Raw genomic sequence first — 527,632 nt, 5'->3', positions numbered from 1 at the left:
AGCATTCCTGTCTCGTAAGAAACGGGCAACGTGACCTGCGGCGACGTCTGTAAAATCACAGCTACTTTGTAGCATCGTAATTTGTCAAAAATCGATAAAATGGAAGTTAAAAATCATAGTGATGGGAAGGGCAGTTTCTCTCCTTGAGTTTCAAATGATGACTGAGAAAAGTATTTGAGTACAAGAATAAAAGATTAATATATAACTTCTCAGAGGACTTAGGCAGTCCCTCCTAGTCATGCCACCTGGTGAAGTGAGTGGAGCCTTGGGAAAGGCTCAGTGTTGTAATTTTTAGTCACCAGCCAAAGTTTACTGCAGGTTAGAGGAGGACATAGAAACTAAAAGAGCAGTATTATTTACTATGAACTGAATTTCTAAGATTTTTGATTTAAAGATACTTATACTATTATTTGAGGCCTATGTGCTAAGAACAAATACCCATCAGTTTTTATGTTTTTTTTGTGTGAGCTTTTTAAGGTACATTTGCATATTTGGGGGCAGGGTACGACACGGATAGTACTTCAGCACTGTTCCCATTGCTCACAGGGTCAACTGCCAAGCAGATCAATTTATTTAATGTCACAGCATTACAAGTAAAGTGATCATCACAAATATGCCACGGGGAAAACGTTGACACCCACATTTGGGCAATCCTAAGCAGACAATACTCTGACCTGTTTAAAACAACCCCCTTCTCACAGATAACTCATAGCTCTTGTTCTTCCAGGTCTCCATCAGCCTTCAGGCAGCAGCTTTCAGGCCAGTCAATTCTAGGCATCACCAACCAGCAGGTGCTGAGCCCATCCCACTAACAGCAGAGTTCCAGCCTCTAATGCCACCCATTCCCAAAACATAAGAGCAAAGCTTATTTTAAAATACTGATATAAGAGGTGCTATTTTAAGCTTGTTGCCCCTTAAAACTTAATTGAAAGTTAAGTTGAATCAGGCACTGGAATAGGTTGCCAGGGAGGTGGTGGAGGTGTTTAAGGGGCATCTGGACCTGGCGCTGGATGATGTGGTTTAGTAGCTCAGGGGTTACAATGGTAGTGCTGGGTTTATGCTTGGACTTTATCTTAAAGGTCTCTCCCAACCTTGACGATTCTATGATTTTTATTCCCCGAAAGATAAATCGTAGCATCTGGCAATATTGTTCCAGCAATCCAGCTTTTCCGGGGAAACAGCGCTCGGCAAGAAGAGCGCGCTTATTGAAAGGCGGGTTGTACCTTTTTTTTTTTTTTTTTTTTTTTTACGTTATTTACTTCCTTTATGATGGTTGCACAACAAGGTCAAAGTGCAGCCGCCTCCCGTATACGCGACCGTGTCCCACCTGCCGGCAGCGCCCGGCCCGATGCCCGCGGGCCGACCCTCGGGGGTCAGCGCTGCCCGCCGGGCGCTGCGCGGAGCGCGGCTCCCCCACAAGGGTTAAGCGGCGCCGGGGGTGTAACGCGGGCTGACACACGGGCGGGGATCGCCCTGCCGTGCCGGCTCGCAGCTGCGACTGGACCGTTCAAAATCGCCGTCTCCCTCCTTCTCTTCTCCCCCCCGCCTCCCCTCTCTCCTCTCCCTTTTCCCTCCGCGGCGCCCGGGCTCGCAGCGCTTTCCCCGGCCGTGCTGAGTCAGACCGCGCCCGGCACCCGCCCCCGCGGCCCGGCCGCGCCGAGGGGCTGCGGCCCCCGGGTCGCCCCGCCAGCGGCGGAGGGAGGGAGGGAGGCAGGCACAGGGGCTCCTCCTCGCCCGCTGCCCCCGCCCGGGGCTGGGCGTGCACCCCGCCCGCCCCGCCGGTGGATCAGTTACACGCAGCTGGCACAGGTGCGGGGCGCCCTTCAGACTCGCGCCGGCGGGGGAGACCCGGACGCAGGGAGCAGCAGGGAAAAACATGCAGCCATTTTGGGCCGAGGCAGACAAAGAGCCGCCGGCGGCCGCGGCCGCCCCCCCGCCCTGCCCCGCACGGGCCCCCCGCACCAACCCGCGCCCGCGGCGCGGCCACACCGAGGGGGCCGCAGCCCCCGCCCGCCCCGCGGCCCGCGCGGAGCCGCCGCCGCCGCCCGACTCCCAACTAAGCGTTCGCAGCCATTTGCACGGCCTTTTATAGCGCGGGCGCCGGCCAATCAGCGGCGGGCGGAATCCCTGCCCGGCCCGGTGATGTGAGGGCCGGGCGCGCGCGCGTGCGCGGTTGGTGCGGGGGGAGCGGGTGCGAGCGGGGCGGGGGGAGGAGGGAGGAGTGAAAGGGGAGGGGGGGGAGGAGGGAGCGCTCACAGGAACCCTCCGAAAAAAAGATGGCGGCGGGCTCGGATCTGCTGGATGAGGTTTTCCTGAACACGGAGGTGGATGAGAAGGTGGTGAGCGACCTGGTGGGCTCCCTGGAGTCCCAGCTGGCGGCCTCCGGCCACCACCACCAGCACCACAAGGCGCAGGAGCCCCTGAGGGCCGCTGGGGGGCTGCTGGGGAACCATGTTGTGAGCGGCAGCAGTAGCAGCAGCAGCCCAAGCCCCAGCCCTGGAGGAGTAGTAGTAGGAGGCAATGCTAATGCCCAAACAGAGAGCGGCAGCGGCAGCAAGATGGGACTGAGTGCCCCAGAGATCACAAAAGCAGGTAACGTGGGCAGGGGTGGGGGGCTCTGAGGGAGAGGGGCCCTCCCCTCCCCCCACTCCCCAGCTCCCGCTGCCTCCTTCCCTCTCTGCTTTCCCCCCTTTTCCCTCTCTCCTCCTTCTCGTTGTGGCAGGAGCGGGAGTGCAAAGGGTGGTATCGATCATACGGGGGAGAGCCTCCCCTCATCATGCCCCCTCGGTGTGTATCCGCGCCTTGCTCCCTCCCCTTTATTTTCCCTCCTCGCCCGTGCTTACTCGAGGGTGTTGGATCATGTGTGGGGGCAGCCGCCCCGCAGAAGGAGCCGGCAGTGCCCGTCCGTGACTCCGCCGGTCCCCTCTGCTTTTCCTGTCCTTGTTGCTGGAGTGTAAAAGGGCTCTGTTAATCCCGGGGGCTGAGGGGAGGCAGAGCCCACCCCCTCGGTCATGGCTGTGCCTCCTGTGCCGCCTGTGACTGCTCCCCTTCCCTCTCCAGGGGTGGAGGTTATGGGGGGGATTCCCTCTCGATAATGCCGCCTTAGCTGTCTGTGTAAATGCTCCTTCCCCTCCCCCTTCGCTGTTGCTGAAGTGGAAGGGGGTGTTATTAATCATGACACCTATTTCCTGTAGAGGAGGAAGCGAGGGGGGATTTCAAGGGGAGGAAGTCCCTCAAAATGCTTCCCCCCCCAATATCTGCCTGACTTGATATTCCCCCCCGCACCCCTTCTCTTGTTCCAGGGGCTTGGAGGGGGCATCCAACACTCCCGTTCCTCCTCTGCCCTCAAGGGGGGGTTGTCACAACGCCGGGTCCCAGCAAGGGGGGGAATTCAGGCCACAACACCCCACCTTGCACAGCGCCTTCTCCCACCCGCCCACCCCCGGAGCTGCCTGGGAATATTCCCCCCTTCGTGCTGAGAGGGTTGTAGGGGGGCAGTGTGAAGGCTGGGACTGAGGGCTCACTACGTGGGAATGGAGGGAAGCTGTTTTTTCAGGGGGATTGGGAGAAATGTCTCCCCAGAATCTCTCTGCAATTCCTCCCCTCCCCCCCTTTTTTTTTTTTTGCTTTCTACTTGCTGAAGTGTAAGAAGATACTACAGACCCTGTGTTATGATTGATGAAGCTCTTCTAGGAGGATCTCCTTGACCCTTATAACGTGCATCTCAGTGTCTCTCTGTCACTATTCTTTTCCCATTTCTATCTCCTTAGGGCCAGGACCTGGACTGTGTGTGATTGTACTTGTGATAACACCAGGCCTCATCAAGGGGCATGAGGATTATTCAGGACAAGAAGCTACATCATCTTGTCCTTTCTGAAAGCCAGCTTTGCTTTTTATTTATTTATTTTTAATTGTCTCTGGCTGTGGGAACTTCAGGTCCATAAGGACAAATTCTATAATAAAGAGAAAGGATCTTCTAGCAACCTACTCGAGGTCCTGCAGTACCTCTTATCTTTCCAGGGCAATGTTTTGCTTTTCTTTCACTTTTCATATTTTACTGTTGTTGAACCTCCTGATCTGACTGACTTACTCTGTAGGTGATGACAGGATTAGAGGGTAATATGTGCTGGATGTAGGGAATACGTCTTAATAATGTGTCTTCCATGGCCATTTTCTCTCCTTGCAGTTGCAGTCCTTTTGCTAAATGTGATATCAGGCTCTAGAATGGGGAAGAGGTCTAAGATGATCTTCCTCCCTTCCCTTGGTTCATATTAAATGTTTTCCCTGTTTTGTCTTACTGTAGCGTCAAAAGCAGGAGCGTTACAATTAATATTGAATCTGCCAGAGTTTGGTGGGAAATTGGAGGCTTCAAGATAATGTCTTCAAAGCCATATTCAGTTTGTACTCTGTCCTGTTTTCCTGGCTCCAGGCAGGCAGCTTGGAAGATGGAGAAGACCTGGTGATGAGGGAGAACATTCTGTCTTCTATTCTTGCTCATTCTGTCTGTTTACCCTTATTGTTGTTTTGCAGGAGCAGGAGGAGTGCAGGGGGGTGTTATTAATCATAACACCAGGTCCCAGACTTCAGCTCTGGATGGAGCCACCACAACGAGCACCAGCACCACCACTGCAGCAGCAGGAGGATCTGAAGTCACTGCTGCTCCAGGGACCCTCAGTCAGGGCAAATCGGTGGTTATCAGCACCATGGCAACTGCCTTGTCCACCAGGAATGGCAAGATTGGGACCACAACAGTGCAGACTTTGAATGGGAGTAACGTGGTGATGAACTCTCACCACACAGGAAGTGCTGCTTTCTCTGGGACTCCTGTGACTGCCAACCCCACTCCCGCACCTGCTGTTGCCCCTCTCGTTAACAATGGACCTGGATCCGTGGGGAAAGGAAACGCTGTTAATGCTGTTTTGCCCTCAGCTTCCAACACTGTCATCCAGACTTCTTTCCTTAACACTGCTGTGTCCTCTGCATCTTCCTCCTCGCCCACAGTTATCTCCTCACAGCCACCGCCGAGCGTCGGGACCGGGGCGCCCACGGTGACGCTCGTGAGGCCCCCGATCCACACAGCAGGACCCACGGTAGCTGCAGCTGGTGCAGCCACTCAGAATGGGAGCAATACTGTGATCAATTCAACCATCAGTGTGGGGAGTTTTCCTGCTGTTGCCACAGCCACTGTGGGATCTGGAGTTTCCCTCCAGACATCGCTGGTGAACAGCCAGTCTGGTTCCACTGTGGCAGCAGCTCCTGCCACACAGGTCATCAAATCTGAGTCTCCTAAAACTATAGTCCAAGCCGTGTCCCAACAGCAGACGCTGGCTACTGGTGGCCAGCCCAGTACTACAGGGGGTAACATGATTATTGGGCAAACTATGCAAGCTGGGCTCTCAAATGTTGCTCCCAATCCTGGTGGGATACCTCCTGCGGCTCCTGGCACCCCCACAGGAATGGCTAAAGGCACTGCCAATACGGTGGCACAAAGTCTGCCAAGGACTCCAACACCAACTACGAGTGGAATCAGAGCAACTTTGACTCCTACAGTTTTAGCACCTCGTTTGCCTCAGCCACCTCAGAATCCGACTAACATTCAGAACTTTCAGTTACCACCAGGTAAGTAAGAGGATTGAGGGATTTTGTTTTGGAAGCGTATTTCTTGCAGGGAGGAGAGGTTCCAAGCAAGATTCCTTGCTGTTTAATTGTCAATTGTGGAAAAGGCATTACATGTAACAATGAGAATCATCTGGTGTTGAGTAGTAGCATGGTAGCATTCCACTGCTCAGAGTATGACTTTGGGTGACCAGAAAGTGTTTTCAACAGTAATAATTTGAAAATAATTCTGCCTGGTATCTTTGTTCCAGTGTGAGTGTAGATGAAGCTGCAAACTGCCAAAATGTGACAATGGAATATTATGCAATGAAATGTTGATATTTCATTTTCAAGAAAGGCATTTTGACTTTTCAGGCTGTTTTGTCAGTAGCTTGTAACCTTCACGTGCTGCTCAGTTCCCTCTCTGTCCCTGCATGCCCTCAGTACCACAGAGCTCTGGTGAATAGAGAAGCAGCAGATACAACACGAGAAAACTACCTTCTTTTTGCTTGAAATACCTTCAAAGTCTGACTTAAAAACTCACAGATTTGAAGCTTATTATCATCTTTTTAGTCACTGGCATTCTGATACAAAAGGCAGACTTCCTATGTCCTTACCTCACCCTGTTGTGTCTAGGGCTGCAGCGTTTGTAGTAGCTAGTCTCGTGCTTAGTGCTGAGCATCTCTGGACAAGGAATCTAGTCCTGAACTCAGTGGGTGAGTAAAAAGCAGGATGAGAAGCATTTCTTTGCTGAGAACTGTTGTGTCCCTCCTTAAATATCCTAGATTTGGAGATTTAAGGTTATATATTTGCTATTATTTTGAGCCAGGGTTGTTACTTTTATCTGCTTTGCTTTTTTACTGAAAATACTTGTGTGAACCTACACGTTGTTTCCTGTCTTCCTAATAATACATACAATAGCTGTATTCTTACTCTTCAGTGTTTTCAGGGCAGTATACAAAGAACAGCTAATTAAATTTTGCTACTAATACCGAGTGAAGTCAGTGGTGGTTGTGTATCATCTATTTCAAGTGGTCTTGGTAAAAATACATCTCTTGGAGCTCCTGACCAACCTCAGAGCAATGCACCTGTCACATAAAGTAGATCAGGAACTGTACCGTGTTACTACACACTGTCTTTTTGTGTAATATACATAGTGGTGTATGATGCCATGTAGTTTGATGAAATCTGTCAAACATTCTGGATATCCAAGTTCTAAATGGCATAAATATTTCTCCTTTTTTTTTTTTGTATAGAAGATTATTCCATATATGAGTAATTTGAATGACAATGTTGCTAATTTAAAAAAATAGGAGTAAAACTCAGATCTTGAAAAATCCCAGTGCTTCATTTGAAGCTTGTAAATTGATAGGCTGGAAAATCCTTATTTATTTAGTTATTGCCATAGTGTATCAAAGGATTGTTCAGGTTTACAGTCTGCTGCCATGTATACCTACATTTTTGTTAATACTGCATTATAAACCTGATTATGGGGAAAAATACTTCTGTGGAGTCCAGTGGGACCTTTTTTTTAGGTGACTAATGTTTTCAAACTGCCACAACGTACTGAAATGTGTTACTCTTAGAAGCAATGTTGCCAGTTCTTAAGCAAAATTGGACTATAAATTTACTTCTTTGGAGTTCTCGATAGATTGAAGTAAAACAATTTAAGTTCTAAGCGCTTGGGTTTTTATTAAACACTTTTCTTGTCTGTCCTACACTTTAAGAAATATTTATAACTTCAAAAGAATAAGCATGACTCTTAAAATAAGCAAGTGTTATGTGACTGGATACGCAGAAATTGGAAATTGGGTTCTTGAATGACAAGACAGTCTTAATATTGAAAAAGATTTTTTTTTTTTTACAGATTATTTTTCTTTTAAATTGCTTTGGCTTGTTTGTTATACTTTCCAAAGCAGCCAACTTTGAAAATGTTTTGCAAAAACATTTCTTTCAAAACACTTAAGAATTGGTGGATGCTGAGCTCTTACAAATCTCTCACAGGTGCAAGGGCCAAGCACCTCTGCAAGTCTGGCCACATGCAACTGCTGAGAACTTTAGCAGAGTGCAGGTACATTCCTACTGAAAGGAGAATAGGTGGCTGTGCTTTTGAAATTGTATTTCAAATGGCAGCATCACAGGCCAGATTTTTGGAGGCAGTTTGGTAGGATGAAGGTGCAGCTGCAGTGCCTGTGTGCTGTGCACCTACTGTATGCATCACATTTGCATTCACAAGTTTGTTTTTAAAAGTTAGTAATGTGTGCTAGTAAGAGTTTCTAAGTCTTAGTGCTTGAAATCATACACTGCACACACAGCTTTTTACACCAAGAATTACAAACACTTAGAAAGCAAGGTCTGATAGAAAGTTTGACCAATAAGCAGCACATTTTACAGTTATTTTTGTACCCAGAATCACTGTTTCTAGCTCTCCAAAGTACAGTGTCACATGTATGGGAAGCAGAATATAAGATGTCAGTAAGTGTTATTAACCTGGGACTTGAAAACTGGAAACCTTTCAAGGTTTCAAATGTTTTCTTAAAAAGAGCATGTGGGAAATAAGCTCATTCAATGGTCTTTAAAACACAGGACTTTTAGAATAATGCTTTGTATGGCATCAAGGCAAATGTGCAACAAACCTCAACTGACAAACTGGAGATGTTTGAAGAGCCAACAGGCCATAGTTGTTGTGACCTTGCTGGATTTTGGTATATTGATTCTCTAAGCAACTGGACTGTTGAGAGTATCCGTGCATTAGTAGTGGTTTTCCACTACTGACATCTTTGAGGAAGAGGACTCTTGCACTTAATCTCTTCTTCAGGAGCCTGTGTTTGAAACTTTGTGGTCCAATTGGACAGATTTGGTTAATGAAGGTCCCAAAATAACCTTATTTATATCTTCTTAGCAAAGACATGGAAATATTGTGAGATGATTTTGTAGGGGGCAGGAACTTAAGTTTCTCTTTATACAATACTGCCTTAAGGATGCAACATCTGCTGAAACTGTGACTGAAAATAAATTGGATGAAGTTTGTTGTTTCCGAGTACTTCAGTAATGTGAAACATGTTTTGTTCAATAATATGGGAAGAAATGGGAAAATCAGTTTGTTAAAGCAGTAAGTCAGTGTTCAGCTATTACAGGTGCTTAGAAAAGCCTGCAGAAAAGTATGACTGGGATTATGCCCTAAAATTTATCTTTTGCATTGTGAGAGTTTGTAAAGTGTTTAGAGGTCACTGCTGACACAGAGTAGAATCATCTTGTAAAATGGCAAAACTTGTGTACTTTAAAATCACTTTTGAAAATACCATCTTGTCCAGCCAAGTGCTGTAGTACAAACCCAGCACTATGAGGTTGTGCCTACTTTAGCACTACTGTCAATTTGGGGTTTAAGGATTTGGTTTCTCTTCTTGCAGTGTTGTTACTCTACTGCTTTATCTTTATGTACAAGCATCTCATAGTGAGTTTTTAAGGTGCCTGCTTAGAGAAAGGAGCAGATTGGTGAGTGCTGCGGGTATATAGTAAGAACAGTATAGTGCAGGTGGGTATGGACAGTTTTCTCTACTAGCTTAAGTAGAATTGAAATCTAGAAACTTTCACTTCCTCCTTTCCTCTCTTTTATTTTACCTACTGAGTGATTGTTCGTACTTACAGAAATTTGGTGGCTTGATCCTAAAGACTGTCTTTTTTTTCCTAAATAAATACAGTTCTGTGACAGTCCTGTTTGAAGAGAGCAGGTAGGATGGGTTGTCCTTGTGTTTTTTTTTTTTTTTTACTTCTGCAATCATGACCAGTGTTCCCGCTGGCAGTAGTGCAGCTGTAGTAGAACTGTTGTCACAGAGTTGTTTTGTGTTGTATCTAAAAATAAAACATCTTTATTACTTTCCCAAAACTCAGTTGGATCTGCCAGTAGCTGAAGACAGGGAATGAGACAAGACTTCTTCGTTGGAGGGCATCTCATGGGCCATTTCTGGCTGAGGACAGGATGGGCCCTTTCTAGACTGAGAAACTGCTGGGGCCCCTTTAACGTGGAATGTTCCAGAGCTCTGAACGTTGCCAGTGGTTAAAACTTACTGTTGATGCTTTCCAGAAGGAAAGGGTACCTGAAGGAGCGTTGGTGCTGTACCTCTGCAGATCCTGGAAGATGTACTATGTGAATATGCACCCTCATGGTTTTCTTCATGGCCTTAGAGGCTCAAAGCTTCACTTGGTGTTAAACAGGAGCTTCTTTTGTAGAAACCAATCAGTTTTTAGCTTGTGTTCACTATCCAAGAAGGATTTGGACTTAGACCTTGGTTATAGTGGCTTTAGGATGGGAAAGCATGGGTTCAGGTCATTTTGACTTGAGCCAGTCATACATTTTGGAGCTGGAGTAACTGAAAAATAACTTCTGCAGGAGTAGTTCCATTTCTTTCAGTTGGGAGCTGGGGTGGTGGGTGATTGGGCAAAGGAGAGTGTATAAAAATGGAGAGAAGTGGCAGCTGAGAAGAAAGAAACAAACAATTTGTGTTACTTTTTCATACTGAGCTCCTCATTCCTTGGGTAACTTTGTACTTGAAACATGTACCCCAGAAGTGCCCAAAGTAACTAGGATGTGGATAGATGAGGAAATCGTCAGACTTCCCTAATATAAGAATTACAGAAAGCAATGATAGAAATACTATGAAGTAGTGGAATGTGGTTGTTTCTATTTCTCACTGACTAGTAAGCAAGTTGAAACATATCCTCATTGTAGTTTCCCTGTGTGTTGCATGTGCTGCCAATATTATGCCTGTTAACCGTGTTGGCATGGCTTGATTTTGTTAAAAATAATGTCTGTAATGCACCATGACAATAGGAGCTCCTTAAAGTATTACAGGATGTTTTACTTTCAAAGCATTTTACAAAACTTAATCCTTGCAACATGCCTATGTGGTTGGTAAATAAAGTAGTATGAACTCTGCTTTAGAGCTGGGGAAAAGAGCAACTTAGAGAAGTTCTGACTTGCCCAAGGCCATGCAGGAATCGATATTTTGCCAGGACTAGAGCTTGGGAGTCCTACACTTGGCGCAGAAAGTGGCATCTCCCTTTCTGAAAGATAACTCTGGATCTCCTCTGCAGAACTCTTCTGGGTGAGGGGTGGATTTTATGTTCAGATCATGCATCAGCAAAAGGAACATTCTGCTTTATTTGGAATCTGCTACATCAGATCTGCCATATGTCGCCAGACCGAAAGTTGTGTTTGTTCGCATTGCAACTTCCATAACTGAGGAATCCTGCATCCTTGGCTTTGTACCCCAAAGGACCTGAGGCTCAGAGAGCTGTGCAGTAGGATTTTTTGGCTCTGTTAAAAAGTGTCTCAGTGTTTTGCACATCTGATAAGAGTGGCTCGTTAAGTGATGGGATCTAATGGGAATATAATTGTGATTCTGTTAAGCTGTGAAAGCTACTGACTTTGACTACATGTTGTTCACTTCTGTTATGGAAAACACTCTTGCTCCCAACAGCCTTTGGAAGAGCATGTATGGATATGTCTGTATACGCTTCAAATTATGGTCTTCTGGGTTTTTTTGGGTATCACTAGGCTTATGATAAAGGTTGTTGGTCGATGACCAGAAGTGAGTGATTTATTTCTTTAGAGCTCTTTCACACTCTGCAAGAAGTTAGGTGTTTTCCATCTCTGAAATCCGCCAGGTTACTTATAAAATGCAGCTTCTTGGTTTGAGGACCTCAAGTTTGGATGCTACCCAGGACTTGAATGCCTTACTAACACAGGATGCTGCAGCAAGGTTAGCAAACTGAGGTGAAAATGTGTTTTGGGCACTGATAAGACACAAATTAGTAGGTATCGCAAACTGTCTTCAAATTAAATGCTTTGGTGTATGAAAACTCTTACTATTGTTTGTCTTCCCTGTTTTGGGAAATAGGCTATAAATAGAACTCTAAAAAAATTTATGAAGTAGTTCAAGAACACAGTTGAAAATACTGATATTTAAACTACCCGGGTTTTGAGCGAAGAGGAGGTGCTGGTGTGTGGAAAGGTTGCTTTCTGTTCTCATAAAAACTGTGTGATCAAAAACTGAGTCTGCTCAGAAGGAACTGGATATAGAAGTCACTTTACACATTAAACACTTTTTGTTACTATAGGCAGTTTTTGTCAGAAATACTCAAAATCAGCATTTTTACCTGAAAATAGCTACTGTTGTCAAGGTTATTCTTTGTGCTGAAACTTTTTGAATGTTTATAACCTCATTTATCTGTCTGACTCCGCTCCTTGAATTTGATGCCATTGCTTTATGTCAAAAAAAAAAGGCTTTTGCTAGTTGGAAGACTTAGCAAGTTTAGCTTTATTAGGCAATGTTATCTCTCCTGAAAGAAGATTTGAAAAGGTAGTGGCATGGAGAAAATAATTTTGAAAATACAAGAACCAAAGGCAATGATAGAAAGGAGATTTAGTCGTAGGTAACAGACAGTTATTTCAAGTGTATTATGAACTGTAAAGCTCCGTGCACGGCCACAGGGATGTTCCTGTGTACAGAGAGTTGTGTGATCCTTGAATGTTGCTGAAGGTTCCCTGGTGCACTCCTAGGACCGGACCCTCGGGGTGCCCCTGTCCCATTGACAGGTTACACACAGTTGTTGTACAGAGCTGGTGACTGTGGGGGTGCTCAGGCTTTGTTTTTGTGCTCTTATAGGTTGTTAATCCATTAACTTTAATTTGTTTTGAAACTAATTAAGATCTTGCCTAAATGCGAGAAGTTGTGTATTTGTACTGATAAAGGTTTCTTCAAAGTTGTAAAAGCTTTCTTGTTTGAATCCAGTTTTTGCTGTATCAGCCCTCTTGCATCTGGTTCCTCATAAGAGAAGCAAAATAGCTCATACAATAAGCTACTTCTACAAGGACACAGTTGTGTTCACACTGGAGATTTTAAGACTAAATTAGTGTGGCGAAATATCCAGCTCAGATGTTGAGAGAAGCATAAAAACTGTGCACAGACCAGGCTGTAATTAAGCAGGTGTAAAGACTGTGTGATCACTCATACTTCAGATTAGATGAGGCTTTGTTTTTCATTGAGGCTGTGGACGCACAAATGGAGCTTGTTGGTGGTTTTAAACCTTTTAGGACAGTTTTACCTCAGCTTACTCTGAAAATTTTTACCCCAGTTCCGTTCTGTGGTAATTTCTTTCCAGAAGTACTGGTTGTCTTCTAGAGGTGTGGGTATCTCAAGGAACTGAGAGCCAGTTTTTTACCACAAAGCCTCCTGTCTTGGAGTAATTTTCTTCAGGTGTCTTTAGCATAGTACTTAATGTGAAATGAAATTGTCCTTGAAGCCTTATTTATGCCTTTAAGGATTTTTTTTTTTAAACTGTAGAATATTTTTTAATGAGAACAAAACCCTGATTATCATCACTATGTAATGGTATAGATTATCAATAGTCAAGAAGGAGGTGATAATCATAAGGAATTGATACACCTGTGTCCTCTTCCTGCAGTGAGATCTGTTCAGTACCTCAGTAGAGCTGTCTTAAGGCATTGTATAAATGCAGCTAATCTTTTGTCTGTAACTGTTGGAAGGCTAGAAATAAAAATATGAGTTTCTGTACTTATATTACCATGATCAGAAAGTTACGACTTGAATATCAAAGGTTAATTCTCAGCAAAGTGCATAAATAGGTTATGAATCCTTGTACCCAGGGGTGGTGCTTTTGCTGTATATTTATACAGGATTTAGTGCAGGGTCCGACTGGGATATCAAGCTCTTTTTGCGGGATTTGGAAAAGTATATTGATAAAAATTAAGTAACTTTTTGCCATTGCTGAGCTCTATAAATTGGAACTGTAAGTTATGAATTATGTATGTCTTCTGGTGCATTTTTCTTTAAAATGCATTACTAGAGTAAGTTTTTCAGAAACGTGTTGTAAGCAGTACCTAGACAACGAGTAACATAAAACTCGCAGCAGCGTGTAATGTTATTTTACATGACTGGCATGACTGTTCTATGACTTCTATTGAATCAAGTAAGCCTCTCTAGTAAGAATGGTCTAACTTATGATTATAACTTGATTAATATACGCTTCTGAGAATAGCTGAACTGTTAAAAGCTATCACAGTGCTTTTGTGCAGAATAAAGCACGTGCTGGATAGACTGTGCTGACAACCAGTATAGTTGAAAAATGTGCGCTCTAGATACCAGGGTATAAACAAAACCAAACAATGAGGTGTGGTGCCATGCTCAAGCCTTTCTGAAATGGTTTGAGGGGGCAGCAAGGCTGCAGTAAGTTGTCTGCACACCTTCCTTCAGTTTATTAACCAAATATTTCTGTGAGGGATGGTTAGATTGAGAACCTCTCTCTGAATGTAAAATAACATCAGGTGCACTCAGCCGAAGTGGTGGTGTGGTGAGAGGGACCAGTTGTGCTCATGTGAGTCAGAAGTACCAACTCTTGAGGAGTAACACTGAGGAATTGCAGCACTGGTGGCAAAAGAGTTGATGGAGGTGACCAAAAGAGTGTTTGCTGAGGGATCAGTGGGGGATGTCAGGAGAAGAGATCTGGAGCAGGGAGGCTGAGAGTGACTGAACTGTGTGGAAGTTAATAGACAGGCGTGAGGAGTTGTTGGTTTTTAATAGACATATGTGCAGTTGTGTTTGCAGTGGTATTAAGGGTGGATTGGGAGAAGATACAAGTGTTCGTACCCTGAGCTTCAACCTCTTATTTCCTTTTTTTCTTCCTTTTTTCCAGTGTATCATTTGGATTTCTTTCCTTCCCTGTCCTCCATGGGGGAGGGGGAGAGAAGGCACTAATTATTTATAAGTGTTAGTCATACCCAGTCATTAAGCTTAGTCACTACTCAGGACTGTGCATTTGATGGTTGGTAAAAATCAAAACGAGACCTGATTTTGTTTAAAAGCTTTCTGAATTCAAGCTTACAGGTGTGAAAATAATTCTGTTTCTGTGTGCAGACTAACTGAAAAAGCAGAGCTATTTAATAAATGTTGCTATCAGCCAAATGACATGTAATATCATGTCCCCTTGATAGTTTGTATTGAACTTGCAGACGTAGTGTTTGGCATATTCTCAAAGCAGAATAATTTCTGTATGGGCAGTGAGAGAGGCATGAAATCCCAGAGGAGGATGTGGAGGGAACCTTTCCACTGAGGCTGCCCTGGGGAGCTGTCAGTCAGTGGAATTGTCCAGTGTCAGGTCTCCACAGCTCTGGGTGAAAAGGTGACATCAGCAAAGGGTTTTCTCACTGCTAAAATTACAAAGGGTGTATACCTAGAGTAGGGCATTCACAGTGGGGACAAATTAAAGAAATGCATTTTTTATGGGGTTTCGTGCACTTAGTTGTTGTAGGGTGTTGCTTTTTGAAGGAAGAAAACAATAATTTAAAGCATTTAAGGCATTACTCCTCATTAAGTATGTGTGTGCAGACTGATAAGTGCAAAGTAGATTGGCCATTCCCATTCAGCACCAACCTTGATATGCCTTGGTTTAGACAAACTGTGTGTCACAAATGAAGACTAGCTGAGTTTTAAAATCTATTTAAAATAACAGAGGAAAAGAATTAGTGACACTTAATTTTGTGTCTTCCTTTCTGAAAACCAAATCTGATTTCGGTGTAACTGCATTATTGTATGATGTAAGTATATTGAAACTAATGGCAGAGCTAAATCTGAATCACTTGGAGATCAATAATTAAAGCAATTGGTTTAGCTCTTGATAGTGTTTTTCTTAGCTCTTTCTACATCAGACTAAAGACAGATTTGTGTGATGATTGGGTTGCAATTTAACAGAGCGCTCTGGTGTTTTGGCTTTGTATGCTTGACTAGAAAGGAATGTTAACACACTTTCAAGGAATATAGCTTTCCAGAGAAGTCAGAATAGTTTCAAATCACATTGTTGTTGAAGCGTTTGTCAATCGTTGCTATATAAATTGATGTATTTCCCAGAACAATTCTTACACACCTTTTCAACTGAGCAGGTAAGATTTTTTCCATGTGGGATCACTGTTAAATTCAGTGACTTTTTGGCACTCCAGCATGACGTTATTCCTTTAACCATATTCTTAGACAACCTGTGAATCAATACTTTACAAATGATTCACTTCTTTACCTTTTAGACAGTACAATTGAGTTCTGTAATTTGAAACTGAGTTCTTACATAGTAAGAGTAAGCGAAAGCTGTGTGTGCAGGTTGGGCGTGTGCAGAAAGGGGTGATGGCAAACAGTGGAGTGCTGTAGTAAACTGATGCTGTACTAAAACTTTTAGGCATTGGATCTGGGTAGAATTTTACTTTATTCCAGAGTGGCAGGAGTTGAAAAGTAAATCAAGTTAGGTGCTTTTGTAGTTCTTGTCCAAAACTCTGTGCTGTGCCAGTCTTCACTATGTGTAATGTTTACTGCCTGTTGGGAGAGACTCCAAGTGTTTTGTGTTAGAGATGTTCTGAAGCAACCCCTGACAGTCATGGCATGTTTTTTCATGCTAAGTTGTAGCTCACCTTCAGCACAGCAGGTGCCTTTCAGATGTGTGGGCACAGTGTGCACTGTGTGCTCAGTGCAGCTGTGCAGAACCTCATCTGCATGGCTTTGGGGTGCCCATTCCTCTGAAACAAGCTGTGAGGGAATCTGGTACACACTCTCAGGTTGCTCCAGTGTGCTGGACAGCTCTAGCTCTGCTGGCAGTTTTATGGCCTGCAGACCTGCAGCTGAGCAGGGAACATATCTGCTGCTAACTCGTGTTTGTACAGCCTGACCTCGTCGTGCCAGCACAGGGGAGGCACTTCTGGAGCAGCTCAAGTCACACATAGTGTTCATTTTGAGCTGGCTGGTTTGCAGGACCTGATACCTGCACTGTGGAGACTTCTCTGTCAGCACTGTGGTTATCCTTGTGGAGCTGAGATGCCTTTATAGAAGTCACAAAACAACCACGTTTGATGAAACTCGAGAGCTTGGATCTCTGATGGTGTCAAAAGCTTCAGCAAGCTCAAGTAAAAGCTTTTTCTGGATTTCTTGTGCAGCACAGGTCACCTGAGGTTCTAAGCACCTAAACTTAAGCCAGAGCACCTAATGCAGCTGGTGCACACCTCTCATGGGGTGTGAAATAGTGTGTCTTCAGTGACATCTAATCCACAGCTGTGTTACCATTTACAGTTCTGTGGTACTCATCTTGATTTGTAATCCCTGTTTCTCAGGAGCTGGTGTATAGATTGTCCTTCATGAGCTGCTACACATGTGCTGGTTACAGATGCTGCTTTTTGACACATGCAAATAATTGTAAGTGTGCTAGAAGTTGTCTGGTGTTAGGAAAGATTCCCTTAATTACCCAGGTTTTCATGGAGCTGCAGTGGACCAGCAGACTTCAATAGGTTCTTTCTGCTTTTCCTGGCCTTTCATTCCTGTAGAGTTAGAACTTTCCCAGGTGGGTCAGTTACTGTGAGAGAAGGAATAGTTGGACAGCGTTGATGTCAGTACCAGGTTATCCATTTCCTTTTCTGGAATAAGGGACATACATCACTTCTGCTAAAGCTGTTCCTGTAGTTTGTACAGGCAGCTGTCTTTTTCTCCAGCTCTCTACGGTATTCCAACTTTTTTGTATTGGAAAAATCGTAGAAACTTTGTGCTTTTATAAAACTTCTTTCATCTCATGGTCCCTGTTTTACCTGGTCCAACCACCTGCAGAGCCTGGACTCATCCCCTTTGCTTTAGATGGTTTTTGTGGTGTGTATGGCAACAACTTGCATAACCTTACAGACATTTGCTTTCCGTTTTGTTGCAACAGAATCTCTTCTGACAGTTCCGTAGGGATACTCTCATAAAGCTTTCTCCTGCTAATATGGCACAGCCCACATAGGATTACTGTCAGAATTTTCTGCCATGTCAAATGTTTGCAGCATCTTGCCACAAATGAGTGTGCGCTTGAGAGCTTAAGGCCCAAATGCTTTGACGTGGAGATAACCTCATAGTGAACTTCCCTGGCAAATCTAGTTAGGATTTGAAGATTTGTCAGATGTCAGCGGACTGTATGATCAATAACTTTATTTTCTAGAGGTGTTTGTAAGGACTTTGATTTCCTACACCAGAAGCATCAATCCTCTAGTTATTCTTTCAGGCTTGGACATTCTTTCTGAACACCAGCATGTGTGTGTATTGATTCTTTGCTGCCTAACCTGACCCTAGCTGTTTTTTCTTGGGAAATAAAGTTCAGTTACCTTTCTACTTTTAAGAAGAGAATTTCCTCAGGAGACTGGAAAAGGATATTCTCCATGCACTTTCAAGATCATACACCCATTAATTCTTCTGTCATGTCTCAGCAACTGAAAAAAACAACCTATTAAAAGTCTAGGTTCTTAGTAATAGTTCTGAATTGATCTGGATTAGACCATGAGCTACACTGTGGGTAATGAGCAAAATCTGTAAGCTTGAACCTTCTGTTCTTCTGTTCAGTGTCTGCATTAGGAAGAGAGATGTTGTCCCTTGGGATCTGATAGGATCCTGTCTAGGGTTTGTATTTCACAGATAGGCAGAAGTTTTGTCCTTGCACACTGGTACGAGACAAGCATGGGCACACCTTTTTGTGGTCCTCTTGTTACGTGCCTGCTAACTGTAGGTGAAGTCCTTCAGCGTGTCACCTGTGGTATGGATGCAGTCCCTGAGACATGGAGCATTTGTCCTGAGAGGTGACACCCAGATACTCCTGCTGGTATGGCAGTGAGAGGGGACAGTCTGCTGGACTGGGGATTGCCTCAGAACATTGATCTGAAGGTGCCTGCTATACTTGCAGCAAGTTTTAACTCTCTCCTTGAGAAGTCCAGCTCCTATACATATTATTAATTAAGATTTACCAGCAAAAACTGGTAACAAAACAGGAAACTTGCGTGGGTTTTTTTCTTTTTGGATGTAGAGGTTCTCTAGCAAGAAAGTCTTGGGAATTACACAGATAATCAGAGTGGTCTGCAAAGGCTACAAAATATTTTATTAGTCTTCTTTATTATTCTGTTTTATTTTTTTCTTTAGTCTTTGCTAAGCCAAGCCATGTTTCAAAGAAATAAGGAAGAGGGAGACATTTGAAAAAAGCCTGGTTTGTGTTTTTCTGACATGTCCTATGGCCAGAGCTCTTCACTTTTGATTCCAGTGCGTAATTTCACAAGTTTTATTAATTTAAAAAAAAACAAAAAACACCAACAAAGAAACAAACCCCCAAAGCACAGCACTTTGTAAATGGCAATGCCGATAGCAAATGGAAACACAAATAAGCAAGAGGCAAAGACGACACTGTGGAATCATGCAGCTACATCCTATAATAATGACATTTTCCCTTCCAAACACTCTGGTAAACAGGAGAGATCTGGGAAGGTCTCCACAACAAGAACACGTGGGATGACCATTGTACTGGTCAAGAGCACAAGTCCCTTTGGCTTAAGGAGCAATCCAACTCAGTTTTGTTAATCCTTCATTTGGAGCCATGATGAATTGTTTAATTCAAACTAAAATATGAGCCTCTTTCAGGATTCTCTTAAGCCTCTGACTTCTAACAAAAATGGTAATTAATTTTAATTTTAATTAGTTTTTTAATGAGAGACTTGGAAAGAATGCTTGAATATTTGCATTTTTAATATTGAATATGATTTTAGAGTACACGTGATCAGACTGTCTAGGAAAAATAAGGCAGAGAGATATTTAAAATGAACAAGTTTTATTGTCACCTTTTTCTAATTGAACATTTCCAATTATCTTTATTAGCTGTTTGAGCTTAAATAGTAATTTATCCATTTGTGGAACAAACCCCTGGATGATAAACTTGAAACAGAAAGATCTTTTTCATCCTTTTTCATCCTACTTTAAATATGTTGCTAAATTTAATTGAAACAGTGAGATACCTTATAAAATACTAGCTATCTACTAGTACCTGGTGGTCAGTTCTGACCTGGTTCCTTCAGCATTTCCAGCCTTATGCACTGGAGTTTGAGGTTATGATACTCACCTCTATTTAAATATTTAAAATATAAGTTTTGGAACACAGGAGAAAGAAATTTGTTTTTCTACACGTTTGTCTGTCAGCCCTTCTTCTGTTCTACTGCCACAAATGGATCAACTGAGATTCACGTATGGATGGAGAGAGGGGGCTGTTACAGTCCTACACTGACGTTGTTTAGAAGGAGGAGATAAATGGGACTTTCTTTTTAATTCTTAATCGAGTTAGCACCAATGAGCCTTCTGAACTTCACTGAAAATCCACTTAGTGCCAGCCTGGGTGTAGTTTTGGGTTAGTGAGTTCCTTTTTTAGCTAATTGGGTTGGAAAAGAGTCTGTAGTTGGGCTGGGGGGAGAGAAGCTGAGAGAGCAGCTCCACCTCCCTTTGTAAAGAATTCTCAACAAGGCTTGAGGGGCGTTATGTGTTTGTTCAGTCAAAACTTACTTGCCTGCAGACTGTAGTACTGGTGAATTGCTGCACAGAAATTTCAGTAACCAAGTTCATCACAATCTGAATTTTTACACCTTGTCCGAAATCACTCATACACCAACATTCCAAGCAGGTAAAATGTCTCATATCCTCATACCATGATTAAAGTTTATGCAAGACTAGTCAGATATTAGTAATTGTCTTTATGTTTGTATATAGCCCAGTGTGTGTGCACAGGAATTTATCAGGGGTAGACCCTGAGATAATGACACCTTAGAAACTCTCTAAGTTGAAAATAACTGTGTATCAAATTTGAATGGGAATGAAAGAACTGTTCAAATGTAGCTTTGTATGAGTTACTTTTTTATTATGACTTCAATACTTGATGGAAAGTTCAGACTTCCCATAGTTAGAAATCTAGCAGGGTAGTACTTAAAGTCAGGGTTTGAATTACAAATGATTGTTTTATCTGTCTGCTGCCAAAAATTGAACTTTCTTGATATGTTTTCTAAAGCTCACATTACTGTGCTTTTCAACTGTCTGTTTGAGCAGTTGTGCTATGTTAATGTGTAGGCATGTTCTAATTTTGCATGTAGCTCAGGGAGAATATTTCATTGTTCAGACGTTGTGCTTGCACTCTATGGGTATCCAGCCTTCATTTTGTGGTTATTTCCCCTCTTTGCTCTCTTCTCATTCATATTTTGGGGAGAAAACCAGTTAGTTGACAGGACTGCTGTGCCGAAGGGTAATTGTGATGTTGCAGGGCATTAGTGGGGGGTGCACACCCGTTCCTGAGACTGATGTGTGTGTTGAACTGGAGACAGGAGCAGTTATCATAGAGCTCTGATGCTATAAAAGTTTCTCATGTGCAGGTGAGGGGTTTTAACTTGGTGCTTTCAAATAATTTTAGTCACATTTCACTGGGAGAGAAGTTCAAAAAACAATCCCCTCTTCCCAAACTACAGTTAGTGTCTCTTATGTTGCTTCTGTAAGGGAAAAATATATAGCTTTAAAGGATTTGTATGGTACATTAACCTTAGAATATCCTAGGGAACCCCAAAAATGGTGAGTTTTAAGAAAAAGAGTTTTCTGTGGGATGTCAGTATAATTCTGTGATGTTTAAGGACTTGATGAAGGCACAGTCATAGGTAGTTGCATTGGGCCTTTTCCATTGCTAGAAACTAAATAGTACCCAACAAGCCTTAATATTTGATGTTGACTTGAAAATAGCTCCTCTAATCAGATTTTCACTGTACTGATGTTTTCAGTTATAACAGTATTGAAGATTTCCATTGATTCAGTGTTTATCTGCTTCAGCTGATTATTATGAGGAATGACAAAAATGGGCAATGTGAGTTCATTTCCCAGGATTTTGTTTGCACATTGGAAGAGGATGGCAGGTTCTGTTTGTGCAGGAATGAGCTTGATGTAGTAGTAGGTCACTCTTTAGTCTTTAAAATGTTGAATTTCTCTTTTTTTTTTGTCAGTAGCCCCCTCCCTGTAGCATGAGGCTGATTGAGATAAAGTAGTGATGGTTCTGATGAGCAGCTGACAGGATCAAGCTCTGTGTTCACTATTAAGGCTTTTAAGGTTCTCATAAGCTGTGGTGATGGTGTGTGTGCCCTTGCTGTTTTAAGGAAAATACTTCTTCTTACATAAGTTACAGGAGAAAATACATTACTGTTTGGAATGGCTTGGAAAATAGTTTTTTGGACTTGACAGCTGAACAAAGAGCATTTATTTCTGTAGTCTGCAAGACTATAAATAAGTTCCTCCCCCCCTTTCCTACAGAAAACCAGTCTGAGAATATTTGTTTCTAGATGTAACTCTTGTCCGTAGCACATTGTGGGTCCCTCCTTAACATTTCTAATTAAGTTGCAATAGAAAATCACCTTATGGATGTAAACTAGTTTAATGTCTCTATATGACTGCTTCATTAAAAGAGAGTTAATGCAGAGAATGTATGGAAAAATTAGGGGCAAATCAACTAAGGCTTTTTTTTTGGACGCATTTTTATAGAAATAAGTATATGGATTTTTGTAGTTTAACTTTCAAACAGTCCAAGAAAACTGTTTGAGGCATTGTCTGTAAACATTTTGGCACTTCACCTGAATAGAAAAGCAAATAAAAGCTTGACTCTTTTGAAGTAGTCATGCTCTGCGATGGCATAGACCAGATCTCCAGATATTGTTGGGGAGCGTGTGTAGGCTTTTGATTCACTGAACAACACTTCAGAAAAACTTTCTGATTTCAGTAGTGCCTCTTGATTTTCATGGTGAAGGTTCCTCCTGTAGTTGCTCACAAAAGCCAACTAACTGAGTGCCCAGTTTGTTTCCTTAGGTGGCTTTTTCAGAGCTGATGAGGTCTGAGGCTCTCCTGGGCTGACTGAGGCGTGAGGAATGAAGGAGCTCTTGGAAAACAGTTCATGTTGTCCAGATCCTGTTTGTACCTTCAAGGAAGAGAGAATCTCATCTGAAAATCTGCCTGTTAAAAGCTGTTTCCCTCCAGCTGCCCAGTGGGGTTAAGTGTATTGATCTGAGTGACTGAGCAGGGAATGACGGCCTCATTTCCCTCTCTGTTTTATTTTTCTTTTGGGGTGTAACATGGCACAATGCAGCCTGTTGCTGATGCACGTGAGACAGATTATGATTTTATAGCCACTTTCATTACTGAATTGGTTATGGGAAATTAATTTAGAACTTAGACAATTGTGTTCCTGTTGATGCTAAAGCTTATGTTTGATTATTTTTCTTCCCCTCTTAACAGGAATCTTGCCTAATGGCAGGATTTTCTTTTATTTGTAGTGTTTCATAAAACAAATTTCTTAGTAAAGAGCAGGTAGGATTTTTACATGTTGCTAATTTTAATGTTGAGTCACATGGAATATTTTTTGTTGGGGCAAATACACCTCACTGTGTTCTGATGCACAATATACTGAGCATTTAGACAGAGAAGGAGTATTTCTGATATTAAGCTATTCTACACAAAATGTCATACTGCAGCCGGGTATTTTGATTTTATTCTAAACCTCTTTTGTGAGTTGCTTAGTCCTTCAGCAGGACATTAATTCCATATGCATCCAACTTGGATAAAAAGATCAGAAAAAGATGTTCTTTCATGTTTGGAAAGGATGTGTGTTGCTTGACCAATATCTGTTTTCCAGGCATGGTCCTTGTGCGCAGTGAGAACGGGCAGTTGCTGATGATCCCCCAACAAGCCTTGGCACAGATGCAAGCACAGGCACACGCCCAGTCCCAGCCTCAGAATACTCTGACTCCTCGTCCTGCTACACCGACCAGTGCACCCCCAGTGCAGATATCGACAGTGCAGGTCAGCTCAGTGATTTGTAGGGCTAAAAACTGTAAGATCTATTTTCTTTCAGTGAAGAATACGCCAAAAAGTAAGGAAGGTATGGTGTTAGGGATTGAAGAAACCATAGATCTAACTGGGGCTATACAGGCTTTTCATAGATTCATAGAATGGTTTGGGTTGGAAGGGACCTTAAAGCTCATCTCATTCCAGCTCCCCTACCACTAGACCAGGTTGCTCCAAGCCCTATCCAGCCTGGCCTTGAACACTTCAGGGATGGGGAGTCCACTTCTCTGGGCAGCCTGTGCCAGTGCCTCACCACCCTTATAGTAAAGAATTTATTCCTAATATCTACTCTAAATCTACTTTCCACATGGTAAAGGTGATGTATTTTGGTCCTAATTCTGTTACAGCTTGGCTGTTACTCATCAAAAATATTTTTACCTATCTGGATCTCATTAAGTTTAAAATTTTGATACAGAGAAGACCTCATATGGTTAATGTGTACAACTCTTTTCCCCAGAGAAAATGTAAGACTAAAAGAAAAATGTGGATATGGGTATATATACACTGAGATTTTGACAGGTGCATTAGGTTCAAGTCTAAAATTCCTTCTCACAGTTTTCTAGTGGTTTCGATGCATTCTTTGGTATCTGTAGCAATATTAACTGTCCAGGGACAAAATACTAGATAAGGTAGAGGATATTTAACTACGGGCACTGATGTATTTGGTTTTTTTTTTCTCTTCCCCAGGCTCCAGGAACACCCATTATTGCACGACAGGTGACACCAACTACTATTATCAAGCAAGTGTCTCAGGCTCAAACAACAGTGCAACCCACGACAACGCTACAGCGTCCCCCGGTTGTGCAAGTGAGTGTGTAGGAAAGTAATGTATAAATGAGGCTGCCAGACAGACAGGAAATGCAGTCGCTAAGTGCAGGGAAGAAATGCCTCCTGGATTATCCTTTCTAAAACACTGGCAGCTCTCAATGTATATTTAGGATGTATGGGTATAATTTTTTATGTCTGTGTTATTATTATTTCATATTATACCGATATGCATCTCTGTTTAAAGGTATCCTGTTAGTAGTTTGTATCGCCACAGAGCCGACTAAAACAAAATACCTTTATGTCTTCTGCCTCAAGAAACTGACAGGAATTCCCTTTGGATTTGGAGCTGTGGTGTTATTCCTATGATGGATCTGCAGTCCTCTGAATTCTGCAGCAAAATTTACAATTGCAAAGACAACTGCACTGGCAGCCTTCTCTTCCCCAAGCCTTCTTCCTCTCACACAGGTCTCTTCTTTGGTCTGTGTCCTTCTAGAGACTGATAACTGAAGGACAGGCAGTGGTGTCAGTCTGGGCTGTCCTCTCATAGTCTGGCCTCTGGTAATCATGGGCTTACCTGGAAATGTTTTTTGAGAGATGGTGGCGTGAGTTTAAAAAACAGTGCAAGAGTGTGAAATTCTCCACATGGCTTCCAGGCAGCACTGATACAATATGATTGCTGTCGCCTAATCTGTCTCATTGTGCTTTCTTCATCCTTTGAGTAGACAGGATTAGAGAGTTTTAATTTAAAACATGCAGGTTTTGCTATGCATCCAGTTAACCTTTTTTCCCTCAGAGAGCCTTTGCCTGTGCCCGTGATCTTTCCAGATCTAAGAGTTAATTTACCTAACTGAGTCCCCTTAATTTGCACTGCTGTTATACTGGACAAAAAAAAATAAAGATCATTCCATCTGCATATTTTATGCTGTAATGAGCACACCATGGACTTCGTTTATCCTGATTTCAAAAAAATGAGACAAATGAAACCCTTGTCTCCTTCAGTTTCTCTCAAAATACCAATGAAAGTTAGCTTTGGCAGCACTGGGGCCTCTTTTCTTGTGCACCTTTATATAAAGAGCAAGTTTACAAATGATTTGTTAAAATTCTGAGTGTCAGCTGTAACTTGATAGGAATTGCTGTCCCGGGGTTGTTGTTAATAATTAGACTGTGTTGGAAGTCCATGAATGAGCTGTGTACGTGAGAAGTTCTTGTTTACAATGGTGATTCTTTAGAGGTGATGTTCCTGCTTTGAGCTGCCGATCTGTCTACAAAACTAGACAGTGTTTTGTCCCATTGTTCATCACAAAGACCTCGAGAAGATCCGAGCTTTTGTCATAGTACCTTTTTAGAAATTCCTCCCTTTGGAAGTGGCATTTAACAAAACAGGTAGAAAAAGCTATTGCATTCACAGGAATTCAGCACTCGTTTAAGCTGTGTTTTTAAACCACAGTGGCTGAAGATATATTTATGGTATTTTATTCAGTGACCAAAAATCGCGCAATTTTTCAACTTTTGGGATTCCTGTTTGGAATGTGTTTAGTGCCATCTGGTGGCTCTTTCTGTTCACTGCAACCGATCACACAGTAACTTATTTATAGTAGCTGAGAAAGGTGTTCTACTGTCCCAGAGCTCGTTTTCTGTTTTGATGACTCAGGAAAACAGCTTTTTGATATCTTTCAAGTAAAATAATCTTGTGTTTGTATTCTCTGCAGCCTCAGATTGTTCTGGGTGGTACTGCACAAACAACCACGCTGGGCACAGCAACAGCTGTACAAACTGGAACTCCTCAGAGAACAGTGCAAGGAACAACGGCCACCTCCACTGCTGCCACAGTAAGACACTGCTAAATTTAACATCTCTTTGTTTATTCACATATACATATGTGCATGTATGTATGTATATATATACACACAAAAATGTAAATACAGAGAGAGTGGAGAGCAGTGATGATGCAGGAATTCTGTGAGCCATTGGTGTTGAAAAAGTAAACTTTAGTAGAACCATATAACTAAAACCTGTGGATACAGGTCTCTTAAATTTTGAAAAGTGTCAAAGTATTAATTTTTATTTCTGTAACAGTTTTAAAGCACTCATTTTTTTAAAACATGTTTGATGTATTTTATAGAACAGTGAATCGTTCAGTGCTGCAGAGTAGAATCAGTATGACAAGGGATAAGAAGTTGGCACTGATTCATTCAAGCTCCATGTTTCCAGGACTGCAGAACAGGGAGAATCCACGCACTGTGAAAGAAAAGCTTTGCTATTTGTTGTCCTGCTAAAACACTTATTTTCTCATACACAATGTGCCATTATTAAAATCACTGGCATTTCCTAACTTCATGAAGAATCATACTTTCTTACATTTTGATAACAAAAATGTACAATACATAGATATATATGAAGCAAAATCATAATTTCAATCTGGTTATATCTTAATCTTTGAGGAACATAAATCTGTAAATAATAGTCTGCAGTTATGAACTTTATTTCTCAAAGTATATGGTCAGATCACATATGAAAGAGTTTATCTTCATTTCCCTGTTTCCCTTCTACTCTTCCTCCTAAGGAAACTATGGAAAATGTGAAGAAATGCAAAAACTTCCTGTCCACATTAATAAAACTGGCATCATCTGGAAAACAGTCTTCAGAGACTGCGGCCAATGTGAAAGAATTAGTACAGAACCTGCTGGTAAGAAAAGTTGAAAAGTATCTGGGCAAATTCAGACTCAAAACGGAGTCTGAATTATTTTTCTTCAGAGGAGGAAGTTTATAAAATCTGAGATAAATTAACTTTGCTTCTTCTGAATTAAAATAGATGCATAAATTTTTCATTGAGTTTGTAAATGAGATATTACTGCTTATATTCATGCCTGAGAACATGAATTAAATTGAACTGTAATGTGAATAGTGGCTCTTTAAATTCTACATTTTGATAAAATGGTGAATAAAAAGATTTATTATGTACTCGAGACAAGACACTACAGCCAGTGCAATAACTGACTGTACAAAATCACAGTTTTTTAGAAAAAAAAATTTAATGTTATATGATTCAAATGTAAAGCCTTGATATAGTTAATATTTATAGAATGAGTACTCGTATTACTTAGCCTCATTGTTAGCAACCTTTAGTGTAAGGTAGAGCTGTATATTCCAGATGTTATGTGATAACCAGAGGTCTGTAGGTCTTCCTAGTTGGAATTCATAGTAAAATTAGTTACTACCATAAAGCTATTCGTGACTAAAAATAGTGAAGGATTATAAAGCCACTTATTTCCAATAAATTGTTACCTTTTTTTTTTTGTATTGAATGTTTGTTCATTTGGTTTTTCTGTTTTAAAGGATGGAAAAATTGAACCAGAAGATTTTACCAGTAGGCTGTACAGAGAACTTAATTCTTCACCTCAACCTTACCTTGTGCCTTTCCTGAAGGTAACTTGTATGCACTGCTTTTCTTTATTTCTGTGCTTACGTATCAGCAGCAATGAACAGAAGCACATCCTTTACCAGTGTAGATAGAATTCCAAAATGATGTAAAGGGAAGTTTTAAATGGTGCCTGATTTGACTTTTGCTCCCTTAAAAAGTATTTTTACCTCTGAGTTCCAAGAGTTTGTTGGTGTGATTCTTTGGCACAGTCAGTAAGTAATGTAATTTCTACCAGTGTCACATCGCAGCTCTTTTGAGAAATCTGAAAGGTTTTCTTTCTCTGACTTAGACCAGCAAACGTATGAATTGATTTATTATTCTCTTTTTAGTCCTGGAAAGAAAACAAGGGATTGAATTATACAGAAAACTGTACCTTCTGGGCAAATCTTTTCCCTGGGCTATATAACTCTTTGTACGGATAAGCCAGGAATTTACCACCTCTTAATAATAAATCACATTTGTCTTAAATTTTGTAGTAATTGGACACATCTCAAATTAGTGTTTATTCCAAAACATTTACCATCAGAAAATCATAGAAAGTACGACAGCATTGAATAGTAAGAGTGGAACTGCTTAACTAATGTATGATTAAGGGATATAGTTGTAGGTGTGTGTTGACATTTCTGGGTTCTTAAATGCTTGTTCAACCTTGAGCTGTTCCTGAGGATAAAAATTGTTGCCATAAGAAAACAGCTAATTTAAGAATCCAGTAAAACACTGTGGTCTCTGAGCTATTCTGAAATCCTCCTTGGTGTTCCAGTATGTCTTTTAAGCCTTTACATGTAGCTGGGAACGTGTGGAGCAGCACAGTCAAGGAGGGCAGCATGGGCTTGGGTTGTTAAGTATGTACCAGGGTTCCAGGTAGGCTGCATAACCTAGATGCCCTTGATATCCAAAAGGCATTGTCCCTCTGTCCTGCTTATGAAATGTGAGCAGCCTGGTATTCCTGCCTGCTCACTTGCCATCTTTTCTCAGGTGCACACGGACCGATCCAACAGATTGAAATGAAACGCAGTGTTTTTCTCCAATTCATATTTCCTTGTGTGAGGACTAAAAAAAAAAAAAAAACCAACGAAATTCTTTCCTTTCCTCTCTTCCAGAGGAGTTTACCTGCCTTGAGACAGTTAACACCAGACTCTGCAGCTTTCATTCAGCAGAGCCAGCAGCAGCAGCCGACGACGCAGGCGACGATAGCCACGATCCCGTCAGCGGCGGCCGTGCTGCTCAGCTCCACGCAGCAGCGCTCGGCGGGGAAGGCGACTGCCACTGTCACAAGCACCCTCCAGCAACCTGTCATCAGCCTCACTCAGCCCACACAAGTTGGTGTTAGTAAACAAGGCCAGACCACGCCACTGGTACGTGAGCTGAAGTGCAGCCTGGAGTGGTTTAGCTCAAAGATCTTTGAGCTCTTCAGAGAAACTAGCTACTAGGAAAAAAAGTGTAGTTTAAAATCCGTCTTGATTAAAGTGCTGTTAGGGTTTGTTCTTCCCACTTGATTGTCGGATTATTTACAGTGCTTTTTTTCCTTGTTACTTGCAGGTTATCCAACAGTCTCAGAAAGCAGGGGCATTGATAAGGCCCCCCCAAGTAACGTTGACACAGACACCCATGGTAGCATTGCGGCAGCCACACAGTCGTATTATGCTCACAACTCCTCAAATTCAACTGAATCAACTTCAGACAGGTAAGAGGTCAAGATACCTGGTAAATGCCCTATTTGATGGCATTACCTGAAGTGTAGTTTTGGGATTGCTTGTCCAGAGAAGTTGGCATCCCATCCCTGGAAGTGTTCAAGGCCAAGTTGAATGAGGCTGGGAGCAACCTGGTCTAGTGGAAGGTGTCAAGGCCCTGAAACTAGATGATCTTTAAGGTCTCTTCCAACCCAAACCATTCTGTGATTCTATGAATGTCAGTTCTTAAATGCCCTGGAGCTGCGTGATGGCTTTTGTACTACTGCTAAAATCTTCAGTGTGTAGTGCCGTAGTGGCTGGGGATACACATTCCTCAGGGCATTATTTACAGTCAGAAATGGTTGTGGGTGCTGGAATTGTGTGGGAGGGTCCTGCTTTTTAGATGAAATGCTGTCAGAAGCTATTGAGGTAAAGTCTTTGTACCAGATCTATTGCCATAACTACCTGTGAGTGGCTTGTAAATCCGAACTCTTACTGATGTAGTACAAATCTTGTCTGTCTTGCAGTACCTGTGGTAAAACCAGCAGTATTACCTGGAAACAAAGCTATTGCCACTGTTTCAACACAAGTAGCTGCTGCTCAGAAGAATAAACTGAAAGAACCTGGGGGAGGCTCTTTTAGGTGAGGCACTGGATGTTTGTGCTTGTGCTGCCTGGGCAGCTGAACTCTGGGCCTTTCCTGGGTGCTGCAGTGGTGCTGAATCCAACTGGGGAAACTCACAGTAACCTAGAGGTGGATATTCTGAGGGCAGGTTTGCTTCTTCATTAAAGACTTCAACAGACAATGCTGGACATATTTGTGCCAGACTGGTTTTAGCATTTAGCTGGCACTAAACCTCATAAACAATTCCTGCCCAGACAAGCTAATGGAATTCATTCCTTCGCTTCTCTCAGCTCTGCTTGAATTATTTGGATGTACAACCTGTCTAAGTGATGAGGGCAGATTATTATTGTTTTGTGGTAGTGATTTGTCTGGTCTCTTGTTTCTTAAGGTGTTGAAACAATTCATAAGAAGGGATCTTGAAAAAGCAGGAACTACAAAATTAGTGCTCTTTGAAATGAAAGGAGTAATTTCTCATTTGCAATTAAATTAGTTTTATCATGTAAGAAAAGCAAATCAAATGCAAAAATAAAAATATTCTGATTTTGTGGAGTTGCTCAGGAATTGTGGAATTCATTCTGTGCAGCTGTGATATTGTAGCAGTGTGCACAGATAGGCACTAAATATTATAATACAGTATTATAATAAGCTTTCCTTTCTTTAAGGGATGATGATGACATTAATGATGTTGCATCAATGGCTGGAGTCAACCTGTCAGAAGAAAGTGCTCGGATATTGGCAACAAACTCTGAGCTGGTGGGCACATTAACAAGGTCCTGTAAAGATGAAACCTTCCTTTTCCCAGCACCTTTACAAAGAAGGATATTAGAAATAGGTATGTTGTTTTATCTTGAACATTAATAAAACAAATTTTACTACTCTTGGGTTTAATTCAAAGCATTTTCCATGGAAATTGATTTGAATGGTTTAAAGCTGGAGTTGTTACCTTCTGATATTTTCTGGTATATTCCGATGCTTGTGGGCAATCACTTGGCTTATGTAAGTAGAATCATGTCAAGAGGTAGCAAACCTACAGAATTGTCTTCTAAAGTGGTGGCAATCACCACAAAACTACTTGACCTGGTTAAAATTCTGACTGTATAAATTGATACAGTGTAACAAACATGACAAATGAAATAAACTCAGAAACACTTTTATCATGTTTACTTAGTAATTTAGAGTTGATGGTGAAACAAAAAGCAGTCTGCAATTATTTGTTATACTGTAATATTTGCTAATATATAGTAACTTTATGTTAACAAATGTTAAGCATTTGTTAATGTACAGTAACTTTTGTTAAACTAGTGTAAATTTTCACATGTATGCCATTTTCTATTTGATGCTTGTCTGAGCAATACTCAAAAGCATTATTTTGAAAAAGGCATTTGAATTTCCATGACTGAGAATGACCTCACGTTTAGTTCTGTTGTAACATATTTATTTACAACTGACTTCTGTCCTGATTGTAGGTAAAAAACATGGAATAACAGAAATCCATCCTGATGTAGTTAGCTACGTATCGCATGCTACACAACAAAGACTACAAAACCTCGTGGAAAAGTTATCAGAGACTGCTCAACAAAGGAATATTTCTTACAAGGTAACTGTATTTAATTGCACAAACAAAGTGACAAAATTGCACGAATTCAGCAGGCTGTCATGCTGTCTGTAATGCAGGAGTTCAGGTGTTGTTTATTCTCTTTGACTGATTCATCTACCATTAAGTTATTAATACACATGGGTGACTAGAACTTTTCAACTTGCATATACAAAATGGTTTTAAGACAAATGCTGAGAAACTGTGCCCCTCCCCTTTATTCATTATGTCAAATGTTTAGAGTCTGAGTGATTGTACAGTCAGACAGATAAAAGCACTACTTTGAATTCTCAAGGGACTGTTATGTGACAGATGTGTGTTCTTAATAGATGCAAATGCCTGAGCAGCGTTTAAAAAAGCCACACAGCTCTGTGAAATATGTCTGAGAGGTTAAAGCTGTGATGATATTAGTTTAGAAGTCAAAATCTGATGATTCATGGACTAGAACAAAACGCTTTTAAGAGTTCTAGCTGGTTTGACTGGTGTAAATATACACCTGCTATTTGTCTGAAAAGGACACCGTGAACACTGGAGCTTTGAATGTATATGTTCTCCCCCAGTACAGTACAAGTTAACAGCTTTGTTTTTAAGAAAGTAATGAGGAACATATTTGCTGTATTTTCAGGATGATGAAAGATACGAACAAGCAAGTGACGTTCGGGCACAGCTCAAGTTCTTTGAACAGCTTGATCAAATAGAAAAGCAGCGTAAAGATGAACAAGAAAGGGAAATTTTAATGCGCGCGGCAAAGGCAAGTGCTTGGATTTCACACGTGGTCGCAAAGTGTCATTTTTGACATCAAAACAGCAGAGTTTCTTTTCCTTCTAAAACACTTGCAGCGAAGGGAAAGACTAATCTTCAAAGATGGGACTTGATGAATGTGTTCTTAACTAGAACTGTTTTGCTTTTTGTGGTAAAGCACATGAAACAGCTTCTTTACCAGTCCCATTGCATGGTCCCCAATTAAAGTAGGCCTTAAAAGTTAGTTTTTCCATTTTGCATTGTGAAAAAGATGAATTTATAGCTTGGTACTCTTAAATGCAATAGAGAGGTTATAGGTGTTTTGGAGACTAGAAATAGAACTCAGAAAGATTTTTACAAGTTGGAGAAATACAATAAATAAGAAGCAGTTGATGTAGACATTAAGCTGTGGGTTTTACTCAGTGAATATAGAATGAATATGATTAGATAAGAGCGCCCTAGAATAATTCACAAAACAACCTAAGGCTTCTGTTGATTTCATGATCCAGTATGAATCGATAATGTCAAAATTCAAATTTATTTTGTTGTTTGTCTAAAGAATGGGTGGGATTAACAAGGGTCAGGATTTGATAGGACAAGAGGAAATGGCCTCAAGTTGCGTCAGAGGAGGTTTAGATTGGATATTGGGAACAGTTTCATCACCGAAGGGGTTGTCAAGCCCTGGAACAGGCTGCCCAGGGCAGTGGTTGAGTCACCATCCCTGAAGTATTTAAAAAACATGTGCATGTGCCACTTGGGGACATGGTTTAGTGGTGGGCTTGGCAGTGCTGGGGAAACGGCTGGACTTGATGTTCTTACAGGTCTTTTCTAACCTAAGCAATTCAGTGATTCTAAAAGTGACACACACAAGGAATTGCAGGTGCCCAGTGAAATGGGCAGTTGCTGATGTAAATGGTCTGTGGGTCAGTCAGCTGCAGTTTGTTCACACAGGAGCCTGACTTGTATGTGTAGGTGTAGCAGAAAGATCTATTCTGAATAAGTGCATAATTACACAGCAAGGGGAAGAATTTTTCCAAAAAGTACAGGTCTTATTCCTCTTTTCATATGCAAAGTGTCTGTACCCAGATCTGTGTAATTTGTCTCTTGTAATGGTTTTGTTTAAGGTATGAATGCCTGGCTATTCCTTTGCTATCTTTAACAAAGCAGAAAAAGGGGGTGCTTTTTAAAAAAAACATAAGAAACAGGAAAACTTCTTTAAATTTTTAAAAATTGCTTTCCCCTGTTGCCCTCTCAGGGAGTGGTAGGTATTCCTCCCTTCCTGCTGGAGTTTAGGGAAAGCTTTCATATGCTGTGTAAAACTTACAACCTTCAACTACTTACGTAACTGAATTAATTTTTCTTTCTTTTCCTCCAACCATTTCATGTTCATCCTTTGTCAACACAGTCTCGATCTCGACAAGAAGATCCAGAACAGCTTAGGTTGAAACAGAAGGCCAAGGAGGTGAGTGTTCACCTTAACAGGAACTTTTATTTAGAAAATTGAAAGGAAAGTAACGAACTGTTCTTGTTCTGGCAAATGATGCAGATGCAGCAGCAGGAGCTCGCCCAGATGAGGCAGAGGGACGCCAACCTGACTGCGTTAGCTGCCATCGGCCCCAGGAAGAAAAGGAAAGTAGACTCACCGGGATCTGGATCAGGGACAGAGGTACAGTATCGTGGTCATTTCTGGTTTTGCTGCCTCTGTGCAAACCTCTCTGTTCAGAGCTTTTTCCCGAGTTTGTGGAAGCTCCCTGAGCAGCACAAGTGTATTTTGAGTTCAGATTTGCTCACTCCAAGGCTGGGATTGGTTTTTAGCATCTGCGAAGTGGCATCGGGAATAAAATCTGAGTAGTCACAAGTCTCTGTGTTTTGGACCTCCATAGTTTTTGGGAAGATGTTTTTATGGTTGTAGCCAATCTAACTAAGAGTGCAGAGTAATGCTGCTGAGGTAGGTGGGGTGATAGAATTGAATCAACTGCTAAGTTTTGACAGCAGAACTTCAAGTTGTAGAACTTGCCTAATTTCTTTCTTCAGCAGTTGAGTTGCCTTAGTTTTAGTGTCTTCACAGCAGATCAGTTTGACCACTTCCATCTGATTATGGTGGTCTTGCATATCCTTGGTGTATTGTACTGTTGAATCTGGCTTTTCAAACATTTCTCTGCAGGTTCAATATCAGAATGCTCAGTGTCTGATTCGTTTAATATTAATTTACATTCTGGCAGAGGACTACCTACTGTATTTCTAAACAAATGAATAAACATGAAATGATATAAAATTGCTTTCTGCGTGAGACATTCGATGTGGGATTTCTCCACTGTTTAAAAAGAACAAAATCTTCTTGAAAATTGTCATTTGTTGGGCCAAAAGCTCTCTTCCTAATTTGAGAATTTTTCCCTGTGGGGCTTTTTGCCTGATGGCAAGTGACAGGATAGTAATAGTTTAATAATTCTGTTTATTATTCCTTGAGCATTCTGAATTTCCAGTGCTACGGCATTTATATTGTAGAAAAGCCTCAAAAGAGTTTACCTTGGTTTATGCTGAATTTCTAGAAGCAATAATTTACATGTGCTTGATATAAAATGTTAGGGAACAATCTGAATACTAGTAAATGTTATTTTTGTTTGTAAAGAAATCAAGCCTCTTGAGCATCTTTTAAAGTAATTTTAAGTTTTGAAATATCCTAAAGTGTCTGTGACTGATAATAAGACTTATTTTTATATAAGCTGACAAATAACTGTATTAAAGGTTTATAAATGTGGTTTAAAATTATGAAAATTGCCGAATGGGGCACTTTACAAAGATAGATGTGTACACAAATGAAGTTGTCTCAGAGGAATATGCTGAAGTACCTCATGCAGAGTTAATGTTGGCATTGCTTCCTCCTGCATGCTCAGCTGTGCCACCTTAATGGTCTGTTAATGTCACTTAGGTTATGGGATGTATTTTACATCTACTGTGAACACTTGTTTGTATTTCATCTAAATCTGACTAATTTAGTTATCCTGGATTAATCACTTACTGGTTAACCAATTAACTACAGGTTCCCTGGAAATCTAATCTTTTTGTCTGTTTAATTAAGAACCAGCTGCCTTTGATCTGATACTCACAGCTGTGCTTTTGCTGCTGTGTCACTTGACATTTTTAAATTGGGCTCCACTTGTCACCATTTGTATGCAGTTTGTGGTTAAGGCATATTACAAGAAGTGTGGAAAATAAGGTTTGTCATTACTTAGGCACAGATTTGTAAATGCAAGCTTTTGATGTCTAGGAATACTGAATCTTAATTACATGTAAAATCACTTCTAAGTAGTAGTTGCACTGTTTTGTTTCCAAATTCAACAAATCAGTTTGCTGTCAGTTTTAGTTTTATGTCCCTGTGATTTTACTGGAAGTTACCAAAAAGCTTCTTAACTTACTCCATGCCTTGTAGGAGTACCATAGTCTTCAAAGACTCCTCAAATTTTACTTTTGCATTTAAAGTATAATGGTCTACAGAATAAAATCAGGCTTGAGTTTCAACTAAAGGATATTTGAAAACCAAAAATAAACCCCTTACAGCCATTCTTTCTATTGTCCAGTAATCATATGTATGGATTTGAGAAAATCTAGTTAGCATCCACTGCTCTCCTGCATCTTCTAATTTCCATTGAAGTTGGTGGAAATTAGGGACCTAAGTTGTGCAGGTGCCTTAAAATATCCCTTTGAACATCCAGCCTTTAAGCAGTTCTCAGTACAGGATTTTGGTGATTTGATGTTTCCTGGGCCAACAGGTAACTTGCTTGAGAATCAAAACTCTGACTTCACTACTGGCAGTGTGGTGAAGCAACTTCACCTGCACTGAACACAGTGTTCTGCTAACCTAGAGTGATCATTTCCAGTGCAAGTTTAGGTTGGTTTCCTAATAATTTACACTGATCCTAAATACATTATTTTCACATGTTAAGTGTGAGCCTCAGCACCTGATTCACATGGCACATGCATTAATCTAAATTTTGACTTTTTTAAGTCTGGGGTATTCTTGTTCAGAAAAGTTTTTAAAATTATCTGAGCTCTCAGGCAGATAAATCTTTTCTTAGTAGTGGAGTGTGTTTAGACCTGTTAGTCACTGTGTCAAAGGTCCATTAAAAAAAAAAGAAAAGGGAAAATCATTCTAGTTAATTAAATTGGAGGGAAAAAAGAACCTATACACGAGCCACAGAACTGTAACCTGTTCCCAAAAGAATCCATTACGTAGGTGTAAATAACCCGTCAGCAACAGGCGGCTGCCCGAAATATTCCCGGTTTTAAAATTGAGGGAAAAGCCTGGATTTCGGTCTGCGCGCGCCACCTGCCGGTCCCTGGGCGGTACTGCAGCCTGAGCCGGGAGCGGCAGTCCCTGATCCCTGTCCTTGCCGGGCCGCTCCTTCCCTGCCCTTCCTGCTCCTTAGTTTTAGACAAGAGTTGCATTAATCACACGTATCCTATCAGAACTGTGTTTTCTGCAAGTGAGATTACCTTGGAGTTGGCCCCAGCAGACTTGCTTTACACCTCACTTGCGTGACACAGAGTGCATCCGAAGAGCTGAAGGATGGGGGTATCTCTAAAGATAGCAAACAGTTTTTTTCCTTCTGTTTTTTTCTCCTTTTTTTAAGTGACAAATATAATAATATACTACTTGTTTATCTTGCCACTTTGTGTGGGAAACTGCCAGTGTGTAGCAGAGGGATGAGTGATGCTGAGTGATGGAGAAGCATTCAGACATCATTAGAGAATGTCAGGGAAGTTACTTCTAAATATAGTCCCGAGCTTGGTTACAGCTGTTGTCACCAAAAGGAGAGCTCATGGCACCCTGCCATGGAGACTGGGGGGGATCTAGGACATTACTCAAGGCCTCCCAGTCCAGGGAATAGGACTCTTCCCCAGGTCATCCAGAACTCCAGGGCTGCCCTTGGGATCTCTATGCTGGTGTTGTGAAGAATTCTGTCCCTTTTGTTTGGGTTGGTTGTTGGGATTGCCTGTCCTTAGTGCCTTCCTGAAAATACAAGCTGTGCTTTGTGTTGGTTTTTTCTTGTCTGTATTAAATATCACCGAAAACTTCTAATTGTTCAACTGTTGTTTATAAATAAGAATTAAATAGAAAATCTCTAATCTGGTAGCATAAAACTTCCTGTACGTAGTCACTGAGTTCTTACCTCACACATTTTCTCTGAAAAGTTTTGGAATACCTGGGAGCATGGACTGATTTCCTTGTTCTTCTCACTTCCAGGGATCTGGTTCAAGTGCAGCAGTCCCAGGCAGCTCTGGAGTTGGAACAACCAGACAGTTTACGCGACAAAGGATAACGCGGGTGAACCTCAGGGACCTCATATTTTGTTTAGAAAATGAGCGAGAGACAAGCCATTCACTATTGCTATACAAAGCATTCCTTAAGTAAAATGGAAAAGATCAAGGTATTTTTGACGGAGAGACGCCTGAGGACATTTTTTAATATATTTGCAAATTACGCCTTTTTGTAACAAGCAAATGGGATATTGTTTAAAAAACAACCACCTCTTTACATGGAACAGTTTTATATTCCTGTTTATAAATAAACTCTTCAGTATGAGAGAAATACATTTCTGTAACAGTGAGGATACTTACAAGGCCTGTGGATACTATAAAAGGACAATTAAATTTTAACTCATCTCTTGATTGAGTGGCCTTCTTGCCAAACAAGCCATATATAAAGACTGATGGAATCGTTTAGCAAATAACTAGCTACCCTTTGTCAGCCCTGTAGCAGTTTCAACATTAATTGTTCATTTTAGTTCAGTTTTATTCAACTAAATCCATGATATAGGCATATGTCTACAGCAGATGACCTCATTTCATTTAGCTTTTTTTTTTTTTTTTTAAAACAGTCAGTTAGCAAAGCAAACTGATTTTTAAAGAATATTTATCTTTCCCCAAAATGCTCAAAATCTAGAGGGATATACAGTTAATTTTAAACATAACCTCAATTTTAATCACATTATTGCTTATTAGAGGCCCTGAAATCCCATAAAGGAGGGTTACTTCTGAATGTTATAGCAGCATCTGTAAAAATGCATTTTATTTGCTATAGTTTGTAAAGCTGTAAAGTTAAAAAAGGAAAAAAAGGAAAAAAAGAGAAACCTTTTCAGCATAAATATATTTTACTTGCACTGTGTTTTTTAGCTAAAGTGAAAGCTTAGATTAAATAAAATCAAAAGTTGAGAGGAATCATCAAAAGACTGTTTCTCAGTGTGAATCAAGTGTCGAAAAATGGTTGGTGTATTTTGTCAGTAATTGTACATAATTTTTGGCACATAACATAAAAATGGCTATGTAAACTATAATTATTTTGCTAAAAGACTGTATGCAAGCTGTGGGCCTACTTTAAAGATGTCCAGAGCAAAGTCCCTTCTTTGTACCTATTTTTTTATTACAAATATACTAATTGGTTCTTTATATTTTCAGAGGTTATTGTATTAAATTGTCTATTGATAGTACTTTTATGACTGTAAATACTTTGGCTTTCTTTGTGTGAACTCTCATGGTAGAATTTAACTCTCTTGCGTGTAAACTGAATGCTGATCAGTATTTTTATCAACACCTGACAACTGTTACACCCCTTTTATTTTGTCTTTTAGGAAATCCTGTCTTTCCATTTTTTTTTCATGTAAATTTTGCACAGTTACTTGTTCATATGTAAATATTTTACTTTCAAAAATGAAGTTTTTAATTGCTATTGTTTTATATAGGATTGAAAGAAAATTAACTCCTTTATTAAAAACAAATTTATCTGTATTTGCTAATGTATTTTTCTCTCTAAATCTTTTCTCCACTTGGATTTATTTTTCTTGGTAAAGTAAAAGATGAGTCTACCTGAGGGGATGCTGTTTCCTAAAGATGCACTTTGGGGTGTTTTTATATTGCTTTGTTTTGTCAGTGTTTTGGAGGTATGTGACTTCATGAATCTTGACATTTAATTGCTGTCTTAAGGGTCTTGGGCTGAGATCAGTGGATAGTGGGTTTGGTTGTTTTTTAAGCAGGGAAGGTGTCTGAAGAGATCTGAAATATTTGGGGTTTGTCTAGCGAAGGTTTAATAAAACACCCTCTCCTTGAGGGCAACCCACTCCTCAAACACAATTAACTACAATGGTTTGCAGAAGATGGGACATAAAACACAATTTAGAGCACAGTTATAAAAGAATATAATCAGGGACACTTGATTATCAGCATGAAAATCTGAGAAGTATTTCTGATGCTTGGTACTGAAAATTTAGCTTTTGGGTTGGTTTTCTTTAATTCCTCCTCTCATGGGCGACTTAACTCACAATTGTGAGGGCCTAATCCTGCTAATACATTAATTTGATGATTATTCCTTGCACACAGACAAATCTGCCCACAGGCTGCTGCCCCCAGCACCCTGCTGTGGATCTGGCACTCGGCCCTCGGCAGATCAGTGTCTCTGGGAAAGCAGATTAGCTCCTAAAGGGATGGACTCACCTGACACCCTGTACAACACTGACCTGAGAACTTTCATTGTTTGTAAGCTCCAAACTGTCTTTCAAATTGTGCTGTGTTATTAAGGGGAAACAAACACCTTTGGCTTTTGGCCAAAACGCTGTCAGAGCCTTCATTTAATTGTAGCAAGAGTGTGGATGTAATTGTTAATCACCACTGGCACAGCGTCTGCAGAGGTAAGTGGGGAAGAGACTGACCTTCAGGTGTTGCTTCCAACAGCAAATTGGGGGTAAGACACATTTGAAAAGCTAAAGTTAAGAAATGGTGTGCTGTACTTTGCACTCCCTGTTCAGTAGTAGCTTAGAAATGTGCTGGAGAGGCCAAGGGAGGAAGGAGAGATCTGTAAGACCAGGGCTCTTGGTTTTGTTGTAACATGAGTTTTAAGTGCACAGTCAGCTCTTTACTCTATACAATTTTTCTCAGCTTTTAAAAGTTCCTGTTCTTTTAGCCTGAAAAGCTGGGAGCATCCATCTCCTTCCAGTAGTTCCAATTCATGTAATTTTGGACTGGGAAACTGGCACCTAACTTTATTGTCAGTACTGGAGTGAACACTGCTTCATGCAGCCACTGGCACTTGTGAGGGGTTCTCATGGCAGAGCAGTTGCAGATTTTTGTTGACTTATTGTTTTTTTCTAATGATAGAACTGGTAACTATTTCTGAAGCTGCTCAGAAGTTTTACATTTCAAAGCAAAGTCATGACTGAGCAGAGGTGGCATTTACAGGGCAACGCACGTGTACAACATCACTTCTCTTCTGTGTTGGTGACCTGTAAAGAGAGAAATTGTGACTCTTTCCTGGCCCCAAAGCTTGTGCAGTTCCACCAGAGGGTTAATGTGTGAGGGCATTTACTGTCCCTTCATCTTCATTGTACAAAGAATGATGCAGCTTCCCTGTAGCACCCCCAAAACTGAAGTTTGCCACAGCTGGGACATTCTCTCCATGTGCAAGTCTGTGAAGGTTTATTGTACTTTTATTTTATCTCACTTTCAGCTCCATGCTAGGGACAGGTTGCTTCTCTCTTGCCTGTGTGTGACTTGTGGTGGGCTCTCTACCCTGTTTTACAGAAGTCTTGGTATCTCTCTTTTTTTAACAGCTTTGATCAGGTAGTGCATAACTGTAATGTTCCTGAACTATTGATACCGTTCTTCTATCACAAAAATTGAACAGAACAAATAGGTTCTGAATTCAGCTTATTTTCCTTATTTCACAGGTTTATAATTAAATAGATACAGGAAACCTGTTGAAATATGTAGTGAGAGACGCATGCTTGAGTGCCCTGATAAATGCCATTAAATTCACAGTAATTAAGATTTTGTTGGAGGTTTTCAAGTTTTCCCACATTTCTGAGATTTTCTAAATTGCAAATGATAATTTTAACCATTGTCTTACATTTACAGTTATTTGTCCATCTGCAGAGAAGAGTCTTAACCTTTGAAGGTATGTTGGGTGGGGTGACAGCTTGGCTGGATACACGGGGCGATGGCATTTCAGCAGTGACATTTCCCTGCAGTGTGTGAGTGTGGACCCACATGCCCAGGTAAGTGTGCAGAGCCCTGTGCTTGTGCAAGGTGGGAAGGCCCCTTCTCTAAAGACTTCCAGTGCTTGTGCCAAGACTTTTGCCCATCAGGGCTTTAGGCAAGTACAGGCCAACCTGTTATGTCAAAATGTGCTATAAAGTGCCAAGAGGAAAACGTTGCAGTAGTATGGGTTGATCCTAATCTTTAGGTTTTTGGGAATGTCATGTAAGCAGCCCCATGTGTAAAGCTTGCTCCTTAGTATCTGGGGAGGTTTTTTAGCAAGTGATGCTTCCCTGTTTGTGAAAATTGCCGGGCTGACAAATTTGGGAGATTCTTGTTTGTTGAATCAGGAGGGCAGCACGTGCTGCTGACCTGCCTTTCATTTGCCCAACACAAAAGCCCTCCTGGTTAGGATATCCCCCTGGCTGAACTCTGGGGGATTAAAACTGCATTTTAATTGCGCAGATCTGTCCTCCCCCTGCAGAGTTGAAGTGACCAAACCCTGCACTCTACAGTTGGTGTCCTGGGAATGGGTTGCGCCAGAGACCGGGACAAGCCAGAACTTTATTTTGTGTGGTAGTGTTACATCCAATGCCTGTGAGGAAGGGAATAAATACATTCTTTAAAACTTGCTTTTAGGCGTTCAGTCACGTTCCTTGTTTTCCTGTGGAACCTGAGAGAGGCTCTCCCTGTGCTGTCTCAGATGTGGGAGAGCGAGCAGGAGCTCTGAGGGCACTGCGGGGCGGCTTCGTAGCCGCTGCCTGATCTTACTTTGTTCTGCTCCTTCAGAAATAGCTTTCCTTGGGAAACACAGTATATTTTCCCTTTGTTTTCCTGCTCGGCTTATTTACTGTTACTCTCTGTAAGCAGCTGGGTTGCACCCTGTTTGGTTTCCTCCTGGGAGTTTCCCTGTTCCGAAGTCAATAGACGACTTGTACAAACAACGCGAGCAGCGTTCGGGCTGTGATGTGTACCACGCTGCCGTGGAAGTGCTGAATAAATGCATAACAAATCTGGCTTTTACTGCACTGTAAAAGTGCTGTATGGTTTTACTTCAGCACTTATGTACTTTTTCAATCCAATAACAAAATTAGGTTGCCAAAGAAAAAAAAAGTCGCGAGTGCTTTCTAGTTTGCTGTGATGCATTTGGTGCTCTAATTTCAAGCAAACGTGTTGGAGTGTTGCCCAATTATGGCAGATTGGAATATGAAGAACAATATATCTAATTTCCCAGGGGAGCAACGTGCTGATGTTTAGGCACAGCCTCTTTAAGTGAAAATGAAAATCCTACTGTCTTGTCGAGTGTGTCACTGTTTAGCACCTTGACTCCTTTGTTCCACTTTGAGAGGGACAAGAGTAAAACCTAGGCAAGTTACAGGTAAGATCCTTCACCTCGAGATGGAATTGATAGAATTCATAATTTCTATTTGAGAAATAAGAGTTAAGTTCCTTAAAAAAATTATATTCTCACTGATGCACAGCAGCCGTGTGTGATTTGAGGTTGTGCATTTTTTCCACCATACAGTAGTTTTTCTTCATCCTTATTATTCTTGAGTGGTGGGAATATGTTTTGTTTATATTTGCTTATTCTTGATGCAGATATTTCAGGGTCCCTGTTTGGAGCACAGCCCTAAACCAGCTGTGCTGTCAGAGCTGAGTGTGCCATTCCCATCCAGGCCCCCTTCTCCCCAGGAACCAGAGGAGGGCTGTCCCTCCTGTCCCTGCATGGCCAGCTCTGCTGATGCTTGATCCCAGAAAAACTCCCCAAAATTCAATTCCATAATTGCAAAATGACTGAGAACTCCTCTGGGTAGGGATGAGGGCAGGAGCTGATGGCTGGCAAGGAGGGAATGAGAGACTTGGACAGCAGAGGTGTGAGGCAGCGTGGGATGGGTGAGCTGGAAGCTCTGAGCAGCTTCACTCCATGGGAACGTGCCCGAGGCTGCCCATAAATTTGAAAAATAAATAAATTCCCTAGAAAAATAGCTAAACCAGGTACCTACACAACACAAAGCAGGTCTGTGTGAGCACCCCCCATCTCCTTGGCAACAGAAGCAGGCAGGGAGTGTGGGGAAGGTTGTGTGTGATGGGTGAGTGGGGTCAGCTGGGTGGGCAGTGGCTGTGGAGGAGGTGAGGATTCATGCCCCCCAGTGCCAATATCACGTTCCTGAGATGGGAACTGCTGTCTTGGGGGATTTATAGGCCTGGCTGGATTCTTCTGTGGCTTTAGGAAGGTGCTTTGTAAGTGTGGAGGAAGGTCAGGATGTGCTGGGAGCCCCTGGGGCTCCTCATGGCGTGGGCTGCCCCAAGGCACTGCCCCTGCTCCCAGCCCACCTAATTTATGGACAGACACATGCACACATGTAATATATGTGTCTGTATATATATATATATTTGTGTGTAAATACATCATACACATATAGGTATTTATAAAACTCTGCTTTATATGTATAAAGTGTCCTCTGCAGGGACATTCCCTTCTGCCTGTAGTGGGGCCGGCTCTGTGACCCACCAGATCTTCAGTATTTCTGGTCCTGACAAAAGCTGATTTTGCAGAATTGGGGGGTGTAAGTGTCACCCAGTGCTTTTTAGAGGTGTAAGAGGGAATTGTTTTGTAACTGTGCAGTAGGAACACACTTGGATGTTTTGTGCTGGGCGTGGAAACTGCAGTGGGATGCTCACTGCGAGGGTGGTGGTGCTAATAGCTACTTCGAGGAAAGCTCCTGGTTTTCCCCCCCACGTATCCAGTGAACATTTCTGTTGCACAGTATTTTGTAGCTGGATTTGGAAAGGGAGTGGGGGGAGGAAGTGTGAGAAGATGAGAGAAAAACAAGCAATAAAAGTGTTGACAAAGTAGTTCAACACTCAGCGTGAGTTTAATGGCAGAGCTGGGGTCAATGCAGAGCCGGGTGGGAGGGAGTAAAGAGGTCAGTGCTGGGGTCTCCCTGCCCTGTGGTTGAGGGAGAAGGAAATAAAGATTTCTGGGAAAAAAGTGTTGAAAAAAGGGGGGATCATGGGGGCAGCTGGTCCTTGCTGTCCCATGCCTTCACCTGTCAGAGGGGATTAACACCGACCGCATCCCATCCCTGCCTCAGCTGAATTCCTGCTGAGGGAGCACGTGGAAACCCTCAGCTGGGAGACGCTCGGTAATTGCTGGTATGTCATTAATAAGGCACCGTATCCGTTTCGCCCTGCTCAGGGAAGGGCTGGGAGCCCGCACGGGCGGTCGGCTCACCTCGGCAGGCAGCAGATGGTGCTCTGAGCCCGGTTACGCCGCGACAGAGTCCTCCATCCCTGCTCCATCTCCGCTCCATCCCCGCTCCATCCCTCCTCAGGGAAACACCGCCCTGCCGAAACCACCGGCCGCGGTGGGGGCAATGCCCTTCTGTTTAATGCGAAGTATAAATTATTGATTTGCTGAGTGCTAAATAATAGAAAGTGGGAAGGGGAGAGAAGGGGATGTAGCTTGGATGATGCGGCAGGAAAAAACCCCAAACCTCCAATTAAAACGATAAATTTAAAAAAAGGAAAGAGGAGAGCCCAGTATGCTTTGGAAGACTTTGATCAGAATGGCTCCCCCGGACTACTTATTTATGTATTTAAGTCTTTTTGGAGGGCACAGTTGCTGAGTGGAGCAGATGTTAGTGAGGCAGATACAAGCAGGGGGAATTAATGGAGGTGCAGAAGAAAGTGAAGCTGCCAATTAGAAACATTTACAAACAGGGCAGAGATGTTCAAAAGGGACTTCTGGTGATGGCAAGATGTGAGAAAATCAGTGTCAAAAAGCATGGTACACATAGAACCAACATTTTAACCACTGCCTCCTAATTTCCCTTCTTTCAAGTGCTGCAATTCCTACAAGTTACAAACCTATAAGGTTTCATGTGAGCTGTGTTTGGAGAGGGTGGAGATAAGCTGAGCCAGGAACTGTGGCTGCTGGAGGTAAAAAAATCCCAAATATCCCAGTAATGTGCTTTGGGAGTGCTGTCAGGCCATGGAAGTGGGGGCTGTGGAACAGACTCTTGTCACTGTTGGGTTTGCTGCTGCTTCCTGCCTTTTGTAGGACAATTCTTGCATGTGGAGGAGTGGGCTAGTGTGGATTTCCCAGCTGCCTGGATCCAGCCAGGATCCCTGTGGCTCTTGGCCCTAAATCCCATTAATTTGTGTTGAGCTGAGCTTTGGTGGGATTTCTCTCCCCTCATCCATCACTGAGGGATGCAGGGATGGAGAGAGATGGATGCAGTCCAGGCTGTGGGATTGGCAGTAGGATGACCCTGCTTCCAAACCATCCCTGCTGCTGGCCTGCCCTTTCTCCCAGGTCACTGCAGACCTCAAAGATGCTCCCAAAGCCACACTCTAATGTCACCCTGTGGCTCAAGGGCTGGCCTGGCCCTGGTTGCCAGCACTGTCATGTCCCAGCCCCGACTGCTGCATTGATTCCAGGTCACACCACCCCACGGGCAGCGCCGTGCGGGGGAATCGCTGTGTTTCTAGGTCGTTAAGTCCTTTGCTCTTTAATTCTTTGCCTCCTGAACACCCCCAAGGTGTGTTATAATCACCCCAAAATGCAACCACTAATTGTTTGGTGTCCCCGGGGGCGAGGAAGAGCAGAGTCACATTAAATCGCAATAATCAAGAGCTTCTGCAACAAATGAACTCGAACCTACTTGACAGGAGGAAGCCGAGGTGGTGCCTCGTGCTCTGTGAAGGGCTGTGTTTAGTGGTAATCTTATTTGTAATCTAATCAATATGTTTACTGAAGGAGAGAATATCATCAAGTATTACTTTAAGACACTTAGGGGATGTGAAACCGTTCACAACTCAAATGCAAACACGTCTGTTGGCTGCGTGTGCTGACAGGAAAAACACGCTGTGTTTCAGAGGGGCTGGCAGAGGGGCTTCTCTGGGGAGCAGAGGGGGCCCCACCTGCTCAGGATGTCAGGGATGGTCTGTGTCTGAGCCCTTCCTTGGCTCCCCATCCCATCTCCACATGAGTGTCTTGGCCCTATCCCAGGCTCACGGGCAGGCAGTTCCCTCCCTGCTGTGGCTGATGCTGATGACTGCCCTGAGCCAAGTCTGTCCCGTGAGACTTTTTCTGAGTGTGTGTGTTTTCAGGAAAGTTTGGAGGTTTTATTAAAAACTTACAGGGCACCACATGACATCCATAACAAACAATTAGGCTCTAATGCACCCTGTGGAGGAGTTTCCTCCTCATCCCAGGCAGTTAGAAGGTGCCTTTTACCCTGAAACATGAGGGTTATATGTATGAAAGTGTATAATGTTTCCCTTATAAAATTTTTATCCTGTCTAATGTATCCCAAAGCTCTTTGAAAACTGAAAGCAGAAGCTCTGGAGGTTTGGCTGCAGTTGTGGGGAAAGGGATGGCTGCTGAGTTCAACACAGCCCCTGCAGATTGACAGTGAGGGGGGGGACATTGTGTCCTGCCAGGGCAGAAACATCATCCAGGACAGGCAGGATGGGACCATTCCCAGGGGTCTTGGCAAGACGTGCCAAACTCCTGAAGCATATTTTGGGGTCCAGAGCCCATGGCATCACACAGGCATGCACCCAGCCCACCGCTGCAAAACACCTCACATCTGAGCTGAACTGACAAGGAAGCTGGTAGGAAAATAAAAACGACACGAAAAATAAATGCTGCCTGTTTAATTATTTAAATTAAGACTTATTTGAAAGCTGTGTTTGCAGAAAACACCCCCCCCTCCCTTTTATTTTTTAATGAGCTCTAGTGCATTGAAAGTGTGGGGGGGAACCAATAAACTCCCCCTTGCAGTTTCGTAACATGTTTAATTAAACAGGTAGGAAAAACCCCTTCATCCACCGCTTCCAGAACAGGCAGCATCAGCATTCCTTCCCAGGCACAATATCTCCTGCCTATGGGACAAAGCTCCAGAGGATCCAGTGGGGTTGGGCTAAACCAGGAGGGGTTTGGGATGCAGAGCAGAGGGATCAAAGAGCTTCTGCTTGTGGAATCCAAGGGTCACTGCCAACCCTGCTCGTGTGAAGGTTTTCCTGCATCCCACTGATACTGCAGGGGAATGGGCTCATCCTTTTCCTAGTCCAAAGGAAGAAGTTCACCACATCTCTCCCTGTACAGACCTCGCAGGATGAAACCCAGTCCTGGGGGAGCTGCTGCTGGAGGGCAGGACTCTGGGGCCAGCAGTGCCTCTGTGGGATTCCAGTGGTGGATGGACTGAGCTGGCACTTGCAGCCCAATCCCAGTGGCTCTCGGGCATTGCTGTGGCTCCAAGGGCTTGGGTCTGGCTTTTCTGTCTTTGCAGCCAGTGAAAAACAATCCAGGAAGGTGGGAAGGACTGGGTAAACTGCTCAAAAAATCCTTAAAATGTCATTTTCCCAGGTCAGAGGGAGGCTGTGGGGCACAGGTACCTGGGCAGAGAGGCCATGCCCACCCTGGGCATCACCTGGGTGTCCATACAGGGTGAATTTGGTTAAGCCTTGGAACAGGCTCCCCAGGGAAATGGTGGAGCCACCATCCCTGGAAGTGTTCAAAAAACGAGTAGATGTGGCACTTCACAACAGGGTTTAGTGGGCAAGGTGGTTTTCAGTCAAAGGTTGGACCTAATGGTTTGTTTTCCAATTTTAATGGTTCTGTGATTCTATGAATGCACCCACTGCTGTGCTGTGTGGAGCTGGCACAGGGCTCCTGAGATGGCTTTTTGTGGGATTTTCATTATGGTTTTTTTTTTGCAAGTGGAATGGGTTTTTTTGAATAGCATAAAGAGTGATTTTAAATAGAGCCCACTCATCATAGATGGCAGGGTAGTTATAAAATCCAGTGTTTTAGAGAGAAACGCCAACACAACAACCCGCAGGCAGTTGGAAAAGCCGATGGATAAAGGGTGGGTGGCTGTGCTGGAGCTGGTGCCTGGCACCGTCCAGGGCTGGGAAACTGCATCCTCCTGCCAGGGAGTGGGGGCAGAGGAGTAGGTGATGGCATTTGTGGCACAGGGAAGTGCGAGTCCGGGTGCCTTTGGCTGCCCAGGGCAGGTGTGCGGGATGTGGAGCGGGAGCAGAGGAGAACCAGGAGCCGTGGGTGGGTTTCCACCGGAGCACGTTGCAGGGATTCTCTGGGGCTGATGCCTCAGCCAGGGCATCCCCTGCCAGCTGCTGTCTCTCCAGAAAAGTTGCGTAAATTGGCAGCTTGTCCCCCTGAACACTCAGCTGCTGTTGCTGCATCAGAAAGCTTGGGGGTGCTGGTCCCTTAACTTAGGGGATACTGGAGGGGAAAACACGGGAGAGATGTGTTGTTCTGGGATGTTTTTCCAGTGGACCTGCTGGAGATAGGTAACTCCTTCACCCATGCTGGCTCAGACAGGCTCTTTCCTCCTTGTCTCCGCTCCCTTCAAACTGAGTCTCCCCGAGCTGGTGCAATGGGGCCCTACAATCCCGAGGAATCCCCGAGGAGCCGCTGACATCCCATGCAAGGCAGCAGCACGGAGCACGTGTTCCTGCTGCCTGCAGGCAGGGAGCAGTGTCCTCACGCTGGTTTCTCTGCAAACCTCCGGCTACTGCGTGGTGACACTTCCACATCAGAAACGCTGTCCCTGGACGCCCAGACCCCTGTCCCTGCCCATCCTCGCAGCGCGGATGTTCTGCTGCCCCCACACCCACTGACCGGGAGGAATGGATCTGGATCTGGTGCGTTCTCCTGTGCAGGGAGAGGGCTTTGCTTTCATTCTGTTATTGTCAGATAGACTGAGTCACACCAAGATAAATCCTGCAGATATTACAGCCTGTGTGTGCCTTAAAAAGATGTATGTGGATGTTAACACTGCCAGTTGTCACTGTGCTATGAGGGATGTTGTAGAAATAGAAATGGAGAAAATATAATAGATACTTCAGATTTGCAGCCTTAATAGCTTTACAGCACATCTAATTATTATATATCTATCACATCAATATACTGCAGCACTCGTGGTATTTTTATTTAGCTCCATCTGGTGTATGATAACACACTTCTGGTACCAAAACAAGCAAGAATTGGAAAGGAATTTAATACACAGTTCTGCAGAGAAGTCCCTTAAAAGACATCATAAACCAAGCACGTGCCATGTAAAACCAATCTGCAGTTTGCACAGAGAAGGCACTTCTGGGTGAAAAGGAGGGATGGGAGCAATTACAAGGACACTGGTCTGGACACATTGCTCCAAGTTTCTTGCCTGTAGCCTCCAAATCCAATGTCAGTGCTGTGTTTGCTGATCTCTTGGCACTCAGCACGTTCTCTGGGGTACAGAGATGCAGAATGATTCCAGGCTTCCTCTGGCTTTGTGAGAGATATAGGGGTGAAAAGGACAGGCACAGGAGCACTGGAGACTGAGAGATGAGAGGGGAAGGAGCCAGCAAAGCACCCTGTGGATGTGGGAATGGTGGAAAGGAGAAATACTGAACAGCTAAAGAAACCCTGCTCGCTGGGGGCTCCTTTGCCAAGAGTCTTTGACCTCCCCAGCTGTGTGGAAATGAAAAGGGCTTTACTTCAATGGCAAAACCAACAAAATAAATTCCCTGCTTGCTTCCCGCTCTGTTCCCCAAGCGAGGGGCAGCGGTGAGGGGATGTGCCAGCCTTGGTGGCCCCATTAACTGCAGATGGAATAACACTGGGGAGCATTGGAGAATTTATTTTAAAAGGGAAAAAAGAGGCTTTGTGGGGGGTAAAATCCATTCTCAAGCAGTGTGGGGTGAAGGAGAAGATACATATGCTGCCAGCATCCCTTGCTAGGGAAACCACCCAGAGCCCTGGGATGGGTGAGCACTGAAACCCTCCTTCCTCCTGCTCTTGCAGAGATTCACCTTCATTCTCCCAGACGAGCCCTAGAAAACGTAATTGTATTGAACAACTCTGGTAACGAACTCCTGGGTCTGCAGAGAGCTGGTTTACAGCCAGGCTGGCAGGGAGCAGGTGTTAAATCCTTGGCTCCACCTGGCCCCGGGTGCCCCTGGAGCATGTTGGCACAGTCCACTGACCCTCCGGGCTTTGAGGCTGCTTGAATAGAAGCACTGAGGAAACAGGGGCTGTGTTTGTGCTGTCAGGGAACCACATGAGGCCTCGAGGGACTGCCCTTGACACAAGGTGGGAGATGGAGGTGATACAGGCAGGTGAGCAAAGACCTCTCCATTTTGCTGTCTGTGAGTTCAAGTGGGATTTTCCAGGGAAATCTCCCTCTGCCTCACTAACAGCACAACGATGGCAGCACAGACCCCAGCTTCAGGCTGGAAAGGACAGTTATATCACAAGCTCCTATATAAAACTGACCTGTAGCTCAGTGCAGCTGGTCCCACACTGGAGGCAGAGACATGCTTGGCCATCCCACAGCAAATGACAGAGGGGCTGCTCTGTATTTACTGCTGGATTACTTTTAATCATATGTTTTCCTCCAAACAAAGAATTGCCAGCTCAGTACTTAGAGATCAATGCATTTTATTTATCATCTCCAGGCAGGCACTGTTTCCTATTAGCATTTTCCACACTTTACAGTCTAATTAAGGTCATTCGACCAGCAGAATGCTGCTGTGTGTGTTTTAAACTGCTATACCTAATTATTTCTTTTAAACCTTGTGTGGAGTAGCCTTTGTCAGACCAGCAGCTCCCTGCTGCAGGCCAGAGGCTCAGCATCAGCTCCCTCCTGCTCCTGGGCAGGAGTCAGCACAGGTGGGGATGTTGCACATGGTCTCTAGTGATGTTTTTTTTGGTTTTATGGTTTGGGAGCTCAAAAAAAAGCCCTGGAAACTGCTTGAATTCGACCCAGACTTTTAGCATGGGTGGAACCAGGGCCTCTTCCCATAATGTGACCTCTGAGAAGTGGGAAAGTCCCACGTGAGCCCAGTCCAGACACACCTGGACAGTGGTGCATCTCCTGCAGTTTTCTTTGATGTTGTCCCCACACTCTCAGCACAGGTGTCATCGAGCTTGGCTTAGTGTCACCTCTGATTTCAGTGCAAATAACCTCAAAATCATTTGAAAGGCACTTCTCCCCCTAAACAGATTGTGGGACCTGCACCTACCTCTCTGCTACCTTTAAATCAAACTTCTTTGAATATCTTACACCACAGAGCCATATGTTCAGTGCTACTTCCCTCGGTGTGTCATGTATTTCACTGGCTATAGGCTTCCTGAGATATATGGACCTTGCCAAAAAAAGAAACACTGGACAAGCTCTCCTCCCTTCAGCAGAAACACACTTTCAGCTGGCTAGGGAGGAGGGGGATGAGAGTGGGCTTGAAGGGTGACCACTAGATGCCACACATGGGCAAATCCCTTAAATTTTGCTCTGCAGACCCCGTTCTGTGAATGCTGAAAGGACAATCCTTCAGCTGGTGCTGGTAGTCCTCCCTCTTGTAGGAAACCCCTGCAGTTTTTTGCATCTCTCACCACTCAGAGCTTTATGGACACACCACAGAGCTGGTTCTGCCACCCCTCCAAGGTGAGCAGGTGCCTCTGCCTGGCTCCCTTCTCCCCCTGTGTTTGCTGGACCCCCAGGTTTGCTGGGTTCTGAGTCCTGCTGTGCCCATCCCAGCTAATACCCAATGCCCTTGGTATAACCCTGTCCCACTCGGGATTTTTCACGACTTTCAGTTTTTCATTTTCACATTAAAAAACACTCAACTGAATGAAGAAATTGGAGTGTGTTGGGCAAAAGGCACATTAATAAATTTTTGCTGCCATGGGGGGACAAATGTGCTCCTTTCCCATCTGAGCAGAATAGAATCTGCTAAAGACCTGATAGGTTTCATCTTCATTAATATTAACAGACTCAACGGGGCCATCAACTCCCTGTCACCATAGGGGGAACCATGGGTCCTGGTCTTCTCCCAGTGTCCCATCCTGGGATGAAACATAGAATAGTTTGGGTTGAAAGGGACATGTAGAGGTGAGGCCTTCCCAGGTTCTATTTTCCAGTGTCCTTTCTATACCCCTTGTTTCCTTCACCCTTTGGCTGTGGCTATCCCTGAGCAGGGCTGCCAGCCCCATGGGTGATTCAGGTTTTGGGGGGATGATGCTCGGTGGTACAGAGGTGCTGGACCCCAGCACATCCATGGGGGCTGCCCTGGCTCTGTCTTGGCAGCAGTTCCAGCGCTGGCAGGACCCTGCCAGGCCCCACTGAACGGGCACTGCCGAGTGCAATTACGGCTCTGAAATGCACTTTCCTGTGAATACGTTCCAGTACCAGCTAATATATGCTCTGATATTGGCACTGCTCTCGCTAATATTCCTGCCAGCGAATTCTCTGCTCTGCTTGAATATTCATGGGAAGCGAATGTGAGGAAAGGCACAGCCTAAATGAGGTGAGTTCGTTTAAAAATTCAGGCTCCGAATTCGGTGGCTATTTCTTGCAGCACTCACCCAAGCGTTAGCTCCCACACTATTAATTTTAGTCTGTGTTTCGGACTTCTGAGCAAATCTTCTGTGTTTTTCCCTCGCTGGATCTGCAAACTCTTCCCCCCTTGAGATCAGTAGCTTTGTAGGAAAACAGCAACTCTCCTTGATGAACTTTACAGTCAAAGGATTTGTTTTCCCTGACTCTAACTTAAATTATTCTGCCTTCACCTCCCCGTGCATGGTTCAGAGCCTGTGGTGGCTCTGTGCTGAGGCTGAAATGATTCTTGCTTAGGCAAACTCTCATTTGGACTTGTCAAAGGAATTTGGTGTGCTTGTAATTAAGTGCCTCTCACACCTTCTTTAACCTCACTTACACAAAGCCGAAGTGCTAGAAAAGCCTGTAAGAGACAAGAAAGGCTCATTTGCACCTTGAAATGCCCATGTTTTGGGAGATCAATGCTGTCTGTATGGAACAAAACCATAAGCAACTTTCAAGTGCTTTTTTTTTGTGCAGTGCCTCTTTTGCATATTGGATTTATGTCTGATTATATGGTGGCTAAGGTGTGAGATAATAGGAACGCAGCCTCTAATGCATTAACTCCTTCACACGTGCAGTGGCTCCAGCACGGCTCAGCTCAGCTTTCTTGTGCTTCCTCCCTCCTAAATATAATCACACCCGACCGGATGATGGAAAAGAAGCACTACTGTTACAAAGCCAAGCGTGGGAAGTTTAGACTGTATCAAAATTAGGGTAATTAGTGTTTGCATTAGGCTGTACAACTGGTTCCAGGCACGGGATAGGCGGGGATGCAGGAGGGGCTGTGCTCTCCTCTTCTTCCTCCCGGGAGGTGACACCAAGGCAGGATGACCACCCGACCTTGTCCTTGCCCTCTGGCTCCGTGGTGGCCTGAACCATCCCTGGGTCCGTGATGAGCTGGAATTGAGCAATCCCACACTTTGCCCAGCTGCCACTCTGCCTACAGCACTGTGGGGGTCGGAGGAAGCAGGTACCTCAGTAATCGTCCATGAGCCACTCCTGAAAAGCTGTGAAATTTCCAATTAGCCTGGAAAAAGTGTAGATAAGCATGTAATTCTCAGCCTAAATTAAATCAAGCATCCAGGCACGCTCTTCCCTCACTGCTGTGTTACATCCACCACCACCATTTCCTCCCTGCATCCTTTGGCATAGCACATTTTTCTTTTTAATTGGTGGCAGACATTATCCTTGGAGTTCAAACTTTGTTAGCTGATGGAAGCAAGGGGCCGTTTCTTTATGTGATTTAGAGGAAGGCTTTGCTGTTGGGAGGATCTAATGCATCAGCTTTTTGGGGGTTTTGTATCCACTCCCTCTCTGTGTCATGCTGGCTTTGGTCTGATGCAGCAGAGGAAAGCAGGAAGCTCAGTTTGAGATACAGGTGGGAGCCCTGGACCTGGCTCATTTGGGAAGCTCTGCCATAGGGTTTGCATTAGAAACATGTTGACGCTGTTGAACATGGAAAACCAGGGGAATATTAATGGTCCATTTAGGTCCCATAGAGACTCTGAGTAAATCAGAGTTCAGGAGGCAAACTGGTGCTGTTGCATATGCAACACTGAATTTGTGTGGCCAGACTGCTGTGGTGAGGGACATCCACTGCTGATGGGTGCCCACCAGGAGGGCCAGACCCCAGGGTTCCTGTGCCACTGATGGCTCCCAGACAGCTCAGGAGACGCTGAGCATGATACAAATTGGAAAATTTGCTACAAAAATAAATAAATGTTGCATTGAGTCTCAGCTTGCTCCACTGGAGCAGTGTTTTGGATGCTTGGAGGTGGCATTTATAGAGGTAGTACCCACGGAAACTGTCCTCAGCACGATCGTCCCATCCTTCCCACCTGGAGTAAGCATTTCCCAAGGATTCCTGATTTTTCCACCTTTCAACATTTAGCAAACAAAACCCAACACAGATCCTTTTTTTATTTAACTCTATCCCAATATAAAACTGAAAAACGTCCAAATCCCAGGGATGGCCAGGGAGCCTGTTCCACCCCAGCTCAATTGCTTTCCCAGCGCTGGGCTCATCCAAAGGAATACTGACCAATTATTTTTCTGTCTATGCAGCAATTGCTCCTAATTGCTGCCTCCATTGTGTGCCTTCTGGTTTGGAGCATGGTTAGTGGGAGATTTGTGCTCATCTTGAAAGGATGCCTGCTTTAATGATCGGAGAGAGCGTCAGTGAGCTGGAAGTTCACAAAGCAATGCCCTTATTTTCTGATTTCCAGTGTGAACTTCTCCCATCTGCAGCTCCTGCGTTTTAATACTGAGGGAAACCCAGAACTGGGCAGGGAGGTTGAAAGATGGATGGTGGTTCAGCTGGTAAACCATGGTGGGGGTGTCAAAGCTGATTTTTGGGGACAAACAGTATTGCACAGGGGCTGGAGGTAGAGGGCTCCTCTGCTATGGGCTGAGCTTTCTGCTCCAGAGAACTGGAAGAGAACTCACCTTCCTCCAGCCGTGGGTCTCACTTGTCTGGGTGGATTTGGACATAGTGTTTTGACCTGTGATGCCCATGGAGGGACATCAAGAGGCTGGGAAGGACTGGAGGGAGGGAATGGTGCTCTTGCCTGTGTGCAGGAGGGAAACACCACTTCTGCAGCCACACTGCCTCATTTTCTTGTGTAATTCCATGGAAATGGGGATGACTGTCTGTGATTAGATGGGTTTTGGTGGAGGGCTTTGATCCTGTCAGAAGAGACAGGAAAGTGATGGAAAGAAAAGAGAGTGCAAAGAAAGGAGAGGGGAGGTGAGAAGCATCATGGAGATGGTCTTGACAGATGGGGAGGAGGTGAGGGGGGTGGAGGGAGATGTTTCCCACCACTGCTCAAAAAGACAGAGGGAGGATGGGGGCTTGGGTTCCTTCTCAGAGAGAGCTTTCTCTTAAACCTAAGCTGTGATTTCCATTGGTACCGTCAGATCAGCCCCGAAACACTGGCAGAAAGGGCAGTTTGACATCAATTACTGCAGTCCTGTCTCTCCCTGGTCTGGCAGCAGCCCGGGGAGTGCACTTTGGAGACAGATGTGTTTGATTTGCAGACGTGATGTAGAGCAGAATATTAGGCAGTGCACTGGGTTTGGTGATGCTCCGGGTGTTTTAGTGGGAACTGAGACCCCGAACATGCTGGATACAGTGGCCTCAGCTAGTGATGCACTGCCCAAATCCCTGTTTGTGGGGCAGAGATCCATGCAGCCACAGGGAGCTCTGGAAGTCACGCCTGGCAGCACTCAGAATGTGGGGACAGAGCAGGCAGGGCTGGCGGTGGGCAGGCTCTGTCTCAGGGCCTTCTGCTTTATTGAATCCTCCCAAAATGAAGCATCAGACATCTATGGGCTCATGGATGCTGATAGCTCCATGATAATTGCTGATAGGTGTGCAATTCCCCTGGGAACTGAAGGATAAATAAACATTATGCAAGACAATTAATATCATCTCTCCCTTTTGACCTTCCTCTCTTTGCTGGGGAGAGCTGGGGAGGGCCGTGTGTGGGGTCTCACCTCCACCTTCCTCCAGCACAAAGCCCAGGGTTATCCCACAGCTGTCACCATCCTGCCTCCCTTTTGGCTTCCTCATCCATGGTGGATCCCAGAGGATGAAGCAAAACTTGTCTGGATCAGATCTTTTTGTAAACACAGCCTTGACACCCCCACACTTTAATACAGCACTTCCTGTTCTCTGCTGGAGGTTTTGTAGTGGAGGCTTCTAAAAAAGGGAGAATTTCTGGCATTATTTGCAGTTAAAAAGATTGGGTTTGACACATTTATGGCTGAGACAGTAAATATGACTTATGGCAAATCAATTTACTGCATTTGACTGTGACATCCGTGCTGCCAGGGATTTGATTGGGAATTGACGGGGTTATTTGCTGGAGGGCTGGGAGATGCCACCACCGTCGGCATTAGGTCTGTCCAGGGTCTGGGCTGGAAAACCAGGGACTCTTGCAGAGTACTGAGAGCTCAGCCCATCCCTGCCATGCCTTTCCTGCTTTTCCCAAACCCTGGGAATCACTGTCGGGGGCTCTAATGAGGCTGATGCTGTCTCTCTGTGCTGAGTTGGCATTTTCTCAGCTTTGCCAAACTTTCGGGTTTGTTTTACATCCCTCCCCCTTTTCCTCAGAGCCCATTTGGATGTCTGAAAACAGAGATGTTGAAAACTGAATTTATGCTACAAGGCAAAGTGGTATAGATAAAGGGGGGTGAGGGGGGAGCTCGAAAGGCAGCTTTTTTATTTTTTTAAATTTTTTTTTGCTGATGGCAAGTGGTAAGCATGTTTTATTTATGTATTCAGAGATCCTCCAACGTTATGTTTTTCTCCTGACTGATGCATTGGCTGCAGTGACAGCTTACACCGAGCAGGCTGTGCACGAGCCTTATTTACCCTCCACAGGCGCCTTCCCGAGATTGACAGTGAATTATTCTGCACCTTGAACTGCTACTCAGTTAATGCAATGCAAATTTGGCCTCTTTATTAAAAAATGATTGTTTTTTTTCAAATGTGCAGATTATTTTTTCAATGAAAGGGACTCGAGGCTTTTCCGAGATGGAAGAAATAATCTACCTTAAAAAACTTTAGTAAACTCTACCTTCCATGTGCCTTGTTCCCTGACTACAGTGGCAGTGGAGAGCCTGTGTTAGGTGAGAGCTGAAGGATGGTGATTCCTTTCTCCCTCCTTTTGCTGTTGGAGGAGAGGTGGGTTTTGCCTGTGAGAGCCACCCTGTGCTTTCCCAGTGCCCGCTCTCTTTTCCCATCACATCGGTGAAAACTCACTTGTCTGCTTCTCTCCAAAACACTTTTTTGGGTCCTGGTGGCCAAAACCAGATCATAGAAAAGCTCAAGGTATAAAACGAGAGAGAAATTAGAGGGTGCTCCAGGGGCAGCTGCCAGGCTTTGTAGGAAATGCTCATTCTCTGACATGTGTGTCCATGAGCACACATGTGTGTTTGGGAGAAACTTTTATCAGCAGGAAAGCTCCTGCCAAGGCCATTTTGCTGGTGCCAGGCAGCTCTCCCTGGCGGAGCACGGCTTCGGCCCCACTTCAATCCCAACTAGGAAACTACTTTGGCAAAATCATTGCTAAACGAGGCTTTTAGCAGCGTGCGGTGTGGAAGACATCCAGGACTGTGGTTTTCCAAGGTAACAGCCAAAGGAAAGGAAAAAAATTAAACCAAAAAAAAAAAAGGTAAGACTGAGCTTTTGTTAAGTAATTAAAGAATTCCGGCTCACTGGAAAGCCCCAGGGCTGTGCTTCTGCGGCTGATCAGAGCCTTTGTTTGCACGAGGCTGGTAAACAATTTGCAGTTCTTGGCAATAACCTGAATTATGTCGTACAAAAAAAAAAAAAAAAAGGAGGTTGGAAATGCTGGGCTTATATTGTTATTTCAGGGCAGGGAGAGGAATGAGGGAGGGAGTTTTGATGGCGCTGGAGTTCACTGTGGTCTGTGTGGAGGTGCCCTCAGTTCTCTAGCTCTGTCCGTGGGATGCTTTGGGGTATATAGATAAAGTTCAGCAAGAGCAGAGAGAGCCCAGGATTACTCAGTGCTGGAGCTCCTTCCCTCAGACTGGGTCTTACCACTGCTTTTAAGCACAAAACATTAATATGCTCTGTATGTATCCTGGCTCTGTGCTCACAGCCGGGAGATTTGCATGTGAAATCTCTGCTCCTGGAGCCTCTACACCCACATCTTTAATTAAGCAATGCCCCATGTTCCTGCTCCATAGGATAACTGAATGTATGCAACTCGAATGCACAGGAGAGAATTTTGTAATGATTTTACTGTTTGTTTAAGTGAGGAGGGAAGTTAACTCTGTGGGTTCGCCTGACCGCCAGCTACACTTGGGTGGAAAAATATATAAATAAAGCGAGCTGCGATCTCCCAGCTGGGGTGAGCTGCCAAAACAGTGCCTTCACGAGCACATGGAGGAGAAGTGGGGATCAGAAAGGCCTTAGCACTGCTCCCATCTCCTCCTGGCAGAGCCAGCTGCTGCCTGGGCAGGGTTAGCCCACACCCAGCAGTCAGCAAAGCTTTGGGCTGGGGCAAGCTCAGATAAAGGCGAGATTTGAAAGTTGGAATAAAACCAAAAAGCACATCTAAAACATTCCCTGCCTTGCCCAACCCTCCAAGGGTGAGGTTTGCAGTGGAGGGTGGGAGAGTTCATCCCCCATGAGCTGGAGGCACTTGTTGGTGTTCCAGCCCTGCAGCCCCATGTCCCTGCATCACACTATGCTGCCACTGGTGCCTGGCCTGCCTGCCATGAGGATCCTGCCTCAGGGATGGGATGCTCATTTAAATCCCCTTCGGTCCTGAAAATGAATTAAAAAAGCTCTGGGAGATCCCTCCTAGGAGGAGATGCTGTTAGGAGAGTCTCTTTTAAACGCTGTTGACTCTGCCCAACCTTGGGTCAAGTGGCGTTTGATAGCGTGGTAAAGGACACACACTCCATGGTCTTTGCAAAACCACAGGAGATATTTTTTTATTAGACACAACCACCGAGACTCAAAAAAAAGCTTCTAGAAGAGGCACCACTCCTCATTGCGCTGCAGGAAAGATCATCTGAATTAACATGAGCTCCTTGGCTGTTAAACGGAAATTTTAAATGGGGAGAAAATTCTGCAGTGACTGCTAAATTGTGTGTCAGCAGAAAGGGGAAAAAGCAATGTGTGTCATTCCTATTATCATCTTGAAATCCATCTTCCCTCTACACGCCATGACGGTGGATAATCCCCCAGACGATGCCTGCATCGCTAATATTTGCAGAGGCACAATTCCTATTTTGGAAGCTCTGCATATCTTATCCCCCACCTTGAAAACATGGTTCGAGATGATGGGAAACGCTGAACACACTGTTCCTGGGGGGGGATTTTTGCCACTGGTGGCAGCAAACCGGCCTCTGAAGTCCAAGGAGTCAAGAGCTTATTGGAATGCCAAGCCAGTGCCGGCGTGCTGAGGTGTGAGGTGTGTCGTGTCCCTGTGTGCTGCGTGCCCGGCTGTGGGTTAGACCTGCTGCAAGGACAAGGCACATTTTCATAATAAGAAAATGTTGCCAAGCCCAGTCAGGGCGAGGGTGAAACGGCAAATGTGTGTACCCAGGGCTGCAGGAGTGCATCTTCAAAAAGAAAAATAAAATCTGTGCTTCTTCTTTATCGCCTGCGGATGAGCGCGGAGATCAGACAGGGATGCCAGGGCACGACAAATTTTGCAGCACCTGAGCTTTCTTAACCCCTTGGTTGCACTGGATTGATCAGATGCTTTGCTGTGGCGGGTTTAGATGTGAAATGCATGAAGGTGGTGAAAGGGATTCCTGTTTCCAAGGTGAAGTTGCACCTCCCACAGCTCCTCCTCAGGGAAGGGCTGTTGGTGACACCTCAGTGGTGGGACAGCCCAACTCCAGAGTAGTCTCACTGCTCTTCTAGGGTTTATCATGATCATTAGCCAAGTGGCATGGGGCGGTGGATAAGCTCATGCTGGAGGGAATTTAAAGCAGTGTCACAAATAAGTGGTAATGCACAGTTTGTTAGCCTTGGGACTCAGCTATGGTCCATCACAAGTCTGCTCTCCAGCAGATGTCCGGGGGGGTGAGGGAAATGATGGCTGCGATCTTGGTCACAGCTTTGGTTCTTCAGGCCAGGCTTTAGTGCTCTCATGGTGAAATGGGGCTGCCTGTGCCAGGTACCACTCAGTGGGCAGGTTTTGGAGACAGCTGTGTGTGTTCAATGCCTTTGCATTGCTGCCCCCACGACAACTCATGGGCTGTGGGAGGGGAACTGAGATGGGTTTGTTTGCAGTTGAGGAGTCAAGACATGGGAATGAAGTGAGTGGTGGAGAACTGGACCTTGCGTGTACACATCTCTGCATATGGCGCTGAAAAACTCTGGACCAACTCCCTTCCTCGGAAAAATAACCTCAGCAGTAATAAATCTCTCCCTTCAGGTCCCCATCCTGCTCTGCCTGACAGGGGGCAGGAGCACAGGGATGCCCAGGAGGAGAAAAGTGCGGAGGGGAGAGTGATACAGGGTGAAAAAACCCCAAGCTAATGATGTAGGCATTTGTGCAGAGGTTAAAAATGAAGCAATAAAACCTTTACACAAACTTCCAAATGCTTCAGCAGCTGCACGCCGCAGCTCAAAGCGGGGAATAAATAAGGGAAGGCTCAGGCAGGCAGAGGGAGGCTGACAGAGCCATCACTCCTCCCCAGCGCAGCTTCAGCAGCAGTAGCATGAGAAATATGTCCTCACAGTGTCCCTGTGGCCCCCGAGACACGTGGCCTCTGCTCCCACTCCTCCTGGCTGGAAGAACGGAGGCTCGGGGTGTCCTAATGCCTCCCAGTGGCACCCCAGCTATGGGGTGGATGACATGGTCTTAAGTTCTGCCAGGGGAGACTTAGGTTGGATATTAGGAAGAAATTTTTTACAGAGAGAGTAATCAGCCATTGGAATGGGCTGCCCAGGGAGGTGGTGGATTCATCAGCCCTGGAGGTTTCCAAGGTGAGACTGGATGTGGCATCAGTGCCACGGTCTGGGAACCACAGTGGTGCTGGATCAAGGGTTGGGCCTGATGATCTCAGAGGCCTTTCCCAACCTGGTTGATTCTATGATTGTATGGGGCCCTTCCTGGAATTTGGAGTGGGAGAGGTAAATTCAGCCCATATCTGGTGCAGTGATGCAGGGCTCAGTGCTGAAGACCAAGAGGTTGATTTTGATCCAAAATGAGGGGCTCTCTGAGTCTGTGTGCAGTGTGCAGCACAGCGGGAATTTTGCACAGGTGCAGCTCCTTCCTCTTGTGCAGGAACCATCTGCAAAGCCAAGCAGTCCTGCTGGCATCCTGAAGATGAACCAGCAGCCACGGACATTGTCAGTGCTACAGCAGCACGAAGCTGCCTGGAGAAGGCAGGTGGGAAAAAAGGCTTTTTAGCCAAGTGAGCTTCAACATAGAGCCAGGGGGTCTCTCTGCTCCCTGTGGAAAGTCCCTCCTGGCAAAGCAGGCAGAAGCACTGGGTCATCCTGCCCATAGCATGCTGGGGCTCCATGACCATGAGCCATGTCCAGACTTGCTTGGAACCTCTGCCTTATAAATGAGTGTGTAGAAGAAATGTGAGCATTATACAGCTTCCCAGGAAGCAATTCTGCAGCCTCTGCAGATGAACTCACCGTCTCCTTAGCTTAAGGCCTGGGTAAAGAACTAATTATTTAGACCTAAGCTTAAATCTGTATCCACAAAGATGGATTTATGACTCTTGCCAGCTTCCCCTAGAGGATCGCAACCTCATTTTGTTCCTCATGAACTTCTGCTGAGGTGTAAAATAACAACAATCTTGAGAACTAAAATCGCTGAAGGATGGATTAAATTATAATGCAATCAGTCCAAAAGACCTTCTGTCTGCAAGGAGCAGCATTAGGCTGTCCTGGAGCAGACAGCTGAGCACTGCCTGGGCAGGATTACCCAGCCTGTGCTGGCTGTTTTGTCTTCACCAAGAAACTGCATTTCCTAGGCAGAGTGATTATGATATCATCTGCTGAATGTTCCTTGGGAGCCTTGGCATCACCCTGCCCAGGCCAGGACTCACTCTGAGAAGAGCTCTATAAACCCACGACAAAAAAAGACAGATGGCAATGAATATTTTGAGGTCTGCAGCATATTCCTGTGGAAGGATTGCTTCTGACCTGCCATCTCCACGCAGACTTTAAATCACAACTTGAGCAGCAAGCTCGGTCTGGGGTCTGTTAATATGTGTTTGGAGAGGATTTAGCATAGCAGGGCTCCAATCCCCACTGAGACCTTCGAGAATAAGCTCCTATAAATAACTAGGACGGAGCCCATGGGATGATTGTCAGGCATTTGGAATACCCTGGGCCGTGGCCTCAGAACCCTCACACAGCACAGGAAGCAGATGGAGAGCAGGAGCTGCCTGGCTGGGACTGACCCTGCGGCATCCTGCCCTGCTCCCTGTCCCACTAAGCCCCTCACCCCAGGGCCCAAAATGCTGCTTCTCCAGCTGCCCTGTGCCACCACATCTCTCTGTGGCCGGTGGAACAGGGTTTATTCCTCCAACAGCAACCCGAGGCTCCCAGCACCTGGTGGGATGCTGGACAGTGACCTTGTAGCAAACAAGGCATCCCACAAGTGCCAATGCAAAGAGTTGGGTTCCTCGTGATTCCTTGTAGCTGGCTGCAAAAGCTGTTGGACGTTTTATCTCTGTTTGGGGCAGGTTTAAGGTCTCTTTGCCAAGGAGACTTTTTTCCTATATAAATTCTGTTTTATCTGCTTGAACCAAGCACCTGAGCTGACAGAGCATTCCTTTGGCCCCTTGTTTTTCACAAAAGGTGAAGGGATTTAATTATCTTTCTGGCTCTGTCCAATTTAGTTTCTTCTTCTCAACAAGTTCAACAGCCTGTGTAGAGCAGGAGGAAAGCAGGGGAGGGCAATGCAGGCAGAGAGCACAGTTGCTTTTGTTTAAGAAGCCCTGCTAAAAAGGCATCTCCTTTCCAGAGATAACCCTGTGTTGCCCTCTGCTCCATGCTCAGCCCACAAAGGAGCCTCCACATTGTTAGGCCACGCTTATTAGGATCCTGTGGGAAAAGTGGTCCTTGAGCACCCTGCCCTAATACTGTCCTGCAGAAGGTAGGCTGAGCCTGGACTTGACCCTTTGGCTCTTCATCTGCGTTGTTCCCAGGTGATGAAATGCAGTTCCTCTTAAAAAAACACCTCTTCTGCTTGGGCTATAAGTTTACTGCAGTCTCCTATGAGAATGAGGGAGCCCATATGATGGGACTGAGCTTCCATCTGCAGAGGGGTGTCATGACCAGGGACTAATGACTGGACATCATTTCCAACATGTCTGAAGTCTCACTTATTATTTCTTTGTTATCTCTGGATGAAAATACTTTGATCTTTCTGTTTGTTTGGTTTAGGGCTGTTCTTTTCTTTTTTTTTTTTTTTTTTTTTTTTTTTTTTTTTTTTTTTTTTTGTGTGTGTGTGTGTGTGAAGAGGTTGCTGTGCTGAAATACTGTTTTCTATGTGAAATGGCAAGTTGAGTGGGTCCCCTCCCCTGTTGCACATGCACTTGCTTCTGTGCCACCAGGGTCCTTCTGCAGCTGCAGAACCAGAAGAACAAATGGGAGAGACAAAGCATGAACAAATGGAAAACCAAGATGCTGAGTGAAATATTTAGAGAAGCATTTTAAGCAAGGAAAAGGTTGTTCCTTTTCTATTTATTATATGGTTTGGAAGCGAGGCACTGCCTGCTTGCAGGGGGCTGGGTACCTGCAGCAAAGCCCTGCTTTCTATTTGCACATTTCCTTACATTAAGACAGGGAAGATGATAAAATGCTTTTGATCAGAGGCACTTAAATAGCAGGATTCTCCTGTACAAGCCTGTTTTCCTGCCCTGATGTACTTAGGAGCATGTCTTAGCCTAGGCTTGGGGGCTGTGGTGATGCACAGCACGTGGTCATGATGGCATCTCACACTGGGGCAGGAGGTAATGCAGATTTCATGTCAGCCTTGTCCCAGGTCCCCTGAGCCAGCACAGTCGTGGTGCTGCAGTGATGTTTGGTTGTTCTGGGATATTTGCTCTTGTCTTCATGTCTTTTACAAGAGCACAGATGTAATGTCAAAAGAAACCACTTCGGTAATGTACTTAAAAGTTAAATATTTTATACAGTACTATAGTAATGTGATGTATTGCCTTCCCGACATCGCTTTTTGCCTGAGGTCTGGAATTTTGGGTCATCTGTAGGGCTGGATTCCTTCGTCATCTCCTCTCCAGGGTTTCAAGTGCCTTTTTCACATAGTGCTGACTTTCTTTCTGTCCCTAAAAATCCACTCAGAGCAACTCAATCACAGTTCCTGGTAAAACATGGGTTCTGATTATCCGATGGTTATTGTTGGAGCGATTAGGATCGATGGCACTATATTAAAGCAAGGTACTTGCTCCTTCTCAAGGCACAGTGTGAAAGAAAATTCCTGATGGATATACATCAGCCTGTGTGGTGGGTGCCAGGACTTCAGCTGGGGAACAGCCAGGAGACACAGGCCAGGGAGTCCTCACGTAAACGTGTACATCTACATGTCTAATTGGCACTTACTGATACTCCAGCTGTAGTGGCTGGATGATGAGCATCTGCCTTAGCAACTCCATAGGCATTTGCAATGGTGCACTCTGGGAATCTTGAGCTGTTCACCAATGTGTAAAAACACAAAATACATTCCACAGCTTCAAGTAATCAGCAAAGTGTTGGTCTTTGACCAAAACCAAAGTGCATGCACAGCACCAACATCACTGTCCTGTTGGCGCAAGGCATTGTCAGTGGTGTCTGGCACTGGATTTTATCCCACCCCAAACATCTGCCTGGGGAAGGCTCCATGGGATATAGCAGGACACCCCATCCTGCCTTGCCTGTGGCACGAGGGCTGATGATGGGCTGTTCAACACCTGGAGCAAAGGGCTGGGTGTTGTACAGAGAGTAGCAAGCGCTCACAGCGCACGTTTGCAGAGGACTGTGGATGCTCTCACCTCACCTGGCGGCTGCATTCCAATCAATGTGGTTTTCACAGAACAGGATTAGTTGTGTCGCCCTTTGTACTCTGAGGCAACTCAAAGTACTTCATAAAGTAATGAATTTAGCTATAGATAGCACAGGTTAATGGCATGGCTGTTATGTACTCGGTGATAAAGCTTCCAAGTGGCCTCAGATATTATAAATCTGGTTTATGAAGAATGTAAGTATTGACGGAGACCCGACTCTGCCTTACTCCTTTTGCAGCCTCCCAGGGATTTTTGACAATCCACTTCTGGCAGCTTCTAGCACAGATAGAGATTCACCTCTCAAAGGAAAACTGCTATTTTGGGGTGAAAATTAACCCATTATTTATATTTGCAAACATTTGTGAGTGTCTGGAGGCTAAAAGAGAGCCAGGATAAGCATACACCAGAGGGGCTGGGCTACTTCTCCAAACCAAAACAGGTTTAAACTATTGTGAATGATGCTGACTGGACATGCCCAGCCCAGCTATCCATCCTTCCTCTCTCACCCCGCAGCGGAGCATCGTGCCTGGCTGCCCAGCTCAGTTCAGCAGCTGCTGAGCATTAGATGATGATTCTTCCATATTTTTATTACCAGATCTAAAGATAGATTTTTAAAGGTGCAAATGACAGGTCAGCACCCAGCACCAGGGAAGCCCACGGCACTGGATCTCGCTCAGCAAGGCGAATGTATCAGGAGCCGCCTACACGAAGCAAATTAATGCCTGAAAACGCCCCGAGTGGCAGCTGCTGCTCTAAATGAACTCCTTGTAGGGTCAGTTTGTGGTTTGGGGTTCACTACCCTGCACACAGCGAGACCCTGACACCGGGGTGTGAATTCCCAATTAGCTGGGAAGGGACTGTTTCCCTTTCACTGCAGGTGGAAACAACCCTTCCCGAAGCCACTGGTCACTAATTAACACAAAACCACAGCGTTCCTTGAAGCAAGGTTTCCCTTCCAACCCTGTCAACTGAGCACAGCTCACCAAAGCCTCCAGGCATTTCAGCAAAGGTTTGGGGTCATTTGGGTTAGGCTGGCTTAAAAACCACTTTCCCAAGGAGGTGGATGAAAGATGTCAATGGAGACGTCCCTCCTCCCACTCCTCTGATCTCCATCGAGAAGGGGCTGGATGAGGGCAGCAGCAGGGAGGGCAAACCTGCCAGCGAGCCATGGCTTTTCAGAAAACCCCAGGAGTAGCCAGGAGGGTAGACCGAAATTTTATCTTTCAGCCCTGGCCATGGCATGAGGCCCTTGTCACCGGATTGGAGGTGTCCTGGACTGCAGCCTGGTCCTCATGTCCCATCACGGGGAGACTGTGCCATTACTCACAGCCACCCCCTGCTGCTGTGTGACCACTTACAAAGAGAATTGCAGCAAAAAAAAAAAAATAATTTTTTTCTCGTTAAGAAAAGAAAGTGGAAAGGGGGGAAGGTGAGGCGAGGAGCAGGAGAGATGGATTATGCTGGAGCGCTGAGAGGAGTGTGGAGCAGCCCTACATTAATCATAGAGAGAGGGGAGGGGGGAAAATCCTACAACTCTATCCAGAGAAAGTGTTTGCTGCTGTGAAGCGAAGCTGCTGCCCATGTCCAAGCTCTGCCTGGCAGCTGTTTCAGCCCTGCTGCTGGTGGGGAATTGCCAGTTTCCAGGCTTGGGTCAGGCTGGGAGCACCCGACCCCCTCCGCTTGGCATCTTGTGCCCTCTCTGCTTTACACCCACATCCAAATCCTTAATGTCTCATGAACTCTGTTTCCCCATGCAGGATCTGCCCTGAGTGGGAATGGAGAACATCATAAATAATAACCAGAGTATTGCTGCGGCCATCTGAGCAGAGGGCAGCTCCCATGTGGGTCCTGCTGAAGCCTGTCCTCTTTGGGGGCCCTTGCTTGCCCTTGGCACCTTTCAGTTTACCCCAGGATTTAGAAGGATGCTGCTGCTTTGGCTCCTGAGTGCTCATGGCATGGTGCTGCTGTTGTGGTGGCTGGAAGAAGTGCTGGGGGGTACTCTCAAGATAAGTAGTGAAAGGAGCTACTTAGCTGGGCACAGGCTTCCCACAAGTGTCTGTGTGTCCCAGCGTCCCCTGTCTGTCCCTTCTTGGTCCTTTGCACCACTTCTGACCTTACTAGTAATAATAAATCTTGGGAAAAAGGCCAAAGCTCAGTCTCAGGGCTCCTGTCAGCATTGGTACACAGAAGCACAGGGCAGAAGTGACGTGCAGGCCAAGAGACTGTGAAGGTGATGGTGCTCAGCTGCACAAAGGACCTCACCAGGCCATCAGAATAGCTGAGCACATTTTGTTTTATATGTGGAAGGAATTCTGAAAAAAAAAAAAAAAAGGATGGCATTGGATTACTTACCTTTTTTTTTTATTATTATTTTTTTTTGAGACAAGGAGACATCTTGGCCAGTGGTTAAGAAAACATTTCATTTTCCCAAGGCTTTTTCCACCCCCATCCAGGAACTGTTTTGACAGTAGTGCAGTAATGGTATATAGAGTTTGGGCTGGTCTTTTTTTTGTTACTGCTTAATGTGTCTGTTAACTCAGTTTTTGGTTCAAAAATCGGTTCTGTATTGACAAAGATGTGGGAGAAAAAAAAAGGTCTTGGTAACACAAAGGTTTTAGTCTGGAGAACAAAGTAAAGTTCAGTTATTTTGCTTATCGAAAAAAATCATAATCCCCGTGTGCTTTGGCTTGATCTGAACCAAATTCTATTTCAAATTCTGGTATTTGACTTGGGAGAAAAAAAACCCAACCCAAGAGCCTATAATAATAACTGTAATAGTAATCGCTGTTATTTTTAATTTTAGTACAGAAGTCCCTGGATTTAGGGGAGGGTGGCTGTTTCCATCAGCTTAGTAAAACTATTCACATGGTCAAAGTTAAGCACGCAGCTAAATCATTTGAGGAACAAGACCTTCTGCAGGCAGATAAGAGTCTAATAACACGATGATGAGAGCCCAGCCTTCCACTGATAGCAGAAACTAATATTTGTGATGCAACAGTCTTGCATTATTCAGTAGTTAAAGATAATTCTAAGAAACAGAACAGCTTGAGAATTAGCAAAACTAGCAATAAAATATTCTTAGCTGACTCCGGGGGGAAGTAAATTGCCATGTACAGGATTTGCATTCATCTTAATGTTTATTAACAACGAGACAGTGCTGCTTTCCACGTGCTTGGCCGGAACAGCTCCATGGATTGTTGGAGCTGTGTGTCCTCCCAGCCCCACTCAGTCCCAGGACCTGCTGAGGCCTTGCTACCTCATGGCATATGTGGTTTGGTGTTGGGGTGAGAGTGATGGAAACCCAACTATCTGCTCAGGCCCTGCAAAAGCCCCAAGGGTGATGTGAGTGATGGCTGCCAGTGCTAATTGCTAATTGTGTGCTCTGCACTTGCTGCTCAGTCTGGCACCTGGAGGGTGTTTGTGCACCCTCTGAGGGCTCTCGGTGAAACCTCCAGGGAAGAGCAGGCCAAGAAAACAGGAATGATGTCCCTGAAGGAGGTGCACACAGAGATGTGCTGCTGTACTCGGCAAAGGAGTTTGCACACTCTGCTTTGTGCACAGCAACATTTCCAATCATGTTTTTGCTCCTGCATGTGCAGAGGTGAGGAAATACAACTGGGAAAAGCAAACTCAGGCTTCCTCTGCAGGGCATCAGCTGGCCCAGGGTTCTCAGTCATTCCCTAGACTTTTCTGAACCATTCCTGTTCCCTGGCAGTATAAAGGCTGGTGGTCAGAGCACCAGCCATGGGACAGCGGACTGGTGGAGGGGTTGGTCCTGATGCAGCAGTTGTGGGGTTACCAATGGGTTAGCAGCAAGTGAAGACCCCCAAATGTGCTGGAATTCTGCTAAGGAACAAAGATCTGGTGTTGAAGAGTGAAATTGCACCCAGTTGATTTGAACCAACAGTTTGATGCAGTAGAAACACACCTGCATTGGGATGGAGGAGGAACATGTACCACCTCATCCATACTCCGAAGAACTGTGGGCTGGGGAGGAGCCACACTCCTGCCCTTAATGAATGCAAATTTCTGCAGGAGCACCCAGGATCTCCAAAAATCCCTCTGAAGTCTGAATACCTGGCCCCACACCTGCAGCCAGGCCACCCTTTACTGGCTCACTGATAAGAGCTGTGAGCAGTGACTGAGCTGGGGTGGGCATGTGGGGAAGGAAAATGAAATAAAACCCTAAAAAAAAAAAAAATAATTAAAAAAAAGCAAGTGAGACTATTCAAAAGGGGGACTTTATTTTTAATTACACTGGAGCCAGGCGTCAGTGCGCCAGTTCAGCTTTGATACACAATAAATCAGCAAACCTGTCACTCAGTTTGGAAACCAAGATTGCAGTGGCACTAAAAACACATTGAAAACATTTACTTTCTTCCCTTTTTTTTTTTTCTTTTTTTTTTTTTTCCTCTTTTGTTTTTGGTACAAAAATGGTACAAACAACAATACAAAATATTTGTGCTGTTGACGGTTACAAAAAAAGGTTTTTGAACTGGGTTAACGGACGCAAACTGCTTTTTGCGCTTCAGCGTGAATACAGCGGAACAGCAGAAGTCTTCCTTGAGAACAACCACAGTCATGCGGGCTGCTACACAGCTTCTCCATCGTAAAGGAAACATGCAAAATCATCGCTCAAATTAGAAAAAAAAAAAAAAAAAGAAAGAGAAAGTGCTCCAATTATACATCTACATGTTGTTGTTGTTGTTTCTTTTTCCCCTATTGATTGGTAGCTTCAAGCACTAACTACATTATGTACACTGTGTGTGAGCAGTTGTATGTGGGGTTTGGTGTGTACTGGAAAGAACTTTTATTTTCCTCATGAAACTGAGTTAATTTGCGTGGGAGCCACCTACATTGTCTGGCTGCTGCTTTAAACACACGCATTCGTCGTTGTACAGCATCCCCCCTAATATTTTTTTCACACTTACAATGAAGAGCTCCAAAAGACATCACCAAAAAAAGTCCCATATTTTACCTTTAATATGTTTTCTTTTTTTTTGACTAAACAAAGTTGCAATCTTGGCATATTGTGTGGTGCAGACTCTGCACTGTCCATTACCATTCTCCAATGCCCGAGTGTTTATGCTACGTGAAGCGCTTACAGGTGATACAGCTCCAAAGTTCTTACTTCTGGAGGCTGGATTTGGACCTGACTATCCCTAAAAACCCACAGGGAGAGAACTCCCCATCACCGCTGTACAACCCCCAATTGCATCGCCCGGTCCAACAAAAAAACACAAAAAAATAAGGAAAAGGAAATGCAAAACCAGAAGCGGAACTATGACTAGTGTGTAGGACACCCAGGACAGACTTGCCTATTTACTGTCACTAATTCCCTGATGAATGTCCTCCTTGCCTTGCAAAGCATTTCCATGCTGATGGGTCTCCCAGTTATTAGGCTACATGATAAACAGACCACCAGAGCTGTGGTCATGCTCTGCTGGAGGTGGCTGTCGGTACAGCAGTGACATTGGACCTGCACAGTCCCTGGCCTGGGGATGTGCAATCCTCAACCTTAGGAGGTAGGGAGGCCACCAGAGGTGTCCAGCATGCCTCAGTGTCCTGGAAACTCACCGTCCTCATCCCGTAGACAGCAGGGAGAGCTGTGGTGGTGCGCCCTGGCAGTGCTAAGGGGTACAGGATTACAGGGTGGGACAGTGGTGTTTCAGGGATGGGATCCCCTCCACCTGCCTGAAAGCAAGTCCTTCCCCACAGTCTTGTGGTGTGCAAAGAAGGGGGACCACTTCCTTAGTTTAATGCCTTAGTCTAGATTGGTCAGGGAACAAGGACTCTGGTCTCAATGCACTCATCACCTGTGGCCTGTAAGAATAAACAGCAACTGTACACCAGCCAAAGTGGTTGTCTGCCCACCCCAGCTCCTTGCAAGTCATTGTCACCTGCAGCTGCAACTGGCAACACCATGTCACATCCATGAGGATCAGAGGGGGACAGAGTGATGGTACAGTCACCTTCTGAATGGGACTCCTTGGATTAATATAAGTTTTCTTAGCTGGGCTACAAACCATCAGTAACATTAAGAAGCAAACAGGTTTGTAAAAAGCGATCTGTTTGCATTGCTGGATGTGCCCCTTGCTTACCTTCTGTTGGTCCCACTGCAAGGAGATGCTGCTGCTCCTTGTGGGGCTGTAAAACTCAGTGGGGGAGGATGCAGGGAGGAGAAGGAGGAAGAGGAAGAGGAGGAGAAAAAGAAGGAGGAGGTCCTGCAGAAGGAGACTGAGCAGAATTGGGTCAAAACACACTAAAGTGGTTGGTTTGATTTACAGGCTCATGGGGCTGGAACAGCTGGATTGCAAATGCTGCAGAAAAACATATCCGCTGATTTAAAAAAAAGTCGCCAATGGAAACAGGTTGGTTTATTTTTAATCACTCAAACAGTTCTGTTTGGACTCAGGTTGCATAAATGTTCTTTAAAACCTGAAATGTTTTGACAAGCTGAAATCTGACAACAGCTCCTTTCACTGCATGGCAGGTCCCTTGGGGACAGAGGGACGACGGACGCTGCCGATGTCCCTGCAGCCACCGACCCACATCGCTGCCAGCCCCTTCCCTACCTGAAATCCACCATCCCAGCCAAAGCTGCAGCAGATGTCACACACCGAGCGCTGTGGAGCAGGGATTTAGCTGCTGCTCCCAGGTAAGTGGTGCCAGGTGGATTGCAGGGCACGGCTTACAGCGGAGACCTGGCGGGCACTGCAGGATCCACACGAGCATCCTGGGAGCTGCACAGAGCCGGCAGGCAGCGGCAACAACCCAAGGGATGGAGAATCACTGGCATGACCCGGCCCTGGAGCCGATCCTTCTCCTGTGTTGGTGGTGAGGTTACAGTGACAGACACAACGCGCCAACGGGCACCAAGAAACACCAAGTTCACTTTTATTATTCACCACTGCCGTGCCTGGGCAGCTTCTGTCGAGGTGTAAAGCCCAGACGGTGAAATAATTCAAGCCTGTGGCTTTTCCAAAAGAAAAGGGGAAGAACCAAGAATGCCATGGGTAAAGAGCAGAGGCTGTGGGGCCATGCAGCCTCTGTGCCAGGCTGCTGGGAAGGGGGGCTGTGAGGATTGCCAAGAGTGGCCAGGAGGAGGGGGATGGCACATGGCAGGAACAAACTAAGACTTTCATAGTGGTCACACAAGACAACTGAGTTCACAACTATGGAACAGGAATTTGGAAAAGTGTCAGGTGTTGGCAGTTTGCCAGGCACTGCCCTTCATCCTGGCCAAGGCATGTGCTGCCAGCCCATGCCTGTGGCATGACATCCTCGCCTTGCTGCTGCCATTGGTGCCGTCCCTCTCCTGAGGTCTAAGCCATTGCCTCCTGGTTTCCTCAGGAAACTTGGGTGAGAGTGAGTTTGCTCTCTGAGCTGTGAAAGACAAACTGACCCATTGACTGACCAACCAAGACAAAAAGAAAGATCGCATCCTTGGTAGTTAATAACATACCAGTGAGTCCCCTCGGGCAGACTTTTTACCACATTCCACTTCATACAAGACACATTTCAAATGCTCATTAATTTACAGAAATTGCATTTTATAGAAAATATGATACAATGAAATATAAAATGCACTAGGAGCATTTCAAAAATCTATAGAGACGATCTTGCAGCCCAGTATACCCTCTGAAAGGCGCCCACTCACCACCGCAAGCTCTCGTCCTCTCATTCTCGCTCTCGTGTGCACGCGCTCGCTCCCCCCGCCCCCCCTTTAACTCTTAGCATTCAACTTGAGAATTAATAGAGATATCAAAAAAAGCATGATTATCCCCTGGATAATCACCTTCCAATACTGTGCACATTCTTGGATTTAAATGAAAATATATCTAAGCACTTTTACAAGTTTTAGCGAACCCACTGCAAAATCGTCTGCAGAATATAAAACACAGGTAATCCAAGATTTCATAGCACATTAATTAAGTGGCTCATAATCCATTAAATGTGGTTTATATTACACATCCATGCAGTCTAAATCATTTTACAAACATTAGACATAAACCCACTAGTCCAAATCAGTAAAGGAAAAATGTAATAAAAAAAGCTAATAACTATTTGTTATTGGTTAAACTGACCCTACATATAAACTAGGTAGTTTGCTACCATTTATAATACTGATGTTGAATTACGCCTGGATGCTGCGAAACCTCTTGCTTACTTGGCAATGCTTGAGCATATTAACCACAAGATACTTAATAGGCCCTTGTTGCACTTCTTCTCCAAAAAAACACATTTACTACAGATAGCAGCGCCTACCCATCGAATAGAAAGGACACACATTAGCTGAGTTACACGATGTTGTTGAGCTTTGGCTACTAATGCTCCAAGGCATTAATGTGATACTACACTAACTCCATACTTACGGATGGGAAAAGTGTGGATAACCTGCCCCTGTCCTTCGCACTGCCTCGGCCTCGAGCGGAGCCGCCACACAAACCCTTGCCTCACCCCAGGAGAGCAGCACCAGTGTTGGGCATCCTCGGGGATGCGGGACACCACCACCTCACCCAGCTGGTACAGACATCACTCGAGAGGTCGTGGGAGCCAAAACACGGCGATAGCATAAAAACAAACAGATGGGCCTTTGGTCATGTCACGATTTACTTTGTAGGGTTTAGGCAAGGGCTGTTGGAGATTTCTGTTGCAATAACCAAAGGCTTTATCAATGCTATAGTTCTATGCAGCTACATTGAGTGTGACCAGGGCCTGGCAGAGGCCCTGGTCGCTATTTTGCATCTGATAACACTGAATTATATACAACATGATGACTAGTTCACCACCTGCCGAGGCTTAAAGATGGCTGTTAAGATTTCGACTCAAAACATCTTCCCCCCTCCCCCCCTTCTTTTGACCCCAGAATGAGTCACCCCCTTAAAAAAAAAAAAAAAAAAAAAAAAAAAAAAAGAAACAATCTCCACAGTTCCTTTTTGTTAACTCCTTCCCAGCTAGAACTGGCTTAGGGTCACAGGGAGTGCTGCCCAGGATGGTTGTATGTTTGTTTTCATCACTCCTGAGATTGAAGGGAATCTGACACATGCACCAAAAGGCACTTTCAAATATATATATATATATATATTTTAAAAACAGTGCTTCTGTTCTAAGAAATTCAAGTTAAGACAGAGTGCCTTTCACTCTCTTTAGTCATAAAGCAGGTAAACGAGCAATATCCCAGCTGACATTAAAAAAACAAAATAACAAAAAGAAACCTGCAGCAGAGACAAGTGTTCATGCGAGACAGCTCAATATTCTAAGAAAAAAAATGGAAAGGAAAAAGAAAAGAAAAAAAAAGAAACCTCCTATATCGCCACTAAAAATAACAATACAGTCAGCAGGGGATATTAATTAAAAAAGCTGCCACATCTGTACAGTTCTTGCTCCTGCATCGGCTCTTTTTGTTAACGTTGTCGTCTGTGGGTTTGTTGTTTTTTTCTTTTTCTTTTCTCCTAAATTTTTTTCTTCTTCTTCTTCTTCTTCTTTTTTTTTTCCTTTTTTTTTTTTTTTTTTTTTTTTTTTAAATAACATGAGGTCAGTTTAATCTTCCTCGCCTCCCCCGTACATGTCCGCCAGTTTCTTGAACCTGGGCCCCCAGTCGTTAAGGTAGTCGTAGTCCTGGTCCCCGGAGCTGGAGGAGTTGAGGGAGCTGACGGAGCCGGCGGTGGAGCCGCTGCCCTCGTAGTCAAAGACGAGCAGGGAATCGTAGGGGGGGGCTGTGGGGTCGTTGTCTGCTGCCCGCAGGCCCTGGGGGGGCAAACACACGGTGTTAATACCCACCATGGGGTTTTATGGTGCTAAGGAAGGGTGTCTGGGCTGCTGGGATGCTGGGGATCCCTGCAGCGCAGCTAAAAAGAGGATGGTGAGAAAATGAGGGTCCCAGATGCACCTCTGAGTACAGCCCTCCCAGCTGACCCCCAGCACAAAACCCAGTAACTCCCAGTGCCTCTGAAAAAGTGGAATGGAGTAGGAAGGGGCTTGTTTCTCAGCATCCAGCTCCAGATTTGGAAAGCTTTGTGTTCTGGCCAGTGGGTCCCTTTTGGTGTTGCCTGTTGAGATTTCCAATGAAAGAAGGAACAGCACCTTTCCTCTCCTACAATTATTTTAATTCTGATGATTTTCTTTCCCTTAGGAAAACAAAATAAAAGAAATCTCTCCAAGCAAAATTCTGCAATTAGGACAGACATGGGGTGTGAAATCCTGGGCAGAGGGTTGGGAGGCATTGCTGCTCCTGTGCGTTGTGGGCAGCAGCGTAGGCAGGCCACGGAAATGGCCTCGGGATATGGAGAAAAAGAATTGCTTTGCTGCAGCCCAGCATCAGGAAAAGCCTGGTGGAATAGACCTGCAATAAAGCAAAACGCTCCACCTTCAGAACCCTCAGCCTCAGTGTGGGGAGATGGAGCTGGTTTCACTGCAGTGGAAAGAGTTGGGATGTGTGTAACAGTGAGTCTTCACGAGCATGGATGTGTATAAATGTGACTGAAGGATGGGCAGGAACAAAGGAAAAAGGAGTTTCAATGATGAAAATGAGAAAAAGCACAGCAGGAAATGCATGTAATAATAGAATTAAATGGCTGTAACATTTATTTTTCTGGCTTAGGAAATGGATGGTGTGCTTTGTCTCCAAGGAAATAATGCATTGATTGGTTTGTAACCACTCAATCACTCAAAACTAAAAACGAGATAAGAAAATACCAAATGGACAGATATTTTCTACAAGCAGATAAAGGAGCAGTAATCGAATATAAAATAAAGAAACCCTCTCTGATCTGAGATGAGCCTCTCTGTGCTGCAAACTCTTTGAGGCTTTACACCAAACAGAGCTTACGAGGAAGGCACAGACTGCTGAAATAATTACAAGTTTGGGAGCCAGAAATGGCTCATTCTGCCTGGGTGCTGAAAAGCATGGTGTTTGTGATATCCACAAGACAGAAACATTGGACCTTTTCCTTCTACTTTGGATTTTACACGTTCAATGCCTTTATTAAGCCAAGTCCTTTGCTTGTGCCAATACTTCCCCTGGCTTGCATCAGACTTCTGGTGTGAGCAACAGCATCACTTGCTCCATTCAGTCAGGGAAACCTGACTTTAGCTGGCTGCTCAAGCTTTTAAGACGTGACACAGGACACCCTACAGAACATACCTCATTAATAAAATCACCAATATCCCCTGGATGTGGGATTACTGGTCTGATAGGATACTGTGGTTCAGCACCAATAGGTCTTTCATCCACCCTTCTGACTCCGGGTGTCTTGTTCAGCACGTGATCCATGGTCTCTGGCTGCTGGAGCTGGCTTAAATCATAATCCTGTGACAAATGGGAAGGCACAGTGTGAAATCAAGGGCTTTTTATTCAGATCATCTACTCACTCAATGTGCAAACAAGTTGAGAGGTGTAATTCTGTTTCCGCTGAAGTTTGAGGGCAAATCTTATCCCTGGGCATGCAGCTCCTCTATCTAAATTACAGATGAACCTGAACTCGGAGTAGCTCATAAAATTGCCCTCCTAAGAGTGCATCTTGTAATGTAAGTTAAATCAAGTATTTAAATATTTTCTGAATATTTCACACAGTGTCTAAATACTTAGGATAAAAACCTGGCTTTTGTGTGCATGTGCAGAGGTGTATCCTTAACTTTTTGATGAAATACATAATATAATGTAGAGACATAGTGTTGGTAGACATATTATTGCAATTACATTTTTGCAGAAGCAAAAACATTAAAATGTGTATTGCATTTATGCATGTAGGCCTTTCAAAGTAATTATGTTCTTTTTGCTTGTGAAAAATCCCAACAGAATAGGTTTCTATCACGGAATGAGAACCAGGTAATATTTCATTAAAAATGTATTCATGTAGGTAATGGTGTTTTGCTGTTCTTCCTTTGCTGTTATTTTTAACGAATCCTTTCTAAAATATTTAAGCCTACAGTGTAGTTGCCTGAAACCAGATACTTCAGCTAGTTGGAATGCTTATAACAGTACTTTGTTCTAGTGGTAAAACTATCCCTGTGCTCAGACGGGGATGATTGAAGCTCCAGGAGCAATATTTATAAATAACTTGACAGCGACAAGAAAAAAGAAATGCTAATTGCGAGGATTTTTCTGTGGAATAAGAACTTCCCAAGTTTCGGGTAAGTCCCTGCCTCAGCTTGTCATGGCAGCTCTCCCCAGGCTCACCTGCTTGCCTTCGGATACCACTGGGACCTCCACAGCAGCATGTGCTGCAGTGGTTTCATGGGCTCCTTGAGCACCAGCCCCGGTCACTGACCTTGAACCATGCAGTCCAATTGAACAAGCAAGAATAAAACCATTATATGATGTAGAGTCACACAATTTGCACGACAATCATGTTTGAGAGCGTCCCGGGCTCTTTACTCGCGTTAGGCAGGAGTAAAAAACCAGTGACTTAAACGTGAGTGACCAAACTTTGCTATTTTAGCAGAGGAAACAGATCAGTAGCAGTGGAAAAGCACACCCCAGGAATGCGGGCCAGAGAAGTTTTCGTGCAACATCAGCCTCGGTGCCTGTGAGAAGCAGCACTGCAGAAAAGCTGACGTGTTCAGGCAGCCTGTGGTTCAGGGCTCTGTCACCCAGCAGAGCTTCGCCACTGCGCGCTCCGTGGTGACAGAGAAAACCCCCAGATCCATTTGGACATTTCTCATGAACCATGTCCAGAAATTAAAAGAAATTAAAGGCACATTAGAGATGATTAAGTAGATGCAGGGAAAACCCACAGAAGCTCAGGGCTCAAGCAAGCCAAGCCAAGTGCCTGGAGCCACAGGGCTGGCGAAGGTGGCAGTTGTTGGCTGGTTTTACAACAGTCTCTGATGGGGAATGATAAAATACACAATTTCAATGTCTGAAGTAACAGAAATACTGTTTGAATATGAGTGTCAATGGATTGATTTATAGTCCTTTCCCCAGGAAGCTGTGCAGGGGGTAGAAAAATCCATGTGTGTCGTGAAAGAGTGGGGGGAGCTGGATGCACCACCACAATGTGGCACCAGCCTCCTGGCATGGTCCTGTTTGCACAGGAAGGTGTCCCAGTGACATGCTGAATCTCCTGCACTTGCTGGCTCTCACCAATGTCCACACCACACTAGGGAAGCCAGTAAAGCTGCCTGGTCATGAACAAGGGGAACACAACCCTTTGCACGTGCTGTAGTGAAAATAATGTGGTTTCTGCCTTTTTGAGAGTACAGTTTGCACAGCTCCTCCTTGGTCACAACCCACAGACTCCTCTCACCTGGTCTTCCTCTCCACCTCCCTCTTCGTCGTACTTGAGGATGTTGTCCCTGACGTCGTCCTCAGGGTCGATCAGGAGCTGCTTGGTGTGACGCTCCTTCTCCCGGCGCTTCATCCACACCACGAACAGCAGAACCATGGCTGCAACGGGGAAGAAGCTGGGTGAGCTGGGACCTCCCACAGCACGAGGCCAGGCCGGAGTGTCCTAACACCTCACCTGCCCTTGTCCGCTATGGAGAACCTCACTGGCTGCTGGCAGGAGGAATAAAATGTTATCATACTGCATGTTCTGATTTTTAAAGAAGAGATCAGTGAGAGACGTGAATACTGTGACAGGTCTCCACTGCAAACATTTCTTGAAGATCCTGTCACCAACGCTGATTGAGATGATGTTTATCAGGAGTAAAACACACAATCAAAGGAAAAGAAAACAGGAAGTGTGAAAACTGCGGTTTTCTGAAAAAAAATCCTGAATTTTTAGGATTAGATTTCTACCTTTATTTTATTCAGGGGTATAAAATAAAGACAGAGGGAAGAGAGCTGCAGAGAAGGAAATGGGTACAGGCACTCAACACCTGTGCACAAGGGGCTGTTCCAGCAGTGTGACACAGGTTCAGCCCATTCAGGTCACGAGCCCTGAGTGTGACAGTCACTTTGCTGTTGTCTGCAGTTGGCCAGGCAAGACTGGTCTGGGGAGGCTGCACAACACTAGGTCCTGTAATCCAATTTGGACTCCCTCATGTTCTTCTTTGGTCCATGAGGGAAGCTCTTTAGACTTCCAAGCCAGGACATTAGCACATGCATTTGGTCATCCACTTGCAAAGCAGATCTGAGATCATCTGAAATCCTTTCAGAAAGCAGGGATAGCTTTGCAGAACAAGGGAGAGCAAATCTGGTAGTACACAGCCAAGCTCCTCAGGCATCAGCATCTGCATGCCAGGCTTGGCTAATCTCTCTCAGTACAGTAACAGGGACAGATGAACAGTTCTTGAATCATGAGAAATTTTTCCCTTCTTGAACAGCTTTACCCACAGGGAACACTGGCTCACTGCTCCACAATCTCACCCTCCAAAGGGCCACATGCATCCCAGGGGCTGTGTGCTCCCTGGGAATTACTGCATGGAAGTCAATATGGGAACTGAAGTCTCCATTAACATAAGGCAGCCAGACCTTGTCTTCTTCAAGAACCTGTTAATATGTTCGTTTTCATTCTCGTACTCAGTAGCTGCAAATAATGTAATTAAAAATGAAGTTAAGCCTGGGCAGCTGATGCAGTTACACCTCCCACTGTCTGCTTTCCCCTCCATTCTCCATGCAAGCCCCACAGGCAGCTGCAAAAGTGGCAATCTGCAGATGAAGGGAGCAATGGGCGGACAGTGGAAGTGGGAACGTCTGGCCCAGGCTCATTTCACCCGAGTCAATCCTCAACTGTGCCAAACCACTGCAGCCAACACAAGCAAACCCAGGCAGGATGTGAGATCCCAAACTTGGTGGTTTTCAGCTGAGAGCAGACCCCAGGAATAGGGTTGGGCAGCCCAGCCTGCAGCCCCTCCACGGGAGGAGGTGGTTAGGAGTTCTTCCTCCCAGCACCAAAGTGTTTATGCCCAACAGGAATTCAGTGAAGTGAGAGGAAAAGGACCGGGCAGCTCATTACTGCCATTGTGTGCCAACTGGCGGCCATCCCTGCCTGCCAGCCAACAGAATTGTTTCCAGATAGTTCAGCATTTCTTTAAGGCTTATCCCACATCTATTCAAGACAGAAAAAAAGAAAAGGAAAGAAAATGTAACTCTTATCTGCAATATAAAACCTCAGTTATTTAGCAGACTATTGAAGTCCCTTTCTCGTTGTTCCTTTTCAAGTCTCTCACAACAAGATACCTGACTGGTCCACAAAGACAATATTATAATGGCTACTGAGGTTTATCTTTTTATTTCCTTCTTTTTTTTTTAAATGATACTTTTTTCATGCACTTGTGGAAAAAACTGTGCCATTAATGCCTTTACAGCTACCTTGGAAAAAAAAAAGACCTTCAGAGTGTCAATGGTGGATGTAGTGCACTCTCCTTCCTTTTATTCACTCTGCAGAATGGGAAGTGCTATTACTGCTGTTAGACCCATTTTCACTCTGCATGTAGTTTTCCTTGAAATCTATTGTCTTCACCTTTCACAATTTTTTACTGCATTGCTCTTCTAAATGTGTTATTTGTGCAGCTAATACATCAGGTAGCAAGAAGAAGAAAAAAAACCTCTTTGAGCAAAGGTAAAGGCAGAAGCTTCCTTCACAGGAGCAATCTTGGATCTGTCCCCTTGCTGCTTCTTCCTTTTAAAGTCATCAAACTTTGACCTGCTGACTCTAAAATGGACAAATAGCACAAAAAAATCCCGCATCTGCCTTTTTCTAGGCTATTGTTTAGAGGTCATGATACGACACAGATAGAAAGGAGGCAAAACACTGGGAGGATGTAACAGTAAAACTGCTCATTGCAAATTACATTTTTCATCACTGATACAGTGCTTTGCAGCTCTTGAAGATAAAAAAAAGTCAATTAGAATTACAATGAATGTAAAAATAAGCTTTTGTAATAAAAACCGTAATTTAAAATGGGATAATGTATCTGAAAATGGAAAGAGGAATCTCTTAAATCAAATGTCCTTCAGCTGAAGTTAATTTCAGTCAATAGGATTTTCAACTGTTTTAAATCGTATTTTAGCACTGGATTTATACAAGAGCAGCAAAAAGAAGACCTGTGTTTAATCACTTCTGCGGCTCCAGTGCAAACTTAAGCACACTTCCCAGTGTACTGAAGGTGGTGGGGCTGATGAACACTGTGTCTTCATCTGGGTGTGAATTCAGCACAAAACCCCCTTTGCTGAAGGGAGCAGCCAAAGCATTTTTCAACTGGGACCCCACACCCAACGAAGGACAGGAATTGCCCATCATGGCTGGGCACAGGGATGCTTCCTTGGGCTTGGCTGGGCTGGGTGAGGAGTGGGGTCTGCACAAACCCCCTGTTTCTTGCTCACTCTCCAGCCTGATCCAGTAGATCAATTACAAACCAATACATTCCCCTCACCAGCCCAAGAGGGTGGATGTTTGCCCAGGGATGACCCATTCTCCTAATGTACCACACCATGTCCCCGTTAGGTGACATTTGTAGCATACGTCGCTCTGTCTGCTCTCTGTTTAAACACATTGGGGGGAAATATTAAATGTGATTTAGTACCATAACTCCTATTAGCTTTAATGAGAGTCTCATGGATTCATCCTGTGTTTCTTGATGAATATTTACCTCATTGTACATTTCAGCTCTTGTTTTTATCTATTCCTACTGTGCCAACTGCTGCTTGAAGTTATAATGATATCATTTTTATTTTTAAGTGTGTGCACACATGGCTATTGGTAATGCTCAGGACAGACAGCATTGCTGGGTAAAAGGGATAGTTTTGCCTCAGGCAAAGGGATGGCCACCCCTTCTCTGTGATCCACACCCAGCCTTCCATTGCTCCTGACAAACTGGGGATTCTTCCTCTAAAAACACTCACAATCCTCCATGATTAAGCAACCTGAAGTCATTTTACAGGCAATGGGTATACCTATCGTTGTTCTTTTCCTTGGAACAACCAGAAAACCACAGTCCCTCTGCAAGGGACTAGCCAGACTCTCATAACCAGTGAGAACCAGTATATCCATAGCCAGCCAGGGACCTGAGAGCTATGGGGGTGTCTGCAACAGGATTTTAAAAGAGTGCATCACCTTTTCCTGTAAAATGTGGAGAATCCTATCACACTCACTACCTACAAGTTGCTGTCAGGTATAATGAGTTTTTAAAGCTACTCTAAGTCTTAGAAAGACAAGTCTGATGCAGGCAGAGCTCATTTTGCTGATGTTGCAGTGAAGGAGGTTCGAATGCAGATGTGTGAACCAATCCCACAGCCCAAAGCCCAGGGATCTGTCCTCTGCACAGAGCTTCAAAAATACCAGCCCATAGGAACAGGACAACAGGCAACAGGCTCGGAAACAAGAAGGAGGGTAGATTTAGAGTAGGTATTAGGAAGAAATTCTTTACTGTGAGTGTGTGAGGCAGTAGCACAGGTTGCCCAGAGAATCTGTGGCTGCACCATCCCTGGAAATGTTTAAGGCCAGGTTGGATGAGGCTTGGAGCAACCTGGTCTAGTGGAAGGTGCCCCTGTTCACGGCAGGAGTTGGAACAAGACGATCTTTAAGGTCCCTTCCAACCCAAACCATTCTGTGATTCCATGCCAGCCCCTGTGGCACTTACTCAGTAAGATGATGATGCAGATCAGGATGGCAATGATGGCCCCCGTGCCCAGCCCTGCAGCGGCCACGGCCCCGATGGTGGTGCAGTCGCCGTTCTCGTCGCAGGGACACACCTTCACCTTGATGACAGAGGTGTTGTACAAGGGGGGGTTTCCTGAGTCCGTCACGATGATGGGCACATCATACACACCCGCCTCCAGGTACATGATCCGTAAACTGAGCTGGGCGTAATCACCTGGAGAGACCAAGAGGGACAGACAGATGACAGACACTGGTAGAGCCTTGCAGCCACACTTGTGCAGGCTCCTCTGCTAGAGTAGAGTCCTGAAGAAGAGGCTCTCAGCAACACACCCAGGCAGGACAGCTTCAGACTTCTGCCCTAACAGTCTGGCCAACAACCAGCCTGTGCTCTGCAAACTACCATGTGTTTTCACTGCTGCACTAACCTACCTCGGTGCCATTTGCAAATCCAGTTGCCTGTGTTCAAAATGGCATCAAATGCAAATAGTAACATATGGATAATGCTCCCTGAGGCTGGGCTGCCCCTGGCCACTGTGCAGGTTCTGTTTTCACCCACCCTCCCACCTCGGGATTTTTGGGAAGTCCATTGCCCATTGATGACATGCTCAGCCAGGTAATCCCACTGTGATACAGGGATTGAGACCTGAACTGTGAGGGCACAAGCTGTTGCCCCTGGTCTGGCACTCTTTGCCAGACCTCAGCAAGAGCAACCAGCTATGAAGCCAAAACCAGCCCATAACTCCATGATATTTTCCATCCTCTGCTGAAACTACCAATAAGCAGAGCAATTAGGGCCATTTGTGGTTGCACGCTGCAATATAAAAATCCTTCACATACTGGTAATCTTCACACTTACCTAGCCCTCCTGGTTCCATGGTAAATTAAAAGGCTGCCTTTATGCAATTATGGTCAGAGAAATGAACATTGATCCTGATTGTGGTTTATGACAATTACACTGGAGGAACATAAGGAAGACTGATAATAGCTTTTTTCCCCTTGGCCATTATGGATGATTTATACTCTGTTCACCACTGATAACTGTTCATAATTATGAACTGCATTAAAAAAAGCCAAGTGCCAAGGCTCTTAGAGTTATGCTGCAGGTCTGATACAAATCATTCCTGATTAACTATCTTGTCTATAATGTCAGCCATAATGCGCTTTAAAAAACAAAAATCGGATTAAAAAAAACTAGCAAAGTTTGGAAGTTGGAAACCGCACGTGGCCTCATTAGTGAACGAGAGCCCAAATGTCCTCAGGATTGCCTGCCCCATTTACCATTCAGCCGTGTTATGGTCCAGTTCTTCCTCACCGCAGATGGCACACTTGGCAGCTCGAAGACGAAGGGCCCGACGTTTGGATCGATGTCAGCATCCGCGGCTGTGATGTTGATGACATTCAGGTTTGGCTTTTCACAGATCTGTGCCTCCTTTGGCAGGAGCTCGGGAGCGTTGTCGTTGATGTCAATTAGGTAGATCTGCAGAGTGCCAGTGCCGCTGGCGGGGGGGATACCTGCACGGGGGAGGCAGAGCCAAACACGGACCCGTGGCCATCACTCGGGAAGCAGCGGGATCAACAACACCACGGACCAGCCCCCTCTCTGCCTTCCCATTTCAATAAACCAGGCTATTCACCTTCCCTCCTTGGACCTTATTAGGGACATACTGCACTTTCATGGTCCCTTGCTTTATGAAGTATTATTAAAACTTCCCCAAGCCTCCTAATGTTGTTTTTCATTCCTGCAGAAAGTGGAGGTTGAGTCCTGCAGATCTGGAGCCTACAGCAGTGTCCTTAGTCAAACTAAAATTACAAGCAGGTGATGCCAAGCTGCTCCTGCAAATCTTGGTAATGGCTGTTTTGAAGAAGAAAAAACATTAGAAAGATAGCTGACAAGAGGAAGAAGAGGGCTTGGAGGGGAAAAAAACCTCAAGTAGTATAAACTTTTGGTCAGCATTTACTGTAGCAGCTGCTGGCCAGTTACAGATTTGCAGACCATTACACTGCTTGAAAGAAAGCCCGACAGTCCAGCATGTCCCACATCCAGCTCCAGCTTTAGTGGTGAAAGGTCCTTGTTGGCAGCCTACAGTAAGACTCAACCACCAGCGAACACGTTGGGTGATGCCACTGACCCCCACAGCAGCTGATGTCCCAATATACAGTTCTCCATCCTCTCTACATCTGTCCCAACCAGCAGGGATTCTGCAGCACAGCAGTCCTGGTCCTCCAGCCCCTTCTTGATGGAGAGCCAAATTTGTCTGACTAACGACCACTTAAACAAAGTAATACCTGTCCTGGCAGGACAGAACAGCCTTCCCAGAAATGGCTCAGTATTTCTCACTTCTCTCCCCACACATTTCTCTGGCAGCTCTGTGTTGGCCTGCTCACTGCCTGCCTCCCTTCTCAGGCAGCGTTGCTTCAGCAATTATTTTTTAAGTATGTATTTTCAGTCCTGGCTTTTCCTCCCAGTGCTAGATACAAAGCTACACAAACCACTTCCCCACCAGAATTCTGCTTCCACAGACTTTCCTTCCTACATTTCTTTCTCCATTTCCCAAGGGAGCCTTGAAAATTCTGAAGGAGCCTTGGAAATGCTTCTTTCATGGTTCCCACATAAGTTTTTCAATCACTGATCTCATCCTTTCATCTAGTAAGCACGGGGGTAGGTGCTTACCCTCCAAAACAATGTCTTTTGATCAGCCTTGAAAGGTTATGGAGGGACAGACAGACCATCAGGACACTGGGGCTGAACATGAAAACTGACTTTCAGGATGAAGCAAAGTGATTTTAGTGCTTTCACATTACCCAGAATATCTTCTGGGATAAAAGCAAGGCTCCCACTGTAACCTCTGAGACAAACTGAACACAAACCCTCAGTCCTGAGAGGCACTAACTGGCACGTGGCTGAAATAACCTGCAATTGCTGCACATACAAATGCAGTTTTGTTGGGCTATTGAGTATTGTTGGGCTCTGTGTCCTGGTACTTTTGTTTCTTTGTGCTCCTGAGTGCAGTTCTGGGGCAGTTTCAGGAAAAATGAAAAGCAAACAATTTTTTAAATGGCCAAGTGGAACCATGGAACATTTCACATTATTTCAGCTGTCTTATGTGGAGAGAGCAGGGACATAGATAGAGCAGGTACTGATATAAAATGAAGGATCCTTTGATTTTATGCTCGAGAAGAGGACTACCATCACACCCCTCACTCCAGAGGAGAAGCTGGTCTGCTCCCTGAAATTAAGACTGAAATACTAATGACAAAAGAAAGAGGAATAAACAACCTCTACATATACATTTAACTTTTGCATTCTCCTTCACTGCCTTTTTCACAGTGCCAGAGTCCACATTCCCACAGAAAGGTATAAGCCAAGGTTTTCACCTTCAGCTGCAAGCAGGAGTTGCTCCCATCCTCCTTGTGCAAAAATTTCTAAGGAACTTGGGCCACTGTCCTGACAAATCATGGCAGAAATGAAGTAAGCTTGCCTGTGGCTGACCAGCATCTTCCTGTCATTGAGTGCAGAAAAGCAGGAATATGCTCTCAGTCTGTTTTCCTACAGTACTGGGCCCCATGGGTGAATTCCCATAAGGTCCTCTGATATTGAGGAAGGGGCAGGAACCTCCTTCCTTCAGACAGACTCTCTCTCCCCTATTCAGCTTCTTATTTCATGAAATCTGTTGGAATATGATATATTTAAGTTCTGTGAGCTTCACTGTGAGATTGGCTGAAGGGTTCAAACACTGCCAGGCTCCACACCTGTGGAGACACAGTGTGATCCAAGAGACTCTCTCTCCTGGGAAAGCAGGTTAAAACTGTGCTACCAATTAGGATTCCCCTTTTACCCCCTTGCATTGCAGCCAAGACTTTTTCTAAAGTGAGTATCTTTGCACTGTAACCCAGGGAGAGAAGGAGAACATGTCCAAGGAGTATTTGGCTAAACTTCTTCTTTTCCATGTACTGAGAAGCAAAAAGAACTTCAAGGAAAGAAGGCACTGCTGCTTCCTCAAGAAAGAAAGAAAAATCCCCACCAAAACCCTTGACTCAAACCCTTTCTTTGATGAGTACGTGATGCTGGAGAACCTGGAACTTGGGAGAAATGTGGAAAGAGTCTATTAGCCTAGATGAAGCTTTAGCTGTTATCTGAGCACTCTAGACAGAATTTTAAATAAGGTGTTGCTTTATGTGCATTTTAATGGCTGCAATATACCAGTGGTAGATTAATTTTTCAGACTAAAGAGATTTATCTAGGTCCTCGCTTTCTGAGCTGCTGAATGATGGATGGATGTGGAGGTGCTGATGCACTGCAGCATCAGCACTGAAGCCAAGGAAAGGGGTTAACTCCACATCACATGGTACTAAGTGCCCAGGATTTGCAAGGTCAGATGGTGAGGATTTGGTTGATGGGTTCAAGCTCTATCATTGCTTTTGTGAACAGCCTTGACCAACTCATTTGACCTGTTTTACCCCGTGGCTCTTGCAGGTGATCACCACTAGACCAGCTTGAGAATATTTTAGATTTCGCTGCCCTGGCTGCCTTCATGGAGGTGAAGCTTAAGATGGGGCAATGGGACCAGTCCTACCATTCATGGCACACAGAAGGGGTAAAATGCACTTCTTGGTACAGCTCCTCAGCCCTGAAACTCTTCCAGGAGTTTCCCTTGCCCCTGTGACCTGGGATGCAATGACTGAAGTGATGCGTGGAATCCCAGAGGGAGGAAGTTTTCATTAGCCCTGCAAGCACCACCATATCAGCTCATAGTAGCCATGGCACCTCCAGCCTGAGGGACGACAAGATCTAACACAAACACTGCCCTGAAAGCACCTACAGAGTTTGAGCAGTATACAAAGGTGCTCACAGCCAAAGCCAGACTTAACTGTGCTGCTGAAGGATGGCTCTGGTTTGAGTGAGTGCTCAGCACCCTGCAGCAGGAAGGTGAGGGCGGGAGAGGGGAGGGAAGGCCCTCTCCTTGCCCTGGGAAACTCCTGAGCCCTTGACAGAGCCTTTTCCAGCTGGAGGAACTGATGAATGAAATACCAGCATGACCACACTTAGGTATGGTTAGCAGAATTCAACAGCTTCTAAACAGAATTAGGAAGAGAAATACAGGGCAGCAGCAATGGGCTGCTTGCCTTGAGTGAGACCAGTGCTGAGGTCCTTAGTGCTAATTTGACTAAAAAGCACTGAGTGACCTTTAATGAGTAGAGAAGAGCAAGCTTTAACAGGACTTCTCCAAGAGAAAAGACACTGACTGGCCTCAGTGGCTCTGGTGATAAAGCACACCAGCACCCAGATGCTCTGATGGTGGTTGCACATTTCAGGAATGGTAGTGGTAAGAAAGTGATCAGCTCCAATGACAGACAGACAGACAGACAGACAGTTCAACAGGTGGGCTTATTTTTAATACCCTCCTGCCATCCCCCTACAATTATTTCTGGTTTCCTGATGGAGGGCTTCCTGAACGCTCTGATCAGTGCCTCTGGGACGATTACCAGGACTGGCGTGCTCGGCAGCCCTGGCAGTGCACATCCCTTTGATATTTTTTTTTAAGTTCAGGCTACACCGCTACACTGAACTCCCCAAATCGATTTTCCATTTGTCCTCCCTTTCCCTTAATAACACTCTCCGTATACTGTGCACATTTAATTTACTCCAGCAATTTCCCGTCCCACTTTCACATTTTTGACCATAAAAACCTGGGAAAAAGATAACTTATACTGACAACTCTGTCAGGGCATCATTTCTCTTAATGCATCACATTAGAGTCTTATTGAAGCATGAACAATGTGAAGCCTGGGCTCACCGTTGTCAGCCGCCAAGAATGTGGCCTCGTAGACATTATTCTTAATGTAGTCTGACTCTCGATCAAGGACAGCAGCAGTAGTGATCTGACCATTTGTGGCATTAATGTTCAGCCAGTTTGCAGGATCTGACAGCTTAGAGTATCTACAGAGAAAGGAAATAAATACATGGCAGTCTTTTCACTGACATACCCTTAATATTGCTCGAGATAACGGTTTTTCTGGACTCCTGACCTGCGATTCAAAGGACCTTTGGATAACTGGTTTTGTTGACAAACACAATACTTAATTGAGTATATGGTTTTTGACCTTTGCAATTATTCAATTTCTTTCGTTTTAAAGGTTTTCCTTTCCACTGTGTGCCACTTACATGCCAGCTTCTGCTGCCAGGAGTGGCCATAGCCCGAGGTCTCTGCAGCCAAGGAGAAATGGGGTCTGCAATGACCATTGCATTTGTATGCCTCAATTAGAGGATGGATTCCTGTCCTCTCCTTCTCCTGATCTTGCCCTTCCTAAAATAGGTATTGCTTTGAAGTCAAGGATGTTCCTGTTTTCTGCCTATGAACAACAGTTTGGGAATACCACACTGGAAGAATGCCAGCTTTCAGGCCACTCTTTTGTAGCAGAATTGCATCCTCATCAGCAATTGCCTTAGGGACACTAATCAGACCTCACAGCTGCACTGAGGTGTGGACTCAAGGGTGAAGCAGCTTCAGGCCTGCTCTCCTGCAACATTTTTAAATGTTCCTGAAATAGCAGGGAAGATGATCCCATGCACGTGGGAGGTTTGAAGAGAGCAGCAACAAGGAATTCCGTTGGCAGTCCTCAGTTATCCCCAGGGCTGGAGGGACTAGTTGCCTCCCAACTACTCAGTCAACTCACAGCCCATATCTGTTCATGCCCTATGGAGCCAGCTTTGACCATGGTTTGTTCTGGGCAAACTTTTTCTGTGTTCTCCAGATCAATGTGTTCTGTTCATCTTTCTAGCTTGTTTTCTTGCTTTATTCATTGCTCTTGATTTCTGCCTCTCAGTTTTGTACAGTTTGAACTGAGATGGACCATTACTATCCAACTGGAAGCTAATAAATGGCTGAACTATAAATGACTGAAATAAGCAAACAAAAGCTGAGCTTATTTCATGGCTAACTCAGACCTGCTGATAGTTTTATATAATTTTTTTGTAGTTAGATACGCAGGTGAGAGCACTAGCAGCTTCTGGTGAATATCCCTTTCCAGAAATGGGCTGTTTGAAGCAGAAATTCATAGGGAAACTTGAGCTGCATCAATCCATGTGAGCAGGAAAGCAACACCCAGCTGCACAAGCCCCTGCCAAAGGAAAGAATTACATTTTATGGAGCTAGACTCTTTGGGATGTTTTCATTTCATTTTAATACCACTGCTGTAAGGCTCCTGTCCTTTCCCTGCTAAATGACCAGGGATCCAGTTTCAAAGCTGACTTTGTGAATGTATCTGTGGCTAATGAGGATAACTTGAGGTGTGACAGTGGCCATGCCAAGCTGTGCCTCACTGGAGATGCTCCTGCTTCCTTATCTTCTATTTGTAAAAACTCTATTTCATCAAAGACTATTTAGAGAGAGACTGAAAACTGTATGCAAGGCTCTAGCAGCTGGATCAGCTCTGCGGAGTGCTTATCATGGATCTGCATAGGCTTAGTTTTTTGGGTATATTTTTTCCTAACTCACCAATGCCAACTGTGAAGTAAAAAATAAAATATCCTTTGCATAGCTCACAAAGACAGGACCCCAAAAATGCCCCACTGCTTCTTGCAAAGCCTGGGCATTGGCTGTCCTGATGCAACAGGAGAGAGATTGTATTGGGTTCGGAAATTAAGTGCTGGTGAATACACAAAATGTGTGTCCTGGAAGCCCTAGGAAAGAAACAATTCAAGTGACTGGCTGTTCTTATTCCCAGAAAGTCTTACAAGACCCCACACATGCGATGACAGGAACGGCAGGTGCTCGTTTGGATTACAGATCACCCACCTCCACCTTAGAGGGAGCACTCAATCAGAAATGAGCTGCTCTCTCCTCTGAAAACCAGCCTTGGTACAGGCATCAGGGAAATAAAGACCCTTCAAAGGCCAATATTTCAAAAAGAACCTAAGAAAAATGGGCTTGTTAGTTAGGATGGTCTCTCTCCTCCAAAGTCACAATACTTGTCTAAAGACAACAAGATGAGGCAGTGAATAAACTATCATTTCCTAGACCAGACAGCTCTGTGCCAGGTGAAATATTTCAAACTGTTCCTGACACAAAATGTCACAACTGATGTAGGTTTAAGTGGCCTCAGCTGTGGTCACATCGTCTACTCAGGTTTTGCTAAAAATACTGCAGTCCTTACAGGCTGGGAGTAAAAAAGAAACAAATTTCTATGGATGTAGAAGTATCCAAAAGCAGGAAATGCCATTTCCCGTCTGCACAGACAGACCTGAAATAATTGTGGAAGTGTCACAAGGACTCTCATTTTCACACACACTTTTCTGCCAATTATTTCCCGGTGGGAAGGCGTGGCAGTCTCACTCGTGGACTGGGGATTCAGTCCCCCGTCTGCCCAGGTGGGGCAAAACAGAGTGAGTGACATCCTCCTGGTCACAGCACAGACTAAAAGTGCTCTTCAAATGCTTAGATCTGACTTTTACGAAGCTAAAATTTCGCCAGCTAAATCCCTTTCATAGGGAAAGCAGCTAAGGAGGAGGTTGTGTTTGGCAGCTTGTCTGAAGAGAAATGGAAGGTCACAACAAATTGCACTTACTGAGAGCAGGGAAGGGCTGCTGCGGAGCTTTAGTGAGACACAGACCAAGTGCCAATGGCTTGTGAATGGGTGTTTGACTGCTCAGGCAATACTCAACTATATGACACCTTAAAAGCCTGCCCAGCAGCTGTTTGTAACCTCGCCAGCCTTGCACTGAACTGGGCTGACAGCTCTTCTCCCGCTGCACTTTTAAGCCAGGCTGAACCTAAATCCTCTGAAAGCAACACAACGCATGATTAAAAATCCCAGCCATTCCCTTCGAAAATCCAGGCCTAGCCCTTTCTGTGCCTCAGTTTCCCCACCTGAAAAACAGAAATAACAAAGCTGCCTTTTTCTAAACCTCTGTGTCTATAAAGTGCACAAACAACACAGGTCAGAGCATCCCGGGCAAGGCAGAGATAAAGGGTAAAGTGCAGTCCTGACCTCTGTAACAAGTCAGGAACCTCTTGTTATCAACTGTTTCATTTGAAGGTGTGATCTGCCCTATGGCAAGCCAGCAACATGGGATCCAACTCTGTCTGCCCTCCCAGACCCAGCTGCTCAGAGTCTGGCTTATCTGGAGCGGGAAGGATTGTGAGTTTACAGGCTTGCAGGATACTCTGCAAGCACCCGACTGCAGGTGCCAGTCCCTGCCAGGCATTTCATTCATATCACACCAGTTAGTTTGGAAATTAGCTTTCAGCTGCTTGGCTCCCCAGACTTCTGCAGCTGAACCCCCCACCTGTACAGGAGTGCCCTGGGCTGCCTGGTGTCCCACCTTACTGCCTGCTGCATGAAGCGATCGGGATCCACCGCTGAAAACGTTGTCAGGACTGTTCCTGTTGGCACCCCTTCCTCCAGCCTGATTAACTTGTGGTTCGTTGGGAAATACGGTGCTTCGTTGACATCTGTGACTGAAATGGTGACTCCTGCTGTCGACTGGAAGGACATCTGGATGCCACTGGCCAGGGGAGCTTGGTTTGATACCATCACTGTCAGCATGAAAGCTCTGTTCATCTCGTAATCGACTGCCTAAAACAAACAAACAAGCAAGTATAGAGCCAAGCAGAGAATGAATTCTACCTTCTGGCTGAAAGCTGCAACATTAGAAGGCAGATATCAAAGTTGTTCCCTCATCTTGTCTCCTCCTGAGCTCAGTTCTTTCGAAGGTGCAAATCCAGACCAGCTTCAACCCAGTGCAGGATTTGGCCTTCCAGTGTTTGAAGGGTCAAATATTAAAACAAAATCCACAAAGGAAAAATTTCAAACAGCAGGGAGGATTTGCCCTGTTTTTCGTTCCAATGCAAAGTGATTTCCAAAAGAGAACCTTCCTGTGAGAGTGGAGCATCAAATGAACAAAACCAGCCAGGGCTGCTCTAATGCAACAGGTGGAGCCTGTTAAGAGGGATGGGACGGGTACTTAGCAGTGCTATTAGCACTGAAAACTGCTGACTTTGTAACTAGGACGGTCTATGTGGACCCATGAGCCTGAAGGGCTCTTTATTTTCTCTCTTAAATGAGTTTACAAGCAACGGTAGAGCTGCCAGGAACAACGCCTGGCCTGGTTAAGCAGGTGGTCCTTCCAGTGGGATCTCTGGTCCTCCTGCAAGGCACCTCCTTATCCCCCGAGGTTTCCTGCACACTCCTACAGCTGGGTATTGCTGCTGGGAGGTCACAGATCTCTCCTCAGCAGGCACATGAAGAGGATGTGTCTCGGGAGCCAGACGAGTGAAAAGCCTTTGCTGGCACGACTGACTGAACCCAGTATAATACTAATAATTTCTAAACCATCCCACTAATTATTACGAGGGAAGTTGCTAATCATCTGCCAGGGAGGCTTGAGTTATGCAGGATCACACCTCTGCTTGTTAAAAAACGCTTTGCCGTGATTTATAAATTTAGAAGCATAACCACTCTCCCTAATACCTTCTCCAGCGCTGAGTCTGCAAAGCAAACACTCAGGGTGTAAAACACCACTGACTTCGGCAGGGCTGGGCTCATTTACATCAGCAAGATCTGGCTGCCATGTCCTGTTTAATACCCAGTATTGTCAGGAGAGAAATCAAATCACAGGAGGCTACACGAGAGAAACAAATTTCAGGGGCAAGAGGTAAAACAGCGGAATCTCTATTCGATTGAAGTGCAAATGTTCCCATTGCTAAATGATTTCCTGACAGGCAGGGCCAACATTTAATAAATAAAAGGAAGCATAAAGATTCCCAGTACACCCACCCTTGCTGACTCACAGACTTGTACCGCATTCAAAAATGATGCATTGTAAAAGTTCCCAGTTAAACACCGTTCAAGGCCTTGAAACAATTTGACTAATGTGTTTCCTCAATTTCTTTTCACAACCCTCAAATATATATTCCTACAATATTAATTATCTCTTTTTTTTTTTATACTGGCCTGTTTGCTAACCTGCCCACAGCCAGTCTGCACCTCCCTCCCCACAAGGGCTCAGAGGGAGCATGGGGGCTGAGATCAGCAGCTCCATGGGGAATGATGTGGGAAACTCCAAGCTGCTGATGCTCAGAACAACACCGACCACACACACCTCTGCTAGGATGTGGCCTGATACAACATAGTGGTTTTTTCCTCCCCAAAATGTAGAGCTGTTTACTCAGATTCTTCCTCTCTCTTCTGGGAGCAACAAACCCAGGGCTGCAGAAAAGCCATGCAGGGAGCAGAGTTGCACTGGGATCACCCATCCCATCCAGGAGCCATAAGTGTCACGTGCTGGCACATGGTGGCACAGTGTCCACCACACTTCAGTCTGCAAGACAGAGCTGGTCTGACTCCATCTCTTCTGTGCCCATCTGAGTCCTATTTCCCACAGTTTTGTTGGAAAAAAAAAAGTAAAATCAAGGTCCTGTGCTGTCCTGGCAGCATTTGTGCTATTGACCCCTGTGGGACAGCAGCCCCTTGAGGCAGACATAGTCCAGCCCTAAGGCAGAAGTTCTTTCACACCATAATAAACAATTTCTACCAGAACAGTTCTTATTTCTGCTCCCTAAAACTGCCTCCCTCTGAGGATAATAGGACACAGGGCACCCTGTGTTCTTCACAGGGCTTTAATCCCTTCTGCCTCCCTGCATCTCACTGATAAAAGCTGCATATTGGTCACTCAACGTGGCTTTAGGGACATGGTGCACTTGGCATTGCTAGGTTAACAGTTGGACTTGATGATCTTAAAAGTATTTTCCAACTAAAATGATTCTCTGATTCTATGACAACAGGATCCTGAAAAAGCCCACAGGGCCGCTGCATTTGGGACAAGGACCTGGACACTTGGGACAGTGTTGGACCATTGTCTGCTTTTTACTTTCATGTCCAAGAAGCACTTGACATGAAATTAAAAAGCAGCACTTTTGCAGATACCCCTTGTTGGATGTTTGTTATGGCACAAGCGGCTGTGAAATATCCCCCTGGAGATGCTGCACATCCTCCTCCTTCACGAGCATCTCCGACCTGGATGCAGCAGCGGGATACCAAGGGCTTGCCACGTGTCCTCCTTTTCTCAAGGTACTTTTAACTGAAGTGAACAAATTTGCCTGATGTTGTAGTTGAGGCAAATAATAACTGAAGCTTCGGCAGCATCTCCATTAGAAATTCACAGCTCTGATCCATGCAGAGTTTATAATAACATTTTACTTAGCTGGCTGCCACAGGGCAGCCACTGCTGCTCTGGGAGATTGTCTTCAGACTCTGCGGTGTCTCATCTGAGTGGGAAGTTTCTCTCTCCCCTTGATCAAGGTTTTCTTTGAAGATTAGGGTCTTGCACAGTTATAGAAATGGTTTGGAAAGGCGAGAACAGAAAAGGGAAATGTTACACTTTTGGCGATCAGATTGGAGCTGCAGATGGGGTTTTGCTGAGGGCAGCTGCCATATGGCCCCCATGAGCATCATCTGAACTCCAAAGGGCTTTTTAGTTTGGAAACATTTCTGGCTCTCCATTTCAGGCCCCCAAATTCTAGTGAAGTGGTGGGATTCTTCACAGAACACCTTTCTCTGCTCTGTTGCTGTGACTGCTGTGGCCCAGACACAAGCCCCTTTGCTTGCAGCAGTGAGTAGTTACATGTAAGCAGCTTTAAAGAGCCACGTTAAAATCCAGCCATGTAGGGTCTGTAAATAAATGGTTCATCACTTGACTTAATTTTTTACCTGTGTTTTCAACCTACATCAGTAATCAAACCAGCAAGACACTGCTCCTACACTGTGAAGAACAAGCTCTGACTGGCCACCCAGGCTGACGTGCGTACATCACCCAGATCTTTAAGCATATTCACTTATTAATAGAGAACAAAATATTTCAAAGAAGAGGGTGGAATCCTAAGAGTCTTCCCTTCTTCACCATGAAAATTTAATCACAAGCAATTTCGCTCATTCTCCTTGCTGAAAATACACCAAAAAGCCTCCTGGCTTGACAGGGGTAGGAAACTGGGCGCCCAGGAGGATCAGGTGAGGTGAGATAGTGAAGACATCCAGTGCAATTTCAAGCTCTGAGCTCAACTTGACAAGATGGGATTTTCATGTGGTTCTCTGCATTGTGATCACTGTGGGTTACACAGCAGTGGAAAAGTCAACACCAGCATCAGTGGTGTCTTGACAAATCTGCCCAGTGTTTTGCCTGTAAGTCTTGAATAAGGGATGGTTCATTATGCACAAGTCCTTGTGCAGCAGTGATGATCATGCAAATCCCCTGTTGTTCACTTTGAGGTGCCTTTAAACTAAAGTCCTGACACTTTGCTATATTAAAAATAAAGGGTCCTCCTCTGTTTGCAATGAAAACATTGGCATTTTGATTTCAGACTGGCTGCTGATGTCAATGGAAGCTAAATTCTAGCATTTTACTTTGTTGAGTATTTTCTGTTTAAGCAGAACATATAGAGATATGGATATGTGTACACTTAAACACATATATGCACCCACATACACATGTCTAGAGCTACTGCTAAGCTTGAAGAGGTTTCGTAATGTTGTACCAGCTAAGGCTGTCAACCATCATTACAGAGCAATAAAGAGTGATAAATAAAAGGACCCTGCCGAAATACCATCTGGCAGGTAAGATGATGTCCCCCTTGAAGTTTCAGCAAAGCAACATCTGCAGACACACACACACATAGCCTAAGGGTCAGACAACAGGACAGGCTCACAAGCTCACACATTCCTACCAGTGTAACCTCACTGGCATTTCACTGATGTCATTTTTCCTAATACCCAAACTGTGCACATTAGGAATGACTGCAACTTGTTTTGCTAATAAGAGGGAAGCAGGGCTCTTTTTTCAACAAAGAGCTATCCTTAAATCACATTGCTCTTTAAACATTAGCACTTCATCCTAAGTTTGTGACTAAAACTTTTTGTTAGAGAAGGCCAGACTTATCAGAAGATGCTGGCTTTATCCATCACAGTGGGTATTATCCTTCCCAGGTGCAGCGCACGGTGTTGTGCAGCTCCTACATATCACAACAGCCTATGTGTGATGTCTTTGCTTTTTTCTGTAGTTAGAGGGAGCATCCACAGGCATCTTATCTGGGAAGGGCTTCAGTGAATGCTGAAGGGATCCAGTGATGTTCTGGCTGTGTGTAATGACTGCAGAAACACTCCCTGGCCTCAGAAACCGAAAGAGAAGCGAATGCTCAAGTGAAGATAAAGTCATGTTCTTTGGAGGCAGGGAAGGAAACACAATTTGATACTTGCTGCAGATACCTTGAGGCTTCCAGCTCTTGTAGGAAATGGAGGGAAGAAGGGATGGTGGATATTTACAGCCTTATTTCTCAGAGTTTTTAGACAAGATCCTCTGCTGATCTAACCTAGGGGGTGGCTTTCACTTGAGTGGAGCTATCCTGAGCTGAGGGTTTGTCCCACACTGTGTGTTTATCACTTAACACTAGGAAAAGGGAAACTTCTCTAAATTTTTTCCTTCCAAGCAACTCAGTCAGAGAGAAAATCTCCTTTCCTTCTGTTACCAGAAAACTCACTCCTCCTGGTATCTCCCCTGCACTCCCTGCTTTCACAGAGGATCACTCGACTGAGCCCTGCAGTGAAACATTACCCTTGATTCACAGCAAACCAGGGCTTTTCTGGCTCAAGAAGGGCAAGGCTGCACAGCCCAGGTCTGTTCCCTCTCACAGTGCTCAAAGAGCTAAGCAGAAGCAGGAGGTGGAAGTCAGGCTTGGGTGCTGGGAGGACCCTTCAGCATGTGAGGCTTTTTGAAAGCTCATGGTGGGCTGGGCTGAGGTGGGAAACCCAGAACCAGGGCCATATGCTTGAAGTGAGACTATTCAGGACTCCTGCACAGAGAGATGAGAAACAACAGATCCAAGCACTTATCTTTCCAGGTAGAGAAGGCATGAAATAACTTCAGGTGCCTGGCAATGCCTGTAGCCTTAAGTAGCTGAAAGGATGATAAACATGGATTTGCTTTGGCTTCCCCCTTACCTTCACCACGGTCACCATGCCCTCGTTGGTGACGGGGTCTGTCCGGATGGTGAAGTGGCCGGAGGGGTCCCCGCTGATGATGCGGTAGATGGCATTCCAGTTGGGGGAGTGAGGCTGGTCCCGGTCCATCACCGTCAGATTTGCCACCACAACCTCCACTCTGTTCTCAGGAACCTCTCCTGAATACTGCAAATAAAAGACAGGAGTGGTCACAGTGGGAGCTTTCTGTCCATCCTTGTGGCTACCTCCCTTCTCCCCTACGTCACCAGGCTGACTGGAAAACCTGTCCCATGGAGAGGACTGTGGGGTTATAGGTAACGAGCAACACATCTCTTTCCCACATCCCTTTTTTTCTGGTCTTCCTATTTTTTTTTAACTGTGAATACTTTCCTGAACCCTTCAAAGTCTAGTTTCACCTCTCAGCCCTGCTATCACACAGTCACTGCACAAGCTTCAGCAAATGCTCCAAGGAAGGAAACAAAAAAATGTTCTTGATATGCTCGTTCAGTTATAGCAATGAGAGAGTTAATTGTCAACAGCAGGGGAAAATGGCAGACTAAAATGTCTAAATTTTTTAGGATGACTATGTCCCTTTATCCCAAGGTATTTTGCCTCACTCAGATTTCAGTGATGGCATTTTATTGCTTCTTCAGTGATTTTACTTCATTTTCCTTCTTTCTTGCCTTTGATTTGATTTTGTCTCATTATTTGAAGTGTTTCTTGTGATTTTGCCACAGCCTTTCCTGGTGCTTAATTCTCTCATTTAGCACTGATTTTTATGGAGTATGTCCTGTTCAAGCATATCCTGATACATTAGCTGCATTCTTTCCTGCTTTCCAGTCCCTGATTTATCACACGGCTGATCAGGGATCCTGGCCTGTGAATACTTCCAGTGTTTGGGGCTCAAAAGCTGCCAGTAAGACACATTCCCAAATTTTCAACTGTCCTCATCTCTCAGCATTGCCTTTTAGCAGCACTTGCAAATCAACACTCTGATTGGCATATGGCAAATTAAACACTGGGGAAATGCTGGGAGCGGCTGGCTCGGAGTCTGTAACCGAAATCCTGGCCCCAAACTGCAGGAGTAGAGCACTTCTAAAATCTGGCCTTTGGTGTGCACAAATGCCAGGTTGTGTAAATGATAATAAATCATTCCTTTGTTAGCACAAGAGTCTGTTTCCCCTGTAACCCATCTCCATCCATTGGCATCTTCCATTTACGGATGCCTATATTTAGTATATATTATTTCACCACTGACAGGAAAAATATTCAATCTGCCTTATGCTAATGTAAATTTAAATTTGCCCTTTAGTGGTATCCTGAATGGCATCTTGCCCTCTTTTCTATTATGCACCTGTCCTAAACAAGTTTTCATTAGTGAATGCAGATGGCATCTCTTTCCAGCCATGCCGAGTGGTGGGGAAGAACAGTGGGAAGCTGCAGGATAATTCTAATTCCAGTACCCGCTACAGCTCTTCTTTTCTCTTTGTTTCCCATGATTTCACTTGTTCTTTACCCATTCTCTTGCCCAGTTTGGAGTCTCTGCGGCACACAGCTTAAGCACAGGAAATATATGGAAATTTATCAAAAGCCTCTTGAAACATCCACTAGATTATGTCATATGTACATTCTATTATCAACCTTGTCTGAAACCCGCTCCGAAGAACTGAAGGAGATTAGTTAAACAGGATCGTATCTCCCTGAATCCACACTAGTTACTGCCCATTACATTAAATTAATGTTGTGACATGGCTGCAATGACAAGCTGATGAGCCCCCGATCTCTTTTAGGAGGTGGCTGCACTGATGACAACATAGTATCGTACTGTAATTCCAAAGGAATTAAACAATTTGTGAAACCACCTCAAATCTTTGACCCAGCATCTGTTTTATGCCCTGTAGAATTAACTCACCAAGAGTAAGCCATCGGGTGTATTTAAGATTTTTAAGAGGGTCAGTCCTACAGGCTGCTGAACACCTTTAGTAGGTCATAGCCCAGGTGCTGCCAACGAGTTTGGGTTACATGGAAAAGTCTCCCACAATCACCAACAGATTTTACAGCAGCTTCTCTAAGAGCCATCACAGCACCTCTTTTCAGCCCATAGTTACGAAGCTTACACGACATATTTTAAAATATGAGGTATATTAAAAATCATAAATACACAAGCACGTGCCAATATAAAGCCTGGAGGAAGATCACAACAGCCTATAGAGGTTTTCCATTAGGGTAAATACCACAATGCTCAGTATATACCGGGCAATCCAGGAGTTCAGCCAGTTGTTGACCTCTGTTAGGTATAGTTAGGAAATTATCAGTCCTAAGCAGCATTTAGACTGGACATTGCCTATTATGCTTACAAAGCAAAGTATTTTTCTGATGAGAACAGAGCATCTTCACTGGAATTAATGGAGCCATTCATAGCTATTCAGGGTTAGAAGGAAATCTTGGAGAGATGTGCTATGAAGAACAAAACAATTTTCATCAGCTACCAATAAGCAGCTACTGGGAATTCAAAGCTGATCCTGAATTTCCTCTTTCTCACACTCCTCCACAACTATTATTACAGGTAAATGCTGTAATGTGTATTGTCCACAATTGTCTTTACCTTTAATGAAATTAAGTAATGACAGTAAATTACACCTGCTAAAGGAAGGATGGCAGCACAAAGCTACCCACACTTCTTTAATGTCATTCCCTCCCTACCCTGGAGTAATTCAGGATAATGAACATCTTTCACTATGCTGCTTTCCAGCATTCCCTCTGTTGTAAGTTCTCTTTCATAAGATTACAATTGATTTTCAAATAAAGAGAAGCATATCTATTTAAACAAGGTAAAACAATGGGCAACGGAGGAGCTGCTGGAGTAAACACAAGATTGATAAAGCAGTGCTTGACCTGTACCTGTAGCATTTACTCATATTCTCCTGTATTTAATTTAGCTTCACTTTCAATGGTTGCATTTGAAGTCCTTAATTTCCAGAGTGCTTTCTAAAGACCATTCACCAGGATTTCTATGGCTGATTGTTACACACTTCGCTTCCCTTCTCAGATAAGGATTTGTTCTGAAACTGGCATGTTCTAAAATCCTTAAATTCTGTAGGATCTTTTTTCCTCCCCTCCTATAAAAGCCTGTGCTGGCAAAAGCCCTTCTCCCACTCCTCTGGATTTGGGCTGTCTGAAGTCATGTCTTGCTGAAAAGGCAATAATTCATTCTGATTTTTGGTCTGGTACTAAAATTGGTTAATCCCAGAGTTTGTCTTTCATCTCACTCGGACCTGACAGCACATAAACACACAGACAAATATCATTCTGGAGGAGAAAGGGATTGACATGGGGGACAAATGATGAATTCACACCATGACTTGACTTTGTGCAATAAATCTGGAGTCTGGTCCGTGAAGCCACGCACAGCCGAGTAAAACCAATTAGCTCACTGCAGCCATTCCCAGGGAGGTGTGGAATTGAGACAGATGAATATAAAGATTATTATTCAGGTTTCCTTCTAAAGGGGATTCCTTTTTTCCATTGTTCTTACTTTTTTTTTTTTTCTCCCTAGCTGGTTTTCCTGAAAAGCTGTGAAAGCAAAGACTTGTTCACATGAATGTCTGCAGAAAAGATCTTTCTGTCGTCTCCAAAATTCGCTAATGATGACGCAACATTTGTTCCAGGCAGCAGCAGTTTATGAAGGCAGAATTGCCTGGAGAAAAGTGTTTCATGACCTATAGCTATGGATTAACGCAGAAGAATAAGGGCATCTCAGTCCTCTTATTAGACTTTGAGCCCTTCCCCTGACAGCTCTGACTGCTGCAAAGTGCTGAATCTTCTCTCTGGGTCCCTTAGGCTGAGAGAAACCGAAATGAGATGAAGGAGTGCACGTGTGCACCTGGTGGTGGGGAGTCCCATCCCTCCCCAGTTTCTGCTCCCAGCACTCAGAGGGCTACAGTTGCCCACACAAACTGTGGGAGCAGCACCCAGCCTGAATACAACCCATAGCTCCTCACACTTCAGGGCTTCCACCCAACCCCCTGCTGGCACCCCAGCCAAGGGTTTACCTTTTCCGCATGATATTTAACAAAGATGCTTGAATAGAAGGCAAATTAATAAACAACTGCGGTCTGGTTGCAGCAATCTGTGTAAAATGGGAAAAAAAAAAGTGATGAAAATCTCCTAATAAATCATTAATTGTGATGTGCCTGCCCAGCCGCAGCACGGAAATAAGCAAATGCCATCCTAATTGATTGCTTCTTATTCCATCTTTATAGGCCTGCATTTTTTACTGTGGGGGTTGAATAAGCCCAGAGGTGTAAAAAACCTCTAGATTGTACTCTGTGTATCTGCCAACTTGATATTTAGATCAATAATCCTCTTTCCCCCCCCCCCACTACTCCTACTACTGGTAATTTAGCTTTTCTTCCTAGCAGCCTAATTGCTGTTTTCTTAAGCCTTACTATCAATTCTCTGACCTTTAATTTCCAATATTGTTCGCTGTATGGATCACTGTGCTGGGGCTGCAAGTTATCCCAGCCCCTCTGCACTGTGTGGGTCAGACTCGGCTCTGAGATGCTGCGACAGTCGAACAGGGACTGCCAGGTTCCCCCTCCACTGTTGCCAGTGTGCAGCAGAGACCAAAAGCTCTCTCAAATCTCCACGAAACCTCCGTGAAGTCAACCTTATTTTGCAAATCAGGTTTTGAGATGCTCATTTTTTGTTTTATTAAATGACTACTCACTCTGGTGAGGTCTTGAGTGACGACCACTGACGTCCTCAGTCCTTTTTGAGACTGCTCTGCACTACACCAGCCAACAGCCCCTCTGTGAGCTTCTTTCCTGCTGTTTTTTCAGGCTCATGGCCACAACATCCCCTGCACTGCAGCATCCCTGCTTCAGTTTCACGTCCACTTGGATCTACTCCACGGTCCAACCATGTACGTATTCATACTACAGACTAGTTGTATGCCATGTGGCAAACACTTCCCAAAACGTGATCTACAAAGCCCAAGGTGCTCTTGCCAGCTCACAGCTTTGCTCTGCTGGTACAAGGCCCAGCTGTCACAGTGCTCATTCAGAAAGGAGCTGCTCGGGCTGTGGGCACCGGCTCATGGCAGTGGGGCAGGAGCCAGCCTTGCCCAGCCAAGCCAAGGGAAGCGGAGGACAACAAGCTCACCAGCTTTTAAAGGATGCTTTGGAAGTTCTGCCTTTGTCTTCAGCAGTTTTTGTTATGAAAACACCTCGCCTACCTGCAAAGGAGCCCTCTCTGCTCTGTGCATGGTGTGGTGGGAACAGGGCACCCACTTGCTCACAGGGAGCTTGTACAGGAGCCCTGAGTGATATTCGTGCTGGTTTCGCTGCTGCTGGGTGAGTCTGACCAACAACAGCAAGCCCGAAATTTGGCACTTCTGAAGCTGATTTCATGATGGAGCACAGCCACCCTCCATTGTGCTTCTGACGCAGGTGACAGCCACTGGCTTTATGCTTTGCCTTTACTGCTGTGTCTTTTTCAAAATTTCAAGTGATGACTGATTTTGGATTAATATACAAGTTTTACTCTTTGAATATGAAGACAAAGCAGGAACAGAGGAGAATAAAGTAATACCCTCTCTTTCAGAAGCAGCAAAAGAAAACCCTCTCACTTCAGACTCTGGTGTGAGGAAGGAACGTGCAGGTTTCACCTTGGTTCAAAGACTCTTGGAGTACCTGCCAGGAGTTCAGAGCACATAATAGTAAAAGGATATTAAAAAAAAAAGAAAGAAGTTTGCATGTCTGACAATGAGCACTGTTTTTTTTTTTTATTATCAGATGTTACATTCTTGTGACAGTATGAAAAGATGCCACCAAAATGATGACACAAGACACCATTCTGCTGCAAGATAACCATTTCCAGATAAATATATCTTAAGAAACGAGGTTCAAAGTTTGCATAGAAATTTAGATATTTTATAAAAATGCATTACAACACAAAGAAGCTTTTTACAATGTTCATATGAAAGGTTTAAAAAGAGATTAAAATTATGTCCTTGGGAAGGCATATAGCCTTGTCAAGTAAAAAAATTCCACATTAACCCCGTGTAGGAAAGTTGTACTTTATCTGTATTTCAAAGGCTATAAAGAACCACTTTAATCAACCTACTTGACTTTGGGGACTTGCACATCTCACTGAAACTTGTGAAATCTGCCATAGTGTGGTTTCCAGAACACAAAAGCCTTTAATCCGTAAACCGACACTCTTGTACATTCAAATCCTGATACTATCTCCTTGTTAGGAACTAAAATTGTGAATTTATCCAAAATGGGATCTCATCTCATCTAAATGATGTAGCCTTTGCAACAGTGACCTTTAACAGTGGTTATACTCAACAATGAAAGATTTTATGTCAGGAGCCAGTGGAAACAGTATACGTTAAAATTCTGATCTGATAGCACAGCCTTTTATTTTCCAGTTTTAGACAAGGATCCTTTGAACATTTCATTTGCTCTCTTGTCTAACATACCTTTGTTTCTTGCCTACAGAATGAACAGCAGGAAAAGGTGGCTGATACTTTTCTGTAGACTATTTGATTGTCAGGTGTAATTAGTAATGCTCTCTTTTAAATAGAGACACAGATTTTAAAGCAGCTGGAACTGCCTACAAAGCCTCATTCTTAAAAAAGCCCTTATATACATACATTTCTATAACAGAACATTTTTGCACAGATTTATCATGGCTTTACAGTGGTTGACAGCCCTATGCTTCCCTTCAGCTGCAGATGCAAAGGCTAAAGTGACTTGCCTGTCTCCTGAGGCAGTTGCAGAATGGGCTGGAGCCATGCTCTGTGCTGGGGTAGGATACTCAGAACATCATTAATTCATGTGTTACTTGATAAATCCATTAGGTCAGCCTGGCTTAGTCTATTGATCTCCCCAGTGCATTGTCACATAGCCCTGTGATCCTCACTGAGCTCCCGAGACGGAAAAGCTCCCGGATGGGAAGGTTGGCAGAGAACTGTGTGCTGGGATGAGTTGGATCACCAGCACAACTCTTCGCCAGCTCTGCACCTGAACAGTTTTGTGGCTGGGGAAAAGCAGACCAAAAGAAAACCAGCTGGGAAGCTCCACCACCTCAAAGGATACGCTGACCTCGAACTGCCAAGGCACTGCCAGCACCCTGTGCATCTGTCAGCACGGCAGGGAGAGCTTTCCAATGCAGAGGCTGTCCCCCTCACCCTTACTCTCTAAAATAACCATCTTCCTCAAAAGGGGATGAAATTCATTCATTTGTTGCCATATCAAGCCTCGCATTTCCTTTCTTCAAACTGCAAAGCAGCAAAGAACCGCTCTGTTTTGAACAAAACTTTGAAAAGACATTTCTCCTGATTTACATGTAAACCAGAGCAACAAAGACTGTGAGACAGGGCTCAGCTCCTAAGCGAGCAAAACGTGCTCCACAGGCCTGGCTTTGTATTTCTTGGGGAAATGTGTAGAGAAGAGGATGTTTCAGTTCAGGCACCTGTAATAAAGTTTCATAAAGAAGGGCCTTAAGCTGATAAGTCTGGTTTAGGATTTTCTTATTAACTGCCCATTCCTCATAATGAGTTTTTAATTTAATTTTTTCAGATTTTAAGGCATATAAAAGCTGCTCATGTACCACTGGGATCTGAAGACAGGTATTTGGGAGGGGGAGAATTTTAAGAGTACTGAAAAGGAATTTTTATGTACACTATAATTCTAGTATGGAGATTTTTAACAAGTTTCCTTCTCAGTCTGTCTGCACAATGATTCCTCCTCAGACCTCCTCTGCACTGCAAGTGGAATCTCTGTTGTTTCCAGATAACAATTAGCACAAAGGGGGATTTTTTTTTTTAAGTGAGTAAATTGGAATTCCACAATCAGGCAACAAGTCAAACCCACAAGTCTGGCCATAAACAGGGTTCCTGACTGGACAAGCATCCTTGTAGGAGAAAGCTACTGAAGCAGATATTCTATTCTAAAAGTGTGGTTTATTCTGTGGTTTAAAGACATGATCTTCTGTGCTGGTGCCACAATGAACAATTTTTTATGTCCCTACTGATGCTTAAAATGTAACAGCAATGCCTGCCAGTGGTGTGAGAGCTTCCACCCACAGGAGATCTGTTTGCCAGGGTTTCTGTGGGAAGGGGTGGAGTCCCTAAAATCTCAGAATCACAGAGTGGTTTAAAGGTCACCTTGTCCAACCCTCTGCCATGAGCAGGGACACCTTCAACGAGTTGAGAATCTGGCATTCCAGAGAAATGCCTGCTTGCCTGTTTATAGTAACTCAGAGCACCCAAAAGACTGTATTAAATGCTGTGTAATTCATCAGACTTGCCATGAAAAAGAAACTTCTTAATGAAATTTTGTTTACAACATTTTCTGTGGAATGGAGTAGAAAGATGTAGTGAGAAATGGGAGGATATTGGTCAGTGAAAAGATGGTCATTATATACGTGTAAGTTTAGGCAAGAAAACAACATTATTTCTTCTCTGTTATTTTTTAGCAATTAAAACTTGTTATTGCACTAAGCTGAACAGTATGAAAAACTCTTCCATGTTCAAGAAAACTATGTGAAACCTTTCAGCCATTCTCTCTGATTTTAACTCTGGCTGTTGTCTGCATTCTGACCCTTTCTTCTACAACTGGGAAGTGTTAAGACATCCTGGACAGTTAGAAATATTTGATAAGAGAGAACTCACAGCACTACCAAATACTTTGCTAAATCTCCTTTTTCTTCCCCCCCCAGCATGTCACTAAAGATTTCATAAGTGAAATGTGCTTAATGAAATTCCAGATATATATCCTCTTAAAATGACATCCCTCAGAAGCAACTGGTTTTTTAAGGCAACAAAATACTGAAGAATTAAAACCCTGCCTACCCAAGGAAGTTAACCAACCTGAGGAGGGGATTTACTCCAGTGCTTTACAATAGAGGAGTTACAGAATGTATTTAAATTTCTCAGCCTTGCATCAGTGCCTGAGATGGTGTGTATTTTTAAGATAATGAAATAATCCACCACAAATGGGTATTTGCCTGGGACATCTGGCAGATGTGGAGATGGACCTGCCAGAGCTGTGTGGATGTGCAGCCTAACCAGGGACCTCCTAGATGTCTACATTCAGGAGGAGGATCTGGATATCTAACAAATATCCAAAAGCAGAAAATCTAGAAGAAACCAACAAAATTTGAGAAAAATGCTACAGGTGGATAGATAATGTCGGACAAGAAACATGGTATGGGTAGATATGTGATATAGGAGCATCAATGTCTGATTTCTCCTTGAAATTTTAGCTTGACTGACACCCCAGAGATGATGGGAACAGTGTCTAATCCACACACACACATCTGGTGGTGGAGACCACAGCGATTCCATTGGAGCACATCACAGAGTGAGAGTTCTCTGATGACATTTCCTTTGGCTACAGAGATTCTGTCAGTGACACCAGTCTGTGTCACACACGTATCACACCTCCCCTGGGACCCCCCTCTCACTGGACAATTCCTCCAGAGCACTACGGGAAGCACAGGGTGGGGGTGTGGTCTCCAGCTTCCCCCTCCAGATATCCCAAACAGACTAAACAGGGAGGGAGAAGGAGGAGAGAAGTCCCTGCTAAATGAGACATTGCATCAGAAGACAGCACTGCCAGACGCTGCAAATGAGCCAGTCCCTGGCAAATGGGACACGACAAGTGATGGCTGATGGGTGCTGTGGTTCCCCACGGGCCGGGGGTGGCCATGCCAGGGTACATTGGTACACAGGCACATTGTCTGTGCTTAGATAATATTAACCTGACTGCACAAAGCAGCAGGTTAGAAACCCAAATGTCGAAAGGAGCTGTTACATATCACCACAATGCTGCTGATGGATGTGCATGTGCTGCTCAGCCCTGTGAATGACAGCTCCTGAACGCTCTGTAAGGACAGCAGAGCACCGTGTATGCTCGAGGTGCACAGATGCATGAAGTACATGGGCACAGAGGCTGTGCTGTTACTCCTGGATATCAAGGACATGAGCAGCACTGTGGGCTCTGCCTCCCGTGTGGAGCTGCAGCTCTGGCTGAGATTGCTCTCCCCGGCATCGAGGGCAGGTTGAATCATTCTTGATTTTACACCAAGTAGTACATGTGTCCAATCTGAAGGAGGCCAATAGAGTATTTTTTTTTATATCTCCCCCCCTTTTTTTTTTTGTGACAGAAAATTGAAATCTGTAATGAAACTATCGTTCCCATTTTTTTTTAATCGCTGGTCTTAGGCAATTTTAAACTCTGAGGTCTGAAAAATTCATTACTACTAACTTCCACCAAGGGTGTTCCTGAAACCAAAATTACTTAATCAACTCAATTTAGCTTCTTGTGTAGACCTAATTCAGAAAAACTTTATCTTCTTGAATTGTTATTGCAATTAATTTCCCCCCCTTCTTATTCTGCAGCAGACGACATTTCAGTAATTAGATATTTTATAAAAATGAGTTATTCATTCAGAATAGCTTCACTTTTATATTTGATTAATCATATTACCACCGAGGTCTGGGTTTTGTCTCCAAGGAAAGTTTATTGACCTCATTTTAATCCTTCTTTTAACCACCAGGCAGGTATCAATGAAGAGAAATAAAATTATCTTTTTTTTTCTTTTTATCTGCTTTTTTTTCTCAATCTCAAGATTACATTTGATGCTTCTTCTGTGTGACTGACCCATTTACAAGGAAGAATCTAGCTGATTCCAATTAGGTTCAGGACAGAATCAGGCTAAACAGAGCCTTGAACTGTGCCTTAATAACTAATGCTCAGTGTAATGGAGAGGAACCAGAACTGCTTTACCATGTGGCAGCCGGTTTAAAGAACTGTACATGATTAATTTGGTGATAATTTGAAAATGAATGTGCTGAAAGGAAATAAACAAAACAAAAGCCACTGCAAATTTAGGGTTTGATTAATAGGGTCTATTAAGAAGAGACTTCTATCAAGGAGATGACATTTTTTTATATCAATGCATATGTACCCACACAATGTAATGGAATAATTCATATAAACCACAATTTATCTGGAAGTAGAGACTTGGATATGATTGATGACTGTTTGCCTTACATCAGCATCTGTCTATGCTTTGGATCCAGCTATATGCACATCTATATTTGTGTATTTATACATATACATCTCTGTATCTCTATCCATTTTGCAGACTACACTAAGCAGTCTCAAAGGTATTTCATCCTTTCTGTCATATCTTACACTGGTGTAAAGGCATAACAGACATCACAGAAGAGGCTGATGCTTTTTTCATTAAGACATGAGGAATTATTGTTTTCTCATAAAGCGAGAAATATCTTTCATTTCAGATGAAAGAGGTGATAAAATAAAGCACAAAAGTTGAGTATCCACAAGAGAGTACAAAGTGTGTCTTGTGTTCCATAGCACTGCACTGAAAGAGACCTTCAGGCACCTGAAGATGCTGTGCCTGGGAAAGCTCACAGGGAATCTGCACTCTGAGCTGGGGATCATCCTCATTCTTTAACAGCATTAAACTGTGTAGACGTCACACTTCCTAAGCTCCATTGGACAGGCTTTGCATTGAGGTAGGATCCATCTCCAAAGGTCAGTTTGACTCAAAAGGCAGGTCAAGATGTAAATAATTTCTATCAGGACCTACATACTTTTCTAACCACAGTTAACCTGCACATCTGCAGTGGCAAAGCCCCTGGAATTATTGCAGTGAGTCCTGCACAAGGTTGAGAAAGGATGGGAAGAATGAATATTGTTTCTGCTTGTGCTGTTTGTTACTGCTACCTCTTGACCTAACATCCTTAATCTAATTCATTGTTCATGGCAAAGGTTTTCATCAGGACCTGCAACGAGAGGCAGAAAGCCCACTTCAATTTAGAAACACTGGGCTCTTATTTAGGAAAACTAGACTGATTTGTAGTTTTTAAGACTTCACCAACTATATATTTAATGGAAATGCATACAGAATTAGGTAGATGCTCATGTACCCAAATGCTACTGGACATATTCAATTCACTTGAAGACAATAATTTATTTCAGTTAGATGATGACAGCTCTGTAACAGCCCAAGCTTTGCTGGGCAGTTTGGCTGAGCCTCGTTTTGATTGGAAAACTGTAAGTGAACACAGTCATCTGGGATTTTCCATGAAAGCACAATTGATTTTTAACAATAATGCCTGTCTGCAGGACTGTACAGAACTCCTGGTTTGTCTTCAGCTGTGAAACAATGCAGTCCTGTACATCCTCTCACCGTCGTATTCGGTCTTTCCCCCTGCCAGCTCTGACCTGTGTAATCAACTTGATTTCTGCCTCTTGTGACAACCACTGCTAAATTATGCCACAGGCACAGTTTTGATGATTTAAAAATACTGTAGGATCCAGGTTAAGCTACATTCAAATGTCATTACAGACTTCCTGAACGGCACGGGTGTAGTGGTGGGGACCATGAGATCTGAATGGGCAAGTCCATACGCAACTTTAGACTATACACTGGCAAATCAGGTACACAGTGCTCAAGATTTAAGCCCTTGATCTTTTCCAGGGTCTAGGAATGGGAAGGAGGCAGACAGACATGTGCCAAGGTCCTGCCAGATAGCTAGCTACCCACTTTCACTAGTTTTTCCTGGATCAGTCTGGTGAGGTCTCTTTTTAGGAAGCCCTTCCTTGGCAGGCATCCTGGTCCAATTTTCTGTCTGCAGGAAACCCCACTGACATCCCATTCCTGCTGGGTTCTCCCTTCACAGTGTAAGATTAATTTGTAAAACATGAGCATGCATGTAAAAGGGATGTCTCATAACACTCACATGTGCCCAGTGCTTCCAGATACCTCTGCCTATAAATGTGTTTAGGAAACCCCAAGGCAGCTGACACGGATTCTGATTTTGGTTTCCTGCGACCATTAAACATTTCCTCAAAGCAGATGTATTTACATCTTTTCATCACAGTAATTTGGAAGTTACAATCTTTCAGCCTGAAGGAAAAGCTGAGGGTTTTTCCTGCTACTTTGCTATTTTGGAACTCACTGTCAAAAACAGAGCTCAGCAGGATTTGACTCAGGGGGCTGGAGCCCAGGTAAAGCATTCATCCCAAGCTTTGCCACTTGCAAAAAACCCCACACTTTTACAGTTCACATCAGCTATTTCTACAGCTCTGAGCAGTGCTGCATCATAGGTCGATGCACACCCATGCTCTGTCCTCAAATAAACACTGAGCATAAGAACAAACACACACAGAACAAGGAATACAATTTTGGATTATGCTTGTTTGCTTTTCCACAGTTTTGGCAAGTTCACAGAGCAGGAGGCAAAGGGAGCTCTACACCACGGCTATGAAAAAGGAAATACTAGTGCTCTAGTTCAAGGCACTGAAACTGGATTACTATATCCAAACTGGGTCAGAAGAAAAGAAACTGAGCAGGGTGTGGAGCACAGCAGGGTTAGCAAGATAACCAGGGAATGGGAAGCTGTAAAGTAAAAGGGTTTGGAGGATCTTGGCTTGTTTTGCTTCACAAAATGATGCGCATTAGTAAATCAGGGTGGAGAGGGGAGAGAAAATGGGAAGAAAACATCAAAATGGAAGAAGGAAGAACTATTTCTGGTAAAGAACAAGACCAGCATGGCAGTGAAGCTCAAAGAGCATGCTTCCCTCTCCAATTCCGAAGCACTTCTCAGAGTGGGCTCATTAGCATCTCCCATTGTACTCAGAGGAACCAGGATACCTGCACAGACAAAGGTCAGACATTTTTGGCAGTGTGGTGCCAAAACTAAAAAGTCCTTTTAACTTGCATTTTTCTGTGTACTTTTGTTCAGGAAGTGCCGAGCTCTCCACTGCAGATTCCATTGCTGCCTGATCCAGCCCAGCACGAGCCAGGTTACAACCTTGATGTCACTGCCGCAGCCAGAGATGGGGCTGGGCTGACAATAATAATTAAACTGGCCAGTTAAAAAGTGCCTAGAACTCCTTTTCCTGATGTACTTGCAACAAGGACTTGTTCCTCCACTGGTTAGCCAAGTCCACATTGTAACCAGAGTACACTCACCCAGCAACACATCCCCTCCTGCTCCAGCACAGCATCTCTGAATACAGGTTACTCTGTACCAGCTACTCTGCTTTGAGTTCAGCCAGTCTTTGGCCAGATGGCCTTGTCCAAACCCCCCCCCCACCACCCCCCCACCAAAACCCCCCCCCCACCCACCAAAACCCCCCACCACACCCCACCCCCCCCCCCACCCCCAACCCCACACCCCCCCCCCCAACCCCCACAACACCCCCCCCCCCCCCCCACCCCCCCCCCCCCACCCCCCCCCCAAAGCACCCACCCCCCCCCCCACCCCCCCACCCCCAGTCACAATATCCCCCCAAGCCTGGGCACTTTTAATCTTGTGAACAATCCGACACATTCCTTGATAGTCCATCCTACCTTTGCAGCGGTTCCTCCCGGGAGTCAGTGTCAGGATCAGCCAGCAAGGCAGCGCAACGGGGAGGGGAATGCGGTCCTAAAACGGCCTCTTTAAAACAGACTCTACTGGATTCAGCTTTGGAAGAGGAGATTCTCAAAGCAGTGCCAAAGGGCAAATTTTAAAGTAGCTTTAAATAAGACCTCCTAAGGCTCAGGAGGTTTAAGAACTTGAATAGCCCAGTTTCTTTTTTTTTTTCTTTCCACATCATCCCCCTCTCCCGCCGTTTTTTTTTTTTTTTTTTTTTTTTGTTTAAGGAGAGGTTGATTGCCTGTCAGGCAGGTTTTCCCAAGAATCCACAAGCTCAAGTAATCATGAGCACTTTAGCCCTGTGAAATAATATTTCCTTTACACGGGCTACTATAAAAACAAGTTCTGCACAGTAGGCAAATTTAAAATAACTTTTAATTAACATTTCAGACACAGAAGTCTGATCATGCAAATTCATCTGCGTCTCCTCTCTGCGCCTGATTGTTCCTGATTGAATAAGATAAAAATAGACTTTGTATGAGTCAAGTGTAGGCATGGATTTCTTTCACTTCTCCTCCCCTCTGATTATGCATTTTCTTAGATAAAGTGGAAATCCTTGGATGGTTATTAACAGTATCATAGGTCAGACTGGAAGGGGCATCCTGCCTGAGAGGAGTTAAAGATTTCACTGGAATTAAAGGCGTTCCTTCTGTGAGCAAAAAAGATGCTTCAGCCTCACGTAAAACCTCACCTGAGACTATCCAGCATTGTTCTGTCTCAGTTGACTTTTAATCTCCGAGATACCAACACTAATTTCATTGCACCCCCTGTATCTGAGGTGAGCATCTGGCCAGAGGCTACGGATCTATATTAATATGGAAAAAACACGACTCACTTGCACACAGGAGATAAATATTTGAAGGGAGGCTGGGGAATTTCCACATAATTAAGACATGTCAGAGGACATGACCCTGTTATGAGTACAAGGGACTCTGGATAAGGGAGGGCACACTGATACCTTTATGTTGTAACAGCAATGAAGCCAGTTTCCCAGTAAAACTTCCTGCAAAGCCTTTGTAACACAGTCCAGCTAAAATGTCAATATTTTACACCAGCTGATGATTTGCCAGATACAAAACCCACCAAAAATGAATGAGCACAGCTAACCACTCTCTAAAAGCCATGAAAAACTTGGGCATGGAAGATGTGGAGTTGGTGTTACCTCTGCTCTCTGGCAGAGGGAAGAACTGTCTCCCTTCATTTATTTTTGCAAGCAACAATGTCACATGAAGAACGCAACAGAATGAGCAGGCTGAAGTCCCTTAGCTGGCCAGAAGAGCATTCCCTGGGTCACAGCCCTGCACTAAATCATTGAAATTGCCCCAAACAGCTGCCTGTAATGTTTATTGCATTTCAGGGGATGTGTCACTCTTCTGGTATCTCTAATGAGACACTTCCCTACTGTTGGCTGCTCTCTGATGCTTCTCAGCTCAGGCAGGTAGCACTGCAGATCAAGAAAACATTCATCATCACAAAAAACAGAGCTGGAAAGGACTAGGGGAGGTGCCTCAACTCCCACTGTGCCCCAGAGCCTCACAGCTTGATGCAGGAAGTCCTGGTCATAACTATGAGGACTGGCCATGACTCCTGCTGATGGAGACTGGACTTGGAGTTAACAGCAGACCTGAGTTCAAAATTGTTTCATCCAGAGACTGTGATTTCCTCCCTCCCATATAATTTCAGAATCCTCTGTATGGGAAGGTGGGGTTGCTTCTTCCCCTGCTGTTTTACAGGACCCTCCCCAGCCTTTCAGGTGATGGACTAAAGGGTGTGACACCCACAGAGATCCATTTTCACAGAAGCACCCAAGCATTTTGGAGTTTTACTAGAGTATCTTCATTCTGTGCCTTTATGGATCTTCTGTGTGATTTTATTGCTCTTTTTCCACTTCTCACCCAGCACTACATTTTGATGACAGCCCATTAGGTATTTTGGATGCCTGCAGGTCACCCACTCCAGTGGACGAGTCATTTTGGCATATCTTTGCCTGTCTGAACTTCCACATGGTCCATACACTCAGTCCCTTCCCCCCTGCACTGTGTGCTCGACTACAGACGTGACCTGACTTTCTCAGCCACTGCAGTGGCTGTTTTCTTCTCTCCCATCCCGTTGTTAAATTTTACACAGCAACATTAATTCCTGCTGCTGAACACATGAGCTGTGACACCAGCATGGTGCAGTGTCCTCCTGAGCTACATTCCTATCCAGAAACGATTAAGTTTAAAACCACCCTGGCTGAATGACAGGTAATTTAGGAGCGCTATAGGGTGGGCCTTTGTATCCGTCTGGGATGAATGCAGTTCCTGAGTTCCCCTCATCTGGCAGTTTTCCAAGAGCAAGCCACACTTTCAGTTATTCAGCTTATTTTGTTTTCACAACAGCATCTCAATACAAGTATTTAAAATAAAAATACACAGTATCTCTCCAAACAGCCCACACACTTAAAAGAGACCATGGGCTTCCTTACCCTCCAAGGAGCTGTAGATTTCCTGGAAAGCAATTTTTGCTACTTTTTTAGAGGTGTTAAAATGCAGATCAGACTATTTGAGGACAGCAAGGAGATTCAGCTGAGGTTTAAAGAGACTGATCAGCCTGATGCTGTTCTCTCTGCCAGTAAGGGAAAAACCATATTATACTTTCATGCTCACACGGAATTCATCCTGACTATACCCAGGAGTATATCAAAGATATTTGTTGCCATAGAATCAGAAAGTATTATTGTAAAACACCCTTGGTTTTCAAATCTTCATAAAGAAGTCCCATGTGCTACTGTGTAAAGCCCTTTGGCCCTTACAAAACTCTTTCTTCGGTGATTGAAATTAGAGAAATAATGGTACACATCAACTCTGCTTAGAGCAAGAGCAGCATTTTCTAATCCATTTACCACAATTCTATGGGTAATTCTCTTGATGGTTTTTATTCCTTCTAGGTTTAACACACATCGAGACATTAAATACTCAGAATTCACCTGAAAGCAAATTTCCATTATCCCACCTTCCAGCAGATTCAGCTTTGGAAAGTGTTTTGGAAAGCCATTAAAATATGACACATCTGGAGGGACGCTGCCCTCCCGAAGGCACTCATGCTCATGCAACTAACCCTGACACAGCTCATCCCACTCCCAAAACCTCACCTTCCAACTTGCATCTGGAGACAAGGACCAGGCAACCTGGGTCATCTGAACAACCTGTGCTGAAGTGACGTGGCCACTAGATGTCATTACTTTTTCACTCAAATGGAGGGTAAAGAAGAATTTACCTGGCAGAATAAGGTCCCCCCCACACACTAAGGAGCTGTGGGCTCCTCTTCTGCTGTGGTGCGAGGTCCCACGGCCCCACAGACACAAATTTCTCTATGAGTGGCAGCTTTCCAGAGAGAACAACCCTGTCCTGACAGGAGAAAGGACCACACAGCCCATGACCTGTGCCAGATTTTTATGGCTCTTCATAACTGTATGTATCGTCCTGAAGGAGATCTTGAATCACAACTTTACAGCACAAAGCATGGTGTATCCACGATGGATAGAAAGCACACATGTGGTGTTACACCCACCCTGCCCTCGCTGGAGCAGTATCACAGCCTGCAGATTGATGCCCAGACCTGAAAACATGCTGGGTGCCCGTATTACTGTGACTCAGGGGGAATTCAGTGCCTTTCTTCTTCTGAGAATCCAGGTCCAAGTCACTCGGTCAGAAAACGCTGGCACTGTTTGGGAGCTGAGCAGCCCAGCTCCTGATGGTGATGGGAGGGAAGGACCCAGACTCCACAGCTGGCATGGAACTAATCTGGGTCCACGAGGGTAAAAAGTGGGCTCTCCATGATCTCCTTGAGCTCTGCTACATATTTGCAGTCTGTAAGGGTATCACTAAGGGGAAACTTTGGTACTACATTAATAAATATTTAGAGACCCTTTAAGATGTAATGAAAATTCAGAATAATATAAATAATAAAAACATTCCTCAAAGAATGCTCAGTGGTTTGAGTACAATGCAGTTAGACTTTCTGTATTTGTAAAGATTTGGTGCTCATTTAAGATACATCATTTAGTGCTCCTTGTTGACCCTCATATGAATACAGATGGGGGATGCACAAGGATTTCTCATTTTATTAGCATCTAGACCTCTGCACTGCTCTGTGATTTCTAAAATTACTATGCACATTTCAGATGTTCTACATCTATGGATTATTAAGGTTGGAATGAACCAGACCACATCATTTCACCTTTCAATCCTTGATTTTTACAGTAAACAGCACTAAAAATTTGTCATCTGCATCTCTTTACTTTTTTCCCCTTGCCTCCCAGTAATATCTTGGAGCACATGAGAACAGAATAGAGAAAGAACTGTGCTAATATAAGTAAAATCTTTAACTGATTAAGACCAGATGTACTGAAGAATGTCTACACATTTACTGCCAGCACACACAAATACATCTGTTAGAGCTATCAGGGAAATACAAATTTCACCAGTTACCTTTTACCGTTTAGAGCACTTACTGCCTCCTTGAAATCATATCCCAGCTATAAACCCCAAATACCTCCTACTGCTAGGTTCTCACTCATAAGTACTAATAACTCTGATATGTCTACAGCCAGTTGCTGAGAAACAACTGCATCCTCTTCAGTGCAATCAGACATGGTCTGTTTGCCACGTTATTTCAGCTCCTTTAGTACCTCAGAGAAATCGGTCACCCAACAGTTTTGCTGGTTCATGAATAAATCTTCTTTTCCTTTTCCCTTTTTTCCTCCTTTTCCCCCACTGAAAAGACTTTGTTCCACAGTTATCCATCAAAGTTCCTCCTATCTGCCCAAACCAGCTAAGAGAGACAGTGGGTATCAACATCCATGAACTACAAACACACTGGATTAATACTTACAGTGCTGGTGGTGAATTCAGGGGGGTTGTCATTCACATCTGTCACTGTAATGATTGCTGTTGCCGTGTTTGAGAGACCATAGTTAAGATTTCCTTCCATATCTGTGGCTTGAACAATGACTATATACTGCTGAACTTTCTGGAAAAAAAAAAAAAAAGAAAGAAAAGAAAAGGAAAAGATGAGAAAAAAACCCGTGTCCTGTAAAATGCCTTGGTTTATTTTCCATATACAAGCGTGATCTTTAAGCAGACTCTAAAGAGATAATTGCATTAAAAATGTTGGTAAAAAAAAAAAGGCAGATAAAATTTTCTATCACATTAGAAAGGATTTTTGCATATATTGGTGGACATCACCTGCTTTATGGGTAAATAAAAAATCTTATGGGCGAAATTCCTTGCTTGAAACTCAAGTGTTTATTAATTTTTAAGCATTTCACCAACATTAGTCTCTCTCTTCTGAAAACCAATAAAAGTTTTGTGCATATGTTCTCACTGAAAACATTGCTAAGAACATTATACCCCCAAAACTGACATCAGTATTGCCTGGTGGCCTTTCAGCTTGTCCTGCTCAAACAGTTTGATGCCCACAAAGCATTTTGATACTTAAAATGTTCTCCATGTTTCAATCCTTAACACGGTCTCAGTAAATAAGGAGAATTTAAGTCCAGTATGGAAGAAAAATAGTAATTCAATGCAACAAACAGAAGTTCAGTGGAACTTATTTAAATTCCTGAGCATCCCCTACAACAAGGCTCTCAAAGAAAAAAGCTTCACAGAGTCAGCCATAAAAATCACACAGTGAAGTTCTAAAAGATGCTGTACGTCAATGCAACTGGAAAATAAACCTGAATAAAACAGGACAGGCCATCTGATCTTGCATGTGGATACATCTCCCTGGGATGTCTCTTTACTTGGGAATATCTGTCTGCACTGAGAAAAGTCTCCTAACCTGTAAAACTGTCCTTAACAATGAATTTTCATCTGGATCTGTAGAATTTACCATTGATCTCAATATGTGTCTTGCTCACAGAGCACTTTACAGATAGGAAAGCAAAGCTCCTCTCCTGAATTATGGGCAAAGGGATGTGCCGAGAAACAGGGAGGGATCCAGCCAAAACCAAAAGGTGTGTAAACCAAGTGGAGGCACAACTTTATGCAGGAAAAGCTTTTTGTAAAGTCAAGTGGAGGGACTTTGACGCAAGAAGACACCAGCCACGTGCTGGACTGCTCCTGCTCTCAGAACACAGCTCGGGTACTCGGGGCTGCTCCCTCCAGGTGCCCACGCTATGGGTGTGTGTAAAATGTCAGATGTCCTCTGGAATTTCAAAGGGCAAGAATTAGGTCAATTAGGTCTCTCTATTCCCATGCAAACATTCTCAAAGTGCTGTAATTGGCTCAATTTTTTAATTCTTCTGAGTTGCCAGAATAAGAGATCTGAATTTCAGCTTTATCTTGATTTCAGGACTTTTAATTGACCTGCTAAATTGACATGGCATCACACTCAGGGATCCATCAGCACCTTGCAACTGGAATATATTATGGAAATGCACTTTCATTATCTCTTCCTACCTTGTATAATAAAACATGAGGGAGAAACTATTGTTAGCCCTTGTTTTGCCTCATGCAAGAAGGTGCTGTTCATTACTCCATTTGTAAAGCACCGGCTAAGGCTGAAATGTCCTTATTAGTGAATGTAATTTCTATTTCATATTTAGCTTTTCCTTCCTTATTCTCCCTTATAGACAACTTGGGAGGTTGATGGAAGTATTCCCTAACAGGCCAAATACTTGTGAGCCAAATTAGGTTTAAACCATATAACAGAGGAAGATATTTAAAAAAATAGCAGCAATCAGGTTTCACACAAATTAGAAAAACAGGCTGGAGGCCCACATGAGAGACTCATTTCAACAGTGCATTTAAATGGAAAAGCCACCTCTAATGTTCCTGGCTGCAGTGAGAGAGACCCCAGACTGTTTCTGACCTGACAGGGTGGCTGTCACAGGTTATTGTCAAAGCCTCAGTCCTTTGGCAGCAACTGCAGGAAAAAAATGTTCCTTCTTTTCTATCAGCTGAGAGTGTGATGGAACAGCTCCCATCAGCAAGTGCTTCTTACCCTGGCATATCACCATTTTTCCATGTGTCTCCCAGGTCCTGCTCCCACGTGTGCCCACCACTGAGCCCCCAGCGAGGGCATGGCAAAGGCAGCTCTGTTTGTGTCAAAAGCACTTCTAAAACCTGAGACTGTGTTATGCAAACTTCAGTCTGAACTCTGAGAATACACCACAGATCTTGGGTAAGGTCACACTCTGTCTGCACAGCACTTACTCATCCTGGGACCAGCCTGCACAACTCCCACCCCCTCCAGCTCCTTTCAGCTGCTCAACCAGCACTTCCCTTAGAAAATGAATCCTCTCAAGAGATGGCAAGGAAGTAGAAAGTCTCGTTTAAGAGTTTGGTTTACTTCTCCATTTTACTGCTTATTAAATTACACACACTGATGACATGTGCGTGTGTGTACTCACAGACCTCAGGTTTACAACAGAGTTGTTTTATTTAACAAAATGCTATTCACTGAGCTCTGTAGCACAGTGTTAATAAAAAACCCCACATAAATCCAGAACACCGGATTAAAGAAGTTTAAAAGCCAGATGATATCAATCAGATCATACAACAGCAAAAAAAAAAAGGAAAATTACAGGAATTTAGTAATGTGCAAATGTACCAGTCACAAAGAGCTGGTGTAGAAGGATGGGAAGAGGGGAAGGATGGCAAAGGAGCACAGCACTTGTGCAGCAAGTGCAGGGAGTCTAAGCCTGGTGAGAAAATGTGAGGAATCACAGCAGATCTCAAATGGATGGAGTGATCAGGTAGGACCAGGATGGGAGTGCACACGCTGGAGATGGGAGCTGCATCCCAGGACACCAGAGGCAGCTGCAGCCATCAGGTAACACACCAGAAGTGAGCTGCTGGTGGAATCTTAGAGATATCACCAAAGTTGCACTGATTTCCATCAGCTGAAGACAGAACTACTGTGTTTAGAGCAAAAGTGGAATCTGACATGGAGCATGGCCTTGGTTGGTACACAAATGTTGTAAAAAACTCAGACATAAGAAACCACAGAAACATTTAGGGTGGAAAACACCTTTAAGATCATTGAGTCCAGCCATGAAGCCAACACTGCTAAGTCCACCAAATGGAAATAGTCTGAGATCTGCCGAGCCTTCAGGTTCATGGTTCCCACCCACATCCAGTTCCATCCGAAAGGCTCCAGCACTGTGGATATATAAGGGTGCTCCTTTCAAGTACCTAGTTTCAGTTTATAACTAATTCAATTTCCAGTGAGATTGGCCCCAGCAGATAACAAATTACTGATTTTTTTGTTTTTTTTCTGTTGCTAATCTTTTTGCTTTTGTGCATTAAGCTGATTTTATTGAACTATTCAATCAATTTCAATTTCAGCATGTCCTTCCAATTTGTCACATCATCTCCAGGGGCATCTTAGTTTGTTGTCCTAATAGCATTATTATTGTTACGACTATTAAAGAAAAAAAAGGCAGCCTCATGCCCCCGAGCACGAGAGACATTTTCTTGATGGCATTTTGGTAATACAGAATAATCCTCCCATTCTCTTTCTTTACAAAAATGACATTTTAAACAGCGCAGGGCAGAAACTACAGCATAGAGGTAAACCAAAATGGTCCTAACATTTGCTATATATTTGCTCTGATAGTGATGCTGTGGAACTAAGGAAATGAGACTCTGCCCCAAGGGGGTCTAGACTAAACCCCCCTGAAGCCTGTAGGAGGTCCTGTGGCCAGTATTTTTAATAAATCTAACAAATCTTCATGCTACAGCAAAGTAAATGTGCTGCTTCTACTTAAGCCAAGGAAAAAAAGACCTCAGCTTGATAAGTGCAGAGCTTTTAGCCTGACCTAAAAACTAAGAAGGGCTCTTGAAGGAAAAATTATGAAGGAAGGAATAATTAAAGGAACTGTGGCAGATCTAATCTGTCTGCTCTTCTGTCAATCATCTGATACAGTGCCTCAAAGAAATACATCAGCTAAACTAGAGAGGATGGGAATTAGTTGAAGAAATTGGTTAAGCTGGTTAATAGGAAGTTGGTCAAGGGCTCAGTTAAAAAGGTATCAGAGCCCTGTACAGGAGGAATGATAGCTTGGAAGAAGGGTAACCTGACAATTAGGTGACAGAAACAAGATGTGATTTAATAGCACAAAATACAGGATAATGCAGCAAGGGACCAATAACAAAACTTTTCTGGAAGTTGATTTATTGGACATGGGAGAGGAGAACTATCCCCATGCCCCACCAGCTCCCTGCTGCCGAGCAAGACACAAACGCCGTCGGCAAACTCACTGTGTGCAGTATCAGCACTGCAGATATGGCACTCCTAAATCCTTGTGCCAAGCACTGGGGGCTCATCGGGATGCTGGGAGCAATCCAAGCCCTTCTACTCACTGCTGAGCAACCCGGATCCAACCAGGTGCTGGCGGTGAAGAGCCCATCACCGGAGAAGAGCCCAGAAGAGCTTGGCTTGTTTAGTCTAGCAAAATGAAGGCTGATAGCAGATATGATTACTGTCTATAAATACATCAGGAGGATAAACACTAGGAAGGCAAAGAAGCAATTTAAACTAAAGGACAATGTTGACACAAGAACAAATGGGTATAAACTGGCCACGAATAAATTTAGGCTGGAAATTAGTAGGTCCTTCACCACTAAAGGAGTGAGATGCTGGAGCAATCTAATACAGGGTCTGGGGAGCAAAAACATTCAACAGAATGTATTAAATTAAGGCTAAAATCCTTTTGGTCTAGGTAGATATTATGACAAACTGAGCTAAAGCAGAAGACATCTCTCAGCATTCTCTGCATACAAACAACTTTCTAGAAAGAAAAAGAAGAAAACCCTTTTCAGTCCAAATACTACAGAATGTCAGTGTGAAAATGGTTTAAGACCCAGCACCGACTGCTACCACCGAACCAGCCCACTCCATTGGCACACACAAAGGAACAGGTGCCCTAAACAAAATTACAGCTATTGCAAGTGGCTCTTCCCATCAAGACAGAGTCTGGCATGAGAGGCACCGGCTCAAATCCCAGCTGAGCAGAGCATGGTCTTGCTGAGAGAGGTTCTAAACAAAAATAAATCATGTTCAGAGACAGAGTTTAAAAGAACAAAGTATTTTAAAATGACGTCCTAGTAATGAAGGGCTACCCGTGATCCCAATTTTCCAATGCACATGCAGAGTGTTTGAGAAATATGGCTATTCCTGGTTTACACATGCAATTATTATACATCACACATGAGCTGGGTAGTTGTGTATAACAAAGTCCAGAAATGTGGTAATTATGTGATTATATTAATCTGCATTACGGACAAGGGGTTTGCAAAATTAGGACCTACATTTTCAAAGCTCTGTACAAATATTGTCCAATTAATTACCACTTCCTGAGAAATGTATGACTAGCTAATTTTAGCATCACGTCTGGTAAAGCAAATAAGGGTACCAGGACGTAGCATGTATTAGTAGGAACCTACTGGTGAAGGAGACAGAAAATCTAAATCCTATTTCCTCCCATGGCTATCCTCACATCTTCTTTTTATCTATGCGTTTTTTCATGTTCCCTTAATTGTGCAATACTGATGAGAAGAATATGAGATGTTCTTCTGGTTTGTTTTCAGAATAATTTCTTTGCATGGTAGTGAAGTCTTGATGTTCACTTTTTTGGGTACCAGATAGTTGATGGTGAACATACCATTAATAAATACTGCACCAGAGCCAGGAAAGCCAATTTAAAAACAAATAAACAAACTCCCCCAAACATTAATTTGACTCTAGCAGAAATATTTTTCCCAAAAAGACTTAACTAGCCACCATTTACACAAAGCCCACAGGCAGACCTTTTAAAGCATTTATCCCTTAATACTCCCTACTTAGCCACAGTTAATTCCGAACACAGATTCCCAGCAGAAGGCCCTATTCTCAAAGCTCTGAGAAGAAAGCAGCTTGCACAGAACACCCAGAGCACCCAGCACCTTTCACAGCCCCCCAGAGGTGGTGGTGAGTGAGCTCCATCCCTGTGCCAGAGTTGAGCAGAGTCTTTGATATACCTTGACCTTTTTATTTCTTACACATAATGCAGCATTACACCACGTCTGCAGCATCCTTGGCAAACATCAAAACCTGGACCTGTGAATCTTAATGCACAGGCTGTTGCCTGAGGTAAAAAGATGTAGTTTTACTCCATCTCAGCCTTGCTGTGTAGGACCAGATACCACCAGAGGTGTTCATGTTTCTGATAAGACAAGCGTAAAACAAGGGAGGGGACCCAATTTTTAAAACTAACTGGGCTACAGCACTAAACAGCCAGGTTTATTTTCTCCACTTGGCTGGGGCTATATTGGCTTTTCTTCCAGCATGGCATGGTGTTCCCCATCCACAAGCCTCTGGTGTATTGGATTTTATGAGCTACTTGTGATTACAGAGCCCCCAAGCAGGGGCAGTGCTGGTCTATCTCTGTCCAGCAAGGCACAGTTTACTCCCCTGGAAACAGCAGTGTGTTCATCAAGCTGCCTCTCTTCCTTAGCAAAGGGATTGTTGGGAATGCTCTGGCCCCGACATGCTGGTCAGACCCTGTGTATTCCTGTATTCCTGAACCTGCCTGTAATCCAGCATGGATAAATGCCTCTGTCTCAGGAAAAGCCTCATCCCACCACCCACAGCTCTCCCCCTCATTCTGCATAGCACACTTCCACATACTGAGCTGGGCTTTAAGGAGGCAGGGAGAGGATGACTTCTGGTGCCAACTCCCCACACAGCAGAGGATTTGTGCCAGCATCACTGAGCCTGCCTGACTCAAAGAAGGAAAATATTTACCCAGGAGTCGTTTTGTTGGCAGTCAGTGCCTGCTCCAACTCACTGGCCAGAGCACCCACACCTCCAGTCTGGAAGAGCTGTTCCACACACCTTCAAAAACCAGCCTAACACATACCGTGTTTTCTGAGACAAATGAAGGTCTAGAGGCCACAGGCCAACCTCAGTGAAAATCCTTGGCACTGCTGCTATACTGACATCCACCTTTAATGCTTCCTCCTGGCAGCCTGATTAACAACCAGCAATGAAACTACTTAACACTTTCCCTCTCAGCACCTGAGACTGTAACCAGTGGGATCTCACAGCTTATACAACTCATCTCTTAAGCTACTGCACTTTAAGATAGTATATTAATGTGTTACAATTTACACCTTTTAACCCATTTGGAACCACCAGACATGCCATCAACTTTTCCAGTTTCTCCCAGGGTGGGTGTTGAGTCTCCCACATAGGTGTCAATGGCACCTGCTCCAGCTTAGCAGCTATTTTCTCTTTTGCGTGGCAGCTTCTGAAAGACAAACAGCTTCAGGTGGTGGGTACAACACTCAGCAACAGTGAGCTGAGCTTTCCTATGAAAGCATGAGGAAGTGCTTTAAAAGTTACCTGAAAGAAAGCGAATATGATCTTTTTATCACACAGAGGTTATAACATCAAAGAACGCTGGAAAGCCTTTCAGGAGTCTACTCTGTTTGGCCTTTTAGTAGCGTGAGACCAAATAGTTCAGTGACTGTTGCCCCTGGCTGCCTTTTCTTGTGTTATTCAGACAGTGAAAGTGGTGAAGTGGAAACCTTTCCAAAGGACGCACTCGGTACAGAGCAGACCCCAGCAGGCACCCTGAAAGCCTTCCAGCATCCTGGCCATATCTCCCTGGAGCCTCCTGAACAGAAGACATGTGAACCAAACAGAATTGCTCATCCACCTCATCTCATGGTGAGAGCCAGGACGTTGCTGAACAGCCAGATCCAGGAGCAGGGCCACTGACTGAGCATCTCAGCTCAGAAAGCGATCTGCCAGTTGTCAGGGATACACAGGGAAGCTCAGAAATAGAAGCTCCAAGCACTAAAAAGCCCTGAAACAAAACCAACCCAACAGCAGACAAATAACTGAAAATGGTAACACAGACTGGGGATCTTGATGGATCATTTTAATGATTTTCTTAATAATGCCTGGTGCCAGCAATACTGGGCATTGAGATGGCTGTATTAAACAGGATCAGAGTTGCTTTGAGTGCAATATGCTGCAACCACATTCATCTAAGATATATATATATATATATATATATATATTAGTTTTACCCCTGAGGGATTAGACACTGAGCCTGGGCTATCAAGGTTTTAAAAAAAACACCCAAGCTGAAACCCCACCGTGGTGGAACACTGTGGAATATCAATGCAGCAACTTCTGCCCAAAGAAAGGGACCTATAGGAAAACACATCCACCAAAACAGTCAAGTGACCTAAACCACCTTGCAGGAGGTTTGCCAGGCTCTGACCCCAGCTGGGCACCTCTGATGGCAACAGCATGTTTTGAAGTGTGCTGTGTACAAGGTTAATAGCAAGGTAGGGTCTGTTATTAACCTAATACTTGTTCTAGATTTCGAGTTGCAGAGTGTGGGCATCAGAGGTCACAACAGTTTTTATCTGATATCTGAGCACAGGCATTTGTCAAAACTTGGATGTATTTGCTTAAAAAACTTTTAAACCCAAAGAATGTTTTTCATATCTGAAATAGTGCTTTGAAATTGTCCTCATTCTTTATAGCTCATCCAGAATGTAATCAGTACCTCTATATTTAAGACTGTGACAGTATTTTCTGGTTTGGGGAAATTTTATAGCATGAACATAACATTTGTTGGGATTTTTTTTGGTTTTTTTTTTTAGACTGAGCCTTGGCAAATAAGACAGCAAGCCTGGAGCAAACAGAAAATAAGGACTGGGCTGTTTTCAGAAGATAAGTGAGAAAAGAACACCATCACCAAAAAGAGATCAGCATTCTGTAGCATTTCTTTTCTAGTCTTGAAATGCTTGATATAGCAATATATCACTTAGGGACTTGATAGATTTCCCCACCCCAAGAAGCCCCATAAAGGCACCTGAGTTGGGCACAGCAATATTGAAGCTATTCAGGTGCTATGAGCTGACTTCAAAATTATTCTCAGAAACTCTGCTGTAACAGTATCTCTATCCTGGGATGGTATCGACTTTCCTGTTCATAAAGACTGTCAGTTAATGAGCTTCTCATATGGTTCTCTCATTTAATGCCAAAATTAGAATCACAGAATCATTAGAAACTGGTTACATCTCTCTCTTCAGTGATCCAAACTACAGACCAAACAAGTCCACAAAGAAGCCAAAGAGAAATAAGGAAAATGAATTCCATGCTTCTGACAGTCATGCAAGGGAGTGGCAGTGAGCTGGTATGAGCTACAGATAAATTTCATTAAAAAGAAAAGATATGAAGAGTGTCTTGGATAATGTATTTTGATTCTGACTACAGCCACTGTGCCAAAACAGAGGAGGGTTGTGATTAAGGCTGCAGGTTGCAACTTGGAAGACCTGGATTTTTTCAGCATTTTCCCGAACCCTCCCCAAGTGACCTTTAATAGCTCGTTTAATTTTTCTGTGCCTCAAAGAAATTGAACATAACACTTCAAAATGAAATTAAAACTCTTTCTTATGTCACAGTGATACCATGAAAACAAAAATCCACTCATTGGTTGAAGCACTCAGACACTGGGATGAGGAGGGCTGTAGAACACCTCCAGCACCCTTCTCTCTGCACAGGGAACTGGCACAGAGCAGGTGTCCGTCTGTATCCCTCAAAAACAAGAACTAACTCCTACCCTGCTCTCAACTCCTGTCAATATTCTGCAGCCTTCGTGCCCCAGAGATGCCAGGTCATCTCACAAAGAGCACTTAAAGGGAGACCTGAGGAATAAGCCTTCTAAGTCTTGGCTGAGGCAATTTTTGTAAAACCATGAAATTACATTTGGCTTTTCTTGAGCAGGGAGAGACAGGCAATAGTTCAACATTGGGTGGTCACACAGCTGCAGAGAGGTGCCCTTTGGTAAATATGCCAGCATTAAATTGATGCTGCTTCCAGGTTGTGTTTGCCACTTACTGACAAAAGGAGTGAGTGCTGAGACAGAAAAAGTCCAAAAAATCTCAAGGCAGACTGCAGAGGAGGGACAGTAAACAACAATCTCAGAAACATTTTTTTTTTAAATAAAAAACAACCTTCTTTGGACTTGTGCAAAACCAAATTCTTCCTACAGCATGTAACTTCTTGCTGATTACCCAAAGGCCAGGCTTTAGGATAAAAAAATATCCTAGTTATGTCCATTGCACTCTTATAATCCAAAAAAACCTTTGCTGTCAAATGCTGCCAGAGCAATTTAATAAACAGGGAGAATGCCTTAATGTATTCTGAAACCTGAAAACCACCCATCATTAGCCCCACATGCTGTTTTCCTACTTTCCCTGCTTTAAGCCATTTAGCTGTTACAGCTGTTTTTCTTGTAAGCCTGACTTCTGTTTCTATCAGCCTGATTTGTTTTCTGGTATATCACGCTTGATTAGAAAGAGGAAGAAAAACCTTTCACAATTCAGGTAAAACTGCTTTCTTAAGATCTGTCAGGCTGCAAGCTTGAAAAAGATCATCAGAAAGATCAGTGTAGGTGAATAAATATTCATAATATTGCTCATTATTTATACTTGGTCTCATTTTTGCAGATAGGCTTGAAATTCTACACTCACTCGCTGCTATAGTCAGATCTTTTTATTCTGAGGAGCATGAGGTTTTTTAAAACCTATCAATGCAGCAATTAAAAAAATAAAATCAATGTAAAACATTCAAACAATTTTGTCTAATGTTATATATACACATGTGGTATGTACAATACAAGGATCATGGATTTTAAAATTATTGGCAGTCAGGAGCACAACAAAAGTCTCAAGAAATCTGTACTGTATTGACTCCTTATGGTCTGGATAAAATAAACTCATTTGCTGTCATCTGTTATTCTTTGGTGAGAATTGTTTTAAGAAAATAGCTTGGCCAAGTCCCTGCTAGGTGCATATGATATGTGCCTTCACTGTTATGAATTGAAGGGAACATCCAAACAGTGAAGGAACAGGTTACATCCAGAAAAGCAGCTGATTTAATTAAATTTGGCAGAATGAAAGGTTAGTGGAAAACAGTCAAATAACGGAGAAGAGATTAATGTGAGATGTTCCCTATTGTATTTCGCTTAAGAGCTGTGTTACCCAGTATGGGCAGGGTCACGTTGTGTCAATTTGCTGAGAGAGAATGTGATTGACAACTACTGGAAAAGAAATTTGGTTTGGTTGTGAAGTCAGAAATAGTAATGGGGGCTTTTGTCAAAGCCAGCTCTGCCTGCAAATGGCTTTGTTTCCCCGGCTTGGAAGAGGGCTACGCTCCACGCCCCAGCCATGATCAACTGCCCAGGTCGAGTCAGTGCAGACTCAGCTGGAAGCCCCTCTCATTTAAAAGCCATCGTGGGTACCACGCCTGGTACCACACTGATGTTGGTCTGCTGGACCAGTGCCAGGGACATTCAGCAAAAAGTCCTCCCTGCCTCTTCCATCACCCTCCTCTGCAAACTTGGACCCTTGGAGGCACGGAGGTTTGCCAGCTCTTGAGTTGCTTTGTAAGGTACTGACTCAGCCCTGCTCTGGCTGCCCCATGGGTGCTACCTGAGTTAACCTGCAAGACCTTCTAACTACAGGAAAGTTAATTTTTAGGTGCAAACAGGGGCAAAGGAAAAGATCTTCAGAAGATCTTCAAAGCAGTGAGAAAATTAACTAAAAGCTCATCCTACGAGTGAAGTATTTTGAGCTGGGTGGAAACCCAGGACATGAAACAAAGACATTTGTACACGAGCAAGATTTGATCTTTTCCATTTTCTATATATCAATAATGCCAAAGATGTAACATATAGGAAATAAAACCTGCAGTTGATTCAATATTTGATTGTTGTGCTACATTTTGGTGTAGAAGAAGGGTTACAATTCAGACTGAATCTGACGGAAAAAGCACTTAAGTCCAGACCAAAATACAGTAATAAAGTTTGTGATAACTTACCAAGTGCTACACAGCTACGATCATCTCAATGGTACAAATCACTCACTGAACAAGATCTAGGATTAATGGAGGATAAAATGCTATACTTTTCAGAATGAGGCATCTCAGCTGTTTTTTACAAGCTAATGAATCTAATGTTTATATCTAGCTGTATTAGACAAATAGAAAAGGAAGATTTTTTATTAAACATTTTATTAATGGATTTGAGTGAAGTCACAAATGGGCAATTATGTGTACTCTTACAAAAGAAAGGCCACCAAAACGAAGAAATATTTGCAGAGAGAGCAATCTTAATAGTGCAGATCTTCCTGTGGAGCTTCCTGATGGCTGTCAGCACTCACTGCTCTCTGGGGTACAGCATTTGGGGAACAAGAAACAGAGCAATCCCAGGAAAATACTGACTGCTATATTGAGCAGTCATGGTCCTACTGCAATAGGAAATGGCTGTAGGGTATTTGGGAAAACGTAGTTTCAGTGATGCTGCATCCTTTGGGTTCAATTGTACCCAAAGACTCAGCAGAGAAACAGTATGATGAGGTCTGAGCCCCAGCCTCTGGTGGCTCAGAGGCTTTGCAGACGCCTCCACGTGAGCCCGGCTCCAGCAGAGCTCCGCTGCCCTCCAGAGTACCTGCTCTCTGCTTTGGAGAGTGCAGACCTGTACAACTCAATATACTGCCTGCTCAGAGGGTTTCAGACAAGAGATAAAACTGGGGAAATGAGGAACAGGAACAAATGACTTCATGATAAACTGAAGAACTGCTGATAAATGAAATGACTGAGACGCCGGGCTGGCCGAGTGCCACTGCGAGAGCTCGCTGTGACGAGCAGGGACGTTTTCCTTCCCATACTGGGCCTGTCAGCCTTGATCAGATCTCTGTTAGCAGAGTCCCTGTATGTCCAGGTGAGACTCCAAAGAGAGCAGTCACTGTAACCCAGAGACAAACTGCCCCATGTCAGTGGCAGGAGAAGGTCCGGTCCGAGCAGTTTTTCAGAGAGTGCTCCAGAAGAAGCACACTGGTGTACAGAGTGTGAAATTAAATGCCGTGTTTATTAATTTGAAAGAGGAGGGAGTAGAACGAGAAGGATTTTTAATAATCCTAAACTGTCCTAGCTGTACAGGGAGACCTTTGGCAGGGTACCTTGGGCTCTTTCTGGTGACCACGTGTGACAGGAGGATGGAGCAGCAGCCACAAGCCATTGCAATAATTGAAGGCACAATTTAATTTTCTCAGATCAGGGCCTTAATCAAGCAGCATTTAATTCCTATGCTTTTTGTCATCTAAGGGATGTGCAGGATCTTTGCATGTGTCAAAGGTGACCAGGAGCAGGTTCCATTGTAGCAGGGGAAATTTTGTAAAGGAGTCAGCACCATAGAGACCCCTTGACAACCTTCCAAGTTCCTGTACTACAGAATTAACTTCACATTGCCACAAGGTATGAAAGAAGAACTTGCCAACCACCTTTATGTGATAAAATGCAATTCTTGCAATTACAAAATTGGAGGAATATAACAGTTTCTTGGCTATTAGCTGCAAGAGGAAATTTCAGCACTTCAGTTCTCTCCAATTCTGGCTACATTTCCTCTTAAAAAACATTTACGTATGGGAGTGCTGAATTTCATACAAGAAGCAAAATGACCCTGAATTTAGTAGGCTACATTATCAAATACTCAAAAGTAACAGACTGAAATGAAAAATTGCAAAGCATAATTCTGCCAAGATAATTAATCCTTGTTAACCCGTGACCTGATCATATATGATGCTGCTCTGACGAGCTTACCAAAATGCTATAAATAATTCTAGCATATTTTATTTTCTTTGTAGGCATAAATATTGACAAATTCATACTCATTAAACTTCTGCGAGCTGGGAATTATCCCTGTTTCTCAAATGGGGAACAGGCAGAGGAATTAAGACTCTTTTTCAGAGGCATTCATCAGTTTGGGGAGTCCAGTTAGAGATGCTGAATGCACTTTTAAGCCTTATTTATGCGTATAAGTAAAGCTGTATTGATCAAATCCATCCCCCAACATTACTTCCTTTACCTCCACCCTCAGCTGAGACCTGTTTCTTTGTGCAAGAAAGTCCCTTGGCTGAGTTGCACCAGTTTCCTGAGCACAATTACTGCAAAAAGAAGCTTTTTGCCCCTCTAACTAGACTACAAGTTTTGGGTAGCAATTCATCCGTTTCAGACTCAGTGACAGTTCTAGCCCAGCAAAACCTAACTTCAGACTAAGGATATGGGTACATAAAAAAAATTACTCTGAGACAAGCTGGGGTATGGATTTACAGTGCCTTAGTCACTCCACAGGATCTGCTTCATGCTACCTGCAGTAAGCCTGGGATATCTTCTCCCACTTCAGGCTACCATGTACTACCTGTTATTTTTTGTTGCAAATGATATCTTTATTCTAGTACTGATACTTTCTGACAATTGCAAAGGAAAGGGGACATTGTGGGATAAAGAACTCCCTTTAAGACTAACTATTCTGCTTTGGTTGTGATGTGGAATTCCAATGAAACCATCTCAGCTGTGTGTGGTCCATGTTCTAAAATCTCAGCTGCCTGTATGATTCAAGGGAAATGTCCCCAAAACTGCACCAATATTTTCTTCAGAATCCAGTTTAACCTCTTAACCCCATAGAAGATTTAGAAGGAGCTGATGAGATTTAACACTCTCCAAAATACTGGTGAGATGTGCACTTCTGAAAAAGAAAATTAATATTTATCCTACTCCTACAGCAGAATGTGATGTTAAGCTTCTGTAGAGCTGCTCACCTCAGGTTCCAGAGGTGGTGTATGAGCTTACACTAAACAAATGTTGCATATGTTGCTTTATTTCCTCCACTTCTCAGACAAAACCATGCTGTGTAAGCAGAAGGACCAGAAGCTGAGATACTTCACTGTAAGCAAGAATCAAGGCTGTAAGACCAGGCTCCATGTGGACCTGGTGGGACCAACCTCTTCAGGCAGGATGTGAAGGGATTTAGGACTCTGGTCCTTGGTCTCTCCCAGAAGAAGCTGGAGGCTGTGATAAGTATGTGTCAAGAATTTTGTGAGATGGATTAACTCCCTGTGGAGAGTAAGGTGAGATCATGAAATGCATTTAATTTTATCATAAGTTGTACTCAATTTGTGTCCCAGAGGTGAAAAGGTTTTATCTCACCCCACTAACAGGAGTATTTACCTCTCTCTCGGTTAATGGGAGCTGTATGGATTTTTTATTTCTCTTTTCTCCTAGGAAATGTCAGAACAGTCCAGATTTAGAAATGTATTATCTGACAGCAGAAACAAAGTGCCACCTTGAACCAGTTGTAACAGGTCCTTATTTTGAGTTGTTAAGGTCTCTAACTAAGCCATTACCCCACAGAGTCACAGATGGACAGGACAGTTCTTGCCCCACAGTCAGCTCTGTCACTTTGAAGTGTGGAAGTGGAATACACAACACACATCAGAGAGATCCCATTTTCCCTGCCCTGTTTGAAACAGGAAAGACCATCCTGGGCTGGCACCTTCTTTGTCAGTAGGGGGGTGTGGATACAGAGTTTTATGGCTTTGCTTCTGGAGTGGCAAGTGGGGCTTGTACATCAGCCTGATGTTTTTTTTCAGATTCTTTTCCAAGTTGGAAGGGGATGTTCATCCCCGTGTGCCCAGTGCATCTCTGGGGGCTGGGTGTGCAGCACCTGGCAGGACTGGGCCTTGGAATCTTCACAAAATGGAAGAAAAGCAAACAAACAAAATCAACAGATGGAAACTCTCAGATAGAAGGGGACATACTGGTTATTTATTTAAAGAGCTGTTAAGGTCTAATGGAAATTTTCAAGAAGCATTCCATTTAGAACCTAGCAGAGGTTTATTTAGTCCATATTTTCTGTTTGTTTTCAATCATTTTTCATGGCAAAGAACATTTACTACCAGTGCTCATCCCAAGCATCTGCAATTGTGTATTCCCTACCATTACCCTGGTTGCTACGGAGACAACTGAGATGCCACAAACAACAGAAAGCTCTTCTGGTGTGGGAACAGTGCTCCAAGGAGAGAAATAACCCTGGGAAACATGATATCTTCCAGCCCTTGCACAGAGACATGGAAAATGGGTGAGATGTATGGGACAAACAATGTGCTGGACCCCGAATCTAAACGAAGTGTCTCACCAGAGCTGCTTCCCTGTTGCCAGCTGCTTTTCAAGCTGCACAAAACCCACAATCCATATTCCTCTAGACTTGATGCCAAAGAACATTTTCTACCTGGATTTGAATAATGTGAATATATTAATTAAAGTTGATAATGGCTGATAATGATTTCCATCAGCAGTAGAATGTTGCTATATTTATCATTATCTATGAGATCACCGTACCCAACCGTAATTTATACAGAGAAGACTTCAACTAACGTGACTTGCCATCTTAACAACTTTTCTGATAACACCTTTAAAGCCACAGAACGCTGTTTTCTCAGACAATGAGACCATTGCTCAGCATGGGAAGGAAAGCAAAGAGAGGAGATCAAGCCCCCCAGGTTTTGCTTTGAGCTGCTTGCCCTTGGAAAGGAGTTGACTTTGAGCCTGGCCACTGCACTGGCAAAAATATAAGGACAATTCAGCACTTGAATATTTGTATTCAAGGGGGAAAAGAGGGGATGACCAGATCCCACTAAGGAAGCCTCCAAATCCTCACACAGCAATGGATCACTAATGTCTACAACCCAGTGGGACAAAACTCATAGGATTGCCCTGGTACTATCTTGATCTGGATGGAGGAGGTATTTTTCCTGCTGCTGCTGTGCCTGGGGTCAGTGGGGCTCCTGGTGGGAAAGAACCTTCCAGAAGAAAAATTAAGAGAATCAGACACAATGTCAGGCAGTGACTGCGCTTTCAGGGCAATATAACCTAAAACCAGCTAAACTACATCTGACTTTAAAATGTCTTTTTTATACCAGGTCACTGCATATAGACAGGTAACTGAAAAGTCTGGAAAAGAAAAAAAATTCAAAATAAGCATTTTCTGTAAAATAGGTCTTAGTGATCTAAAATTCATAAAACATGAATTCATAAAATATGCAAACCACATTCACTTTTAGCTGGCACAGCCAAAACTCAGAAACATCAGTAACTGACAGGCAGAGGTCAAATAGTTTGAGAAATAAACTAGGAAAAAAACATCCAGGAACCTCAAAATCTCTCAAAGCTGATGACATCACTGCTCTTGGTTTCAGCAGACAGAGGCTCAAAGACAGAACCACAGGAATCATCTTAAATATTTGTTGTTAAGGTAAATCTAAAATGATTGTCTAGCACAATGTTAATTACATTGTACAGCAATCAAAACAGAGACGCCGAGCCTAATGAATCCCTACTCTCACCTTTGGAACCAAACTGGAGTGTCTTGTTCACCTCCTTATTAGCCCATAAATATTCTAATTAGGAAGCAACTCCAGATGAATAGGATTAGCAATAAGGACATTTTAGACTAGGTACACAAGAGATACTCAAAACTCTCATGTCTTATCTAAGGCTCTCCTGACATTTATAATCATGTAGAAACGCTAAATTTACATAGCTCTGCCTAATTAGACATGGTTGCAATTATGTTTGTGGGCTTCCTTTTTTTCCTGCCCAAGTATAACTTACACTGTCAACACAGGAAGCAGGAACTGAATAGAAGCTCAGCAAGAAATAAAAGTGTTTTCTGCTATTTATTTTTTGCTGGTTTTAATTTAAAATGCATATTTCTAAGCCTTTTTTTTTTCTTTTTTTTTTTTTAAGATTCCAGGCAAGAACTTGCTGTTACAGATCCAAGTCCAGATCACTGCTGCTTTAGATGTAAAAATATACTTTTTTTAGATCAGCAGCATCCCAAGAGCAGGCACTAAAGCAGGCCAAACTTTGCAAAAGGTGACACATGTTCTGCCTGTAGCAGGTGGGGTGCTCCTGCTCTTGGTGAGAGCAAGAAACAAAGAAACTCGTTTCCTCTCAGGACTGGAAGTTCCCTGAAATTCTCACCCTGCCTAGGGATTTTGCTGCCTGCCCTGGGGTTTTTGGTTTTCAGTCTCCCTCCCCACCCTGAGTCTGACATTTCTGCAAGAATCCTGTGTTTGTCTTCCTTGGCCTTCAGAAAGCTGGTGAGAAGCAGGTAATTCATCATGTTGTATTTCTATGCAGCAAATGTTGGCATTATTGGGAAGTGATTTGATAAATGATGTGTACATTATAAAACTGAATTTCAGTATACTGTCTTTGATGTCTATAATCACAGATAGAGTTCTTTCACCTCAGCTCAAACATAAATCAAGGTAAGTGATATGAACTCAATTCAACGTGCTTACAAATTTCTCTTTCAGAACTAAACCATAATCATGAAAACTCACCCATGTCAGCAGAGTCACCTGCATGAAGCTCAGGCTGCAGCCAAGGCAGGTGGAGATACCCATACATATGTATAAATCCCTGGGATTGGGATATTAGGGAATTTCCAGGGCAAACATCCCCAAATCCTTCTTACTGACGGCTTAACGCCTAATTCTCTCTACTCCTAAATACCTTGTTTATTAGAAAACCAGTATTTTATTTGACTCCCATGTCATGTTTAAAGCTCCATGCAAATGATCAGAGAATCACAGAATGGCCTGGGTTGGAAGGGACCTTAAAGACCATCTTGTTCCAACACTCTACCACGGGCAGCAACACCTTCCACTATCCCAGGTTGCTCCAAGGCCTGTCCAACCTGGCCTTGGACACTTCCAGGAATGGGGCAGCCACAGCTTCTCTGGGCAACCTGTGCCAGGGCCTCACCACTCTCACAGCAAATTGTTTTCCTAATATCTAATCTAAACCTACTCTCTTTCAGTTTGAAGCCATTAAATGCCTCATGCCAGCAGAGTCACAGAGCCCTTGGAAGCCAAGCTGCCTGGTGGCAGAGGTCAGTGGCTTCAGGCATTACAGGACTAAAGAAAACTGTCTCAGTAAAGGTTCACAAGAAAACAATCAAAGAACAGTATCAAAACCTCCTGCTTCCAGCTTGGAACGTGGGAGAGGTGGAAAAACAACAGTTCTGCTCTGGTAGGTTTATAAAAGCCAAAATTAATCAATTAGGAAACCAAGGCTCTTCCTTCAGCAAACAGAAACAAAGCAGATCACGCAGCAAACTGACCCTCATGAGCACTCCAGACTGTTCCTGCACAGCCCACATTGGTGACATCCACCAAGGGGTATCCCAAAAGCCCAGCTGCAGCCTTCCAATGAATGTTACACTCAGGCTCCACTGAGCTAAAGAGCTCAGAGCATGTTCCTGAATATCTGCATCTCAGAGGATGTAACCAGCATGTTTCCTTTGGCCGGGACAAGCTTTCTTATCAAGCTTTCTGATCAGGGGTTGCCTCAGTCAAGACAGTCGGATCTGAAAGCCTATGATGACAGCCCAAGGAGCTGAAACAAAATCAATAACCATACAAACACCATCCCATCCTCTGCTCTGCTATATTTAAGATCAATCAATATGCATAAACGACTAGTGCCAGGCACATCTGCACTAGTCTAGCACATAATCAACTTTGTCTTGTCTCAGCTTAATATAATTTTCCACCATATTAGCAGTCTTTATGATATCCTGTCTTTTCAAATAGACATAATTCAGAATCACTACATAGTTCAATTGGATTATTTGAGTCGCACACAGACCCAGACTCACACACAAATCCGCTCTCGGTGACAACCTCTCTTCACTCCACTGCAGTTGGCACTACAGCCACGTTTAAAGTGTTTGCAAGGAGGTGACAACCGAGGCCATAGCCAGCTTTTACCGATACCTCTGGCAGAAAAACGTCTGTGGATGTATACTTAGCAGACTGGGAAAAGAAATGAACAAACTTATCAAATGCCACGCTGAAGCATCCATTAAAAACTGCACACACTTTTAATGACTTGGGTGAGGGTTGCTGTTGCATAAATTTATTTAACATTAATGTCCCCAGTTTGCTGTAAATTTCACACTGTGAAATTACCAGGGCAGTTCTAATGGAGCTGAAGCCTCCAGCTGCACTCTATGATAAAGGAGGAAATAATTATGAATTCCTCTGGGAAGCCAAAGAAAGTCAAAGATCTCCTTCGAAACTGCTCCCAGCTGAGCTGCTCATCAGCCAGCTGAGGAGGTGCAGAGCCGCTCCCAGCGCCGGGGGAAGCGGGATGAGCAGGACTCTCCCGCTGACGACGCCTCTGCCATCAACTGACATTTAATTTGGAAGGATTGAAAGCTGGTGTCTGCAACAACTTCTGCCAAGAAACATTATGAACAGTCAAGACAGAGCATGGAAGTGGTTTTATGTTCCAAGTTCGGATGATACTGTGTAATTTTACATCTAATCACCTAGCGCGAGACGTAACCAGCACACACACAGCTCCAAGAGCTTGTGCCTGAAGCTCTGACAGATGCCTGTATCATGAGAAGATGCTGCACTGTGTGAGTTGTTCCATCTAGAATGGCATTCTCTATAACCCTTTGAATACAGAGCTTAAAGCCTTTGCCAGAGTTTACAACAAGAGTGAAAAAAGGATAAAAACAGCAACTGTAGAAACTCCTTTGTGCCACCCTCCCTAATGTTCTATCCCTACAAACGTCTCTTCCTTCCATTTATGGTTCTCCCTTGTATCTCCATGTTCTTTTTTCCTTCCTTCTGACCATCATGGGCTGCCCTGGACAATGGGCAGCAGGAGAGCCCACCTGGACATTGAGCAGGTGGGGAACACCTGGAGACCCCACCCCTGCCTCCTCCCTACCACCATGCTCCTTGTCTGGTAGTCAGCATCCTCCCTCTGGTCAGCTTTGAATTCAGACCCAGTCACGAGCAACCCGATAATGGCTCAGACTGCACCTCTGAAATGATAAAACACCTCATTCCTGGTAAAGGATTCAGAAAAATGTAAGAAACAAAACCACCTAATGGGGCAGACAGGCAGTATTTATTCAGTTGCTCCCTGTGCGTCACTCACAATAACATCTTGCAGTGTACTTCAGGCTTGTTTCCCAAGAACAAATATAATTCTTATTTATAATGCAACAAAGGATAAAGCAGGTTTCCTGATTCTGATAAGCGACTCTCTGATTATTTCTTCAACAAAAACCGTCACGTCTTTCAGATTATTCTTTCATGTTTTATTCTGGTTTGGAGGAGCGATGGCACAGACTCTGTGCCTTGAGTCGCTTCATCTATTTTCTCATTTATAAAACCGGGGACCCACTGGAGAACACTCCAGTGGTACTTAAGGACTTCTGAATGCTGGATTGAATCTCGTGGACTGGACCTGCAGTGGGGTGTAACCAACACAGGGCTACGGTGAGTGTCCCCCTTTATCAGGTGACTGCATCCTGTGGGATGGTAACGTTATCACTGTGGATCGTGACACAGCCCTCTCCTGGAATAGCAATCACACGGCTTTCCCAACAAGCACCAAACCAACGTGCTGCTGGGAAGCCTGTCAGCAAGACGCCTGCTCGGTGCATCAGCGTGCTCCTGACACTGGCTTGATGCTCCGAAATGGGGTGAAAAACGTGAAATGAAATGTGATTGCCTGCTTGGACTCTCTGCTTGCATTCAAATTTCTATGTGCTGTATTATTTGCTGTGTCTTCTTTTAAGGTAGTTGTCACCATACGATTTAGAAAATCCAAATGTACTAAGAATGGGATTTTCTGTGTCAAAATGTCCCATTGAAATTCAAACACCTCCTTCTCACAGTCTGTGCAACACTGCGAAGCAAACAGGGCCTGGACCTTATTGGGAAAAAATCTCCAAACAAATGTTGTGTTTATGTAATGATGTATTTATTTAGGGCCACTTCAAACAGATACAGCTGGTTAGACTTGAAAATAACTGCATGTGAAAACGCAAACAATAATTTATGTAACTTTAAATGAGTTTTTACAAGATGTTTTGATGTGTTTTCCTTGAACGCTCCCCTGCACATCTGGTTATGAAGTCTGCAATTTAGCCTTCCTTATTTCCTATGGAAGTTGTATGGAAAGCACTGTGATTGTGTCCCTCTCCAAACTGCCCTGGTACAGCATCTGGGGTCAGCAGAGTAAAGCAAAATCCATTTCTCAAATGTGTCAGTCAGCCCTTGAAGATGCTGATACTGCAGGCAATGGTCACTCTGAGTTACATTAACAGCTCTTATTGCAAACAGTGGAATTAGTTTTCAGAAGAACATCCCTAAATACCCATTTTGATATGGTTGGATGACAGCAGTGGCAGAGACCATATAGAGAGCTGAAGGGGCCTGAGGATGAAAACTGGTGGAGAATTTTATGACAAAGTGGGTTTTCATCAGAAGACGCTAAGAGTGAAACTGCTCCTGAGGACGGGCACTTGAAACCTCTCCCTCACTTGGAATTTATTTTTACATTGCAAAAGAGTCCCTTTTAAAATGGTTTTAATGGTCTGAGCTAACTTTGACAAAAATTGATCTTTTAAAATGTCAAACATCATTTTAAAAGACCGATATCAATACAACATTTTCACAGCTATTAAAATAAAAATGCTGATTCTCTCCAGATTTTTTCTTTTTTTATGACTGGTAATTACAATTTTAAAAATTCATTATTTTATCCCATTCTGGAGGTGGGAAACTCTTGTGGGGCATTTCCTGCCTAATCAGAATCATCTACATAAATGATTGCTGATGCTTCAATCTCTACTCTGATGGATAGAGCTGAGAGATTCTGCAGCTTTCTACTTTAGGGGTTCTTAGGAACGTGGCCAAAGGAGCTGCAGGTGGGCTACCTACACAAAGAACCATCCAATGTCCTGCAGGTTTCCCTGGTCTTCAGGCTATTTTACTAGCATTAGCAAAGCTTCCTGAACTGCTTTGTCAAAAGCTGATACCCTGAAGTCACACAGGTGTCCAGTGCCCCTCCAACACGCACTGGTGGAAGCTGCTCGTCTGCAGGGCAGATCTTCTGATAGTGCAGAGCACCAGTAATGCTTCCAAATTTTCCCTTTATGCTCAAATATGCTTTCTTTCAAACCACATCTAGCTGCTGATTTACAAGCAAATACTGTTCATTACCTTCTCTGTCAAACTTCATGTCTTCTGATATCAAGCATTAAGGGGGGGGGGAATGCACATAATTTACAAATCTAGTAACTCATTTCCCATCACACTCCCCTGCATCGCCATGGCCACAAAAAGATGGAATCAGCCAAGATGAAAGCATTTTCAGGGCTCAAGTTTAATGGCTAAAATAATTGAAGAAACATACATATCTCCAAAACAAACCACTTCCAGAATGAATAATGCCTGGAGTATCCTCTCATCTCCTACTTCACATCAGTACAAGCTCCCCTGTGAGCAAAACACATACAGTACATGGTAGGATATTTCAGCCACAGCAGATCTCTAGGGCTGGGCCAGCTCCCCTCTGCTGCAAGCAAACCACAGGGTTTGCCCAGAGTTCAAGAGAGAAAGGTGCTGCTCTTCTGACCTTTCCAAAATTCACCTTCAGCAGGTGACCACAACACTTCCTAAGATGGCATTTTATTTGGCATGTGCTTGCTTGGGTGGCATCAAGCCCTCCCTTTAGAACAGCAGAACCAGAAAGGCTTTCCAGTTCTACAGGAGTCACTTGCTGTTGACCTGCAAGCCCTGATTCCCATCCTCAGGCAGCACAAATCAGTCTGGCCAGTTTATCCCTGTTTGAGCATCTGCCCAAACCTTTAATGGTTAAAACAAGGTTCTTCCTCATAAACTCAGATGAATTCCATGTTAGTATGAATGGGAAACTACAATCTATTTATTTTTTCAGAGAGTTGTATACATAAGACTGGAAAGACAAACTTATTGAACGTCTGGATAACATGAGTCACTGCATTTTTATGCAATTAGTTCCCCTTCTAAATTTGAGCCGTCAGATTTGAGGTCACTCAGTATGTGACCTGTTTACTTTAACTGAAAACTACATTTATTTTTCTAGAAAGGCACTTGGAACAGAAAGCATTTTAAGTGCAAAAAATGAATAGCTTGAATAAAACATGATTGTACTGACATGTACTCTACTTAATGAGGATTTCTTACATGAAATCCCCACAATCCTTTAAAAACTGGAATAACAGAACAACAATGAAAGGAAAATATTTAGTCTAAAAATTAGGAGAAAAAATGGTGAGGTTACCACGACAAAAGAACAAACTGCCTCGCTGCTCTGGCTCTGCTGCTACAAGTTCCTAGATGCTTTAATGTGCAGTCCTGGGAAAAATAACACACAGCTCTGTCCTGCCTGCACCTGACACTTCGCTGGCCTTATCCACAAGACCCTCTCTCAACCTGCAGTGAGTGGAGAATAGCCCAAACCTCGGTACCTGATGCTGTGATTATTTATAGCCACTGCAGCAATGCCTGGAGGTGTCTAACAAGAACAGTTCTGCCCTTCAAAGAGCCACCTCCTGCCACCTTTCTGGATACTAATTAGTACAGAACTCAAGGAAATAGATAGTATTCATGGTGCAGAACAGCAAACACCCACATTTTGGTTCCTGCGCACACATTTGTGTCTTTTTGGAAGTATTACATCCTCAGCAATTACATATTCCATGATCCTGACACTGTTCCAGATGGGAAGTACTATGAAGACACTGGATATATCAGCATTTAAGTTGTATTTTACAAAGCCTGTAATAGCCTCTCCGTTGTTTACACCGATAACTTTCTATTTTAAGAATATTTCAGAATACAAGACTCTGTATCTGGTTTTCTGACAGTCACATTCCTTTGCATTTAAGCTGCCTTTTTCTTATGCTCAGTTAAGAAAAGTCACTGCTGCAGGCTGAAACATCCTGTAAACTCACACATGCTGTGGTAAATGTGTCCATGATAATATTCAAGTAAGAAATGTAGAAAGATGCTCACAGAATAAGCTCTGCTATGAAAAAAGTAGTACCAGGTCTAAGAAGAAAGAGTTAACAAAATCTCTCTTTAAAATGCTAATAACAGACAATGGTCTGTGGATAAGTTAATTAGTGGAGCCAGCTTGTGTGTAATTATTTCACTTGACCTGGTGCTGATTTAGACAATAATCCCTTTGGAGAGGGGAAGGGGCTGTTGGAAAAGTATGTGATGTAACAGAAGAAAAACTTTAAATCTGCCTGAGCTGAGCAGGTAGTCTTCTATCTAAAATTGGAATGATACACTCTTCTCCACTGTGAGACAAGCTCAAATAGAAAAAGAAATGCAGGTCTGAACCAGAGAGATTATGCTAAGGACCTGGTGAGCTTTCCACTCCGATACTTAACTTTTTTTTCCTCCTCCCTATTCAGCTGGGATTTTACCATTGAATAATGTATAAACCAACCCCACTGTAGTCAGAGGTGGGATTTCAAGAGCAACTTGAAACAAGTGCAACCAGACTGTACCAGAACTCTCTGAACATATCAAAATGTGTATGAAGAAAGAAAAGGGTCTGTGGGCTATTAGTATATGTGGAATTCTCTTATAGGAGAGGCTCTGAAGATTTCCATATTTAAAAGAAAAGGGAACTGAATAGGTGGGGCATCAGACCTATTCTTGCTCAGACTCTATAATTGGATCCAATTAAACTCAAAGCTTTGTTTTATCTGAGTAGTTCAACCCCAAATCATGAAGCTTTTCAATTTGGTAGCATCTCCTCAATACCTCACCCAAATATGAACAAGAAGTCATTACAGTGCCACATGTGAATCACTACAATCTCCTCCAGAGGCTCCGGCACCTAAATGCTCACAATACTTAAAGGAAGTCAGGTGTATAAAGAGAGTCTAAGCCAAATGGGAAAAAGAATTAAAGAAACAAATTGGGAGCTACTCTGGCAGGCAGTAAATAAATAGTGTCATATGCATTGCCTGAGTGGGAGGAAATTCTTTGTTTCAGCCAGGCTAGGACTCACTCTTGGTGGAATCAGCTCCATGGGAGATAGAAACCGTCTGTAGGTTTACATTTGCACCCCAGTTCTCTCTGTTGTGTGGTCAGAGGATCCTTCTGTGCTCTGCATCTTCAGAAAGGACACACAGTGCAATGGGATTGAAGCTGAAAAACTGCACGGAACAACTAGACCAATAAAAGCATTGCTCTGCTTGTTCCTCTTTATTAAAAACATAATCTGATGGGAATGAGATGCCCTAGGACAGGACGGGGCCAGGACTAGTGCAAGCTGTGCATGGCAGATCACACATCTAGGCTGAGCTCACAGAGTCACAGTCAACCTGTGCCAACATGTTCTCACAGTTTGTACAATCAGTTGATCTCCACCCCATTACACTTTTGTCCTGATCACCTTGCTGGTGAATATTTTGGGGAGGTAAATAGCATGGCTGTTTTGCTGTCTATTCATAGGACTCCCACAGGTTTCAAGCTATTACCAGCCTCTTTCTTTGCAAAGCTCTTCTATTCTTTAAAAGTTTCTCCTATCATCTCCAGATACTATTTTTTTTAGTAAAACACATACTCATGTAATTTTCTTCCAAGGCCCATGGCTCAGAGCCCTTCCTCTATCTGTTTTACTGTCTATCTACTTATCAGGCTTTTTTAAAGGAAAAGCAATCAAAACTCACTTTGCATACACAGGAGCTCTAAAACTGATTGGCAGCTTTGCATTTAGAGGGTTGCAGCAATCGTGCAGAAGACCAAAGGGTACAGATCGTTCTAGAAAGCCCTACCAGAAAGAAACACAGCCACTTATTTGAGAAACTCAAACAGGGAGACATATTCCTTCCAGGAACTGTAAAAAGGCTTCAGAACCTCCACTATTCCCTTCTTAATTAAAACAAAGGGTGTGATTTCTATGATAAGGCATCACTCACATCTTTCCCATCCTCCAACAAGGGCTACGAGGAATCCATTATGCAGTGGTGGACCAACAGTGCTCAGAGCAGACTCAAGCCCTCCCCATCTGCTAACTTCTGGTATCTCAAATTACTACAAGTGGCCCTCCACTGAGTGCACAACACACTTCTAAAGGCACTAAACAGGGTTAATAAAATGGATCTTCTTCACTGATGAGTGGTAATGCTCCTCACCATAATTTGCTGAAAAGGTCATTCTTGTCTGTAATGAGAAAATGAAATGCATGCTGGAATGATGGAGCAAACTCAAATCAGTCCCATGTACAATGTAGAAACATAAACCAGAATCCAACATAAATCTACTGGCTAAATTCAGCTTATGGCTAATCAGCTCTTCCTTTGACAGGATATGCTGCTGTGGAAATGGGATAATTTTATAACTGAATAATTTAACCAGTTTTATCTTTAAGTAATGATTTCAGGCATATTAATACATAAAGCTTCCAGTATTTACATTTTCGTTACATGGCCCTGAAAAATTACAAGGTATCAGGGATAACGGAGTATTCAGTGATAAATGACATGTACAGAGTGGTTTTCATCCCTCAGAGTGACTTTGTGCTCCACAAATCCCTGGGATGGCACGTGGCAGCCAGGCAGACAGCGAGGGCAGAGCACCAGGGCAAACTGCTCCTCAATAGCAGAGGGAAACTGTCAGACCCATCAGGGCCAAGGCTGGGAGGGACAAGTAAAACACAGTCTGACAGATGATGCTGAAGTATTTTACCTGCTTATCCCTGCTTAGACTCCAGTAGTTTATGTCTGGCTTGAAGACATGTTCCACAAAGACTCCCAATCACTATTTGAATGCTGTGAGAAGTGGAAAAGCCACTTAGCCCTTCATTATCTCAGTCACTGGAAAACACTTTGGGAGCCTGCAAGTCTGCAAGCTGAACACAGGGGCCCTTGGTCCAAATTCGTAGAAATGGATATGCCTCACTGGCAAAATAATTACTAATCCCTCACTCTTGTTCTCCTCCTTTGAGTTCAGCTGTGGAGACATTTTTCTGCACGTGTTTTAATGCAGTGATACAGGAAGTTCATCTTTAAAAGCAAGATACTCAGCAGAATCTAACAACCTTGTTTTAGTTCTTCTCTGGAAGAAGTAATGAGAAGAACATGAAAACCAGAATCCCTCTCACTTTAAAGGACTCCTGTAATAGATACAAATAGTAAACACGGTGGATGCTTGATTGTGCTTGTCAGAAGGTGACATACTCATACCAATTCTGCATTACTCCTCACTGCTCCTTGGAGATGGCTAATCTCAGTGAGGAAAATGGGAACAGAAACTCTCAGGATGCAGTCAAGCCATTTAGATGTCACTTTTCCTCATTCTTTGTATTTTCTCAGTACACATACACGACTGATAATCTGCCCAGGTAAACTCATATATCACTCATATTGCGTGGGATCCTTCAGCCTCACACTGCAGCAGATGTTCCTCCAGCCCTGCTCAGAGGAGGAGATGCAGCTTTGCAGAATATCACACTGATATTGAGTGAGGGAACATAATTAACACTGGCAACGGTAATTAGGAACAGAATAAATTCCTTAGTTGTATTCCAGGGGTGGAAAAAGGATTGAAAGGTGCTGGACTATCCTGTCAGAGGATTCCTGGTACAGAAAGTCAGACTCAGCCTGAGTTACCTGTTGGCTACACTTTAGAGTATTGTCTGGTTGGAAAAGACAAACCCAGATTAAACCCACTGTATTTGGGTAATCTTAAACTAGTGGAATGCTCTCTATGGGAATGTGTCACAGCAGTCTCAATGGCTAAACTAATTCCTATCACCAGTGCAATGCCTTGTTTACTCCCAGCCAACACCTGAATGAAGGAACAGGGAGGTTTCAAAAAGCTATTGCAATGACCTGGAGACAAATGTCCTCAAAATAGTTACTGCAGATGGTAAAATCCAATCCCCCCTCGGTGTTTGGAGAAGCAATGTACAGTTGTTTATTTTTTTTTAACGTAACATTTCAAATTTCTGATTTATCAGAAATGTCTAGTTGCACCAAAACCAGAGTGCTGGAAAATAAATCAACTGTCTCTGCTAATAAGAAGAAGTTCTCCTCTTCTCCATAAGAATCCTGCCATTTCATTCATAAATAAAATAAGCCTCTAACTCAGTTGTTGGCAGGCTCTCCCTTTTATCTTTCACTCACTTGAGAAGGACTAGCAACATCATGCTTTTGGAAAGCCAAGTGCAGTAATCATAGAATCGGATTTCATGTATTTTTAAAAGCATTTGCAGCAGCAGAGATCCAATCACTATTAAAAGAAATACAAACACACAGAAATTTGGAAGAAGCAACTCAGAGCTCCTGACTGTCTTCATTTCTCCAACACCAGATGAATGTGCTGGGAAGGGACTCTTTTCTAAAGGACATCTCAAAAAGTTAGCAACATTACACTACAAGCACCGCAGAGCCAAAATACTTATTATCTCAAATAAGCCTGGATGACATTTGAGATGTCTCAACATTTATTGGCCTGCCAGCAGAGTGTGGGATCAACCACCTGCTTTTCTCTCATTCCTTTTTTTTTTCCCTCCTGCTTGCTCAAAGTCCGTGTTCATAAAATATTTAGGGGAAGCTCTTCAGAGGATGATATTGCCTACACTATACCCCCAGTGCAGGTTTACTGTGCTACTGAGACAGATACTCTGCCACTGGAGAAATCAAAATTGGTGATGGAGTTGAATTACTGCACCAGAAGCACTGTCAGACTGACAGTCTGGGCTTGATCCCACCCGGGACATTGGGCTGAGTGGCAGCGGAGAGCATGAAGTAACACAGGGAACAGAGCTGGTCCCTTATGCAAGGTTATAAGGAGAAATGTTACTTTTCAGAATGGAAAACAAAAATATGAATGTTCTGCCTGTTTCTGAGACCCTGCTGGGGACAGCTGACCCTTTCTTACCTCTTGTAATTTTCTTCCCAGTGGAAAAAAACCAAAACAACTCAAGGAAATGTGGAATTCAGATGTGCTGCTAAACGAAGCCATCAGTCGGGCAGCATCTCCTATAGTACCACCCATTTCTGCAGCAGCCTGACATAAATTAAGTCAGCTACCATAGTCCCTTCTTACCCCTGAACTTTGTCACAACCTGTTCATCTCATATGTTCACAGCCTTCCCTATTAATCCACATATTTTGTGCTCCCACTGCCATATGATCTTTCCCTCCTAATTTCATTAAATCAGCTACAGATTTCCTAAACTGCCCTGATGTTTTCCTGCATTACAGCAAGACTCTGCTTTTAACCTTCTCATCAAAGTCTGGCTGTCTGAATATACTTTTGAACCTCTGATGCCCTCTAAATCCCTATCATTTTCCCTCTTAGTTCAAGGGGTAGGTGTTCCTTTGTTCCACCTTTGGCATTTCTCACCCTTAGGCATCCAGGCTTACACCAGGCCGTTGCTAAACTGTCCTCCTTTAATAATTTTTATGAAGTGCAGTCCAATTATCTTTATCTTCCTTGGGGATCCATTCAATTAAGCACAGTCATAACGAGTGAATGGACACAAAGCTTTGTAACCATATTTACACCCAGATTAATGGGAACCAGGTAAGATAACTTTAAAGCCATCAATATTTCAATACTTTGGCTTTTGATTGTGCTATCTTCAGTGTCAGACACATTTAGGAGAGACCAGCACAATCTGAGAGGCTGAGTTTTTAATTTCCTCCTTGGTTTGTGGAAATGATGGTTTAGAAACAGCAGCAAAAATACATGACTATCTTAAAGTAGTTTTCTTGCAGGTTAAACAAAACACTTCCTGTGACACAAAACAAGCTGGAACACTGTATCCAGTTTGTTCTTTCATGGATTGAAGGTAATGGAAACCAGCAAAGAACCAGTATTTAAGTGGAGATGCTGAGAACATCAGGAAATCTCATTTAATGAGCATGCAACAGAAATGCTGATCTAGAAATAGCAGTTCTGAAGTGACTTTTCTCCCTTCTGAAAGCGAAATGCTGGAACATGGACCTGTCTCTCAGATATGGAATAGCTCTGGCAGTTATATTCACACCTGCTTTGCATTGCAGAAACAAGGGAGAAGGGTCCAATGGAAACTGAAAACCTGGTTCTGTATCACCACAGCTTAACGTAATCGTGTCTCAGGCACTGACAAATGTGTCAATAAGCTTTTGGAGAAATAACTGGTATCCAGGGAATTTATCTTGGTTGTAGTAGTTTCAGCTGAATAGGTCAGATTTGTTAACATTTTAATTTACACAAATCTGCATTCCAAATACTGCTCTTCGGCTCCTTTTCCTAACGACAAGAAAATGTCAGCAGCAACCCCAAATTTACTCCTCTAATAGCTTTCTCAAGATTTCAGGAAAAACAAACAAAAACAAAAAACCAATCTGTGATACAGTAATATGAGTGTTTAAACACATTTTTCAATTTAGATGCAATATAATTTTATGTTAATAACCCAGAAAGTTTTGCCAATTCCAGATGTAATCCTGACAGTAGCAGAGAGAGCTGGGAATGAGCATGTCCCATAGCTTCAGGGCAGCCCCAGGATTGTGCCCAGAGCTGGTTGTTTTGCCTCAATCCAAGTGTCCCTTGTCCAACCTTCTACTCAGCTTGGGACACTCAACACCATATTTCCATATACAATGTGCCAGCCTGGATTTCCTCGACCCTGTGCACAGGGGAACTAACATGAAGCACATGGTTCCCCTGCAAGTTTTTAAAATGCTTCAGATGCAATGAGAGAAACCTGAAAAAAGATGACTAGTCTGCCTCATCTTTTCCCCCTAATTACAACCTGCCTCTTTTTTCACCTGATTTGCTGAGATTAAAACCCATCTCCCACCCAGATATCCCAACCTGTGTTTCTGAAATTATTATAAACTGGCGACCTTTCTCTACCCATAAAGCCCCACGTCAACATGCTGGCCCCCACTGATGTCAGGGGGGCAATAATAGCTCTTTCATTTCCATAAAATCAGCATTTTCCTGCCAGAGTTCCGATTTCTCCTCTGAGTACTCTGCCTCTGTCCCCCCGAGGGCTGCCAGCAATCTCTCCAGCACTTGCTTCTCCTCCTCGACTGCAAGCCCGCCGCAGGCTTCGGCACTGCTTGGGATAATCTACCTGCTTAAGATTCAGCTAACTTCTAAATAAAAAGAGTAGGGAAAGGTCAGATCTGCCCTAGGTTGTGCTTGCAGAGTCTGCCACATCAGGTGGGAAGGAGCAGGCGCTGGTGCTCCTCCTGCTCCCTCAGCTCTGGGCTTGTCTTCACATCTGGAAAACTCTCTGCTCGTCTGACCTTCTCCTTGGAAAGCTCTTTCACACAGTGTCTCCCCTTGGGGCAGCTCTCCCTGAGACAGTGCCGAGGGGAAGCCCCAAATCTGTGCCAGCCCCTGTTCCCGTGTGGTCCCATTGGCTGCCCCGGGGCTCTCCGCGTGCTGCCGAGCTGCTGCCGGGGCTTTTATCTGCTCTCAGCAGCTGCCTTTGGGATTCCTCCCAAAGCTGCTCTGAAGCAAAAAAGTGGCCCCAGATGTGGGAATGAAATGGGCATAAACCCTGGCAAAGAGTGCCTGTTGACTGGAGCCTGGCAGAGCACTTAGCAGTGGGGCCAAAAGCCGCTGGGCTGATGGGCACAGGAGAAATCTCTAAGGTGCTGGAGGTTTCACCCCTCTGAGGTTAGGGTTCCAGACAGGAAAGCCAAGTACCAGCCTACATGTGGGGACTCCTGCTCACTCAGTCCCTGCCATCGGGGAAAGAAAGGAGATAAAGTAGAACAAAACCAGTTTCTGCTGCCTTGTCTCAGAAATGCAGCATGCTGGGCTCTCCTAAAATGGGTTTTACTGGACTTTTTACCTCTGGGGACTGCTTGAACAAAAACATCTGAGCCTCAGACTGTGCAAGTCCTTCCTTTCCTATCTGCCACAGAGCTCAATGAACAAATGATCCTTCCCAACATTTAGTTAACCGAGATTCCCCAGCTGCATTGAAGAGGTGACACTCCATGACCTGCACAGTCCAAAGGGGAATAAAACCAGAACTTAAGTTCTGGGGTTCTTTCCCTTCACACCCATTGACCCCTGTCCCCTTCTTCCCCATTCACTCCATCCCACCACTGATGCACTGATTTTTGTTTAATGTGTGGGGTATAAATGCTTTGTCCTTGAGCTACACTCACAGCTAGAGGAGGCAGAGCTCTGGGGATCACACTATATGGCTTACACTGGCAGAGTATGGTTGTGTCAGTAAAAATGAAATTTCTTCTGCATTTGGAAAAGCTGTACATCATAAAATGCCAGGAAGAAGAGGCATTAAGAGCAGAGCCCCACAGAAAACCAAAATCACTGGAAGACATTTTCCTAGTTTGGAAGAGACACAAGGATGCCATCAGGAAACATGCAAAGTGTACTGAGTATGGGCTGTGTAACTGCTTTCAGAGATAACATGCAAGACAGGTCTAGAAAGGGCTATAGGTGTCTGGCATTTATTGTCTCCCAACAGAAAGGGGACAAATGACAAGTTATTCATCCCCCTGCTCCTTCTGGAGTATTTCTACATCTTTGAGTTTTACAAATTTACGCAAGGAAAATATCAACGCCAGGAGTTTGAAGATTCTCCCAGGGTTTCATCGACCGATATGGATTAAGACAAAAATATCACATCAAAGCCACGATGCCCCACAACTGCTGCAGAAGCAAAGACCATGATCTCCACGTTGCAACTCAAACTTTTAGAGGCTCAGTATTCAAGACAGGGCTTGGGCTTTGCAAGTCAGCATCCCTCAGTAACAGGACACCTGGTAGGATGGCTTCAAACTCACCTCTCTGTCGAGTCCAGCAGCCACAGTGACAATGTCTCCTGTCTCGCTGTTAATGGTAAACATGTTTTGTGATGGGCTCTGTGGGGTCTGAGTCACAATCCGGTACCTCACCATCCCGTTCGCGGTAGTAGCGTCGTCTGCGTCATTTGCCGTCACCGTCATCACGTAGGTACCTGGAACAAGAGAAGATGAATTATCAGGACTATCTCACTGCAGAGCAGACTGCAGTCCCATTGACTCGGGGTCATGCATTTTGCTCAGAAATTCTATGCAACAGACATCCCATTTCAATCCAGCCAGCTGGGCAAGGATTATGGAAATAGCAACACTGCTGAGACTAGATGATCTGGAAGGATACTGATTACACATAACTGGTAGATAGTGAGAAGTCATATGAGGGTATCTATGATTAAATTCTAATTCTTTCAGTGATTGTAAGTTTTAGGGCAGCATTTTTTGTCCTGCAATTTCACAGATTCTCAAAGGGGATTTTTTTTCCCCATCCAATCACTGCATCCACATGCATTCAGAAGTAGCATTTAAGAGTAGAAAGCCCATCAGACTTCTCAGCAGCTTCAGAAGGACACCATCAACATGCCCATGCCTAGTGCAAGAAGCAACTGCCTGCTGCCTCTAGTTCTTGGAGAAACATCCACCTTTCTGGCCCCTCCTGGAGAAAAAAATCCATTTCTGCAGAGCAAATGGAACAGCTGCTGCCCAGCAGGACAGAAAAATCAATGATTTGGTATGTGTGGCCAGTGATGTATTGAATTGTTGGTTTGTTTCTTGCTAATCACCAATGTCTTCATTTGCCTTGCAAAAAACAATCTCTACTTTCTAGATACTGTTGGGAGTGCACTGATGCACTGACAGACTCATTAGCACTGGAGTTTGGCAGCAGGGTGTTTTGCTAAAGTGGGAAATTATCATTATGAGGGTAAAAGATGTTACTTGATTGGATGGACTCCTGCAGCTGCATGGTCCTATGACCCCCCCGAGCTTATAGGGCCCAGCTTTATGCTTGTTATATTGGTAGGAGAGAATGACTAGAAGGGCAGGCACACACTGCTCACGAAAAGCAATCTGCAACAGTGGATGAATCTAATGATACGAGACCTGAAAGGAGGAGTGGGAGGCAAAGAGAGACAGTGAAACCAGACAGACCCTCGTTTAGTGACCACAAAACCCAACAGCATCAATGGAAAGATGGAAGGTGCCACTCAAACACTGCTCATTCGGGAAGGCTGAACAGACGGACCAACTTCCGAGCCTTCTGTGCTGGAGAGATGCAAAGTGGTCCCAACGAGAACCTGAGCTGATTCGAGATGGAGCCAAACATTGCTTTACAAGAAGAGCTGAGTTTGTTCTGCTCGCTTTGTTAGGTGTGAGCCACTGGCAAGCTCGAGGACGTGTGGCTCCATCCCCATCAGGACATGTCTCCTCTCGTACGCCCGGTCCCCAGCTTGGTCACAAAGCTACCGAGCTCCCAGTTCAGGGAAAACGGAAAGCTTGAGAGCTTGCATCTGTTTGCAAAGGACTTTAAAGATATCCCACTCCCTAAATGGGCAGATCTAGCAATGGCTGCAGCATGCCCAAATTCTGCACTTTAGCCAAGTGTCTTTAAGCCACTTAGCACACAGGAAATCCCCCCAGTACCCTCCCCAGCTTTGGGAAACCAATGTTTCTCTGTACTAGCAAGAAAAGGGCTCAGAATTTTGTATTTTTGCACTGTATGAAGTGCTTTGCTGAACTCCTTCCATCTGCCTCAGTCAGGCTCTTTCTGTTCTCAGTGGTGATACATATATTCCTGTGAGTTTTCTTAGTTCAATAAGAATTATAGATTAAAAAATAAACGAATGTGTAAAGCAAATCCTAATGATGAATACATCCCTGTCTTTCTGCAATAATCCTGATTCTCATTTGTGAAATGAAAACAAACTATTCAACAACTTTAACACTTTTTTGATCAATAAACTTCAGGAGAGGGAAGGAACACTGAATTGAAACAAGGCTGTTCAAGCAACAAATTTTCTCTCTTTTCAACCATTCGTTTTTTTGCTCTTTTGCAAAACCAGTTATCATGAGACAACTGATACAAATAATGAAGCCAGCCCTCAGATAACTACAGGGGAAAAGTACAGAAGAAATTTAAATAGGAAATATGCTGAATGAGATGTTTGATTTGGAATTTATGTTATCTTAATGCATTCAATACTGAAAATATCTCTGAACAGAATGTCAAATCCTGGGGCTAATGAAAACAGAAGCGGAAGAGGAAAACAGAATCTATTTTAGGACATATGCAGTTTTAGGACATATTCCAAAAAACAGGTGGTATTTTGTGATGCGCTTCCAGCACAAGAACAGCTCTGAAAATTACTGTTACTACCAGGTTCAGATAATGGCACCCACAGCTGTGGTCCCTCCTCATGTGGGATCTCTTGGACTGCACTGTAGATTCCAAAATGACCCAGGATGTGTGTGAGGTGATGGGTTCCCAACCTGCAGGGGAACATGACAGGCTGCAGCTGTGGTGGGAGGGGGTGAGGGACAGCAGCTATACTGTGGATGGAGAGTACAGTAGGCCTCCTTCACTCTTTCCCTGACCTTTCTGCTTCTTTCCTGCAGTGCAGCATTGGACTGAGCACATCTGCTCTAGAAAAAAGGACTGTTTCAAAAGCATTTGACCTACATCCCCATAAAGGGAGATGGGACTGGACAAATGTCTCTAAAGTCATGAACTGAGCACCAGGGAGCTGTATTTCAAGAGGCAATCTGCTCCCTATCTCCTATCTTTAATTTCGATTATGAAACCCAGCCACAGAGAAAACAGAGAGGAACTTGGCATTAATTACTATCCTGTAACTTAATAAAACGCCCTCTGCACAGGGCCCTGTGTGGTTGCAGCACTCTGCAGTGCCTGATGGAATTGCATCAACCACTTCCTTCCTGGCTCTCCCTGGGGCTGACCTCTCCCTGTCTGACCACAGTCTGCTGTAAACTGGCTGCAAATTACTTCTTCCTCTCTGCAGTCTGGATGGTGTCTGATATCTCTTCTCCCTTTCCTGTCTACACACTTCTCCCATCTGGAAGTGTTGTCCCAGGAGGGCGACAGCATCTCCTGTTACCCGTGCTGAAGGCACCTCTCCTAAGGAACACTCACTTCTGGGAGATCAGCGGGTGTAACCTACATCACCATCTACATTCCACTTGGTTTTCTTTACATTTAGCCTGTTTTTAAGCAAGAAATATATTCTAGATACCTGTGTGCTGCAGTGAATGACATAAACATATATCTGCACACAAGAGTATTCAACAGAGCAATGTGGATATATGCTGCTCCAGTGTCTAACATCTTCTGGGTGCTATATAAACTCTTTCCCTATAGTAAGATGGTTGGTGATGATTTACCTGCAATAAAAGTAAATAATGTCATGCTTCTATGTCCTTTGCATGGAGATACATCTTCACATACTTTATATTAAATAAAGGAAATATATCCCCATATCCAGCCCCTAACACTACACAAATTAAGCAAATATACACTGGCAGAGTGAGTGCACAGCTCTAACAAGCTTGAGGAATGAAGCTGGTACTGTTTGGGGTTAAGTGACAAAGCACAGACTCCCTAGTGTTGCCCACAGGATGTGTGTATGCATTTTGTGGAAATCAAAGTATTAAACACACCATCCTTACATCCCTGTATCTACCCAAACAGAGACTAGAAGCAGTTATTACAGACCAGAAACAATGAGAAACTCCTCCAACTCACAGTCAAGACCCTCACACTGTACTCTGCCATTTTTGTGTCAGACCCTGGCAGTGGTGATGAAGCTACAAGTGTAAGAGCAAACAGGGAAAGAGGGACTTTACACTTTCAGTGTCTGAGAGAGGAATCACCTTCATTTTTCTGCTCTGCAGGGCTTGCAGAGCATCAGCATCAAAATGAATGCATCAAGTGTCAAAACCCGGGCCCAGTCTGTGCAGTGATTCACAGAACAAATACCCAGTCCAGACGGTCTCTGATGTAACTGCATTAAACTACACACCTGGCCTAACTCAGGTGCATAACCTGTTGAAAGAAAACCATTTCTCATCAAATAAGGCACATGGTATGTTAAATAAAACACCTAACCTACTACATCATGTCAATATTAAATCAAATTTGTTGCATGTGGAACAGCTCTTCCGAGCAGCAGATTGAATTACCATGCACAGCTAGTGATGACAAGATTACTGTGCATTAGCTTTCATTAACTAATGTGCTGAGTTCATATATCACCTGAGTTAAAATTAATGGATGGCATGACGAAGATCTATCAATAAAAGGCAAGACCTCAAGAATCTGTACCTTCACAATGCATTGCCTTTGATTTCCCAGAGACCACAATTTCCTAGATGTTATTTTGTCAAATGAGATAGCTTTGTTTCTAACCATAGACAAGACACATGAGAGAAATGCTTGAAACCACCCCTTATGGAAAATATTCCTGTTAGATTAATTAAGGTTTCTACAGGCAAAACAACACCTTACAGAATCTGAGGGGATGGAAGCAAAGGGAGATAATTTATACCTGTATATTCAGCTTTGTTTATCAACTTTAAAATGAACTGCATCTCCTGGTAAAAGACTGCAAAGAGATTTTGTTAGGTTCACAATATCTCATTTGATCTGTACGTGTTAAGTAAAAAGAGAAGTAGAACAAGGAAGATAACTGCCCTGAGTATGTGTAAGCAGATAAGCACACAGCTGTAAACAAATGCCCCCCCGAAATCACTCCGGAATCTGAGAATCTGCTCAATTCTTTCCAGCTCAGACAGTCCCAAAGCATGCCAAAGACTGATAATTCACATCACGTTGTCTGCAATCTCTGCTGTGCCATCTATGCAACTTCATTTCTCCATAAAGATGGAGCTTTCATGGTTTTAAGGCATACAAACAATATCTTGGCATAGTTGTGCTCCCGAAGTCTTTGTTACAATTGCTTTATAATTGCCATTTTTCTAAGCTGGTTTGATATCCATTAGTTAGATTTAATGCATGTTAAAAGAAAGAGCTAATGGGCACTTATCAGGAATCCAAATAAAAAAATAAAATACAAACCTGTTTCACTTTGCCCTTAATACCACGTTGCTGTAAAATCACATAATCCTCTCTGTCTACTCCTATGATATAAACAGAAAAAGCTAAAACTTCACCCAGTTTTTACTGACAATGCTCATTCTCTATCCAGCTTTATCTTACAGTTTATGCTTTTAAATGGCTGGTAAATGGCTGCAGAATCATTAAAGGTTGGTTAACCTTCTCAGTCTAATTTTGACCTACAAGATACTTAATTTAATCATTCCCCCATAGAAAAGGATTGAATCATTATGTGCAGACATGTGGTGATGGCCATATTACATTAGATCTTCATTAACCCGAGTTAATAATGGCTTTGTACTAATGGAAACCTCCCCTTACTCCTCATTTTTTCCCCCCAAATTTGAAAGCTCACTTAGTGAATTCTCTGCATCCGATGCAAGACAGAGAGAAGGCAGTAATTGCTGCTGGAATGATTAAATACTGAAAAGCAGTGTAAAATTTACAATATTTCCTAAAACCAAAATCTTCCATTCACTGGAGTTTCCTGATACCAGTTTCCTTCCCCACAGAGGATGGGAATCTCATGCCCCTGCTCATGACACACTTCACCCTTTAAGTGATTCCACTCATGGTAATGAGGTCTCAAGGACAGAAGGACACACTAGAAAAGCAAAGGCATCAAAACCAAGTTACAATGAGAAGTGTGACGGGATCCTGAACAAGTCCTTGGAGTACAACTACACACTGCTGTAGTGTTAAAAACAAACATCTCAGCTAACAAACCTGTATCCTCCAAATTAAATGTGTTCCATTGGTGATGTGAAGCACTTTGACATACTCATTGCTTAGGGTTTCAAACAAAATTGGGGAGCAGACTCACCAGCAGTGCTGAGTGGAGTTACAGAGGTGAACAGGAACATGGACAAGACATCAAAATGACAGAAGTGCCTAAAACTCTACTGCAGCTGTAATAAATTGTAAATATACTTAAATTAAATGGCACTCCACATGCTCTAGATAAAAAACTAAATAAAAACAGCACTTCCCCTCTGAATGCTATTTCTCCTGTCATAACTGATAGCTCCTGTCATTCTCTTTCACCATTATTTCTGTAATCATTGGCAAATTTTGACCTTTCAAGCAGCTAACCTAATTCATAACGGATGCCACTTCCTAATTAGTGGAGACATCGGATTCTCAGCTTCAGACAAGGCAAGAGCCAACCTAATGAGAATAAAGAGAGCGAGGAGGTCCGGAGAGACAACTGAGCGAGTTGAAGAGGCTGCTGTCATCCAGAACGGAAATAATACCTTCTTACTGTTAAAAACGGAATAAATACCTCCGGAGGGAAAACGAGCGGATGCGCTGACTGCAGCACATGCCCGAGCCTGGGCAGATTTGGAGATCACTCCTGTCCAGCAGCCTGCAGCCTATTGAGACCCCTGTACCACAGAGAAATCCCACCTGTAAAACTTCAGGATGGGCAAAAGCTCATCCAGCCGCTGAGCAAAGAGTTTTGGCTGCATGAATTCATGAGGCTCAGCCCGGCTGAGGTCCTGCACAAGAATCCTCTTGATTTCCAGGGCTAATTCAAAAAAAGGGAGAAAGCATGACTTAGGACAAGATATCCTCAACATCACCACTGAACTGTGCTCAACAGCACAGCCAGGTTTCATGCTGAACTGAAGGCATATGTGACTCCAGAAATCATGCAGACCCAGCTGCACAGAGCCTGACACTTGACACACCCGACACAAGGCTTCAATCCAATCCTTGAATTTTGACACTATAATATAAGGTAATACAAGATAATAAAGTGATGTACTAATATATATATTTTAATATATATCATACTATGTTTTCTGTAACTGCTGGTTAAAAGGAGGCAGAGAGTGGGCTATTACAGTGCTGTAACTCCCTTCTAGAGCGGTCTCAGGACATGATTTCTACAGTTTTTTCTTTTACATCAACTTAGCCATTTTTTTTTTTGGAGGGAAAAAACCATCAGTCTGGGGATTTGCATTTTTTTCTCACTTGCACTCCTATAATTCACTTCCTTGCTCTTGGGACTGGATGCTTCTGCAAAGGAAATTAAGAGCACAGATTTCATAACCACTCACCTCGAAAGAAAATGGAAAGCGCTACCACATGTGTCTGCAGAGAAACAATTTCTTATGTTACAATTGTGCTCAGCTGAGCAAAAGAACTTGAAAAAGAATATTGTGGATCCTAAGTCTGTGTGTAATGTGTGAGAGAACAGAGTTGGGTTGGACGAAGGCATTTTTAATAGCATATGAAATGCAAGGGTAAGAGCAGCACCTGCCCAAGGTGCAGAAGATGGCACTACATCGATGATGCATTTCAGCTCGTGATGTACCCAGAAGTAATGCACCCAACCTGTGAAGAGCTCTGGGATGAGGAAAAGAATCTGTTGAGACCTAGTCTGGCCCTGAAGATTTTACCTGCACGTGACCCCTCTGAAACATTTGGAATTTATGTTATTTTTAGCTTCCAGTGCTACCAACTGGAATGTGCACTCCGTGGCAGCCCCAGTCCATGAACCTGTTCAGGTGCTCTCTTAAATTTGGACCTTCCTAAATGAAGAGTTCTAAAATTAACTAACTTACAAGTTGGAAATGATAACTGAATGTTGTCACTATGAGTAGAAGGACGGCGTTTTTGGAACGGGTTGTAATGGCAAGAGGGGGTTTCACTCTGTGTCCTTTTAAAAATGAAGCATCTTCTCTTCAGATCTCAGGTCCTGCCACCCATTCTGTTCCTTCACTGAACAAACAACCTGCAGGACACGAGGCATCTCTTCATGAATTGCACTGTCTGACTGGAGAAGAGGAACAACCCAGAACTGCAGAATCCAAATTCTCCCCAGGAATATATATACAAATGCAACTGTACGCCTTAAAAGATTAATTTCACAAGCCTTAAATTGCAGTTTAATTTGAAAACTAATTCAGCCTCATAATTGGCTTTCTGTTCAAATCACTGAGGCTAAAGATTTAAATTCTTAATATTCAGATGACTTTCGAGTTTCTGGCCCCATCTGTGCATTAGTCCATGGTGTTAATCTCTGAGGGAATCTCTGCTGGCATAGAAATAAAATAAACAAACTGGGACACTAGTAGAATAATCAGCTTTTAAAATCCTTGGGTTTTTTTATATACTGCTTATTTTTTATGAGACTTCTTTAACTCAATTTGCCACATATAGATTTAGCTCCCAGCTATTTCATTTTTCACGTGGCATGTTATCAACAATTATTGTATCAGAGTTCCATGAAATAAGGAGGAGATGGGAAAATTTTAAATTACAACATTTCTCATGTAAGAAACACTAACATTCTTTTGGAGGACTGTCCATACTCAGCACTCTTTCACACCAATCCCAGGGAGAGTGGTAGGAGTAAACTACACAACTCCAGAAGAAAGAAGGAGTTGGATGAAACCAGAGTTTAAAAGAAGCCACTTGGACTTTTGCTATTGACTTGAAAGGGACCAAGACGTATCCAGAGAGTTAGTGAAGCGGAAAGGATGAATGGGAATGGAAAAGGCCAGTCTGACAGGAACAAATTGTTTTGGAGAGATGAGTTAATTTTTGACAATCTTTCTGTTAAAACAAAATAGATACAACCCAGAGCAAAGCACTCGAGTCGCTGCGGAGCATTTCATATTGACCTTTTCAGAACTGAACGCTTCAGTTAAGTAAGACATCCACATCCTTCCATAAGGAACATTTTGCGGTGGTTACAGCAAAACTAAGCTTCTGCAGAGATGGAAATAATCTTTCTCCATCACACTATTGTTTTGTGATTAAATTCCTTTTTTTTCTTTTGTACTTAAGCATTTTCATTCTATCTTATTGAGCAATTTTTCTTTTGGAAACTGCAGAGTTTCTTCTGGAAGAGCGCTCCGCAAGGACACCCCTGGGATCCTGCACCCGCAGCGGTACAAGGGCAGGGACTGGGCTCATGGCAGGCAGCCACTGGTGCTGTACAGAGGGGAAAACCCCACCTCAAGCCCCAGTTCCTTCCTGCCATAAGGCAGTGGAGCTTGTGTGAGGCTGCTCAGAGATGCTGGCTGGGAAAAGGCAGCAGAATCCTCGCAGGGCAGGCGGCGCTGGGCAGCGAAGCTCTGCCACCCGTCCCGCCTTGTCAGCGCTTGAAAGGCAACTCCTGCAGCTCCGGCAGAGCTCTGCTGATTAAGGCTGCCAGAGGGAGCAGGGGAATTTCTGCTCCAGCTTGCAGCTGCATTTTTAAAACTTGGCTGTGTTCTTCATATAGAGGCAAAGTTCAAAGAGGCAGAACATTATTCAACATGAGTAAAACATGGTCTTTTAAGATACACTTTCAAACAGCGGCACGTTAAATCAAAACAACTCATGGAGGGGGAGAGCAAGGAAGAAAGATGGTCCTGTGGAAAAGGAAATCCTGCATCACTACTCCTGTTCTGCATTTTTGGAAGGGTCTGCATTTATACATTTAAATTGTCAGCTGCTTGACCTGAGGCTAGATAAGCTAGAAATGCATTAAACTGTCTCCCAGAGAGAATAAAAAAAAAGGAAAGAGATGCAATTCAGTTTAAGAGCCAGCAAACATCTTAGGATGCACAGGAGCCAGGCTGCAATATGTGTTCACACTACAGAGAAGTTCACCAAGAGTGAGCTCCTGATTTCAAGAACACTACGCTATGGTGCAAGACACTATTTCAATTAAGTTATTATAATCTTAACCAGCAACAACAACCTATTACAGTTAATAATACTTGATGATTTCTTTTCTACTCCTGTCAAGGGTTGCTTCAAGGTGACTCACAGAGAGCACACTCCTTGGGAACCCAGGCTGAGTGCTCTGCAGACTGGGAAGCCCCTTCACTTAAACTCCATCAGACTGTCTAATGAGTCTCTTCACATTGCTGCCAATTCTTTTAGCTCTTGGACAATTTTGTATATTTATATTTCAGGCTAAAGTAAACTTGCTTCTGTGAGAGGCCAAGTGCCCAGCAGTATCACACCATGCTGTGGGCTGGAGCACGGCTCTTTCCTGCATTCCCATTTCTTGGGTTCACTCTACCCTCTGGCTTATTCACTGTTGAGTCAGTAGGTCACACCCTTACTTGGCCACCCTCCATCCCCTGCTGTGGCCAGGCACAATTTCCAGCTCCCTGGCAGGGTCAGAGATGAAGCACCACACTGTGTTCCAGCTGAATGCACCCCAGCCCTAAGTGGGGACCGTGCTGTGCTTCATGGCACAGAGTCCTCCAGAGGCACAGCCCTGCCTGCTGTGCCCACACACCGCGGGCCTTTGCTTCACCCTGTACCCTGGCTGTGCTGTGACAGCACCGCAGAGCCCCTTCCTGCTCACTGGAACGGGATCTGCTCTATTGATCCTGCTAAAGCCTTACTGGGGCTTTCCCTGCAGCTCAAGGTCACTGCACCCTGCTCAGCCTGTGCCTAATAGCATATTTTTGATGGTGTTGCTCTGCAAAATTTCCATTGGTAGGGATTGAGCTCCATATGTCCTTTTTTATCTGTTTGTGGTTGGTTTTTTTTTTAAATCTGTGCAAAATCCTGACTGACTCCAAACATTCACTGGCTGCTCACTCTAGTTACCCTTAGAGTCAGCATTTATTTGGGACACTCTATAATCCAGCTACTTTTCTCATCAGAGGTGTGCAAATTTATTAAAAACATTGCAGATACTGTCATAATCAAGTAATCCTGCATTTTTAATCACAGCCATTATAAATGGGCATATGGAATATGCGAGAAATAACAATTGCACAGGGTATCCAGGGAAGCATTTTCAGTCCTCAGGCACAGTTCAACAGCAGTGAGTAGTGGAAAATAAGTGCTGAACTGTAACATATAATAAGATTTTTTAGTTTGTTTGAAGCATGGATATACACACATATGCAGATATATTTTTATAGATGCATATACATATCTAACTTCCTGTTGAATCAGTAATGAACACATTCCGCTGTTATCTCGAAGAATATGCAGTGTCTTTCATTTGTCAACCACTGCCACAAATAATCATGAATTCTGGCCACATATTTCTTGCAATGGCTGGTGTGGTATTTCCTTAGTTATCTTAATACTGTGAGGCATCTTGAACTAAAAAGTTTCTAAATTTTTGCAAGATCTATGCTTAGTTAAATACATTGTCTAGACTTGTCTCTGCACAAAACAGGGACACATAACTGTGAGGCAAAGGAGAAGCACTTGGATATCACCAGTAACTCCATGACCTCTCTATCACTTTCTCAAAGGCACAAGATCGTGTTTCTTGCCAAGTACATGGAATGAGGGCCTCCGATACCCAATTCCTAAGAGGCTCTACAAAAGTAAAGAACAGAAATTCAATACTAATATAAACCTTTAAAAGAATACCGATTAAACGGGAAAGAGAGAAAAAGAACCCCCAACCAAATACATCAAAGACAAATGTAATTGCTTTTGAATAAAAACAGATTGCTTTCTACCTTCCTGCCTTAAAGGTAAGCACTCCAGCCTGGGATACAGAATACCAAAAATCACTGCTGGAAGCACAGGCACAAGTATTTTGTAGGCAAAGTTATCCTATTCTGATTTAATAGCTCAAAGGCTTATCTGGATTTCAGACAAGAAGAGGATGCAATTTACTGCTTGTTTCACACAGACGAACAGAGCTCGTTAAAACATTTGGGAACACTTTGAATATTGATCTGTCCTCGAATAAGATGTAAGAAATTCGTTTTGCTATGAAAATGTATCAATCTTCAAACCTTGATATGCCCCAAAATGGCCTTCAAATGAAAGCTGTAAAATCCTCTGGGAAGATGCCATTAAAGCCATCAGCTCAGGGGCGTCTCACATCCCCTCCTCCAAGCAGGACTGGGATCAGGACTTTGAAGCTGGGACATCACCACCCAAAGCGATCAGGGAGGGAGCTCTACTCGTTCTTTCCACAGAAATAAAGTCACGTTCTGTCCCCACTCTGTGCCACCACAGCCTCCCGTTCCTCACCGTGCTGGAAGACAATCAATCACGGCTGCGAATCACCTTGTTAAAAACAGTGCCCACCGGAGACTTCCCCGTGACACCTCCGGCAGCGGAGACACCGTGATAAATGTTTGCTGACACAAACCAAAGTCACAAGGTATTTAACCCCTCAGCTGGCAAACAACCGAGCATACAATGTGCCTAGGAAAAATCTCCCTCAGATTTCAGGAGGCTTCCAATTGTACTGGTGCTACAGGACAATTTAAGTTCAAAGAATGGATACGCTCATATTAGTTACACTCGGCAACGACCCACAACAACCCTGCTACCATTTTGGAAATAAAAAATCAACTTTATAGTTGAAAACAGAACATTAAAGATCCTTATACCTCTGGTTTTTTTCTAGCACATAAACATGTCCACGTAAAAATCATCACTTTTCCACATACAGCTTACACCACCGCTAATTTTTCACCCATAAACTTTCTGAAATTGTATTTCAGGGTTTTCCCCGTTTCACCCTCCGTTAGAAAAGTCTGTGGGAAGAGAGGATGAGCCTGCAATTTCAGTGGAAATATTCCCCCTTCTGCAACTTTGCATCAGGCCCCACGTAAGAAAGTATTTTCTGCACACCTTGGGACACAGACTTATTTGGAGTCTGACTGGATGCCAGATATTGAGTTGGCAAATGACTGGATTAAATGTCATGGAGGCGGATATTCAGCATTTCAGACACAGGGTCAGTGGAAGGCCACTGCTGGGCTGGCTTTCAGTGCTCTGTAATTAGAAAACCAGCCCTCTACGTGCATAATGAGCATATGAGAATGGCAACACAGAGCAGATCTCTGAAAAACTGCTGTTTTTACAAATTCCACAGCTAGGAAGGGACCACCAGGATCCAGGTTCCCTCCAAACCAAGTCTGCACTTTGTCTTCAGAAAGAGACACAAGACTCTTCTCACCTTCATCAGTCTTCCACAAAGAGCCAGGAAGAGCAAACCTTTCCCTCATCCCCTCTATTCCAAGAGCAGGCTAAGCCACCACACCAGATGAATGGCTGAGAGCCAGTGAAACTTTAAGACTTTTTTTTGACTGTACCTGGTTTAGAGCCTTCATCAACAGATCCATTATAGACTTGGTTGATGAACTCCGGTCTGTTGTCATTCATATCAATCACATAGATGTAAAGGTCAATAGGATTCTCCACCTTGTTTCCATTCATATCCACTGCATGAGCCCGGAGCTGGGAACAAGCACAATGAAAGCACAATATCAGCAATTGGATTTGTTGCAGAGTAAGAGACCGTTTTGCAAGGATTGACTTTACCTCATAAATACTTTCTCAAAATTCAATGGAGTAGGTATCTAATTCCAGCAGAAAGCACTGCCATAGTTTCCATCTAGACTCTACCCACAGACAGCTTTTCAGGGCTTAACATAATACTGAAATAATATTTTAAAACTGCGATTGTCAATGGAAACACTTTAACTCTGGTGCAGTGATGCTATCTCCTTCACTGCTCACAGACCACTGTATTTTAATTTTTAAGCCACGGTGAACTTTGCCTGACAGTCTGAAAAGCAAATTTTGCTTAGTTCCAAATACGGCGAGGAAATGAGTTTGAGCGAGAGGTTTCTTATGGGAATCTGCAGCCTTTCACACCCACAATAACAGGGATTAATAGTGAAGAGATTTCAGACTGACATTAGTAGTGTTTATTGTTTGTTTAATCATGGTCTCTAGGAACAGCAACAGCTACCGACCCCATGGCTCCGTGCACCAAAAGACATTTAAAAAGTCCCTTTCCCTCAAATAATGGGAGCCCCTGTGACATTAAGAATGAAATATTTTCCTCAGGCTTGACTAAAATACCCAGTGCTAATGCATTTCAATAACCACAGTCACAGTGTTAAGCCCTCAGTTAAAATGGAACTGCAGCTTTATCTTATTAGCAATAACCATCAGTAATAATGCCCAAAAACAAGAGCATCTGTTTTCTGAACAGGAGAGACAGATACAGCATGTCAAAATGAGTAATTAATAAAACAAAGCAATCAACAATACTCAGGAACAATCAGTAACCAGGTGAAAAAAATGGATAGCTTTCTCATTAAAGGGAACAGATGGCTACTCTGAGTGGTGTGTGGCTGAATGCGCTGCCGACGCCGGCTTCGGGAAAACTCTGACGGCAAGGGAAGAGCTGCACGGCCCCCGACCATGGATGGCAGCAGGGAGGCACTGGCTGGCTGTGAGCACTGCAGACTCTGGCTATCATCCCTCTTCATTTCAGCCTCTGTGAGCACTGCTGAGCCTCCGCCCTGCCACAAGAACTGGGGACAGCACTTGGGATGGCTGTGTGACATCCAGCAAGGCTGGTGGGCTGAAGAATGAAGGCTTCAGAGGACATCAGCTTCACAGACTCACAGAATCACAGAACGGTTTGGTTTGGAAAGGACCTTAAAGCTCATCTAGTTCCAACCCTCTGTCACGGGCAGGGACACCTTCCACTAGACCAGGTTGCTCCAAACCCTGTCCAATCTGTCCTTGAACACTTCTAGGGATGGGGCAGCCACAGCTTCTCTGGGCAACCTCTTTGTGCAAGGGCTGGCTGGGAGAGTGGGGCTGAAGGACAGGGAATGCATCAGCTCGTGCCATCCAGAGGGATGGAGGCCTCTGGTTACTCCCAGCAGTTCCCTGCACCATCGGGCTGCTGCCGGGAGTCAGAGCTGACATGCCAAGGAGGTCTCAGCTCCTCTGATGCATGACAAATAAATGTGCTAATTGCATTAGCACTGGTTCCTGTCTTTTGCTCTCGCTGTGTAGGTGATTGATGCAACTTTCTCCTTCATGTACAGTGCTCAGAAGTCCGGAGCTTTAACAAAAGAGACTGCACACCATTAGGATGGGCTGGCTTAACATTTAATCAAGCAAAGAGAACAAACTGCCACGTGAAATGAGCTGGGAGAAAAACATTTTTTCTAGAAGAAAGTTAAGCAGCACTTTTTCTTTAAAGCCTGAGGAAGTCCGGCTTTGCTTTCAGTACAGGATGTACCATTTGTATTTCATGAGTTGCAATGCTCTTAATATCTGCATTTCTTGACTGCATACGAACTGCTTTGGCTCCCACCTGTTGAGCTATCCTTCATCATGTCAGATGTAGCAATTCAATAACTTTACAGTCAGAGGTCAGACTGTCTTTGAAAAAAAGTAATTCGGAGCTAAAATTAAAGTTATTATCTTCAAACTGAGGCAGCACCGGGCCCTCTCTTACAGCATTTCCAGCAGCGGAAATGGTTCCATTCAGAGATAAAGCAGAGAGCAAAGCTGGTATCTCCCCCCTCAGATCTGACTCTCCCCCTGCAAATTTTTAATTAGATTTGATAGCTTTTGTTTGAAATCTCCAGGAGTAAGGGATTTCTCAGCAATGCACATCTATCTGCTTGTTGCACTCACTAAGCACATGTATCCATCTACGCATTGCTGCCTGCACTCAAGGAAAAAAAGATTCAATAAGCAAGACTGCAGGAATCTCATCAAACCTGGGTGACATGCTCAAGTGTCACCTCTGTCCTGAGTCCTCAGCACTGGGCTGAGTTATGTGAGGGAGGGCAGTGGTGAGGCACACTGGTGTGGGCACTGATGTCCTGACTAACAGCATCTGGGGTGTCAGGAGGATGGCACATGTCCCCAAACCCAGTGCAGCAAAGCCTGTGCCTCTCTGGCCTGGGTTGTACCGGGGTCTGGGTGTCCATAGCTGCTCCTCTTCTGCCCTCAGTTGTTCCTGCTGCCCTTTCTGCAAAAGTTCTTTCTCTCCTGCTCCATTTTTACCTGATCTCAATGAATGTTTCTATTTTTTTTTCCTCTTGTTCCTGCTTCCATTAATTTTCTCTATCTGTACTCTTTTAACAACTCTCATGTGCCAATGCCTCCACAACACACGCTTCTCTGTGGACAGTGCCAACCATGGCAGAGGGAGAAGGGAGTCCTGAGCCAGAGGGTTGAATTTCAACTCAGCTCAATGGGAAGTCTTCTTCTTAGAGACCATTCCTCATTAGACATCATCCTCAGCAGAGAGAGCAAACAAAGGAGAGACTCCAGGGGAGCAATCTGTCTACTGGGAAGCTAGCTGGATCTCCAAGGCAGATCAGATACTCCATTTCCCTTCCTTAATTCATCTTCTCCCTCGTTCTCCTGTCGTCCTTTTTGTATTCAGGAGGCTGGAAAACACACGTTGTTCTGGAGTCATTCTTCAGACACCAAGATGGGGCTCATTTCTGTGAGGCACAGCCTGAGCCCACATGGTGCCCCACGGCTCAGGCTGCCACCTGCCCCCAAGCAGGTATTTTGGTGGTAGAGTGATGGAGAGGGTGAAAAGCGGATGCATGTGAGTGCTTTGTAGCACTGGGCAAGGCACAAAAGGTGATGACTGAGCTCTATCAGACACACATGTCATTTTGAGATGGAAAACACACCAGTGAAAGGTCAGTGAGCATCACCTGGGCCACGGGACACAGGTCACGCATGAGTATTCAAATGGGAGCTGGTGGCTAGCTGAAGAGACAGTTAAGAAACATTTATAAAGTTGGTTTGAGATATTTACATTTTCCCCAAGAGGGAGAACACAACAGGAGTGAAGAAGGAATAAATAAAATCAAATGAAATACCTTGAGAAGGATTCTGAAAAATTAATACAGGTAGCCAGCTAATCTCTAGCTGATGAATCGCTCTGCTGTACACCAGCCAAGGAGCTGGCTCGATATTCTTTAACAAATATTGCTTAAAAGTATGACAATTATTGCTATCATATTCAGCAGCAGCTACCACAGGTCTCTGAGGTTTTCCTACTGACAGTTTCCAGTGTAAATGCAGCTGTTGGCATACAAATGATTCGGTATCATGATTATTGATTACACCGGAGGCTGGTGGTATCTGAAGGTAGTTAGTCAAAGTCAACACAGTGAATTGTGTTAAATACGAATATTACTTACACACTAATACTACTAATACAAATATACATTATCAATCAGTGACAGAGCCTTTAAGGAATAAGCATACAATGTCATGCCTAATTTGTGTGCTCTTAATTGTGATTAAAAGTTCCATTTAGAGCATTGTGACACAAATGGCTGGCATTACTCAACACGGTTCAAAATACTGGAATTAGCTCTTGTATCCCCTAATTTCTAGTAAACTTTGTCTCTTGGCATTTAAAACAACTCCTTCTCGGTCTATAACCCACCTGTTCTACTCCAGCCATTTCTGAGGCAGTATTTCATCAGGCTGATGTTGAAGGCACACACATATGTCTGGGACTGGATTAGGAATTGCTTCAAAGTTTCCCTAGGATGCACATTACTTGAGTATCATAAGCAATGACTACTTAGTGACACGTTTATGTTGATGTCTTTTGAAAACAGAGCTTGAAAAACGTCTTGGAAAACTAACCTACCAAGTTTCTATCCCTTGTACTTGCCAGGCCTAACTGCAGCTTAATATGAAACCGGTGTCTGGATCAGAAAAGACATTCAGAGCCACTAATTCTGTCAGCAGCACAAACGGGACTTTGGGAATGCAGTTAAATAAGGCCAAGAGAACTCATGCATATTAAATATTACTACCTGCTGAAACTTATTTGGCATGCAGGGAGCATTAGGGGCTGACTGCAAGGGGAGACGCAACACACGCCTGTTGCAGTGAGACAGCACCAACATGGAGGGAATGTGCCCCATGGCTGTGTGTCCTGTGGCTGTATGTCCCGTGGCTGTATGTCCTGTGGCTGTGTGTCCCGTGGCTGTGTGTCCCATGGTTGTATGTCCCAGGGGTCCATCTCCAGCCACAGGCACTACTGCTCATGCATCACTCAGTGCCACATGAGCAGTTCCCCACCACAACGTGGTGTTGGTTAAGTGGCTGCAAAGCCCGTTTCATTTTTCTCTGCTCGTGTTTTCAGCTGACTCTGCGTCTGGGATTGTCTGCGAGGTCCCTGGAGAGTTTGTGCTCTGGTTTGTAGTGCAGACAAAAACAGATGAGGCCAAAATACTGCTGAACTTGTGATCACTGGGAGTGCCAGCACACACGGCACCTGGACAGGGGCTGGGAGTCCCAGAGGCACATACATCTCTGCATACATCAAGCTCGGAATGATCCTCCCTAAAAGTTCAAGAATGATGTCAAAAACAGGGGAAGTTCTGCTGCAGAACTCCTGATCTAATTAGAAAAAAATCTGTTTCACCTTAGGGAATGAGGTAGGTTTCATCAGACAAATAGCTTCCTGAATGCGGGGGGAGTTAAAACACTAGTAAGTTAAAAATGGTAGTCCTGAAGCAATACAGATAATTATGCATAAGAAAATATGTGTTGAAAATGTGGGAGTTAATGAAACAGAACTCTTCATATGTAGCCCCACAAACACTTGCAAATTATTGTTCTTTTTTTTAATAATTAGTTTTTAGATTACCTGGGAATGAAAACAGCAAGGACAACACTTGACAGTGACAGAGATGCTGAAAAGCCTTGATTCTGTTCAGGGTTGCAGAAAACCTGAAGTTGTATACATGCACCCAGAGTAGGAAGCCTGTATTGGACACAGAGCCTGGGTAAGAGGGACCTGGAGCGGTGCCTTGCAGCTCCACTGACATTCTCTACCCCAGCTGAAGAGTTAAGCTACTAATCCAAGCTAAAGGAAACTACAGCACATGTCAAACCAATTTAAAGGTGGTCAAGCTCTACAGTTCAGATCCAAGCCTACACCTCAGTCACTGCTCTTCTAGCACTCACTTCAAGCCTGGCTCCATGTTGTGTTTCCTTTCAGTTAGAGGCTTGGCTATAGAAAGTGGCATAAATTCACTGACTTTTTCAGAACTTCACCAGCCAAGATTTTGGACTGTATCTTCTTTCTGGAAGCTGGCCAAATTTTTTCCAGTTTCCAGCACTGTTCACTCCTACTGCAGGTTTCTGCTCTAGTGTTTGGGTCATTGCTTTGTTCATGGTATATTTATAAATGCTTTGTGAAGAGTTAGTAAACGAACAATAAATCATCATCCACTGCTACCAAGGCTGAAGGATCTAAAGGGCATTTACAGCTACAACTTAAAACACTCTCCATCACCTTCTACTGTTCTGCTAACAAAGATTTTCTATCACTCACTATTCCTGTCTATAAGGTCTCATAACATACTTATCACTCTCTATAAAATACATTTCCTGTAACCTTCAGAGTGTGAATAAGCTTATTTACATATGGATGTCACTAGTTCAAGGTTTCTGTAAGGAACAGAAAAGGCTGGAAATCCTGTGGTATGTGCAAGGCAGACTCATCCCATCACCTTTGACAAGGCGAGAATTCAATTTACTGAATTCACTGTAACTGGTAGGGTCAGTTCATTTTTAGGGGGCACAGGATTTGTTATGATGGAGGACAAAATCTTTTTCACCTTATGTTTTTGACTGAGCATCTGATCGCAGACTTCACAGCGGCTCCCTCAAAAGTGTTAACTTATTGACTACACTGATAATAACCTGGCACTGCTGAAACAATATCAACAATGCTGAGATGACACACACTTTATCTCAAATATTCCTTTTTCAAAACAACCTCTCTTCCTATTTTCTTAGGCACGACAAACAAAATAATTGTTCTTGTTCACAGAGGGCAAAATAAAATAAAATCTTCTTTTACCCAGGGGAAATCTCTTTTTCCACCCAACTAAAGAGGTAATCTATTTTCTTTATCCTTCCACCCCAGTCCAGAAGCTGTGTCAACATGGTTAACTGGATACCTGACAAAGCTGACAGAATGTGCCTCTCCGACGGCGCAGTTCGGAATATGGTGTCAGTGGAAGTGACCTGTACCACTTCACTGACATTAGAGCAGCCCTGGAATGGCTATTACGTTGCCAGTAGATGTGGCTAAGGCTGATAGCAATCCATGAAACAACCTTTCACAACCACTCCAGGAGAGAACTAAAGCGTGGACGCAGAAAATGTTTGAAATTTTGCAGGGCTATCATGCAAGGGGTCACATATTTTCTTTTTTAGCAATCTGTGGGACTGTATCTGCTGTGCAATTACGCTGTGCAACCGAGGGGTTAGGATTTATATCAAAACGTAGCAACCAATTACACTCCAAGCATTCTGCAGGTAGAGCATTTTATGAACTAGGATAGCATGAGGCACCACTTTTGAGTGTAATTAATCTTAATTAATTCCCTCATATTTAATATTAGCCTATCTGCGTATTTAAAAACCTATCTGACACACCCCCATCATACTGCCTGAACATCTCCTAGTGAATTAAAATGAAAAATGACTATAGCAATTATTGCATGTTTAGTTGCAGTAATGATTCTTAAATTAGTAATTTCCCAAGACGTGCTAATGCAGTGACTGGCTTCTCATGGTTTTGGGTGGTTCAGTTTACACATAAATTTGCATGGATTTAACAAGCAGTGCAAAGTTGTGCCCTTTTAAACAAATGACTCTGACTTTATGTCTGAAAAGGACATCAGTGTATCACCACTGTCATAGAATCACAGAATTGTTTAAGTTGGAAAAGCCCTCTAAGATCATTAAGTCCAGCACTGCCAAGCCCACTGCTAAACCATGTCCCCAGGTGCCAGATCTACACGTCCTTTAAATCCCTCCAGGGATGGGACTCTACCACTGCCCTGGGCAGCCTGTGCCAGGGCTTGACAACCCTTTCCGCAAAGAAATTTTTCCTAATATCCAATCTAACCCTCCCCTGGCACAACTTGAGGCCATTTCCTCTTGTCCTGTCACTTGTTACCTGGAAGAAGAGAACGTCCCCAACCAGCTAGAACCTCCTTCCAGGTTGTAGAGAGCGAGAAGGTTCCCTTCCTCAAGCTTCCTTTTCTCCAGACTGAACACCTCCAGCTCCCTCAGCCACTCCCTATCAAACTTATTCTCTAGACCCCTCCTCAGCTCCCTTGCTCTTCCCTGGACATGCTCCAGCCTCTCAATGTTCTTCTTGGGGTGAGTGGCCCAAAACTGAACCCAGGATTGGAGGTGGGGCCTCACCCATGTGAGTACAGGGGGACTGTCACTGCCCTGGTCCTGCTGGCCACAGTATTGCTGATACACCCAGGATGCCATTGGCCTTCTTGGCCACCTGGGCACATGCTGGCTCATGTTCAGCTGCCACCAACCACCACTTTGCATCGGTTTGGCTGATTTAGCGCGTCCCTTCTTGAACCCAGCAAGTTTGGTGCAGTTCTGCTCTGAGCTTGTGAGCCCAGACAAAACTCCTGGTGTTTGATGCTTACGTGGTAGGAAGCTCTTTCCTCCCTGTCCATCGGGCGTGTCACGTACATCCTGCCAGACACAGGGTCAATGCTGAAGACTTCCATGGGCGGCTGGTCGGCTCCCACTCCAGTGATGCTGTACCTGATATGGATCTCTTTGTCCTTATCGGAACGAATCTGCAGGGAACAACAGAGACAGGAATCCATAAGTTCTGGACAAAAGCCAAATGGACGTTTAAGCAACTTTAAAGAACCGAGTCTGAAAGCTGCACAGATGTAACACCACTGTCAATTCTGACAAGGGAGCTGAATGCCAAAGGTTTGGAGAGAAGACATGGAAGGTGTATTCCATATAGTTTCAGTTATTTTACTCCTCTTTTATTCATGATTATTCTCTCTAGAAATCATTGAAATCGTGAATTTTTGACTCACCCAAAATGCACAAAAAACACTGTTTACATATTACTGAAACCACAGTTTCCTTAAAGTGTCCAAATTTTTCAGCCATACCCAAAGTCTCCCAGCCATTAATCACTTCTGAAAATGCTGTCTGCAAGCTCCCACATCATATTCTCGGTCCCTGTGACTGTGCACACAAATACTCCCATGAAATTTGAAGAACAGGGCTGTTTGCTCCCTCTTTGTCCAATTCTGCTAGCTTGACAAGGCCAGGTTGAGAAACCCCAGTGGGATATTACCATTTCATGTGATTATTTGCTGAGGAGAATGATGTTTTGGACACTGTTTCTGAAAGCCCTTCCCTCCCATGCCTTGCAAACAACACTGCAAACCAAGTACAGCACAACGAGTTACATGAACCTTGGATACAGAGCCAAGGAAAAAAAGAAGGGAGGTTAATATGTTGTCCTAGCAACCCTGACTATCTCTTTAAAACACAAATTTAATTTTCTGATCAAATGCTGAAAGAAGTTCTTGCAACAGCATGACTATTCCCGAAAGAAAGTGCAAGGCACAAATAAATTACCACCCCCCCACCATCACAAACTGTCTTGGCACTGCAAAAGCGATGTGCATAATTTCTTCCCTAACAGGTCTATGAATACAACGAAGTAGTGGGAAGATAATAGAACCCTAGTAGCTGAGTGCATGTTATCACCTCTGCTATGGCAGCTGCACACTTGGAGTGTGCTCAGTGGGTGCAGGAGACCCTGCGTCCCCCAAACAGCCCCAGTTTGGGGAGCAAGGGTCCTTTCCCAAGGGAAGAGGAGGCTTTGCTTGTCAGGAAAAGGGATTGAGAAGGGGCTGTGGGCTGCTCTGCACTCCCCCCATATGTGACCTATTGATATTCCTTCCTCTCCTGAGGCAGGAGGCCGACGAGGTGCTGAAGGTGTCGGTGCAGAGCAGTATCAGATCCCTGGCTCTGAAACTCTCCTTTGATACCTTTGTCCAGATCATCATCAAGTTTATACACTGTTTTCTTTGTACTGCCTCCACCAAACCGTCCGTTCCCGTTAACAGCTAATCATGTCACTTATTACAAGACACTGCCGGGATTGATCCGCGCGGCACCTGCGCTGCTGGAGCTGAAGGTCAGGGAACAGAGACAGTTTCATCTGTCTTTTCTCTGAAGGATTCACTGCTTGTTACACTATTAGAATCGAGGAAAACTGATTGGACTTACACTGGTATAGTCACTTAAAAAAGGGACTGGGAACACTGAAAGTGCCCTCACGATGTTACATGGGTTTTTGTGGGCCTAGTGGGTATTTGCAACAGAGACCCAGGCAGACAGGCATGAATCCAATTTCCATTAGCAAATCTGTGGGTGAAGAAAGGTATATTAAAATCAAGGTTTGCTTGCACAGCTGTGGTTTTAATGACGAAAGCCGACTCCCCAGCTCAATAACTGAAGACCACAGCCCCCATTTTCAGAAGGTCAGCCCTCACCCTGCCAGAGGAAAGGGCTGGAAATCAAACTGGTTTCAATGTCTGTGCAAATGCACAGCTCAAGTCAGGGAGTTCAACATCCAACCCACTATGTCCACAGCTGAGCTTATATTAAGTGATAATCAAGGAAGACACTGTTGGACACCCAGCTTTGAGCCAGAGTGGGGTTCCCACCTTAGAAATTAAAAAGGGTAATGTGGGACACACAGCTGTGTGTCTTCATCAGTGTCAGTCTGCACAGTTCCAAAGAATCCATAACGTAAATTTTTCCTTAACAAAGGTGGAAAAACTTACAACAAACCAACCAAGGTATCTCCACTTTTCCTGCCTTTTTGCTCACTGGAACATGGAAACTGGGAGGGTCTCCCCATCCCCAGCCTGGCTCAACTATGGCTGTACTTGAGCACAAGCACCAAAGAGCTAATCAGTCTCTCCAGAGAACCAAAATGGAAGCAGTTTTAACCCGAATCTCAGAAGAGGAGAGTCTGTTAGTTCTTCATGGACATTTTTCTGCTCTATTTCCTGTTGCATATAGTACCCAGATCCCATTGTGATAGAAGCATTAGAAATGCATAGAGAGAGACAGAAGCAGGGGAAAGGAGCCTGGATTTAAATATTCAGTGCTAAAGGCACTATATTTTATTTTCAGGAAACGCAGATAAACAGAAGCTCTCGAAGAAAGCTATGTATAGTTTAATAAAGTGTACGCTATAGGATGTCCTTGCAGCACTTTTATTAGCATTAATAGGGTCTAAGCTGTCTGTATGTAAATCATTGCAGATCTAGGAGATGGAATATATCATAAGACCCACACGATTTACCAATTATACTGAGAGAAATCCATGAGCTAATTATACTGCATTGAGCAAAACAAAGATGGGGGAAATATGCTGCAAATATTCAGCAGTGACTCGTTATTTGCTGTTAATTGTGATCATAACACAATGGTCTGCCTGTTGCCTGTACTTAAATCCATTTTCAGTAAGAATACAAGGGTGTGAAGTGTGCAGAAAAAAATCATGTAAGAAGTAGCACTTGTCACAGAAAGTTGCAAAGACCATTCACAATGAAGCATAGTACATATTACTACCAGGGAGATATTTATCACACACATGCTTTTTATATTGGAACATATAATTTTAGCACTCTTAATGAGATTTAAAATAAAAAAAGATTTTTCAGTAATCCTTTAACATTTTGACCAAAGGTTTCATTTGCCTAATTCCCAGGGTGCAATTTAGTAAATCTTGTTGAGAAGTTAAGAACATTATCTGAACACAATGTAAGGTTTACTTCTTTTGTTGAAACCATTCCTGGAGCAGTTTACCATAATAATAATAATAAGAATAAAAACTCCTCTATTCCCAAAGAGCTCACTAGATCAGGAGAAAAAAAATTACTGATTGGGGGAATTTACTGGTTCAGAAGGGAGTTACTTTTCCCCTCATTTATGCCTGGGAAGCGAGAAGAGATCCATATGATAATCTTCTGACTGGAGAACACACACAAGAATTTTCCTTTCATTTATCTCTCCTTTTACAAAGCAGTCAAGAGGTATGCAGGGCTCTGGGTTACAGAACAGATGGCAGAAGGATGGTTTTCCTTAGCTGCATTTATACATTTTTTACTCGAAGAACCCTTGGAGCTTTGAGCTTCTCCACTGCCAGGCATGAGACAACTCTGCATATGATGATGTGAGCAGGATGAATGATGATGGCTGATGACTGTCATAAGGGGAATTTGCTTGTAAAGCAGCTTTTATGCTCTGAAAAACCCCTCCGGGATGGAGCTTGGAGTGGATTGTTACACTGGTGAGGGAAAATGTCCCAGATCAAAAGGCAATTTATGTTGGAAGATGCAATCCCTTGTTCCTACCCTACCTCATGGACACAGGTGGCATTTTCCATGCAGGAAACCTCACCTACTCTGACAGATACAAATGGACCATCTGGGAAATGTGGGATCAGCCACCAAAGCCCCATAGGGAACATGTTGCAGAGCCAGGCACTGCACTGGTGTTGCCAGCCCTCTGCTTGGCTGTGGCCAGCAAGGACAGGGTGGCCTTGCAGCCCAACAGTGAGTGGTTGGAGCTCAAAGCAATGATGCATCATCCAAAACAGAGCATAGGGGCTGCTGTCAATGTTTGCAACTCAGATCCAGAACGCCAAGAGTCTGACTCAGCCCTTGTTTCTATAGACTATTCCCAGAAACAGGAGAAATGGTGTGATTTCACAGATGGGCATTTTCTACTGTGGGTTCTGATATAATAACTAAAATGTGTGAAAATGAACATTGCAACTCCTGAGATAATACAGGGCTAAGCCCTTCTGAGCTGGCTTTTTCCTCTGCAGCAATGCCACATTTAGATAGAAAAGCAGCCTGTGCTTGTGGCACAGGACTGCATCCTGCTTTTACAGATAACATCTTAGGGTTTGTGCATGTCCATTAGGATTTACTGGGCAGCTAAACCATTCCCACTAGTTTTACTGGTGAATGGAATTTCAGGCACCAGATTTTGTTGCTGTTTTTCTCCTGTTGAGCCATGTCCTAATGCTCTCAGCACTTTCCTTTCTTGCCGAGGGGGTTTGAACTCACAAGCCCTCCCTCTCTCACCTTGGCAGATGACAGAAGCCACCACAGATCCCTGTAATGCTCCCATGCCAGGAGCAGGGGTGATACACTACGGAGAGCTGTGTGGTCAGCAGATTGGAGGGCACCAGTGAGATCATAAATGGAGCATGACATTGCCAGAAAAAGAAGTGTCCCGATGGAGACTGTTTAGATATCAGTAAAGGAAATGCCTGGAGGCCTAGGAAATGGGGTGTGTAAGGAAAAGCTGAACAAACAAGGACAACTGAGCCTACAGAAGAGGTGACTGTAACAACAGTGCTCCTGTACCTAAAAAACTATAGAGAATTTCATGATCCCTACATGATCTGGGTTCTGCCCATCACCATGCAACGGTAATATATGAGTGCCTGGAAATGTATCTGGAGAAAGCAAAGCAGGAAATTTATTCTCTGCTACATTTTCCTTCCACAGAGCAAACTAGAAAATAAATTTCCTTTTAAGTTCTTCATCTTGCTCTATAACATATGGAGTCAAGAATGCCCTTCAAAAAACACTTAGTTTCCCAAACCTCCCACAGAATACTATGCAACATTTGCTCTAACATGACCTGGGGATACTTAGACTTGATTTTTTTGTTTTATAAAGCCCATTATAATTATTAATGAACACATAAAATAATGTAAATGATAAGCAGTGTCTTTTATTATTAAGCTCTTAGCTATTTTGCCCATTAAGAAAACCAAATTAAAATAATTGAAGACTATAATCTGTCATGCATTCAAAATGCTCCATAGAAATTCAGACAGGCAAACATATTCAAAGCCTTTAAAAGAGCACACTTAAGAGTCAGTCTAAGCATTCCAGGATTGGCTCATTAATTTTAGTGGAAATATTTTAATTCAACTACTCTTACTGCTTATTGAAATCTTTGCTAAGGACTTACTTATTTATTTTTAACTGAATTGGCAATATGTTTAGGACTCATTTGTATAAAAGTTCTTAACTCTTATTTCACAGTTGTTTTAGAAGCCAGTAAAGAGACACATCTCTAGCCCTGTATTTCCAAACAAATTACTATGTGTTGCTGAAAGAATCACATATGGTTTCAATAAAAAGATGCAGAAGTCAAGCAGACAGAGAAAAATTAATACAAATTTGGAGACCCAGCCAGGTGAAGGTGACATTTATTAACTTCTGTCTCCTTTTATCACACTTGCCAATGATCCCCAGCTATGTCCCAGAAAGAAATAAAAAAAACCCAAAACCAAAAAACCCAGAAGATCCTCTAAAATATTTCCTTTGTCTTTGGAGAAAAAAGTGTCTTCTGTGCCTTGCAAAGAGGATGTTTGGCCATGGCAAGGGCAGCTGCCATGTTTGAATAAAACCAGCAATTCCACCAACTCCAACACTGGGTTTAACAGCAGCCTGCCCTGCAAGTCTTCACTCCCCACTGGACAAAATGACTATCAGCTGAGCTGAGTTTCCCATGGCAGTGGTGTTTGCAAACAAGGTTAATTGGGAAAGATCTCTACAGGCAAAGAAAGAAGGGATGGAATCACACATTTGTACTTGTGGATTTCTTTTTTCCCCCAACTGGGACTCGTTTCATCTCACAGAAGATTTTCTAAAAACTTTGTATCTGGTCTCAGATAAACAGAAGAGAAGCAAGCCTTTCCAGAGTGAAATCTATTCTCCTGTCCTAAAGGCTTACATCAAATTTCATGGAAGAAGTGGTTTTCTCTTTCCACATATTGTAGAGAGAGAACCAAGGACTACACTTAAACCAGATATCCAATTTTCACATGATTGAGATTCACTGTGATTAACACCTTTCTTTCCTGCAGTTACAAACAGCATTTCACCACTATCACTGCTACTGTCCAAGAGCTTAAGTTTCTTCCTTTTCTTTAAAATACAAATCCAAAGTCAAACTATAAAACACTCCCTTTGTCCCAATGGCTGGATCTCTCCTATGTCAGGTTAAATCTTCCTCTGCTCCATCTGAAATCTGTGCAAACTGATTTATAACATATTTATTTTGATGACAAAAGAGATTACAAGTAGCATGCCAGAAGGATTAAAGCTGTCATTTATGTTATTGATGTAACTGATGATGCAGCCTGCGTTGGAGAAAGAAACAAAACTATAAGATGTTTGAACCCAAAAGAGAAGAACCTCTCCTGCACGCCCGGCTTGCGCTCCACCACCTCCAGAGGAGCCCGTTCCCATTCAGCTCGTCTGCTCCTTACCAGGAGGATTTGCTTCCTCTGCATGGACACTGCAAGTGCTTGGCTAAGGTGCTTCCCCAAATGTTCAGCAGCTGACAGCTTCCAACATTTCACAGGTCCTCTGGTTTCCATGTGGCTCCCTCTGTCCAAGGGCCCCTCTCCAACCCTGCTGCTCCCTTCAGGCCAATTACATCCACATGGACACCTTTCTCTGGAGCCTTCCCTATGCCCATTGGTAGCTTTGATAGTTTTCACTCCTTCTCTCCCTTCCAAGTTTTTTTTAATTGCTTACCAGGATTTTATTCCTCTACCTGGAAGAAACTGTAACACTGAGCAGATGGAGAACAGCACATGAATCAAGCTCAATAAGGAGCTGGTAATGCAGTGGGAGAAGAGAATTTCTGCCTGTGACACTGGCCAGTAACTGTGTGTGACCCCACACATAAGCACAGGATGAAATTAAACTCGTCACACTCACAGTCTAATTCAAAACTACCATTATTCTGCTTGGATAAAAGCAAAATAACAATCCCTTTGCCTAGGAAACCGAGTTTTGTACGTGATCAGGTGAGACGCTACAAGCACAGAACACCTGGTGTGCAGCAGCACATTCAGGCCAAGGGATCTGCTGCAGCTTAACTCTGCTTTCCTACCTGCTGAAACAGCAAAGAATTTATGTTTTAGCATGAGTTTTCCTGACACAACAAGACTGAGGTCTGCAGGGCTCATGGGGCCAGTCTGCTCTCTATGTAATGGTAGCTGGGCCAAAGTTTCTGAGTGGTGACTTGGGACTGCCAGCAGCTCAGATGATGGCAGACCTGCCAGGTCTCTCTTTAAAAACACAGTAAATTGCAATTTGTTGCACGGTCTTCATGATTAAATAATTAAGCAATTTTCATTACTCGCTATTATGAAGGTCAAGAAGGCAATGTGTCTGTATCAGGAACAGGCCAATGCTAATGGATCTTCCACAACTAATGGTAATTGATACAGCAATTTCTAAAGCAATATGTGCCTTTCTTTGGGCCTTTTGCAGCCAGTTCAGTTTTTAAGAACTTCACTGTGGAAAGGCTTCAGACTGTAGCAAGGTGAGAGACAGGGAGGAAAGTGTCTCTGATGGGAAGAGAAGATTACAGTGGATCAGCAGAACACCTCCACGTGACCAATGCCTTATCACTGCCAGAACATTGATAGCAGAAGCAACAAAACTCATTTTTACTACTCTTTCCCTTATCTCTCTTACAAGAGAGCAGATTCTTCACTGCAGTGACTGAAGGCATCCCAGTGGAGCTGATGTGCTGCTATCAGGTGAATTTTGGCCCTGAAGAACTGAGGCTCGTTCATACTGTGCAAGATGCAAGCGGCTGATACCGACTGGCTGGGATTTGAACCAGACACACAAGCCCTCCTCTGCTTTAGAGGATGCTCCACGACAAAAGGTGAAAGGAAATACCTCTGAGAGTTCAAAACACACTGCTCTTATTCCTGTGCCAGAGGAGTCGTGACAGGCAAGAGAAGATCATCCTTCATAATCTATTTATGAAGGGCTACACACACTGTTTCTTTGCCCAGGGTACCATCCTGCAGCACCTTCCTGCAGCTGACCCCACAGCTGTCTGTGATGGCTATGCCTAAATGAAGGTAAAGCCAAGAAAAATAAATCAGGGCAGTGGGAATTTGTCCTCATTTCTTTTTGAAGTGTATCTGTCCTGAAGCCTTATGTCATTACATCGTATCTGCCACAAAACCAGCCTGGAAAAGAGAATCCAGCACCTTTCTGGGTAGAACTGAGCAGGAAACCTGAATGCCCAGTGAAGAAGATAAACAAGGGTAGCAACTATTGACCTACACAGGAGTAATCTGACCACTGTAACTAATGATCAAGGCCCTCAGCTGGTATAAATCAGTGTAGACTCACTGGCTTCAAACAGAGGCATGTTAATTTATTTCAGCTAAAAATCCGGCCCGTGGCACTTAAAAATTTAGCTGCACAGCAGAAGAACAAGTGAAGAATGATCTTCTTACAATGACACACAACAACTTAACACAAGCAGCAGTCCCCCCATAGGACAGTGAGCTCAGACACAGGGAACAAGCATTCAGTGGAGAACAAACACACTGGTGTCCTCAGGAAGGGAGTTTTACACAGAATGAAGGGGTATAATTGGTCTTAGTATGACCTTTGCTTTTGTAGTGAGCTCTGGCTTTTCCAGTCATATACAGACATGCATTGAACTCGCAATGGCATGATGCCTACAGATATTACTGATCGTGGACAAGTGATGCTGTGACATGATTGTGAATGCTGGTCTCAGCATAAAATAAAGCTTTTGGACCTGTCTGCAAATAGCTAACAATAGGAAACAACAAAACCCTCCAGTGTGTCTATTTTGGAGAACAAAATCTGCTGAGGCTCATGTTTGAGACACTACTTTGGGATGCTTGCAGAGCAGGATTTAAAGCTCTGCAGTTCTCAAAGTCTCTCTAAAAAGTTTAATTATAGGAAAAGCAAACCCTTTTGTTTGCTCTGTAGGGTAGATTACACGGCACAGTGTATAGAGAAGTTATTTCAGTGGTCAGTAAAGGGAAACACCAACATGAGGAGGCAGGAAATGAAGTTCTTGTTATGCACTAAAGGAGCGATGCCAATGGGCATCAGTGCCAGTCTAAACTCAGTGATCTGTAAGGGTCCCTTCCACCTTGAGACAGTCTATGATTCCGTGATTTATTGCCCACTCAACAAAGCCAGTGTGACATGACTTTGGTCCTGGTGCCTCGTGCATTAGGGACATGAGATTGCCTGCATGGAAATTTCAAACCTGGCTGAACTCTGCTCCTTTGGAACGAATTCACAGGGCTGAATTTCTGGCAACTTTTTCGTTGACTCTGTTTCTGTGTGGGTTTGATCTAAGACCCCTGCTTGCTTTGACTTGAATTCATGTTAGACTTATTCATATGACTTATTGATGCACTTCCCATGCACACACTTTTAATGTAAGAGGCAGACAGGCCAGCTTGAGGACATGGTGCCATAGATTTAAAAAAAAAAGAAAAAAAGCACAATAATTTCTGAGATGTTATAAAGCCTCCTCATATTTCAATTCCATTCATGGCACATTCTGGTTTTGGATTTAACCCTCCAAAGCCAGTAACAGTCCTCAAGGGTCCCAAACACAAGCTTCCCACCCTCCCAAAACCCCAATAACAATAACTGTACTTGCATCATCCTCCTAACAAGGGTGGTGGGGTCCAGTCTGGTCTAGGATGCTAATTCTCAACTGCCTTTTTAATTGCAGATACTCTGATAGACATATCGAACTTCTTGGTTAGTTTTTTTTTCAGCATTATTAATTGATAATTTAATTTCTGATCTGGTGAATTACACGCAATTCCTTCACCATCAGTGAAATGACAAGTTTAGAGCAGAATAGTTTAGGTAAGCAGATTGTCAGTGCTTATGGCTGTAAGACATAATTATGTACAGCCAACTGTGTAACGCGCTTGAAAAAATTATAAGCCTAGGCACAGAAATTAAAATTATTTCAAGATGAAGTTGTACAAATACAGCTGCAAAAAGCTGCAAAATCCTATTAATTTATTCCAACTGTAGTGGGTAGTGCAGGGGGGATCCAGCCCCTGCCGTCCTGCCAAAAGAAGTTTCAACTCCAAAACCCAGCAAATAAAGGGCTGGATGTTTAAATCTAAAACATGGCTCCAGAAGACTATTTCAGCTATTATTTATGTACTCATAAACTTCTGGGCATCAGCTGGGAACTTGGTATGATGACTCCTCAGCGTCAGGGCAAACATTAAATGCTGAATTACCATATGTCAGCTTAGGGTAGTTAATAATTCTACTGCATCTTGGACAACTTGAAGGCTTTTCTGAAATTGCTGTCAAATAGAATCTTTCTTTCAATCAATAAAGCAGCACGATGAAATACACTATTTTGTGGTGTCGAAAAGACTAGATTAGTAAAATATTGTAAATGCAACTGGCAGGGACAACAAACTATCTCTTAACCAGAGATGCCCAATAAGCACATCGACACTTTCAATGAGGTGACCCACATGAGGGAAAGGCACGTGTCTGTACATCACACACCTGTTTCTCTGTTACCCGCACTTCTGGTCTGCCACCAAAGCCCTCCCAACCCCTGAGCTGTGCATTATCTGTGGATCTAACAGGCAGCAGGTAATTACGGGAGCGATGTTTGTTCTACACCGCTGGGTCCGTCAGTCGCAGCCGGAGGAGCGAAATAGAGAAGGACTGCGAGCATGGGGAACCCGTCCGACCTGCTGCTTGTTTTCCAAGCTGTGTAATAGAGATATCCCTGGCAATGCTGAGGGTGAGGACCAGCAGCAGTCTCTAGGAACAGCCAAATCAGGTAGGAAATGCAGAAATCTGCACACTGGGCTTCACTTAGAGGGAGGGGTACTACCAACTTGAGATCGCACTTCTGCTGCTACTTTTACTCTCAGTCGAGCACAGCTACAACAAACACACGCTACTACAGCAAGTAAAACAGATTGGAAGAAATGCTATTTCCTCTGTGCATTTGACAGCATCAATGACACATTTACAGATACTCAACAGTAGCAAATCAAGACCAGAACCCCAGTGCAACTGTGCTCCTGCCAAAGCACCTGAAACCTAAGTCAAATTATTCCTAGGGTTTCCTGCACATCTTACTACAGATACACAGAATATCTGGTCCTGGCTTTCCACAGTCCAGCCACAGGACACTGCAGCTTTTATGTGAGCCCTGGAAGAGATTTTTCCATAACACCAACTGAAAGCAAAGGTGTTGCTCCCAGCCTGTTCCTTGCTGCCATGAGCAGCCCTCCAGGAACAGAGCTGGGAAACCCTGCTCCAGTTTCTTTTTTTGAAGCACAAATGAAACCTGAGCTCTTACAGCATCTCTGTGTTTGTCGTGCTCTTTGTTCTCTCCCCTATATTCACTGTCATGTCAGATTTTATAGTTCAGTTGTGAGTCAGAAATACGTTCTCTGGGTCTTACAGATCCATCCCATGCAGCACACACGCCTTCCCAAAGCCTCATTGGAGACTGCTGACAGTAGGAGTGGAGCTGAAACATAGTGGTCCCCAACAACCTTTAAAACCATCAGCAGTGAGTAAATGAAAACCATTTTTTATAGCACATTTTTTGAGCATTTTGATTTTTGGTAATTCAGGTCACTCCATCCGTCGCTGCTAGATTTAGTTGTAGTGGTTGTTCTTAGGCTGCAGGGCCCTGAGAAAGTGATGTGAAAGTTGGTGGTGGCAGGAAATTGCCTTCATAATACTCTCAATTTAAAAAAAGTTGATAATGACGCAGGGAATGGGTCCGGTGGGAAAGTGTGAGGTTTGAAAATAATCCACCAGCGAAAGAATTGTGAACTGCTGGCTTTTGGCATTTAATTGGGATGGAATTACAGGTCAGCCTCCTCCACCAATACTATGCATACTCAAAAGGTGATAGTAAAAACAACAGATTATTATTATTATTTCCTACAGTATCTTTTTTTTTGAATTAGAGAAAATTAAAAGAAAACAGTCTACCACATACCCAAATCACACAGCTGCTTTCAGCATGGCTTCTCTTAGTTCAGCTGCTTTACACTGACTTGTACTGGCTGCCAAGCTGACCCAGTATTTCTGTGGTGATTAGAGTGGGATATCGCTTCATGTTTATTTCTAGGAAAGCTCAAAGTTGGCTCTGGTGCCTTTGAGAAGCTGGACGTATGTGGGGAAATGATGTTTCGTCAAACTCTAAATCTTCAGGGCTTTTTTTTCTCTTTTTTAGTAAGAAGCAGGAGGAAGATTTCCTGACCCTCTGAACCATCCCTGGGTTTGAATACGCTACATGGCATGCCTGTAAACACAAGAAGAAAGCTCTTGTGTGAAACTTCTTAAACTGCAGAGGATGACAGACAGCAAATGGGATGCAAGCCAAGGAACATGACAATTAGCACAGAGAAAGTTTTCAGGGTTTATTCCATCAGTCAGCACTTAAAGAGGCTTTGAAGGGGAAAAAAAGATCCTTTTCATATTAATCCACTACTTCTGCACTTTCCCCCTATTCCATGGATTTAGTACTTAGCTGCTAAATATCTATATGCAGAGCTTTATTAAGAGGAGTTGGTTTACTTTTTGAAAGATTCCACATCCATTAGTTCACAGAGAGAAAAGAGGCAAAATCATTTTGCCTGCTGCAATACCCAGAGTTTAAATGACGATTTACTCTTCCTCAGCTTTTAGTACTTAAAGATGTGGATGAGAGAAGAGCTAGCATTTCTTGCAATGGTATTTCTGGTCATCACCCTACTAAAGAGTCGGTTGTGCTACTGATGATAAAGCAACTCAGTGCAAAGCAAAGGGAAAATCCCTCCCATTTCACCCCATTTCTGTTTTATCTTGGCAGACTTCACATCTGAAGAGGCACCTTACTGTTCCAAGAAAAAATATTTTCTTTTTTCTTTAAAAAGAAAAAGTTCTCTCAAGCAAGAACTTGGGCAACAGCAGGGGACAACGCCATGCCAGTATTAATTAGTGAATTCCAAATGAATCATAGTTTGTGCTTAGCAGGGTATGCTTGAAAACCATGTGAACTTTTAAAATGCCGTATTGAGCATACCCGTTACAGCTCACTTTTTATATATTTTTTTAATAAGACTAACAAAAAAAGAGTTGCTGTGGAAGGGCATCTTATTCATTTCCTCCATGGCCCTGTTCCCAGACATTTGTGTTCTTGCCCATCTCTTTATTTGGAGGTTGACACCCCCCCTTAGCTCATCCCTTTTGGTTCGAGGCCACTACTGGGGGACAGCATTTTTCCCCTAATTAAGAGGTGGCATGTGTGGTTGGCCCCACTGCAACCAGAATCACCAAGCAGGGGGTGCACTGTGACATGCCACACTTGTCATCTCTGTGCCTCTTTGATCCTGAGCCCCCAGGACTCCAAGACATGCCTTCCCAGCTGAGGAATGATGCTCCTGTCTCTCTGTGCCAGCAGGTCAGTGCTTCCACGCACCCAACTCCCTCCCTCAGCACAGGAGGCAGAACTGGCAGTGGGTACACATGGCAGCTACTGCAGTGATGGACTCTGATCTTAATTTCAGGATTATTTAGGTTGTGATTAAGCTGGGGCACCTGCCAGTGCAAGGCTCATCAATTCTCTTTGATTTGCAAGACTCTGTGTCAGAACTTCAATTTCAATGCAGACTCCATTGCTGTTTTTCCTCTCTTTCACTTCAATATTGAGTTTAAAAGACACAGGAGCTGAGAGAAGAGACTGATGCACTGGTCCAGGGAAAACAGCCATAGGAGGCTGTGAGCATTCACTCAGGTAGCATGCAAGGAGAAAAAGATGCCCTTGGCAAGCTGAGAAACGAGAGATTCCCAAGTCTCCTTATGCTTTCCCTTATCCTGGCAAACACAACTGAAAGTGCACAGAAGAGCTGGGGGCTATTGCAACCTAAAGAACAACTGCAGCGTCCACAGGGATCCAGAACATTCAGAGCTATTTTAATCAAATTACTATCGATTAGGGACAAACTAGATTCTACTGAAGTTAATGGACACATTTCCATCGACTTCAAAGGGCTCCAAAACAGCCTGTAACACAGAAAACAAGCAAGTACCAAAATGAGAAAATGCATTTGAGTCTCGCCCTAATTGCACAAGATGAAAGAACTCTTTCAGCTGAAACTTTTTGAAACTGTTCTGCCCGAGACAAACGTCAAACAGCTCAAATGGTCAAAATTCAGCAAAGCTGTAAGAAATAAGGAGAGTCTGACAGCAGCAAGTGTGGCCAGCTATGGGTACCAGAGACCTACAGAGACATATATCAGCCCTACTGACAGTTCTGAAAGACCTCCACTAAATTATGTAGGCAAAAACTTGGCAATTTTGTGTATGTATAGATACATACACTAATTTAGTTTTACTTTCCACTCAAATTTATTTTCTCTAAGAAGGAGATTTTTCTTCTTTCCCCCTGGAAGTGTTAGTGTGTTTAATTCCACACTACAAATGTATCAATTGTCCTTTTATCTTCACAGGACCTAATAATTTTCTCTGAGGGATGAATATGAAATCATGACACAAGCAATTTGTTTAAAGTAGCCTCTCTTACTGCCTAGAACATTTCATTGTCTTTAAAGCTATATATTTATGTGACAGCCAGACATCCAATAAAACCCACAAATCTCAAGGCCTAAGAGGTATAAAAGGGATTTCTTTTAAATTTTAAAGGGAAAAAAATCAGGCCTGAATACTGGGGGTCATGACTTTCCTGACCTTCACAATATTAGGTTCTTCACAGAGTTGGTGCAATTAAGTGTTGAGTCAGTGGAAGAAATAAGGTTTTTTCCTACTTAAGAAGCTAAATTGAGAGAGCATTTTAAATAGCTTGTAGGGACCAGCAGCACCATATTCCTGTCAACTCCAGCATTATCCTTCCCCAGCTTTTATTCATTCAAGAGCTTTAACAGGTAAACAGATAAATCCCACTTGAGGCCACTTGTGCCATGCTGGAATGGCAGCGAAGGCTGTAGTGGCTTTCTTAATCACACAGTAGATGAAAAAACTTGTGGCAGTAATTAAAGGAAGAAGATTCTGGGTTTAAATGCTCCATCCTGCCTAGTTCCCTCTTCCATCAACATTCAACAGGATGTTTTTGTCTAAGTGTATCAGAATAAGTACCAGAATCTGCCTTTATATATACATATATATACACACACACACACATATATATTTATATATATATATATTTATGGATGGATGAATATCCCAGCACCACTGTTACCAACCAGAGAAGAATTCAAACACCCAAAAAACATTCCAGCTACCAGAGCCCTGATCAACAGCTCTTTTGGCAGAAAAAAAGACTGTCCACCTGGTCTGTCCACCAATGGCCCCAGTCCCAGGGCTTAACAGACAACCCCTTCCTCCATAAAACCCTGCACGAAGAAGAGATGCAGAGCCCAGCAGTACCTTCTGGGAGCTCTTTTTCCAGCTATGCTGCCATGTCAAACCACAGTGTTCAACCAGGGGAGATGCTGCTCATCACTTGCCTTCGTGTTGCTCCCAAGTGTCACCTCAGTGGTCACCTCGGAGTGTGTGACTGGAGCACTGGGCAAAGTGTGTCCGACCTCCACGTTGCTTCAGATACCCACAGCTGGGATGGAAAGACATGGTTCAAGCACCTCTTAATGTCCTATTATCTGTGGATCACTGACAGGGTTGATTATACCAGTTTGACATGGCTCCAAAGGAGCTGTTATGGTCTATTGTATCAATAGGTACCTAGGGAGCCTTTAATCCACAGATGCAGGTGGAACAACAGCATACTAGAAAAACACAGTATTTTTTTTTTCTGCTTAAAAGTTGCTATTGCTTAAGCAGTAAAAAGGAGCAAAAGTAATGCTCATGGTAGAAATAAAAGCCCTGTCATTTTTCCCATGACAAGAGCACAAAAAAGTCTGAAACACAGGATTTTTCCCCTTTCAGTTGTGATATAAAAATGATCCAAAATGTTTACGCCAGGAGACAATTTGGAATGACTTGTTTTCCTGCTGGGCTATAATCTTGGTCAGCAGGAATGGTACTGATGTGACTCAAAATGTATTGCTGCTGTAGTGTGAAGGAAAGAAGGGGTGAGCTGTCATAATTCTTAAATTAGCAGAAACGGGGTTTTGTGTATATGATGTGGGAAAGAATGAAAGTAAGCACAAGGGAAAATTGTTTGTTTTCCTTGGAAACTGGTAGCTGGATTTGATTAAGAAAAGTGTACTTCCATGTTAGGTTCTCATGAGGTTCCTGGATACTGCAGAGACAGGCACATGTACAGAGATACTGAAATGTTGCACAGAATATACAATTATCACTTATGAAGTCATAGGCTCCTGCTTTTTACAAGCAGATTCTTTCAAAATACTAATTTGCTCAGTGAGGTCTATGAGATGCCACATACCCAGAGCACAGAGGCATTCAAATTTGTTTCCCAGGAAAATGCTGTTAAAAATGATTCACTTAATAAAGAATTCTGTTTACAAGCAAGGAGTTTGAAGATACCTTAGAAACACCTGATTGCTCATTCTTTAAGCAGTATCTTTTTGCAGACACAATACAACTTTCAAAAAAGAGTATGAGGTACATAAACATCGAGGATCTCTCATGAGAACATCACTGACTTTTCAGTCCTATTCCCTTTTAATCCTGACAGAGAAACACAACCACTGGAAGTTTTGCAAGAGAATAAGCAAACATTTGTGATGCTATCAATTAAATCCTTACTTGTACAAGGGTCTTAATGTTTCCACTGACAGTCATGACAGAAGAGCACCATCATCTCCTGAGAATTTTAATAAAAAATCCTTGAATTCAGAACTGCCCTTGTGTGACTTGGCACACTTCAAACCAAGGTCTTTGGGGGAAAAGAGGCTGGGTTGCAAAGCCTGTATCATAAAAATTATTTGACAGTATGTTTCAAAACATTATTTAAATAGAGACTTCTGTTTCAAGTTATTAATGCTTTTAATATGGATTCTCATCTCCTCTTTTTATTACTTCGTGTGTCTTTCTGGTTATTTAAGGGGTTGTGAAAAGAGCTGGTCAGCACTTCCAAGCTCCCACTGCTCATCAGTGACAGATGCTGACCATAAAGTTAAAGCCAACATAAAAAAAGAAAGAAAAAGAAATCAACCCAGAATTCTTTTTTCTCCTCTCAGGGGAGGGAAGGCAAACACATCCATTCCTCCCTGTCCTGCTCCTCCCAACTTCCTACCAGAGAGCAACACTGGAGCCAGAACTGAGCTTGACAGTTGATTTTAACTAAGAATATGGGAGCACGAACTCTTTACAACTATTAAGCACTGTCTGACTTGGACCAAAACTGCTGTCCCATCAGGGAGCACTAAGAGAATCCCAGGAGAGCATCCTGCATCCTCAGAAGCAGAATCTGCAGGTGCTTGAGCAGCGTGTGCCCCCTCCTCTCGTACCGCACTGTCCTTTCCTCGGGGCAACAGCTGGCTCTGACAGCCTGTGTGTTTGATGGTCTGGATATCACACACATGGGAAAAGGGTCACGGTTTCCAAATCATCTGCTGGAGTAATGGGAGGAGACAGCTCCCCAGCAGCACGAGCCAGAACATCTCCGAGCTCTGACATCGCGTCAGGGCACCGGGACAGGCACAGGAAAAGTAGAGCTCTCCTGTGTCCTGAAACATCTGGTCATCTACATCAGACCAGGGGTGGTGTCAGATCGTGCCAAAAGCATCTGGGCTTCTTTTTTTGCTTCATTTTCTGCACCTTCATTCTGAACTCATTCAAAGCACAGATTAGCTGGTGAATTTTTAGTGATTATGAAAGCTGGCACCACTAAACAGAGCAGAACAGGACAGGTACAGTCCAAAGGTGAAAAATTTCAGTCCTATCTTCTAACATACCCACCAGTGTAGTCCCAGGCTCTCCCAGCAATAGTTTCTTATCTGACGTGCTGAATGTTTAAGCAACATTTTCCACATTAATGGCACAGCAAGGACGATTCATGTTCATGAGTAAACGATGTACACAAGGAGAGAAAGAGCCCTAATCCATTTGGAGTCTGAAATCAGATCTCCAGGGATGCTTTAGATTATTGCCCTACAGGGTGCCCAGAGTCTGCATCCAACTGAATGGCTTTCCTAATACCAAGATGCTCCTAATGAATAACAGGGCTGGATGGAAAAACTTTTATAAAGTCGCTTGCAACCGGATTAAGTGTATCAAGATGTTTTCTTTGATATTGTCTTGTCAGTTCATATCAAGTGACTCTTCCATGCTTTCATGTCAGGTAATTCCCAAGAAATTCACGGTTACAATCAAAAATAAATGTGTGACTTTCAAATCAGTGAGAGCTGAATGATAGGAATTTTAAATTGCTGGGATAAAACTGCTTGCTACTTCATAACACTCATGCTGCTTCCAGATTTAATACCTGCCTTTTCAAACACTATCAATTCACTTAATATGTCAGTGGGGAATAACATTACTTTATTTTATTTTCCTTTATAAGGATCATGAACCATTTTCTCTTACAGAAATGTACCAATTACCCACATGCCAATTGTCTCAGCCACACTCTGATCTTACAGTGTGGACATTCAGCTCAGGTGCACACAGAGCTTTCTGATGCTACAAAAGAACCACTGTCGGCTAAATTCCGGACTGATGTAAGCAGGCAAATTTCTGCTGACATCAATGGAACTGCACTCCCCAACGCAGGTTCTGAGTTTTGCCCTCTGCCCTAAGAATCTGACAAATGCCGATGGAAGTGAGAAAGAAACCCTTCATGTGAAAAATACCCAATTTAAGGAATTAGCAGAGCAAAGCCATAGAAACAGAGGGTAAAATAAGAGACCATATTGTTCCATTTCTGCTGGGATAGGCAAGTTGGGTCTTACTCTGCCAGCCGGGACATCTGAGGATGGGGAATTGCCACTGGGGCACAGCAAGGGGTGTTGGTACCGCTCCCTGCTCTTGCAGGACTGCTTGGTATGAGGAGCACAACAGGAAAAAAGGGAGCCAACCTTCAGGAAAGGCTGTGTCCAAGAAAACACTGAGGGGTCAGGTATGCATGGGGGTACAGCTTGGCCACTCAGTGTGGCACACGGGATACAATGTCTGCAGGGCACAGCGAGCCAGTGCCAGCACTGGAGGCCGTGAGCCTGAGCCTGCCCTCGCTAATTGGTCCTGCTGAGGATTTGGGGGTGTCAGCCAGGGCACGGTGCCACGCTAATAGAGCTGTACAGCTGCTGGAGCAGGGGTGGAGCTCTGCAGGGCACTGCCCTGTGCTGGGCAGGCTGTCCTGGCTGCTCAAGGCACCGCGGCCGCCTCACCTGCGCCGACGTTGCCCCAGATGTACCCTGGGGAGCTCTGCCTCCTGAGAGGGTACAACAGGAGCTTCAGTATTCCAAACCTGCATCCACTGACCACATCCCAGAGCCACCACCTTGCTTCACCTTTTGGAGGAGACGGGGCACAGCTCTTTGACTCCGGCAACAGCTGGCAATGCTGGGAGCTCTGCAGCAGGGCCCTGCCAATTTATTTGTGGTAATGGATTGTCCCACTGTTTCAGCACTGTTTACAGTGATTTATTCAGAGTATATCTGCATATATATTATACATGCAGCTCTCACCAACGCTGGGTAGACCTTATTCTGCATTGATTGGGATGTGCTGGGAGATATGCCAAACACTGTTAGCAGAAAGTGTCACATCGTACTTGGAAGCCTTTACCTTGAACTTACCAATGCCTCTCAGCAAGGAAAACTCATCTTTTCTGCTCTTTTGACAAATACTAATGAAACTCCAGTTTAGGATGTTACCTGCTATTGATGATAACACAGGTACAGACATAAATGCTATTCTCAACTGACTGATGATATCCCAGGCACTGGGGGATATCAGCCAAGGACATAAACAGTGCTTTTTAGACCTGAAATGCTTGTGGGATCTAGGTAATACATTAAGAATTGAACTGTAGAAGCCAGCACTTCAAAACCAAAAGTGCTTTGTTCTCAGTGACTGGGCATTGCATGATATTCCCTAAAGGTAGAAAAAACATGGGATCCTCAGCCCAAAGCCCTCACAGAGCTATGGTCAAAGCTTTGAGCTCACGTGGTGCTCCTTAACCCAGCAAGGTGTCCCTCATCTGACAGTCCATTTTTATGATATCTCAAGAACATATGCTACTCATCTGTAAAATTTGCTTCAGTCAATTGAAAGGTTAAAAACCATTGGGTAGAATTTTTTAAGAAAGGGAGCTAAAACCAAATCACACTAACATTATTCGTCTGATTTCCAAATATTCAGATGACTCCCACTGACCAGCCTGGCTGAGCTAACAGTAAACTTGTGAGCACCTCTCCAAAACCTCACATTGCCAACTGCGCTGGAACACCTCTCGCAAGCCAATCTGACCCCATTTGTGGGGCTGGTGTAACCCTAAGATGAGTTCATGGATCAAAATCATAACATGAGTCCAATACTGAACTAGGCTATACATTTGGGTGACGCTGTGGCAGGGAAAAATTAGGAAGAAGAGATGGGAAAGAAATCAGTTACAGCTGCATGATAAAGGAGAAAGATCTCACTGTATCTGCAGACTGTAGTGTAAAACCTGTACGAGCCAGTAGGAAAAATATTAATGAGCATCAGACAAATCTAACAGGAGGTATCAAAAGCAGAGACCAAACAGGATGCAAATAATGAAAGAGAGAAAAATGTGCAGTAAGAATAACAAGACTAAAACCGGTTTTGAATCTTTTGGACCCCAAGTAACAATTTAATTTGCACTGACCTTCAAGAAGCAGCTATAAATCTCATTTTAGACAAGGAGGTTGCAGTGTTAGTGCTCATTTGCAGAGCAGAATCCTGCCCGCCCCCTCTCAGCGGTGCTGAAGACAAGGGATTAAGGGGACAACCTCATCTCGAGTTTTTCAGCCATTGCTGGCAGAGCCAGGGCCAAGTGATAAACCCCATGGCACTGCAGGAGCCAGGGATGTGTTACAGGGATGTGCCACGGCTGGCTTGTTCTCCTACAGCCCAGTGGTTTCATGGCATATTCCTCTTTTTAACAGGTTGCTCTACTATTGATTCGAATCAGTGAGAGCTGTATTGATCCCCCAAAGGGTTTGACTGTTACACAGGAAGAACATTTCAAAAGACCTGATCCTCCTCATTTTTCACACTTATTCCCAACGACGCAATAGGAGAGAGTTCAAGGCTTCCTCTGTATTCCTCCCTTTTACTGCTCTACCTTAAAAACATTTCAAGAAGTGATCCTTGGTTGGCAGTAGCATATTGGGCAGCTGAATTTCTCCATGTAAAATCAGCTGGCGACTTCTCAGCGTGGCTTCCTTGGCCGACTGCCCTCCAGGCAGGTTGGCAGCCCCCATGGCCAGCAGCCAATCTCCCAGGGCTCCTGCTTGGACAGGGCCCTTCTGTGTTTTATTGGCCTTCATTTCATTTTCATTTTAATGTGACAGTAAAATTTTTATCTGATAATCTAAACAAGGTAATAATTTTGTGCTATAAAAGTGCCTGTCTTGTGCTGTTACTGTCACCGTCGTATATAGGAGAGTAATATTTGCGACATTATACAAAATTGTTATTCTATTAAAATGATAAAACGGCAGAGGTTTTATTACATGAGTGATTTTCCAGGCACTGAGATGCCCTTTACTGCAGACAGGAATAATAAACACATTATTCACCAACACATTAGGGAACAATCCTGTGATTTTGGAAAACAGTGGTAACAAACAAGTAAGTTATTACAGCGACATGCTCAGGAAATGCAGCCCCAAATCTTATCTACTGTAACTAAATACTGCTAATAGCCAGGGACTCTGCCTGCTCTGCACTTCTGCACTGTGTTCCCAAGAAGTTGGCAAATCATAAGACAGACACTAAGAATTGTTCGTGTACTTTTTGCAATCCCATCTAATCCAGGCCTTGGGATTTTAACCCTTTATTCCTACTGAAGTCTTAAGGATTTACCATCTGTCGCTGCAGAATCCGTGAAGATGAAGAAGGGGAGAGGATTAAATTAATTAACAAATTCTAATCCTGAAACAGTGTTGGTGATGTTAGGGCTCTTTGAATTCTAATGAGGATTTAAAGCAACGCTGACAATTTTCCCATTAAAAAGGAGGAAAATAATGTCACATTATCACATCCCCAGTCCCAGTCTACCCTGCACAGCACTCACGGAGTGTTTTATCCAACAGGGACTCTTATAGGAATTGTTCAGTTATCCAAGGCACCTTCCCAGCCATGTCTGCAAACAGGAGCACAATCCTACGAACACAGATCAGAGCTACGTCAGGCTGCTGCTTGAGCACATTCTCAAGGGTCTATATATATTATTGTACCTCCTTCAAGTTTTTTACAAGGCAATCCTAAATCAGGTATCACAACCTGGTATACCTGCCTGGTCAACAGACCCCAGATTTTATACCTTCTTCTCCAACCCCAATGGACTTGCACCCATTGTCACCAAGAACTGCTGACAGTCTGTCTGCAGGAGATGAACAGAAAGGTCAAAATGACACAAATACACGTGTTTGAGATGTCTCAGGTCACCAATGACTCCACAATACCAGGACACAGCAAACACGACACAGGAAGGTAAAGTTAAGCAGGGAGACCTTCAGCAGGGAGAACACAGAGTTCCCCTCCTAACATGTTTTGATTTTTTTTCATAAAAAAACAAGCATGGGATGAAAATCAGACGGCACCTGGATAAAATGCACAATGTACAACGTGCCCTCTCTGCAGCAACGACATATGATGTGCAGTAGAACAACAGTTCATGGCCCCACATGCCATTTAAAGCTCAAGACTTCTCGGGGAAAATTTAAGCCCTGTTGGGAAAGGAATTTCACCAGGGGACCCGGGCCCTTTGCGCTGGGAAGCAGCTTTATATTTTCTGACGTTGCCATGAATTCGGAAAGGAAACATATGGAAACCAGATGACATATTTCACAAACTGCCAAGCAGATTTTGCGTGGTTTTAGAGAACGTGTACTCCAGGGAGTGTCCACAGCAATTTGATGGTCCTGATGGCTAACATTTGTTTTGCATCTTTATGCAGAAGAAGCGAGACATGACCATTCATCTGTCTCCTGTTTCTGTACAGGTGTGTGTGCATTTCTCAGGCATGCTAGAAGGACAGATGTTGCTGGCAAATACCTTTTAAAAGGAAGGAGAATAACAGGAGGGAGGGGGAGAGCCTGCTGGAGTGGATCAGAGGCTCGGACTGCTCTCCCTCCTGGAGAGCCCCGCCGGGCAATGCAGATGCTCTGGCTGCGGCATCGCTCCTCGGAGCATGGGGTCTTTATGGAAACTCCACACTACACTGCAAACAAAATCAGCTCTCTTATTAGTCTCCATAGTGGAATAACAAACTGCAGAATTCATAATATCTAGAGACCAGTGGCTACATTTTGATTTTCGAGCTTTTGAAACCTCTGTGCGCAAACAAACTCTTCAAAACAAATGCAAATTTGGCAGTTTATGCAGCAGTGAAAGCCACTTGGGGGGATTAAAGGCTGATGTACTATCAGCTGAGGAAATGAGTAGCCCTGAAACACAGAACTAGAGCTCCAACATTTGTATATTGATCCTCTATAAACTAGTGCTGCAAGTAGATTCTGAAGGACACCAATTCCTTAGTTTTTAAGGCTTTTTTTTTTTTTAAGTAGGAGGAAGCTGAAGAGATTTGACTGCTCGCATGTCGTGAATCTCATTTTCACAAGCGGACCCGGCGTTTTAGAAGCACAGCCTGTAGCACACAAGCTCCAGGTGACACTATTAATATGTACCAATACCAAATCTACCGAAGCCAATGGACGTTTTTGAGGCCCTGTCAAAAAGTATTTTATTTACATTTTGCTGCTTGCTTTAGAGGACTGATTCACTACATAATGTGATGCATCTGCAGATACTCCTCCACCTCTGCATCCTTAAAGAGGTAATGGGTGATAAAGTTGTCTGAATCCTGACCAAACAGCACATTTGTTCTTTATTAAGGATGGCTCACCTGCTCATCAGGATGAGAATTTGTAGCTGCCAGCAAGCTAAAAACATTATTTCAGAAATTACAGAAAAACTTAAGCAACAGAAACCTGAACCCCATTCAAATTAGCTTGTCTCCTTTGAGACAGACTGCTAGCCTAGCAAGAATAAAAAACAACTTTACCTTCTGTACATTGTGCTGCAGAATACTGTTATCTCTAAGACATTTTGTTCACTTCTTGAGAAGGCCTTATCAGGGAGGCACAGCGTGTTAGAAAGCCTAAGTAACCATGCTCCAAAATCGTGTGTGCATGTGTGTGGGTGCATATCCACTGGCAGGACTAAAATAGATTTAAAAATACTTCCACAGAGCCAAACAAAGCTGGAAGATGGGCTGGTAATTATATGTACATTCCAAGTAGACTACACACGGTGGGGGGTTTAAAGCATTCATATAAATTATACCAATCAGCACAGAAAGGAGGAAAAGAAAGACTGAGGACATCAAAAATGACACTTCTCAATAACTGACACACAGAAGTACTAAATCATGGCAAAACAGTGTCTTAGAAAACAAGGACTAAAATGTCATCCTAAAATGAGTTCCATCTACAGCTCTGCTGCCCCTGTAAATGCATGTGATCATCTTAATGATGTATTTTGAGGAGACATGATAAATCACAGAGTTAAAAGACCCCATGGAATGTGAATACATGTGGAGATTTTTCTTTTAGAGGAAAAATGGTATTGCAAATGAAGTGGGGTACTGCATATTGCACAGATTTTTTTTTTTAATTGTGTGGTTAAATGTGGAGGTTCAACAGCTCCTGGGGAGTGATAAGAAAATAGGTTTGTTGAATCTCTCCCCCCCAAGCAGAGCACAGGCTTTGGTGGTTCTGGAGTGCTTGACCTACATGCCATCAGAGCCAGCACGACACTGTTTTGTTCAGAAATCTCCAGTCATGGTGCCTTGGGACAAGGGAATTAGAAAAAGAATTAGGATAATCTTTCCAGGCAGAAGATTTAAAGTCTGCTACAGTTATTCTTGATCGATCCCCAAAAGATTGCCAAGAAGTGTGTATCTTAAAACTGCTGCTAATTAGGAGGTTTTAAGACACTGTTATAAAACACCTTCTGCTTGGCTTGTAAGGGAAACCATTTAGACTAGTAGTATAGAGAACAAAACACTCATAAAATGTTATTTGTAGCTTCTATTATATTACCATTACACTATATTATCACCAGCATAGTTACATACCTAACATAAAACCATTTAATGAAATGTTTGAACTTTCAGGAGACCTACTGGTAACCTTCTTATTTTTAGCAATGGGGCTGACATTTGTTGTTTGCTGCAATACAAACAATAATAATTACACATTGAGATGCTAATGGGGATGAAAGCTAATATTTAGTGCTGCTGTCTGTTCATGACCATGCACACAAATACAGAGTCCAGGATTAGTAATTTCAGAGGGGTTTTTTTAGTTGTTGTTTGGGGATATCATTTATTTGTTTAATTTTTTTTTTCCCCTGCATGGGATTTTTACGTTTAGATTAGAAACAGCGACAAACAAGCAAGGAGGTGCTTAAATGAATGCACAAGGGCAGACTCAATTCTGCAAGCTGGAAAACTCAATGTTCTTTTCATTCCTGGAAGAACGGAGCAACCTTTGAAAAGTTTTCATGATCAATTTGCACTCTGTGCATTATGGCTGTTCTAAAACATGTATTTGGAATGCACTTCTACATCTAAATGCAAGCCGTGATGTTGTCTGAACATTGATTTTATTAGCCTGTAAAGACGGCTAATCTTACCTGGACAAACTGCATGCCCTTTAACTATTTCTTAAATGGGAGCTACAGAAAGCCTGTCTCAGACAATTATTTGAGATGTTATTATTGAAAGGTGAAAGAATAATGAAAACATTCCCTAATTTTTTCATGCTTTTGCTTCCTCATTACCTTATTTGCACTTTTCTCCTTGCTGCTGGTCTGGATTTCATTGGTGAGCCAAAGGCTTCTGCTTTTCAACTGTGGTATCCAAATTCGAGCTCTGTGGGATGGTTACAGACCCGCTCAACACACGAGATGTGAGAAAACAGTCAGAAAAAATATGGAGTGCCCTAAGAATTGATTTTTGTGTGTGTATTTGTGTGTCTGGGGGGGTTGTAGATGATTTATTCTATTTTCTGTTTGTTTGCTTGCAATGGCTCACAGAAGTAGCTTTCTTAAGACTTCTGTAAATGGGGAAGAACATTGCAGGTTTAGGTAAACACAATTATGCCTGATCACAAGGCAACTACAACATCCCATTTCTAGCAAATGAAGAGGGTGCAGATAACAGGTCTGACTTGACTCTCCATTTGAAAGCTCAGCTGCTCTGATGTCTTTATTTCTCTTTTTTTTTTACATGTTTTCTCATGATAATTTAGGATTAGCAGCTTTGAGAATCAAAACTGAGAACAAAGTTTCTTGAGCTTAAATTTAATTCTGACTTGATCGTGATCCAATGCCTTTGTACGCTCGCCAACTGTGCCATACAACATTACTGAGTAGAGGATCACTGAATGATCTTTTAGGTCCTGAAGGTTTTTTTCTTGTTGCAAAATGGAAAAAAAAAAAGAAAGAATTATGTTGCCTCAGCACATTTCAAAATATTTGACTAGGAGTTTAATATTACAGGATTTATCCCTTAGATCCACTTAAGCGATTGTGTTTTAATACTGAATCCCTGGAATCATCTGGTATATGAGAGGGACCAGGTCAGCTCCTGGTCATGAAAGAGCAGTTAGACTGACACAGCATGGCAATTATTATTGCATGGCCGTGACTTACAGGTGTGCCAGCTTTGCTTTAGAGACCACTGGAGTACAAAAAAGAAAAGAAAAAGACCACTAATACTAAAAAGAAATAAAGCACACAAAGGTATAAGATGTTAGTCAACCTAAATGCAACGATCTACTGATCAGCCATAAATTCTGGGGCAAACCTCTCCTCCACCCTGAACCAATCCACTGGCATGTCCCTCTCCCTCCTTTCCCTCCCACTTTGTGGCTATTTCCCACTATCTCTCCCAGGGGGGCTGTTTGCATTAGAAATGTCACTGCAGGCGACAGCTTATTCCACTTTCACAGTGAAATACTCCTCGAGGAGTGTCTGTGTGCAAATACTGAGGGTACAGTAAATTCCCACCCCATCTTACCACACGCTCCAATTTGATCTCTGTTAAGCTTTTAGACACGACATAGAAAATAAATACTCAGAACAGCCAAGCCCTCCCCTCTGAGAAATGACCAACTTGCTACAAGAGGTGGGCAAAGCTGCTCCCTCTGCAACCTGCCCAGATGCAACATGCACACCCCCAAGAGCACCACCCTCTGTCTCCAAGCCCCCTGGAGCCCTGTGCTGCTACCTGTGAGCTGGGGATGGGTTATGACAAGTGTGAGACAACTTTGATTTTGGGGCAGCTGGAGTTCGGAGGGAAATTCAAAGCAAGAGCTGAGAGTCTACCTGGAGGAACCTATTTCAAGTTGGATCAAGGCTAACCCTGCTCCCAGTGCTTATGCACTGTAGCTCATATCATAGTAGAGAAGAAGAGAAAATAGCAGAGCCTCCTGGATCTGCTAGCAGGAGACACTGCTGTGTGTTAGGGGGAGGCCACAGGAGAGAAATGGTGAAATTCAGAGGGAACACTAGCTTCCTATGAAAAGGATTAATGCAAGAAAGGCACGGGTTTAAAATAGCCTAATTGACCCAGGCATAATGTAGTTCACAGTCACGTGGTGAAAGTCAGGCAGTATTTGAATGCTTCCTCATCATTTAATATAACATTTCTGCTAATAGAATATTTAAATCCTATTTTATCAAAATCTCATCACTCAAGTGTAGGAGCCTTTTCCATTGCTGGAGCATACAGTGTTATAAATTCATGAAGGTCGTAATTATGAACAGCTTCAACACTGAAAATGTGTTTGGCAAAGATATTATGCCCTTTCTAAACAAGATTTGAGTGACTACAGCCCACATTCAGAATTACAGGGTTTTACTTTTATGTGCCTTGCAAGAAGCAGGATGTTCCCTTTTCACCAAGATTCCCCCTTGGACAGGAATGTCCTATGGCCATGAGGTCACCCCAAAACCACCACTGCCACCTACCCCAAAGAGCAGGCACAGAGGAACAATCCTTTCTCATGAAACTGGAGAAGCAGCATGCTCAAATCCTTATTTAATTCAGCCATTTCACATCTGGATAATTAGTCAGGCAGGAGATCATTTCCCAGGATACAAGGACTGATTACCTGTAAGTGTGAGTCGAGCATCCCCAGCCCAGCACTGTAGGGGACTTGGTGGCCGCAGCACAACCCCAGCAAGCTTTCCTCTCTCTCATGAGATCACACTTTTTTTCCCCACTTTTCCTTCTTTGATAGGGAAACTGCTTCTCTGCCCAGATCTAAAATGAGGATGTCCCTCCAGGGCCACCGCTGAGCTCTGAATGTTTCAGGCAGAGCTCAGATCTGATCCAGCCTCGGTGTTCCCGGGTCCCTTCCCGTCACCGACTGTTTAGTTCAACCCCTCTTTGTGGTGCTGGGATTGTGCAAGGCTCTGCTCAAAGCTGGACATGTGAGAGCTGCCCAAAACACTGCAGAACATAGCACTTGTTACAGATTCCACAGAGGCCAGGTTTGCTTGCCTGCTGCAACTGATGGTAATGCCAAGTGCACATATGGGCCATGGTTTCCTCTCTGGAACACCTGGGCAATCTAAAAAAGACCAATTTTGGGCAGCTGAGCTGCTCTGTATTTACATTATAAGGAAGGAGACGTGACAGTTTTACACAAAGGCAAAGGCTGCTGCATGGGGAAGGGGTTTGTGAGGCTGTGAGAAAACCAACTCTGCTCCCTCTGGCCTCGTTCAGCGATTTCTAAGCCCTGGAAAACAGCCTGGCTGCAGTCACTGCTACCACAACAGAGAATAAAAAAATACAACTGCAAAATGGTAGTGCCAAAGCCCAGGGCAACCACTTCCATGCACATCCATCTCTCCCTGCAGGAACATAGCTCATCACCTTCCTGGCTCTCCATCCTCATCCCAGCTCCATCCTCTCTCCTGTGGTGGGAGCAACCAGCCACTTCAATCCACCCACAGTGTTGGGAAGCATTGAACTGGCTCTAGTTTTCTGTTCTCCTTAAAGGAATTACCAGGAATTTGTTTGGGAAGAAAAAAGAAAAAATGCTTAAGAGGTTTATTCTTTAGCCAAATGTAAAATTATTTTCCAATATGATGAATTATCCTTCCATGGGGAAAACTGACAAGGAGGCTGAAGTCATCTGCATAAAAACCAAATGGAAATAAATGGCAGAGCCGAGATTACATTCACAGAGATTAAGATTATACATCTTTTACAGCCTTGGGCTTTGTGCGTTTAAACCTGTTCTCTGTGATCCAGGCCAGGTGAGCCAGCCAGCGGCTCCTTCACTAAGCATTCCCTTGGGGAATGTCACTTGGAAGCCCCTCAGAGCTGTTATTTGACAACTCCAGGGCAAACAGTAAATCTCTCCATTTCACCTGGCGGGCAAAGCTCTTGCTCTCTGCATGGAGTTTTCACTGTGCAATTTGCACACTATGGCACATCCGGGTGCCCAGTGCTCATCAAATCAAAATGTAACCTCACTGTACTGGGGAGTATCATGAACAACAATGCTTCATTTCATGCTCAGGCAACCAAATTCACCCACCAGCTACACCCCCCTGTACGTGGGGTACACAAGAACAAAAAACACAAAGCCCACATGTCAGCTGAGATGTTAATGTCTACTATTTAGCATTCCACAGCACGCTAACACATCTTCATAACCTATTTATTTTACCAGATTTTCCCTTTATGTTCAATAAAAACATAATTTTTATACAACCCCAATGGCAAATTCCAATGATTTTCCAATTCTACAACTGCTCTAAGACTACTGAAATCAGTAGCAATTTTCAAGCAATCCAAACTGGATATTATTTCATATGAACTGTCTTATGGTTATCAGAAAGAACTGTTTTTATTTGAAAAGCATCACTGTTAAATAAACTAAATATAGTAGGATTTGACTGATTTTCCTACTAGCATACCTAGCAAGCTTGTCACGGTACAGTGTCAGAGGTGAACACTCTTTCCATTCAGATCTTAGCTTTTGCACACAAGTGTCAGGTCTGTAACTTTTCTATTTCTACCATCAATGGTAAAATCTGTCATGAAACACAATGAGAAATCACATTTAAGATAAGAAGATGTGCAGAAGCAAAAGGCAGCACACATAAAAGCTACTGCACTGGGTTTTTTCTTCATGGTCGTGACTTCTAGGTTGCTTTCCAGCAGGATATATTCTTAAAAGCCTTTTGTTCACGTTCTTTATTCTCTTCTTACTTGCAAACACTTAAGAATCAAAGCCAACCAGCTACACAAAGAAATAGACAAAATGCTCAGATGCAAATAATGGTCTGAGATATGTATTTTTTAATAACCAAAGCAAGCTTCTTGGGTCTGAAGTACAAAATTCTAGAAGGAAAAAACCTAAGCCTTTGGTATCTAGCTATGAATGTCAGGCAAGGGGACACAGGTTGACAAGTAAATATTGAATTATACAAAGCCTTTGGTTAATATTTATGTTCATGCTCCAGATAGTCTAATAGAATTGATCAGATCTGCACTTTAAGACAAAACTACGAACATGCTTTTCACAATTGGTCTATCTGCTAAAAAATGACGTGTAGTGAAATGAAAATATTCCACAGTAACAGCATTTTGCTTACAGAAAAGTCTCCACAGTATTGAGCTCTCTAGTCACTTCTCGCCAGAGAGACAGGAAAATTCAGTCTAACAAAAAAATTCCTGATCAACTTGACCTTTTGACTGAAAAAAGGAATACCTGCACCCAACTTGGATTCCCCATTCCACATTCTGCCTGTGCTCTTGGCACAAGCAGACCCCTAAAGATGGATGGAAAACTGTGTGATGGGATGAAATGATTCAGGACGGACTTGGAAAGGCAGAGAAGGTCTCTATTTAACTCCTCCTTTGTAAGCCACTACCTCCAGCCAGCACTAAGCACAACCACTGCAATTTGACTGTACTATTAAAGTGGTTTTTGGAAGGCTTTTATATTTATAAATGTACCAGAAGAGAATTCCAAAGAAGGAAGTGTAAGTTGTTAAACTAACAAGACAAAAACCAACATAACCCACTGAGCTTTAGAAGCTGAAATCAATCGAAGCCTTTCCATTGACTTCAGTGAGCGTTGGATCAGGATTTAAAGAGATTACAATTCTGAAGTTCATCTCTGTTGCAGTTCAGAATTTTTCTTTTGTTTCACATCACACTAAAGATTCAGCATCTTTCTCTTTCTAATACTCTGAAATATAGTGTGATCTATAAGAGAACAGAAAACAGAACTAAAGGGGGAAAAAAAACCCCTCCTACACCTCATTAAGATCTAAAGTTTGTCCTTAATGTGTGTATGAACTCAGAATGAGTGCCTAAATGGAGACATTTTTTCTGCTACAGGGTAAAGTGATTACAAATGTCTCTGAGCAAAAGCTTAGTGGTATTTTATGCAGCTGGCACTGCAGAGTTTGAAACAAATCCAAGAAAGCAGATTGTATCTTTAAGGTTAGAAATCAAACTTTCCCTTGCTAGAGTGCACATTTGCTGGTAACAGAGTGAGCTCTGACACCAGCTACGCAAACAGGAGCTCTGCCACTGTTAAGTGTGTTACTGTCTGTATTCCCTATGGCCTTTTCATCTATTCATTCCACTCTCAAACCAGCATTAAATGGACATTATAAAGTCCTTTTTGTAGTTTTCTGCTTTGTGTATTTAATTTTTTTTTCCTAATACCCATTCACGAGTGTGCCAGACATCTTTTCCTTAAGCTTTCTAGCCTATATTCTCCTGTAGACCTGCAAACAACCATTGGTGCCTTTCCCAATCAGCAGAAGCAGCAGCTTCAGTTTACAGGTAGAAATATCTCACACTGCTAAACCTCAGTTACAATAAACCTCACAAGAATAGAGATATCCTCATCTACATACTGTGATTCTTCCCAGGCTCTGGAGGCATTCCAATGCCAAGCATACACTTTGTATACATTCTTTAAAGATCATGGAATTGAGTCTCAAAAGCTTAAGAACCTCTAAATAACCATATAATGACATCCCACCTTGCCTTCACTGCTAAACCCTGCCCTCACTGGGTGAGATGGGACTGGTCTGCAGGACTGCCAAGCACAGGGGGAGCAGGCAGGTGGATTCCTGGGATGGAGCAGGCCCAGGAGCAAGGAGATGGCTCTCCACCCCTCAAGCAATCTGTGCTAAAACTGCATAGGTTAAAAACAGCCTCTGGAGGTTCATTTGGCTCCCACGCAGCAGTGGGAGCCACAAAGTGGTCTGCTCTCCGCATGATGAACTACCCAACAACTGGCAGCTGTGTTCTAATTTAGCTCCTGACTAGTCCTAATGAATAACCTCATGTACAGCACGGGCCGCCGAGAAAGGATTTGTCTCCTATTCCTAGCTAGAGGCAGATGAGGAAAAATCCTATTTTTGGCTACAATTGCCGTTTGATCTTTCACAAGCAGCCCGGCTTCTAATAAAACTCCACTCAACTGCACTCAGTGGGGACACTGTGGTGAAGAGCGGAGGGCATGGAAGATGCAGGCTTGGAGAATGGCAAATAAGTCTGTGAAGCAGCTGGGTTTATGACCCACAGTTTGATCCAAAGCGGTTTCTGGCCAGTAATTCCTGACGATACTGTACAGCACTGGCTTTCAGTTTGCTCCGTGCTACTCCTGCAGCTGAGGGGAATCTATTCTTTCCAATATCTGTGATTGCAGCAGAGAAACTTCGGCTGCGCTGCCATCTCACCTCTAGAACTTGATCAGGTGTGTCCAGCACGGGTACAAAAGCACATCTGCTTTGGCACGTAGAGTATGGAGAGATTATGCTCTTGCAGCACACTGCCATCAGTATTCCTTACATATTTGTAAACGTCTGGGTTCAGAGAGGGTGTCAGGTTAATACGTAGCTCCGTGACTAATATCACTGGAGTCGATGGGAGCAGCTCTGTGATTACAGTCTGACTCAGCACAGGTACCAGACCAGCTGCACAGCCTGAGTCTGTGGGATGCCCTCGCGGGAACATCCACGTGGGGTACTGACCTCAGCGCATCCTGTACTCCAGCATAAAACCAGCTCCATGAACTCAAGTTTCCCTGGAATGCACTAAGGGGAAAAACCAGCAGATTACCCTGAAAGTTTGCCCACTTGGCCTACGACCCAGGCAAAGTGAGTGCAAACACACTGTATCTCCCTGTTGGCACAATTCAGACCCACAATCTCTTTTCACAGGTACCTGCTCAAACACCACCTTGGACTCCATTTCTGGCAGATATGTGCCACTAATAATTGATAGACAAACAGACATATTTACTCGATGTTTATCTTTCTCTTTACCTCCATTGCACAGGCTAACGTGCAGAACCAGGCTCCCTGACTGCTTCTGCTGACTGCAGTAACCCTGTGGCCCTCATTAAAGAAAAGCATTTTGAGAAACTGTATCCATCCCATTTTCTATCATCAGTCCTTTGTGAAAGCTGGACTGAAAGCACCTTGGTGCTAAATCTACCTCTCCCAGAGGTAAAATGCAAAGAGCAGAGAATGATGCTCACCAGCAGAGAGAGGAAGTGATTAAAGGAGAGAGCAAGAGAATGGAGGATGAAATGTTGGCTTTAAGAGGAGATGCTGGGGATAAACACTGAAATTCTTCATTTTCAAAGAGGTGCCCTTGTTTTGTTTTCTGCTTCAAGGAAATCAAGATCACTAGTCCTGAAAGCCACGTCATGAATTAGCCTGAGATCACCTGGCAATCAGAGACAGTGCTCTACTCGCTGATGGTGGGAACTGCAGTGATCCTCCAACTACATTTCAAACACCTGAATCTTCCTGTCATATTTTCTATTTGCATAAACTGATATTCTCCTCTAAAAAAAAAAAAAAAAGGAAAAAGAAAAAGGAAAGAGTGTTGTGGGGGGTAGCAAAGATTAAAGGCAGTCTGTCAGTCTGCCTCTGCCTGGTTTGTATTCTCACTCCGTATAAGTAATGCCTTTGATTGCTTCCATGATGGGGCTGGTGTCACCACGGCATTTGAATCACGGCATTTTCTCTTTGTATCGCTTCTGTCACTCAGGAACAATAAAGAACTTTTTTGTTAAAGCCTTTAATTTCACGTAGTAATTACCTATTTGATCAGACAAAAGGTGCTGTGAATGAAAGTCATTTACTTGTTTGATGTGACTGAGACTGAGTGTCACTACAGCTGCAAGACTGTCAGAGAAAACACTAGTGGTTGATTAGATAAGCAGTCCTGCCCAGAAAAAAAGGGTGAAAATGGAGCAGGGGAGGAAAAGTCAAGTTCTACCTCATTTAAATACAAGGAAAATGAGAAAACTCTCAGAATATAATGAATGTAATTATCAGAAGATGCAACTTCTCTACAGCTTCACTGAGGTCAACTTTCCAGCCACTGGGTTAAACACCCTCCTTGCTCCCTCCTCTCTCCCTCCACTTCATCAGCCAAGGCCAATTTACAAAGCAACCAACAATCTGCTTGGCACTTGCTGAGCACCTGCTGCTGTTCACATGCACATTCACACTGCCACAGAAATCAGCTGCAAGGACATGAAGAAGCATCATCTGCTTATGCCAATCTACTACTATTGAGATGAAGTTTTGTGTTTGAAATCTGAGATGTTGTCTCCTTGCCAAGATGAGCCTTTAGGCACCTTCTGGGGCACAGAAGGAATTCCAGGACACAGTGGGGATGACTTCAGCTTGTGGAGTCCTACTGGACTCCCCCAATAAATTACTTCAAAAATGTGAAAATCTGTGAGGCTTAGCTGGACACCCAGCCCTCAGCCCTGAGAACCTCCCTCCCAGATTCAGTTCTGGCTCTGGCACAGACCCAGCCACAGATGGGAGAGGCACTCTGATCCTGCCTTCAGATCCAACGTCCTACCTCGACCAGAGTCGTTTGCCTCCCAGTATCCATGCTGGGATTGTATCTCATCTCTCTGCACAATAATCAGGATTTTAAGGATGGAGGGATATTTTCTGGATGTGAAACTGATGAAACAGAATCTGCAGGATTAATTCACTTCTTCTGATAATCTCGACTTCATGCCAGCAAAACCGTTACTCCACAGCAGCAGGATCATCTCTTTCCCTTTCGTACACAGGAGCAGGCACAAAGCACGGGGCTGGTGGCTCTAGCTCCCAAAACCTTTCTCTTCCCTCCCCTTTCCTCTCCCCATCCTGCATGAAAGCAGCAAACGAGGGGACTGTGATTTCCAGCAGTTCCTCACTGGTAAGTGTGATGCAGGAGAAGGCTGAAATGCAGGCTCTCATCTGTGCTCGCTGCTGGCCTCCCTGCACCAGCTGGTTAGAGCTGCACATGTTTAAAACATTAACTGGAAATATTTTATTCTGTTGGATAACGTATCAAACAACACTGCAATGAAACTTTCAAGGGCTTAGAAACTGTGCCTGGAGGTACTTGAGAGGTCTCATGGACTCCTCCAGCAGCACGTTGCCAGAGTGCTGCAGCACAGCCCAGAAAAGCCCAGGATGGTTTTTTTTTTCCCTCCACATCTTTAAAGTGACTCAAGACAAGTGACTCATGTAGCATGGAGGCTGAATGCCTTAATTTCTCTTTCTACACTCTCAAACAAGGCAGAAGGTAGAAGACAAAAGGAAAGCCCTCAGCTGGCTGACAATCTAATACTGATTAGTGAGTCCTCAACTCCTGAAAGGCTACTGGTGTAATGTAATGGCTCTGCTGAAAGAAGGGGTTCCTGCACTGGTCAGTGTCCCCTCAAACCACACATTCCCAGCCTTGGCTGGGAATTGCTTTTGAGGAGCTGCTTCTATACCATCTCCCAAGGAACGGCTCTAGAGCTACAGACACACTCATAAAGCCAAAGCCAACACCGCAGGAGCAACAGTTCTCTTAAAAAACCAAACAGACTATTTCCCTTTACAGGCTGCTCTCAAAATCTAATTTCACAGCATGATCAGTTACTGCATTGGAATGACTTGCTTTCTTATTCCAGTGGCATAAAAATGAACATATTAACAAATAATACTCATAAAATTCACTGGACAACACAATGGAAAGAATTACAATGCATGAAGAACTAGGTTACAGAAGTTACATCACTGTTTCAGTTAGATGTAATATGCATCAACCTGGAGAGCCCGTACACAGAATTAAGGAAATCATTTAATTTTAAAGTAATATTTTATTCAGTGCATCCCTCAGTGCATGTAACTGCTAAATGAAATGCACTGCATGCTCTACAAACACATCACTACCTTGTAAATGAAATACTCATGATATTAAAACTGATATAACATTTATTAAAACCATTATGCAAAGTACAAGGTTGGATAGTTGAACTGCTGAAGGCAAGCACCGGCTCTGGCCTCGCAGACGTGCACACGCCAAGCAGCCTGTGGCTCTGAAACACTAACCAGAGATGTCTTTTCTGAAGGGTGAGAGTTCATTCAGCTAGAAATAAAGAAAGAAGCCCACCTCTTCTTTCCCAAGATGAGTAAGGAAATGTGTTGGACTCTTTGGCGGAGCCGTGCAGGAGGTGAGGGGGCGTGGGATCTGTGAGAAGTGTCACTGCCCCAGCACAGGGCACCAAGGTGTCTGCTGGTTCCACATGAGGTCACTGTAAGAGCATGTTAAATCCTCCACAAAGCTGAGCTATTTGGTTTGATATTGTTTCTTCCTTCTAGACTAACAGTAAAGTTCAACAGCAAGATAATTCGGGATCAGACCATGACCTGTTTTCTCAGGGCAGCAGAGGTTGGAGCACAGGGCAGATTTGGTCTCTTGCCCTTACAGATCTGCTGTGATGGCCAAGGGATGTTACAATCCCCAGACAGAAAGTAAAGAAATCACTGATTTGAGTCCTAAAGTGGATAGGGAGGGGCTGAGCACATGCTGTGTGCCAAAGGGAACCTGTGCTGAACCCAAAAGGGTGATGCCACCTTCTCAGAATGGGTCTGTGTGGTTCTGGACCATCCTCCCACCCCCTTGCCGAGTGTTCTTGCTGGTTATTCTCTCCACGTATTTTCAAGACATTTGACAAGTTTTTCAATGCAGCTTTACCTTTACCATCTCCTCCTTTTCAAAATCAAGCATTGTACTACTAATTAATCTGTAGGGGATAGGTCTGACTGCTTTAAAAGCACAGTTCTATTGTGAATACTTGAAGCATATTTTTAAAGGAAAATCTCAGAAATTTACTTTATATTATTACTTCATTCCAGCCTATGACATTTTTAGCTTTGCACAAAGGATGCCTCTGCAGAACCCTGGCAGTTCAGCCGAGTTACACATGATAAAATCCCCCTATTTGTCACTGCCTTCAAGCCTCTTCAAAATGAATCCTGGTTAGGATATGTGAATGTAAAATGCTCTTGTTTCCTAATGAAACGCTTTGAAACGCGCTGTAGGAGAAGCTTGATTTTACCCTTCCACAGGCACAAAGAGGAGTTCTTGCCTTTAAATGTTCTGTCCTGAGAGATGAATTCACACAAACCACATAGAGCTCAGGTTGCCAAAAAGGGAAACACAAACTCTTCCCCAGCCCTTTCAACAAATCTCAGTATAGAACAGAAAGAAATTAAACACACATTCAGCAAAAAGGGATTAAAGGAAAGATGAAGGGAAAATCCTTTTAAATACTAATATTCACTGAAATTAATCTCCAATCACATCACAACAGAGACAAGTCCTTGCAGAAAAGAAACAAAAAATCCACCTAAATATACTGCATCTTTCTCCAACAAGTGTTCCAGGAATCCATAGGTACGTACCTGTACAAACTTATTGCCAGAACCCCAGTGCAAACTGTGAATTTGCTGTGTAAGTACCATACACTGTGCTCCATGTCTGGGAATGGTAAACCTGGCCTCTCCACATTTATTATAAACTGGTTAGGGACCTAACCTGGCCTAGTTTCTTATTTCTAAGCAAGACTGAGCAACAGAATTAAAACATCTCATTTGAGAACACAAGTTTAAACTCAGGCACTGCATTCATAAAAGTATTAATTTTTTTGACTTTCAAATATTTGAGCACTGGGAGATTACACCGTAGCGAATGTGCCTGACTGACTTTTTCACTACCACCATGATTTACTGCTCCCTTTCACGAGTCACACACAATGTCCTGAAATGCTGAGGACTTTTTGGTCAGACACTTCCAATCTGATCAAGAGAACACCGTGGCATTTCATATGGCAACACACTGATAAAAGCTCTCCCACACTTCATTATGTAAACAGGTATAGCTGCTAATTAATGAATTACAGCAGAGAAAGAAACTGTTGGCAAGGATGGAAACTTGGCCCAAAATCTCCCCTGAGTAATGCTCAATCAAGTGAACTAAACCCTATTAGTGCTTGCTGGCAGGTGCAGCTTTAGCACCTGCCGAAAAAAAAAAAAGTGGATTTTTCACAATATTCACATTTTTTTCTTCCCGTTTTTCCCCACTTACTAGGAATTTTTAAAACGACTTTGCTTGGCTGCCACGCAGCTGATACCATGACGTAGGTGCAACAGCTTTCCACATCAGGCACGAAAACAAGGAGCTGAGGGTCAAAGAGTTCCTCCACGAGGAGGACACGCACCCGCGCGGTGCCACCTTCTCCTCACCTCCTGCCATCCACACACGGCAACGTGTTCAAAACACAGCGAAGCCGTGAAGGCAGCAAGCTGTTCAGACACGGCTTGGCTGCAGAGGAATCTCAAGGAAATTAAAGACTGTTTGGATTCAAGCAGAGTTTTCACTGTTTCCATGCAGGAGGCGGCGGGACAAATTTAGGAGACCGCACGGAAATCTTTGGACGGTGGTAGGGAATACAAGCTTCTGTGCAGTGGTGAAGTGTTAAAAAGCAAAGTATGAAAACTGAAACCCATGCTGGTCTGAATAAGGAAAAATTACTGTCTCTTAATCATACTCCAGGCTGCCTGGTTTTTATGGGATGCTATTCCCGTTTAGTTTAGCATGATGAGGATTTCAGAAGTGCAATTAAAGCTTTATCATCAACATCAAAACCAGCACAGTTCGCCCGGCACTAGACTTAAAAAATACTAAATACTGTACTCTCACCAAGAGGAAAGTGGTTACATTTTCAGCACATATAGCTTGGAAACCTGAGGCTGAATGAACATGAGAATTACAAAACATTATTTCAGAAGCACCACTGAACTGTGATCCAAATGAAATATATTTAGAAAGTGGGATTTTTCTTTATCTGCAGAAAATTAATGAAGAACAAAACCTACATAAAAATTAGACTCTTAATTTCACCAAAATACAGTCATGTTTGAAAAACAGGACTTTGTTGATTTTGAAAAGTATCATGCTACTGATAACATCATGGAATGTGAACACTCAAAATAAGTTTCAGTTTGGCTGAAAGTTATTTTTAAAACTAGATTTTGTAGAAATATCTATAAGCTCAAGTTACCACCAGCAACATCTTAACAACTCCAGAGCAAATGCAAAAAAGGGTAGAGGGATTACTTGGGGGATTTGGGAGACTCTGCTCAGTTCTCAAATATTCCCTGGATTTCCTTTCTGACTTTTGCAGAGTCATTTAGGCTCCCTCGGCATCAACAGCATTTGTGCCTGCAATTCAGTCGTGAACTGAAGTCTCAGACCATGTACTACTAAATATCTGAGAAGAAAGTCCTGCTATCTAAAGCCACAGATTCAGCCACAATGCCATTCCTAAGTGAGGACTGGAGCCAGAGGAAGACGGGCTGGACCTCAGCCTTTTGTGGTAATTTACTGCTTAATTTCTATCAGTTTCTTGTTTTAGATTTTACCAGGTGTCAGCCATAATTCGGCTGCGATTGATTTTGTTTACTTGTAGTAAGAATACACGACACATCACTTACTATTCAAGTGCAGTAACACAGATTTATACAACATTTTCGCGTACCTAACAAAAGCAGATAACTCACCAGGATGGTGAGCCAACCTATCCATTACAGAATAAACAAATCAGTTCACAGTTCAGACTTCAAAAGGGAACTGGTAAATGCCCCATGAAAATCTCTGCAGGCTGGGGTTTTCACAGAGCAGGAGCTGAGCAGCTCCATGGCAGCATCCTTGGGCAACACAATCATGGTCCTTGCCCAGTGCAGATTAATGAACAGCAGGAATGGAAATGCTAATAATTAAGAAAAGGTTAAAATGTTCACACTGGGTGAGAATGATGCATAAAAGGATACAACTGCTAAAAACCACTGCAGCGATGAAGAATTTTTTTTTTTTTTTTTTTTTTTTTTTTTTTTTTTTTTTTTTTAGAAAAACTAAATTCCAACTGGGAATATATTAAGAACAAGAAGAAAGAAATTCTCAGAGTAGAAAACTGATGCAAAACAGCAAGTGAAAAACAGTGAGCTCTGTGGCATGGAGGCACTACATGCACTACAAACTAAAGCTCCATCCTGAACCAAAAGCCATTTGAAAAACAAATTCAGGGAAACATCCAGACATGACAAATCCCAGAATTACTATAAAACCCAGACATTTTTCCATATGAACAGTTTGTGTTCAAAGCAGCATTTGTCCCTTAAAACTCTCCTAATATAGCTGTAATTCAGAGTAAGAAAGGGGGCCAAATTTTCCAGGCAGGCAGGTGTTCAATCTGACTAGTTATTGCAGCATCACAAGCACTCAAGTGGTCAGCTCTGCATCAATCAAACCAGCCACTGCCATAGTCACTGGCCACAGCTCCCCCCTCATCACGCAGCCTTTGTGCAAAGTTCACACCCAAGACTTTGCAGGCAAAAATCCACAGGTTTGGTCTCAGCCCTCCTTATGACAGCCCCTTATGACAGCCCCTCGCCCTGTCAAAAATGAGAAAAGGGCATCTATTAGTCATTAAGTGCATACTGAGGACATTGAAAACGTGCCTAGAAGAATTATTTCCAGAAGTCTGGCAAGGGGTTCCTCTTGCATTAAGAGTGGTTGAAATTCAGCATTTAAGAAGGATGTGCTCGCCAAGGCCTCTCTGCTCTAGCACCAGTATCAGGGCAGGCTCTGTGCAGCCACAGCTACAGAGGCCCATAGATTTGAGCCCCAGCAGCCACCTTTTGCTGCAGATTAAGTCAGCTCTAGCTCCCAACCCTCACCTTGGAGGAGGATCTGACCTGCTGTCCACAGGACAGATCTTCCTTCCTTCTTTGCAGCAGGCACAGAGACCAAAATGTCAGTGAATGTGTGGAAAATTCTCCTTTGCACTCCAAGGGTCAGGAGACCCTTCTGCCACCTCAGAGCAAACACTTCAAGAGGAACAGCACTAGTCCCAGGCTCATCTGCCTTTAGCCGGTGCCTGACACGCAACCCCACCAGTCTCTGCTTCTGACAGGCTGAGAAATATTTCTTTTGTCCATTTAAGGTACATTTGAAAACAAAGAGAAGATAAAATTACCCACTACTGATATCCTCTAAGCTGTTGGGTCAAAGCCCCAGCTTTGATCTCTGTCAGCAGGTCAAGACTTTTCAGCTACAGGAAAGAGAAAGAGGTCCTGGATCCTCAGACAGACCCTGTGCCACTCTCCATCTCCCAGTGATTCCTCCTGTTGGATCTGGACTGGTGGACCCATTCCATCACCAGCTATAGCTCATGGGGTCTTGCACAATCACATGCCAACATGGTCTCCTCCACTGACCATGGCTGACTTCAGATGTTTGATTTACATACACACTTATTTCAAATCAATCCTCTCTATATACACATACACATATATTTATATATAAATATATATATCACATAGATATATATTCTGTATCTACAGAATTCACTTTAAACTGACACACTAAGAGAGATCACTGCCTGCCAATTGTACCAGACCTCCCATCTTCACACTACTTCATCCTCCAAAATTTGGCAGTCACATTCTGCTATCCATGAACTGCTTTTAGCAACATAATGTAAGGAAGGAACTTCCTATAACTAGTAGAAAAGTAACACAAGGAAGAGTGATGGCTCTTCTTCAGACAGGGACATTGAGATTTTATTAGAATCTTTCGCTGACTATTGCTTTCATACACTTGAGATTACATGCTTAGCCTAAAATTTCATTTTTACACACAATTTCCACTCGCTTAACAATTATTATTTGCAAACCACTAGTCTTGAACATAGAAAACAGCATATAAATATTTTTCCTTAAAGATAATACTAGCATTGTACCAGAAAATACCTAAAAGGAGAGCAGAATCTGCAGAACATGGGTTGTCCCCACCTGTCCAACAGATTCTGTCAGCAACTGGTTTCCTAATCACCACAGATTCATTTTCCATTTGCTTGCTGCAATTATGCTATTGAAACCTGCAGGTCTGGGTTTTTTTCTTTCCTTCCCTTACTCTAAACAGAATTCATTTTTAATGTCTATTGCAGAAGGCCAATATGATATAAAAACCCCAAACATTTCACTACTCATGCACTCTTATTCATAATATCACATCAAATTGCTGAAGTAGTACCATATGGTGCTTGAGCACCAAGCCAGAACAAGTTGTTCAGCTTGTCATAATCTCAAAAGCTGCATAAAACTTAAATAATTTCTCTATGAAGTGGAAGATCTTTGGGTTTAATATAACTCATCAGAAATGGATTCTGAATTTTCCTCCTATTATTTCCCATGTTTTCTCTGATTCACATTCCATTTTCCAGTGTAAGCTATCAGTATAAGTGGCTACAACTATGGGGCTGAAAGGCTTTAAAAGCATCTTGTCCATCCTTTCTTCTTGATCATTCATCTTCAAATTGAACAGATAAATATCTTTCTCAATCAGGCAGATATATAATTATAAATAAAAAAAGCTCAATCAGAAAGACTGAATGGAGAAGATTAATGAGATCTCCCACACTTTGATTCAGCCCTTCAAGCAATACCCTTGGTTGTGGAATGTCCACACTTCTACCCACGCTGTCCTGCAAGAAAACACAGCAGCCTTTCAAGAAAACTGGAGTGGTGACATTTAACTGGTACATAAATCCATGGAGAGATAACAGTGGGAATGTTCCAGGTTTCATCACAGATTGCTCTGTATTTACATTCTCAATTTCTGGAGACACTGCAAGTCTATGTGTTCAGGGTTTTTTTGGTTCGTTTGTTTGGGGTTTTTTGTTTGGTTGGTTTTTTTTTTTTTTTAATATTTTATACTCTCATGCCTGAGAAGAAAGGTTTGGAGTGATGTAGGATTGGAACTGAAGGTGTAAGAACTAGAGAGACAGACAAGACTTCAGACAACCTCAGAGTTTTCAGGGATTGTGACTGACTCCTGATCCCAAACAGCTGAGCAGCAGCACAGGTACCACCTGAGATCTTCCCAGGAACACACTACAGCAAAAATTAAAATGTGAAGGTAGGACTCAAAACTGTGAAACAGGAGAGGAGTAAGGGCAGCACTGGAAATGTGAAGACATGAGGGAGGGAGGTATGTAGGCTGAGGTATTGCTCTGGAGGGCAGAGAAGGGCATTATGGAACTCCTCTGAGGGAAAGTTTATTTTAGCAGCTGCTTAATCAATTGAACAACAAACAGGGTAGCACCAAACCAAGCAGAATTTCCTAACCTTTCCTAGCATATATATTCAAGACTCATTCACATATGGGATTAGGATAGGCAAGAACTGTAGGCTGGCACAGGAATTGCAGAGACAGCTATTATCCAGCCTTTTGCTTAAAAATAAAGGATAATGAGGACATGTCTTCTGGAGCTAGCATGGATTGGGAGTTTCTGGAAAAACATTTCTATAGTGGTTACATATGTGACTGTTCTTTTTTCCTTAGCTATAAGGAGGAAAAAGTGGCTTGTCACAAGCCCAAAGGGAAAAGCACTTGGCTGCACTGAGGAAGACAGGATGTGTTGCATCTGTGGCTTCACAGAAGGAAAGGAACAGCTCTCTAAAAAAAGGCAAGAAGCACAGAGAATATCTAGGATAAATAAATAAAAGGAATCTGTCCTCCCTCCTGGATGAAAAGATGATGTCAAACTACCCAAAACCTTCACAATGCACAAGTGGTATCAGCTCAGAAGGGGGAGCAGCAGCCTCGTGTAGTATATCCTGACACAGCAGAGAACAAACAGAGGATAGTCCTGAGCTATGAAGATATACTTTTTAAGGACTTCTGGGCATGAGGCAAGATTTGCTAAGGCACCAGGTATCCAAATCCTATTGGACCAAGAGGGAATCTAAATCAACAAGGACTAATTCTCCACTGTGCCTGATCATTGTCTGCACACCACCTGAGGTAGAAATGGAGCTTCTCCAAGAATTAACAGTATTTTGGGTACAAAAAGGGGAAAACTGCAAAACCAGACTAAAATACAAATCTGGGCTGCTCTGACATGACTTGGTGTAGGTCTTCTATCCTCAGAGTTCCAAAGGGATACTCTGTGCAGTTCACAGGAACACAGAGCCAGCTGACAGTGGGCTGACCAGCACCAAGAGCTCAGGAAACAATAATTTGGGTTACTTTAAATGTTGTGTTGAAAGCACCTTATCCCAGAGAAGAAAAAAGGAAATGAAAAAGCTGTTGTGTGCAATTAGCAGCTCCCTTTGATGAATCCTTTCCAATGACACCACCTTCTTGCTAATACTTAGTTTCTTGGAGAATGATGGATTCTGGAGTGGATGGAGCCAAGGCAGTCAGAACTTCAGAGCTGGATTATGAGAGAGAAGATGACTTGTGAGTGACAGCACCCATTAACCTGGGCCAGAAAACTCAGTGCCAATCAGCATTAACTCCTCCAATTCCTGATCCACAGTTACAGCAAAGAACAATGCAAAGGGAACCTCGAGTTTTCCTTAGTTTAAGATCACACCATTCAGCACTTATTCTCTTCTTTCAACAATATCCACACTCAGTGCTCAGTACTTATGAATACCCTCTATCCAATTAATACCCCATTAAGCCGCCTGCCTGCAGTGACTTTATCCTCAGACCACTGTATGGCAGCTTTTAACTCCATAATACCCCGGCATTATTACCGTATTAGACTACAAGGGATTGATCCAAAGCTCACGGAGGTTAATGAGGGCTCATTAAACTTTGAATTGGGCCCTAACTGCTCAGCAAACATGAAGTGAAACACTATGTGTCAGATGAGATGACAGAGGGTGTAGTAAACTTTCAGGCGAAATATTGAATGCTGATGGTGACAAAGGCAGGCAATAGCAGGGAATGTGTGAGGAAAGCAGTTATGGAAGAGAATTATGATTATGTTACACTTGATATCAAGCAGGACAGATTTGTGCCTATATAAATAGATATGCCTGGTCTGACTCTGATGTGATTTTTGTCATCATATGGTTAGACATAGCATAATATTGACATTATAGCTTTCCCTCAGATTTTAGTTTTGAATTTCAGCTGGAGAGTATGATACTAAAGACTTGAAATCAGTAGGACTCCTTCCCTAATTACTGATTAATCAAGAGCTAAGGTTGCCTACATAAAGATTCATGGGGAGAAGGAGGAAGTCTCATTAAGAACAAGAGGTTAAAAAAAAGAGGAAGGGAGGGGGACATTTAACAACTCAATGGATACAGGAGTAGAAAAAGAGCTGATTTTCTAATAGCATGTTATACCTGAATGTTAAATTTTGTATTCATGTCCAATTAAAAAATTAAAAGAAAATGGTTTAATACTTGTAGATACCATGGGTTATGGCCCAAAAGGAATTAGAGAAAGTTGTTTTTTAACGACTTCAGAAATCCATATATGTTGTGTCATTCTGTCCCTTAGGTACTCAAAAGACAGAGCAGCTGTTTCATAAATTCTGAATTGCCTTTTCCTTTAGCATACAAAAATCTGTGCCATAAACTTAACACTGTCTGAAAAATATTCGGTAAACCCAGACAGTTGTTGGAAATGCTTCCTCCGATATTTAAATTCCTCTCTTAACAGGAGTTCCCCTGCAAAAACAGATGCTAACGAATGGTGTTTTTGCCATTGAGCTGAATGGGAACGCTTTGGTGCAGCATTTTCCTTTTTCCATGGAGACATTACAGGGTGCATTTCCCATGACTGAAAGAAAACTGCCACCTTGCTTCTCAATTCTTTGCTTTCAAATAATAAATAACTGCTATAATCTTCCATAAAGGATTTATGCTCTGATGATGTCTGATTCTTCTACTGTAATTTCTTTTTGTTAGAGGCAGTTGAATGCCATTTACTGGTAAGTAAATTGTGTCATCACTTCACTGCAAACCACACCACTGAAAATGTAAGCTGGCCAAACATTTATTTTTGTTTTCCAACTCACACAAATCCCTTCCGAGGGCTGTGGATTAACTAGCAACACTTTTAAGTGCAGATTCTTAATCTTAGTTTCCTTTTCTCTCTCTACTAATACGCTCCCTTCCAGTGATGTTACTTCAGAAATAACTCCAAATAGCTCACAGGGTGGTCAGAAACTCTGCCTTTCAGCTGCCACACTTTTTTCAGTGACTTGGAAATAGGAAAATTGGCGATTTTCACTGAATTTTTTGTAGTCCCACAGTAATGGGGGCACTGCAGCTCTACCTTTTCCCCAGAGGAGTTTAACTAGCAGAGAGGAGGCTGTTGGAGGACAAGGGACTGCAACCCCTAAAGGTTCAAACCAAGGGGTCCATGTCCAATCTTTTCACAACACAATCATGCTTTTCATTTTTAGACAGAAACAAGCCCACACAGCCTTTACTCTTCCTTAAACTGTCCCCCCTTTTTACAAGAAAATTAGCTTCTTTGCCTCAATAAATGTTACAGCTCTCAAAGCCTTGAAGCACAAATCAAACAAATAAATCAACTGCAAAACAGCCCAAAAGGGCTACAAACTCAAGCACAGATGCAAAAACCTCCTCAGGTCGTGATGTTTTGATTAAAATGAGCAGAGATCACGAGTGGAAGAAGCAGTCAGGAAGGCAACTGTCCTGGCAATGCCCACCAGCACTATGGCATTTAAGGGTCTGTTAATATTTCCACTAGAAACTTTTGGTTTTAGGGGTTTATAATCTGAGTCGTTAGAGGCTTAGTCTTGGTTTCCAAAACTTAATTACTAAAGGGGAACTACTAAAGCAAAGCTTTGCAAGGGGAGGGCATGCCCGGGTGGTTTGTTACGACAAGGATGAACGTGTGGCATGACTTGTTTTTCAGCTGCATACACACACCCCAAAAACCGTGCACAGACCTGAGGCAGAGACACCTCACACACGTTATGTGAAAGTTTTCTGAAACATCATCTTACTGGAATAACAGCCCATGCTGAGCCATCATGCCCCAGCTGCCAAGTCCCAGCTTTGCCCTTCAATGTCCAGAAACAGAGCAATGATGAGGCACAAATGATGAGGCACAACCCCATAGGAGCTGTGCCAGGCTGGGTGCAGCTCAGCAGCCCTCCAGCACCACGAAACAACACCACAAGCCACACCAAACCCTCTCTTCATTCTTTTGCTGGCTTGCTCTATTCTACACAGTGCACCTGAGCTTTGGCCAAGTCCTTTGCTTTCCCCTCCAGCCACTTCTAGCTGAACCCAGCACCACGACTCAAAAGCCACTCACCTTGAAGTCCTTCACCAGCATGTCTCCCTCATCCTTCGTGAAGCTTTAACAGCCCCTTCTCTTCCTAGAAGCTTTTCCCACAGTGTACTCGTAGTCAGGGTCAGCTGCAGTCAAACACACCTCATTTCTCCATGGAGAGGAAGACAAAACCTCCCACACCTGTGGCCAACTCTCTGTCCCTCCTAATGAGTGAGCTCACCCACTCAGCAGCTGCAGGGGCTCTTAGGGGATGCACGAGTTTCTGTTGGTTCATGGAGGGAAAAGAAATACAGCTCTCTCTCCCTAGTGCCAGAAACACGAAACCAAGGTCTACTGGGTGGCTTTTCGGGCAGGTTCTGGTGTATATTAGAACAAAAAGGACATATGCAAAGGCTGGTGTGTGTGTACATCTGGAACCATGCTCTCTGTACACTACCGGTGTATGCAGAGAAATGTAATTAAAATTGGAAATCTAATGAAAATGATAAGCATGGCCAAAGAGGTCAGTACTGCACAATGCTGGGTGATTGGTCTTAATCCAGTAAGGCACTATTTGTGCACCAAATAAATTCTGAAGAGCCACTGGAGTTGCTTAAAGGCTCAAATTTAGGCACATACTTAAAATCGCTGCTGAACAAGGGCCAAAATGTTCAGTACCACCATCTGCAGATATCCAAATTGCCTTGGGCAAAATGTTTCCCTTAACATAATCCAAGGTTTTGTTTGTTTGTTTTTAAGTTGTCTAACTGTTCGGATAGGAGGGAAATGTCCTTTAAATTAAGGAAATTAGCAACAAAAATGAATGTTATTAAATATATGGTAATTATTAAAAAATACGGTAAGAACTATGGGAAAGAAGAAACTGCAAAGAAACGGGGCCTTTAATGGGGCTACACTACTGTGCATCCACTCTTTGCTACCCCATCATCTAACCATGGCTTACTCCTCTCATCAGCCTGCATTAGAGACAGCTGGGAAAGGGTTTGGATGGCGACACCTTTATCACTGAAAATCTCAGCTGTTATAAATAAAACAATTAACCACAGCAGTGAGAGCTTAAAATCAGCCCAAGAGTAAATTCCCTAAAATTTTAAAAGCTGACATCCAAAATTCCAGAGTGCTGAATTTAATTCTTCAGCAGTGCAGATTAGCAAGAACATATGCAACAGTAGGGAAGTAAAAGGCATAGATGTGGGTTTTTTAATTCCTATCTCATTCCAGCCTGATACAGTGAATATCAGCAACAGCCTAGCTGTCAAGGTTATATCTGCACCATTATTCTGCAAATCCAAACTCACACCCACACAGCACCACTCTGTCTTTGGGACTCCATTTCAACAAATCAAGGAAGCCAAGTCCCACAGTCACTTAATGTGGGTGATGAGTGTTAAAGAATGAACTCCTGCAGCAAAGAGGCAGATTGCAAGTTCTTTGTCTGTTCCTGTCTTGGCTTTTTTCATTATTACTGTTTTACTTTGGGAATGGCATGAGAGAAACCAAATCTCTTTTCCAAGCAAATTAACCCTCTGTTTTTGTGTACACTGTGTCTTTACAGGTTTTCAATAGCTTTACGAGCTGCGTACATTAGCTCTGACTATGCCTTCCTGCCTTTGCCTGTACACATAATGACAGCCATATGAGTGGCTATTACAGTTATCTCACTTTCTGGAGAGGATGGGAGGTAATGATATGTTGCAATATGTGCAATGGGGTATTATAGCTAAATACTCTTTGGAGTGACTGATGAACTCTTTTGCAGTGTGCCTGGTGTGACAGTTCGAGGTGAGGGGTACTTATCCTTCTGTACTTCCTGCATTTCCTTCGAGCAGGAGCTAAAAGGTGTGGGCAGGATGAGGGTGGTGGTGGAGGAATTGATGGAGATGTAGCAGAGAGTGGGAGCTGCTGCTCAGTCCCTGGCTGTGGCAGAGAAGCACCTTTGCATCACTATGAGAAACAAGCCTGTACTTTAGCAGACCTGATGCACAGATGTAGCAGCTGAACTCAGAGATGGAATAATGTGAGTGACTATAACCATCAACAAAAGATTTCTGAATACTATTTTAAAACCTGAGTCCTTTATGAGATTCTTCAAATAACCCAAGGCCAGGCCCAGATGCTGATAACCAGAGAGTGCTGCTCATGGTCATGGCAACAGCTCTGGGGTCTCAAACAAAGCCACTCACAGCTTCCCTGCCTCGGTTTCTTATCTGTGAAAGACAATCCTCAGCTATGCAAACAGGTTGAAAAAGTCAGATCCTGAACAGAAAAACACCTATGCAAAGGCTGTATGGATCATGGTTGGACTCGATGATCTTAAAGGCCTTTTCTAACCTAAACAATTCTATGATTCCATGTCTCTAACTCACAATTTTTATTTAACCAGCAGTCATTGGTAGTAGGGTCACAAATACCTGGTAGTATATCCCACCCCACTGCCTCATGGGGAGGCTGAATGACTGCAAAACACTTTGAAACATCAACCACAAGGTCAGACCACAGGTCTGTTATCCCAGTCTCCTCTCAGTGTGACTTGCTGTACCCCATTCTGCTTAAACTTGAAGAAAATCAGAAATATTTTTATCAATGATTTTTGAGACTTCTGAAATGTCATTCTGATACTTCCCAATGAGAGTGGGAGCAGTCTCACTGCTGCCAGTGGCTTCTGAGAATCTCAGTTTTTATGTTGTGTGAGAAATTAAAAATTGTTCCATTTCCTTTCATGCAACTGGGATGCTATATTTGATGGAGATTTATCACTTCCAAATCACATGGCATTTCATGATTTAGTGTTTTTTTTATGATTTAGTGGGGCATTTTTCTGCTCACGTTGCTATTCCCAAAGCATCCTAGAAAATGGCAAAAACTCAAGGGCAGTTTTTTTAGCTGAACTGGGCAACAGGAGTCCTTGATAGCTGTCTACAAAGTGTCAATCACCTTTAAATCCCACCTGCACTTACGACGGTTCTCCTTGAGTAAGTGACAAGGCCAGGCTGGCAAAATGAAATTCTTCAGTAATACATTGACAAACTCAGAACCACAGAGCACCAAATTCCCCCTCAGTCTGGATTTGAATGCATAAATAAATAAGGCTCTTGCATTTATTTCTGCTAGAAGATTGTATTATTCCTTTCTGCAATTATTGAAAAATGCAGAGCACAGGCAAGATTTAGTGTCTGAGTTTTTGCTGCAAGACTTATGTCAGTGGAAAGGCGTTTTTGCTCTTGGGAATCAAAGTGAGATTCACCCATTTGTGGCAGGTGTTTTAAGCACTCAGCCTAACAACCTACCCACGCATGGCACTACAGCAATTCAACGACTAAATTAAATCTCTGAATATTAAATTAATGATGGAAATCTAAAATATTAATATATTCTAATTGAATATTCTCCGATAAATTATCTAGGCATTCTCAGCAATTTGATTTTACTTTCATTTCTTAAGGAACTTTCAGCTGCATAAATACAGCTATTAAAGCAATTCAAAAAGGGAACATTTTCTGCTCAGACAAGAGAACTCTAAACACAAAGAATCTAAAAATTTCTTTCATATGATTGATTAAATCATAGAGCCCAAGACAGCTGAATCATTAAATGACTGCTTTCCTTCAGTCCCTCTGGCTTTAGCAAGGACAATATAAATTCCCTATGGGTCTGAATACAAGGAAATACAATATGTATAATTACAGTATAGGCTTGAATGCTGTTGTAAGAGAATTTTAAATGGAGCATTTATGCTGTAGCTGCACTTTTCAATCCATAATGCCGTACGTGCGCGCGCACGGAAAGCCCATAAAACACTGGGCACCTGCTTCCTCTGACCCAGATTCCCAAATGGCTCACACTGGGGTAGCCCCATCAGCTTTGGCAGAGACTCGTGAATTTACATCAGGATCTGTCCTTCCCTTTCTCTGAATGCTGGAGACTAAGAATGACACGGTGATACGCCAGGGAGAACTTAAAAAAGGGGATGTCCTTTGAGGAGTACATATAGCATGGGATATGTTTAGGAACTTGCTTTAAACTATATGTTTTAAAGAAATTTCAAATGGACATGTCGAGAAAGTAACAATGTGCCACGTTTCCCTTTCTCCATTCATTCCATGAGTCATGTGCCCAGTCCTGGTTTGGTCACACACACACGTGAGTTCAATTCCAGAGCCGAGACTGTGGCAACACAAACATTTAATGAACCATTTTCCTGCTAATCTTTCTCTCTTTGGTGTCAGGTTCTTTTGTGGTGTGAAATCATAGTCAAGAGCAAGAGCTGTCACAATCTACATCCTTGAAATAGCTTTCAGAGAAAGGCTGTGCCTCCACAGAGCAACACGACCTGCACGATGTCCCATTTCCTCTCCACCCTCTGGGCTCACTCCTTCTTATCTCAGTCTAAGTGTCACAACAAAGACCAAATCTCCTCATCTCTGAATTTCAGCTGGTGATATTCACACGGGTACCAAAGGTGAGCTGCACTGAGAGCCACAACTAGCCATTTTTTTCAACTCTGCAGTGTATTTGGTAAGGCAAAAGAAACACCTGTTCCTGTGGAGAACAAGGAAGATCTAGGCCTATTTGTAATCAAGGCTGTCTGCATCTCTCTCAGGAAAAGTAAGGTCTGATGTCCTTTGGGAAGCATTTGCAAGGCCTTTTCTCAACAAACCTTCTCTCACCACAGACAGATGCCATCTGTCTTGCAGCTGGGAGCTAATGGATTCTGCACTGCCAATTTCACAGCAGTGAGCAACGCTGTGATAGAGGAGGCATGAGGGATTTCCTACAATAAAACTATTTAAAACAAGTGCAAAAGCACATGCTGAACCAGTCCTGATGAGCAAAGGAGATGGCAATATCGAGGGCTGATGGTCCAAGCCGGCAGGGATTTCACAGCTCAGTATGTCTTATGTATCTCCAACGCCAGGATTTTAGGCTTTTGGAGAACTGTCTCACTACACTGGTTTCCTGCTCCAGGATGGGCTGTGGAGCTCTAGAGTGTATTCAATGTCACAGTACAGCTTAACATGTGCTAAACCCACCCATGGGGTGGTTTTCTAGTGTGTGAAGAGGAGCTCTCTGCACATGTTGCCACAGTCTTGGCTCTGGTATTGATCTCTCCTCTGTGTGTGTGTGTGCATGTGACCAAACCAGGAGTTGGCTCATGACACACAGAATGAATGGAGAAAGGGAAATAAGACACCTTGCTAATTTTTTGACATGTACATTTGAAATTTCTTTAAAACATGCAGCAGGTTCCTAACGTGCTGCACTAAAGCCGACCTACCGATGACACCTTCGCTAAGAAGCAACGCGAGAGTCTTCAGGTATATTATACTCTGCTAACTTTCCAAAAACTACTTCAGGACTTTCTGATTAAATTTACATAAAATGCATCCTTCCCTCTTATTTCCTGTTACTCACTTAGATTATTTCTAGTATTCTTGTGGCTGAGATCACCAGCGCTCGGATGTGAGGGCGCACGCTGTGCCTGTAACATGCAATCAAGGGGGTTTGTAAGAGCACCAAGATCCTGTCTCAGTCATCCTCAGTGGATTTTCATGCTGGTGTAATGAGAATGAACAAGTTGTTTAACATAAGAGATCTAATGGGGAAATACCACATTTTTCAGTTCCAAGTTAAATGAAGGCAAGGTGGAAAAATGAGCATCTACGAAGTTCAGGACAGGAGGCTCCTAAGAGCTCTATAAAGATCCTGGAGATGAACTGGAAGTTTGGAGCCCCCATGAAGGTGAATATGGTTGCAGTGGTTGATAGAAGAGCCCATTACCTAAAGCATGGCATGACCACAGACCAGTCCTGCACAAGACTGCTTTTTTAAAAACAAATTATTTTCATGCAGCCCATCAAGATGGACCAAGACTTGCCTTGAAAACTGATTCAAGATTCCCACTAGAAGCGGTTAGAGACTTGCACATGGATGCAAAACTGAGATTCTTTTTGAAGTTCAAAAGACGATGAAATACAAGACAAGCTAATAGATAATTAGATAATAGATAATTAAAAATTAGCTATGCATGTAGCTAAAAAGGATGAGTCAGTGAGAAAATAGACGGTGCTCAGCAAGGGGGCAACTATTTAATATATTATCTTAGTTGATCAGTGTGCCTGCATGAGTCATTTGCTTGGAGAAGGAGGGGGATTTCACATTGTTTTTGTATTTTTAATAGGCATTTTCATGGACCTCATAGTTATAATAATGAGAGTACCTGACAATTAGTAATGAAATTATCCTCACTACAGAGAAATATTTCACAGCATGTACAATATTATTCCTAATACAAAGGTGGAAGTGAAGCACAAGGAGATTAAACAGAAGACCTTCATGAATGTTTGCAAAATAAATAAGCATATATCAATAAAATTTGATAACTGTTTTCTCAGCTAAAAGACAAAAGCAAAATTTGCAAAACATTTTTTTTACTAATAGAAAATATTTTTAGCTTATAAATATCAGATGTTTATTTAAACTCTTCGAAGAGTAACTAAATCTTTTCAGCAGCCAAAACTAATTAGAAATTCCTATTATTATTTTTTTAGCTATCATTTTTCTGACATACACTTCCTAGTTAGTGTGGTTGATGTATATGAACAGACACGGATGTTCCTTTGAAAGAAAAAACCCTGTAATTAACAGGGTTTTTTTTTTTTGGCAGGGATAATGTTCCTTTTTTCTTTTTTTTTTCCCTAAAAACTTTTCATTTAACGTATTTTATCAGAATGAAATGGTTTAATGAGCAGAGAATTATAGTTGATCCCAGCTGAACCAGATAGGGCTGCCTTTCGAGGTATGTGGCTCCCATCAAGCTGCATTCACCTTTGCTATGATTTAAACTTCATTCAGGCACAGCCTTGCTAAAAATACTGACAAGTAACTAATCAACTTCCATAAAATGGAATTTTTACCTTCACAATAGGAAGCAGGAGTAGGAGGGAACCTGAAAGATTTGCCTATGCATTTCAAATTAGTCTGACCTATAAAAACGCAAACAGCAAGTGGTACTATGACAATGTACTTCTGGTAGGGTTTTTTTATTTTTTAGTGTTCAGATTTTTCATGCCATCCCTTCCTCTCCTTGGAGGAAGCCAGAACCAAAGATAGCACTATAGAGGGACTGGTTTCCATTAGTTATACCTAAAAAAATGTAAGCTCAGGCAGGGCTTTCTGGACCAAAAAAAAGGTCAGTGTCCAAGAACCTGCTGGTTCCAGGTTTGAGTGTTTTATATAAAGCAGCAGATAAAACTGTGACAGACCTGCTTCTGTACAAATGGGATCTGAGCTGCAACTTCACATGTGCACTTCTGGTTCCAGTTTGTGAGCAGATGGACACAAAAATATTCAGCGCCCAGTGAGCAAAAGCATAGGAAATCAGATCAAAACTGTTACCTAGATCTACGAGACAGCAGAATGCTCCAGGGCAATCTGAAGATTATGTGGATGGAAATAATCAGATAGTGCTGGTCTTTGAAGACGTTGATTTGTCCTATTCTGGATAATTAAAGACACAGGGGAAGCTGTAACTCCTGCTAGGAATCACCCAAGCTTCATGTTCAGGCGCTGGCAAACGGGCCAGATGCTGCAGATGAGCAGAAACTCAACCCGAGCCTAAAACATCAGGGGTCTCACGCTTAATCAAGTTGCACTCTTTGTATGATCTTCCCTGTCATTACGATGCTTTCTGTATGTCAGGTGAAAAGGAAAGCAGCCCTTTGCAAGCCAACTCTTTTTTTTTTTTTTTCTCCACCCCACTTTTACTTCATTTTCAGTGTTTCCTCCAGCTTCTGTTTTCAAAAACTGCAATGGAATATATTGCTGAAAATCTGGGAGCTCTGTGTTTCCATCAGCCAGGTTATCTTTCCAAGGTTACTCGTAGTTTAAGTCATGAATATAAATTCTTCTGTAGCTATATAAAATTTATTATTTGCCATTTTTATTAATACTGGAATTTTGCATACTCGAGTCCTTCTGTTTCATCTCCAGACTGTAGGGGGAAAAGTGCCACAGAGATTTCAGTCCTTATAAATCAACAAATTTGCCATGGTAAGCCAGTGCCAAGTTGTCCTCTCTCTGTCTAGTCAAAGCTCAAGAGAAATCAGCAGGGAATGGGACAGGGCCCAAGTTCATTTTTCAAGTACTCCCCTTATTTTTCACAGGAATTCAGGATTTAATCTAAATTTTTAATGTGATTTAGGAAGATATTTTTGACATATCAGTTTATTTTCCTTTTCAGATATTTCTTCTGCTTAGTAAGACAACACATTAATGGGTCACTCCATACCCAACACTGCTGACCACACAAAGACTCCTTGGCTTCCCTCCCTGTTTTTCTAGGACAGACATAAAAACATTTATCACCTGCTACTTTTGATTCCTTTTTGTACAAAGAAATGACACCAACAAGCCGAGTTTATCCAATACTTGGTGAACTGGGAACATGCACCTTCAGTCATTGCATGAGTCACTGCAAAGTTCACCTGAACTTCCAAAGGACTCAGCAAGTACCTTCCTCCCTCCAAGACATGGGCTGTAATGATGCAACTCGGGAATCCAGGCCCTGTTTCAAGATGACTAGATGAACTTCCTGAGAAGGGATGCCAAGGACACACCACTGCTGCTCAAAATAACTTCAGAAATTTTATAATTGTCGTCATTTTCTTCCAAGGGAAGAACTGAAAGAGTCTGCCAAGGAATTTTTTTTTTTTTAACAGCTAATCACTCCACTGCTCCAAAAACTGAAACCAGCACCCACAAGAGGAATAGCAACATGTATTTGTATTTTGCTAACACTTACCAACAGCAATAACATATCAACCAAATGTCTCTGTAAAACACTCCTTTTCCCTTCTTTTTCTTTTCCTGTCATCCCATAATCATCACAGAAAACCCACATGGGTAAACCTGATCTCAGAGATTATCCTTGTGAAGAAAGAAACCAGAAACACAGGGAGGATGCAGGATCCATCTGCAGTGGGGGCAGGCAGCCAACCTCCTCCAGGCCACCACACATCTGCACCCGGCATCGGAAGGGAAGGACACAGCACCCCTCGTCGCTGGGTGCCACCAACCCAGCCTGACACCTGCAGCCGTTTTCTGGATGAGAGAGTGGGCAAAGGGCCACCTTGGCAGCAATGCCAGTCTCTTGAGGGACTGGCTGGAAGGAGGTGATTAGGCTGCCGTCAGCTGGGGAGGGAAACTGGGGCAAGGTTCTTCAGAAAAGATGGGTTTCAGCAGCATGTAAAAGGCAACTGTTCTTGCACGAGGGAGGAAGAGCAGAGAGCCCGTGCTTCGAGCCAGACGTCCCACTCCAGAAACCTGGACCACTCCTACTGCTTCACCAGACCCACTACAAGATGACCATTATTATTACTCTTTCTGTTTCTTATTTTAACTCACCCGAACCAGCTGCTGTGGAAAGGGTCCTCTGGAGTTTTCTGGCACGTTGATGGGCGGGATGACCCAGTCCCTCTTCTGCCTCCGCAGGCCGTTGGCGCTCTGATGCTGCCGCCACGGGAGCAGAGTGTCACTCTGCTGCTGCACCAGGTCTCCAGGCAGTGTCTTCCTGCCTTTTGGCTGTTTTGGAAACAAGAATGCAAAACCAGTTAAGCCTCTTCCTCACTTCTTAGGACTTGTCCCGACAGCGGTGCTTCCTGCGTGCAAACGGCCACACGGAACAAAGCACAATATGCTTTGCTGGCAGCTCTGCTGCCACTTCATTTTCACAAATATATGGAGCTGTCACTCTCAAATCAAGATGCCTCCCAGAATGTATCATCTTCATTACACCAGCTGCAGGGAGATTTAGCAGAACACTGGAGTAAAGAAGTTTCTGCAAATTTCTAATAAATACAACCTACCAGAACACACAAAAAAAGGGAGAGGATCCCTTTACAGTCCATGTCATGAGTCCAGCTTTATAGTCTGGCACTGAGCACAAGCGAGGCTACAATAACCTGCAATCTGTGGCTCTGCAGACGTATTCTGCAATCCAACCAAACCCCAACCAGAGGGAGAGTCAGACCCATGGCTGCAAAGGTGCATTAGTTCAGATTCTTAGCGCTTCATGACACGTTTTGTAAGGGCTGGGTTTTGAACATAAATCCCAAATACACATCTCCCCACACTGCCTGCAAACTGGAACACATTTCAGGCAGTAAATTTTCATTATTTGGGATGCCTTTGAGTCCTCCTTTGTGATTTTTTTTTCAATTATGGATTCTGCCCATGGTATACTTTGGCACTGGAAATGTTACAATGCTGTGGCATAAAAATGGAAATGCTGAGACCCTGGTTTGGACTTAGAGAGACTGCCTTGTTACTAGAAAAATTTCTGCCCTACAGAACGATGAATCAATGAAATGTAGATTTGGAAAGGCTCTTCAGAGGATATGCAGTCCCAATACTTAAATACTCTATGGCCTTCTAGGATTTCAGCAATTACTTGTGGAAAGTCTGCAGAAAAGATAACTAGCAAAGCTCTTGTTACCATATGGTGACCTGCACTCCCACCAGAAAATGTTTAAACTTTCATAAATCACAAAGACTGCAAATCACATTCTCTTCATTTGAGGTAAGATCCAGTGGGAATATTGTTCTCTGAATTTTACAATTTTCAGTTCTTTTTCTCAAAAAAACCCCACAAACCCAAAATCCCATGCCCCCAAACACAAGAACAGTGTGGGAAAACCTATCAAAGTATTTTCTGAGGCTCCTGCCATTTTAAGCCACACTCACTTCTTGTCTCACTCCAAACACACAAACTCAAACACCCTACAAACAGTTATCTGTAGGCACTGATTTCGGTGGGAATCGTTGCTTTGGGGCTTAGAGTTTGGTGTAAATCCATCTATTAGCGCATTTCAATTCCTGATCTGGAAGTGCAATTCACCTCAAGACTATATAGGTATATGAAAACTAAACAGCATATGAAAGGTAAACAGTTTCTGAACTGAGAGGTGGCTCCAAAGCTGTGTGGCCCTTCTGGACACTGCGAGCTGGGCACAGCAGCCAGCAGCCCATTGTCACAGCTTGATTGTGGCTCTGATCTCTGTTACCTGTGGAGGGCAGACATCCACTGGCTGCAAGGACTGGAAGCATTTGTGCAAAAACGCAGCTATTTTTATGCAGTCCTTAAAAATGAGCCCATTCCAGAGCTGAATTTTCACAGAACAGATAAATAGGGTCTTTTCAGTCACACACAGGCACGTTTCTCAGGTCCTCTCTCACACTCATGCCACCAAGGTGACTGCGGGGTTTTCTTCACCTAAGTGTTGTTTATACTCTTTCAACAAGCATTGTCACTAAGCTGCTGCAAAATCACAGAACCACGGCTCAATATTTAGAAGTTGTTCTAAAAATACTCACTTAAGTGTGTAACAAACAAAGAAACAGAGTCACGATGCAGCAGTGGGAGACTTTCTTGGGAAAGTCAGGATACTTGTAGGCACTGCTGACCTCCTCCTTCCTAGGGGATGCAATATGTTATATGTGATAGAGTTTTCATCTAAAGAGGGTGTTATTACCAGAAAGGTATCTGATGAAAACAATGTTATCTAAAGAAGACACACAGAAATGCACGTCAACATGAAACAGGACTGTGAGATGTGAGTCACAGAAAAGTGGATATCCCCTATTTTTTTAATTGGCTTGTGATTCCCAAATGAGGATCCTTTGAGAGCAGGTATTTGGATCAGTTTATATAATTGGCAAGTGAGCATTGGGACAGATTATGAAAGGATGGTCAAATAATTTGTGCTCTGCTGAGTTTACACAGTGGAATGAGTCTGAACTAAAGACAGACTTGAGAATTAACATGAATCCCAAAGCTCCATGTATACTGAAATAATTAGTGTCAGCTCAGCAAGGAAATACCAGCCTTTTTAGTCTGTATGAAATACTTGCTGGCAGGTGACTAGACAGTGACTAGCTTGCTTGTCACTCTTGATGATGTTTTCCTACATTAGAATAAATCATCAACATGACTCTGAATTTGATATGTAGAATTCAAAAGCATCTTGCAACAACAATTTTTTTTTTAAAACAACAGCTCTTTTTTATCTTCATTTGTTGACAATGCATTCTCATGACCCTAATTTCTCTGGTGTTGTTTAAATACGTTGTACATGTTTTCTGCTGTTTAAAAGCTGTGAGACAAATGCAGTAACAAAGTCTGGTAAGTATAAATGCCAGAACTATTCAGATCTTTGACTGAAACATCCAAGAACATCTCTGGAATAACAGCATCGACTAACAGCGAGCCCCAGAAAACTCTCCTGTGTTTTCAAGTTTACAAGAATATAAAGTTCAACTCAAAAGCACAATGTGACACCAAATTCAATTAATTCTAAAATACAGCTTCCAATCCTGGTTTTGCTGAATAACAGTGTTCACTGAGATAACAACTGCTCCTTCTCTCATGGCCTCACAGGCCATATGCTTTCTGGAATTTCAAGACATTTTGAAAAGATAAAATATTATCGCTACCTTTTGCAGTGTCACCAGAACACAGTCTGCCCATACTCCTTCCCATAATCAAGTTGAGAACCTCTAGTGCTGCTGCTTTAGGGTGGTTTCCCTCCTGTTGTGTTTGTGAGGTGCCATCCCCTTCCTACATATGACACAAGGGGGATGGGCATGTGCAGTCTGAGAGGGTCATCCATGGAACATGCGCCCAGTGGAAAGTGAAGTCCACTCTCCATTCCAAACATTACATGGTGACATTTATAATCTGTTAGAACAGGATCAAACACCAAACATGGAACATGTGAGCGTGGTCTCTGGTGATACGTAGATAATTAAAGGGGGATACAAAATAGTCAGGCAATTCAGTAATTATGCCTGTCTATCACTTTAGGACACTGATAAACTAGAGAAACACAGCGGAGCCATAACAGATGAAAACCTTTAAGATCAAGGAGAAAAAGTAATTAAAAAGTGTGGGATGAAGAAAAACAACAGGAGAAAAGCCCATGCTGGGATATAAACTTGTTAGGAGAATTTGGATTCAGTGGGATCTAATGCCTTAGTGTTCATACTGGGGCAGAATCTTTCAGAGCTTGCCAAGGATGAGATGCAATGTGTGCTGGGCTGGCTGTATTATTTAAAGTCCACATTCTGCAAGCAATCTGCAAGAAGAGGAAATTTCTTCTCACAGGCTGCTCCACAGAAGGTGTAGGGGTGTCCTGAAGTCCACCTCAGTAACTTCAGTGCCATCTCACAGGAGTCATTTCCAGTCCCTTTTCAGTCTAGCATTAACTTTAACAACGGTGAATACAACCTGCTATGTTCGGAAGAGGACACAGAGCTAAACCCCTAAGGGGCTGTCAGACTTCAACCAGATTTAGGAAACCTTCCTCCAAACTGGTGGGATTGTAGGTGTGCTTCAACTAATTCCACTTACACCACGATTCTTGAGAGCTCAGGAACATTCCCTGTCTGCACTTGGCACTGGCAATAAAGGCTAAGTCAGAATTGCCACCTGGGCAGTCTATAAGCTCCTGTCAGTGTTGGTCTGTGGCTCGTCAGCCTTTCATTTGTTGGGAGACTCAGACTAAACTCAACCTCTGCTCACAAAAGAGGTCAAAAAATAATTCCCTGACAGAACAAGACACATGGGATCCCTACAGCCCCTCAAGCCCCGTCCTGCTCGTGACAAGAAGGCTGCGAGCCACTGACTTTTTACTAGTCCACAAATAAAACCAGTGAGTGTGAAGGAGCACCAGCTTTCACCTTCCGCTACACTTAGCAGTAGCCAGTCTCGCCAGCTGGCTCGTCTCCCCTCCCAGCCAACCTGCCTTTGATATCCGTCAGCCTCTGGCTACGGAGACATCTGGAAGTTATTATCCAGCAGAGCGTATCACAAACCCATTTACATAATATAATATCATATTTTGTGTTCCTGCTTAGCTGAACATTTTGGATCACTTGAATGTTTGGGTAAATAAGCCACCATTCCCTGCATATAAATAACAGTGAGTCTTAGGGTACGTTTGTTGGAGATTATTCATTTTATAGGGCTCAACCTGCAAAATGAAATGCTCTGGATTCAGCACTAAAATATAATATTCTTGCAATTGCAATAAAAAGTATCTGCAATTGGAGGAGAGGAAATAAGGCCTTTATTTACCAAGTATCAAAATTATTTATGATTTAACCTGTTTTATTTATATGCCAGTCTTAATATTTTCATAGGATCTTTAACACTTCACACTAGACATTTTTCACAAAAGAAATAGTACTTGGCTTGCTTTGTTTCTAGTGTCACTCCTAGGGTTTAACTATGGTAACGTGTTTTTAATATATTTTTATCAATACAAGGGGATACAAAGCCACCTTTAGTCCATTGCTCAAACATATTTCCCTTCAGCTCCTATATCAATATACATTTTGAAAACTGGTACTATTTTCCATCAGGGAAAAAAATCTATTTAAAAATATTTAATCTGAAGCATTTTTCGCTTGTTTCCATGGTAGCTGCAAAAAGGACATGAGAAAATGATATTTACCAAACAGAAAATAAGACAATGAAAATAGAGCTTAGTTTTTTAACAAAGGGAATATGAGAGCACTGCAAAATAAACATTTGCATGAATTCTGTTCTAAGGAAACAACATTTTGCTGACATCAGGGACGGCAGTGGAGGACGAATGAGCCCTTTTTCCCAAAATGCACCATTTCTCCAGTTTTTGATCTTTTTGTAGAGAAAGATATTTCATTTTGTGTTCTCATACAGTAGAATGAAAGGGTTGCAGAACAAACAGCAAATTTATTTATTTTAGGGTAATTGATTCCTTTTTTATTTAGGTCATTGCTGAATTTGCCGAAGTTGGAGACGGGGAAAAAAAGTAGTTTTAAAAAGATCAAACTTTTTATTTTAGACTTTCATTTATTATAGTCATGCTATGTGAAGGTATTATTTAGGAACTGCACAGGTAGGGAACCTATAATCTGTTTTTCTCATTATCCACATTCTAGAACTCTGTGATGACTATCTATATTAGCTCTATTTACTAATAGTTGTAAATTGTGGTAAATTTAATCAAAGATTGCTTCATGTCACATCCCATTACCATCACGGCATAAACTGCTATTCATGAATGATTTGTGTCAAAGTGCTCTGAAAACCAGTGTTTTAGCAGCAAGATGTTCCAGCATTCGCAGTTCTTCAGCAGGGGCATTAAATTAATGTGTTTGCAGAGAAGCCACTAATTGACGACTAGATGTGATTTTGGCAGTAGACTTCCACTTTAAAGATAATGAACAGTGTTCAGACACAGAGAAGAACCTCCCCTGCTCCTAAAACTATAGTAATAATTTCTGGTATAAACAGGAATAGAGGGAACCAATCCTGACAGGGCATTTCAAGCACCCAAGCAAGCTGTTCGATCATCACGACTTCCAAAAGCAAACAGTGGAATCGCAGCATTTGTAACCTTTATCAAATCTGGCTACGTACAGTCAGGAATGTTATGTTTGGTTAGGAACTCATTAAACAAAATTACCTCTCCATTTATAGAAACCATACAAGTACAGTATAAAACATTTTAATTAAATCAGCTAGTTAAGCAAAAATTCATTACTTTTTGTTTTTATCAGCTAGCAGTGGGGCTGCATGGAGCAGTTCACATTAGAGTCAATTAGTAAGAAAAATTGTCAGATTTGGCAAGAGCTTGAGCTTCCAGAACACATCAGCTGACAGGGAAGAAAAAGTTTGACTAAAAGCTAACCAAGTTACTGCCCTCAGAGGAGGAGAATGAGCCATGTAACACACAGACATGCATCAGCCAAGCCAAACCCCCTCGTTCCCAAGGAGTCAGAGTCAAAGCTCTACATGCCCTGTTCCTTGAGAGCTGAAAAATGAGGCATGAATGCAAATTTAACGTTGTTAGGTAGCTGGATGGCTTTGCAGGCTTAGGAAAATTTTATCTGATAGAACTAATAAAATGTGATCAGTGTGACTGAGGAATCAAAATGTTCCTTAGCGTTCGTTGTAGGGCTGCAAAGCAAGAGAAAAGGTGAAGAAGAGTAACAGGTAAAACCAGGGGAATTTTAAATAGGGAGAACCCAACATACTGTCTTGTGAGTCAAGCAGAAGATCCTTTCTTTGCAAAAGGTCCAGCAGGGCCCTTAGTGAGCAACTGTAATTAAATGCTGAGTTAGTCTGGACTCCAGAGAAAAGAGACACTCACCAGCTCTGGGCATAACCCACTTGGTTGCATCAGAAGGCTGTTATTTAAAAAAAACCAAATACATGTTATTGTCTTTGATCAGAAAGCCTCATAAGGTTGGTGGCCCAGGTGAGGACCCCGTGGAACACAGGCTGCAGGTCACATACATATTCCCCTTTGGGGCCAGAATGGGCCTTTTCAGGCAGCTGCTGACCAGGTGACCCTGCTGGGACAGGAGGTGTTGATTTCCCAGCACAATGTAATTGAACTTCAGACATCCCTTGAACTCACCCACACCTTCTGTTTGCCTGAACGTTTGGTAGGCCATCACCAGTTTAAGTTGGAACCTGGTAAGTCACGGAGCATTTGAAGAGGCTTCACTTTTGTGCTACAGAGCACAGACACCTGCAGGCAGTGTGCTCCTGTTCATTACTGAGCAGACACAAAATGTGAACGGTGTCTCAGAGGTGAGGGAAGTTTTGACTGGGGTGGAGAGGCAGAGCTGTCTTCAAACTTATTCCACAGCACTGCACAGATGATTAGAGGCACCTCCTGGCCAGGGCACCTGTGGTACTCTTCCTGTCACTGTCAGGCTTCGAATATTGCAAGAGTGTTCAATGAACAGAAGACGACGACAAAGAAGATGACATCGTCCCCAAAGCACAGCTCTTGATGTACTTTTATTTCTCATTTTAAGGCTTGAACATCTTATCCCAACATGAAAAGTTCTGATGAGGCTGTTTCCTTGCAAAGCTCCCCACATCAACTTGACCTTTTCACATTGCCTTCAGCAACATCTAATCTCGCAGTGCTTCTCAGGTAGGGTTGTTTAAGAAACATCTAAATTACTGTTGTACTCTACCTTCTAGTGTTTATAAAATGCCACTTCTATCTTCAAGTTAATGTCATTGTCATAATTGGGAGAAGCCATACACAATGGCTTCGGAACTACAAGTACTTCTCAAGAGCATGGCTATTAAATTACAAAATACTCATATACTTGTTATCTGTTCAGATATCCACAGGTCGGGAATAAAGGTGGTAGATCTTGTCATATGTAATATAGTAAAAACCTCTACTGCAGGTTCATCTTGCCCCTCGAATTCTGCACATATCTGAGAAAAATGTATGAAATATCTGGGCTAGCAAGCTGAGTTCTTCCTCCCGGATAAAACTTCTAACAAATAATTTAAAACAGTTCCAAAACATAGCTCCTTTTGCTTCCAGAACTCAGACTACTACAAGTGTTCTTCATCACAGAAAGAAGAGAGAGTGAGTTTACTCCTTAACAAGCCTACTCCTTAACAAGCCTGTGAAAAATTTTAATCTCATTTTATTTTTCTAAAGCCATGAGGTTCAAAAGATACATGAATTAAAATAATCATAATGAATTAAGTGTAACAATAGTCCTTCTCTTCACAATGTTTGCAAGTACAAAGATCACAAGAGATTTAAGAGATCACAAGCACCACAGCTACTTTAGCACAAAGCAAAGTAATTCAGTCTGGTACTTCTCCTCAGTGCTAGCGTGAGAATTTGCCCTTTCAAGTTATCCTTTGGTTATTTCAAGAGGCTCTTGAGAAAAGATTGTTCTTCTTTTATTCTCCAATTTCAGAGTGCACCTAAGCAAACGTTTAAGTTTGACCATGAGAACACATTCCATTTATCTCCACTTGCAAGATGAAATTTAAGGGTGACTTTAAATTTAGTTTTGCTGGATGGGGACAGTGTTTGAGATCCCACTGGCATCGCCAGGCCCTCAGCCCACCCTGCCCAGCTGGACACCCATCCCTGGATGCTTCTCCTCTCTCCTGCAGCTGGCCATGCCACAGGGTCACCACCACATCCAGCAGGAGGGTGGGAGGAACCCAAACCCTTTTTCACACTGAGCTGGTACCCACCAAGCTGTCTCAGCTTGCTGGGCTAAGGGCAAGATACATGGACACTCACAGCCCCTAGAAACAAGGTTTATTTTAATGGGCTTGCCTGCATGAAACAATTTTTGTCTTCACTCAAACTCATGTTTACACCCAACTGTCCACGGATTATCACAGCAATGACGGGTTTTTTTGGGATATTCAGTCCAAAACGTGTTTTTTTGAAGTGGCAGTCAGACTTCAGCAGTTACCAACAAAGAACATGAAATCAGAGGTCAAAAGCTTTGATCTCACAAGGGCAAGGCACACATCACAGGTAGGAGCACACAGCAGTCCAAGGGGTTTGTTTTATCAGAAAAAACTTATTTCCGCGTAGGCAGTTCAATCCTCAGGACTTCTTTTTGTTTGAAGGAAGACAGATCTGGAGTGAATTTCACTTATGGATGATCTTTCTAGCACGGCTTTGAGCCTGACCCTTGGTAAGATGCTGACTGCTTAAGAACTAAATGCAGCAAGTGCAGCACTTGGAAACTTCCCGTAGTGGGCTGATTTTCCGAGGCAATGAGCACCTGTATGTCACATCTTATCTTGGCTTCAGCACAAGGCAATGGGATTCAACACACCTGAAAATCAGGCCAAGGAAGTTCACGTGTTTTCACAACCATCACTTTCATCTCTTGCAATGATTACAAGCGAGATGTTCAAGTTCACTTAAGTGTGAGGTCAGACAAGTTCACCAGATGCATCTTCATTAGACTTCCACAATTATCCTGAGCAGTCTCACTGGTAACAATTATATGATACTTATTTATTAGTCATCAGCTTTTCTCATCTTTTCCACTGATCTGATTTGTTAAAACCCCAAACAATGTCTCAGAAGTTACCTAAAGGAAACAGAAATCTCTGTACGTACCCACCCTGACTGATAAATCAAGGTCTTGCTTCACTGATGAGATACAGAAATAAAAGTTTTTCCAGCTGCTATTTTGCTGGAATTACTTGCTGCCTGGGATCCCCCTCAGAGGCAGTCAATGAGGACAGCCCAGCATAATGACTCAGTCTTGAAAATATGCATCGATACGGTCAGAAAAAGGCAGGATGACAAATACTGTCTCATTTCTTCAGCCCCTCTCTAGGGATAACACAGTTTGATGGGCAAACTCCCATCACCTCGATGCCATGGATAACATCTCATCCCCATGCAGGGGCAGGAAGGAAGAAAGGAAGGGAACAATTGTTTTCCCGTTTCTTCCAGGCGCATCCACTTGAGGGCATCAGGGATATTGGAGTCACTGGAAGCACAGCTCCCACTTAAACTCTCATTTTCTTCCCTCAAGGGAAGGCTACATCTTCCTGGCTCCCCAGCCTCGTGCAGAGCATCCTGGCTGCACAATAACCCAGGTCATGAAAAGGAGCAGTGCTGAATAAGCCTTTCCTTGCCCGGAGACCTTTGTGCTTGTGATCAGCAATAAAAGGCTGCACTGGAATTTAAAACCTCAGCCAGGTAAAATACCACAGATGATTATTTAAAGGCTTTAAATAAAAAAATAAAACCGCCAAAACCCTCTGGCTGTAAGAGTCAGGTTTTCACATTCACATTGTATGGCTGTGGACTCATGCCTGGGTTATGAAAGAAGCCCAAAATAAGATGAGACATAATAAAACACAAACTGGGCTTAAGCAAGGATGGATTTCTGACAGCAGTTCTCAATGTTTTAAACGCTAGCTGCAGACTCATATATTTCCAAGTTTAATTGCACAATTCCCAGCGACTTAACATTACAAAAATTTACATATTTCCATGCTCAGAATTTGAGAAGCTCAAACAACGAGAAACTTTTGTTGACATATAAATGATTCAAAGAAAACAGGATTTTTTTTCAAAAATAAGTCACTGGCAGCAGATGACTGACATCCTACATGTGCTGAATATATCCTCTACCTCCAAGCTCTTGTGCTATGAATTCCTTTCTGTGCTGTGTTTCTATCATCCTGATTTTAACTTATGAGGTGAGAACTACAGAAAAATAGATACATAAATAAATACAGAAGAAAATTTGCCAGATGTGCCTTAACACGCTTAGACACATGCAGGGACTGAAAAATAAAAAACCAATATGAGTGAGAGGACCAAAACTTCAGACGGGATAAGCCAATCCAGGGAGTGAAGGCAGTTGATTAGCAAGGAATGAAGAGGAAGAGTTGGGACTGATGGACACTGAGGGCAGGGGGGAGTGAAGCCCAAATGGCACAATATATCTACTGATGTACTTGGGAAGACTTGAGTTTCTGCAACTAAAAAAGAGGACACTCTGAAAACTGAAGTCCTCAGCAATGTCACTGTTCACAAACATGATCTTCATTTTTTGACTTCTGGTTGAATCAATATTCAATTTCTCAAAATAACAGCATGCACTCTTAGAAAAGAAGACTGCTAATTCCAGATAAGTAAAGCTTGGCTTTATGTTGTTTTCTTCTGGAGCATTATCCCACTCAAGTTCATCTTTCAGAAATGCTGACACAAGCCACAAAGACTTTATGTTATTTCAGAAAATAGCTTTTCTTTTCTTTTCTTTTCTTTTCTTTTCTTTTCTTTTCTTTTCTTTTCTTTTCTTTTCTTTTCTTTTCTTTTCTTTTCTTTTCTTTTCTTTTCTTTTCTCTTCTCTTCTCTTCTCTTCTCTTCTCTTCTCTTTTCTTTTCTTTTCTTTTCTTTTCTTTTCTTTTCTTTTCTTTTCTTTTCTTTTCTTTTCTTTTCTTTTCTTTTCTTTTCTTTTCTTTTCTTTTCTTTTCTTTTCTTTTCTTTTCTTTTCTTTTCTTTTCTTTTCTTTTCTTTTCTTTTCTTTTCTTTTCTTTTTTCTTTTTTCTTTTTTCTTTTCTTCTTTCCAAATTATACCCACAGCTTCGATTGATACTTTCAATTGCAAGAACAGGCAGCCAGACAAGAACAGTAGAAGAAACTTTATCTTAAGTATTTATTGTTATGCCAGAATATCGCTCAGTTTCCTCTGGGGTAATTCAGCACTCCTGTGGGAAATATGTGACCTCATTTGCATTTTCTAATTGAATTGCTATCAGGTTTCCTGCAAGACTGAACAAAAAAGTTTCTAGAGTTACTAACATCACTTGTATTAACCAGAAAAAAAAAGTTTACATTCAAGTGTTTGCTGGGGAGGAGCAGAAATGTATGCTTCATGTATCAAAAAAATACATTTTTGAAGTATTTACCTTCTTTGCTATCATTTTTTTTCCTACTAGCATGACACTTTACTGTAGTAGTTGGAATTCTTTCATTACGGTGGTTACTGCTGAAGTTGGCAGGTTTTCCCACGTTATTCTAAAGCATCTAAAGCAATTAGCACATTTATAAGGCCAACCCTACGAAGGAGGAGAAATTGTCACTGTATTGGCTCACTCACCATTAAAATATCAGCTTGCACCAAGAGCAAGCTGAGGGATCTGAGGTGCATGTACAGCCATCAAACCCCCTGATTTTGCAAAGAAAGCACACAAGGGGAGGACTATCCTGACAAAAGCCATCCTGAATTACTCTCCCACCCTGGAACCATGCTGGCCACCACCAAAGCTCTCCCAAGCCCATTATGCAGATTTCCAGTCTTAACATATTATGACAAGAAAGGATCACAAATCCAAAGGATCATTTATTGAGGGTTTAATCCTCCATGGTCTCCTGGAAAGCAGCCCACTGCCTCCACTGTGCAGGCAGGCTCACTCCTGGTCTCCCAAAACCTCAGCCGGTATCCCAAAAATACTGACTCCTCCTATAACATTTATTCTGTATTATAACCTCCACAATAACCCAGATGTCTAATAATGGCCATTCCAGGAGGGCTGGTTTTCATGAAGCTGTAATCCATGGATAATTGTGAACTAAATTCAGATTTATCCTTCCAGAGGTGGTTCAGAGGGCCAGTGGTGCTGCCCTTGCTGGGGGCCATCGCTCACGGAGATGCCCATGGGAACACAGAGGATGGGTGAGCAAGGCACAAGGACTTGTTTGTGCTGGAGGTGCCAACAAACAGGTGTGGTAAGCAAACTTTATGCCAATTATTTTTAATGTCTGGGAACTGTTCAGTATTTTCATGAAATCAGTCACAAATTTACACAGTAAAATGGAAATGGATGGATGCGCCTCAACAGAGATCTGGTCTCTCCCTCTCTCTCAGGTCACCTCCTCCTTTCTCTCCCAGATTTGCCATCTCCATATCCTGAATATAACACAACAGTCTGGAATGTCTTTAAAAAAATTATGTAGTAGTGCTTGAGACATATTACACTATACAAAACCAAATGTGAAATCTGCTTCTAGTAAAAGGCACCAAACACATAAGGGTCACAGCCTGAAACGTACTGAACTGGATATTGTTAGGTTCAGGGGTGGTTTTTTTGCCACAAACACTATTATTTTTTAAAATAATCTCATAATCACATTTATTTCTTTAGCAAACAAAGGATTACTTTGCTTCCAAAAACCACTAGCATTTAAATAAAACACAAGTCTGATGCCTGCTATAGGGACCCACCATGAAACTGCTCATGACCTTGTCATTAGTCTTGTTTTCCGTATTTTTCCGGCCTCAAACTACACACTAATAAGGCTTTTAGAAAGCAGGGATATGAATTTTAAGAAGCTTAGCCCTCTCTCTTTTCAACCAGAGTTCAGCTTACATTAACATTAGATGAATTTCCAAGCAAATATTCTGCTAAAACAGAAATGTGTGCTTATTTAGTTTTCTTTCTGCCACATTGAGAAGAAATTTAAAGCAGTATATAAGACATCTTACTTTGTTCCTTCAATATTTAATTACTTTTAGAAGGAAGCAGTATTTCTTTGGTTAGAAAATGGCAAATAGAGTTGACATAACATACAGGGCTTAATTACATCTTGCACAAGCCCAAACTTTACTGAAGAGCAGCAGAAGTGTATTTATATGACTCTAAGCCATGCAAAAACTCAGGGGTCAGTCACTGGACAGCTGCAAGATTTAAGTCTGTCCAAGTCTTTTCTTTTTTGTCTCATATGTGGCAAAAATTCTCCCAAATGGCACAGACTCACAGGGTGAAGTTCTAACAATATGACATGGAAAGTCTTTCCCTCTTTCCCCATCCTGCCCTGCCCTCTCTGTCCAAGCACTGCAGAAAGGAGGAAAGGAGAGGTCACTCTTGCTATTTTGATCATTACTGTGCTGCATTAATCCCAACTACAGCCACAGCCAAGAGACATCTCCTGTCCCTGAAGGAGACAGGACTGTTCCCAGGACACACACCTTCATCCTTGCTCCGCAGGCCTTCAAGATCCAGCAATAAATCAGGCTCTTTAAACAATTCCCTGCCAAATCCTGCCTAAATGTAACCACCCAACCAGCCCAGCATTACATTGCTGGAGTTGGCACCAGACAAGATAACTGCATTTACTCAGTGTAGTAGAGGATCTTCAGCCCAGACTAACACTGAAAATGAAAAGGTGAACTGCTGCTGCCAAAAATGAGATGGAAGAGGTAGGAAAGAGACAGCTACTCAAGGGGCAGATCAGAAGAAATGTGTTTTCATGGAGCAGCCCCCCAGTTCCAATGGTTCTGTGCAGCCCACCACTGCATTTAACTGAGGGAATGCTGCTCTCAGTCTGCTGGGCAGGGACAGACCCCTCCTGCTTTTCAGCTGAGTGTATGAAACTAAAGTAGAAAGAAACCATCTGTAACCTTCTGTCTGACATACTGAATGGCACTGGCTTTTCACTGTCAGGGCTGGGGAAGGGAAGGTGCTGGCACTGAGCAGAGGGGACATTTGGCACTGCAGTGCCACGTTGTGCTTCGCTGCCTGCACCATGTGTGAGCATGTGTTCCTTATCAGGCAGCAGCAATGCTCCCTGTCCTTGCATTGGAAGGAACAAGCCCAAATCTCCCCTCTGGAAGCTGCAGGGCTACGCAGATGGCTCACAAGAGAAAGGAATAATTGTGAAAACCAGGAAGATGTCTTGGCAGCATGGCAGAGCAGCCAGTGCGTGACTCCAGGTCTGGGCTGTCACAAAAGAAATCTGAACTTAAAACCATCAAGGAGATGGTTGACTTTGCCTCTGCACCTTTCATTTGCAGGTTTTACTTGAAGTCAAGAGAGATTGTTAGCAGTGAGTTGCAAACATGCAGTGTACAACAGAGCCAAGCAGTCACTTAAAAATACAAAAGTATGAACTTAAAAAACACTTCCCTCACTGGCGACCTTAAATCATTTCTGTCAGAGAGGTTCAAGGATCATTGGATGCTGCTTGTGGTATCTCCTACCTGGACGCTTCCTTATGAAGCACAGACCAGGCAACACAAACACTCCGAAGCCACACGAAACTTTGGGGCAAAGGAAGAACAGAAATAAGAAAGAGAGCTCTGAAAAAACTCTTACCTTGTGTCCATTGTGTTGGGACTTCTCTGCCACCAGAAAGCGGACCATGGCCTCCCATCTGCCCAGGGTCTGGGGATCCCACGCCGTCACCACCAGGATCAGCTGCTTGGAGGGCATTTGCACGTGGTGGGCAGCGAACAGGGTCCTGTCCGCCCTCACCTTGAAGTCCAGGCTGTTGGTTTCATAGCGAACTCCCTTGTTACCAGCACAGTTATTAAATTTTACTAGAACAGAGAGTAAGAGATGGAAGAAATGTGTGAGATTGGCGTGATAAGGAAAGCAATCAAATACAAGTTTCAGACATTTAATTTTCACTGATGTCTTCTATATCTCTAATAACCATCAAGGAAATGATTTAACTGTTTCTTCGACCTTTCAGGAGTGCTCTTGTGCTTTATCTCTGTTCCCCAGGGAAGGAGCTGTAAGCCATTTTTAAAGTATTTGATACAGTTTCATTAGATCTCAAACACAGCTGTTCCCCATTTCTACAAGTGGATTTCTCCCTTGTCGCCATTATCTTTTAAATTCAACTGGAGTCTATTACCCACATTGTGGGTATTTTTTTGCAGGAAATGTTCTCCATTTCCCTAACCCTTCAATAACCTACTCACCATATAGCCTATTTGCACATTCTTAACTGAAATTCAAAAGCCCATAACAATTCCATTATCAGAAATATAAAAACAACAAAAAAATTAAACACAGAAAAAAAGTTAAACCATTTTGGAGCACCCATCTGCTGCTGGAACTGGACTCCCACCCTGAGCTGCGTTCCCTCCCTGGCTGACCCTTCACATGTTACAGTTACTGCAAAGGGGAACTGTAAAACTGTGCTTCAAAACCCATAATGTGCCATTTAAAAGCCTACTCTGTCAGATCAAAGCTCCCCAGTCGCTGATATTTTTATTTTCCTCTTTTTTTGGACAAAGTCATTCACAGACTAGTTTGAAAACTATTTTTATTGCCATTATGAAACATGTCACATACATTAGGACAGAAAAACAAAAACTCTATTATATGACAAAATTGACAAATCTGATCGAAACTGAACCTGCAGCTAATAACACAGGAAACAAAACACTTTCTGCCATTTGAGTAATCCACAGGGTGGAACACACATGTGGTGAAGGCAAACATATTGTATCCGTAAAGACATCTCAAGTGAGTGAGAATGGATGTACAGCGTTCCAGCTCGGATAGTTAGATTGGTTCTCACGCTGTGGCTGCTGAGTGCTCAGCAGACATGCTCCAGCCTGCCCTGAGACAAGGAAAAACCTGCTGGCCTGGTCTGATGGGGCTTCAGCAGGCACTTAATTCCTGCAGAAAAAGAGCTGGGCCGGACGGATCCGACCTAGACTGGCTGTGGTGGGAGAAGGGATGCAGTGGCGGTCCAGGCGAGAAGAGCTCCTGAGACAGTTGTACCCCAACCATCCCTTTCCCCCCATGCCACAACTGACTCCTCTGCAGTGCTGCTTTGAGCTGAATCAAGGACTAATCTGGATTTAAATAAAAATCCAAAGGGTGGCATAGTTGAAAGAAAAAAACAGCCAGGAAACGGCTCAAGCCACCCTGCTGCCAAAGCCCCCCAGCACCATCCAAATGCAGAGAAACGAGGAGCAAATTGTAGTGGAAGAAGAGAAAATCCTTCTTCTCCTCCTTCACCAAAATGCACCCCTCACTAACCAGGGTGTGATCATGTCATGACTGTACATCTTACAAAGGCTTTCTATGCTGTGTGTTTATTTAGATCCCATTTGTACATTTTTATGTGTGTGGTGGGAAGTGTTACCCAACTGCAAGTGTCATACATTGATTCGTAAAAAATAAGGTGGATGAAGTTATCCAGTATATAAAAAATCTGAAAGCACTGGATGAGGTTAAACACACAAAGTTTATTGGCACCTACAAGAATTGAGATGGCCTCAGAGACCTGTGAGGGGAGATCCCCCTTCCTCCTGGGACCACCCTGCTGGGAGATGGCCTTCATCTCTCAGGAATTTCTGCAAATCTCCCCTGCATTCACAGCTACAATAAATATGTGCAAACACATCAAGTGCTTCACTTCTAAAATGTTATTTATTTTCAGCTCCATGCCATCAGCGCTGTTAGAAACCTGGCACATGAGCTGGTGCATTGCTGCACCCCTCTGCTGTGCAATGGCCATGCAGAACACAACTCCCATCCCTACCTCCCGAAGTACCCACGTATCATATGTGGAAAGACATCTGAAGAAGAGAGAAAGGAGTGATAATGACTGCACATTAAAAACATCTCCGAGTTTACTTTGATTTTACTGAGATTAAAAGAAAGCCCTACAGTGTACCAGTAGTCTGAGAGAAAAAAAACCCCAACAATCTTCCTATACGTGTATGTGGTGATTTCAGTATTCAAAGTACTTAAACATCTGCTTAAGACACAGTGCGTGGCTCCAATATGCTGCTCTGGTGTCATATGTCACTGTGTCGACTTTTATGCTCCATTATCTAAAAATGGCTACCTCGTAGACAAAGTCCCTCTGTGACTTGCTAATTACTTCCATTATTTTAAAACAAACTTGACTAGAGACGGAGAAAATCCTGAGAGAAATTGTCTAATTTCATTTTTTTTTTTTAACACGCACCGTCTCTGCTCCACATTGCTCCTCTCAGGTAGCACAGGTGGGTGAACGCTCAGCAATGAATTAGCACAGCCTGCTCCTCTCCTAAGAGCCTTTAGGGACTGCAAGCGCAGAAAGGCTTCAAGGACATGAGGATTCCATAGTGTTGAGTCACTCTGCACAGGCAGCAACGGGGCCACGGCTCACCTGGGCAGCTCTGCAGGGGATTCCAAACACCCAGGGATGACCATGCTCAGCTGCTGTCAGGCAGAGCTGCTGCTATTGCTCCAGGTACTGTTTATGCACAGCAGAGAAAACACAGGATAGCTGAGCTGCTCACACTTCCATCACAGGACTGCAAGGACATGGCTTAGTGCTGGGTTGGCAGTGCTGGCTTAAAGTTGGACTCAACAATCTTAGAGATGTTTTATAACCTAAATGATTCTGTGATTAGAGATTCTAAACTCCTTGCTGCTCTGTGAAAACTATTCCTTGGGATTTTACATGACTAGTGAGATGCACTGTTTTATACATACATATATATATATATACACATACACAATATATATGCACACACAGAGATCCACATAATACACTATAAGTATCTTATAAATAAATACCTTATCTATGCAAATTTATATATAAAATACTTTTCCCAAATATATGTGTATGGGTATATGGGAAAAAAAAATCAAGCTATTGTTCTATAATAAATGACATAGTTCAAGGAAAGAAGACCTTATCCCTGTTTTCAAATTCCACCTCTTACCTCTACTCTTTGCTCTCATGGAGACTGAAATTAAAGTTTCATTCAGCAGCAGACAACTTTTGCTTTTCTTTTTTTTCCTTTTCTCCTTTAGAAATCTCTAAGTCTACGTAATTTGCAGTTGATGCAACTCTTGACTTTCAAATAATGTAATAAATAAACAAACAAACACTGGTTGTGTTTATTAGACTTAGAACTCTCTGTGGACACAAATCAATCTTTCTTTGACCAGTCTGAAGCCTAAAGAACGCTGCATGAATTTAACATTTAAAAGCTGCAGCATCAGTAATTAGGATTTCGGATAAACAGCAGAGTCACACATCTATCATTTTTACAGGATGGTAAAAAACTCCAACTTTTTAAAAACACGCTGGATAAAATGTTCAGTGATGCTTATCGAAAGCTTATGCTGAAAGCAGCATCTAATGCCTGATGAAAGAAAAACCAAGAAGGCACCCTCATTAGCAGGCTTTTAGGTTTAACCCTTTACCCTCATCATTTTTAATTGCTTCTCTATGAAAGGAGGAAGTACAACAATTTGATACGTTGAAACAGGTACTGAGTGATGGGCAGGAAAGCTGCAGGAGTCTGCTGCAAACTGCGGGGCATCTGAGACAAAAAAAAATGGTATTTTTCTTCAAAAAAGACCCAGGGTGAAAAAAAATTCAACAAGTTTTGCATTGTTCCCTTTTATTATTTAGCTTGTTAAGCTGGCTGGACAGAGTCAAATGATCAAGTGAGGATCTTGAAAGATGTACGAATACACTGAACTTCCTTGCCCCCCAAATGTCTGAGAAATATACTGAATTTAATGGGACTATAAATGGTACAAACCAAAGAACTCGCTTTTAGCCTTATCCTTCTAGATTCTCCTTTAACTTCTCCTAGTCCATTAAAAAGTGCCCCCTCTGGCAAGCTGCACAGGGCTGGAAGAGCAGGAGGGATAATACTCATTTATTAGGATGTACCCCCTGGCAGGGCATCATCCCACAGTTCAGGACACAGGTCCCTTCATTTGGAGGATTATCACTGCAAAGATGTTTCTCTCCTGATGAACTTTAAAGCAGCAAATACACACCACTATTTCCAGCAGGATCCATCTGCTTTTCAAGCTGTGTCTCTTGACCAGCTCCCCTACACTCGGTGCACCGTGATAAACCTAAGCTGCCAAATCCACCCCTCCTGTGAACACCATTAAGGTGAGGATGGCTTAGCTGTGACCTTTGGAAATTTCAGATGTCTGGGTAACCTGCAGAGTCCTCGGCGTGCACGGAAATGTCCCTTTTGTGTGATCATGAGCAAATCACTCGTATTCCTGCCCTGGCACTCCCGGCCCAATGCTCCCAAAAGCCTGCACTCATCCATCTCCTCCGGCCTCTGCAGGGGGTTCAGCCCTGGCCAGCATTCCCCTGCACGTCACCACACCAGGAATTAAAAAGACCCAAACATGTCCTTAGTGGATAGGAACCTGTTGTCTAAGAACAGGTATGAAACCATTCAGCTAACCACAAAAATGCGCCCTGTGAGCACATCACAGCCTCAACAAAGTGATTTCTCCATTAAGTGCTAATGGGAAGCAGAGCTCGCTGTGCCTTGTTGGAAAGCTGCATTTATTTGACAAAGTAAGTACGTAGCATAAAATTTTACACAGCCACATTTTCGAGGCATCTTTCTTTATGTTCACGCAATCCCTCTGTGATTCTGTGAGAAAACTGCTTTATAGCAGTGGGAACCAACTGTAGTTGAGTGAATTCCCTGTGGCCACACTGGAAACCTCAAGCAAAGCTGGGATTTGAGCCCTGAAATTCAAACTGCCAGCTGACACTGCCTCCATCGCCCACGTACAAGGGACAAAAATTATAAATGGGGAAAAAGGACCTTCACAGGCACTTCAAAAAGCAAAGAGAGGCAGATCCTTATCCCTACAAACTGCTGTGTATTTCCAAATTAGTTCCGGACAAAAAAAAAAAAAAATTAAGGAATGTCACACAACTTATTATTGCAATTGTTGTGTGAAATGGAGTCCTATGAACAAACATAAATCCATAGTGGAATTCTGTGACTAAAATATCTTGTCTTAAAAGGGAAACACTGAAAGGGAGGCAAGAAGATTTTCATAGAATCATGGAATCATTAAGGCTGGAAAAGACCTCTAAGATCACTGAGTCTAACAATCTAACTCTGGGCCCACCACTAAACCATTAACCCAAGTACCACATCTACATGTTATTTGAACACTTCCAGGGATGGTGATTCCATCACTTCCCTGGGCAGCCTATTCCAATGGTTGACAACCCTTTCAGTGAAGAAATTTTTCCTAATATCCAACCTAAACCTCCCCTGCTGCAACTTGAGGCCATTCTCTCTTGTCCTACCCTGTCCTATTTTTTTTCTCTTGTATTAAAAGGATGGATCTGCCCAGGTACCACAGGCATTTTGACCCTTCTGAAAGAATTCAGAGACGTTGCTGTTTCAGTGTTTTGTGGAAATTAAAACTGACTTGAGCCATCGCACTTACACACAATGCTACGTAAGTCCAGAGTCCTGTTTCTATCCCACTCCTGCTTACAGTAAATCCCATACTAGCACACAATACACAGCCAGATTTGCTTCCTGCAGTTAATAAAATGCTCAGAGCCCTTCTCCTTCCGCACAAGAAAAACAACACATAAATAGGAAAAAAGGATGGCTGTAAAACCTGATGGAGACAATGTGTAATTTTCATCCTCCCATTACTAACTTTATAGGTTACATTTTCAACCACGTCCCCATAAAAGATATCACACTAATAAACTCTTAGTGTCTTTATTTAATATTTATAGCACCACGGGAGAGAACCAAACTCTACTGGTAGAAGGTAAAACCAGCAATTCAAACAACTGCTTCAGAGACTAATAAACACATCCCTAGTGACGGAGTTTAAGAGTATACAGTTTAAAAAAATGCTTTGATACAAAAACCTATTCGAAATAAATGGATGTGTGTTGGTTGGTATATGAATGTATATAAAAATGTGCATGCTCACACCCTCAGCTTCACAAAGCATTGATTATTCATCAGCTGTTCTTGGAGTAAAAAACAAAAATAATGAATGAGTTCAAAGAATTAATGAACTGCCCCACAGCCTATCATCTCCTGAAAACAGTTACCATGATTTAGCATGTTCTTAATGTTATTTTCTTGTAATTAATGGCACAGGAATCTGCTGCAATTTTACCTATTTCTCATATGTCAGGTCAATGTGAAACATTACATCCAATTTTCCAGTGCATTATTTATGATCTCTAAGCTACGACTGCTAATATTTGCCTTGCTGGAATAATAGTAAATTACCATAACAATTTACCATATGTAATTATGTTAAACAAAATCTTTCTTTATTTATCTTCTTGTAATCTTCAGTTACAGTGAATCCCCCTCTTTGAAATCTGCAGTAATACAACATCCACGACATTCCCAACCCATTACATGCTTGTTAGAAATCCCTCCATGTGCAAGTCAACTTGTGACGCCTCAGAACTGCCAAACGAGCAGCAATCGATCTCCAGCAGAAACTAAAACAGATTTCAAAAGGCACATAGAAGTATTTTACTTTTAAAAGTACATTCTGAATTTCCCCTCTTTAAATTCCGAAGTTCAACCCCCTCCACGACCAAATTATCCATGTGGGTTTTAGGCTCACACTGGTGAACTCCTGACTGCCTCGTGTTCATCTACAGCTGTTTTGCCTCCACAAAGCCAGGGCTGTAGGTTTTATGGGGAAAATGGCAAACCTTGTTCATACACAAGTCATTTATTTTAAAAAAAGTATTTCTGTTGGCTTGATGGAGCCACATGGAAAAGTCATCTTTTCATTTCTGGAGCCACCTAAATGCTTTTGACACCTTTTCCAGCTTTATATCACCTTTTATCAGCTCTTGCTTGCATAGAGTTTCTGTTTCCATGGCCAGATGAAAAGGAACAATAGATTTCAGTGGACTGAAACAGGGATCCTTTCAAAAGTCATTCTCTCACCTGTACAGTCAGCCAGTAGCAATGAGGAGTTGAGAGCATATTAAAAAAGATCTAAATTCCATGCAAACAAAACCAAACGAGCCCTACAGTAAACAAAACCCAATTCCCAGACACTGACTGCCTCCTTTATATCCCCACCTGCGCTATTTTTCATTTACTGGAAGCCAATTCAACTAAAATACATGTTTTTAAGGAAGAAAAAATGAAGAAGTATATTTCACTTTTGGTTTGGAATTGGAGGGGAGTACAGACCCCTGGAGAGAAGGACTGTAGAACATGATAGAAAAGATGAATCACTCTGGCAACAGCCAGCCAGCCATTAATTTTCAGGAAGCCAGGAGTTGGTCCAATTAAACCAGGCTCCTTTCTCTACATTAACATGCTTTACTCAGTTTTTTTCTGAAGCTAAAACATCAGCTCGAGACCCCAAAGGCTTTTCTATTTAGGATCAATCAATCTACCTTGCTGCACTGTAAAACATACACTGTCAGCTCTGAGGCGAGCTCAAAAAAAAGAGCAACGGTAGAAAAATTTGATAAATCGACATGTTCTGGCAGTCAGTAGAAGGATTCTTCCTACACTGTCACTTATTTTTATCTGATTAGAAACAAGTATTAGTAAAGGGAATATTCCCTTCTATTCTCTTCCTGGTATTTAGCATTGGGTTAAGAGGAGTCTTTTTATCCCCGATTTTCTACATCCAAGCCAGAAGCTTCCTACCACAAAGGCAGAGAGATACTACCCAGATTTCAAAGGGCAGCGAGTTTCAATTGGATTTGCAGGATGTGCACTCACATTCAAGCATTTTCTTTAGCACAGGAACATGATCCTGCATCTGTTGGTGCTCATGTTAAAGACATTTTTTACTGCTTTCCACGTTTTCATGCTCAGGGCTTTACTGTGGGTGTGCAACCTCACCTCCAGGTTTCCAGCACCTCCTTTGGCAAGGACTGTTTTATTCTGGATTTCATTGCCCATTTGAGATCCCCTTACTCTTCCTCAACCCTACTGAGACATTTCAGGAATGGTTAACTAACACATGAGCCAGGCACTGATGACAGAGGCACTTATATGGTCTGAAGTCCTCTGCAAAGAGGCACTCTGGGCTGGGCTAACTCTGAGGGTTACCCTTTTCTTTGGTAAATGCCATAGTAGCTGCATGTTTTTCCCAGTAGACATTTTTACTTTTGGACAAAAACCTGTCCTAGTAGTTTCAGTATGACAGTCCTCCTCTGCTTTCAACAGCAATGTAGACTGAAAGTCACTGGGATGTGCAGCTGATGTTGCAGCTTCAGATTCCGAGGCGAATAAAGACAGCTTGGCTTGTGTAATTCTGCAAATACCAACTGCATCACACGTTTTGGCAGATACTGAGTTTTTATGGGCAAACATTTTTGTTTTTTTGCTCTTCCTTAAATTCCATGTGTCTGCAGGATAGTACTGATATTCACTATGGCACTAATGAGATCATTTTACAATTAAAGGCTAAGTAGAAACAAACCTCTCACCACTCTACAGGAGAGTTTGGGTTCTCTGATTAAGCAGCAGTAAATAAACCCATTTCATTCTCGGTCCTGGTGCATGGGCTTTCTATGATTAACTCTCCAAACAAGATGGACCGATTGACCCCATGGATTAATCAATGAGTTTCTCAGCTTCAGAGCAAAGTGTAAGTTGTGGGAGTTACCTGCAGCAGGATATGTTCTAATTATTATTACCAGCACAGAGCACATAAATCCCAAGGCCTTTATTCAGAGGTTTTACTCTTAGCACTAATGATTTCCACAGCACTCCCATGTTTGTCAAACTACCTACGTGGGAAAAGATTCCAAACACCACTACACATTTCTTGAGGGAAAAACTGCAGGTTGTATGGTAGCTTGGGGTAATAATTATAAAGGGAGGAACCTGGGTAATGGTAGGGCAATCTCTAGGTTACAAAAGCTGCCCACCCATCATACCTTCATCCCTGGAAGAAGCTGTTGGGAGGCTGAGGCTGTATTGGAGGGAAACTCCATGTGACGCATGGAGCACTCCCAGGCAGAGCAGAGAGCCCGGCCCTGCTGGCACCAGGAACGTCCTGACACTGGGAGCAGTGGTGGGAAGGACACAGAGCTCCTGCACAACCACCCCCGCCAGCTCCCACCCGCTCCACAGACAGAAATCTGGCAGCCCTGTGGGGTTTCCTCTCAGTCACAGATCTCTTTTCAGCTTTCCAGAACTGTATCTGAAAGACATGGGGAGCTGCAGGAAGATTTTTAGTGAGGGGGAAAAAAAAAGTGAACAGAGCCCATTTGCAGCCTAGGAAAAGAAGTTGAAAGAGATGCTCCAACCGCAGCCCTGTCAGACAGCCTCGGGCTTCTCTCTCCTCACACTCTTCAAACAAACAAACTCTCAACACCTCGAAACAGAGGCTGCACATGTCAGGGGGGAAAAAAAATATCAGACACACCAGTAAAGACACTGAACTCCTTGTGGATTTGACTTGTGTGTAAACACCGACAGCTTTGGGTTTGGGTGTTCTCATCTCCCTCAGCCCAGCTTAGGTGTGGAGATACGCTGGTCCAGGGAGTCAGATCACAATGCAGGAAATGAACAGATGTTTCAGGCAAGAATATTAGAAATGGAAGACTTTGTTAACTGGAAGAAACAAGGCAGGGTAGCTATATTTAACTTGCAGCTGCTGTGCACCTCTGCTCTTCTGCCTGCTCAAAAAGCAGCTGCAGTCCTTTACCTTCATCTGTAATCTACACAAGTCTGCAGGTTTCAAGAGAAATAAATAATATGTAGAATAAAACACTGCTTGGTACCTGGTGGTCTCAAGTGCTTTGACATTTGGAAAAATTCAGAGCGTTTTATTTACAGAGTGAGGCTCCAGATTCTGCTTCTGGCACTTGGTCAGAGGGAGCAGGATGAGAAAAAGTGGCCTCGATGCCCAAACTGCACTTGAGTGGGTAACAAACACTGGGCAAGTTGAGAGATGGCAGGGCTGCACAGCTGCAGAGAGTCAGAGCATCCTGCCCTCGGGCTGGGCTCCAGTGTCCACTGACTCCACAGGAAATTCACCCACAGAGCAGGAAATTAACTGGAAAAGCAAAATCACAATAAAACACAGATCCACGCGATCTGGTGGAGGTCATCGCTGAACCCAAACGAACCTCCTGGCCCCTGCAGCCACCCTGGAACAGACCTCGTGCATTCCTGCAGCCATGGAGCTCAGCTGCTGCTGCTGCTGGAGTCAAAGGGATGAGATTTAATGGAACTTTCCCTTTCCTCTTTCACATTCGCCCCCTCTGACCCTTCCTTCTACCGCGGTATCCAAGAGAAAGGCATCCCTCCCCTCGCCTGAAGAACGACTTCAGGATTCAACTACCAACCTCAAATTTCATGATGCACTTTTGCAGGGCTCAGTCCCTTCAATTAAAACCGAGAGAGACTGAAGCCAGTAAATTAGAGAACGTGACAAATGCAGCACAAAGCACTGAAGATCCCAGAAGGTATCAAATTTAGTGTTAAAGTAAAGAAACAATAGGGAAGTCCAAGACATTTCAGAGTGTAGTGAATCAAATTAAATTGCCTGAAATTCCACATGGAATACATTTGACAAATTTCTTTCCCCCTCTTCAGCTTTCTGTTTGAGATGAACTGTCGTCTGGCAGCTTCAAACGTCTGGCACAGCTTCAGCTTCAGTTTGCTGGGGCTGAATCCAAACACGAACCTGAACTTTACCAGTTCTGCTCTTTTTGTAAACATACTTGCTGTGGCTGCCAAATGCTTTCCAAAAGCACACAAAACCCAGAATCCAAAAGGAAAATATTGTCTTGCTGCAATAAAATTTGCATTTTACCACCTATGGGCAGCATCCCGCGCGCAGAGCCGGCGGTCGGGCAGAGCCCACCTTGCCTGTGTTTCCCCACACGTTTTGGAAGGGGACAACGAGTGGGGAGCTGCTGTGGGAGGGATGTGTCTCTCATTCACCCAGTACAAGCCCATTCCACAGAATTTCAGCCCCACCAGCGCCAGTGCCACTTCTTCCCCCAGGGCTGCGTGGGCAGCTAATAATACAACAATTAGCAGTAGGATTCCTCAGACGTGCTGGATAAGACAAGCAGTAAAATGTCATTACACCACGTGTCACTGATAGCAAAGACCAGTTTAGATTCCCCCAGTGAGTAGTCTCAGAACAAATTCATTTTAAGGTAGGGAACTTCAGCAGCGGAAGAGACGGATATAAAGAGGGTTACGATCAAATTGCTCCTGAGCCCAGATAGCATCAGCCTGGATATATCAGATTCTTTTTCTCCACTTTGCTTTTAAAACATAATTGGTTTTGCAAAAGGCTTACAACAACGCGCGCTTCTTTGACACAGAGTGCCATTCTTCACCAGCAGCATCCCACTACCTGCATGATTCTCTTTTATAAATTCTTTCTTCCTCCATTTTAAAGCTTTTTAAAACTCTCAAGCTTCATAAACTATCCAACTGCAGAGGGCTAAACCAGGATGGCTAAACTCAGCCCACCTTTAGGCTGAAGAGCAGCAAATGACAGAGGTGTGCGAGTTCTGGCACCAAGCAGGTGCTGTTAGAAAAGCATATTTTATTGTCCACAAAGTCTCAGCCTCACCTCTGAGAGCCACATGGAGTTCCACCACTGCCTAAAATAGACAACATCTGGTTCATATAAACTCTGATTTATTGCATGTCTTCACTCCCCTTGGGTTTTAATTACGAGTAGATCTTGTAACTATTATATTTGTATTTGTTCTATCCATCTAGATATTTTTCTACACTATTAACTACAAATGAAAGCTCGTTCTAAAAATAGTACAAAAATATACTTAAAAATATGCATATGGTCTTTATTAAGGAAATCCCTATACTGAATTTTTAGATGAAGTAAAAACACCACTGAAACCACTGATTAGCAAGCAAGCCTGTACCTGATTTATTATGAGACTAAAGAAGTTGCTTTCTATTACAATAAAACCCTAAAGAAAACAGAGTACAGAACTGACTGCTGCCTCTCATCCTAACAAGTGTGGTGGCAGATAAAATCCCTCATTACTGCAGCACTCTGACTGCTCCCAGGGTTTTTTTGGGGGGTGTTGAGCCACTTCCAGTGGTCATATGTCCTCATTTTAAAGCACCTCTCTTCTTCAGCAGACAAGACAGAACCAAACTGTACCTAAAGAATAAAACACTCTTCCTCCCCTGGGTAAGAGAATACAATCAGGAATGCAATCATTGGAAGCCTTCCTCCTGAGACATTCTTTTTGTCTAAGCTTTTTTTTTTTTTTTTCCTAATGAAACTCTTGATCTTTCTGGGAATAAGCTGATTTAAAAGTGACTTTTTAATTTGTATCATTGAATAACTACCACCACAACAGAACACACGGTGCAATAAATAAATACCACTTGCAAACTTCAGAACTCCCTGCCTCTGCATCATCCATCAAAACCAATTCTGTAAGAAACAAGGGATGTGACAAACCCAAGCAACCTTTCTCCCCCATCTTACAGAATAACTGAAAACTATTTCTTGAAATGTCCTAATGTTGCTATTAAATGATGAGTCTTCTGAAAATGCTTAGTGGTCGTTCACAGCAGCCTCCAGGAGGACCAGCAGACATCACCTCCACAAGCCCAACACACTGACTGGGCAGCTCAGGTCCAAGCACTGAGGCAGAATCCTGTCCTACTCATGGCACAGAAGTTTTGGGAATATGATGGAAAACAGAAATTGCCCCAGATGTCTGAACTGCTGAAATCTGGAAAGCAAAAACGGCTGAGAGCTGAGTTTTCCCTCCCCCAGTGTCAGCACAGCGTGACTCGCGTGCTGAGCCATCTGCAGACCAACAAACCCTCCAGGTAGAGCAACAGGAATGTAAGAAATATTTTGGCTCTGTATCTATTTTTTAATTAAAAAGTTTTGCATGTAAACAGATACCTTCTCTTCCTCCAAATCTACACTGACATCCACTACTTATCATTCTGAAGCAATTGCTAGGGGAAACATGATTAAAAAATACCATATTCCATGGAAGTGTTCTTAGAACTGCCCATCATTGTGCCTTTTGGTCCCCTTTCACACCAGCTCAACTGTGAGAGTTTTAAGCTGAAATCAAAAAGTCAGGCCATTTAAAGACATAAAAGTCACTTGTGAGGCTGAAATTTTATTTTTCATTTATTGATTGATGGGTTGAAAAAGAAACATCGACTGGCTGATATCTTTTAAAGGTTAAACAAGTGTGATGAATGGTAGCAAAGAAAGCCCTACCAAACCTTGATTCCCACTTCTTTTATGAACTACAGGGATATCAAGGCTAAGTTGGATGAGGTTTTGAGCAAGCTGGTATAGTGGAAGGTGTCCCTTCCCATGGCAGGGGGGTGGAACAAGGTGATCTTGAAGGTCCATTTCAACTCACACTATTCTGTGATTCTATGAACAACATCCTAACGACACAACAACCCCAATATAGCACCAGGGACCACAGAGGGATGAAGGTACATGAGCTGGAGACTCATCCTCTCCATACAGATGTGGAGGGCGCAGCTGGCACTGACCCCAGGACACTGCACTGGCTCTTATGCCCCGTTACCACCATGGGTAGCAGCACTTCAACACTTTCCAGTCACACATTTGCAGTTTTTTCAAGAGCAGGCCTCAGTAAGGACTGTCAACTACCGCTGTCAGGGATGTCTAGCTCAATGTAAACACTCCATTAGTAACGTGATGAAATTACACCTTCAGATTTATTCTAACTGCTAAAATAAATCTTTGCACAGAACAAGTGTGCATTCATTTATACTGCAGTGCTGTGACCACAAGTTTTAATTTTTACTATTTAATTATTCATCCTGGATCAGGTCTCAATTTAAGCTCATATGCAAAGATGAGGAAGAATGGGCACTTGTTTATCTCAGTTTTTTCCAATTAATTCAAGTTGTTCAGTAATCACATTACTTTTCTACTATGTGATAAGAAAGAAAAAAAAAACCAGCAACCATCCAAAGAACAAAAAAAGACTCCCTTTATACAAGAATCAGGATGTTCTACAAAATTTACTTGCATGGATAGACTCCAATAAACCCATTAAAATATTCATTTATAGGGATGGCTCATATTATTGACTCAGCTTGCAAGGGAAATTTTTCTTCTCTTTTTGCCTTTAATGTCTATAATATTATGAGTGAATTGACCTAATAACAGATTATATGATGGAGATCGGCAGAGGTTTCCTTAAATTGTCCTGGAAATATGAAATTTTCCTAAATTTCCCTCTTGCTCCATATGGGCAGTGATAATATGTGGTACATCAACCAGCAAATTCACATCTATTACCTGGTGCTATACCTGAATTAATCAAACCCAAAACTTCCAACCTACCAAAATGCCTGCTTAAAATTAACCATGTCCTACCTTTTTTTCAATAAAAAACTTGGGAAAAGTTGAAGTAAGAAACTTCAGTCTTGAAGAAACTCACCAGTCTGTAATTCATATAGTTTTAATGACATTTCTGACCTTTAAAACAAAAAGCATGAATAGCTCACCCAGACTATTGGGCAAACAGAAAAAGTAACAAGAAAAGCCAGCAAAGAAAAGAAGAGCTACCCAGGAGGAATCCTCTGCAGCTTCAATATACAACATTTCTACTCTGTAAAAACAGAATGCCACTAAAACTTTGCCAGCCACTGCCCTCACTTAGCCTGATGAGACTTTCTGTTGCTCACCCAGTTGTTCCTTTGATTACCCTGATGTCCAGAAGTTTCTGATAAATAGTCTTGTACTAAGAACATATCACTGTTTGAAATGCAGTTGTCAGAACAGAATATTACTTTATTTCTCTTGCATGTAAATACCAGCAAGAGCTCACACTCTGTCATCTGAATTACCTCCTAAAAATCATCCAAACCTCGAGGAGCCCTTCTGATCCAGGCTCACTGATACAGCAAGAACTATATTGTGTCTGTATGAAACACCAGGGGCCTGGGCTTTTAAAGATACCACTGCTGAAATAGGTGGCCTTGATTATTTTTGTGCTCAAGCATAGGTATCATCCAGTGATCAGTCCCTGCACTTATATGCATAAATTAATTATGCTGAAAATTTTTCAATTAGCCATTTGCCATCGCCCTTGTCTGACTGGTGCCTACTGTTGGGGTGGTGTCCCCATCTCACAGCCAGGTCATTACACAGAGGAGGGGGCAGACACTGAGCTCCACTGAACCCCAACCAGCCACACCACCAGTTCCATATGCTTAACCTTCACGCTCTCCTGAATGTTTATAAAAAAAATCAAACAAAACCAAGCAAATCTTTTTGTTGAACCTGACTGCCACAGGCAAGTCCTTCTTCTCTACAGGACTCTCCCCTGTGAATGCACCTCCCAAAACACTGTGGACCTTGACCTCATGTGGTGAGGATGAGGTGATGGAGCTGCCCCAGGAGCCCCCACCACTGCACACGGATGGAGTCTGAGATGTGCAACAGTGCAATGCTGACACGCTCCCCTCTGTGTGCACGTGGCCAGGACACCTGCACAGCACCGACCTGCAGCACGCTTGGCTTGATAACCACTTATTTCCTCCAGCACCAAAGGGACTGAAGCTCTAAAATGAAAAGGCAGTGGGGAGGAATGCAGCCATTTAGGGAAGATCCACCCAACCAGCAGTTTCAGAATGAAAAATACAGGCTGCCTTGTTTAAAACCACTGTCCTATGCTTAGGCAGCCCTCCCCCTCAGGTATCTGCACTACACAACGCCCCTCTGGAGGGTGATATTATATGCTCCCTCTCTACCCTGTTATTTCTGGCTGCTTAAGCAGCAAAGGACCAATATCCCATTCAGTTATGCTCAGTTGGTGCAAGAGAAATCAGTGAGCGATCTCTCTGCAGCTCAATTCCCACACCTCGTGCTCGTGTGGCACTGCTGCTTTCTGACAATGATTGATGACTTCTACCAAGCCCCTGTTACCGGGAACCGAATGGGTATTTCTTCATGAGCTACCCGTTATCACGCAAACTCTGTGAGCTTTAAGGGTAGAAAGCTTATCCTCTGGAACAGACTTTCCCATCTGAAACACCTCCTCCTTTCTCCTGTGATTTACTGTTCATTTATCTTTACTGGAAAATCGGTCTTTCCGAGTTATGAACTGGAGACATCTGAGGCTCTCGCTTCTGGAAAAGCCAGCCATGGAAACCCCAGAAATGAAAAGCCAACACTCCCATGGGCATATTAGCTGGTTTTAGACCACAGTTAATGACTTGTCAATCATACATTATTTCACATTAAATTTCGTTTACATTCAAGTCACAGTGGACTGAGCAGTGGTGTAGGTATCCATCACCCAGTTTCCAGTGACCATCAGCAATTAACAGTTTCTCTTCACCCTACAGGGGTGTTTTCCAAATCCAGATTGACATGTTTCAGGCAGACTGGCTCTCCAGACAGTATTTCCACAAAAACTAATTCACACCTGAAACACAGAGCAGACACACTCTACTGTTACTTCCTGCCAGCTCCAAGCCTTACAACTTAAGCTAAACAGTATTTAGTGATTGACTCTGCTTAGCTCTAGTTAGCTAGATTATTAAAATATTATCTTCTGTCTTAGCAGTAAGGCAGGGTGTGTGTAGACAAGGTCAAATCATGTCTGTTTATGTCACCTTTTAATTTAGCTGATTTGGGTTGAAAGGATTCCATTAGAGATGAATTACTCCTTAAGAGGTTTCTTTAAAGCAAGGAATTTAAAAAAAATCTGAAACTCTTAAGGTCTCCTAATACATGTGACCATTTTGCTGTGTTTCTGTCCTGAAAAAAATTAATTACCGACGCAAGAAAACTCTTTTTCTTCTAGTAATGAACAGTAGAAGCTTGTCTGGGGGAAAAAACAATGATTAGATTGTGAGTATGTGTTACTTCCAAATGTAAAGCCATTTTACTTGAGACAATATTAAGATGCTAAGATGCAATGTTTGATCATTAATTTTGGCTAACACTACACATTAGTGTTGCTGCAGTCTTAGATTTTTTTCTTCTCCCCTGGTTTTAGACAGCCTTAATCATGCTTACAGCCGATCCTAATTGCTGAATCCTATCACTCTCCACCTTCTCTAAAACGCTCGGGGCAAAAGAAATAGCGAAGATTAATGGCAGACGTGTAATTAGACGAAAATGTAAAGATCTCGTGTTAATCATTCAGAAATAATTTGATAAATATGAAATTCTGAAGAGCTCTCACTAGAGCAGGAGATGATAAAACTGGAGTGCTGTGGCACAAAGCTAAGCACATTTGTATGTGCCACACTCCTTGCGACTGGAACGGGAGAGCTCACGCCCGAGTGTGTGGGCATGCAAGGGAGGCTCCATTAACATAATGGGATTCAGCATGGAAGACCATCTGTTTTAATTGAGCGAGCTTATTCGTACAATGCTTTGCTCCACTAATCTTGTTTAGATTAATGTTAATGTTCTATTAAAAGGTAGTTTATCATCCCACAATACTGAGTTAAAGCGATCACACCCACAGTAATATTCTCGGCTCTCGTGGAGGCAGAGAGCTCGCTCATTACCAGGCTATTGATCAACTCACAGCACAATTATTAAGGCTGGGAACCTTGGTTAAAAGTAACCAGAGGTCCTTTGTCCAGTGAGCGTAAATGCACGGATAAATAGCTTTTATTTAATTAATTTAAAATACAAAAGAACACAGCCCGCAAAATAATTCTCAATTATGCCTTTGGGTAACTACAGGAATGATGCTTTAGCTAATACCACCTTTCAGGTTGTAACAGAGAGAGCAAGTGTCAAACTGGGATGGGTTTCTCTCAATTTCTTTTCTTCCTGCGACTCATCTTCTCACCGTAACCCTTGGTCTGTCTTTAGTGCTTCTTTTAATGAGAAAGCAGGAAGCTGAGTGCTAGCTGGAAGCACACCTATCATTAAAAATGCAGACACAGGGCAAGACAAAATGTGCAACAAAGCACCTTTTGTACGTGGATCTAAAAATACCAAATTGCAGGAGGCATTATTATATCCTGAAGGTTTAACTTTTTTTCCCCCAAAATATGGCAGAATCTGAAAATGAACTTCTGTATCCTCCATGGCTAGAGAATAATGCATCTAAATGTTTCGGTTATTATTTTTAAAGGCTGTATTTTTTAAAACAAAATCATGTGCCAGCCAAGTAATGAATTATTCTATCACTGTTTGGGGGTTGGGTGTTTGAGTAGCAAAATGGATTACAACCTGCTATATTTACAACAAAAATAAGACTATCATCAGAAAAATAAATTCTACACTCATCTGAGTTCAACCTTCACCCCTCCTTTCTTCCCTTCACCTTCATAAATGCTATCTTGAGCTGCTCGAGCCCAGATTCAAGCCCCTGGTGAGGATCCCACCTTCTGGCTGTTCCTCCCACCAGTGTGGTCACTGTTTTGTTTCCTTGTACATCCCTGGGTCCCCTTTCTCCACTGCACCCAGCAGCCTTCAGGGTCTGACTCCTCCAACACTTCTCCCCACTCCCATGTCACCAGAGCCTTGGCAATTGCCCCTCTTGTTCTCAGCCAAGTAGCTTTGCTCTTTTTCCCTTGCTTTTCCATCGCTCTTGGTGGGCCAGCAGCAAGGGTACCTCCACATTTCCCTCCTAAAACATCTCTTCTGCCAGAGCAGATAGAGCTGGTGTGCTGGGCGGCTGCTGCTTGTGCAGGAGTTAGAATCACAGAATCATTTAGCTTGGAAAAGATTACTGTTCTCTTTCTTTCTGAGGACTCCCCCCCAAGCCCATCTCAAGTCATCAATTTTGCCCTGTCTTACACCAAGATAGCAAACCCTCACTGACAAGGGTCAACATTTTGGTGTTTGTTTTGCAGAGCTCCTATTTTTATGGTGTCTACAACTGCAGCTGCTCAATACCACTGCGGCACAAATAAAGTAACAAAAGAAGTAACAAGTGCAGCCCTCCCCCTCCTTCCCAAATTTCAAGTATGGCTTGAAAGAGTCCACTTAGAATTTTTATTTCCTAAGGGAACGTTTTATAATTACATTTTGGACATAGAACAAGGAAGACGAAGGATACCAATAGAAGATGAAATATATGTGAAGAAATTCTTCACATGCCATTCTAAAAACAATAATCTCACAAAGCAATAATTCAAGGGAGATTTCCTCCCCGAATACCCAAACATGCCAGTCATTAATTACAACTCAGAAAAGCTTCTCTGTGATACAAAAGCATCACCATTTCTTCTCTGCAAAATCGGGAACCTGAGAAGAATAAAAGTTAAATGGTTCATCCAAGAAAACCCAGCTGACAGTTGCCAAACTGCAAAACACTGCAAGCAACATCAGATGCTTGTTCTCACATTGGCTGTGTTGATGTCGGCAGCTCCTCACTTTAGCCTGGGGTAGGTTTTAAGTTTCTCAGTAAAACTAAACCCGAAATTAGTCCATGCACTGAACTTTTGAAAATCCCACCTGAGCAGACTCCAGAATACCTAAATTATGTCAGACACAAATGCAATGCCTCATTTAAGAACCTCACTCCGAGATTAAATCCGCTCTGATTGGAGCGAAAACAAGACTGGCTGAGGACATGTGTTATGAGCCACGATTTTTCATGGGAATGTTGGAAGAGACTTAAATGAACCCCTTAATTTGCAGAGTGGAATTGTTAATGTTTCCCTTAGAAAGACAAGACGCATTTCTACCTCTAACGAGCGATATCCATCCATAGCTAACGAGCCACACAACCTCCGAGCGAACACTGACAACTTCACAAGGGAGACGCACAAGCCACAGATTACACTGGAAAAGTTGATAGTGATCAGGGTTAGAAATCATTGATTTCCTGAGGATTTGTCAAGCAAGTGCTCCAGGCTGTGTCCAACACACAGAAATCGCAAGTGACAAAATAAAATTAAAATACCCAAACATCTCTGCCTCCATCCGTTATCACCATTTCTTGTCCTTTCCAAACAACTTCCCGTGTTGAGTACCATCTCCCCAGCGTGGCTGTGCCCCCTCTGCAACCAGCCCTTTTGCAACTCCGGACCTTCAACAACTCTGGACAAAGGGCTTGTTTTTTATGGCGTTTGCCACATTTTTGGGGCAGATATCCTAGCTTAGGATGGAGAGCAGCTGGGATCTGTATTGCACAAGGTCCTGCATGAAGTTATGAGGCTGCCTGCAAGCACTTTGCCTTTTTGCACTGAACCCAAGACAAGAGAAGTGGGAGAGGCAGCCAGGGAGTGTGAAAATGCTGGGGCAGGGGGAAATTGCATGGGAAGTGTGAAAGGACAGATACAACACTCATGGAATCACAATTAGCAGACAATTAACTTCCATGTATTATTGTATTCCATCATCAGCTGTACTGAACATTAATGTGATCAATCAGGTTTTTCTTTAGGCTGAAGTTACACTGTGCAGTGTGTTCAGCAGGGTGGGCATGGACCTGCCTGTCCTTCTGCTGGGCTCTGTGGGAGAGGAGAAATCACACAGTCTGCGATGTCAAACTACCTCTGCACCCTCCCTTAGATTTCCTGGCTACTTCCCACATTTCCATGTACAGAGGGGAGAGAAAGATGCTCCACCAGTGCCAGCATTCTTGGGGTCACTCCAGTGACAACACTGAATGAGGTGCCTGTGGGAGGAGCAGGTGAGTGCCTGTAGTGACATAAAAGGCACAAACCTAAACACCTTCTTTGGTCAATAATGCAATGCAGAACGTGACTGGCATTTTTTCCTCTCCAGACAGCTAAGAAATGCATTCAGGAACCTGTGTCTAAGCTGCATGGGCTGTTAGCCAACACACTGTATCTACACATGACAAATTACGCATTCAGCCATTGTTTGAAAGTTTTGAATTCACTGTTGGTGGTAAACTTTTTACTAGAACACACAGATGGTCCTGCCTGATCTTGTTAATGAAAAACTCTCACACAGCTACAAAAACAGACGTGATCATCTGTTTTTCAACATTCTGAAAAAAACCTACAGAGGTGTAAGGTGCTGTACAAATGAGAATAATTAGCTTGTGCCATCTGTGGACATTAAAAAACCCAGAGTGTCTGTATTCCTGTGTTTTATAATGATAAGCATTATGTCTCCAGCAAAGTACGTACTTAATAACTTTTCAATTTATTGTGACCTTCTGCTCCAATTTACTTAAGAAACTATAATACGGGCTGTGCCTTGCACCTTTTTCACCTTATAATTAGCAAGTAATAAAAAATGCTATTAAAAAATGATAAGTCTGAAGCTCTCTGACAATTCACTGATTAATTCTTAAGATTTTGAAGTACGTTGGAACATACTTAGCTAAAACATCATTTTTATCCAGTTTTCAGCACCGCTGACGAGTGTTGGTGCATGATCAAGCCTCACAGCTCACTCACAAGTAATGGCTGCAGGAATTGCACCCCTTGGTGTTACACAGCTCAATGACAGGGTCACAATTCCCAGGTCTGTCCAACCCAAGTTTAGTGGAGGGCTGTGCTTTGTCCTTGTACATGCAGTGCTGCACGCCTGGGCCCTCTGGCAGGAAGGGCACAGCACTGCAGCACTTGGGACTGGATGCCCTCAGCATCCAGTGAGGAACAGCTTATATAGATGAGTGCCTTAAAGGGAAAACAGGAAAAACCATCAGCATCCAGGACTGGATTTCCCCTGATTCTGTATAACATCCCCTGGAAGCACTTAAAGGTGCTGAGAGCATAGAACTTATACTCCTCAGCCTCCAAAAATGGGAAGTGCCTAGGAAGGCTGTCTGACAGCCTGTACTGGCTTTTTTCACAGCACTCCCACTGTGAGGGGAGAAATTACCATTATTGCTGCAAAAGGAGTCGGGTCATCTGCATGACAGAATGAAGAGCATGTTAAACAGCACTGCACAAGCTAAAGCTGCCCCCAGACTGGAGATCCAGGTAAGAAAGAGGAAACCCAGTGAGGAGGGCTCAGAGTGGAGCCCTCACTACACAGACCTTTGCTGGCTACCAGGATCAGGAACACACTGCTCCCCCAAGCCCACTCCCACCTCTCTCACAGCAGGCACTGGTGTGAAATTTATCCTCCACGTGCCATTGAGCTCCTCTCTCCGAGGTGTGTACTCAAACACTGTCATATTAATGGGTTTCATTTCATATTAAGTGAAAGCAAATAATGTGCAGTGAGCAAATGCTAATTCCATGGAGTGCTGAGAGCTGGAATGCTGTTGCCTTAAAGCCAAGCAGAGTATGCACTGCTGCCACTGCCATTCCTAGTGCTCTTCCACTCATGAAATGTTCTTATATTATTCACACAGAGAAAAAAGCAGACAGCTTTCAGCCTCCAAACCGCTATGGAAACCTTTTCTCAACAACATTTCCTCCACAGAAACAGACCTGAGCTCCAAAACAGACCTGAGCAGAGGGTCAGTGAATGCTATGTTTTATTTATTATTTCATGATTTATCGTTATTTTGTTAGACACTGGTAGCAGACCCCAGGGGTACAATGCAAGATCCAGACCATAATCACCGTGCCCAGAACAGCCTGACACCCAGAGAAGATTAAAACACAAAATATATCCTGTGCTCACCTCGTAATCCTACCATGGAAACCTGTAGCTGCAAATATACAGATGCACAGTCCTTACTTTCTTATCTGTTACATGTTTTAATACCAGCAAAGGCCTATCTCTATTCATATTTGACTTGAAACCAGGACAGCTCAGTGAGGGAAGTGACAACAGCCACTGGAAGCATTTTTTAATTGAGTAGTCCCCCACTCCTGACAATTTTGGGGTGTAACTCATTTAAAAACCATTCTGTACTTTGGTTTTTTTTTGATTTGTACTTTCTGGTTTGAGCTACTGCTATACTGACTCATCTAAAAACGTGCCTTTAAAACATTCATGGGTTTACCTACTACAGATGGTTAAGATTAAAAGTGTGAACAGGCCAGCCCAACTTATATCATCAGCTCTTTCTCACCCATTGTCTACGTTTCTTAGAGACAAGGGTGAGTTAGTCAGTCTTTGCTGTCAGTTCAAGGACTTGGTGTTGTTTCACCTTCTTTGTGAAGGAAACTTTGTTTCCTTCAATTGACTTAAATTCACCTCTATTCCTGAAATACCTCCGATTTTCCCTCCTCTGATTCCATTTATTATGGCAAATGTCTGCTGAAGGTTTGAGTGTACCTGCCTTTACTTTTACTGCTGTATTCATTTAAGCTGCAGCATCTCCTAATTAATTTTAAATGGTTTTTTCCAGACTTCCACTGGATAGAAAGCAGCAAAGCTCTACTCTGAGATGACCTGGAAGAGCCTGCATGCATTTCTATCTCTTAAGTGCACTCTGAAGTCAAATCAATTCACAACGTCATGTTCTCAAAATGGGAAATGATAAGAAAAGAATGAGTTCTGTTCTACAAATTACCAGCAATTCAGTGTGGTGCTTTAATGTCATTCCTGTTCTTCAAGGATGTCACTGAATGCACCAGGCAAGTAAAATGCCCATATGAAATTAAGACACTAAAAGTAAATGTTTGCTCCTGTGTTTTAAAGAACCTCGTAAACGTCAGAGGTTTTTATTTCATGCACACCACAGCTTGTAGAGACACAGGAAACATTTGGATCTAATGGGAAACTGATGTTCCTTTCAGCACTGTGGTGCCCATTAGTACCTGTCTGAGCAATGTTCTCCTGCCAGTGTGAGCAGCCCGACACACCAGCTGACCAGGACAGCACAGACGTTTAGTTCCGTGTTGTTTTAAGTGCCAGGGGAAGAACAATTCACATACTTCTCAAAAACACTGTGTAAGAAGTCTCGTGTCCCTTAATGCTGTTACTCCACCAGTCAGACACAGCCCTACTCGCGGTGTTACCATACACAGCCCTGAGTCCCCCAACTTCTTCCCCTCTCCTCCACATCCTTCATTTCATTCCTGGCTACTCGACAGAAGTGTAACCTGGAACACAAGCACAGTCAGATGAGGAGAGCTGAGGAAACACGTGCTTGGGGTACAGTGAATGACTGCAAGAAGAAAAGGGTGCTGAGGCTGGTGATTCATCACTCCTCTGCTCATTCCTAAAATTTTAGGGTATACAAGTAATTCTGGGGTTTACCGAGTGCACTGAGATGAGCTTAGCAGAATACCATTACCCTGCACTATGATTTAAGTTGGATATTGCCAGCATAACAAGGGTATGTCACATTTTCTCAGTATCTCCTGGTACCAAGCAATAAAAGCCCAGTACAAACACATCAGGCCGGAGTGCCAAGGGACCAGAATCTCAGCAGTTCCTGATGAAACACGGATAAAAAATAACTAAGGACATGGTATCAGAGATGCTCCATTCCCATTACAACACACACAGCCAGATGGTCAGCCCCCAGTGACTCAAACCTTGCCGTAAACCTGGTAACTTCATTAGGTGATTCAAAGGCAGCTCCATCCTTAAAAACCTGTTTTCAGCTATGAGAAGGCAACAACTGAGAAGCTGATCCCAGGCACCTTTGGAAATGGAGGTTGATCCCTCCTCACAATCTGGGTATTACCATGGGAGAAAAGGAGTGGAGAAGCTCCCTGGCAGGAGCTCAGCCTGCTCAGAGGCAGACTCCCCTTTGGAAGAGGGAAACACACTCTCAAGTGGTCTGTTTTTCACTCCTGGAAATGCTAACGAGATTTTTGTGTTTGATTTTTGACTTTACATGAGTCAAATCAAAATTGAGGGATTTCCATGTGTGATACTGAACACACACTTTTGCATAAGGGATTTGCGTTTTGTAAATTATACCCCTTAGCCATATCACTAGTCATTAACCTAATTTAAATTTCAATAAGGAGATTCTCCGTTTTTGTCATTAAAATTAACTAGCTCCTCACTGCGAAGATACAAGAAGGGGGGTGAGGTGAAAGGATATCAGCAAGTCTGATTAAATCCACTTTTTATTCGCAGCTCCCTGTACTCCCCTGCAGTGATACAAAAGCATTCCCCAAGCGACTTCCCCTCACTGGTGGGTAAGGTGTCAGAGCATCCCTTTTGCAGTGCCTCAAAGGCCACTCGGTGCCTGCTGTTCCTGCTAAGTGCTGTCTGTCATGTGCTGTGGAGGTTTATACAGACACTGGGATCATCTCACAAGTGCCTTTCTACACCGTGTTCAAATGCAGAAGGTCATTCCAGGAATTACCCGTTCCAGTAGCAAAGGTAATCCTTGGGAACACTGTACCAGCCTGTTGGGTATCCACGGTCTAAAGTTATGTGAACCTCAGGATTTTGCCATCAGAGCCCACAGTGACCCCTTTGCTGCCCCCCTGGCTTCCAGGAATACAGCTGGAGTCAGGAAGAGCTTGATCTGCCAGCAGCAAACAGGATAGGCTTTTGTAAAATCTCAGTCAAGAGATTCTGCCAGATCCACAGACACATGGGACAAGAAAATGCATGTGTGTGGGAGGCAGAGCTGGGATGGGAGAGGTGTCCTGGGGGTTTGGGGGTGCCCTGTCCTGGCAGCGACAGGGATGTGGTTGCAGCTTGGGAAGAACTGAGCATAACAAATCAGGACAGGGAGAGGTCCAGCTCCTCTGTCAACTTGTGTCCTGCATTTCCAGACCAGCAGGGCAGGAGCCAGAGGAATTTCCAGGCTTATTATTCCACATATTCCAGCATATTATTCCACAATTCTTCCTTCCTAGAGCCAGGAGTCAGCAATAACAACCAGCAGTGATTAACAAAGTGAGTGTTGAGGGAAAATACAAACATAAGACTTTTCTAGGGCTTCACTTAGAAAAATCTTCCTCTCTACAAAATGACATTCCAGAACTAACTGAAGTGACTCAGATTTTGTGGGTCCTGATGATGTAGTAGAAAATTAACAGGATTGTGTATTTCACAGAAAACAAGTAAGAGAACAGGCTGAAAAGAAATGTTACTTTAATTGGATTTTTTTGTTCTCTTGTTATCTTCAGCACCTCAACAAAACTTGCAGTACCTAAAACCTTCTGGGACTTAAGTAAGCTCCATTTCTTTGATTCCATTCTCATTTGAAACTTATATGAGCAACATTATTGGTAGGTAGGAAAAAAACATATATACATGAGTATGCAAAGGACACTGTACATTAACTGGTGCAGGGTAAACTCAGACCACGCAACCAGCAACAGATGTAACCCAAGAATTCTAAATTCCAATCAAATAAATCCAAAGATTAATTGCAAAATCCATCAAAGTACTGTTGGGAAAAATGGTAAACTGTACATAAACATTCAGGGACTTTTGCAAATTCCCATAGCCTATAATTAGATTTACTGAATGCCATCAAATCCGAGGCTCCAGTGCAAACATAGACTGTTTCTGTTGTTTTAAGATGCGTACACAGATACATGAAATGTGTCTAATTACCCACAGTTGTTTTGTTTCCCTGTTTAATTTCAGCAGCACAAATCCACTCACTGCTAGAGTTTCACATACCCTGAAATAATTAACTGCAAAATCTAAATGTCTACAAAGTTAAAAAGACAAAAATGGAAAATAGTCCTAAGCACTTGATGAAGCTGTTTTGCCAACAAACTCAGGGCAGGGATTGTGGTGTCTGCACCTCTCATATAATCTATATCCAGATTCATTAAATTCTCATCTTTACCTTTCTCATTACACAGGACTATAAACAAAAGCCCTTAATCCTGCAGGTTCATCCAGGTGAAGAGTTTGCACAGAGCCCTTCCAGGCAGCCAGGCTCTGCCTGCAGCAGCTCTCTGAAGTCTGTAGAACCAAAACAGGTCATTTCCAGCCACGGGGTCTTTGGGAAGCATCACCAATTTCCCTCAAATCCCTAAACCTCTTTGAGGAGTAGTTCTAAAGAAGATTTTGGAAAGCAAATTCACCTTCCCATATGCACCCACATTACACACACAGGTTGTCTAAGTGACAAGGAGACAGCAGGGATGCTGCAGTGCTGATCACACCCTGTGCTCAGCTCTTTGCTTTCCTATCAGAGAGGAATTCAGCTTGTCAGCATCTGCAACAGATGCTGAATTTACATCCAGAGCTCCAACACTGCAAGACTTGCTACCTCTCATATGCAGTCCATGTCTGCATCCAAGTGTTGGAATAAATACAATTACATATCAGTTTAAGACTAAAGTCACAGGAAGTCTAAATACACCACCCACCCCTCCCCGACAATTCAGGAACAAAATTATAGATGACATTCTTCAGCCTTAACTGCTCCATGCAAAATATTTCCCAAACTTGAAGAAAGAAGACACTGATCTGTTTGGTAGCTGAAATAATTTTAGAATTACCCAGAACACTTTTTATTATTGTTGGTGCTTGCATGTTTAATTTTAGAAGAGTAAATCATGTAATTGAAGCTTTGACATAAGGAGTGATTACGTTCAAATGCAGCTCTCCATGCTATGAGAAAATATGGAGGGATGATTTCAAATTTCTGTATTTAAATAAAAAATACATGCATTTTAGAAGCACACTACAGAATACTGTATGAAATGGCATTTTTCTGCAAGTGAAGGACTTTCCTGGTGCAGACACTGGAGAGGACAGTTCCCAAACATCAAACATGTACCTGAGGTCTCCCATACAGAGGTCACACTCTGTGGGCAGGGATGGGCACAGGCACTGGCCAGGACTGGCTTTGGGAGATGGAGAATGTCACAGTGGCACAACAAAGAGGTCCTAGGGCCATGTAGTTTAAACTGAGACACTTTCCAGCCCTGGAGCAATCCAGGATTGAAAAACTACAAACTACTTTGAGCCATTACAGCCATAAGAAACTTCTGTACAAGATCTCTGTCTTCCAGAGGAGGATGACTAAATCTCCTCTCTAGTGCCAAACAGGTCTCAGTGCCAGGCAATTTCTATTGCTTTCTCTTGCTCATCTTTTCCCCTTGTTGAAAAGAGTCAGCACTGCTGAGTTGGAGTAAACTGATAGCTACACAAGATAATTTTTTCTAAAACTTTTATAATTTCATATTGCATTAATAAGCTTAACATAATCTTTCAGACTTTGTTGGAAATTGGACCCTAAGGGAATTAAAAGCCTAACTCACCTTGACTTTCCATTGTATTTTGAGTCTAATTGGCTTAGCATCTTTTGAAAATTCTAGTTTTAATTATTTGTTACGTTAGTTCTTAAAGTTACAGCCAAGTAAGAAAAGTGAATAAAAAGCTGCTTATCCCACTTTCTTGGCAGGGTAACAACCTTGCAAGCACATCAGCTGAATCTCTTTTAGAGAGGCACTTCAGTTTCTCCAGTTTCCAGAGGCTTGGAGCCATGACAAGGAGAATGAAGCTAATCAGGTGCTATTCCACAGATGTCTGAAGAAGTTTACCAGATTCACATCTGCCCTACTGCCTACAATCTTTACTATACACATGTGACTTCAGATGTGCCCAGCACCCTGCACTTTCTGCCAAGCACAAAAGACTGGCATTTACTTATCTACTGCTGTTAGCAGGACACCAGGATCAGGCTGTAATTCAGTATAATCAATATTGCCTATTTACTCCTCCTCCTGAACACAACTTCAAAGAGAGTCAAAATGAGAGTGGATCCTGGAGTGGTAAGTAAGGTGTAGGCACATCATAAACAGTATTAAAGAAATATTATGGGGTTGCCCCCAATTTTTTTCACAAACAAAAAGCTATATATAAAACCATTTCCAAACAGAGAGGATGAAGGGTGAAAGATGGGAAGGTTTGCATCACAGACAAGAACTGGATCTAAGATGTTAATGTGACTTACACCTGATTTGTTAAACTAAACCTTAGGACAGGGATCAGGTTGCAAAAAATGGTACTGGGAAAAAATATTTTCCTACTTTATCTACCTAGTGAGAGCCAGCCTGGATCAGCAGGGAGTGAAAGCTGGTGCTGGGCGAGTCCCCTTTGATGGTGGCTGCCAATGTGGAATTACAGCTGCCTCCCACAGGCGGGCTTCCAAGCTCGGCTGGAACTAACTGGCAACTTTGCAGGCAGTTTCATTTGCTCATAACATGCTAAGCAGAGAAATAATATGAATCAACTACACATAAATGAGGTGGTTTTTAAGCAAAAAGGAGAAATAAAAAGAGGAATACACTCAAAGGTGCCTGCCCCTTTGGGTTATTACAGCAAATAGCCAGGGCATGTATCCATAAATGCAGCTGGAGCCTAATTTCAGTCTTGTCTTAAATAATAGCACATTCACAGATTTCACTGGCATTATTCCCAATTTACATTCCAGTAAATTGTACCATCTCCATTCCCTGCCTCCCTCCAGGAGTAGAGTTACCACAGGTTCAGGGCTCCAGAAATCCCTACAGAGGCTACACTTCTTGGTCAGTCCTGCCTCTACACCTGGGAAAATGAATGCTGGGCTGAAGTACAGGCCATGACCCATATGATCCACATGTATCATGGCCCCAGGGCAGAGCTCCTTTTGCAGAGGGGAGGAGAGGAAAGAACATATTTTTCTCTCAAGCTGGCAATTTAAAGCAGTGTCTCTGTTGATAGATGGTCTCTTTTGTGTACAAGCAGTGCTACAAGACCAAGGTGAAATGCATTTGGGGAATGCTTTAGGAGTACCTGTGTTAGAAAGACTCTCTCTACATAAACTATTGCTATTATTATTATTAGCCTCTAAAGTAGGTTCAGTCCTGCAGAGATGCTACCATAAGAAATCTGAAGATTATTTTAAAATGCAAACAGTTTGTTGGAGTATTCACTACTCACAAGAAAGGTGGAAGCCCACGAGAAAAGCAGAATAAATCTTCAAGCTGTACTGAAAGCAAGTTAACTTCATACCTCTTACCAACCTTATCACTATCCATGGCACAGCTTTTAACATGGGGGGCCAGATTTGTTCTCATTACAATCAGGACATCAGGCTTTGAATCCTCCATACGTTTTCTGAATCACAGCATCAGGGTACCCTGAGCTGAGCTCAGTATTCTCTTATTCCTCTGATTTGTTTGTCTCTGTCTGCAGCCTGAGTAACCTTTGTGGAAGTGTGGAACAGTCAGTCAGTTAACATGGAAAATACTGAGCAGGTCAAAGTGTGTCCTAGATGACCACATTTCACATTAAAATTCAAATACATCACTCATGTATTGTAATGAGAACATGCAAAACACAGTTATAAATATAATCATTTTCCAATATTCAGTGAAATGTAAAATCTTTTGGCCATGCTTTCAGAATATGACATTTTAAATAGCAATTCTACTCCCAGAGGCAGCTGATTTCAACACTCACCAAAATGAGGCCTTTTACATTGGCATTTTCTATTGGGAATTTTTCCACTGGGTGCTTCTGTCACCAACTTGCAGGTGAGAAGGAAACGTTACATATTTAAATTGTTCCGAGTAACATTTTGAGGAGCTAAAATAAAGACTCGAATATCTATGCCAGAGAATTTTCCTTAAACTACATGGCAGAAACAAACAATATCCTTTGTCCCACTCTCACACCCCACAGCACTGGGCAAGGGGAGCTGTTACCTGGGGGATGGCACAAAGGTAGAGCAAAAGGTCAGTCCTGTCCGACCGAGTATAAAATTAAGGGAACAGGCTGCAAATGGGCAGGCACACATGGGTAAGGAAGGAGGCATGAAAAAGAGGATATATTTTATCAGTATTTCTTTTTTTCCCCTTAATTCTTACAGAAAAGGACAATATAAAAGTGCTTATTTTCATGTTCTCTAGATTATCATTGCATATTTACGTACTGGATTCCATGTTTGCCTGGTTACTTTGCCTCTAAACTTACAATAGCTCAGATCTCCTGAGAGAATAAACTGCATTGATCCTAAAATATACAGTCACAAATATAGTTTTTAGCAATACTGGCATCAGAGAACATCTGTTTACTTTGAGTTAATCAAGATTAATATTTTATCTTCTGTCTGGCTAAGACACCCACCTATGTGAAGCAATTTGCTTCAGCTGTAAGGATGCAATCTTCAACTAACATAACATTAAGTACATACCCCTTTTTTGACAGGTTGTATCAGAGTACTGTATGATTAAGACTGACTGTTTTGCTTCACAGTCAATCCCATCTCCACATCCTGAAATAACTCTGGATCTATGATAGGCACACACACAGCCATACATTTCCATGCTTATACAGACAGACAGCGTGGCCTCGTGGACACCTTCCAGTGGTGTAAAGAAAAGTTGAGTCATATTTGGAACTTTCTTCCAACTCTCTGTTTTACCAGTAAATATGGCACAAGGCAACTGAAGGCAGACAGGGAACTCTCGTGGCCTCACTGACCTGTTTTCTTTCAAGCAGCCACTGCCAGGCTTATGGAGAATTCCATTAATTCCTCCAGGCAGGTACCCATCATTAATATGGGCAATCTGGAGGTACGATTTCAAAGCCTTAAATTCCTGCTCTCGGAAAACACGTCTGTTTTGATCTTTCTATGCAGCCAACCAGTGAAAATGTTGCACATATTTTCTGCACCTATCCAAAGAAATTTATCTTTCACACCCTACTTCATGCCATATGTTGGAAGCTGAAAGAATGAAGGATTTAGCTGTCAGTCTCTGAAGGCAGTACAGGCCCTCTTCCAACTGCACACGGCGTCAGATCTCAAAGTATGACATTTCACTTTAGCTTCTGTCAGCACTATCTGCAGTGTATCACTGGTGTACTGTTGAAAATATTCTTGATAGGCAGCTCATATGCGCTGGATAAAGTGCTCATTAATCTTGCCTTTTAAAGTATTGAGAAGTTGGGTGGTAAATTCTTAAGTGAGCGCGCTCGGCTCCTGCACGGAGGGATGTTCCCGCTGTATTTCCCAGCCAGCAAAGGGAGTCTTCAAAAAGCCGCCTCTGAAGTGATTCCAGCTCTGTTTGTTTGCTTTAGGTACGTTGTTTTTCCTTCCGGAAAGATCTCCTTCCTCCCAGTGGGTTTTGTGCTGCCAACGGGGCACAGCCACCGCCGCCACGCGAGCGATGCTGCAGAGCATGAGCCCCCGCCGGGTACCAGCTGGGGAAGGGTTTTACCATCCCCACGTCCCTTTGGAGCAGTGGCACCTGTGGCTGGCCACCAGCCTCGGGATACAACCCCGGCTCACAACAAACAGAATTAATCCTCTCACCCACACAGTGGAGGTGAATTTTGAAAGGGCGCTTTTGAACCGCCTCGAGAAACACACGCATGGGGTGATCTTACAACTGCTCTTCCCTTCATGCTTGAATATTTTGGTGCTTAGCAGGAATAGTTCAGTCTGCAAGAACCTGGTTCTCTGACAAACATTTTAAAAATGTTTCCACAAAACAAGGACACTTCATGAAACATTTAATGAAAATATGGATTTTTGCTTGTTTTTAATCCCTTCCCTATTAATAAAAGATTGGGTTTTTTAAAGATTCACTATTTATTTTTCTCCCTCTGCAACCTAATACAGCAGAAGCAGACAGTAGGTGAGGCATTTGCCAACAGCAACAAGAAAACAATAAAATGAAACAGAATAATAGCCTGCCCCATCCGAACCACCCTGGGCAGAAAATGTATGATATGAAATTCATTTTGACAAGAGACTATCAATCACTTCCTCCAATTTGTTATTACCACTAAACTATTTTATGCTTATATTGGCATCCATAAAAGAGAACCTGGCTGCACAGAACACACTAAATACTTCAGTAATAGCTGAAAAGCTGCATTTCATAATAAAGCCAAACTCATGTTTTGGATGAAGTCTTTCAGTCTTTCAGCTTAATTCTATCAGGAATAAAAAGCCAAAGAAGAACCCAAAATCTCAAAGAGACCAACCACTCTCTCTGAAGACAGATTTATACTGTGATACCAATAATAAAATAACTGAATGTCATTTATTTTGGATCCATTAATCTCTACACTAGGCAGATATGCTGGTTAAACCCTGTCATGCCCACTAACCAACCACCACACTAGAAAATGGCATAAACCTGCAAGGATTGGCTGCAGCAGAACCTGCTGAAGCCTCAAACCCCCTTAATTTCAAATCAAGCTGGTAGGAAAGTCACTGCACCAACTCCAGGTCTACCTGAGGTCCTGCAGGAGAGATGCAGAGAGATGTTCTGTGATTCATTCACAGAGAAGTATGAATGAATCAAAGGACTTATCCAGAAATGTTCCTCAGACTCCATTCATTCTTGTGAAACAGCAGCACAGGCTCAGCATCCCACTCTCACTAATTCCCATGCCTTCTTTTCCCATGGTAAAGCAAGTTTTGGTTTACAATCTCTGACTGTTCAAACTTATTAACATGCAAAAATGCCTACACCATGATTTCATGCGAATATAAAATCCTAAATTTTATATTTCTACGCTGAACTAGGGGACCTCTCTCAGCAATATCATTCAGCCACAAACTCTAACAGTTTAGTGTTAACTCCCCTCTGCCAATGCCTTAACACATATATCCTTCACAACCCATCTGCTTTGGAAAAATCTGGCAGGGGAGAAGTTCTGGCAGTGCCTATAAGCTTATGCCCTACAGCACACAGAGGATACTGGGAATAAACCACGGACAGCAGGTTCTCCAACAGCAATGTCCTGTCCCCCCGTGCCAGCTGACTGACAGCTCAAGCCCTGTAGCTGTGCTGTGGATCTACCAGGACAAAAATGACCTCCAAGTCTTTGCTGAAAATCACCCTGTCTCCGTTTCTATCTTCCCACAGCGATTTCCAGGCCCCAAGACCATATGGCAAGAATAATCACTGGGTTACCAATGGTGTCTCAAGTAGAAGGGGAAGTGTAGACGGCCAAAACACACCTCCTCTGAGAAATCCACTGCAGGAAATTTGGTAACAAGCCCTAGAGCCCCAAAAACCTTTGCTCACCACTAGCTTGAGAAAGAAGGCACACAAACTCTGAAGGTGACAACCCGCTCAGTGAAATGGAGCTTTGCCATACTTATCAGCTGGCTGGGATCACAGGGAAGGAAGCATGGCATTCCAGGAGTGCCAACAGACAGGACCATGCTGGTCTGAAAAACACTTTAAATGACAGGAAACATCTGCTAAGTCAATGTCTAATTATCACCCAAGGACAATATTTGTGTATTCTGCCATGTGCAAGAGGCTCAGAACAACCCCTACGTCGTACATGGGAAGCAGAAAGTGAGACCTCACAATACATCTGACTTACTAAGTCCACAGAATGTCTGGAATTGGAGTTTGGAACAAATACCATTTGATTTAGCCCTAGAGAAAGTAGTAAGAAACTTGTACAAAATGTCTTTTAAGTAAAACCTGTTGAAACCTCAGACCCCCATATTAAGTCCTCGCACACTCCATCTTACCAGGGTCAAACAACCAAGCAAGAACTTGACTGATGTATAAACTTAATGACAGATGCTCACATACAATCAGTGTGTTCGTGCCAGAACGACTGTTCTGGGCATCAAACTGCCATTTGGACACGGAGGTTCCCTGAAATGATCACAGCCTATGGATGCACAGCTGTGCAGGGACTTCTACCTGCAAATTTGCACACACACCTGACAAAAAAGCAGAGTTTAAATGAATGTCCTCAGCGCTCTGCCCACGGTGTCTAGTTTTGTTTCTACCCAAATAGACGGCTAAATAGAGAGGACAAAACATCAGGATATGATGGAGGAGTTCTTTGGAAAGGCACCTGTGTGGTACATGCATACCAGGTGGGTCTAGCTTGCCCGAGACAGTTGAATTGTACCACACAAAATACACAGCTCTGCCATGTCAAAGCGTGTACCTTCACTTATCAGCACCTAAAGCCATTTTCGGTGAAGCAGAACTGAAGTGTTTATGTGAAAGCTGCTTATGTGGCCAGCCACTGGAGAGTTCTCCCTTTAAAGTACCATGAAATAGGCACACTATTATGGGAATTAGGGACATTTCTCAACAGAGGCCACCTGGCAATCACAGGGAGACCCGGCTGCACCTTCAGTGGGATTCTGCATGTCTTGCCCTGACCCACCACACATCTGGATAAACCCAGAGCATGACAAAGGTTTGGCTCCAGAGGCAAAAGTCTCCTCTGCCAAGACTATAAGAGACCCCTTGTGCAGTGCCCTCGGAAGGGAGAGCCCTGGGGGACACTGAAGCAAACTTGGGATGCTGGAGAATGTTTCATGAAGCTGTCTCATGTTTTTGATTCACTACTCTTTTACTTAGCAGACACATCTGGAAGTGTTAGAGCTTCCTCTGAGAAATTTAACTCACAGGGAAGGCTCTCTTCCGACACGTTACAAATTCCAATCAAAAAGTTGTAACTTTCTGCAAGTGCCACGTACGGTTTGCTATTAACCTTCCAGTGGCTGCCATCACAACGTGTTACATAGGAGAATCAGCTACATTTATTTCCCCAAGGAAGTATTCATGCTACCACAACAGGTAAAGCTGGCTTGAAAAATTCTGAAAGGACTTGAAGTACAAATGTTGTGTGATAAAGCTGCTGTGAAGCATTTTGGTTTCACTGAGAACAAAACCTCACAGAAGGGATATTTAAATATTTCCGGCGTACATTTTTTCAGACACACGATCACACGAGAAATTTCCATGCCTTTTCTGGGGGTGAAATTCCAAAATCCCACTGAGTGTGAGACAGTTTAAAAACCCCTTGGTAACATCTCCACTAAGCCCATACCAGCAGCTGTAAGGGTTTAGGCAGTGGGGACCTTCAGCGTGGAAGGCTTGGACATTTATCCCTCCCTAACTCTGCTGTGCTCCAGCTAGAGCAGCTACTGCCTTTTTTTCTGATAGGACGCACCACAAATCTAGCAGTGAACACAGCACAGACCCACTATTTAGAATGTTTGGTCTTATTTATCATTTCTGTTGTGTTTCATATGAATTTCTTTCCAGAATGTGGTGGGTATATTAATGATGGGGAATCTGCCGTTTTAACAGCAACAGAGTATCCCAATAATGCTTTTGTTTCCAAGTATTTTCATCTCAAGACTACAATTTCAGGCAATTAAACATTTCACCATCCCTGGGAAACAAGTAATTATTGTCACTTCCACCGAACAGACTGAGGATCTGGCAAACACCAGTTGCTGACTAAACCTAACCGGGAATGGGATGTTGGGAGTTGCTGCACAGGATCAAACCTGGCAAACGTCTCTCCCAGCACGCTGCTCCCTACCTGGGGCGGAGGAAGACGAGGGAAAACAGTGGGAAAACTGGGAAATTTATCCTGACCCCAGGAACTGCAGATCAGCTCAGTTCCAGGCAGCTTCAAGCTGTCTTTTATTTATCAAGTGTGGCATTTCGAAGCTGTGAATGCTTCTCAGCCATTTCAATGCCATATTTCCCGTTGAAGATGCTCACTAAATTCTTAGTGTCAGTGACATCTTGTGGCAATGAACTCTTTGCTACAGCATATGGGAAGTGCCAGCATGAGAGGGAGAGACAGAAGCCCAGGGACAGGCAGAATTCTGGACTGATGGCCCCTCGTGCCCCTTTTAGTCTCAGGCAAAGCTCAACCCCGAGCAGTCCAAGTTTCAGACCCTGCTCAGCCTATAACTCATTATACAAAGGGCTATCCAAGTGAAAATTATATAAAAAGCTATACCAAACCCTGGAACTATACATGATTTTTCACATTTCTTGTCCTTTGTACCACTTGAATGTTTGGGCTTCTTAAGTCCATATGAATCACTCCAAAAGCTTCCCAGCTCAGAATGTAAATTGGCATAAAATACATTTAAACAAATCGTTTGAGTTCATAAGGACTCCAATAATTTTGTTTTCTCTTTTTTTTCCCGTTCTTTCTTTTGTAGAATAAAAAGGGATTAGTGCATGTCCAGCTATCTAAACTGAGCTCTTTTAGGGAAAAATGTTGACAAAGGAGAATGTATATTTTCGTAGCTCTGAAATCCATGCAGAAAATAAGTACTTCTAAGATAAATACCGCAACTTCATAACTTCAAAAAGTATTTGATGAAACAAAATCAATTTTCTTTAGCTGCATTTCATTTCCTTCTGTTCTAATACTTTCTTTTTTAGACTCTCCTCTCCTCACTTCGTATTGTTGGTCGAGTGAGTCTAAAAAAAACCCACTGAAATGCCTATGGCTGATACACAGTCTGCTTGAGCAAGTGGGAATCTTCTTTACTCTCAGCAAATCTGAGGTCAAGCCCTTTGATAGCCTTAACCAGACGGGTATTTTTGCATTACGGGTGTTTCTCAAACACTCGCAACCTTCAGCTCATTTACACATCTTTGCACGTGTCAGCACTTGCTGTGGGTGGGAATTCTGTATCTCAGCACTGCTACTGAGCTAACTTCCATCCAGGTTTCTCGCCTGGGATTTTAAAAGTCGGGGGAAAGAAGGATCCTGGCAAGAGGGATGCAAGGGAAGCCCAGCAAACCAGAGCAAGGTAATTGGGTGTGTTCAGATTGCTAAAGGTCACAATAAATGACATGTCTCTGAAATAGTGAGTGCACAAACCTGCGCTGGAAAGTACAAAAGATGGACAAAAACTAGCCTTTTACAGCCTGAGGAGAAAAACAGTAGGAAAGGAGGGAATTTTAACAGGTAAATGGCACAGCATTAGATAGTTCTAAGTACCTCTTTTCTTTGGAAAATAATCTGAATAGTCTGCTCAGCATCTGACATATATTTTGGGCACTGGAAATCCCACTACTGTATGCTACAGACAGACAGAGATGTTAAATTCTAGATGCAGTCATGTCTCAAGGTACATGGAATGTTCTGGAAAAACACTGGACAAAATCAAAAGTTTTTGACAATTACTATTTAAACATTTCTTCAGCCTCCTGCCTACTCTCCTGATAATTGTTTCTCATTTAGACAAGTAATTAAAAAGCAATTGTGCTATTTTACATGTGTTACCATCAATTTACTTTTCTACTGCATATCTCAAAAACTGCAAAATGAAAGCACTTCAACCTGGATTTAGACAGTCAAAATCCCACCTGTGTTCCACTTAGAGAGATGTCTCTGCAGACCAAGCAATCAGGAGCCAAAAAGCCCAAAGCTGCCTGACTGTGGGCCTCTGTGCAAGCACCTTGTTCTAAAACCACAGAATATAGAAGGGACTGAGTTAAAAGGGACCTTTTAAACACACCCTTATCTCTGAGGGCCTGGCTCAGCCAAAGGGTTCCTGAGCAGGGGCATCAATTCCATACACAGTATCAGTCAAGGTTAGTTCACTGACTGGATTTAAATTATTGATGATTTGTGTCATAAACAGGGGTAGCAACTTCTTAAAGATATATATATATATATATATCTCCACAACCTGATCCAGAACTTCCCTGCAGCATCTGTAATGCTCAGTCCTTCATCTGACTCAAAGAAGGTTTTACACTAAACAGTTGTAAAATATGGTTTTAGGTAGGTCTCTTGTTGAAAAAAAAAACCCTTAAGAACTGAACCTTGAGGTACAGATATCTGAACTAGATAAGGAAGGGTTTCTGAGTACTTAGGGAAGCGTCTGATCTGCACTTATCAGAAAACTTGAAGGAATGTAATCCATCCCCGGAAGGGCTCCCAGCTCACAAAAGGCTGAAGACTAAATGTTGGTAACAGAAACCTGGAAGTCCCATGTCTTCACAAAAACAAAACTCTGTGGATGTTTGTCACTAAGACCTGGGTTTATTTCTATGCCAGATCATGTCTGTTTTGTATTTGTTCATCCTTAAACACCAGGGCATGGATTGGAAAAGCCATACACCTGCACAGCCAGGTGACTCGGTGTTTGTACCAACTAAAACAAGATGGGTTGTTGACATCTGTGGCCTTTGGAAATGCATTTTGTAACGTCAGCATTGACAGAATGTAAGCAAGAGGTCTGGGGTGTCTGCAGAGAGAATGAACCTCAGGAACTCCCGGGATGTGCTGGAGCCCAGAACCAGGACACGCTGGCTGCCTGGAGAACACCGTGAATGTGTTAATTCTTCTTTTCTTACTCACTTTGATCAAGAGGGTGACAAGGAAGACATTTCATCTGCTCACAGACAATAGCCAGGATCTGACCAGAGCATCAATGTCAAAGAGAAATACAAAGCACACATGTAACAGAGAGAAAAGCAGCACCATCTCCTGAAGAATCCCATATCCTGTGAAGTCACCTGCAAAGCCTTCCAGGAACAACTCAGATTCTACAGTCAAGGCAAGTGTGTTAGACTGGCTCAGTCATCTTCAAGAAGGCAAATCACTGTAATTCCTTTTCAAGGCACAACAATTTCAAACTCCCTTTCTGTCAGGCACCTGAGCACAAGTGGTCTTATTTCCAACAGAAGCAAGCACCAAGGCTCTCAAAAAGATGAATGGAAGCTGTGATTGCTCACCACTGCTGACAATCAGGTGGCTTGTACTTAAGTGTCTACATCTGCAAAAGAAAACAGCTGGCTCACAGGCTTCATTTTCACTGCAAGTGCAAGCTGGGGTGTTTGAGTGCAGACAACAGCCTGAATGACTTCCTTGCAAAGTCTTGCAGCCTCCAGCAAAAAATACTAAAAGCAGTGCATGGGTAATGCTCCTATTTGCAATTTGCAGTTGTACCTTCCTAAATATTTTAAAGGTTTGACATCAGTTGTAGGCTTAGGTACCCAAGAAACGTGTGCCTTCTGCACTGAGGGTTCCCATGGGATCCTGGCATCAGGCAGCTCTGTACTTACACTGCAGGGAATACTGCTGACTGAGGGCCATTTGCTGTGAAGGATGGACAAGAAACTAAAAATGTCTTTAAATAAATTCTTTTAAGTTGGATCCATTAGGCTGGAGCTCACTGAGGCTGTATATTCTTACTGTATTTGGGGTGGGGCTGTGAGCTGTCAGATATGCTTAATAAATCTTTCCCCCATTTAGTCCATTTATTTTAAGAATCAGCTGCTCAGTAAAATACAGAGAAGGATCACTTCTCACCAGGAAAATAGAATCAGCATTCCTTGCTCTGAGATCCTGTCCTTCACGCACAGAGTGCCCATAAATCTACAATGGTGGATCTGAGAAGCTCAAATAGGATTTATCTGGATGCCTTCCACACACTGCAGCTGTATTTCATAACCACTTGCAGTGCTCACTAAATTTTGACGTGGCTGCTCTTGAAAACACACTTTTCATGGGGGGGGATAATTAACTGTGCACCTTCTACCCACTCAAGAGGTATCAGGTTGACTACATTTACAAGCAAGATCTGAAACCTGTTGCTACTGCACTGTAACTCTTTTGGAAAGAGTTTAAAGTTCTAGGCATGCTGGCATTTCAGAAATATTTAAAAACACAACCTAGACTCCTTTCTTTGCATTCTCACCAAGATTTCAGTTACCACATTATCTCCCAGTTCACTGCCAATGTTTCTGCTTCTAAACCATTCAAATGAGGAAGCATTATTCTGTGTGTAGGGAATGTCCTGACATCTTAATCAAGGTAAAGAAGAGGGAAACAAAAATTTCTCTTTCAAAAATATTATTTTTTTTGGGGGGGGGGAAATAATAATTTCATCACCTACAGCACCGTGCACCAGTTCAAAGTCTGATCTCGAGGAAAGTAAGAAAGAAGAAAGTGAATATAGAGAAGGGTGTCAGCTGCTATACCAGGGAGAAAAGGGATTCAAGTAATGAAGAGAAATTAGGCCTAAACATTAATACAGAGGAGGAATTCATCACAGAGGGGCTTCTTAATGCAGCACATCACTTCAATGCACGCTTTTTGCCTTATGGAAAGATTTACAATCTCTGAAAGTGTGTACTAGGTGCTTGACTTCCTATGGCTTTTGAAAAGAATTAGATGCTTGAACTGTCCTCTACGCCTTTGGAAGTTCTCTCCTCAGACCCTAACTAATCCTTATTCACTTCACTTGGTCCATTTCCAGGCTGAAAATTAAGCACTCAAGTGCTTTGCATAAGATTATGGGATGATGTTGCAGAGGCAGGGCTGAAGTTCCACCATGTGGAACATTTCAGAGGACCAGAATCCTGATAAAGGCACAAGAGTGCCCAACCAATCCTGCCCCAGACACTGTACTTCAATTTTCCCAGGGCAGCCTGGGAAGGGCTATCCAACCCCTATTCTCCATTTCTGTGTCTTCCAACCCAAAATCTGGTTATGTAATGACAAGCCTGTAGTTTCAAAACAGAGCTGCAGCTTCTGTGAAAATTAGAAGTTTTTCCTGAAGGGAGGATTTTTATGCTTGAAGTACAATAGATACTCATGTAACTATGAACTCCCATTTTAATTTTTCTTTTTGCCTCATCAAGTACTTACTGAGCAGAAGGTACTACCTGTGATAAATGCTACCTGTCAAGACTTTACTTTGATCATGCTTTGAGAAGGAAGGATTTCCAAATCATTTGCTTGGAAATTTTTAATTCTTAAGTGGGTTGTTTGTTTGCCTCAAAGGAAGCACTAACCTATTTTACATTGTCAAAAATCTATTTTTAAACAAAACTTTCCTTTGTACTTTAAACATTCCCTAAAAATACTTCTTAGGCTCAATTAGAATGAAGTAGATGTTTAAACTACTGTCTGATTCAGCAGCTCTGTCACTGTGCTTACCCAGTGCCTATGGAAGGATCAAATCTGGCCAATGGCTCTGTTCACCTGAATTAGGCCGTTGAGTTAATACTGTCATTTGTCATGGCACTGAAGTCCCTCTAACTGTGTCAAATCACAAACAGGAGAGATTCTGAGGCTCTCCTGAAATTCTTTTAAAAGTCACAAGCAGAGCACAAGTATTACAGCCCTTTTACTGGCCCTTCCTATGGTTTATATTCACTGTCAAAAATAAAAGTAGGAGGCTTGGTGTGGGAGGTGGTTTAAAAGGTCACCTCTATAGCTTATAGAAAGGATTTGCTGTGCTTCACTAAGCCCCAGACACTGTACTTCAATTTTCCCAGTTAAATTTGACTTTGCAGGACTGGGAGGGAGGGCTGCAATTTATACAGTGTGGTCAGCACAATCCACAGAGATGCATCACTGGTGAGCAGCATCAGGAGGATCCCTGGACTTGGCTCTGCAAGGGAGAACTTTGCAGGAGAAAAAACAAAGCAAAATGGTTTGGAAATACATTGATACCCTGAGCTGTCATGCTGTCAGTGGCTGGTAGTCTTTTTATGGAACAAGACAAAAAAATAGCCAAGACGCTGCTATAAACCAAACATCACCTGTTAACTGAGGGATTCTAGCATTAATATTGCCTATTTTATTGAACAGTAAAAGTAATAGAGACTTTGCTTTCTGCATTTGGAGGATGCTCTTTTCCACTCCTCCATCTCCTGTCTGAGGGAATTACTCACAGGAAACACAAGAACTAGAGCCCTTTGTTTTGCACTTGCTGCTGTTGGACTCAAGGATTTCATTTAAAATCCTTTCACATTAAAAAATGGAAAATCTTTGAGGAAGGGAAAAAAATAAAGCTTTTTCCCCCATTTTATTTACAGACACTGCTAAGCCTCCTTAAGCTACTTTCGACTCGCTGTCTCATACCCCGACAAAGCAGATGTGAAGAAGGCAGATATATAACAGTACAGCACACACAGCAGGGCTGCCAACTGTCAATAAATTTATGAACAGTTTGGAGATCTACAGGAGTTTTGTGAAAATTCTTATTCTTTAAGTAAAAACTGGCAAGCTTTCCTTGATCTTGGCAAAAAGATCCATAAAATTACAATTTGGGAACATACCGGTCTACTTCCACCTGAAAAAAAAACCCCACAAAACATAATTCTGATGTTGCTGGATCAGATCAATTCTGCATGGAGCTCTCTTTCAAATTCCTGTGATACTGGAATGGATAACAGAGTTGCTGATGTTTAAAAGCAATTGGCAAATGAATTCTGCAGGATACTGAAAACTGTGCAACGGAACGTGAGTGCTGTTTTGTTAACCACTAAAATAGAAATACTTTGTTTCAGAAATAACTTACTGACACCGGAGTTTTAAAAATAACCACCCAGAATTACTTTTATGACTAATCCCATGGGATAGTTCCCTTTCTGCCCCAAAACTGGGTAGGTCGGTATTCAAATGCTAATCTTTGCAAACAGCTATGAGCTCCATTTTCACCGATTGACTCGAATGTGCAAAATCTGTGCTTCCAAATGTAAAGGCTGTGCTGGAACTGTTTTGCATAACTGGCTTAATATGCATGAAATTATAGGGGCATCCTACAAATTAGTCATCGCGTGCTTTGTACTTGCACCTGGTTCAGTATCTATAACCTGCCATTCGCTGGTGTGGGTCCAGTGGGTAAAACCACCCCCAGCAGACACAAACCTCACTGCACAGCCTGGTGCAGGGGTAATTACAGAGGTCAGCTCACTACCCGAAGTCATTTACCACACCAGGCCCCAAGCTTCCTTGCTCCACAGTTAAATCCTAAATTCAGGTTTAGCCTCTCTCCAACTTTATGGGTTGCCAACGTTTTATTTAGAGAAGTGCAGCAAGAACGTTATCGGAGAGGAGCCTTGCCTACAAATTTGTATTGTAACGGAGTTGAATTTATTCCAGCTGGCTTTCTGCAAATGCAAATAGGACAGCCAAAGATTCTACAGTCAAGATTAGGCAGAATTTGAAAGGCAGGAAGTGTGTCTGCCTACAACAGCATCTCATGAGGTTCCACATCTCTTGCTGTGGTTGAAAAAATTATGAAGAAGCTACAAAATCTTCATTCTTCCCAGTAGGTTTCCTGGTCCTACAGCCAGAAGTCAAAGATTTTGTGGGCTCATGCTTTCTGTCAGGCTTCACAATCATTTTGAACACTTCAGCCACTAACCACGTGTTATCCATGACAGCTTCTAACAGCTACTTTTATCAGCAATAAGCATTCAAGGCCAGGTTAGATGGAGCTCTGAGCATCCTGGTCTAGTGGAAGGTGTCCCTGCCTGTGGCAGGAGGTTGGACTAGATGATCTTTAAGGTCCCTTCCAACCCAAACCTTCCTATGATTCTGTCAGGTACTTAATAAAATCAAATTAAGAAACTGAGACAATATCTTCATCTTCTTCCTTTTTTTGGTTTGGGCAATGATAAACATGAGCCTTTCACAACTGTCTCTTTGTATTATTTTTGAAATGTGTCTAAGATACATAAATTTAAATAGTACAAGTGAAATCAACTGAATCTGTTTCCTAGAATCCTGCATGTTCCCACCCGAGCTGAGGAGGGAAGCAGAGAGAGCAAGAGCACACATACAAACCCAGACAATCATTCTGGTGGGAGAACAAAATTGCCTTGTATCAAACTGAGATTAAGTGAATTTCTGAAACTGCTGAATGACTTGGGAGCTATATTCACTTTAAAGTACTACGAGCTGTCATTCCCATCTTTACACAAAGACACTCAGTTTCTCAAAAAGCAGCTTGCAAAAGTATTCAACATTTTCTCTGCTTTCTATATGTATTTTTTTCTTCTAAAATGATACTGCTGCTTGTTAGCAGGAATAACACAGACCTCTTGGATCCCCCTCCTTTCTGTTTGAATATATTATTTATGGGGAGCGCTGGCTCCAACCCTTGCATTTAGGGTAACACTTGCTATTATAAAATATTATTGTGACCTTTTTTGAGTTCCTAACACTGTATTTTTTTGCAGGTAGCCTCGGAGACTCAGAAAATGCCCTGAAGGCTTTTCCTTGGTCCATGAAATTTGTTTCAGATTTGAGGGGTAATGATTCGAAAATCTCCGTTTTGCTCTCACCCTTTGTCAGCAGCGTTTTGGCAGACTCAGATAACATCTGGACACATGGAAGCAGCACCCACGGCAGCAGCACCGAGTGCAGGGGCAGCAGCACATTTAACTGATGTGCAGGGGCTGGGATGGGAACTCCTGTCCGGGCCACGTTTGTGAGCTGGTGTGCTGTGACACCGGCGTGGCACATCCCAAAGGGGCTCTGCAACACAGCCACTGTCCCAGGGCCACACCACGGCCTGGGACTGCTCAACTTGCTCTTTAGATAGACCCCTTGGAACTCCTGACTTCCCAATGCCATGCTGGTGAGTTACGTCTGACTTCTCACAACACACGTGAGCAGAGACCTCAGGAGAGCAGCTCTGCCTTTTGCCCATTTATGCCACAGAACGGACGGGCAGAGCCCTCACAGCACTTCAGCTCTACGTGCTGGGGAGTCCCCAAATCCATGTCCTACCACCGGGACAGCATCCCCAGCTCCTGCACTGGGTGGGTCCAAGATGGAGCTGCAGCTCGGGCCATGTCCGAGGGGCAGCCCGGGGGGAGCAGCCGCTTTGCAGCCGGTTGTACCTACGACAAGAGCACTTTCAGCTCCAGTAATTCTCTTATACTGCAGCAGGGACAGGATGACAAATCTGATTATATTGCAGTCCACTCTTTCACCCAGCTTTTCAGAATTTACAAGTTCACCGTATGCTTTAATGGAAGAACAACTTGCCTTTCTTTTAGGTAACTATTGTTTCAGTTTTAATGGATTCAATCCCTTCATGCATGCACTGCCACGTATATTGAGCAGTCAGCTCCTGTATATTCATGGGCAACAGTCCTTTTGGCAAAAGCGTGCACTGTGTGCCTGATGTCAGTCAGACAGCAGTTAAATGATGTTTGCAAATGGGTCTTCTGTCTTTAGGGGCATTGGTACTTAAATTTTAAAAGACACTCAGATGTCTTTTTGCTAATTACATCCAATTAACATCAGAAACATATATATATATATAAAACACTAAACACAGGGAGAGAGGAAGAAAAATAGATACATAGATAGATAGATTGATAGACAGATTCTCTAATGTATTCTGCCACCTCACAATTTATGTATATTCCACTGCATCAGATTTTTAATGTGTTTTTTTTGTTGTGTGTTTTTTTTTTGTTTTGGGTTTTTTTTTTTTTTTTTTTTTTTTTTTTTTTTTTTTAATTTCAGAGAAGACACTTTGTTCAGTGTGTCAGTGAGAGAAATTTCACACTGGGTACTGCAAAGAGCTACTTACTGGCACTATACATGATTTGTAGGTAGCTCACACTAAATTGTATCTCCCATTCCACTGTGTTGTACAGAACAGAAGATGTGCCTGCAAGAATGTCAACGTAACATCTGCACAGAGAATTTGTGAGTATTGTACAATAAGGCATGTTCTTCCCACATATTGCTTGTGGAAATGTGGATGACCTAAATCAAGGGCCACATTTTCACACCACTTATGTCAATGGGACACTGCCACCAAACAGGACAAAAGATAAATTTCTCTCCCAATTACATTGAGTATAAAACCATAAAATATCCTGGAAGGAAGGGCGGTGGAGTTACTTTACTTTCTTTCCTTTTTTTTTTTTTTTTTTTTTTTTTTTAGGAGGGTAAAATTATAGATCTAGTGTAATTTTTTTTTCTTCTGGTATGTGGGTGTCAAGATGTCACAGGTTCTTCTACACCTCATGAAACATGATTTTGCTCATGTTTCCCTCACACTGTAACAAAAAGCCAAGTGGGCGGTATGTACTGGCTTCCAGAAGTGCAAAGTCCCATTTATGTTTTGTATTAAATTTAAATGTGGTCTGGAGGAAATGAAAGACTTTATTCTGCAGAAGGGATGGATTTTTACTCCTCAGCATCAGTGTGCATGCACCTACACCTGTGTTCCCACATCCAATGACACCAACCTGTGAAGGAACCCCAAAAGAAGCACAAAAAGCTGCAGGAACCATAATATCCAGGAGAAAATTCTGGGGCATGTAGGTGTGAGGCTATTTAAAGGCTTGCCAAAAATGTCAAAATGTTAGCAGATTGTTTTTCTTCTTACACCTGCAAAGTGAGTGTTTGCAGGCACACAGTTTCCAACACATGTGGAGGCAGTGTTGAGGCACAGGTAAACATTCTGAGCCTGGGCAAACACTGGCTTTTTGTTCCCCTCCTTATATAAAGACCGAAAAAAGAGCAGAATGGCAGCTCATCAGAAGGATTTTACGGAGACAAAAAGCATGGAAGACAGAAGCAAAAATCCAGAGCAGTCTCTTGCATTAGTGGAACAGCCCTTCCCAGCACGAACAGCAAAGCCTTAAGCCATTCCAACAAAATTTCTCCAGGGAATATCTGGTCTAGAAAAGCAAATGAGAGACATCCACCCCCGGGTGGGCGGCACCCGCCCCATCACATCGACACTGGGGACTCTGCTGCCAAGGAATTACTGGTTCTCTCTATCTCCCTGGTGAGAAAGAGGAAGAAAGAAGGATCCCACTGGGAATGTGAGGAGGAATATTGCCATCAGCCCTCTCGCATGCAGAAGTGGGTCTGCACTCCTCTTAGATTTAACAATGGCCACCTCTGCCCCCAGCTGCAGCAAGGGTTTCCAAAAAGCCCTGTAAGCACCACCAGAGGAACAATCACAGCACAAGTGGAGTATTTTTTTAAGATGATTCTTTCCCTCACACTCCTTTCATCAGATATAGAAAGATCAAATAAAACCCCTAATTACAGTATGTCTATACATGCTGGCTCACACTTAACTAATCCCTATACTAACGAGTGTTTTAACATCTTAATTCGAAGAATTCTAATCTTTGGAGAGCTTTTCAAAAACACCAGCAGTTGGGGTGCCTGATGTTCTTCCTCCTGAGATTTTGTCACTTAGAAGATATATATAAAAATGCTCCTTCCCAAAGCAAGGCCCCAAATGAAATTTTTACCCCTAAAACCATCCTTCATAATTTGCATGTAGTTAAACAGTTTCCATTTTCTGTCAATTTAAACATTATTTACAGTACAATGATGCCTAATTTTAATTGAATATTTAAATAAATGCTTTCTAATATATGAATACTCAGTGCCTGCAATATGAGGAGGCAACCTTGCTACAGATAATTATATCCTACTTTCCTTTGGAGTTTATTTCAATGATAAAACAACCAAAGGAATGTGTTTAACCGTGTTTACTCTTACATAATTAAGAAGGCCCATATCTAACTTGCATCCAAACTCATCAAATTAAACTGTTTAGGCACGAACTAACATGCATAATTAGTCTAAATGGACAAGTTACATCCTGTCAAAAATCCTTCCCTTTGCCAGATGATCCCCTCTAGCCCACTGCACCATGTGCAACTTTTGCCAGGACATGTGGGAAGGGGGTCTTTTGGATGGAAAAAAAGGTCAGTTCCTATAAGGCAAACAAGTAAGAAGAATAAATTCCCTTATGCTTGAATATTAATTACTTATATGTGAATAATAAACATATCCCATGAGTCTAAATGATCCAGTCATGTTTGTAAATGAGCTATCCATAGAGATTATTCCCACAGAAACTTCTGAAGACCCAATCTTGCTGCTGCTGAAGTCAACAGTAACATCTCTATAAACCTCATTATGCTCTGAATTTGTCAGATCCGTAATAAAATATTATCATTATGGGATAGCATTTCTCAAACTCCAAACTTGCTGTCAGTTTCTCTAAGCTATGGATACCCAAATCCATCCTTCCAGAAATGATGATTTCATCCATTCCTCTCAAAATACACACACACATAACTGAGTTTGGGAGCTGCTCTATCCAAGCCAATACCCAACACTAATCCATATGGATACATTCTCAGAACAGCTACCAGTGCATAGGAGAATTTCCAAATTATAATTCCATGTAGCAGAACTCACAGAGGTTCCATCTCCCTTGAACCACTGTTGCTGCCAAATGAATAACACTTAAAACCTAAATGGTGCCACACATTCCCAAGTTCACCACCGCTCTGCTTGCTGGAGCTGTGCAGATAATTAAAAGCCACCCTAAGTTATATAAGAAGATTATTTTTTTTTAGGAAACAGTGCTTTAAAGGCTTCAGTTTGCTTCCCCAGCATTTAGCCATTTGTTTTGTTTCTTAGAAATGTTTTATTTTAATAAGTGCAGTTTTATACGGGTTCTCCTGCTTTAATGTAAAACACATGCATATGAATGTGCAGTATTTACAGGAGATTTCCCCCCTGCATGCTGCTCTATTTTGTCATATTGTCTGCAGTAGATATGTGATTTTTATTTTCCCTTTAGCAGTGAGGTAATTTGCCCATGTTATTTGCTCTGTGGGCATCCTCATAACACATTCTGAATTTATTTTGTGATGTCTCTTGAAAGCACTGTGAATCCAAGACATGCCGAATCAAACTAATGAAGTAATCCCTGCACTAACAAACCCTCCCTGTCTCAGCTCTGTTAGAAGTAAAAAGGACATAAGACTGATAGACAAATATTAAAGATATAATTCTTTTGGACTTGGTCCACATGTTCACGAGATAATGAGACCTTAACAAAGACGCAGAGACTCATATGAAATATTAGATCTGACATTTCATTTGAGGTGAAAATCGCCAGTCCTCCTAATGACATCTTTTCTTACCAGGTACAAGAAAAAGAAAGGACTGAACTGTAAAAACTTGCTTTTTTACACCGCACTGATTTGATCTTACCATGCCAATCTTCACTGAAGAATTTTAAAGTGGATACAATGAAAAGCTGGCAAGAAAAAAATCCACAACAAAGCAAGCTGCTGGTAACTCACTAAGAATTCCTTTAATTTTAAGAGATCAACACCATGAAACAACCTTACTGATGTCCCCTAATCTGTGGCTGGCTCAGGCTCCTAAGACTTAAAATGCTCTACAGGAAGCAGAGAGGCTGAATGTAAAGTGAGAATGTGCCTTCTCCAAGTCAATGCTATTTATCTTGAAATACTGAGGGGGTTAAAACCGGTTTACATCAACCCACACATTTCCATTCCTCAAGTTGCATCTTCAGCTCTGTCTGTGACCTTACAACACGATGTGTCAAAAAGAAGAGGCATCTGAATCTTTTATTCCAGCTGTAGTATTGCGTCCTGCATACATTTATACGTTTTGTTTATGCTCGGATGTCACATCCCATTCCACACTGGTCACTCAAACACAGCTGCCAAAAGTTATTTTCATTAAAGCCTTTCAATGTGTTGGGAGGGGAAGGAGGTCAGGTTCTGAGATGCCTTCTTTTTTTGTTTGCTTGCATTTTGCTGGTTTTTTTCAGATGAGAAGAGAAAATATCAAGAATACAGAAGAAAGGAAAAGCTTCCCAGACAATACTGCAGAACAAGGGAACACCATGGCAGATATTCACCCCAGGAAGATAAAAGAGACATTCAAGTAAAAAGTTCCATTTCACCTGCTTATTCTTAGCAAGAGATGACAAGAGTTGTAAAGCAGTAATAGCAGTACCTTCACTAACTCAGCATCTTTATCCCAGGAAAAGCAAGGGTACCCCACTGTAAATGGTGTACAAAGAGATGGTGAGGTGTCCTCCCGGCTGAATCTGTTCCTAACCCATAACCAGACCCCTTAGGGTCTCCACAGAGCTCCAACATCATTCCTGAGGCTTGATCTCTAAAACCACTGTACACAATGGCCCAACCCAGACAGGATGCTAACAATGTGTTTAATTTTAGTAAGGGAATTAAAATATCTGCAATTGTTGGCTATATTCTTTCTTTCCTCTCCACCCTTTTGGGGAAATTCCAGAACTTGGGCAGGCCTATGAGAGAGCTGGAGAGAGACTTGTGAGTAACAGAACAAGGGGGAATGGCTTCAGAACGTAGGTTTAGATTAGATATTAGGAAGAAATTCCTCCCTGTGAGGGTGGGGAGGCCCTGGCACAGGTTGCCCAGAGAAGCTGTGGCTGCCCATCCCTGGAAGTGTTCAAGGCCAGGCTGGACAGAGCTTGGAGCAACCTGGGATAGTGGAAGGTGTCCCCATGGCAGGGGATGGAATGAGATGAGCTTTAAGATCCCTTCCGATACAAAGCATTTTACGACTTAGAACATCGAGTTAACCCCCCATCAATGTTACCTGTCCATTCACAAATAAAGCTCATGGTAAACTAGGATCATCTTGAAGGATACAGAGGGGGGAAAAAAGCAATTAAAAAAAAAGGCAGTGAAGGGGAAAAAGGAAAAATGACGTGACAGCAGACAGTGCCAGGTAAAAATGCAATCTTTGCACATGGCTTTAACATTACCACACTCAAAGGTCTGGGACATGTTTGATGCTAAATGACCCCAGTGAACCATAAAGCAACCTTGCTCTCCTGGCCTACCCAAGCTTCATGAAAGATGAATAAACATCAGCTGGTGTGCTATTGTGTGTGTGTGCTCAGAGTAATCTTGAGGTATTATTGTGAATCCTTCCAGACTGTCTAAGCCCCTACGAAGAGCATGTTATAAAAGGCATTCATCATCTGCTAAGAAGCTACATCTGGGACATTCTAGCTCCTAGGTAGTCACTAAAACCATTTAACAGGGAGAAATGGCAATCAGGAAGATAATCAACTTGTACCACCCAAGAGAGAATTCACCCAATCCCTCTTTTGAACATTCACGTATTCTTAAGGAGATTAAAATCTGCAGTTGATTTTTTTAAGTAAAGCTACAGACAAAAGAAGGATAAAAATATTTTTTAATTCTTCCAGAATATTAAAACACAATCTGGAACGATGAATATCAATAAGAACCCAAAGCAGTCTCATTGGTTATGAAAAAATGGACTGTTACATGCTGAATTGGAGAGGCTAAAAATCCCTTATTTATAGCATCATTCCCTTGGTAGCTGTAAATAGCATCATTTTTACGGTTATAAAATGCACTGGCATGTGCTCTGATTCATTCAGCACAGGTCACTAGTTAGATCCAGGACAGCAGATAAGCACATGCTCTAAAAAGGGTGTATCTAAGTCCCAAAACACGGTCACTGTAAACAGTAACACTGCTAATACACCTTAGGGTTTGAATGGTATCCTCTGCTTGGGAAGAGAATTTCTTCTGCCAGGATATAACTGTGAATATACAGTTCTCGACAACTCTGGTGATTCGTAATTATTTTTGTTGCTGTTAACATGCTGGACATATTCCAGTGAATTCCACAGCCTAAAATGGAAGAACTGTTTATCCTAAATTATAAATTTTCAATGTGAACAGAAATATCGATCTACCAGCAGTAGCAATTTTATTTACTCAATATCCATAAGAACAGGCTTACAGAAGTAATTTTAATTATTAAGTCTATGTTCAGCAGTTATATGTTATGTACAAATTTTGTTTCTTTTGTTAATTTTAATAAAAAAGTCCATTCCATGCCTGCTGTGTTCCTTTCCTACAAAGGCATTTAAAAGATTAGTCTTAATTATGGGTTCTAATATACAATGTGAGAAGGAAAAAAACAACAAACACCAACAATGATGGATGGACTGCATGGCTTTCTGCTAATTTCTCAGCAGGCACAACCCTGTGGCATTAAAAATACAGACTAAAAATGACTTCTAAAGTGAACTGAGGGAAATATATCAAAAAGCAAACTCATGTGCTATCTGTGTCACAGGCTAAATCTTGGAAATTTCCTACAGCTATATGTTAGATGGGGTTTTTTTGGTGGGTCAGGTTTTCAAAGAGCATTTTGCTGGTGCAGAGATTCAGCCCAGTGCCTCGCAATGAGTGAATTATGTACACGATCAGACTCATTTCACTGGGTGTTAGGGAGCCAACTGGTTTAGACATTCAGCAAATCCCACCAGGCACCTGCCTGCATCCTCGGGGAACTAAATCCCTCTAGACAGCCAGATGAACAGTAGAAGTGTCTACACATCTGTGTAATTCAGACAAGGAGGAACGTACTCCTGTGCACACTGTGGGGACAAGGGTGCCCGTGTGAAACACAACCCCCTTCTGGGTCGTACCCATTTGAGCAGATCAGCACCATGGATCTTTCCACACATCTGCAATCCTGTAACATTCCTCCACGTGCTGGGGGATGAGGAGTTAGAAACATTAACAGATGTGGTGGTGATGGAGCTACACAAACACTACCTGGTTTCAAAGCTTTTGCTGCTGCCACGTCCTTACCGCGGACGAGCATCTGCAGCTGATGAACGTGCGAACACTCCAGCGTCCTGGGGACAGCTCAGGAAAGCAGCTCTCAGTTTTCCAGCCCTCAGTTTTCCATCTCCAGCGCCCCGTCCCCCCCCCCAGTCCAGCTCATTTATGGGGCCCAGATGGACTTTCCTCACTGAGAGATGCTGCGTTATTGGCTCCTCATGCCAAGTCCCTCCGAGCTCAGCAGCCATCCTGCCTGCTGGAACTGAATGATTCATCAGCCCATCTCTATTTGTCCAGGATCTCAATGTGCTCATTCTTTTCTTCTCCTCTTTGCCCTTTTTCTCCAGTTCAGCTAGGTCTGAATTTCATTACAGCCTTTCTTCCCAGTGCCTCAGTACATCCACATTCATCCACATTAACTCTGAATGGCAAAGTCTCACTATCTGTTGGGAATGCTGACAACAGATTGTTTCATAATTTATTGAAAGGCAAAACCTGGACATTCTCAATCAATGCTGATAGGAATTACTTTGTCCAGCTTCAGTAAATCAGCAGTGCATGGCACAGGGAAACCAATACTCCAGTTAAATACTAGTTATTTCCCTGTGAGCTAAATATTCAATTTTAAATTTGTGCTTATTTTAAGAAACCTTTTAAAAGCACTGTTTCAATGGTGAGTAGTGTAGACATTTGGGGGTAGATTATATCTGGTTAAATCAGCTAATATTTGCCTTTAAGCCAAGATTACATAATATTATAGCTTCCACTTTCAAAGTCAATGTGGATGTGCAACAGGGATCAGACATCCTGGGTATACAACTATCCAAGAAGAAACACGGGAAAAACGGCTCTGCTTTTTACAGCACCCCATAAGAATGTGAAGATCAATTCAGTGCACGTGTAATCACCCTGGTGCCCGTGGCTGTATCACATCTGTGACATAAAGGACATGGTGTACAGTGCTTTGCACACAAGCTGCTGTTCTGCCAAGTACAGACTGGACTCTGGTTTGGGTAAAGCTAAAATAACTCTGTGTGAAGCCATTCTACAGACATATTAATGCAGTTTATATTTGAGTGCATCACATGAACTATAAGACAGAAATGGCCATTTGAGATGAGGCCAATGGTCTAGAACCTCCTCCTCGGTTTCAGTCCATCCCTGTGCTGCAGAGCCCATCCAACAACCTCCCAGCAGTCAGCTATGGACAGCATTAGCAGCACAAGGATGTTGCTCATTACTCCCTTAATTAGAGCTTGCTCCAAAGAACAAAGGTTTATAGTCTGCACTAATCCAACTCTGGCCATCTTTCCTACCTAAGTAATCAGGGCTCTCACAAATCTCACAAGCTTTATGTCCCGTATGATTTAACACACTGGATCAGATCGAAGGTCCTGCCATGAATTACATCTTAATCTGCCAATGGCCAGTACTAGATACTTTAGATGTAGAATACAAAGGTACATAAACATACATATTTTCATACATACACGCATGTCAACATGCCAGTGCATACAATTATACTACATATAATGCATCTATATAAAAAAAATTTCTAATAAGGAGCAATTTTAGCTCCTTCCAACAGACTCAAAAAGCTGCCATCACACAGGTCTGCAGAGGAAAACAAGTAAAAGCAGAAGTTGAGCAAATGAACCCTCACAGTTTTGCAGGCTGGGAGTTCCTCCTGTGGCAGTGGGACCCCAGGCTGCTGTGTCAGCCCACGATTCATGTCAGTGATGGGGACAACATGCCCCTTATACCCTGTCTGTGAATAGCTGTGCTCCAGAGCCACATGTGTTGAGGGGCAGGGAGCAAATGACTGCCAGAGTTTGGAATGGGCAGAAGGAAAGGCCATGATGCCCTTTGTTATTCCTTTTGGTTTTTTGTTGTTTTTTTTTTTTTTTTTTTTTAAACAAGAAACTGGGAAGAAGAGCTATGTTTCACAAAGAAATTTATCACAGGTTTATCATTCTGAGAAGCTGATGGAGCAGCTATCTTTTCAAAAGGCATAAGCTTTTGTAAGGAACAAAGTACTAAAATGTTTAACCATTTGAAAGGCTCCCTGTATCACAGTTTTGCTTCTTATGCTCTCACTTGTCTGAACCATGGAAAGTAAAGAAAATGTATTCTCTTAACACTGGGTCAAACCAAACTTACACAGATTTCAACTAATACTTTTAAAATACTCCCTTTATTCTGTTCAAGACACTTTATTAAAACACAAGTTAATCTCCCACTATATATTAGAGTATTGTACCTAGTGACAGTATAGTAAAGGATCTGTCAGGCTTTTCATTACAAAACCTTTTTCTAAGCCACAAAAAAAAAAAAAAATAAAAATCCCTCTGGGTTGAACCTTGGCATACAAGAAACTTGAAAGAAATCCATTTTGTGGCTTTTGAATTCTAAGAGCGCAAAGAAAATTGATTTAAAATGTTTAAGCGACTATGTTGTGCTTATGTAACCCAGAAAAGAAAATTCGTGTTTCTAAACAAAATCTTGCTAGTTTATTAATCTCTACCACAAGTCAGGCGGACTTGCTTTTTAAAAACATGTACTCCCCTCAAACTCAGAGATCTTCCACCCTTCCCAAGTGCATTGTTTTATATAGAGAACTTGTACAAATGTTGCATAATCTCCCACCAAACTCAGATGGGAATTGTGCAGAAAATATCCTCAATGCACCAAGAACGTGCTCAAATGGGTAGACACAAATGATTTAAAAAAGACATGAAAGAAAATAATAGAAAAGGAAGAATAATGATGACAACTCAGGAAACCATATGAAAACCATCTGATTGCTGCTGCTGAAGGAAGAAGGCACATTTACAGCATGATGGCGGCTTCTTCGCTGACCCTCTGTTTTGGAGAAGGCTGACTGGGACTTCCAAAGCAACTGTATCATGCAATATTGTGCTCCTCACCCTGGCAAGGCACTCAGCTCACCGGCCTGGTGCTTTTTGCTCACCACCAACACAGGCACAAGCCCCACATAGTCCCTTTTCCTTCTGCATGCTGGGATTTCAACACCGGACAACCACCACGCCAGGAACTGCAGGAATTACTTCACAGATTCCCAGAATATGCTGGGTTGGAAGGGACCCACAAGGATCATTGAGTCCAACACTTAGCCTTGCACAGAACCATCTTTAAGAGTCACACCATGTGCCTGAGAGTATCATTCAAACACTTCTTGAACTCTTTCAGGTTTGCTCCTCTGTTCCAGTGCCCAACCACCCTTTGGATGAAGAACCTTTTTCTAATATCCAACCTAAATCTCCCCTCTGCTGGTACACACAGGTTGTCCCACAGTCCATAAAATCCTCCTCCTCTAAAGACCAGATGTCCTCACCATCCCTCCCTCTGCTCCTTTTAACTTTCTGTGTGCTGGAGCCAGCAGAACCCCTGCCCTGTGATCAAAGTCATCACAAAAACTGTGGTCATTTCTTCCCTGAAGTTTTGAACTCCTGGATCAATGGGCAGGTTAAAGGAGGCACACATTGACTCCTGGCAGTGGATCGAGGGCTGGATCCTGACTCAGCCCTTGCACTGACACGCTCCTGCTGAACTCAATGGGAGTTAATCTGTAAAATGACTGGCTAGAAATTGAATCAGGATGTCAAAAGTCAGTTCTTTATCCTCACAATCCAAAATCTTTATTAAGTTCTCACTCAACCAAAACTTGGCAAAATCAATGGGGCAAATCTCAAAGTGCTTACTCGGTTTTTACAGCGTTAGGACTAAAGCAAATTTCTATTGACTCAAGTAGGAGCTTATTCGAGACAAGACTCAAGAAACAGAGTGAAAACCCTGTTAGATGGCTCGAGAGTAATTTGAAGTTTTATTCCCAGTACCTTTTCCTCTCTAGGATGAGGAAAATGGGATATTTGCATCCACAGAAAATCCTTAAAGACGTGTTCTTGCCAAAAAGCTTCTGCAAAAACCTTAGTTCTTCCTTCAGCGCCCTGTTTCCACCAGTGCTGTTGCTCACCCATCTAACACCTTCTTTTCACCCCTTCCTACTGCATGAACAAATATTCTTCGCATTCCTTAACAGATTTTGGGGTAGGAGCAGAAAGGCTGAGAAATTCCTTGTAAGGCAGTTTTGTAGTTGCGACTGGTGCTCTTGTTTCTGATTTCCGTGTCAGGTTAGCCAACTGCACTCTCCCTCCTTTACCCTTCCTGCCTCTGAATTCTATGGTGCAGCATGACACCACGAGGGTGTCATGTTTAGTTCCTCTCCTTTCCTTCCCCTCTCCAGTCAGATTAGATTTTCTATCTGCTGGTGACTGGGATTTTGGACTTTTTGACTCTTTCTTTTTTAAGGCTTATCAGTAAAAAGCATTAACATTGCCAAACTAAATCCACTGGCACTAAAACTACTTCTAAACTGCCTGGCAGGGTCATGGTAGAGTAGGGACACAAAGGCACCTCTGGATCCTGCAAAGCTGTGATCTGGCTCCCCCATTTTAGGTACAGTCCCTAAGTCCTCCAGCACAGTGTTTCTGCCTCACAATTTGTGAGAAGGCATGTAACTGGCTATATCAAATTCTGTACCTTTGATACTACATTGGCAAAGGTGCTGGTAGCAGTTCAATTACTGAATCCCTTGTTCAGTATGTTTGCTCAAAGGACAACAATGTCTTTCTTCATCTTACGGGTTTATTTTACAGCTCTGAACAAGGTTGCAAGGTTTGGAACCGCTGAAATGGAATCTGTCCTAAATAATCACAAAATGTGCCCTCCACGATTTAATAATCTTATAGAATAGGAGTATTTGTGTACAGCCACTGAAATAAAATGGGAGTACAATCATCCTCTGGTATCATTACAGGGCTGATGGAAGTCATTCTTGAATTTGAAGGATATTTTATGCAGATAACTCTACTAAGTACATAAGGAATTTAGGCACATAATATCAACAGTTTTCCGAGACGAGAGTTCATTCTGAAGTGAAGCAGCTCATTTATCTCTCTCAGTAGTGCTCTTTGCACTATCTACTTTAATTTTCCAACAGAAAGGTGAATAATAGAATTATTCAGATAATCCTCCACAACCCCTCCCCCGGTCCCAAAATCAATACAAACTTTGATTTGCCTGGAATTCTCTCTCAAATGTACAATGAAGATGTAATTCAAATACTCACAGGTACGCACACTTCATACAATATGCAGCATTAGTGCCTCACGTTGCCTTTGATTTGGCATTCTTTTAGCAACGTGGGAGCTGCCTGGATGCTCTTTCCAACGCAGACTAGGCAACAGGAGCTCCCACGCTACCCACCTTCATTTACGAGCTGATACTAAGAAAAGACAATCATTATTCTTTGTCTGGTTTCTAATTTATTCTGTAGTTGAAAATCTCATTCCAGCACAAAATTCTCCATCCAGTACGGATGCAAAGAACTACTTACAGGTTAAGCAAGAAGGAAATGTTTTAATCTGTGCATTGCTTAGCATTTATACATTTGTGCTCCGACACATAATTGCTTTCTTTGATTAAAAAAAACCAAAGCAAAGGAGAAAACGGGCTGTGCTATGGCACTATTGGGTTCATTAAAAAACAGGACCAGGTGAGGCAGTAAATTTCTCTGTGCCCCAACTTCCAGGATCCTGTATCATGATACAGAGCTATTCTCCTGGCTCGCACTGTCAGCAAGACCAGATGGGTCTGATTAGTTCCAACCCAGAAATACAAATGGTTGACAGTCTGTACGAGACAACAGGGAACAGAGAATTCAGTGAAGTGAAATGCTAGAAACCTCCAACTGCACACAGATATTCGCTGCTCCTCAGGCTACAATAAAGGAAACGCCAGGAAACGAGTAAGTTTGGCCCACATTCAACAAGCATGCTGAGCTAAAAGTAGATGGCAATCCACTTACTGCATGATTTCCTTTGTCTAATACATCAGTTACTTAAATATAGTTTAAAAGCTAAATCCTGATGCTATACAGACTGGAGCGATAGGAGGAGTCCCCTGATCAATGATATGGGTGTAATTACACTCTCTGCTGTAGGTGGACTTGAAAGTCCTTGAGGAATAAGGCAATTTTTTCATTTATTTATTTTAGTGATGAACAAAATCTGTAGAAATGTTCGCCTCGCGTTTACCCAATCGCACAGGAATTAGAGAGGCAAAAGATTAAGTCTACTAAAACTGGTATTATGAGTGCAGTACCCTTCAAATTGCTGCAAATCTGTAGAGCTGCTGAATTCCTTCCCTAGGATGGGCAGAATTATGTAAAGTAAATGATAAACTCTTTATAATTGTGGAATACTTGTTTTGTTTCATAAGCTTAAATTATTTCTAGAGTGTTGCACAGGAAGGAGGGCCCATCTGCCTCTGAATACAGCCACATGAATATTAGGAGACTGCAGTAGGATGGATACTTGCTTAGGATTCAGTGATCAGAGTAGGTCTCAATTCCCCACTCTTCCAATCAGTCGCTTCCTCCCTGTGCCATCTATATTCCTAGAGATGTACTGAAGATCAGTGCTCTGTATTGGAGATCACGTAAATACCTTAGGGAGGGAAATATAAAAATCTATTTCAAAAAGAAGAAAAAAAAAAAAAGCTGCCTCAAGGACAGCCTGGGTAAGCTCTGTCTAGTTGATTTAGAAAACACTTTAAAGACTCTGATAAGTTCATTAGTACCAATGACTAGATATATGCATTCAAATCCCTGTAAATACAGGAGGGCAACATCATGGATAAATATCTTCCTTTATCTTTTTAATAAAGAGTTCCTAAGGACCACAGATTGCAGGATGTCTGGTTTCCTTCTGCGGTCCCTCGGTTCCCACATAAATGGACCAATTGTTGTTCCATTTATTCTTTCCTGATAGAAATGGAAATCCAGTTAGAGGGGTGCGAGGGTGACACTGTCAAAAATCCCCATCTTTTGCTAAGAATCTCAGTGTGATTTTCTACAGCGAGGTTGTAGAAAACACAAACTAGGAGATGGGCACAGAGCAGCTCGAGTTGAGAAGCAAAGAGCTCAAGAGCCACCACTCCAGCCACCAGATGCCCTTTCACAGGGGCACAAACACCATGCCACACTGTGCTGCACATTTGTAAATGTAATTCCCACTCAATCGTTAATTCCAGTAAGATTCATCCTCTCCACCTGAAAAAGTTTACATTGGCAGGTTTGTCAGCTACAGAAACACAAAGAACCCCTGGAGATGTGGTTCCTCCTCACTCAATACACCCAGAGACCCAGACTAACTACCAGCTGAGCTGGCAATAGCCTGGGGGCAGAGAAAGGCTCACAAATATCCCTGTGGCAAGCAGAGTCACAACTGTTTATTGCTTTCATTTTCCCCAGAAATTTTAATCTACACACATGGTTTTAAGAGTATTCTTTTAACAACCTATGGCAAATCATGAAACCTGGTATTTCTGCCATGACCAGCCCTAGAAATGATGTCAACTCAGGAGACATGGGTGTTACACAAACCCTACCCAATTCAATGACAGTATCTCTGCCATCTTCAGGAATGCAGAATCCAGCCCGTGACTGTAAGTCTTGTGAAATTCTGTTAGCTTTTTGAAGGCCTCCAACCTCAGGAAAGATTTGACATCATTTCATTGCTCATTAAAAGCAAAGAAGTTTTTAGTATTCCTCACTGTCAAGAAAACTTAAAAAAGTCATCTCTGAAAGCTCTGAAACTAAGATACAAACATAAACAACGTTAAATGTGTCAGGTCCCTTCACATCACTCTCGGGTTTGGGGGTCTGATGCCTGTTTTCCATTGGCAACACTATGACATGTTGTTATCTTCCATGCAAAAACTGCCTTAAAGTAATAACTACAATATTTACCTACTTCACAGGGGTGTTATGAGAATGACTGCAAATGTTTCCACAGTGTTTTGAATATGTAAAGGACATGTTTTAAATATTAATCTTATTTGCATATGGCAATGCAAACATGCTGTACCCTGGATCTCAATCAAAACAAGGTGAACAAAAACCCAAACCTGTAACTGAAGGGAGCCCCACTGACAACAGTAACATTAATCTACACCCAGTGCTGCATCCTGCTTCAGATGGTCACCTGAGTTCCTCAGGAGTAGATATGACTGTCTGCATATTCTGCCTAATTATTTAAATAAACACATAAGTGTTTTCTGAAAGTGCAGGGAATTTGCCACTCCAGCAATCCCAAACACCATCCCTGAATAGTTGTGCTTACACACAAATGTAGCAGAACTCTGCCATTTATTACTGAAAAGACAACAATGATTTGAAGATCAAGGGCTTGTATCTAGCACATCAGTCACAGGAAAATATTGTAGAAAATCTTTTAAAATGCAGAAATGGTTCTTCTGGGTGACATTCTTCCTTCTTCAAATCATTAGGAATGATTTAAAATGGGCTGCAGTTTATTGGCTGCCACTATTGCTATTCCATTTGAGTGGTATCAGAGGCTGTTTAACCCTGTCACCCTGGAGGAGGATGAGTTAAGTTCTGTTCTCAGAACAAATAAAAGGAAAACATAAGAGGTCAGAAGACATTCACATGCAAACAAAAGGCCTTACTCCTGCTTTGGATGTGTGCTTTCTGGGGAACCACATGTAGGTACCTAAAGCTAAAAGATTTTCCAAATCCTGGTATATGAATATATGTGTACACCAAAGGAAGAATCCTTGAGAGAGCTGGTTTATATTTAAATCAGATTTTTTTTACCATTTTTTTATTTTTTATTAGATACATGGATAAAGGTCAGAGATGAATTAGAACTGTGGCTGCAAACTTTACACCTGGGTTGCCCTACATTTATGGGTGGCTTTTATAGAGAGCCCTGGTTTGGGTCTTGTTTTGAATTATTCAAGACAGAAGCACTGTACAAATCTGAGTCTAATAAAGCCGGGGGGATCTTCCTGCCATAACATCGTTACCAACAGCACAAGAGATGGGGGGTTTGACTAGAATACAGAGATGGAGAAATGCCTGGAAGAAAACAGTAATTATTATAAAAGGTCCTAAAATGAGCTGCAGGAGTGCTTGTGGTGAGTGGCTGTAGCTGCACAAAATGAAATGTGCTGCCATAACCTGCAGCCCCTCCGAGCACAGGATCCACTTCAAAGGAGCTGGGCAAAGGCCCAGTGGTGCTGAGCTGCCTGGTCCAGCCTGCAAAGCTTGGGAAGGCAAATTACCCCCCCAAACAGTTCTGATTCATCTGATCATGTTAGCAAGTTCTCTCATTTGTGTTTTACCACTCTTCCTTCCCCAAGCCAAGGAGAGAAGTCACAGCCCCACGTTCTCACTCCTGCTGGTCTCTGCTCATGGGAAGGGAACAGAGGAAAATAAAAGCAGCTACATTTCACCCCGAAGTTGCTAAATCCTCCAGGCTACCAGACAGACAACCAGTTTGGCACCTGCCTTTGCAGTGGTCCCATAATGCTTAAACTTATTCATCCAACACAGCTCCTCCTGGCTGATGAGATTCCCTGAGCACACTCAGGCCCTCTTTCTGCCCCAGGTAGATCTTCAAACACCCTTTCCTGCAGCTGCCACAACGCAGGCTGTGGATGCTACCTCCAGGCTGCACACGGATTTCTACACACTAAACCCAAAGGTACCAAGCAAGAGAAAAACAGAAGGGAGAAGAGAAACACTTGTTCCAAGAAACTACTTATAAAATACCCGTGGAACTGTGTGCTGGAGAGAAAAAACTGCCACTTGCGCCTATCACCTGAAGCTTCATCCTGCAGGAGGAGAACAGGAAAAGACAAGAGACGGCACAAGTAGAATGTTCAGGAAGAAGCAAAACTGCTGGGCTAAACCTGCCATATCACCTGGGCTCTCTCCCAACAACAGCCAAAAAGCCACCTTTGGAGACTCTCTATCTAGACCAATCCAAATATTGCACCCACGTGTCCAGAAATATCCCATGTACAGAAGAGCTTTATCTTTAACCCTGGTGCTACCCATGAGCTGCCTTTGGTTGTGGCACAAATTCAAATCCCCCCTCTACGGGAAAGCAGGGAAGACAGGTCTTGTGTTTGACCTCAACACAGTCACCCACAATCCAATACTTTACAATATTTTACAAACCTAAGTGCACTTCAACTGCAAAGGAGAAAGATGGAATAATTAAATTTAATTCAGGAATCCAGAATGAGGAACAGAGGAATAAATCTTAATAGGAACATGGGATTAATATCTTAGCATAAATAATAGTCTCAGGAATCGCGTTTTGATGATTCAACAGTTCTGCTATAAATAATTCACATCAATAAAAGAGAGATAACATCAAATTCAGTTGGAACATTGGTTAATCTGAGCATAAAGTGAAGGACTTCACTCAAACTAAAGGACAGCTATAAGTAACTGCTCTCATGTATAGGAATCAGCACTGAGTATTTTCTGCACATTCACATGCATTACAAATTGCTTTCCAAGGTTACAAAAGAGTAGATAAGGGGTGAAGAAGGATAAAAAATCTGGCAGTGGACGGAGCTTAAATGCCTACACTGTGCAGCAGAAAATCAGCAAAGAACAAACAAGTCTGCTGGATGAACCTTTGTGTGCAGCGTGAGAAAGATTTAATCATTTCTAATTTAGAAAAATATCTACGTTTGATTGTAAAGTGCAGTAGTGACAAGAAGGGTATCATAAACCTGAGCCCACATATCAGGACTTTCTGGTTGCCCACTCCAACCTGTCTTCATGGTTTCCACCTCAACAGCACAAACAGAGAATAGGCCACCTACACTAAGAAAAAGCCCTTGCTCTGAAAAGCATAAAAATACATATTAAATAACTCATGGAGCAAGGAAATCTAAGGGTGGGGTGGTGAGGCACAAAGGGATAAATGACTTGTCCAGTCCCACAGAGGAGGTTGGGGTAGGGCTTGGTATCACAGCCAGGTTTCCCAGGTCCCCAGGTACAACACAGACTGTCACAGACTCACCTTCTCCCTGTCCCTGGTTTTGAATGTGATCAACAACGGGGTCGACATTAATAATGTATCTGAAAGGCTTATTATTTTTCAATGGTGCTCTTCACCCTGGGGAGGTTTCCAAAGCACTTTAACAATTATTTATACATGGAAGTCAGTTTTCCCAAAGAAATGCAGCCATCCCTGTGATACAAAGTGGCAGCTGTGCCGCAGTGCAAAGCAAGAGCAAAACTAGCTGAGGCCAGAAACTAAGGGAAGAGACTGCACTGAGCAGGAACTGCGGGAAGTATTTAGGTAACAGACTGCAAGATTTAATTACACAAGTTGGAATCTGGCCAGCAGTCATGAACAAATGTTTTCAGTGGTGTGTTTAAATATTTTAATTTGCTTTTTTCATAAATGTTACTGTAAAAATAATAAAAAAATGGAAAAGGATACTTGTTAGACAGAGAATTCCCAGCAAATGACAAAAGTTGGTATTTTTATCGCCAAAAACTCTAAAATATATAAAAAGTTCAACTCCTATTGAGATTTCCTTGAAAGAGACATAGATGCTTTACTGCAAAACACAGAACTTCATCATCAGAAAAACAGGCACCACCCTCACTGTCTGCAATGATTAGCAAATATTTCATTTTTCTTTCTTTAACCATAATAAACCCCTCCAGGTTACCTTGACTTCAGTAGATCATGGCTCAGACCTATGTCCCCAGTTCATTCAGTAACTTCACTTACAAATCTTTTTTTGTCCTCCAAGTTCTTCCAATGCCTCTTTTTTAATGAGCTGCTATTCAGCATGTCAGAGTACACCCTCCCTGTCCTGACCCACCTGTGTCCCTTCCACATGTGCAAGCAGAGCCAAGGTCACCAAGACATTAGAGATCTTAATTAGCACCGCAGGGCCCTCTGAGCTGACCAGACTATGTTCTGCTGTTCATCACATCCCTGAAATTACCCTTCATCTCCCAGGCTTATGAAGATCTGAAAGACTGAATGTAGGAAGCTCCGTGACAGACCATGCATCAAAGGCACACCCCCACAAGAACCAACACCAGAACATCATCATGTACTACCTTAGAAATCCCTGCTCAAATTTAACTATTTCCTCTTTGACTAAAAGCTGTTGTTTCCTGGCAGCAACAGAATGGATCAGCTTGGGGAGAGAGAGAGAGAGTTTTAGCTTTCTGTGGATTGGTATTAGAGCAATTAGAGATTCTACTGGAGATACCAGTAAGTCATATCTGCATGGAGAGAAGAAATAGGCTGTATTTGGTACATTATGTCTTAATGACAGACAAGGCTGCGATCAAACAATGTGCTAAGCACGCACAGAACGCTTACTACTGAGTATTGGGGCAATACCATATAATTATGCACAAATAACATATGTCATGGGTGATTGATAACACTTCAGCCCACTTACAAAAGACATGTGTTTTTCAAAGTTGGGTCAAATCACATCCCATAAACGACTTAAATAATTTGTTTGCTTTCAGTTTTTCATCTCACACTTTGCATCACCTTGACATCTGTCTGTCACTTCAGACTCAAAGAACTTCTTTCAGAAAAGCCTTTTTGTGGTGAACTTCATTATACATCAATGGAATCGTATCTGTTTAGTGTTTTGAACATCTTGGGGATAGGTTTGCAAAAATGCAGATGTGCCAGGATAAAAGTCAGGATATACTATTAACCAGGCATGCCATGGGATAATTTAGTTTTTCTTGGTACTATGCTGTGTTATGGTGTTTTTTATTTTCTTGAAAAAATGCAAGGACAAAACTTAAACTTACACACTACCTACTGAAAAAAAACCTCTCTTTTGAAGGCATTTGGGTATTTTTTTACTTGTACTTTTTCAAAAAATCTTTTCCCACAATTTATTTTATTATGGTCCATTCAGTGGACTGTTCAGTGTTCAGGCTGTTAAAAACTTTGATTAACATAACAGAAGTTATTTTAGAAATCTGAAATAACAACCTACTGGTGTGAGAAGCAACATGAAATATTTTGTTGCTGGCTCCTCAGCAACAGTACATGTCAAATTTTCCATGGGATGTGGTGCCCAACTAACACACACCTCTAATATCCCAAACTTAGCAGTCCTTTCAAACAAATGCACTGTTCAAAGAACAAATGGAGAGAATTAATTTCCAAGATCCCAATTTTCAGGATCTGCCACAGCTGTCCTCCTGCTAGGTGCACGAGAAAGACCTCTCTGCCAGAGGCATTCCCAGGCACTCCCATCAGCTTGGTTCATGCTCCCACGTTCAGCTAAGCTTTAAGTCAGAAGGACAAGCCTGCATTTAGGCAATGTCAGCTGCACACAGAAGGTTTAGTCAACAAGACTTCACAGAATCACAGAATATGCTGAGTTGGAAGGGACTCATCAGGATCATTCCCCTCCTACCTCCCCCTTTGAGAAAAAATATGTGGAAATGAGAAGCAAAGGATGGTGGAACAACAGACGAGAGGAAAGCAGTAACACTAGAGGAGACACCCAGCAGCTGGCAGTGCAGCTGTATTGGCATCCATCTCCTCCTCTCCTGAGCACCTCTCGTTTTTGCTGCCTGTCCTACCTTCACCCATCCCAATTCTCTCCCAAAAAGATCAAATAGATGATGTGATGCATCTGATCCAACTCCCACTTGAATCAAAGGCATTAGTCCCTGGATGTCCTGCTTTCCGTGGTGCCACCTGGCAATCCCTGCCCGTTGAGTTGAGGCAAATCTCACCCCAGCCATGGAAGCAGGTTCATGGCTAAGGCAGAACAGAAACCATGGCCAGGGTACCACACAACAGGGTCCCCAGTCCAGCTCTGCTCTGTTCACAGCCCTCCTGCAAAAACACACTGCTGGGAGCACCTCCCATCTCCTTGAGAGTGGTTGTTTACTTCTGCTGATCCAAACCTGGACTATGAAATATTAAGATGATATTAGTGAGAATACAGAAAAGTCTCTGAAAATAGACCAGTCCTGTAGCCACAGCTTTCACTGCTGTTCATACATTAATCAATAGTTCATATTTAATTAATTAGCACCAAGTTCACTTGGTGATGAAAGTAGAATTTCCATGAATAGGAAAATAAATTAATGTGAAAATCCAGCTACCAGACTGTTCTGAAGACTCTCTCCCACTGACTTACATGTGATAATGGATGTCCCTTCTTTATATTATTAGGCTTTTTGAGCTTTTTCTAATTTTATTTTTTCATAGAGAAAGAAAAGAGCTTTCCCCACCCTACCCCCCCAGCTGGGCAAGAAATATCTTAAGCTCTTACTGCAGAAAAGCCACCTGCTTAATTTAGTTAGATGGTATCAGCAATCTATGCATCACCAGGCTGCGGATCAGCACTGACTTAGGAGCACACTTAGGATGTGTTCATCGTAACTTCTCCAGACAGCACTCGAGTCTAAAAGTACAGAACATTTACCAATTAGAAAGCCAACCCAAAGCATCTATTTCCAACCAGAAATTTAATAAACTGCTTATATACTATAAACACCTCTACTGCTGCCGAGTAAAGTATGTTTAATATTCAGGATCTATCTGCAATGTTATCATGTTCTCTTCATTAGAGCATCAGTTTTGTTAATTAGCATTTGCTCATGTGAGGAGTCCCCTTGACTTTAATTGATCCATTTTCATGAATACGTAGAACATAATTTTATAGTTAAAGAATTCAGTTCCCAGTGAATGCAACCAGCCGCCGTTCTCAAAGTTTAATTCTTAGCGTAAGGAAATAAAAATGAGTACAACACTTTCCATCAGATAGAAGAGACATGTGTGTAAGGAAGCAATAGAAACAAGAATGAGTCCAAGACAAGACACCTGGCTATCAAATCCACTTTCCTTGCTCCCTCACCACAGCAAAAAAAGTGATGCAAAGAAACACAAAATACTTGGTTAGAGGAAAGGTTGTACCTGTTATAATGGCAACTCCTTCACTAGCACTGCTCGTGTTTTCTGAAAGGCCAGGAAGCATCTGCCCTTCAAATGTTTGGAGTTAAGAGACCATGAGATGATCTGCTGAGAACTGAGGTTTTAGAAGAAAGAGAAACAGCACAAGCCCCATCTGTTTGCCAAGGATTTTTCTCAAGCTCTCACTTCTCATATCTGCTCTGTGCTTATAACTGAACCTTCTTGTTTATACTCCTTATATTCTTCAAACTAAAGGCTTCAAGATGGACTAAGGAGTTTTTTAAACGATCGCTAACAGTAGGATAGTTCAACAAAAGACTGTGATAGCTGAAATTTGGAAGCTTTCTTAAGGATGGTAATTAAAGATGGAAGCCAGTGTTCTTCTTTCAGAACTCCTTATCACATTTCAAAAATATCAGATTACTGATGTAAACAGAGATATGAGTTTGGGTCACAGTAAACTCCTGCAGGCTGACAGAGTGGGTAGGGGCACAAGATTAACCCCATCTGTAAAAAAGTTGTTCACATTCCACCATGGGCTCTATGCCTTTAATTTTACCCTTAATCCAGACTGTGAGGACACAGAGCATAAGTCCACCACGAACTCTTTAAATTTATAAAGTTAAAAGAAGTCTCTTTAAATAATTCAGAGAGATTTAATATGTTTCAGGAAGCAAGCCAATTTAGTGAGCTAATTGCTGTGTATATTTTTTTAGAGGCTACCTTTGAAAAAGTGGCTGCAATCACCAGGTGCCTTTAGAGTTTTCTTACGTGACTGGTTAGAGACAAACATCTAATGGGCTGCAAAACCACAAAAGAGGAGTGCTGGTCTTTCAGATGAACTGCTTACTTTGTGACCTTGACATTTCCCAATTTTCATATATAAGGTAAAATTCTTTTACCAAGGTTCCTCAAATATCTAAAGGGACAGAAGTGAAGCTATCTGAAATTGAAAAATAAAAGCCTCTCCAGTCAGCATCTGCACCTAATCTGGATAACTCCATAAAATATTGCCCATTTTTTCCAGAAAGGCATTTGTTTCCCAAGAGACTGACATTAGCTGTGGTGAGACAGCTGACCCAACAGCTGAAACAGCACAAAGATTATGGTCAGCATGTGAAACCTTTTCCAAACACATCAGGATTTTTATGCTTTAAAACTATTTCAAATCCCTACGAAGAGAAGAAAAGGAGAAAGCAGTCTAACATCCCTTTGAAGATTCACTACAAAGTTATTTCCTTTAGTTTGGTAAAGAGGTAACTAGCAGGCCAAACCAGGAAAGCAGTTCCTTTCATGTGACACAGATGGATGACCTACCAATTCTGTTTCAGACCACATTATGCTTTGATATATTAACTGTAACATAATATTTATCAGCTAGTGCTACAAATAGCTTTGAAGATGAAAAGCCCCACAAACCAGGTTTGGGTGGTTTTGAACACAATTTAAAAGATGTGTTTGGAAAACATTATTTTCTCAAATGAAATCTATTAAAAAAGCCTGGCAGGGTGGCATTACAGGGGATGAGGGGAATGAGGGCAGAGTTAGCAAATAACAATTGGCAAGACCTGCTCCTCAACCACAGCAAGTTGCAATGATCTGCTGTCAAGTTCACAGCAATTAGCAGAAACAACCTGATGCACGTGCTCCACCACCTCTTTAGCTGGCAAAGTCCCAGTGACCACCTTATGGAGAAAAACTCTTTAGGATGGGCACTGCTCCATCACACAGAAGGCACAGCATCCCTCTGACACCCAGGTATTTTGCAGGTTCTCAACCTGCAGCACAGGTAAGTTGGAAAACAGAGTATACTTGGATTTGCTCAGACATCTCAGCAGCTGCTTCATGTTTATGTTTAAATTTATTATTAAATTTATCATATGTTATTAAATAATATGCTGTTCCTTGCTCTTCAAGGCCCAAACACTTCAATTACCACATTCTTTTTCTTTTGCCATAGTACAGTGGTAAGGCACAAAGTATTCACTAAGAGAGAGAAAAATAGCAGAACCAGGAAATTATCTATATAGCCAATAAAGGGAATCAATTAATTCATTGAGACATAAGATGCTAAATTACCATGTGAGTTGATGTAGCCAGTGGTTGTTATCAACAGCCTGTGGAGTCATTGCCTTTGCTGCTGCCAGAGTGGATGTCACAGGATGCACACTATATAATTTAGACACTTTACAGTCTGGATCATAAACATATTGATTACATCAGCAAGGGGTCAAGTAGACAGATAATAAATCATTGCTGATCTACCATATTTAGTTCATTGCTTTTGATGAACTCCATGAACAGTTTCCAAACCTCACAGACCCAAGTATTTTTACTTGGGCATGTGCTGCCTGTATATTATTTTTTTGGACAGCAAGATTCATTCTTGCTGGTTTCTTCTTTATTTTTTTTTTTTGTTCATTATCAGTGGAGCCAGACTTGATGGTGTCACTGATGGGGAGGGGGAAGGAGGGGGGAGTGCAGATATTGCAATCAACTTTACGCTGATGGTGATTTCCTTATCAAAAAGGCTGAGAAACTGCTTTGGTAGGTAGTAAAGTGGATGACCAAAGACAGCGTGAAATTTGGATTACAACTGAATATACAAAAGGAAGTGGCAGCTGCAGCAGGGGAGGCAGAATTTCAGTTAGCTGAAGAACAGAAGAGGGAAAAGTTGAGTTTGCAGAAGTGGTTCTCCCACTGGGATACTAAAGACAGATCTCGTGGCAATGTGAAGACCTCCAGGAATATATTCAGTCCTTACAGAACTGAGCCCTGCATTGCTGTTTTCTTCCCAATCTCAGGAGGGGTGTAACATTTCAATGAAAGGATGATCACATGTTCTCTATCTGTATCTCTTCCCAAGCGTGAAAGTCATTCAGAAAAAGAAAAGCTCATCTGCAGGCCTCCAATGCTAACAGTTCCCTGAATCCATACTGTCTTCTCTGGATGCTCTCTCCAACACCTGACATCCTCCTAGAGAAACAGCTTCTCTCCACCTATGATTCTTCTCCTGTTGTGGTGGGTTGTGTTGAGCTGAGGCATCTAAAGATTAATGAAGTCAATAACTAAACAAAGTCCTACCTTTTTGCATTCCTGCTACTAAATACACACGTGTCACTGCATAGAGTTGTCACAGCAGAAACATCAACCCACCAAGTTGCTTTTAACCACCCAGCAGGGGTAAAAGTCTGGTCAGGGCTACCTGGAGCTCAGCTTAGGCTGGGCCTCCCATGAGTTCAAATGTATGTACGTCAACTATTTTAAGAAATAGTTAGTAAACTCTTGCCTTTAATTATTTTTAAACAAAATCAGGAGGAGGATACTCTTTAGATTTTCCTCCTTTCCAGTGGAAGACTTGATTCTGATGGGAAGACAAAGAAAGAAAGAAAAATGGGAAGAAAAGGCAGGAAAAGGAGTAAAAATTAGTCTGCTTATATGTTTCCAGACCATTTTCTGGGGAAATGATCTAATGCCCACATCTCATTGTCTCGGCATGATTATGTAGCATATTTCAGCCCACTCTGGTTCACTGTGAATTCCATTCTGTCTAGCCCTGTGAACACCATCTCTCTTCCTAGAGCCTTTCCTTTCCTAGAGTTTTAGCAATAATGCTGTGAATCAAGCAAGAGGACAGTTTCTGTTACTTTGGCAAAGTTTTTTATTCCACTCACATTCTATTTTAGCTTCCCCAGGAAGCATTTTATTAGTTGGAGAACTCATCGTTTGAAGTAGAGGATAATCAGTTTAAAAGGAAGGGATGCAGACAAATGCCAAACTATGCACAGAGAATTTGAAATATCCATTAGACCAGGTAACTGAAAATGAAATGCTGAAACATCCTCTACATACTGGAGTCAAGCTACCAAAAGAATGGCAAAAAAAGTAAGAAGAGTGGCAATTAATGCAATTCCTGCTGTATTTGAGACTAACATTAATCAGGAGCAAGAAGAAACTATGGGTTTGTAAACATCCACTGCCTTCTCATAGAAAGGTAGTTAATATAGGAAATATACAGCACGGTGATTTGTTTCTGCTTTTCTCTTTCACCACCTTCCTCCATTTCCTTTTCCATTATAAGAAACAATTGCACAGAAAACATCTGCTTTTTGCTGCTAGGTAAGGGAGTTACAGCAGAATTCTAAGAAGAGCTGGCAATTGATATTAATTCAACAGTGGGTTTGATTTTTTTCCCCCAAATAATATTTTAATGGGTAGAATACATTACTGATAAAAACAATTTATCAGTCATTTAATAGGATGGCAAGCTATAGTTTGCCATGTAACAGAAGGTATGAGGAAAAAAAGTCTTAACTGTTCCAAGTAACTCATAAAAGCCAAACTATAGAGCTACTCACAAAATACATGGTCATGTGAGAATCCTGTATGATAGGGAGCTTCTTGCTCCTTGCAAAATGCTCCAGTGATGTTGGAAATGGCTACAAGACCATCCATAGAGGTGCCAGAGGGAAATCTCTGATAATACACAGTGAGGGAGATGTAGCTTCAGCAGCTGAACAGGTAAAAAAGGCAAAAATGACCACTTCCATTAAAAAATTCAGAGAAACTAAAGTTAACTTGATTGTGCTTGTGCATGTCCACAGGAGCAAGGAGAAATAAATCCAGAAATAAGTGTATGTGTATGTGGTGGTGTGAAGTCCAAAATTACACCTGTTCCAGGAACTGCTGCAGGAGGTTCAGGGGTTGTGGAATGCAGTGATCACAGACAAGCTCTCAGACACACTGCCATGTCCTACTCTGAATTGAATAGTTCAGCCACTGTCCTGAGAATGGGCATTAAAAACAAACAACCCCCCTCTGGATTCCTACCCTGAAAATATTAATACATTTATTAGCTTCAGTATGAGTAACTTTTTCTCCAATTCCTGCAATAACATTCTCTTTCTCATGCAGGGAATTCTTTTACTTTCTCCTTCACATTTTCCTCATTTTTTGAATATTTTCCTTTATCACTGTTCAAGAAAAACAATATGGGGAAACAGAAATGAAAGGAAATGCCTGTGAGAGAGTACAGAGGAGAGTTGTTACTGGACTCTCTTGTTTTGGTTTTGCTGGCATTATGAAAGATAAAATGTTTTTAAACAGAATCTCTCTCACAGTTACAAGATGTGAACAGTCAAAAGAGCTCACAGTGCAGGGCTGGGCTGTATCCACAGCTCTATCAGTGGGTACTGAATGACCTTGCACACACCTTTCTGCCTCAGTTTCTCTAAGTGTAAAATAACTGCAATGATATTGACTTCCTGAAATGCCTCATTGCCTCAGAACATACTCATGAAAAATACTATTACAAGAGCAGAGCATAATTATCAGTTTCCGAGCTGTCTGCTGGAAGCTGGTGAGGTGAATCAGCTGACTCAGTAACGAAAAACAAGTTTTCCTCCTCAAGGTGTTAGATGAAACTGTTATCTGAACGACTTCGGACTTGACCTTCAAAAGAATTCAGCTCCCTGGAGTTTCAATTTCTGGCCCATTTTTAGACATTCAGAAACAACTACATTTCCAAGTGAGCTTCTCCCACCACAGATCCCAACATTTGCACAAAGGTTCTTCTACAACTCCCCCAACTCCACCTCACTGCTGGGAGCAGGGATATGGCTTCTCCCGAGGATCCCTCCATCCCTCATGAGCACCATGGAGCAGATTTCTGCATCTGAACCTGCACATTTTCACATGGAAAAAAGACAGCACGTGCCAAATTGCTCCACTTTTGCTCCAGAAAAAAGCCTGACCACATGAAAAATGAGCATGGAGACTTCTGTCCTCCCCCTGTACCTGTTTTAATCCTACAGGCAACTCTAATCAGGGAAAGCTCTAACAACAAAAATTAATTATCACAAAAGACACAACAAAGACCTTAGGGCAGATAAAAACCCTTTTTTTTTTTTTTTTTTTTTTGATCCACAGTGCCTGCAGGGTCTTATTTCAGCAAGAAGGTGTTTTTACCCTGGAAGGGAAATGTAGGCTGAGGAAGGGAACAGCATTTAGTCACTGTCTGGGTGTACAGGACGTGTGCGTGCCCATGCGAGTGTGTAAATCTGATGCTGTCAGCAAAACTTGCTGTCTTCTGACAGACACCCCGTGCAGCCTTCAAAACTCCTACAGTCAATCCTCTCACCTGTCAGCCTGAAAGATAACCTGGACTGCTCTTCCCTTTTCTTTCCCCACGAAAACACCAGCAGAGGTACAGTTCTGTCATTTGGAAATATGAAGATTCTGGGATTCTCCGGCACAGTCTCTCTCCGAGGGGTTATTTCAAACATTTTTATCTTCCAGCTCACTTAAAACTCTAACAAATAAAACTAAATGATGGTGTTAATTTTGTCTGCAGCTCCATGTATTGCTGCAGTCTTCAGTCTTCCACTGCGGTCCAGCCTCCAGCGGCGCAGGCAGCGGAGCTGGAGCGGTGGGCCCTGCCTGGCTTTACGAGATGCCTCAGCTAATAATCTGGCAATTTATCTTCCTCCACTGTTCTCTACTGCTTTCCACGGGGGGTAACAAAAAATTTTCCCAAAGCTTTTTTTTTTTTTTTTTTTGCTGCATACGTGTGTCTGTATAATTATCAAAGCATCACTTAATGTTCACTAAGACAGATCGCGTCACTGAACAATTCATTTTCAGCACCCCAGCTTGGTATGACTGGGCCTTTTGGCATAATTGAATCCAGACTACTGCTGTCAAAATAGAGAATTTATGAATAATAAATTGATTGTAGCCAGCAAAGCTAAGTCTGAGAGATAGCAGGTTATGCCAAGGAATAAGAAGAAATTTAAAAATGCAATAAAGATTAATTTAGAATCAAACCTTCAATGCTTCCACGGTGGACAATAAAAGCAAATAAAACTGTCATTCTTATATGACATAATCTATAGTGCCACAAAGTGCACGAGCTCACAGAGAGAAATAAGGGAAGCAAAAACATGCATACCTAAAATGTTAGTGCAAATATAAGAATTCAACACAGTGGTTGCTGTCATAGCCCTGATTCTTTCTAGGTTAGGTTATCATGGTTTATAGAAGAGGTGATGTGTTTTATTAGATCAACTGATATGCTGAACAGCAGCAGGCAAGTGTTTTGGCATGGCATGTGTTTGTGAGATCTCTGAACTCTGAACAATCACAGTTCAAGGCTTCTGTGTCACCAAAAGGTGAAAACAGAGATACAAGGGAACTCCACCCACCAAAGAAACAGCCAGAATTAATGGCCATGACTGAAGGCAAAAAATAAGCTGTAGGGTGCAACTGCCTTTACAGCAAAGGCACTTAGGAGATGGAACAAAGGGTCAGAAGGAGGAACACGTTCCATATCTCACTGCTTTGAAATCATGACGAGCTGCCTGTCTGGAAAGAGTGTTTTAACTGCACAGAAGTTACAAGAGCAAGGGAGTCATGGCATAAAATCCTATTGCCTGTGATCTGCAGAAGTCACTCGGTGCCCTCCCAGTCCCTCGGGGCCTTGGCCTGCGTTAACCTCTGCCTGTCCTGTGACCACCCAGGGCTGTGCAAGCCCAGGCTCCACACTGCAGTTCATCTGCTAAAAGGAGCTAATTAAGGCAGCACAGCTGGTTCAAAGAGGGGACTCCAGCAATTTCTACTGCATCTCCTGTTACTCCCGTTGTCTGGGAAATGGTCTCTTTTGCTTTCTCCAGCTCCTGGCTCTGATCTGATAGACTGAACAACCCCACTAAGCCTCCGTACGTGGCTGTTTCTGGATTCCTCGTGAATTCTTAACTGCTCTGATTTGATGATCTTCAGCCTTGTTTCAATCACTGTGCCTGAGAGTTTATAAGGGCAAACACCTCCAGCTTTCAACACTTGCTCTGCACGTGCTGGCCAAACTCCCGCAGGTCAGAGCACAGGAATGCCGTGCATGGACTAACAGCAGCAGATGGTCCTCCAGCCTAATGGTTCCCAGGGAGCCCATGGACTCGATGAAGTAATCATTAGCAACACATTATGTTGGTTTCATGACAAATTGTCCTCCAGGAACGTAAAGTTAACACAGGATCAAGACCTCTCCTCAGAAGTTGGCCATTAACAGCTGGTCAACTATTCTGGTTTTAAATAAAACGAATAATCGTAACTGAACTCAATTTATACAAGCCACATAGAAAATTTCATAGCTGCCTCTAAATCATCCTTCATTTAAAACAAGAAGTTCAAATAATCTAAACAAGAAAAAAATGGCATGACCCAGAGCCACCTTTTTTCACACAGTAAATTGAAAGTAACCACTTTCAACTCAGTGGATTTATGAAGATGGGTGCTGGAATAAGGAGGAAATACTGTTTGGATGACATCTTCTCTGGCAACACTTTGACTACAACATTACTGACTTTTTAGCTGAGGCATGTCCTGATACCTAACATCCAGAATTCCAGCCCCTGTATTCCCAGCCTAGCACTGCAGTCACATCTGCAAAGCTTTGTAGAAACCCACTAAATCTAAGAAGCTCTACATTTAAGCTGTGAATTTGAAAAAAACCCTCCACCATCTGCTAGTAAATGAAACCCGGGGTTTATTGGCAAGATTTTCAATAAGGAAATGGTTTTCAGGACAAGATTGATTCCAATGACAAGATACAGTAATTGGGGCAAACAAGAGTAAACTTCCAGAAACTACACTGCATCGACTACCTGCCTGAAAGCATCTGTGGATTTGGAGACATGCAGGTCAATTCAAAGGGCAAAAGTCAGAATTTCGGGATAATGAAAATAGCAGAGGCTTTCTGCTAACCCTTGTTGACTTTGCTAAGAACACAAACTCTCAAAAAAGGAGACAGAGAAACCTATCTATACATTTGTATGGATGCCTCTATTTAGAAAAAAATTTCTCTGTGCCCTGAGCTCTTATCGTTGCTGGTCTTATACTCTTTTTCAATTGTATCGAGTGGCTCTATCATTATTAATCAGACATGTTGATATGACATTAATAAGACAAGCTAAGTTCTCCCCCACAGCCTGACAGAATAAAGAGTAGCTGATAGGCTTATGTTCTTCCAGAACTGATGCATTTTCTTATTCCCAAGTCTTTCCCCTGCCAACTGCTCTCCCTTCTCATCTAAGAGGTCTGAAGAGAAGCACTACAGCATGCTTCAGGGGATGGAGTTAAATATTCCACAAATTTATCTTTACCCACCTTGTCCTCTCTTCCCTTCCACCCACTGTCAAACATCAGGATGAGGCAGTGACAAGGGACTCCGGATCCCACGGAAGAGCTTTATAACACTCTCCCCTTCAGCAGACTCTCTCTCTAACACACATATGTTTGACTTCACTGAAGAAGTTGCCAGGGAACCCAGCCATGATGGAAAAGTAAATCTATTCAGAAGGAGGAATGACGCTTCCTTTCCAAGGAAGGACCAAAATAGTATTAAGTACACTTCCACCATCTTTTAGGAGTGGATATTAAAAGTGCTTTGCAAACAAACAGCCTGCAGCATCTCTTAGATGGTCAAGTACTGTTAATTTTCAAGGTCAAGTCTCACACTGTATCACAGGGATTAAAAAACTACAAATGGTCAAGAAACCCTCTCCCAGGCAGACGACTGTGATTCATTTTGTTCTTTTTCTGGTCCTGTCTTGGGGTGAACCTCAAATTTTGGGACAGAATGCAGTCATACCCATCAATAAGCACTCATGGACAAAACAACCTTCTATTCAGCAGTTCAGCAGCTTGCACAGGTACCTGTGGATTTATAGTCTTCGACAACAAAAAGAGACACTTTCAAGGAAACATTTCAAGGAACCTCTATTCTTCTCAGAACTAGCAAAAAGCTGCAGATGAAAGGGTTTTTTTTTTTGATACTGTAATGTTCATCACATCTCAGCCCTTTATGCTTTGCAGCTCTGGATGTTACTGGTCATATTTTGCCATCTTTCAGACTACAGTAAATCTAGGCTAAATCCAGTGATTTAGCTGGAATTACTCGCATTCTGAGCTCATCTCCTGGAGCATGAAAATGTTATTTGTGGGAAAATGAGGTACTGTATTTTTCTCTCCATTAACACTGATGTGTTTCACGTAGGAAATACTGGAGGTAGTCACTGTGTGCACTACCAATGATGAGAGAAATCAGTAGAAGATCAGAACCTAATTGTTAAATGATCTTTCTGATTGTCAGAAAATTAATGGCACACTGTGGGCCATGTAGTGCATGCCTTGGAAATCTCAGTGCAAGTTCCCAACTCATTTAAATAATTTCAGTTCATATATTTAATTTGCTTTTAATGCAGACATTTAATTTGCTTTTGTTTTGTTTTTTTAAAGCAAACCACCACGTATTAGGAATCTTTATGCACGCACATGTACATACACAATTTCCAAGAAAGTGCTATTTTCAAGCAAATTATATGAAATGTAAAATTAACAAAATGCAAATAATATAAACAATCTAAATTAAATATTAAAACAATGCCGTATTTGAATGACTGGATTTTATTTTCCTAAGAAGCTAAACCATAAACCATTCTTACCAATGCAACACCCAGCTGTTTGGTGTTTAGCAGCGGAATAACATTATTCTAGTGCAGCTGCTGTTATTGTTTGCTGTATTTCTGCCAACTCGTGGAAGCCAGAGATGTTCGTCTCGCAGAGAGGGACAGCTCTGATGAAAGCTCCAGTTTGACAGATGCTCCCATCAACAACTTTGTTCCTCTGATTGACTACACGGTATTTTAGGCAAATTAACCTGTCCAAAAAAATTCTTTATTGCTATGCTTGTGGCACAGATGGAAATATGAACTTGACAATGCTGGGTACTAGCTTAGCAATTAACTGAGATGTTTCAATAGACTAATGAACTTTCATTCAAAGCATGCTCCCCATCAGGAGAAGAGACAGGCTGTTGTTTGAGGAAGTGTTGTAGAATGTCAAATAGATCTTGACAGTGATGCTACTATGAAATCTGAAATATTAGAAAGGCAAAGAAAGGAAGTCATTTAACACCTTTATAATCTTGGGAGATCTGAGATGAATCTTTATTATCAAAGTCTGAAACTCTATCGCATTTTACAGTCCTTTTGCTGTAGTTCACACCCTGTATAATAACAGTTCTCAGTCACTACAGCTGTTCCACTTTGAATGGTCACCAGTTACAGAGAAGAAAAAAAAAAATCAAACCATCATTCTTCTATTTTATGAAGATATTACCATCCAACTAAATAATTATCCAAGAAACTATTACAAGAAACTCACGCTATCTGAAACACTAAGGTAAAAAGAGAACTATGCATAATTAGTATATAGAGATAAATTTTAAAAGGATTGATTTGCTTGGGGAGAAATGAATGCAAGGTTCTAGGGCAGCCTGAAGAAAACACAAAAAAATGACTTAAAAACATGCATTTGATAAGCTGAATTGACATTTCTGGGATCCAGCTTACACTGTGTATCTACAGCTCTTATTGCAGCAACTCTGGACAAATTATGTCCTCACTGGCCCAATTCACACACATTACCAGGACTGGGGACAAGCAGAGCAAGCCAGAGAGTAGCCTATTGCTGGATCAGAACTGAAAATCTGACTGTTCTCACAAGAATACTTCTCAATCCCATTTATTCAACATAGACAATATATTCTCTAATTTTCGACAGTCACATTATAATTCTTCTGTTGGGGAGGAGTTAAACCTGTCCCGTTATAGCTGGGTACCAAACCTTGAGTGGAAACCTGCACTGTGACAAAATATAATCCACTTTTCCTACATACCTTGTAAACAGCTTGACTCTCATCATAAAATATTAAAGCCTAATATTGCAGTTGGTTCCTTCTGAGTATCAAGACTTGGAGTAGCCCCAAGCATGTCAAACACGCATTGGAAACGCTACATTTTTAAAGCAAGGCAACGTGTTAACTGATATACTCCAATATTTAGTCTAAAAAACCTCTGAACAGTTTTTAAAATTCTTTAAACCATTAACTATTTGATGACCTAACAGTGCTAAAATGACCATTAAAATTTAAAGCGGGCTTTTTAAAAAATCGGCAGTAAATAAAATAATATGAAAATATGCTCTGCTGCTATATTTAATCCTACAACAGGAAAATTGCTTCTCCTACTTAAACTAACTGCAATATTCCCACTGGTTTCAAAGCAATTCCACATATTAGCTTGTAACTTGGACAAGTGCCATACTACAGTGGTTCTTTGAGCTGACAAATTAACAGACCAGGTAAGACGAGCAAACAGCCCTGACCTGTGTCTCCCCTCACCTTCCAGGTACACCAAGGGCAAGGCTGGATCTCCTGCTGCCATGCACTCACTGCTCCAGAGCAAAGCCTCAACACAAACCACTGGATAAAACATTTATCTTGATTCCTTTCTCAAACTGTTACATGCTGGTTACTTGCATTCCTCTTGAAATGATGCTCATAGCCATAGGTATCAAAATTAATTATGCAGACTATTACTGTACATGGCATACCTGTTTCTTACATTTAACCATCAGAGCGAGCTGTTTAGCTGTGACAAATAGGAAGACATGTTACCAGTGCTCTACTTCTTATTAAGGATAGAATCACAAAAAATACGCTATTTTTGTCAACCAGAATCTTATAGGAATGTTTTCTATCCACCACCTCAGAGATTCCTGCCAATATTTCCTGTTTCACACAATTTCCCAATATCAATTTATGAACATTTCTTTATCTCTGGAGATATAATACAAAACCTGAGGCAGCCAGAGGGTGAACATCCATTTAAACATCTTTCAGCAGCTCTACATGATATTCACCAACACGTTCCTCACCTAAACCGCTTGCCCTGATTCCACAGGATCAAGTGATGAAACGCCACAGTTCAGAGCTAAGGGGGACAATTCAAAGCAAGTAGGGTTTGGGAAAGAGACTGTGTGAGGAATTACTGCAGCCAGAAGGGTGAAGGTAGGTTGAATCCCTCGAGAGGAACAGCAGCCCTGGTAGTGGCAAGTTGATGATCCACTGATAGCCCTGTGAGGAGGCAAAAATGGGGATCTCTTTGTTTAAAGGTGGTATTACAGCAAAAAGCTCTGAGGACCTTTTGCACCTGACACATCCTGCTGAGATCAGTACAGTATTTCTGTCTCAATGCACCTGTTTTATGTTCCCCAACACAGAGACCGGGCAGGGCGATGTCAGCCTGGAGCTCCCCAGAACAGCTCTGTCTGCGAAGGCTTCATCGTCCAACAGGGAGAAATGGGCAGACAACCTATTGACTACACAAATCAATTCCTTTTGTTGTCCTGGCCCGTGAAACTCTGGTAAATTTTGGCGCCAGTAAAATCATCCAAAATTCCCTTTTAACTTGAGGATGAGGTTTCCAGTTCTTTAAAGCAGCCTGCTCTGATAGCAGGCAGTGCAAAGGCACTGCTGAAAGAAACACTGCAGGGAAAGGCCAAGAAAAGTTCTGTTTGCAGGAAAGGGGAGTTAAAAGGCTTGCCTCAGGAACTGTAATCAAACAGCCAGATTAAAGGCAGTGCTGGATCTCCTGAAGTCCACAGGAATCCTCAGGAAGGCCCTGCTCATGCCCTGAGAAGACAATGAGTCAGTGGTGCCCTCTCTGTTTGAAAAGCTTCCCTATTTCTCCCTCCATTTCATTCGTATCACACCAAAGATGAAAGACCTGGTGACTGTCACATGCCTGGTACCTCCTGCAGCACGGGGTGCGTCAGAGGGCAGAGAAGAGAGATCCATAAAACAGGAGGGGAATAAAGCTGGGGGGACTGGTGAGGGACTGCTGATGTAACAGCAGCAGTGCAGCCCCATCTCCAGTAAGTGATGGGACTAACCCTGTGTGGGGAAGGATCTTTGGATGCATTTATGATGCTTTGAAGTGATGGAAAGAGGAGGATAAGGCAGCATTACTTGAACGAGGAACATATCAACAGATATACAGACATAAACATATATACATCAAAATATTTACAGCCCCACGCATTCGTAAATCACTGCGCTGCCTTCAGTCTGCAAAACATTGCTGGTGATTTCTACAACTAATTACCTGGTATTTTCCCCCTCATTCTCCTAGTTCTTTATTCACTATAAAAATGACAGTTGTAACTTCTATAAAATGTTGATTCAATTCAAGACACTTGGTAAATTTACCATCACCAGTTCCAAAGCGAGCTTAAGGAACGCCCTACCAACCTGTTCCTGGTTTATAAATAAACTGTACTTCCTGATGCAGAAATTAAATGTGTTGCTTGGGTAAGGTGGTGAACTGCAGCCAGAATTATATTTTATGGAAATCTGTGACAAACAGGCTAATAAGCATTCTTTATTTTTCATCATGTTTTTGATACCTCACCAATCTCACCTTTGCAGTTGCTAATTCACAACATTTGCCAAGTTCCATTTTTCTGTATGAACAATATACCCTATAAAAGATTACTGTGAGCCTTCTGCAGATAAATCTGATATACGCTGCCTTATTTACTATTGATTGGTCAAAAGAAAATCAGCCCATTCTTACTTGAACCCTAAACAATCTTTCTCTTTCACTTTTCACATCAAAGCTTTTTACTTCCTTGAGATATCAAACTGACAACTACAGTCCCATTTTGGTTGAAATGGTAAATACTGTTTCAGTGCTTGCTGTTCCCCAGTCATGGTAATTGTGGGTGTAAACACTTGTTCTTGTTTCAGAACTGGGAGTTGGAGGCTGCATCCCGCCCATCATATTTAATTATCACCATGAGCTCACCTCCTCCTCGTGCCTATTGCAGTGATGGATCATAGCTCATACTACACTGGTAAATTTTTCATGTAGGCACCATTTCCTTATTATGGTTTGCATTGTGCTGAGCACAGTAGGACTCTGTCCCTATGTGGCATCATAAAACAGTAAGCCTAAAATAATAGTAGTAATTATCAGTAGAAAATAATTAGATGAAAAAGACTGTGACCTCCCAGTGACAAATCACAATAAAACCCCAGTACATAAAGCATTCAGGACTCTTAAAAGCACCGGCACCAGCGGAAGTTGTGCTGGTGATAGAGACGAAGCAAAAAAATCACTGATAGAAATACTGTAATGCCCTCTGGGAGCATTTCCATCTGCTGTAGACATGTCTGTGCTCCTCTGTAATGGGGAAAGACAGGCTCACCTGGAAGTTGGTGAGTCACCCACAGAAGGAGCATCTCTGTCTGCACTGACTACACAGAGAACAGCAGGGAAAGAACAGGGTTCTGATTTTGTCACCTCATTTGGAGACTAATACTAAGGAATTTAAGCCCTCCCCTCTGATAAATGGACAAGGACTGTGTGACAGGAGCTTCATAAGAAAGGTGGGTTTTATGCCATTAAGCCTGCAATGTTTTGCTCTGAACTTACTTCTGTTCAACGATAACTCAGTATCATTAGAGAGGTTTCTCAGTGATTCAGAAGATGACACATCAGGAAGCAGTGTGCATCTTGCAGAGCACTTAATGCCCAAAATCAGAGACCTTCAGAAACAGAAGCTTTTCAGAGAGTCGACGATAAGCCCCAGCAGCCACCCAGAGTCCTGCCCACATTCACTGGTGTCAGTCAACACAGCTCCACTGATTACAATCACAGTTAAATACTAGACTTGAGCTGAGGATCCATCTCATGGTTGCTTTTGTTCAGAGGTCTCTATATACTTCTTATTTTTCAGTCAGGCAACATGAAAACACTAATAGAAAAGGAGCATCCCCACGAAGGCGATAATGAGATGGTAAATCTAGCGATTCTCCTGGAGTTCCTGTAAGCAACAAAAAGGGAGCTGTTTGAAGTAGAGGTTTCCATCAGAAACGCAGAGGGTAATCTTTTAAATACTGCATTTATTCAATAAAAACATTTCAGTGAAGCTGCACAGGCTACATTCTTGCAAGAGATCCTCTCCAATCCTCCGGGTAATGAGTCCACAGTCCCAGTCACAGCCAGGAGCTCCAGGATCACTCTGCATCTGTTCTACAGACAGAAGGTGCAGGAGGTTTGACTCCAGCAGTTCACATCCCTAGGGCAGGGGGCATATGTGGCTGTGCCACTGCAGAACAGCTTCCTCCATCTCCAAGACCTGGCTGTATATTAGCACTTTCTCTTTTCCCTGTAGTACCTAGAAATGACCTATTTATTTGATGCACAGCTCAGTGCCTTAATAACTTTGCTATTATTGATGGAATTTGCATCCTTACTGACGTTTGGACTGTGGAATTATCAAAAATACCATTAAAAATATTAATGATTCTGTCAGCAAATGGCACATTTTTAATGGCATCTACTGTATTAAACCAAGTATGCTGTGAGCAAAATGGATATTTATTGAAAAGTATGTTTAGTTTGCAAAGCTTGGGTGCTGTCCAGCCTGACTGGCTGTACGCATTAAGCAAATCCCTGTCCAGAGATTACAACACAATTTCCTCTCATTAGTGTAAAGTGAATGACATTTTGAACTTTTGTGGGAAGACATATTTCAAGAAATAAGAGAAGCTGGTGTCTGGAAGCTAAACCACCAGGTCATTACTGCCACAGCACTGTGTGATAACTCAATAGGAGCCACAAAAACTGACCTGCAAAAGCATCCATGGAAATGGTTCCTTCTCAGCAGTTACAGCACACCCTGAAAAATGTACTACAGAACTTGGTAGAGATAGACTTAACCAGCTCTGTTCTCTCATGGCCGTACCTTTCTATCCCCTTGTAAACTGAGAAGGTGGTAATGAACCCCTCTCCACAGGTACAAAAAATACCAAGTCCCTTTACTAATTCCCCTCCTGACGACAGGAAAGAGATGGGGTTGTACAAGCCTGAGACTGCCCAAGTCTGTGGGTTCTGCTTTCAGAAGCAGCAGCTGCCTCACTCACTTCCAGTGCCTCGGAGGCATAATTCCCTTCATCATCTGGAAAGGGGAAAAAGCTTCCTCTCCTCACTCCCTTCTTTGGAAAAACTCCTACACAGAGTGCTATGTGGGGAGGACTGCTGGTACTCCACTGCTTCCCCAGAGCCTCTGAGCTGCTGTAACTCAGCTGAGCACCATCTACTGAAACAATCGTTTGTTTATATTAAATCTTACTTCAAACATTATAATGGTATCATTTTATATTTATACAGAGCTATTCATCCCAGAGGATCCCAAAATGTTTCAGCTACTTATGGGCAGCAGCTGTTTAATAGCGGATGGTATGACTGCACAGCAGTGCAGGGCAGAAGCAGGCAAGAGCTCTGCATCCAACAGAAACTACAGGGGGAATTCAGGCAGGTGAAACAGAATTACCCAAACTGCAATTTAGCCAAGACGCCTGGGGCTAACATCTCTGTGCTCACAAAATGTTGCCCTTAACAATTCAGAGGGCATTCATCTGTTGACAAATAGAGAGAAATGTCTTTGGGTATTCGTGCAGCTTGCTCCACTCAAAAGCAAATTGAAAATTATAATAAAGCCTGTTCCACATCCTTCATTCATTAAAGCTGTGTTTGTGCCATGTTATTCCTGGGCACATTAGCATCTGCTGGGAAGAGCTCATTAAATGACCATTAGCCTGGTCTCCTCTCCTTCCAAGACAGTGCAGGAGCTGAAAAGTCTGTCCTTCATGGCACCACACATGGAAATGGCAACAGGACAGAATTAATTTTGGCAGGAAAGATAACATAGAAAGTTTTTTGTTGGAAGCAACTGTGAAGTAGAAGGAAGAAAGTGCAGGAAAAAAGGCTGCTGAATAGCAAGTTTAAGAAGAGGTACTGCCACAGTTATTGAGGAACAACTGCCATTGCCCACAAAAAAGCCCCAGACAACCTTGGCCACTGATCTACAGGGACTTGCCTCACATTCATGGAGACCTCGTCCATCAATACATCAACAGGTAACTTAGGGTGTTGGAATGACCCTTAAAATAATGGTGCCAAAGAAACAGAGATCTCAAGAACCTATTTTTCCAACAAGTTCCAGAAAAAATAGGTAGCTGTGGAGAAACTCTATCAGTAACTCCACTGAGTAAAGCTGCAGTGCAAGCTCAGCTCCTGCCATCTTCCCAGGAATCCCCCCAGGACAAAGTTCCCAGGAATGCTCAGCTATGGACAGCACTGCTGCCACAGCAGGGGCTCTGGAGAAGGCAGCTCCAAGAGATGCCCCAGCAGGAATTCAGCAATTCACCTTCTTGTAACTGTTTGCTAATCTTTCCTGTCGCAACTGCTCCGGCCAAATAGGTTTTGGAAATTTCCCAGCGATATTGTGTGTCAGTGAGCTCCACAGACTAATTAGACACCGCACAAAAGCTTTCCCTTCGGGGTGCCTTCGGTTCCACTGTCTATCCCCCCCTTCCTTGCAACCCAGAAGGAATTAGGTAGTCTGCATCGCAGACAGTAATTACTATCACCTTCTCCTCTTAATTGATCTGGCTCCAGTGAGCAATAAGAAATTAAAATAATTAGCAGATATGCCTAGTGTTCCTCAAGTCCCACCTACACTTATCACTCTATTTACTTTGGAATCAGCTGGGTCCATCCCTGCGCTGTGCTGCTGCACTGCTCTGGCTCACCACGCCGTCTGACTCACCAAGTCTGGAGAAGTTTCCCAACTCATCCACAAAACCCAGCTGTAGCTGCTGCGATCGGCAAACACTCCATCACCAGCACTGCAGCCCTGGTGAAACAGCTCTTTCTGAAGCCTCATTTGGAAAGCAACGGAGGCTCAGTGCTCTCCTGTCCCCTGGAGAGACAGAGGATTATGGAGAGGTCTTCGTGCTGTCAACATTTATGCATTTGCTCCACTTTCGCAGAGAAACACATACATACAAGTTGGGAAGAGAAGCTAAAATCTTGGAATAAAAATAGCGTATTTAAGGGATTAATTTCAGTTTTGTTCCTAGTGATTTCAGTGTTGCATTAATTAATGTTCCATCTTGACTGCTGAGCACGGACAGATTTATTTTATTTTAATAGGAGGAGAGAGCTTTGAGCACCATGTGGTTTTTCCCAAGCATTGCTCCTCCAGTAGCTAAATGTGGAGCTATCACTTCAAGTAAATTGTGCCCTCTCTCTGCCCTTAGCAAATAGTCAGTGATTTTGTTTTTTAATTTTTCCTTCTACGCACAAATAATCTGCATCTATTGCCCTCCTTTCAAGAAACAAGAGAAAATCCAGACCCCAGCAAAGTTCGATCTTCCCCTCCCTGCACTCTGTAAATTTAGTCAACAATATTAATCCACATCGAACAATTCTGCAGAGTACAACAACAAGCTGGTTACACAGACAGGGATGCATTCGGAATTTAAATGAGTTCCTGTTATTCTCATTCTCTTCAAGCCTGCACAGTGCTGAAGAAGCCTGTCTAATGTCTCTTAAACAGTGGGAAAAAAAATCAATTTAAAATATTTTTAACTATTCTGCTAGTATTATTGTCTGTACTCCTGATGGAGAGTGTTTCTTGATTTGCTCTCCCTCCCCAATTAACGGCACTCATCAAAGACACACATTGCCCTGGTTGTCTTGACAATGTGTTATGATTAAAAGACTCAAATACTTTCACCTTATCGTGCATTTAAAAACATAATGAAAAAAAAGAGTAATTTAACATCCTGCAGGTTTGTTGTTTCTTCATTCCTTCTACGTTTAAATTCTTTCATTGTTATGCTTTTTAATTTCTATTGCAATACTGCTGATGAGGCCAGCTCACTGTGCTAGGAGCTGTACAAACAAAAATAATGATATAATATACTACTTATTTAACTAGGTTTCATATAATATATTCTCCCACCCTCAACATATTGTCTAATGGTCAGGCTAATGATTATTAGGGAAATGGTGAATATTTGTGCCTATTTAAATCAAATCAGGTCATTGCCTGTTCTTCCTGCACAACATTCACTGAATTAAAACACATTATATTCCCTTGTCTCCTCTTCTCCAGCACATCAAGGGATTACTCAAAAAAAGAAAAGATCTTGGCTACCTTTCAAAGTAGGCTCATCTGTCTGTTTGTGTCCTCTCGAACAGCACCAGGTTGCATAAGTTAATGTTGACTGCACTCCTCCACTTCTGGCTTCAAAGGATCCCTTCCACCAAAGAGCTCATTAGGGAACTCTTCGACCCATCACCAATAATCTCTATTCCTTGCTCTCTTCTATCACTCACTATAACCTAAAGTTCCATCCTGCTGTCTTTAACATTCAGGGAGGCCTTTCTTCAGATCCACGTGAACTGGACACATGAACAAGCATGTCTCTGACAGGCAGAAGTGGCCAGTGCCTGCAGGTTCCCTTTCACTGGGTCAGTAACAGAAACGAAGGCTAACACTGAAAAAAATGTTGGAATACTGTGTGAAATGCAACCAGCACTCAGGTTGAAAGATAAATTTCATCATTAGAGTCCCACCTTAGACAATACTCCAATCACACTCCGGCCCTACAACACTGTACCCTGAAACAAACCCCCTAACGTAACTCAGAGTGGACATTTTCACAGGTGAAGCTGACTGCTATTTGCACGGGGAATTGACTGTGATAAAGGAATGCATTTGATTTCCAAAGTTTAAATATTGCATAGTATTTTCTCTGAAATCTTGCTTGAGAAAAAAAATCCCTTGCTCTCATTTGAGCTAAAAATTTTCTTGGTGTTTTCTCCTGGGCTCTTAGAGCTCCTTTACGCATTTTATTGTAAAGAAAGAAGGAAGAATTATGGTAATTTAATGTTTATTCTTCTTTGTGAAGCACTCTCGGCTCTTCTGTATAAATAACTAAATGCTCTTATTAGTCCTAACATACTGAGAAATACATTCTATTTGAGTCTGCTCAGTGTGAAATCTATGGCAAACCAACTTCTGTCTCTTGCCCTTATTTTTTCAACAAGAGTTTGATATTTCCCTCTAGTTTTTTCTCACCTGCTGTTCTGACAGCAGCATCCCCCCAGGCATTAAGAATGGGGAAGGATGGGGAAGGACTGTGCTCTTACTGGGACAGCAATTTTGTATTCTGTGATCAGACAATCCGGCCCCTACATTTATTTCTGCAGCGTGTGTCTGTCAGCAGACAGAATCTGCTCTGCAGGCTCCGCCGGGCTGGGCAGACACCAAGGGAACAACCAGCTGGATCAGGAGCACTGATGCCACTATTCCCAGGGACTACTACTAGAGAGGTTCCCAGGATCAACCATCAGGAACTGCAAAGCCCTGGGATGCTCCCGTCACGTGGCCACACCTGTGCCGGTGGGGCAGCCACGGTGGGAACTGCACTAACACGGCACATTCCTCTTGTTTTAATTGAAATGAAAGGTTCAGGAAAGATTGTAATTTCTGGAGAAAACTTCACGTCTCCAAATATCTCTGATAGCACGTCAAACTGCAGTTTTTTTCCCCCTCAAGTCTGAAATTTCCATGCACTTTAGGCTAAAACACTTTCAAACGAGCAGAAGGACACAGAGGTTGCTTGTGAAGTCAAGGAAGAGAAAAACGGCAGTTCAAATTTTCAACGGACTGAACTGCCCGGTGGACATATCTCTCACTTCTCACTAACGAGGTAGAAAGCTGAGAAGGAACTGTGCTCCTCACTCAAGTGAAAGAGAACATGAAAATTAAGTACAGCATCTGCTTCAGCATCGGCTCTGGAGACCTCAGCAGAGAGGAGCAGAGATCAAGCCAACCTGAGTTTCAGCATCGTCTCTCAATGTACCTTTTTGCCATGGGGAAACTACAGTTCTTCCACTGCCATTTTATTTCCATCCATAAAATGATGATGATAATATTAATTACCTATCTGAGGCAGTTAAGATGGGGTATAGATTTTATTTCTACATTATGGCACATTTCTGTAGAACTATAATAGCAGAAATGTTTGAGCTTTTCTAATCTTTCCCACATTACAGCTGCATTTGTAAGCACCCAGAGCTCAAATTGGCAAGTATTTGTTCTCTATTCTCATATTGATTTCAATAGGACTTCTGAGCACTGAAGTGTTTTCAGGAGCAGTTTACATGCACAGGTCTCAGAGTACCACATCATCAGTGAATGGAAATAAATGCATGGTAAAGAATAACAGCTGCAAAACACAGGGGGATATCCTACGTCAGATGCAAAAATCCACAGCCTCACAAGAAGAAAACAGTTCAGAAAATCATGTTATTTTTCTATGAAGTATGGAGATTAGCAGACATTAAACGCAAATGCATAATATTATACACATGTATCTCTATAAACACATGATTTTCTGTCTTTCTGAAACTGTTCAAAATGGTAAGGAAAACTACACAAATGACTTGTTGATTGCACTGTGAATCTAAGAATTCTCTAATTATCACTGCCATCTCCTCATAATTTCAGAAGCTAAGTTGTTTAAAAAAAGAAAATCAAATCCTGACACTAATAACTGTATCTTTCAAGTTATTTTTCCTCTCTCAGTTATTGTGTGTGCTAATGTTCCTTTTTCATTTTTTTCTAATACTTTTACAAACAAATGCAAATATTGATGATTCAAACTAAGAACAGAAATCATTTATCAGCAAGTATATAAACCTCTGGAAAAGAAAAGAGAAATGCTGGGCTTGGGTAGCACATGCTGGGGCCTCTCTGCATTTTAAGAAACTTCCTGTGCATTTGAGGTGGGAAGGTTGGTTGTTGAGAACAGCCAAGCTCCACGCTGATGCCTGGGCCAGTTGAATTTGGGAGCTGCTCAGCTATAAACTGTCCTGCCAGCACACCTATTTATGAAATCCCTCCTGGCTCAACAGCCTGAGCCAACAGAACATGTAACACCAACTATAACCCAGAGTCTTTGCAAGGCCAGTGGGCAGCATGGAGATGTCTCCTTCAGCCCATTTGGCAATTTTGGAGGTCAAGGCACTACGCAGCATTAGTGGGAACGCAGGGATAATGATGAATGCTCATTGTTTGTCAGGCAAAGGTATTTAATATATGCCAGAACACAGCAGTGAGGAACACACACCTTACTTCCTCCATCAATAGAAGACACTCCTTTTCCTTCTTGCAAATCAGTTCTTAATAAGAAACTTGCACAAAGAAAGGTGGCAGCATTCTTCCTTCTCATGTTAAGTAGACTAAGCTCTGAATTCTCCTTTTGTGTAGTATGTTCCTTCAGAGACATGAAGGCAGTAAAATTTTTTAAAGGGACGTCATCCCGCATAGCAGAGAGGTGAATTTATATTGATGTTTACAAGATGGTGCTACAGAAAAACTCCCCCAGCTGGGCTTCTGCCCAACAGAGTTAAACACTCCATCTTTTTGAAGAAGGCAGCTCCTCAAGAACATCATTGAGGCTGGATCACAGAAAGGGGGAATGACATGAACTTCCAGTCTTCAGGCTGATCAAAATGCAACTTGTGCAGAAGGGGTTGGATGAACCTCAAGTGCACAGCTGCTTGTTTTACAGTTTCATTTTTTACATTCTGAAAGTTTATGTGATCTAATTAGCCATTTTATTTCACAAAAATATATTTTGGCACTGTTGGACTTGGAACAACTCAAATGCAAGGGGTTTGCTTATGAGGGGAGGCAGATGAGCTCATGGAAAATAAGCATTATGCTTCCTTTTCAGAGACATTAGGATGGGGAAGCAGAGCTGAGCTACACTTGCATGGAGATTACTTCACCAATTTGAAGCTCTTAGGTGCTATAAATTTGTTTAAATCTATGTAAGAAAAAACAGTCACAATGCCTAGCTGGAGTACCTAAGTATTATTCCATCGAAATGAAAAGGCTAAGAAAGCAAGAGGTGGGAAAAACACCGTGTGCCCCTGGGTTATCTGCACTGCTGACCCCCAGCCCCATCACGATGAGCACCAGGGGATTTATCACAGGGCCATCTTGCTTCCAAAAGCCCTCTGGTTTCTCATCACACTGCCTGCCCTTTCCTGTAGCAGCTCTCCTGCCTCTGATTTTATCTGGTTACCCGAGAAGGTGGATTATGATACTTCTCATTTCCAAGCACCAGCACTGTTAAAGGGTTATCCAAGGTGTGGGCTTTGCCAGAGAAAACACAGCAATTAGGTTCCTGTATCTGTAGCTGTTCTGCAGCACGAACACCCTAGGGAAGACATCCTGGCCATGAATATATCCAAGACATCTGGATAAACAAAAACATATCATCTCCGGAGCCAAATGTCAACCAGCCACTTCTAAAAAGCACAGAGATAAAATATCCACCGGTGCTTAGAGAGCTGATACAGACCTGCTCACTACTTGACCCAAACCAGCTCTTAAGCAGAGCTAAGATTCATTCCTGCTCCCACATAACTCTCTTCTGAGAAAAACTTTTTTCACAGCCAGAGGACAAAAATATGCCCTTCCTCCTCTGCCTTATCTTTGTAACGTGAAGGAAAACCACCCAAATTAAAATGCCTCAACTGAGACATTACCAGGAGATTTGGAAAACAAGACAGAGTCTCGTGTTAACATCTTACTCACTGTTTTCACGCCACCACTTGTGATAAAAGCAAAGTATTAAGGCATAAATTAGTCATAGAACAGCTGCATACTTAATACATACAGTCTACTCCCAGGCTCTATCCAGAAAATCTGAAGTCCTAGATTCATCACTATGGGATAAAAAGTAAGGGGGAAGGGCTGAATCTCCACAGTTGTCTTCATCAGAAACCAAATACCCTGGCAACAAACAGGGCAGGTATCCTCTGGCTGTGAACCCCCACCAGGGATACAGGATAACCAGCACTTACTGCCATCACTTCTTGCATTACAAGAGCAATTTGAGTAACCTGAGGCGAATCGTTAACACTGCAGAACATCCTCAAAATGTTCGAGCAAGAAGCACTTTGTTTAAAGGATCTCTGAATGCAAAACATGTCTAATCTACAGAAAACCTCAACCTCTTTCTGCTTGTCCTTCCTTTAATCCAACTCACAGGAAATGACATTTAGCTCCAACCGACAGGGAACAATAACAAGGATAAAATACCTTTTTACTTCAAATGCCCATCTATCACTATTGAAAATGTGAATGTCCCTTGATGATGCAAGAAGGTGCATTTGTTTCTCTTAAAATGTCGATGGATTCATTTCTTTTCATTAAAGGAATAAATCTTATAGTGTCTCTTACTGCTAGCAGCAATATGATTGACTCCCAATCTGGATCAGGCCTCCCGTGTTTGACAGTGTACACGTGCTAGATGAAAGACAGCCCTTACAGAACAACTGGCTGATCACGGGGAAATAGCAATACTTCACAGTCAAAAAACATGGCACAGATAATAAATGATGGGCTTGTCAGAAAAATAACAACTTATGCACTTGAACGTGCAGATGTGGAAAGGGATAGAACTTTTCCTTTTATTTGTCTAGCTTTTACAAGGTGCTTGTCCAAAGTCACAACAGCGTGCTGGCCCCAAAATCTCAACTTTCTTGGAAAACATATAAAATGCACATTCATTAAGCGCCTTCTATGACCAAACATTAAATACACTTCTCATTGCTAATTTACCTATTAACCAGTTATGCAAAAGTAACTCAAGCAGAGTGGCACAGGAATGTTGGTGTGTAGTGGGGTACATGCAATATCCATGGGCCCTGGGCATTTGTTAGGACATGGGGTGATGTGCTGAAGTGGTTTTCACACTATTATTTGCTCTGCTCTAAAACTTCTGACCAAGGAGGTTCTAATTTTCCTGTTCCATCAAGTTCCACAGGTTTTTCCTACTTTACAAACTTAATCATCAATTCATTTTTCCTTGCTCCCTTTTTTAGCTGATTTTTTGGACAAAATTTTCAGAAAGACGATGCAAACAAGCATTTTTTTTAAGGGATCAAAGATACTTAAAGTATTGAATAAACAAAGTCATTCTGAGTGAAGACCAAAAGGGCTATGCAGGACAGAAAAATTTTTGCTGAAGTCATGATGTTCTTCAGCCGTGCTGTGAGCAGTGATGGGTTACCTCGTGTTCCTCGCATGCCTGACTGCTGGAAAAGAGCTGCAAAATGAGGCCAACTTCCCAGCAGAGACAGGATATCAAACAAACAATTAATTGCATGGGATGGTGTGCCAGGAGCTGGACAGTCAGTTCTGACCCACACCAATCCCAAACATTAGCCCCATGTTTGGTCGGACAGTTTTCAGCAGTGAGTCCCACACACTCTCACACAGCCACATGTATTTCAACTGAAGGAGGCAGCAATGAATACTCAATCCCATAAACATGTTACTGCATGAAGACCTTCTCTGCTATAATTTAGGATAGATGCTTAATCAATTGCCTTGATTTACTAAGCTTTACTGCTTTCTAAATGAGTAGCAATCCATAACACAGTTTTCAGCACGGTTTTAGAACCCTTGCTCATTCACCCCATTAAATCAGAGGGAGAAACACAGGCTGCTAGTGGGAGCATGTGCTGATTTGATATGCAATTCTGTGACAGCAAAACACACTGCAAAAATGCATTTGCTGTTTCAGTTGACATATAACACAATATTCTGAAAGAAAATATTAGCCTTGCCACTGCTCCAGCGAGTGATATGTCCCCTCAAATTTAGTACATGCAATAGGCTACAGGATGAAAACATCCCGAAGATACCAGAAGAATTTATAAGTCAATGATCTGCTTATGAGGAATGGAGAGTGCTGATGCAAGCTGCAGTCTCACTGATAAAAAAATGGATTTCCCATAGCACTGCCGATAGCACTGGGAACTAATTGGCCTGGGTTTCCTCCTGCTGACTATCCTGTGTTCATTTGGGCTTGCTCTGGAGGACCCAATCAATCACAAGCCCAAGCTGCAGCTGACCCGTAGGCAACCACAATTAAAACTCAGTTCCTACTTACTTAAAGGTAGAAAGTGAATTTAGCCTGATCTAAGTAAGGGAGAGAGAGCTTGAAACCACTTGCAGTCCCTAAGATGTTCTATCACTTCAGACAACCCTTTTCCTCTTCAGAGGTGTTTTCATTGCCCACAGCCTTTAGGAGAGCTCACACACCATTTTTGCAGCTGGTTCCTCTGCCAGATGCAGGGTGGATACAGCAGGATGCTACAGCAGCTCAGGATCCTGAGGATCAGGCACATGGTTCTTAAGGAACTCACTGACTCTCTTTAATGAATGCTCTGCCTAAAACTAATGATGTGCTTGTGCTCACAGCACTTTCCTGGGCATTTGGCAATTTATTTGCCTATGTGCTACAGAAAAGCAATGCACAAGAAAAAAACCCTCTTGGAATATGCCATGAGTTGCAATGCATTTAGAAGCAGGCTGTGCACACCCTTGGAAACGCAGACACAAGCACCTTGGACTGTGAATCTGTGTCTGCCCAGGTGCTTCCTGGAGAGACAAGTCCTACAGAGCTTTATAAAGATGGGGAAAGGGAGGTGGCAGAGGAAGAAGCAGCAATCCCAGCAACATGGATAGCACTTCATTCAGGACACAACAGGGGATATAAATGGATATATTACAGTGCTTTCATATCTCTGCTTCCAAGTGCTTCTTCTGAGATACAATGTCCATGGCTGCCTGTCCCAGCCTGGCATCTCATTCTTTTCCTGGCAAGAAACCAGCATTTGCTCATCTCACTGAGTCTCAATCTTAACCTCACTCTTCTCATATGGTGCAATTTGACTTTTAGGAATTTACGGCAGGATTAAATCTGGCTCAGTGGTTTCTAAATGTAGAGCACATACAGGAGACAGAAAGTGAACCTCTTTCGTGTCACTACTACCTCTAGACAAAAGCTGTACTGAATACAGCAGGTCATAGGGAAGTCAACAACAGTTACACAAAAACCCCACCATCAATAAATAAAACCATCTCACAACAGCTTGTATATATGAGCTCTGTATTTTCAGAGGCCTCATTTAAAAAAAATTATAAATAAGAAATTACTTTCAATGGATGCTGAATTTTAAAAGTTTGTCCCCTTTACACTCAGCCAGGTACCCCCAAAATCTGTTCTCCTCTGATGTATTTTTCAGACTGCAGTTTTATCATTCAGAAAGTAGCACTGGTTTTCTCAAAAGGAATGAGATAAGGGCAAGGCAAGTCATATTTCAAGCTGCTCACATTTTTGGCCAGCTTCAGATCTCTTTGTACATTCTTGTCTGAGCCCTCTTCCCCACATAGAGAAACACATGACTGGTCAGGTTAGAGAAACAACTGACCAGTCAGGAGTAAAGGGAAAAGTTCCACTCTGAAACAGCTTTGGATTTGGGAATTTGCTTTGGAGGACTATCAGTAACACATTTCTTTGACTTAAACAATTGCTTATGGAAAGTACTAGAATTTAGAAATACAGAAATTGGTATTTCACAGTCAAACTAAAAAGATGCTAAACCATAGGATATACTGATCTGTTTGCTGGATGATAATACCCATGTGCATTCTCTCAGTACTTCAGTTCCTTCTCCTTTGTAACTGTCTACAAAAAGACTGTTTCCTGTAAACTGTAACAGGGTTTTCTAGCATCAGGTGCTTGTCCACTTTTTAGCTCTACTTTAGAAACATAGAGCGTTTCATGCTCACAAAGTTACTTGAAGAAAGTAATTTCCATTTAGATACAACAGGACAGGATGACAGCAATTCAATTTTTGCCCAAATCGTAAGTTTTTCAATTCAATCAAGCATTCATTCTCTCGTTGGGCAGAATGCCCAACAAGGTTAATTGGGCAACTTCTACAAACCAAACACTTATTATAAGCAGAATTCTTTTAAAGTCAAGTTTCTGAGCCCTGTTACTTTCTCTGCAGAGTGAACATCTACAGAGTGCAAACGCTGGGAAAAAATGCAGAAGTCCAAACACTGAAAAAGTCAAATCACTTCAATTTTTCAAAACTGTATTTCAATTGTGACCTGGAATGAAGGGAATAAATATCATTCAGGTTCTAGTTCCTTTAGAAGTAAAAGGTGCACTAATTTCTGTTTCTTGGGAGAAGATACCATCCCCTCTGTTTCTCTGCTATGTTTTACTTCCAGCAGACACCTGGTAAGTTGAGAAAAAGGGCTGGGGATTATGGGACTTCTCACAGCTACTTATAGATTATTTTATCTACCTCTTCATCCTGGTTGGGTGATCTGTAGCAGACTCCCACAAGGATATCTGCCTTGTTGGCCTTCCCTGATTCTCTCCCACAAAAACTCAGCCTTATTGTCACCATCATTAAACTCTGCTCAGTACCTCATTTAAAAGGAAGAAAATTCAAAAAAATTATGGGAAAAAAATTGTCATCAGGACCTGCATTTAACAAGATTCCAGCAGAGCAGTGGCAGAAACATGAGAGCTGAATTTCTGAGGACAATCCTCCTGTCTTTGGACCAGGACCTGCCACTGCAGTCACAGGCAGTGACAGCATATTCACTATTCCACCGCTGCCCAAGAGCAGACGTCTCGTTCTCATTTCTTGCTGCTTCTCCCTGCTTGGTGCAGACAGGTCTGGCTTTGTAACTGCCAGTCCCTTCAGGTCAGAGTCACCACTCTGCTGTCAGGAGGTGCAGGTGAGGCAGAGCACACCCCCAACAGCTTATCAAAAACAGCACTCCGTTCTTCCAGCCCTGCTGCTCTTTCTATTAAAGGGATTCTGCTTATTCCACTGTTCTTTGTGCTTAAATCCATAGGGCTCCCCAGGCACAGAAATTAAAAATGGTTTTGAGAGGTCTGCTTAGATGTACCATCTTATTACATCACATCTTTCTATAGATATGATATTGGAAACTCCCAACGCCTGAGGGTGCCACTCTCCTGGTCCCCGTCCCATGGTTCTTTCAGACCATTGGATTTTAAGCAGTACATGCCAAAAAAAAAAAAAAGAAAAAATAGGCTTTTTTCTCCCTCCTCTTCTTCTTCTTAAGTTTCTTAATACTGTCACATCAAATCTCAATGCAAAGCAATGTGAAATGTCGTACACTAAAAATAATGTGTTGGAAATGGGTCAGTACTGAAATATTTGCACTGTCTACAAACTGGTCTATTATTTCCTCCAGTCTGAAGCTCTTTCAACCCAATTCTCAAGTATACCAACACAACAGGGAGTTAAATTCTGATGAATTTTAAGAGAAATACAGACAGAACTGAGTATTTAGGTCACGGTTAGTGAAGTTATTTTGAGGGGATTTCATCATTTTTGTGTAAAATAATTAAAATAATTGCCTTTGACTTCACCCCTCCAGTGCTCACGGCTGCAGAAAGCTGCTAAGGTGCCCACTAGGTACTCACAGTGAGAAGAGAGGCAGAGCACGAGTGGAAGAGCACTACTGGATCTGTGATGTTGGAAGGGACCTCAGGAGGTCCAACTTCCACTCATACCAGGGGAAAAAGGAGTAGAAAAAAGGAGCAAGACAGCTTGTAAGTTTTAATAAACTGAGAAGGGAAACTGAAATGGCAAAGATGGCTTGGGAGGCAGGGAAGAGAACTGTAAAAGCTTTACCAGGTAAGTAACCAGCTGGCAGAAAGGACACAAAGACAAGGAGGGATGTAGTTCTCTCTACCTTTACGTGGAGAACAGACACACCAGCTTGGGGGGGTTATCAAACAAGCAAATACGTGGTGGGAAGTTTCTGCAGTTAATGATATCATGTACTTCTGCCACGTGCTGAGGTGCACTAATGGGAAAGTCCCTCTGCTGCAGTTCAGTGAACTGAACACAACCACAGCCAACAATATCCAAAGAGCTGTCATCTCTTCAGTAAATAATTCACTTCAAGCTGGAGTATTACTCTGGGAAGTAGCTGGCTTGGGCTTTGTTGGGTATTGAATAATGACACCCTCACAGCAAGGACAAATGTCCATTCCAAGTTATTTACTCCTTCACACTGAACACACACATCCTTCGAGGAATGGCTCCAATCCACCTGGCACCCAGAAACGTAGGAAACAGTGTCATAACATTTTAGAGTTTAAAGTGCAGGCACAATGTGCCAAATTGAGGTAACAGATGGAGATCCAAACATTGCTAAGTGCTACCTAGCAATGCAGCATATGCACGGCCTGGAAATTGTGACATCACCTAATGAATGAAAAAGTCTTGCAACAGTATTACAATTGTCTACTTAATCCAGAGAAAAAACAGAGACAAGCAAGGAAGAATGGTACCAAAGGTAAGAAAGATAACAGTGCCAGGAACAGAAAAGATAACCACCCTGGTAGCAGTGAGTGACAGAAGTGTGGATACTTTGCAGTCCTCATCTTTCCCTCTTTCTGCTTCAACAGCTTTTGGCACTTGGATAGAGACAACCTGTGAGATAGTTTTATGTTGAGAGGTTTGGAAGGGTAGGCTTGTATCCAAGAATTTAAGATAAAAAGCTATGCAGACTTGCAAAATATATCCACCTCCTGGGAGCACAACATGTACTGTACAACTGGAGGGTCATCAGTTGGATTATTTTTTTTAATTGTTAAGCATGTATCAGTTTTACCTGATCTTTAATTTATATTATTTGGGAGGATTACAATGAAGAGAAAAATTGGTACAGAATGCTGAACACCCAGCTTGAAAATTCTGGCCTTCAGTAAGAAGATGAAAACACTTTTTACTGATTCAACTTTCATTCTAAACTCATGTAATTTAATCAGATATGTTCACAGCTAGAATTGCTGCATGCTGGAAATCCATCCTGGCAATAGAGAAGCTACTACTTTACCACTCCACAGATAATTTTCTCATTACATTATATACTACAGTTAGAAAAAGCTCAGTTATATTTACAAGCACACAGTTCAACCAGTGATTGTAAAAATATGCATAATGGATAGCTAGCTTGCCCAAGTAATTAATGTGATTATGCATGCAAAGCAGGTAAGTGCAATAATTGGGTTGCTGTGCAAGTGCACGCACAATTCTGCACACCTAATGTTTTGGGAGGTTTGCCCACTTGGGGAGATTCTGAAGTTCTGTTTTGCAATCACAGCCTAGAAAATAAAAATAAGATTATTTCCTGTGCCATAAACTGACCTAAGCACCAATGCTACTTTCCCCAATATAATTAAATGTTAAGAGCCTTTAATTAAAGAATATAAATCAGAATGAATAATTTCAGACCAGAGCAGGCTCACCATACAGGCTGCAATCATTGCTGAAAGTCATAAAAATGCCATTCACATCTTTTAATTGGTACATTTGAGTATTCCTTTTATTGCTCTGCCAAACCAGCAATGGTACCACTTTACTTCTGAAAACACTTTTCCTCTCCAAACTTCAGTCCAAGTGTTGATGATGACAAATGGTGGCCTGTGCTTCCCTCAAGTCCCACCCAGAACAAAACAATTTTGTCCTGAAGTGCCCGAAGCACACCTGGGCTTGGAATTTAATTCTCTTTCCTATTGTATTTCCTTTCATCTCAAGCTCTTAAATAAGGATTTTTATTTGTTTATGTATTTATTTTGGGGACAGAAAGTATTATTGGTTCCCTTGACATGGCTGTGTTATTGCACGCTGAGACAATGTGGGGAAGAAGCTGCTGTGGATTCAAAGTGGGAAACAGGGCTGCACTTGTGCCTGCTGAGGGGCACAGTCATCCCTCTCTCGCCTTCTCCTTCCCCCTCTGTGCTCTGAAATGCTGTTGTGCTCCCTGGCAAAGTGATGGGTATCTATATATTGCTGGCATGAGAATATATTTATGATTGTGGATACAGCAAACTACAGCAGGGTAAATGCAATCAGGTTCACAGATAAACTTGAGACCTTTGTAAATCTTGACTACAATGGAAATTAGAGTGAGATAGAGAGTGGGGGAAAGGTTTCTTGAATTTGAAAGCCAACATTCAGATTCAGCTCGACAGTATTTACAAAGCTTTTGTTCCCACTTTCTACAAACAGTCAAGCATTCAGGCTTTGCAGCAAACATTGAGGAATACAGCAACAGATTTTGAGTTTGTAAATAATTTCCAACTGTGTATTCAATTCTAAATTTCAGTTTATACTGTGCCGGGTTATTGTGCAGCAGTCAAATAGAGAAATGGAAACTTAAGCATGGGATAATACAGAAATGCAACACTAAAAAATTCAGCAATAATTGAGATGCAAAAAGAAAACAAACCCCAGAATGATGCATCAAAGACTTTTACAAATATATTCAAATATGGAACCCCTGTAAGGATTTCGTGGTCAAATCTTTAATACAGAAATCCTCAAAGGAAAATATTTGAATTATTTACTCAGCCCTGAGCAAGTGAATAGAGAATGAAGTAGATGAAAATAAGTGATCAGAAATACTTCTATTAAAGTTGTGTTCTAATAGCAGAATATTGCTAAATAATGGGAATTAATATCTTTATAACTGTAAACTATGGATAAACAAGCGTGCCAGATCTCCCTCCAGCCCTGCAAGCACAATATGGGTTTACATCTGGTCTCAAGAAGCACGGGGCAGATCTCAGACAGTCTGGCTGTTTGGTTCAGAGGAGCGCCCAGAACTCGGGTTCTCGTCCAAAGCTCACTCAACCTACCTGAACCTTCTGGGCCCGCAAAACGACACTGGCACTCTCAGCACAGGCATTTGCCTAACATTTCTGGCACTTACTGCTTCCAGTCAGGCTAGAGATACTGCAGGAATAATCCTTCTCTTTTGACATTCCCTATTGTCGTAGTGGTAGGAAGCTGGAAGTGTGGAGATGCACAACATGCAGAATCAAAGAGGAAAGCATTTAAACAACCTGAAGCAGAGTTTGCAGGGAAAGCCTGGGAGCTCTCTGTCATCCTCCCATGGTGTTACAATCACAGAACCAAATATTTCTTTTTTTTTTTTTAGCTCTTTTAATCCTTAGGAGATTATCACATAAACAAGTTGCTTCCCAGTGGGAAGTCTGAGGGCCAAATGGTGCCTCTCTCCAGCGTTTGAGGGGTCCATCCCACTGTGCTCAAACAGCACTGCTCGAGGCATTAGCACAAGTGTGGGGCAGACCCTGATCTAGCTGAGAGTTACAGGAGCTCGCCAGGAACTTGCAGAAAACACGGTTGGAGCAGCTTTGCAGAGGCTGCACCCTGACTTTCCTCTGCAGTTTGTGCAGGGGTCCTGGCTCCCTGTTCACCCACATCAACAGGGGTGGATGGTGGCTGTGGGGAACCAGCAGGATCTCCACGCCAAGCAGAGGATGGAAAGGGTCTGCTACACTCGGGGGTCTTGCTGTACTATGGAGAGCTGTGGTATGAGGGGCCTGGGGAAGCCACCATGCACCAGCTGATGGAGCCTCCCCCGGAATGGCAGGGGAGGAACACATCTCTGGAGTGAGTTGTGAATTTAACTGGGGAAAAATGCAACTGTCTGTAACAGGAGGAGGCGGCCTTTTGAGCACAAAGTATCTCTAAAAAATCGCAGCTTCTTGTGTAAGACCAGTATTTGTGTCAGTATCTCCTATGATGATACAGATGCACCACCCACCATTTGCAAAGCACCTGTTTACTGACCATAAGGTGTATAAAAAGAACTGCGCCCCAGCCAGCCTGTGATTTCACACTAATGGCATGATGCAGAGAAGGCTTTCAGACAGTATGTAAACAAAGAGAGCTATTCCACACCTATGGGCTTTCCTGGTAGTGCACAAATGATAAAGTATCCTTTATGATCAGTTAGGTAATTCTGGGAGGACTGGGGGGACCATCCGAAAAGCTGAGGTTAACAGTTAAAACGAAATCAATAAATGACAAAACCCCAAAACAATGATTTGGTTGTGGTGAGAGGACAAGAGGTTTTCCTCTGGAGTTGGGAGACAAGATTTTCTGGCTGGGAGAGCTGTGATGCAAGGAGCATGCATGAGCACACTGCTGGGCTGGGCAGCACTGTCCAGCCGCCGCGGGAGCCACTGCCAGTCAAGGACTCGCCAGCTCTAATCCAAGATCTGTCACCACTCACTGCACAGCCTTGGGCAAGTTACTTAACCTCCTTGTGTCTCACTTCCACCATCTGTAGGACTGGGCTAACACTAACTTGGCCAGCAGATAGGGGCATTCAGAGGCTTAATCAAGGATAGCTGGAGTGATTAAATTCCAGCTGCTTGGTTTGTGGCTGCGAACTCGCTGCCCAGCGTCAGGTCCTGGCACTGTGGCACACAAGCCAGGCACAGTGCCCCAGGAGGAGGGCAGGGAAGGGAGGCTCTGCCACAGCACAATATGTGGGTCAGCGTCTTCCAACTCCAGCAGCCAGTGCGCTGACTTGGCATCACCCTCCTCCCAGCCCTTGGCTGAGGCACACCAGAGAAATCCCATCACTCCCAGCCCGCTGGAGCAGGGAACAGAGCCAGGTCGTGCCTCCAGACGGAGCCCCAGTGAGAAATGAGTGGACTGCCCGTCCACACAAGGGAAACTGGAGCCAGGTACACCGGGCTCTGACTGTGAGCTACAAACGGTGATGGAAACACAAAGGCATGAGAGTTGTGCTCCATCTGCCCTGCTGAAGCACTGCTGACCAGCATCCAAGCACCCCTGGCCACAAGCCCAGGCAGGAGTTGAGGACAGCCCCAGCTCAGGCTGCCTGAGACTCCCTAAGGGAGCTGGCTGGTCAGTCCCACCCAGAAGTGAATCATGGACTGGGGCCACCAGGTAGCACCAGAACTGGAAAACAGAGGACTCCTGTATAAAATCCCTTGCCAGCTCCAGATTAGTTCTTGCTTATCCCACCACATACCCCCATTAGTCTTGAGCTCAGTGCCTGAATCCCCTCACAGACATCTCCCCACTTCAGCTCACTGCATCTCTCATCACTTAGATTCTGTCAAACACACCTCCCTCCTCCGTGCACTCCCTCACTTTCCAGGCAGTTTACAGCAGGTTTTTCGTGGTCATCAAACATCTATAAAAGCAGAGTCCACCTTTCAGTTTTTCTCTCAAGATGGCCCATTTCAAAGAAGTGTTCATGCCCTTTTCAGCATTTATAGGACTACTCAGGATAAGAGGACCCATATATAAATAAATAGGTATTAAGTACATCTTGGAATAAACGTCAAGGTACAAGTGATTGCACAAGTTGCAAGGAGACTCTTTACCAGGAAAGAGAAACTATTTCACATGCAATCAGTAATCATGACATCAACAAAGAATGAAAATAAGACACAGTAAAATAAGTCAACCCTGTAAATCCACCAACCAACTTAATTTCCAAGATCCATGTCTAAAATTAGATGCCAGAAAAGTAAATTATACATAGATAAAGGAATTTCTTTTTAAACTTTCTTTCCAGTACTCCAGTTCCTTCCTGGAACTTTTTCAGCATGACAAATCCATTTGCATGGATTCCAAAAATTGAACATGGTCAGAAATGCACTCCTATCTAGAAAATGGAGTGATTCCTACCTGTAGGAAATGGAGTGCTTTGATTTAGGAAAGACTGGAGAGCCCTTGCCCACTACCTGCAACACATGTGGTGTAGGAATATGTATGGGCATTTCAATCTTTTACATCACCAATATTAAAATCAGTTCCTGCACAGGCTTTGCCCACTGGGAAGAAAAACTCTCAGCCCCAGCACACTGACCAAAGAAACTCCTGTATGGAAATCTTTGTCACCTTGCTTCTTTTTTATTTAAACCCTTCACCATCCTATTAACCTGTCACATATGGTACCTGACTTCTGCACACAGAGCAGAGCAGTGCCAGACCAACCCACGCCGGGCAGCAGAGTGAAGGTGAGGAAGAACAGTCCCATAGGTACAGAGAACCATGATGTGTTGGTACAGAACTGCTCTTGTGTTGGTTGGTACCACTATGATACTGTGTTAGGGGTGTCAACAGACTGTCACCAACCCTTTCACATGAGATCAAACACTGTTTCTGGCTCTGAATCCCAGCAGGAGCCAGCTAGAGTTTTGTCAGAGTTAACACCAAGAGAGGATTGCAGTATTTGGCTCTGGGTTTATACAAACAACTTTATTTCTCCCTGAGTCCTCTGACCAAGGTAATAAAATAACATTTAAAACTCAACTAGGGCACCTCCAACACAGATCTCTGTTTTAACATGCAGACACTTGTGGTACCACAGATTTAATATGCTAATGACTGAACAGATGTTTAGGAAATTGTGTGCACTGGCAGATGCTGACTGACAAAGGATCCCTATTTCAGGTGTTTGGCTTCCATGGGTTTATACATGTCACAGTCAGAAAGTCTGCTTCCTGCTCAAAGAAGAGTAACTACAGAAGCCCCTGTGCTTTGCCTCCACAGCAAATTAAAGAGCTGGATAAGTCAAAACTCAATCTCTCCTCCATATACAATGGTTTTCCATGCCCCAGCTTCTTTTCACTGTGGTGAAAAGCTGCAACTACCACACCTTTCACTCTGAAGAAGTAACTCTGGACTTGCAGAATAATTCAGGTCAGAGTCTAGTCCAGGTAAGGTACAAAAACACACAAACTGTTTTTAAAACACTACAGCCTGTAACTTCACTTTCTTATCGAGTGATGCATGCCACTGGATTACAGGAGACTATTCCCATTAGGAAACATAATTCAATACAACAAAGGTGGCAAAATTGAGCCCAGACTGATCAAGAAGATTTAACTTCAAATTGACAATATTGCTGAGCAGTGAGGCAGGGAGCACAGGCATAATTTGGTTTCCTGCAGCACCACTCCAAATGATGGCTATCAGTATTCCAATCAGTGGCTGATGGTTTTATTTCCCCCATGAGTTTCTCCAGGTCATCCCTGACAGTTAGAAAAGTGCTTAGTCGTTTGGGTTGCATTGAGCAGATGGTTTCTGATCAGAGATTAGTACCGGGGCTGGGGGTCAGCAGGCTGCCAAACAAACTCATCCACGGGCTGTCTGCTGCAGTCACCCCGGGGACAGCAGTTTGCTGACCACTACAGACAGGTGACACGCTCAGCAATGTTACTGTACATGCCCAGGTCTCTCTACAGTAGAGCCAGAGCTTGCCTGATATATAATTTATATCCCTGCAACTTCACTGCCTGGTGTTACAATCTCACTTTCGGCTTCGGGTCACTCAGTATGGACTTCTGAAGGAAATGGAGGGCACACAGAGGTGGTGGGAGAGAATGATTAAAATCCAGTCCATCTCAGCTCTGCAAGAGCCCAGTCCCCACAACTGCATTTCAGCCAACTCACATTTTTCAAACCTCAGATCTGCATGACAACAGTCACCTCTTTTCATAGGTTTATTATTGTTCAAAAAAAAAAAAAAGAAAAAGAAAGCAAAAGAAAAGCGAGTGGAAAGATGAAAACCAACAAAAAGCTGGAGGGATTGCAGAAAACTGCTATTTCGGGGCCAGGGCACTGGGGCTATTGCTATGCACGGTGCATACCATCTATTTTCTTTCTCCTGATGTGGTTCAAGGGTGAGGTTTTGCACTAACCTGACTATCATGGAATTTAGGTGCATATAAATCAGAAACGAGCCCCAGCTTTACAGTTGTGGACTCTCTGAGGGGTGCTTATTTTTACTAAAACATGATGACCAATTCTTTCTGAGCAATGTGCCTGTATGGTTTTTGATTTGAGGTTTTCCCAATTCCATTAGGGTTTTGCTGCCACTGGAGGAAGACAATGATAATGTTCTGCCTTAAGATCCTTGGGCAAAATCACCTTTCACTAGTAAAGGTGATGAAGGCACAAAGCAGAGCTTTGCTCTCCTACTACAGTAATTTTAAACAGCATTTCTTATCTTACTACAGTACAGCAAGAACTATTTAAGGACAAGAGACAAGCATACAGCACATACCACACAAACCAACCACAGGGAGCCATGCCCTCCACACCTGTGTCTGTACAGAGCAGAGGAAAAGAGGAGGAGGGAAAAAAAGTAGATGGAAGTAAGTTGCTGAAGGTAACCTGGAAAGTCACTAACAGTGAGAACCACAGTCTCTCTCCCTGTTTTAGTGTCTTCAAAACCATCTGCACCATAACAGCAAGTGGCTGTTAGCAGTCACCTTGTTTCAGGGATTCAAAAAATGAAGGAAAATATATCAACCATTTTGCACTTCTGAAGAAGACAATCTTATTTCCTCCGATTACAGCATCCTATAAAGAATGGGTGCATGTTGCTTAGATACAGTACTACACATACAAAAATAGGTTCCTAACTGTTCTCAATTACACAACAGTATTTGTTTGGGGACACTTTTAAGTCTTGCTTCCTTGATTCCATTTTAATCTATTTTCTCATCTGTGCTTTAATTTTTATATGCATTTAATTCTGCACTTCTGTGACAGAATTAAGTCAGATCTCAACCCTGCAAGCATTTACATGCATGGTTAACTTAACATACACACAGCCTCACTGTGAATTTATGGATGTCAAATTGGAATGATCGGGGTTTCATTGTTTCCCATTTACAGTGATGTTTGCCTCATTCATTCCTATTATTCTTCTATTTCATTGATTTGTTTTGACGTTCATGCATTTATTTCCAAGCCAATACATCATTTGAATGTAAAAGATAAAACTCTTCAGGAATTTAATGCAATGAAAATGAGGGATCTGGACTTCTAAAAGAGGAAAATTGGGAAGTTAGCCTCATATCAGAGAAGGACATTTAAAATCAAAAAATAATAAAAATTACATCTAACCTGCCTTGAGAACTATTTTATGGTTACAGCTTGAAATCTGTTTGGAATTACCATAATGGCAGCATAGCTACTCTCTTTGCAGTGCTGTTTCTGTGTACCTGATGGATCTCTGAGGGTTGGGTTCTGAACCACACCTCCTAGTAATTTAAGCAGGGATACCCTCCAGCACCCCTAGTAAGCAAAAATATTCAGGTATATTCAGAAAATCAGGTAGAAAAAGGAATGTTATATATCATAGACAAGCTGTATTTTAATATTATAACCTACTCTATTACCACAGCAGCAGCTGGTTTGGATTCTGAGTCCATGATAACACTTGCTGCTCCTGAGTCCTGAACCAGCAAAACAGCATCTCCTGACCAACACCCTCCCTGACGTGGAGCAACCTGGGTGCAAAATCCTTATCTGCTGCAAACAAACACATCCAGCTACATTTAGGACTCTAACTGTTTTCAAGTGTTGGGTGTTGTGTCTTCAAGCAATTGCACAGAGCAATCTGCAGCAATTCTCAATCAGCAGGATTTCTTTGGAAAAATACCAACCAACTTTATTAGACAACATGCTGCACTAGCAGGGAAAGCACACACGTGGTTTGAAGACTTGAGAACAAGCTCCATTCCCAAGTACATTCTCAGTTTAGGCTTTGTACAAATGACTTGTTCCCTGCAATCCTGGCGACACGGGAAACCTTCCACATTTACTTTGGGCTCTCACTTCTTTTTGCGTCAGTTATTAAATAACCCTCATCCTCCTCAACACATGGGCAATGCCTCCTGCACACCAGCTCTGCTTCCACCCACTGTTGGTACAGGTGACCCAGACCAGCTGTCACATTACATGGCAATAGCTAATGTCATGTTTTGTCCCAGTAATTACCCAAAAAATTGCATTATTTCAGCAGCAACAACAAATAACCCAAACCTCAGCTCCAGCCAGAGGATTGTTGTGCTTTAAAGCTACCATATTTCTCTGCATTTTTGCCCCAAAAATGAGTATGTACACAAGCACTGCACAGGAAGCAACAGCCCTACTATGTGTGTTCATATAAACTGTTGAACATCCAAGCTCATAAGGATGAGTTTTCCTGTGATAAACTGCTCCATTAGAGAGTAGATTGGAGAAGGCTGGAGGGATTTCGGACAGGAGGTCTGCTCACAGCCATTGTTGTGTTCTCACAGGAACTCCCACCAAGTGCCAGACATACGGAAAATGTCAAACTGATTGGAAAGAAATAATAAAGGAGACATCAAAAACTTTCTTAGACAAATCCACTGAGGCAGTAAAAGAAGGTGTGTGCACTCAAAGGGTGAGAAATGAAAGCCCAGTTGTGGTGTGCTAATTGGAGTAGGGCTGGGCTGCTTTCTCAGAGTCAGGAGAACATTAAAGGAATTATTTCTTTTTGTTTCAGATGGCCCTAAGAAATGACTCTGGTTTGTAGGAGAAGCCCCAAACGGTGCCCTTTTATACACCCAGAAAAATTCTTGAAATAACCAGCACCACTAAGTACAAAGTGGGTGGACAAAAGCTCTTCTCTTTCCAAATTCTACTTTTTGTAACATCACTGTGCTGCCTTTCCTTGCTCTGGTTACTTGCTCTGATGGTTCAGTTCATCATCAGATTCCTGAATGAGAACCCCTCCCCAAACCAGCAAGGAACAAAGTTCCCCTTTCCCAGAACTTTCACCTCTAGTTGGCTGCAGAAATGAAAAAATAAATCGTTACACATTTCTTTTTCCCAGTCTGAAAGTAAGTTTTTCAAGCCAAACCACATTATTATTTGTGTGTCAGGGGAAGGTTTTTATTGCAGTTAATAAAAATGTAGGTTCTAAAGCACAAGCTACAGCAAACAGAAAAAAGTATTTGCCCATGCACTACCATATACCAGCCAAAGCTGCCAATACATATTACTTGCCACAATTACTACTCTGACTTTCCATCATTTATACCTTGAACTGTGTGTTGGTAACCTTTCAAAATAGGATTTGTTTTTGTTCCCTAATCTCCAAAAGAGATTTCAAAGCAATCAAATTCCACTGATGCAAACACTTGAGCATACAGGGAATTTTCCTTGAGTATTTACAAATGTTTTTCTTATTCATGAACCACCTTGTAAGCAAGAACTTGTTTGAACAAGTATTCCTGGAAAATGAAAAAATAAGTTACAAATATGATTGTTCATTAATCCCATATGCAATATTCAAAGAGTTCTTCTTTCAAAGGTGTTTTGAGAATGAATTCATTCATTGTGTAGTGCTGCAAAGGTATAAACTGCTATGTTTTAGGTATTATTACAGTGCCAGGGTCTAAACATGCTTGTGGCCCCTCTTGCTTGTACTTCTGAAAGGAGAAAGCAAAAGCAGCTGGGAAAAAGATAGTTGAAAATCTGCCTAGCATAATTTTTCACCTAAATATTACTTTTAATGTATAATCAATCTTTATGGTCTGTTGCTGCAGGGAAGGTGTAATAGAATCAGGTTTTCATAAAATTGCAAGTTGTATGAATCTTTCAGAAACGAGATCCCAGCATTCTTCATTCCAAATCAATATCGATTACTCCTTAAGTTACATATAAATTGCTTTTAGTTGCAGACATTTCATGTCACACAAACATAGTTAATAATGGGAAATATCCCTTCTACCACACTAACAATGCCATCCTACTTGCTGGGCTCACCTAATGAGAAAGATTATTCCCTTACTTTTCTCATATATTATTTGAAATATACTTTAGCCAACCTGTGTATCCTATTTTCCTCTTGTTAGAGCCAATCTGTGCAGAACTTGCCAAGAATCATCAACACAACTTGCAGGTCCTGATCAAAAGGTCGTTTCTTTTAAAGTTGGTATTTCCCTGCTGAAGGACTGGGCCCATCTGAAGAAACCTTACTCAAATTCCCTCAGCAAGAAGCCCAATTCAAATTATTTACAGCAAGGAAAGAGTCATGAATCATGCAGGAAACAAGTCAGAAGAGGAGGTCCAACACTGGAAGTGCTGCATGGGTGGATTCCTATGAACGGCCCTGGAAAATTCACACATGGGTTGGAAACATAAAAGTGAAATTCCTGTTCTGTTCCATCTTTCTGCTGTTTTCTCTCTATTTGCAAAATATACTTAAAATATAAATAAATTAAAAAACCCCACCAGAACAGCGAAATTGATGTTCTCAACAGACTGGAGATAAGACATAGGGCAAAGAGCTGGAAAAGTAGGAAGTCACTTGGATGAAAATTGAGGATCAGCAGATTCCTCAGCCCGAATGGTGCCATGCATCTCGACCAGTGTTCTGCCACTGTAGAACACAGGGCCAACACAAGAGTCTTAGCATTTATTAGGGTGTATTTCTACAAAAGGAAAGGCAAAGTTCTCTCTGCAATAAAATGTTTTGCAATATCTTTCATGGCCTTAAACCACAAAATGCTCCTTACATTTTATCTCAGCATTTAATGCTTTTTAAGTTTACATTTGAGCTGTGATGATTAACTTTAAGAAACAAAGTAAACTGCATGTGCTTTTTTAGCCCCTAAGGACAGTTATTGCTTCAGAATATAACTGTGAAGATATTTTTACATTGTAGGAAACCAACTATAATGTACATTACAGCTCATTTTCCAACACTGGATTGCATCATAAATATATTTTAAGCTGCCAGTGTTAAAATTATAGAGGAAAATTAAAACAAGCGTAACCCATATTATTTAAGATGAATTTTACAGCCAAGTAAGAACCAAAATGAAATAAAACCACACTATTTGCATCCAAGAAAATTTGGTAGAAATAATATAAAAAAACTGTTACGGCTAAAACCTACTTAGCGAAAAAAGTAGATGAAAACATTTGCCATCTGTTGAGAACATGGAACTGGTTTCCCCTATTACAAGTTGCAATCTTAAAGCCAGGGATTAATGTCCAAAGCAGTGTCACCTCCTGGAGTCCAAGTGGAGAGGTTGGAGCTCTGTTGATCCCCAGGAGCCTCCAGCCCCTTGCAGAGCCAGGCACTGGCACTGCACCAGGACAAGCCTTTCCCCAGGAATCTGCCCTGGCCACAGATGGCTTTTCCTGCTCTCACTGGGCTGGGACCAGAGCCTGCTAATCAGGAGGTGGAGATTCAAATGTCAACAAGTCTCTCCAACTCACCCAGCACTGAGGAAAGACAGAAATTGGCTGGAAACGGCCGGATTTGGGAGATTGTTCTGTTTTTGCTTGGTTGGTTTTCTGTCCCTTAAAAGATGCAAATATTAATTCACCCCAAGCCCAAATTAATTGTTGTGGCTGACAGTCCTAACAGGCAATGTGGTGAACTATGAAGGCTGAGGAACATTTCCTTTAAAACATGGATGCACACTTGATCAACATTATATTCTCCTTTTCAATTATATGCAAATAACAGATTTATAAAAATCCCGATACTAATTACTGCCTACAATTAGAGCTCCTGCTCAGGGCTAACAGTGCATGAGCACATCACACAATGTGATTTTGTACTTTGTGCCACGTTTGACCACAGGAGAGCAGAGAACACTGTCATGATGAGGGATACATAATTAAAATACATTGGCCTTGTCTTATATGCTGATGTTGGTACCAAAGACCAGAACGAGGTAACGAGGACTTTGAGTCTCTAGACACAGAGTTTTAAGAACACTGAGGACTAACTCTGGCCAGGAGCTTGATTTTAAGTCGATAAATCTGCTTGCTGCAGCAAAACAGAAAAACCACAGCTAGTTCAAGACTTTTGGCAGAAAGATGGATTTCTGTCCTGACATCAAACCAAATATTTGTTACTTAATGACATATTATCAGGGTATTTTTTTCCATTTTTCATCTATGTGTCCTTAGTAGTCAAATATATATTTCACTTTTTTCTATTCACTACCTCCAAAATGTCTTTGAAAAACTACCAGAATTTGCAGTGTCAGGTATAAATGGAATCAGATACTGAGATTTTACAATGGTGTAAACTATTACAAAAAACCACTGGCAATATAAAATACTTGAACAAAGCACACATCTGCAATAAACCTCAAAAATCACGTCTGATACATAACAGAAATTTCTTGTCCCCATCCTTATGCACTGTCCATAATACACCGGGCATGATCTTCAGATGCTGTAACTCAGGGCGGGTCCATCACTCCACACCAACTTCTAGCAGATTTTTCTGGCCATTTTGCTCTCCTCCCCTTACCATTCCTTGAAAATGTGAATAAACTAGTTCTATGAACAGCAGAGTTAACTAAGGGCACTACACTGCACACAACCAAGATGTCATCGCCCTTGCCCATCACACCAACAGTTCAGATGCAGTAAGGAAAGCAGAGAGAATCTTTGTGGCCTCACTGCCTTTGAAAAGTCCATCAGCACAAGCAAGCACCCACTGGGATGCTCACCAGGGTCGAAGGACCACGGGCTGTGGGTAACCTTTTCTTTCCTAAGACAGTGTTAAACTCAATTCCAGCAAACCCTTAACTAAGAGTTACTACAATCCCAGTGAAAGTGAACGCCGAAGTGGCACAGAACACCAGCTTCCTGCCAGAGATGCAAATGAGCCAAGCAGAGGCATTAAAATAGGCACCAAGACATTAATAATTAATTTAGAATTCACCGTAACAATACTAATTACGGTGTGTCATGTGGTATTACTGAGAACATAATATGTGCTTCTGCAGGAAATTAATTGTAATTCGCCAATTAATGTGGTCTTGGGAAATGTGTTTTTACCAATGCTGCCGGAATTTAAAAGCCGGATTTAAATCTTCACCTCGGTGACATGTTTTCTGAAAGCAGAAAGAGTTCAGAAGGATTTGACAGCAATTTTATCTACACGAGATACAGGGCTGAGCTTCTCTGCTAAGTAGCCTACAGGGAGAGGGACCGGAGTTTTGTTGGGTATTTCAGAGACCGTGTGCGATTCCTCTGTAAGGTTTATCTCTCATCTCCTGGCTATACCATGGATCTAAGAAATCCCTCTCATTCAAATCAAATATCAGTCCAACTGCTATTGTTCCTGTCCTTATTGGAGATGCAATCCCCTTGATAAAGAAGGATGCGTGGTGCTTCTTTAAGCGCTTATCAATACTGCACCCGCAGCAGAGAGCAGGCTTGTCCAGGCTCTCCATCTCTGAGCAGCACACTCTGACAGGGGCTGGAGAGCCTGCACTTATGAAAAACAAAATATTACTGCAGGGCTGAGGGTGGTTTTTAGCTACACTTTCAGTCCACGAAGTCAAATTCAGAGGCTTATCTGAGCAGGGAGTCTCATATCCCTGTCACACGGACGTGCAGGAGCAGCGAATATCCTGTAGCAGGGCAGGAGATTTGATCAACATTTCCATACTCATTTACAACCCTCAGTGCTGCTGATGTTCACCAGGGTGTTTGGAGCCCCTGATTCTCTGATGTCTACTCTGGACAGCATCTTCAAGACACCTCAGCTCTGAGCAGTCTCCATGTGGGTAAGGCAGGCAGGAGTCCTGTCCTCCAGAAAACTGCATAGGAATGATATTGTCTTAAAAGGTGCAGAAACACAGGTTCATTATTCAATTATCAGGGGAGCATTAATAAAAAATCAACTGTGCGTGGAGGCCTTTGCAGATACCAGGTAAAAAGAAAGGTCTCCAAGAACGGGAGTGGTGATGTCCCTGACAGTGTCTTCTCCCTCTGGCAGAAGAGGTGAAGGATTCAAGGGCACACATGAATTGCCTGGCACATGAAGAGAGACTGCCCTGTGTCATGGTGCAGCAGAAGCACCTAACTCACACATACCATCCTCTTAAAAATGATTGATGGGAGACCTTAATAAATTTGTGGCTTTATTAAGCCCGACCCTTCCTTCTAAAATCCCATCTCTAATTCTCTTTTCAACTGCTCATATGTCTGGATCAAAGAAAAGATGGATGTTAGTGAATTTAAAAAACTGCTGAGCTTGGAAACTGCTCTTAAAAATTACTAATTGTGCCTAGCTAAAAAGCTGAATCACATTTTTATTTAAGTGGGGAAACAAGTCTCTTTCCCACCCCTAGAAATAGCAGGGAGGAGGAAACATGGAAACATCTCCCAACTTCAACCAGAGCAAAGCCTGCATAGCAAACAGAGGATGTTTTGTTAATTACCTCTTCATGCCCACAGATAGTTTTGTCAGGATAAAATCCCAGCATTTTACCCCAGACTGCAGAGGCCTGCTGACCTCTGCCTGGCTCCCCCTCCCTCCCTTCAGCACGTGCTCCAGCATCAAGAGATTCCAGGTCCCCACAGCTGGGGCAGCTCCAACCACTCCATCTCCATCTCGTGGAAAACGAGATGGAGATGACAAAGTCAGCTGCTTCCTAAAATAGCCTGTAGGTAAAAAAGTCTGCCCTCATGCCAACCAAACTCAACGTTCATTTCAATTACCAGATTTTCTCAACACTCTCTGCTAACAAAGAAGTTGCCTCACCACGTTGTTTTGGAGAATTTTCCTTCTCAGTTCCATCTTTCAGACAGGCACACTTATCATATTCAAGGCTAGACCTGCAAGCAGGATGTAAATCACTTTACCAGCTCAGCTGCCATGTATTTAATAACTTATTCACAGTTGCAGGAGGGAAAAAAGGTGAGATTATATGCGAGGGAGACAAAGAATGAATATCATTTCCAGGAGTTACACAGGACTTTTCATAAATACCTGAAGTATGATGGTGGAGAGAAGCCCCTTTACATTGCAGAGGCTAAACCTGGACTCTTGAGTTAAATCACGTTGGAGGTGTTTGATGCCCCTTGGGCACGCGAGGGAATCGCTGCTTGTAAGCAAAAGGCAAGAGAAGGGAGAGTCAGTTTACTGGGGAAAAAAAAAGAAAACAGGAAAAAAGAAAAGGTTTTGTTTGTCAGACAGGGCTGTACAATTGTCTGCAAATGCCAAGGAGGGCAGAACTCTCCGAAGACATGTCAAGCCCCTGATCCAGCTGTCAATTGTTCTCGTAGGCAGAAAATGAAGGATGACATGTGAGATGAATTCGTACAGTGGAGCCCTTCCTTTCCCTCCATCCACCCTCTCCACAGCCAGGGCTGGGAGGAGAGGGAATGTGTTATGCAGATTTCACTATTAGCATGATTGACCTAATATTGGATGACTCTGTACCCAAGTGCTTATGCGAAATAATAAGCCTGGCTACTGAGCAATTATTAAATACAAGGAATTGTTAAATCCTTGCATTGTACATATTCTAAAGGAAATTAATCATTTTGAACTCTGGAGAATACAGTTTTATAAGAAGAGAAGAAATAGCAAATACACAATAGGGTATTTAAATGCTAATACAGTCAAACAGTTTAAAGCATAGCACACATTTTAATATTGGTTTACTGAATACTAATTATGCTCTCCTAAGTAGCAGTAAGTAGCATTTATTATGATTTGTTGAAAGTATTGATCCAGAGGGTGACAAGTGCAATTTCCCTTTCTTGCAAATATCCTTAAAAATACATATTATCAGATTATCAAGTCTTTTTAAAACATGTTTTTCCTCGAATATTCTGCTCCAATCATCAGTGGCAGCTCGATACGTTATAGCCCAGAATTATTTCAGCTCAATGGCGTGAGGCAAAAAGATACTGTTATCCGTGAGCCAAAATTTACTCTCCTTTACTGCTCAAGGCTGACAACTTTGCATGTTTTTTGCACCTGGTCACACACTAGGCTACATGGGATGGAGAGGAGAGTCTTCAATAGCCATTCCCCGTGTTTTGTCAGCAGAACAAACACTAATAAAACAAATGGACCGTCCTTTGGGATGTGTTTGAAGTGGTGCTGAGCTCCCCACCAATCTGCTCTGCTCAGATCAGAGCGGTTGGGCAGGAGGGGCTCAGCCTGAGCTGTGCCCAACTCAGTGCACCAAAATCCCCTGTGCAGTGACTACACACACACAAGCACTTCCACAGCCTAAACAAGCCCCTTGTGCCCGTGCTCATGTTGAGAAGTACCAGCCTGTGAGCCATCCACTGATTTAATTAAAAGAAATTCTGCTAAACTATGTGAAATGAGCTAATTCAGCCACACTGCTACTAAATCAAAGAAAGTTGGCTGGGACAGAAACTAGCACAGAATTTGTCCCCTGGCCTGTACTATAAAGTTCTTCCAAATACATCAAGCAACAGCTCTCACGAACACAAAGCAATTAATTCTTATATTTTAATTGTAATCTTCAATTTGATTAGCACACAATACCTGCTGCATTAAATGCAAATTAAATGTGCACTTAGTAAATTCAATTTAAAGCTTTTCTGTTTTCTTTTATCTGTTATATCAAAGATAGTAAAAAAGTAGTGGCTTTATTTTTTTCATGTGGTTCAAAAATATAATGGGAATAGAACTGACTTAACAGGAACATGAATGCAAAAGTAGATTCAACTCTATTAACTTTTACAATTTTGCTGCAGAAATTGTTTCTCTTGATATTTTAATTTCAACTTTGCTGATTGCAGAAAGAAGCAAGGTCAGGACCTCTGCTGCTGTTCCTCAGACTGCACAGGACCACTTTGCATAATTCAAGCAGTTGTAAAAAATTAGCACTGCGTGGTATGATAAATGGGTTTGTGTTTGTCTCTCTAATGTAACAGGATTAGGGTAAAAGAAAGTACCATTTTTATAGTTCGGCTGAAATAAACATTACAAAAGGCCAATTTACACTTCCAAGATTACTTGTAATGACACAACGTTTAAGAAATTATTTCAGTCTAGCATTGTTCTGCCATATAGTTGTAAGTAGGCCATTCACTAAAATATCTCAGCCCTTTTTCTTAGCAGCAACAAATCACAGATTTTTTTACAATTTATTTTTATCACTAAAAGTAAAGAGAATAGTGCTGTGTTTACACTGTCACAAGGTAATGTATCACAGCTGTAACAAAGTAACAAAAGAACCTGAAACCAATGAAATTATCATCATCTTCCCTATTAAAACTTACTGCCAGAAACTTTAAAATCCAAAACATCCACTTTTATATCAGTCAACTAGATACTAAAAAAAACCCAAACCAGATTATAAATAGGTCTCTCATAATTTACTGATTCTGAAAATTCATACACACACCCTTTTTTATTCAGGTATACACAACTAACAAGTTACTTTGTGCAAGCAAAAATGGCCAAATCCCCTTCCTCCACTCCCACTCCCAGTAACTCCTTTTGGAAGAGAACTTACTCGTGGCAGGTGATGCACAGAGACAAAATGGTTTTCAAGAGATTGGCAAAGAGCTTTAAGCTGAATATCCTGTTTGATTACGACTGTGTGCAAGTGCAAGTCGTTCAAGTGCTGCTGGAACACTGCCAAAGCAATTAAGGTTGCTGGCTTGGCCATGAAGCTGAGAATATATACAACAATTTTACACCCCATCATGCTGTGGTAATGGGTACTTGCACCCAGAGATGAGGGAGGAACACGCATGGACTAAATCAGTGGATAGTGTATTTACCAAGAGCAAATGGCTTTCAAATGAAACGTAAAGCCCCTGCCACCAGTCCAGCCCCAAAGCTGGGAAGGGCTCTGGGTCTTGCTGGGTCCAGGATAGGTGAATGCTGGCTGGGTTTCCCAGTTTTCCTTTCATGTGGAAGGTCCCCAGAAGGAGCAGGCGCTAAGCTGCAACGCTGAGGCACAGCCTCCCAAATCTGGGGATGCTGATGTAGGAACGTGCACTCAGCTTACACATCTCCCAGCCCACTTATGGAATGACACAGAAAAGAAACAAGCAGGTGCTGTGGCAGCCTTTGGGAAGGGCTACAGGAACACAACCACACACACACAATTATTGTACAGCTCATGATTGCTTTGGGCTACGTGACCATCCTGAGGAGGGGACAGCACAGATGTCTGCAAACATGTGAAGGGATGGATTTTCAGACTGAAGGGTACAGAGTTTACTGCAGCTCCAGGACGGCAGCAGAGCTCTGCACCAGCCAGCAGCCTTTATATACTGCTTAATATAATTATCAATATATGGAGAAAAGAAAAAAAAAAGGCAAGTAAATGAGGAGTTGCCATAGCAACTGTTACCTCCTAGGAATATGAAATATATGGGACCACCCTCACCAAGGGAATGTATTTATTTATTGTTTCCTATTTTGAATGTTCAGCAAAGTTATGCTGCTGGACACTGCTGTGCACACTGGTGACCTTTGCTGGGTAACACTTGCATTTTGTTGGTATGTTCTGCCTCGAGAGAGGGCCCTAATTTCCAGCCCCGAGAAGCAAGACCAAAGGGAAACTCTCCGATCAGCATGGCAACATCTGCTCCTAATTCAAGAGCCTGCTGATGGTCAGCACTTCTCCTGCTAAATTACAACATTCTCCCAGTTTATAAACCATCTAAATAAGTCTTACAAGTAGAAAGAGAAATTCAGTCCAATCTTAGTAGTGATAAGCATGTTAGACCCATGGGTTTTCCCATTTGTTTGTGGATTTTTAACCAGGCACTGTTTTTGCCCTGAATCACTATTTCACTGAGAGTGAACTTCCATGCAAAGTATTTTGTGGCCTAAAACCCATTGGCATTAACAGGACAAAAAGCACATGTCAAACACTGAGCTGCACCAGAAATGGTGCCAAGTACATGATACAAATATAAGCTTAACCTTTGAGGAATTCCAGCCTTTACACAGTCAAATTTAGGCACATGTGTAGGTAAGTGTTACTGCTGTAGGGCTGAAAAATTTGGATGTGGAGCAAGGGGCACAATATCACTAGTTCGAGATCCTGATCAGTTTACAGGACACAAAGGCAAACTAAAAAGAAATGCACACATGGCAGCCTCATTAATATAATAAAATCCTGGAGATCATCTTCAGAGAACGTGGCATTTTGTAGAGACCCCATTTTTATGAACAGACCCCACAGGAGAAGGAAGCAAAGATGAAAATGCAAGATTTAATAGTAGCAGGAGTAGCAACAATAAAATAAAATAAACCCAACCTAAATTCCACGTAGCTGCCTCTATAAACCTAGATTATTTTCATGAACTCAGAAAATTATTTAATTTCTCACCTTGGCTGAGGCTAAGCTTTGTCTCTCTGACATCAGCAGACTGGTCCCTTTCTTCTCCATTTTTGACTGTATTTATTTTCTTTTCAGCTCATGCATTTCCCTTTCTATTCCTGTTCTTTGGAGATGCACTGCTAATTTTGCCAGCAGAGACAAGAGGTAGTTCATTCCCACTACTTATCATTTCCTTGAATAACAATCTAAATAATATTTCTAATCCACAGAGTAATATTACATTAGCACAGTGCAAACACACTTGCATGTAAACATGAAATATAAACTTCTAAAAAAAAAAAAAATCAATACTATCAGCTGGAAGTAGAAACAGTATGACAATGCTGAAACAAAAAATAAAATAATAATTTAAAAAATAAAAAATAACAGCCTCCATTCTCCTGTGCATTTCATTAAATGAAGCAGACTGGATTCAAATCAATCTAAGTCTATGCTAGCTTTAAGAAGAGAAAGCAAAAATTCAACCTTACTCTGTCTTTTGGAAGCAGAGACACAGAATTCAAATTATCCTTCCAAAAAAATTCTCATTTTAGAAGTGTCATGTATTGAGCAGCGATATCCGAACAGCTGACAGGGGCAGTGCAACATTCACTTGGTTGGGTTATACCATATGAAAGAAAGAAATTCACCCTTATTTTTCCACCTTGAAAAATGGAGAGTTGTTTTTTTTTCCTGCCCTGCCAGACGCCAATTCAGTAATGGAACGAGACAGGAATTCCACGTGTGTGGAAGGGCAGTAACAACACAGCCCAGACGGCAGCGGCTCTGCCACCAACTCTGCTCTTCTTGAAGAAGAGGGAGAGACAAGAAGCAGAAGTGTGAGGTAGGAGGGTGGGAGGGAGGAGGATGCCTTACAGGACAGTCACTCAACACACTCTTCCCTCCAGGCACAAGACGGCCAGCGAGGAGCAATAACAGCTTTCACTGCGACAGCAGCTGTGGCAGTAGGAGCTGCAGCCTTAAAAAAGACACATCCCCGTTTCCTCTTTTCCTAGTATTTCCTTTCTTAACTTTCTAGCTTGCTTTGCTGCCAAGGCTAAAATAGCATCACTCTGTGCCTCACATCATCTCAGAGAGAGCTGTGAACTCCTGCGCTCGCCCGCCAGACGGGAGATGGGAGCCCGAGCGTGGCGCTGGGAAAACTCTTGGAAAAGGACTGAGAAATTGCCCCTTAAACACGGCTGAACCCCTGCCTCAGTCTCCAGTGCAGAATGGAATGGCTCCAAGAAGAGGTGCTCAACCCACTGAGATGTGCCCAAATATAACACACCCGACTCCAGAGCCTCTGCAGAGAGTATTTGATTATTTTATCTGAGCAGAACAGTGGCAGCAGGAGAAACCACCAGCACTCTCTGCTCCTCCCCGATTCTCAGGGATGTGGAAATCAGGATGATCTCCTCAGACATGAGATAGCTGAGCCCAAGATTCAAGGACTTACAGGAGGAGAAGGGAAGGCGAGTTGGCAACTTTCACATTTTGAGCTCTGGGCTCGTAGGTGACACAGAGGACAAAGATCCTTCAAGCACAACATCCTTTCACAGCTCTGCTCCTCCCGTTTAGCACTTCACTGCTTCTCCCACAAGTGTCTGGAATGACTACCCTGTATGAGGAGTGATGGAAGCGCTTGTCTGACATAACTTTTTTTCTCCCACCTCAATGGTTTTTTTTTTTTTGGCAAGTTTTGTTGATTTTGGCCTCTCCTCCCATTTCAAATGGGGAGAAAGAGAGAAAAAACTTTAAAAGCACATCAATCCAAAGAAATACATATTTCTGCTTTGGTTGGTAACTTGGAAAATCAATTATTCAGGTTATTCATGCAGCCAAACTTGTAGGCAGAAAGGGACTGTCAGCTGAATTTCCTGATGGGACACCACAAATGCCACACCATCCCACAAACCCTTTAGCAAAGCCTACTGAACCCAGCTCTAGGCTCCATCAAGAGTGACTTCTAGCCATGGCCATGTCTGACATCTCCACAGATGGGCACGAGAAACTCTGCCCTGACAAGATTCACACCTTTGAAGCGCTGCCATATGACACAAACAGCCAAAAAATTATTCAGGAAGGGAAGGAGGGCATATCCACTTCACCCCACCTTTATTTCAGCGTGGGGCAGAGCTCCAAGCGACTGCAAGGCACAGCAACAACAGCAACAGTGAGAATTCTCAGTGCTCACACAGCCACGAGGTCTTTTTGATGTCAAGCACACTCAGTGACTGGTGATGGCAAAAGTGGGTGTGGGGAGAAGTTGTCAGGATTTGATGGTTTAAGTGAAAGACACTTCAAGGGAGAAGAAAATGTTCAAATTATAAAAAGCCCTATTTCACTCATGCACTTTAAAATGGCAGTAATCCATTTGATGCCAAAAAGAAGAAAGAAAGAAAAGAATCAAAGAACAATAAGAAAAGATGCTCTGGCCTGTAATTGTACTCTCTTCTCTACAAAGTCTGCAGACCTTTTTCTTCCTATTCTATCCTGAATCTTCCACAGTTGCAAAAGCCCTCAAGCTACAGACAGGTTTCAGTCCAGTAAGACTGTCTGTGGCTTATTACAGCTGAACATCCATGATGAAGGACTGAAATATCCTCAAGTTTGCACACTTGAACAACACTAGAGATAAGAACAAACTTTAAAATCCTGGATAATCCTCACTTTACTAATAAGCAATTTTATCTAAATCCTCCTTTAAAAAATCGTGCTTCCCTGAGTGATACTAGGGGAAGGAAGTTACCACGTCCAATTTCCAGCTCTATTCAGCAAGTATTAACCTGAGCCACTGCCAAGTCATGAGGGCTCTTTGGTCCTCCTCATTCCAGCTGCCAGGAGTTTCATCCTCATCCCTTCTCCTGACAGCCTGAGGTTTAGCTCTCTCCAGGCTCCCTCCTGCACGGTGCCAGTTATCCTGCTCCCACTGGCCACCCTAATGCAGGCTTCCATCTCTCAGCACCCACCTGCAGCACCACAAAATACTTATTCCCTTAAACCCTTGGGAGGCAAAGAAGTGGAATTATGCTTTTATGGCTCTGAAACTGCAGCAAAGGAAGGGGAAGACACGGATTTGCAAAGGCACTTACATTTTGAGGCCCTCAGCATTGAGTAAACAAGTTCCTTTTTTGGGTACCCAGAGCAGAATCCACAATATCCAGTGAAACCCCAAGTCTCCCTTGTCTCCATTCACAAAGAAAGGCATTTTGGGACTAACACATTTGCACCAGGTGAGAACTGATCAGAATTCTTGGAGGAAGCAAAGCTTCATCCAAAATATGACAGTTAATTAATCAGCGTGTTCTGAACCTTTCACTGAATGCAAAACACTTCCCAAAGGACCCTCCAGCAAGCATCGCCTCACAGCAGGACAAGCACACACAAAAGAAAGGCACTTTTTTCTTTATCTACACCCAAAGAAGTCTTCTGAGAGGCTTGTTCCCTGATTAGATCCCCAGGAAGCTATGGTGACTTGCAAACATCCAAACAAAACCTGTCACTGACCGTAATCAAACTGAGTCCAAGTGATGCATTTCTTCTAACAGGAGGAGCTAGAGCAGGTCTTGGAGCCTAAGCCCAGAGCACCAATTCAAATAACACAATGCAAAATTAGTAATCAAGAAATGAGCCCAAGAAGCAGTTGATTAGACGTATCTGACTGCTCCAGATTTCTACAGGCCGACGCAGTGACAGGGCAGCACAGCCACACTTACACATCTAACTTATTAAATCCCAACAGCACCATAGGGATCTACCCTTTGGAAAGCGAGGGAAAAACGGGCACCACACAGGTTGTCCTTTACAGGAAGCAAACAGGGGCCTTTTCCAAGATGAGTCATTATTAAATTGACTTGCGCTGTTGAGGTATGTATTGACCTGCAGGAGCTTCATTGTGTCGCTGCAGTTGGAACACAGTTGTTCAAATGTTAGTTGGAGCACAACCACAGCTTGAAAACATTTTCGTTGTGGAAACTCTGCCTGGCTTCAGCTTTAATTTCGTGCCCTTTTTAGAAAATTAACTGCGAGCCATGGTACCGTATTCCAGCTGGCTCTGCCCTGACAAAGCCAATCCAGCAGCAATGGAGGATTCCTGATCAAACCAGGATCTCCTAACGGCACGGAACGCTGCGTCCCCCCGTGGCTCACAGAGATGTGTCCCTAATTAGTGCAGCCACGTCAAAGGCAGGTTGCACACGTGGCTGGCAGGTGTGCTGGGGGGAGAACAGCACCTCAGCAACGCCGCGCACGCAAACCTCTGCCTGGTTATCTCTGCTGCACAAAAACAGTAAGCTGTAACTGTAATACATGGGATGAAAGACAATAATTAGCGCTGAAAATAAATTGAGTACAGTTAAACAATCTCCTTGCTGCAATCTTCAATTAAAAAAATGAAAGGAAATGAGTGAATAATTCCTTTCCTCCTTAGGGAATAAGAGAAACCAGATCTTCAGAAATAGGGAGTATAAACAGCAAGGCAAGATCTATTCCCAAACAAATTCATCTACCAGGCAAATACATTAGAAGTTTTTTTTCCATTAAAACATATTTGTTTCTCAGCTTATGAACCAAACAGAGCAAATTGCACATACATTTGATATTCTACATTAAAAATGTGTGCAAACATTTCCAATAATCAAGATGACTGTGAAATGTTTGTGCCAAGTATTTCAATAGCTCTTCTTCATTTAAAGATGGTTCATATCCATCACATGGTATTGGTTCCAGGCCCAGTGTTTCAGCCTGAAGTACTCAAACATCATGAGTCAGTTCCCCTCAAAATCATTTCAGTGACTTAAAATGAGACAACACAGACATAACTCTTGGGTTCGTTTGAAACTGTCTTTTATCTCACATGAATCTATAACACTCATTTTCAGGCTGTTTTTTCCTAACACTAAGAGTTTATGGGATTTACTACAAAAACTAATACATTAAATGTGAAAAGGGCCATTTTCTCACACTCATGTTATTCAAGGAACTGGAGGGTTAAAAGACCATTTATGATGAGGGAACCCTGAAGATCAGTTTGCTGCTCCTTGATTATGAAGGTGATTTGAAACCTCCCTAACTCCCACCCAACTTATTTGATTGCAGGGGGTGAAACACAGCAGGCAGAGGACCAATGTCCCCCACAATGACAGTGGCACTGCATAGGACACTCTTCACCTTAAGTTACTGAGCTGTCAAGTAAATAATGCTCAGGGTAAGGGGAACAGATCCCTGGAATGTGGCATGTCAGAGTGCAAACACACCTGGGTGAGCTCCTATTTCCGCTTATCTGGGTTATGCCTTTGCACCAATTCCTCTTTTTAAGATTCTAACTTGTTACTTTTATGGCATTTTCTCAGCAGCCATCACCACTTCATCTCCTGTCCAGCCTCACCAAGCTGTGGCAACTCCAGACTGCCAGAGACAGCCACACTGCCTGAATGTGTCAAACAGCAAACCTAGGAGATTTCAGCCCAAAAGGAGGTTTCACAAGCCTAAAACCCTGCAACCAAAACCCAGCACAGAACCCATCAACCCTCCAAGCAAAATGAAAAAGAAAGTGCCAAGTGCTCATCATGCATAGGGAGTAAGGGGATGCAGAGTTTTGCAGGGATTTTGTTTAGTTTTAAAGTTAAATGCTCTCTATCTCCTTGATAGACAGAACCTGTGGCTCTATCCTTCTAAATATCAGCATAAACAACATGAAAAGCTGCCCAGATATTTTTCCTTAATCTGAGCCTTAAGACAGCCTATTGTCACTTTGGTTTAAAGCCAGAGAAGCTCAGGATCAAAATATTCCAGCAAAGTAATGATTCTGCAGCCTGTTGGTCAGCAGTATTATAAAAAAGAAAATAAAAAAATCCCACCCTTACTCTCTCCAGGGTTCGTGGGGAGCGCTGCATAGAATTGTCACAATAAGTTAATATGACAGTATAAAAGCCAATACTCACCCTGGGATTACACAATAAATAGACTCCATTAAACTACTCTGTAAACTCTCCTGTGAGAAATTTCTCTTTGATCCAGAACTTAATAGGAATTATTTAATCATAATGAGATGGTAATAAAACAGCATCACCTGAATAAGCTATTTTATTACCTGTTTTATAATTAGCTCTTCTTCATTATAATTCTTTCAGATACTGGAAACTGTGCTAAGGCACATGGAAAACACGGAGGTGATTGATGACAGCCAACGTGGCCTCATGAAGGGAAAATTGTGCCTGACAAATCTGGTGGCCTTAATACAACAGTGTTATTGTGATGGTGCATGAGGGAAGAGCGACTGACATTGTCTACCCGGACGTGTGTAAAGCATCTGACACTGCCCTGCTCAACGTCCTTGCCTCTACACGGCCACAGATGGGTTTGACAGGTGAGTCTGGGGATTTTTGCTGGGCTAATTTCCATTCCACAGCTACACAAGCACCTGTGTTGGCACCAAGGAAGCGACAGCAAAATCCAAGAAAAGCAACACCGATCCTGCCTGGTGTTTACAACCAAGTCCACAGTTTAACCCATCTATACTGATAATGTTAATACACTTTTTTTTTCCTCAAAGACTAGGCAAATTTGGTTGCAACTTTTGTAAGAAAAAGTTGTTTCTTTGCTTTCTCCAACCGTGTGCCAAATGTCAAGTTCCTGCCCCAAAGCATTGTTACACAAGACCCTAAAAGCTGCAAGGACATGACACAAGCTTGGAAAAACAGGATGTTTTTTCACCAAAGGACATTGTTGAGTATGACTGGGCAACTGTTATTGAAGCTTTCCAAAAAGTACCTGGCGCACACAGGCACACACACCACGCAAAATACTCACGAGAATGATTTATTTGCCAAAGTTACCGGCAACCAAAAAAAGGTCTTAAAAGGGAAAGTGTTGAGACTCCATAACTGAAAATGAGGGTAGAACATGTGCGAACACTGAGCTGTTTAAAAAGTAACGTGACATAATTCGATTCTACATTTCTGGAGAGGGTTTTTCATCACACAGACGTACAACCAGAAGCCCTCACGGAGCATCCCACAAGTTTTAGTGATCACACACCCTGTTCAGCTGCACATCTCTTAAATAAGGCTGCAGTGTTTCACCTTTATTTTTCCTCTACTCTAAAGCTTTAAATAAAAGATATGAAATCTTGCCACTACTATGAATTTTTCTCGCTGTCCGCACCTCCCTCATGAGTATTTTCACGCAGATGCCGCAAAATTTAAGAGTATTAGAATAATTCTGTAACTCTTTGGTATTGCTAATAATTTCCTTTAGTGTAATATGAAATCCATCAGACTCCTCTTTTTTTTTTTTTTTATTTTAGGGCTGTCTTTGAGACCTCAAAAAAAGCAGTAACAGATAACTTGACAAGCCTTTAAATGCTGTTGAGCTCATAACACAGAACTCATGCCAGAAACCCAAGCCCTGGCTGTACATGGGAAGTGTTAGGCAAGTTTCACTCCAGTAAGAATGTAATTGGATTAAAACACATCATTTGATAATTTTGCAGTTAGTCACCGAAATAAGCATGTAAGTAATTTCAATTTTGCAGAAAACTTGTCATCCTAGCGGAGTTGTACAATTTGGTAGGGAATTATTTTTAGGAAATTTTGAAAGACTGCCCTGTTTAAAATCCCATCAAAGATGCAAGTGAAACAAACAAAAAAAAAATGAGTTGTACAAAATTCTGTCAATATCTCAATTTGTGAATTACCCAGCTCTTGATATTCAACTCTACCACAGTGATTATGGGCTGGGGCCAAGAAGGGGCACGTGTGATAAATACCTCTCTTTTTATGCCTGCATAAAATGCTCTTCTACCATGAATAAAAAAAGTAGACAAACAATCTGTGATGACAAACTAGCATTTAAAATTTCTAGGCTATCTAACCTCCTCTGCACGTACTCTGAACAAACACTAATAAAGTGTTCAGCACTACAATGTAGCTGTTTGGGTAGCTAAATAGTAATGGAGCAGATGCTTAATATCAGCCTTTAAGCCTCCAAATGTACAAATACGATTAATTGACAGCCCAATTTTGGAAGTTGAGTTGTTAGAAAAAGAAGTGTCTTTGAAATTCTGACTGTAGGCAAAATCTTTTTTTTTGGAGGGGGGAGAGTGGTGTGTTATTTTAGCAAAATTAAAACCTTCTTTTTAGTGCAAGTATCACCTTTACTGGTGCTCTTCCCACCCCATCCACCAGTATTGAATTCTACTTATATAGATTCTTGTTGTTACATGGAGAAAGTCAAAGTCTGAGCAACCTGGACTGTCTTTTTCAAAAGGACAATTGCACTATTCAGCTCTTCCCAGTGTAAGCAATTTGAGGTTATCAGTCTGTTTGCATGTGTTTTCACTGTGCTCAGCACAATGAAACCCTGACCTTAATTACTGGCTATCATCATAAAACCACCACGGTTAATACCCCCAGCACTGAGTCAGAAGCTTTGTTTTATACATGATTACTAGACAGTGAACCTTTCCTGAGCAAACTGAGCAAAGCCTTGCTGAAAATAAAATAACCATTTAAAATAAAATCAGTTTTCATAGTCTAAAGTGCTGCTGGAAATAGGACAATATAAGCTACTCGTTCCCGACGCTGTTGCTGCGAGTACAATCTATGGTTTATAATTAACAGATATACAATACTTTTCCCCTGCTACTCCTTTTTTAAGCTCTCCTACATTTATGACTGTGCTAATTCCCAGTGGAAGTGCCTACACTGCAATGCTGCTGAAACTCCCCTCGTAGCACAGTCCTGCTAATACATGGCATTGATCCAGCAGCAATTACTGGCTGGGTGGTAGAAAAGTTACACTCATTCCATCTTTATTTTCCCCCTCTGCTGTGGGGTATCCATTGCTGGGGCTGTGGGATGTGTGCAGCACCTGCTGCCAAGGCTGATGTGCTCCCATCACAGTGGGATGGCAACACCAGGAGCAGGAGGGTCTGGGGATCTGCTCCCAGCTCTGCCTGATTTTCCTCCCTGTGACCCAGACTGGGGCAGTTCTGGCCACATCTGCACTGAATCCAATGCAGGGCAGCATTTCAAATGCACTGCTGAGGCACTTGGATCCTGACCAGCCTTGTGCCCTCATGAAGCCCATTGGAGAGGGTAGGTATGAGAAGGAGGTTCTTCCCCCAGAGGGTTTTTGGGCACTGAACAGGCTCCCCAGGGCAGTGGGCAAAGCACCAAGGCTGCCAGAGCTAAGAAGCATTTGGACAATGATCTCAGGCACAGAGTGTGACTTCTGGGGATGAGCCTGTGCAGGGCCAGGAGTTGGACTGGATGATCCTTGTGGGTCCCTTCCAACTCAGCATATTCTGTGATTCTGTGAGGTGATGTCATCCAAGTAAAAAAACCCAACAAACCAACACAAAAAACCCCATCAGATTTTAGGGAGATCTCTTTCCTATCCCTGCCCAGTCACACCTTTGAAGCAAGGAGAAGAAAAGAAAACACAAGAAAGCCAGGCAGGGTTGAATTACACTGTCACATCCATCACTCTGAACTCTATCAATTCCTTTATTTCTTCTTTACCATGAAGAGCAAAGTACACACCTTAATTTTGCTGACACTACCCCTGTTCAGTAAATAAGCATTCTGTATCAATATTTACTTCCCTCTGCACAAGGCAATAAACCACTGCTGGAATTCAAATCTTCATTGCTCCCTTTCAGAAGTCTCGGCTACCCTGAAAAAAATCAATCAGCTGGAGCAGTCACTCCTGAAGGGTTTATAATAGCTCAGCTCAGGCACTGGGCAAACTGAAGATTATCAACCAAAAGCTACTTCCCTATGAATGCTGCCCTACTACTACAAATTCTTCTTAAATTTGTCACCAGCTACTTGGAACAGCATCAGTTGCTGCTCAGTGTGTTTAAGCAAGGCTCAAGCAAACACCCAGACACAACGGGCTCAAAGGCACCTCTGTCCACACCACACAGAGCTCAGATGGCCACAGTCGGAGGGGAATGGCCAGAGCATCCTTCCAGCTGGTGATTCGTCAAGAGTCACCTCAAAACATGCTTGAAGCCCAGCACAGAGCAGGTTGGGGGTGACCTGGGGAGAAAGGGAGTGCTGGAGCAGCCCACAGGAGCAGCAGTCACCCAGAGAGCCCACTAAAGCAGCTCCTGCAGGCAGCAGCAGCAAGGACAGCAGTGGAAGACACAGAAAACTCATGGCTTTCACTTATATCAGTGTTTTGGGGTTTTTGTTTGTTTGATTTTTTTTCCCCTCGAACTTCAAGGGAAGTTCTGTCCCTGCCAGAAGCAGGAGGGAGAGCGATTCAATTAATAAAAACAGATTACCTTTTACCAAGTTAAATAAAAGCCAATAAAAATGAAATACCAATGCACATGGCAGATTTATGCTAACCACTTCATTGCAAGAGAGAGACACCTGGGTATGATATTAAAAAAGATCAAATTAAACCTTAGTGACTGCAACAGCAGGTGACAGAGCAGAACCTTCTCTTACAACATCTTGTGACTATAAAGTACATCCTTTCCTTCTCCTGAACCCACTTTTCAGGCAGCCCTTCTTGGGAAAAGTAAATGCTATTTTCTGTACTTCCCTGTGTCTTTGCATGGAGAAGGGGAAGAGGGCTGACACCAAAACCAGTTCCCAAACTCAGGAACTGTTTTTCAGGAGTACTTCTGACCGGATTACAGGGCTAAATAATGCAAAAAACTTGTTTTTGCAAAGTACCAGTCTGCTGCAGCTGAAGTTGTGCTGTAATAACATGTCTGTAACGAAAACACAAAGCCACGTAAGGAGCCTTTTGGTTAGACACTATGAACAGTTTGACATCTTCCATCATAGCCAGCACAACGTCAGAATTCTTTTATTAGCAGAAGTCACAAAGATGCAGAAAACAGTAAGACCCCATATTATGTAAATGCTAACTGGGGACAAACAGCTTAATGCCTAACAACAACAGCAGGCACTATAAATCTAACTGCTTGGGGTGAAGGGTGTTTTGCTTATTATTTCTGAAAAGTCATTATTACTTCAACCTTATTTACACACACAACATACAGAGCCAAATGCATCATATCCTTGTTCGTGCCATGCAGAAAAAAATCCCTGGAAATGAGAATTTCCACTCTGTACCACAACACAGGCACAGTCCTCAAGGCTAAGATGGAGACAACCAACCAAAGGCTGCAGATCTGGGACTCAGGAAAATCTATGGAGGGCAGACAACCAGCTCCTGAGCATGGAAGTTGCTGGATTTTTAGCAACCCACCATCAAAACGTACTGTGATACCACAGCGTGTGCCTGCACGGGCGCCCACTGATTCCCTGGGTGTTTACTACAAGAGTGGGGCCTCAGCATCAGTGAAAGAACCACTTCCCACCCCCGCCTCGATTTTGTGAAACGTCTAAAATTCAATTAGTTATGCTTTCTCTCTTCTTCCACAGCCTATGCAGTTGATTTCACACTGTGACAAATGCAGCTTGGCTTTGAATTTCAGCACTGAAAGTTGACTGCCCAAATGCGTGCAGAAAGCAAAAAGCAAAGTGATGCAATCATGGCCAAGGTGAATTAATTTAAATTTTAAATCAACACATGTAAAGCAGTTCTTTTAACACTACTCACCTTGGCTTTCCTCCCTCCAGAAAGAAGCACCATTTTAAACTATCAGCAAATCCTCAATTTCATGTTTCCCGTTATGTACACAACATTCTCTATTTTATATCATCACATCACGGAGAATGTCAGAGGTTAAGTGTCTATTTACCTTTTAGCACAGAGGTAGGACTGTTTAATTCCATGGCAGGATGTCCTAAATGACAAGCTGAGGATGAACAGTCCTATGGCACATCGGGTACTTTAACACGCAAAAGTTCGAATGACTTCACGAACAGTACGTGGAAAATTGGCAGGAGGTGGATGATGCACATGGTGCATTTCTGAGGATCCCAACCAAACACATTTTTGTCCTATAGTATTCTCCCCTCTCATGATATATTTGCACTAACAATCAACTCAGCACTGTCTGGACACCAACCACATAAGCCCCGAGCGGCTGCAGGGGAAAGCAGGTCTCCTGAACACCTGGTCAAGTGGGGGCAAGGAGAAATCACAAAGTTTGGGGCCAAACTGTCAGCAAAGCCAAGAATGAAGATAATGAAGATCCCAGTGGTGCCCTGACCTTCTGCAATTGTCCTCCTGTTCACGTGAGCAACTACAAACAAGCAATTTTAGGCCCCACTTACAAGCTTTGCAATATATTTCTCCATTTGCCCTTTTATCTGAGACTTAGTATTAAAAAGGCTCTTTGAAAATTACTTTTGTCTATTTAATTAATCTTTTGCCCATATAAAAATCTTAAAATGATTATGAACACATTCAATTTTACTTCCATTGATTTATCTCCATCTGATGACCTATTTTATCTTTTATAAGGCTCACAATAGCAGAACTGGGTCACAATGTAAGTAATACAGTAGTAATGTACATTTTAGTGAACCCTGTTATTAAACCTCTCATTCCTCTCTGCTCTGTTCCAAATGAAGCCTATTACAGCAATTGGATACTGTACTGCTTGGATAAAGCTCTGTCAATTGGACTGACTCAACCTCATTTTTACAGTCTTAATCCTGACACTTAGTGCAAACCCAATCCCACCAAGGGAATGCTACAGTGCTTCTGCATGAAGGTGGATGCAACCACAGTGGCCACAGCAGAGTGATGGGAGACTTTTCTAGAAGAGACGTGGAAAAAACAGGAGGAAAAAAGGTCACCTGGGGAATGGTCAGAATTCACTCCCTCTGAAATAATTTCAGAGCAGAACCTGTGGTGAGGCAGGAGCACTAAAGCTGGACTTCATTTTCAGCTGAAGTCCAAGGAACCGATTCAGCTACGTAACAGTGACAAGCGCCCTTGCAAAGCTCTAGAGCATGGAAACAGCATGGGATCACCTGACTTTGGACTGGAGATGAAGCCCAGGAAAGTCAGTGCCTGTGAAGGGCATTGTTTGGTTTGCTGCTAAGTTTCCAAGTCCCAGAAGTCAAGCGCTGCAGTCTGAAATCACGATAAAACGAGCTGTATCTACCTTGCTGCAGGCTGCTTATCAGCAGCGTGGAGACATCCCAGAGACTCATTATATACAATATACATGAGCGATGTGGAAATAGTTCCTTCCAATTTATTGTAGTATCAATGTCCTTAGGTGATAGATTCTGTCTTTGTGAATACTATTAAGAGCACTGGCACATAAGTCTTCTGAAGGCTTCTTTTTTCCAGGTGAGACCCACCTCAATTAACCCAGTGAGTACAGGGGAGATGAAGTATATAGGCTGCTATTCAGAAGTTGCTTGAATTTCATTTCAAATGGAAATTCATCACCATGGGTGAGTTCACCCACTTCAGAGGGCTAATAAGAAAGCATTCACAGCGCTTCAGCATCCTTGCACAATAAGACCTTTACGTGAAGTTAAAGTTTTGCATCCAACTTGATGCTTCGCTGGGAGACCACTATTTGTCGGCATCTTTCACTGTGTATTTTTTGTATTTTTAAAATATCTTAAGATATTAAAAGATAAATGCATTCATCTGTTATTAAGAATTTAAAGGGCAATACTTGGAAGTTAACTCTAGAATTAATACACTCTCTCAGTTTACATGAATTGAATGCCCAGTTGCTGCTGCCATACCAGTGCATTTGGTATTCAACTTTATGCAATGACGATAATGGATAATCATGGCATTGAAAATAGGATTCTTTTCTGCTTCTGACCTTCTACTTACACCTCACTTTATGAGAAGAAAAAACAGTATTTTTACAGTAACCACCAGTCTGTCTCCTTTTGCTTTACAAACCAGAAACCCAACAAAGTCTTTCTGCCACTGCTTCTCAGGTCTATCGTATCACAGACAGAAAGGGAAAAGTACTTATCCCTACTTGATTAAAATTAATGTTCCTTCTGCACACCACACAGAGGTATTATTACCTAACCTAGTCTTCAAGGAAGGAGAAAATCCCTTCAGCTTTATTTTGTCAATCTTTGCAAAAGTCTGTAATTCTTTTTAATACCTTCTGCCCATTGTACTTCTGGAAACTGTTAAAACTGGAACAGGTCCCCAAGTAGCATGGGATAGCCACAGTCACAGATGATATTCTGAGAACATGGAAATACTGCATGTCCTCATTTTATCTCCCATTTATGAAACAGCTTCAGAAGCCCCTCTCTAGAACTTAGTGAAGAGGGGAGAAAACCCTTATATTCACTATGCAGAGAGATGAGTCTTGAGACATAAAGCACCACAGAGACTCAATGAGAGGGCCTTTGGTTGTTTTTCTTATTTAAAATATAATTTTGATATTTATACCACTACATATACATTTCTATTAGCATACAAGATGCATATATTTGTGTGTATATATATACACATATATACAAATATATATATATATTTAGTAGGTAGTCAGAAAGCATTCTAGCCCAGAACTTGAACAATCTATTCTATCTGTTTCAACTCATTCTCAGGATCAAAATGTACAGCTTTTCTGTGGCAAAACAAAGAGAACCATTCTCACCACAGCAATCACCGATTAACAAAATTACCTTTTTCCAATGGCTTGCTGCCTCGTTTACCTTTCCCATTCTTAGTAGTGTTGCACTGTCAGACAGAGAAGAAAAATGAAGGCTACAGGTGTTCTTTAAAAACCAGTAATAATGCATCATACAGCGTGTGGAAGTTCATGAAATAATGATGCCACGAGGGTTCACAGCGGAGCACGAATCGCTTATGATCAATTCTAATCTACTACAGGTGTGACTGTCTCTCTCACTTAATAAAAGCAAGACAGGATTGAGAAAGCAAGAATGTTTTCCATTAGGAAGGGGAATAGAAATAGGCATTTTATGCCGGGCTGTGTTTTGAGGTAGAGACACAACTCTTCATCAGCCAGAACCCTCATGAAACCCAACCAATATTGTGATTCTGACAGCAAACACCACAGCCTTTTTCACAGACACAACAAAGAAAAGGCAATGATTATATTTAATTTTCATGCAAACTAATGCGCACTGAGTATCTGCACTGATTGTTAACTCACCTCAGGTTATTAGAGTGCTCTTTTATGCAATATAAGTAATTAAAAGAAATGCTCCTATGATCCAAAGCTTTATTTCATGTCTCATGCATGTGGTACCTTTCAGATGTGTTACAGTCTGACTAGTATTAAATATGTTTCTTTTGTAAAATCCTATTTCTGGGTTGTTTTCAACCAAAGCACAAGCTGGCTGGCCAACGTGCATCTTTCCAAGTGCCTGCCCCAGGTTGAAATCTCCAGCTGAAACAGGTCAGCTGGGTTCAAGATCAGTGTGAATAAAACATTTGTACACATTAAAACAACCTGGCAACCTTTTATTTGAAAAGATGTGGCAACTGCATAGTTTTAAGCAACGGCTGGGAATTTAACAGAGGGGGCTTTGGACCCGAGTGATGCCCTTCCTCTAGTCCTCTGAAAACTGGAATGTCAGTTCCCACACCATCAGCAAAAAGCTGATCCATATTTACCTATTCAATATTTCATACATAACAGGTCAGGGCTCCAAGGAAAACACAGGTGACTGACGTGAAAGGCAAAGTGTGTCAGGGCAAGGCAAGAAGTCAGGTAAAAAAAACTAAAGGTGTGTCAGAGGTGAGGAGGACAAGGCTGTGATGAAGGACAGAGGCTGGACAAGGGAAAAGATGCTCACAGGTACAGAGAGAAACGTGGAAAAGATGCAACTGGCATGGCTTTGATGGTTAGAGATCTGAGAGTCCAATCAAATGGTCTCCAGGACATCCCTAATTAAGAACGGAGTCCTTCCTCACCTTCACCAGTGCCAGCCTGGACGGAGGAAGGCAATCTTTCCAGTGCTGTCTGTGATTTCATTATCTTAAGTGCAGGGGCTAAATATTCACAGCTGCAAATGGACTCAGTGGGAGCTGCAATCTGGTTGTGTAAAGTGCTGTACATTGCTAAGTAAGCCGAAAAAAACAGGCCCAACTCATCGCAGATTGGACACCTGAAATTAATGGGTAGTTTTGGCCTTAATCTCTTGTTGCTCAATTCAATACTACAACATGGGGGAAAACTGGAACCCCCTTACCTCACAAGGAGTTTTAATTCAAGAAAAGAAACTCCCAAGTGCTTATGATCCAGTCAAATACTAAAATGATGAGCACTACAGAGGAGCCCGAAAGGAAATTAATAATTCTGTCTCCAGAACACAGTTTGAATTACAAGCAGAAATAAGGCATAGGGGACACATTGATTAATGAAAGGAAAACAAAATATTGAATAGCCTCTCATTAACTGAGCATCCTACTTTGTGTGCACTGACTGAGGCCAGGGTCCTGTGCAGAAATAGCATGAGACCACATAAAGGCTTCATTGTAATGCAGATGCACACAAGATGCAAAGAAAGGTTGCACAGACAATCTTAATTTGAGGATTTCTTAAGGTTTGTGTGCTCTGCTTTGCAGCCTAACATCCTTTAATGCAGGTATTTTTGTGTGCAACAACTTTCTGAGAAACATATTTGGTGAATGCTGAAAGGGCTGAATATTTCCACTGGATAAATCAATTGCCCAACCTCACACATAGCAGTGGAAAGTGTATTTGACACATGATTTATACAGATGCAGGGCTTTAAACATCCAAGCACACTCCTAGTGCTTTCTGATCAGTTAATTCAAATAACTACCCACATAAAAGCTCCTTTGAATTGACATAAGTGTAAGGGCAATATTTTTACATGATATGGAAAACAACAGTGACTACTCAATTAGGGAGAGATGTATGTTTAAAGCACATTTTGCACGGTGTGCCATTAAAGTTACTCAGCAGCAATGGCTTCTGAACTTGGTAATTTTCCTCTTAGTATGGTCATAGAAGTATACTTTTAAAATGGAAATACATTTCAAAGAAATAGCCCAGAGGTTATGGAATATATCACTAAGCTAATCACAGTAAAGTAATATCGTAGGCAACATTAAAACCCCAGTGATAACTGCCCCAGGTATTTAAAGTAACAGCAGCATTTTCTGCACTGCAACCCAGACAAAGCTCTGAAATTGAAATAAGACCATGCATTTTCCCCCTGATTTAAGGGCTTTACACCGAAACATGCTGACCTCTCTTCATCTAACTTGGTGTCATAACTGAATACACACATACCCTTTACTTTCCAACTGCTTTCACTTTCTTAATGGTATTTCCCAGAGCTTGTGCATTAAAAGAACCAACCCAGGACAACGGCAGGATAAAGAGCAAGGCAAGGTGGTGCCTGCAAAGTCTTTGAGGACAGAAGCACTGTGTTACTCATGCACAGCAGCCTGTCCACCCCAACCCCTGTGCCCCAAACAAACTCATCAACACGCACTCAGCCCACCCAGACATGGTTTTTCCTTTCTCTCAAAGTGAGGAACCAGATGAATTTCACTGCACTTACTGTCTCATCTGAGGTTCAGCCAGGACTGAAGAGCATTTAGTTGTGGCTGATTTATGCTGCACTTAAACCTGAAACATAGTTACAAGACCTTCTGTACCACACCAGCTGCCATCTGCCCTCACGCTCCCACATGACACTTGAACGGGGCATCTCAGGAGCCACAAAAATGGGCCACTTCAGTCTGAAAAGACTCAGCTCTATTTTGGGGGGCTGTGCCACATTGTATGTGGATCAGTCCAGGGAGAAACCTGCAGCAGTCACACAAAGTGGTTACAGAATTGATGCAGCTGGAGGACACCAAGCCAAGCCCTGGCAGTGCCTCCGACCACAGGCACCATCACCAGCAGGAGGGACCAACACAAACACAAGTGGAGACAAGGCACACACACGGGTAACATTCCCAAATGTCCAAGGAAGGAGCAATCACAGCTCTTCAAGTACACTCAGAAATCCTAAAGTGCTCCTCAACCACTTACAAAATCACAGACACAGTGAGCAGAGCAGGATGTGTGTCCTGGATGAACAGCAGTGAAATACTTCAGAGAGTGTCTGTGCCTAGAGAGCACAAGGTGCTGCTCTGGAATAACGCCCAGGAAGACAAAAAACTAGTAAACTCTAGCCCACTGTACAACCCAGTTTGCCAAAATCAACGAGGTCCATCTGTCCAGAAGTGCTCCCTGTCTTTCCAGGCTCCCATTTCCCTGACTCTATCCCTTACCAACACCATCTGCCCCAAAACTATCTGACACTTTCTAAGAGCAGCAGAAATTGGGTGGAATTTCTTTATTGTGGTCAAAAGCATAAGCTACTTTTATTTGGCTTCTGTTAGGAACTGGAAATAAAGCAAATCTACTTAGAAAACCAGTGTAAAGTGCTAATGTATTGCTGCATTATCTGAAAGATGGTTATTATAATCAAGACAGCTCTGCTTTACTCTGCAATCTCCAAATGAGAGACACTGGCAAATGTTATTCCAATTTATTTTTTTTTCTTAAAAAAAAAAGAACACCTTTCATTATTTTTACTTCTTTATGTATAAACTGCATTACACACAAACCTGACACAGCTTTATTGGTTCTGCTTCTTGAGTAGAAGAGGCACCTCTTACAAAGGGGGAGATGTTAAAAATGTTTTAATATGATGCCATTACTGCTATTTTTCTTGTTGAGATTGAAAACTGCTTGACTTACTGCTTCAGGAGCGATGCACAAAACTGTTCTGTGTTTAAGCAGTCAGAAGCATTTGTCTCCTTAAACAAGACATTATAATCATTCCTTTTGTAGCTTACTAAAATAACATCCCAGAAAGACTCCTCTAAATAAGGATAAACAACATGGTGGCTTGATCACAGCATACTGCCAGAACAATCACACTTATAATCTTAGCACTGACAGCATATTTAGCAATCTCAGTTACAATTACTTGGTCTCATTTCACAATGTCCTCGGGATGATGATTCTGAGAATGTTAAGAAAGATTTCAGGAGCTGTTTCCAGAGATACAAGCACAGCTTGGCAGCACAGAATAAGAAAAGTCAAAAGAAGTCACTTTAAAAGAACAGTAGTTTTGACTGAAATCTCCATTTTTTAAAATGCTTATCTGTGAGCATTTTTTGTCGATATCTACTTGGAAGAGCATAAGGGAGAAGTTGGAGGGTTCTCTTTGGAATTTGTGAAATGAAGGCATGAGGCCACATTACAAGCAGTAATACCAACCCATTTTCCTAATGTTTAGTCCTTATTTTTATGGTATATATATTTACCACTAGTGAAAACTGCAGTGTCTGAGGTTCCCATGTCTCATTTCTGTCCTTTCAAATAAGAGCTCTCTCCAGTCTGGTAACCTGATGGGAAGTTTGGAGCATGATTTGTTAAACCAGATCAGAGCAATAGCTCCTACTTCAGTAGTAGTCATTTCTGAGACCAATGAAGGCAGATGCATGTTTTAAAATAATTTAAGAAGTGAAAATAGCCTGGCATCGTATTTTTCTTAAGAAAAATATTCAAATATAAGCAATGAAGTCTGAGGAGCGTAATCAAAAAGAAACACCTTCTTCTATGTTAGAAATGCTCCAAACTGCTGTCTGTGTTGTTTCATCATTTTTTCCATTAAATCAGACACTTCTTCAAATCAAGCCCTTGGGGAGTAGGAGACAAAAGTGATGAGAAGGCAATGTGTGAATATAAAAGTGGAGCATGTGTTTTATAACTAACTCTGTTCAGAGATCAAGGGAAATGTCACTGTTTATAGCCATCAGTAAAGAATCAATGTAATTATATTTGTAGTATCAATTCAGGTCAATATTCTAATACATACACCATAAAGCCACAATTACAATTTACATCTGCATCGAACAGTGCATTTACCTCTTAACCTTAAGTAAAACAAAACAAAACAAAACAAAAAGCTCTTGTTTTCCTTTCTCACACACACATCATTATTTCAATCTTGAAACAAGATGTAGTTGAGCCACTTGGATTAAGTCAGAAAATAACACAGTGCAACTGGATTTGCTCTGAAACCTCAGAGATCTGGGTTCAGGAGTGAGACCAGAGTACCAGCTCTTTAAGGTTTTGAGACCTGGATGCAGTAAAAACCTTCACTGAATCACCAGACTTGGAGCAATTCCCACTACAAAAAAAAAAATAAATCTAAGAGCACTGGACCAGGATACTTTTCTCCACTTTCCCACCCAGGCACTGCCAGCTTGATACTTTTTGGGAGGGCTGAATTTCAGGGAAACCAATCTCTGCCACTACCAACACCAAGTTGCAAACTTGCAAACCAAGTTGTGTCCAAGAAAAACGCTATGACAACCCATAATCCCCCCTCCACGGTTTTTACTATGAAGGTTAAAATTATATATATTTACCAAATAATATTTCTGTAGCACCATCAAGGATTGGTTGAGATGAACAAGTACAAGACTGTTTTGACCTATCCACACACTCACATACAATTTAACAGTTAATGTGACTTTGTAGACAACAACAGTAGAAAAAAACCCACATTGAAAAGGTGATTCTTGGTTTTACTCCATTCAGTCTTTACCTTCAGTCAGCCTCAGACTTGGATCTAAATTAAAAATCCATTTTGCACATGAGTCTACCTCCTCCTTCAGGAGCCCACCAACACCCATTTAGCATTCTCAAAATTCAGAGATAAAAATGTTCCTACAAACTCACAAAGGACAGCAAATCTGTGACAGATTTTACCAAAAACTGAAGCTCAGGAGCTTTACTTGTTCCACAGGCATCCAACTTTTCAGCATTCAGAGAACTTTCCTGCAGTTTCAGAATGGAGACACTTACCTAGAGAAAAACAAAAGTAATAAAGGACACATTAGGAAGGGCTAAAACTTCTGGGAAAGTTCTGCTTTTTAAATTATGAGAGTGCATTGGACAAACTTTCATTATAGATTAAAATTACATCTCATAAATACTTTATTATAGCAAGGTTTCATTGATAAACAGATATCAAGTATTAATACACCATTAATGCGTATTTTTCAGAATGGCTAACCAATTTTAAAAAGTTCAACAAAACTGGAAATTGCTGATGCTTATCACAGCTTTCAGCAGGGATTTGTTAACACTCTCAATTTAGGTTTAATCAACCCCTTGCTCACCAGCTGGTAAAGCGAGCCCCAAGCCCAGACTTTTACAAACCCATATACACCAGGCAAGCTGATATCAAAGCAAAACTTAAATATTAAGGTTCAAATTCAGGGTGCAACCCAATCCAATCATTTTCAAACAGCAGCTCCACCTCTGGAAGCCTCATCCCATCAACGAAGATCAGCACAATCAGAAGCAACACCTGGAGCAAAGGCTGAGGTAGAGCAGAGAACACGACAGAAAATTCACTGGAAAGAAGAGTGGGGGAAAATCCGGGAGGGAGAAAATGTATAAAGCTGCTTTAATTATCTGTCAAACCTGCTCATTTTCACCCTTGCCTGAAAAGAACTTCCCTCTAACACCATTTAGAATGGATGTTTCATTCACCCAAAGTGTCCTTGCAATTAGAGCTGGTAGAAATCTGGGAGAGGAGCTGAGCCTGTGTGGCTCCCAGTCCTTAATCCTCCTATTCCAGACAGGATTTTAGCACAGACTAAAGTCCCAGTGACTCAACTGGACCTATGCAGATACATAAAGTTGAACATCAGCTTAAGGGCTACCTGGAAAGAAAGTCTAATGGTTTACATCACTCTCACCCATTTCTCCACCAAACAAGGTAGCAATTCTAAGTTTAAGAAAAAAAGAAAAGAAATTGAAAGAAAAAAAGAAAAAATAGAAAGTCTGCAGTGCTATTTTGATCCTTCTAAGCCTTCAGGACAAATGCTTTACAGACCTTCTAGTCTTACAGAGTGCAATTTATAAAGATTAAAGATTAACATTTATAGAAAAATGCCTTTCCTTAATACTGTAGGGATGCCATAAAAAGTAACACTTTTCATTATAATACCACTTTATGGTACATGAGAGCTTTAGTACCCCACAGGTCTTTTCCTCCTCAGTATCTGGAGGGGAAAGAACACAGATTGCAAAAAGTAGATGCTTCTTTCTTTCTTTTTCCAGCTCAGCAAATATATATCATTATTTCAGTCCCTTCAAGGTGAGCTTTGTTGTTAAGAGAGATAAGGCCCAAAGCAGAGGCAAGGTTGGAACAAAATTAGTCATTGTATATGCATTTTTATCCGTTTTGACAATGTAGAATTTTAATGAAGGAATGCTACAAGGATTCTGCTCTGAAACAAGCAGTTTAATTCTCTCTGTAATTCAGAAAGCAAGTTTAAGTAATGACTTTATAATTCTTAATTATCATGGAAGAACCCTTTTCACATTCTGTTTTTCTTCATTACTCCAGTATATCCTACCTGAAATTTAATTTTCATTTTCAGCTTCGGCAATAATATTTTTCATTATTGGGCAAATAAAAAGCATTACAACGAACGAATTAGAGAGGGGCACATGCGTGAAATGGCATCCTCTAGATTATATTTGTCTCAGTTTTGCATCCAAGCAACTTTTAACATTTTCCAGTGGTTGTAACAACAAGTGCTTTTCCAGCCTTTTTTTTTCTCTCAGCGTGACAGCTCCGCACTCTGCAGCAGCCACGGCAGCCCGTGCAGCCACCTCTGCTCCACTGGCACACTCACTGGTTTTCACGCTGCATTACAAGGGATTCCCGACTGTTTTATCCCCTCTGACCCTCCCTGAAAACAAAACAGGAGCAGAAGTGACAGGAGGCGCTTACAGCCAGGTCAGTGGGATGAGGATTTGTGAGGTCTGTTCTCATTCCGGCTACAAGGGCTGTTGGGTGCCCAACACAACCCACCCTGGTGCTGAAGACAGCTGGAGTTGGGGAGATTTGCCTTGAAACACTGGCTCAACTTTTCCCAGTTCTACCTCTGCTGCCCTACTAAACCCTGTGAACTCTGACACTCAGGTTGTACCCATTTGGCTGAAACTCCAGGAGACAATATACAGCAAACAGCTCTTCATCTCTGCCCATGTAGAAGTTAGAGTTTAGCACAATAAAATAAAATAAACCCAAACCCTCAGAACTAATTATCTGCAATATGTATTCTTATTTTTATATGATTTCGGCGCTTGCCATCAAAATATCACGCTCATAAAAAATAGATTTGCCTCCTATACAGATGATCTATTACCACCACAGCTCGTGTTATTTCCTCAGAAGAAAATGAAAAGCTCCATTTGAAACTCACTTAGCAGCTGGTTATTCTGCATTTCATACAGAAAGCAACACCCGTAAAGGTGAAAATGAATAATGATCCGTTTGCGAAGAAGTCACAAAAATTCAAATGCAGGACTTATCCAGAGCTTTGATACTCCAATCCTCTTAGAGAGTTTATAAAATAATGCTCTGCGCGCTAAAAAAAAATAAAATAAAATCATTCCAGCCACTGCACTAAACCAAAGGAAATTCATTTCATAAAAGAAAACCAAATTAAACAAATTTGGAGGCCTGGTATGCCTGTAATTCATTAGGAGCAGCCCTGGGGGCCCTTGGGAACAGCCTCACACACTCTGCAGAGTTGGGAAATGTGTAGTTAGAGACTGGAATCAGCTGAAAACTTGCAAATCCAAAGAATGGCTCTCTCTGTTTAATTCATTTTAATGCTTCAGTTGGCTTTGGCAGTTCTCTCTCCTCGTGTTCTGCACCCATAAGTTTGCTCTGCTCCCATCTTTTCCTCAGACCAAGCCACTCCTCACTGCACAGCCTGTTTTGACCTCCAAGGTGGCCACCAGCCCAGGTCACCCCCGTCCAGCCTCAGCCTCCTCCCACACATCCCATCCACCCACTCCAGCCCTGTCCACTTGGCATTTCTGTGGGGATCCGTGATCCTACCAGACTGCAGAGCGTGAGCTCCAACATCTGTGCCTCCTGAGCACAGAGCCAAAACACACCACTCTGCAGCACAAGGGGAAAAAAAAAAGCAGAATGGACTTGGTCACCTCTCTAAACAGCAGGGGATTGGAACTAGATGTTCTTTAAGGCCCCTTCCAACCCAAACTATTCTAGGATTCTATAACTGAAACCAATCACTCAAGGATGGCCAACCTGGCCAGCACAGACTCAGCTCCCTCCTAAGGTAACCAAGCCTGTTTGAAGTGAGACAAGATACCAAAGTAACAGTGAAAAAAGTGTGACAGTGCCAAAAGCTGTGCATTTTGTAGAAAAATTCTCTCCTTGATAAATATTTTGCCACATCTTTACAGTTTTATAAAAAAGACTCAGGTCCACATTCAGAGTTTTTCTTCTTCAACAGAGCTTGACCACAGACTCAGAAGCAAAGAAACAAACACATCCTCGTCCAGCAGAGAAGCTGCTGGGCGTGAAGTTTTATTGAGACAAACTCCATCAGGGAAAGAGGTTGTGTGGAACAACAGCGGACTTGGGCTGGAAACACAGTGAAAAACATCTGAGCTGAGTTTACAGTCCAGTGGCAGTACAAATGGTGCTGAACACCTCTCACAGATCTGCCTGGCCTAGCTCAAGCTTGTCAGACTGAGAACTTGCATAAGGATTTGTGTGCAGCATCCCAGATTACCCATGAGATGCAGGAGCTATCCCAGTGTGGGGTGGATTGCTGAAGTGGTGCAGCCAAGTTTAACAGGCAGGGACAGGAAAGCTTTCAGAGTGCAGACACATGTGTATGAAAGACACAACCCACCAGAAAAGGCTCATACTACCCCTTTATTTACATACAATATGGAAAACACTAGTTGCATTTTAAATTTTTAATGCACCCCAATGTTCAAAGAATTTTTTGTTTTTGCTAAAAGGAGGCTTCTAGGCAATGTTGCTGCTGGTGCACCTTGAAACACCCCATCTCTTTTTTAACAGCTGCAATGAATTGGGTGATGCACGTCAAGAAAGTTAGACTGCTTCTAGCTGCCTTGGTAAAATAGGTCAGGAGAGCAGGATACAAGGAGACTAACCCCCACTGACTGGAGTAACATCTAAAATTCTGGGTTGTACCCCACATTTTTCAACCTGTTCTTCCATTAAAGCACCCAGTGCAGAAAAGAAGTACAGAACAGCATGTGGTGCAACTATAAAGGTGTTCTGGCATCTGAAGAAGGTGATAAAAGCACTGAGGGAAGAAGGCAAAGCTTCGAGGCACCTCATTCTCAGCCAAAAGGGAATCATCCTCTGAAATGAAATGAATTGATGGGGACAAATATGGTCAGAGTCAAGAGGAATGAACCATATTAACTGCTCTCATGTCTGAAATATTGTGGAGTACAATACAAACAATGAGAACATGCAGAGGTGTGTGGATTATATTGAAAACATGCTCCTGCCAGGAAACAAAGCACAAACTAACCCATTCTCTGAATCTGCAGTGACTTGAGGGAAAACAAATAGATCTTTAACCAATCTGGTTCTAACTCCTTAAATTCCTCTTCAGTAATGGTAAAAGCTTAGCAATCATTACAAAAAAATACTTAGGATTTGTGTCTGCCCTGAAAAATCTCCAGTCCCCAAAGGACAACCAGTACCAAGACAGGGTAAAGCCTAAAAGAGGGGCCCCATTCCAGCAGCAATGCACTTTAGTCTCCTGTGCAAGATAATAAATGAGCTCAGGAGCATTTCACTATTGTATAAGAACTGACATTTTACATGTAATGCCTGATTAATTTGTCCCTGAATCAGATAAAGACTTCTGCTCAGAAATGGGTCAAGTTGACCAGGATTAGCAGGTAGGAAGAGAAACGTGGATAGGAGGGATGAGTGAAAAATTGCAATATCACAGGGAATCAGAGCCATGTGCTCTGTACTCCTCCAGAGAACAATAAACTACTCCACAGTTACAAGATCACAATGTTCTACCTCACCTACAAAAATCTTTCCTTTTTGCTTAAAAAATTATTACTTTTTCAAACTCCCATTAAAAATATATATATATATATATAAAGGGGAATAAAACCCTGTCAGTCACAAACCCCACAGCATCTTCACCAGTACACCTTGGCAGACAACCTCCCAAGGAACACACACACGTAACAGACCCCTTTGTAACACCACACTGACACTCTGCAATAGCTACTCCAGCTGAAGCCCCAGAGATAAATGCTACAAAACCGAGCCAAATTACAATGGGACTCTGTAGAGCAGGACAACAGAACATACAATTACTGTAACCTTGCCCTGAGGCATTTCACAGGGAGATTAAAAAAAAAAAAAAAAACAACTAGCCTGCATTTAAGTATTTAACAGTTTTTTCTTAAGAGGAGAAAAAGAACAGGCTCGTTTTCCTGCTCCTTCCAAAGCAGGCAGGATTGGGATGGATTGATCAGACAGAGGCAAACTGAATGATGGTTCTCCTTCCTGAAGGACAGGTTTGTTGGGCAGACAGATATTGCACACGGTGTTTCCCTCTTGTATGGGAGGGAAGGACAGTGCAGAACTGCAGCAGCTCGTTAGTAAATGAGAGAGGCAGATAATGAATGGAGAGAAAGCAGTCACTCCTTTAGTCCAGACAATGACCACACTCCAGTTTGGAGAATCTTTTAGGGTCTGCAGAAATTGGTTCCCTGAAGACTGTAGTAAAGACCTTGAATTATCCCTGACACCATCCCTGTGGTGTCTGCCTCTCAATCACAGCCGTGATCTGCAGTATGTCCCGAAACGCCTGTGCCTGAGGCATGACAAATGGATGGCACTTGGGTATTTATGTCAACTGGTGAAGACTCCACGGCCCATTTCCCAACACCAAGGGAAACTACAAGGAGGCTGGAAAGACCAGGCAGAGCCTCCACAACTGGGTCTGCTAAGAACTAGTCTCTGCTGCAACAGAAAATCCTGCAGGGCGTAAGGAGTGATATGGATTAATCTCTTAATAAAAATCTAATTTAGTTGTTTCTCCTAAAAGACACATGGAATCCTATTCCCACCCAAATATAAAATGCTCAGTTATTAAGCTGAACTGGCTAATTCTTCGTTGGTACTTCAGTCTTGTTCAATAATATCCTCAACATCACCTTAACAGTTGAGCAACCAACCGAGAGAATGGCTTTACTCTCAGGTACCGCTTAAGCAAAATAAATCTTTTATTTTTTTACTTCTTTTCTAATTGGTAAAAAAGAACTTATCTCTACGGATCCTGTCTAGACAACCATCATAAAAGTCTCTGCTATCCACCAATTCGCTTCATTACACGCACAGATGCACAAAAGCCTGTTTTTGAGAATATCAGACACAGAGGATACTACAGTACTTGGTGCACATCTATGGGAGGTTAATGCCAAGTGAGGCTCTGGAGCATATGGCCAAAGCTGTGCAGCTTTGTGTTTGAAGCAGTAAGTGCCTGGGTTGATTGGGAGCACAACAGCTTCATCCAGTTTTACTGGTGCCTCACTGGCACCTCAGCTTAAACACCCCTTAAATAGCAAACACCCCTTAAATACAAGGCATATACACAGGAATGTGTTCAGGGTTCCTCCCAGCCAGTATCATACAGAAACGGGGCATCAAGTAGAGCAAGGTAAACAATTAAATGCTTGCATTGACAAACAAAGCCACAGGGATCCCAAGGGCTGGAGCAGGTAGGAAGTCAGCTTGGGACCCAACAAAATGCAGATTAGGTTTTGCATCTGAAACTTCGAGCCAACATCAGCTGTCAAGTAAAGATGCTTGTGAAGGATATGACAGTTCATGTGGAAACCACAGAGAACTCTGAACTGTATTTGGTGACCATGGCCCATGGACTCACCTGCAGCTATTTGGGATTGCTATTGGTGCTGCAATTGAAAAGTGGACCCAAGAAACACACCCTTGTGCATGTCAGCCAAACCAAACAGCAAGAGGGGGAAAAAAGAAAATTAAAAGCACCAAAATAAAACCCCTCCAATCCTTCGAATTAAACCGACTCCCCTGTCTTTCAAGGAGGAGAGGAAGAACCAAATTTTGAAACTGTGTCGCTGAGACACGTACCCCCCAAACTCATAGGTGTTCACTGCTCAAGAGTAAATCTCTTGCCAAAGTTATCACACTAAAGATGAATCTGCCCAGTTTCCCCTCTATAACTGAGCTGCTCTTGGGGAGACGGCTCCAACTGCAAAGAACCAGTCTGTGAAAAAACATTTACAAACAGCGTAGCATTAGCATAGATATCTGGTATTATTTCTTAGAAATGGGACTTTCTATTGCCCCACAGAGAAGCTCAAAGAAAAATAAATCTTTCCTCCTTAAAGATCTGAAGATGAAGAACCCAAAACTCTGTGATACCTCATAATGCAGCCCAATCCTCCTCAAGAGTTATTTTATGCAGACACAGGCTTTGATGCAAGAGGAATTAAAAGGACAATATTAACGAGAAAAATTGGATACTATTTCATCTCATTGTCTCCAATAGTGCCATTAGCGGCACTTAAAATAATGATAATTCAGGATTATTTTAATTATGTTTCATGCTATTTCAGGGCACACTAATGAAGGGCAGGGATAAAGGAGTAGTTCATTGTGGTGGGCACTGTCAGTACTTCCCAGCACCCCACATCTGGGACGCAGAACTCAACTCCTCACCCTCGCTATTAATTCCCTGTTGACACCTCTAACTCAAGGGCTGTCAAATCCTAGATTCCTGGCCAAATTCCAACTGGATAATTAGATTGTGTCTAAAGTGCTTATTTATTCCATGAGTTTTAATTGGATAAACACATACATTTTCTTTTCTGGATAGTCACGAATGTTGCTGAACATTTTTCAGTACTTTCAGAGTTTACTCCCCAGTTGACTGATGCTGCTCCAGGTTAAACCAACTCTATCATGTTCTAATTCTACGCTGGTTAATCGTCCACAGATTTCTATCAACAGAAACAGTACAACTAAAAAGAATAAAGGATTTCATCCTTCTTCAAAATTAGATCACAAAGCACTTACAAATCAAATTTTCCCCCTCCATGTTTATTAATAATTTCGAAGCTTTTCTATCCTCAAACCTAGCAGCAAATTAATTCTTAGTGTACCACTTGCAAATTTCATGCAAAATCCCATTATAACGTAGCCTTCAGTTTAGTAAAAAAGACTTTCATATGCCAATTTTTTTTTTTTTTTCAGATTTCACTTTCACGCACCAGAACAATGTTTGTTTTATTCTCCACCATCAGCAAAACACTATTATTAATCATTTATATTCCCATATGGACGCGAAGCTTGAAGACACACAGGACAGCATTCACACATTTTTATGGGGTGTGAAGTTGAGAGGCGTAGATAGGAACCCAAACTTCCACTTCACTACTGCAGTCTCTGAACGATGAGTCAGAGTCCTCAGAAAACTTCCTGGACTATCTAAAGAACTTCAGTCCCCAACAGACTCCTGAATTAGATGCCTGTTTTGAGATGGTGTCTGTGTCTCATGTTTTCTATTGGATTAATTGGGAAAAGTGTCTAAAGCTGCTGGATTTCTTAGGGCGAAAAAACCCTCACTGTCTACTAATAATTTTTACAGGTTCACAATTTTTTTTGCAATCAGACAACCAAAACACTAGTTTCTGCATAGTTTTATAACTTTGACAGTTACTTTAAAACAGGAATAAAATGCTCAACTTGAATTTTCCTATTCGTAACACATTAAGTATCTTAGGAAATCAAAAACTGCTCCTTTGTGCAGCCAGTTTCATACTCATAATTAAAAAGCAGATTTTGATGTACAGTAAGCACATCAGACAGATAATTAATTGCCTTTATAGCACAGGGTACTCTGTTACAAATGTCTGTACCAAGAAAACTGAAGATACTATTTCTACTGAGCATTACTAAACCCATTAGAAATACAACAGAGCAGAGCATTTTTGCTGTCCCTCCCTACTCCCAAGTATCCTGCTGAGAATATATTTAGCCTGAGATGGCTAAAAACCATAAGTGTTGAATCATCATCACATTCTGGATGATCTTCTTTTCACCTAAATCGGCCTAAACTAGGGACTGAAAAGTGTGTGTTACTGTAGTAGAGGCATCATCATGCACATCAGGTCCAGCAGATAAAAGGGCTCTGAGGCACATCATCCTACAGGAAATGAAGCGTCAGTGATGAACATCAGTTTCTCATTTTAAATATTAAAACAGGCCACGGGACTTTGCCCTTTCTAACTGGGACTGAAGAGACAATTTGAAAGGTTAATTAAATGACTGACACGTAAGGGCGACACGGTGCAGGATCTGCAGAGCAAGGTCTGTCCATGGAAATACGTGGCTGTGAGTCTGCAGGCAGCATCCAGAGCAGGACCAAAAGTCACATCAACATAAGGATGTGTGGGAAAGTTGAGGCAAATCCACTAATGGGGTGCACTCACCGTGCAGGAGTTGCAGCACATTAAATCCCAGTAGGAACATTCCCACGGGAGAGCACAGACACCCTCCTGGGTTTTAGCTTTTGAGCTGTTTTTCTCCTCAACATCAACATCCACACACCATTTAATGTGCTTTAACTTGTGCTGCACAGCCACCACAGGAAAACTTTGTGGCACTTCTCAAAGCAAGATATGCTGGTGGGTTTACACCACACATCTCACAACTGGAGTTTTTGTTTTCTCCACATCCACTTTTCTCCTTACAGATTATTTCCTTGTAGAGGTATTGCAGAGCATGCAGCAGATGTGATGGAAAGCAGTTTGGCCCCACCCATTCTGTCCTGAGAATCTGAAGCCCTTTCTGTCTCTCTGCAGTCCAGTCTCCACAGGCATTACTTCATGAAATTAAATAAAACATAGCAGAGCTTTTGTGTTTTACCTGACTCTGATACACGAGTGGTGAACAGCAGCAGAGTTGCAGATACAAACCCTGACTGGGTTTTTTTATATCTGCACCTTTGTCCCCATAAAATTCAACTTCTCCCTTACTGTATCTCCACATATATTAGTGATTGATGTATAAACACCTGGAAGAAGTGTTAGTGCCTCACACAGTTTTACATCACTTACACAAGTGACATCTATTTTAATAAGATTCAAGCCATCTCCAAGAAACGTTTTTCCTCTTCTCTTTTCTCTAAATTTTTCTTATTTTTTTAAAGCAAGCTGGCCAAGGAACTGAAATCCACACAAAGAAGACTGAGATTTTTTTCATCCTAGTTATTCAGTAGGGAAAAAGAAATCCATACATTTATTGCAGGCTTGGATTCCTACTACAACGCCTTGAAGTGTTCAACAATTCCATAAAAGCTTTGTAGCGAGAAATATAATCTGCCATACCACTACCAAGACTTTCCTCTGTTGTAACACAGGCCACAGGAGCAGTTCTTTGAAGCAGTAAACAAAAAATGCTCAAGGCATTAAAAATAATATTTTGAAAAAGAAAAAAGAATTAAATGTTGGAAACAATCATAATTATGTTTTAAAGAGAGGTTTGATTGCGTAACTTCAGTTACCTAGGGCATACTAAATACCAAATTCATAACTCTTCCCAATAAGAGAGAAAATGGAAAGGTCTTAATAATCTAAAAAATATTACAGTATCATTCTCTATTTGGAGTGAATCAATGATATTTATAGCCCCAGAGGTACTGAATTTCTTTTGTATCAAAGAACACCAATAATAATGTACAAGTCCATTATGGAAGTGCATCTCAAGAAAGTGAGCACTGACTATGACTACAAAAAAGGGAAAAATGTAAACTCAGTATCTACAATCCAAAAAAAACATGTCAATCTTCTCCCACCAGATGCAACAATCAAATAATCCCAGGTGTTCGTAGCTCACCATAAAAAAATGGGATGAAAAATGGAGACTAGTAACTATCAAGACATTTTACATACTTTGACAGGAAAACTTTACAGCTTAACTTCACCAAAAAAATATTCTAAGCCAATTAGAGTTGCTTAAAAAATTGTGCATATATAAAAAAGAAAGAAACAGGAGACAGAGAGTTTGCATTGACTCTGGAATCTGAAGTGATTCAGAGACACAAGCATTCTCTAGAAGCAGGATGAGAAGGTATGACCAGGAACGAGAAAAGCATCTGGCCTGGGAACTCCACAGACCTCCAGCTGATTTTCTGCCTGCAAACAGAGCAGTTCACTCTCTGGTTGCTCCCTAACACCTATGAAGAGTGTCCTCAGGCATCATCCAGCAGTTACAGAGGGGACCGATGGGAGTCCTTAAAGCAATCAGAACTGCTGGAATGTCAGCAGCAGATGATGCCATGGAGGACAACACATCCCTGCCCTACTGTTAACAGGACATGCTAATTTGGTGAAGTCTTTTCTTCTGTGTTCTGCTTTCTACACTAACTATATAAAGCAGAGCCCAAGAGAAAAGACCCACAAAGAACTTGGCAAGCAGGGCATCAAAACAGGGTTGGTTACCACGGCATCGGCATCCAAGCTGCACCCAACTGCACACTACTCAACACCTTCTTCCACAGGACTTTTAAATACTTGCTAAGGCAGTCAACCAACTCAAATAATGGGAATTTAAGCACATGTGAAGTCAGACTTAGCTTGCTGCTTTTGAAAAATCAGCATCTAACCTGATTCCTGTTTTCCAGGATGGAAATACAGCCCCAGCCTAAGGCTTTCAAGGGCACGATACAAATTCCAGACAGTGCTAAAATCAAGCTCAGCACATGGGCCTGAAACCATCCCAGGGCAGCACGTGCCGTGGAACCCACCATGGCTACTCAGCAGGGAGACAACCAAGACAAGAGTTCTCTCAAGGGTCTTAATAAAGAATAGATTTCCTATTTAGAGGCACAACAGATACTGGGCACAGTTAAGCAAAAAGTGCTGCTTATATTACCAATAAGAATTAAAACCTTCAGCCCAGTGCACTCCAGATAGCCAAGGAGACTGTTCTTGCCCCCAAAATGTTCTGGGTCAAAGCATAAAGCAAGCACATGGAATGGAAATGAACATAACAAATCAGTACTTCATAAGCTATAAGCAGCATTGCTGGCCTTCTAGAATAATAACTGATTATTGCAAAATTGCAAGAAGTCATTACACTGTAAAGGAAAAAAGATCCTGGATATCAGAAAGGGCTCACACTTAAATCTATATGCAATATGAATTCATTTTGTTTCTCTTTATACTTTGCTATTCTTAGACAGATAACGGCTTCATGAGACCTGATTTATTGTCCATATGTATCAAAATAGGAATGTGCTCTTAGGTTTCAAAGCATTAAATGAGATTTACTCCACAGTAACTTCATTCTGACTTACCGAAGCAGGATTTTCCATGCCCGGCACTTCTGCCACAATAGAAAATCTTCTCCAAGAAATGCAGAGCTTAGTGAAAAAGTTACTATTACCAGTGTCTTGATACTTAATATTGACAGCCCAGGCCAGCCAACGTAACTGTCTGTGACTAGAACTGTCTGGAGGAAATAATGGATTATAAGAGTGGAAACAGCAAAATGCAGCTGAAAAGAGGTGAGTGCTGTCCTCAGTACACCCAAGGGCTCTCAGCATCCCAGGCTGCTCCCCCATGGTCCCCATGGCCAAGGCTGCTCCCTGCCCAGAGCCAGAGGTGATGGGCACAGGGTTGGTTTTGGCTGGGAGAGTTAATTTTCTTCATGACATGGGCCATGGCTTGGATTTGTGTTGAAAATGGTTTGATCATACAGGGATATTTTGGTCACTGCTGGGCAGGGCTTACACAGCATCAGGGCCTTTTCTGCTCCTCATCCCACCTGTGAGGAGGCTGGGGGTGCACAAGGAGTTTGGGGGATATTTCAGACCATGTGGTGTCATGCTCAGCATACAGAGCTGGGGCAAGGAGGAGGAATTGGGGACACTCAGAATTAGGGTATCTGTGTTCCCCAGTCACCATCACATATGATGGAGCCCTGATTTCCCGAGGATGGCTGAACACCTGCCAATGGGAAGTGGTTAATGAACTCCTTACTTTGCTTGTATGCAAACTTCTGCTTTCCCTGTTGAACTGTCTTTATCCAGGAGTTTCCTCACTTTTACCTTTCCCCCTTCTCTTCCCCATCCCACAGCAGGGGAGTGGGTGAGCAGCTGTGTGGGGCTGAGCCATGGTTGGAGTTAAACCATCATGGGCACAAACTGAAATGCAGGGAACTCCACTGAAACATAAGAAGAAACCCCATAATCTCCACAGGTGACTCCCAGTCTCAACTACTTCCCAGTTCTGTGACCTCCAACACGTTTGCTGTTCGTGTACATGAGTATTACCAGCACAATATTTAATAACTATATCCTTAGCTACATATGGATTTTGAATCCAATTTAAGAGAATGATAAAACATCCTGGATTTTAATAGGACGTCGCAGTGACAGTTGGGTCAATACAATCCCTGATTCACTCCTCACATTGCTTTCTTCTGTTCTCACAAAATAAATCATGCCAAAAGAACATACAAGTGTTTTATACCAGTTTAACTGCTGTATATAAAGTTATTTCACAACATTTCTGTGAAATAAAGAAGATATTTTCCATATTAGAAAAATCAGAGAAACTCAGGGGCAGCTTACAATGTGATTTTCCAAGGGCTATGTATAGCTAGGTAATAACTGAAACATATTCATGAAAAAAATTAAAATAGCAACAATAGGAAATCCTCCACTCAGCACATACCCATGAAGTACTTTACTAGCTTTGGCCACTCTTCCAACAATTTACTCAACAATAACCAAAGGGAAAATTCAGATTCTTATTCTGAATGCAGGTACAATCCAGACCCTTTGTCTGTATTTTGTGCCAGGTGCTGCTCAGTACCTACATGCTACTTGTTTCACTGCTCCATAAAGCTTTGCAATACTAAATTCTATGCAAATAGCTATAAAATTATGCAGTTGGAAGAAGAAACAAGCTGTGTCCATCACTTCAAAGATGTGCAGTCTTGAAGAGATACTGCTCTGTGCAAGCAGCGTTTCTGTTCTGATTCCATCCTTTTTAGATACTTAGGGATGGACCAGCATCTATTACAAGATACTCAAAACAACAGCTGAACATCATCTTGCACTGCTTTTTTTACTGCTCAAAGCTGCTTTTTCTCCAAGTCCCAGCTCTGAGAGGTGAATGTTTTGCCTGTTACAACAGGACCCAGCAACGTTTGTCTTTATCCAACTGTTTTCTTCCTAATATTATTTTAAAGAGTTCACATAATAACAAATGGACTATTCAATATGTGCTTAATAATGGCTCAGGCAGCCTCTGACAAGGGGGTTATCACATCTATTTGATAAGTTTCATGGGAATCCATAACATTCCCCTGAACTGTCACCAAAGAACAGGTTGCAAGGGAATGAGGTCTTCCAAAGGAGCATATTATAAAGGCAGCTTTTATGATACACATTAATGGAGGTCAGAGGCAAGGCTACTGTTCTCATTTATGAAGGGAAAACACTAGATCATAATGATGGCATGAGGATGGGGAGAATAATAAAGTCATTTCCCTGGTTCAGGAAAGATTAGAACATTTTGCCCAGTTAAGTCCTTTTCACTATAAAAGTGCTGCCTAAAGGTGCCTTTAAGTATAGATTTGCAGGCAGTTAGAACTAGGTGTGTGTGTCACATCAATTGCAGGAGGCGAGTTTTTGCCCAAAAGTTATTAGGAATAAAGACCCCATTCAGAGTAGAAAATCGATTCCATGCTCATGGCACTTCTTGATTGAGAAGACATGGTTCTTCAGATCAGAGCAAACAAACAGCTCCAAAAGTAGACCAAAACCTAAACAAGAGTAAGTTTTAATTCCTGGCTTATATTAGGAAATTTTATATGGTATTAAAATGCACAGTGACAGTTCAAGTTTCTTTTTGTGCTTGTGGATATGAGCAGTGACCCGTGCTCTTGAGGTTATGTTAACCACTGCTAAGTGCATACTTGTTACTCATATAATTCTTCTCTAAATTAAGATAAAAGAAGCAAAAAAATAGCCAGGTAGAATCAACCATGATTGCTGCCTATTAAACTCTGTCAGTCCACCAGATCTCACCAACCCTGGATCAAAGGCAGTCACACTTGGACACTTTTCCTTTAATAGCAGCATTCATGCCTGGGCAGTGCTGGGAGCCTTTAGCTGTGTTCTGATGCTATCTCAGCACTTGAATGAGTGTTGCTCATTGTACTTAGTGTCTGTGTCTTTGTACCTTCATTCAGTTCTGAGTAAATACTGAATAGTTGGTAGAGAACTACAAGTATCTCAGAGAACACCTACTCCTTTACAGTAGGTGGCAACCCCAAGCTTGCTGCCATTTAACTTTGGAAAGAGAGAATGCAGGCACTTACAGTACTTAAAGACTTCTATAAAACTTCAGCATTCTCAATGAACTGCCTACAGTCCTCTTCCCAATGCCACCCCAGCTCAGAAATCCCATTTGAGACCAGCCAGAAGAGCCATTACAAGAATCAGGTCTTAAATTCAGAGCAGCAGATTAAAGCTGTGTTAAAGTGTAAGGTTTAAGCATTATGGTAAAAGTAAACAGGTCACAACCGTGACCTAGAGCAGTGCAGCTACCAATGAACAGCTGAAAACTTCTTGAGTAAAAAGGAAAATTATTGCCCTACTTTAGAAAGGTTCTCAACACAGCAGAGGCACCTGCCAGCACTCTGATCTCAGCTCTATCAGATAAGTGGATAGGAGAGCACCCCAGTGCATTCCAGACATATACATTATTAACTTTTATCTAAGGCTATTAAAATTTGGAGGCCAGTATGTTGGGTTTTCCCATTTAAACAAAAAAACCTGTCCCCTGAATATTCTTCCTGGGCATTCGTTTCCATGCTCCAAGAGAGAGAACTCCCACTCTGCTCCCTCAGCAAACAGCCCTGCCAACGTTCCAAGTCTATGATCAAAGTTTCTCTGGGTTTTCAGTGGGGATTTGGAAGCACAACCTTTAGATGTAAAGAAGTGTAAAAATAAAAAAAAAAAAAAAAATGCTGAAACCAAACCCCTCGTGTTTTGAAGACCTTACAGTTACTCCAAAGACTTGCCTAATACATGCACCAAATTCTACATCTCCAGGTTTTAGCTTATTAAATGGGGAAAAAAATGTAAAAATGCATGACCTGGATGAACGTATCGTTCTTTTCTGCAGTGTTCCCAAGTTTTTGAAGTTGGGGACTTTGTTCTGAACTAAACTACTTTGGTAGCAACTCTGTCTCCACTGGATGAAAATCTGTGTCACGGAACTACCCGACCTAGTTTGGATCCACTGTCCAGTTCTGCTCTAGAGAGAATCCTGATTAAACTCAGAGTTATTCTGCACTTCTTTTGAGGGTTGAGACATTCAAATTAGCTATTAGATCCTTAGCAAAGTGGGTATGAATATCTTGCAGCTCTTGTGCTAACTCAGACTAGTAGATGTATCAAGGACTATAATTTCTAGCATTACACAAACCAATTAACCTTTGCCAGCGGTTCACACCATAGAGAACTAAATATAATAAAACATTTTAAAAGTATAGTTTAATTCATACTCAGAGTGGTTTCTCAGAGGTGGTTATGAACTGATATGCACTGAATCACAGCATGTTACTATGTTGCTCTGTGTTGCTCTATAAGGTTCAAATTAGACTCTCTCAGCTCCAAAACCCTGTATCCAAACCCTGGCCCTTGTTTCTCCTAGGTTAGCTAATTCTTCTGCAAACAAAGCCAACAAATAAGCCCAGAGGACACATGGAGTTTCAAAAAAAAGATTGACATCTTACAGAATTGTTCACTTCTACCCTGAGCACATGTATTATATTTATAAGTATTCAAAACATTATGCATTTCTGGATTAACAAAGTATGTGTATCTTTAATGTTTGAGAAACTGTAAAGAAAGCTGGGTAGATGGATAGAAAAGATGTGTGTTTAACAAATACTATTCTCAATTTCTGAGTTTGTAGACAAAGGCAAAGATGCCCACACAAGACACTCATGGGATCCTCCATGAAAGAAAAAGACACCTGGCAATACCAGATAAAACATCTTATTTGTATGAGAACACTATTAATAAAAAGTGGGCAACCTACTTAATGACTAAAAGATGAAAACCATCAACCTTTAAAGCTCTCTTTCTGTAAACATATCTTTGGAAGGCACAGAAATACATGGAGGCTGTTCAGACAGTCAAACACGAGGCTAACAACTCCCCAGGGCCAGGAGGTGCACATTTGATACAACTGATGGCACACCTCCCCCAGAAATTACACATTCCTGCAGAAGGCAGACTGGAGCCCGATGAACCACGTGGGTATTTGAGCCAAGAGTTCATTAAAACAACCTGAAGTGTGTCTGCTCCCAGATCTCGCCAGCAATGTCAGCACACAACCTAGAACAGATTTGCCAACAGATTACCCACTTTCCTCCCTTTAACAAGTAAATTGGCTCAATCGCAGTGATATTTTAGTGTCTTACTGAAGGTCTATGTAGGATGCCACCATCCTTTAACAAAAAAAAGTTTCATCTCTGAGTGAAGAAACAAGTGCACTCTGTGTATGGATTGATACTGAATTGCAGAATGCCGATTGGAATTTTAAGATCTGATACAAATTATCTCCTGCATGCACAGACCTACACAGAGCACTATCATCAATTATATGGGCACAGAATGTCACATGGAGAAATACCCAGTGCGTAAATGGCACTTTTGGGTGTGTATATTTTTCCAAATTAGCCTTGTTTTAATTGTCAGAGGGATTATCTTGCTTTAACAGTCTGTTCTGTTGGTTTCCTTGGTGCTTATCAGCTATGAAGTCAAATTCCAATCATCAAGTCTATTCAGCTTCCCAGGCCCTCCTCAAACTCTTCCCTCCCTTCAGAAAAGAACTGAGGGGGAAAATCAAAAGCTTCCAGCTGACCATCTAGGAGTATCTAATCTAACAGGAAAAGGTGAATCCTATATGACATGCATTTTGTGGTCGGGTTGATGGGAAGCCTGAGGGTGTGAAAAAGGCAGACCGAAATCCTTAACAGACCTATAAAGTGAAAGAAGCAACATCTGCCCATGGAAAAATAGGAAAAGCAGGGTCTAATACAGACTGACACATCATAACTAGTGTTTATGTATATTGCCAAAACCATTGCCCTCCGAAATTTCTAAGTAAATTTCAGATTTTGTCTCTTAATCAGTTCAGCATTCTGCTCTTGTCCAAATGCCTTGTCAAAAGGCATTATCATGACTTAAAAACTTTAAGTTCAGAGGAATGCTAGAGGAACTTAAGCAACATCTATGAAACATGGCACTTCTCATTTTAATTTTAAAACAGTTTTCACTTTTATGATATGAGGCACTATGTTCTGTGCCCTCAAAATTTACACCACCTCCCAGGGCTGAAATAAGAAAGCATGTTGAATAATTCCTCTCTTATCACTTACTACTGAAGTGTAAAGTAAATCTGCTGCTGTTCAATAAAATTCCTCCTTGAAATCACAAGTCTCTCAGTTACTCTTTCTGTCTCAGTGGCATTGAGTATTCCAGGTCAGTGCACAGGTTAAGTGAACAACCTCACAAATGCAGAAATAACACAAACTGAGATTGTTCCAATTTCCCCACAGTAGCACTCTGAAAAAAGAAAATAATCAGATCTACCATCTCCTTCCAGATCCGCACCCCGCGCCTTTTATTTATTTAAGATTTTCCTTCTTATGGTCTCCTTAATGTGACTGGCTCTCCCTCAAGCATTCATTTTGTTCTCATCCACAGCATCCCCGCTCTCTCCGAGCATTCCTGTCAGGAAGTGCCTTCTCCCAGGGCCAGCCTGATCTCATCAGTGGTTGGTTAAAACTCTCTCTGATAATGGATTTGCTGAGTTCTGACACTCAGTATTCTGACACATGGGGTTGTTCCCCACACACACACACTTTTTCCCCCCCCCTCTGTACTCTTAAGTAGTTCATTAACCCCACATAACTGCCAATTAAGAGATTTTTCTCCCCGAGAAGGAACATTCTCTCTATGAAACCCATTTAATTACAGAAAAATGCATAGCTTAAATATAACAGCCTCCTCTCCTGTTAATTCAGCTGTGGTGAATTTTGCATGCTCTATTTTTTCCTCTGGTTATGACATAAAGGAATGTTGAAAAATACTTCTTTTTCTTTCCCTTTTTTTCTGCTTTTAAAAGAAATTATTTAAAAGTTCCTGCAAGTTGGGTAAATCCTGATGGTTTCACTCCTTTGGGGATTATTCCCACAGAGATGAGAAAGTACAACTTTGGGAACTGCCAGAAGTGTTTATTCTAAGAACATCTGTGGGTCCCACGACTGTACTGGCAGAATGCTCATAAATACTTTGTGTTTTTCTCCTTGACACATTCCTGTAGGAAGAAAAGTAATTTTCCATTTCCAGAATGACTGTGAGCTTAGGCTTTTTGTCCAGGCTGACTCAGGACAGATGTGAACAGGTACAGGACCTAAACCTGGCTCGTTCCTTGCAGGAGGCAAATGCTTTGGTACCCTGTTCCCAAACTCCTGAAGAGACAGCCCCACAGTCCCAAAAGAGACTGTCCCTGCTGATCAGCAGATCTTCAAGGGACCAAGCAGGAGAGAGGCAGGAAAAAAGATGCAGACATCAAAAAGGGTGCAAAGTATTATTACTATGTTTTAGACATCATCACCTATTTAGCATAATTTGACCAGATGCAATGGCAGAAAGGTGGGAAGGGGGGGTTTAACAAAGCAAAGCTAGTTTGGTCGTAAGAGCATTTTTACAATACTAAAAAGCCACTGCCTTCTCAAGTTTGCTTTCCAACTCTGATTCTCAGCTGGTATAAATTGATAATGTTGCTCTGATGTGGCTCTTTTTATCTGTGCTCTGCTCTCTGCAGCGTTCTTGGCACGAGGCACCGCGATCGTGGGGTCTGCTGCACGATGAGAGAACACCCCACTGATGATATAAGATAAGCAGAGTAATTAAAACTCATATTTAAAGTTATGAACTCTGGAAAGAAATGTATGCAGATCAACAGTTCTCAAAACACAGCCTCTAATGAAAAAAAAAGAGGTGATACCATTTAAATGCATTTATTCCCAGGTAGCAGTGTTCATTCCTGTACCTTTCCCTTGAGTGCAGAAACACGAGGGACAGCCAACAGAAAGCATAAACAGGATTAGGTGCAAACTAATCCTTACCTTCCTGTTAGGTACTATATGGAAAATACACATCCAGGTATTGCACTGGCTGTTCATTTCCACAGAGCTTTCAGTATCCATCTCCTGTACACAGTTCCTTGTGGAATGACTCCTCCCCACCGCTGCCAGCAGGTAAGGAAAATTCAAAGCGCTGCTTGGTCAGCATGACCTCACTCAGGAGACGAAGCAAATGAGCTGAACACACCTGCCCAGCGTGTTCCCTGTCAGACAGAGCCCAAAGTAGCTCCCGAACTCCAGTTCCTACCGAGCAATGCAGCACACAAATCACCAGGTGGCCCTATTATGTAGCAGTCATTACCGGAGACAGCCCAGCCCTGCGCAAGCCCCGGCTTTCATGCAGTGCAACGCTGCGTGATTATTTGAATAAAAATGTTTCCCATGGAGACAGCTCCCCGTGGCTTACACCTTGTTGGGGACAAAAGAAACGATCTGGAGATGCTGTTAACCTCTGGAAAGATGCGAGAAAAGGCTCGGCTGAAGGCGGAAAAGGGAATGGTGGCAATGACTGATTGTTTAGTGCAGGATTCGTCGTGGTTACCAGCACGTAAACTCTGCCTTTGGGAAATTCATTTAGGGCATTTTCCCCTTCAGAGCCTGCAGTGGGATAATCAAGATGGGAACTGACCCTGTATGGAATTTGAAGGATGGCATGCTGCATTAAAACATAAAAATTATTCATACAATGTCTTTCCCTTCGTTTTACTGGCAACTGAAGCAATTTATTTCATATTTTTGGAAATCAGATTTTAGCTCAAATACATGTGCTTATAAGCAACAGTTCTCACTGTATATCACAAGTTTAACTACCCGAAGCTTGAAGCTTCTACAAAATTATAGATGCACATTAAAAAGTTCCTATTCTTACACCCCAATTTAAAAAACCCATATTTTCAATTACGTTATCTCTCTCCTGCGGGCCCAGTCACTAAAATGTGCAGCAAAAGCAACTGGATTTACAGCCCTGGACTACTTGGGGGTACGTAGGGATGTACAAGTGCAAGCATCAAATTACTTCAAAAGTGGCAGCAGTACTGAGTTTTTATACTGTTAATTTACCTGCCCAGGTTAACGTGATCAGTCAGTGCATAAAGCTGAACATCTGTGTAAATCCTTGCTTGGTCAGGACTTGGTCAACAGTTGCAAAAGTAGCTGCCATAATTAATGTCAATCTTGAAAAGACAGGATTAGTCACAGCTAAGTACCTTCTTCAGGCTGTACCTTCTTCACACCAACTTCAGAAAGAAAAACCCATCCCTGGGTATTTGCAGATGTGCTACATCCAAGTCACTTGGCACACATTACTAAGGTGAGCCAACTTCGCCATCAGTAGGCACTGATGGAACACAAGCCACTCTAACTTAAAAGGAAATCTCGGAGGGCCAGAGATTAAGCTCTATTTGCCTTAGGTCAAGAGATCTCCCCTGGTCCCCAGTGACCACTTGTGCACATCACACAGCCTTTGCAGAGCTCAGCAAAACTGGCAGCCAGAGAAGACTTCAATGCTGGAAGTCCACAGGGACTGCAATTCAGAAGTGAGATGTTTTAGCTCAGATTAAGGAACCTTCTCCCTCATTTGCCTGTAGCCTGACTGTGTGAACCTGGAGCATTACATGGGCATCCAGGAACTGCACCAACAGGTAACAAGAAAATACCAAAACATGAATCTGTCGTTCCACCTTCTTTTATGTCACAGGGTCCTTATCAGAGCGAAGCATGAGATGTGTTTCAGTGCAAGGTTAGGTCTCCAAGGGAGCTTCTTGGATTACCAGCCAAGTCAGAATCCTGCCCTAAATCTACAAGATATAAATCACTAATATTCTCTCACGTTACAGTGACATTTTAATTGCATTGCATATTTTAACATATTCAACTCGGGTCTTAGCTAAATTGACTGTATTCCTTGATTTCTTTGTGGTATTTAGTCATTTATTATAAATTGTCATGGTTATTTCTCAAAGTTTCATTTGTATATCTTCATTTCCTTGCTTAATGTAGACCCAGAATTTGATGGACATTTGCAGATATACAGACATTTCCACAAACAGAAGACAGAACCATAAGATCCAATGCAGATCTCACTGTACTAACACAAGAACCAGCAGCAAAACAAAACCACAACTGTCAGAAGAAAGTCACCACATTAAAATTTGTATCAGCACTGCCCAGGGAAGATTCACCTCTTGCAGGGATATTGGTATAAGACCATTCAGAATATGCATTATGACAGAAATCTTCCCTTTTGTATGCAAGTGTTTCAACCAAAAAAAAAAAAAGCATCTGTATGCAAGAAGTGGATGTCAATTCTGATGCATATGCTTTGTAAGAACATAAAATGAAAATGCACTGTGCTTGCTCTGCCCTGCAACACCTGTTAACACTCCCATCTCAGCAGTTATGAAAATCAAGCCCAGAGAAATAACCAATGATTTCTAAACCTTCACTTGAATAGAAAATAGCATTTCCTTACTTTTACACTGTAGTTTCTTGGATGTTTTTCTTGAACAACATGAAAAGAATAATGATTCTAGCAATGAAGAGCCCTTGTAATAACTCATTTCTACAGTTCAGAAAGCACTGCAAATTCAAGTTGGCATTTAAACATCAGCAGAAGCTGCTCACAACCATACACGTTATCCCTCTATGAGCACTATTCTTTAAATATCTTCCATCTGCATGTAAAGATCTGAAAAGGAACCAGACTCTACTTGAAGCCATAATGATGATCACCATCAATACCCACAATGCATCAATCTACAGTATCCATTTATTGGTCATTTATTAATTGTTACTCCATCATTTCAGGCACTGCTCAAATCAAGTTACCCCCTTCTCCCCCTTGTTTTCCACGTTGAATAAGGGCTGAAGTCCCCAGTAGGGATTGACAAACACAACTCACACTGCCTAGTCTGGGAAAACAAAGCTTAGGCCAAGCAATTTAAAAGCAAACAACATGGGACAGGACAGTTGTTACATAAAGAGCTGCTCATGTTCTGCCACTCAGTTGCTGTAATGGGGGAAGAGAAAGGAAGCGGAAAATGGTCCCTGTCATAGTGCAGCTTGTCCTGTATAATGAGGGTAAAGTGGAAACTTGTGTAATAGGATATTAAAAGCTGTAATTAGTTCCTTTTTCTCCAGTCCACTGGAATCTACATGTAGCCATCAAACACGACCTGTGGTAAATCCATCCTTCCCTCTTCCTGGCACAACATCTGCTCCTGTGCTGGAGCTTCCCAAGGAGCTCCAGCACTGCCAACATTAAGGCCCTTCACTCTCAGAGTGTGTGAGCCAGGAACACTACGCTGTAATAAAGCAATCCATCAGTACCCACAGCTCCCACCCCAGCTCTTCCAGTCCTCTTAATAAGCCCTTAGTGACAACCACTCTGTGTGTCACATTCACAGCAAAAAGCAAATTACCAGGGATCAGAACATTTCTATTTGAACTCAGTGATTCCTAGGAAAAGTCATCATCTCCTCTCCCCTGCACTTAACTTTAAGTAAACCAAAAGGAGTCTGAAGGTTTGTGCTTCCTGATGATTTCATCATATGAATCATGGGTCAGGAAGCTGTTTAGATGCTCCAGTTTCTTATACAAACTATTCCTATACAACATCTTCCTCCTATGGCTTGTTTGTTGTTGGGCTTATTATTTTCATTTTCATTTGGTAGTTCATTCTCAGGACATGCATATTCTCTTTGAATAACAACTTCAAAAATGGAAGTCTTCTGTTCACAGCAGCAATCACAGCACATTCCATTAAAATAGAGCTTTTAACAATATCTGTGATTAAATCAATTTGGTTTGCCCTTTTTAAAATACTCTGGAACTCTCAGAAAACATACTGTATTCATTTATTTCCAAACCAATGTAGCAAGTACAATGAAAATAAAATGACATTATATATTTGGAGAGATTAGACATGAAAAAAGCATATGTAATTAACTGTACCTAGCTGGACAGTAAATGGCAAATAACTCCAGCCTGCCTTTGCAAATAGAACTCCTGATTTTCTATTTTGTGGAATGTCTCATATGAAATAACAGAATATTCACGAAAAACAAACAACATTGCTGCTGCACCAGAACCCAGGACTGCTTACTGAAATAGCTCCTAGGGAAACAATGAAAAAAAGCAAGTATTTAATTCACCCAGGAAAAGACAAAATACTTTGAATCACGGTTAACTGTAGCAACAGGTACGTTTTTATGTTTTAAAAGTAAACTCTGCAGCTCAGAAGCCAGTGAATTAGTTCATGTTTAATGCTGAATTTGATAACCAATGGCAGACAACAAAGATGAGAAGGTGAAGAGAGGGAGAAACATCTCAGATTTTTTGACTGCTTGGGATTGTTACATATAGTAGAGCAGTAATATATTTATCTGCTTACAAAAGTGATTTACAAAGGAGGGTTGACTACGACATGACCAGCTACTCTGAACAGTGCTCCTCAACCTGATGGAGGGGGATCAGACAGACAGGAATGGCATCTCCATAAGACAGCCAAAAAAATCCCATCACCTCAACTGCCAAGAGCCAATACAGCAGATCTTTGCTATAAATCAAATGAATTTGAGTCTTCAGATACTTTTATTTTAATAACTTCACCAGCAATGTCTTCTTTTGAAATTAATATATCTGCCTTAGTGGTTTTCAGTTTTCCTTGTAAAACAGTGACAGCTAATAGGAAAGCACTGTCATGTATCCTGACTAAAGGTAATGTATATGTGACAGCTGTGTGATCATCAGTAGGAAAGTGCTTCCAAAAGACAAAAAGAATAATTAAAATGAGCCTGCAGTCCTGGCTTTGGATTTAAATGTTTAAATGTTTTAATTTGAAAGAACAATGGCTCCTTGAAGCTCCTTCACAACCAGCTCTGACAGCCTGTCATCTCCTAACCAGCCCTAAGTAACAGTTGTGCAAGTCTGAGCAGCAAACAGCAGATTATGCCTGATGATCCCTAAAACAGCAGCGATGCTTCCAAGAGAGCACCGGAGATGAACGAGGCTTTGCAACCTCTTGAAGCATTGATTCCAACAACGAAGCCTCTTTGGAAATAAAGCTGATGAGAAAAACACAGAGAGCCTGGGTTTTGTTGAACTCTCTTTCCACATGCAGTTTGTGGCACTGCACAGCAAAGCCCTGGGTGTGCTGCATCCTGCCCACTGTGTTTATGAGTGGACTAACAGCCTTCCCCCCCTTTTCCATCAGACAGCTCATCCCAGAACACAAACAGACTCCCAGCATAGGGATATACCTGTATTCACCACTGAGTCAGGTGCCCATTAATGGCAAAAGATTTGCAGTTACAGCCAGACAAGAGTTTGTCATTGAAACACAAGGCTTCACCCAAGAAGCATCAAAAGCACCTAAAAGTTTCTTTTTTTTTTTCCATAAAAAACTGACTTCTCCTTCCTGTGGAAGATTCTGCCTGAAAATAATTTGATTTATCTAGGTTAACAAAATATTTTAAAACAAAGAACTTCCTTTTTTCCCTAAACAGCTCCAGGACAAAAGAAAAAGGGTCCCTTTGCTAGTGAGCTGCTTCAAACATTTTGCAGCGTTCCTCTGCCGCCTCCTCTTCTCTCTCTGAAGAGGATCATCCTCCCACTGAAGCTGGTGGCTTCACACAGGCAGGAATATGCTTCAGATTAAGGGATTCTACATTTTCCCTCTCTCTTTTGAGACAGACATATAATGAAACAGTAGTAGGATGGTAATTATTTGCATTAAAGGAGAAACTCCAAGTCCCCATCACAAAACACAAATGTGAGCACGTCCAAAGTGTCTTCCACTTAACTACAAGGCAGAAGTCAACACTCACAGGATCAGATCCATCCTCAGACAGACCAGAGTGGCCCAGGAGAAAGCCTGGATAAATAGCATGGAAGATAGATGGGTTGATTGCATTTCAGTGACATCAGTGTCACAGGAAGAGTTGTTTCCGCATCCTGCTTCTCCATTGCATCCCTTCATGATACAGCAAAAGGAAACAGAACAACACAGGGTTTTAAACCAGCAGGTTTATTAGAGAAAGGCCAAGCATTCAAAGATTGAACCTTGTCAGCCAGCAAGGCAATGCATCACCTGGCTGAAATGAAATAAAACCTTCTACCCTTGCTGAACTGTCTTTAACCACACAGCTAAAAGGGATTATTTTTTTTTTTTTAAATTTTAGATTATATGATTCCTGAAAGAAAACACTGCTGTAAATATTTCCTTTAAATAAATACTTTTGGATTTGATGGACTTACTAGTGGCTAAAAAAGAAATCCATCACAGCAAAGTAAGAAGGCGAAATACCAAAGTATTTTGCTGTGATTTGGGATTTTGGCTTCCTTTAGCTGTTTTAATTTTTCTACTATCTGAATTATTTATTTCTTCTCCCCTTCAGGGCATGCACATCATGCTTCAAAAACAGTAAGAATTGCAAGATCTTTTTTGTTTGTTTGTTATTCAACTAAACGAGAAGCAGAGTCAGACCTTGGACAGCCTCGGAGGCAGCAGACGGAGCTGTCAGAAGTGGGACAGGAGGTGCATCCACTGTAGTTTGCTGCATCGTCAAGGTTTCTTTCCAAAGATCTGGGCTGGCACAACCCTGGAAAGGGCCCTCAGGGTAACACAGTGGCCCTGGATGAGCATGTGAGCACTTGGCTGTGCCCATCAACAGAAACACCATCAGCTCATCTCGGAATCCCCGCTCACTTCAGTGGGTTAAGATTTCACCCTGAAGAGTTTTGTAGAAACCAATTTCTCTGCTTTTCCATATATATTGATCAATTCACAGGCCAGTATTTGCCTTCTGTTACTGCAGAGGGTGGTTCAGTCCAATAAACATTCTCCAGATGTTATTGAAACACAGATACCCAGATCTGCAATAAATTCTGCGCTGAGGGTGATAAACCATAATCACAAGCCAGCATTAATGGAAAGCCAAGTTACTCTTACTCCAGACGTGCCACTTTGCAACTTTTCAAGTGTTCAATAAAATATAAAAGTCTCCCAAAGAGTGCTCTACACACGGAATGTTTTCCTTCTGCTGTAAAATGCATCTTATTGATTTATAATGTATTTTCACGGAGAACAAAAGCTAGTCTATAAAACTAAAATTTAGGAGAAAGCATGACCGTTGTAAAGGAAACTCCATACCATTAGTGAGGGGGATACATATTCTCATCATTTCCCTTGGACAGATTGTGTTATACTGTCATTTACTTCCCATAAATAAAAAATAAAAGACAAAAAAATGTAATTACAAGTAAAAAATAATCAGTACGTCTCTTATAATGCAAAAATTTAAAGCTTTCTATTTAATACATTGAAAGCTGCTAAACTGCATTTATCAAAAGTGCTAAAGAATAGGATCTGAGCCTTAAACAAGCATTAGAGGAAATCAGCTTGTTTGCTCTTCTTGAAACTGAATTATTTTAATAATTTACCAAGTTTTCACAGGACTGTAACCAAGACTTGAGCATGTTTAGAGCAGTATTGCTCCTTCTATTTCAATAAATTTTGTTTACAGTGTTTTATCGAGCTAAAGTGCAAGGAGCCACTCACAGATGGATATGGGGAAAATGTTTTTGATTCTTGTTATTCCATTAAAGCAATATTTATGTTTGTGCCAAGGCACAAAAATCATCTCTACCTTGGGAAGAGGTCTGTGTTGATGTTGTTCAAGCCTACACTGTAACTGCATTTGTTCTCATGATAACAGGAGAAAGTCTGTTACCATGTTTAGCAAATCACTACACCAGAAAGGGCTTTTATTGTAAAACATCCCAGAGAAATGCTGAAGACAGTCTGTAGATAAAATAGCTCTGTTATTCATTTGCTTAGGGAAGTTTACAGCTGGGATGTAAAGGACTAGCAAAACAATTACAAGTGAGAGACAGTCAAAGGCATGAAACATCACCCATGTGAGTCTTGCCCTGTCAAATACATCAGATATAAATCTCCCATTGAAGACTTCTTGTAGGAAGTTTTTTAGCTGGAATATTACAGGATGTGAAAGCTGTAACTCCTGAGCTTGCAGAGATCTCAGTGTATACAGCCCTGACTGGGAATACTTTTAATTACTATTATGTTATACACTCCAGAAGGTGCATGAGAATTTTGGAAAAGCTGTTGTTCCACTCACCCCTGCCATCCTTCACAGGCTGTACAGCCTCTGCTTTGCATGGTGATCCCATGCAAAATTCCATAGGAATTTTTTAGTTTTAAAAAGTTCAAAAGCACATCAATCCACAGCACCACTCAACAAGTCAGATTAAGAATGCAAAGAACATTACCTGGTACTTGCCGGAGCAATAGTTTTGTTAAATAAATACCACTGGAAAACACTGCCAAAATTGGAAACCTTTGAGCCTGAAGTACAGGGAAAGTTGGTTCATCTGCATCTTCTAACAGGAGACAGAAATGGAATGCCCCAGTGGAAGCAGGATTCCTCCACCAAATGAATTCCACTCAGTCCTTTCAGAGGTGGGTTGTTTCTTTTAGTTTTTTTTTTCATTTAAAACATACATTTGCACAGTTAAATTCCCCTCAAACAGCATAAATTTCATAGTTGATAACATCTGTAATTAGACTTTGAAATTCACACTGCTATTAGCTGTCCTATGTGGCACAAGTTTTGCCTGAAAACAGCATTTAAGCTGTTTTCCTCTTCTCAAACTATCAAATTTGAAAGCCTATTAGATAGGATGAATTTTTCTTGAAGAATAAAACTAAATTGAGTTTATTTGAAAGATCAAACTCTAAGCACAAGATTGAAATAAACGTTTGGTTGCAACAAACTACCTGCTCTATAAATCAAGCTCAGAGAGGATATAAACAAGAACATGCACCAAAAAAAAGGCAGACATTGATTCCACAGAGTCAACCTAAGAAAGTGAAAACCATAAGAAGGAACCTGCATGATTAAAAGCAAAGGGGCTGCAAGACAGCTGAGAAAGCATCAGCTGAAACACAGGTTTCCTTAGTCAAAATTCAGAACACAGAGGATGGCAAGTGAGGGATATCCCCACTGCCAGCTCCAGGTGTACAACACCACAGCACCAATATTGTTGAATTTATCATGGAGCAATTTAAATCTGACCTAAAGACATGCCAAGAGAACGGGTCCATCTTTGTCTCAGATGCTCTCCAAAAGCTGCATAAATCACCATAAACAGCATCACTCCCCAGCACGAGCTGGAAATCTAAACCCTCCATCCAAAGGATGTGGTGATGTTGGTACTTTGGGGTGGAGAGGAGTGCAAAAGAGCTGCAGGGCTATTTGTTTTTCATCCAGGACTTGTCTTTGTGCCAGCTACAAGAAGTTTTGCTACCTCCCTAGCACAGTTTGCTGTCCACTGCTCTCTTCTAATGACTCCTGCTGCCTTTTGGCCAGCTCTGCCACAGATCCTGATACTCACTTAACATTCTGCTCGCTGAGTAAACTTCCCAGGATCTTTTACAGCCCGTTGCATTGTGCTTTAAGAGGGAAGAGAAACAAATGTAGACCCTAAATCTTAGTTGCAAATATTTGTTTTACAGTCCAAATGAATTTTCCCTGCCAGTTTTTCCATATGCAAGTAGCTTGTTGATACAGGGGTATTGCATTAGAAGCATTATCTTACTTTAGTGTATATGGGTGGACAACGTGTGCTGGTCCAAGAGCAGATTCCAACAGCTGGAACTACACACACAACAGTACAAGCAGTAAATTATTCACAGGGGTTTTTTTCCATGTGGTGAAGTGCTCAACGGAACAAGTACTAATTTGAATAATTAAAAAACCTTTTTCCTCTCTGCCCAGCAAGGCTGGATCCCAAGTTCTTAGCTTGGACCCCCATTTCTCCTCCATATGGTATGTTCAATTACCATTAAGTTTTCGAGTGCTAATAGTAGCCCATAACTTCAAGTACTACTATTTAGAGCCAGTGCCTTTTCCCTGATTAATTACTATGGAGAGATGATACCTCTGGGAATCAAATACATCGTGTGCTTAACTCCAGAATAGACAGTTCTTGTCAATAATGTATCCAAGCAGCTTAAAACTTCAATAGCCTGGTTTCTTATATACTGTAAGTGGTGCTGAATATTCAGTTTTATTTCTGTTTCCCTGCCAGTAGGAAATAAAGAACACACTTTTAGCTAAATGAGAACTGAAGTGCATTGGAAGAGTGCTATAAATTATATTCAGGCCACCAAATAAAATTCAATTTTCAGGTAATGTGAAGGTGTAATGCGTCTGGAGAAGCTGTTTTGCATATCACACAAGACAGCAGGCAATAAGGAGCAGGGAATGACTAAAACCTGATCTGTCACATGCAACTCTTTGATTGTTCCCCCTACTTTACCTACTCTAATCGCACTGTTGCAGTGTTGATTCAGAACACGGCGGCCCATGAAAAATGTCACCGTTCTGTCGATGTTGCGGATCCGCTGGCAATTTCAGCAAGCACTGGATGCACATAAAGGGTGATAAGGCACTATATCCTGCCATGCTCAGCAGGTTTTCCATTTCCTCCTGCAATTACACATCAAACTGTTTTAGCTTCACAAGCTTCGGCACTATAAATGGCCTCAAGGCAGGAGTCTGCTCCGCACACTGATGAGTCTATCTTCAAAGCAGAGTGCAAACTCAGGTTTTGGGGAGAGATTTTTTTTTTTAAATACCCTTTTTCCAGAGCTTTTAAGAGTTTACTTAGAGATTATACCTACCATTATCTCCATGTACTCCAATTAACAGGCAGTTTTATATCAACATTAACGGGAGCTGCCTGTAAGAGGAGATGAAAGCCTTGCATACACAAGAGCAAGTCACTGTGCAAGAAGCCTGTTCGTGGAATTACATCTTTACATACTGGGCTTTTTCTTTTGCCCCCCCCCCCCCCTTTTTTCTTTTTTCCTACAAGGCTACCTGGAATTCCAGACTGATAACAGGCAGAAGAATCTGTTTTTCAGATGCTCAAAACCTTGTCTCACACTACAGCAATGCTGCCAGAACCGTATCTTTCTCCTGTTGCTCCATTTAAAGCAATTCATACATTCTGGTATAGATACTTCAAACAGTTTAATTTCACAGGTGTAACACCCTTTCCCAACCTCCTGCATGCCTGTGCTTCATTTGTAAACTAGGGGAGGCAGCTCCTTACCTACTCTGTGAAAAGCTAGAGCGTCCTTAGGGACAGGATGTTGCAGATTTTTTTTCTGTCCTCATCAGTTTTGTCTCAGGAGATACCAACACAGATCGTACCAACAAGATTACTCTGACACTGCCAAAAAGCAAGCCATCCTCTCATGGCATACTTTCTCCTCAATTGTGTTAATACTTTGAGACTATATATGAACCTTCTGACTTCCTGATAGATTCCCTGAGATCTTTACAACATGATTGGCAGTATCTGATTTTTCAACATGCAAGCTGAAGGCTGAGACTGATGCTAAGAGGGAGACAAGGCAGTGTTAAAGCTCCTGCTCTCGAGTATTCTGGTACTGTGATTGGCTCAAATGCAGATACCTAACCACATAAAAACAAGGAATCCTGGGGTGAGCCAAACAAATGTAGTGGCATCTATGGACCCGGGCAGAGGACAAATCCCACCCAGAAATCACAGCTTTGACCTCCCCGCACTTCTCGCGTTGGCCATGAAAAGTGAGAAGCAATATTACAGAAGTCATTATCCATTGGCCATGACCAAAACTTCCACCCACTTTTGAGCTTCAGAGGCCTCAGAGGACCCCACCAAGCTTAAAGCCACAACAGCTGTTACAACACCGACAGCTCCAGTCACACGTATTGTCCCTCACACAGGTTCTCAACAGAAATTGGAAAGGCACAGAACTCCTACAGGTGTTGCCAGCTGCAGGATGTGCTTGTGGCTTCTCCCACAGCCCATCCCACATATACCACTAATGAGATGTTGGGACTGAGAGAAGAAACCACCATTCCCACAGCTCACACCGTCCTCCATCCCTACCCATCCCCTCTGACAGTTACACAGCAGGGATCTGAGCTGCCTGAATTACACCCTTCGCTCAATGACAGCAGCAGCAATGAGACACAAGTCTTGGGACTGGCCTGAAATAATAGATGGTTTGTGTGCCCTCCACCTCTGAGACAGCATGACAAAAGGACTGTCAGGGAAAACGTGAAGCAGCAGCATTTAGCCACTGAAAATGAATAGGAACAAACAGTTCCTTGCATGTCGTAACTGACAGCTTGTTCCTGTGCCTCTCCAATGACCCTATCCATGAAAAACATGGACCTTTCATAATATGCCTCAGGGTGTGTTATCATTCATTCCCAACCTCTGAAAAGCTCAGCTGTATCTGCTGCCTAAAACAGGCTTTAGGTTCTTTTAAATAATAATAAAAAAAAAAGGACAAAATATTCTAAACTAATGATGTTTAACATACACCTGATTTTCTTATTAAATCAATTATCAAAACATATGCAAGTGTGTCAGCCCTCCCAACCAGGATGCACTGTGTCCTCTGTAAAACATGTTTTAACTTCCTGAACAACAAAGACTTTCCAGGAGGGAGTCAACAGCTTCAGGGAGCACCTTCAAAGTAGCAGAATCATTGCTCAGATGATTCGATTTCCAACTCCAAGCTGTCCACTTTATGCACAGAGAGCACATCAAACACAGGGCTCCAAAACCATTGGCACTGCCAACCAAACCGATCCCACCAACAGGACATGGAGAGATGACAGCAAGGAGGGCAGAAGAGGGTGTTCAACACCATAATAAAATTTACAAAGCTTTGAATATTTGTGTGTTGGTAAGTAAAACACAAGACTAGTGAACCATGTCAGTAATATGCCCAAATGGGAGAGGAACTGCTGGCATAGCAGGAACTTCCAAGTAAACACAGGGATGATTTATCTACCTATTTGATGGTGATCTACACCTTGGCAAGAGCTGCATCTGCCCTGGACATTTATCATCATTGCTACCTGCATCTTTGACTCTACCTTTGACAAGATATTTCCCAACCCTTGTACTACTGCAAACTCAGACATGTTTGGCATTGCTTGCTTCACTAATTTAACCACTTGCTGTTCAAAATAAAATGACTATTTCCTTATTTCTTGGCATCTTCTCTTAGGTGGTATTGCTACAACACTTGCTGTAATTCCCACGTGCCACTCCAGATTGAAATCTCATCAGGGATACGAAACACCTCTTCAAAATTCCAAAAACAAGCACCTATTTAAGTATGGCTGAGCAGGTTCTTTTGGTGATTTTTTTTGTTTGTAAATATGAAGATGTTTGCTGTTCCTTCCATTCAGAACTACATAGAAGAGAATGAGAAAAATGGGCGAAATGACGTGACGAGGCAGGTGCAGACAGAGAACACCAATGTGAAATTAAGACAACTACTGATAAAAGGACTAAGTCTAACAAACTTCCTATATATAATAACAGCTGCTTCTGCGTAAAATCCATTCGGAAGGAAACAAATCAGGACTCACTGATTAAATACTTGTTTAAAAAAGCATCATGAAATGTTGCTTAATATTGGCTTCTCTAATAAGTGCCAAAACCAAACACAATCCAGTCACAACCACACCACCCCCAAGGTGTCCTCTGAATGTGAAGCAGGTCCAACCTTGCGAAGGAGATCTCAGTGCTGTTTACAGCACGTCCTCTCACCGTGAGCTTTGCTGATTAAGGACAAAGATTAAGCCCTGAAAGCTGTGGTCAGAATTTAAGTGGCCTGTACTAAACTTAGATTATATCATCGGTGAATAACCCCTCTCCACCACAGTTAACAGTGTGGTTGAGAGAAGCACATCTCAGGTGCTGCTGCAAGTTCTTTTAGCTGGGGATGCTGGTCAGGTTGGTATCAATCAGCACAAAAGTGGATGTCCATCTCCAGTTTTTCAGAAAAGCCATATTTCAAAGAGACTTTAATGGACTATTAAATACAGAGGAAAACTGAACCATGATCACTCACTTAACCAAGAAACGATGAGCATTTTCAAGCAAATCACTTCCACATCCGCATCAGTAAGTGATTCCAGGGAGTATCTTTGTTCCCATTATTCTAATGTGAGCTTTCCACAATCCATCTGCAGTATATCTTGCCTGAACAATTATGTCAAGCATAGGGAAAACAAAGCTGGAAGGAGGGAGGGAGGAAGAGACAGCACAGCACAGCCGCCAGACGGGATGCAGAGTTACGGAAACAGCCCCATATGAAGCTGCAGAGACTAACTACTAAATGTTCTGCAAAAGAGAATTATGTTTCTCAGATATATTAGAATTATTTGAAATTCAAGTACATTTACGGAATAGTTCAGCTCCTTCAAAGCATAAATTGCAAGAGATGACGTTCAAGTCATTTCTATTACCTTGACACTGTTGACAAACGCACTATTGAGTGATTTTATCACTGTACAAACTCATCATGACCATCAGCACACCACTGCTGGTAACGAGAAGCACTTTATAAAATGCCCTGTGTGAAATCTGAAATTTGATCTGCCTCCTATCTGACAGCTATCATGTATTAAACTCACCTTTTAACTACGGTTAAAACCAAGGGAGTGCCCAAGTAGCCTTGGATACTGCAGTGAGAATAGCTGAGCAGATGGAGTTCAGAGAAGCTAAATAACACCAACATTTAGAGCATCTAAGTTCATCCAGTATATTTCCTCCAAGTACAACTTGCTACCTTCAGATGCATCATCAGCCATTTATATGAATCCTGACAGGCAGTGAAGATTCATGTGCAGTGACACCTGAAAACAGAAATTAATGCAGGTGGTTTTCCTGTCTGAATGTATGTTTTGCAGGAAAGACACACAGCTCTTAATCCTGCTAAGTGCAGTACACAGTAACACCAAGAAATTATGGGTACACAGACATCTTTATGTTTTGCCTACTTGGCAATCTATGTTTTCTGTACACAGATTTATTTGTAAGTGATCCATATGCATACCATTCCCAGAGTTTGTGTAAAGTCATACTTCAACAGCAAACAAAATAAAATAAAATCACTGTGGGTGTGGTGAAGGGCAAAGAAGGGAAGGTTGGCACACGGTGTAATTCAGACAAAGAGCTCCAACTGAATCCAAACTACAAGAAATAATAGTATTGGCTCCGATATCAAACACCAGTGATACTCAAAAATTGGGAGTTTTTTTAATTAGGATTTTTTTTTTCATTATCATGATTTGGTTGTTTCAAAAAAACCCCAAAAACCAAACAACACAAACAAACAAAGACACTTTGGGTACTTTGTGCTGCTGAGCAGCCAACAAAATGGGCAAAGTTTGGATGTCTCCAGACCTGGCACTATTGGATACCTCCAGCTGCTCAGTTTGTGTTTCTGCCCTTCAGGACTCAATCACCTCTGTGTGAAGCAAGTTCTTTGTCTATAAGAACATCTACAGGTTATAAATGATAAAACAAGGAATCAAAATTCAGGTATTGCTGGATAAGTCAGGTAGTGGATCCAATTTGCATCCTAGAAGCAAACAAAACAACTGCAAACTGGAGCCTGGAGAAACAACACTACCTTCAGTGTGCACATTTCTTGCTGTTTAATCAGAACTGTTCTCTTCTATATTTTTGTGTATATTTGATGCAATTACTGGAAAAGTTTTTAGCTTGTTATGCAGCTTGTCAGAACAGATGATCTAACAGTGCCTCCTGGCCTTAAAACCTACGAATCTTTGATATATTTCTCAGGAGCTGGAAAAATATTACCATTACTTTTAAAATGCCTAGGCATACACTTCTCTGGCAATCTGCAAGGTATTACTCACATTTCATTTACTTAATGCTCTACCTTCCCAATAATTTAAAATAAACTTTCCATGGGGGAGGCATGTCAGGGTATGCTCTCTAGTATTTCTTTGGAATTAAATTCTAATTGCAGAGTGTTATCTGCATTGAACTGAACCTTTTAAACTGGAATGTTTAAAAAGTTAAAGTCTTGCTGAGATGAATCCACCTGAAGTGTGACTAGTCCCTGCTTCAATCCCTTCCCAGCCTGGCTACACCAAGGGAATTTGCTGTGACTGACTGGATGGACCTGGGAGATGATCAAGCTCCTGATCCCACACTCACAGTCTGGGCAAACACCAGAGGCTGCAGCACACATGGCTTCACACCAACAGGTTTTCCTTCTGCCCACATACAGCACAGATGCAGAGACAGGTTGGGACTGGAAATTAAATAAAAACTGGGAAAAGGTAAAAAAACCCAAACCCCAAAAAACAACTCCAACCCACAAAATGTTTTGAAGCTGGTCTGAAGCACCCATCTATTGAAAAAAAGCTGGTTTATAAAGCAGGGTCTGGCTCTTCTCAGCTTGTAACACCACCACACCAAGAAATCTGTAAGTTAAAATACATTTCTAGTGCACTGAAAACATATGCAAAGCCACATTTTTAAGCCGTTTCCTCTCTTATTTCTTCTGTGTGCCAGCTCAGGGCTGTACTGCTACTATTTCATGGGCTTATTAATATTGCAGCTGCACTACAAGAATTACTATAACCAGCACCCAAACTGAAGCTACACGTAAGGGGTCAGTTTGTCAAACTCCCAAAGAACAACATTTATAATGGCTGAATTAGAGCTGCCCTGAATACTTTCCTGCCAGCAGCAAGTCTCTGCCTTATTAACTATTGACTTTGTTCCTGAGCTGCCCAGTAAAACTGCCTTTTTAAACCTGATCTGCATCAACTGGGGGTATCCACAAGCAGAATAATTTTCTGACTACAGTATTGGAAGTAATAGAAATATTTCCTCCATGAGCACAATTAGACTTTTTTTTGAAGTTAGGCTGTTTTCTGTGATCAGAAGCCACTTTGTGTAACTAAACATAATCATCTTTTATACTATAAAAACCCAAAACATGTTGCTTCTCTCTATCTTATTCTAATAGCAATATGCTATAAAGATCCATCGTTGAAAACATTTAGGTCTGAGATTCATTTCCAATGTACCCAATGGCCAGCTGGAGGTTTGTGAGATACTTCCAGGGTACCCTCAGGATTTATGCTTGTAAAATCCATTGTTGGCATCTTTCCCACATTTAGCCAGTATTCATATCTCATAAAAAGCAGGAGGCAAAAGCAGAAACAGGATGACATCACTGTAAAATATCTCCTGAAAGCCCTACTCTGTCCCTACCAGAGTGAATCAAACTGCAGAATCTTCCTCCTTACTTAGAAGACCATAATTTTGTGAAGAGGCAATTTCTCATCTCTTAACCAGTCTTTCTTCCACTTGGAGTTCACAGATTGGGTAAACTCTTAGTTTTAACCTCTTTTATTATGGCTATATTTTGCTTGGAATAGTTCCTGAACAGATTCTTAGCCTTTATTTTCTGTGGGGGGAGATACTTTCAAGTTGAATGATGGTGGTCAGAAAACATCGCAAAGCTTGGAAAAATCTTCCCAAGAAGAAAATGAGAAAGAAAATAAGAATAGAGAGAAGCAACAGATGGAAAGGAGATGGCCTTAAAATGGCCTGAGGAGGGGAAAAAAAAAAAATCTGCCATAGCTGCAGGCCCAAAATGAGGTTCTCCTCTATCAGAAGGAACACCCACATAACAAGTGCTGGTTTTAATGCAAAGGCCCAGAAAAAGTGTGGTGTAAACCCAACACTCCCTGTTACAGTTCCTTCCCCATGAAAGAATACCCTTCCTAAGAGATGATCCAGATTGTGGGCAAAGCTACACATATTTTCAATAGATCTTTCTCTTTTCATCATAAAAGCCAGCTCCAGCAGCTCTCCCATGGAATTCACTGTGAAATAAAATTTGCAACCTGGCAGAAGTGTCTGATGAGCAATATACAATCCTTCCTGAAAGGCCCAGGAGGATTCTATTGTTTTGAAGCTTAATTTTCAATTTGCATCTTTAAAAAGGTATGATTTCATCCAAATTCACTGGTCTGCTCATTTATATTTATCTGTAAGAGACCACATTTTAGTTCCTTTGAGAAGAAGCACAGTAAAAAAATTTTATGTTCAAAATTATTCTAAGAGTACTACTCATATTTCTTGTTTTATTGCAATCTGCTTGGACAGAGATGTGACTAATTTATTTTGAAGGGCCTGATTCTGCAGGCACTCCACAGTCAGTAATCCCTTTGTGTTCTGTATGTAAAGCAGCAAAAAGAGGAGGTCAAGTAGCATCAATTGGCAGAGTTTCATTGCAGTCAGTGGCTTTGGGCTGATTTACACCAAAAGAGGATAAAGCCCTGCACGTCAGAATGAAAAATACAGAGGTATTTTGCCCCATGCTAAACAAGCATCTCCTCAACAATGACAAGCTGAAAACTAACAGCAACTGGAATCAATTAAAATTCAGTGCAAAGCGCTGGTACCTTGCTTCAAACCAAACAAAAAGTTGTGCCTCGCAGCCTACAATATCTTGGGAATGTTCACGCCAGCTCCCTTCAGAAAAGGCTCTTGACTCTGTTTCTATAATGAACATCTTAAGAACTGTAAATGCAACATTAACTGGTGGTAAAACCTCCAGGATACACAATGATTTTGAACGAGAGCAATTAAACGGCGAGTTATTTTGAACTCGTGTCCCCACATAAACTATTTTCCTTGTAGTCCATCTGCCAGAGAGCCTTTAAGGCAGACAAGAAGATGCACTACCCATCCCAGAAAGCTGCTGTTACACTAACATTTCCAAAAGCCCCACGATGCTGACTATCATGAGTCTCATTAAGAAAATGCAAGTTGTTCCACTATCCTTAAATATATTAGTTCCATGGGCACTGTGCACAGAAATGAGATGGAGCTCTTACAACAAACACAACCGAGAGCAGCACCACGCTCTCCACGCCTGCTTGTGAGTCTGGAGAAGAAGACAAGGTCCTGCTGATGGAAACCCAGTCCCAACTTGGCCATTTGTGAATTTTTTTTTGCGTGGAAACTATTGGATTTTAAACAAAACAGAGAAGGAAGGATGAGGGAGGGAGGCCTTCACAGCTCTCTCAGCAGAAATGAAAAGTTTCTCCCTCATTCACGACTACCAGATGGCAAAACAAATTCCACGAGGAAGATGAATTTTAGGGTTGATATTTTTACTACACACGTTCGATAAAGTAAATAAAGAACGCGAAGAAATTTATGTAACTCGGGGGGGATTTTTCTCGGCACACAAAAATGCGGGAACGAATTTAATTGCTGTACCTGAAGAAAGAGGAGCTGTAACTAAGAAAAATTCTTTAGCCTACACAACGTTCACTTCGTTCACCTCATTGGGAATATTGGACAGTATCAGCTATTTTCATCATAGCTCAAAATAATCTGGGATGAAATCCTCACCTACTGGAAGCAATGGCAATGTGATAGCTTTTATCTAAGCAGGATTACAACATATGGATTTGATGTGCTTACAAAGACTGATTCCAGACTGATTTCTATTTGGAAACCTTCCCTCCTTTTGTATTTCCTCTACAATGCTCTTTCCAACACGTTCATTGGCAATTTCTCTTCGTAGGCAAAGAAAATCAAAAGGTCAGAGCCTTAGTTTGTACAAATCATAGTGTGCATGAGTAAAAATGTACTGCTAACCCTGACATTTCAATAACTGATTACCCAACCTCACCTGGAAAGCAGTAAAAACAAGAAAACAAAATCAAGGAAAATCACTTGGTTAAGAGAATCACTGTTACCAGTGACATCAAAAGGCCTGCAACATTTATTTTTTTCTTCTAAAACCTGGAAATCAGGTTAACTGGAAAAGTCTTCCCGTAAAACAAATACATAGAATACAAAAAGTGCAATACAGAAGTTGGAAAACAGGAAATTATTGTATATCTGAGGTCCCCGAAACCAAGGAATAAACAACTTGAAAACACATCTCTATCAGTCAGTCTCACAAACATCTGGAGACTGACTCATGAGTTCTGGTTTGTTGGTTTAGTTTTGGTTTTTTTATTTTGAGGTTGGCACAACTCTGATGTAGCATGTTATGATTTGGCCAAATTAAACCTTTGGAGTAAAATATACCGAAGAGAAATAAACAGATTAGATAAATACTATTTTTATGTATTTCACTGACTTTCCCAGTCAACGTTGTATTTGTGAGACATTCCACACTGCAATGTTCAAGCAGATATCTAATGGAATGGCATTAAGTAAGTGAGAATTGAACTAACAGAGCTGAAGTGTTCAGCAAAACCTATCACCGAGGCTGCTCCATCTGCTTTTACTTATTTAGGAAACAGCAGGTTTCACATATTTGAGATGAAACGAATGAGAAAACATTACAGCAACATAACTTCCTTCAACTGAAAATATCCACCTAACAGATTTTAAAACAGATTTCTAATACATGTAGGAAGGGTTCCCTGATTTTTTTTTTTTTAATTGGCTCAGTAAAGTACAAAGATGTTTCATTTCTCACAGGTTTACTTCTGTAACACTTATTTGTTTAACAGTTTTGCAGTGAAAACGGTGCTGCCAGCTCATGCTGCTTCTTCCCACATAATGCTGCTAGAATCCATCCTCTAAGAAAATAATAAATGGAGCGTGGGCCCCGCTGGTGTAAAGTGTTTATACGGGTGCTCAATCTTGCCCACGAGCGATGCCAAGGAGCAATTCCTCAGGCCCATTTTCCTTCCTGCCTTCTGCAGCCCTCTCACGCCTCTGATCTCCTTTGCATCCATCCATTTGTTGTTTCCCACCTCTCTGGCACCACGTGAGCTTCACTCCCAGCAAATTTTGGATACTCCAACCCTGCATTCCCAGCGCTGCAGACCCTGCCCTACCCCCAGCACCCCTGGCACTTTTAGTCCAATACGGTGATTTGATGGTAAAAGCCATGATATCATCAGTCCTGTGCCTCCCTAAGGTAACCATTCCCTTAGTACCACATATACACACATTTACATATATATATAAAAATATAAATACAGAGAGCTATGCACTCTGTATTTATTGAGCTGAACTGGGTCCTTTGACTTCAACTCAGCACAAACCAACTACAAAATCTCCCCACTCAAATCTTGCACATCCACAATATATTGCACACCATGGACTTTTTGAAACACCATAATCTCTGACTACATCTGTAGCTTTCTCTCTTAAGTGTACTATATACACAAAAGGCACTTGAGAGATGATTAATTAAACAGTGAAACTACAAAACTGGAGGAAAAACATAAAGGAGCAAATTCTCCTTGAAGCCATCCCGCACCTGACAGCATTTCCATTTCCCTGCGCAATCATCATCAAGAATCATCATGCAGCTTTCTTGCAACCATCATAATTGCAATTAAGTTTCAAAGAATTTCCTCCAAGCCAGGTGCTCTACACAGTTTAAATGTCACTGGTCATTTCTGAAGTGCTAAGAAGCGTAAAATTTTTCTGATGTTTAATGTGACAGCAATGCACCATTGTGACAGAGTGTGCTAACTGAAAATTAAATAAATTAGCTCAATCTTCCAAAGATGGTATTGTCAAGGATACATGGGGGGCAAAAAACAGGAAACCTCACTTTTGAAAGTAAAATGGAATTCTCTTATTCTTACAGCTACAGAGAAAATTGAGTCAAATGAATGGAATCAGGCAAAAGAATAAACCAGAAAATATCTTCTCATTGTCAGGCTGCCAATTTAAACCAGCTTGGTATTTGTCACAACTCCATAAGCTTTATGGTCAATAATAAATGAAAGCAGTACATATCCCTATCATTTTAATTTTCCATGGTTGTCAGTCATTTGTATACTTCAAGAAAATAATTAAAACAATGCATGAAGATCTCCATATTTTCTAAAGGTTGCCTACTGTAACATTCAGATTTTAGTTTAAAGAGCAAAACCAATAGTTGAGACAGTGGAAGCTTAAGTGAAGAGAACCACTCTATGATGGGCAGAAAATCATCTGAAAAGTTTATCCATCCACCACAATCCCTTAATGAAAGGGTTGACATGAGCTAAACTAATTAAAAAAGCAAGCAGAAATAATTTTCTTATTTAACAAACCAAAACCAATTGAAAAGTTGAATATTTAACCCGTAAGCAGATTGGCATTTCAGAACTTATTCTACGTTCTGAGAAGTTATTTGTGAAAATAAATTCTCACCTGATGACTTATGCAGTAGAGTTTTCATTTTATATTATAAATCTCAGAAAAACAAGCATAAACCAGCGGTTTGTTCCAACAGGGTTCCAATCTTGTGTTTTGATCAGGCTGAAACAAACACCTCTATATTTTGTCAAGAGCATGCCAACAAATCATAACTCCTGTTCCACACTGATCTTCTGCCACAGCAAAATTTACTATTTAGTTTTACTGATCTTTTGACCGTTTCTACAGAGTTATCTGGTTCTAATACAAGTCCATAATAAAAAAAGCCAGTAGTGAAACCAAACAACTCTCCTACCTTGATAAAAGCATCAGTTCCCCCACCCTTCACAGCATAAATTCTCTCTCTGCCATTTCCAAGGAAAACCACTGTGACTACGTAAAACTGCACTGCACACCAGGAGGGATCAGCAAATAGGACTGACCTCCATTCTGGTACAGCTCTCAAAGGCTGACCAACACTCAAGTCCACATAGTCAAAAACTGAAAAAAACCCAGCAATTAATTATCCAGAGTTTACAAAATACAGTGCTAATTACTGGCAGCACATCCATGGGCTGCAAGATGCTCAGTCATGGCCAACATCTGATGCTCCTGTTGGTGTTGATGCTCCTTCAGCACCAACAGTCCCGCGGAATTACAGATGGGAGAATAAGAGAGGATGACAAGGAAGTCGGATCAGCCTCCAAACAGGCCTGTGCTGGGGTTAAAGCTTCAGCACAGCATCAAGCAGCTGTGAAATGCTCCATTTTCAACAAATTATCATCCACTTGCACATCTCCCCGAGTCTCCGTGAGCCATCTGAGGCCTGCGAGGTGCACAGGAGTTGAAAAATCAAATGGCCAGACATCAGCTTTTATTAGCTGCAACACTGAAGAGCTACATCTCTCATGCCCCCTGCATACATAAAGGCAATACAACATCATCCAATTTAGTTTTGTCATTTTTCTGCATAACTTAGGGAGTTAAACATGTTATTATCTCCCTTTTCAAGTATCTCGCTAAAGGCTAAAGCTCGTGTTTATCTGTACAGACAGAAGATACATCTCACAACTGAAAAACATGTTGGAGGTTCAAACAAATGCACTGGTAACAAGAAAAGGGCAATTGGTTGATAAATGGAATATTCTGTGTAACCCCTTTAATTGCTAAATACATTTTGCTCAGAAGAGGTGACATTAAAGGGATACAATGGCAAAAGATGAACTGTACATTATTTTTTCTGCCCTGCAACTCCAGTAAAGTGTCTATCTCCTGTATAAGGTAACTCATTCAGGATTTATTCTGGTGCAGTCAGGTTGTCCCAAGACACATAATATTATTAGACAGATCAGTAACAGGTTAAATTTCATAATAAAGCCCAGAGTAAATTGTGCAACAGATCTGAGACTACAAATTTAACAGCGGCAGCTGCTACTGATGCTAATGTAAAACTTTATTTCCTTTGGTAACAAAAAGGGAAAATATGGGCAAAGAAAAGCCACTGTCAAATAGTCCAAAGGCAACCATTTTTGCAAGACAAGTGATAGTTTAATTTACTGGCCATGGTGAGTCTTGCAGTGAAACAAACTGCAATCTAATTACTTGCTGCAAAACAAGAGCTTGATTTGATTTTAGGAGAGGTTCTCTCTAATTCCCTGTTATTGTTTTGTCACTGTAAACTTAGATATTGCTACAGGGCCAGCAAGTTTAATTTTCAAATCAATCCTTGATTTACACACATTCTGCCTGGTGTGCATGTGAAATGTGTACGTCCCCAGGCAGGACTGATACACAACTATATATAACTGGAAAAATACCTACCTCACTTCTACACACATGGATCTGGGGGGTTAAAAATAGTGATTAAAGAAAGCCCTCAACCACCTGCATAGGGAGAAAGTAGTACTTAAAACTCAGGGGCCCAGAGAATCCAAAGCACATCAGCAAATAAGGAAATCTTAGATGTAAGCCCCATTTCTAGAGTATCTCTAAAGCCAGGTATCCACGGGTAGGTGGTAAAAATTAGAGTCATTTTACATAAGCTACAGAAAGTATAACAAGAGTTTTGCTAAGAACAACCTCTTGAAAGTAATGTGAAATTGTTTAGAAGTTATTCAGTTTAGGATTCCTCAAATTCCTTATTTGAAAGTCCTCTAAGAGGAGCACCTCAACTCCTACTCGATTGCGCCATAAGAGATCCCCCGCAATACCAGCTGTATTATTTAAAGCCATTCTACACAGCTGCCCCACACGTTTTCACTTTGAGAATCTGAAACATGATGCCACTTGAGGGTCTCAAAGTTGTGTTCTTGGAGCAAACTGTAAAGGCAGGAGCAGAGCCTTTGGCAGTGCCTCAGGAATGCTCGAGGAGAGCCGGGCGAACTCTGTGCTTGTGCAGGGCTGTCCTGGCTGAGCTGCAGCTCCACCAGCATTCCTAAAACAGGGCTGGCATTCCCCAGGTCAGCACAGTCCTCCTCCGGGAACGTGGGAGGATCAGCATCCCACCCCACTGCTGGGATCTCAGCGGGAGCCCAGGGAGCTCCAGGGACGGGACCTGGCGCAGAGCTCCCCTCCCAGCTCTTCCTTGGACAGACCAACAGCACAGGACAACCACATCCAAGATTCATTGGAAATGTCAGATTTAACAGCATGAAGAAATGTCTTTTGAGTCAGAAGATGAGAACTCAGGGGAGTTAAATTAACAACATAGCACAACATTTTACCAAGTAATAGCACTATATTTTTTCTTTTATGGAGCACTGCTCAGGGCAATATTTAATCTCTTGAGTTTAATGAACTTTTAAAACTACTCAATAAATACTCAAGGCCATGACAAGTACAATCATAAGATAAATTTAGTCCTACTGCAGTGGACTATATCACGTTTTGTTATTAAAAAATGTTAATTTTAATATACTAGGGGACTTCATTTCTATAAAATAAGGTGTCAGGTTTCTAAATTCCTATCACATTGGTTAGTTTCCATTAAAGATGTTAAGTACGTTGTCATTTTTAATAAAAATACATGGTGAGCCCTTCTTTCTAGACTAATAATAGAACCCTGGATAAATAGTGCTATCTATAAAATGTTCCAGCTCTCAGCAAGGCTTCCTTTAGTCACTATAGAGGTTAAGATTTTGTGAAATTACTTGATGAATTGAATTCATGTAGCTAAAGAATTTGTGATGGACCTCAAAGTGAAGACCTAGCTAATTATTGCATATTAATGTATTATTAATTCATACTATGATATTACATACATAATATTAACGTATTGCATTCTGCATTTAATATATTAATATGCAATTAATATGCATGCTAGAACAAACAAAAAGACACTACATCTGTGGGAACACTAAAATAAAATTATATTCAAAAATACATAGAATTCACATTTTAAATGTGATGAAAAAAAATAAACAACTGAACTGGACCAGCATGTCTGCAAGATCCTGGCATATGTAGACTGAACACACTAAATTGTTTCATAGGCTTGGAGGGATTGAAGACTGCAGTAGGTGGGTAAAATCAGTGTCACACTGAAGTCAACAGGAATTTGCCACTGTCTTTAGTGAGACCACACCCCTTTTCTGTCACCATTTATGCAAACAGAGTCACTCTCACAATAATATCACTCACAAATAATGCCTTTAAGTTCTGCTATTCCTGTCAGCATATATCCTGGAGAAAGGCATTAAAAGAATGTAGACAAAAGGTAGGAGGCACTACACTGAGGTAATGAATGTAGCCTGCCAGTCATCTCTAATTTCAAAGCATTTTTATTTAGCTCTACAAAATCAGAGGGTTTGTTCGTGGCACAACAATGTCAAAGAACAGAATTCAACATACACAGGTTACCACACTGTCACATCCCCACGCACTGCTCAAGACAGAACAGCCAAGGACACCGTCCATGTTGCCTTCATACCTAAATACATCACTCCTCTAATGCCTTTAAAATTGACTACAGCTTTGTATATATGCTCTCTGAGTTATCTGACATGAAGGACTAAGTAGTCTTCCCATTTATTTTTCATTACCTCCCTGAAAAATGGAGAAAATCAACTGCTACAATTCTTTTTGAAATACATTTCAGAAAAATCTGTATATTGATTTAACCTCTTTCATGCCACATTTCTTTCAATTCCCAGAAGTATGCCTTAGTAAAACATCCCTATTAGCTTGAAAGAGCAGCCAGGATGTTCTCTGAGTTATGCAAGGATTCTTCTTGTGAGATCTACCTCCAAAGACACAAAATAACGCTGTCCTTAATTTAGCTTTGCATGCATAAGAAACCATTATACTTCATTTTTCCCTAAGATAAAACTTAATAGGCTCCCTGCAAAAAAAAAATAAATTTAAAGCCAGCACACATTTTTCTTCTGCAGAATATCTGTATGAGATCTCACCACACACACAGCCTTGCCTTCATGAAGTTCTGGGTGGCGTCTCTCAAGCCATCCAGGTAATTTGTACTGAAGGCATCCACAAAAAGCATTCCGGGTTACAGAGGACTCATTTCACTGCTTCCTAATTTTTTTTCTCCGTCTGATAAAGAAGTTTAACTGTTTTTATGGGACACAGGAGGTTGACAATCAGGTCCAGCACAGGGAGTGACAGGAGTGCTGCGCCCCATCAGCCACCACCGAGAGCTGCTCTGGTAACAAGCCAGAGGGGCCACGTGCCCACACCCGGGCTGTCCTCATCACCTGCTATTGTCACAGCTAATGTGTTCTGCAGGTACCAAAGCAAAGCACTTACACTTCCCATTTTTCCTTTAATAAACCCTCTCTGCACCTTCTCCCCCACTCCAAATGATGTTGGCTCTTGTCTGTAGGAGCTGCTCTGCCAGAAACACTTCCCCTGCAATTTGCTGAGATAGGCCAAGGTACAGCTCCCATCTCTGCAGGTCTTTAGAGATGTTTACCTCTCTGATAGATAACACACAGCTGGAACTAGTTTTTAAGATATAAAACCACCTAGATTTAAAATGACAGTTTACCGACATGAACCTTGCTGAATATTCAACCCATCTCCTGGATGACCTGATAAATCAGGAGAGATCATTCACTCTGTGATCCATACCTGCCTTGGCAAAGAGGAGGGACATCAAACTCAGCCATGACAGAACTTCAGCAGGAGAGCTCCTCAAGGGCTTTAAAACAGGTTTTTACCAAGAGCTTCCTAAATGATGCTGATTAAAGCTGCATATGATGGTGAGGGAGCACAAGGTGCCTTCACCTCCCATGTCTGTCGATCTGTAGGTGTCCCACCAACAGCTCTTCCAGAAACTCAAGTGCTGGTGGGCTTCCCAACTTCTACCCACTCCAGGAGGGACCAGGGATGTCCTCATACCTATCAGCTCTCCCCATTCACCACACCATTTTTCAGGGGTGGATGAATGAGGAGGAATTCCAATTGGAGCCAGCGTGGCTGCACAGGCTGGGCTTGTCCTCCTCAGGGAAAGGAGGCACAAATTCGATCATTTAATGAATTAAGCACAATCACAACAATAGCTTAGTCTTGCCTTTCTTCTACACTTTTCCCTTTCATCACTGGTGTCAAGGAAATCAGGATCAGTTTTGGGATTTAACAGCTGGACAAAAAAGGAGAGCAAAGAGCTCTCAAAGGTTGGGATCTCATGCAGTTAACAAAAAGTTCTTGGGGAGGGAAAAACTACAAAAAGTCAGGATTTTTTCACCTATCCACAAATCCTGAGTCTCAGAATTAATCACAAGACTCACTTTTCCAATGAACCTTTCTGTTCTTTGTTATTTCCAATGTTTATATAGGGTCCTTCAAGAACAACAATATGCTGTGTATTTAATAATGTCCTTTTTAATTAATTGTTCTCTTACTAGCAACCCTATAGTATGAGTTTGCCTTCAGCTCAGCTACTGCAGACAGTCACCACACACATTATTACCACCAGACAAGCCTCATCTTACAAGGGTCCTACCACCCTTGCCACTCAGAGCACTAGGGAATATGAACAAATGAGGGTATAAAAAATGGCTCTGACATGTAACTAGTTAATTCAGATGGCTGAAACTGCCTTCCCAGTTTTATGAAGACATTTTAGGACTGCAGAAAAAAACCTGGGTGCTTCTGTTCCCTCTTCTCTAATCACATTACTCACTGGACAGAGCTGTCGATAGGAAAGCTTAAATGCTGAATATATTTACAGCATTAGCCTTACTGTACTAGACATTTCATGAACTGCTGAAAAGGTGCACTTTTATATTTGCCAGTTGTCTTTGCTGAACAAGTCACCCAAAATAATTGTGGACATTCAGTGCAGTTTTCCTGAGGATTTCCTTCTCTCTAATTACATTAGAAGGCTGCTGCTTGTAGCTGATGATAGAGCCTTGTCAAAACGGAGCCAATGCCACCAAAAGCAGAGCACAAAAGGCAGGATGACCCTTCTGCTGTATACACAGCAATCAAAGGGAAACAAATTAGATGGAAAACAAAAAGGACCCTGTTATTACTACAACCATACAACTAGGTAGAGACTTTACATAGGAAAACTGCACCTGATTTGCCTTCAAACACAGGCCCAACCAAACAGGTACCTGAGGATCTTGTATTTCCTGAGCTGAGCTACACAAAACCCTTTGTTTGGGGGCTGCAAGGATGATGACTCAGCAGATTCATCACTGGGAAAAACAGTCCATCCTATGTTTGCACTCCTGCTGCTTCTATTCCACAAGCTGAGCTAATTCGAATTTCATCCGCCAGCCCCTGCCCACACTCTGCCTGCCTTACACCTGAGCTACCTTCAGCAGTGGTTGTGAACAAAAAAAAAAAAATCTATGTCTTTACCAAGTAAAATCCATTTTTTCCAATTTCAGATGGAGGTTTGCAGCCTTGTAGGAGTAACGGGCCACAACCACTGACATTATAATTCAATAAAGGGAAAAGAAATCATATCTGTCAGTCCATCTTTAGATCACAGGGCCTCTTCCTTGTTCCTCCTAGCTGACCTCTGCAACAAAGCTGTCAGCTTGGAAGAGCTTAATATCTTGAGAAGATAACCCCCTTAAAATTTCTTCCCTGGCTCACTGACATTCTGTCAACTAGGAGAAAACCTGGCCCAAATTTGGGATCGCTGGGATTTCTTTCAGCTTGCTGAGCAGCATGCCAATGCTGTGTGCATCTGCCCAGGGTAAAGTCCTAAAGAGCCTGATCCTGCAAACTGTCAGGAGTCCAGGAACTTCACTAATGCCTCTTAGAAGCACGCTGTTTGTAAATTAGAAGAAATTTTTGGGTAGAGAAGGTTTAGTTCTATTTGGTCTTTTAAATGCATAAGTAACGTCATACTAGAAAACACCAGTATCAGCCCACCTGCAACCCTCTGTCTCCAAACTTTACTGGTATATTTGTAAGAACAGGAATTTCACCATCCTTTCCCAACTGCAGGGGCCTGGAGTTCTCCTGGACCAAAATGGGCAACTCCACCACAGATATGGATCCCATTTCAACCTGACACTCTCACACACAGGGGGAAGTGAGATAAACAAAGGAGCCTGTGAATCTCGAAGGTTTTCCATTGTACTCTTAAAGGTACAAAATCCCTATCAGGCACCCTATTACTGGCACTGTGTTTTTAAAATGCTTCTAATGGGCAAATCTAATCAGATTTATTGTAAGAGTAGAAGAATTTTTAATTTAAACTGCCTGCTGTTGGTTCAATGAGGTATTATTGCTTGTCTTTGATTTGGAGGGGAAGTTATCAGAGGCAGTTGAGTGTGCACTTTTTATTACCTTAAAATTCAATGTATTTCTGACAAGGTGCATGGAAATACAAACCTTTTGTGGATCTAAGGACACCTGAGTAACATGATTACCAGTCTCTGACATTAGGCTTTGCACACAAAGACAGAGATGGGTAGATCATTACATCTCTATCACAGAATATGGCATTATAAACTTAAGCAAAGGAGTGGGATGAAGCAGAGACAACAATGATTAATGTATGAACAGTGTCCACCCAACCATTGAGGCAGTAATAAAGGTATTAATTTGACTGCAAACATTAAAATACGTACAGTAAGATGGATTTTTGAACAGTGCAGTGTGGCATAACCTCAAAATCATTCATTACAATGAATAAATAGCTTAATGAGATTTGAAACTTCCAGCACTCTCTGTGCAAGCAAGTGATGAAGTGAAGCCTGATATCAGCACCACTGAACATAAATTATGCAAAAGTAATACTTTTAATGTCATCTATTCACTGGCACTGTTGCTTTTGTTAAATATTCAAGTGTACATCTTTCTGGGATAATATCAAATTAGTCTGTACTGGAATTTACAACAAATTCCCCCACCAGAGCCTGATTTGCATAAAAGTAAATAAAAGAAAAATATGCACATGTAGTGTGATTTCCTTCCACTGATTTATTTTTGTGAGGAGGAGAAATACATCTTATCAGGGGCAGAATGACTCTTTTTGGTTTGGCTGTGGTGTATTACTCCCAAAAAGTCAGTTGCCACACTAAACATGGTATTCCGTGTTAAACAGCAGGATATGTAACACACCACGTTAAACTGTAGGGGTATAAGAAGAACTGCTGGAGCACTTTTCCCCCCCCTATTAATTTAAAGAACTTATTAACAAATCAAGCCATTTAAATTACGCGCCTAACCATGTAATTAGTTAAGTAAAACCACTTAGAGCACATTTTTCTTCCCATTTTCAACTGTGATGTTGGAGCTGTTGTATGCTAAAGCAGAAAGAAAAGCAATTACTCTAACAATGATTTTTTTAAGAGGCTGGTACACAGGTTCTGTGCAGCATAGACAGGGCTGTGGGTTTTGTTTAATGATCACTTATTTCTTTGCTGTGTACAGACACAGCTCTGAGTTTTGGATTAATTTCAATAAATATAAAAATCTTTATTCTAACTGTTCCAAAGCACTTGTTATTTACATTTGGAAGTGCAGGATTACTCGTGCATGGCTGCCTGTCAATTAATCCAATATCACCCTGTGGATTTTCCCATTTGTAATTGGAAAATAGAGCTTTTCTGGTTCTCTGCAGAAACAACAGCTATTTAACTACAGGTGGTGCTCACAGTGGCAATGCACACATTTTTCAATGTTTATATAGAAAATAAAAACCCCATTTCCTCCAGAGATAGTAAAAGCATTTTTGGGGGTTACTGTCCTGTCTCTAATGTTAAACTGAGTTTTTATAAGTGACAGAACAGAAGGGAGAGTAGAAGCAACGGGTGAGAGAGATTAACAACCTTCACAGCGTGCCCTGGTTCAACCCCGGCCGCTCTCTCACTCCCCCCAGGTGGGATGGGGGAGAAAAATCAGAGGAACAACAGTGAGAAAACCTGTGGGGTGAGATAAAGATGATTCTCAGTGGTGCATGAGAGCCACTGATCCCTCCTGCCTGCTCCCCACAGGTTCCAGAAGCAGAGGGAAAGTGACCCAGCAGAGCGTTGGGCCAGGTCACCCCACGAGAGGTGGTGGCAGGGGATCGGCTGACAGTCACACAGCCAGGCTGCATGAAATCAAATGGAAAAGCTGATGGATTACTGGGAACACTGGCTCCCAGAACTCCTACATATTCAAGGCAAAAAAAGAAGGAATAAAGATTAACGCAGTGTGCATTCCCTACGGTGTCCCAGAGAACTTGGGTTTTTACCAAGTTCAAAATCCAGCAAGTTTTACCACATGGCACCTATTCATCAGCTTCAAAGTGGCCTGGAAAAAGTTATCAGTGTGGCTTTCCAGTCTCCCAAGTCTCTTGGATTTGTAAGGTATTTATAGCCAATTATTTACATCCCTTCTTAAGTGATTTCCTAGAAAGGATTCACAAAAGCGTTTTAATCACAGGATATTTCTCCAGGGACTTTCAGTTTTACTGGATGCCATTACACCAGTCACAGTGTTACAATGGCCTTGGTAGGAGCAATCATCCAAATTCAAGGGGGTTGTATTCAGGAGCAAAATACAACAGCTCTGATTGTCTGACTCGATTGGAGAGCAGTCCTTGACCAACAGCAGGTGGGGGATTTACTCTTAAGGCACACACAGCAGTGCATGTTGCATGCTCAAAAAAGCCAAATACAATTTAATGCACTAATTCGTACCAAGTTTAAAAAGAAATGACTCAGCGCAAGAAATTTAATTCCCAAAAAGTAATTCTGGGGGAGATAAAACCACAGAGTTCAACTCTGCTGCAGGATAAATAGGTGTTTACCTTCATTCAAAGGCAGACCCGACAGTGGAAGAGTAATCTCAACTACCACAACAGCATTAGCATCACCTAATTACCCATCAAACACAGGAGCAAAGCTTGCTGACCCAGCCAACATCTTTCTTTTCTTCCTCAAGGCTCACTCTGTCCATATCTCTGCAACACATGGCAAGACACAAAGGTGGCTCAGCAGCTGCCACAACAGGGGCTGTGGGCTCCTGTTTGCACAACACATCCCAACCTGATTACATGCTCCAGCAGCCATCACTTCTCAAAACTCAATAGAAATTAATTTCTCAACAATGAGAGCAATTAAAAGGTCTGCATGCTATAGAGTAAGAATACCTGCCGACACACCAGCCAAATAAAGCTGAAATCCAATGATATTTAAAGAAAGACATCAAAATTCCATGCTCTGATTATGGGACTGTTAATATGGTTAATGAAACAGTTACTAGTTTAATACAGTGTTAACTCCAGCACAGCTTGTGGTACAGTAAGTTACACACAGCAACTAAATTTTGTCCTCTAATTAAAGAACTTAATGGGAAGTGAAAAAGAAAGCCTGCATTATATTTGTGGTAAAACATCATTGTTAAAAGGTTCTAAACAGTCAATGCAATCAGCAGTTCTGGAGCTTATTTGAGGTCTTGTTTTCACCACTCAATACGAGTTGCTTCAGTGCCCAACCATGCTTGAAATCTGAGCAAAAAATAATGGTCATAAAAAATATACCTATGACCACACGAGCAACTGTAGTGCCAGTAAAGCAGCAATTTTATGACAGCAAAGTCAGGTAAATAGGGGTTGTTAGAAATAATTCAGGAATGCTGTGGTGATGCCCAAACAAAAATGGCATGGAAAGCCTTTAACTAACTTTGATCAAAATTCAACAGTTACCTTTTTAGACCTCAGCAGCCAAATTACAGAGCAAAAGAAAGAGCAGTTTTGCTGGAAGTGGGATGGAGTACCCAAGCACTGGGCACAGCTCCTGGTGACCATCAGAAGTACTTCTTGTAAAACACTCTGGCCAATATATATTCCAACAACGTGGCTTCTTTTTGGTGACAGAAGTTCCTCGTGCCCCAAGCACACGTGTAAGTGAAATTCCTCCTCCAAATCAGCAATGCCTGTGCTGTTGTAACTATTCCAGCAGGTATAACAAACACAAGTACCTGTATTTAAATACAGAGCACACCATCTCCACAAAGGCAACATATTCTCCCTTCCCTGAAAAACTCCCCAAACTCCTGAGTGCCCACACTGAACATCTTTTGGTATTGACGTATTTTCTCAGTAGCTGCCTGAGAGCCCCAAAGAAAGCTCCCACCATAATGTGACAGAAATAAAAGAAGGATGACAAAGTGCCTTTCCTCGGCCCAACAGCTGGTTTTAACTAATTTTCAGTTATTGAACAAGCCAGCACAGGTGTGGAACGTTTGTGGGAAACGGTGGCACGCAGATAAATAGGAATACCAGCTTCCTGCAGCTCACAATCATGCAGAATAGAGCCTGTGCCGGCTGCCACCGCCACCGTCACAACAGACACCGCAGGGTGTCATCAGAATTCAGGTGGAGTACGCATTTCCTTCCCATAATCACTTCATTAAGCAGTTTGCAAGATATCTAAGCTGCTGCTGTAACAGCCCACAGTCTATATTGTCTTTGGCCACACATTCTAGCATTAAATCGAAGGAAACTGGATGTCAGATGCGAGTTATTATTTGGGAGGGCATAATCATACTTAGGTTTCTTCTATTTTTGAAGAATAGAGTAAGCAAATTGCACTGGTTTCACTGAGCTCAGACATGTTACTGGCTCGGTCTGTCACGTGTGACCCCCAGTCTTGATGCCATCACAGCTCAACTCTTTATTTGTTGGTGGAGCCAACCCACAAAAGCATAATGGTATTACAGCAGAGGAAGGGAACTCTGGTGGCCACAAGTGAGAAATTCTCAGAGCCAAAGATCACTCTAGGAAGCTTCATGAAATAGGTGGATTAAAATTCATACACGTTTTCACAAGAAGTTCTTCGAGTTATGTAAGAAATCAGACCTCTGACATTTAACCTTCTTGTTGCAAAAGGTCCTAAACTCTGAATATCTGAATTGCAGTCTAACTCAGGAAAAACCACCCGTCACCCAGTGCAAAACAGGATCCAGCAATTTCGGTGTCTAATCCAGAAAACACAGTACAACTGTCCACAGAACTGTCTGGGATGTAACTCCATTTTCACTTCTGAAAGCAAAAGGGTCTCTCTGAAACTGAGCTAAGCAGCCAAATGCAGATTTTACTTGCTAAAAATGGGTATAATTAAAGAGACAATCTTTTCCTGGAAGCCAACTGTAAGTTTACACTCTCTTTAATTTGGTTAAGTTCAAAACTGAAGAAGATTTTTTTCACTCTTTAGTACCAACATGTGCCTTAAAACGTTCAACCAGGAGAAGTTCTGCATCAGGGACAGACACTCAACACACCAACTGGCCTGGGTTTGGTGGCCATCCAGCCCCAGGCTCTGATAAATCCTCCTCACATCACCACCACAAAGGTACTCCCTGTTTTATTCACTGGGTCTTATTCTGCAAACACACACTTTAGAAATAATTAGGCTTGCATGTCCTCATGCTTAAACTTAAAATGGCTTTTTTTTTTTTTAGTCTGAGTAAAACCACTCTCAAAACTCCTCTTGGGACTAACTCCAATATCTCAGAGAATGCTGGAGATCTGAGCAAACAGGACTTTCTCCTCATAATTTGTAAGAATCCAGAAAAAAATGAAGAAATAAGCCTGACAGGAATGGCAGAGTCCTCAAAAAATGAGCTGACAGCAATCATCATTCCATTCCAGAAAAATTCCTTTACAGTTTAAACACCATGACACCTCTCTGCCCACAAAGGACATTCCACACCTGCGTTTTCTGTTCACTTCATTCATCAGCTTTTTAATTTCTTTACTGAAACAGACACAACTAATTAAGTGCTAATAATCACAGTGAAGGACTGGGCAAGACCAAAGATCTACCTGGATATTCCCTGAGAGAAAAAGATCTCTTCAGGTCATCAAACTGTGTGAAATCTTCATATAACTTCATATAAATTAAAAAGCATGTTGCCATTCCAGGATCAGAGGGAAGCCCTGGGAGAAGATTCAGCTGCTGGTAAAACCACAGCATTGCTGTGACAAGACAATACACTGAACTCAATTGTTTCCACATATTGCATTGCAGAATTGATGGAATACAAAAATATTATTTTTAATGTGTGTTAAAACAAAAAAACCCAACATTTCCTCTGGTCAGGGAAGGGTGTTTTTATGAGGTTTTGCCTGCTGCCTCAATGTTCCAGTGTCAAACAAGGTATAAGACACATTAGAGATTTTTCCCTTTGGTAGAAGAATTCTCCTCTTATTCCCATCTATAACCCTTGCAGGAACTTTATTATTTTTGACAATTCTACTTCTTGCCAGCTGGAATGGGGTAGTGGATCCAGCCAGCTGGTTAAAAAGCTACTAGAAAGTCAATAAGGGAGAGAGACAAGGGGCACTTGAGCTCTGTCTCCTTGGAACAGGCTGAAAAGCTCTTGATGCAACTCTGCCTACTCAGAACTGCCAGAACACAAAGAAAATAAAACTCCAATTATTTATTTTGCAGAGCTTTTCTAGACTAGACAATTAATATGAGCTTTAAAATATTTTCTTTTTATGTTCAGCATTTAATGACCCCACTTGCCTGTGCATTTAAAAAAAGTTCCCTCCCCAAGACCCACCTTGACCTAAGAAACTCTAGCCTAGGCAGTAGGAGAGCTGAATCCATTTGTCTTTTACTTTTAATTAATTTTCCCAGATTTCTACCATTTTTTCTTCTCAATGGGATATAGACAAATCCATTTTTTAATGCTTATTACTTTTTAAGTCTGAATGGATGCCTCATAAAAACCGTGTAAAGCTGGTTTGGTTCTTGGGGCAGGGGTGAGACAGCAGCAAGTACTTTACTTGACATTTCTAACACCAAAAAAAAAGCCCAATATAAAAACAACCTGAAGAAGAGCAGCACCCACTTCATTTGCAAGCACAAATCCTTAAATTGCCCACACAGCTCAGCCACACACACCTGGACATTTTTCACAAACTCAATTAAATGCTCCAGTGCTTTTCAATATTTTTCTACTTGTCAATGTAAGGAGATGTGTGCACACAGAAACCTCTGTCTTTCAAGCAGCCTTTTTATCTACTCCCATTACTTTAGGGACAGTGCTGTGTTTTGTGACACACCAGCACAATGCTACATAAATGGTCATGATGTGCATTGCCACATTCTAAGGTATTACAGCTGGGTTTAAACTGGAATCTCACAGGTTTCCCCCCCAAGTCTCTAACAGGGGAAGTCCCTCTGGAGACTTTTCATCTTTGAGATTATACCAAGAGGTTCCTAACATACGAAAACTACAAAATATCAAATCCAAAACTCAGTTTAGAGTAAGCAAGATGACACTATTTTTCTTTCCTTAACAGAACTAGTTCAGTAATACCAAGTGAAATCTGACTTGAGGTCTCTGACATTTCCCCCTCTTCCTCTGTTTTTGTTAAAAGAAAGATCATCTGTGACAGGACTGCTTTGGTTTTGTTTCTCTTTTTCTGAATTATTAAGTTAAATTTCTGCTGTGGACCCCACTGTGCACTTCATTCAAATAAAACTACTGGCACGTTGCGCCAAAGCTCCTCTTTCACAAATGGGAAACTCAACCAAAAAGGAACTAGGGCTACACAATGAGATTATTAAGGAAACATTTGTTTTTAAACCACCTCAATTCTCAGTTTGCTGCTGTACTGTAGCACCAGGCTCATTGCTTTCCCTCTGCCTACCACGCAATAGGTTGTGTGAGTACCACAGGGACTAAAGTAAATTCTTTGTTATGTCTGCACAAAGTAGTAAATGAAGCATGCAGCTCAAACCTCTCCTGCAGTGGCCAGATCCTCAGTGCTTTTCCTTTCGGAGGGGGAGATTTAATGCTGTTTTCTTTTCCATATGCTTCATCTTTCAGCTTTAGCACAAAAAGGAAAGGAAAAATCTGAAGGCTTCGTTTCGCACTAACTGCTCCCTTCAGATTCTGAGACGTGTCTTGATGAAAGCTCAGTTGTGACGGAGCAAAATCAAAAGAGGAGGAAATTTCACCCTGTGAGATGATACTTAAAAAGGGGGGGAAAAAAGACCTTGGAAAAAAGTTCTTTATTGAGTAATTAGCCATAATCTTAGATAAGACAACAGATCAAACAAATTCTCTTAAAAGAGTTGCTGTGGGAAAGAGCAAGAGGCTTTCAGTGAAGGTTCACAAATAATGCTAAAAAATTAAAAAGCAGAAACACTGGCAAACTTTTCCATCAAAATTAAAACAAACCAAGCAGTTGTGTCTGCTCCATTTCAGAAGGCAAAACGGGTCTAGGAAAACTCCAGAGGAAAATAAGCTCTTCCCCTTCCTCCCCAAACAGAGCTCAAGGAGATCTCTGCTTTGCCAGGATTTCCTGCTACTTATTGTGAGGCTGCTTGTCCGAGCTGGATCTGAGAAGCTGGAGCAGGGGACACAACCCAGAGGTCCAGAGCAGGTCTCCATGTGCTGTTCCTCAGCTTTAGGTTCACAGGACATCTACCCTTTCCCTCTGCTGACTCCTGCCACCCAGTTAAAACAAGCAAGACTTCTAATCTTAATCAATTAAGAATTCTACATTTTCTCCACCATCACAGCACTGCAGGGCCAGTAATTTAGAAGGAACCTTTGTGTACTGTGATCTCCACTGTCCTAAGACCTGAGCCCACCTTAAGAGTCTAATTTCCACAAGTGCCATATATGAATTACTGGGATGGAGGGTTCCCACGGACACCTGTGCCTATCAACTCTAAACAAACTGTGGAAAAGCAGCAAGATGAGCTGTGCATAAACCTGTTGGCCTGAATCAAGCCTTAAATAAAAAAAAAAAAAAAAACACACCCTAAACTTGACATCCTCTTTTTAGCCACGTCCCTCCTTGGATCCATCCATACTACATGTGAGTAACTCCCCAGTCCCAGAATAGTCACGCTCGATTCATGAGCTAACACTTACAGACCTGCCAGATGCTCTACCTCAGATGACAAATTTTGTTTTATATATGCAAGGAAGACTTAAAATCGAAAACCCAACTATAAATATTTTGATGAGAGACTTTTTGTCACATTGTGAAAACCTAATTAAAGGGCTGGTTACATGTGAGAGTGAGTGCTGTCTAAATAAAGCTGGTGTTGTCTCGCCATGGGCTTCTTATAAACCCAGACTAAGCATCCACCCCTATTCCCAACCCACATGTGGCTCGCTGTCCTCTCCAAAGGCTGGGCTGGAGTGTCCCTGATGGGTCTGTCATGGTTTTCCTTGACAAGGAGTTTGCTCAGACTCTGAGAGCAGTGCACTCTCCATGGCCAGTGGGGAACCAAACACAGTGGAAGGGCTGGTGATGCTGTGATGAATTGAGCAAAATCACAACTAGCTGGGCTTTTGAACCACAGGAATGGCAGATTGTTCTAACTCTCCACAGTCTTTTTGCTCTGTAATTTTGTGTTACTCTCAAACATCTGAAAACATTTCAGACAAAGAAATAAACATGCACTCACTGGGATGGCAGTGGGTTTTTCTTCCCCCCAAAAAATGTTTGTAAAAAGGTGCTTTCCCAATCACGAAAACAAAACATTGCAGCTGTAATTTTTTCCTTGCCTTTCTTTTTTTACTAATAGATTTTTAAATCCTAGCTTCAAAAATACTATACTATAAGCAAAACTATTTAGTGTACACCTGACCTCCCTTATAAATGTTTTGCCCCTTTCATACAGGGCACTATTAAACTTTTCAGAGGTGATTTGGAGTTTAAGGGCAGCATTTGCTGCCTGACCTTCTGGGCATCTGTTCAGAGTCATTCACCAGCCGTGACATCCCGGGGTGCCCTTCTCTTGTACAAAAGCACTGTGATACTGAGCAAGCAGTGACCCAGGCCATGGATCAATCCATGGTCTCAAGCATCAAAACAGAAAAGATGAATTTTTGAAACATTTTTCCTCCAGATAGATCTTGACACACACATTTTATATTTTGTACATTTATTACATAACTGGTTTCAGTTGTTATTTAAACGCTTCTACCTCTAGAATATCATCATCAATACTGTTTGTCCTTCACAGCAAATTAATTACCTGAATGTTAAAGACAGGAAATACAATGCAAGTTATGAAACAAGAATTCTTCTATCTACATGATTAAATGGAATTAGGAATGCTAGGTCTGCTGCCCTAATCTAACTCTTCAAATACTCAAAAATGATGATGAGCTGCACCATGGACCGAGGGGACCAAAGCAGCCTTTAGGTCGTTCATTAACAACACAGCACGTCGTGGGAGATGCAAGACAGGATTGTGCCAGTGACTGAAGGTATAAGATCTAAAAACAGAAATACACATCCATCCAGAACTTGTAATAAAATAGGCTTTGCACCATGGGACTGTATTTTCACATTTTTGCAAGGTTTCATCTTACAGGCTTTACTTTACTGAAAGAGGCAACACATGTCAGGACCCAGGAGTGATCCCTTGACATGTCTTGTGTTTTTTTAATTGACTACACCCAAACCTGAAGCTTAGATTTTCCAAGCTAAAAGGATTCACAGCAAAAAGGATTTGGCTAGTTGGAAGTGCAACTACTTTTTGGTGCATCAGAGGATGTTGTACACACATCAACAGGCACAGAACACATTTCAGCTCCAAGTTCCATACCTGGGAGCATCAGTGTTTGTTCACAACAGTATTTTACACGATTTGCCATCAATACAAATTCATGTAAATGCAAAGCTGGAGCACACTGATATTTGGTACCTCTTCTCAGACAGGTTACAAATAATTTAAAGGCAAAATGCTCTTTAGGGACTGACAATGCCTGGATCTACCAAAAACATGAGGAAAACAACATGGGAAGGAAAAGCAACTGATCCAGGTGATGCACTAATTACATTATTGCTCTTTAATGGCATTTTTTAATTATATAATTATGCCAGAAGCCTCACAGACATGGAAAATATATGTTCACTGGCATTTAATTGCTTTATCATCATGACTATAACCACAAATGAGGACCTTCCAGAACTGAGAGCCAACTGAGGCTTTTACTCATTCAGTTCTACCTGTCACCATAATAAACACTCCCTGGAAACCTCCCATGTGCTGTATTTTAAAGTATTATGTATAGAAGAGTCTCATTTATGTATTTTGAGTGGGTGGCTGCTTTTGTACAAACCTGTTTCCCTTTCTCAGGGTGAAGTGCACTGTGCAGAGGGACGAATGAATGCAGCTGTGGGTACCCCCACACAACTACTCGTGGCACACACTTGGAGGGAAGCTGCACGTATTCCCATATTCCAGGTGCCAGAGGAACTGTGTTACCTGTGCTACAGCATCTGCTCATGCACCTTCCCAACACAGATGAGCTTCCCAGGCAATTCCCTGTGTGCTGGCTGCTCGTGCCCACCTTGGCAAGTGGTTCCCCATCTTCTCCTCATGTTTGAACACTGTTCCCATCCCACTGTGAGCATGGGCAGGAAGAACAAGTCCATGCAAGCCAATGACAGTCAGGAGATATTCCTATCTCAGTAGAAATTTTGCATGCAGAGCATCCAAAAGACCAAATACAATATTAACGAAGAAACAGCCAAACAAGAACAAACAAAACCACCACCAAAAAAAAAATAGAAAATGCATTTCCACAGTAAAAATAAAGCCTCTGAAAAACTCTAAAAACCCCTTCACAAGAGTGCCCTGAAAAAAAAAGGATTACTTTCAAGTTAAGTATGGCTTGCCTAAATAGTTGACAAAATTTCAGTTCAAACCCCATAATCTTGAAGAGCTCAGTCCTTGGAGTTAGATCCCACTTGATGAAGCTGTAACTGAATATCAACTTTTCCTGGATAACTGGGAGAACTCTTTTCAAGGCTATTTGAAGGTAAAAATTATTTTGCATGAAAGCAACAATTAATTAGCACTCAGCAAGGTTCCCTCTACTCTATGCTGTGAAGTAAAAGCAGGTCACTTCTGCAGCCCCTCACACCTGTTACAGGTCACAGATCCCTACCTGAACACAGTATCTTATTTGCTGTTTCAGCACCTCAAGGTTAAAGCCTATTTTCCTTCCAAATACAATAGCAAGTCATTTTTTTTTTTCAGAGTATGACTGCACCAAGGGATGGAATCAGAGATGCTTCCATTTGACAGTTGAAAAAACACAATCACTGCTACGAAATTCATACATTTTTAAAAACTAACCATTTGTGCCAAGTTACACAGTCACACTCCAGATCTCAAGGCTGGTGCAAGCCAGCACAGTGTTCTGTAGGCTGCAGAGAGTTTGGTCCTCTTCATATCCTCTTTCCTAGAGGGACACCTTTAACAGAAGGGCCACCACATCCACCCTTCTTTAAGCTCTTGCTTACAGGAGATGAATTCTTCCCTGTCTTTACTGACTGAGATGGGGGGCAATCTCCATTTGATTAGTTAAGACGGCTGGCTGGCAGATTTAAATTATTTGTATATCAGTATTGATGCTGCTCCACATTTAGTGTAAATGCAATTATCATTAGGGCGCTCAGAGCCATCAACTGAGAGTACTTTGAGGAATGTCAATGCCTGAGCAGAAATAAATGCAGGCACACGCACACAGGTGGACCTGGAATAAATTCTTGGGCTCTTCCCTGCCCTTCCCCATCAAATTTCTCCTCTAGGTATCTCTGCTCTCATTTTCTCAGACTTCTTACAGCAAAAGCTACTCGGGAAAAGCAATCAAATCCATGTAAGGCAAGCTTACAATTTTACCCACCGCCCTCCCTGGAGCTGTGATAGGTCTCATGAGGTTAATAGTGTGCTCTGCTGGAGTGTCAGGAAGGCTCCAGCCTCATTCCCATTAAGAACTCAAGAACCTTGGCTTTGTTTCTGGGTCATCTCCACACTCCCCATGCTGTAACTACACTGAACAGCTCTTACAAGGCTGGGTCAAAAGGCTTGGAAGGGTCTTCATGAGAAACCTGGAGCACAAACTTCCAGGAAGAAAACAGAGAAGACCAGGGGGAATTTGAACTCTTTTGATGTTGCCCCTCAGGGAAAATGCAGTGACAGGGCTGTTCTGCAGCCACAGCCCTGCTCAGGCACCAACAAAATGAAGAATCCACTGGCCAAGACATCAAACCACAATGTGCAAAACTAAAATGCAGGACACTGATCTAACAGACCTATGTGACTGATATTTTGACTCTGCATTCTTAGCTTAGGTTAAGAGAGACTTGCACAGTTTTCACATCAACAAAGATGTTCAAACAAACAAAAAAATCAACCACCAGGCGTTTATACCTCCCTACTAAGAGAGCACAAACAGCATTCAGGGCTGACTAAGGGGAGCTCACCAAACTAACACTGGCCACATGCCTGAAACTTCTCATGGCAATGCCAGAGGAGATCAATCCCTCAGCCAGGAAAACAGGGTCAAGAGCAGAGCCTGCTCCCAGTGGAGCTGGGAGGCCAAGTGACACGGGATGGATGGGCTGCAGAGCTGAGAGAGCACTAAAAGAGGTTAGTGGGGCAGCTCTCCTTGGAGCACAAAGGCACTGCCAAGCTGTCTTCTGAAAAGGAGATTTCTTCCAAAGAAACAAAACCAGCAAAGGCTGAAACCAGATCCCACAAGCCAGATTCCCCCTACTTGAATAACCTGGGTGAGAAGAACAAAACAAAACACCAAAACAAAGACTCCAAGCTTCCTCACTCTGCTCTAACACTTCAGTCAGGGAAGTGACAGCAAGCTGCAAACAGAAGATGATTTCCAGCTACAAAGAAAAAAAAATTACCCTGAAAAGCAAGAATTTAATAAAGCCACTAGAGCTTTTTTCATTGCACTATTAGTTAAGATTTTTGAATACATAAATGAGAATTATTTGACTGACGGTCTCTTTATCAATAGTATAATCAGCTTTCTACTGTTGGAATAAGTAATTTATTTCAACAGTAGAAACATTTATTTTAACTGTAGAAATATAACCCTATTTATTTCCAATCTGCAAAAGTAACCCTTGGTAGTATAAACTAATTTAAAGAGAAAGGCGATTTCTTATCTGCAGAAAGCAGCAACAACACTAGCAAAGGACAATGGTCTGCATTTTTATTAATGCAAACATTAACCTTCTATTTCCACACTTGGATTTCTAGCCTCAGAACAACATTATTATCTACAAGGGAACTAAATTTATGGCAATCTAATTTTATCATACATTATTTAAGTATCAGGACATTTACCTATTAATCTATCCTTTTACCTCTTCAGTGTTCATATTCCCAGCCTGCTTACAACTTTCAAGGGCAAGTCTGCTTCATCACCAGCTGTCATGGTTAAAAGTTATTTCTCCTATTTATAAAGCAAATGTAAAGTAGGAAGCTATGTCACAAAAGCTAGACAGAGAACATACTTTTGCATACAGTCATGTGCTGATTCCTACTTGACTGAACACGATCATATTTTTAGGTTCTATAATTAATAGCTAACAGCTTTAAAAGTCTCACTAAATATTCATTATTAGAGAAAAAAATTGAAAAGGTCTAATCCATTTTAAATGTCTCTGACAACTGCCATTAAAGCATTCTTGTGCAACCTGTCACAGATATTTATATTCAGGCAGCACTGAGATGGATCGTAGGAGTCCACATCCCGTGTTGTTCTTCCTCTGTTAAGTATGAGTGGAAGAAGTGTCAAATGCTATAAAAACACCTTACACTCTTAACTCCTCTCCAAAAACACTGACATCTGTATTGGCACGGAGCGACCTTCTGTGACAGTCTGAGCTGGAAGGGACCTCTAAAGGTCATCTAGTCCAACCCCTCCCATGGGCAGGGATACCTTCCCCTATCCCAGGTTGCTCCAAGCCCCATCCAACCTGGCCCTGAACATTTCCAGGGATGGGGCAGCCACAGCTTCTCTGGGTAACCTGTGCCAGGGCCTCCCCACTCTCTGTAAAGAATTTCTTCCTTACATGTACTACATGAAGTCCACGAGGGCCAACCTTTGAGGCTGTAGCATATATCAGTTTTTTAATGCTGCCCACAGGGCCCTCAGGATGAGTGGAGAGAACACAGAGCCATCACTTCATTTATTGCTACTTGACCAGGAGGGACCCTTCCCTGAGCTCAGGCAAAGCTGACTTCATCAGAGCCCAGAGCTGGCAAGGCTGATTCTCCTAAAGGTCTAAGATGCTGCAAATGTCAATCCTGCCCCTTAACAACAAAGCCCATGCTTGCATTTTCATAACAATTAATACTTTTTCCCTGTTGCTTAATATAGCTTCAAAAGCCAAGGGTTTCAAAGTTCATTTTACAATTGACTGAGATGCTGTTTGGATCCCATAATAAGCTTTGCTTGAAACTGGTCACTCTCAAGTCTGATAAAAAAAAAACAACCATTACACATAAGCAACATATATGATCTTTTTGGTATATATTTTTCAAGGATTACAATTTAATTTTATTCCTTTTCTCATGAAATCACTTGGAAGTTATCCTGCAAAGCTCAAGCAATGCATACAGCTACCGTGACTCCAGGAGGCACAGGGTGCCCGGTACAAGAGGTTTAAGTGGCATGGGCAGCTCCTAAAAATCAGCGTGTTCTCAGAAAGCTAAACCACAATTTTTCAGACTGAAATGCACGACTGGCAGTAATCCATAATCCTGACACAGTGTCATGGGTGCCAAAGGGCCTCCAGTGAGTGCTGCCTTTGCATTTTTAAAAATGTTTTATAAGCTCAAGACCCCAGAATTAAGTATCTTCACTTTGCAAGCAACCTGCCATCTACTAATACTACAGCAAAACCAAGCCAAACAGAAAAAAACAAATCAAGCACAGAACAAAGGATCTCTAACCCATAAGTAAAGTCTCTTTATCCCCAAATCCTCCACTTCAAGGGCTTGAGTGCTAAAAGCTAAGAGCTTTCAGCTTCGTGCCATTACCATTTGCTCATTTTTAGCTGCACCAAATTGCTTTTGTTGCAAATCAACACTGAAAAAAAGAGTAAGACAAACAGATCAGCCAACCACGTGTACAGCTGATGCCTCACAAATGAGCAGGTTTCCTATTAAGGATATTGGAGAATTAAGCAATAAGGAGATATTTACAGGCCAGGCCAAAGATGGACTGTGTTATAGTGAATTAGGGCCCCAATCAATTTGCTAATTGCCAGACCGCAGTGTTTACCAACCTGACTCCAGAATTACTGCATTCCCTGCTCCAAATAAAAACATAAGATAGCCTATTGGTTATGTAAATAAGCTGATGCAGCTCCATTTAGCACAAGGGCATAATTTTTTTTGTTTATTTTCAAAGAATATGGAGGCATGGAGGTCCTTACACAGAACTATCATCCCCACTGCCCTTCAGTCAGTAAAGCAAAGGGGAAAGCAAAAGAGCAAGGCTGGAACAGCCTAACCAGGATTCTCCTTCCCCAAATGCTGTCATAAAAATCAAACATAAGTTTTTAAAGAGAGTTTTGCTGTGATCCTCGGTGGAGGAATACAGACCTGGTCACAGCCAGTACTTCATTAACATTTCACAAGAACTGTGCTCTGAAACAATATCTCCAGGTGAAATCTGTAGATGATTTTTCTTAAATAAGGTTATGGATAAAAAAAAAATAATGAAATAGTAGCACTGTATCAAGTTGTCTCCCACATAAAAAATTTTCAAAGTGATACACAGACACCTTACACATCTTTTTCCAAGCTTTGTAACCTTAGTATTTCTTTAAAAGAGATTACAATCTCATCACACCAACTGAGCGAGTGAGGCTGAATTAGATCAATAGTTCTCCCAACACCACCTCGAGTGCCTCTGCTGAAGGGAAAGCAATGTCACAGCTTTTACTGGAACTGCTGTGCCTGCAGCAAGTGCACAACACCTCAAAGTCCACACAACACCTGGAACACCACCAGCAGTGGGTCTTCCTAAAGCCCTTGGATGCCTCAGCAGCAAGAGAAGGATGTGGAGGAATTTAGATGAACTTAGAGACAGGCACGTCAGTGTGCTGGGAGCTGTAAGCAGGAAGGACATCTCTGTAAACACACCTCAAAGCCAGCAGGACACACTGGAAGCCTGGCGACCCACTGCAACTGCCACCAGTGAACTCCCAGCATTACCCCATCCTAAACATAATCTGATTCTCCTTCCCCCAGTCAGATTTTACTCTCCCAGAGTGAGTTTCCAGTTCCCACAGTCATAGAAAACTTTAGGAGCTTTTCCCAACAGCACAGATGTTCATCATCATAATTGTCATTTTCAGAAACTGTGCATATAAAAGATGCACCCAATCTATGTCTGCAATCCATATTCTCACTGTTTGCATTAAAGACAAATCTCAGCCTTGCAGACAACACAGAAGCACCACAGAAAGGGTGTGCAGAGGGGTGGGGGAGCTGACCCTTCTTGCTTTATCCAATTCAGAAGCCCTATAATGCAACTATGCCCAACCTGGGAAGTAGCTTTAGTTCAGCCACTGTCTGTGTTGCTGAGCAGGGGTGCTGTGAGGTGACCTCAAGGTCCTGTAGAACTTCAATCATTCTATGATCCCAGGTCTCAGCAGGATTGCATATCCTTGTAAAAGGAGTGCTGCTGCTCAGGGCTCCTCTGGGACAGTTTTTTCTCCACCTCCACTTTATTTTTCCTGCCCTTCCAAAGCCAGACACAGCACGAAAGAAACCAGAATACTAAGAATGTTGGAACTCTTAACAATTCCATTCTTTTAAGTATTCTCTCACAACTCCAGGTATTGAAACCTCAAAGAAACCATGCTTGATGATTCTGTAGCTTACCAGGTAACACCAAAAAGGACTGAATACTGCTGGAAAGTGATTGTATCAATTAGCTATCAACATTTAAAAATGAAAACCTAACAACACAGAAATTCACTCATTCCTGCTTTATCTCCTTTTCTTATGCCTTCCATCTGTTGGTATCCACATGATGCCTCACAGTGGATTAGAGCTCCTTTAGTCCAGAGACTACATATCTTTCTGGAGTCTTTTTTCTCTGCTCAGCAATGACACTCTAAGGTGCTATTTCAACACAATGCTTTATGAATTATTGTTACCTAATATCAACACACTAAACCTGGAGGAAAGTGATTAAAATTCTGTGTGTGCTACTGCCATTAAACAATTGCTACCACCCAGCCCTCCCCTTGAGGTTAAATGTCTGTCCTGCTCTACCTCAGGATCCCTCTAACATCCCCAAATGACTCAGACTGGAACATCACAAAGCATGTTAATTCGGAAAAGAAGTGAGAAACATTTAAAAACAAGAATAACGAAGAACGAACAGAAATCGTGGATTAAATGCAAGAGGAGAGAAAAGTATTGGTCCCAGAGTAGAATTTATGAATAGTCTAGCAGCTGGCATGTGAAGTTCCTGCCCATTATGATTTTTAATGTCCTAGCTATGATAAAATTAGAGGCAGGCAAGATAAATTAGGCCAAATAATCAATTCCCCACTAATACAGGATGGATATAAACTGTTTAAGAAAAAAGCATCCCAACAGACTATGGCAATACCCTTGACACTGACCTTTAAGTCCAGTTTTGTGAAAACTCTCAGTGTTGTAATTTACTTACAGAAAGACATGTGAAGAATTTCAACTGTTGTCTCTATTCAGGGATACATATTCAGAGAAATTTTAAATATGAAGGAAGCTCAAAATTTTCTGAAGTAACTGATAATTCCACCAGTAAGGAAAAGATGGAGTCACACACAGCCAAACTGCAGTTGAAATTAAATTTACACATGAATCGTCATGATCTTATTGATCATAAACTGAGATGGCTACTTGGAAATGCTGGTTTGCCCTGTCCTCCAACACAGTTCTAAGAGCTATTACTGAAGATTGTGCTTAGACACATTCCTGTCTTTAAGGAAATGACAGATCTACTGCTGATAATGTAAATGCCTGGAACTGAGGCTTCCTAACAAACTCCCACAAGTGACAACAAGTTGTGGATGTTTATCTTACACAATGCCTGTTCATCACTCCTCTCAAATATGTTTGATAACCTTCTCTCAATGCTTTCATCAAACCAGTGGGTTTGACCCCAAACCAGTCCACACATTTAAATTAACATGCAAATTATACACTTAGATCACCTAGAATCTGCCTTTGAGGGGAGGAAATCGTCTGACAAGCTTTATGATGACATTTCAAGAATGATGCAGCTTCTTGCAACGGGGCACTCGAGATGAGAGAAGGCAGCACTCAGCTACACAGTCGTTCTGCCTGTGTTGATGTCTGGCTAAAACCTCATTCTGAGGGAAAAAAAAAGCCAATTTTTAATATCCAACTCCTAATCATTATCACCTGCTAGAACAGAAAGTTTCAGGTGAAAATTATATTGTTAAGTCCAACAGCTGGCTTTGAAGCTTTCAGTAGCACCTTCAGCTGCAGAGATAATGGAACACCCTCCTGGAAGACTCAGAAAGTAGGTTTTAACAATAGAAGCTCCAACACCTTTTCTTCCAGGTGCCTCTTGACAGTTTTCCCAATAATCCAAGCCAGGCAAAAGGCACTAGAATTCTGGACAAAAGTAATACAAACTGCCAGGAAAATTAGCCTCTCGAAAGAGCTGACAGACACAAGGGCCCTGGGCAGATATCTCTAGCAGGTATCTGAATTTATGACAATCCCTCTCCGAAACACTTCTGGAGTCAGCAGCATGCAGTGTGACATCAGGCCTTCCAAGTCAACAGGGAGCAGGATGCCTGGCTGAAAATAGTAATTTTTGTTTCCTTGTGCTCTGTCCCCACAGCAGGAGCCCAATACTCTGTGATTAGCACCGAGGGAAATGCTCCCTCCACATCAGCAACACCGTCCCCACGGCTGGAGCAGGCAGAGGATCCAGCTCAGGGCACTCAGCTCTGCACAGGCTCCCTGGAATTATTAAAACCTGTATTACTTCAGATCACTGGATATGCCAAAAGTGATCTGGATATTTTACCTTAACAGTAACAGATTAAAATATGACGACTGAGGTAAGATTTTAAGAATGATCTCACTTTTAAAGCATAGATCATGCTTCTTAACTTCAGTGAATTTGCATGGACCAAAGCCCAAAGGAAAGCCACAGAGACTGCAGCCTCTCAATCACTGACACACAGCAGCAATAGGGCACAACTACCAGGTCAACAGAAATGCAGGAGATTTGTGCTCTAGAAAAAAAAAAATACAGTTGCTCCATCCTCACTGAAGTTGTCCCTTTTTTTTAAGCTTACCTAATTAAATTAATAGAAATACCTACAAAGCTAGACTTATTTCAGTTAAAATGCAATTATATTTCTTTTAACTTAACTTGAAAAAAAACCCTGTCAAATTAATTAGATATATGTATTCCTCCAGTTAAATTAAACTTCAGGTAAACTGATGGAATAATTCGTCTCAAATGTCAAGAAAACAATAGGAAATGTGTCACATTTATACGCAAAAATAAGTCCTGCAGAGTCCTCAACTTAGAACTTCTGTTGAACATCTGGCTTAACAAAAAGTTAAATTTCACAGTTACCAAAAATTCTGAATTCAAAGTTTTCAGAGAATTTATTGTTTTTCATAATTAAAAAAAGTATTACTTATAGCACCCTGGGGTAGACATGGGGATCCACAGACAATCAGACTTTTAGGAGATTATGGGTTGCAGCTGTCTGCCTTGCCTGGTAATCTCCCTAAGGTGCTGTTTCCTCATGATACCAGTTATCACTTTTCATGGGTTTACATAAAAGGTGCTGTATATCATCAAATCAAAAAGAAGGTTATTGCTCTCTTCTTATTATGCTGAATATGTGGCTTAGTGCTAAAAACAGAGAGCCAAAATAAAATGTGCATTTTTACATTACAACTGACCTACTGGTTTTTATTCAACATATAACAACAAGCATTGAAGTTGCCCATTAACAAATTGGCTTCAATATTTCATATCAAATCATGTAAATATATTCACATTTTTCAGTAGTTGTGCTTGTCCAGTACTGCTGACGTTTCAAGTTATAGCCAAGCTGAACAATACAAATCCATGGCTTGTCAACATCCTTCATCTTATTAGTTTCACTCAGCAACAATCTCAGTCATCATGTTTATTAAAATACAAATTGTTCTTGTATCCTGTTGAAAACTGTGGGAGCTTTGCCATGGTAAAAATGCCTTGTAAGATCTTTTGAGGTTCTAGTGAAAGCTCAAGCATCTCCTATCTGGTTTTTCTTTTGAATCTGATAGAAATAAGCCTTGCATCACTCTTCTGAGGCACAGAAATAATCTACAGTTAACATATAGGCATGAAAACAGCAGAAAACGAGAGGTTGTACTGGTTTTACTCTCCTCTGTTCTGCTGTCAGCAACTTCTCTGGCTGGAGCATCTGAGCCACTGCCAGTTCACAACAACTGTGTGACCTTCACAGGACTTGGAACTTGGGACTCTCAGAGCCTCCATAAGCCAAAATCAACCATTCTAAGCCATTTCCCACTTTTTCCATCTGGAAACCTGAATTTCAATGAACTCCTGTTGACCTACAGTAGAAAGGAAACTGAGTATCAGGAAGCACCAACCACAGAATCATAGAACGGTCTGCGTTGGAAGGGACCTTAAAGATTTACCCTTGGGCAATAAAAACTGTTCTGGACAGCAAAACTAAATTAAAACCACCAGTGTCTTATTGACAGGTAAAAACTCTGCAAAAACGAATTCCCCAGCAAACCACACCCCCCTCCTGCAGGAAAGCTGCAGGTACAATATCAGTGGATCAGGCTTGACTGAAGTGTCACTGCTGTTCCTTCCAGTCACAAGTATTTTACACCTACTGCTTCATTAGTCTATGGCTTATGGGAAATATTTATTGCTCCTACTCAGAACGTGTTATGATTGCAGCTTTGCTTATTGCAACGTTTCTTTTCTAATTTTCTTTTTTGGTAGGAACTCAAAGATCCTTTTAAATATCTAATACGATCTAATACAGAGACTGCCAAAAGAAGCAGGGAGGGCAAAAAGAGAGTTTGGGTGTAAAAACCAGGAAATTCTGTGGTCTAAATAGACTTTCACTGACAAGATTAACACTAAATGCACGGTCAGACACTGTGAAGAACCTAAGATTCCAAAGTGCATAATAAAGAAAACACTGTTATTTACAAGGAAGATCTATTAGTATCTACAGTTAATAATTAAAACGCATCTACTACTCTCCAATCAATGTTTAAAGCAATCCTTGTGAAAACACCCTATCAGCATGTACACAGGTCTTTTCTACCACCTTCACAACCTTCTGTTAAGCCTATGCCTGGGACAGGGACCATCATTAATGTCTCTAAACACTGATAACATTAATGAAGGCACTGGAAGCACTGATCATTTGGTCCCTGGGAGCTGAGTGTGGGAGAAAAGCTCTCCAGTTCCTCAGATGGGAGTTCCTGGGGACATCTTTATTAAGATGAAGCTACACAACCCATGGTGAAGGTGCCAGAGAAGCCAGTTATGATGAACTAGCAGCCCAAACACACGAGGCAGCGTTCCTGACACAGGCAGGAAGGGTGGGAAGAGAATCAACTGTAGCTAAGGAAACGTGCTTGGTGTTCTGAACAACAGAAAGAATCAAGTAACATGGATGATTTTGTATCTCCTATCCATCTATTTTAGCATAAATAACGATCCAGCTACAATCAATAAGGAGTTCTGTTGCTGACTGCAGCAGAGCCAAGGTTTTGCTCATGATGTCTGAGCACTACAAATTAAAATACACATTTTAACTGTGGTAGGGTTTTCCTCCAATCACAAAGATTTATCAATAATGAGCTTATACTCCTTGGTTTTGACAAAGACAGCACACACAAATTCTGGACTAAGTTGAAAATTCATAAAATAAAGCTAGCTGTCTTACATTGACAGATTACAGTAGTTTTGTCATATAAATGTCTTCCGTGACAGCCACACAGGCCACATCCATCAGCAGCTCCTGAGAGAGCAGCCCAAGCACAGGAAGCCCTAAGGACCTGCCAAAGGCCCGCAAGCAGGAGCTGCAGAGGATAAAAGCTGATGCTCAGAGCATCAATCCTAAATACTTAGCAACCCTGACTTCGAAAATCCCATCATCCCTCCCTTCACTGCCCAGCAAAAACAAGGGCAAGAAGTTTTGCAACCATCAGGCCTGTTACAGTGTCTTTTTAAACATACTTTGAAAGCAGCAGGGGGAAAAAAAAAAAGCAAATAAACAAATAAAACCACTCACCATATTTGGTGTCAGTCTTTACTGTCAGTGCAACTAAAACTCTTCAAAATATCGAAAGCTCCACAAATGTTATTAGCAAAGATTTCACACTTTTTTAATGGATATTTACACTTGGAAGCAGTCTTTTAATTACTTTTGTTATTTGCATCTGATGGCTTCAGGGAATGTTGAATTCGGATATGAGACTATCGAGGACCGTTGGATGAAGTCCAATAAAAAACTGAGATCAGACTAGTTGAATTAGCCATCTGTCTTAAATAAACACAAATCAGAACTACTTTTTAATATTCTTCAACCCAATCTTAAGTGAAGCAAGAACTTCAGAGAAGGCAGCAGTTGTGATAAGGTAGACCCCAAGGAAGTTGGCATCCATCTGGTTTATAATGTATCTTGGAACTTCAACGCTGGCAACAAAAAAAAAAATGTCCTAGATATGGCATAAGATGGCCACGTGATAACAACCAGACTTCAGTCCTTAATTTGTCATAAAAATGAATTAATTAATTACGTTTGTAGCAGTTACTGTTCCAGTTAAATTATTACCAGGAGAGTGGATTTATAATGTGCTGGTTCCTGTTCTCATTACAATCCATTCTCACGAGAACTTATCGTCAGAATTTTAATGCCTCGCTCATTCTGTGAGAGATAGCTGTAAAAATATATTAATTTGACCTTTTCAAAATTTTGTTATTTGATTTGGTGCCTATTCTTATTTGCTCCTATCTACAGCTCTTACATTTGCTCATATCTATAGAAATTACTAGGAAATGGAAGTATGTCAGTAAGTCAGAAGACTTTTCTGTTCGGTTTTTTTTTTTTCTACCCAGGGTGAGGAATGCAATCTTATGACATTCTCTCAGTACCACACACAGGCCAAAGTCACTGCCTGAAGCAATCATTACACTTGGAGCAATGTTTCATCAATGGTAAAGGAGCTGTGATACCCTAAAAGTACAGAGAAATACAATAAAACCCATTCCCAGGGGGCACGGCCAACAAGCCCTTCCAAGAGACATTCCCAGAGGATGACCCACATTGGGCACCCAGCTCGAGACAAAACCAACCTCTCTGGAGACTCTGCCCTCTCTGTACTACAACAGGGGCCTTGAAGACTCAGATTACAACACAAAGGTGGTTTTAATCCTCCTAATTGTCTCTGCTTGTGAAAATAGGCCAAGAAGCTGAGTTCCCAGGGACCTGGAATTACCCTGATCCACTTCTGCGCTGAGATGGCCCCACCAACCTGTGCCAGGTGGGAAGCAACGAGCACAAGCACAAAGAGGACATCACAGCAGTGAAAGGAGCATTTCATCTCTCACCAGCAGCCCACAGGGACTACTCCCTCTTGTGATCCGTGCGCGGGCTTAGAACCACTGTGTCAACCCTCTGCCCACCAAAATATTCCTTGATGACTTCATCTGAATTAATCTTAATTTCATAGCACACGGGGAGGTTAACAGAAAGCAGATTTATCAGACAGCAGAACTTGACCTTTATTTCACAGCAATTCTGTACAGTCAGACTCGCTGTTCTCTCTCGAGGTCTGGCACTACCCAAAACAGCTCTGTGGTACCAGTAACAGGGCAAGGTGTTCAGGTACCATCCTCCAGGCAAACTGATGAGCTGCATTTACAAGTTTTGGGTGTTTTACATGACACCAGACCCTAGATTTTTTTTTTTTTTTTAATTAGAGTCATAACACCAAACAGAATAGTATGCCACCTTTCAATCACTGATTTTATTAATCACTCCTTAGGGTTCTGCTTAGCCAGTGTACTATTAAAACTACACGTAGGTAGTTAAGTGTGTGCTGCCCAGCAAACTGGCTATAAAATTCAACTGCTGTTCCACAGCATCTGCTGTAAACTAACAAAAAACAATATTTATCAGCAGCATGTCCGACAGGACCACCAGCCCACTCAGGACCCCAGAGCAAACCTAGCAGAAGATCAGTACCATCCCCTCTGGGTGAAAAAAATGAAACACAACTTGAGGCAAACTCTTTATTTCTCATCTGGTAGAGTTTTCAGATTCTACCCACCTGCTCAATTCAACCCTTCTGTTCTCACGGCATCTGCAGTTATGATTTTCCCTTTTTATGTGCCTTATTAGCAAAGGCTTCTCTGTGATTACAGATAAACGCACACAAAAGGTAGGCAGGCAGAAATACATATATAGATATATATAGGTACACACACTCCTCTAGGTCCTGGGTTCAGTTTCAGATGGAGCCAAGCACAAACCAAATCTGTGATAGAGTAACACTTTAGGCAGTCAGTGATGCAGGAACCTCAACTTCAGCGATTCCACCACTGATGGATTTTTGTTCCTGAATTGCTTGGGTACTTCTGAAAATTCCACCCGTAACACCTACCTCATCATTACAGGAATAAAAGTTGTTTGAGCCAGACCTGACAGCACTTCCCATCGTATCCATCAGCAGCTGACAACAACAACAGCAACGTTCAGCCCCAAACAAGGACAGCAAGCGAGACAGATACCTCCCTGTCTCCGGTGATTTGTTGCTCAGAGGGTTTTGGAGCTCTAAGTCACATCTTGTACACAACACTGCTCAGCAACCAGCTCCTCTGGGTGGCAGTTTGAGTAACTGTACACACACCAGCTGAGAGAGCTCATGAACCTCCTTCTCTATGGCAAAGCCATCTCTAAAAAGTTTTTTTCCCACGTTTCAGTCACTGACACCTACCTTTAGCTTTCATTTCAGTTGAAATTCGTGTGTACTAATTCTAAGAACACACTGGCATAGTTTGGTGTCTTTTATGCAGTCAACGAAAAATCCCTGAGAGTTGAAGTTGTGCTGTGCAGAGATGTTTCTGCTACCACATTGCTGATCCAATGAAGGTAATAACAGACAGTGTTGTAACAGCAAAGCTGCTGCGACCTTGAAATGTTAATTCCCAGAGACACCAGGGATTGGAGATGTCAGCATGGCAATGTTTTTGGCTTCCACAGGGGATGGAGTGTGTTTGCAGCTCTGCTCTTACAGCAACCCCTACAGTTTAGTGCACGGAGTGGAACTGATGCCTGTCTCCATAGAGACCTCCTGTCCTGCTTTCAAAAATGGAAAGAAAATGGAAACTATGACAACAGACAAACCTGTGGGATGAGAAGACATAAACAAGTCAGCAGGAAGCCCACGGTAGTACACTGGGGCCAAGCCTCGTGTTTTCCTTGTTATCCAATATTAACATAAACAGATAAGTAAAGTACTGGGGAGCTGGGCCTGCACCACCAGCAGTACCAAACCCACACCATCACCAAAGCACAGTGGCTGGCTGCTGGTATTTGGAGAGAGGAGGAAGTACCTCAATTTCCCTGCCATAAAAACCACAGTCCCAGTCCCACAGTGCTATCACCGGCATCTTGCCATCACACAGAGGCCAAGACACAAGCATTTAAAGTATTACTAGACTTATCACAACACCTTTACTCAAGATCATTCAGGTAGAGAAATTAAAGTGATGTAATTAGCTGAAGAAGACAAAAAAATAATTAAAAAGTAAATCTTGGTTTACTATGTTTTTTTTAAGACAACTTAAACCAAACCACTCAGATGACACTGCTCTTGTAGACAGCTCTAGACAGAAAACAGCCCTGCCTTCTCTGTATGAGCTATTCCTACACTCCTCACTGGACTGAAAAAGCTTTTCCACTTAAAGGTAGAAAAATATTCAAGACTTTTTAATAGAAGACATCCCTATCTAAAGAGCACCCTTGGTATTTGTAAAGCATTTTGCAAAAGTAATTTGCTTTAAGGATGATAAAGTCAGCTCTTCATTGTTTTATTAGAGAGCCTCCAGAAGGTCATTACCTCCAGCACACCGAGGGATCCATCTCCTGGATAGCAAGAGAGATGCCAACGGGCAGCTGTTCGGCAAGTCCTGGAAGAATTAGAGCCTATAATCAACTTGTGGTCAGTTTTTGCAGACACAGCCTGGATGCATGGCCTCAAACATGGTGCTGGATCAGTTTGAACCTCATTTACCAAGTAGCAGTATAAAAAGATGTTTGGTTTTATAGATGCAGTATTCATTCAGTGACTCCTGGCTTAGACATCTAAGTCCTTTTCCTACAGAGGAAAAACCACAGCGCCATCACCAAGGTATGGTACACCCACCTCAGGGGGAGGCAGCCACCCAAAATAAAGCTCTCTGTATAAAAAAAAACAAAACAAACTTCTTCACTGGAAGCACAGGGCCTCTCCAAGTGAACAGTTTTTCTGTGCTATCTCTACATAAATATCAGTGCTTGATATTTGCTCTTTAGATGTTTAGCTATTTCACAGACTTTGCTCAATGAATTCATTAGCATTTGACCAGCTTTCCCATCACACACACACACTCTCACTCATCCTCAGTTAAGGGGATCACCAGCCACTAACTCTTCCCAGCCTAATGTTGCAAAGCCCAAGTTGCCTGGGTTTGAAGCAGCGCATTGTCCAGAACTGTGCGTGCAGAAACATTTCAGAGTCATTCCATTGTCAGTAATTAAATTTGCTGTTCCCATCTGGGACACAATCTTCCCTGAGTTTGCAACAGAATCTCTTTGTCTCATTGCACTGATAGATTGAGATGATGTTCTCCCCATAATTATACACTTCAGATAACAACTGAGATGGAAAGGGACTACAGCCAATGAGGTCATATTTTCATACAACAAACAGTATATTGCAGAAATATAGATTTATCAAATCATGACCTGGGATGCCCTTTTGTAGGTACATGCTACAGTGCAAGTACTATTTTACAAATTTAGGGATGGAAGGTTCATCAACTGGTAAAGTACATACTGTAATTAATCAATGTTTCTATATGACCAGTAAGAGGAACCAGGCTGGATAACCTGGTACAGAGATAAAATATAGTTCCTAATTTTAAAAGGAAGTCGCACAAATTTTTATTCCTTCTTTTTAACCACAGATGTTCAGGTTCTACAGAACAAGATGTCTGTTCTGTAGATGTACAAGAAGTGCTTTGTGAACGCTTTCACCAATCAGATCTTCACCCAGAGAAACAGGGAACAGAGCTAAACCCACAGATGGACATTCCCAGGCTTGTTTAACAGCACCAGCAAGCAGGTATTTGATGGCTGCCCCACAGAGCCACGTGTGAATCTATCCATGAAATGCCACGATGAGATAAGGAAGCTTCATCATCTCTGCTGCTTATGGAATAACTGTACAAAAACCTCCCGAGGTCATACACATAATTTATAGACCCACGAAAAGGGGGTGCTCAGGGCAACCCCGAGATCGCCACACAGCAAGAGCCTGGGAGGGGGTAATAGTGTGCAGCCAGGGAGAGATGCCATGAAAAAGGAGGAACCCGTTATCAGATCTGAGCCACATTCCAGAATTCACATCAAAACACAAGTGGTAGATGGTCCATGACACAGACTCATTTTTCAGGGGTTCAGAGATAAGGAGCTACTGAGGCAGACAAAGCACAGTGAGAATGTTTCTAATTCTGAAAGAAGTGCTCCTTGTCTTGCAAGTATTACTAAGAGAGGCCCGGGCATTTGAGACCAAGCAGCTCCCCCTTCCCTACCTTTTTGTTTGTTATTAAAGGTCATGTTTATAGGTACAGTCATCACTCAAACATCTGAAGGGCCTGAAAACCAGACAACCAGCTGTAAGCACACCTGACTGCAAATAAAGTCAACCAAAAGGCTGCAAACAGTTTTAATCCTCTTCTAAAGTCTGTCAGAATCAGAGGCTCCTATGGATTGCAACAGGCATTTGATCAATCCCTTTTGACAGTGTTGAACAAATCAGGGAAAATAATTCAGTTACTCAGTTCTGTGTTTAATTTCATTTGTTAACAGGTTTATTTACTATGGAATCCATCAACAACATAACTACCCTGCTAAATCATCATCGCCAAAGGCAGCCTGCTCTACTTTTAGCAAGCACAGTGACTTATTTTCTCAAAAGATGGAGCATTTCTCAATGAAAAAAGGAACTCAAGGAAAAAAAAAAACACCCAAAATACAAAACCAAACCAAAAAAAAACCAAACAAAAAAAAAACCAAAAAAAAAAAAAACAACCAACAAACAGCTGAGTTTCTTTCCTCTTTCTACCCTTCCCCCTACTATGCACCAGCCAAAGATTTATTCAGTCTCACTTAAAATAAAAACTGTGCTTTGGCACCACTGACTATTCAGGAGAACTGCCCAAAAGACATGAATACAACTGAACTGATTTCCCTCAAAAATAATTTCAGCTGTTGGGGGGGGGGGGGAACAACTAAAAATCACAAGATCAACAATGATTCAGAAGTTTGAAATGATCTGCATGAAGTTCCTAATAAGATTCAGCTCCAGACACACCAAGGGTAAGAGTCTATCACTACCAAAAAAGAAGAAAGTTAAGAGTCTCTCCTAGTTTTTAAGGTTCTCATCTCACCACCTGTTAATATACTTATCTGCAGAACAGGTGTGTGCCTGAATAATTTGTGATATGAATTCTGACAGGAATTCTGGGACAAGTCAGCAGTGGAAAAATTTCAGACTACTTCTCTAACTCACGTGGACAAAGGAATTTTCACTCCCCAGTACATCCAACGATACTGAAACGTATCACAGGCCAAGGCCAGCACTGTGAGTATCTTAAGGGAAATGAGACTTGCATGTACCATGGAAGAGAGACCAGAATGATGCACTTGCTTCTGTTAATGAATGGTCCACCTCTTAACAGCCAGGACTTGTCTTATGTGATTTATGCCTGTTGATCTGTGATTAACCACCACCACCACAGCAAGATTTACTGCAGTTCATACTATAATTGGAAGTAAATTGACTGCTTATAATAAAAAAAACCACTAAAAACTCTGCAGTAACGAGTATGGTATAGACTGCATTTCCTCAGAGCTTTTGGGAACAACACACATTTGTCTCATCAATCACAGAACTACATTTTCATGCCAATCAATCACCACATTAATGGGCTGCTCCATTTTCCACCCTAGACATGCATTTACTCTGTAGAGATGCTCACAGAAGGTGGGAACAAGCACTCGCCCTTTAAAAGGTGCTGCTTGAAGAACTGAGAAAGTCAATATTTATCTGATGAGAGGTAAAAAAGAAAAACCTGAGGTAAGTTTTCTCCTTAGTGGGGAGATGGCACAGCGAGCAGCTGGTTCGATGGCTTGGCTCCCACTGCCACCTCCCTCAGGCACAGACTTCAGTCAGGAGCACCATCACACACATTTGTATTTGCACAAGCTGGTGCACATCAGAAACACCCTCAATCTACCCAAGACTGAGAACAGAAAATTATCCTTTCTATGCATCTAACTACAGGGTAAGCTTAGCTGCAGGTTGTAGGTTCTTGCCTTATGGCCTCTCAATAATTCTCCCCACTCTTCTACGTTCAAAATACTTAAAAACCAAAGAAGTATAAAACAGGCTTGTGTGAGCAAATGGTGGAAAGCCTGCTCGCCTTAAGGAGCCAAGAAGACTGTTTATAATTAGCAGTAAATACATATACACTGTGTAACTGACAACTCTCTATCGAGGGGAAATCAAAGTGTAGTGCCAACAGCATCGAGAAGAAATAAATACCCTTTACAGAGTTCATACAGAAGAACCCTAAGATGCACATTTTTATATAAACATACGTGTTGTTTTACCACCATTTAAATTCTTCGCAGCTCAGCCCTCTTTTATATAAGAGAAACAGTGCATACTAAGAGGGGTGAACTCCATCAGGATGACTAATACACAAATGCAGCAAATTCCCAAATAAAATCAGAATAGCAGATAAGAAATCAACAACAATAGCTCGATTGGGGGTGTGTGTGTGTGAAGGCAGCCCTAGGGCAGCTTTAGTTAACATCTCAGCAACTTACACAGGGTTTACATGACTATTTACTTTCCAATTCAATAAAGCCTGAACAGTTACAGTACAGCAACGGCTCCTTCACCACGTGCTACCTACACCTTACCCCGAGACAAAGAGCTCTTTCCCAAAGCCAGGCAGGTTTTTACACTCTGCAGGATGGTGGAAGAAGCAGCAGCACATTCACTAGGGTCTCACCTGGCTGGTATTGATGCTTTTGTGGTCAGCATTGCTACAAGCAAAGATCCCCCCATCACTGCCCACCATCTTCATCAAAAACCAGCAGTGTCCCTTGTACATCTCAAACCCTTTGTCTGCAGAGCTGTAATATTCCACACAGGTCACACACAACAGCCCAGGACCACGTGCCAGCTCACTTGAAGCTGAGTTTTAGGTGCCACACAAGCCCTGCCTCACAGAAAAGGGACATATACCCATAAAATACAGATGAGGCAGCATGGTGAGCACCTCACCATTAAGAAATATTAAAAAAAAAAATTCCAGAATTCTGACTGCCTTATAGGTGTCCTCACCTGCTCCAGAGTCACAGCCCCACCAAGCACACAGACTGGATCCTCAGCTTTCCACAGCACTGGTTCCCAGCACCCCCTGGCCTCCTTAAAAACAGGTCACACACATGCAACCCATCATTCTAATGGCACAGCTGCCCCAAATTTGGGGGATGATGGTAGTTCCAGGTGCATATGAGTATTCAGCCTTGGAGCAGAGGATCACTGCCCCTTGCCTGCTTAAAGTTTGGGGGGAAGAGAGGTTGTTACCTCAGCCCCTTTGCAGCTGAGGGGGGAGAAAATAAAGTTCCTCTAGAGATCCTTACACTCTGCTGAGTAGAGAATGCTGGGAAGCATCAGAATCTACAAATTTAAGGTATTTTAGGATTAACTAAAAATTTACTTGAGGAGGGAGAGGTGTCCCCTATAATTTTGAAATTACACTATTAAATTCTACCCCTGTAGTTTACTGAGCTACCTATTACATGCCAGAAGGTCACCATCACTTCAAACACTTAGAGAAAACGTGTATTTTAACCTTTTATTAATGTGTTCTTCTGCTCTTATAGGATTGAAATATGGCTTAATTTGGAGTAATAGAGAGCTCATTCACGTGGGAAGCATCAATATCTTGTTATAATGGGCTTTTAATTAAGCAGACATTGCACAGCACTTGGTATGATAAAGTAAATGCTGCTAATGTTTCCCCTACTATTGCCCCATCCTACAAAGCATAATGCAATCACAAGATCAACTGAGAAAATAACATCTTTATTGAATTTTCAAATTTATGAACAATAACAGACCCAAAGCTTTTATATGCCAGTAGATGGCAATCTTCAGATATAGTAAAAATGTGACATTAGAAAATGCAAAATTTCAAATTAAAACTATATGAGAAAAAAAAATCATTCAATTTAAAGGTTGAAATTTGTCAGAAGTTATTCAGAATCACTCAAGTTTCACTTTATAAAAGAGAAAAGGAGGACAGAGAATGTCTTTTATTGGTTTGGGTTTACTTTTCATCCTGAAAAATTTACTTTTTTTTTTTTAAACAATTTTAAAAAAGAGCAGTGTGGAGACCTACATTAGCATGAAAACTGAATCTTTTATTCTGGACAAGTGAAGTATTTGAGGTGTTCACTAAAACTCATGTTTCTGGTTCCCTTGAGAGCCCCTCACGTGGCCACTTTTACTTGGGCAGACGTGGCCTAGAGCCCACAGCTGGGTACCCACCTTGTTAGGGAAGAGGCTGGGAGAACTGAACTGATGGAAATGAGAGAAGTTTGAATATTTCTTTGCTATTAGGAAATAAAACTGTGTACTCAAACTTTGGTTTAAAATTCAGCTGCATCACCAGGTGACCACTCTCACAAGAGTGCACTGGTCTCTATTTAACTCCTGCTCTTCAGAAAAGCTGCACTTGAAATTCTGCTTATTGTTGGTTCTTGATTTTTTTTAAGACCTCAGGACATCATGAAGTGTGATCATACTCATAACAGCAGAAGAAAGCCAATAAACAGTTTCAATATCCAGGCTGATCCCAACTCGGTGCAACCACGGGAGTTGCTGGTAACTCATATCCCACTCAATTGTGTCCACTTATGAAAGAACACACCACAGCACATGCAACAAGAACATTCTTCCTATTTGACATCATATTTTTAAATGCAAAAATAATTGTAAGATGCAAGTTAAAATGCAAATATTGTCTATGTTGCCCAATTTAAATATTTGCATGATATTTATTCCAAGTCAACTCCTCCCACACTCACACAAAAGAACTTCTATTCATTCAAGCTTGATTTGTTTTGGTTTTTTTTTCATTTTCATATTTCCTCTTCTACTTGAAGCAGCCGCATTTTACTCAGACAAGGAATTCCACTCTTGTTGAGGAACTTTACTCCTCTTTTATATTCATAGAGGTGAGATCAAAATCAAGCTTAATCTAATGCCAGTGCAGCTCTCAGGGTCACCCTTACTGACCACTGGCTCTGGTGGCCTCTTCAAAACTCTGGTTTTGACTTTGAAAAGTCCAGCTGCTGTCCCCACATCACCAGGAGAACATCAAGCACTAGGACAGCTCTGAGCAACTCCTGCTCTGCCAAAGGGAATATCCAAATGAAACTGGGTTCCCGCTATAGGATCCATACTGTGAGGTGGAATTACGTCCAAAATTGTGTTTGTAATAGAGGTTGCAAATTCACCAGCTGTGATCTTCAAAAATATAAAAAATCATCCAGGCACAGCTCGGACACAGGAACCCTCCAACCTGCTACCAGAACTTTCCAAAGGAAACTCTTGGCCTCCAGAGAACACAAGTGGGGCAGTTTATCAGCTTTCAAGAGAATGATGGAAAAGGAAGCTAAAACAAAATCCATAACAGCTGGAGCAATTTTCTTGGAATTAAAATTAAAAAGCCTGACAGTGTCATAAAAATAAAAGATCTCAGAAAAAAAAATGATGCAAAGGATGTTATTAAAGTAAGGTTTATGAAGTTCGAGAATAATTACAGATAATGTGTATTTATTACTCCTGTAGGATCAATCTGTGGCACAGATTTTCATATCTGAAGCCAAACGTACAGATACTCATCATGTCTGTAGTTATCTTTGCTCTCAACTCCCACTCATCTCCCTGGCGACACATTTACTGTTTCCATTTGCGATATATCAATACTTTTCATTTTATTTATTTCAGTTTTCTCTTTACAAGAGGAAAAAAATAAAAAAGGAAGCTTATTTTAATCTTTGATAACAACCTCTCCATTTCCAAAACGACCTAAATCCAAGGAGTAAAAGCCCATGTCCAGATTGTCAAACCAGACTACCTACATAATGGCTGATCCATTTTAAAATCAGATAATAAAACTTGAGTTATAGAAATACCTCTAAAGACTCAATGTATTCTACGGGCAAGAGGAAAGAGCAGATTTTCTGCTCTTTTGAGGACACCTATCCCAGCACATAGCAGGGCAAATTAAGATCTCTGAAAATGAAATACAATCTCTCTCACTAGGCTCAGCAGTCACATGTGGAAGGTTATAGGTAGATTTCAATTTATTGAAGCCACAGGATCAGCTCCAGACCAAAAATAACCTCAGCCCTTCTCACACTGGCACCGGCACATCCCACACGAGCGCCGTGCCAGGGAAGCTCCAGTGGCACAGCCAGCCAAGAGAGTTTCCTCTGCGTGACCAAACCCTCCCAGACACACAGATAACACCTTCAGGCACCACTGCCTGCATCCTGCATTTCCCCCCAGCAATCCTGCCCGGGGAACTCAGCTGTGAGATCCCCTCAGCAGTACAAGCACACAGCCCCAGACAGACGTAATTGATTTTTCAAGAGTACTTAACTGTTGCAATCTAGACACCTTGACTTCAGTTCTCAAATGAGAAAGCAAGAGGCCTATTTTTAATTCCGAGACTACACTTTACCTTATTAAATAATATGGAAGGCATCACTATTCAAAAGACAACATCCAAACGTGCAGGGGAAAGAAAACCACCATATACATATTTCTTCAAATAAGTTTCCCTTCATGTCAAATACATAAATTCATGATAATAACTTGCTTAAAAAAATAACTTATTTTCAGTGGATATCTGCATCCCTTTCCCTGGCATATGAAGAAGTTTCTGGGCATAAGTATAAAACAGGACAGCAGAATACATTAGCTACCCTCTTGGCCAAAGTATGCTGAAGTCAAAATTCACTTTCCTTTCCTGCATTCTCCATTTGTCTTGGGTGACCAAGTCATGCATTTCCACTTAAAAAGCATGACAGATGTAGACAGGGGTAAAAAAATGTTTGGGTTTTCTATGAAGTTATATGTGGAAGTAATCTTACACACTGGTTTTGCTTTGCAAGCATGATTTAAAAAAAAAAAAAAAAAAGAGAGAAAAGAAAAAAGAAGATCAAGTAGCCAGGCAGACAAAACCTCACTGTTTTCGTTTGCTAAGAATAGCACTTTGATTCCCCACGACAAAAGTTAACACCAGCTCCTCAAATGGGTTAAGAAATTTTGCTACTGAATAATTTCTTTTTATCATTGTATCACTTAAATGTTAACTTGATCAAAACACACCATTTAAACGCGTCCAGGCTGTCTCTAAGTCTTGTACCAATTATCCTGCAGCACTACACCTCTTCAACATTTCCAGGAGAAACATCACCACCTTAAATACCCTCATTCCTTCTGAAAATATTCTTACCTCCACGTCCTACCGTGGCACCTAAGATCATTAGAACTGAATAATTAAAGAGAAAGAAATCCATTCCAGTTTGAAACTTTGAAAATTTAAACCAGCTAAGAATCTGACCCAGAGCTTTAACCAGCAGATCCCCCAGTGCTGCCCCCGGCCCCGTGAAACCCTGTCCGGTGGCACTTCCATCAGCACCCGGCTCTCCTTGGAAGTGCAGCAGCATGACACCTATTCCATTCTACTGCAAAGAAAAAGTCAGTATTCTTGCACACCATCAAATAACCAAATCTTCAGCCTTTTCAATGGCTGCTTCAAAATACAGAGCTGCTCTGCTCAACAGCTGACACGTTTTATTTCCCATCTTTAAATCGGCAGGTATGCCAACCATGGGCAAAATTTTTCATGGAAAAGAGGAGAAAAGCAAGGAAGAAGGGAAAAGAAGATAAAAAAAAAAAAAAAGTCTTTTTTTTCTACTTCTGAAAAACTTTTAGAAGAATTATTCTTGAGGAATTAATGGAAAGAAACTATTTTTTATACACAGTATTAAGTGATTAAAAGCTTGTTCATCACTTTGCTTAGTTTAATTTTAGAAAGGCCTACTTGCAGATTCTTTGAAATGCATAATTAATTGATAGCAGCGTGGTTACATCAGTACAGAATGGAACGATAGATGTGAAGTGGTTTTTCCACAAAAAAAACACAAGCAGTGCAGGGCACAATTACAAAATCCCATTCACTCCACCCTCCAATGAAGCCGTTTGATCTGCACATCTGATTGCACAATCAGCCATAAATATCCCTTGCATTAAAATTCTGACTGGTTTGCAACTCGTTTCGAACTCGTGCAAGATTCTTTTTTTGTCAATTGGATCTGACAGAAAAATTAAAATAATCCTCTTTTACCTCTGCATTATCCTTTAAGTACTTAAGTTTTAATTATATCTCAAGTCTACCTGAAGACATTTCGGGCAACTTCCAATAACGTGCATAAGCAGTTGAATACAGTGTAAAAGTGCATGTAATTTTCAAGTCCCCAGTTGTTAATGAAATCCCAAACATTCAGATTTTAATTGAACTAGATAAAGATTAAGAAGCTTAGCAGCAGCTGGCATTGCGAATTAGTTCTCAGCAGATTTTTATGTTGTACTCTAAATCATTGCTTTTGTAATCTTCCTAAATTGTCCTTTATCTTGCTAATGCAGATATGATTCTCAGAAAGCATTAGGCTTCCACTGTTCCCATTGCCTGTAAAATCTTGAACTGTAAAATCTTAATAGTCTTTTTTTAATAAGTATTATGATCTATATGTATAATGTGCATTCAATAAAACCTTACTGTAATTAGAAGAAAAGTTTTTAGGGTGTTTTTTTCTTTTTTTTTTTTTACGTGACCTGTTTTACAGATGAGATTTATTAAATAGCATAAACTGTTGGAGCTGCTTTAAGACCTATTTAGACCGTCTGGCATCAGATGAAGAAACACTGTCAGACCCAACGCTCGGGGCTCGGCTTTCCGGGAGCTTCATTAGGAAGTTTCCTTTTCCTCCTGGTTCAGCGAGCTCGGCACAAACACTTCTGCTGCCCAAACGTCTGACACTGTATTATCAGCACTGATCTAATAACCTTTTCCCTGCAAGGACTTTCCAAGACTCAGAGAGAGGATTAACACCAGTGTCCATCACCAATTCCCCCTCTCAGTGTCCTCTCCCTCCACCCCAAGCCCGACGCTGGGAAGGGCCCTGCACACGCGGGGTCTTTCTGCAGACTCTAAACTCTGCAGAGAGGGTCTGTATTTGAAATAATCATGACAAATGCTCTCTCAGGACCTGTTTGTGCATTGTAACAGCTTTTAGGAGAGTTACAAGTGCAATTATTACTCACATAGTAAAAGGGGTTATATTTATGCATCTCAGTTGAGAATGCGCTGGTTTTCTTCACATTAATATAAATAAAATTGGGGTTCCTGTCTTTATGGGAAGAAAAAAAAAAAAAGAAAAAAAGATAAATACTACTGCTACCATCATCATTAAGAAGCAAGTAACACTTTAGGCCATTTTTCTCCCTCATAAAAAATTCCAGCTATTTTTCCAGCTAAATGTATCAGCCTTTCAAGTCTGTTGGTAAATGACCAACTAATGCAGTTACGTATGCACTGAAGAAGAAAATTATAAAGAGATAATGCAGCCAACTGGCAATAAAGTTTTGAACAGAATGGAATTTTAACAGTTCCACTAAGGTCTTTTATTATTAAGAATCTTGGCTGCTCCAATTTGCTTCCTAATAAAGGAAACGTTTGGCAGAATAACAAACACAAATGTCAGAAGAGGGGAAATATCTTAACCTGCACTTGATTATTTATTTATTTATTCACTGCAAGCATGGTGGTGTCCAGACTTAACTGACGGCATTTCAGTGCACTCTGCTACCCCAGCCTCTTCCCAACTGCACTTCTCCTATTCCTCATGAGCTGAATTCCACAGCAGCCCAGCAGTCAGGATGCCCCAGTGCAGACACAGCAGCATCACAATGATGAGTAAAGAGATCATCAGTCTATACCTGTCTTCAAAGAATTATGTTTGGTTCAGCAAGCTCTGAGATCTTGGAATGAAGGATGCTCTAAGTAGCACTAAGCAATTTTCTCTCCCTCAAACCAAAATGAAGCTGCTGGTTCCTCCTGTCTCTTTAGGCCCCTTATTACTTGCCATTTCCCCTTAGCAATCTTCTCATTCCAAACACTGACATTCTGGCAGCCCAGCTATTTTCAGAAACTATTATCTAAGTTCGAAATTGTGATTTTTCTGCAGGGTCTTTTTTTCCAAGGAAGCATTTTGCTATCTAAACTTCGGCAAAACTTCCAAGTAGATTCCTGGAAACAACTCTACTTAACTGGGTTTTTTACCCTAAAACAAGGAGTTAACTTCACTTGTTGACTTCTCATTTGAGTAGTTTTCTGAAGTACAGCTTTAAAAGTGACTTCAGTACTTAAACCTCAGTTTAAGTACTTTTTATAAGTACTTATAAGCTTTTTATAAAATCTTGACAAATTTTTTCCTAACATTAAATAACACATTCTTTGGGTGTTCTGAGTTCACACACAGTTTTTTGATGCCTGCTGATGATTCCAAGGTGCCCTAAACTGAGCATTTGTTGAAAAGCCTGTTAAGAATTTTGCACTTCAAATTACTCCCATAGGAGCAAAGGAACTCAGCTCCCAAATTATTTCCAAGGCTGAAGGGTTTCTCTTGCTTCAAGATAATCCATAAATGAAAACTTCAATCCAGGTGGTTGGGTTTTTTTAACCAAAAAATAAATTATGCAAAAGAAACTGACACCAAGAGGAATTTTGTTGTGGACTTTTTGAGAACATACTCAGTTCCAGCCCAGGGAGTCAATCATCCCTCCTGTGGCCTTATCCTCGAGTTCCTTCAAAATTTACCAACACACTTTCACAGCAAGAGCAGCGAAACCAGAAATATTTCATTTAGAACAAAAATGAAACATTTAACTTTCCTAAACATACAGAGAGGCATGCACAAGATTAATCATTCAACAAAATGTTTTTCTTATTGCATGAAAATACGCAGGGTGGAAATGCAAACAAATTATAATTATTTGGACTCCTGTTAAACAGACTAGTGAGCCTTATAATTAGCAACATAATCACTTTAAGACAAATACACTACATAAAATAATGGATCCTCAGCACTGCTCCACATAAAAATGCTAACAATTTCTGCTTTATTAATTAGCTTGTTGCTTCATCAAAGTTTGGAATTCGGAACCTCAGAGAGTTGCCATCTCCATTGACAACATTGTTGGTTCAGCAGACATGCAAGAGCAGAAAGGAACCTCCATATAGTTCTAGCACAGCTTTAAGACCTGCTTGTGGGGCTGCTGATTATCCAGGACAGTGGATCAATAGAATTCCTGTATTTCAATCCTTTCCTCTGAACACACACCCACCAGCCCTAATTGATTTCTCTGCTGGCTAATGACCAACCCAGATGCTCACTGACTTGAAAACCACTGACCAGCACTAAAAACAGTGTTGTGGCCACTTCCAATGAAACAAAGTGATTGAAAAGAGCTAGATAAGCTATTTTTCTGATATATAACCACAGATGCAACTACTTCTATTCCTCAAATCACGAGAATGCTTCATCAACTGACTGCTGGAGTTATTGGAATCAGCCACTCAAGTGTCACTTGCAAGCATTAAAAATTCCTCAGAAAATTTCACATTTAGGTGTGTTAATGTGTTATCTTACATGGGGAAAAAAAGGAAAGAGAAAAAAGAGTAAGGAGCTGACACCACGACGTAGACAAGGAATGCCTGCAGCAGCTATAAAGGGAAGTCAGAAGTGGGGCAGAGCTGTGCCAGCTCTGGGCAGCAGGAACAGGCTGAAGCAGAGAAGGTGCCACATCAATCACCAACATGCAAACCAGTAAGGATAGTCCAGGATCAAAACTCATCATGTGCCAGGGTCACTTCAGAGAACAGAGAAAAGGTTCAGTGATGATCTCACATTACAAGTCCATAAGCCCATCAGAGGAATTTACTAATGAAAATTATTTTATCCAAAGAGCTCTCCTAAGGCCAAGTAGAAATTACAGGTTTCAGCGAGTCTCCAAAGAGAAGCAGAAAATTACATTTTAAAATACCACAGAAAGTTGAAGGATTTATGAGCAATATGGGGGTCCTTAATGTGGGGTCTCTCATGCACAGGGGCCATATAATAGCAGGGACTTGCAGAACTGGGCTCTGCAAAAGGCTCGGTATCATTCAGAAAAGAACTTCTCAAAGAAGAGCAGGTTATTACAGCCTTTGACTGAACAGAAAGTTCTTAGAAGTGTCTGTGCCTTTTCCAAAGCATCACAGAATAGCCAAGGTTGGAAGGGATGCCAAAAGATAAGATGAGCTGGTCTAACCTCAAAATTTTTATTTCTTGACTGCTCAGTAAATTGGTCTGTGACTTCAATTAAAAACAAGCTCTGACTTGCATCCAGAGTTATAGTTTTTCTTGATTTCAGGAATACACATCACAAACATAGCATTTATTTTCTTAAGTGTAGGAATTAAGATTTTGTTGACTGTCAGTATGACTTATTAAAATAACCTTCTTCAAAAGGTCTTCAGAGAAGGTGCATCACCAGCAGCTATCACTGCCCAAATTACAACTGGAGTCAAACATTCCACCCCAGCACCCACACTACAAGAACCAGGTCCTCTCTGGATGAACACAAAGGCTTGGGGGGTTCTTTTTTAAATATTAAATGCAAAAGAAAATCCTTTTCTACTCCTGTTTTGCTCTCCCTTCTATTATTTGAAAACAATTTACCTGCTTTCAGACTCTGGCTATGATTACTTTGTTTTCACTTCATCTGCATGCAATGAATAATCTCGGTCACGGCTACGGAGATAAAAGCCAAGAGAATTCATTTGTTGTTCCACGCAGCCACGAGATGTTGGTGACACCTGTACCATCAGGAATGGAACTGCACACTGAGAGTGCAATTTGCTTCATTCAGGGACCCAAACACACCAATCCCACTCTATTCATTTCCCTAATAATAGCAGCAGTTTTCTGGACAAATATATAATGTCGTAAGAACAGATCTATAGTGACAGCCAAGGCCAACTGTATAATGCTCGTCTAAGTGGCAATGAGATTCATTAATTAGGTTGCTGCTTTGGAGTGCTGTTCCCCTGCAGCTATACTCTGCTCAAGGGTATTTTCAATAGTATTGAATAGATGAAGCAATTACTAAGCAAAATCCACTAACTGATGGCCAGCGTCACATTCCTCAGGCCACCCTTTCAAAGGGGGTATGTATATATATATTTTTTTACTTGAATGAGCGATTGAATTTAAGGGAAAAAAGCAAAGCAAAATCCCCAGTGAGGCAGCTCAGGTGTTCTTCACTTTTAGAGGTGTGATCTTGAAAACAAAGCAGCAAAGCTCCCCATTCTGCAGACACAATTAAGATGTAGAGGGGCTACAGGACACCCACCTGCCTGATTGCACATGCAAATCAGGCTGTTTGCTATCTAAAGGCACATACTTGCTCTCACAATTAATGGCAGGCAAAGAGAGCTTTACCTACAGTTATTTGCCTTCTTTACTGACAGCAATATAAGCAACTTGTAAAAATAGTAAAAGCTGGATTCCAGCTCAGTGTTTCCTGTTCAGGTTTCTGACTTCCACGCTACTTACTGGTTTATTCCAGAAATACCATTTTTATAAGATGACATAGCCCTGAGCATTTAAATTAAATAAACACAGCACAAATATTTTGCCTTCGCTGTAAACATGTGGAAAGATTTTCTTCTTGTGAATTGTCGGGTTGGCTTTTCTTCCCTTTCTGCTGCTTCAGTTCCTGTGATGACTGTGCCTCATTAAAGTTGGGAGGAAAAGTAAAAGAGTTTTCAGGCAGAAGAATTTTTTTCAAAGTTCAGGATATCTGTAATTCTAACTGATCTTCCACCTGGCATTAAATCTTCAAAGAATGTCAAAAAGTATCTTAGAAACTTGAGATGCCTGACTGTATACAGAGAAGGAACAGATGCACCTCTGTAATTTGCCCATAAATAAGTAAAAATGAACTCATCAACTTTTCAGGGACACTTGCATGCAAGCAGGCAAACACATCCTTTTTTTCTTTTCTTGTGTTTTTCAGGGTTTTTTTACAGTTTTTAAATATCTTCTGAACCAGACCTTACAGGGTGCTGGCAAAAAGCTCTAAACACTGACGTGTTTGTTTTTAGAAACTTACTATGCACAAGTGCCATCTAGTAACTCTCATCCCGAAATAAAACCTTCAGGCAGTGCCTTTGGCCTCCAAATTCCGAGGGACCCATATACGGCAGTAAACTACACATGCACAAAATACATAATTTCTCCCAGAAACAGTGAAAGCTCCATCGGCAAGAGTTTCCTTTAAGGTCACAGCAAGTCAACTGCTGAAGAGAAGTTATCATCATAAATTAAACTGTTCCTGGAACCCAGCAGACACTTCACTGAACTCTCCTAGTTTCCCCCACTCCTTTTCATCTCCAGTTTTAGGCATGCCTAAAGTGCAGACCCTTCTCTAAGCATTCATCTAGCTGAGCCAAGAAGGGAAAGAAGAGAAAATCCATAAATTCGAAAGACAACTTAACTAAAGTTTTTAACAGAGACAAGTTTCAAAAGCCAGATCTAAAAATTAAGTCGTGGCCAATCCAAAATCACTTAGAGCACCCAATTCTGAAACTTCATCCTTATTCTTTACAGACTAATATTCTGAAATACTTATTTGGGACATGGCCCACTCCTCCTTCCAACTGAATAGACCTACTTCTCCAAAATGTAAACACGAATACTGATGCAGGAGAAGTGGACTACAGGACATGAATTTAAAGAAATCCTTCAGAGCAACCTGTGCAGAAATGGCACACGGTTTGTGGCTTGCAAATTCCAAGTAGGTCAGCTGCAGAAGCACAGGTGAGGAACTCCCACAGCAGGAAATCCTTCAGGCTGATGGCATTCCCGAGCTAGACAAAAGCGTCTGGGTGGGTGATCAGATGGGCCACGCTGGTGCTTTGTTCTTTTCTGGAGGCTGTGCTGGTGTCTGTAATGAGCCTGAACATTGATGTTTGAATAACACATCTATGAAGTAATCTTTTCATTCTCTTATCTAGAAGGAGCAGAATGAAAAGAAACAAAGAAATCAGCTGGTTTCTGACTAAAAAGCTTCAGTGCCAATTATTAAGCTGCGAAAGGAGTGAGATGTGCATCAGTGGCTGAGCACGAGGTACTGTACGATATTATTTCCCAGTTATCTCGTGTCATGATACTGGCAGACTTCTTTCTCTTTTCCTTGGCATCTTCTAGTCCTCCTTCAGGACTGCACAATGAAAACTGCCAGAGCTCTGGGACCAGCTGTGCTGACCTCAGCAATGTCACCCAGCCAGCTCAGGTTGTCTGGGCTGGTCTAAAGGCCACATGTGTGTGACCTCTGCCTCCCATGTGCATCCAGAGAGGTGTAAGCTTCCATTTCACTTTTATTCCTTTCTCCCATTCATAGATGTTCAAGCCTGAAGAACCTTCTTTCTCAATTATTCAAGTCGAGAAATTGCCTTTCTTCTGCCTCACAGCCCTTCCTAAAAAAACCCACGTCCTTAAAGACAACAACAACAAAACCAAACCCAAAAAAACAACACACAAAAGTTTCTGCACAGATTTCCATGTCACCCTGCTCTAAAACAACATCTGAATAGGAGATTGAACAGCTACCCAAAGGCATCTCCTAATTGTTTTATTAATTATTCACTTCAAAATAAAAGCTGGGAGACCCCACACACAGCCAGGATCCCACTGTGCCATTTGCTTTATAAACTCAGGTCAGGAAAAGGGTGATCTCCACCTCAAGGATTATGTGCAATCTAAGAAAAGATAAAGAGGTAAATACAGAGGAAAACAAGGCCCAATTGAATCGGTATTAGTCAATAAGTAAGAACATGAACAAAACACATTTAGTTTGTGGGTTTGTTCTAATTTGAAAACATTTATTTCTGTCACATCCCTAAAGAACTAATAGTAATCCATCACATGTACACCTGGAAGGGAGCAGGATGTCTGATACCTGAAAGACATCCATCACTTTGCCACCACTGAGGTTATACAGAAGTCCTCCTGCTACAATAGAGAATATATCTCACATCTGAATTTGAGGAAATCGTTATGAGCAGCATTTCCCTCCTCTAAGCTTTGATCAAGGAGACTCAAGAAATATGTTCCACCGCGCTTTGATTTCACTTGAGGGCTTTTTGTTATTTAAATAGCGAATAAAGATGACAGGCAAATAGTCTAATTAGCCCAAATATCTTGTTTCCTGAAACTTCGGGCAATTTTTAAACATCCATTGCTCAGTGTTATTATGATACTCTCCATTACCCACCCTGAGCTGCTGCGGATCTTTCCTCTGACACAGTTTTCTCTTCCATTTATAGAAGGAAACAAGGCATTCACACCTGCACCATCCCTGACCTCCCACGTGAAAGGGCCCCAGTGCTCCCAAAGGCCAGCAGGACCCCTGGGTGCTCTCACCTGCCACACACATTCCAGAGGGTCAATGGATTATATTTGGCTCAAGCACATCTGCTGGGAGTCACTCAATCCCCACTTGCAAAGTTCAAGGGTCAAAGCATATTTCATTTCACTTGGGAGCTCCCTCCAAAGGCAAGTCCCCCCCACCTGTTCAAAAAAATCCATCAGGACTCTTGCTCAAATTCGAGTGTTCTGGTCCTCCAAAAAGCTCCTGCTATTCCCTTCTCCCATAAGGAGACAACAACCATCAATATAGACCACAAAGAATCTCCGTGGATCAGCAGGACTTTATGGCAGGAAGTTTCTTACCCACATGTCAAAAGGAAGTTCCTGAGCATGTGTCAGAAGGAATCACAGCAAACTTTATTAATGTATAAAAGCCATGACTGCTGGACTTGCCATCAGCCTGCAGCGTGAGGTGACAGAGTCCTCACAGCATCAAGTGCCTGTGATAATTGAAGTCTGAAAATATTTCACAGGCAGCTGAAATACTGATTTATACTTAGGGAATATACTGAATTACCACAGATCACACAAAAAGGGGAACTGGAACAACACTTACGTATTTTGCTGTTGAACTTTTAGCTTAGCATTTGATGAAAGGCCATCTAGTTTTAACCTAGATAAGTTGGAAAGATTATTCACCTAATGTCTTCTCTGGAAGATTGCAGTCCTGGTGCTAATAAGGGAATTTAATTAGATGGACAAGCCTTGACAGCAATCCATTTCCAATGTACTTAGTATTGAAATAGGCCTGGGTGTTCCAAGATTTGTAGAAGAAATCCACTACTCAAGTTAACGTGGAAAAATATCTGTAAGTTTTGACTAACCAAGACGTAAGCTCTTGTTTTTCTGACTGCATTTGTGTCATACATCACATTACAAACGATTACACCGACAGACAAAACTCCTGTTCCAAACGCATATGCTATAAAATTTGAGCAGAATTGATTTTTGCCCTCTGCATTAGTAAATCTCACTAATTGCCTGGAAATCAGCCGAGGACAACAGGCCATTCAGTGCTTCCAAGCAGGACACCAACTGTTCCACCTTCCTCCAGCAGCATCCAAAACCCCAGGCTGGAGGAGCGCTGCTGAGCACATGGGCACGGCACAAACCCTTCAGTGTGTACCAGACAAAGACACGCACACAAAACGCACAGAATGAAAAAAATGAAAGTACAAAACCAGTACTTTCTAAAATTGTAGAGGGAACCAGCCTGCCAGCAGCTGATGGAACACTTGAGATAAAGTAGCGTAATCAATAACAGCGCTGCACCTTTAAAAACAGCAAGTACAACGTGATCAATTCATATCTCGGGGAAGTAGCGCAATAAAAATCTGCGACTACAATGAGCTAATTTAATGATACTTTATCAAGCACTCACGTTTCCAACTGCTGTTGTTCACAGCAGAGTGAAGCCTGTGTAAAAATATGTCATGAGTCAACATGGCATTCTAGTGAAGAGAAAAGACCCACATCATTAAAATCTTAAGTAAGCTCCCATTAAATAAAATACACGAAATTAGCTCCTGCAAAAGAATTTAATTAGGCAACGCATGCAGGTTAAACTCACAATCTGCCATTGTGGTCTTTTAAGCCACTCATTTTCTTAAAGCTTTGCCATAAGAAGGATATTTTTTTATTGTTATTATTTTTATAATATGGTTAGAAACCACAGTTCTTTCATGAAAAGGACAAAGTATCCCTTGCAAACAGCAAGACACATTTTCATTGCTGCTGTATATAGAGCACTGCCTTGTTAAGGCAATTTCAATCATTTTACACATCTTCATTAAATCAGAGATACGGTTCAGCTTTTCACAGAGAAAAACCTCAACAGCTGCAGAGAAAAGGAGGGACAACAGATTCTTAAACAGAAAAGAGAAATTACCAGTTATCTCGCTTGAAATGAAACCTCTGGGAAGCCCCATCTGCAGTCTCAGTCATTACAAATCACAATAATTACGTGAGCTCTCAGCCCATATATAAAATTTCAATACCTATGATGAGCTGCAATACTGCAACGTCCACAACACAGAAACACTGCCAGCTCATTTTGTGAAGCTTCAGGCTACTTGTAACACTGAGAGAAGATGAATCAATAAAATGTTATCAGTAAAACAGTTTGATTCCTGCACAGTTAAGCGCACGGCCACTTCTATATTTCAATCCCCTCAGGTCAATATAATTTTACACAGTTACCCAATTCTCAGCAGTGAAATGATACTGTAGATGTTTCAGATATTCTAAAACACTCCTTTCTATATGGAGGAAATAAGAAAAAAAAAAAAAGAAGAGGGAACCCCCCCCACACACTTGTTTCCTATCTGGTTCAAAGTTTCATCTTTAGGCCAGTCTTAAAGACAACTCTTTACCCCAGCAAAGTCCCTCTCAACAGTTCACTCAGCCAAATCCTGGGTATCCCATTCACCCAGTGCTCAAATAGGCATTGAGAAAGAAAAACAAGTCAAATCTGGATTTAGCCTTTCACTTGAAGTAAATCTGAGATACGAAATAAGATGTAATTTCTGCCTACTCAAGAAAATCAGCCTGTTTAAGCAAATTGAACTCTTCATCAATAAATTCTGTCGGGTTACTCACCACAAGGGCTGAAGAAACTGTAAACGCTGCTGACAAAGACTAACTGCACAGTTAATACAACATTTTGCCTCATACCCAGATAATTCTTCATGCATACTCTTAATTTCCAGCTTCCCACCTGGGTATGCAATAAAATAATGCCTCAGGTTAATCACAGACCTCCAGAGAGCTGCATTTTTTGCATAAATAGGAGCAACAAGTATGCTTCCAAACCCAAGGAAGAAATAATCATCTCTAATAGGCTACATTGCTCCAGAGACAGGAAATATTCACATGGAAGCTCTTTTTAGATACAAGTCCACCTTCCTTGACTTAACTTGACAACCCTAATGAAACAGTATAAACCTATTATTGGACCAGTCATGGGCACTGTGAAGTCAAAGGCATCTGATTTCAGCAAGACAGGATTGTAGTCCCAAAAAGCCAAAAATACCTCAATTTTATTTCATTTCACTTCCAATTGCACCTCATTCATTTGCTTCTTTAACTCCTGCACAGGCAACAGACAAAGAAATACCAGTGCACTCAAAGGGGAAAAGTACTTCTTAGGGGTTTTTTTATCATACTACAAGTCTGTTTACTCCTGTATTCAGTACTCAGGAAAAGTAACGAGCATTTTAATAGATAGGAAATCCATCAAGCACCATCTACTCTCCTGCCATAGCTCTTCTAAACGGTTTAGTTCCCTTCAGTACTTAAAGGATGTTGGAAATATCTAAAGGGCACAGTCCCTCAGCTTATATGGTGCAATTCCCTTGTCACATATGTCTTCTTGGGAAATGACATGAATTTCCCAATTTCTGGCACTAAATTTTTTACTAGTTTAAAAATTAGCAGAAAAGGCCCAATTGCTAAGAAATAAAGCACATAAATTTATGGAAAGACAAAGCTGCACTAAACCATTAATTTTTTATTTTTTTTGTTATATCACCAAAACTGTTCTCATTACTTTCTTCTGAACATGTTTCATAATTGCAAATTCTCAGACAGTAAAACTTAAGTGATCTCCATACTCTGCTTTCCTCCTAAATAATCAACCAACCACCACACAGGAGGAAGAAGCCTGCCTATTTTACTAGGACTGAGTTCATGAAAATCCAACTGCATCAATCCTTCTTTTATTATTCTTTCAAACTTCCCAAATCAAATAACTTTCTTGAGCTTGGCTAGAGCCTTCTGAATAGAAATTCCACTGGGGAAAGAGGTTTTAGATTAACAGCACAATACATTCAGAAATCAATAGATAAACCCTCTGCACAGCAGCACTACCGGAGTCCCTGAGACTGAACCAGGGCTCAGAAAATTGAACAAACCACTCACAAACACATTCCCTAATCTGCCCACTTTTGTTTTGGCATTGGAACCAGCAACGTGAATTTCTTCTCTGTATCACAACCTGGGAATTATTGTCTGATGTTCTGATTCAATAATACTTTTTAATTGTGAAAATATATTCATCTTTGTATTAAAACCAGAAGGTTTTGTTTGGTGGTGCTTTTCATTTTTAAACTATAAAGCTGAAAGGCCATAACATAACCTAAAGATAACCACAAGTGTGGGGTGCCTGTCCTGATATAATGCAAGCCCCTTAGAGTGAGAAAACAATGTGATTAGACAGTCAGGAGAGGGAGAAGGGATGGAATGAAACTTCTAAACTTCCTGTGAAAATTCTTTAAGCCTGGTCTCAAATTCACTCCAACACCTGACTTGGACAGGATCAGCTTAGATTGTTCTCTACGCAGGAAGCAGGATGGCTTTTACTTTTTGATCTGTTTGACCTTTTCTCCCCTCATTAACAGTTGTTTTCTCCATTTGCCAGGCTCCTTTTGGACGGATCAGGAGGATTGAAGGGGAAAGCGTAAATCTGAGCAACAGCAGCACTTGGCCGAAGAAAGCCGGACCAATTTCGCTACGAGTTGCAGTCGTGAAGCCCAACTGCAGAGCACAGCAGAGCTGGCTATGCCTTTTAAATACACAAAGCCAGTAGTTGTCAGTGAACAGAAAACATGCTTTTGCCTCTACCCATGTGCCTATTATAGCAGTCACAGACATCCCACTTCTCAGCCCTGTAGGATGCGAATAAGACACAGCTCAACACAAAGTGCATCCCACCGCTGCACCCTTTGGTTCAATTCCAATCCTGCTCACGCCAGACAAGAAATGTACCTATACTGAGACACAAAGGGAAATGGGCGCCCCAAAATTTTGGTAAGCTCGAACAGCTCTAATGGCACAAGCCCCCAGGCTCAGGCAGGACACCTCACCGGTGCTCCTGTTGTGTTACATTCATTAACTCTTACATTCATTAATTATTGTCCTGCGAATTCTATAAAGCAAATCTAAAGTAACGTTGCCATGACAAACACACACAGTGGAGTTTTCACACTAACCTGATCCCCATGATGCCCCTCCCCTCCATTAACAGACCCCCACTTTATTATATCCCAACAAGACAATCAAAATATTTTCAGCACCGCTGCCGTCAGCCCCACAAAGGGGCCGCCCGCCAAATCCAAAAATCCTCTGCAGCGAAGCAGAAGAGCTTTACACACAGCCAGACCTCTCAGATGCCATGGGCTAGGATACCATGCTATAAGGCTGTAAAACTATGGCCTGTGGCTCCAGTCCAGCCTGCAGAGTAATTTAATCTAACTCACAAAGAAATGAGGAAAATGGCCTCTGCTGTGCTGAATCAGCAGTGCTGGAAGCCGTGCCACCCTCTATCAGCTCGTAAGAGAGTGCTTTGTCCACGGTGCCAACTCTGTGTAGAGCAACTATTGGGCAAAAGAAAGGACCAGCAGGAATATTATGTGCCAGATTTTCAGTAGATGTAAGTCAGGATAGTTCCAATGACTTAAGGAGTTGCACTGATTTACATCATTTCAGGATTATAAGGATTTACATCCACTGAAAGTTTCACTTCTCTTTTTTTGTCTTTTAATTAAAAGAATGGTGTAGACTTGGCAGCAATACGAGCCTCCAGCAGACTAAGATTTGGGAAGGATCCTGAAAAAGTTTTGTTAGGCTCAGGGAATGGCAACGAGCCATTTCTAGTTTAAAAAGATACAGTGGCTAAATTAAAATTCAGAAGATGTATATAAATTCTGATCTATACATGAGCAACATACATCAGAATATATTTTCACTCTTTACATTGGAGCTCTCTAAATATAACAATGGCAAAAGAACAGCAATAAATGAAAACTCTGCTCATTCAATCTGGTTATATATCATGAACAACTATCAGCACAGATGTTATCCCTATTTATGAGTTACAACTAACGCCAAAACAAATGCCATGTATCACTTAATTTTTTTCTCCTAACTGTGAGTGCCAAAAAAATGACTGCCATTGGGATTAGGGAAAAATACACAACGGGAAAAAACAAGGGGTACTGTTCAGGAGGAAGCCAAGCCAAGTGGGCAAATTTTGCTTTGCTCTGATTTCCAAATAAACTCACAACTAGCACCTCATGTCTCATGACCTCTGACCAGTTTCTGTTGCTTTCCTGCTCACCTCTCAAAGAAAGATCCAAAATAAAATTAAAAAAATGTGCCTCATACCCCCTCAGAAACATCCACGTACCTCATTTGTTTCCCACAGATGACCATGATGAGGAGAGAACAGAAGGAAAGTGAGAATCTGGTGCTTGAGATCCTTAAAAGGGCAACAAATTGATGCTTTGAGACAGGGTGAGCAGAACCCATAGGTATGGCCATGGGAAAAGCTACATCCAGTTTGCTCTTCACTCTGTTTCTGTGGCACAGTGACCCACTCCCAAACCAGCTGAGCCTTCAGAAACACTTAAAAATAGGCTTATAAATAAACAGGACACTGTTACCAGTGCAATTCAGCTCATGTGTTACACAAGAACTTAAAAAGAAACTGTTTCAAAAGCCAACTAAGGAAAGAAAAACTTGAGCCAAAACGCCCCTATGCTGAAGAAATGCAGCCTCATTCCATCATATCTTTTTCACTCTTCACCTCTGAACAGGTCACTGTTAAATCTCTTTCTTCCAATAAGTCCAATTTAAATGTGTTCTTCAAAGGTTTCTGCAATTTTAGGAGTATTAAATTTTATACCTCCTCAGCTATTTATTAGCTGGGGAAGTACTTAATTGACATTCACCAGATATTAACATTTTTGAGGACATTACTGATTTTGATGTATAACCTTGAGGCTCTTTTTTTTACTTTTTGTTGTTGGGTTTGTTGGTTTGTTGTCATTTTTTTTTCCCTTTTCAGGACAACTCTCCTAAGAACAGGAGGTTTCTCAGTGTGTGGATTCCCCACCAATGTCTCCTGGAGGTGCAGACAGAGTTTTTGCAATGAGAGACTGTTCACAGGGGACCCCAATGCAGATGAAAGGTCAAGAAATCACTCAGACTGTTAAACTGTTGCAGAAATATTGTCTTTGCTTTAAGGCTCCATAATACTTCTGGCATTGTCCAGCCCCAACATGAACCATGGCCCAGCAGTTTTGGGGGGCACCCAGGGCTCCAGGCACTCAACAGTCCACATCTCTCCTTCCCACCCACCATTATTTTAATTTTCTGTTATTTTTTTTTTCCAGAACAGCCCCACTCCACAGATGTTAAACTCTCCCTTTTACAGCATTGCCAAAGGACACAACTGCTGCATTAACAGAACTTTGCTTTGTCATCATGTCTTCCCAGGCAATGAAACTTGCTATATTACTGTATAGGTAAAACTGGCTGTGCCACTGTTGCTCAGTTTTGCTGCTGTTTAGCAGGATACAGCCAACATTATGTCTCAATTCACAGTAGAAAGGGAAAATAAAACTTTGCTTTATTGAAAATACTAGGAAAATTCATTCCAGTGAAATGCATCCTCTGCACTGAGCTCTGCCAAAACACCACAGTTAATTCACCACTCTCAGAAATTCCCACAGTGTCACACAGTGGGTACCCAGTGATCAGTGTGAGATTAAACCTCTCTTAACACAAACCCAAACATTTCTAACTGTCCCCTGTCCCACACAACCCTTCTGGGTGGGTTTCACACAATCATAGAATTGTTTAGGATGGAAAAGCCCTCCAAGATCAAGTCCAACCATTCCTCCAGCACTGCCAACCCATGTCCCAAATGCCACATCTATACATCTTTTAAATCTCTCTGGGGATGGAGACTCCACCACTGCCTGGGCAGCCAGTGTCAATGTTTAACAACCCTTTTGGTGAAGAAATTTTTCTGCTACCCAACCTAAACCTCCTCTACTTTCTTCTAGTCAGGAGGTATCCAAACCATACTGTATAATTGGAGTAACTTGCTTATTAGCAGATACAGCAACCAGCCTTTTAATTTGGAGTTTCTCTTGTATCTCAGACTCCAAGCAAACAAAAAAAAAAAAAAAAAAAAAAAGAAAAATCTTTCAGTAAACTTTGCACAGAGATAATCAATCTGCTATTCAGCTATTTGAACAGGCATCTGGAGTTTAGTGTTCCAGAGCTCACTGAACTCCTTCTGATGAGGGTCTCTGCTTGTAGTTTGAACAGAGTACAGGGAAATCTTTGGGTGCAATCCAAACATTTTTGATAGTTGCAATCCTTGAATATTTCATCGCTCCAAATCTGGCCTTGACCTATGGTTTCTCCTTCATCCTATCAACCGTACACATATTTTTCTTCATCCTTAACCTGTCCCTTCTCTCCACAGGCAAAGGAAAAATCCAAACAACATGAAAAATCCTTTTTTTATAATGCCATTTACCCACGTTTCTTTATCCTCTACAGAGGGTCAAAAGGAAGCACCGAATCAAATGAAAAATGTTCTGAAGCCCATGAAAAGACAAATAAATGAAAGTATAATTTCCCATATAATTCAGGCACAAAATAAAAATATTTAAAGCTTCTGGAGATGAGCAAAACAGTTGCCTTTCATGTTTAATTGTGTAAACCTTCTGTTTTCAAGGGAGCTAAGCAACCAGCCAGCAACAATTAGGCTTCTAAAAGACAAGTAGCAAGGCACACAGGACCTGAAACCATGACTTTTTCTGATTCCCCAGGGAAGCACTTGAACTAGGAGCAAAATGCTGGAAATCCTCTGGCCCTACTCTTTCCCCCTCCTAAACTCAGGTGCTCCAGAATGAGATCTTATCAGCAGAGGGAGTCTCTTCCCCAGCACAGGGAGCAGCAGGCATCTGGCTTTCTTCAGTTACCAAAAACACACAGGCAGGATGGGCAAAATCAAAGACACACTAAACAGTAAAATATTTAAGTGTGGGCTCGGCCTCCTAAAAAGCTCTATGAATAATACAGATATGATACAAACAGTGCAAAACCCAACTGGTTTGTGTAGGGCAAACACTTTGCTTTCCACACTTTATAAGATGAGATGGCTCCCAGGAACTGGGACAATGCAAAACTCAAAATCCCCAGCCATCAGTACAGTAAAAACCAGCTAAAGCAGACAGTCCATACTCCACATACAGGTACAACTCTCCCACCTACTATTTTAGCTTTCATTTAATCCTATTCTTTCGCTCATGTTGGGATTAGTAACAGTTCTGTCAATAAAAATGTCTTCTACTGAACACACCTCCAGCATCTTGAGGGAGGCCAGCCTGCAAATCTTGTCCTGTAGCCTGGACAGACCTCTGGTCCTGGGCATTTAAACAATCCAACTGAACAGAGAATTCCAGCAGTCCTTCCCCTCCAACAGCAATTTCTTTAAAGTGAATGAACCTATCCCAGGCTTTTAACCTGGATTGCTTCTAGATGGCAAAAATTCAAAGATCTCAATGTTTGTAATTTTCATAAAAGTCAGAAAAGTACTGACAAATGAAGACATTTGGAGTTGTGTTCCTACAGATCCCAGATACACAACATCAAGACATAAAAGGCTCAGCTTACAAGCCCCCATTTAAATGTGGGTTATTGAAATAACTCTACCCAGAGCATGTTTGGATGGCTCACGGTCAGAGCAGAAGGCTCCATCACATGAGTTCTGCCACAGCCTGTTTTGAACTGGGTTTGTTCAATGTGTTTATTAACAGAGCAGATAAAGGAATGCAGCATATGCTTGTTACATCTGCAAGCCATCCGCAAGCAGGACGCAACTGCAACACTGTTGGAGGTCAAGATTAGAAGTCAAAACCATCCTAACAAGTCAGATAAGTCTGATTGAAAAAAAAAAAAGTAATTCAATAGAAAAAGAGCAAGGTAACATCATTCAGCAGGATTAATCAACTACACATATAGAAAATGACTAGGTAGGTAGCAGTTCATCAAAAAACAATGTGGGAGGTTACACTGGATCACAAGCTGAACATGAGTCAACAGTATCATACTGTTAAGAAAAAAAGCAATCATCACATTAGATAAATCAACTGGAGTATTGCCTGCAAAACAGGCAAAGTAATGCTCAGTGTCTGCTCAGCACTGTGAGCCCTGGCTGGCACCACCACAGCAATGTGGAGCATCAAGTGAATAAGGTAAGGGCTCAGAGGAGGGAGCCAAGCGTGACACATGAAAGGGAACAAATGAGGGGTTCAGCCTAAAGAAGCCAAAAAAAAATATTTTCAAGAGTGCTGGGGGGAGAGGAAAAAAAAAAAGAGTTCAGCAATTGTTCTGTGTGTCTGTGACAAATAGCAACAGGTTTAAATTGCATCGAGAGAGCTTCAGCTTAAGCACGGAGGGAGGGAAGGGAAGCAATATCATATATTGGCTTTGGTCCCCACGAATGGATCTTCAGGACAACATCAGGGACAAACCTATTACAAAGGAGCTGCTCATGCCCTGAGGAGGGAGAGTGCATCAGACACCCTCCTGAGCTCCTCCAGCACTGTTCCTCCACGAGGCTGTGACCAACACACAGGTCCAGGTAATATCACAAACAGCTCTCGGTGACATCAGAGACTCACAGGAAGGAACTGCGTGGCCAGAGGCACCTACAGGGCACGTATCAAACACTCAGGTTGATTTATACAGTTTTCTATTCACCACCACAGACTATATCAGGAACAAACAGGGTACCAAATTTTATGCTTTAAACTAGTCCTGATTTGCACTTTATCAACTGCAGCAATTTCTTTATTTTCCAACATCTTTCCAAGCTTGTTTCCTGATGCTTTTCCTTCATATATCAATAATTCCAATCTGCTTTTCCTCCTACATAGTGAAATAACAGAAATTTGTTTCACTGACCTGCCTTTTATGATTCTCTAGACATGAACTGACAGCAGAAGCTGATCCATAGCTTTGTATGCAATAATTTTTGTAATCTTGACTATTTGTCTTTGGATAATTGCTGCACGCATAATTATTTTAAAGACAATTTCATTTTAAAAGGATTGAAATTACTACTAGACAAACTCAGTGTAACAAAATTTTAGACTAAGAGCGATTTTTGTGACTAGCCTATGAACTGCTAGAAAATTGTGATTTATAATAGGAACAGTAATAGCCTTTAATGACTGCAGTGCTGCTGGGTATCAATGAAACAGCCTGGCTCGTTTCAAAGCAGAAAGGGCATCTATTTTGTTTTTTTTCTCCTTCATGGGTGGCCCATACATATCTTCAGGGTCCTTGGAGGAGCTTCCAACATCCCCACAGTGTGTTCCACGCAGTGGCTGCTATTTCCATGCTAATGTTAATAGGCTGTAGCTTATGTGACCCCTCCAAGCAGCAGTTCCTGCACAGCACAACGAGCAGAGAGCTGAGCTACTGCCACTGGCTCTCTATCACAAAACCCTGGCAAGTGGCGAGAAACAGTGGCAGGAAAGTAAAAAATAATTAAAATTTTGCATTGGAAGGGAGCAGAAAGCGGGAATCTGCAGAGGCTGGCAGAGAGAGATGCTGGAGCCCAGGGTCACCAGGCATGGGGCAGCGAGAGCGGCTGAACGTCGCTGCTTCCAATGACAGTGCAGCCCATATGCCAGAGCATTTGCCACTGCTCTCTCCCTCTGTGCAACTGCAGTTCGAAATTAATATAGAAATTAAGGGTAATGACCATAAGCAAGAAAAATCGTAAGCCTGTGGCAAAAAGAAATCTTGTTCAACCCAGCTATTTTTCATATTGCAGAAAACTTGCTTGAGAAACCTTCTCCTGAAAGAAGCAAAGGAGCCAGTTCTAATGGAAAATATTTTGGGAAAACGGGAACTCTGTAAGTTCTCCTTTATTCTAGTAAAAATAAAGAGGAAACCAAGAGCTTTTTCAATTTAAGTGTAACATTTCCTTATGCCAGGAGACAAACTATGCCTAGGTTAAGTCTGGACATTAATGGAAGCAAACAGCAGAATGCTGGTCCCTGGTGTTTCAATTATTCTCTCTTTAGAGGTTATGCTTCCAAGAAATTAGAGAAACACAATTTCCCAGTAAGGATCATGTTTTGCAGGGTGTTGCAATGTTTTTATTTAAAGCTGTTTGATTTGTGCTTGCAGAGAAGCTCAGTTCATCACTCTGCCTTCTCTTCTATTCACCTGCAAAGTTCTCCACAGGAACAGAGCACAGTGGAGGCTGGACAGGCTCCTCTGTAGAGCTGTCCAGCACAGGGTCAGCCAGAGCAGGCTCCAGGGCCGTGTCCAGTTGGGTTCCAAGTATCTCCAAGGTTGGAGACTCCATGAAATCTCTGAGCTACCTCTTCCAGTGTCTGTCAACCCTCACACTGAGAGTTTCCTCCCATGTTTAAGTGCAAAGTCCTGTATATCCATTTCTTTCTCTGTGCCCCACTGACAAGAACCTGGCTCTATCATCTCGACACACTCTCCCAAGGTATTTATACACAACAATAAAGTCTCCCCCTGAGACTTCTCCAGGCTAAACAACCCCAGGGCTCTCAGCCTGTCCTTTCAGAAATACTAATAAATAAACATTAAACCAAAATATAAGAAACAATATATCACAGCATACTGAGCAGCAAGAAAACCCTCAAATGGCAGGGCTGGCCAAGGACACCTTTGGGGTTTACCTGAAAAAGCAACACTGGGGGGGTCATTTAGGCATTGAATGTGAAGCCAAACCCTCTCCAGAACCTTTGGCTTGCACATAAAAGGTTTACATACACAAAACCAGATACAGATTGAGTCCACCAAGGCAGCAGAGACTCCTACTGCAGTGCTCCACATCAGGATCTGGGAGAAATCTGTTTCTAATCACTGCCACAGGTTCATCTCAAACCCTCCGTCAAACTACTCAGAGCTGGAGTTCCCAGAGGCAAATACTGCTCTTTGTTTTTCAAAGATCACTTTCTGGCCTTAGTTCCTACTATTTCCATTCGCCTAAAAATAAAAAACTCAGTTTGATACAGCAGTAGCACCAATTCTGAATTTACCAGTAACCTCGAATCAAACAGAAACTCCCTTCTTTCCCTATGTTATTCAAATTCATTCCACGAAAAAATATTAAGAAGCAGATTTCTAATGAAATCCTATCCTCTGTAGTTTTAATCTCTTCTTGCCCTTCAAATAAGACTTTTAAGCATTATCTATATTGCTAAAATATTCTATGAGCTGTGCACATGGCCCATGCTGCTGTCGAACCAAGTACTTCACCAGCTTGAGTTTGCAATGAAATAAGCCACCTCTAAAAAAACATTACACTCATTTCCAGGGTAGAAATTAAGGCAGAAGGAGGCCTGCACATAAATATCAATGAAATTAGGCAATGAGAACTGGCATTAGGTCAATGAAAATTAAGCAAGAAAATATTTCACTGCTAGAATAAATAAGTTTCAATTGCCACATGCAAAAACCATAATTTCCAGAATGCTTTCAGCATCTGCTCTGTAAGATCAGAGCTCATGAGCTCTGTCAGCGACAGTCAGTTCCTGTACAAAGAACTGCCTTTAAAATTAACATTTTCTAACCTTAAAAGACCCAACATTATCAGTCTGGAGTTCAAAACAACTGGTATTTCACAATAAATAACAAATTGATACTCTTCCAGACATGGCTTATTTCCTAAAAGCCTAAGCATAAATAAAGAAATTAATAAATTATTCAACAGAAGTTGTTGTTTCATTTTCTTCCTTAATACATATTTAGAGTGCCTAATTTGAAGCAGTGCAGTTCTTCAACAGACAAATCCCTGAAAGTAGAGAGAAGCTTCAAGCCTGTTGTTGGAGAAGCAGATTTATTCAGATAAAAATCAGTTAACTCCCCAGAATGCAGAAAAAAGTAATTTTACTTGGGTTTGAGGAATTTGGTTCAAAGCTCTGAACTAGAAAGCAATATATACAGTTATTAAACAGTGTAAGGGGATTAACTCTACAGAGTGTTATTGACTACTCCAGTCTCATTAAGTGCAATTTTATTTAGATAAAAACGTCATCTTAAGCATCATTTTTGTGTCAGAACTTAGATCTGAAGAACAACATTAAAAATAAATAGGCATCAGCAGTTCCCTGATCTGCAGCAGCTCTTTCTGGGGTCTCCCCTGGAACTCATGATTGAAATTATGGTTTTGATTTGCAACGTGCCCATCACGAGAAACTGCTTTTAAAAGAAGTTGTCCTGCAGAACGTGGGAAGTGTTTTTTTGAGAGGCAGCTCCACTGGGGCATGTACAGGCTTAACACAGAAAGCTGATGTCTGTCTGCCTCTTTTCCCTCCAAGAAAGGAATGAAGAAAGGTTAGGGAAAGAGTTCTGCATTCCCGGTGGACTTTCTCCTACTTTCAGATTTTATTAGGGAACTGTGAAGCTAATTACGTGTACGATAACTTCAGTAACTGCTTTTCATGCAGAATCACAGAGCAGAAAATAATGAAAACATGAATGGAAAAGCCTCTCTGCTTTTTCAACTCAGAGAAGCTTGGAGAAGGCACTGGCTATTGCAGGCTGCAGCAGAGCTGCTGTGAGGAACAGAAACCCTCAAGAGGTGCTCAAAACCCCACCAAACAGCAGAACAAAGCCCAGCACTCCCCGAGATCTTCCCTTTCCAAAAACATCTGTACAACACACCAAGGGGCACTGAGAAGACACAGGCATGACCAGGGGTAGAAGAGGCCACAGGCAACCTCTCACACACACTTCAGGGGCAGACCCCAATCTGCAGAACCCCGTGGGAACCAAGCTCCTACCAAAATTAACAGCAGATGGGTACCAGTGTATTTTTTGGACTCTAAACCAAGGAAAAGCAGGAAGCCTACACTATCTACTGTATCCCATGAAGACTGGGGATGCTGGGGTTCTTTGGTCTATCTGTTTTATGCTGTCAAAACAGTATTACAGCCTTCCTAAGGTTTAACATTGGATAGGATGAGGGCTCAGTAGGATGGAGGTTTTGAAACCTCATTGGGAGAACAAAAACCTTTCAACCATGAAGAACATCCTACCTCTAAAAAACTTAAAAGAGACAGCCTCTATGCTGAATTCTTATTAAAAAAACAGGTATTTCAGTAAAGCTGTTATGCATTTTATTCGTTTCTAACACAAAATAATGCTAGTAAAAATCCCGGTATGGAAGCAATTACATTTTTATACATTTGCATGAGCTTGGCTACCTTTGGTTGCGTACACTTGCTTAAAGCAGAACATGCTGGCAGAGTTTATTCATCTTCCCATATGAAAATAAACTGTGCTTCCACACACTTTTACCCAAACGTAGCTGCCTACACAAGTGAAGTTATCCTGTTACAGCACTACAGGAACTGCTCGGGGTGGGCAACAGAAACATGAATCACTGCAGAGGAAGAGATGCACAGAAGAACAAAAGAGGGGCTGTACATCCTAACTGCTTGTGCTGTCTCCTGGTGGTAGGTAAAGCTGTGAGCTGTTTAGTTTAGGTGTATCTGAGAGGTGATGTGCTGTACTATGATGGTATTGCACTGGAGGAATAATGCATTTAACACCTTGATGTCATCCCACCCCCTCCCAGCACGCCAATAAAACCTGAGTTTCTCATTTGGGAAAATGTATTTCTCAATAATTACAATCTTTAAAAACCCTACAAAAAATGGAAAAGGGCATAAACTATCAAGAGTATCAGTCCCCCCTGGATCACATTGCACATTGCTTTTAGCATCCTGCTCCTTATTCTCTCTTTCCCCAAGAGGCCACTAGTCATCATCACTCCCCTCCACCTCAGTTCACACTCAGGGATCAGATCCCCCGAGTCACAGCTGAACTGCCTTTGGTGCAGCACTGCATGTCGCTGCTCCCCACCCCTCAGGACCAATGTTCTCACCATGTTAAGTTAACATCAATAATTAAAAAAGAGGAAAAGATACCCGTGCTGCAATCGTCCTCTGCCATACTGCAGGCTTTGAGATTTTCCCCTTAGGCTAAAGAAGAAGATAGTTAACAAACCTATTTTAAACATTATCGTGCATCAGTGATCAAGGCTCAGTTTATTATCGTGCAAACAAACACAAAGACAAAAGAAATATAACAAATTACACCCCAGTAACTTTCATTAAGAGATGCAGGGACGGCATTTCTAAGGCAGGCACTGGCTCCACAAATCACCTCAGCTAATATCCCATCATCAGGCCACAGGGCTGGCAGTGATGTGCAATATGTGGTATTTGTGGCACTGTTGGGGAAAACTATTTTAAGTCTAATTAACATGGAATTTTTAGAATGCAGATGCTTTTCATTTATACATAAAACAAAATGCCGTGACATTTCTCCCATCCATTTATCATAAACAAGTTAATTACTGTGTAACAAATAACTCCTGCTAGAATCTGTATGTTTTGAGCACGTTAGAGAGCTGACTCAGGCAAATAAGAGGAACCACAAAGTAGTAGCTAATAGCTTACGGCATACTTATAATAAAACAATGACTCTGTAAAAGCTCTTGTTGTCAAATTAAGGCTAAGCTATTTCCATTGGAATAAGCCAATTATAAGCAGTCATTATCTATTTAAGTTGATTCAAACCTAGAATACTATAAACACTTTCATTTTGATACATTCATAACACTGCATACATTTGAGAGCTGGATATTACAAAGCTTAAAAAGGAGATGTTGGGTTTATTGCCACGCAGCTTATCCTGATCCATGGGACATCCAAACTTCCCCAGCTGGTGGAAGTTCACCACTACGCTGAGCTCTACATACTCCCTGGTTTCTGATGAACAACCCTTCAGGCAGTATAAACTGTCCCACATCTCCTTCCTCAGGACAAAATGAGGATTCTGCACCTTAAAGACCTTATATTTGCTCACTGAAATCCCCTGAGAGCCACTTGCACTACATATACACTGCCCCCCCCTCCCAAATTCCATGAAAGCACTGACAGGTGAATTCCTGCCTACTTTTTTTTTTTTTCCCCAGGCAAACAGTCCCATTTGGCCTGAAGATGAATTACTGAATGCTGATGAATAAGATGGTGGTAGCTGGCAGCAAAGCTTTGCGTGGTAAGATGGTGTGAAACAGTACATATGTCAATCTATCAAACACGATAATGTAAGCAATCTGAACCCATTTTTGGTCTGAACTATTGTACAATACTTCACCCAGATGGAAGAAAGAGATAAACATTTTATGCTTCAGACATATCAAGTGTTAGGAAGTAAAATTAAACCTAAACTGGAAAACTACCAATTTTACAGGCTAGAGTATATATAAAAAACAACACAAGCATGAAGAAGAATCTTCTCGCCCATTATTGTATAAATTAATTAGATATATTTGCTTCCTATGATAAACAACAGCATGTATTTGACTATAGATTAAAAGGTGTAAAGATGATAGTTTATTTATTAGCAAACACAGCACTTGCACTTTTTTCTTTCTCCTTTGGTTGACAAAATGCTTATAAATCATGGAGCTTGTGACAATGTTATCAGGTCATGAATCTTACAAGTGGGGCACAGATATATAATGTCCCCAGGGTGAGTTCAGCCCTAAATCAGAGGCAGGTTTGCCATGACTAATGTGAAACTACAACTGGTCCCTAAAGGATAATATGAAATGGAAATATATTTTCATTCAAATCAACTTGACAGCCTATGTAAATATAATTTCATATTTAAAAATTATTTAAAACTGAAATGAAATGACAGCACTGTGCTCTCTTCAAAGTCAATGCCAGCTAATGCCTCTAAAGAGACCTTCTGCTCCATCCCTGTTGTCCACCTCCATAAACACACAGCACAATTTATCAAGCACTAAACTGCAAAAAATACTCTTCTGAGCAAATATATTTATGATATTGCTTTCTACGGTACTTGGAGAACATTTTTTATCAAATAATTTCCAAAGCTAAAAAAGCATGAAATCTACTCAGTTTCCAGACTGACCTGTAAAGCCAGTGTAAATCTTTGGGAAAAATTGCTATTATGTGTGTAAATGCTTGGTATTTGGTCTCTCCAATGTTGCTGTATTCCTGGGATTGTCTGTGTCAGTTCCTTATTTGGTTACCCTTCAAACTAAAAACAAACTCCCCAATGTTTACTAATTGATGCCAGGCCAGGCAAGAGAATTCCTGAACAGCAACACTAAGACAACTGGGCCCAGAAACAAAATGGATTGCCAGCTCATGGAGAGCAAAAATGTCCAGTCCTGGATTCTGCTGAAGCCAGAGAGAACACTGACAACTCTCCCTCTCTTCTCAGAAAAATCAAAGTAACAGAGCAGGTGTTTGCTCTGGAGGAAGACAGAAATCCCAGCCTTCTGGCAGAGAGATGCATGTGAGTAACTGTACTCAGGAGAAAGCAGCAAAAGGTTTATAAACCCTTGAGTAGAGCATCGTTCTGATGTGCTCCCCACCTTCCTGGGGGTGCTTGGGGGGGTGAGGTTTGATCTTCAAAAATTCTCTTGGAGTAAAACAGTATTTTCCTGTGCCATGCAAATCTAAAGTTTAATTATTTTTAACTTGAAAAGGAGACGAATCAATACACAGGATAATCTGTTGTTATTTGGATTACGAAGACATCTCAGAGTTTACAATCACAAAACTGGTTATAATCCCGCAATTACTATAAAGCTAATTGGTAGTTTCTTTTTGCCTATGTTTTCATGTTGTCAGTGGGGCAGTAATGAAAATGAATGCCACATTTGTGAACAGAATGTCTGTAGGCTTGTTTACCACATTTCCAACAACAACGTCTGCTTTATCATGCATTTCAAAGCAGGGATAATTTAGGGATCTTTGAATTTCATACATAAAAATACTTTCTAAAATATCAAATGTAGAGCTCCTTCAGACAGGGTGGGAGTGGGAGACTTAAGAGTGATGACCTCGCATACTACAGCAAACAATCCACCTGGAGCAGACAGCACGCGGACTTCCAGTGATTCATCTGTATTCAAAACTGTGCTCAGGTAAACCACTTAGTGTTTCATCCTCCTACAAACATAATTCTGCAGACAATTTCACCATCAAAACCAGCATCTTTAAGCCTCCTTTCACCTCCTGAAAATACAGTTATTGCAGAAGCTATTAAGCTTTTTATTCCACTTACCTTTGAGTAACTTCTGCCCTTCCATGATGTTTTGGGAGACGAATGCTGTGTAGTCTTGCTCTGAGAAGCCAGGCTTGCATGTGGGTCTCACTGTAAGATCCCCATTGTGTGCCTGAAAAAAAACAAGGAAAATGCACACCATGACTTTTGTCATTTGGGAGAATGTTTTGTACCCAATGATGACGTGTTATAGGTATGGGCAAACCTGCACAGTAAGGCAGTGTGCAAGCAGAAGCTGCTGGTGTTAGAGTGTCTATCTGTTGGAGTGGATCCATACTGTAGCTGCAAAAATAAAATGGGCCAGCAAGTAGTTGCCTGACTACAAGAGAGCATTGTTTTGTAGGAAGACTGGGATAGTGGGCACTGTCAGAAGAGGGGAGGAAACAAAGAGTAGCAATTCATCAGGGCGAGCTGTGCTCGCACTGGAGACACGGAAAGGCCTGATGTTGCAACATCCAAATCACTGAGGTTTACTATTGAGATACTGGGCAAAGCACAGGACAGAAGGGGGACAAACAGCCAGCTCACAGCAGCCTCAGGAGCCTGAGACCAGGTAGAGACACCCTTCCTTCCTTCCCCTTCACCCTGCGCCAGCCTCCAAGGCTCTGCCTGCTGCTGCCTCTGGGACCCTCCAGGCTCCGCACTTGCCCAGCAGTAGGAGAGGATGGAGGGGATCTCAATCAAAAACGTAACAATGCACAGTCTCATACACAGCGTGCCAGGTACCAGGGATAAGCATCCAGCTAAACACTCAGCTGCAACTTTAGACTGCACAGAGGGGATCCAGCCCCTGCCACAGGGACAAAGTAGTCCAGTCACAGCAGACCAGGCTCCTTGGGATTCCCTGGCAAAGAAGGTCCCAGACCCCAACTCCAAGGAACTCGCTGACAGCACACAAGCCAGTGATTTATGCCTAACGAGTGCCAGGTGATTTACGCACAAACAAGTGCTGGTGGCAGGGGATTTCTAACGCGCCCGGGCTGTCGGCAGAGCCAGCCAGAGCATCGCTTAGCGATGCCGGCTGCACCTCCGACGCCTCCAGTCCCAGCCGCTCGCTGAAGCCCGGGGACCAGGAGAGGCACTTCCTCGGGAAAGTGCAACTCCAGGCGTGCACCTGCCTCTCCGGGGGGAGCATCAGAGCTCCCCTGAGGCCCCCGAAACACTCCCGGACGCAGACGATGCTGCATTAGAGAGAGACAGAAGGGAAGCGGAGCGAAGGGTCCTTTCGGATGAGCTTACTAAGCAGAACGCAAGCCAACGTACTCGGCTAAGAATCACGCTCGGGAGACGGATGCCAGCTACTGCATGGGAAGCGCAAGGAAGCGGCGGCTCCGTGGACTCTGACCGTCACTGGCAAGATGTTGCCATTAGGAAACATTTCTAAGGGTCTCGCTGAACGTAACAGGCTTTGAATCTGAAATCGCCCCATTATTACAGCGGTGCTCGCTAAACGAGAGCGCACGGGGGCTATTCCTGCGCACCCAGCAGCCTCCCCAAGGCTCGGGACATCCTCACACATTCAACTTGGCACCGGGGGATCGAGGCAGAAAAATAAACGGCTCTTGTTCCCGCAGCCAGTGCAGCCCGAAACCCAGCGGCAGCCCCGCTCGCTTTGTAACACTGCAGCCACGCGTCCAGGCGCTTGTTGATGTTCTACGGACCCCCTGCATTTCAGACGGGGTGCAAATAAAACCCTAAAAATCCCAAACTTTTCAGACCATCACCACCCCCTCACAAACACGGTCCGCGCCCGCCCGGTGGGTTTAGGGGCTCGTAAAGATAAAAGTTCAGGGCTGCTCCGCGGGGCGGGCGGCGGGGAGCGCAGCGCGGCGGCTCCGCGGGGCTGGGCGGGCGGAGCGGCTCCGCGCCGGGACGCGCCGCTGCCCGCGAAGTTTCTGTCCGGCGAGGCGCAAGCAGGGAGGGCAAGTTGCGCCCGCACCGCGGAGGTGCAGCTTAACAAAAAAAAAATAAAATAAAAAATTAACAATTAAACCCCGCAACGACGATTTTAAAAAGCGGGCGAAACGGCGGAGCGGCGGCGGCAGCAGCAGCACCCGCCGCCCGAAAAGCCCCGCGCGCCGCGAAGTTGCGGCCGGGGCGGCGCGGCGACACCTCCGGGGGACGGGAATCGAACGGGTGATGCTCGCCCGCTGTCCCCCCCTCCGCGCCGTGGGGCGCCCCACTTACCGCCGCCGAGCCCCAGGCGGGAAGGAGGAGCAGCAGCACCAGCAGCACCCTCGAGCCGGTCCTCATGGCCCCGCCGGGCGGGGGGCGGTGGCCGCGCAGAGCCGGGGCCGGGGGGTCGCCGCTGCCGCCCCGCTCCCGCCGCTCGCTGCCCGCTCCGGGCTGCAGGTGAAGCGCGCGCCGCCGCCACGCCCCGCCCCGCCGCGCGCGGGCACGCGCCGCCTTAAAGCGGCAGGCGCCGCCCCGCTGAGGGGAGGGGTCGAGGGCGAGCGTGGGGAAAGGGAGGGCGAGGGAGAGCGCCAAGGAAAAGCGGGAGGGGGGGGAGTTCGGCGTCGCCGCGTCCCTCGGCGCCCTGCGGAGCTCCGCGGGGAGCCTCGGCTGCGCGGAGAACGAACTTAAATGACCGAAGGTGAAAAAATTGGCGTATTACGGGGAAAAAAAAAAAAATAAAAATACCCCAGCGCATCCGGAGATGATGGAGACGGGGGGGGGGGGGGGGGGGGAAACAAACAAACAACCCGGAGATGATGGAGATGGATCGTGGAATCGTCAAGGCTGGAAGAGACCTTTGAGATCGGCAAGTCCAAGCGTTCAACCCTGCGCAGCCTAAAGCACTAAAGCGCATCACCCAGCGCGTCCTGAACGCCCCCGGGGATGGTGACTCCGCCACCTCCCTGGGCAGCCCATTCCAGTCCCTGACCAGCCCATTCCAATCCCTGACCAGCCCATTCCAATCCCTGACCAGCCCATTCCAATCCCTGACCAGCCCATTCCAGTCCCTGACCAGCCCATTCCAATCCCTGACCGCCCCAACAGTGCCAACGTGTTTTCTAGTACCGAGTCTGAATCTCCCCTGTCTCACCTTAAGGCTATCGCATTACCTTAAGGCATTTCCTCCAGTCCTCTCTACATGTGTCCACGGAGGAACAAGTAGAATGTCCATTGAGGGAAAAAGTAGCATACCGAGGAGAAAAGTGATATATCCCTGGAAAGGTGTGCCCAGTGCGGAAAAAACTAATGTATCCAGGTGAAAAGCATGTGTATCCTGTGAGGAAAATGAGTGTGCCCATAGGAAAGGCATATATCCATAGGTTGGTGAGTGTATCCCGTGAGGAGAGCAGAGCCCAGGCCATGAGGAAAGGTGGCATTAGAAGGGAGTAGCAACTCCACAGGAAAAATTACCTACTGGGGAGGAAAAAAAATAATATATCCAGAGATAAAAAACTGGAATACCTGGAGAAGAATGACAACAGAAGAAACCACAGCCCTGCCATGGCAGGGACCTTCTGCTTCACCTGCAAAGGGCTTTGCTGGTATCACCCCTCTGTGAGGGCAGGAGGTGCCTCCATGGCAGCCGGGTCTGGCTCTGTGGGATGAGGGTCAGGATGGGCTCTGGGCGGGCAGGGATGGGGGTGCAGGTCCCTGAGCCCCCACTTCAGGCTCTGCACTCACGCTGGGGAGGGTGCAGCAAGTGCCTCTCCAGCAGAGAATGATTTAGGTGAGCTGAGGATCAGATAGAGAAATTGGTAGTGCCAGAAACAGCTCCTCAGCCGTGTCCGTGAGCCTGGCTCTGCTTTTCTTAGAGGAAAATAGGCTTGTCAGGCCTAATCCACATCCACATCAGTAGCAGAGAAAGCTAACTCCACTGAACTAGCGGTTTTCTGGTGTAAAAATAAAGGAAGATCAACGCAGGGCCAGAAAGTGAAACTTCAGTCACACAGAAAACTGAGAGCAGAAAGCAGTGGTTTCAAGCTCCTGCTCTTTTCCTACAGCATGACCCTGGCACCCAAACACCATCCTCTCCCTCTCCCAATGCAACTCAATGCCACAAGTAGAAGTTCCTGGGCATGTATATTTTGTGCATATAAATCCCACAACGATTTGCATAAATAGATGCACACTATCTGATGTACGTGCAAAGTCAGACACTGCAGCTGAAAAATCTGGTCATTAAACTGTTCTGTGAGATTTTCACGTTTCTGAAGGAATGAGACACATAAATCCACTGACTGCATCTTTGGCTATTGAGTAGATTTAATAGCATTGTGTTAACACCTAGAGACGTTAGCGGAGAACTGAGGCCTCATTGTATTAAGCTCTGTAGACACGAATAATGAAAAGATTGTTCCAGCCCCACCAATTTACAGTCTTAGTGGATTATGGGGTTTATTTTGTTTTTAAACAAGCGTTTCTGAGTTTGTTATATAACATGAAATAAATCCCATCATTGTATTGAATTTAACGTAGACCCTTTTTTATGAAGCACTTTCACAGAGGGAGAAATAATCAAGTGACACTATCATAACAAAAATAAATCCTTATGTGTATATATATATATATAAAATACATTTTCTTCTTTTATATTTATCCTCAAAAGTTTGGAGTAGATTGTTCCAAGTTGAAGGGCAGTTGCTATTTAAATAAAACTACAAGTGCTCTGGTGTCTACTGGGAATATTTTGGATTTGGGCAACTACAGAGTGGATATTTCTTTGTGAATACCTGTGGCTGGTTATTTTGACTCTTGCTGGACTACAGCTGTTGCTATGCATGTGCTCGTTCTGTTTGATAACTTTGTTAATATGACAAGTTCTACAAGTATTGTCAAAATAAGTCTGACACCACAACAGATTGTGAAGAAAAGGCAGAGCAGTAGTGGAAAAAAAAATAGAATTCTTCAACATGTTTACAGTTGATTTCTAATCTGATGGCAAATTGATTTTTTTTCCCAAACTCCTTTGCCATCTCTCTTTTCTAAGCTGTGGTAACAAACTCTGTGCTCAGGAAATGAGGCTGCAAATGGAGTGAGTACGAGTCCAGGTTATGTTTCTAATAACACTGGGCTGTGTGAGACAGTGGGGGCCTTCCCAAACTGAGGTGTTTCCAGAAGGGTCAGAGGAGAATACAGATCCTGCATTCAGACAATGGAAATCACTGGTTTACCTGTGTGGTTTCTTTCACTCTACCATTTTCCTTCAACTCTTTACACTCCAATTAATTTTGGAAGGAATTACAGTTTTTCTAACTGATAGGCTACCATTTCAACTACCTCCTTGTTTAGAAGCACTTAACATGAAGTACTTACAAAATATCTTCCTTCAGATTTTTAAGGAAAATTAAAATATGCCATTTACATTTTTTTACCTACTGAATTTTTCACAAACTATTGCATTTAAGATTACAGGTCTGAGCTGGGCTTGAACATATGTTATTTGGGAGGGTTCGCTTCGGAGTCTCATTTCACTTGGAATCTGATGGGAGACTGGTAAGGAACTGGTGCTCTGGCACAAAATGGAAATAGGAAGCTCTACTGTCTAACACACAAATGCTACAAGATGTGGGTTTGGCTGGATGAAGACATTTAAGAGCGTGCACATGCACAGTAAATCAACTTGCTAAACACCTCAAGAACAAAACTTCTGATCCTAACAGCCAACTTGCTGCACTGCACAACACTCAAGAGAATAAAAGGCTCATAGATGAGCCATCTACAGAGCTGACTGTGCCAGGATAATGAGGAGCGGAGAGAACACGAGGGATTTTGCCCTGCTTGATGCACACATGTAATTCCTATTGACAGCAGTGGGAGTTGCACGTACATATCAAGGGGACAATAGAACCCTTAGTGGTGGAGATGAGTATCGGATGTGAGCTGTGTGACCACCGAGAGAAGGAGGGAGAGGGAGGTGTGATTGCTGAGGGACGGTACAACACACAATAAAATTGTCAAGCAGCCATCAAATATGTGAAAGCATGGGAGTAACAAATTAAATGGACAGGAGGTGAGAAAACAGTGTCTCAAGAGACTTTTGCCTTCCTAGCTTAGGGCTGATATTTGAATTCCTTATTTGGGAAATATTCCCGCTGGCTTAACCCATTTAATTCTCTGATAAGTAAATGTTTTCCTGTACTCGAGTAAATAGTTGCAGCCTAGATGCCAAGGATAAAAATGGAGTTTATTAAAGAAGTGTGATAAACAAGAAGAAATTAATACAGTGTGCAGACCACACTTTAGGTTTCTTTTGTATGATCTGAGGACTCTTGCTGCTCAAGTAGAAGACAGCAATCTGACCGGTGATTTACAGAATCATTATTAGAATCATAATTTTAGTTTGTGTTAGAAGTATTAACAAAGGACAAAACAGAGCAATGATAACGATTCTAGTTTGATAGGTGGTGGTAAATTATGTGTTTATGTCAACAGTTCAGAAATTAGATGAATGAGAAGTGCCTTCAGATTTAATCCACATTTGGAATCTTTTAAAGATATGTAGGGAAGAGGGGACAAGATGAAACTGAGCAGTAAAGGGAAAGGTAAATCAAAGCTATGGAGAAATTAATGATCAGCAAAAGACATAAATATCTACCAGATCTCAATGGAAACCAACAGAAGAAACAAAGGATGCTCCTGACTAGGAGGGCTACAACCACAGAAGGAACTTTTGAAAAGTTCCTTTTGAAAAGAAGGACTTTTACTAACAGTAAAAGTCAGAGTCTGGTACATTTATGTGATTTTTTTTTTAAGCAACAGCAACTGGAGCTACATGAATGGTTGAGCACAGCTCAACATTCTGGTTGCTTATGATCTGGCTCCAGTACAAGATCTAAAGACAAAACGATGAGTCACAGAGGAGAAAGTGACTTGAAGAAAAGAAAAAGCAGCACTGAACAGGAATGGAATATGCACTAGTCCAAGCTGATTTTGTACCAGCCTGCACGTGCTCCCTGTGTGCTGGAATGGTGAGAATGACACAACCATCCTCCTGGTTAAACAGCTCTTTTGAAGTCCCATTTTCAGTCCTGCCAGACGTGCTGCAATGCCAAGGAATTTGAACTTTCTTTTACACTATCTACTCATCCGTACATTGTGGATCCAAGTGATTCTTCTGAGCTGGTCATGTGAATGGCAATGAGGAAAATACAACTTCAGAGGCCCTGTACAAACCCTTCCTGCTCAGCTAATTACACTGACCAAGGGAGGCCAACTTTGGTGTAGTCTGACCTCCAATTATGAGACACTCTGTGGTCTCCTCACTGAACTATGCAGGCATTAATGGCAGCATGCCAGCAATGGCTATATTAAAATCAATTTGAAGATCCCAATTCCATGTCTCTTTCACCTTAGGTGAGGTAACACACCTTATAATAATGTAGCTCTTCATAAAATATTGTAAAACAAAATTGACCTATGTGAAACAATTAACAGTGCTATTTTTTTTCCCATTTATTGTATTCTTGCAAAAACAAAGAAAAAAGGGAAGGGCAGGCTGGGAGGCTTAATAGGTCCGTGCCTTTGCAGTGGATGGCAGTTAAAAAAAAAAAAACCACAATAGCAGAATTAGGTTTGTTCTCAGAGTCACCAAGGAGAACAAACTGCAAGAGATCCCTAACACGGCAGGCAGGCAGCTCCCAGGCTGCTCCATGAGGTAATGCTCGATATTCATGGAAACAATGAAACCCCACCAGATTTAGTAAAAAAGAGATGAGAAACCAGTCTGTGATTTTACAAGCAGGAAGAAGGCCGCAGATTCCCACTTTCCCCAAAGTCTCCACAAAGTTACTGATTTTAAGACACTCCTCATATGAGTGTGTGTTTCAGTATCATTGTGCCATCAGCTCAGAAACAGTTACCTGAAGTGTTCATCCCCTGAAAGGATCACACTTAACTCAGGCTTTACCCTGGGACAGCAGTCTGAGAACTTTATCAAAATAATACAAACCCAGTGATTCCCTCCCCACCCTCTCCATGCGCCTCCTCAGAGGTTACAGTTCTATAATTTTCACTCATCACACACCAGAAAACTCCAAATTAATATCAACATAATTAATAATTTCCAATAGGGAGTGCTGAAAGAAAATGAGAATTTTTAAGACTTGCAGCTTGTGCTGTTATTATTGTTTACAGCAGCAAAGCTCATCACTGCTGCCTTTCTTTCCTCTGTAATGGACATGACTATATACACTGAAATGTGCCCAGTAATGTAACTTATTCCAGTCCAGATCTCAAAATAAGTTACACTGCTGCAAGCAGCAATATTAATAATTGAACACTCTTTTATCTAGAAAAAACGTGAGGTCCAGACCAGTCTTTCTTGTATTACTGACAGTACTTGCTTTTCTTCTTTATCAGGAAAAAAACAAGCATGTTTTCCTCTGCACAGATTGGTAAAGCATAAATAGAAGTGATATTCTGAGCTCTCTCTGCCTTTTGTGGCACCCAGCTTGTTTGTATTCCTCCCCAATACTTTTTCCTCCTGATATATCCAGCAGTTTTAGCACCACTCTAAATTTTGTGTGTGTGCATGCTAAATGCTGAGGCAGAACTCCTCAGAGAAGGCCCCAGTTACCTATTTAATATGAAGTAATTTTCTGGAGCTGTCAGCATTTTTGGTCAAAAACCACCTGGAAGACAAAGCGCTTTACAAGAGACAGCTTTGACAGCCTATGGATTTCAATAGTAGAACTGAAAAGATAAGGAAAGAAAACTTGGAGGGAGGGGAGAGAGAGGGAGAGATGTGCTCTTATAAGAGATTACTTCATGACAGAATATCACACACTCAAAGTAAGGCAGCATATTTCCAATTGGGAAAAGTAGTGAGAAATTTACAGTGTTCGCCTCCTTACAACTTCCGTCAAGTTAAAGATGCATATGGAATTTATCTGAATATCTGAATCACTGACTTAGCTACAAATGAGGATAATAATATGAAGTTCTAATAATAATATTACATGGCTAAGTGAAGTAAAGCCTAGAAATAAGAGGGAAGTATTTAGACACACTGTATGCGTGGTCAGAATAATATGGACTGACTGCAGGCCAAGAGTAATAAAGCCCTAAATCCTCCACACATGCATAAACAGAAAGGAAGAGAACGTTTTGAGTCCTGAGGGTTAAATTTTGGTAACTACCATTGGTGGTTATCACCTGACAGCTGCTAAACTGACACACGCTGTTTTTTGATGTTGGTGGAGTTTGTGCATGAGCCCAGAGAGTTCTGTACACAAAGTAACTGCTGCTTTTGCCAGCGCCTAGAAATATCTGAACTGCAAAGATTAATTTTTCAAGTTCATGCATTCATCTAACGAGATTATCTGCGGTTATCCCATTAACTCTGACCAGCAGATCCTGGGCTCTCACATCACCTAATCCATGCCCAACTGCACACAGGCTTTCAAGTCAGACTGAAACTGTGTCCAGGACACTAAAAATATTGGTATGTCCAAGACTGGGTAACCTTCAGCTAAAAAGTGGTTTTGATCTCTTTGAGAGAGAAATACTATGGGAAATATTCCTGCACCATCTTCCGTGTGAGCTACAGGCAGACATGTGGTTTAATAGAGCTTTTTGTAAGTGACATTAGTTCAGTGACTGTGATTGTGCTAATCCACCAGTAGGAAATGGCAGAATCATGTAGCAGGGTTTATTGTAGCCTGGAAGCAGCACAGGATTTAAATGGGACATTTTTATTAGATATTAAAAACTAATACAAATTATGTCTGGCGCAAGCTATGGGCTGAATGGGGTAACCTGGACTTCACCTATGCAGATATTTCAGCGGAATGGTCATTTACAGAGCTGATCCTGAAGTGCTTTATGAGAGATAAATCTAATAACCTTTCTGAGAAAACCTCAGCAGGATGCAGACACTGTAATAATCCATATGGAAGCTCCCACATTGTATTGTATGCTGTCAGACAACTCAATTATTTTCTTCCACATCTAACATAAGCTTCTGTTTAGTAAACATGATGAGAGTCAAACTTTTACATATATATATATAAAGTGCTTAATTTGCATGCAAAATTGCCATAAGTGTGTATGCAAATAGGAAAACTCATGCACAGATGACTAATTAAGTGCATTTATGTGAGAAATTACCCAATGCACGCATGGAATCTCAGTAATTGTACACACAACTCAGAAGTGTGAGTGTGTTTGCAATTTGGACACAGAACTGATTGGAAAAATTGTTCCTCAGTACTGGGTTGGAATAACTGATGTGGAGCACACGGCCAGAACTGGGACAACTGAGGGGGCTTTGGAAAAGAACTGCAGAAGCTTGTGAGGAGCTTTACAGTAAGAACAGAATTTGCCATCTCTATCATTACCATTTCCCTATTCAATAATAGCCATCCCATGCTAATCTATGGCTTGAAAGGACTAATTTCTGTAACTCCCATAAACAAACAGAAAAATAAAGTCTGTGCAATGGCACAAGAAATGGTGTCATTAAAATTAAACCTAAAGTCTGTAACCTGCTGTTACCTGTCTGGAATGTGTTTTGGATGTACAGAGCAAATTTTACTTTATGTGTCTTGATCAAGCCCCCTTTTGTCTCATGCAGGCAGGCTTTGTAGTATGACAGCAGAATATCCCTTTGGAAGGTTCAGTGAGTTTTGGTGAGAAAAGGGGTATCTGTCTCTTTTAATTTTCCAGGCATCGATGTTATTATGTGTTCCTTTACCCCTAAACACTGATGAGTTCTCTTTATATCCCCAAAGTTAGAAAGTTCATGCTAACATTGTTAAAATTCAATACAGTGAACAAGGTCTTTCAATATGATATGATAAACATCCCTGACATCAATGTCCTGCAGAGAAAAATACCTGTCCAAATTGTTTCGATATGCTCTGGCTCCTGAAAGCAGGGAACATCTCAGCCTGCTTTGTGATGTTTTCCTATTTTCTGTTCATTGTGTTGATATTGAGAATAACAGCAGGAAGGGGAGCACCTTTTTATTTACCCATGACATATAATTTGAGGTCAAACATTTCAGTCAGCCACTAACAGACAAAAGATGTGTCTGCCTTTGTGGGCACAGTCAAACACAAGGAACATGCACAAGGGGAGGAAGGAGGAAAGGAGCTGGAAAGGGATGTGCTGAGATCCCTTGGCTCAGAGCTGAAGGGATGCTGTGCTGGAGGGACAGTCTCCCAGCAGCCTTGGGAGGCTCTGAACGTGAAAACTCAGGGAGGAGGGAAAAAGGATGGACTGTTTCAGGTTGGTTTGACTCGGAACAAACTTCCTCAGATTAGATTTCAGAAGGGAGCATTTGAAGTAGACTTCTGCCACTAAGTGGTGCTCTATACAGTACAGCATCCTTAGGATACCACAATTCACGAGGAGGAGCAAACCAGAACACTGTCAGGCTGATCAGAGTGATGCAGACACTTAACAAGTGTCCATTATGCTGATTTAATCCTTCTGTGCCACTGGATAAATCAGGAGGAAGAGCAGGCCAATCCAAAAGATTAAACAAATCCAAAGATTGAGCCCTGGCATACAGTATCTGAAGTAGAGGATTACAGAAAACAATTCTAAATTTTAAAAGCTTTGTTTGGCTTCTTTCTGTTCCTTTTTAATTATTAGTATTGTTTTCTCCAAGTTTATGGTTGTTAGAACCTAAAGTACTTACCAAATAAAACTGAAGAAAAAAAACTTAATATTTGCAGTTATTCCAGAACTTATTTTTTTAAACAGATGCCCTATTTTATATCAATTGAAAGAAAAGATAGAATGTGTCCTTTCTGGAGTACATATCTACATGTAGATTTAATCCCTCTCACCCTCCAAAAAAGATGCAATTTAAAAATAGGGTGGAAATTTGGAAGGAGAATGCAAGCTTGCAACTTCTGCTCTGCTCAGTCCCAGGAGAAGTGTAAATACAGCAGGCAGAGGAGCTCTTTTGACATTTTGACACCCATGTTGTTGCCTACAAAGTTGGATTTGTTACCCAGTGTGCAACAAGCCAATAATTGCACACTTGGGAGAGACACTGATCATTTATTTCAAAGTTGCACAAGCCTGGGTGCTCAGTGGGATCCCACAAATCGAGCACGGCCACCGGAATTTTTGTGCTGTTATTTATACACAGGAGATAAAAAACATACTCAGAAATTCAAAGTTAGTAACTTTCCAAGTACAACCCCTCTATTATGATTGGTTACTAATTTTCATACAAGTCATATAATTCCAGTTAACTTCTACACATGGGGAAGGCTCTTGACCTGGGCAGGGTCTTTTTGGCATGTAGGTGTTATTTTTAGTATTATAATGAACATAATTCAGCTATAGGATACACAGACCCTGAATATTTTGCCAAGTTAGCAATGTATGCATAGACATACATCAACATCTTGATTTAATACATCCTTAAGACCTGTTAGTTCCAGGATGTCCTTGAGTAAGGAATGCTAACTGCTATTTCTTCTACTGATACACAACAACATCTTGATTTACTACATCCTTAAGGCTTGGTAGTTCCCAAATATCCATGACTAAGGGATGCTGGCTGTGGCCTATTCCACTGTTTGGGGCTCCTTTCTTGCTGATAAGGCTTAAACATCCTGACTTAAGAAATCTTGCCATCTTCCACATTTTGCAGCAATGTGAGCCCTTATCCCAAGCAACTCTACTCACGTGTTGCCTCTCAGTCGTGGATGCAGTGGTGGGTCCTGGGGAAGGATCAGTGGGCAAAGCTGTGCTATCCCAGGAATGAAGAGGCTGAGTTGACAAAGCTTTCCTCCTATTTTATGGAAGGAGGAGGAATTTGTTTAGCCACAGTCCAAGAAGCAGCTTATTCCTTTTCTCTGCCATGGGTCTGCCCTAGAAAACAAAGAGAGAATGGAAAGGGTGGAGCAGTGAACATTCCCACATGTTCCAGGGTCCCACATGGCCTGTTGGGGCATTTCTGGGCTCGTGATGGAGCACATTCAGTGCTCTACATTTAGACACCCCTGTAGGTGGTGTGTCTGCAGCCAGGCCCAGACACAGTCGGAGGGCCAGCGGTTTTTAGTAGATCTAAGGGCCCTAAAACATTGCCTCCCACTCAAAACCAATGAATATCTGCCTGTGTGAGTTGTTCTGCTGAGCAAAATCCATTAAAAAAAGAGGTGGAACTTCTGGGGAGAGGATTAGTGCCTTTTGTGAACTGTATTTGTGTGCAGGGTGCTGTTTTATTCACAACATTCCCAGAGAAGTGCTTTAAATCAAGAATCAAAAGCCGAAAGGGTATCAAAGCTGTACAGGAACTGATTACTACTATAAATTTTGCTGAAACAAGCTGATGCTTTGCTGATTCTTTGGTCTTTTTCTGGTAAAAATATGTCAGTGTTAACTGACAGCATTGACTTCTCTGTATTTTTCATTTTTGTTCCATGAGATTATTTTTAGCTGCTGTGCATTAGCTCTGCTTCTGAAAAATATTGATAGGTAAAGGTTTGAGGTTCTTCCTGAAAAAAACCCAAATGACTTATTGACAGAAACGCAATGATACATGGATATCCATAAAATTAATGTCATGTGTCCCCCAACCCCCCTGGTTTTGAATGAAGTTAAGAGACAGATGCTAAAGACAGATGTGAATTTCTCAGGAGAGAAAGAAATATCACAGGTAAATCAGCTTTATATCAGAAAATCTGATAGAAATAACAGCTGAAAAATAAGTAAACTCTTAACAGTAGAAACCATTTTCAATTTTAAGGGAAATGACCAAAGTACCTAAAGTAACTTTTTATGAGTTATTTATATCATACAATAATTTCTGAGCCCAAACAATAGCTGGATGCAAACACAGAGAAGGGAACAGTAGCTCTGAAATGTCCTCTAGAGAGAGCAGCAAAAATGCAAAATTAAAATGCCATGAACAGGGTCAGCTGCAGGTCCAGAAACAGTGGGATCCTTCTGAAATTTACATTTTTTAGGCATGCATTTAAATATTTAGAAATAAATTTATAGCGGTCCAAAATGTCTCTGGGAAGTTTTTGAATTTATCAGCAGCTTCACCATGAGAAACATGGAGCAGATCCTTGGCCCCTCTGCGATCATCCTCAGGTTTCCCAGGGTTTAATCAGTGTATATCATCATTAATGTCTTTCTTGTGATGCAGGAATTTTACAATGTGCCACATTTTCCAAGTGTTACAATCCATTTTCCCAAGGCCAGCTCTGTGTTGTGGTATCAGCCCAGCTCTGTGCCTTTCCCACTCTTCAGGCACTTCCTTCTTTTGCTTTAACAGACTTTTTGATCAGAATAAATCCAGCTGTAAGCAAATATTCTGAACTGATGAAATCTTACTGTTCAGTAAATCCTCCAAGAAAATACCACAAATTCAGTAGCAGTGACCTCAGTTCTTCATCTAAGTTTCAAATTGTTAACTGACTTTCTGATACTGATTTTCTTTATATTCTGTTGCCTGTAAATTTGGCCTCGGATCTTGCCACATACAGTTAACTCTGGTTTCTGAATATGTGAAGTTCAGAGGTTGACAATGTTCAATTTATGGCTTCTGGAGCCTTGTCCTGGTTATACACAGCCTGGGTCAGACACTGTTCCCACAATCCCAAGAGGAAACACAGAGATCTTCCAAAATGTCCCATTTTCCAAAATGATGATCCCACCTATCCAGCTGCCTCCTGCTAGGAAATTAATCTAATTTTTGTTTTTCCAACATGGCTGAGCCTCCTTAGTCCTGGCTGGACCTACAATGAGGTTCAAGTATGAATGTCTTCATTTAGGAGACACGGGTGACACACACATTAGACTGTGGACACTGCCAGGGGCTGGTTTATCTTCTGCAATTACTTGGGAAAAACAAATACAACTACTTATATTTAAAGAATAGTCAAGGGAAAATTCTGGAAATGTGGCTTTGTGTTACTTAGAAACCAAGATTTCTCATTGTTACTCTGGTTCACTACAAACTTTTTAAATATTAGATATAATTTCTACAGTGATAGAAAAGGATAAACTCCAGTTCAAACCTGTAAGAAATTTTTTGCTAAGAAAAACAGGGATAATATATCTGGAATATAAATGAAGCACTGGGTAGGTTTTCCCCCTGTAGAACATGTACATCATGTATGTATATTAATCTGTGAACTACAGACCAAATATTGATAACAATACGAAATGAGATATAAAATGTCATTTATGCCAAGTATCATAAAGAATCAGATATCCTCTCATCTCTCAGAGTTTGTGAAGAATGGAGACAATGGCATTCCCTCACAGAAACTATAAAGAAGTTAAAGAGTAGAATCAATATCATAAGAGGAACCTCTGGATGCACACATCCACCTGAATTCCCAGCAATTTAAAAGGGAAATGTTGGTGTTGAACTCACTGCCTAGGGCTTTAAATTGCTGTATACTATCATGCATTACGGACTGTATTAATTATCTAATTGAGACATTTATATGGTCATCAGGCAAGTGGGGACCCGGAGACAAATCCCTAATTAAGACTTGGGAGTTTGATAAGAGGCTGTTACTGCGCGGTGATAAAATACTATTTTTGTCTTATCTTATGAAAGTGTCAGGGCAGATTATGTTAAATGCTACCTACATGCATAATCAGATGACATATCTCTGGCAAGGCCCACAGATAACAGTCTGCAAATGCACATTTATTATTTTACAGTTCAGAGCGTAAAAAGGAGAACAAAACCTGTAGATCCAGAGCTGCAGCAAATCCACCTCGGCCGTGCCTGGTGTGTTTTTCCTTGGGACTTGGGGACACAGCGTTTGCTCTGGGCTGACAGTCAGAGCAGCTGGAAGCCTGTTCATGTCCACAGCACCTGGAACCACTCTGTTGGCTCTGCGTTGCTGAACTCTCCAGGCATTCCCTTTCTGTTCCCTGACATGCTTTTTATGCAATAAACCACTGGTAGGTGGATTAAAGACACTGGAAATTCAATTATACCGAAGGAATCATCCCAAAGGTCTGATTGCCCAGGTTAACCTTCCTCAGCCCCACAAGGAGAGGGGAGCAGGGCAGGGAGCTGACCCTTCAGCTTTCATTGCTCCACTTCTCATTTCATTCAGATTACAATCCACATTTCTTGGCATTATGAGTTTGTTGTGAATGCTGAATATGTAGTGCAAAAATACCAGCTCTGAAGATTTTTTTTTTCCTTGACAAGTTTTCTGGGAAAATTCAGAACTGCTCTATTTTTTCCATGCAGCTTCCCCATCCTTCTTCTCAGCCACAGGGTTGACTCGAACTGTAGCTTCACTTAAGGATCTCTTTCCTCATCAGATGCTTTGACATCTTGAGGAGGATGGACAGATCTACCACCAAAGTAAAAGAAAGTGAATTCAGAGATAAAACCATACATGAAAATTGTTTTTAATATTTTTCTTCTTGGTATGACCCAACACTGTTGAGAACAATGGCAAAACTCCTGCCATATCTTCCAGTGTTGGGGCTTAGCTGTTACTGAGGAAGGAAATGTTTACAATGTTTATATATGTATATATTCATATAAATAAATAGATAATACATATATGTGTATATGTATTGTATCCATGCATATATACATTTATACCCACAGACTAAATTTGACAGTGTAATTATAATGTGGAATTATTCAAAGCCCACACTGTAAAACTTCCATGACCTTCTACCTGGATAATACATTTTTTCACTTTCTGTTATTTACAAGTGTGCATAATACAAACTGACAAGTGCTATAGCTGCAGAAAAGAGGCGAGAAACAAGGACCAAAGGTCCTTGCTAAGTAGCAGAATGAAAGATGGCTTTGTGTAATTTTGTAGAAGGACTCAGTTTTGCAGATTTCCAAACAAGAAATATGGATATTAATGGGAGTTTGCAAACAGCAAGCTCAATAACAAAGCAATCCATTAAAAGTATATGAAGCATTAATGTATTGTACCCCAGTTTGTGTTTAGGGGGCTGTAGAGACTAATGTCTAAATCGCAGGAAAAAAGCCCCCTCCTGTGCTCAAAATTTGTAGGTGTCATCCATTACCAACCAGCACATCACTGACATGCAAAATGTTGCCATATACTTCCCAAAACACTGATTAGGTTCAAGCAAGAGATTCAGGAGACCAGAGTTTAACCAGCCCCTGTCTCTCCCAGAAGCCCAGAGAAATCTCAGCTCTGTCCTCTTGGCTCAGTGTCTCCTTCCCCCAGTGCAAACAGGGGCTGCAGGGCTCCCACCTGGCATCAGGGCAAATCCATCAGATCCTGAAGGACTGGATGCTGCCAAAACAAGGATTACTGAGGGCTGGAACTGCTGATGTGCCCCAGGTACACAGCTCTGTACCCTGAGAGCTTGGAAAACACGGGAGATTAACTGGAAGCACAACACAACTGTTCAAAAGCCACACGAACCGGGTTGAGGTGTAAGTCAGGAGCTTTCCCAGTGTGGTGGCCCAAGGATGGAAAAGACCTGGCCACAACAACTGATACATATCTGAGGTAGAGATTTGAAGGAAAAGAAGAAAAACAACCACTTGTGAAAACTTCCTGGCCCCTCTGCAAGCTTGTTTAACCTGATCACTACTACTAAAAATGATGGAATGAACATGACCCAACAAAGCCTCTGTGGGTTTGATTAATGGAGTGTCCCAAAGTAAAATAGTCATGCTGAAAAGCTGAAGAGAAATGCAAACTTTTAATAACATTTTCAAATTATTTAATCATACAATCAGGCCTGACCTTGTTCAATATGAAACTTCATTACAGCCTGGAATGTTAATATGGAGTTCCAAATGCATCATAAATTACTGGTTTCCTCAATGATGCATGGGCCTGTCCTGCTGTGGCCAACTGCAATTTTAATATTTTCTTAAGAAATGAAGAAATGAAGGATTAGGAAATAATGGCATGATCCTGAAATTACTGTTCTAGGAATCACAGTTTATTAATCAGCTAAAAAGGATAAAGACATTACTCACTTCCCTTAGATAAATGATGTAGCCAGTGGTTTGTGGGGGGGGGTGTGTGTGGAAATAAACTCTAAATGCTTATTTTTGAATAGATCCTTGAATAGATCCATTAATAACCAATTCAACTGACCTACCTTTCTGTAGCATGACGAGTCTGACAGCCAGTGAAGGAATTACTACATGTAACTGGCAATTTTACCATCAGAAACATTATTTTGGATACAACTAGTACCTTGTAACAACTTAAAAATGGTATTCACTGCTTGAAAAGGGCAAAATGAAAGCACTTGCAATACTGACTGACAGAGATCCTTATTTGGAGCTTATTATTTAACAACAGAAGAAGAAAAGTGAGGGGAGTATTTAAATGTCTTGAGAAATCAGGGGAACTGAGAGGCCACTGCACTTTTAGCTCAAAAATACATTTTGTAAATGATCTGCAGTAACTGCCCAAATTTTTGAATTAAGAACAGAGTATTTCTAGAAGCTTGGGGGTCTTCAGGAATGGTCCAGTACAGTCACCCAGTACAGTCCTCAGGTTTAATGGTTCCATTGATTTCAATATGACTGGATTGAAATACAATTTCATCTCCTGAATCATTTATCAGGCATCATAACTGCACAGCAGTTCTGCTGTGGGTCAGACACTGGCCAAGGAAACATTTCCCTTCACATATTAACATGCCTGTCTTCACTGAGGTCTGAAGGTCCATGTTGTGCCAAAGATGAACTGTTTGCTGTCAGCACTGAATAACAACAGCACAGTCCTGGAAATAAAGCTAATCTAACATTCTGCAGCAATTAAAAAATAAAATTGCATTTTGTCATTTAATTTTCATATAATGGAAAGCATGAAAATGTGGAGATTCAAGCAGCTCAAATGCTCAATTAATAAATATTTCAGGATAAGTTCAATTATCATTATGACCATCACCATGAACCTCTCCAAGCTCCCTTTCTTTCCCCCTAAATCTCTGTCTGTAACTTCTTTCTTTTATATCTGTACCAGATTCATTCTAAAGGCATTTAATGTAAATAAAATGCACACAAAACAGTTGGGCTTTTTTCTAGGATACTCATCCAAAGCTTTGCTTGCCAAGAGGCAGCAATACTGAGCAATATTGTGCAGAAGTCTATAATTTGCTTTGTAATAATCTCCGTTTGCTTTGTTTTGTTTTATTTCTTCTGGCCACGAGACTTGTCAGGAGTTTTCATGGGCAACCCGTTGCCCAGAACTAATTGGTTGGAAATCACAGTAAGGGAAGAGTTTCATTGTTTGCAACCATAACATTAAACAACTATTTAGCACGGGGAGAGAATAATGAAGACTAACTATTAACTGAAGAAAACATTGCAAACACATGGAACGTGGTAAAACAAACAATTAGCCCCGATTGTGCCAGTTCTGCGAGCGTTTTACTCTGCCTGTCGTGGAGCCACATTTGAAAGCTCCATTTTACATTGGGCAATGGTTCAAAACCCAGAGACACATCAGTCCCAGGCTCCCAGAGAAGTGCCAGACTGTAAGTGACTGACAGCACTTCCCACTGCAATCTGGGTTTGTCTTAGAGAACTTCTATTCAGCTCTGCTTCGGAGCAAACTTCATTTAACTGAGGAATTCCAGCAAGGTCACAATGCAGGATACTCTGCCTGCAGACACCAGCAATGCTTTGGTCTGCTGGGCAGTCACACATAGGACATTTAAAGAACAACAATGCCAAATACCTTCTGGAGCAACAACTTCGTGACACAGAATTGCCACAGCCCCCAGACTGTTGGATTTGTAGCTGCTCAGCCATGCCACAGCCTGTTTGTAAAGACCATGACGCTGCAATGTGACTTTGCACTTGCATTTATCTTAGTGCAAAAATATAACTGGAAGAACAAATAGAAGGGAAAATACAGCTGGACAGTGCACTGTGGCAATTACAGAGCTGAGAATTAAAGCTACAGAGAGGAAAAAAATGTGTTTTGGTGATGAAAGTCATCTCTAGAGTTACAATTAAGATGAAATTTATTGCCTCTGCTTAACATGGGTTTTATATTTATTCATTCTGATAAAAAATTATATCCTGGATCCAAAGCTTCAGCTTCCAAAGTTGCAGAATAAACGTTAATTAAATATTTGATATAAAGTCTTTTAAAAACCCACAAAAATTACTCAGTTTACTTAAAATAGGACCCAGCAAAATACAAAGTGTGGTATCAGATCCCATAATGAAGCCTTTCAGTCCCCTTGAACTCTCTGCATTTAATGTGAAATATAAAGGACTAACTTTTATATTTGTTTCCCTCTGGTATAAACAGACTGAGTAATGAGCTGCTGTGTGATAGGAACTGAATGTCACTCAGAAGGCAACACATTCACAGCTCACTGGTGGCTTTGCCCCCCTTAATCTTCACCTCATATCTGAGATGTTCTTTCCCTTTTTCATGGATGCTCATTATGTATCTGTTACTCATTCATTTTGCTGGGTTTGAATAAGTAGGGACTTGTAGATATGACATAATCTACCAAAAACTACGAGAGAAGTGAATATTATTTGCTGAAAAGCCTCATGCTCCTGAACAGCTTGTCAGTCTGCTCGCTCCTCAGAGGTCTGTTTCCCCATTAGTGCACATTTCCCCAGTTGAAGATTTAAGGGGTTTTTTTCCCCCCTGTCACAATAAAAAAAAAGAGGAAAAGGAAGCAGGTGGTGTCATTTGTAAAGTCCAAGTGTTTTTTTAATGATCATTCTCTATTTCTTCAAGTGCAGAAATTTCAATTCCGATTAAAATGAAAAAATGACAAGCCATTACAGACAGACCTCCATTCTCCAAATGTTCCCCTCTGAATACACAATATGTTTTCCTATACAATGCATGCACCATATTTCAATATTAATTACATGCAGGTCTCTTTTGGGTCACATGCTAATTATATCTATTTAGAATTTATCATGCTACTTCCAATATAATGTGCTGTCATTGAGCCCTGTTGTTTTTCCTTGCCTGAGGCAGGAGGAGGCTACAATAAACCTGAAAATACTGGCAAGAAATGTTCGTTCTAAAACATATGGGGGAAAGGCTGCACTAAGGGCCCTGTCCAATGCTCATTGAAATCAGCAGGAATCATTCTGTTAAACTCAAGGGAAAATGATTTGAACCTGTTAAATGTCTCCAGTTGTATGTGAGGAGCTGTGTGCATCTCCCAGGGTAATGAAATGGTTGTGCCATAACTGCCTGTAAATAACCAAGGGAGCATCAGCCTCGTGCCAGGGAGGATGTGCACAGAGGGGTTTGAGCTGCCCTGATTCTGAGGGGCTTAGACTGGTACTAAAAGGCCACAAGATAAAGAAGAATCAAACCCTCTGTTCCAAGTCCTCTCAAGTTTGGTATGTTCATCCACAGCCTTGTGAGATCAGTGGATCTGGGCATCAGGAAACAACACTGGTTTTTGTTAACTAACCACTGCTATTGGATTCAAATGGCACATTTTTAAAAACCTGCAGTATTACAAACACTAAAGATATCAGCACATTTGCCAGACTTACTGACTGTGTTTACAATTTCCTTTTACCATGACTGGTATAAGTCTTTCAGCATTTACCAACCCAAGGCATCTTCTCTGTGTGAGGAATCCTTAAATTTTCCAGCACAAGTCACAGCTGAAGTTAAATGGTGGTTCCTCTATGCCACCAGCTTGTGAACACAGAGCCAAATTTTCGGCAGAGAGCCTCAGCACATATGTACAATTATTAATGCTGAAGGTTTGCATCTGCTTTCAAGAAATAGGTGCCGGTGGGATTAAACAGGGATAATGCAGAGAAAAAATGCAGGCACCAAAGACAAGCATCTTGGCCTGAATTATGCCTCTCATGTTTCCTAAATTGTTAGTGCCACTTTACTAGTCAGCAATGACACGAATCAGACAGTCAGTGACTCTAGTCCAACATGCAAAAGATTACCTCATCCAAATTTCCATGCATCCTTATAACCCAATTACTGCCACTGTCAGTCCTTTTACCTTCTGTGCCTTTCTGGCTCGTGGACACATCAGGACTGTTCTAACACACCTCTCAGTACTTTGGTGGTGTCTGTGGGTAGCCTGGCTCCTAGAAATAAGATTCACAAGGTACAAATATAAAATGGCGTTTACATGTCTGCATCTCACTGTTATTACCTTTTTTTCCTTAACCTATAATGAGATGTTTTCAGAATAAGAAGAAAACCGTTAACATCTAGCCCACTAACTGTAATTTTTTTTGCTGATAGGTCTCAGCAGAGAGCAAACCGATATTCAGGAACAGAAAATGAATTATCTGGAGCCAAATGTAATTTTATTTTGGTGGGCCAACAATCAATAGAAGAAATGCACAGTCATTTCAGTAATTGCCACAGCTTCATGACAAATACTTACTAGAAACTCCTGGCTGGGTGATCTCAGCCTCCTGTGTTTCAGAGGTGCTCAGGACCTAAAGATACCCAGCAGCACTGGGTATCTTTAATGCATGTGAGCTCACATGTTCAGGGACACATGGAAATTAAGCAGGCACGTATGCAATTTTATTTTAATATCCAAGGTCATAAGTCAGATTGTCTCATCTTGTGTAAAAACCTTATAATGGAAAAAGAAGCTCAAGTCTGAGAATTTCACTTTACTTACCTACATAAAAGGTAGCAAAGCCCATTAGGTCGGTAAAACCACATATGAGGACCTGAAGACACTAGTCCTAAGATCTAAAGGCATGAGTCCACCTTCTCATGTGGAGCTGATTGCCTCCATTCCTGCAAGGAATGTAGGATCCCTTCTGCAATTAGCCTCGTGGAAGTGCCGCAGCAGCTGTAAATCCTGCTTTGATAAGTGCTGAGCAAAGGCGAGCTCCCCTCTGGGCTCTGCTGCTGCTCCCACACCTTCTGCTCTCTGCCTGAGCCCAGAGGACTCGGCTCAGCACAAAACACTGGGAGAACAGATGCAGCATTCCCACCTGTAAATGAAGGATGGGGTGTTGTTATCACGATAATGATCTGGAATCAGGCTCCCAAATACGTCAGTCCCTAACTGAGCTCCCAAAGACTGGGTGGTCCTGGGCTCTATCCTGGGGGAACAGCTCAGGGTGTACAAAGGGGCTGGATAAAAATTTCTGGTGTCTGATGAGGTGAGGAAGAATTCAGAGTTGGAAATGATGTGGGAGAGATGAGATGGCAGCAAGCTGCTTCACAATTCCAAAACCTCAAAGCTGCGTCCATAATATGAACCACGTGGGTAGTTCAGTATGAAATGATAACCAGTTCTAACTATGGTTCATTTTGGACCCTTTTGGAAGACTGAACACTGCCCTGCTTGGGGAGCTCATGGCATTCTGAGGGACTTTTGAAGCTCAGGGAGACCTGATGTAAGTCTATTTTTAAAACGCCTTTCAGGAAAAAAAGAACAGTGCAATCACCGGTTGTGAGGAGGATTATAGAAGAAAAGAGTAAAAAGCACATTTTTCAAATCCAGGTAACTTATTAATTCACTTTCTCCTAATTTGCCACAAGAGGTGAAATCCTGTTTTACTTAGCTACTCTGGGAATTTTCCCCAGTGGCCATTTGTCTCAGAGTTTTCAGTTAAGCAGATCAGACACCGGGGACACAGAGAACATCTTCATTTCCCTTTTTGTCCTGAAACAAGAAATATTCTTTATAGTATCTGAGGGAACCTCCAAAGTATAAGAGAGACTTTAGATTATAATATTTCCTTCGAAGGAAAGCTATTCTTTTATACAAAGGAAAAAAAAAAGGAAACAAAACAACAAAACATTTGAAGAGTGTTCAATCAAAACCAACTTAGCCTTGAGTGTTGTTGTGAGAATAGAAATTTCTTCTGCCAGAAATCTTTCCTACAGGTAATGCCATCTTTAAGCATCCTTTTTAAAATGTAACGGAAAGTAAAGAGTAAGGTCCCTACTTGTAGTATAATTAGCAAATCTTGGAAGAAGAAAGGGAATAAAATATTCTACACGTGGTTTTGCTGGGTAGGAAGTGGAAAGGAGAAATAATTCTGTCGAAAAAAATCCCCAGCCCAGTCATAATTGTACATTAAAGAAGCACTGGTGTGTTTCTGCCTCTACAGGAACAATGTGAGGCCCAAAGAAAGACACTCATTGATTTGAAATAAGAATGAGACTGCCTAAAGAGCAGCACATACCTTTGGGTAGCCAGTGACTGAAATTGTTCTCAAACCTCCCGCTGTGAACATATAAATTCAGAGTTACAGACAATTCCTAACACCTCAGCTTGGTTCAAAGGGACAATGGGGAAATGCAGCCAGGATGCTCAGGTTTGTTCCTTGTTCACAGTTGCATCAATCTGTAGTGGTTATTTGAGCTGGCAGAGACTAAATCCAAAATATTCCTGCGAAAACCTTCCTTTAGTCCAATCTGACAGCACGGTACCTTCTATAAACTAACCTGTCTTCTGCAGCCAGGAGATGCTGCACTCAGCAGCAAGAGGGATCCTTTGGAATCTCTCCAGTTCGTGTCCTTGCCCAGCCACAAACTAACCCTGTGTTCTGGAATGAGCATCGTGGTGTCACCTCTGCCATCTTTGTCACACTTGCCTGATCTTCCTGCTCTCAGTGCTGATGGATCTTCAACACTACAGGCCATGGGAAGGAAAGCTGGCAAACTGGCTAGATTGGATGTATGTTTGTAAGGGTTTGCTCCCCATTTGGGACAATCTTGAAGGACCCAAGGGCAGTTTATACTTCTCCTATCTGACCCTTTAAGAGACAGAATATTTGTCCCCTCAGCTAATAACTGAGTCCACAGTAAAGTCTCAAGTTTCCTCTGCCCACAAGCAGTGCAAGACTGGACATGTCAGGCAGTCAGGTGCTCCTACTCCTAACTTCCACATTTCCTTATTCTGAATACACACACAAAATAAATAATAAAATGCACCAAGTATCCAAGCAGACATGCCTGCAGCTCTGGGCTGCAATAACTGTGTATAAGCTGAAACATAGCTCTGTTCTGCAAAACTACAGCTTTATTTTGTTTTCTTAACCCATTCTTAACAGAGATTTTTCATTCTACACTGTGAGCACAGGCTACCTTTGTTCTCGTTAATTAAGCAGCATGACTAAAATGTATATTGCAAATATAATAACCTGACTGTTCTTTCCTGAAATGGTTGTTCTGTGTACCAGGGGAATTTAAATTAAAATTAAAAAAAATCCAATCTAGTTGTATTTGGCCACATGTAGCCATGCTAATTTAAAAAAAACAACAAATAATGACTGATTAGCACTTATGTTTCCAAATTTTTTGTGATCTTCCATTTCTCTGCTCCCAAGCTGCTGAGGCTGAATTGCTTCCCCACAAGCCAGCAAAGTATGAGTAAACATTTTCAGAATAGATCTCTCACCCCCAGGATCCACACTTGATTTTGATATAAAATGTTATTAACTTTAGCTCCTGGTACAAAAGGTCTTGATCAATAATTGTTTCTACCTGTCTATCTTATTTCTGTGTATCTTCTAAGACACTTTTGGGCTGCTGCCAATAAATTTTGGTTTGTAAGCACATAACAGTGTATCATACACCTCAAACCTGTGTGGGTTTATCTTATCTTTTCATTAGGTAGAAGATGGGGTTTTTTATCTACATAGATTAGATTAGTTTAAGGTCACCCTGAGAAAAGAAAAAGAAAAAGAGAAGAGAGAAGAGAGAAGAGAGAAGAAGAGAAGAGAAGAGAGAAGAAGAGAAGAGAAGAGAAGAGAAGAGAAGAGAAGAGAAGAGAAGAGAAGAGAAGAGAAGAGAAGAGAAGAGAAGAGAAGAGAAGAGAAGAGAAGAGAAGAGAAGAGAAGAGAAGAGAAGAGAAGAGAAGAGAAGAGAAGAAGAGAAGAGAAGAGAAGAGAAGAGAAGAGAAGAGAAGAGAAGAGAAGAGAAGAGAAGAGAAGAGAAGAGAAGAGAAGAGAAGAGAAGAGAAGAGAAGAGAAGAGAAGAGAAGAGAAGAGAAGAGAAGAGAAGAGAAGAGAAGAGAAGAGAAGAGAAGAGAAGAGAAGAGAAGAGAAGAGAAGAGAAGAGAAGGGTGAAGTAAGGGAAAAAGAAAAAGGGTAATACCAACTGTTAGAAAATGGAACCTATATATTCTAATGGAAGTCATCCTAACATCACAACTACCACCTTTTCAAGTCATTCTTACTAACTTTTAAAGTCTAGGAATACAAGAAATGAAAGCACACAACTTTAAAGGGGATCCTGTGAGCACCTGTCCATCCACCACCTCTTGACAGTTCTTCAAATATATGTTGTCACTGTTTGGCCATAATATTTAAAAGTTTGAATAGTACAGCCAGATGATCCTAAATATCTCCTTCAGTGTTTAATTCCTGAAAAAGCAAAATCACTGCATTTTATTTCCTTTATTGACCACAGTGGTAACACCATCAGGTGTGATAACAACAGAGACAAAGGAGCTGGTAGTTTCTGATTCTGTAAGGGGATACACAAGTACCAAATTAACTAAATGGGGGCAGAAATTCACTTGTTCTGTCAATAACTCAGTTAATATTAAGCCTGAAGGTAGGAGGTGCCAACTAAAGGGTGACAATAAGTAAGGCAATCCCTGTGAATTGCCCAGTGACACCTTGCTGTCAGTGGGGATACTTAACACAACACTGCCAGCACAGCTTCCCAGTCAGGGGCTGGGAATTGGACTGGATTGAGAGAAAAGTGGCCACCAACATACTGAGAGGCCAAAGGTGTAATTGGTAAGTCCCCAAAGACTGTAAAATCAGCAGAAAATAAGCATTCTGGCATATTCAGTGGCTCTGTATCTCACCCATTCATTCAACTCAAACTTCCAAATAAAATGTTCTTGCTGCATTCTTTACGTGTTAAAAATCCTGAACTCAGTATATTTTCATCACCCATGGTGAAGCCACCATGTGACAACTCACCCCAGGGTACACATTTGCCAATAGCTGTCATAACAAAACCACAACTTTCTGCAGCACTGTCAGGAAAGTATTTTAAAGGAACTCTCCTTTGGTAGTGGAGAAAGAGCTGTGAGTGAGTGTCCACAGGTAAAGAAAGCAGAAGCCCCTCTGCCACCTGCATCACTTTAAACTCATCTTGAAAGGACTGAGCAGGAACTCCAAAACAGAATAAATCACACACCACAGATCAAACATTTCTAAACTCATAAAATCTGTTTCCTGGTACACGGTGCTTTCACCACAGCTACATTTTTAGCTTATTTCTGGGTGAATTATATTCTCCCAGTGATCTGTGTTCGGAGCATTAGTAAAACATTAAAAATTCTTGAGGGTAAAATAAAAATCAAAGGAGTTTTTGAATGTTTGGAAGATAGCACAGAAAAGGAGGAAGTGGTAAAGAAGAAAGAGCAGCGTGCCTGGAGGTAGCAGGGGAGGTAACTCTTCTCTATTCTGTTGATAAGGGAACACTCTCAGCGTTCACTCTCCTCATTTAACATTCGAGGCAACTTTCTGAGACAAAACATAACATGAGTCTTTGAACTCTTCATTGCTGAGAGTCAGTCCCTGCCTCACCAGAAAGGGCAAAGAGCTTCCTCATAAAAATGTTGCTACCAAGACACAAATCTCATCAGCTGGTTAATTGGGTGGGAGGGGTGAAGGGATCAGGCTCAGACAGAAATCCTGCTCACGGCAAGAGCTGGCATTTTGTGTGTAGTGCCTTAACCACAGATTAGACCAAAGAGATGGAAACCCCTTCTGTAGCCACTCATTCATGGCCTGACTCTTCAACCTGCAGCCTCTAACTCAGGTTCAATGGATTTAACTGGAACACAGCCCTAAACAATCATCCAGCACTGATATGTTTTTATGACCATATATTTAAGACCCTTATGTTTAACACATCATATTTAAAAGAGGTTCTGGGAGGTGTGTGATTTCTGTTAGATTCTCCCTTCCTCATGAGCTACATTGTTTCTCAAGATGTGAGCTAAAGATGGAATTTTGGAGGCAGAGAGAGTGGGAGGCTATGAATCGTTTATTCAAAAAAAAAAAGTTAATTAGAACTGAAATTATTCATCATTTTGAGTCAATCTTGGCAAATAACTTGGGCTGATTAAAAAAAGTAGGGCATAGGTGACCATTCACAAAACTGGCAAGTCAGAGAAGTCTGGGTACCTACATGTCTCAGTGACATTCTTCTCATACAGGGGCATGTGGATTCAAGTCTTCCTTCTGCTTGGTTCAGAGCAGGATTTGGGGAAGGGCATCTCCTGTGTTCCAGGTGAATGTCTGACATCAGCAGCAACAAAGATTCATCTCTCTTAAGAAAAGAAAGAAAAAAATTGGTGATATTCTGAGTTTAAATATTTGACTGGTTGGTCAGCATCAAATGAAAGATTCCAATTTTTGGTTTGTTTTTGTTTTTCTTTTTTTTTTCTTTTCAAGTGAAGCTGTTTCACTCCCCCCTCTCCCTTAAACTTATACCTTATAAGCAGTTACCTTCCTTTCCAGGATGAGTGTCTTAATTTCAACAAATGGACTTCTCACTGTGGTCTTATGGGAGATTCGTCTCACCTGACTTCAGATCCCTATAATGGACAAAATATCTTTGAATTTAATCCTCCTTAGATCACTTATTCATCTAAGCTTTCCCACATATCTGCTGTCCAAAAAGATGAATCCCATGTAGGTGGTTTAATTTCCCCAGCAGACCATCAGGGCTGATGAGCAGGGGGTGCATTTCCATGGTAGTTATCTGGATTTGGTGATGTGAATCCCATCCTTGAGGGACTCCTTTCCCCCCACCTAAAATTGCTATTAAAAGCAAACAGAAAACCCTTTCAATAATCCTGTATCCTTGCTCTGATACTGAGATACTTTAGAAAACAGACAAATTGGTAACTAGTTATTCTAGCCCTCCTTTTCATTTCATAAATGCAAATTAAAAATACTTATCTGCTGTATAAAGACTTGGTATGTTTAAATAACTATTATCCTTTAAATATTTTCCAGTGATGTAGGAATCATTATTCTAACAGATAGAATAGGCATTAAATCCACAGGGGAGTCATTATAAGATGGCTATTTCTCTCTGTTTGACCGAAGCAGCAGTTGTAATGTATTTATTCAGGATTTAGCAAATGGAATTCAATTAGAACTGAAACGGTGTTAAATTGAGTAATTCCTATTGTATTTGTCTGACAGCAGGAGTGGCATGACCTGGAAAGTTAAAAGGAGCAGCGTTCAGCCAGAATCTCTGTGTGCTGTAGCACTTGTTGACAGAATGTCACTAAACAGGGATATATCCTGCTTAACTTCTTAATCACCTGCTTAACACCTGCAGGAGAAAATAAGGACCAAACAACATCTATAGACGTTGTGTGATAAAGTCACACCTTCATAGAAATAATCTTCTTTACTCACAGTGGCTGAAACAGAGCTTAATATTCATTGTATTACTCTCATGTTTGAATCAAGTGTTCTGCCATAATGCCATTCTATGCAATGAGAAAAAAATTAAGTATTACACAGTATCTTGTGTCTCTGGAAGTTTTTATTCAGAGACAATGTGATTTTTAGCAATGCAGCAAAATATCGTCTTTTTAAGGAAGTATAAAGGCGTGAGCATTTAACACCTTCTGTCCAAGGGTGTGCAAATACACACATCAAATACAGAAAGCTCCAAAGACACACGTGATGAAGGTCAAACACCGAATATAATGTATATAAAGCAAGACATTACATAGGATGGGGTATGAGTGTCATGAAATATGGCA

At 42.2% G+C, this 527,632-nt stretch overlaps 2 protein-coding genes across 3 annotated transcripts; one reads left to right on the top strand and one right to left on the bottom strand.

Annotated features, from left to right (window-relative positions):
- Window positions 1-2,274: 2,274 nt before the first annotated feature.
- TAF4 (TATA-box binding protein associated factor 4) lies at window positions 2,275-38,651 on the top strand. Of its 2 annotated transcripts, XM_027710678.2 has the most exons (16): window positions 2,275-2,592; window positions 4,531-5,619; window positions 23,134-23,300; window positions 24,033-24,152; window positions 25,823-25,942; window positions 26,677-26,799; window positions 27,450-27,539; window positions 28,635-28,889; window positions 29,074-29,218; window positions 29,732-29,846; window positions 30,491-30,660; window positions 31,295-31,425; window positions 32,048-32,173; window positions 33,569-33,625; window positions 33,710-33,829; window positions 37,409-38,651. In XM_027710678.2, exons 1-16 carry the CDS (start codon window positions 2,277-2,279, stop codon window positions 37,574-37,576), a joined length of 3,312 nt encoding a protein of 1,103 aa, XP_027566479.2. In that variant the 5' UTR covers window positions 2,275-2,276; the 3' UTR covers window positions 37,577-38,651. The 2 variants fall into 2 exon arrangements, with proteins under 2 accessions (XP_027566479.2, XP_039234466.1); XM_039378532.1 differs by lacking the exons at window positions 32,048-32,173; window positions 33,569-33,625; window positions 33,710-33,829; window positions 37,409-38,651 and having other exon boundaries at window positions 30,491-30,663; window positions 31,297-31,419.
- Window positions 38,652-74,601: 35,950 nt separating this feature from the next.
- On the bottom strand, window positions 74,602-500,307 carry CDH4 (cadherin 4). The gene is made up of 16 exons (XM_027710649.2): window positions 500,201-500,307; window positions 498,014-498,125; window positions 244,380-244,603; window positions 229,322-229,498; window positions 172,006-172,161; window positions 163,822-163,966; window positions 150,643-150,815; window positions 116,979-117,116; window positions 97,634-97,819; window positions 91,968-92,221; window positions 88,441-88,583; window positions 83,924-84,157; window positions 82,626-82,859; window positions 78,347-78,486; window positions 76,243-76,407; window positions 74,602-74,846 (listed from the first exon to the last, which is right to left on the bottom strand). The coding sequence occupies exons 1-16, from the start codon at window positions 500,264-500,266 to the stop codon at window positions 74,640-74,642; spliced, it is 2,754 nt and encodes a 917-aa protein (XP_027566450.2). The 5' UTR covers window positions 500,267-500,307; the 3' UTR covers window positions 74,602-74,639.
- Window positions 500,308-527,632: the final 27,325 nt, after the last annotated feature.

Source organism: Pipra filicauda, unplaced genomic scaffold (genome assembly GCF_003945595.2).
Source record: "Pipra filicauda isolate LSUMZ 115617 unplaced genomic scaffold, ASM394559v2 scaffold13_size5146498_pilon, whole genome shotgun sequence".
In the NCBI taxonomy this organism is placed as follows: Eukaryota; Metazoa; Chordata; class Aves; order Passeriformes; family Pipridae; genus Pipra; species Pipra filicauda.
Note: the sequence above shows the minus strand (reverse complement) of the source record. Positions and strands in the feature narration are given on the sequence as shown.

Coding starts and splice junctions, on each gene's coding strand:
- CDH4 (XM_027710649.2), bottom strand. CDS start 500,266: ATGAGGACCGGCTCGAGGGTGCTGCTGGTGCTGCTGCTCCTCCTTCCC. Junction 498,126..500,200: donor CCGCCTGGGGCTCGGCGGCG/GTAAGTGGGGCG, acceptor GTTTTTTTTCAG/GCACACAATGGGGATCTTAC. Junction 163,967..172,005: donor AGGAAAGAGCTTCCTACCAC/GTAAGCATCAAA, acceptor GCTTGTTCCCAG/CTCCGGGCTCATGCAGTGGA.
- TAF4 (XM_027710678.2), top strand. CDS start 2,277: ATGGCGGCGGGCTCGGATCTGCTGGATGAGGTTTTCCTGAACACGGAG. Junction 27,540..28,634: donor ACCTTGTGCCTTTCCTGAAG/GTAACTTGTATG, acceptor CCTCTCTTCCAG/AGGAGTTTACCTGCCTTGAG. Junction 30,661..31,294: donor AAGAAGGATATTAGAAATAG/GTATGTTGTTTT, acceptor TCCTGATTGTAG/GTAAAAAACATGGAATAACA.